The sequence below is a fragment of the Loxodonta africana genome, chromosome 11 (genome assembly GCF_030014295.1).
Source record: "Loxodonta africana isolate mLoxAfr1 chromosome 11, mLoxAfr1.hap2, whole genome shotgun sequence".
NCBI classification, from domain to species: domain Eukaryota; kingdom Metazoa; phylum Chordata; class Mammalia; order Proboscidea; family Elephantidae; genus Loxodonta; species Loxodonta africana.
Genome location: NC_087352.1, coordinates 29,473,426 through 30,019,788, shown reverse-complemented (window position 1 = coordinate 30,019,788; position 546,363 = coordinate 29,473,426). Strand labels below are relative to the sequence as shown.

The window sequence follows — 546,363 nt, the reverse complement described above, 5'->3', positions numbered from 1 at the left end:
AAACTGAGCCCCTCGGACTGCCTCCCACAAACGCCAGGGCCGGGGACCCCCCCACCAGTGGGCAGGCCACCACCGCACCCATGCCCGTGGCCAACACAGCCGCTGACAGCAGTGTGTCCTCAAGCCTCTCAAACCCAGTGCTTCCGGCAGTCTCGGACCAATTTAAGGCAAAGTTTCCATTTGGTGGCCTGCTTGACTCTATGCAAACATCCGAAACCTCAAAGCTGCAGCAGTTGGTGGAGAACATTGACAAGAAAATGACAGACCCCAACCAGTGTGTCATCTGCCACCGGGTGCTGAGCTGCCAGAGCGCCCTCAAGATGCACTACCGGACGCACACCGGAGAGCGGCCGTTTAAGTGCAAAATCTGCGGCCGGGCCTTCACCACCAAAGGCAACCTGAAGACACATTTCGGCGTACACCGGGCAAAGCCACCACTCAGGGTGCAGCACTCCTGCCCCATCTGCCAGAAGAAGTTCACCAACGCTGTGGTCCTGCAGCAGCACATCCGCATGCACATGGGGGGGCAGATCCCCAACACACCGCTGCCGGAGGGCTTCCAGGAGGCCATGGATGCTGAGCTCCCCTACGACGAGAAAAGCGCTGACGCCTTGAGCAACTACGACGATGACATGGATGAGAACTCCCTGGAGGAGGACCCGGAGCTTAAGGACCCGGTGGGTGATGCGTCCAAGCCCCTCCTGGCATTCTCTGGCTCCTGCCCGCCGTCCCCGCCTTCGGTCATCTCCAGTATCGCTGCCCTGGAGAACCAGATGAAGATGATCGACTCGGTCATGAGCTGCCAGCAGCTGACCAGCCTCAAGTCCCTGGAGAACGGATCTGGGGAGAGCGACCATCTGAGCAACGACTCCTCGTCAGCCGCAGGAGACCTGGAGAGCCAGAGTGCGGGTAGCCCCGCCACGTCTGAGTCGTCGTCCTCCATGCAGGCGCTGTCTCCCACCCACAGCAACGGCGAGAGCTTCCGGTCCAAGTCCCCTGGCCTCAGCAACCAGGAGGAGCCCCAGGAAATACCGCTAAAGACGGAAAAGCCGGACAGCCCCGCCTCCGCTGCTGAGAATGGAGGCGCCCTGGACCTGACAGCTGCCACTCCAGGTCGGCCTGTGGTCAAGGAGGAAGCCCCCTTTAGCCTGCTGTTCCTGAATAGAGAACGGGGTAAGTGTCAAAGCACTGTTTGTAATATCTGTGGCAAGCCTTTTGCTTGCAAGAGTGCATTGGACATTCACTACCGCAGCCACACTAAGGAGCGTCCCTTTGTCTGCTCAGCCTGCAGTCGTGGGTGCTCCACTATGGGTAATTTAAAACAGCACGTACTGACGCACAAATTAAAAGAGCTGCCTTCTCAGTTATTTGAACCCAACTTTGCTCTAGGTCCCAGCCAAAGTTCTCCTAGCCTGGTCACCAGCACCGCGCCCACCATGATCAGGATGGAAGTGAACGGCCACAGCAAGCCTGTCTCACTGGGCGAGGGCCCCCCGCTCCCAGCCGGAATCCAGGTCCCTGCCGGGCCACAGACAGTGATGAGCCCTGGCGTCACCCCCCTGCTGACCCCCCCGCCGCGCCGGACCCCCAAGCAGCACAACTGTCAGTCGTGCGGGAAGACCTTCTCCTCAGCCAGTGCTCTGCAGATACATGAGCGCACCCACACTGGGGAAAAGCCCTTTGGCTGCACAATCTGTGGTAGAGCTTTTACCACAAAGGGGAATCTCAAGGTAAGAGGAGAGCACGGTCTGCGGTCCGAAATTAAGACTGAGGGGGCGGGGCTGTGAGAAGGCCCTCTCCGTGTAGATGTAACAGACTGGCAGAAATGCCAATGTGGTCATGGCCGGGCAACAGAAAAAGCCACGTGTGTGCCCATGTTTGCGTGAGTGTGCACGTGAGCACCCACGCATCCTGAGCAGGCGTGTGCTCCGCTGTGCGGTTGTCTGGGCTCGCCCTCTGACCTAAGTTGCACCTCTTTGAACGCGCGTGGCTGCTGCCCTTGAGGGGCGTGGCCAGCGTGTGACTTAGGTGGTGACGTCACAGTGGGCAGCGTGGTGGGCGGACAAAAGTAAATGTGGCCTTTAAACGCTCTTACGTACACCAGATGAGAAGGCCACATCACAGGCGACGTGTGCTCCGTGGTTTCTAGGAGGTTCCATGGTCTTATCCTCAGGGCTGCCCAGAAAGGGGCGGGGGGTGTTTGGGCAGAAGAGGGAAAAGTGAATGTTGTGTCCTGAGCAAACCACAACACCTGTGTCCGTCTTCCTTGGAAGGCGGACTGGTACATGCGAGGTCACGTCACTGAGGCCTGTGTGTTGACACTGTCGCAGCGGAACGCCGGACCACCATTCTATGTAAAGTGCACGTCTGCGGGGGTCTCCAGGCCTCATCAGAGGCACATCTAACATCATACCTGCTGTTGTTAGGCACTTGGCTTGCATCCATGTGATAGAAGCAGCTTGAGGGCTCTCTGCTGACTACAGATGTCCCTGGATGTTTTCAAATTCATGTTTTCTTGTTTGAAAGAGAAATAGAGCTCAAAAATATGATTTAGAAGGAGGGGGCGAGGAGAGGCTAAAAAAGGACAGCAGGGCTTGGATAAACAGAGAGATTGGAAATTCTGTTCTATGAGTTTTCAGACATTCTCTTGGTGGCTTTGAGACTTTTATGCTTTCGGGAGGGAAATTGTTCAGTCTTGTCAAGTTTGTCAGCTGGAAAAAACACTTGCATTGACTTATTTGTTGGCCCTGCTGGGTTTTGTATGTAATAAGAACAAGTGTTGCTTATTTGAGAATAAGATGGTGAAGAAGTTCACATAACTCTGTTTCACTGTCCCCCCCCCCCCAAAAAAAAAAAGCTTAGGAGGAGGAAAGAAAAAATCCAGAGAAAATGATATCTAGAGGTTTCTGGAAGGCTACTGGGCACGTAATCTGATTGTGAAATGGTTAAATAAGGAACAAACCAACGCCACTCGTCTGAACTTGCTCACTTGTGGGCTGTTTCTCTCTCGTATCTTGCATGCAGGTTCACATGGGAACTCACATGTGGAATAACGCCCCTGCCAGACGAGGCCGCCGGCTCTCGGTGGAAAACCCCATGGCCCTGTTAGGGGGTGATGCCCTGAAGTTTTCCGAAATGTTCCAAAAGGATTTGGCAGCTCGAGCCATGAATGTTGACCCCAACTTTTGGAACCAGTATGCAGCAGCTATCACAAATGGTCTTGCCATGAAGAACAATGAGATTTCTGTCATACAGAATGGGGGTATCCCCCAGCTCCCAGTAAGTCTCGGCGGCAGCGCCATCCCCCCTCTGGGCAACCTCAGTGGCGGGATGGACAAGGCACGCACCGGCAGCAGCCCCCCCACTGTAGGCTTGGACAAAGCGAGCTCAGAGGCGGGGGCCAGCCGCCCGTTCACAAGGTTCATTGAGGACAAGGAGATCGGTATAAACTAGACGTGTGGACTCCGTGCATTTGCTCTATCCGGTGTACAAATCTTGACATTGTTGAGCATTAGTCTTACGACCTTAACCGCCTAGGTTCTCGTGACAATTCTCCCCCTAGCAGAAAACACACTAGCTGTGTGGCCACTGAAGCCTCATCCTGGGGGAGCTGCATGGTTCTTCTGTCCACAGTGAGTTTGACGAGTTTGACTGTCACTAAGAACTCGAACCTTCTAACTAAGTTTAAGTAAAAAAAAAAAAAAAAAACAGTCATGGGGAAACCTCATTAGGAGCTGAGAGCTTAGACCACATCCACTTTGCTTCTTCTAAAACGCTACAGTCCCCGGAGAGGGAGAAAAGGGCTTCCCTGCGACAACCAGTCAGACTAATTTGATGGTTTTGTTCACATTAGTTAGAAACTTGAACTCTGTTTTTAGAAATCCTGATCTTAAAGAAGTGGTTTAGTAGCCCAATGCTGTGTATGATTACAGTATCTTCGTCTGTAGTATTTATAATGTTAAGATTATGCGGGTAACAGACAATATTATAGCCCCAACCTTAAACGAAGCTTTTGTACTGCAGAATACATCTGGCTGTGTGATTTTTTTTTTTTTTTAAAGCAAGATTTGTTCGACTATAAATAAGTGGATTATTTCAATGCAGGCAAATTGTGAAGTTTTATTGGGAAAGATAGCATGCTTTTCATGTGCAAGTACCTGTCAGTAACAGACCTTTTTTCTTTTTTTTTTTTTTTTTTCTTTTTTAATTTAAATGTTTGTAGCTGCTATGTGGACAGTTGTTCTATGAAATGAAAAATGTAGTGTGGTCTGTAGCCCAATGATTGGAGACCAAGTTACAGACAAATATCACCATAAGTTATTCACAACATTATACACAGTTGTGAGTACATAGTTCACGTTATCAAAGCTGTACAATAAAAAAGGTAATGTTTGTATAATGTGGTTGCAAACTCTTAATTTATACTATTGCACTTTTAGTATTTTGTATTAGGGAGGTTTGTCTATAATTTGAAAAAAAAGATGTATTTTATAAATAGTACTTCAGTTTAGGAAAAATGGAAAAAAAACTGTTACAGTTTCTTGTTTTGTTTTAAGATCAAACAGTATGAGAAATCTATGCTACTTAAACAGAAAAGCCACCAAGATGTGTCAGCTCCTCAATAAAATACGGCCTGCTATTTCTTAGATTAAAATAATTTATTTAACTTTTCTACAGAGCCCAACTAAAAACTGTGACCACCCTTAACGAAACTCTGACAAATTAATTTTAGAACTGTGACATCAGTACAAGCCAGGAAATGGCGAAAGAGAACATTGTGTAGGTATCGTTTTACTGTAGTCTCTTGACTGCCTAATAGCACCGGCTATTGTGTACAGTAACAGTAAACTAGGGCAAAATGTTAATGCCTGGCAGTATACTCAGCTATGACTTGGAAATTTTCTAAATCCCTGACTTATCTGTTATCTACTCAGATGAAAACCAAGCACAGTGTCCACTGGTGATTTAAAATGCAGTCTTATGCTGATTCCTGTGTTTAAATTGCACCCAGTAAGGGAAGGGACCAGTTTTACCCTTCAGCCAGGGCTCTGGGAGGCTGGGGTGAAATCAAAACTTGAAAAGGAAGTGTTTTGTGTACTACCTCATTTTTGTGCATTGCGAGCATGGCGGAATCTGACCCGGTGAAGTTTCTTCCAACTGCCTTGCCCAGGGCATAGTAAGGTAGCTGGTTACAGTGCAGTGCCAGCAGCTATGTGCCCCGTAGAAAGAATCAAACAGTGAGATCTTCTCAGTTACAACAGAAAACTAGAACAGTCTCTCTCCAATGCAGTCACAGCAACGACAGAACTTATGTGAGGCTGGACTGTTTCTGCCACAGTGTAATTGAGCAAAAAGAGTTCCAGAGACACTGTTTGTTTGTCTTGGAAATGAGCACTAAACTCCACAGCTGTTTTCTGCAGCGATGAGGCCTATCATCCCATATTGTACCATCTCTGATCGTGGAGTGAGTTCTTGGGGAGCAATTTAAGCATTGGGAAAAGAAAGCTGAGGTGGCTTAATGTTGCTGTATTTCAGCAGTTGAATGTTTTTATTATTTATCTGTGTCCTTTCTGGTGTGAATTTTTGTTTTTAGTCTTTGGTACCATGTAGTGTTATCTCTTCTCCCAAGAGAATGTGTATATAATTTAACAAGAGAAATGTAAAGTGCTGTACATAAGATGGCTCATGAAGGTCAGTGAGACTGGCCCCCTCTGTATTCAGGGCCAGCCAGCCCCTCTGCATGGAGAAGAGACATATTTTTATACTGCAATACCATGTGGGGCCGGTGCCTCCCTGAACAGCTGGGGATTGTTACCTAGATCCAATATTTTTTATTATTAAATCTTGTGGCTTGACACACCTACTGATTGAAATGGATGTCTTAGTCTAGGTTCCTATTTTTGTCATATGGAATTGAATAAAATGCAGGATGTCATATGATTTCTGAATTGCGTTCCTTGATTATTTTAATGGCAAAAGTGAGACTTGAGGTCATGGTCACTTGCAGTGGGTGTGGTCGGAGAGTTTTCTCTGAGGAAATACGCAAGGGGCCGACAGCTTAGATTTAAGCAATATCTAAGCACTTCTTGCTGAGTCTTGACCTTCTTCTTTTTCACTTTTTTTTTTTTTTGTAAAAGGAAAATGCAGCCACCTGATTGGGGTTTTTTTACATCTATGATGGAAGGAGATGTAGAAGGGAGTGGATAAATATTGGCAAGTGCCCCAAAATGACCTCACGCTGGGTTACCTCCCCGTTATCGGTATTCAGTGAAAATATTGGCTCTTCAGGCCACTTGAACAGGTAGATGTGGATCGATGTACCCGGTTAGGAAAGGAACTGGAGAGAAATTTGCTCATAATGCTAAACCAAAGGAGCAGGCGGCATTGTGAGACCACTGATGCCAGCACCCTGTCGTAATCCCAAGGGAGGAGTTTCTTTATTTCCAAATGAGCTTTACCTCATGGATAACTTGTGATAAGACTTAAAATTTAAATAATTTAATAGCTCCTAGACTCTTAGGTATACAATCCATTTCTCCTCCTTCTCTTCCTTTTACTCTCACGTTATCTAGAAGCCACAGTATTTTTTACCTGAAAGGTGCTGGATGGTTTTAAAGAAGTAATAAAGGTACTAACCATTAAACTAACCCTGGCCAGGCCTACCTTCCAGCAGATACAAACCTTAGAAGCTAAACTATGTTGATTTCAGTGCTAGAATAGAAATTATGAAATATAAACCAACTAAATCAGATAAGGAAATTTAATTTTTTTGTTTTTAAAGGTAGGAAAATAGGGAGAGCCCTACAGAGCCATTTAAGACAAATTAAAGTGCAGGAAAAGGGGATTGGCTTCTGGTATTTTGAAAATATTTTCAGGCAGAAAACTGAAGGGCTCTGGCTTAAGCAAGGCCTGGGCACCTATTTCTTCCTGACATCGACAGTAGTTCAAATTGCGTATCCAAAACCAAAACTCACTGCTGTCAAGTCGATTGCGACTCATGTATCAAAGAATCATAAATGCCAACAATCCCTAAAAATTATTTATTTAAATACATTTCTATTCTAAGTTCGTTACAGCAACCATTAACACTAAAAACTAATTTAAAAATATTGCTAAAGGGCTAAAAAGCAATTGTTTTTAAACTCTCCCCTGTTTAATTCTACCCCTCTGGAAGCTTGAAAGCAGCGTGGGTTCCCCTACCTGCTTTGGCTCAGGATTTGGCAGGCATTTCAGAGGTCCTGCTTGTTTTTTTACAAAGCCCAGCAAATATCCCGGGCATTTCTTCGTTACTGGGCTGCATCTACATTGCCAGTGCAACCAAGTTCAAATCATAGTATTTATTTTGGCTGTTTGTCTACTGCCACAGAAGCCCAAACCTCTAATTACTTTCCTCTGGTGCATACTCGGAGCAGAATGACAATGTTACATACGTGTAATTCCTTGCCCAGCCTCCGCGCGTGCACCTGCGCCGGCCAGCCGTGCGGCTGAGCCCTTTGTGTGAAGACCCCGCTCGTGTGCTGACCACTGGCACCAAGAGCCCTTGTTTATTCCTGGGAAAAGTTTCTTAGAGCACAAGGCTTCGTTGAAAAGAGAGAGTACAAAGCGTTTATGTTAGTGGGTCTGTCTGCTGATGTTTAGCTGTTAAAATTTTTACCTACAAAATATTTTCTACAATACTAGGAAGAAAATTCAAGTCCTCTTCTCTTTTTTGCTTAAGTAGGGCATGTTGGGTAATATTTCTTGGCATTCCTTATGCAGTGAAGACTCTGAAATGAACTCAGAGTGGTGTGCACCCTCTCGCCGTTCTCTTGTTGAACAACTGATGCTGGGCTGTGGGCGTCCAACACCTGGCTGCACAGTCCAGCAGCGCTCTGGGCCACGGGGAGTGGGGACGGGCTTTTCAGCTCATTTCCTCACCTGTTAGAAGGGACAGAATTTGATGGTTATTAAAATCCTTTCCACTTCCCAAACAACTTCTGTGTGTGTGTGTGTTTTTTTTAAAGAACAACCACTAATGTACACCTTTCCTTCCCCCCAACAACAACAAAAAAAAATTCAGTAGATGGACTATTTCACAGTATTTATATACGGAGAGAAAATATGAATGTTATCTAAGAATATTCTTCCACAGATATGAGAAATGTATCACAAATGACTTTGCTAAAGAAAACTACATGGAATCATTTTTGGACTATGAAAAATGTGTTGGTATCTTTGATTTTTTTTTTTAAACCATTAAACTTATTGAAGCTTTTTAAAAATGCAATTATATTTAAGGTAAAATAAAATCAAGCTCTGTGAACATTGTTTACTGCATTTTCTACTAGAAAAGAGACTTTTTAAAAAAGTGTTGGTTTTTCTTTCACGTGTATTGCACAAGTACACAGCTCTTCATTAAGATGACATATATATTAAAAAAATGTATGCAGTAGAAAGCAATGGTTACTTCTCTTATCATCCTTTAGTGAAAAGATCAGATAACCTAAACAATTAATACAGGCTTTACGGTCCTAAATTATAACTATCTATGTCTGCAGTTTTGGGTTCAGACTTTTTTGGGGGTATGACTGTATTTGGGGACAGATCCCTCTCCAGGGCATCCGTATATGATTGAACACAATGTTTTACTGCCCACTGGAATGCCCAGGGAAAAGAATCAGAGAGTTGGTGAGACAGGACAAAGGAGAAAGAGATGTCATTGCTGTCAGAGTACATGTATGTTCTGCTGTGTCCAAGTTCTTTATGCCAGTAACTGGGACACAAATGGTTCCTATGTCATTATTGCCATCAAGTGAAAGATGCAAGAACATGTGCATATCAGCATGAGTCTCTCCTGTATATGATGCAAACATGTTGAAATAAACGTTTGATTACAGTAGCTCCAAATGTGATTATTTGTGAACACAAGAACTTTGTACCACCCCTAAAAATACTTTCTAAATTGGTATGCTACACATGTGTCTTAATTATAGAGTGATCTATGTACTAGGATTTTTACAGAGAAGTGAGGGTTTATTTCCTTCACTTTCCAAACATGGTATTTTCTGTCTTCACTAATTTCACTGATGTCTTCCTAGCTTAACTTGAAAGACATGTGGATTTTAATATCAGTAATTTTTTTTTTACAAGTAGGGATAAATATCTAAATGACAAAAGTCATCAAATTCTTTTATAACTGGAAGATCATTTGGTTATACGATACAAAACATTTCGATTTCATTTGCTTTTTTCTATTTGCTGTATTGAGGAAAATTGAAGAACAGCTCCAGTTATGACCTTAATTTACCCAAGAGAGATACATCCTCCCACACTAACGCTGTTGCTGAAGAAAAACAAACAGGCTGAGAAAAAATATTCTCCTTTTCAGATCGCAAGAGTATATGTAATAGGTTATGAAAATGGTAATAAACATTGTCCTACACATTCCAATAATTTAAAGAAATTAGACTTTGAATTATAAATCCATTTTCCTTCAGAAATCTGGAGTTGTTTGGATTTTCCTTATGAAATCGTCTAGTAATAAGATTCTTGAGGTAATACTTGTATACACGGAGGGCGTAAGGAACATCAATGTTTCCTTTACATGTACGTGTGTGTGTATATATATGTATATGTGTATGTATGTATGTATGTACTTGTGTACAGGGAGGATGTGAGGAACATCGATATTTCCTTTACATTTTCTTTTTTAGCTTTTCATCCTTTGTTTTTGTTTTGTTTGTTGTTTTTTCTGTTTTGATTTTTTAGTAACAGCACTAGATTTTTCCAGGGAAAAAAACAGGCAGTAGGGATGACCTGCGTACATTAAGGATATTTAAAATATTAAGTTTGCGATTATTATGAAAAAAGTTGTAAACCAGGTATTTTATATTTAGGATTTTTTTGTACTAATAATTCAAAAGAGGTAGGTGCTATTAAGGCTTTTAAAGATTGATTCAGTTATTTGACATCAATCTATACATACTTGTGCTAAATAGTAAATAGCCTATACTATCTTGACTTATTACGTGTTGAGAAAAGAGCACCAACTTATAAAGGAAGCCAGTCTTCAAATTGTACCAGCAATGTATCAGAGACATAAAGAAAATATACTCCCCGCCCCACATCACAGAGGGTTTTATAGCTACATTAGCCTTACAGATTTTCAATTAGAAGCTGTAAGCAATTTGGGAAAAAAGGACTTTATCAATAAATGTTTGTAAATAATTTCTCCTGAGCAAAACTCCAAACATACTTTTCGTAATCTCAGTACATTTCATAGGATTTTAAGAAAGCCTAGTATATTGTTTTAATGTATACACAATTCATTCATTAGAAGTTAATTCCTTGTCTACGTAAAGACCCTCCCATTATATTTATTCTCATTTCATTGCCATCTGGTATCTAGAATCTTCTCTCATGGTTTGGTTTTTCTATTTATGTTTTGACCTTGATCCTACACCCTTGTCAACCCTTTGCTAAAGAATACTAGGAGGCCAAATTTTGAATTAAAATAATAATTTGGTTACTTTCAAGGATGATCCTTAAGGTTAAGTTATGAGCCCAATAATCTTTTCCTTCCACTGGCCTGAATTAGATTACCAGCTTTGGAAACATATACCCAGTGGTCTTCAACTAAATGAATATATATGGCTGGACTTAGTATTTCAACGAGACAAATCCAATGTTTCCTCACAAACCCTGAGAAAGAACTCGGATGAGCTCTTGACACCCTCCCTGGACTGCTGGTTTCAATTTGGCTCAAACAGCAAGCCCTAAGGTGTGCAGGTAACGTGCTGGCAGGGACCAGCAGACTCAGGAGTGTGTGTGTATATGTGTATGTATATGTATATATGTGTGTGTATACATGTATATGTGTATGTATTGGAGACCTGGTGGGGCAGCGATTAAGAGCTTGGCTGCTAACCAAAGGGTGGCAGTTCAATCCACCAGCCACTCTTTGGAAACCCTATGGGGCAGTTGTACTCTGTCCTATAGGGTTGTTATGAGTCAGAATTGACTTGATGGCAACAGGTTTGGTTTTTGGTGTATGTATTATGTGTGTATGTGTGTATATGTAAGTATGTGCATGTATGTATGTGTATATGTATGCATGTATATATATGCATACGTGTGCTGTCTGTACATATATGTATATATGTGTGTGGTTCTACCTGTGTTGTATATGTATGTATGTATGTGTACAAGCGCATGGGTGACTAAAAGGACCATGGCTGAGCAGAGGTGTGTCCCAGCCCTGAAACTGTGCGTGTTGCCCCGGGATGAACTCAATCATGAGGAGACACAGGAAGGGACAGGTACATCATAGCTTAGTTTCCCTGTTGTGTATGGTTGATGAGATTTAACTTTATTGGCTTTGGGATCTTTAAAAGAACAACTCTAGACTATGTAAAAACAGAAATAAGTGCATTACCACAGTATTTGTAATCACAGAAGTTACCACCATGCCAAGTACCTTGTCTTCCGGAATGAACTACAAAGAACAGCATCTTGCAGGAAAATGACATTGTCTGCCTCTGGAAAAACCTCATTTTTAAAATCTTCTTAAACCCCAGCCTTTCTTGTAAACCTATGGTAAGAACTAATTTAAATTAATTTCATCTTTATTTCAATATTTAGTAAACCTTTCCACTTTATTGATAATCTATATGTACCAGAAAGTGACTCTTTAAGCATCAGATTCCTAAGAAGAGGCATGCTTACTTGAGCTCAGCAAATATCTGTTTTCTAGAATAACAAGTTAAACTTTTTGAATAGAAAATAATACTCAGTTTAATTATTTTTTTAATGCATACTCCCTGAGAAAAGAAATGCTAGTTTTTCTAAACTCTGTGGACACAGAAAAAATACTTGGTATATGTTTTCAAGGCTAGGTTGATATATTAAAAAATGTACAATATTTCACAGGCATTTAAATCACTGCATGTTCAATAGTGCCTTGTATTTTCCTTGGTTTTTGTAATTAAAGAGATTAAAGCTTTTTTGTTTGTTTGACGTTTTGGAATTCCATTAGCAGAATTTTTTACTGGTGTTTTAGAGGTAACCCTGGAATATTTAGTGCACTAATATGGAAACCCTGGTGGTGTAGTGGTTAAGTGCTACGCTGCTAACCAAAAAGTCGGCAGTTCAAATCCGCCAGACGCTCCTTGGAAACTCTATGGGGCAGTTCTACTCTGTCCTATAGGGTTGCTTTGGGTTGGAATTGACTTGACGGCAATGGGTTTGGTTTGGTTTGGTTTTTGGAATGTGGATATGGAAACCCTGGCAGCATAGTAGTTAAGAGCTAAGGCTGCTAACCAAGAGGTCGGCAGCTGGAGTCCACCAGGTGCTCGTTGGAAACCCTATGGGGCAGTTCTAGTCTGTCCTATACGGTTGCTATGAGTCAGAATCAACTTGAAGGCAATGGGTTTTAATGTGGGTATAGCTAAAGTCATGTTCTCTTTCAGCGTGACGTATGTTTGTGTGTTACACGCATGTGAGGAGTCCTGATCTCCCCAGCCAGCGGGGTAACATTGACGGCTTCCTTACAAACTCTGGAAGGTTACATTCACCACTTGCACTGTGATAATCCTGGCTTCTCACGCTGTAGTCAGCTTCCTTTGGAAATGGGAAAACAAATTTAAGGAAAACATTCCAATCTTTCTACGCATTTAAAATACTTAATTTTTTTTTTTTTTTTTTAATTTGATGAAACAAGTGCTCTGGCAGCTCAGTGCTGGGATTCCCCCCTCCCCACCCCCAGTTACCTGAAGTTTAAAGGTGGTGAACAAAACTGCTTTCCTGGGCTTCCATGGCAACCCCACTCTTCGGTTTTTTTGTGACCCCACTGGAGTCTGGCTACAGAAAGCTGAGGTTTTGACATCGACTTTTAGCAATTACTTCTTCAGTAACGTGCTGGCACAGTGTCTTTAAGGTCATCACATTCTTTAAGGTCATCACACTCAAAGGTGTCTCACTGCCTGACATCAGCTCGAGGTTTAAGCCTTTGGAGAGCAGACGTCATGTAGCATTCTCAGGTGCCAGCCCCAGGCTTGGAAGTGAAGGGGACGCTGAGTTGTTGGGCTATGGGACGTCTGGGACCCTGGACCACCCATCTGCTCCCTGGCCTTGTCTCCACCACACCCTGGAGTGCCAGGCACAAGGCAAGATTAGACTGCTGTGGGGAAGGCATGGATGGAAGACCCCCATAATTACAGAATGACAAGGTGTCAGGGCGACAGCAACTCTGGGCACTGGGGTATTTGAGGTGCTTTAGCCACAAGCCTGTATTGGGCTGTGTGGGGTCCCTTGGGATGCCCAGGCTCTCCTCAGCCATTCCAGCACAGAGGAACAGCTCATACCAGAGGCGCCTCAGACCCCATCAGCTGCATGGAAAGAACAAGCATGTGGGTCAAGGTAAGCCACAGACAAAACCCTTTGGTATCCCTGAGGATGTCTGCTCATGCCTCACTCCTCTTCCTTGTGTAGGGGTGAGGGGGCAGGGCCTGAGCTCCCTGGATTAGCTCCATCAACACGCATCCTCCACAGGTAGGGGGCACAGCTCGGTACTTCTCAGGTGTGCTGCCACGTTGTGTCCCAAGTGTAGACTCTACTTTTGTGCAGTCAGAGGTGAACACTTGTAGCGATGTGTCACACACCAGGTGGCCCCAGAGGTCCCTTGGAGAGGGGCACAGCTTGTTAAATATAGGCACTGGGAGGCAGCCATGAGCTCACTCTGTGCCCACAGCAGGGCCCTCTCTGTGCCTGTTCAGTGCCCAAGGCAGTGCCTGCTCTGTGCTTGCCAACAGTCTCACACTCAGAATACAGCTTTGAGGGGAACAAAGGCCCTGGGAGCCCACGGTGGGTGTGCAGAGCAGGAAGACCCACACTTACCGCAGATGCATTGCTGAAGGTGACCGTGTGATCCACCTCCCAAGAAATCACCACCTCGCTTCAAGCTGCCAGCATTTCTGCAGTCAAAAGTTAGCCACATGGAAACGATGAGGGATGAGAACAGCGGGGCAGAAGGTATGGCCACACGTGGGTCCCAGCAGCCATCGCCTGAGTTCAGACTGAGATCTTAAAATGAAAGGTCACTTAAGTGTCAGGCCCCAGGACTCCAGCCGGGCGGCTTTGTAAGACCTCTTGCGCTCCTCCACACCTATCTGCCAGCACACTGAAATGGAGCATATTTTTCCTCTGTCAGCAGTTTGCTTCTGCCCATCTGTGCCCCCCGACAGGCAGTTGGCTTTCTTGGGATATTGTTTTATGAAGTGAGAATCAGTGTTTCCTGTTTAATACCCATACATGTTACCCAGTTATGTCAAACTATTTTATTTCAAACAGCTTCGCTCTTATGTCTCTCTTCTGCACTCTCTGAAAACAATCACATCACCAATAGGCACGCTGGGCTTTCTGGTAACAGCTGAGTTCTTACTTCTTTTTCAGGGTGTAGAACACCAAGCAAAACTTGCCTGCGCCACAAAAACCTATGGCAGCTTAACCTGTAGTAGGGAAGAGCTGAGTCTGAGATGTGAACTGGCTCATGGACTAGAGTGCTTAGTGCTGATCACCTATAGCTGAAGAGTTGAGTCCAGAGTCAACCTGAAAACTATGGGCAAATTGCAGTACACTTCCGCTGGGACATTTAAGGCTGATAAAATATAATAAAATATATTTGTTAATCCCTGCCATAACCTTCCCAGCTTTATTAGTCAGATGATAGATAGATAGATAGATGATAGGTAGATAGATAGATAGATTAGATGATTGATAGATAGATAGATGATAGATGATAGGTAGGTAGGTAGGTAGATAGATGATAGATAGGTAGGTAGGTAGATAGATAGATAGATGATAGATAGATAGATAGATAGATAGATAGATAGATAGATAGATAGATAGATAGAGGTAGGTAGGTAGGTAGGTAGAGAGAGAGAGATAGAGAGAGAGGTAGGTAGGTAGGTAGATAGATGATAGATAATGGGTGGACGAATAGAGGATGGATGGATGGATGAATGGATGGCTGGATGGGTGGATGGGTGGATGGATGGATGAATGGATGGGTGGATGGATGGCTGGATGAGTGGATGGGTGGATGGATGGATGGATGGATGGATGGATGGATGGATGGATGGATGGATGGATGGATGGATGAATGGATGGGTAGATGGATGGATGGATGTGAGATTGATGCATGGATGGATGGATGGTGGATAGATAGATACATCCATACATGCATAGATGTATTGATCCATCCATACATACATGATTGATAGGTAGGTAGATAGACAGATGATGGATGGGTGGATGGATGGATGGATGGATGGATGGATGGATGGATGGATGGGTGGGTGGGTGGGTGGGTGGATGGATGGATGGATGGATGGATGGATGGATGGATGGATGGATGGATGGATGGATACATCCCAACATGCACAGATATATAGATTCATTCATACATACATGATAGATAGATTCGTAGATATTTGTGCCTGCTCTGTGTAGGGTATATTGGTCAGAGTAGAAAGATGAGTAATCGGGAGAATTACATGCTAAGGTCACAAGGGATCTGCACTGTTAACTTGTACCCTCTACGACTTACACCAATCTTCCTCTTTTCAATAGATGTTTTATTCCTATATACCAGTGCTTTTCGAACCAAAGCCCACATCAGAATCACCTGGAGGGCTTATTAGACTAGATTCCTGAGCCTCACCCTCCAGAGATTCTGATTCATTAGGTCTTGGGGGCGGGGCTCTGAATTTTTGTATCTAACACTCTCTTAGGAGATGCTGGTGCTGCTGGTCCAGGGTCTCATTCTGCAAACATAAATACTAGCATAGTTCTCAACCCCAATGGCACACAGAATCTCCTAAAGAGATCTTTGTGATGGCAAAATCCAGGCAGATCTTTCTCCAGACCCATCGAATCAGAGTTGCTGAGAGTAGAGTGAGGTGCTGTTGTGTACTGTGCCGCCTGGTTTCAAAACTGCCAATCTACACCAGTGCTTTTCAAAACTATACCATCTACGACCACCACCTGGAGATCTCGTTAAAATGGTTCATTAGGTCTGGGGGTTGAGATTATGCATTTCCAATGAGATTCCCCCTCCCCCAAAAAAAGTTGCTGTCAAGTCGATCCTGACTCATAGCAACCCTATAGGACACAGGAGACTGCTCCATAGAGTTTCCAAGGTTGTAATCTTTATGGAAGCAGGCAGCCATATCCTTCTCCCCTGGAGCAGCTGATTGGTTCAAACTGCTGACCTTTCAGTTAACAGCCAAGTGCTTAACCACCAGGGCCCCTTAACAAGACCCCAGGGGTTGCCAGTTCTGCTGGTTTGGGTCCAAGGTCTGAGTGTCACAGGTACTGCTAAAAAACAGAATTAACCCTCGGGTGATTGGAAAATATGAGAAACTCATCAACACTACCTTCTATAAGTTATGAGTATATTTGGCTGCAAAAGAACCCAGAAACCTCATCTGACAGATTAAATAGGGGCTATTTTTCTCATGTAACTCTAAATCCAGAGCAAGTCATTGCTGGTGATTCAGGTCTTCCCTGACTCCACCTGCTTCCCAACCAGGCAAGTTCGTGGTACAGGGGCCTCACTATGGCTGTCCCCCAGCACTGTCCTCATGTTTAACTGACATCATCTTGGCTTCTGGGCAGAACCAGGCCTCTCTCTTCAGGTGTGTCTTCAGCATCAGACATAGTGCCTGGAGCATATTAAGCAATCAATACCTTGTTGAACTTCAACTAATTTATGTGTTAAAGTCCCCCCACACAGGGATGTGTGTTTTGAGCTGGATGTTTTAGAGAAAAGCCAACTTCAGAGTCACTCGGGTGGCCCATGGAGCTGGCCAGCTCTTCACAGAACTGAGAACTTGAGAACTGGTGGCAGTCGCCAGTCCTTCTGCTGATATTTATTGAACACCTACCATACATATGCCAGCAACAGGCAAAGCAATGCAATCTTTAGCTTTTTAATTCTCCCAGCAGTATTGCAAGGTGGATGAGGTACCACAGGGTAGGTTTTACATGCCTTTCTTACTTACAGTAATTTAATTCTAAGGACATGTTAAACATTGAATTAACACAACAATGAATCTCAATATGTGAACTTAAAATGCAAAGGCAAACAATATTAAACCGTAGTTCAAAGGCTCAGAGCAGTACAGTATAATCCAGAGACCCCACCTCTAAATCAATTATGCCACAGTTTCAAGGTGAGGAATTCAAGCGTAATTATTCTAGAAGGGCAGCTTAACAGTGACTTCATCCGCTCAACCACTCGACAAGAGTCAGTGGGTGCCCAGCACTGGGTTAGGTGTTTAACATACAAGACAAAGTACTGTCTCTGCCCTCCAGGAGCTGACAGACTGCAGGAGAAAGATCATCACAACAGAGTCTGATTGGGGCTGATGTTGGTGAATCATGTGCTAAGGGAGCACAGAGGTCTTAAAGCAGGTTTTAGAAGAGGTGCCCTGAGGACTGGATCATGGAGGATGAACAGAAGGAGGAGCCCAAGCCCAAGTCCAAGTCCAGCCACAGGGAGAGGCTGGCTCGTTGGGAGCATAGAGCCTTTCTGTGTGATGGGGTGGGAGGAGTGGGAGAGAGTCAGGGCCCCAGGGAAGGCTTGAGTATGATGGGGTTCAGACAGCCTGTGAACCCTACTAGAGGGTATTGACCATGTATAAGCAGAGTAATGATGAGGTCAGATTTGTGATGTGGAAATACTACCCTTGCGAGGGGCTGGAGGGGCACCAGGCAGAAGGGGTTTGAGACAGCTCAGGTGTAGACTATGACTGTACTAGCTGAGCTGAGCTTGGCAGGCAAGAGGGAGGAGGGTAGCGGGTGCTGGGCCCTACATGAGGGAAGAGAGCAGGGAGTACTGGGCCCCACATGATGGGGGAGAGCGGTGGACTCTGGGCCCCACATGAGGCACAGGCAGGCCAGGTGCTGGGTGCCACACAAGGAGGGAGGGCAGGCCAGGAGCTGGGCCCCATAGCTCCAGGGAGGCACCAAGCTCCGCCCATCTGGAAGTTAATGGTGAGGCTCACCTGGAAAATAGGATGGAGAAAGCCACATTTAAAAAAAAAATTTTATTGTGCTTTAAGTGAAAGTTTACAAATCAAGTCATTCTCTCACACAAAAACGTATACACCTTGCTACATACTCCCAATTGCTCTCCTTCTAATGAGACAGCCCACTCCCTCCCTCTACTCTCACTTTTCGTGTCCATTTCACCAGCTTCTAACCCCCTCTACCCTCTCATCTTCCCTCCAGGCAGGAGATGCCAACATAGTCTCAAGTGTCCACCTGATCCAAGAAGCTCACTCCTCACCAGCATCCCTCTCCAACCTATTGTCCAGTCCAATCCCAGTCTGAAGAGTTAGCTTCGGGAATGGTTCCTGTCCTGGGCCAACAGAAGGTCTGGGGGCCATGACCACTGGAGTCCTTCTAGTCTCAGTCAGACCATTAAGTCTGGTCTTTTTATGAGAATTTGGGGTCTGCATTCGACGGCTCTCCTGCTCCCTCAGGGGTTCTCTGTTGCGTTCCCTGTCAGGGCACTCAGCGGTTGTAGCCGGGCACCACCTAGTTCCTCTGGTCTTAGGCTGATGTAGTCTCTGGTTTATATGGCTCTTTCTGTCTCTTGGGCTCGTAATTACCTTGTGTCCTTGGTATTCTTCATTCTCCTTTGATCCAGGTGGGTTGAGACCAATTGATGGATCTTACTAACATTTAAGACCCCAGATGCCACTCTCCAAAGTGAAAGCCACATTTTTAAGGTGAGTCGGCAATTGGAATCCACCAGGCGCTCCTTGGAAACTCTGTGGGGCAGTTCTACTCTGTCCTATAGGGTCGCTATGAGTCGGAATCGACTCAACAGCACTGGGTTTGGTTTTGGTTAAAGTCCAACTCTGTGGGCACAGAATGGAGTAAAAGGACTATGCTGGGAGCTCTGGTCTGCCACACAAGTCAAAGTGAATAGAAATAGTCTGTTGCTCAGAGTCCAGATTGGATGGGACAGTGTCAACCAGCTCTTCCCACCTGGGGTGTTGTCTAGGCAGCAGTTCAGCTGCCCCATGCTCTGCGCACAGCAAACAGATGTCCCTGCTTGCCCACAGGCAGAGTTTTGGTCTACTCAACTCTCCCTATGCCTACTGAGTGGTCTTAGCTAGTTTGATCTTCAGAGGAGCATGCCCATGGCCCCTGGCTAAGTGCCAGATGGGGTAAAGAAAGGCTAAGAGGTGGTGAAGACATGGCCTGCGGATGATTACAAGCTCCTAATACTGGTCTCGTATTCACAAAAGAGAAGATCTTTACTTGGGTTCCAGCCTCAATGAATTTGGCTGGAAGCCTCTCTTATCCTTACACTTAGACACAGTGAAAACAAAAACAAACCCATTGCCATCAAGTCAATTACGACTCATAGCGACTCCGTAGGACAGAGTAGAACTGTCCCATATGGTTTCCAAGGAGCGCCTGATGGATTCAAACTGCTGACCTTTTGGTCAGCAGCCGTAGCTCTTAACCACTATGCCACCTGGGTTTCCTAGACATAGTAAGTACACAATAAATATTTGCGGCTAGACTGAAATTAGTGCTATATATGTGTGAAAAGTATTCCAAGAACTCTAAAGAAGTTTGGGTGAGCAAAAAGGGAAGCTCTCTGCCAAAGAGCCTTCATACTTGCTCCTTCTCCATCTTTTCCAGCTTTGGTAGTAATTATTGACAGGGACGCTGAATGGCTTTTCTGCAGTCCCATACCTGCATTCAGCTTAATGACATGGGGAACTACAGATGGAGATGAGGATAACTTGAAAAGAAAAGGGTATTATTGGCGAAAGCGGTGGAAGCCTTGCAAATTTGAGAGGGTAAATTGAAATTTTACAGGACTAATGAGTTTTTGAAAGCTCTTAGCCAGGCTTGTCTAAATCATTCTCTCCCCATTTAAGATTTTCTAAATTAGAAACTCAGAAATTTCAGTAGCTGTTTTGGTCCTGGAATAAATAGACAAAGTAGACGACGTGTTTCCATTTATTAAACTTACGTTGCATCTTGCTTCCATTGTAATTACAGCATATTATTCTTATTGCACTTGAAGGGCTGTTCAGCGTACTTGCTTTATTTAGCAAGGATCTAGATACTTTGTAACCATTGCTGTCAGAAAGAAGTGAATTCTAAGCAAGTAGACGTACCAAGAGCAGTTAACATTTCATTTTTTCATGTACTATGGTGTCCTGGGACATTTTCATATGAATCTAAAATTGAATTTTGAGGTAAATGCACTATGTTTCTGAAATTGTTTTTAGTTCAAAAACTTTATAACCCAGTGGTTATTATAACCTTTAATTTGCCTCTTGGGCTTAAGTCTTAGCATCAAATTTGAACTACATTCTTCATGGAAGACTATTATGGATCCCAAGCCACATTAATATATTTGAATCCAAACAGCTTGCTTTCGGGGTAGACCTTTCATCCGTTTTGAGCTGTGAAAGTAACCTTTACTTTTATTACAATTACCAGCCATTTTATGTGATACCACTGTCAGTTAGTTTAAATATTATTTGCCCCAATGTATTTCATTTATTGCCCTAGGGAATTATAATCCCTGCTCATCTATTGAGATTGTATTTACTTTGCATTTATATTTCTCCATTATGTAACACTATGTGGTTGAATGTGAGGAATATGCTAAATATTCCTGAGCATAATTTTCTCCCTAAGCAGATCAAGCAAGCTTATTTTGTCTTTTGCAAGAATCATCTGTATCACGTTTTATTTCCAGTGCCTGAAAATGTTCTTAAATTTAAAACAGATAAATCAAAAACCAAGTTGCTCACAATTTATCTTTGCAATACTTACTGAAATAATTATAAAATCTAAGTTGTGGGGTTTTAGGTTTTTGTTTTTGTTTTTTTAAAGCTTGCTTACTTTTTGCCCATACTGAAAACATAATGGTACTTTTGTTCACATGTTAGGGATCTTTCAGACTATCACTGGAACTATAATCCATATTATTATTTCATCTTGACTTTCATGCTACAACAATCTTTTCTGAGATTTTTACTTATCACATTCAGAGTACGCAGCTTGCATGAATCTCTCTCTCTTTTAAACGGAAGCTGCATACGCACTTGTTACCTCTGCTTTAAAAGAGGTTTAAAGGTTTCCAACTGAGTGCTATTTTCAAAATGTGAGTCACAACCCATTTGTGGGTTGTGAAATCAATTTAGTGGCTCTAAACCAGCATTTTTATTTTTACTGAAAGACAATAGAAACTATTGGACTACATGGCAAGTTAAAATGATAAGTTTCAGTTTATGTACGTATCTGTGTATGTCCTGGGGCTTGGTGTGAAACAGGTCATGGTCAAGAAGCTTGGAAAACTGCTATATGGGTGGGCTTTTCTTTCTTTCTCTCTTCTTTTTTTTTTTTGTTATTAGTTCACTTAGGGTTAAAGTTTAAAGGTATAAAATCTAAAGTCATCCTGCCTAAATTCAAGTTCGGGCTCCATCATTTACGGGCTGTGAAATCTTAGTCAAGTTACTTAATCTCTTTATGCCTCAGTTTTATCATCTGTAAAATGGGCATAACAACAGCACCTGCTTCACGGGCTCATTGTGAAGGTTACATGAGTTAATATACATAAGATGCTTAGACCAGTGCTGGCATATAGCAAGTATCACATAAGTATTAGCTATGATTATTATTCAACTCTTAAGTGATCTTTTGCTCCCATATTTACTAAATTGCTTTTTTTCCTGGTAGTAAACTATTTTTACCATTTGCTACACCCCTTAATTCATATATCTTTCTTTCAAGATGTTACGTTTGGGATTTGGTTTCTAGATGGAGATTTCTATGCCTTCATATTAGAGTCATTTATATATTCTTTTTTTTTCCAATTCCTGCAGTAGGAGGTTTGTTAGGTATTAAAATGAGTAATTCCCATATGAGTTTAAATATATTTGAATAATTTTAATGAGGTTTGCAATTATGAGAATCATTCATGGAATGGATACATTTCTGGCATAATGGTAACAGATTTCAACAACATTGGCTTTGGATTAGGAATACACGTGGAGAAGGATCACATGCTACTTGGCAACAAAATGATAAAATACAGCCATTTTTAAGATGACACACACATAAGAATGAAAAGTAGTGTCTTTTTGTGATGTTGTTGGAGGATTATTTGTAAGTCAGAAAGGAAATTGAAAAGACTAGGAATAGCTATACTTGAAACCCTGGTGGCATAGTGGTTAAGAGCTATGTCTGCTAACCAGAAGGTCGGCAGTTGGAATCCATCAGGCACTTCTTTGAAACTCTATGGGGATGTTCTACTCTGTCCTGTAGGGTCGCTATGAGTCTGAATCAACTGGACAGCAATGGGTTTGGATAGCTATACCAAAAAGGCAAGATGGAACTGTCCAACCAGAGCTAGTACAAGATTTGGAAATAAACCACAAATTTGAAGAAAGCCAAATCATAAGAGGGAATTATGTTATTCATAATAGTCCTGTCCTGCAAAAATGTTTAAGCTTTAAGTACGCAAAATACATCAGAACCTTAGTTTTGTGGCTTTACCAAAACCAGAATACAAGGTAGACGGCATTTAATACTAATAGGCATGAGTTCTGTTCTGAGTTATCCCTTTGACTTTGGACATTATGTCTCTCTAGACATGTAAAAGGAAGGTAGCATAATTCAGTAACCAAAGAATTGTAAACAGAAAACTGAGAAGGACATATAAAATTGATTAATCATCTTACCTACGAGGGATAGCCCCAAACTAAACAAAACTCAAACACACTGCTGTTGAGTCAATTCCAACTCATAGCGCCCCTATAGAACAGAGTAGAACTACTCCATAGAGTTTCTAAGGAGTGCCTGGTAGGTTTGAACTGCCAACCTCTTGGTTAGCAGCCATAGCACTTAACCACTACACCACCAGGGTTTCCAAACTAAACAATGGTCTAGGCAAATATATACTTTTTATATTTCTGACAATCCAGGAGAAAAACAAATTCCCTGTGAAGTATGAAAGAATACATGTACTGATTGCCTATACAAAAAGCCCCCAAGGTTGTCTTTGCTTTGTTTTTATAAATCTAGCCTGATGGTGAAAAAGTCACCTACGCGGCTATCTAAAACTTGTACCTTCAGCAAAATGGGTGCAATCAGTTTGTCATGGATTGAACTGTGTCCCCCCAAAATATCTGTCAACTTGGCTAGGTCATGATTTCCAGTGTTGTATGATTGTCTACCATTTTTCATCTGATGTGATTTCCCTAGGTGTTGTAAATGGTATCACTATGATGTAATGAAATGGATTAGTGGCAGTTATATTGATGAGATCTACAAGATTAGATAGTGTCTTAAGCCAATCTCTTCTGAGATATAAAAGAGAGAAGCGAGCAGAGAGACATTGGAACCTCCTACCACCAAGAAAGCAATGCTGGGAGCAAAGCATATCCTTTGGACCCAGGGTTTCTGTGCAGAAAAACTCCTAGTCTGGGGAAGATTGACAACAAGGACCTCCAACAGAGAGAGAAAGCCTTCCCCTGAAGCTGGTGCTCTGAGTTTGGGTTTCTAGCCTACTGGACTGTGAGAGAATAAAATTCTCTTTGTTAAAGCCATCCACTCATGGTATTTCTGTTATAGCAGCACTAGATAACCAAGACACAGTAGTTGAGAAAAAAGTACAATGAATTTTGTAAACTTTTGCATGGGTGAACCATTTGTGCATGTTCTGGACCATAGAAACAATAGCAAAACCCTCTTTAGAAGGCAGAAATTTTTATAAATCCTGAGGGCAAACCAATGTGTGTCTCCGGCCCAATCAGGATGCATCCTCTTGGTCAACTTCCGCGCCTCGGACCCACCTACGAGGGCCGTGAAATGAACTGAGGAAGATGGAAAAGGGAGCATTCCAAGGGAGCCAAAGCAGAATAATCTTTATCTTGGAGCTGTTAACACAAAGAAGCCCAGGAATGATGTATGCCAATCTGGATGAGCCAAGGAGGCATGCCCTGGTGTGGACTGGAGAGACCAGACAACCCTGCTCAAAGGCCACTTCAGAAATGCACATGTGATTGGCTTGAGTATGAAGAAGTTTGCAAACTACGCCCGCTGTGTTATGGAATGCCACTTACCCCTAGCAACTGCGTTACAGGGTGCCACACCCCCCACAACTATGTTAAGGTGTGCCACATCCCCCGGTAACTGCAATTACAGGGTGCCACACCCCCTGGCAACTGCATTATGGGGTGCCAGTCACCCCCAGTGTCTGCATTATGGGTGCCACACTCCCCTGGAAGCTGCCTTAGGGGTGCCACACACACCCCACAACTGCATTGCTGAAAGCCACACACTCCCAAGAACTGTGTTATGGGGTGCCACTTATCCCCGGTGACTGCTTTTCAGGTTACTCTGAGTCATCAGGACTTTGGTTGCTCAAGAGATCAATACATCTAATGATCCTTGGGTTCTAGAAATCAGTGCTTTTAGAGGAGGGTAGCTGATGCCATGCTTCATGCCAGTGCTGCTGTGGGAAGAATCTTTCACAAGTTTTCCTTTTAACACTGAATCTTCTTGTCTTGTTTAAGACTAGATTGCCGTCTAAGCTGTGATTGGATTTGCTGTATGAATCTGGGCTTAGATACTTTTGTGTTAGATATTGCCTTAATTCTAGGGTAAAATAACAGAATGGTATTTCCCAAAGCAATTCTTGAATGATTGAATTTTAATGTTACCCTCATTGCTCTTTAGTTTGTTTTGGCCAAGTGTTATAATCCCCAGATGAAAAAACCTCCAGCTTGATTGTTGCCCAAATTCCTCCCCTAATAATTCATATTAGTGTCTATTTTTTTTTTTTTTTAATGTCCTAGCAAAGTGTTGATACTGCAAGAAATTGAGGCACCGGGCAAGAACATCAGTCAAAATATGTAGGAAAACATTAAAAAAAAAAAAAAAAAACCCACTGCCGTGGAGTCGATTCCAACTCATAGCGACCCTATAGGACAGAGTAGAACTGCCATATAGAGTTTCCAAGGAGCGCCTGGTGGATTGGAACTGCCAACCTCTTGGTTAGCAGCTGTATAGCACTTAACCACTATGCCACTAGGAAAACATTAGGTAGAAAAAAACATTAAACTGCTTCTTTGCTGCAAGACTTCTTAGAGCCTTAAATGTGCTCATGAACCACATGAGTCCCACAGAGGGGAATGTAACCCAAATGCAACGGGTCGCAGAGCTGCAGAACTGAGTTTGAGGAACACCAGACTCAAAGTATTGCTTTGGCTACCGAAACAGCAAGGAGCCCTAGTGGTGCACCGGTTAAACGCTAGGCTGCTAGCCAAAAGGTCGGTGGTTCCAACCCAACCAGTAGCTCAACAAAAGACCTGGAGATCTGCTCTCATAAAGATTTAAAAACAAACAAACAAACAAACTCGTTGCCATTGAGTGGATTTCAACTCCTAGGAAACCACAGGGGGCAGTTCTACCCAGTCATATAGGGCTGCTATGAGTTGGAATTGACTCATTGGCACACAACAACAACAGCATCTTTCTGATGTTAACAACCAATTCTCACAATTTACTGTTAGCAATACTCTCAGCAATACTCTCAGCCACTGAGAAGAGGTCAGATCTGCCCCAGTGCTTGGCAGGTTCCCTTCTTCTCTTGTCACCTAATTGATTCCTGCCTCCCCTCACACTGTCCACTGATCTGGGCCAAAAGCCTAACTGTAAGCACTAAAACCTCAAACTCTTAGGAGAAAACATAAGGGTACATTTCATGACCTTGGTTTAGGAATGGATTCTTAGATAAACTACCAAAAGTACAAGCAACAAAGGAAAAAATAGAAAAATTGGTCTTCATCAAAATAAAAAAAAAATTGTTTATCAAAGGATATCATCAAGGAAGTGAAAAGACAACCTACAGAATTGGAGAAAATATCTGCAACTCACATATCTGATAAGAGTCTGATATCCAGGATGTATAAAGAACCCTTGCAACTCAGTAATAAAAAGCCAAGCAACCCAATTAAAAAATGGGCAAAGAACATGAATGAACATTTCTCCATAGAAGATATACAAAGGGCAAACAAGTACATGAAAAGATGCTCAGCATCATGAGTCATGAGAAAATGCTAGTCAAAACCACAATGAGATACAACTTTATAAACCATTAAACCAAAAAACCAAACCTGTTGGCGTCAAGTCGATTCCAACTCATAGCGACACTATAGCATACAGTAGAACTGCCCCCACAGAGTTTCCAAGGATCGCCTGGTGGATCCAAACTGCCATCCCTTCGGTTAGCAGCTGTAGCACTTAACCACTACGCCACCAGGATTATAAACCATTAAGATGGCTCAAATCAAAACGTCAGATAATAAAGAAGTATCGCCAAAGATGTGGAGAAATTGGAACCCTTTTTCATTGTTGGTGGGAAGGTAAATGGTGCAGCCACTGTGGAAAACAGTTTGGTAGTTCCTCAAAAAATTAAGCTTGTTAATGTTGTTATTGTTAGGTGCCTTTGAGTCAGTTCCGACTCATAACAACCCTAAGTACAACAGAACAACACACGGCCCGGTCCTGCACCATCCTCACCTTTGCTATGTTTGAGCCCATTGTTGCAGCCACTGTGTCAATCCATCTCATTGAGGGTCTTCCTCTTTTTCAACGACTCTCTGCTTTACCAAGTATGATGTCCTTCTCCAGGGACTGGTCCCTCCTGATAAGATAACAAAGTCCCTCCTCCCTGCTCACATCTAAGGAGCATTTTGGCTATACTTCTTCCAAGACAGATTTGTTGGTTCTTCTGGAAGTCCACAGTTATATTCACTATTCTTTGCCAACACTGTAATTCAAAGGCATCAGTTCTTCTTTGGTCTTCCTTATTCATTGCCCAGCTTTTGTATGCATATGCCATCGAGGTGATTCTGACTCATTACAACCCTATAGAACAGAGTAGAACTGCCCCATATGGTTTCTAAGAAGCAGCTGGTGGATTCGAACTGCTGACCTTTTGGTTAGCAGCCAAGCTCTTAATCCCTGAGCCACCAGGGCTCTGCATGCGTGTGAAGCAATTGACCATGGCTTGGATCAGATGCAACTTAGTTTTCAAGGTGACATATTTTTAACCCATTAAAAAGGTCTTTTGCAGCAGGTTTGCCCAATGCAATAAGTCCTTTGATTTCTTGACTGCTGCTTCCATCAGTGTTGGTTGTGGATCCAAGTAATATGAAGTCTTTGACAACCTCAATATTTTCTCCATTTATCATGATGTTGCTTATTGGTCCAGGTGTGAGAATTTTCTGTTTTCTTTATGCTGAGGTGCAGTCCATACTGAAGGCTGTGGTCTTTGATCTTCATCAGTAAGTGTTTCAAGTCCTCTTCACTTTCAGCAAGCAAAGTTGTGTCATCTGCATATTGTAGGTTGTTCATGAGTCTTCCTCCAATCCTGATACCCCATTCTTCGTATAGTCCAGCTTCTCAGATTACTTGTTCAGCATACAGGTTGAATAAGTATGGTGAAAAGTTATAACCCTGACACACACCTTCCTTGATTTTAAACCACGCAGTATACCCTTGTTCTCTTTGAACAACTGCCTCTTGATCTATGTACAGTTCCTCATAAGCACAATTAAGTGTTCTGGAATACCCATTCTTCACAATATTATCCATAATTTGTTATGATCCACACAGTCAAATGCATTTGCATAGTCAATAAAACACAGGTAAACAACTTTCTGGTATTCTCTGCTTTCAGCTAAGATCCATCTGACATCAGCAATGATTTCCCGTGTTCCATATCCTCTTCTGAATCTGACTTGAATCTTTGGCAGTCTCTGTCAATATACTGCTGCAACCAATTTTGAATTGTCTTCAGCATAACTTTACTTACATGTGATGTTAATGATATTGTTCAATAATTTCCACCACTAGCTGGCTCACCTTTCCTTGGAATGGGCACAAATATGGATCTCTTCCAGTCAGTTGGCAGGGTAGCTGTCTTCAAATTTTCTTGGCATAGATAAGTGAGCAACTCCAGCAATGCATCCAATTGTTCAAACATATCAATTGGTATTCTGTCAATCCTGAAGCCTTGTTTTTTGCCAATGCCTTCAGTGCAGCGTGAACTTCTTCCTTCAGTACTATCAGTTCTTGATCAAATGCTACCTCCTGAAATGGTTGAATGTTGACCAATTCTTTTTTGGTACAGTGACTCTGTGTATTCCTTCCATCATATTTTAATGCTTCCTGAGTCATTCAATATTTTGCTCATGTTGTTGTTAGATGCCGTTGAGTTGGTCCCAACTCATAGCCACCCTATATACAACAGAACAAAACACTGCCCAGTCCTGCACCAACCTCAAAATCGTTGTTATGATTGAACTCATTGTTGCAGCCACTGTGTCAATTCATCTTGTTGAGGGTCTTCCTCTTTTTTGCTGACCCTCTATTTTACCAAGCGTGATGTCCTTCTCCAGGGACTGGTCCCTCCTGATAACATGTTCAAACTATGTGGGACAAAGTCTCACCATCTTTGCTTCTAATGAGCATTCTCCCTGTACTTCTTCCAAGACAGATTTGTTGGTTCTTCTGGCAGTTCATGGTGTATCCAGTATCCTTCACCAATGCCATAATTCAAAGTGGTCAATTCTTCTTCAGCCTTCCTTATTCATTGTCCAGCTTTCACATGCATGTGAGGCAAAAGAAAACACCATGGCTTGGATCAGGCACACCTTAGTCCGTAAAGTGACATTTTTGCTTTTTAACACTTTAAAGAGATCTTTTGCAGCTAATTTGTCCAAGGCAATACATCATTTGATTTCTTGACTACTGCTTCCATGGGCATTGATTATGGATCCAAGTAAAGTGAAATCATTGACAACTTCAATATTTTCTCCATTTATCACGATGTCGCTTATTGGTCCAGTTGTAAGGATTTTTGCCATTGAGTCCTTCAATATTATAACTTGAGTGTTGAGTTCTTTCTTTAGTTTTTTCAGCCTGAGAAATGCTGAGCCGTGTTCTTCCCTTTTGGTTTTCTAACACCAGATCTTTGCACATTTCATTATAATACTTTGTCTTCTCGAGCTGCCCTTTGAAATTTTCTGTGTGGCTCTTCTACTTCATCATTTTTCCCATTTGCTTTAGCTATTTGACATTCAAGAGCAAGTTTCAGAGTCTCTTTTGATGTTCATTTTGGTCTTTTCTTTCTTTCCTGTCTTTTTAATGACCTTTTGCTTTCTTCATGTATGATGTCCATGATGTCATCCCACAATTCATCTGGTCTTCAGTCATTAGTGTTAGATGCGTCAAATCTATTCTTGAGATGGTCTCTAAATTCAGATGCCATATACTCAAGGCCGTACTTTGGCTGTCTTGGGGTTGTTTTAATTTTATTCAACCTCAACTTGAACTTGCATATGAGCAATTTATGGTCTGTTCTGCAGTCAGCCCCTGGCCTTGTTCTGACTGATGATATTGCGCTTCTCCATTGTCTCTTTCCACAAATGTAATTGATTTGATTCCTGTGTATTCCACCCAGTGAAGTCCATGTGTATGTTGTTGTTGTGTGCCCTTGAGTTGATTCCGACTCCTAGTGACCCTATAGGACAAAGTAGAACTGCCCCATAGGATTTCCAAGGAGTCACTGGTGGATTCAAACTGCCGACTGGTTAGCAGCCTGACCTTTTAACCACTTCGCCACCAGGGCTCCAAATAGTCGCCCTTTATGTTGTTGAAAACAGATATTTGCAATGAATAAGTCATTGGTCTTGAAAAATTCTACCATGTGATCTCGGGCATCATTTCTATCACTAAGGTCGCATTTTCCAACTATAGATCCTTCTTCTTCTTGTCCAACTTTCACATTCCAATCACCTGTAATTATCAGTGCATCTTGATTGTATGCTTGAATAATTTCAGACTGCGGAAGTTGGTAAAAATCTTCAATTTCTTTATCTTTGGTATTAGTGGTTGGTGTATAAATTTACCTTGTTGTTGTTGTTGTTAGGTGCCGTCATGTCAGTTCCAACTCATGTACAACAGAACAAAACACTGCCCGGTCCTGCACTGGCCTCATAATCATTGTTATACTTGAGCCCATTGTTGCAGCCACTGTGTCAATCATCTTGTTGAGGGTCTTCCTCCTTTTTCACTGACCCTCTACTCTACCAAGCTCAATGTCCTTCTCCAGGGACTGGACCCTCTTGATAACATGTCCAACGTATACATTCTGGCTGTACTTCTTCAGAGACAGATTTCTTTTCTCTTCTGGCAGTCCTGGGTATATTCGATATTCTTTGCCAACGCCACAGTTCAAAGGCATCAATTCTTCTTTGGCCTTCCTTATTCATTGTCCAGCTTTTACATGCATATGGGCGACTGAAAACACAATGGCTTGGGTCAGACTCGCCTTAGTCCGCAGAATGACATCTTTGCTTTTTAACACTTTAAAGAGGCCTTTTGCAGAAGATTTGCCCAACGCAATAGGTTGTTTGATTTCTTGACTGCTGCTTCTGTAGGCGTTAATTGAGGACCCAAGTAAAACGAAATCCTGTACAACTCCAATATTTTCTTCATTTATCATGATGTAGCTTATTGGTCCAGTTGTGAGGATTTTTGTTTTCTTTATGTTGAGGTGTAATCCGTACTGAAGGCTGTGGTCTTTGATCTTCATCAGTGTTTCAAGTCCTCTTCACTTTCAGCAAGCAAAGTTGTGTCATCTGCACATCACAGGTTGTTAATGAGTCCTCCTGCAATCCTGATGCCCTGTTTTTCATGTAGTCCAGCTTCTCAGATTATTTGGTCAGCATACAGATTGAATAAGTATGGTGAAAGAATACAACCCATACAATTACCTTATGACCCAACAATTCTACTCATCCAAAAACTTGTACAGAAATATTTGTAGCTGTACTGTTCATAATAGCCAAATGGTAGAAACAAGCTAAAAGTCCATCAGCTGATGAATGGATAAACAAAATATCATCCATCTACACAAAGGAGTATTATTCAGTCATAAAAATGAATGAAGTTACGATGCATGTTACAACATGGATGAAACTTGAAAACACTCTCACACAAACAGTCACATATTGTATGAGATTCCATTTATATGAAATGCCCAGAATAGGTAAATCCATAGAGAGAAGCAGCAGATTGTTGGTAGCCAGGGTCTGGGGAGAAGTGTTTAATAGAGCTGATTAATGGGTATAGAGTTTTCATTTGCGGGGGATGAAAATGAGTTAGAACTAGAGAGAGGTGGTAGATGCACAACATTGTGAATGTATTAAAATGACACTGAATTATACACTTTAAAATGTTGATTTTATGAACTTCAGTGCAATTTAAAAAAAAAAGAAGACAACGTTTCCCAAAAATATATAAGCAGAATGTATTACATAAAATTGCATGTAGTTCTATATAAACTGCAGGTGAACAACATGCAGAGAAGACATTGTAGAGCAAAATCTATCCCTTGTCTCTGCAAAGCAGGCTGCTAATCTGTTTTCCTACAATTTTATTCCCTCTCTAAATAGAAAATGATTGAATAATCCACTGATTTTGATCATCATTGTGGCAGACATTGTTATAACAGCAGATACCACAACTTCGTGATATTTAAGTAAATGTTGACAATCAAAGGCTGATATTCGTCAACAATGTCTAAAGAGAAACACTATGTATTCATTTCTCTGACAGAAAAAGAAAAGGTCAATATGAGTGCTGCCATTTTGTTTTACTCTGAATGAAAGGGTTGTCAGGTGACATTAGGGGAAAAATGGGAACACACACCAAGGTGCACTCACATTAATGCCACAGACTTGGGAAACATTCTAAAGTACAAAATGCCATTTTCTACTACTGCTCACTTAAAAGTTTCAGAATGTAGATGTACATGACAGCATTGAACGGCCTTTTTTTGTTTACACAAACTCCCTGTAGCACATGAGGATCTTTTAAGTCCTTCCGTTAATAAAATTTGGTTCCTGCCCTCAAGCAATCACAGCCCAGCAGAAAACGGACATATCTGAAATATTTTGTGATATGTGCTATTCATGCGATAAAAACCGAGGACTGTGTCAGCACAGAAGAGGGCGAGATGAGAAACGTCCCTGCCTCTCTGTTCTGGTGGAGGCTGAAGACTAAACCAAAAAACCAAACCCGTTGCCATCGAGTCGATTCTGACTCACAGAGACCCTATAGGAAAGAATAGAACTGCCCCATATGGTTTCCAAAGAGTGGTTAGTGGATTTGAACTGCCGACCTTTTGGTTAGCAGCAGTATCACTTAACCACTGTGCCACCAGGGCTCTGGCTCAAGACTGGAAGGGTTTTAGTATGGAGCAGCAATGGAGAAGAAAAGAGATTAGTGATGAATGCATTGGTGAAAGAAGGCAGGCAGTATCACTGAACCAATGTCATTGGGGTATGAAAGCCAGTTACTGAGCCTGTCTCACTAGGGTGTAGACACCAGGGCTCACCACCACTAAGCCAGTGTCACTGGGGTATAAAAAGAAATGTCTTTTGTTGGAAATGACCCTCTGTCTCTTTTTCTCTCTCCCATGTTACCTATTCATGTTCAACCAAAATCTGCTCTAGTCCAACTTCCTTGATCTCACCTCAGGTGGTGGGGAGGGAGAAAAGAAGAATAAAGGATGGTATTGGACACCTCATGTCCTACCTCACATCCTCCCAGCTCACCTTTCCCATCACTTTCCACAGGCACCTTTGACCAGCCCACCCTTGCAGACTCATTTCACATGCACGATGTATCTTGCTGTTGACCCCTCTCTTCTCTGAGGCTCACTGTGGAAGCCCAGATAGATTGTCTGTCTGTCTATCCAGCTATGTATATACGTATGTATGTATCTGTCTATCTATCTATCAGGCATGCACAGTGAGGAAGGGCAAGGGTGAAGGAGCCAGCATTCCCAGGAACACTTCTTGACCAATGGGAGAGAGAGAGAGTGAAAGATTGCCCCCCTCTTCTTCCCCTTGGGTGGACAATTTGAAGCGCACTCCACATGGATAATCTCCGTGGCTTCTCAGAAGGTCCCAGGGGGACTGGACTCCAACTGTCCACAGTGGCGACCACCTGGAGCACCCACCATTGTATTCTCTCCCTGTTTCTATCTTTCTCCCCCAGCCCTGCACTCCTGTTCCCTGGGATCACATTCCCAAGAAAACTGTATGTAAGCCCTTGTCTCAGGCTCTGATTGGGAAATCCAGGCTAAGACAGATGGGTCAGGCAGGAATTAGATACAGACACATGAGCACTCAGAGAATCTAGAGGGACCTCATGCCCTGAATGTCTCCACTGATGGAGTTTAGGATATGGTTATTGGGTATGAGTTTGGATTTAATCTATATTGGTCTAAATGTCATGCAATAGCTTACTAACAAGCAGCTCGAACAAGCTTAAAATTACAAAAGATATAGAGGACCATTAGCTTAGAAATATTCCCTTTATGACCAAAGATGGAAACAAAACAAAATGCAATGCGGGAAGTACAGATATTTGGAACCGAACAAGGGAAGAGAAAGGGTAGAGTTCAAATGAAGAACCTTAGGATGACTGGTGTCTTTCGACAGAAAGCTCAAATCTATAAGGTCACTGATTATACTAATTTCTCACTTAAAAGGTACTGGAGTTATCGATACAAATCCAATTAGCCAGCCCAAGTTTGGCATTTTCCCAGGAAAGTTCTGCTGAAAATAAACCAAATGCCTATCTGTCCCATGGTACCAGGCTGTTGCTTTTCAGAATTATCACTATAAAAAATAAAATACTTAAGTCCTCAAGAGCTGCTTTTAATTAAATTGCCAAGTTTCTCATTGGGGGCTATTTGCAAACTATGCCACTTGCTCTTTGACGTGAGATGACCATAGTTTAGGGGAAGTGTGGTGAGAACCAGGGCTGTACAGGTCAGTGGTCTGGAGCCTGTGAACGAGGAGCTGATTTTTAACCTCTCGCTCAGCAGTTCTGAGCCCAAAGGAGTGTGAGCAAGTAGCCAGGCAAACGGGAACCTACTGAAATAGGGTGGCTTGAACATATGGAATCTGGATGTTGTAACTTTGTCACTACAGACCAGAGAGGTAAAAGCATAGAGTCTTTCCTAAAACGGTCTACAATCTGTTGTCTTCAGGGAACTCGAAATGCTTTAAAAATCAAAAGTGGTCGGTTGTGCAACTCATTAAATGACAAAATTGCCTCAAACTGAAGTGAGATTATTTAAAGGATGTGTGTGGGTGAAAGTACGGTTTTTACAGTGTGCGAATGTACATGTGTGGTTTTCATGAGTGTGTGAGTGTACATGTGTGGTTTGTATGAGTGCGTGGGTTTACATGAAGTGTGTGTGACTGTGTGTGTGTGGTTTGTATGAATGTGTGTATGTGTATGAGCATGTTTTTAAATGAGTGTGTATTTCGTATGGGTGTGTGAGTGTGTGGTTTGTATGAGTTTGTATGTGTGTGAGTGTATAATGTGTGTGAGTGTATAATGTGTGTGATTTGTATGAGTATGCGAGCATGTGTGAATGTATAAGTGTGTGTGTGGTTTGTATGAATGTGTGTATATGTACATGTGAGTGTGTGTGGTTTGTATGAGTGTGTATGTAGTGAGTGTGGTTTGTATGAGTGTTTATATATGTGGTGTGTGTGGTTTGTATGAGTGTGTTTGTATAAGTGTGTGAGTGTGTATGTGTTGTATGTGTGTGAGTGTGTGACTGTGTGTGCTTACCGACTGTGAGCATTCCTGTCTCACTACATGACCGTGTGGTATATGGTATGAGCACTGTGTTCCCTTTCTCAAATCCAAAAAGACTCTGAATTTCAGTGTGATAAACCTCAGTGAATGGAGAAATATTCCATGTTTGTGCATTGTAAAGATTCCATTTCTTTCAAAATTTATCCGCAGATCCAATGCAATACAATTAAAATCCAGCAAGCTATTTTATAGAGGTTGACAAGCAGATTCTAAAATGTATATGGAAATGGAAAGAGCCAAGAACACCCAAGACAATCCTAACGCAGAACAAAGCTTGATGACATACCCTATTGAGAATGAAGAAAAATGGTAACCCTAGTAACTAAGACAGTGCAGTGCAGTTTTAATCAGACAATAGACCAATGGAACAGAATAGAAAGTCCAGAAGCACACGTATCCTCATATAGGCACTGGATTTATGAAGGAAGTAGCTCTGAGGGCAATGAGGGGGAATGATCTTCTTAATAAATAATGGTGGGTGATTAGGACATCCATGTGACAAAACTCAAAACTTGACCCACTTCTTCACCTCATACAAAAAATGTGATTCCAGCTGAATTGTTTCCCAACAAACAAAAGTACCAGACCAGCTGGCTTCACCAGGAAATTCCACCAAACATTTAAAGAAAAATTGCACCAGACCTTCTCAAACTCTTCCAAAAATAGAAGAGGAAGAGTCACTTCCTAACTCATTCTACAAGGCCAGCATTACTTTGATACCAAAACCAGACAAGAACACCACAAGAAAATTACAGGCCAATATCCCTTATGAATATAGATGCAAACATACTCAAGAAAATACTATCCAACAAAATCCAACAGCATATTTGAAGGATTATACACCATGACAAGAGGGGATTATCCCAGGAATGCAAACATAAGAAGCTCAATCAATGTAGTACATCACACTAAAAGAATGAAGAAAAGGAACTACATGATAATCTCAATTCATGCAGAAAAGGCATTTGACAAAATCCAATACCCTTTCATGACAAAACCCTCAGCAAACTAGAAATGGAAGGGAAATTCCTCAACATGATGTAGGGCATTTATGAAAACCCCACAACTAACATCCGAGAAGATAGACTATATGAAGAAGAATGTGGCATCACCATTGGAGGAAGGTGTATTAACAACCTGCGATATGTAGATGACACCACCTTGCTTGCTGAAAGTGAGTAGTACTTGAAGCACTTACTGATGAAGATCTAAGACTACAGCTTTCAGTACGGATTGCACCTCAACATAAAGAGAACAAAAATTCTCACAACTGGACCAATAAACAACATCATGATAAACAGAAAAAAAAAAACAAAAAACTGAAGTCAAGGGTTTCATTTTACTTGGATCCATGATCAACACCCATGGAAGCAGCAGTGAAGAAATCAAATGACGTATTGCATTGGGCAAATGTGTTGCAAAGACCTCTTTAAAGTGTTAAAAAGCAAAGATGTCACCTTCAGGACTAAGGTGCACTTGCCCCAAACCATGGTGTTTTCAATTACCTCATATGCATGCGGAAGCTGGACAATGAATGAAGACTGAAGAAGAACTGATGCCTTTGAATCATGGTGTTGGCAAAGAATATTGAATACACCATGGACTGCCAGAAGAATGAACAAATCTGTCTTGGAAGAAGTACAGCCAGAATGCTCCTTAGAAGCAAGGGTGATGAGACTTCGTCTCACATGTTTTGGACATACTTTGGAGAGATGAGTCCCTGGAGAAAGATATCATGCTTGGTAAAGTAGAGGATCAGTGAAAAAGAGGAAGACCCTCAATGAGAGGGACTGACATGGTGGCTGCAACAGTATGTTCAAGCATAACAATGATTGTGAGGATCACGCAGGACCAGGCAGTGTTTCCTTCTGTTGTACATAGAGTCTCTATGAGTCGGAACCAACTCAATGCTCAATGGCACCTAACTAACAACAACATCATATTCAATGGAGAAATACTGAAAAATATCCCGCTAAGATCAGGATCAAGGAAAGGATGCCTGCTTTTACCACTGCTATTCAACATTGTTAAGGAACCCTGATTATGCAGTGATTAATCACATGGCTGCTAATCGACAGGTTGGCAGTTCAAACACATGAGCTGCTCTGGGGGAGAAAGACGTGGCAGTTTACTTCTGTAAAGATTTACAGTCTTGGAAACTGTATGAGGCAGTTCTACTCTGCCCTATAGGGACACTAGGAGTCAGAATAGAATTAACGGCAACAGGTTTGGGTTTTTTTTTTTAATTTGACATTCTGCTGGAAGTTCTAGGTACAGCAATTAAGCGAGAAAAAGAAATAAAAGACTTCCAAATTGGAAAGGAAGAAGTAAAGCTATATTCACAGATGACATGATCCTGTATCTAGAAAATCCCAAAGAATTCACAAGAAAGCTACTAGAACTAGTAAATTAATCCAGCAAAGTCACAGGGTACAAGATCAACACACAAAAATAAGTTGTGTTTCTATACACTAGCAATGAGCAATCTGAAAAAGAAATTTAAGAAAACAATTCCATTTATAATAACATCTAAAAGAATATGGTACTTAGGAATAAATATAACTGTGGAGATGAAAGATTTGTGCCCTGGAAACTACCAAGTACTGTTGAAAGAAATTAAAGAAGATCTAAATAAATGAAAATACATCCAATGTTCATGGATTAGAAAACTTACTATTGTCAAGATGTCAATACCATCCAAAGCAATCTATAGCTTCATTACAATCCCTATCACAATTCCAAAAGCCTTTTTTTCAGAAATAGAAAAAGCAATTCTCAAATTTATATGGAATTGCAAGGGACCCCAAATAACCAAAGCAATCTTGAAAAAAAAGAACAAAGTAGGACTCACACTTCCCGATTTCGAAAAGTGCTATGAAGCTCAGATTTGTCAGTCTTGATACTGTTGATCTAATTAAGGTATGATCATTTGTGTGTCACTATGATGTCAACAAATAATTTTCCAGAAATAAAATCTGTGGGCAGCTAAACACGTAGTCCTTTTTGCACTGGCAACGTTCAGTCATGTACTAAAGCATGGGCATGTGGCTGTTGGATGAATTGTAGGGATGATGACTTATATATCCATAAGAAGTTCATGGAGACATCCATGGGTCACACGTAAGAGAGGAACTCATCAAGTCCTAACTCATCTTAGTTTATAATGAATTAAACTGAAGCTTGAAGGGGATAGGCACCAATCAGCTACCAATTAAATGACAAACATTTGCTCAAGATCCCAAGGAGCTGATTAGTGGCAGACAATAATTTATGCATCTATACTTGCTCATGATGGGTGTGTCCCCAGAAAACCACTGCAGAAGTAACAGCTCCTGGGAGATGCATACACAGTCCCTCCTCGATTCTTTCCCGGCAGCTCTAGTGTTATTCTGTTTATCTTCATCTTTTGACCCATCATTTCTTTTCCCTCAGGAAGGAAAGGATTGGTAACATCTGAGAGTACGTGATTTGTTATGGGTTGAAAAGTGACAGTTACCCAGCTTTGACTGAGAATAGGTGAGCACCTCACCAAGGTTGATGGGGTGAAGCTGGCAGAAAGGTGGCCAGCAAAGCCCAGGCCCAGGCTGTGAGCTGTCGCCTCTGTTCTGGTCCACACGCCTTTGTTTAATGGAGCAATCATTTATACGTTTCAGCGGACAGAATCAAAGGGTGATCTGAATTTATTCCAGACAATTTCTCCCTTTGTTTTTCTTAATTCATGAGAATTAATATTCTTTAATGAGGATTTTTTATTTCAAGATTTTTTTTAGGAGGAAGCTTTGCTTCCCTCCTTTCCAGGCGTGCCAAGCATTAGTGAGCAACTCATTGAAAGTGATGAAATATTCACAAAGTGTATTAGCAACTTTTATAAAGGAAGAGGAGGAGAAGGCTTGGAGTGTGCGCTAATAATAGTGGATATTACGATAATTCTAAGGTTCTTGTGTAGCATCAATATAGTCAAGTGATTATAATGTCAGCTTGATGCCCTGTCTTGAAGTCTATTGTTGCCTGTTGCAAGGCAGACTTGATTTGTGACATGATACTTAGCAATACAAATATCTAAACTAAAGAAATTAAATAGAGGAGAGGCTGGAGAGGGGACAGAAGGAATACGTTTGAGTGGATATGTTGTAATAATAGTTACTATTTCTCGTTTGCTAATGTGTCAAGCCGGTGGCCTGGTGGCGCAGTGGTTAAGAGCTCAGCAGCTAACCAAAAGGTCAGCAGTTCGGATCCACCAGCCATTCCTTGGAAACTTGATGGGGCAGTTCTACTCTGTCCTACAGGGTCGCTATGAGTCAGAATTGACTTGATGGGTTTTTAATGTGTCAAACACTGTGATAAATGCTTTACATATGCTAGCTTATGTAATTCTCAAACAAATCTTTTGAAGTACGTACTATTATTATTCCCACTTTTTGGATAAGAAAACTGATACTCAGAGTTTAAGCTCAAGGTTGGACAGTTGGTGAAAGAGAAGCTATGAAAAGCCAAATGTTTTACTCCAGAACCTTAACTCTTAAACAGTGAGCTCTATTAGCTCCCCAAATTAAGAATACCAATGCCACTCCTTAAAATATATCTGGAAATTTAATTTTTTATACTCTCTGATGGGTATTAATTTTCTACAGCCAAAATTTTTGCTAAAATTTGCAGTCAGAATGGAGAGTTATTAATATAAAATAGTAACAGTGATAAATAATGTTATACATCTGTTGGATGGTTTTATAAAACAAAACTTAAAATTATTGGAAGAGTTAAAAGTACTGGAATTACTTCTTCCAAAGAAGAGGGGGCAAAGATGAGGAACAGGGGATGGGGCAGGAAAGAACGATCTGGCCAAAGATGGCTGACAAGCTCTTCTCCACTGCTGGCAGAAGCAGGCCACTGGGAAACACGGTGCCTGTACTGAAAACGCAGTGAGGCCTCTGTGTGAAAAGGTGAGATGTCCCTGCCAGCAAGGTGGCTGATCCTGGAATGCATCTTTGAAGGAAACAGTACCATCTTTCTAGGTGGATTGTGGTCCTGCCTCTCCTACAGCTGGCTGCGAGTGGACTGACCTCTCAGAGTTGCTTGAACCCTAGAAAATTAATTCTAAGACCTGTCCTAATTTTTAAAAATACATCATGCATATCTGAAAACTCTAATTTATAAAAATCAGCAATGCTCCAACTTTAACATAGGAAAAACTAATATTGGAAATTAATTGAGAGAATACGAGCGTTCAAAGAAACAATTACAGTGTATAACATAAAACAGGATACAGGATATGAGCAGGTCACACTATTGTGCATTGATGCTTTTGACAATGATGAGGAAGATGAAAGTTTAAGAGTTCAATGCAACAAGCATTTAAGTAAGTAACACTCTAGGTTAGGCACTAGAGAATACACAAAATAATAAGATATAGTTGCTTCCCCCAAGGAATTAGTAAGACATCTGTGCAAATAACAAAACATAAATTTGAATATCTTATGAAAGGAGTCCCACAAAATGCTATGGAATTTCAGAGAAGGAAGAAATATCTAATCCAGTGGATCACCAAAAGTTTTCATGCAGGCAGTAAAGTTTGAAAGGAGACCTGAGTTATAATTTCAAGAAATGCAGAGACTGAGGAGACAAGAGGCTGGAGTTTCCTGGAACGACCAACGGGAACAAAATTTGGGGGCAATAAATCAAAGAGCTGCAACAGTCTGGCACGGCTGGAGAGTAAGGCACAAAAAGGTGGGCAAGCAGTGGAGGCCTCTAATGCTGAGGATTTCTTTCCCTGGGCTCATTAAGCAGTCAATCCCCATCCCCCCTCACCCCAGCCCCACCCAGGCAACCGCTAATCTACTTTCTGACTGTATAAAATCCAAAAACCAAACCCATTGCCCTTGAGTCAATTCCCACTCATAGCAACCCTGCAGGACAGAGTAGAACTGCCCCACAGGGTTTCCAAGAAGCTGCTGGTGGATTCAAACTGCTGCCCTTTTGGTAAGCAGCCAAGCTCTTAACCACTGCACCAACAGGGCTCCTCTGTCTCTATAGATTTGCTTATTATGAATATTTCATACAAGCAGAATCATACAATATGTGGTCTAAGAAAGACCATTTTTAATTGTAACTTTAATTTGCTAAGCAAAGAGGTGCCGTTGAGGATTTCTGTGCAATGGAATGGCTCAATTAATGCCATTGATTGAGAGTCAGCCAAGTGCCAGACACTGTTCTAGGAGCTTGGATACACCTGTGAACAGAAGAGACAAAGAGCACAACATTTGGGGGATGCAGACCATAAGCAATGAAAATACAATAAAGTGTGTCACCTGTGAGAACTATGGCCTGGATGCCAAATCCTGCCCACCAGATTTTTGTAAACAAAGTTTTATGGGCACACAGCCATACCACTCGTTTACATATCACCTGTGGCTGCCTTCATACAACGACAGAGTTGAATGGTGGCAACACAGACTGTATGACCCGCAAAGCTTACATATAGAAAAAATTTACTGATCTTTTGATTAAAAACCAAACCAAACCCATTGCCACACAGTCGATCCCGACTCATAGAAAAACTATGGTGCAGAATAGAACTGCTCTATAGCGTTTCCAAGGCTATACTCTTTATGGAAGCTGACTGCTGCATCTTCCTCCCAAGGAGACACCAGTGGGTTCAAACTCCTGACCTTCTGGTTAGCAGTCAAGCGCTTCACTGTTGTGCCACCAGGGCCCCTGATCCTTGCATTCCAAAACCAAGAACAACAAACCTATAGCTGTCTAGATAATTTCTACTCATAGTGACCTTATAGGACAGAGTAGAACCTCCCCATTGGGTTTCCAAGGAGCAGCTGGTAGATTTGAACTGCTGACCTTTAGCTTAGCAGCCCAGCTCTTAACCACTGTGCCATCAGGGCTCTGATCCTTGCATTAGAAGGTATTCAATGTCATGGGAAAAGGAAAAATGGAGAACTGGTAAAGGGAAATTTGTACTGCAGCGGGAGGAGCTACAACATTAACAAGGGTGGCCAAGGTGGATCTCACTGGAAAAATGAGATTTGGTAAAAGACTTGAGGGGACTGAGTGAGTTGGCCTATTAGATGTCTCGGGGATGAATATTCCAGACAGAGGGAATAGGCAGTGCAAAGTCCCTAGGGCAGAAGTGTGCCCGGCAGGCTCAAGGAGCAGGGGTAGTAAAAGGGAGTATAGTGGGGATAAGGTCAGAAAGGTATTTGGAGGCCACCCATGACAGCCTGTGTAGTCAGTGGTGAGGACTTCGCTTTTGTTTTAGAAATGAGGAACACTGGAGGGTTTGAGCAAAGGAAGGTTATTATCTAACTTAAAATTTAAAAGGATTATTCCAGCTACTATGCTGAGAATACTCCTTGGAAATGAGGAGGATGGTGAGACTCTGTCTCACATACTTTGGACATGCTATCAGGAGGGACCAGTCCCTGGAGACAGACATCATGCTTGGTAAATGGAGGGTCAATGAAAGAGACGAAGACCCTCAGTGAGATGGATTGACACAGTGGCTGCCACAATAGACTCAAACATAGCAACAATTGTGAAGATGGCTCAGGACTGGGCAGTGTTTTGTTCTGTTGTACATGAGGTCACTATGGGTCAGAACCAACGTGACAGCACATAACAACAACAAATATTGAGAATAGATCATGTGGTGTTCAAGAGAGAGAGAGCTTAGATCCCAGTGCTGTGGTCAAGAAGTTGAGGGGTGGTCTTCTGGGCAGTGAGGTAACTAAAAAAAAAACCAAACCCTTTGCCACTGAGTCGATTCTGACTCATAGCAACCCTGTGATGGTTAAGATTGTGTGTCAACTTGGTTGGGCCATGATTCTCAGTGTTTATGTGTGATCACCCTTCCTGATGGGATCTGCTGTGAGTAGCCAATCCATTGAAAGGGAGTGTCCTTGGGCTCGTGGCCTGCATCCGAATATAAGTGGACATTCTGGCTTTTGCCTGCTCTGGGTCCTGCAGCCAACTCCGGTTCATCTGACCTGCTGCTCTTGGAACATGGTCTAGCAGCCTATCTGCCAGGCTTGGGATTTGTCGATCTTCATAGCCTGTGAGCAAGAGCCCCGCTCTCTAACCTGCCGATCTTGGGTTCGCCAGAACCCTGTGGGCGCGTGAATCAGGAGAAACCTTTATCCTGATCCACGGACTTGGAATGTTCCAGCCTCTATAATCACATAAACCGTTTCCTTGATATAAATTTCTCTCTATGTATATTTATACACTTTACTGGTTTTGCTTCTCCACAGAACCCAGCCTAAGAGAGACCCTATAGGGCAGAGTAGAACTGCCCGATAGGGTTGCTGTGAGTTAGAATTGATTCGACGGCAATGGGTTTGTTTTTTTTTTAATAGGGTTTCCGAGGAGCAGCTGGAGAATTCGAACTGCCCACCTTTTGGTTAGCAGCTGAGCTCTTTACCACTGCACCACCAGGGCTCCAGAAACCAAACCCACTGCCGTTGAGTCAATTCCAACTCACAGTGACTCCATAGGGTTCCAAGGCTGTAAATGTCTACGGAAGCAGACTGCCACATCTTTGTCCCTTGGAGCCACTAGTGGTTTCAAACACCGACCTTTCAGTTAAAAGTCGGTCACTTTAACCACTGTGCCAGTTGTGCAGCTTGTGGAAATTGCCAGGAAGGTGTGGGTGTCAACAAGATAAAAAAAATCAGATGGGACGGCATGGAGCTTGTGGAGACCACTGTGCAGCCAAGTTTCCAAGAGTCTTTCCGGGAAAGGAGGGCCTTGGTCCAATGTTGCAGCATTGTGTGTGCCAGGCTAGAACTCAGCAGAGCCTTAGTCTTGGGCTGGCATATCACATGCAAATAAACATGCATAAGTAACCATGCCTAAACTGCCCGGCTTTTGAGTCCACACTTAAATTCTCATGATTCACATTTACAAGATACTCGAAAACTATTAAAAATCCAAAAAGCATTTGATCTTCATTTTGTTTCATTAAAGAAATGCAAATTTAAGCATCTCTTTAATTTTTTAAAGAAGTTGTTTTTTTTTTTAAATCCAGTTTCAAAGAATTCTTTACATATAAAGTTAGTACTTTCTGTACCACATAGGTATTATCTCCAGCTTTTTTTCCTTCCCTGACATTTCTCCCATGTCAGCTTATTCCGGTGACCAACTACTTCTTCTCCCTCCCTGTCACCTCTGGATCTTCTCCTTTAGACACGTCCTCCTAGAGTTTTCCCTCTTCTGAGTCTACTCTCTTCAGGCAGATATGGGCCATTAGCATAGCAGTGAGAAATATTTTTCTTTAAAGTATTTTAGATTATAAACTTCAATCTCAAGCAATTCATTCACAGGCTCAATCATATATTCCACAAATTGTATGAAGCACCTTCTATGCATTATGTCCTGCTCTAAGCCCAGAAAATAGAATCATGACTTAGTCCAGGTCCTTCCACTTGCAGAGCTTAAAGCATCAGGGGGAGGCAGAAGTACAAGCAGTTGTGTTAGGGTTGTACAGGTAGGACTGGATGGCCATAGCACACTACAGGAGCACTGTGAGGGGTTTAGCCAGGAAGAAGAGTTTCCATTCCAGCTGGCTTCCTGGAGGAGGAAGATCTGGGACAGAGAGGACAACTGCCAGGAATGTGAGGGTGTGCTTGTTCTGGAGCTGCCCTGCTGTCCCTGCAACCCAGTGATCTAGCCTGAAGAGGGTGAAGGACAAAGCAGGTTGGCCAAGCATCGCTGGAATCTAAAGGGCTTGAAAGATGTGTTTGGACTTTGGACATTACCCTGAGCTCAACAGGGAGCCATTGAAAGGATTTGAGCCTGGAGTGGCATTCTCAGGTTTCCTCTTTAGAAGGCCACTCCGATGGTGATGCCTGACAATTCTGGGGGGAGGCGAGACCATAGGGAGCCGAAGACTAGACTGAGTACTGAGCAAACAGGAGAGCCCATCCAGTAAGTGCGTCCTCAACCACAGCACAGCTCGATGAAACTTGTTTGTATTTCCAGCTGCTGCTGGTTTGATTTCAACTCAATGCTCAGATAAATAGAAGAATAGGTTCGTATAGTAAACCATAACCAATGGCCAGGAATATATTTTTTTTTTTTAGCTAAAGATAGAAAGTGAGACAATGTAATGATGTGTTGTTTGACACATAATAATAGCCGAATGCTAGAATGTAACCTTGCCTTTTTTTTTCTGATTTACATTTATATTGTAGAACCTGACAACATCTGGAGTAAGTAAACATTACATTTTCTGTCATGAAATATCTAAAAGGCACACACCAAACATTTTCATTTTAAAAAATGGAAGCCAGGAGAAGCATTTTTACATTCTCCCATAAAGGAAGCTGTTAATGCGTCTTGTACTTTGTTTTACATGATTAATATGAAAATTTAATTTCGCCCCTTATAAACTTGCTCTGCTGTAAACAAACAAGCCATCATGGAGACTGGATCAAATAATGAGCTTGTTGACTGGATCCGAACATAAACAATGACATCAGGGTAAATCAGAGCCTCTACAGATGTTAGACAAAGAAAGATTTTTTACATTTTTATTGAGACATAAATTACGTGCCATAAAATTCACCCATTTAAAGTGTACAAATCAATGGTTTTAGTGTATGCACAGAGTTGTGCAGCCACCACCACAATCTGATTTTAGAACATTTTCATCACCCCAAAAAGAAACCATCTGCCCATTAGCTGCCACTCCTCATCACCCCTGCCCTCAGCCACAACATAAACCTGTTGCCATTGAGTCGATTCCAACTTATGGTGACCCCATGTGTTATAGAGTAGAACTGCTCCATAGGTTTGCTCTCAACTCTAACCTAAAGGTTGGCAGTTTGATCCTCTCAGCGGTGCCACAGAAGAAAGATCTAGTGATCTGTTTCCATAAAGATTACAATAATAAAAACCCTATGGAGCCCCAACACCACACAACCACTAATCTACTTTCTGTCTCTATAGACTTGCTTACTCTGGACATTTCATACAAATGGAATCATGCAATATGTGGTGTGAGAAAGATTATTTTTTATTGTAACTCTAGGAGCAGTGTATCCATTATAAGAATTTTTTAATACTGCAACTTAACACATTGCTATTCCTGATTAGAATCAGTGGAAAAGAAGCTCCATTAGAAGTTGTCAAGGAACTGAACAGGGTTTCTGAGAGAGCCTTCCACTTCTGTTTCTCTTTGGCATTTCAGTTCCTGTGCAATGCTTTCTAGAGACCCCATTCACTTCTGTCCTTGCAAAATCTATGATGGTGTAGGTTCTCATTGCCTTGAATGCCCTAATGAGTGTGTTAGAATCTTGTTCAACCATCAGTGTTTCAGCATATTTGACATAATCTTAGGTTGGCATGTATCTTCATTTAAAGCATGTCTATAAAATACAGGGAAACCCTGGTGGCGTAGTGGTTAAGTGCTATGACTGCTAACCAAAGGGTCGGCAGTTTGAATCTGCCAGGCGCTCCTTGGAAACTCTATGGGACAGTTCTACTCTGTCCTGTAGGGTCGCTATGAGCTGGAATCGACTCGACGGCACTGGGCTTATTATATACAGAGTCCCTGGGTGGTACAAATGATTAACAAGCTAGGCCACTAACAGGAAGGATGGTGGTTCGAGTCCACCCAGAGACATCTCTCAAGAAAACCTTGATACTCTACTTCTGAAAAATCACCACTGAAAACCCTATGGAGTACAGTTCTACTCTGACACCCAGGGGGCCACAGTGAGTCAGTGTCAGCTCCATGGCAACTTGTTTCTGTATTATAAAGACTAAAAATATTTTAAATGGAAAAGACCTATAAAAATGGCATAGGTTAAAAAACATTATCTTGACTGAAAATTCATCTTTGGTCATTGACAACCCCTCAGTTATATTCATACACACACAACACACACAACCCTGCACAACAAAATGTTTACATACATATTTATAGAGAAGAATCAGGTCTTTTTTCTTCTGTTAGGACCTCTCTCTGTTAGGAATGAAAATATATATGACTGCATTTTTTATTATAAAAAGTGCACAAACGTATGGAACAAGAGAGGGAAATACTCAGAGCAGTTACCACTGGGCAAAGGAATTTTGGAGAATTTTAATTGTAATCTTTTTACTTACTTGAATTTTTAAAATTTCTACAATGAACCTGTTCTATTTTTGTAAGGAAAGGAAATTTTCCTTTTTTTTTTTTAAGGAAAAACATTATCAGATGTTTTCTTCACATGTTGTGGTTCTTTCTCATTGAGAGTGTGCTGTGTTCAGAGGTAAATTTGTAATACCAGTAACAACTTTACTAAAGTTTTTTATGACTGAGTTCTAAACATTGCTGAAAGCAAAGTTTTGTTCAAGATGAAGTCACTTCTTGCCTGTCCAGTTGAAATAGGAAGCAAATAATTCAACTGTGTCCTTCTTTGTCTAGCATCTCTGTTTAATTTCATATCACACACTTGCCATGACACGGATTGATGGCTAAGTTGGGGCACTCTTGAACAGTATTACAAACTACTAAGCACAAAAAGCCTTCACTTTCGTTCTAGAAAACAGCCGTGAACACATGTCATCAGAACCTAGGATTTTCGTATCCATTGTAGAAAGGTATCCGATCCTTTTAGTCTCAATTTAAATTAAGATTTTCACAATAAGAATTTTTCATGGAAACTGTCTTCAGCATAATAAGTACAAGTAATTTAGCTGATAAAAGAACACCAACAGCCAAGTACAGTATAATTTGTGTGCTGACAAATGGTACCTGTCCTTCAAGGGAAGAAAGGGACACTGCTGTGTGAAGAGTGGGTCAGGTGCAAGGTCAAGTATAAGCACTTTTCTTAATATGCAGCTCCCAGAAGCACCACTCTCTCCTTTCAGAAGATAGATGCAAATTATACCTAATAAAGTTATTATAAATAATTGCTGCTGCTTCTCTCCTGCATGTTTGGTGAGTTTGCAGTGGGAGAACAGGCAGTTATTAATGGGAGACACCCATAAATGATGAATTAGGAGATGTCTGGTGTAGCACTGCTACTTCTCACTGAAGTTAGAGATGTGGGTTCCAAATTAGTCATGTTGTTATGGAAGATGAGACCAAATTGATTCAGGGAGTTAGCTAGGAAGTGTGAGAAATGAAACATTCAGAATGCCTTGGGGGTTCTCACACAGTATGTGTGGCTCCTTTGTGGAATGTCATGGAAGAGGCAAACAGGAAGGTGTTTGTTTTTCACATGATTATGGCTAGAAAACATAGGATATACATCTGTAATAAAAGCAAATATAAGTTACCTATAATGTTATGGGTAGAAATTTCTCACAGTGAAATGGGAGGCCCCTTCTTTGGAACAGCATTGTCGGAAGTTCTCACCTGGGCCAGGCACTGAGCTAAGTGCGGGGGTGCCATGAAGAATGAGATGCTAACCAGCAGCCCCAGGAGATTACCATGGTGATCACAACCAACTGGCAACCAGGAAATCACAAAGGGCAGGGTAAATCCTGTGGTGTGCATAGGGGACTATCGACAGGAAAAGAGGGCCACCCACCCATCTTCAGAGACACACGGTTTCAGGTAAGTCTTCTCCCAAGATGTGATGTCCAGCCTGAATCTTGAAACCAAAGGCCTCTCAGCATAGGCTCCAAGGACGTGGGTTAGAGTTAGTTAAGTTACAAAGCACACATCTTCACACTGCTCTCCCTATTCCATCCTGTTCTCAAGGGGCCTGCCTGAGCAGACTGAAGGGGCAGCAGTCTCAGGGCTGAGAGGGACCTAGGGCAGAGGCTGTGCAGAGACGCAGGCCAGGATGGACAGGAGCCATGCCCGAGAAGCCATCTCAGCTGCAGGGCTGTGGCACCAGAAAGAACAGGAGCAGATCCAGGACCACATCCGAGAAGCTATCTCAGCGCTGAGAGGGAGTAGAGGGCAGAAGATGCGCAGAAGGCAGGAGCCTATTGCAGCTATGGGGCTGTGGAATCAGCTCAGGACAAGCGGAGGAAGGAGAGATGGGACTGGGTGTAGGAGCTGAAATGCTGGGCAGGACTGCAGGGGAGGAAATCACACACACATTTCCTGAGTCAGGCTTAATGTGACAGGCTTTCACAGCTGACTTATTCATTTAGCCTTCACAACAACCCATTATACCCAGGGCAGGATTACACAATAAGTAAGGTACACACGGGCTCAACTGTGTCTTCCCACCAATCTGCAGTGCACAATTTCACCTGTCTCCCACCACATCAGAGATGTGGTGAACCCCATATGAAATTGCTCACAACAGATTAGCAAGTAAATACAATTAAACCTGTGAGTACTTTGCTCAATGCAAGGCAGTGCATACTGTGCTTACTGGTTAATGCACCACTGGATTATACAGATGGGGAAGCCAGTATTCAGGCCCACAGACTGGTGGGTCATAAAAGGCACAGTCAGAACTCAAGTCTGACTCCAGATCCTAGTCCTTCTTTTCATGGAAGCCAGGGCACAATGATGCGGGTTGAGCCTTCCGCCCACCAGATATGACAGGCTCACCATTCCTCCAAGTGGGGAGTGTTGAGTAATAACCCAGCAGCATCTGGACCCACGGTTGGCCAAGTCTCCAAGAGGCCAAAGAAAAACTCCAGAACCAGTGATCTTGACATGTGGTTTATTACGAGAGCTTACTTACAGGATGGCCCAGGGTGGTTGCTAGACCAGTTTAGAGCTCTGTAACTCTCTAGCAAGGGACACAAGCTTATATACTGTTTCAGCTGGGGCTAAGGCTTGTTTTTTCTTCCAAGTCCTTGGGCATCCAGCATTCCCAGTTCTTCAGGCATGGGGAGCTGGGTCCCCTCAGATGAGTGCATGGTTGCCTCTTCTGGGAAAGCCATGCAAATGAATTCGGGGGTCTGAAGTCCCTCACTTTATCAGAACCTCCCTATGTGTTCTCATTTCAACTATCAGAGTTCCACTTTCTCCCAATCAATGCCTGATGTTGATATAAGAGACCCTGCAAAGTAAGAAACTCGATATGGGTTAAAACTCAACCTCCCATGGAATCAGACTTTAGGTTTGGTTCTCAGAAATCTCAGCCTGTAGCTACAGGGGATAAGGGTTTCTTTTAGGGCACTCATAAAAGCTTTCTGGTTATTTACTTGAACCTTAAGCCAAGAATTTAAAGCCCTGAAGCCATCATTTTCTTTCCCCCGTTTCTCCAGTACACTTAGAAGCAAGCAACCCACCTCATTATATTCCTTATTTTCACTAAAGAATTTGATGGCCACAGCTACTTGTTCTCCCAAAGCCTTGCTTCCTGTAGGTTTTTGATTACAGGTGTTTTCAGATTTATCTTTAAATAATTGTTTTGCCTCTTTATGTCATGGACTGCCAGTTTATTTATGTTTTTCTCCTTTTATAACTAATTCCACCCAACCCATTGCCGTCGAGTCAATTCCAACTCACGGCATAGGGTTTCCAAGGCTGTAAATCTTTATGGAAAGGAGCCCTGGTGGCACAGTGGTTAAGTGCTTGGCTGCTAAACAAAAGGTCAATGGTTTGATCCCACCAGCCACTTTGTGGGAGAAAGATGTGGCAGTCTGCTTCTGTAAAGATTTATAGCCTTGGAAACCCTACAGGGCAGTTCCACTCTGTCCTGTAGGTTGGCTATGAGTTGGAATTCATTTGATGGCAGTGAGTGGTGGTGGTAATTTTTATGGAAGCCGATTGCCACACATCTTTCTCCCACAGAGTGGCTGGTGGGTTCAAACTGCTGACCTTTCAGTTAGCAGCTGAACACTTTAACCACTGTGCCACCAGGGCTTCTTTATAACTGATTGGGGTACCATAAATCCAAAGGGCAATCAATCTTTCCCCCTTTTAACATATTTTTATTAAGGTGGTATGATGTTAGAAATCTTGTGTTTTGGAATATATCGGGGTATTCTGATATGGTAGAGTGAGGTAGGAGTAAAGATAATTTTTCTTGTCTTCCATCCCCCAACTATTGTGAGCATGCGTTTCTCTTGAGATTCCCATGAGAGCAAAGCAAGAAAGCATCAGTTAGAAATAATGAATGCTAAAATTGGCCTTCTAAAAATGCATTTAAAGGCAGCTTTTTATATGATGCTTCTTTTATGGTAGTTTTTCTTTTCTTTCTTTCTTTTTTTTTTACTGCACATTATAACAGCAATCTTCAGACTTTTTACTCATTGATCCTTTTAAAGAATTTTGGAAAAGTGTGTATCTGTATCCCCTCATATATTTTATGTTGACAGGGGAAAGTTTTCATTTTAAGTATAAATAGTTACAACTATTTTGTTGTAACTATTTATATGTATTTTTAGCATAGTCTAACAATTAACATTTGAAAATAAAACTGTTATGTCGCGTTTGAATGTTATCAAATTACATTTAAATTCCATAATGATTTGCTACCTACCTTCATCCATTCTTAAAAATAACATGCACAAGCTTTTCTCTAACATTTGAAAAATGTGTGTATTTCTTTTTGCTAGAGCATACTCTTCCAAGAGGTAAATTATAACTCATACAAATATCTAATGAACATGTATCAAAGATTTTATTCAATTTATTGAGAGGATATAGCGAGGAAAGAATAAGATGTTAAGACTGGTTCAAAAAGTATTTCAGGAACTAGGTATTTATAGGCAATTTAATACAGGAACGTTAGAATAAGAATGCTGGGTTATATATAAAACTGGTTAATATTCTAGAGGACAATGAACTATATCCTTTGGGATTTTATTTTTCTACTGGACAGAAATTATTCTTATCTCTCTTGGAAAAAAAATTTGCAAGTTAACCTGTAACTTCAATAAATCTGCAGCTTTTAACAAGCAGAAGAGTCGAGGAAAGTATATTCCCCTCATCTTCGGGCAGGCTTGTGCCTTCATATGATGTGAAACAACCTGCTGTCTTCCTTGTTACGGATTGAATTGTGTCCCTCAAAAAGATATGTTGAAGTCCTAATCTCTGGTGCCTGTGAATGTGACCTTACTTTGAAACAGGGTCTTTGAAGATGTTATCAGATTAGCATATGGTCATACTGGAGTAGGCTGGGTCCTAATCCTATATGACCGATGTCCTTATAAAAGAGAAGATAGATATACAGAGACAAGGAGACAGAGGAAGGACACCATGTGAGGCTGCAGCTACAAGCCAAGGAATGCCCAGAGCTATCAGAAGCTGAGAGAGGGGCATGGAACAGATTTTCCCTCAGAGCCTCAGAAGGTATCAATTCGGCCCACCTTGATCTTGGACTCCCAGCCTCCATAGCTGTGAGAGAATAAATTTATGTGGTTTAAAACTGCCCACATTGTAGTATTTTATTACAGCAGCCCTAGGAAACTAGTACACTCCATTTCACCTTATTTCCAAGTTTTGGCTGTAAGTATTATCACCCTAAAACCCAGGTGGCAACTTTAGGTTACAGATTAATAGCATGGACTTTGGGTCGTGGGTTCAAATTCAGACTCTGCTACTTATATTGTGACCTTGAGCAAATCACATAATCTGTGTCTCAGTTTCCTAATCCGTGAAAAGACTGGGGATACTAATAGTATTTACCTCATAGTTAAAATTAATGATTGCATGGTATTTATTTTTCTATCCTTTTACTTTCAACTTTTCTGTGTCTTTATAGTTGATGTGGGGTCTCTTAGACCTCAAGCATATAGCTGGATTTTTAAGAATAATCTAGTCTGACTTTTAATTGTAGTATTTAGTCCATTTACATTGGATATATATAATTTGACATTTGGGTTTAACTCTACCACCTTATTATTTGTCCTCTATTCCTTTCATTTGTTTTCCTTTTTTAAAGAAACTCTTTTCCTACCTTCTTTTGGATTAATTTGGTTAAAAAAAAAGTATTTTTTAAATATTTTATTTCCCATTATTAGTTATACATTATTATTCTTTTAATGATTACTCTAGGGCACTGTTGTCCAAGAGAACTTTCCGCCATAATGGAAAGGTTCTATAACTGAGCTGTCCAGCGTGGGAGCTTCCACCCTCTTGTGGCTACTGAGTACTTTAAATGTAAAACGTGCTTAGGGTGACCAAGGAACTGAATTTTTAAGTTTGTTTATAATTAAGTTGAATTTACCTTTAAAGGTGACAAAATTGTGTCACTACATGTGGCTAGTAGCTATCATATTGGACAGGACAACTCTAAAGATTATAACTTGAATCTCTGACTTGTCACTGTTGGCTATAAATTTGTACTTTCCATTCCCAGGCAATAGGAAGACTTATTCTGACTCAATTTACCCCCTCATTTTTATTATCACGTTTTAATTTCACGTATATTTAAAACCCAGAAGAAATTGTTTTAAGAAGTCAATATTCTTTATTCTTTCTTATCTTATTTAGCTGCCATCTTGAGTACGTTTCCTTTGGTCTGGAAAATTCCCCTTATTATGTGTGTCAGTTTGGAGCTGCTAGTGACAAATTTTCTTTTGCTTTAATTCTACTGAACTTTTTTTTACTTTACCTTTGTTTTTGAAGGATATTTTCATTGGTAAAGAATTCTAGATTGGCAATCATCTTCCTTCAGCACTTCTTTTCTTGCTTCCATTATTTTTGTTGAAAAGTCAGTTTTTTTATTTTTGCTCCTTTGAAGATAATCTTTTCTCTGTTTGCTTTTAAGATTTTCTTTTTGTCTTTAGTTTCCAACAGTTTTACTAAAACATACCTAGGTTTGGGTTTTGTTTTTATTTATCCTGCTTGAGATTTTTAGCGGTTCTTTATGTATTTTGTTATTTTTGTCATTGTTGACCATCGTCTCTTTAAACACTGATTCTGCCCATTTTCCTTCTCTCCTCTGAGACTCCACTTACACATTTGCTAGAATTTTCTCACTGTTATGTCACATGTTTTCTAAGTTCTTTCGTTTTCCATTCTTTTCCCATGTCCTTTGTCTGGGTATTATCTACTGACTTAACTTTTTCCTTTCTGCTATGCCTAATGTACTGCTAAACATTGGTAGAATTTTACATTCCACTATTGTATTTTTTAATCCTAAAATGCCTGTTTGATTATTTTTATAGGTTATACATATCTGTTTTGTCTTCTGTATTCTTTAATGTATTAATTATTTTAAATTCTACATCTGATAAACTCCAAAAACTGAATTGCTGTGGGTCTATTTTTCTTTTTTCAATCATTTGAATCACTCTCTTGGAATGTTTAACAATTTCTGAATAAATGCAGTACTTTGGGTATAAAAAATTACAGAGGCTCTGAATAATGTTATGTTCCATGACAGAGTAACTCATTTTCTTCTGGTCTTTACTTATACTAGGGGCAGATCAGTTTGATCTAATCAGGGGTGAACAGGTTCAAGGATGTTTCAGATTTTACTAGTTACTCATAGGGACTAATTCTCCAGGGATTCAACTGAAAGCCTGAGGTGTTTACCAAGGCTCTTCTTTTTTGGTAGGCCCTGGATCTATAAAAAAAAAAATTTTTTTTTTTTTATATAGGCCCCATAAAAGTTCTGCTTAGTTTGTTTTTAATTTTGGCAGCATTCTTTTTGGTTTCTTGGCCCTCACCATAGTGTCAAACCAATTTTTAGGATATGGCAAATGCCTTGAAGGCAAAAGCCTTGAAAAAGGCTAGGCGCAATTCTTTGAGGTATCCTTTTCATAGGGATCTTTCCCCATGTCCTGGTCTTGGTTGTCTTGAATCCCAATTTTTGTCTGCTTAGAGTCATGGAACAGCAATTTTTGCCAACTCTACATGTGCAATGTGAGTTGGCAAATGCTCTGAAAGGGAATAGCTATGGAGAAGGTCTAGCTCCCCTCGGTGGGTTTTCCTCCTTCTAGGATTTGGGCCCCTCATGTCCTGAGTACTCAAGTTCTTTCCAACGCCTTCAAAAAACTGTTTTACAGTTCTTACCCGGGGAAGGTTGGTCTGATCAAACTACTCTATCATAGCCAGAAGTGAAAGTTCCATTATTTGGATGAAAGATGCTATATGAAGTGCTAATAACAGTGCATCTCTTTCTCCAGTTGCCATGAACTTGACTTTGACTCATGGTAATCCCATGTTTCAGAGTAGAACTGCACTCCATAGGGTTTTTCAATGACTGTGATCTTTCAGAAGTAGATTGTCAGGCCTTTCTTCCAAGATGCCCCTGATGGATTAAAACTGCCAACCTTTCTGTTAGAAGTCAAGCGCTTAGCCATTTGTGACAGCCAGCAACATAGGATTTGGTAACTGCTTTATAAATCTTGGCTCTTATTTCTCTCATGAACAATGAAAAATAATGTTCAGTTTCCTTAGATTAAAATCCAGGCTCCTCCCTTACCTCACCCAACTTCTCCTGCCAGGCTTATCTCCTATTATTTCTCTTGGATGCTTAAGACTTGAACTCTAGGTTACTCAATGATCTCTAAAGAACTGCACCTTTTACACATACACTGGACAAATTAATTCCTTCAACAAACACTTATTGAGCACCTACAGAGGGTCAAGCACTCTTCAAAATACTGGGACATAGCAGTCAACAAAACAAACTCCCTACCCTCATGATGCTTTGGTGCTTTTATTCTAGCAGGGGAGACAGATAGTATGCTTAAGATATTCAAAGAGATAAATGAAAGCATGAAACAAAAAGGCAGAAATAATAGATGGATAAGAAAAAGAACTAATGAAAGGCCGCTGTCATGGACTGAATTGTGTCCCCCCAAAATGTGTGGCAACTTGGTTAGGCCATGATTCCCAGTATTGTGGGCTGTCCTCCATTTTGTGATTGATGTAATTTTTCTATGTGTTGTAAATTCTAATCTCTGCCTACAGTTAATGAGGCAAGATTAGATTATGTTAAAGAGGACAACCACACAAACTAAAAAATAGTTATTGAAATACATAATGCAAATTGTCAAAGACAAAACCAACTCAGAGACAAAATTAACAAAGGCTGTTTATTCATAAACTTGCAGCAAGGCACCCATCTGCTGTCACTTTTGCTTCAGTAAGAGCTCAAGGGTGTTAGGAAAGTCAGTTTCATTGAGTAAAAACAGGAAACACTGAGTGAGAGTCTCTGATTGGCAAGTTTTCTATTAAGTGAGATTTTTGAAGTGGAAACTTTCTAATTGGTCTTCAGGTACATTTCACTGCAAGGGGGCATGTGATCAGTTTTGGGACATTCCACAAGAGGATTGTAGGAGCAAATTGTATGGCTGGTCATTTTGGAACTCAGCATATAAAACCTATTCAATTAATATATAAACGGTTGAAAAGTCTGACCACATATTTGACCAGGAAGAAAACCTCAAATTAAAAAAGCGGAAAGAGGTCAGACCAAATTCTTAAGCCATAAATTAACAACAAACTTTTTTTTTTTTATATTAAAGTTCAGAACCCTCTTAAGACTTAACAGGTATCAGACTACTCTTTCAAAGAAATTTAAGGGAATAATAAAATCTAGGGAAGGGTGAACATGTTTGCATGTAAAAAAGATGACCAAGCAAGGAAGTAGAAATTAAAAATACCAGAAATCCAGAGAATGGATAAAGCTAGGAGTGAATGATGACTATATGAGAGGAATTAGCCTTGGAAATTGTTTTAACCTCTGAGATAAGAAAAAGGAAAAGAGAAATTTTGAGGTGGACAAGAAGAATGCTTTCCTTACATGGGCTCTCAGTTTACTGGATGTGCTAGAGATAAGGGGCCCAGAGGACAATGAAAAATATCTGATACAGCTATGGAAAACGACCTTCAAGCACCACAAATGAACAAATCTGTTTACACGGCAGCTATGGGGGACCACCTAAATGGCACAGCACCCATTCCTGGTGGAAGTTTCATGGCTTTCTCCAACAATTCCTGGGGTCTGGGAGCAGCAAGGGAGAAGCAGAAGGTAGATGTTATCTTCAGTCTACCAAACAAGAGGAATCAAAGAATTATACAGTGCTCTCCAGGTTGCTGTGGAATTCTACAAACACTGATCTAGCGATTTTCATATATGCAGCACCATATTGGAAACTCAAGAACCTCACTGTGGATACAGGCACAGAAAGAATGAGGGCTTAAACTAAGGTAGACGTAGGGAAGGGCATATTCAATAACTTTTTTAAATAGATGAGTTCCACAGGGCACGACTGATTAGAAATGGAGGGTGAGGGTCAGGGTGAGGGAGCAGTCAACAGCCGTTTCCTACCTTGGTAGAGAACTATGCTGGTAACAAAAAAAAAGAATAACTGGAGGATAGTGGTTTAGTAGTGGAAGGTAAGGAAATTAGTCTTGACGTGTTGCATTTGCAATGCCAGGGAAAGGGCTAGTAAGCAGTTGGATATAGGAATGTGAAGAACAAGGTTTTTGCTAGAGAACACATTTGAAAGTTATTTGCATACAAGTAGTTTTAAATCAATGCTTCTCAAACTTTAATTTGTGTACATATTGCCCAAGAAGGTTGTTAAAATGCAGATTAGGATGAGGTAGACCTGTGGTGGGGCCAGCAGTTCTGCATTTTTAGCAGGCTCCCAATTAATGCTAACATGGCTGGTCTTGCAAACCACACCTTAAGAAGGAAAGGTTAAAACCAGGAGTGGGTGTTTCCTCTGGGAGCACAGTCCTGTTTGGGAGGTGGAGGAGAGCCAGCAGCGCACACCAAGGAGACAACAGGGCCAGTCTGGAGTGTGAGGAAAGTCCTAGTAAGGAGGAAATCCATGTCATACCTGTGGAAGTCTTTAAGAAGCAAGGCTGGCAGTGACCGAGGGCACAGAGGTTGTCAGGAGAGCCGGGTATGGGCACAGAGGGTGCCCCACTCCTGACTCAGAAGCCGCTCTTTTCCCAATTCCCAGTGAGCTGTGAAGGGCGTAAGGCCAAGGAATTGTTGAGACCCCACTCTGCAGGTTTGTCAATCATGTTGAATGAAACCAAAATGGAGTGGTGTGGTTGACAACACGGCTATGGTGGTAAAATGAACACTTGTCTTTAAACTTAAGCCTAGCTTTCTCCTAAGTCAGGAGCCCTGGTGGCACCATGGTTAAAGTGCTAGACTGCTAACCAAAAGGTCGGCAATTCACTGGAGAGAAATATGTGGCAGTCTGCCTCCATAAAGAGTTACAGCCTTGGAAACCCTATGGGGGCAGTTCCACTCCGTCCTACAAGGTCACTAGTGTAAATGAGGCCACCTTCACTGGCCAATGAGATTCTGACAGTGCTTCAATAGTAAATTATATAAGCCAATCATAAGTAAGCTTCTTTGCTTCTGAGTTTGGTCAATGAAAAGCCAGGCACCGTTCATACTCCGGGGAGTATCTTTATACTTTCAGTTTGGTGACACCCATTCCGTGAATCTTCCGCCAGAATAAACCTCACCTATTAATCATTGACCCATTTTCTTTTGCCAAGCCTAATAAAACCTCTTTTAACCGCCTAGCTTTCCTGTAAACCAGGCCACCCGTTGACCAATAAGATCCTGACAGCGGTTCAAAAAGAGGTTATATAAACCAATCAGAAATAAGCTTCTTTGCTTCCATGTCTGTCAATAGAATTCAGTCACAGCTGATTACTCGGAAGGAGTACTTCTCAATTCTTGCTTTACTGATGCCGGATTCGTGAATCTTTTGCCTAAATAAATCTCAGTTCCTTTTGACAATCGTCACTTTGTTTCTCAGATCCTGGAGGTTCTGAGACCGATGGGGGTTTGTGAATTTTCACTTCGAGAGTGTCAATCGTCACTTTGTTTCTGAGGTCTTCGGGGTCCGTGGTCCTGTAGGGGGTACCGTTAGGAGTTTATGTACCTTCACTTTCTCAGATCTTCAAGGCCCGCAGTACTGTTAACTAGCGCGGCCATTGGTCCGGCCCCGTGCTCCTCAGGCCTGTCAGCCGTGGTGGACAGCCGAGCCCGGACCGGCAGGGCGCCCACGATGCTGCTTCAGCTCAGGCTCCTTTTAGGAAATAGGAGTCAGGCTCACAAGTCTGGAGAATGGAAACGAGGCCGGCTCGGGTCCTCTCACGACCGAGCTCTGCCCTCGGACTGCTAGGCCCACGCGTTTCTCCCGGAAAGACAGCACGACCCGTGCCGCATGCGCCCTCCGCCTAGCGCACCGCGCGCTCGCTGTTCGATGACGTCACAGGGCCGCCGACGCTAGAAGGAGCGGAACCTGGGACACAGCTACCTCCCGCTCCGCGCCTTTGCCGCATGGTGACATCATTAGACCGACTACGCGAGGAGGGGCGGGGCCTCGGAGCATCGCTGCCCAACGCTCCACGCCCTGGCAGCACAGTGACGTCACAGGGCTGCCGACGAGCGGTGGGGCGGGCGTCAGAACGCCGGTGCCCCAAGGTCGCGCCTTTGTCGTCCGGTGACGTCATCGGGCCGCCGACGCGCGGCGGGTTGGGCGGAGCGCGCGGGCGGTGCCTCGGCCGGGCTGGGTCGGAGGGGGCGGGAGAAGCAGCGAACTGAGAGAAGCTGGGCGGGGCGGGAAGGTGGCAGTCGGATCATGGCGGACCACATCCCTCTATACCCGGTGCGGAGCGCCGCGGCTGTGGCCGCTGTCAACCGCAAACGCGCGGCCTACTACAGCGCGGCGGGGCCCGGGCCGGGGGCCGACCGGCACAGCAGGTAATGACGGGAGCCGCCACGGCCTCAAATCTGCGCCCTCCCTGCCCTCTTCCCGGCCAGTGCGGTGGGCCGAGCGTCTCTGACCCTGCCCAGTGGGGCCCACCCACTCTCCGGCCGGGACCACATGCCTGGTCTGGAGCCGCCTGTTGCCGGCCTACCAACTGGGCCACAGAGCGGTTTGCCGACTTTGGTTGTGTTTCCATACTGTATCTGCTGATGAAGGCACAGATTGTCATAGCTATGGGGGATAGGGGCCCTTGAGCCCTGTTTATGTTCCCATTTATGCCCTGGCCGACCATATATATCAGAAGTGGAAAGAAATAACAGTCAGATTTTGTGGGTTTACTGTTTTATTAAAGTAAGATAGTACTGACTTCACTGATAACTCAAAAATGATTAGTACCCGAAACTTATTTGTAATACCCAATAAATTGTGAATCTTAATTGCAGTGTTACAAATGCATATTTTATTGAGAATCACTTATTGTCACAAATGTAAAGTATAAGTGAGGAAATTTAAATTTGTTTCCTAAGTTCACTTTGTACTTAATATATATCTACAGAATACTTTCTGTTGACAAGAGTTTTTGTTTTTTAGTAATGCGAAACAGATTCAGAAAGGTTAAATTGCTTAATGTAGTCCAGTTAGTTAAGGGCCAAATTAAAATGTACAGACTTTGATTTAAAATGGAAGTCTCATACTTTGCGGTTATCAGTTGGATTTAACTCATACCCAAAGAAAAGAATACTACGTTTCGAAAATGTCTTAGTAATTAGAAAATGAAGTTTAAAAAAGGAGAAATACTGAATCCTGTAGTTAACAAAGTTCTGTTTTGTTTCAGAGGGATCTTTATTTATATCCTCTTTTGCAAGTCTGGTAGGACAGTTGTAGGCTTTGGTTAAAATGTGGGCCCACTTTTAATGTTTGTGAATTTAACCATTTTCAGAAAAGATTGTCATGATATTTGGGTTATTTAAAAAAAAAAAAATTAGGATCTGTCCATCATGGTTAGCACAAAATTTTGGATGATAATAGGTAATGAAATCCTGTGATTTCAGAAATGGTAAAGTTTGCCAGGTGTGGAGTAGGTGTGCCATTCGCTTTGCTGTAGAAGCAATTAACCTTTCATGCAAGGAGGAAAATTATGATTTTACTCAATATCCAATTGCTTCTGAATTTGAGTTTTAGAGTAATTTTTGGCTTTGGTTATTTGAGAGTCTGTAACATAGTTAAAAGAGTACATACTACTGTGTAATAGAGCCAACTTGGATTCCCGGTTCATTTACTTACCAGCTGTGTGATTTTAGGTCACTTATTTTTTTTTTTTAATTTAGACTGTAATATGGAGGATACTATTTATCATTTGGGATTGTTGAGGGTCACAGGAGAATGTGTGTAAGGTGACCTTTCAGGGCTTGGCTGGAAGTGATTCTCAAGAAGTACTCTTTCCCCTTTCCTTCTAGGCGTTACCTGTAAGAGTAAATACATTAGTAATTCTCTAAGTGGTTGAATTATAGGAGATGATTACTTGAAAATAAAGTACCTATTTCAGAATAGGATTCCATCACAGTTTGAGCCTAATAACATTTTTGTAACATTCTCTTGTGAGTTTGGTCTCTTCATTGGAGCCTAATTCATTCACTTGAGCCTGGATGACTCCTCTCTTCTTAGGGATGGAGTTTGGACCAAGCTTAATACTTTTTTCTGACCTCTTATTATCATAAGATCTTTGACTATGGGTAGAATTAAGAATTTTGGGGCTACTGATCAACTGTTGGAGCCCCGGTGGTACAGTGGTTAAGAGGCCAACTCCTAAGCAAAAGGTCAGCAGCAGTTGGAATCCACCAGCCTCTCTCTCCTTGGAAACCCTATGGGGCAGTTCTTCTCTGTCCTATAGGGTTGCTGTGAGTTGGAATCGACTCGACAGTGGGTTTTTTAGCGAGATCAACTGGTACTTCGTTCCCAGTTTCTTTCGCTGTGTCGCTGTGTAAATTTTTAATTGAAAAACTGTGAGTAGGGTCCTCTGGACCTGTGGATTTGGTGGTTTTATCTGTGCCCCCCCCCACCCCATACTGAAGTGTCAGTAGAAGGGGGAAGGAAACATGCACTTTTGTGGTGCATATTGCTGTGATCAGGCAAATACTAAAGTTCTACTTCTCAGTTTAGGAGTATCTTTACTTTTGGACATATTAAGGCATGTGTTGGAAGTACAGTGTATTAGTATTCCATTCCTGCCATAGCAAATTACCACAAATTTAGCATCTTAAAACAGCATTAATTAATTATGTATTATCTGTTGTGTTAATTCTTTAAACATTTGGTAGGATTCTCCAGTGAAATAACCTGGGCCTGGAAATTTCTTTTTTGGGAACTTGTAACTGATGAACTCAATTTCTTTCGTGGTTATAGGACTGTTCAGATTATCTAGTCCATCTTGGTTGAGTTTTCATAGTTTGCAGTTTTTAAGGAATTGACCCATTTCTTCCAAGTTGACAAATTTATGAGTATAAAGTTGTTCATAGCATTCTATATTATCCTTTTAATAGTGACTTTAGCATCTGTATTGATATTCCTATTTCACTCCCTCTTTTCGTCCCACACCTTAGCTTTGTCTGTCTTGCTAGAAGTTTGTCATATTTATTGTGTTTTTTAAAGGGTAAGTTTTTAGTTTCATTGATTTTTTTTTTTTTCGTTTTTCTACTTTAAACATTACTGATTTCTGATCTTTAGTTTTTCTTTCCTTGCTTTGGGTTTATTTTGCTCTTTTTCTAGTTTCTTAGGTAGGAATTTAGATTATTTACTTGAGATTTTTTGTTGTTTCTGATGAAAACATTCAGTGCTGTAAATTTCCTTCTTAGTACTGTTTTAGCTACATCTCACATATTTTGATGCTTGTTTTTGTTTTCTCCTGTATTGTCTTTTAAAAATGCATTGTTTTACATTTAAATCTATGATCCATTTTGTGTTAATTTTTATATGAGATATGAGGTTTAGCTCGAAGTTCTTTTTTTTTTTTTTGCCTTGTAGGTTGCCATTGAGTCGATTCTGATTCATAGCAACCCCATGTATAACACAGAAGGAAATGCTGCTGGTGCTGTGCCATCCTCATAATGGTTGCTGTGTTTGAGCACATTGTTGCATCCACTGTCAATCCATCTTATTGGAGCCTTTTTCGCTGACCCTCTACTTCACCAAGCATGATGTCCTTTTCTAGGGACTGGTCCCTCCTCATAACATGTCCAAAGTAAGCAAGATGAAATCTCACCATCCTTCTAAGGAGTACTCTGGTTGTACTTCTTCCAAGACAGATTTGTTCATTCTTCTGGCAGTCCAGCACCAGTTGTTGAAAAGACTATACTACCTCCCTATAATTATTTTTACCTTTGTCAAAAATCAGTGCTATAAATTTCCCTCTCAACACTGAATTTAGCTGTGTCCCACAAAGTTTGATATGTTTAATTTCATTTTCATATATCACTGTTCTTTAAAAATTTCCTTTGCGATTTCCTCTTTGACTCATGGATTATTTAGAAGTGTATTGTTAAGTGTTTGGGACATTTCATATTATCTTTCTGTTATTAATTACTAGCTTGATTTCTTTGTGGTCAGAGAACATGCTCTATGATTTCAATTTTAAATTTGGTGCAGTTTTATGGCTGAGGCGATGGTCAGTTTTGGTATGTATTTCCTGGGCTCTTGAAAAGAATGTGTATTCTCATGTTGAATGGAATGTTTTAAAATGTTGACTAGATCATATTGGTTAATGAAGTTGTTGAGTTCTTATATGTCCTGGCTGGTTTACTGTCTAGTTGTTTATCAGCAGTTGAGAGAGGGTTGTTGAAGTCTCCAGCTGTAATTGTGGCTTTGTCTTTTCCTCTGTTCAGTTCTATCAGATTTTCCTTAATGTATTTTGTAGGTCTGTTGTTTGGTACATACACCTTTGACATTGCTTTGTGGTCTTGATGGATTGACACGTTTATCACTCTGTAGTTCCTCTGTCTCTGGTAATTTTTTTTTTTTTCTGAAATCTTTATATGAGATTAAAATAGTTATTTCTGCTTTCCTTTGGTGTTTGCATGGTAAACATATCATTTTCCATCTTTTTACTTTCATCCAACTTATATCGTTATATTTTTACTTAGTTTTTTGTAGTCAAGTACGGTTGGGGTGGTGTATCATGTTTTCCTCTTTACTTTGCCAATCTCTGTCCTTGATTGATGTATTTAGAACATTTATGTTCATTGTAATTACTGATATGTTAGGGCTAAAGTCTGCCATTTTATTTCTTGTTTTCTGTTTGTTCTCTTTGTTTTTCATTTCACTGTTTTCTGTTTCTTGCCATCTTGTGGATTAGTGGAACAACTTTTAAAATTCCTTTTTGACTTATATATCATGTTTTCCACTGGATCTCTTTGTATAGATAATATTTAGTGGTTCTAGGTTTTCATTATACATAACTCATTATATAGTACAGTTGTGCCAGTATTTATCAGTTCCAGTGAAGTGTAGTTTCTTTACTGCTTTACATCCTTCTATCCCCCCTATTTGTGATACAGGCACACTTTTATTGTGTTTTGCATCATTACGCTTTGCAGATACTGCGTTTTTACAAATTGAAGGTTTGTGGCAACCCTGCATCGAGCAAGTCTTTTGGCCTCATTTTTCCGAAAGCATGAAGGGGAAACAGACTTTGCAAGGCTGAACATGCGCATCCTCATGTGGTCCCCTAGTTCACTACTGTTTGCTGAGTCATTCTTATGTCATCCTCTGGCTTATGGCCACTATTGTCCACTGCCACTATAAAACCTCTGCCCTCCCACTGCAGGGTGCGGAGATCTGCTCTGGTTCTGTGGCTGCCCAGGACTTAGACTCGTATGTAAGTCTCCCTAATATACTCCTTCACCACCACGCTGGAGTTGGCTACCTCTTTCTTTGGTCTCTTGGCACTTCCTAATTTTGGAGGCAAATTTCAAGTTACTGGTCAATGCCTGGTCACATTTTAGTAACTGTCACAATATTTCAAACTTTTTCATTATTATTATATCTGTTATGGTGATCTGTGCTCAGCAGTCTTCGATGTTACTACTGTGATTGTCTTGGGGTGCCACGCACCCACATAGACAGCAAACTTAATAAATGTTTTGTATGTTCTCACTGCTCCACTGACTAACCATTCCTCCATCTCTCCCCCTCTCATCGGGCCACCCTATTCCCTTGGACATGGCAGTATTGAAATTAGGCCAATTAATTACCCTACAATGGCCTCTAAGCCTTCAAGTGAAAGGAAGAGACACATGTCTCTCACTTTAAATCAAAAGCTAGAAATGATTAAGCTTAGTGAGGAAGGCATGTCGAAAGCCGAGATAGGCCAAAAGCTAGGCCTCTTGTGCCATAAACAGTTAGCCAAGTTGCGAATGCAAAGGAAAAGTTCTTGAAGGCAATTGAAAGTGCTACTCCAGTGAACACATGAATGATAAAGTGAAACAGCCTTACTGCTGGTATGGAGACAGTTTTAGTGGTCTGGATAGGAGATCAAACCAGCCGCAGCGTTCATTCCCTGAAGCCAAAGCCTAATCCAGAGCAAGGCCCTAACTTCAATTCTGTGAAGGCTGAGAGAGGCGAGGAAGCTGCAGAAGAAAAAATTTGAAGCTAACGGAGGTTCATTTATGAGGTTTAAGGAAAGAAGCCGTCTCCCTGACATAAAAGTGCAAGGCGAAGCTGTACGTGCTGATGTAGAAGCTACAGCCAGTTATCCAGAAGATCTAGCTAAGATAATTGATGAAGGTTGCTACACTAAACACAGATTTTCAGTGTGTATGTAACAGCCTTATATTGGAAGAAGATGCCATCTAGGACTTTGATGGCTAGCGAGGAGAAGTCAATGCCTGGCTCCAAAGGACAGGGTGATTCTCTTGTTCGGGGCTAATGCAGCTGGTGACTTTAAGTTGAAGCCAGTGGTCATTTGCCATTCTGAAAATCCTAGGGCCCTTAGGAATTATGCTAAATCTACTCTGCCTGTGTCCTATAAATGGAACAACAAAGCCTGGATGACAGCACATCTGTTTACAGTATAGTTTACTGAATATTTTAAGCCCACTGTTGAGACCTACTGGTCAGAAAAAAAGAGTCCTTTTAAAATTATTACTGCTCATTTTTTAAAATTATGCTTCAAGTGAAAGTTTACGGATCAAGTCAGTCTCTTATGCAGAAAGTTTTACACACATTACTATGTACTCCTAGCTGCTCTCCCCCTAATGAGATAGCACATTTCTCCTCTCCACCCTGTATTCCCCATGTCCATTCAACTAGCTCCTGTCCCCCTCTTCCTTCTCATCTCACCTCCAGACAGGAGTTGCCCATGTAGTCTTGTGTGTCTCCTTGAGGCAAGAAGCTCACTCCTCATCAGGATCATCATCTATCTTTATAGTCCAGTCCAGTCTGTGTCTGGAGAGTTGGCTTCAGGAATGGTTCCAGTCTTGGGCTAACAAAGGGTCTGGGACCATGACCTCCAGGGTCCCTCTAGTCTCAGTCAGACCATTAAGCCTGGTCTTTTTATGAGAATTTGAGATCTGCATCCCATTGTTCTCCTGCTCCATCAGGGATTATCTGTTATGTTCCCTGTCAAGGCAGTGATGGGTGGTAGCCGGGCACCATCTATTACTGCTCATTGACAATATACCTGGTCACATAAGAGCTCTGATGGAGATGTACAAGGAGATTAATGTTTTCATGCCTGCTAACACAACATCCATTCTGTAGCCCATGGATTAAGGAGTAATTTCAACTTTCAAGTCTTACTATTTAAGAAATGTATTTCGTAAGGCTATAGCTGCCATAGATGGTGATTCTTCTGATGGATCTAGGCAAAGTAAATTGAAAACCTTCTGAAAAGGATTCACCATTCTAGATGCCATTAAGAACATTTGTGATTCACAGGAAGAGGTCAAGATGTCAACATTAATGGGAGTTTGGAAGAAGCTGATTCCAGCTCTCATGGATGACTGTAGATACAGTGGAAATAGCAAGAGAGCTAGAATTAGAAGTGGAGCCTGGAGATGTGACTGAATTGCTGCAGTCTCATGATAAAAGTTTAATAGACGAGGAATTGCTTCTTATAGATGAGCAAAGAAAGTGGTTTCTTGAGTTGGAATCTATTTCTGGTAAAGAAGCTATGAGCATTGTTGAAATGACAACATAGGATTTAAAATATTACATAAACTTAGTTGATAAAGCAGTGTCGTTACCGGAGAATAGCCTCGGTTCTTGTCCTCAGTATAGGAAAGAATTCAAACACTGAGACAAATAGTGCCAAGCAAGCGGGGGTTTATTAGCTAAATTATTAGCTAGCAAAGGTTTAATAGGAAAAGTACACTTGACCAGGGAGTGTCAAGCGGGCTACTCAGAGGGAAAGTCTGAGAGCCCCGATACAGTTGTTTTCTTAAAAAAAAATTTTTTTTTTATACCCTTTTTCTTCTTCGTCCCCGTTAACCCCTAACTGCCAAGCCAGGGACGCGTGTAGGGCCAGTTTCCCCTTTCTCTTTCTCGAGTGCAAGCTGTTCCCCTCCTCCTAACATCATCCATTTCCTCTCTTTGTTTCCCAAGTACAAGCTCTCCCCCTTACAGTGTCAGGATCTGGGACTCCAGTTTTGAAAGTTCTACTGTGTGAGTGAAATGCTATCAAACAGCATCACATGCTGTAGAGAAATCTTCCGTGAAAGGAAGAGTCAATCAATGCAGCATACTTTATTGTTGTCTTATTTTAAGAGATGGCCACAGCCATACTAGCCTTCAGCATCCACTACACTAACCAGTGAGCAACTATCAACAACAAGGCAGGACTCTCCACCAGCAAAAAGCTTATGACTTGCTGAAGTCTCAAACGATAGCATTTTTTAGCAGTATTTTTTCATTAAGGTATGTTCATTTTTCTTTAGACATGATGCTGTTGTACACGTAATAGACTACAGTATAGTGTAAGCTTTCATATGAACTGGGAAACCAGAAAATTCGTATGACTCACTTTATTGCGATACTTGCCTTATTGCAGTGGCCTGGAACCGAACCCGCAGTATCTCCAAGGTATGCCTTTATATTTTTTAAAAATATTTCCCCTATATGGCCAAATCATGTCAGACAGTGTTTTAATTTTTGGTTTGCCCCTCAAACATAATTTAGAAGATGCAAGAGGAGAAGGAACCAGAAAAACCCAAAGCCAAACCCGTTGCCGTCGAGTCGATTCTAACTCATTAGCGACCCTGTAGGACAGAGTAGAGCTGCCCCATAGAGTTTCCCAGGAGCGCCTGGTGGATTTGAACTGCCGACCTTTTGGTTAGCAGCCGTAGCGCTTAACCACTACTCCACCAGGGTCCCTCAAACATAATTTAGAAATGTAGAAGGGGAAGGAAAGCCTGTTGTATTTGCTCGTATTTTTTGCTCTTTCTTTTGTTCTCTTATTTTCTGATGTTCCAGAGCGCCTTCTGTTGTCATTTCTGTTCTGTTTCTTCTGTACGTATCTGTACTTCTAGGGTAGGTCACCCGCTAACAAATTCTCTTAGTTTTCTCTGATCCAACAATGTCTTTTATTTCCCCTCCATTAATTGAGGATAATTTCTCCAGATGAAGAATTTGGAGTTGACAGCTCTTTTCTTTCAGAACTTGAAAATGTTACTCCACTTTCTTCTTGTCTTTATGTTTCTGATAAGAAATCTGTCATTTGAATTGTTTTTCATTTATAGGTAAGGTGCCATTTCTTTCTCGCTGCTTTCAAGCTTTGGTTTTAGTTTTATTGTCCTTAGTTTTCAGTAGTTTGGTTATTATAGTGTCATGGATTGAATCGTGTCTTCCAAAAATGTGTGTCAGCTTGGCTAGGCCATGATTCCCATTGTTATGTGATTGTCCACCATTTTGTCATCTGATGTGATTTTCATATGTGTTGTAAATCCTACCTCTACGATGTTAATGAAACAGGATTAGAGGCAGTTATGTCATGAGGCAGGAATCAATCTACAAGGTTAGGCTATATCTTGAGTCAGTTTTTTTTTTTTAATTGTAAATCTATTTTTTTGTGTGCTTTAAGTGAAAGTTTACAATTCAAGTCAGTTTCGCATATAAAAACTTACATACACGTTATTGTATGGCGCTAGTTGCTCTCCCTATGATGTGACAGCACATTCCTTCTCTTGACCCTCTGCTTTACATGTCCGTTCAACCAGCTCCTGCCCCCTCTGCCTTCTCATCTTGCCTCCAGACAGGAGCCACCCACATAGTCGCATGTGTCTGCTTGAGCTAAGGAGCACCCTCCTCACCAGTATCATTTTATGTCTTATAGTCCAGTCTAATCTTTGTCTGAAGAGTTGGCTTTGGGAATGGTTTCAGTTTTGGGCTAACACAGAGTCTGGGGGCCATGACCTCTGGGGTCCCTCCAGTCTCAGTCAGACCATTAAGTCTGGTCTTTCTTCAAGAACTTGAGGCCTGCAGCCCACTTTTCTTCTGCTCCATCAGAGGGATTCTCTGTTGTGTTCCCTGTCGGGGTAGTCATTGGTGGTAGCCAGGCACCATCTAGTTTTTGGTTCAGGCTGATGGAGTCTCTGGTTTATATGGCCCTTTCTTTTTCTTGGGCTCATATTTTCCTTGAGTCTTTGATGTTCTTCATTCTCTTTTGCTGCAAGTGGGTTGAGACCAATTGATGGATTTTAGATGGCTGCTTGCTAACTTTTAAGACCTCAGATGCCACTCACCGAAGTGGGATGTAGAACATTTTCTTAATATACTTTGTTATGCCAGTTGACCTAGACGTCCCCTGAAACAATGGTCCCCAGACCCCCACCCCTGTGACTCTGTCCCTTGAAGTGTTTGGTTGTATTCAGGAAACTTCTTAGCTTTTGGATTAGTCCAGTTATGCTGACTTCCCCTATATTGTCTATTGTCCTTCCCTTCATCTAAAATAATTCTTGTCTACAATCTAATTAGTGGAGTGAATTTCTTTGGAAACATAGAAGAGAGAAGTGAGCAGGGAGGCAGGGGGACCTCCTACCACTAAGAAAGCAGAGCCAGGAGCAGAGCGTGTCCTTTGGACTTGGAATCCCTGTGCTGAGAAGCTCCTTGACAAGGGAAGATTGATGACAAGGACCTTCCCCCAGAGCAGACAGAAAGTTGTCCTTTGGCATTGGCGCCCTGAATTCAGGCTTCTAGCCTTCTAAACCATAAGAATAAAATTCTCTTTGTTAAAGCTATCCATTTGTGATATTTCTGTTATATCAGCACTGGATAACTAAGACATACGGTTCTGGTATGGAGTTGTTTGGGTTTATTCTTCTGGGTTTTGCTTAGCCTCTCCAATCTATTCTTTTGTCTTTTATCAAATCTGAGAAATTTTCAGCCATTATTTGTTTGAATAGTTTTTGTACCCCCACTGTCTTTCATCTCCTGATGCATTGGTGACACATTTTTAGATTCTCTGTTTTTAGTTCCACAGATTTCTGAGTTTTTGCTCATTTATTTTTAGTCCATTTTCTGTTCAGATTGGATAATTTCTGTTGTTCTGTGTTCAAGTGCAGTGATTCTTCCCTCTTGTCTCCTGTATTCTGCTCTTGATCCCATCTGTTGAGTTTTTTATCCTATATTTTGATACTATAAAAATACAGTATTTTTTAATTTCAAAACTTCCATTTGGTTCTTTGTATTATCTGTTTCTTTGCTGAGACTTTCTGTTTTTTCATTTGTTTCAAGTGTGTTATTAATTATCCTTTGAAATATTTTCATGATGGATGTTTTAAAATCCTTGTCAGATAATTTTAACATCTGAGTCATCTTGATGCTGATGTCTGTTGATTCTCTTTTCTCATTTAAGTTGAGATTTTCCTGGACTTTGATATAATGAGTAATTGTTGATTGTATTCTGGAAAGTTTGGGTATTATGTTTTGAGACTCTAGACCTTATTTAAATGTTTTGTTTTACCAGACCTCTCCTGACACTCAGTGGTAGATGTGGAGGGCGCAGCCTCGTTACTGCCAGAGCCCCTATTGACACCTGGAATTGGAAGGGTGCCTCCTTACTGCCAGGCAGGGGTGAGATTTTAGGCTTCCCTAGATCTCTGCCGATACCGTCTGGGCTAGGAAGGAGAGGGGTGCCTGCTGACTGCTCCTGTGTGGCCTCTACTCATTGCAGGAGGACCTTGTTACCTACCGCTAGATGATGGTTAAAATTCTGGCTCTTCACTGGACCTGCTCTTAACTGGTAGGAATGGGCAGGGGTGCCTTTTTTCCACTGGTTGGAGGGGAAGTCTCGGATTTCTTGTGCCTTACAATGACATTGTGTGAGTGGGGCTTTGTTCCTGCCAAGGATGAATGTCCCAGCTTCGCACCTGTCCTTCCTGATGCCACCTAGTAGTGGGAGAGATGTCTCCTTACAGCTCCCCACCCAGTCCTTACTGTGAAGTGTGGGGTGGGGCTGCATTTTTTTCTTCATGTTTAGATGGAGGCGGGCTGTTAATTGTGTAAAAGTTTTCTGTCCTGCCAGGCTGCCCCTTTCCTGTCGTTTAGACTTTTCTTGGGCCTTTTGCCCGTGCTCATTGTTTTCTCCAGTTGCTGACTTCTGTAGCCCCCAATATGGGGTATATGAGGCAGAAAGAAAACACAGGGAACTTACTGTTGTGTTATTTCTCGGGTTCTGAGCTCCCTGGAAACCCTGGTGGTGTAGTGGTTAAGTGCTACGGCTGCTAACCACAGGGTCGGCAGTTCGAATCCACCAGGCTCTCCTTGGAAACTCTACGGGGCAGTTCTACTCTGTGCTATAGGGTCGCTATAAGTCGGAATCGACTTGATAGCACTGGGTTTGGTGTTTTCTTTTTTTTTTTTTTGAGCTCCCTAGCCTATCTGCCTCTTCTCTCCTCTTCTCAGAGTCTTAAGCGTATTTGTGTGTGATGTGCAGAGTTGTGCTTAACTGTAAGGAATAGGGAGAAGTATATCTTCTCCACCTTGGTCTGGAACCAGAAGGAAAGGGTGATATATGTTTAATACATAACAAGTCACTAATTTCATATATAACAAACCTGTTAAGTGAATAGGTATTGTATAAAAGTGAAAGTTTTCTGTGACAATTATGATTTTTCTAATAGTTCTATTTTGGGGAGCATGTACTAGAATATAGTTAGAAAAATTCAAAAATGTAAGTTAACTGGTTTACTCTCTTATATTTACCGACAGCAAAATTTTGTATTATGAGGCCTTTTATTTATTTGTTTTCTCATTGGCAATTTGAAAGCTAATTAGTTGTTAGGAAAAGAGCTTTGATAAGGGTTCCTTGCTTTATGAGCTTTGGAGGCCTCTTTCCTTGACTATGTAGAAGTGCCATTTTGTGCTTATTATGTATATGGGGCTGTAGTAATGAGTTTTAAAGGTTCTCAGGTTTTCTCTGATGTGAGAATTTTTTTTTTTAATAATTTTTATTGAGCTTTAAGTGAACGTTTACAGATCAAGTCAGTCTGTCACATATAAGTTTATATACACCTTACTCCATACTTGCACTTACTCTCCCCCTAATGAGTCAGCCCTTCCAGTCTCTCCTTTCGTGACAATTTTGCTAGTTTCTAACCCTCTCTACCCTCCTGTCTCCCCTCCAGACAGGAGATGCCAACACAGTCTCAAGTGTCCACCTGATACAAGTAGCTCACTCTTCATCCGCATCTCTCTCCTACCCATTGTCCAGTCCCTTCCATGTCTGATGAGTTGTCTTCGGGAATGGTTCCTGTCCTGGGCCAACAGAAGGTTTGGGGACCATGACCACCGGGATTCCTCTAGTCTCAGTGAGACCATTAAGTCTGGTCTTTTTATGAGAATTTGGGGTCTATATCCCACTGATCTCCTGCTCCCTCAGGGGTTCTCTATTGTGCTCCCTGTCAGGGCAGTCATCGGTTGTGGCTGGGCATCATCTAGTTCTTCTGGTCTCAGGATGATGTAAGTCTCTTGTTCATGTGGCCCTTTCTGTCTCTTGGGCTCATAGTTATCGTGTGACCTTGGTGTTCTTCATTCTCCTTTGGTCCAGGTGGGTTGAGACCAATTGATGCATCTTAGATGGCCGCTGATGTGAGAATATTTTTATTTCATTATAATTATACTGACTTAAGACACCGTCTGTTTAATATATACCCACTGCCGTTAATATGTAATGATGGTAAATTGTTTAAACTTGTATACAGATTTTCTTCATTGGGTTTGGATTTTATGAAAAATAGATGTGATTTGAATATGGTTTAATAAATGTTTAAAAGTTCAATATCACATTGTTTTCTTTATCATCAAGAATGAAGATACTTTTTTTTTTTATATGCTATTAATGAGTATACCATACAAAATATACTTAATAGTTTACTAGGAGTGCAGTTAAGATAATTTTCTAAAAACTCATGCCAGGCATTGATTTCTCTGTTGCATGGTGACTATGTGAATAAAACTAAGGTAATGAATTTAATGTTTTTATGTCTATGTTTTAAACAGTATGTGTATCACTGAAGTGATCATCTTTGCAGCTGAATGAGGAACAAATGACATCTAGTATCGTTATTTTGTTTATCCATTTCCAATCCTACCTTTGCTTTACTTTTTCAGCAGTGCAGCTCTTGGCCCTGCCTTGAGCCCTTTGCAATATAATAGTTCAACTTTAGTGTATAAAGAGATTCATGCTGAGAACAGATGACTGTTGCCTGATTATCTGTAAAATGTTAGTGTTTTTCTTGTTAGAGGTAACACTTTTTTTTTAATACTTGTTTATTATTTAATATACTTTAGATGAAGGTTTACAGAAAAACTAGTTTCTCATTAAACAGTTAGTATGTATACTGTTTTATGACATTGGTTAACAAACCCATGTACATGTCAACACTGTTCCTTCTTGACCTTGGATTCCCAGTTACCAGCTTTCCTGTCCCCTCCTGCCTTCTAGTCCTTGCCCCTGGGCTGGTGTGCCCCTTTAGTCTTGTTTTGTTTTATGATCCTGTCTAATCTTTGGCTGAAGGGTGAACCTCAGGAGTGACTTCATTACTGAGCTAAAAGGGTGTCCAAGGGCCATACCCTTGGAGTTTCTCCAGTCTCTATCAGGCAGGTAAGTCTAGTCTTTTTTTGTAAGTTAGAATTTTGTTCTACATTTTCTTTGTCTGGGATCCTCTATTGTGATCCTTGTCAGAGCAGTGAGTGGTGGTAGCCGGGTACCATCTAGTTATATTGGACTCGGTCCCGTGGTAGTTGTGGTCCATTAGTCCTTTGGACTAATGTTTACCTTGTGTCTTTAGTTTTCCTCATTCTCCCTTGTTCCCAAAGGGGCGAGACCAGTGGAGTATCTTAGATGGTTGTTCACAGGCTTTTAAGACCCCAGATGCTACTCACCAAAGTAGAGTGTAGAACATTTTCTTTATAAACTGTGTAATGCCAATTGAGTTACATATTCCCTGATACCATGGTCCCCACAGCCCTCAGCCCAGTAATTTGGTCCCTCAGGAAATTTGGATTTATCTATGGAGCTTCCAGGACCTTTCCTTGTACAGACTGTGCTGGTTTCCCTAGTATTGTGTACTGTCTTAGCCTTCACCAAAGTTACCACTTACGTGTCGTCTATATAGTGTTTTTCCATTCCCACCCCTCCCTCTTTTTTTTTTTTTTTTGCTGGATTTCTCATTCTGAGTAGCTACAATTATGTCACAATTTTTTTTAAGTTTTACAATTATGATTATTAAATGTTTTACTAGTTAAAAGGGTGAAGCTTTTCCTTTGTTACAGTGGTTCACAACTGAAAGGACCCTCTCTTTTTTTTTACAGAATAATTCTTAAGACAGTATTTATCAAACTGCCTAGTCTAGGATTCCTTGGAATCAGAGACATTTTTTGGATTTGTGAAGATTTCCTTTAAAAGAAATCCATAGTCCACTTAAGTTTAAGAAATTCTTTACACCTGCCAGACTAGAAATGTTTCCCTTAATTTTTCTACAACTAATCTAATCATATTGTATCCTATAGGGTCGCTATGAATCAGAATTGACTTGATGGCAATGAGTTTTTTTTTTTTTTAATCTAATCATATTACCATGAATATATAGCTGATGATAGAGAGCGTCACAATTTTAGGCAACTGGAGTATGTGTCCTGAGCTAATTGCCTGTATATCTTTAAATTTCTGAATTTGCATTTATATAGTATTGGATATTATACCATTAACTCTAATTCAGAAGTTTCTCTCAGTTTATGTATAGTGTTGGTATGTTCTCTTATTTTAAGAAATTGGTATTCAGGTTTAAAAATGAATAGCTCAGTCGTGACTGCATACATAGTTCACGGGGGGAAAGCACTTGTCAACTTGGAGTGTCTCTTTTTGCTCGTTTTTGATACTAAGGTCAAGGCATTTTTTTTTTTTAAGTCGGTGTTCTTTTTTTTTTTTTTTATGTTTTTAATGCTTCACTGTTTATCCCCCATCTGTAAGAGGGAAAGAGTCCCAGTTTCTCTTCAGTTTCTTCAGTTAGTTCATACAAGTCAGTGATCATCAGTGACCCTGTTGAACCTGGTAGCTGTATTTGATGAAGGAAATACATATATTTCTGTATAGTACTTAGCTTTTTGTTGCTTTGTTTTTTGATTTTATTAACATGCAAGCAAGGGAGAAATGTTTATTTTTCTTAAAGACAGCTGAAGCATTAGGCATATTTAAAATATGTTTCTCCCTTTAATATCAATTGACTTTTCAGAAATGTTTTTTATCAAAGTGGAAACAATAAGGCTGTTAGATGCGTAGGATAAAATGTGACTTTACGCTAGTTATTGTATTGACCCAGTTTTACTTAAAGAAAAATTAGATGCATGTAAATTATGTGCCTTCCAGTGCTTGAGTGTTTTGTTGAAAGTTCCTAATTTTTTTTTAAACCTTTGGCAGCAGTTAAGATAGCTGTCTTCATTTCTTAGCGTGGTAGCACTCTTGGGTTTGGTATCATCTGTCTGTCGTCTTTGTTCACATTGTTTTTACTCGTTTTAAAAATATGTTTCCAGAATTATACTTAATTGCTGGAAACGTTGATTTTTCTTGAGTGGCAAACCAATTAAGTGTGTATGACACCAGGCAACAAAGACACTTAAGATTCTGTGCTTATCCTGTCTCTGAAAAAAAATCCATTATTCATCATCTTATTGTTTTTAAATACTGAGGTAAAATTTTCAATACAATAGGAAAATTGCTTTGGAAATGGAATAAATTGCTTGCCAGTTCAAAGGCTCCATTTCTGAAGTCGAGGTTACTAAACATGATGTTGCTTTATATTCATTCTTTCAGAACGCATTGTGCTGCTTCTCCAGCCTTAAACTTGATAAGACTGTGACTTTTGCTAACATGGAACACAATCACTGAGAGAACTTAGTGAAAAAGACTAAAAATCTCATTTTATGTATTATATTATTATATATTTAAGTGATATTTTCCTTTTTAATTGCATTTTGTATATTCATTTCCTAGTTGACTGTTTTAAAAGAGGTGATCTTACACAGAAAAATAAGCAAAAGGAGTTTTTAAGGGAACCAATACTATTTCTGTTAATTTAGGTCTGTTACTTCGCAAATCAGCGTTCACCATTTTGTCTAAATCATGTAAAATTATTACTAGCGTGTGGTAAGGATGCTCTTTGATGGTATCAGTAGGGGTTGGAGTCATTTATGGATTATACGAGAGACCTGAAACTGTAGCATTTTGCTTGGTAGAGTGGAACATTCAAAAGGAGAAAAAGACAAATGAAGGATACTTCTAATACTTTTCCTTTTCAGCAAAAGACCTTCTACATTATTATTCTTAGTGACATATGGTACTCCATCATGTGTTTAATTACTTCTCTAGTCATGGACATTCAGGTGTCTCCACATTTTTCGTGCTCTTTTAGACCGCCTGGCACCATGGTTGGTCATCTGTGTGGATAAACCTTGTACACGTTTTTAATTTCCTTGGAATAATTCAAACTCTTAGTTTATTCACACTAATAAAAGGCTTTTGATACATCTTAGCAAATTATTCTCTAGAGAAGTTGTGCCCATTCTTAACAGGAGTTGAGAGTGCCTGTTTACCCAAGACTGAATGTTAATTATTTTTTTTTTCAGTTAATAAGCAAGACATATTCCCATTTTAATTTGCACGTTTTAAAAGGTCTTTTTGAAAACAAAAAATCGTTTCCAGGTTCAAAACCTTCCAATGGCTTCCGATTACACTCAGAATTAAATTTAAGCTCCTTACCAGGCCTCCAGGCCTGCCCGGGGAGGGTAAATACATTCAGCACCAATGCTGATAAGGGTAAGGAAAAAAAATGTTTTTTGCATTATTCGTGGCACTCATGTTGGTGGGCGTTTAAATGTGCAATTTGGCAGTATAGATCAAGTGGGTTTTAAATTTTATGGCTTTCTATAACAATTCTATTTCTGGAAATCTCTGAAAGAATTTATGTAAAAATATGGGGAAAGTTCTGTGCAAATAAATTTTTATTGCAATATTACATAATGGAACTTAATGCTTTCATTGTCCAGCAGTAGGGAAATGACTCAGTAACTTGGTAAATCTACTTGCTGGAGTATTTTGCAGTTACCAAGTATCAACAAAGACGATAGAAAAAATTACTTGGCAGGTCAGCGTTGGCCTTCTTTTAGAAGGATTTTTTTCCCTGCCATTGAACTCTACTTTGGACTTTTCACAGCTAGGTGCTTATTTCAAAACAATGTCTAATAAAGAAGCTTTGGAAATCTTCCTTCTGACCTAATCACAGAATCCCAGTAGGCAGAGTACTACCTGGCGTTGTCACCACACACACATACACACAGAGTTCCCCAAAAGATCACTAACCACAGATATAAAGCTTGTTCTATGCGTTTTAATCTAAACGTTGCTACTTGGAATTCAGAGCAGAATGAAAATCCTCCTGGTGTTGTGGGCCCACTTTCCAATCTTGATTATCTGGAGGAGGACCTATTGTTCTTCCTTCCTAAGGCCTTCATTTCCAAAACGTTGGCTTGTGAGAGTGACAAGAGATCCATAGAAAGATGACGATGATGATGAAGATGGTGATGCGAGCCGCTGAGTCAGTTCGACTAATGCATGACAAGGGTCTCAGTGACCACAGGCCTTAACAGAAAAGGTCAGGAAAAAAGGATGGAGGTGCTGTAAAGAAACTACAGATAGACAATATCTATTTCGGTCTTTAGATTTTTTTTTTTTTTTTTTACCTTGAATACATTTTCCCCAGTGTTTGTTATAAGAAATTTAAAACATACAGTAATGTCTACAGTCCTTGTCCTGACTTGTTTTTGTGAGGGTTGTGTTCCTGCTGCTTCCATGTCCTGACCCCTGGTCTTGTCAGCATTGCAGGTGGCTGACCAGGGTACCCAGGAGCATCTTTATCTCCTTGCCATCCAAACGCTGTGGAGAAACTGGACACTCTTTGCGCCATCTGTGCCTGTATATGCTGGTAGCAAGCTCAGCATACTGGCCAGGGTACCTTAGGGGATCTAATTCCAGGATCCTAGGTAGGAGCAACGCCCCTCCAATCTGGATTTCTAGGCCTGTCTGTGGTTCTCTATTTTCTCCACTCTGCTATTTACCAGTGTTGATCCTGCAGGTGGATGCCAGGGAGCGGGCCACACTTCCTCTCCCCAGGCTTTGTCTCTTTGGGTTTTGCAATCTTGGTCTATCCTCCAGTACCCTCCAGTGAAAGCCTGGCTCTGGCAAGTGGAAGGCTCGGCTTTGACAGCCTCTGTCTCTTAATTGGCCTTCAACAACATATTTTGGAAACCAAAAGCTGAACTGCCTTTCTCTTGAAACCATGTACAGTTCAGCTCTGTTGGCTGAAGGTCTAGAAGCAGGAGGAATTAATAGGAATGAACAGTACATTGGATGATCATCAAAAATCTTATTTCTTTGAACATAGGATAGAAAGCACTCAACTATTTGCATATGCCTTTACAAATTAATTTCTGTATCAATTATGGTTATTGACTTCTGAGTATCACAGTTTTCAGATTATAGCATGCTGTTTCTCTTGGAGTATTCTGGGAAATGAGGGCAAGTCAGTAGGCTTCTTGTTCTTTGTCTGAGTCCTTGGAGATTCAATGTAGGTGTTCTCTAAAAAGGAAAAAATTTTCCACATTATCTGTCTTCGTATTGAACTTCAACAGAGTGATTATATCCACCTGCATTACCTATCCATGTATTTGATTCCTCTTTTTCTTTACTTTTTGTTTCTGAAGAACTGCCGGCTTCCACTGGTTACTTCCTTTTTTCCCTTCACCACCTAGCCTTCCAGGGAATGTCTCCCCCTTCCAGGCAGACTGCCTCCCACAGTAACTAGGATGGACACTTTGTTCCTGTACATACTCTACTCAGACACCGTGAGGTCACCGTGGGTCAGCACTGACTGGATGGCAACTGATTTTCAGTTATGTTGTAGTTGTGGGTTTCGGTTGGTTTTATTTGCTTCCTGTGTGGTTTTGGAGGATGTGAGGACAGATTTCAACCTAAGCGGCTACTCTTATTGCACAGAAACCCAGACATCTGCTTTCTTACTTTGGAATCAGGATAATTCCTACCACAAAGGCTTGATGTAAAATTAAATAAGATAGTGTTTGTTGAGTCTCCATTATAGTTTCTGATGAATTGTTGGGTCTCAAAAAGGTGGTGTTGTGTGCTGTCGAGTCAATTTCAACCCATAATGACCCCACATGACAAAGTAGAACTGCCTTATAGGGTTTCCTTGGTGGTAATCTTTATGGGACCAGATTGCCAGGTCTCTTCTCCCATGGAGTGGCTGGTGGGTTCAAACTACCAGGCATTTAGTTAGCAGCCGAGTGCTTAACCATTGTGCCACCTGGGCTCCTTCTCAAAAGGTAAGTTTTTATTTTTGGAATATAAATTGTGTTGTGATTGAGGAAAGGAAGGATAAAATGGACAGTGCTGATAGTTGGCTGCCTGTTTCTGGAATTAGAAGAGGATTGTTGAGCTCTAAGGGTGTGCTGGTTGTGGAGGAGATTATTTTATTGAATAGGGTTTGAGTAAAAGGCGAAACAAAAAGGCAGGGAATAAATGGGACATAGCATCATTCTAACAACAAACCAAGAGACAATTTTCATGCCTTTTGTGTAAAGATAACTTCATATTGTCAAAAGTAGCTTCTAGAACTTTGACTGATGAATGTTAAGTTGGTCAAATCTTACCTCCCATTGATTTCTCACACTGAGTGTTTAAATAATATGTGAAGGTGTGTATTTTGCTACTAGTAGTATTTCAGACTATTGACTTTTGGGTTACTGAATTGAATACCTTGGGTGGTCACCGGGCAGCTTTGGTAGCACTGCCTGGCCGCGTAGGCCCACCAAAGCCTCTGTCATGGTTGCAAGTGAGCCTGGTTGTGCAGCTTCTTGGGCAGCTGTCTCTTCCACTTCCCTAAGCTAGTTCATTTGTTTATTTTTTTGCAAAGCAAGCAACATTACTATGCACAGTTACAGAGGTCTGCCTCAGCTGAAGAGTGTTTAGTTAGGACTTAGCTTGTGGGAAAAAGAAGCGTTTACTTAGTGGAATTAGAACAGATGCTGTCCTGAATGAAACAGTGATGCTGTAACAACACATCTGTTCTAGGTCTGTTTGAGTAACTGTTCTTGTCACTAACCAGGTATCAGCTGGAAGATGAGTCTGCCCATTTGGATGAAATGCCACTGATGATGTCTGAAGAAGGATTTGAAAATGATGAAAGTGATTACCACACATTACCACGTGCCAGAATAACGCGAAGAAAAAGAGGAATAGAGTGGTTGGTTTGTGGTGGATGGAAATTCCTCTGTACCAGGTTTGTTGTCCACCGCTATCTGCCTTCTGTATGCACTGAGGTTGGCTCGCTTGACTGCTTGTATGCTTAATTCTTCTACATATTTATTTTTCAATCAGACTAAGGAAAACACTCTTAACCGTTGCAACCTGACTTCCCTGTGCACTGAGGTTGCCTTGCTTAAATGCTTACGTGCATAATTTGTCTTACATATTTATTTTTCAACCAAACTAAAGAAGACACTCTCTGAATAACATCATGGAGAGTATTAATAACATCAGTCAAAATCAAATAATACTAATCTGAAAGGAAGGGAAAATGAAGTTTCATTATTTAATGAGAAGTTTTAGTGGTTCAAAGATGGAGAAAAATAGTGATTTTGTGATGAATGCATGGTAGAATTAATTCTGGTGACCGTGTTGACGCATACAACTTGTGTTTCTCTTTCTTTTATAGTTATGCTCTTATCCAAAAAGAAAGATCATGGACCTATAAAAATGCATTTTAGTAATTCTGTAGCAGTGTATATGATTCAGCTTTAATGCCTTAACTTGGAGCAAGAGTCCTCTGTTAATTTTCCAAGAAAGAAACCAAGAATACCCATTTTAAACAAGTTCACTGGTGGGTGAGGTAAACAGATGCTGTGCACAATGCACATTGCCTTTAGAGTGTGGGCGTGGACCCTGTTGTGTGTGGGAACAGCCATTGCTTCTGCACAGCCCTGGGGTTTCTGAGGACCCCTTAACCAGTGACCACGAGAATAGGTCATGGGGCTGGGCAGGATTTGGACTTGTCACCCCCGTTTAGCTTTCAAAGTAGCATCTATCTTTGTCTTTCTCGTGTGCTATAAGCTTCCATGTGAAGAAAAAATTCCATGGCTGCGTCATGTTTTAGAAATTGCTGACTTGAGATACTGATTTCATAGTAAGTGACTATGGTAAGTCTAAAAAACATTTTCTGGGTTGAATAGCTAACATCCCAATATTCCTTCAGCATTCTTTTTGAGTATATACTTAACTATAGAGTCAGCTTCTTTAATAGCAAAGAGCCAAGCATTTGGTGTTGTCTTCTCTTTTGTCTGTTTTCTTCTACTTTTAAACTTTTATTTTGAAATGAATTGAAACTTTAGAAAAGTTGGAAGAATAGTACAGAGAATTCTTAAACCCTTTACACAGACTCACCGTTTTTTTACTTTTTTCCACATTTATTTTATCATTCTCTTATTTTTTCTGGGTCATTTGAGACTAGGTGCTTACTTGATGCCTCTTTTACATCTTAATACTTCAGTGTATTTCTTCAGAAAAAGGGTATTTTGTTATAGTAAGCCTAGTACAGTTGCCAAATTCAAGAAGTTTACGTTGATTCACTATATCTACTTTAAGTCCATATTCTTATTTTGTCTCTTGCCCTGATAATGTGGATCTGGCCCAGAGTCACGATTAGCTGTTTAATTTGCTTTAAACTGGAACATTCTTTAGCATTTCTTTGTCTCAGTTCATTGACATTGTTGAGAAATACGGGTCATTTATTTGATAGAATGTTTCATTTTTCTGGGACAGATGTTCAGGAGTGCAGTGGATATACTAAGTGTATATTTAGTTTTTAAAGAAACTGCCAAATTGTTTTCCAGAGTGGCTATGCCATTTTACATTCACCATACACCAGCAATAAATGAAAAAAGATCTCATTTCTCCGTGTCCTCGCCAACATTTGGTGCTATCAGTTTTTTTTAAAGCTGTTCTAAGAGGTCTGTATTATTATTGTGCCATTGTGGTCTTAATATGCATTTACCTAGTGGCTAGTGAGTTTGAACATCTTACATACCATTCGTATATCCTCTTTGGTGAAATAGCTCTTCATGTCTTCTGACCATTTTCTAATTGAATTATTTTTTTTTACTGAGAGTTCTTTGTATATTCTAGATGCTAGTCCTTGTCAAATATATGGTTTGCAAATATTTTTTCCAGTCTGTAGCTTGTCTTTTAATTTCTGAGTCTTCTGTAGATCCAGAGTTTTAAATTTTGACAAAATCCAGGTCATCAATTTTTTTTTTTTTATAGTTGTATTTTTGGTGTTACAGCTAAGAATGCTTCAAGCCCTGTATCAGAAATTTTTTCCCTGTTTTTTTTCCTAACGGCTTTATAGTTTTAAATTTATTTTGCGTCAGCATTTGTATAAGGTGGAAGGTTTAGGGTGAGGTTCACTTTTTTGCCTAGGTGTATGCAAATGATCGAGCATCGTTTTTGGAGAAGACTGTCCTTCCTCCATTGCGTTGCTTTGTACGTTTGTCAAAAATTAGTTTACTTTATTTGGGTGGGGCCATTTCTAAGTTCTCTATCTGTTCTGTTATCTGTGTCTATTCCTCCACCAGTACCATGCTGTCCTGATTACTGTAGCTATTCAGTAAGTCTTAACATGGAGTGGAAACCCTAGTGGCTTAGTGGTTAAGTGCTACAGCCGCTAACCAAAGGTTGGCAGTTTGGATCCACCAGGCACTCCTTGGAAACTCTATAGGGCAGTTCTACTCTGGCCTGCCTGTAGGGTCGTCATGAGTCGGAATGGACTTGATGGCAACAGGTAACATGGAGTAGCATGATTCTTCCCACTGTGTTTGTCTTCTTCGAAAGTGTTTTAGCTATTCTAGTTCCTTTGCCTTACCATGTAAGTTTTAGAATCATCTTGTCCATATCTGCAAAATCCTTGCTGGATTGCATTAAACCTGTATATTAACTTGGGGGAATTGACATCTTTATTGTGTTAAGCCTTCTAGACCATGAACGTGATTTATCTTTCCATTTATTAAAATTTACTTTGATTTCTTTCATCAGTGTATTTTGTAGTTTTCAGTATACAAGATCTGTCCGTGTTAGAGTTATTACTAAGTATTTCATTTTTTAAGCAATTATAAGTAGTATGGCATTTTTAATTTTGGTTTCTACATGTTCGTTGCTAATATATAGAAATAGAGTTGATTTTTATATTTCGATCTCGTATCCTTTGACCTTTGCTTAACTCACTTGTTAATTCTAAGAATGTTTTTTGTAGATTCCTTGGGACTTTCTACATAGGTGGTCATGTCATCTGTAAATAGGAACAGCTTTATTTCTTCTTCTATGGTCTGCGTACTTTTATTTTCTTGCCTTATGGGGCTGACTGGAACATACAGTATTATATGGAATAGCAGTGGTGAAAGTGGACATACATTCTCAGCTTGTTCCCGATCTTAGGGAGAAAGCATTCAGTCTTTCACCATTAAGATGGTAGCTGGAGTTTTTTCAGATGTTCCTCGTTAAGTTGAGGAGGTTCCCCTCTGTCCCCCAATTTTTTTTAATGAATAGTATTAACAAAACAAAACATTGACAAGAGTGTTGGGCTACTACAAGCAGTTCTGTCAAATACAGAAGCAGAATCTGGAGATGTAAGTAAGTTTGGAGTCCTTGTCATTGTAGTGTTAGTGGAAGCCAAGGAAAGGCGGTGTTTCTCAGAGACATGTGGTATTTGGGCTTTGAAAATAGAAGGAAGGGGATACCTCAGAAGAGAGTGAGGTTTCAGAAAGGAAGAATAATATCCGTCTTTTTAGGCAGGAGAAAGAGTGAAATGGTTTTGGAGAAAATGATTTTTATTCTTAATTGGGAACATAGGGATGCAGTGGGGATGCAGTTGAGGGCAGAAAAAATGGGACAGTTTGGTCATGCTTTGGTAGAGATCATCACTAATCAATAAAGGATAATCAGTAGTCATGGATTTGTACTGCACTCCATGTAATTTTATTACTTTTTATCAGTGATAGAGCCTGAGAAATGGCAGAATTGGCTCATGGAAGTGTGGGGTGGGGAGTTATGATGGTGGCGGGGCTGTGAGTTGATGAGGTAGCTTGAGCAGAGGGTTGTTGAGTGTTAGCACTGTCATCAACCCAAAGGTCAACTCTTAATGAGCGTGGGTTTGAGGCTGTATTGGGATGGGTAAAGTGACAGTGCTCTTCTTCCATCATGGTGTGGCACTTTGCTAAAGGAAGTAGGTAAGGAAACTGAAGTGAAAGGAATTGGCTAGAGGACTTCTCCTGACAGTTTAGGACCAAGCCAGAAATTAACCCAAGTCAGACTTGGTGAACTGAAGCCCTTGCTGGCTTCACCATGGCTTGGGGAAAATGGTCAGACTTTAAAGAGTAAGATAAATTCTGATTTGCGGCCTTTTAAGTGGAATAGTTCTGTATAATAAGTGCCTGGTTCTACCACTCTCAAGTGGAATTGACACGCAGGTGATTGGAATTGAGAAGCTTGAGGATCTAGGCTGTTAGGATCTAGGGTGTTATGTAGCTCTTCAGGGTGCATGGGAAGATCACTGAAGATGTTTGAAGTGTTTGGCTAAGGAGGTGCTGAAATGTTTGAGAAAGGTAGGAGTAGGTTATTGGTTGACACAAAATTATAAAAACATGGACAGTTTGTAATTATGGTATGGACTTTCAAAGGGTATTAAGTGACCTGGAAGCGGTGCTCATCCATACCAGCCCAGTGTTATTGTTGTTAGGTGTTGTTGAGTTGATTTTGACTCATAGTAACCCCATGTAGCAAAGTAGAACTGCCCGATAGTGTTTTCTAGCCTGTAATCTTTACAGGAGCAGATTTCCAGGTCTTTATCTTACGAAGCTGCTGGGTGGGTACAAACCACCAACCTTTCAGCTAGCAGCTGAGTACTTGACTGCTGCACCACTGGGGCTCCTTACCAGCCCGATAGTGGCCAAGAATTGTGGGTTTTAGTATCATCAGTCTCATTGTAGTGCTAAATAAATTGTTAAATTAATTTTTTAAATTTTCACGGGATTTTATTTTTACCAGTGGAACATGACACCTAAATTTTGGATTTCATTTGTAATATTACTCCTTTATTCAATGAAAATATTAAGAATACGCTTGAAAATGTAGATGTTAGTAGCAAAAACACCCCTGTTTTGGGGACACTAAAAAGCTTAATAAAATATGCTAGGTGTGTCTATTGAGTCTTTATCTTAATGCATCGCAGTCACGTGGAAAAGGTAATTGAAGCATCTTGGCAGGCCTTAAGCAGTCTATGTGGCATTAACAAGTGTCCAGTTGCCATCCGGAGGAGAAGCAACCTGAGATGTTGTCCTCCTCCTCTTTGTGCAGGAGGCATCTGTCACATAGAGGAGGTGCCATTGGCATACAAGCTGTATCTCACAGAGCCAGATGGTACAGTTAGCAGTCTAGACTGCTTTCATGTCTTTATTGCTGATAAGTTTTTAGTTCTGAGGGTCTGCTACCTTTTATTCTAAAACACCGAGTATTCTAAAATTAGATATGACTAACATTGTCAGATTATGGATCAAAGAGTAGAAGACAGATACATAAAATTACTTGGTTTAATTGAAGGAGGAAAATGTTAGTGAATGTTGCAGTAAGGCACATTACAACTAACCTTTAGTGAGTTGCAGATATTTCCGTGTATTTCTGTTTGCAGATTCTGTGAATAGTAAAGCTTCTCTTTTTTTACGATTATTTCTAACTTCACGGACTGATGGGCTTAGAAGGCCTGTTTTTTCATTTTTATAATTTGGCAAAAATTCCTACTTTGATACTTTGGAAATTTTTCCCTGTAATGTTTTCTTTCAACTTTGAATTGTCCTTCATGCTGGTGAATATAAGCACGTCAGTGTGCTGTTGGCTTTTTGGTCTGGAGCGATTTCTTTCTCATGAGATTAACATTCCACTTATTGCTATGAAGTGAGGGTATTGAGTGCTGGATCATTCTGTCTCTGAAGTGGCAGGACACTTGCCCTCAGTCTGCAGCACCCCAGGGAGCAGGAGCTGGGGTACTCATCTCTTGAGCATGGAGTCACCTGTTTTTGGTTTGGTAGCCAAAGTGCCTGCCGGGCATAATAATTGCCAAATGTTGCCTGTGTTGTTTGGAAGGAGGCTATCTAAATCTTGGGAGTGATTTAAGTATGGCTTTTTAAAATTTCAGAAGAGTGGATATTGGTATGTAAAAAACCTTTATTTAACATTAGAACTGTACTTTGATTATAGAGGCATTTGTGAAAAGCTACTACTAATCCTAAAGTGTTTTAAGAAAAAGTGTAATTTGTGTACCGTTGGATTTAATCTCATTTTGACTGGGCACAGTGTAAGTCGATTTATATATGAATGGGAAATCTTTTTTTCTGAGTAATTAATAGTTCAGAACATACTAATCATGCTGTAGAAATGTTACTGGGTAAAGCTCCCAGTTATTCTATTTGGACCTTTCCTCCCATTTTTCAGGATTTGCCCACGTTGTTGATTCACATTACTTTGCTCTCAAAAATTCCCCGTGATTTACTTTTCTTCCTACCTCTACAGCTCAATAAGGGTTACGTGAATTATCTTGGTTATCAGTATTTTCTTTATCTTTGGGGATTATGCCCTTTGTTCTTAGCATCAAAGCACCAGTCTCTCGTTCTGATAGTATTTTCTATCTTGTATAATCCAATGGCAATTCCTGTGAGTCTTCAGACGTTTCAGATGTGTCAAGCCTACTGTGAGTGCATTTATTCTCTTTGGGATGACATTGAGTGGTTTGGATATATTATGTTTAGAATATGATATTAAACGTAAGTATCCTTTTTAAATACTGAATTGAGCCTTAATTCTTAATGTGGTATTAGTTAATACTACTGGAAAAGTTTTTTTTTTTAATGAGTGGAAAAAATGATTACCTCAGAAAAGAAAGGGAGTCACATTCTGGATTAATTGGTGTCCCAAGGACCTTTATCATTGAATCACTGTGTGGTTTATCGAGGATTGCCAATAACTGATAGCTATTCCTTTCCCCAACATATAGAGCATTGACTGCCTCAGAATACTAATGGTTTTATTTTGCCAATGAGAGCATCTAAGCAGGGAAGATAACTTCCCTGAAGTTCTAGAAGCCATTGCAGTGTTACAACATATAAGTCTCTTTTTGTATTTTTATGTCAAATTTTGGAAACCCTTGTTGTGTAGTGGTTAAGTGCTACGACTGCTCACCATAAATGTCGGCAGTTTGAATCCGCCAGGTGCTCCTTGGAAACCCTATGGGGCAGTTCTACGCTGTCCTACAGGGTCACTATGAGTCAGAATTGACTCAACGGCAATGGGTATGTATATGGGTATGTCAAATTTAAATTTGTGTAACTGACCTATTTTAAAAGAACCTCACAGATTAGCACCTAGATAGGCTACTGGTGTCTGTTGGATACTGAGACCATCGGTATCTCTGTAAGAATGTAGAATTAGCTTCAGCACTTAGAAAAAGCACACAAACTCTGTCTCTCTTTTTCCACACAGTTGCTGTGATTGGCTGATACACGTTTGTCAGAGAAAGAAAGAATTGAAAGCTCGCACAGTGTGGCTCGGGTATCCCGAGAAATGTGAAGAAAAACATCCCAGAAATGCTATAAAAAATCAAAAATACAACGTGTTTACCTTTATTCCTGGGGTAAGACTGTTCAGTACTTAAAGATGGTCAGCGTCCTTTGTTTCATGAAGAAGCCTGTTGAAACCCTTATTTAATCATTGTCTTTTGAACATTTTCCCCTTGTTAGTTGTGTCATACCAAAATCAACATCCTTTTCTTTTTCAACCATTGTGTTTCAAATAATTGTAAAATGACTAATGTGTGTTTTTAATGACTACATCATAGAGTCCAACTCCAGAAAATGTCCAATTTGATTATTGCCTTTAGTTCTTGATGAAGCACCATATTTATATTATTGTAGAAATAAAATATCAGAAAATAAGCTATAAATTTTATCTGACTGAGGGAAAAAGTGGAAATGTAATGTTTAAAGCTGGCCAAGGAACCTCATGATGAAAGTAGAACTATTTTTTTCACAAAAATGATGTAGTAACAAAGTATCTACAATATAAGTGTAGTTTCTTTAAAGTTAAATTTCAGACATGACTATATTGTTATATCACTAGTTATCTTTAATTTGGTATTATGCTAAATTTAAATATAGAAACTTAAATAATACTTTTTTTGTTGCTAGTGGTATTTCTGACTTAAATAACAAAACCGAGTTTATATGTGTTTAGAATAGTTCAATGGTATTTGTTTTTTATGCATCATCCCTGTTTTAATAGATTTATTTGTCTTTCTAGAGGCAAAAGAAGCAGGCACTGATTATATTTTTCTGTCAGAGTTTTTAACTTGTCGCGGGTATCGGCCCTTACTCTCTTTTGCAAGAAAATCTCTTGATTACTTGGAATGAGGACTGTTTTATCTTTTAGTTTAAATAATCATGCTGACTTCATACTGGGCATTGATTTTTCCTTCCATCTACCCAGTAGTTGGCAAATGCTTGATATCTAATACGCTTCTTTATTAAAACACACAAAACTAATGGTTCCATAATTAAATGACTGATCTTTTATCAGGACAGTAAAATGTAAACTGTCCTTCAGGCAGAAAATTATTATTCTTTATTGAGTGAAACCACTGTTTTCTCCTTAAATTATTAAATACAGATTGGGTAAGCATTGTACATTTTCCTGAAGGTCACAAAGTTCATTAAGTAGACAGTAAAAGTATTGATTCCAGTGGTTTAAAGGCAAGAGTACAGCTTAACTTTGATCAGAGTAAATTCACACAGGCTGCTAAGATCGGCCATATCCTGAAATACCTGTTGATGTGTCTATAAAACTATTACCGTGTGCGTGATTTTTTTTTTCCTTAGATTGTTTCTTAAATTAGCCTTTTCATCTAAAATGTAGTATTTTAGAAACATTTGGTAATTGCACAGTAGGAATTCTCTTCCATTTTTAGCACGAATGGCAATTTCTGAATTGCTAATAGATACAATTTAGGCTAACTGAGATTTTAAAGAAATCAGAGAGGAAAAAGAGCTTTCTCTCCTGCTGAGATTAATTTATAAAATAGTTCAAAACATTTTAACAGCAATTGAACATGATTATGACTAAAAACGTGTTATCAATGTAACTGATTTTTCAATCACACATATAACTGTATGATGATGCAAATAATTTCATTATGTAAAAACTGTGCTTCCAGTCTCTTTGAGTCAACAATAAGCACTTAACCTATTGCTCCACTCTTGTTGAAATTTCCATGCCTCCCAATGTTGCATAAAAAATGACACCAAAGGAGACTTTGATTTGGAAGTTCACAAGTTTGATTGTAGTTGTAGCATGCTATTTGAATTCTTCCAGTCTATAAATGTGACTTCTGTACCATTGTAATTTTCAGCTTAAATCCAGCAATTCGAGTTTTTAAGTAGAGGGTGATTAGTATACTAGATCTTGAGTTTTCTTCTTTAAAAATAACTCTATTTGAATTAAAAGACAAAAACTTGCAGTTTTGGTGGTTCTGAAATTTTATTGAATGATAAAATTTATATTTGAAAATACTGTTAAAGATCAACTTCCAAGAGATTATACAGGATATACAGGTAGCTGTCTTCTGATAAGTCGTCTGTAATTTCTGTATTTTTGCATTTTATCACCTTGTATGCTTTGAGGGCACCTTGTTTTGTGAAGTCACACCTGTGCAGGTGTTGCTTGTCTACTCGGTCTTTGTGAAGCCACCCAGATAACCCACATTCTGGAAACGTGGATGTCATCGTGTATTTATTTATTTATTTATTGCCATTTCATTAAAAAAAGTTAATAAGACTCTTCCATTGTAAAATTTTGTGCATTCGTATCAAGATACAGTCTGTATATATAGATTTAATGACTTGCTAACATTGGAAAGGATTTGTCTATTTTGTTTGCTTTGGCATGCACATAAAGCTTTTTAGAAGGAGAATGGAAAACTGGAAAATCTCCTAAAAGAAAATTAAGAACTAAATTTTAGAGTACATTTTTTAAATGTAGTTGAAAGTTCTAATTATCTGTTTTTTTCCCCCAGTTTATTTAAAATATAATATTGGGGTAACTTACCTTTTTATGTGTCATTTACGTAACTATTCGAAAGCCAGTGTCAAAATGAGTAAATTTCCTGTGAAACGGGCATATTCTCATTTATGGAAATGTGGTTAGATATTGTGCTGGTTTTAATTATTTAATTGAGGTAGTAAAGGTTTTCCTTGGAGAGATTGTGTTAATTTTCTCTTTTCTTTTTTAGGTTTTATATGAACAATTCAAGTTTTTCTTGAATCTCTATTTTCTGGTAGTATCCTGCTCACAGTTTGTACCAGCATTGAAAATAGGCTATCTCTACACCTACTGGGCTCCTCTGGTAAAAGAAAATGACTTTTAAAATTAAGTTAAATTACTAAATATTTTTAGAATATAATGTTAAAAGTAGAGATGATAAAAGATAAATTGATCAGATTTTTAAAACATGATATTGTTGCTGTTTATCACAGAACTTGTGTTAAAAGATTTTCCAGACTTCTGTTACCTTGAATTCCTTTGAGCCTCGTAGGAAGTGTAACAGCAGAGTTCTACCTGCAGAAGTGCCAGGAGTTAGTGGGTCTTCTCAGTGGTACAAGTGATATTGTGAGTGAACACCCCTTTGCTGGCAGCAGAGGGACTTTGAATTGGGCTTTCTGCGCCCATCCTGGCAGCAGCCAGTCTCACCAACCCAGTTCCTGCCTCTGCTCACTGAATGGATAGGAATGGGGCTGTGGGGCTGTGGGCTTTGTTCAGTTTGTCTCCTGACATCCTGACAGATGGATAATTTGTCTTTGGCTAGTGGTGAAAAGTCTAAAGTAGCTGAGTACAGTACAAACAATTTCTGGTTCAAACAATTTCTGGTTGATAGCTTAGTGTATAAAGGTTTTTGAAAGGCAAATGATACTTATCATTAAATGTTTCCATTTCAGAATAGGCTGTCTTCATAGTTTTGTTATTTGTTGATGGTTTTTGTTAATTTTTCAGCTTGTACAGACTTTCACCTAGAACATTTCTTGATGGCTCCCCTGTGGTCAGATCATCAGAGTGATCTGAGCGAGGAGACATTGTGGATGAAACTGTCCCCTTAGCGGGAGAACAGGACAGCACTAACCTTTCCCACCTTCAGTACCGCCTTCAGAATGGGAAGCTTCTGAGCATACATACACTCCTGAGTTTCTCTGTCTCATTGTGCAGGCTCCTTACCCTGCTAGGTTGATACTCTCGTCTCAGTGAGGCAGGGACAACTGGAAGATTGGATAGAAGGCTTACATATTGTTCTTTATCTTTTCGTCCCCTCTGCCTAGTCAACCTATCTTGTTTGTCTATCATTAAAATTAAGAACATTTTCTCACTTTCTAGTCATGTAGACTTTATAGTAGGGTGGATTTGAGAAATGATAAAGTAACTTTACATGTAATGTAAACAGAAAATTTCTGGATGAGTGAATACCTCTTTCACTTGCTGAATTAGCAGAATGGAAGGGGATGTTGATATTGAGCACTGGTGGTAATGTAGCACATGGTCCCCATCTGCTGTTGGGGTGACTGTACCTGTCAGCACAACCCTGCAAGGGTAGTTGGGAACACAGTTCAGAGAACTTAAAAGTGGATCCAGGATTTTTATTTGAGGACTTTATTGTAAAGGAGTAATGATTGACCACAAAGTCTAAAGAATGCCCATTATTATTTTTGATGAAGGAAATTATAATAAGTTAAATGTCTAACAATGGATTGATAGTTTAAATTATGCTATATCCTATCCACATGTTGAAATACAGTGTAGCTTTAAAAAATGACATTTAGAAAAATGATTTAATATCTTTAAAGGTATATATATGAGAAAAATTGAGAAAAGGTGGGTTAAAATATATATAAGGTAAAAATACACATATACCTTGATTTGACTAGCTTTTAACCACAGAAAGTATTCTTTAGATGAATTCTTTATGAAGGGTTTTATTTGATCTATTCACAAAATTGATTATGTTGGCCATACATGGAGTGTATGTATGTGTGCATGTGCGTGTGTGTGTTTGCATGTGCTCAAACACATACAGTAAATTCACCAAGTCAAGAAAACATTTCTCTGCTTTCATAGGAACACTCATTTCTAGTTCTAGCTTGAATTTTAAACCTCAGGCTTTTTGAAGTACTTGATTATTTTTTTGGCATAAGAGCGTACTTCAGTATTTATGTAATGGATACTGTGAATCCACTGTGTTTGTGTTGTAAGTGTTAGAGAAGTAAAAAGTCCATTTCCCCCCCACTTGTGTAATGCTTAATGTTGCTTTCTGACACACCTAGATGAATTCACTTCTTATATAGTAGGTGTCATACAGTTAGATCTCAAAACTCATCTGCTTTGCTAGACAATTTTCTTTTGTTCCTTGATTTGATAGGAGCCTCAAATCTGAGCCTTCTCTCAGATTACAAGTGACAAAGCTTTGTCAGTATCTATGCTTGCACTCCTTACATGCATTTTAGCCTTTGATTTAGCAAAAACGTTAAAAAACTGATGTGCACATGAGGCTCATCTTCACATCCAAGGAAAAGGCTTAGGATGTATTGGTTCTTTGATCTAAACTCACCTAAAGAAATAAAATTCTTTGAAAATCCACAGATACTACACATAGAAGATCTTTTTATTTAGCTAGGCAAAGTTAACCTTTAACTGTATACTAAATCTAAAGGAACTTCTTTAGAGGAAACTATTTAAAAGAATGTAAATTCTGAAATACGTATAAATGCCTCATATTTAACCAAAGGAAGTGTTCTCAGAAGAAGGAGCTCACGAGTCCTTGCTCATTCTGTGTCAGTCTGTACTTTACCCCTAGTCTTATGTCCATGTGCTCTTCATGCACGCGCTTAAGGTTTTGACGTCTTTTCTCTGCTTGCTCTCTAAGGTCAGGTTGTTCAGGAGAAGAGTGTCAGTAGGATTTCCAGACTTCTCCTAGCCAAAATCGTCCAGCGAAGCACAAACCATCTTATAGCTGTCGTGGTGGTGGTGGTGTGCCATCAAGTTGATTCTGACTCATAGCAACCCAATAGGACAGACTAGAACTGCCTCATTGAGTTTCCTAGGCTGTAATTTTAGGGGAGCAGATCGCCAGGCCTTTTCTTCCATGGAGCACAGCTGGTGGGTTCAAATTGTCAACCTTTCGATTAGCAGCTAGGTGCTTAACTGTTAATGTCATCAGGGCTCCTATCTTACAGCTAGTGGTTGGAGAATCTTCTGGCTTTTGTCCACTAATTTTAAGGAAAACAAGTAACTGTAGACTTACTCTCTCTGGTGTCTAGCAACAATTGGGATGTGTCTGAAAACAGTGATGGCTTAATAATCCTTTTTCAATTGTTGTTAGGTGCTGTCAAGTTGATTTCTGACTCATAGTGACCCCATGTGACTGAGTAGAACTGCTCCACAGGGATATCTAGGCTATAATCTTTACAGAAGCAGATCTCCAGGTCTTTCTCCCACAGAACCTCTGGGTGAGTTTAAGCCAAGTTTTCGGTTAGCAGCTGGGCACTTAACCGTTGCGCCGCCAGGGCTCCTTGTTTTTTTCAGTCACTCCTGGCAATTTTATTTACTAGCTTCAGCTCTTAGCTAATTTTTGTTATATTTTATAGAAGAGTAAATAGAAGAGTAAACTGGAAGTAAGTGGCTTCATTATAATAGAAGAGTAAACTGGAAATAAGTGGCTTCATTACATAATTGTGCCTGAAAGATTACCTTTCATACTGTCCATCTTTTGGAACAAGTCTTCAAGGCAGAGCTGGTGTAATCAGAGTAGCAAAACAGATTGTAATGCTTCTACCAGAATTGATAAACTGAAATAGATCTATCAATGTGGATGATTTTCAGATAAAAAGAAATCTAGCTATATGGGTTTTTAACATTGTATCTTTCACACAAAACACCTTCCTGGCACTTTGTTTGCACAGAGTTGGCAACCAGAGAGGGCGTGAGGACAGCGATTTTCAATCTGAGTTTTAAAGTCCTTCCTTCTGTCAAGCCTTCCTGGTGTGTCTCTGTGCCTGGGAAGTATGGGGGAAGTATGGGGAAGAAAATACCAAAGCAGTTATTGGTAACCCCACTTCCAGGGACAGCCCCTGCTAATCAGCTGTGTGATCTTGGTGGAATCTTCTCTTTGTGCCTCAACTTGCTTGTGAATAGAGGCAAAGACACACATCTCATAAGGTTTTCTGTGAAACTTCAAAGATATAACTCACCTAAAATACTGAGAAAAGTGCCTGGCATGTCATAAGCCCTCAAAGGTAAACTTACAATGTATCAATAGATGTTTTTCCTCTTTTTGCAAAAGAATACTATATTGTTTTGGGACTTAGCCAGGGTGCCTCCTGAGTTACATGGAGAAATAGGAGAAAAGAGTTTTACTTCGAGGATACAGGATTTAGTCACCGTCTGTGAACAGCCCACACGAAAAACCCCGTTGTCCTGTCTGCACACCAGACTTGTGCTTAAATACTGTTGTTTCCAGGGCAACCGAATTTCATTGTGACCGCTTTCATTTCCCATCTTGATCTTTCTAGGTGGCAGTACCTTAGCTTAAATCTCTGACTCAGTTGGTGTGGAGTCAAAGCCAGCTGCTCCTGCAGCAAGACTTGCTTGTCCAAATCTGCCGTAAACCATTCATCTGTTATGGTCCAGTGAAGAGCTCAGAACATCTAACTCTCACGTCAGAGGCTTGTTTATCGTAGACTATTCGTTGAGAAGGAAACTGTGACATCAGCTCTCAGGCTGGCTGTGGGGTCTTGGAATACATAGGGCGGACGTGGGCGTGATGGTGATGACACCTATGTTATTTATTCAGATAAACATTAGGTGTTCAGGATAGATATGGTGGGCGTGGATGTGATGGTAGTGACACCCCTTGGCTGTGGCTGGTCTAGCACCTACGTTATTTGTTCAGATAAACCTTAGGTGTGGGCCGAACTGGGTCTTAGAGTAGCATGTGTACTCCAGCAGTCCTTCGCTGTGACCAGGGCTCTGTTCCCTCTTTTCCTGTTTTCAGAAGTTGCCCTTGTCTGGTCCCTTTCTCTAGTATTCCTAAATTAGAAGTGGGCACTTCTCTTCACTGACTCGTCTAACTGCTTAGAAACACTAGGAACTGGCACACTTTTGTGTGCTGCTAATGAACTCAGTGTTAACTTTGGCTGTCTTTAGCTATAAATTTAAAGGGGTAGAAATTAGATTCACTTGGACAGTTTAAATATCACACAAGTCTGGGGCCTGCCTAGGGATGTAAAGGTATACATTTCAGGTGGGCCCTGGGCAATTCGTGTTGCAAAAAAATCTTCCCAGGTGGTTATGACGTGCACCTCTGATTAAACACCACTGCGTTAAGAATACTGTCTACAGCATGTAAATAAAATAGCCTTGACAGTTACTCTCCTTTGCTTGTCTCTCAGGTACACATAGAACTGTAAGAAATTATTTATACATTATGAACATAAATCTGTAACAGCAGATACTGTCTTACATGGGAATGGATGCATAGAACTGTATTTTCTGTGTTTGAAGATGCATATTTTTCGTGTTACTGAAATTGAGCTGTGGCTTACAATGTATCTATGTAAAGTACTGTCGCTCCTCTACCCCAAGACTCTTACTAAAATAAAAGTGATGTATCTTAAAACCAATGACATCTTTGAGTCAAGAATATATAGTATTTAATCATATGGATATACCATGAATTTCTTATTTTTGAACATTTACATTATTTCTAAACCTAAATCATTTCCATTTGGAGCCCTGGTGGTGTAGTGGTTAAGAGCTCAGCAGCTAACTAAAAGGTCAGCAGTTCAGACCTACCAGCTGCTCCTTGGAAACCCTATGGGGCAGCTCTGCTCTGTCGTATAGGGTCGCTATGAGTCTGAACCGACTCAACGGCACCTAACAGCAAAAACAATCATTTCCATTTAGTTTTTGATGTTCATGCGGGAATAAATACCTTCATATACATCCTTGATTTTTTTTTCTTTAGGATGAGCTTCTAGAAGTGAAGCTGATTGGTTAAAATATGTGTAAATTTATATCCTACAACTTTTTTTTGATATCTGCTGTTTTGGCTTTATTGTTATTTTTCCTTTGCTAACTCTAGTTCTAATAAAACATTGAATATATATGTTCAAGATAAGGGCTCTTTTTCTGCCTCTACTAATAGGTGCTTTGCCACAGCAAGCTAGCAGCTTTGAAGAAGCTGGCCTAAAGTCCCGATAATGCATACTTCCTTTTAGTATGATGGTGTTTGATCATAACATAGAGATTTCTTGTTTTCTTAAAAATTGGTACTTTATACAACTGGCATCAGTTGTAATGATAAAAGACTGGATGTTTTCCCCTAAGATCAAGACCAGGACAGGAATGTCTTCTCTTGCTCCTTCTAACCAACATTGTATTGGAGGTACATTGACTAGGGCAGTTAGGCAAATGCAAGAAGAAAAAGAAATCTACATTGGAAAGGAAGAAGAAAAGCTATCTCTATTGACAGATGCCATGATACTGTACATAGACAATTCTAAGGAATAACACAAAAAATACGAACTAGTAAACATGTTCAGCAAAGTTGCAGGATCCAAGATTAATATGTGAAAATCATTTGTATTCCTATACACTAGCTAGCAATGAACTTCTGAAAATGAAATTAAGAAACCAATCCCATTTATAATATCAAAAAGAAAGAATTGCTTAGGAATAAATTTAGCAAAAGAAGTGCAGGATTGCATGCTGAAAACTACCAGACATTTTTGAAAGGAATTAAAGAAGATCTAAATTAAGTGGAAAGTTAACCCATGTTTATGATTAGAAGATTTAATATTGGTAAGATGACACTACTGCTCAAATTGATTTACAGATTCAGTGAAATCCTTGTCAAAATCCCAGCTGGCATTTTTTGCAGATATTGACAAACTGATTCCAGAATTCATTTGAAAGTTCAAGGGACCCAGAGTAGCCAAAACAACTTTGGAAAAGGTAAACAAAGTTGGAAAACTCAAACTTGCGCATTTCAAAAATTACTACAAAGGTACTTGCATAAAGATAGACACGTACATCTGTGGAATGAAATTGAAAATCCAGAAATAAACGCTTACATTCACGATCAGTTAATTTTGACAAGGATGTCAAGACAATTTAATGGGGGGAAAGAATAGTCTTTTCAATAAATGGTGCTGGGACAACTGGATCTCCACATAAAACAGAATGAAGTTGGACCCATAGCTCATACCATATGCAGAAATTAACTCAAATGGACCATAGATCAAAATGTAAGAGCTAAAACGAAAAAACACTCCTAGAAAAAAATCATAGACGTAAAACTTTATGACCTTGGACGCTAAAAGGCCAGGTGACAGAATAGGTGAATTGAACCTCATGAAAATTTAAAACGTGTACAGCAGAGGACACAAGAAAGTGAAAAGACAACCCACAAATGGGAGAAAATATTTGTAACATTATTTGTAAGGCATATATCTGATAGGGCATTTGAATCTAGACGGTATAAGGAACTCGTACAACTCAACAATTAAAAGACAACGCAGTTAAGCAGTGGACAAAGGATCCGAACACACATTTCTCCAAAGAAGATACACAAATGACCAATAAACACTTGCAAAGATGTTCAACACCGTTTGTTATTGTTGTTGTTAGGTGCCATCGAGTCCGACTCATAGCAACCCTATGTACAACAGAACGAAACTGCCCAGTCCTGGCGTCATCCTCACAATCCTTATGCTTGAGCCCGTTGTTGCAGCCAATGTGTCAGTCCATCTTGTTGCACGTCTTCCTCTTTTTCACTGACCGTCTGGTTTACCAAGCATGATACAGGCAGCTCTTTGCTCTTCGTCTTTTGAGTGCCTTCCAACCTGAGGGGCTCATCTTCTGGCACTATATCAGACAATGTTCCGCTGTCATAAGGTTTTTACTGGCTCGTTCTTTTCAGAAGTAGACTGCCAAATCCTTCCTAGTCTGTCTTAGTCTGGAAGCTCAGCTGAAACCTGTCTGCCATCGGTGACCCTGCTGGCATTTGAATGCCAGTGGCATAGCTCCCAGCATCACAGCAACACGTAAGCCCCCACAGTATGGCAAATTGTTAAAAAAAAAACAAAAAAACAAAACCCGTTGCCATTGAGTCGATTCCGACTCATAGCTACCCTGTAGGACAGAGTAGAACTGCCCCCATAGAGTTTCCGCGGAGAGCCTGGTGGATTCAAGCTGTTGACCGTTTGGTTAGCAGCCATAGCACTTAACCACTACACCACCAAGGTTTCCAGTTAGCCGTTAGGGAAGTGCAAATCAAAATCGCTGTGAGATGGCACTTCACACCCACTGTTGTTAGGTGCCGCTAACCCACAACCTACGTACAATAGAAAAAACATTGCCCAATCGTGTACTGTCCTCATAATTGTTGTTATGCTTGAGCCCATTTTTGCAGCCACTGTGTCGATCCATCTTATTGATGGTCTTCCTCTTTTTTGCTGACCCACTAAGATGGCTATTATCAGAAAAACAAGGCAAGTATTGCTGATAATGTGGAGAAATTGGAACCCTCATCCACTGGTGGGAATATAAAAATGATACAGTCACTTTGGAGAACAGTTTGGCAATTCCTCAAATGACTAAAGCATAGAGTTATCATATGACCCAGAGTAGATGTAAAATGGTGGCAGTAGTAATAATAGCATCAGAACGTATCTAACTTAAAGGGGAATAACGACCAGGATCAGCGCCAGTCTGATCCCTATGCGATAGAAGTCGGACATACCTCCACTCTCCAACCTTTTTTTTTTTTTTTAAAAAAAAACAATTCTGACACCAGCCATCCCTCCATAGCACCCTCCATTTCTCTTTTGGGTTCGATAATTCATTGCAGTGGCCACACAGAGCTCACAGACCATACTTGTAGCTAAATGGTTTATTAAGGAAACAACAGGATACAACTCAGGATCAGAATCAGGAAGCATGTAGGCAGATTCTCCCTTCTTAAGTGCAGGAATGCTCTCTTTGCTCCTCTCTGTGTGCAGACCTTCTCCTAGCCCCCTGAGAGCGGGCTCCTTTCGGCCTCCTGAGAATGGGCCTCGTCTTCTTGGTGCCTTCAGGACAGGCTCCTCTTCTCAGCCCCCGAAGGACAAACTTCTCGGCCCTGCCATCTGTTACCACAGACTCATCACTGGGCCCCTTTTGGGCCTCTTACTGTCTTCAGTGTTACAGCACTTGACCTGTGTTATAGCTCTTTTAGGAGGTTCCTTGCCTCCTCTCTCCCTTTGCTGCTGCTTGCTTCTTTCTTCTGCTTCTCTTCCTACTTCTTTCTGTCTGAAAAACTTCTGTGGCGTTGGCTGCTTATGCACACAACTCCTTGTCAATTTCAAGGCATGGCCCTTTCCAGTGGGGGGGGCCTCAAACTGACCAGTCCCCTCTCTGTAGGCCATAGACTTCATGGTAGGCTACAGATCCTCATTTGGATAATTTGTTGACAAATTCCCGCAAGGTGCATACCGATCACTGGGCATGCTGTAGCCCAGGACCAGACAAAAAGGATCAAACTGTAAGTTGTTTACAGCTTACCCAGGAAATGTCAGTGGACCTGGATGAAGGTAACAAAACCGTTTGGGGTAGAAAACTAGGGCAGAGGGCTTAGGGGAAAAAATCTCCCAAGCTGTTTCTCCGAAGAACCAAGGTAAAAGACCACATTAAGGAACTCATTTCACCACAATAGGCAAATCCATTGAAACAAAGCAGATTAGTGATTGTCAGTGGCTACGGGGAGGGGAAGATGGGGGAGCGACTGCTAATGGGTATGGGATTTCTTTTTGGAATGATGTAAATGTTCTAAAATTTGATGATGGTGGTGTTGCACAACTTGGTGAAAATGCTCAAAGCCACTGTATTGTACACTTTAAAGGGCAAATCTTATGGTGTGTGAATTATATCTCAATAGAGCTGTTAAAAAAATAAAACGTGTGCTAAAGGTCTTCAGTGAGGGTCAAACTGCCTGTCAGCCATTATCTTCAGCCGTGCTGACCGAAAATACACAGCATGTACATTTTTATGCTTTCCTTTGCAAAGGGGACACGTCTGGCATCCTTTTTCATTGTACCCAAGCATTGCTTTAGAATACTTGTCAATAGAGTGCTTAAGACAGCACTAGAAATACATTTTCAGGACCAGATGAGTGTGTCATGGAGCTTCAGTACACTGCTGACAGTCTCGTGTTGTTTTTATTGAAGGTGGCCATGAGTTGGAACTGACTCTATGGCAAGTTTCTTTTTTTTCAGTTGAAGGTTAAAAGGTCCCTAGGTGGCACAAATCATTTGCATTCAACTGCCTACTTAAAGGTTAGTGGTTTGAACCCAGGCAGCAGTACTATAGAAGAAAAAGCCTGGCAATATGCTTCCGTTAAGATTACAACCAAGTACGTCCTATAGAGCAGCTCTACTTTGTAACACATGGGGTTGCCATGAGTTGGAATCTGATTGACGGCAACTAACAGCAACAATTATTGAAAGTTGTGGGGAGTGACCTATTGTCAAATTTTCATTGTGGGTTGATACTTGGGTAACTGGAAGGACAATTTTGAGGGGGCTAAGATTGGAGGCAGGGAGTCTGATTTGGTGAGAAAAGAGGAGGCCTCAACCAGGCTGAGGTGGTGGCAGGGAATGAGCCGTCTGGATTTGAGAGGGATTTGGGCAGCAAAATCAGCAGGCCTTGGTAGTAGAAATTGAGGGACAGGAGGAAGTTATGAAATTATGTCTAGGCAGTGGTTATGTCATGGAAATAGTGAGTATGGCGGCTAATGGAGTGAATGTAGCATTGGGAGAACAGTGTTCTGAGGCCAGTTTCCCACACCGTTATTTACGGGATGACTGGACAAAGAGGAATGAATGCATGAGGGCATCTAGAAAAAGAACAGTTGATTTGAAGAAAACCAGTATTTTGTGGTGTTGGGAAGCACAGAAACTAGAGAATTAAAAACAAAGGAGTGGCATGATAAAGGGTCGTTCAGCAGGGGGCAGGAAGAGTGTTTTTGGGTTGGGCCATCTTAATTCCGAATAGCTTCAGTAGGCTGGTGGTGGAGGCAAAACTGTAGCAAGTTGAGAAGTGAATGAAAAGAGAAAGGCATAGATGGTGCCAAGTATGGATGGTTACTGTGACTAGTTTGGATGCAAAAGGAAGGAGAAAACCTGGGTGTAGAGAGTGAAGATGACGGGGGTGTCAAGGAAAGGTTTCTTTGGCAAGGGGGATTGAAGCTGTTTTAAAGATGTTTATAATTAGGGAAAAAGCGCATAGAAATTGTGGTTGAAGAGCAAGCAGAGGCACGAGATGGGGTGGAGGATACAGGTTGTAGGGTTGATTTTGAATGGGGAAGAGATAGGCGACCTCTGACTTGAGTAGGCTTATGCATTATGCCATCTAAAGGGCTGTTGTAAGAAACACTTGAGAAAAACCTCATTTGAGTAAAGAGAAGAAACATATTTGCCACTGGCCTACTTAGTCTGTTGGTTATACGGGGGGCGGGGCGGGGGAGTGGGAATTAGAAATTACTGTGGAGCCCTGGTAGCCTAGTAGTTAAGAGGTTGGCTGCTAACCAAAAGGTCAGCAGTTCAAATCCACCAACTGCTCCTTGGAAACCCTACGGACAGTTCTACTCTGCCCTGTAGTATGGCTGTGAGTCAGAATTGACTCGATGGCCACGAGTTTGCTTTGGTTTTGGAATCCTATTAGTGGAAAACCATCCTGTGAGCTGTTCTTTACTGAGTAAGCTGAAGCAAGGTCGTCAGTAATATGAACCCACCTTTTTTTTTTTTTCTTTACTTAATCCTGTGTTTATTTAACCCAAGTGACTCGAGTTCCATGTGTAAGAAAATACGTATGTGGCTTTTAAAAAGTTGGACGTTAGTTATTAGTGGTGTAATAGGTTTCACAATAAATTAGTAGATAAAAGTGTTATTTAAATAGCATCAAATGAATCTATTTAGACTTTTACTTAAAAAATGAGAGAGCAAACACTGACTGTACCTGTGCTTGCAAATGCAATTACGTAAAAATGCACTGCTTAAGAAAATTCATCAGCGTGAGTTCTTATATCTCTTCAGTTGTTTTGTATGCCTGAATGGATTTATTCTATCAGAAAGGTTTAAATGCAGATATTAAAGATAAGATTTTTATGTTGGTCACTATTAATTTGATATTTGAAAGCCTGAATGCTCTAAATATAATTCATGGGTTTATTGAAGATGGTTAATTTCTTCTCCTTTGCATTGGTGATGTTTATCTTGAAGTACATATTGTGATCTGAATTTAGAAAATTTCCATGGGTATACAGAGAGCTGTAATACCTCTACTATGTATTCTTTTTGTGGTATTTCATTGTTATTTTTTGTCTTTTTTGTTTTCATCTATTTTATGTTTTAGAGAGTAATATAAATCAAAGAAAGTAAATCTAAGTGGTAAAAAAAATTTTACTTTGTTTAAGTCAGTTTTCTCAAATGCTTTATTTTGTTTTATAGGGATTTGTCTTGGCTGTTACTATCATGCGGGAAGCAATTGATGAATTTCGACGTTTCCAACGAGATAAGGAAATGAATTCACAACTATACAGCAAACTTACTGTAAGAGGTTAGCAAGACACTTTGAATCCTATTTGGCAGTTATTAATGTATTCAATATTTTAAAATTAACAAATAAAAGAAAACACGTCCTGATTCAGTTACTGAGAATAGTATTAGATTGCATATGGTATCTAATTTATTCTCTTACAATAGATAATGTGTCCGATTTGGGGGTAGATTTTTATTCAGACCCCAGATGTTTGAGCATATATACATGTGTGTGCACAAACACACATACACACACAAAATTATGTAATGCAAAGTGCCATATTACGCTTTGTGTATAATGCATGTGTACTTCAACACATGTGAAACCCAACTGGTGTATACACATTTTCTCTGAAGCATAATATCACTTTAGCCAAGCATCTGTGTACTTTATTTTAAACCCACTCGTGAAGGTCAGACTTAACGTACCATAGTCTTAAACTACATTTCAGTAGAAAGGCTTTGGAGTACCTAAAATGCCACGATCCAGATTGTACATGCACGTTTCTCTGTGGCCATGAGTCGGGTTTTAGCCCTACATTAACTGTGTTCTTAAAGAACTTGTTTATCTGGTTTTCCAGTTCATTGTAGAAAAGAAGTAAATGTTTTAGGAAAAGGATGGGTGGAGTAAGCTCTTACGAATAGGCATTATGGCAGTGAGGGAAGAGACTAAAAAACTGAGTTTAGTAATAGGTATTCATAATAACCTCACAGTCTGTTTAAAAATGAAAAGGTTTAGAGTAGATTTGGTACCTTCTGTTTTCATGTGAATGTGTACAATGAATTATTCCCAGAAAGAATCCCGTCAAAAATTATATTTTTTACAGCATAATGAGATTTATTTCACATACCATAAAATTTACCCATAAATGTATATAGTTCAGTGATTTTTGGTATAGTTAGAGTTGTACAGCCATCATGACCATCTAGTTTTAGAATATTTTCTACTCCTCCAAAAGGAACCCCCAAGTACCTTAGTAGTCATTCCCCATTCTTCGCTTTCTGCTCTAGCTCCTGCTCCAGCCCCGCCACTACTCTACCTTCTGTCTCTTTGGATTTGCCTATTCAGGACATTTCCCGTACATGGAATAATGCAATACATGGTCTCTTGTCACTGGCTTCTTCACTTTGCATGTTGTTTTCAAGGTTCGTTCATGTTATAGCATGGATTGGTACTTCATTACTTTTTAGGGCAAAATAATATTCCATTGTATGATATACTACATTTTGTTTATCCATTTATCAGTTGATGGACATTTGGGTCGCTTACACTTTATGGCTATTACAAATAATGCTGCTATGAACATTTGTGTACGTGTTTTTATGTGAACATATGTTTCTTATTCTCATGGGTATGTATCTAGGATCAAAACTGCTGGGTCATATGGTGACTGTGTTTAGCATTTTGAGAAACTGTCAGACTGTTTACCAAAGTGTCTGCACCTTTTTACATTTCCATCAGTAATATGTGAGGGTTCCAATTTCTCCACATCCCTACCAACTCTTAATTGTCTGCCTTTTTCATTATAGCTATCCTTCTGGGTAAACCAAACCAAACCCACTGCCATCGAGTCGATTCTGACTCATAGCGACCCTACAGGACAGAGTAGAACTGCCCCATAGAGTTTCCAAGGAGCGCATGGTGGATTAGAACTGCTGACCTCGTGGTTAGCAGCCGTAGCACTTAACCACTGCGCTACCAGGGTTTCCAATCCTTCTGGGTATGAAGTGGTATTTCATTGAGGTTTTCATTTTCATTTCCTTAATGACTTATGACATTGAGCATCTTTTCATGGGCTTATTGGCCATTTGTATATCTTCTTTGGAGAAATGTGTATTCAAATCCTTTGCCCACTTTTTAATTGGGTTAGTTGTCTTTTAATTATTGAATTGTTAGAGTTCTTTATAAGGAGCCCTGGTGGCACAATGGCTAAGTAGTTGGCTGTGATCCAAAATGTTGGTGGTCTGAACCCACACAGTGCCTCCACAGGAGAAAGACCTGGTGATCTGCTGTCAAGATTACAGCCTAGAAAACCCTGTGGGGCAATTCTCCTCTGTCACTTAGGGGCACTAAGAGTCAAAAATCAACTCACTGGCACCTAACAACAATACCAACAAGAGTCGTCTGTATATTTTGTATATAAGTATCTGGTCAGATATATGATTTGGGAATATTTCCTCCCTTTTTGGGTTCTCGTTTCATTTTCTTGATGGTGTCTTTTGATGCACAAAAGTTTTAAATTTTGATGAAGTCCAGTTTATCTACTTTTTTATTTTGTTGCTTATGCTTTTGGTGTTGTATCAAAGAAACCGTCAGTTAACCCAAGGTCACAAAAGATTTACTTCTATGCTTTCTTCTAGTTACTTGCTAGTTTTAGCTCTTAACTTATGTCTCTGGTCCATTTTCACATAATGTATGGTGTGTGATATGGGTCCAACTTCTTTATTTTATATGTGGATGTCCATTTATCCCAGCACCATTTGTTGAAAGGGCTATGTATTCTCAATTGAACGAAAAATTTTATTTTTGAAAAGCTTTGATGTGTGAGTAGTAGCATGGTGGGAGGAAGGTGAGGTACAGAAAAGAAGATAAGCTTTAATTCGGGCAAGAAGAATTCCCGTAATGGCCGGGTAAATTAGGTGTAATATACTTTGTCTTTTTAAGAATATAGTGTAGTTCCTAGCTTACTTTTAACTGTTTTAATTGTGGTAGTTGGGCTCGGAAGAGATTTGTTTCTAGTATAATAATTGTATTAATCAAAAAATAAATGGTGTCAGCAGAATGGTGAAGGAGGCAGTTGCCAAGTGCCCATCCCTCCACAAAAATATTGAAAAACCAAGAAGAAACTGTCACAACGAACTTTGTCAAAACTCTAGAAAATAGTCAAATGTTTATAACACTGAAGCTTTTAGTTCATGTGGCTCTTTCTGTCTCTTGGGCTCATAATTACCTTGTGACCTTGGTGTTCTAGATTCTCCTTTGATCCAGGTGGGTTGAGACCAATTGATGCATCTTAGATGGCCACTCGTTAGTGTTTCAGACCCCAGATGCCACACTTCAAAGTAGGATGCAGAATGTTTTCTTAATAGAATTTATTTTGCCAGTTGACTTAGATGTCCCCTGAAGCCATAGTCCCCAAACCCCCACCCTTGCTCCGCTGACCTTCGAAGTATTCAGCTTCTTCAGGAAACTTCTTTGCTTTTGGTCCAGTCCAGTTGTGCTGACCTCCCTATTGAGTGTTGTCATTCCCTTCACCTAAAGTAGGTCTTATCTACTATCTAATCAGTAAATAACCCTCTCCCACCCTCCCTCCCCCCCCCCAAAGAATGTATTCTCAGTTTAAACTAGTCCTTAAGATCTTATAATAGTGGTCTTATACAATATTTGTCCTTTTGTGTCTGACAGATTTCACTCAGCATAATGCCTTCCAGGTTCCTCCATGTTATGAAATGTTTCACAGATTCATCATTGTTCTTTATCGATGTGTAGTATTCCATCGTGTGAATATACCATAATTTATTTATCCATTTGTCCGTTGATGGACACCTTGGTTGCTTCCAGCTTTTTGCTATTGTAAACAGTGGTGCAATAAACATGGGTGTGCATGTATCTGTTCGTGTAAAGGGTCTTATTTCTCTAGGATATATTTCGAGGAGTGGGATTTCTGGGTCGTATGGTAGTTCTATTTCTAGCTTTTTAAGGAAACACCAGATCGATTTCCAAAGTGGTTCTACCATTTTACGTTCCCCCCAGCAGTGTAGAAGTGTTCCAGTCTCTCCACAGCCTCTCCAACATTTATTATCGTGTTTTTCGGATTAATGCCAGGCTTATTGGAGTGAGATGGAATCTCATCGTAGTTTTAATTTGCATTTTTCTAATGGCTAATGATCGAGAGTATTTCCTCATGTATCTGTTAGCCGCGTAAATATCTCCTTTAGTGAAGTGCGTGTTCATATCTTTTGCCCGATTTTTAATTGGGTTATTTGTCTTTTTGTGGTTGAGTTTTAACAGAATCATATAGATTTTAGAGATCAGGCGCTGGTCAGAGATATCGTAGCTGAAAATTTTTTCCCAGCCTGTAGGTGGTGTCCTCCTCTTTTTTGCTGACTCTCTACTTTACCAAGCGTGATGTCCTACAGGGACTGATCCTCCTGACAACGTGTCCTAAGTATGGAAGACGCAGTTTCCCCATCCTTGTGTCTAAGAAGCATTCTGGTTGTACTTCTTCCAAGAGAGAATTGTTTCCTTTTTTGTCAGTCCATGGTATATTCAGTATTCTTCTCCAGTACCACAATTCGAAGGTGTCAGTTCTTCTTGAGTCTTCCTTATTCAACGTTAGCGAGAAAGCTGAAGAATTCAAAGGCCTCAATTCTTCGGTCTTCCTTACTCATCGTCCGCCTTTCACATGCATATGAGGTAGTTGAAAACACCATGGCTTGGGTCAGGCACACCTTAGTCATCAAAGTGACATCTTTGCTTTTCAGCAATTTAAAGAGGTCTTTTTATTTTTTTTGCAGTAGATTTGCCCAATGCAGTGTGTCTTTTGATCTCTCAACTGCTGCTTCCATGGGTGTTGATTGTGAATCCAAGTAAAAGAAATCCTTGACAACTTCAGTCTTTTGTCCATTTATCATGTAGTTGCTTCTTGGTCCAGCTGTGAGGATTTTTATATTCTTCATGCTGAGCTGTAATGCATACTGAAGGCTGTGGTCTTTGATCTTCATTAGTAAGTACTCCAAGTCCTCTTCACTTTCAGCAGGCAAGGTTGTGTTATCTGTATAATGCAGGTTGTTAATGAGTCTTCCTCCAATCCTGATGCCCCATTTTTCTTCATATAATCCAGCTTCTCGGGTTATTTGCTAACATACACATTGAGTAAGTATGATGAAAGGATAACAATCTTGATGCACACCTTTCCTGACATGAAACCACACAGTATCCCTGTGTTCTGTTTGAACATTTGTTTCTTGATCTATGTTCAGGTTCCTCCTGAGCACAATTAAATGTTCTGGAATTCCCACGCTTCCCAATTTTATCCATAATTTATTACAATCCACACAGTCGAATGCCTTTGCATAGTCAATGACAGGTAAACATCTTTCTTGTATTCTCTGCTCTCAGTCAGGATCCATCTGACATCAGCATTGATACCCCTGGTTCCACCTCCTCTTCTGAATCCAGCTTGAATTTCTGGCAGTTCCCTGTTGATGCAGTGCTGCAGCCAGTTTTGAATGATCTTCAGCAAAATTTTGTTTGCATGTGATATTAGTGAAATTGTGCAACAGTTTTTACATTCGGCTGGGTCATCTCTGGGATAGGCATAAATATGAATCTTTTCCAAAGTCAGTTGGCCAGGTAGCTGTCTTCCAAATTTCTTGGCATAGACAAGTGATCACTTCCAGCGCTGCATCCGTTTGTTGAACCATCTCAGTTGATATTTTGTCAATTCCTGGAGCCTTGTTTTTTGGCAGTGCGTTCAGTGCAGCTTGGACTTCTTCCTTCAGTACCATGGGTTCCTGATCATATGCTACCTCCTGAAATGGTTGAACATCGACCAGTTCTTTTTGTTACAGCAACTCTGTATATTCCTTCCATCTTCTTTTGATGCTTCCTGCATTGTTTAATATTTTCCCTGTAGAATCCTTTAATATTGCAACTCGAGGCTTGAATTTTTTCTTCAGGTCTTCAGCTTGAGAAATGCTGTGTGTGTGCTTCCCTTTTGGTTTTCTATCTCCAGATCTTTGCACACATCATTATAATGCTTTACTTTGTGTTTGCCAGTTGCCCTTTGAAATGCTCTGTTCAGCTCTTTTACTTCATCATTTCTTCCTTTTGCTTTAGCTGCTTGACATTCAAGACCGAGTTTGAGAGTCTCTTCTGACATACATATCGGTCTTTTCTTTCTTTTCTGTCTTTTTAATGACCTCCTGCTTTCTTCGTGTATGATATCCTTGATGTCCTTCCACAACTTGTCTGGTCTTCCAGTGGTTAGTGCTCAGTATGTCATATCTGTTTTTGAGATGGTCTCTAAATTCAGGTGTGATATACTCAAGGTCATACTTTGGTTCTCGTAGACTTGTTCTAATTTTCTTCAGTTTCGGCTTGAACTTGCATATGAGCAGTTGGTGGTCTATTCCGTAGTCAGCACCTGGCCTTGTTCTACTGATGATACTGAGCTTTTCCATCATCTCTTTCCACAGATGTAGTTGATTTGATTCCTGTGTATTCTATCTGGTGAGGTCCACATGGATAGTTGTCATTTATGTTGGTGAAAAAAGGTAATTACAGTGAAGAAATTGTTGGTCTTGCAAAATTCTATCATGCTATCTCCAGCACTGTTTTAATCATCGAGGCCATATTTTCCAACTACGGATCCTTGTTTCCAGCTTTCACATCCCAGTCATCAGTAATTATCAATGCATCCTGATTGCATGTTTGTTCAATTTCAGACTGCAGAAGTTGGTAAAAATCTTCAATTTCTTCATCTTTGGCCTTAGTGGTTAGTGCATAAATTCAAGTAATAAGTCGTATTAACTGGTTTTCCTCATAGGCATTTGGATATTGTTCTATCTCTGATAGCATTGTACTTCAGGATAGGTCTTGAAATGTTCTCTTTGATGATGAATGAACACCATTCCTCTTCACGTTGTCATTTCTGGCATAGTAGACCATATGATTGTCCGATTCGAAATGATCAATAGCAGTCCATTTCAGCTCACTAATGCCTAGGATATTGACGTTCATGAGTTCCATTTCGTTTTTGATGATTTCCAGTTTTCCTAGATTCATACTTCATAGATTTCCATGTTCCAATAATTAATGAATGTTTGCAGCTGTTTTTTCTCATTTTGAGTTGAGCCACATCAGCAAATGAAGGTCCCAAAAGCTCAACTCCATCAACAACATTAAGGTCGACTCTACTTTGAGGAGGCAGCTCTCACCCAGTCGTATTTTGAGTACCATCCAACCTGAGGGGCTCATCTTCCAACACTATATCAGACAGTATTCTGCTGCTGTTCATAAAGTTTTCACTGGCTAATTCTTTTCAGAAGTAGATCGTCAGGTCCTTCCTAGTGTCTGGAAACTCAGCTGAAACCTGTCCACCATGAGTGACCTCCTGGTATTTGAATACTGGTGTTGTGTCTCCCAGCATCACAGCAACATGCAAGCCCCCACAGTATGATAAACTGACAGGTGCATGGGGGATATAGTAATGGCCAAAAATTCTCCAAATCTGATAAAATACACAGATCTGCACATTCATGATGCCCAGTGTACACCAAGAAGGAAAAGTACAGGACCAGTTAGCTTCAGTAGTCACCTCTACCAAACATTTAAAGCAGAATTAAACCCAGAGATTCTCAAACTCTTCCAAAAAATAGAAAAGGATTAAACACTGTAATTTAGTCTATGAGATCAGTGTTACCCTGATACCAGAGCCAAAAAAAAAAGATACCACCAAAAAACAACAGACCGATATCTCTGATGATTATAGATGTAAAAGTCCTCTACAAAATACCGTAGTGTCAGACTGAATCCGACAGCATGTTAGAAGGATTATACATGATGACCAAGTAGAATTTATTGCAGAAATGCCAAGGTGGCTCCACATAAGAAAACAAATACGTGTAATACTTCAAATGGAGCCCTGGTGGTGAAGTGGTTAAGAGCTCAGGCTGCTAACTGAAAGGTCAGCGGCTTGGATCCACCAGCTGCTCCTCGGAAACCCTATGGGGTAGTTCTGCTCTGTCTCATAGGGTTGCTATGAGTTGGAATAGACTCCGCGGCATACAACACCAACAGTATACCAAATGCATACATGAAGGGATGAAATCACGTGTTCACCTCGCTTACTGCAGAGAAAGTATCTGACAAAATCCAACACACTTTCAGGATGAAACACTAAGCAAACTAGTAATACAGGGGAACTTCCTCAACCCAATAAAGGGCATTTATGAAAAATCTCCGCAATCTTGCTTGCTGAAAATGAAGACTACTTGAAGTACTTACTGATAAAGGTCTAAGACTGCATCCTTCAGTATAGATCATGCCTTAGTGTGAAGAAAATGAAAATCCTCACAACTGGATCAGTAGATAGCATCATGATAAATGGAGAAAAAAATTGAAGGCGATATTTCATTCAACTTGGATCGACAGTCAATTCTCATGGGAGCAGCAGTCAAGAAATTTAATGACATATTGCATTGGGTGAATCTGTTTCGAAAGGCCTTTTTAAAGTTTTAAAAGCTCAGGTGTCAGTTTGATGACAAGGTGCTCCTGATCCAAGCCATGGTCTTTTCATTTATCTCATATGCATGTGAAAGCTGGACAGTGAAAAAGGAAGAAAGAAGAATTGATGGATTTGAAGTGTGGTGATGGTGAAGGATATTGATGCTACCATAGACTGCCAGAAGAACAAATAAATCAGTCTTAGAAGAAATACAACTAGAATGCTTGTTAGAAGTCAGGATGGTGACACTTTGGCTTGGTTACTTTGAGCACATCATTGGGAAAGACCAGTCAGTAGAAAATGACATTGAGTTTGGTAAAGTAGAAGGTCAGCCAAAAGGAGAAACGCTCAGTGAGATAGAGTGACACAGTAGCCACAACAGTGAACTAAAAAATACCAATGATCATGAAGATGGCACAGGACTGGGCAGCCTATTGTTCTGTTACACATGGAATTGCTATGAGTTGCAGCCGAGTCTACGGCAACAACATCATATGCAATAGTGAAAGACTGAAGACTCCCCTCCTACAATCAGGAGGAAGATAAGGATGTGTGCTTTCAGTACTGCTGTTCAAAATTATACTGAAAGATGTAGGCAAGAAAAGGAACTAAAAGTCATCCAGATTGGAAAGCAAGAAGTAAAACTTTCTCTACTCGCTGATTTCATAGTCCTATATGTAGAAAATCCCAAGGTATCCACAAAAAAACTACTAGAGCTAATAAACAAGGTTGCAGGGTACAGATCATCATGCAAAAAACAGTTGTGTTTCTGTATACCAGCAATGAACAATCTGAAAAAGAAATGAAGAAAACAATCCCATTTATAATAACACTTAAACAAATAAGATACCTAGGAATAAATATAACTATGGAGGTGAAAGACTTAATCACTGAGAACTACAAAGCATTGCTGAAAGAAGTTAAAGAAGACTCTAAATGAAAGACATCCTGTGTTCATGGATTGAAAGACTGAATATTGTTAAAATGTCAGTACTACCCAAAGTGATGTACCCATTCAATGCAATCCTTATGAAAATTCCAGTGCCCACTTTTGCAAAATGACAATGCCAATTATCGAAATTATATAGGCTTAACAAGGGGTCCCGAATAAACAAAATAATTTTGAAAAAAGAACAAAGGAGGGGGAATCATACTTCCTATTTCAAAACTTACCTATAAAGCTACAGTAGTTAAAAGAGTGTGATACCGGCATAAGTATAGACATGTAGACCGGTAGAATATCCAGATATCCACATGCAAAAGAATGAATTTGGAACCTGTACTTCGCATCATATTTAAAAAGTAGCTTAGAACACATCAAGGACCTAAATATAAAAGTTAAGAGAACAAAACTCTTATAAGAAAACATAGGGATAAATCTTCGTTACCCTGGAATAGGCAGTGTTTCTTAGGTCTGGCATCAAAAGCATGAGCAACAACAACAAAAAAGATCATTTGGACTTCATCATAGTTAAAAACTTTTGCATGTTAAAGGTGATTACCTAGAAAGTGAAGAGACGATCTACAGAATGGGAGAAAATTAGTTGCAAGTCACGTATCTGATAAGGGTCCCGTATCCAGAACTCTTATGACTCAACAACAACAAGACAACCCAATTAAAAAAATGTACAAAGTACTTTAATAGTCTTTTTTCCAAAGAAGGTATATAAATGGCCAACAAGCACATGAAAAGATGCTCAACATTATTAGTCATCAGGGAAATGCAAATCAAAACCAAAATAAGGTACCACTTTACACCCACTATGATGACTAAAAGAACAAAACAAAAACTGAAAATAACAAGTGTTGGTGAACGTGTGGAGAAATCAGAAACTTTGTACATTACTGGTAGAAACATAAATGATACAGCTGTTGTGGTAAACAGTGACAGTTAATCATAGATTAACTAAGTAGGTTAATCATAGAGCTACCATATGGCCCAGCAATTCTACTCCTAGGTATATACTCAGGAGACTTGCAAGCAGGGACTCAGATTTGTGTACACCATTGTTCATTGCAGTATTATCCACAGTAGCCAAAAGGTGAAAATAACCTGAATATCCATCAACTGATGAATGAATAAACAAAATTTGGTATGTACCTATGATCAAATATTATTCAGCTATAAAAAAGAGTGAAGTTTTGATACATGCTATGACATGGATGAACCTTAAAAACATTAAGCTGGGTGAGAGAAGCCAGACAAAAATGGTCACATATGATTTCTTTTATATGAAATATCCAGAATAGATATATCCATAAAGAACACAGGTATACATGGTTGCCATGGGACCAAGAGGGGTATGCAACTGCTTAATGGGGTCTCCTTTTTGGGTGATTAGAATGTTCTGCAATGAGATAGAGTTGGTTGCACACCATTGTGAATGTACTAAATGCCACCGAATGGTTCACTTTAACAGATTCATTTTATGTTATGTTAATTTCATCTAAATAAAATGGTATAAGATGTTGAGGAAAAAAGACATACTTTTTTTTACACTTTTGTGTTATTCGAACTCGAAGTACTTTAAAAATAGTTTTCGTTAGGTTTATTTCATATGTATATATATGTATCGTTGCTTGTGACCTAAGAAATAGAAATGTTATATGTGGATGATAATAGATGCTATTTTTAAGTTCCTATTTTTTACTATGTGTCAGGTAGGATTCATAATATTCATTCTCATAGCCATCATCCAAGGTAGGTTGATATTATCTCCATTTAACAGATGAGACATTTTAGGGTTCATGTTAAATATTTTAAATCATAGCCATTCTTGGCACAGCTGGGCTCTGAACCCAGATCTTCTGGACTTCGGTGTCCTTTCAGTTGTGGCACATTGCCCATGCATGGGTGGTTAGCCTGATGCAGATGATTGCTGAGTGAAATCTAGAATATAAAAAACTCAGGTGTTGCAGCCTACTATGAGTATAGTGTCAAATTTCTTTCCTCCAAAATAACTTAGTTGATATTCTTTTTAGTTTGTAGAGTTAACCGTGTCCTCCTCTTTGAATGGCATTGATGATGCTTCCTGATGTGCTTTACATCTAGAGTTCTCAAGTACATCTTGTAGATGGAAACTGGAGAAATCTTACTGGCGTTGTTTTTCCTTTTAATAGTTAAGGGAAAACCACTTCCACTTTTAAGCTGTGTAACATCCCTAAGATGCTTTGTGTGGAAGCAGAAGCAGTTTTAAGTGTCACATTTCTCAGTTGGGCTGAAATGATTTTGGGTTTGCTGTTGACTTGTATTTTCTCACAAGCTTGGGAATTATGCCTGTCTGGTTGGTGCTACTTTCTTTCATTTTGTTTTGTTTATGACTGCCTGTATTATTTATTACTGTTTCCAACAGAGAAGAGGCAGAGCCAGGGAGGGGAAAGCAAAGTAGATTTCCTGTCTTAGCAACCTTGTAAAAACCTCCTGAGGAAGAAGAGTTGGAGTGTGCGGCCACTCCACCTGCCCTTGGTGTCGGGGCTATACTCCCCCCACCGCTAGGTGAAGGTGTAGAAATTGTACAGCTTGGTTACAGTCATACAGTTGGCTAGACCACGTTTCAGCTCAGTTCCACAATTAGTACCAGCTGTGACTGAGGCCTGAGCTAGGAAGCACGTGCAGAGCCCGGTGGGAGGGTTCCCTCAGGTTTGCCGGAGGTTGGTTTTCACTAGTCACCACATCTCAGAAGCTCTATGTCATATCAGCAACTACAATGTACATTCCAAATTTAAACTTAATGCTAACCTATTATGTTTAGAGATGGAACTTGAATTTCTTCTGTGCTGTGATTCTCCTATACAGCTTGTGGTGGTGGTTTTCCGATACCACTTAGCTGTTTTTTTGAATAATTCTGGAGTTTTTTTTCTTAACATGTTTTTAAGTATTCAACCTTTATGAGAGAGAGAGAGAGAAGAATTCTGTTGTCTCTGAGCCTTAAGTAAGGTGCTTGTGTTTCTGTATGTGTGTATATGTGCGTCTGTCTCTGTGTGTGTATGAGTGTGTGTGTGAGCGAGCGAGCACTCACATCTTTGTCCTGTTCCATTTTACTACTTGCCAGAAAGGAACCTTATACTAATAGAGTACAGAATAGGTCAATCTTAATTTTCTTTACTCTTGTGTATTTCAGGGACTTTGATCATATTTATCAACACTGTAATTGTGTTACAGTTCAACTTGTTAAAATTCTTAATCTGCTTTTTAAAAAAAAAAAAATTTAGATGTTTCCGTGAAATTTTGTAATCCTTTAATATAAGTTACTCACTTTGTGAGTAATAATTATTCCTTGAAAATTGAATCAAAATATTTTTGGATCTCTCTTAAGTGCCTTTTACATGCTATCCTTGCATTATGAACACTTCCAAAGGGAAATCATAAAATATAATGGATTTTATGGGTTGCTGTATTCTCTACTTGGCAAAAGGATTTCCGTTTGTGACAGTCATATCTTTGTAAGATAGCTGTTTTTTGTTTGTTAGTATACCTTTGTCTTAGTTGAATTTTCCCATCAGAAATTACAATTTATTCTGTCACGGTTCTGGACTCCAGAAGTCTAAGTTCAGGATGTCATCAGGGCCATGCTCTCACTGAAGGCTCTAGGGGAGGATCCTTCCTTGCCTCCCTCCCGGGTTCTGATTCTGAAGTTCCAGTGGGCGTGAATATTTAGGGGATACTGTTGAACCCTATACACACTATGCCTTTTACCCTTGTTTATTTCTCTTAAAATGAAAACCCTCAGATGTTGAAGTCACTCTTCTGCCGTTTAATTTCCATAAGATTGTGTCGCTCTTCTTAGTCCCACCCTTACCCTTTTCATTGTGCCCTTGGAATTCACTGTCCTTCCTCACCTGAGGCCTCCTCATCTACACACCCTTCTCTGAATCTGCTCTCCCAGAAAAATGGCCCCTGAGGGTGCTGCTCCCCAGGGTCCTATGTGGTTACTGTCTTTGCTCCCATAGCCTGTGCTCCTTGACTTGCTTCTCACGGTCACCTCCGGCTGTTTTTCCTCTTTCCTGCCTAGACTCCAAGCTCTAAATCTCATCAGACCACACATACCACTCACCACTATCAGTGTTGCTGTCAACTGCAGGTCACTCTGAGCAGTGTGACAATTTTGGCTCCCGACACACTGTCACTTTCCATTGCCCTGGCCTTTGTGATTTCGAAATAAACACAGTGGTCTTTTTCCAACGATCTCTTTCTTCCCTCTATGTCTGCTTTTCTTCCACACTATACCTGGACCTTGCTGCACCAAGAACTGCAGCCCTCCACATGATTCAGTTCTGTGGCTAACCAGGGAGGTGTGGAGCATCTCCTCTCACCACTCCACAAGGTGGACCCACCCCAGGAAGGCATGGAACGTCTGTCTCCATTTAGAAGCTATCTCGGTGCCCCTTCCCACTCTGTCCTCTGTTTTGACTTCTGTCACCATAGACTGGTTTTGCCTTTTCTAGAATTCATCTGAGTGGAATCATACAGTGATTTTGTGGTCGTGTTTGGTTCTTTCACTAAGCATGTTTTTGAGATTTAACACTGATGTTGCACATATCAGTAGTTCACCCCTTTTGGTTAGTGAGTGGTGTCCATTGTCTGAGTCCCTGTACCACTGTTAGTTTATCCATTTTCCTGTAGATGGACACCTGGACTCTTTCCAGCTTTTGGCTAGTATGAATAAAACTCCTGTGGACTTTGTTGTATAAGGCCTATTTTTGAACATAAGCTCATTTCTCTTGGATAAACACCTACAAGTGGAATTGCTTGGTCATAGGGTAGGTGTATGTTTAACTTTTTGTTTTGTTTTAGCTTTATTTTGTTGTTGTTGAGAATGTACACAACAAAACATGCAGCAATTCAACCATTGGTACATGTACAATTCAGTGACATGGATTACATTCTTAAAATTGTGCAACCATGTGGCGAACAGCTTTCCCCAGTGGCTGTATCATTTCCTCCCACCAGCTGTGCAGGAGAGTTCCAGTCCTTTGACGTTCTGTCTGTGCAGTCCTTTTTCTGTTAGCCACTCTGGAGAATGTGCAGGGATATTGAGGTTTCCGTTTGCATTTTCCAGTGAGGGATAAGACTGAGGAGTTTTCCATGGGCTTACTGCCTGCTGGCTTGTTTTTGTGAAGCGTTCACATTTTCTGCTTACTTTCTTTTCTATTGGGCTGTTTGCCATTTTTGTACAGACGGTCCCTGGGTTACAAATGTCCAACTTCCATACAACCTGTAGTAATGAACAGCCCCCATAAAGCCTACTATATTAAAAATCCGAGGTACATACAGTGGTTTGTAGTAACAAACAGGTGCTACTTTGCGACACTCATCGGAACATTATTATTACCGTATTATTATGTTAAAGATGTTTTAGTGTATCTGGAATTATTTCTTTAATGTTTTTTATGCATGGAAAGGTACACTATATTCTGTGTATTAAGACAGACATTTGACTAACTCCTGTTAGATACAAACCATACCTAACTGTTCAGACTTGCGTACCATTGACTTAAAGACAGGCTTAGGAACGGAACTCAGTATTCCGGAGACTGTCTGGGTTGTCTTGCAGGAATTCATTTTACATATTCTACATATAAGTCCTTTGTCAGATATGTGTGTTGTGAATATTTTCTTCCAGTCCTTGACTTGCATATTCTTAATTCTTTTGAGAAGCAGAACTTTTTTTAGTTTTGATGAGGTCCAATTTGTGCTTTCTGTGTCCCCTGTAGGAAATCTCCCTACCCCTAGGTCATGGAGATATACTGTTTCCTTCTAGGAACCTTACAGTTTTCACTTTAACATTTAGATAAATACATCTTAATTTTTATGAGGTGAGGTTGATGTTCTTTTTCTATATGAAAATTGAGTTTTTTCAATATTCATGGTGGAAGACTTTCTTGTCCCCTGCGAGCTGCTTTGATATCCTTGTGGAACATCTTTTACTGCATGTGTGTGGGGCTGTCTCTGATCTCTTTGTCTGATTACTGGAACTTTCTAACAGTCTTTTAAGCCTTTTGTACTAAGTCTGTATGTTCTCCAAATGTGATTTTCCTTTTGAAGATTGTTTTGATTATTTTAGGTCCTTTGGGTTTCCACCTAAATGTTCGAATCAGCTTGTCAGTTTCTACAGAAAATCCTGCTAGGATGTTGATTGGGAGATTTTATTGAATCTATTGAATTAGGAGATCAGTTTGGGGAGATGTCTATAATTTCAGCACTGTTTATAGTTTTCAATGTAGATGTCTTCCATATCTTGTCACATTTAACCTTCAGTATTGTATGATTTTGTATGTTATTGTGACTGGTACTGTCTTTTAGTTAAAATTTCTAAGTATAAATACATATACAGCTAATTTTTTGTGTTTTGTCCTTATCTCCCATGAACTTTGCAAATAACCCTATTTGTTCTAGTACTTTTTTTTGTAGATTTTTAGGATTTTCTCTCTAGATGATTATGCCACCTGCAAGTACCTTTGACACTTGTTCCTTCTTCCAAACGTCTGCCTTTGTTTTTTTTCTGGCTTCATCCCTAGCTGGGCTGTGCAGTGCAGTGTTGAACAGGAGTGGAGAGTGGGATCTCTCTCTCTCTGGCTGAGCTGTCCTAGCCAAAGATAGCCCCTGCCAGGTCGGGGCAGCACCACGAGGGCTACTCTTGAGTCCTGCCTCCCATCTTTTACCTGAGTGCTTGGCCATGGCTGTGGAGGAAGTGGGTTCACACCTGCAGAGTTTCTCTGTCTGGGGCCCCTGGGGACTCTACACTGGCAAATGGTCCTGGCAGACCTCCCTCGGCCATTTCTCCAGGTGAGAGCATTGTGGCTCCCTCTCCTAGGAGGGCTTGTCTTGTTGAACTTGAATTCACCAGGTTTCTTGTCACTTCAGCTCTTCAGTGTGCTGAAGACTACACTTTGTAGGTTATTTGGCTTGTCTTCATCATTAGGATGGGAATGACATTCCCTCAACCTTTCCTAGTTCTAAGTGGAAGTAGAAGTAGAAGTAGGGGCTAAACATGAAGACAGTGTGAAGCCAAGTGGGTAGTTGTCTCTCCTTCATTAATGCCTGTTGATCTGACGCTGTGCTTCTAGAGGTGCCCGTTATAGATGACCAATCCTTTTTTTAATAAGTTGCTTAATTATCTCCAATTTTTACCCCCCTGTGTGTTTTCTTGGGATGTAAGTAATTAATACATTTTACCATTAGTAGGTAACCCTTCTTACATACGATGTCTAATTAGATGCGACTTATATGCTATGATGTCTTTAATCCCTTATGACATTTGACCCATTTTAACTAATTAGAAACAGAATGGTAGTAAACTCCTTTTGCTGCTTTAAAGTGGATTACTTTGGATATGCATCTGTGAAGAACAAACCAAATGCCATTAAAGTGTCTTTTTAGTTATGATTTGAGCCTACCATAGGATCTAACATTTAGTAGACACTCTGATGTTTGAATAGTTATAGCATTTTAAGCACATTATGTAGATCTATATATAAATACTGTTGGTTCTTAACATGAGTTCTTAAAAGGTTCACAGAGGTTGTATTTGCGTTGTAATTAGGAGGTTTAGGGAGGGAAGGGATTTTGGTCAAAAGTAGCAGCCAGTGCAGGGAGCTTATAAGATTAGGCAGAGAGCTCCTGTAGCTGAAGGTATGGCAGGACAGAGGGAAGTATGGGTAGTAGGTAGAGCATAAAAGTCAATTTGGGATCAGGTGTGAAGAACTTTTATATAGTGATAAAATTGGAATTATCTTCCATATAATTGGCAAATAATGGAGGTTTTTGGGTGGAGGTAAAACGTAATTCTCTTACTTTTTGCAGCTAATTTCATTTGGAATTCAGAGGTGATACTAATGGAGACCAGTTAGTAGTATATTCTGTTTATATAAGCAAAAGGCAGTAAGTGGCCGTGAGTGTGATGGGGAGCATTTATGCTCAAGAAGCTTTGGCATAGGAGTGAGTAGTTCTTGGAGTCACTTTTTGATCTTTCTTTAGAGGGGCCAGGCATCTTGGCTCATGGGAGTGAGGAAAAACCACTTAAGCTTTTACACTTTTGAAGCATGGTGGCAGGGAACATTTATTGCTGGAATAAGGATTTCATGGGCAGCTTTAATTGAAATAGTTCAGAGAGAGAGGGTTAGTTGTTACCTTACTTGGTAATATTCACTATTAACTATTTTATGAAAAAATAAAAGGCCAATAACGTATGATGTCCTGAGTGTGTATCTGACAATAAATTAAGTAGAATATTTTTTATGAAAAAATAATAAATACTAGCATTTACATTGGAGTGTTATAGAAGTTTTCAGTCCTTACCTGTGTCTGTAAAGCTACTAGCGAGGGTGATTTTGTGTATAATTTGCTTTCTTTGGTCAGTTATATGCCAATCAGTACCATTCACAGTATGAATTTTAATGAATTTTTATATCCTTGCAATTCAGTTTCAGTCATCATTATCCTACTTAACAATATATTTTTTTTATCATTTGTTGACTCAGCGAGACTTGAAACAATGAAAAATGTGGCAAAAATCTTCTAAATGAAATCCCCTTTAATTAACATAAAGGAATTTTTACTCTCTTTTTTTTAATTGGGGGGATAGTTAATTATCTGTACTTGGTAATTTACCTAAAAGAAGTAAATGATTAGTGAACATGTCTATCTGAAATACATTTATTTTGAAAGTTCAAGAGTAGAGAAATTTCTGGAGTATTTTTTTCCCCAAGGTTGTTTCTAAAGTAATTATTATCAATTGAAAGTTAAACTCTGGTGTGCTATTGTTTCCTTAAGTTGATTATACTTCTTCTTTCTTTTAAGGTAAAGTGCAAGTTAAGAGTTCAGACATACAAGTTGGAGACCTCATCATAGTGGAAAAGGTTGATGCATTTTTAATATATTTTAGAGCCTATATATGCTAGTTATTAACATTTAGCCTGATTGCAAGTAACTTTTGAATATGAAGGAAACTGTTGGAGACAGGTATTTAAAATCCTAACACTTTTGCATAAAGACTGATAGATATTGGAGAAAAAATCTAGATGTTTGTATATTCTGTCCGTTTTGCTGAAGTACATTTCAGTGTATGTAGGTGAAATCATATTTGTCTGAAATAAGAAATGTGTTAATTGCTTAATGTTGCATTGTCAGAAATATTTCATCTGACCAAAGGATTGTATTAGTTAGAATCTGTTTATACTAGGGTCTGTTTTATTTTCCAGAGCTTTCTTTTAACAGATAGCTATGTGGTGCATAATTTTGGGGTATTAATTCTTACTGTTTAAACATTCATAGAGGGAAAGGTTAGTGTAACTAAAAGATCCTGTGTGTTAAAAAGGGAAGAGTTTAAGTCAGTGTAGGAAGGAACTATGAGAGACCCAGAGACGGAGGTGACCAGTGTGCGGACACCGAAGAGGCCAAGTGTGTGGTGTGGTCTGTGGTGAGGTTCACATTGGGGTGGATGGAGGTCATCAGGGCTGTGGATGTCCCCACAGGCCGAGTATGTGGTGTGGTCTGTGGTGAGGTTCACAGTGGGGTTGGACGGAGGTCACCAGGACTGTGGATGTCCTAAGAGGCTGAGTGTGTGGTGTGTTCTTTGGTGAGGTTCATGTTGGGGTGGACAGAGGTCACCAGGACTGTGGACGTCTCTCAGGCCCAGTATATGTTGTGGTCTGTGGTGAGGTTAATGTTTATGAGGTCATCTGGGCTGTGGCCATTCTGGCAGGGCGAGCGTGTGGTGTGGTGTGAGGTGAGTTTCACGTTGAGGTAGGTGGAGGTTACCAAGGCTGTGGACATCCCTGCAGGCTGAGTGTGTGGTGTGTTCTGCTGTGAGGCTCACGTTGAGGTGGGGAGAGTCCCCACTGGCACGCACCTCTTCCTTACAAGTGGGGTAGGCAGAACACATAATATGGGTCTCCTGTGTGCAAGACACTAGTGCACCAGCTATCTGTCCAAGGAAGGATGTTGTTGGCTAACTACACTCTTTAATGTCCTTTTCAGCTTTTTTACTAAGGCCGTAGGGCCACTTTTATTTCTTTCAAATGACAAGTTTCTCTGAAGGTCCCCACAGTTCAGGTCTCAAGCCTGTGGTGCTGCCAACACCACACAGCTGAGCCCTTGCCACAGAAGCCCCTCTCTAAACACCTAAAGTTCTCTTAATCCATCTCATTACTGTAATCCATACTAAGAGAATACTCTGCTGTGCACCTAAGTGGGTGTGCCATCTACTGTCCAGTTGCCTAGACTCATTCTGGGAAATAACATAGCGTATAAGGTAACAGGAAACCCTGGTGGCATAGTGGTTAAGTGCTACGGCTGCTAACCAAAGGGTTGGCAGTTCGAACCTGCCAGGTGCTCCTTGGAAACTCTGTGGGGCAGTTCTACCCTGTCCTGTAGGATCGCTATGAGTCGGAATCGACTCCACAACACTGGGTTTGGTTTTTTTGGTTATAAGATAACATGAAATTAAGTTAGTATGCTGATAATTACTTTTGCCTACTGTTGGTTTATACTGGTGCCTTGGGTACCACACATTTCATCCAGTGTTTCATTTCTGCCATTGCAACAATGCCACATGGGGCTCGCGTGTGTGTGTGCCTGCTCATGTCTGTAGGCTACATAAATTCTGGAAGAGAAGTTGCCGAACCATGCGTTGTCACCCCACAATCTTTGTGGGTCAGGAGTCTGGTGCGGCATAGCTGGGTCCTCTGCTCAGGTGTCTCTCAGGACTGTGGTTGTGGTGCTCGCGGGTTGGATCCCCTTGAGTCCCCCCAGGGTCTGATGCCTAGCTCACCCACATGGTTGGCAGGGTTCAGCCTTCATTGAACAAAGGGCCTTGCTCAGTTCCAGAAGCTAATTCAGCCACATGAGCCTCTTCAGGACACTGACGGGGAGGCTGCAACTTTATCTGAGGGAGCCGGCAAGAGGATGGCAGACGAAGAAGAGAGGGCTAGCCAGGTGGAAGTCGCAGTTCACTTGCAACCTAACCTCAGAAGTCATTTTCACTTTTGAAAGAGTTTTCTCACTTTTTGACTTTTGGGGTTTGAAGTGTGGCATAGAATGCATATTTGCGCATCAAGTGATCATTGTTTGTGATCACTGTTGTCGTCTCTATTTCCTTTTTTCCTCTCCTCAGTTGTTCTCTTACCTTCACTGCCGAGTTTGATGTAGCTGTGTGCTCACCTTCGTATCTCCCTGCAGTCTTCCCGTCTGCAACTCTTGAGTCCGTCCTTCCCATGGTTTGGGTACCTCACTCTCCAGCCCTGTATGTGTGTACAACACCAGCCAAGATCTCTGTCCTGCTGTCCCCTTGGTTTCTCTTTTGTCCCCACAGGTGTTTTGTTGTTCAGTTACAAAGAGACTGGATTAGCAGAACGTGCCTAGTAGATCTCCAGGCTGAGTTCTATTTGACGTGGTGGTTGCACATCTATGTTTTTGCTCGTCATTTCCGTTTTCTGGTGGGTGGCATGCTGTGGGTGGTACCACAGAGGAGCTTAATGTTGTACACAGTGTACAGTGAAGGCAGAGTGCCTCAGTTAGTTCCCTTGTCATTATTTCCTGATGTACTCTACCTTTTATATAGTGTTAGCTCTTTCACCCAGAGGTGCCTCAGAAGACAGGCCTGGCAATCTGGTTCTGAAAGATCACAGCCATGAAAACCCCATGGAGCAGTTCTGCTGTGCACATATGGGGTCATAATGAGTTGGAACCGATTTGACGGCAGCTAACAACAGCATCCTTTCTGCGATAAAACCTTGCAACCTTACCTTAAAATAAAAAATAAAAATTTTGGTAGCAGAGTTAGAGAAAGGTGTTCTGAGATATTTTCATGAACCCTTAGGAGGTGTTGCTGTACTCCAACCTGATTAATTTTTTTTTTATATTGCCAAATTTATCACCCATTTACATATAAAAACTTCCACGTTTTGCTTACCAAAAGCTTGAGGCATAATTTCTAGTAATTACCGTGACTAATAAACTTCTAGTAGTAGATTGAATTTTGTGGTTTTTGTAGTTATAAAAGATTTTTGTCTTGCCAATTTTCATAACCTTTATAAGGAAATAACAGATTTGATAGCAAATTGCTTACTCCTTTTAAGAAATCTGTGGGCATTTAGCCTAACAAAAAAAGTAATTTCTCCTTTATGTGTAAAACCTATTTCTAGTCAGTCATTCATCTGGCTGTTTTCATGGATGATGGACTCCATGTTGTCAGGTAATTTTTTTAATTCTGTGTTTTAACATGGAGTTAAATTAGTGCACTGGTATCCATTTTATGGATATTTAAAATAAAAATGCTTATCAGCTTTGTAGCATGCTCTAGGTATGGGGATGGTTCTAGAGTGTAAAGTTGAAGGGCAGCATGGCGTGGTGGAGCAAGTACAGATAGGTTTCAAGGTAGATGGGTCTGGGTCTGAACTACATCTCAGCTTCAGACCTGTCCTAAAGAAACATCTGCCTGCGTATACTAGTACATTGATGGACCAGAACTGCCAAATTAGAAGTTGTGTCCACTGATGAGATCAGTGGTGTGAGGTTGCTACCACCTGCTCAGCATTCTGCCATCCACTGAGGTGTGGCATGCTGTCGGACCTCCAGTTGCCTAGACTCACATTGGGAAATAATGTCTGTATAAAAATACCGAGCAGTCAGAACTACATGCTGGTGACCTAGACCATAACTAAAATCAGTAGGAGGGGCCTTAGTGGCTGTTCTTCAGCGACCTCAGGGGTTTGCTTGGAGAATGTGACTTGGCTTCTCCAGGACCCCGCAGGAGCATCCCGGCCATCTCCCTGATTCTGTCTCGTCCTCCTGTGATTGCTTTCCTAGAGAGCGGTCAGAGTGGTCTCAGGGATAGGCAGTGATGATAGAGCTGGCCTTGCATGTCAGTGAGGAATGTCTGCACTCATTGCTGCTTCGACCATTTAATTCATTTATTTATAGACACCACGCACAAAACTCATTCCCGTGCAATGACCTAAATGTAAAAAAGAAAAACTTAAGATTTGGGAGAAAATGGCAGAGAACATCTGTAAAAACTCAGCATAGGGAGTTATGTTTTAAACATGACTCTGAACCCCAAACCATGAAGAAGATAAACGTATTTGACTCTATTCAGATAAAAAAGTCTGTAGTTTAATAGAAACCTGAAAGGGAAAAGACAATCACAGGCTGGAAGAATATGCTAGAAGTGCATGCGGCTGACAGTGATGAGCATCTAGAATATGACAGGAACTTTGTAACTCAGTAAGAAGAGTGGGCAGAGGATAGGGACAGGCCCTTCATTGAAGAGTGAGCCTGAACATCAGCCCTGGTGGAAGGAGGCTCCCACCCAGTCATCAGGGGAGCATAAACAGAATCAGTGTCACACCATTTCACCCACAGGTGCCAGGTGTAAGCGAGGATGCTACTGGTGGTCTCACGCACCCTTTCTCTGTGGGAATGGAAAACAAGTATCAATTTCCAGGAATGCTCAGTGATATATACACACCATTTGACTTCACAAGCCCACTTACTAGGAGTACAGTCTAGGGAGTAGTTGGCAGACTATATAGCCTGTGGTCCAAATCTGTCCTGTGGTCCCTTTTCATGTGGGTCTGTGAGCCTAAGATGAATGTTAAACAAGCAAACAAAGGAAGGCGAGTATGCGACAGAGACTATGTGTGGCAGAGACTGTGTGGCCGCGGAGTCTTACGTGTTACAGAAGCCTGCCAACCCTGTTCTAGAGGCACTCTCCCTCCCTTGCAGAGTGTTCTTTACAGCACTGTTTGTAGTAGTGGAAAATTAGAAATGATTGAAATATTCATCAACAGAGAACAGTTAAATAAACTAGAAAAAAAAATCAGACACTGGAGTACTAAATAGTGACTGAAACGATCTAAGCTATACCCCTCAGTGTGGAAAAACCTGAAGGACTCAGATTCTGAGAAGAGAGTTGGTTAGCTGCATAAGAATAGAAAAACAGTATAATAGCATTTATGTGAAACTTCAGAGGTTCAAAGGAGTATTGTTAGCAATGAGTACACGTACAATACACCTGAAGAAACACAAGGAAATGAACATGAGTATTTAGACTAGGGGTTACTCTGGGGTGGGGCAAGGGGCATACAAGGGGCAGCCGCTTTCTTAGTGTTTTATACCATAAGCTCTGCTGGTGTGTTGGTGTTTGCATTATTTTGTGTACTTTTTGTTGCATTTTAAATATGACATAGTAAAAAGGAGGAGGAGGTCACTTAAGGTAAAAAGAGATTTTCACCTGAAAAGATGGTTTCAGGAGAAGGTGTTGGTAGCAGTACAAAGTGTGGCTCCTTTAGGGAATTCTAAGCTATCTTACCTGGCCAGAGTAGAGTTGGTATTTCAAAGACTGATTAGATTAATGGCTTCCCAGATAATTTCAGATTTTTGTATGTTGTGCTAAGCATATTGAAGAGTCTTATCCTGAGATTTTATCTTCTCTCTGAGTTGGCAAGCCTATATATGAGATTTTAAGCAAGGGAGTGATGTGAACTCATTAACTGTTTGCTAATTCTTGCTAATTCATTTAGGTTTTTTACTTAGGCTTTTTTTTTTTTTTTTAAACTTTATAGCCTGGCACAGTGCAAGTACTCAAATATTTTATTGAATAAAAGAATACTGCAACTAATCATGAAGTCTACTTATTTATATGTATTTATTTATATATATTTTATGTTGCTTTGACACTAATGTTGAGCAACAAAATTATTCTTAGAGCCACTTCCTTTAGGTTAATTAACTTTCACACACTTAATATATTTTCAGTAAGTGTGTCTCAGTTGGAAAGCCTTGAGTTTCAGCTTTTCTGATTTAGGCCCAATATTAAGGACTTGACTTTTAAGGGAAACTATTTGTAATTAAAAACAAACAAACAAACAAAAAAACGCACTGCCATCGAGTCGATTCTGACTCATAGCAACCCTATAGGACAGAGTAGAACTGCCCGATAGAGTTTCCAAGGAACGCCTAGCAGATTTGAACTGTTGACCTCTTGGTTAGCAGCCGTAGCACTTAACCACTACGCCTCCAGGGTTTCCACTATTTGTAATAGTTCATTATTTTTCAGTTTTTCCCAAAGAAGCTGCCTTTTGTTAAAAAATAAGCGTTAAGTGATATAAACCATATAACATAAACAGCTACTTGCATAATATCAAAATATTCTAGATTTTCTAAATTTTATTTTAAATGAGATAAGGGCTCTCAAAATGTTTAAATAAAAATTCATTTGGTGTCAAAGGTTATATACTTTTGTGCTTGTGGGGAGACGAACGTGATTCTAAAGATCCTCTCCCAGCTTAACAAAAGAAACCTTAGAGGTGTTTAAGCTTTGAGGCAAACATGTCAACTTAGAGACTTTTAGAAGTTAAAGGTTACATTTTACAGGACATAGCACCAATCTCTGAAGTTCTAGTGCTTTAAAAGACTCCTTGGAACCGAAAACCAAACAGGATGGTTTCCTTCCTTTTGAGTATCTTCACTGGACAGTGACGTGTAGGAGATAAAGATCAGCCCCGTTACGAATGCCCCCAGTTTAACACTTGATCAGAAGTAGGTTCACGAAGGTCTGCTTTTAAAGAACATTTTATTTCATTTTTCTGAGGTAATGCAATTTAATAAGTAAGAGCCAAGGAAAAGAATAGGCCTAAAGTTTAAAATGAAAATACAGAAATAGAAGTAGGCAGAAGAGGATTAAATACGCCACATGTAATGTTCTGCTTCCGCACCTTTCCTTTATGTTGTATCCTTGGCAGTACTTTTTCTAAAATGTAGTTCTGTGTAAGATCCCTTGACCCTTATTTCCAACGTTTCCTTTCCATCCCAATTAGTTTCTAAGGGTATAATGTTCATGCCTTGTTTAGAATCAAGACAAGAAAGTTCAATGGTGCATCCAATTAAGGCTACAACAGATGTAACATTTTCTAAGCATTCCTGTTACAAACAGTTATTGTAACCTATTCTCTGTTTTTGGTGCATCCTAAGGCAGTGGCATTTAAACTTTTAAAATCACACAATAAGAACTACATTTTATATCAGGAGCCAGTACATGCAGATATATGCAACTAAAACAAAAGTTTCACGAGTCCCGCTCTCTCTCTTATAAATATGAATTTCTAAAAGAGGAATAAATAACTTTTCTTGTTAGTGCCAAATGTTACTAAGATTCTCAATTAAAAAGTAAAAGTGTACAACATAATTGATACAATTGATCTCATATACATGGCCTATCCTATCCTACTTTATCCTTATAATTAAAAAAAGTTGATTTGACAGTCCTTTTGGGAAAGTGATCCACAGTTTGAAATATACTGGCTTAGACTATAGTATAAACCCTGGTTTCCTGACCACATTTCCATGACAGCTTAGCACAGTTAATTCAGAAACACAGGGCAGTGACCCCTTTCGCTTTTCACTGAAGTGAAACACGAAGTACCTGTTTTTGAAAGGTTAAAATATCCAGGAAGGTTCTCCATTGAGGGTGGATATTCTGTTTGTTTTGCTTTTGGCCTTTTTTTTGTTTGTTTGTTTTTAATGTAAACTTCTCTAGCATTCCAGTTGCCACACATATCTAAAGTGAAAGACTGGTACCCTGGTCTTCAAAGTTGTATGATAGATGACATTTCAGAACTTTTGTGTTGTATTCTGACAGAGGTGCATCCTGGTGCTTTATTTTGGTTGATGACCTCAGTGGTGGTTAGGAAGCCAGTGGCCTTCTTTGTTGACTGGGAGAGACCTGCTCAGTCTCTGGATCACATGACAGGCCTCAGTATCACCAAATGTGAGTCCCTAATAAAACAAAAAACATTTTCAGTATACAGGTTCTGTCTTAAGAATTCGTAATCTCTGGATTCAGTTTAGAGGTAATTAAGGCGTAATTTTGATGTATGAGGGCAAAGATGTATCTGCACTTACAGGAGACAAGTCAGAAGCAAATCTTATTTTCAGGTAGGCTAAGATTACCTAAATCTCACTGGTGGTACTGGGATTGAATTTATTTGGAGTAGTTCTGAAGTCGTTAGGCAGCTTCAGAACACCAGTTACGTTTTAGCTGTTAGTTGGCAGGCTAAGTGTGCCAGCTGTTGAAGTGTGTCCTGTAACGCTTCAGTGGGGAAAGGCTGTATTCTCGGTTCAGCTACACACCCCCATATACTTCTCACATTTCCGTGTAAGAAATCTGCCATGAACTCAGTGGATGTAAAGCTAGCAGGGCAACCACTAAAACTTTACACCTGCAATTTTGTTATTTCCCAGTGACTTTGTGGATTCTCTCAACAAAAATAACTCTGATTGGTGCTGAAAGAATGTTGAAGAAATAGTGACTGAAATCTGAAATTTGGCCAAATACAGAAGCATACAGATAACAAGCTGAATTAACCCTGACAGAGTAAACCTAGAGAAACCCACGCCAAGACAAAGACAGGAAAAATGTTGAAATGGCACATTACCTGTGATATGCGTTTAAGGCTGTATATTTCCCTCTTAGCATGACTTTGCTATTTCGAGTTTTTATTACCATTCAGGTTAAAATATTTTCTAGTTTTCATTGTGATTTTTGTCCTTGACCCAAAGGCCCTTTAGGTCCTAACTGGCCAGTCGTATTTTATGGTAGAAAAAGATAGCTTTATCCTACAATATATCTTCTTTCAGACTTAATAACTTAGTGTATGTTTATATTACTTGTCGACTAAAAAATGAGCCGTGCCTTCATCATGTGTATATAAACCTTTACTTAATCTCAAAAAGTATATGTATCTCATGAAATTAGTATGAAAAAAAATTATGCATCTTTTCTGTGGGTTGAAACAGCTTTCTCATTTGATAGAACTTTTAGTAATAATGATTTTTCCTTTTCTGTTTCATAAAAAGATACCTCCTCATATTTGTGTTTTGTTTGCTTATGTGTTTGCTCAGTAGTACATTTATTCGTGTGTTTGGTAGTTGCTGTCTCATTTATGATGGGAGGCGTTGAATGGCTTAAAGAAGCAGAGAACACTAGCTTCACTTTACTGGGTTCTTTAGTCTAATAGGGAGACATGGTTTTTCTATAAGGCAGTAGCTGCTATATTATACATACGTGTCAGGGTACAACAGAGGCCCAGAAATGGCAGTGTTTAACATTTTTCCGAATGAAGCAGTTTTCAGGTTATCAGTAAATGCCAGTTATATGGCTCATTAATGGGGAAAACATCTTAGAGGCACAACTGAAATATGAATTAAAATAGTCATTTTTGATTTACAGATGGTACATGCTGATTACTTCAGCATGAAATTATTATATTACCTTAGTTGCTTTTACTAGCTATTTCTACTTTGGAATGGAATCGTGTTGATGATATATTTTATGCTTTTTTGCAGAATCAAAGAATTCCTTCGGACATGGTATTTCTTAGGACTTCAGAAAAAGCAGGTATTTTTTTTTTTAATGTTAGTGATGATTTGGTACTTTGGCAGTTAAATTTTCATTTTGAAAGACAGAAAAAGATTTATGCTTATAAAATTTTTTTGGCTAATATACACATATTGAATTCCTTAATTTCAGAATCACGTTTGTTACTTTAAAAGATGACTGTGTTTAAAAACATCCAATCCTACCAGAACCTATCCATCTGTTGAGTGTTTTTATTCAAGTTTATGTTGAGATCTAATTAATATGATGACGATGTTGGAATTTTATCCATCAGTTCAATAAATGCTTACTTACAACATATCATGTGCAGGCAGTAGCTGTTGCCTAGGATACAATAGGGAGCAGTACCTAGTTGCTACCCTGAGAGAGTTCAGGGTCTATTTATAGATGGGCACATGTGGACTCCGCAGAAGCCATAATGGTTAGATGAAAGGACACACTGGGGCTGTGGGGAGGAAGCAGACAGGTTTGCCCAGGTGAGCTGAGGAGGGTTTCACGTATGAAAATGACACTTACACAGCCATGACTTTTAACGGGAAGCAGAGGGCAGTGGGATGGCATGGGCTCAGAGCTGTCGCGGCAGAGCAAGCTTCCCCACAGCGTGGTTGCGTACGAGAGCCATCTTACTGCTCAGTTATTGGATGGCAGACTCAGTGGGGTGGCTAGTCTCTGTACCCTGGTGTCCAGGGCCTCTGCTGGGATGTGCCATGCCTGAGGGCCAGCTGGCTAGCGAGCTTCCCAAACCTGGGGCTGAAGAGGGTCAGCAGAGTTGGCTGACCTGGGTTTGGAATATCCAAGATGGCCTCACCGGTACTCTGTCATGGCTGGAATGCCTCAGTTCCCCTGCAAGTGGCTTCTCTCTCTCTACCTGGTCTCTTCTTCCTCTGGCCCACCTTCTATCCTCGGTGCTTTGCAATCTCCAGTGTCCCAGACTCCAGAGCAAGTCCCAAGGTTGTCCAGATGCCAGGGGAGGTGCATAGCAGCCTTGCTCTTGCTGCAGGGTGGTGGGGTGGGGGGGTGGGGGGACAGCGTGCCCCTGTGCTATGGCTGGAGTCAGGGTGATCCCTTTGCAGGCAGTCATGGCAGCAGGGGTGTTGTGATTAGTTTCCTCAGTGTAAGAGGGCTCGGCATTTGGGGGAGCCTGCGCTGTGTGGGAGCATAAAGAAAGAAGATGAGACAGGAGAAGGAAACTGGGACAGACTGTGCCGAGCAGGCCGGGGACGCATGGAAGACTTAAGTAGAGGAGGCAGCCCCATCTGCGGTTTGGACAGACAGCCGTGGTGGGTGAAAGGGGTCTCTGTCCACTTTTCAGAGGAGGAAGGTGAGGGTTGAGAATGTAAATGCCCTCAGGTTGTAGTCTGACGCCAGAGGTGGACTTCTCGTAATGCCTCTCAGGACCTCATGGGTGTGGCACGGTGGGAGGGCGAAGCCTGAATGGAGTATAGAGCATTAGGGGAATGAGATCCTCCATAGCATGCTGACCTCAGAGAAATAACATCATATCCTAGTGGATGGCTTATATTAGGCTTCCTTGTGCTCTGATTTTGCCTTGCTCTTCCTTGTTGCAGGGAGACTTACCTGTAGTGTAGTCATGGTGTCCCTGGGTGGTGCAGACAGTGAGCACACTCAGCTATTAGCCCAAAGCAGGGAGGGTCCAGTCCACCCAGAGGCAAGAATTACTAATTACGTATAGGCAGATACTAGGAAACCATGTTGGTGTTTCATACTATTTTCTTCTCTTTATAAAATGGACCAAATAGCTCCATGCTGCCCAAAGTTTCTGTTACAATACTGCTGTCTATCAAGGATTCTTAGTTTGGGAAATTCTGTATTTCATTTTAAGTAATTATTTCGGTTTTTAAATTGCACAGCTTTCAAAAATGGAAACATTCAGAATTTTTCGTGTATCTGCTAACTCTCTGAATATTATTTTATTGCTTTCCAGTTTCAGTTCAGAAAATCCTTGTACTACATTGTAATAAAGATCTTAACCTTAGCCAGTGTGGGGGTCCTCAGTACATGCAGCATGCTCAGAGAGGACATAAGCAGCTGACACTCGTCAGCGCAGGCCATGAGCTGCCTGGTGGCCTCTTGTTGACTGTTCATACGGGGCATTTCACTGGTCCATCAGCTGATTGTTCAGAATGGAAATGAAGCTGCTGATGGATCTAGTGACTGATGGCTTAAATTCCAATTAATCAATGGCTTCATCAGTTTCTTAATTCAGATCAAATATCTCCTGAATGAACACAATTCTTTTAGGGGTATTAAGAGAAATTAATGCTTTAGAACTAATTTTCATCCATCTCTTATAAATGCCAATATCTTTTGCACTTGTCTCCTAAGTGATGACAATATAGTTGAAGTGTTTGGGACACATTGCAGGACCTCAGCTTTAACTTGTTGGGGGCGCGGGCCAGGTAAATGACATGCGCTCAACCACGTTGTCTCTGTGGTGCTATTCATCTTGCCACCAGCTTAAAAATTTCATGCAGAGCCATTAAGTCATATAAATGATTTAAAAATTAAGTTTAGTGGCAAACGATCTGGTATTATATATGCAAAGTCAATGTCTATTTTTCTTTTGTTGGGCATATACTGTAGCTCATCTCTTTGAGAGCTATTGGATTTGTGAGCTGTTGCAGGCAGTCGACTAATATTACAGGGTCACTTATTACGATATATGACAGCCTCGTGTGCTCTGTTTCACCAAGCCCCATCAATTACTTCATCACCACCAGTGCAGGCTCTCGGGTGTGACACGTATACTGGTTGATCTTAATTTGATTGTCATTAAACCTATCCTTTCCTGTCAACTCTTGTCAATTATACAAAATAAAATCAAGTATTCATAAGAAGCCTGTAATAGGATATAAGCAGACCAATTTAATAATTCATTTTTGCTGAACCTTAACTGGCATCAGTTGTAGCTAGTGCTTGCTGTTAAAAAATTATTATAGTTCTTTTAAGACAAGTCAAGTCAGCCATACTTCTTATTTCGCCACAGTTCATATATTCTCACTCTAAATCACATCACTTACTGAGAGGTTAGTAATGTTAACTCTATTTGAGGGTGAATAATGTGCCATTTTTTCAAAGTTTTTAAAATGGCATATAATTATTTAAACATGAAGTATGGGTTTTTTTCTTTAGAGAAATCTGGGTATTGGTTTCACTTTCAGGAACACAGAATGTTAAAAAGTAAAGGCTGTAGAGGTTCTCACCCTTTCTCATTGTATGTATTACAAAGAGGACCTAGCACAGAGAGAGCAGCATTGAAGCCTCAAAGTGTGTGTCAGGCAGAAACTAGTATCCAGTTCATTTTAAGCTGCTTTTATATTTTCAGAACACACACATATATATTAAAGAGGAAAAATTAAGAAAAAAGGTTTAACTCCAGAATAACATGCACTAAAAATTTCCTTGTGATTTTTTTCATCAGCTCGTAGAAAGTGTTTGCCTTATCATAAGTCTTTTGATGAAGTAATGCATAACAAAAGTTGTTTACATTATTAGACTAAGGTCAGATTGAGGTCTCCTGAATATATTTTTAAATGATAAATCAGATGGTCGGAAATGTTCTTTGTAGCTCTAGGTCTTTGTATGCCTTGGGAAAGTGGCTTAACCTCTTGGAACCTGGCAATAATAATGGTGGCATTGCAGGGTAGTTAAAAGGATTAGGAATAATGTTTATAAAGGAATTAAATTTATAGCACATTTTGGGCACTGAATTGCTGGTAGCTGTTATTAGTTGAAAATCCATTGTCTGGGCATTTGTCAGAAACATAACTTGGCATTTATGCAAAGAAAGGAAATAAGAGAATACTTCCAAGTGTGCACACTACATTTCTTCTAGGAGTCAAAGGAAAACGAGTGTGTGATGTGGATGTGGTTTGCATTTGACCAAGTTTCATTTAGAGCATTGAGTAAGGGATACTCTCAGCTTCGTGAGATATTCTTACATCGTCTCCTGAACCATTTTCCCAAATTTGAGTACTTAGCTGCCATTCATTGAATTCTTAGTGTATGCCATTCACTGACAGGCTTTTAATAGTACTTTTCCTCTAAGTTTTACAACATACCTCCAAGGTAAGTGTAGATGAAAAAACTTGAGTTTATTAAGGTAAAATAACTTGACAGGTAGAACCAATTAGTAAATTATGGGGCTAGTATTCAACCCAGGATGGCCTGGCCCGTCCCAGTATATGATACCATCTTTTTGTGTATACACTTAGAGCAGGGTTTCTCATCTTCAGCACAATGGGCATTTTGGGCGAGATATTTCATTGTCGTTGTAGTCTGTCTTATGCATTTAGGATGTCGTGCAGCACCTTTGACTTCTACCCACTAGATGCCAGGACCAGCTCTACTCCCACCTCTTCTTGTGACAATCAGAAATGTTTCCAGACGATGCCAAATGTCCCTTGGGGGACAAAATTACCCCTGGCTGAAAACCAGTAAAGAACTTTGTTTTCCCCTATGGAAGAGAATGCCTAAAGATAAATCTTAAGCATTCAGTTATGGATATTTTGAGAGAAATTATTGTAGTGTTTCTCAGACAAAGACTAAAGGGAGTCTGTGGCATTTGAGCCATCACTTACTACCTTCCTCCCTATTGTAGCTCCTCGTGAATTCCAGCTGTACTCCAAGCTGGTGCGGCCAAGAACACAGGGGTTCCCTCTCCCTGAAGCCCCCAGGATAAAGCTAAAGTTTCACCTGGGAGGGGCCAGCCTGCGGGCTCTTATTTTACCCAGATCCATTTTTATGTTACAGAAGTGCTATTCCCAGTAGGCTTGTCCAACACCCAGCTTCCACTCACAGGCACTAACTCTGTCAGCCCAAGGTTACTGGGGCCCCAGTTGCGCCTGCACCAGCTAGCCCCAGCCCCAGCCACCTTGTGGGGCACAGGTTGCCCCCTGCCCCTCAGCGCCCACTTGTAGATTTGAACTGGAAAAGAACCAATGAATTTGAAGATAGATTGATAGAGATTATGCATTCCCAAGAACAGAAAGGCGAAAATGAAGAAAAATAAAGAGGCTCAGAGAAATTCAGCACTCCATTAAGCATACCAGCGTATGTATAATGTGAGTACCAGAAGAAGAGAGAGAGAATGAGGCAGAAAAAGTATTCAAAGAAATGGTAGCTGAAACCTTCCCAAACATTGATGAGAAAACATTGATCTACACATCCAAGAAACCGCCAGCTCTAAGCAGGGAAAACACGAGGAGGTGTCTGACTCTGAGCCTCCTAAAGAATTCAAGTGTGTGCCTCGCTTTTGGGCCTCTGCCATAGGAGGGCAAACCCGGAGGAGCAGTGACACCAGAGAGGGTTATTGTGACTTTAGTATAATGGGAGGCATTTTCCCCTCTGCTCCCATCCTTCCTTCCTGACACCCAGAGGTGAATGGGACCCAGAAGATGGACCAGTGGAAGAATGAGTGACAGGCCCCACCTTCTTCATTTCCGAGTTCTCGTCTATGGCCCCATTTTCAGGAGGGTGTGTATTGGAAGAGTAGAATTTTGAGCTGGGCTGAATTTCTAAATTGCAGTGACTGCAGAGCTGTGAGATCTCCCGTGGATGTCATTCAGTGATGGAAAAGAAGATTCGAATATGCAGTTGACAGCAATGGTTAGAGAAAATTACATTTTTGGTGTTATATATTATAATTCAAACTCTTCAAAAAATCAGCTATGATAGCTAAAGTACTGAGGTGGGGGGACTGAATTACAGGTAGTCCCCGACATACAACATATTCGATTTAGCAGTGAACTGCACTTATTGACCATCTGTTTTTGTTTTTTGTTTATCTGTATGTCTTAACATTAGTAATATGTACTCCATAACAGAGTTGCAGTGTGTAAAAGGACCATACAGACAACTCTCACTAATTTTCTGTCTAGAAACACCATCCCCATTCCTGTGGATAATCCAGATGATCCAGAACCTTCCACAAGTGCAGTTATTACCACAACTGACAAAATGCCAACTTTGTCCACTTTTGTATGTATGTATGTATGTTTTAAAATATATCTGTAAATTTATATATAATGTTTCCAACCCCCAAAGACAAAAAAAAAAAAAAGGATTGGATTTATTAAGATACTGATAGTAAAAGGCAATAGTAATGAAAACTGAAGAAAAATGAGGTATTTTACTTATGTCAGAACTGACTGACGACAGAGTCATCGGAGTGGAGCCCCATCATAAGTGGGGACTGCCTGTATATATATCATTGTATAGCACGGGGAGTTGGAGTTGGATAGACCTGAGATGGAACTCTGACTCTGCTTACTGGTGAGACCATGGCATCTCCTATCTGAGGACAGCAGATGTCATGTGTGGATCGTGACTGGCCCATTGGAGGTGCTCCATAAATATTAGTAGTCTTCCCCTTGTTTGAGGAAAGAGAAGTAATTTTCTGTTATATGTATGGATGTATATATATATATATATATATACTCCCCACATTACTGAGGGCTGCATGTGGGACAGTTTCTACTCAAGAGAGAATCCATAAGATTCACTGCATTAATTTGGAGTCTTAACGTGGCTTCTCCCCACAGAAATCTTTGGAAGATGTTTTTAAAGTGAGATACGACCCCAAGATGTGTCTTTTTGTCAGGTCTTCTCCTTGTCACTTCACCTCAGTCCTTAACCCCACCTCCCACCCTGTCCCCCACACTAGTTTTAGTCCCTTTTGCCATGGCCTTTGGGCCCTTGAAGTTCCAGAGAGCCCTGTCCCTGGCAAAAGAGACCATTCTGGACTCACAGTGGTAGTGTGCTGCTTTGCTAATGAGAGTTTCCTGGATACCTTACACGTGCTGTCACTGGTCTTTGTTCACTTAGCTGTGTATCTTAGGCATTTTTCCAGTCGAACCGCACCCCCACGCCCCTCTAGGGGCTTTCCCAGGAATGCTTCATCCATCCAGTTTCTGAAATGGACTTGCAGAGTGCTCCAAATGATTAAAAATAAATTTTATTTTTCAAATTTGAGATTGAGCTACCTCATACCACGTGCTTCTTCCAGAACCTCTGTGTTTCTTCTTTTATTTTTGGTTACCTTTGTGTCTTTACTTTTTAAACTGTAACCATAGTAAGTTCAGGAAGAACCTTGGGCCTTGGATAGTGCTTTCAGTATAGTAGGTATTCAGTAAATATTCTTTAAATATGTAACAGCAATGTTATGTGTAAACTTGTCTTAGGAAAATTATAGCCACAATGCTGAAGGTAATTTAGATGTTGATAGTGCTGCTTTTTTTTTTAATCATATTCAAAGTTCTTACCGAATATTTCTAGAAAATCCTTGTAAAGTCTTTGTAAAGTCACTTACTTCTTTAAAGATATAAGTTCACTTTTGTACATCCACATCCCTGCATTTACAACCTCCCCACCACTACATGTATTCAGTTTTATTTTTATTGTTTTAATTATAAATATCTACTATTATGCTGACCGTTTTTAAATGGTACATATATATTATTTGAGCTTTGCTATGGATTAAGTGATCTTTAACAGGCTGTATTAGATACTGACTCGCTCACTTTGGGTATTGTATTTGGTAAAGTGGAGGGTCAGCAAAAAATGAGGGAAGCCCTCAGTGGGATGAATTGACACAATAGCCACAACAGTGGACTCAGAAATACCAACGAGATAGCACAGGACTGGGCAACGTTCCATGCTGTTACACGTCAGGTTGCCATGAGCTGAAGCCAGCTCAGCAGCAACTAACAACAATAGTGGATATCTAAAAACTAACCGACTCCATTTCTGTGGGACAATGTTCTCTGGATGCTGTGTGACTTAGGAACTCCCACAAGTGGAATTTGTGAGCTTTTTACTAAACGACGACTACTCACAAGCAGTTACAAACTTTGTAAAGTTGTCCACCTGTCTTCTCCCGGTAACAGTAGTGTTGCTGAGTCATCTTACGATTCCTGTGTCTTCCTCTAAAGTTTAAAACCACCATCATACAGGATAGTTAAAGTTACGTTCTCAATGTTGATAAAGAACTGTTTCAAAATAGTGGAAAAACCTTGTATTTAGTGTTTCAGTAGGGCTCACTACTGAAAGCTGACTTGGCACAAGAAACTCTCTTCTTCTAGATAAAAGGGAAAAGGCTATGAGATAAGGTATTGATGAAATTAACTGCTGAAGTGGAGAGGAAGTGCAGCCGGCCAATACATGTCATCGCGTGGGCTCTGTTAAACGACCACGTGTGCAGTCAGCCATTCACGTAAGCACCCTGGTCTTGAACCGCATTGATCCATGGTATAATTCCAAATGAAATGGATGCATAAGAGCAAACATTGACAGAAAGGTAAAGGGAGCCATCAAGTATAAATATGGGGACAGTACAATTGAAAGTAATCTCTGCAGGTGGTGGAAAATGTATGTTTTTTTAGTGTAATGTTTAAAAGCTAACTTAAGTTATATGCAGTATTTCTCTCTTAACTGCAGAGATTGGATGTTTGAATAGTACTTTTGGTTGATATTTTCCTCATTTAATCTGTTTTTAAATTATTTTTATTATGGTTAAATATATGCATCTATAAATACTTATGCGTATATATATATTTATATATGGAGCCCTGCCAATGCAGTGGTTAAGTGCTTGGCTGCTAACCAAAAGGCCGGCAGTTCAAATCCACCAGCTGCTCCTTCAAAACCCTCTGGGGCAGTTTGAGTTGCTGTGAGTCGGAATCAACTCAATGGCAATGGATTATGTATGTATATGTACATGTAAATTTATATATACACACATATATATCATAATATTTGCTGTTTTAAGCTTTTTTAAATGTACAGTTAAGTGGTATTAATTACATTCAGTGTTGTGCAACCTTCCGCACTATTTAGTTCCAAAATATTTCCGTCACCCCAAACAGAAGCTTCGTTTCTCATCCCGGCAACTGGTAACCTCTAGTCTGCTTTCTTTCTCTATGAATTTGCCTCTTCAAGATTTCTCATATAAGTGGGGTCACACAAAATTTGTGTCTGGCTTATTTCACTCAGCATAATGTTTTCAGGATTTTCCCATGCCACAGCATGTGTCAGGGCTTTTTTTCTGTTCATGGTTGAATAATACTCCATTGTATGGATGGGCCACATTGTGTTTATCTGTTTGTCCATCGATGGACATTTGAATTGTTTCCATCTTTTGGCTGTTGTGAATGGTGCTGCTGTGAACATTGTACATGTAGCTGAGTCCTTGCTTTGATGTCTTTTGGGTATATACCTACGAGTAGGATTGCTAGGTCATAGGATAATTGTATTTTCAACTTTTTGAGGAACCACAAAACTATATTCCACTGCAGCTGTACCATTTTACATTACCAACAACAGTGCACAAGGGTTCCAGGTTCCAATTTTTCCACATTCTTGACAATATTTGTTATTTTCCTTTTTTAACTTATAGCCGTCCTAATACAGTGTGAAGTGGTATCTCATTGTGGTTTTGATTTGCATTTCCCTAATGACTTGGCTGTCAATTTGTTGTACAGTGGTGGCTTGCATGTTGCTGTGATGCTGGAAGCTATCCCATGGTATTTCAAATCCTTGTAGGGTCACCCATGGTGGACAGGTTTCAGCAGAGCTTCTAGACTATGACAGACTAGGAAGAAAGACCTGGCAACCTCCTTTTGAAAAATTGACCAGTGAAAACCTTATGAATAGCAGTGAAATATTGTTTGATACAGTGTTGGAAGCTGAGCCCCTCAGATTGGAAAGCATTCAAAATATGACTGGGGAAGAGGTGCCTGCTCAAAGTAGACTCAACCTTAATGACACAGAAGGAGTAAAGCTTTCGGGACCTTCATTTGCTGATGTGGCATGACTCAAAATGAGAAGAAACAGCTGCAAGCATCTATTAATAATCGGAACATGGAATGTCCAAAGTATGAGTCAAGAAAAATTGGAAGCCCTTAAAAATGAAATGGAATGCTTGCAGATCAATATCCTAGGCATTAATGAGCTGATATGGACTGGTATATTGACCATTTTGAATCAGACAATTATATGGTCTACTATTTTGGGAATGACGAAGGGGAATGGCGTTGTATTCATTGTCAAAAAAAAACCTTTCAAGGTCTATCCTGAAGTATAACACTGTCAGTGATAGGATAATATCCATATATCTACAAGGAAGACTAGTTAATGGGACTATTATTCAAATTTACGCATCAACCACTAACGCCAAGGATGAAGAAATTGAAGTTTTTTACCAACTTCTGCTGCCTAAAATTGATCAAACATGCAGTCAAGATGTATTGATAATTACTGGTGATTAGAATGCGAAAGTTGGAAACAAAGAAGAAGTACCTGTTTTCAACATGTTGTTGTTGTTAGGTGCTGTCGAGTCAATTCCGACTCATAGCAACCCTATGCACAACAGAACGAAACACTGCCTGGTCCTGCTCCATCCTTAAAATCGTTGTTACGCTTGAGCTTATTGTTGCAACCACTGTGTCAGTCCACCTCCTTGAGAGTCTTCCTCTTTTCCACTGACCCTGTACTCTGCCAAGTATGATGTCCTTCTCCAGGGACTGATCCCGCCTGACAACATGTCCAAAGTATGTAAGACACAGTCTCGCCATCCTTGCCTCTAAGGAGCATTCTGGCCCCACTTCTTCCAAGACAGATTTGTTTGTTCTTTTGGCAGTCCATGGTATATTCAATATTCTTCACCAACACCACAATTCAAAGGCATCAACTCTTCTTCGGTCTTCCTTATTCATTTTCCAGCTTTCATGTGCATATGATGTGATTGAAAATACCATGGCTTGGGTCAGGTGCGCCTTAGTCTTCAGGGTGACATCTTTGCTCTTCAACACTTTGAAGAGGTCCTTTGCAGCAGATTTGCCCAATGCAATGCGTCTTTTGATTTCTTGACTGCTGCTTCCATGGCTGTTGATTGTGGATCCAAGTAAAATGAAATCCTTGACAACTTCAGTCTTTTCTCCATTTATCATGATGTTGCTCATTGGTCGAGTTGTGAGGATTTTTGTTTTGTTTATGTTGAGGTGTAATCCATACTGAAGGCTGTGGTCTTTGATCTTCATTAGTAAGTGCTTCAAGTCCTCTTCACTTTCAGCAAGCAAGGTTGTGTCATCTGCATAACGCAGGTTGTTAATGAGTCTTCCTCCAATCCTGATGCCCCATTCTTCTTCATATAGTCCAGCTTCTTGGATTATTTGTTCAGCATACAGATCGAATAGGTATAGTGAAAGAATGCAACCCTGACACTCACCTTTCCTGACTTTAAACGAATCAATATCCCCTTGTTCTGTCCGACCAACTGCCTCTTGATCCATGTAAAGGTTCCTCATGAGCACAATTAAGTGTTCTGGAATCCCCATGCTTCGCAGTGTTATCCATAGTTTATGATCCACACAGTCGAACGTCTTTGCATAGTCAATAAAACACAGGTAAACATCCTTCTGGTATTCTCTGCTTTCAGCCAGGATCCATCTGACATCAGCAATGATATCCCTGGTTCCACGTCCTCTTCTAAAACCAGCCTGAGTTTCTTGCAGCTCCCTGTTGATATACTGCCGCATATCGTTTTTGAATGATCTTCAGCAAAATTTTGCTTGCATGTGATATTAATGATATTGTTCTATAATTTCCACATTCAGTTGGATCACCTTTCTTGGGAACAGGCATAAATATGGATCTCTTCCAGTCAGTTGGCCAGGAAGCTGTCTTCCATATTTCTTGGCATAGACAAGTGAGCACCTCCACGCTGCATCCGTTTGTTGAGACATCTCAACTGACATTCCGTCAATTCCTGGAGCCTTGTTTTTCGCCATGCCTTCAGAGCAGCTTGGACTTCTTCCTTCAGTACCATCGGTTCCTGATCTTATGCCACCTCTTGAAATGGTTGAATATCAACTAACTCTTTTTGGTATAATGACTCTGTGTATTCTTTCCATCTTCTTTTGATGCCTCCTACGTCGTTTAATATTTTCCCCATGGAATCCTTCACTATTGCAACTCGAGGCTTGAATTTTTTCTTCAGTTCTTTCAGCTTGAGAAACACGGAGTGTGTTCTTCCCTTTTGGGTTTCTATCTCCAGCTCTTTGCACATATCATTATAATACTTTGTCTTCTCGAGAGACCCCTTGAAATCTTCTGTTCAGTTCTTTTACTTCATCAATTCTTCCTTTTGCAGTTTCAGAGTCTCCTCTGACATCCATCTTGGTCTTTTCTTTCTTTCCTGTCTTTTCAGTGATCTCTTGCTTTCTTCATGGATGTCCTTGATGTCCTTCCACAACTCATCTGGTTTTCGGTCACTAGTGTTCAGTGCATCAAATCTATTCTTGAGATGGTCTCTAAATTCAGGTGGGATATACTCAAGGTCATATTTTGGCTCTCATGGACTTGCTCTGATTTTCTTCTGTTTCAGGTTGAACTTGCATATGAGCAATTGATGGTCTGTTCCACAGTCGCCCACTGGCCTTGTTCTGACTGATGATATTGAGCTTTTCCATCATCTCTTTCCACAGATGTAGTCAATTTGATTTCTGTGTGTTCCAACTATACTCAGGTCCATGTGTATAGTTGCCGTTTATGTTGGTGAAAGAAGGTATTTGCAATGAAGAAGTCGTTGGTCTTGCAAAATTCTATCATTCGATCTCTGGCATTGTTTCTATCACCAAGGCCATATTTTCCAACTACTGATCCTTCTTCTTTGTTTCCAACTTTCACATTCCAATCGCCAGTAATTATCAATGCATCTTGACTGCATGCTCAATTAATTTCAGACTGCAGTAGCTGATAAAAATCTTCTATTTCTTCATCTTTGGTCCTAGTGGTTGGTGTGTAAATTTGAATAATAGTCATATTAACTGGTCTTCCTTGTAGGCGTATGGATATTATCCCATCACTGACAGCATTGTACTACAGGATAGATCTTGAAACGTTGTTTTTGACGATGAATGCAACACCATTCCTCTTCGAGTTGTCATTCCCAGCGTAGTAGACTATATGATTGTCTGATCGAAAATGGCCAATACCAGCCCATTTCAGCTCACTAATGCCTTGGGTATTGATGTTTATGCGTTCCATTTCATTTTTGACGATTTCAAATTTTCCTAGATTCATACTTCGTACATTCCATGTTCTGATTATTAATGGATGTTTGCAGCTGTTTCTTCTCATTTGGAGTCGTGCCACATCAGCAAACAGCAAATGAAGGTTCTGAAAGCTTTACTCCATCCACATCATTAAGGTCAACTCTGCTTTGAGGAGGTAGCTCTTCCCCAGTCATCTTTTGAGTGCCTTCCATCCTGGGGGGCTCATCTTCCAGCACTATGTAAGACAATGTTCCACTGCTATTCATAAGGTTTTCACTGGCTAATGCTTTTCAGAAGTAGACTGCTGGGTCCTTCTTCCTAGTCTGTCTTAGTCTGGAGGCGCAGCTGAAACCTGTCCTCCATGGGTGACCCTGCTGGTGTCTGAATACCGGTGGCATAGCTTCCAGCATCACAGCAACACACAAGCCCCACAGTACAAGAAGCTGACAGATACGTGGGGGTTCAACAACATAAACAGTGACTATATATGGGGACCTTGGCAGTTGGAATACACAGCAGTCAAAGCAACTGTGTCTGTGGAGAGAGACAATGGAGAAGCTCAATATCATCAGTCAGAATAAGGCCAGGGGCTCCCTGTGGAACAGATGATCAATTGCTCATGTATGAGTTGAAGCTGAAGAAAATTGAAACAAGTCCACGAGAGCCAAAATAGAACCTTGAGTGTATCCCACCTGAATTTTGAGACCAAAATCTCAAGAACAGATTTTGACTCATTGAACACTAATGATGGAAGACCGGATGAGTAGTGGGATGACATCAGGGACATACATGAAGACAGCAAAAGGTCATTAAAAAGACAGGAAAGAAAGAAAAGACCAAAATGGACCTCAGAAGAAACTCTGAAACTTGTAGTCAAGGATAGAGTAGCTAAAGTGAACCAAAGAAATGAAGTAAAAGAGCTGAACAGAAAACTTCAAAGGGCAGCTTCAGAAGACAAAGGAAGGTATTATAATGAAACGTGGAAAGATCTGGAGTTACAAAAAAAAAAAGGGAAGAACATGCTTAGCATTTCTCAAGCTGAAAGAACTGAAAATTCAAGCCTCAAGTTGTAATATTGAAGGTTTCTATGGGCAAAAAATTGAATGACCCAGGAAGTATCAAAAGAAGTTGAAAGGAATGCACACAGTCACTGTACCAAAAAGAACTGCTCTACATTCAGCCATTTCAGGAGGTAGCATATGATCAAGAGCCAGTGGTACTGAATGAAGAATTCCAAGCTGCACTGAAGGCATTGCCCAAAAAAAGGCTCCAGGAATTGATGGAATTTCATTTGAAATGTTCCAACAAATGGGTGGAAATGCTGCAAGCACTCGTCAGCTACCTGGCCAACTGACTGGAAGAGATCCATATTTGTACCCATTCCGAAAAAAGGAAATTATCAAACAATATCATTAATAACACACGAAGGTAAAATTATGCTGAAGGTAATTCAAAAAATGGTTGCAGCAGTACATCCGTAGGAAACTGCCAGAAATTCAAGCTGATGTCAGATGGATGTTGGCTGAGAGCAGACAATTCGAGAAAGATGTTTACCTGCGTTTTATTGGCTATGCAAAGGCATCCAGCTGTGTGGATCATAACAAATTATGTATAACAGTTTGAAGAATGGGAGTTCTGGAACACTTGTTGTGCTCGTGCGGAACCTGTACATAGACCAAGAGGCAGTTGTTCAGACAGAACAAGGAGATACTGTGTGGGTTAAAATCAGGAAAGCTGTGTACCAACGTTGTATTTTTTTAACATGTTTATTCAGTCTGTATGCTGAGCAAGTAATCTGAGAGCTGGAACACAGCATCAGGATTGGAGGATGACTAAATTAACAATCTGTGATATGCAAATGACACAATCTTGGTTGCTGAAAATGAAGAGACCTTGGAGCACTTACTGAAGAAAATCAAAGGATGTAGCCTTCAGTATGGATTACACCTCAACATAAAGAAAACAAAAATCTTCACAACTGGGCTAGTAAGCAGCATCACGATAAATGGAAAAAATACTGTGAAGGACTTCATTTTACTTGAATCCACAATCAACACCCATGGAAGCAGCAGTCAAGAAATCAAATGACTCGTTGCATTGAGCAAATCCGCTGCAAAAGATCTCTTTAAAGTGTTACAACAGTAAAGATGTCACTGTGAACACTAAGGCATGCCTGACCCAAAGTATGGTATTTTCAGTTGCCTCATAAGTCATGCAAAAAGTGGGCAATGAATAAGGAAGACCAGAGAAGAATTGATGCCTTTGAATTATGGTGTTGGCAAAGAATATTGACTATACCATGGACTTCGAGAAGAACAAATAAATCCTGTCTTGGAAGAAGTACGGGTGGGAGACTATCTCATATACTTTGGACATGTTATCAGGAGGGACCAGTTCCTAGAGAAGGACATCATGCTTGGTGAAGCAGAGGGTCAGCAAAAAAGAAGAAGACTCTCAATGGCATGGATTGACAGAGTGGCTGCAACCATGATCTCAAACATAGCAGCAATTGTGAGAATGGTGCAGGACCAGGCAGTGTTTTATTCTGTTGTAAGCGGGGTCGCTTTGAGTCGGTACCAACTGATGGCACCTCACAGCGACAACTAATGCTGTTGAGCATTTTCTCAAGGGATCATTGGCAATTTCTATGTCTTTGAATGTCTTCTTTGAAGAAATGTCTGTTCAAGACCTTTCCCCATTTTTTAGTTGGATTATTTGTCTTTTTGTTGTTGCCTTGTAGGTGTTCTTTATATATTCTGGATATTCTTATTATATATATGGTTCCCAAATATTTTCTTCCATTCATAGGTTGTCTTTTCACTTCCTTGATAATATCTTTCAACACATAAAACTTTTTAATTTTGATGAAGTCCAATTTATTTATTTATTTATTTTTTGGTTGCTTGTGCTTTTAGTGTCATATATATGAATCCATTGGCAAATCCAAGAGTTTTAGCTCCTATATGTATTGATCCATTTTGAGTTAATTTTTAACTATGATGTGAAATAGAGGGTCCAGCTTCATTGTTCTTCATGTGGAGATCCAATTGTCCCAGCAGCATTTGTTGAAGAGACCATTGGTTCCCTATTGAATGGAGTTAGCACCTTGTTGAAATTCAGTTGGCCATAGATGTATGGGCTTATTTCTGGACTTTTGTTTCTATTCCATTGGTCTGTATGTCTATCCATGTGCGAGTTGCACACTGTTTTGATTACTATAACTTTGTACAATAAAAACTGCGAAAGTTGGAATCTGTGTACGGCAGAAACCTGTCAGAGAAGTAAAACTCAAATATTTTCCACTCAAAGGAGAGATAGACTGCACTCTGTCAAAGGTCGAAAACTTGTGTGGCCCAGAAAAACAAGACAGTCTTACCAAGTTTCGGCTCTCACAGGTTTCACTGTAGTATGTTTTGAAATTGAAACGTTTGAGTCTTCCAACTTTGTTGTCCTTTTTCAAAATTGTTGTGACTATTTAGGGCCCATTACATTTCCATATGAATTTGAGGATATAATTTTCCAAAAGGCTATTGGAATTTCGATAGAGATTGTGTCAAAACTGTAAATTACTTTGGATAGTATTGACATCTTAATCATGTTAAGTCTTCCAGTCCATGAACATGGGATGTCTTTTCGCTTATTTAAATCTTCTTCAATTGTTAAAATTTTTCTTTGTGTTTTAGTGTACAGACCTTTGCCTCCTTGGTTAAATTTCTAGGTATTTTATTCTTTTGATGCTATTGTAAATGAATTCATTCCCTGATTTCCCTTTGCATTGTTCATTGCTGGTGTATAGTGACACAACTGATTTTTGTGAGTTGATCTTGTATCCTGTGACTTGGCTGAATTGATTTATTACTCTAGTTTTCTTATGGATTCTTCAGGATTTTCTACATAGAGGATTACATGACCTGTAAATAGAGATAGTTCTATTCTTTTTCGATTTGGATGCCTTTTAGTTCTTTTTCTTTCCTAATTGCTCTGTCTGAAACTTCCAGGTGGCAGCCTTGTCTTTCTCTTTTCTCAGGGAAAAGTTCTCAGTCTTTCACCTTGGAGTATGATGTGAACTGTTGGTTTTTTAAAGTACCCTTTATTGTGTTTAGGAAGTTCCATTCTATTCCTTGTTTTTTGAGTGCTTTTATCATGAGAAAGTGTTATGTATACTTATAATTCTAGTAATTAGATTACAAGTCACCTAAAAGACATTAAATTTTTAAATGAACAAGAGTAACTTCCAGTGTCTAAATGTACACATTTAGTGATTAGACTCTAAAGCAAAGCAAGGAAGTGGAAAATGAGGATAGTGTTCTTTTTGAAGGAATGGCGGGGGGCTGTGATTGGAATTGGGGACTTGTGGAGTCTTCTAAGGGATCTTGCAGTTGTTTACCAGGGTATTTACCTTATAATAATTCACTAAGCTATACATATGCTTGTGGGGTTTCCTGTAATTTTTATTTTACAATTAAAAAATTTTTTCAACTTCAGAATTTACTTGAATTCTCTGAGAGTAAACTGTTAATTTGTTACTTTGTCTTATATGTTTCCTTTGTAGTAGGGGGTTGCTTTTCGAACATTTGTAATTTGGCTTTTTTAATTATGTAGAACAAGTACATGGTTTCAAAGTAAAAAATATGAAATAATGTGTATTCAGAAATGTATAGATTCTATCCCTTTTCCTTCCTTCCTCTAGGTATTACACACTCACACATACTCTCATGCATTCACAATTCACATGCATTCACACACAGTTCACTCATTCACACAGCCTTAAACACAGACACACTCACTCATATGTATTTATACACGCTGTCACGCACTTACTGTCCCACTCTCAAACACATTCACACTCACAGTTCACACTCTTGGACATACACTCACAATTCACACTGACATACTCTTACACATACTCATACTACACACATGCTCTTTCACACTCATAGTCACAGTTACACTCACATTTCATATTCACTCATGCTCTTACACACCCTTACACACACACACACTCAAATACCCTCATTCTCAAACACATTCACTCATACAGCAGTTCACACACGCTCTTACACTTAACTCCTATACGCTTATACACACTCACACTAAAAACAATTCGCACTCATTCAGTTCACACTCTTACACACACACGCACTTAAATACACCCTCACATGCTCTACCTTTCTCCCTACTCTTGTTCTTAGATAAAAGGTATTATTCTATAAGCGATGATCTTCACCTTGCTTTCTTCACTTAATATCTCTTCTAGAGGTCTTCCCGAAGTTGTATATGGTGGTTTTTCTTATTTCCTCTTTTTTTTTTTCCTGCATGTGTTCCATTTTATTCCACCATCCTCTCGTGTTTTCCCTGACTTTTGGTTCTCGTAAAGAACGTTGCAGCCTCATGTGTAGGTCATTTGTGTTTTGCTTGTCTGTCTTCAGGAGAGGTCCAAAAAGTGGGATGAGAGCATGGTCAATGGGGTAAATGGGTGTTTGTTCCTCAGTATATTTCTGTGCTCAAAATTACATACGGTCGTCAGTATGATGATAGCACTTTTCAGAGTTTTAGCATTTTAGTTGTGCTTTTGTTATTAAGCATGTTTTATTGTGGTACCTCAGCACTCCCTTTTGAATATTTTTGTGTATGTACTTATTATTTTGTCATTATAAAAACTTGGATTAAAGTTAGAAATGATCAATATGGTCATTCTAAAATGAAGTACTAATTAATATTAAATGTTAGGCAAGCAAACCAAATAGGAAGTAATAAATGATTACAAAAAAATAGTTAATGACCTATGTCTTTTCAGCAAGCTCATTTTGTGAATCAAATAAAATTCATCTTTAAGGAACTTTGTTAATGGGAGGATCTAGGTATATCATTTTGTCTCCCTTTGTGCCATGGAATCTTGGTTTGAAAGTACTTGTGGCTCAGAAATGACCTTCTGTAATACAGTTTCAAAATGGTGAATTATTTCTCCTTTATTTCCAAGGCTCATGCTTCATTCGAACTGATCAGCTTGACGGTGAGACGGACTGGAAGCTGAAAGTGGCCGTGAGCTGCACGCAGAGGCTGCCGGCCTTGGGGGTAAGCGTACCACATTCTCACCTTCTTGCAGTGCATCGGCGGTTGTGACTGGTGATCTAGGGGTAAACAAGCCTCCCGCTCACCTTTTCTCGAAGTACATGTCCAGTCATGCTGGCTGACCAGTGTAGTACATTTAGAATTCATCGTATAATTTCTTCATTATTCATGAGGAGTCATTGAAAGATGCCAAAATAATTTTTATGTTGTCTTCACACATAACCCATCCAGGTGTAGATTTGAATGTCCCTACTGGCTTTGCACTTAGTTTTCTTTTGTTCTCCTTCCTCCTTCCCTCCATCCCTCCTCTCCCTCTCCTTCCTCCATTTATTTTTAGCTTTCTCAGTTGAGCAATTTTATAAGTTGAGGAAATTTGCTAGGTGTTAGGTGAGTGAATCATTGTTAACTGATTTACTGTTTCCTAATGGGCTAGTTGAGATACTGGTTTGGGAGACTGTAGGACTTAGTTGCTGTGGTGTGGCCTTGATGTGGTGTCGATTCCATCTGCTCCAGCTCTCCCTGCAGAAGGCAGAGAGGTGTCTTTGATAAGGAGAAGGGACGTGTCACGGTCTGAGTCTTCCCTGCGGAATGCAGAGAACCCTCTTCTGATGAGAAGAGATGTGTCCATGTCTGAGCCTCCTAGATCAAGGGCAAAGGGAGAAACACACTTTGTAACCTCTTCCTTCACACTACTGAGTTTTCCTTTATACCTGGGGAATAGGCAAGGGGTGATACTGAAGTGAGAAACAATATTTATGAATTCTGTATTCTTGGTGATCAATAAAACAGATCTCTCACAAATGCTGGAAATCTCTTATACTGGTATGCATCTTCTTTACAAAAGCAGACTTGTGGGAAGTGGGTGTTTATTTTGTGTTAGTTGTTAGTTGTCTCTTAAGTAATCTGTCCTCTGCATGCCAGTTGTCAAATATAATGATATAAGTTCATAATATTCCATCTTATGTAGTTATAGGATCTGCTCTTTCTTTTTACCCAGAATTGGTAATTTACATCTTCTCTTTTTTTTCTTTCCTCGATCAGTCTAGCTAGAGATTCATCAGTTTTATTGATCATTTCAAAGAACTTGCTTTTGGTTCCATTGATTATTGTCTGTTCATTTTCTCTGTTACTGATTTCTGGTCTTATCTTTATTGCCTTCATGCTAGTTAGTCTGTCTTTAATTTCCTTTTCTTTGTTAGCTTATGGTGGAAGTTAGACCCTTGACTTTCAACCGTCTCTTCTGTTATAAGCACTTACAGCTACGTTTCCTTCTCAGCACTGATTTACCTGTGTCACAGAAACTTTGTTATGTTGCATTTTCATTATCATTTAAAATTGTTTTCTGATTTCCTTTGTGAATTTTTCTTTCACCCTTCAGTTATTTGGAAATGTATTATTTGCCAAATAGTTTTTTTTTTTCCTGACATCTTTTGTAATTTGTTATTTAATTTTATTATAGTCACGGAACATATTCAGTATTATTGAGGGTCCCTGGGTGGTGTGAATGGTTAACGTGCTTAAGAGTTGTGACTCCTGTAATCAATCCTGATGTTGATGGAGGCAAAGTTAACAATTCTTGTATTTTATAAATGGTGTCACAATTTACTTGTTAGTCTGTTCCTCCCCTCCCCTCCTTTTGTGGTATAAAACCAGAAGGTTCTGGATCAAAAGATATGCATAATTTTTAAGATTCTGACTTTTTTTTTCAACATACTTTCCAGAAGACTACAACTTGTACTTTAACTGTGTGTTAATTAATCAATTATCCTCCCAGTCTTTGTCTGGTTCTGATAATTGTGAAACCGATTGTTGTTGTTAGATGCCATCGAGTTGATTCTGACTCATAGCGACACCACATGACAGACTAGAGCTGCCCGATAGGGTTTCCTAGGCAGTAAGTAATCTACAGGAGCAAGTCACCAGATTTTTCTCCCGTGGAGCCACTGGGTGGGTTTGAACAGCTGAGTGTTTAACCACTGCGCCACCAGGGTTTCTTTGTGAAACTGTTATCCCGTTTAGACTTTTTTTTGAGGTTGAAAAGATCTCTTATCTAAGAAAGGACATTTCTTATATTTTTATTTTATTAGCTTCTGTTCTTGTTCTCTGTTCATTTTTCTATTCTGTGCTTTTAAAGGGTTCCTTATATATAAAGTTTGTTAATCATTTGTCCTAGAAAATGCAAAAAAGCCCTATTCTGTAGTGAGAGAGAGTAGTCAGTGGTTGATGGGGCTGGGATTGGAGGAGGGCTGGGTTGCAGAGGGGCACGAGACCCATGTGGGGGTGATGAAAGTGTTGGTATCTTGAAGTTGTATGCATATTCCAAAACTCATAAAATTGTAGGCTTTAAATATTTGCAGTTTATTGGATGTAAATTATATCTTAATATAAGTGTTAAAAACCCACTATGTTATTATCTATGAGCACTGTTCTCTCTGCAGTTATCACAGGAAGTAACATTTTATTATTTAATGTTATAAGGAAATTTTCATTTTTATTAGGGACAGATGTATATATATATTTCAAAATACTTTTAAAATTTATAATATACAGTCATAAAGTGGTAATTTTAAAATATGGTCAGTGCACTTTGATAGAGAACATGCTTAAGCAATGGGGTGAAATAACCTATAATCAATGAAATCATTTTAGTTTTTGATAGGACCATAAAACCAAAATGCAGTATATCCTTGAAAAAAGAAAGTTTAACTTAATTTCTGATTCACTGCTCAGTTTGAATTTATAGCTTCATATAATTTGGCATGTCATGTATAGATTTTTTTTTCATAGAGAGGAAAGCTCTAATTTTGTCTTGGATACAGGCAGGGCAATTTGGGTTTTAATTTACTAACTCTCCTGCCCTTCACTGTCACTCATTGTACCTCTGTGTCCCTTGAATGTGATGGATTTGGGAATTCTGTGTCGATAGCTGCTGGTCACATTATCCAGGGAACACTGTGTCCGTTGTGACACCCAGATAAGTAAACCTGTGAAACTGGAGTTTTTCTGAAAGAACCGATGACCCCACCAACAAGAATCTCCACTGATGCTGTTGTGTCCCTGAGCGAGAAAGGTTATCAGAGGATTAAAATTTCAGTGAGTCATTTAATAATGGCTGAGCTGCAAGTTCTGTAAGGCAGCTTAGTTTCCTGTTGTCTGCGTCCTGCGGGAGGCAGCGTCCCAGGCACCACAGACTTGGGAGATGGGCTTCTGGCGTTTGTGATGGAGCAAATTTATTAACACCAGTGAGGTCACAGTAATTTTCAATAAGTCATGACTTGCTGATTTATTTCAAAAGATCCATATAGCAGTAAACAATACCATTTACATTTAATTAGTTTTATTGAACGAAAGGCAATTTTATTTGTAATGAACCACATGTTATGATTAAGGATGTATTTTAATGACCTTTAAGTAATGCAAACAAATGTTGCCCTTGACCTAATAGCAGAGACTTTCCTACATTATTGAAAACTTGGGAATGATTTTTAAATTATTGTGAAAAGCTCCAAATGACATTCTCATTATTGCGCCATTATTCAGTCATTTGATGTCTAATATACTCGATGAAATGCGTCCCTGTAAGTGTTCCTGTGCATGTAGAAATGATGGCTGTTGCTAGCTGTTCTTTGCTTCCATGTATCGGAAGGTAGTCTGCTATATAAAAGTTTCATGTTTGGAAATTACTATGACAGTATCATACTTAAATGAGTGATTCTCAAATTTGCCTTATCCCCGAAATCATCTGGCTGTTTCTTTAGCATGCTTGTAGTGTTTTCTAAATTTGTTATAAGATGTGTTTCTTCCTTTGCAAACTAGATTGACTTAATTATGTAGGGAATAGATTTTATTCATTAGAATGCAGCTGAAGCTGCTGGAACAGAGGTCCACTGTGAAAAATTGGTTTGTCCAACCTTCGGCCCACCCTCCCTCTACTATAGTGTTTCTGTTCTCTAGAAACTCGAAAATTAATACATACACACACGTTTCCCAGGCCTCCTCGGTGCTGTATGAGTTAGCTTTCACAAGTCAGATATACTTGTAAAGAAAGTGTCGGGTAGAATGGGCAAGAGTTACCTTCCTGCCCCTTTTAGTTGTTTCTGCTGGCAAGTGAAGCTGTGGAGACCAGAGAGCTTCCTGTCATTAGCTGAATTTCTGAGTCATTACCTAGTTTAAATGTGTAGCTTCATGTCCTCTAGCCTGTTGTGTAGACAGTGCCTGCTTACCCTGTGGCCTGCCCACGTCAGTGTGTGTGGACTCAGTGGTTCAGTCATTACTTACTTTAACCGTGTAGCTTTTTATCTTTTGGCGTTGTCTTAGGCTGGGTTCTCTAGAGAAGCAAAACTAGTAAAGTGTACAAATATAGATAGATAGATGGATGGATGGATGGATGGATGGATGGATGGATGGATGGATGGATGGATGATAGATAGATAGATTGATAGATAGATTGATTAGATAGATTAGATAGATAGATGATAGATTGATTGATTGATATAAAGGAAATGGCTCACACGGTTGTAGAGGCTGGAACATCCCCCGTCCATGGGTCAGGTTGGAGGGTTCGCCTGATGTAGCCACAGGAGCTGTCAAACCCAAGATTGGCAGGCAAGACAGCAGGTAAGCTGCTTAACTCAAGTCCCAAGAACTGGAGGTCGGACAAACAGGAGCCAGTTGCAGGATCCAAAGTGAGCAAAAGCCCAGGAGCCTTGCCTGAAAGTCCACTTATATTTGGTACAGGCCACACCCCCAAGGAAACTCCCTTTGAACTAACTGATCAGCTACTCAAAGCAGATCCTATCATGGAGGTGATCACATTATATCAGATCTCATCATGGAAGTGATTACATCATCATACCACTGCCAAACTACTGAGAATCACGGCCCAGCCAAGTTGATACCCAACGTTAATAATCACAGGCATGTTGTGTAGACAGCGCCTGCTTGCCTTGTGGCCACCCAACATTGGGTGTTGGTAACTTGGTAGTTACCGTAGGACCTTCCTTGGAGGATCCTCCTATAACGTTCTGAGAATTCTTTTTGGGCTTCAGTCATGCACCTCACCCTTCCCATAATTTTGGAAGCATCTCGCAAGTGGTCTAACAGCCCACCAGCATCTGTGGTGTTACAAGGTGTCAGGCGTGCCACACACTGTAAGGTGTCCCTGTGAGCAGACCTCTGGCACAGTCTCTGCCATGAGCATGGGACCTGCTGTGCCAAGGATCCTGCATCCCTGTGGCAGAGGAAGGAACCAGAGAGCAGGGTCTGGACCAGAAGCACATTCCACGTTGTTTCATGCTAGCACTGGGAATATGGGAGGGTGACACTAATGTCTCATGACAGGTCATGCTGAGAGACTTCCATATGCCTCTCTCTCATCTAAGCTCCTTTTACCTTGCTGTAAAATGAGCTTGGGTCTGACTTTTCCTTTCTTATATGAGCTGTTAGTCCCCCTGCCCCCCCCCACCAATTAATTTTGTTTATAGTCACTCTATTGTTGTAATATAAACCTGTACTCATATTAGGAAATTTTCCTTAAAGTTAAAAGTCTTCTGACTCAAGTCGAGCATTCTGCAGCCATCCTCAAGTGACGCCTTGTTAACGCGTCAAGTGTGAATGAGATGGAGTAGAGACTCCAGTCCTCACTGGGAGAGCTCAGAGGAGCAGGAATTCAAGTAGAATGAGGCAATGGACACAGCATGTCAGCGTCTGGATGAAAGAAGGGAGACAAGGGCCAGCTGACATCCCACAACTTTTCATTTACTTGGACTGTTGTTATTATTTGTCTTCTGTCTCATTTAAACTGAGTTCTGGTGTTTTGAAGGCCTTTAGTGAATACAGATTTTTTTAAACTGCTGTTTGTATTTGTCCAGCTTTCCGGTAGCCAATTAAGAATACTAAAAATGACAACTAAATATCAAAGAGTTAAATTACTTTTAAAATTTTACCCCGAAAAGCTCACGCAAGTAATCACTGTATATGGATATAATTTAACTAGTATTGTTTAAGTTCCACCTGTGTCTTAGTTACCTAGTGCTACTGTAACAGAAATATCACAAGTGGATGGCTTTAACAAAGAAACTTATTCTCTAACAGTTTAGGAGGATAGAAGTCCAAATTCAGGGTGTCAGCTCTAGGGGAAGGCTTTTTCTCTCCGTTGGTTCTGAGGGAAGTTCCGCTGGGTCTAGGAGCTTCTCAGCGCGGGAACCTTAGGTCCAAAGGACGTGCTGTGCTCGCAGCGCTGCGTTCTTGGTGGTGCGAAGTCCCCATGTTTCTCTGCTTGCTTCTCTCCTTTGTATCTCAAAGGAGATTGATTTAAGACACAACCTAATCTTGTAGATTGAGTCCTACCTCATTAACATAACTGCCACTAATCCCACATCGTTAACATCATAGAGGTAGGATTTAACAACACAGGAAAATCACATCAGATGACAAAAATGGTGGACAATCACAACTTTGGGAATCATGGACTAGCCAAGTTGACACATTTCTTGCGGGGGCGGGGGGGGGCACAATTCAGTCCATAACAACCTGAATCAGTTTGAAAACTACACCAGCATAAAAACCCAGTACACCAGCATATTTGGATTTTAACAAACATAGTTGGTTACCTTATATCTGCATTATTTGCATACCCTCTGTGAATTCAGGAGCGCTTCATACCTGCTTGCTTTGGAGTTTTATCTTACAACATCAAGGAGAAAGGGTCATTTTAGTAAGTGTGGGATTACCACACAGAAGAAATGCAAAGTCACGTTTTCCTGGGCTTTACGGTGGATAGTCTAATCATGATTCTGTGTGTGGGATATGGTTTTGCCAAAATTGAGTGAAGTTCTTTGTGATCTGATAAAAATAATCATATCTCATTTAAAAAATTGATAATACCTTGCTTTAGTAACTTCTTATTTTAAAGAAAATAGTTTTAAAAACTAAATAAATACAAATTGTGGACCAGCACATACTTTTGTAACTGTAAAGTAAGGTACTCAAGGTGTCCTCTGTGGATACTTTCTGGTAGCCAAAGAAGGGAGTGACAGAAAGCATCTGTGCATCCTGCCTGCCTCAGAACTCTGATTCTGTGAAGGTAGCTACAAGTGCACAGTCAAAGCATTCTTGTATCATTTTGTAAATATAGATCATGGAGATGTGGTTCAGGCACACTGGGGAAAATGCTTCTAGCAAATGGGGTAGCTGCTTGAGCAAAAGCCTATGAAATTTATTGTCATTTTGTAAAATTTATGATAAAATATGATAAATCACACTGAGTGCTCTGAAACATATGTAACTTCAAAACCCACAAACACAGACTCCACCTAAAGCTTCAGATACCGGAATCTTGGGATCCAGTCCCAGGCATTGTGAGTTTTATAAGCATTTCCTGAGGGACTCGATGACAGCACGAGTCCGTGAGAATCAAGAAAGATTGAGGGTGCCTCTGGGGGCTTAAAGTGGTTTCTTTATTTATATTTCATCCTAATTCATATCGTAGGCACATTAAACATAACAATGTCGGTGATCCTGTTTGGTAAATAGTAACATGTAAGGTATTAACTATTAATGGAAAAGTTTTCAAGAAATTTGGTCTAATGATAAAAGTAGAATTAATTCAGGTGTTCTGTCTTTCAGGACCTCTTTTCCATCAATGCTTACGTTTATGCCCAGAAGCCACAACTGGATATTCATAGTTTTGAAGGAACATTTACCAGGGTAAGTGACATCTTTTATTCAGTACAAGTATATTTATTGTGAGTGTAAATTACAAATAGCAGACTTGTACTTTGAAGGGTAGTTAAATTAAGAACAAATTCAAACACAAAAGTTTTGAACTAGAAAAATAAAAACCTTGAGAACATTTCAAGTTCTTAAATTTCCCTCTGTTAAATACCTGTTTGGGATACATAGTTTTTCTAATTTTAGCATATTTACTCTTGATAAGTTCCTTCTCCCCTAAAATATTATGAGCCAGTAAAATGAAGTAATTTAGCTATTTCAGTTTAGATTTTGGGTAATATTTAATATAATATGATATCCACATCATTTTTAGATTTTTATTAACTGGGTAGAAGAATGTATGTATATGTATTTGTTATGTATATTTCATTCTACATACTTTATTATAGAGATTTGGCATAGTTTGAAGTGTACCCCATCTCTGACTATTTAATAGGACTTGAAGGACTTAATAACTTTGTTTTTATGGTTTATACTTTAAAATACCTAAGGGATTTTAATATGTAACTATAGTTTATTTTTAATTGCTGCAGTTGTTTTTAAAAGATTTCTGTTGGTGCCATAACCTTTGTTTTATTCTTGGTCACATACAAGGATTGGCAGGCACTTGTCATCACTTGAAAAAGCATTTACTGAGCTTGTAGTATATGGCAGGTAATGGGCAAACTGTAGTGCTGCCAAAGTGAGGAAACCTCTGAGGTGGTCCAAATCATTGGGTGAAATGGACATTACCCTGTACCTGTTGATTTGCATAGTATTGCAGTGGACACAGTAGTTAAGTTTGCAGCTGCTAACCCATCAGCCACTCCATGGGAGAAAAGACCTGGTGATCTGCTCCTGTAAAAATTACAGCCTTGGAAACCTTATGGGGACATTCTCCTCTGTCACATGGGGTCTCTGTGAGTTGAAAACAACTCGGTGGCACCTAACAACAACAGTGGAAACCCAGATGAGGAAACACGGCCTGGTGGTGAGGATCATGGAATGAGTTTATAGTAAACTCAGATCATTTGTGTTTTTTAAAAAGTATTTGTTATGACCACCACTCGTCTGTCAGTTTGTCGAACTACGGTGGCTGGCATGTCGCTGTGTTGCTGGAAGCTATGCCACTGGTATTTCAAATACAAGAAGGGTCACCCATGGTAGACAGGTTTCAGCAGAGCTTCCAGACTAAGGCAGACTAGGAAAAAGAACCTGGCAGTCTACTTCTGAAAATATCGGCCAGTGAAAACCTTATAAATAGCAGTGGAACACTGTCTGATATAATGCTGGAAGATGACCCCTCACATGGGAAGGCACTCAAAAGACGACTGAGGAAGAGCTGCCTCCTAAAGTAGAGTCAACCTTAATGACGTGGAGAGAGTAAAGCTTTTGGGACCTTCAGTCACTGATGTGGCACGACTCAAAATGAGAAGAAACAGCTACAGACGTGCATTAAAAATTGGAACATGAAATGTATGAAGTATGAATCTAGAAAAATTGGAAGTCCTCAAAAATGAAATTGATCAGATAAAGATCGATATCCTAGCCATTAGTGAGCTGAAATGGACTGGTGTTGGCCATTTTGAATCAGCCAGTCATATGGTCTCCTATGTCATAAATGACAAATTGAAAAGGAATGGCGTCCCATTCATCATCAAAAAGAACATTTCAAGATCCAGCACTCTCAGTGATAGGATAATATTCGTATACCTACAAGGAAGACCAGTTAATACGACCATTATTAAAACTTGCATACCAACCACTCATACTAAAGATGAGAAAATTGAAGATTTTCACCAACCTCTGCAGTCTGAAATTGAACAAACTTGAAATCAAGATGCATTGATAATTACTGGTTATTAGGATAAGAAAGTTGGAAACAAAGACGAAGGGTAGGTACTTGGAAAATACTGCCTTGGTGAGAGAAATGACACTGGAGATCTCATGATGGAATTTTGTAAGACCAACAACTTATTCGTTATAAATACCTTTTTTCAACAACATAAATAGTATACACATGGACCTCCCTGGGTGGAAAACACGGGAATCAAATTGATTACATCTGTTGAAGAGACAATGGAAAAACTCAATATCATCAGTCAAGAAAAAGGCCAGGGGCTAACTATGGAACAGATGATCGATTGCTCATATGCAAGATCAAGTTGAAGGTGAAAATTAAAACAAGCCCGCAAGAGCCAAAATATATAAGTATATCCCACCTGAATTTGGAGAGTATCTCAAGAATAGATTTGACATGTTGAATGCTAATGACTGAAGACCAAACGAGGTGTGGGATGACAGCAAGGACATCATATATGAAGAAAGCAAAAGGTTATTAGAAAGACAGGAAAGAAAGAAAAGACCAAAGTGGATGTCAGAAGAGACTCTGAAACTTGCTGTTGAATGTCGAGTAGCTAAAAAAAAAAAAAATGAAGTAAAGGAGCTGAACAGAAGATTTCAACTGGCAGCTCGAGAAGACAGTAAAGTATTATAATGAAATGTGCAAAGACCTGAAGTTAGAAAACCAAAATGGAACAACACACTTGGCATTTCTGCAGCTGAAAGAACTGAAGAAAAACCTCAAGCCTGGAGTTGCAGTATTGGAAGATTCGATGAACAAAATATTGAATGACGCAGAAAGAATCAAAAGAAGATGGAAGGAATACACAGAGTCATTGTACCAAAAAGAATTGGTCGACGTTCAACCATTTCAGGAGGTAGCATATGATCAGGAACCAATGGATGGTACTGGAGGAAGAACTCCAAGCTGCAGTGAAGGCATTAGCAAGAAACAAAGGCTCCAGGAATTGACGGAATACCAGTTGAGATGTTTCAGCAAACAGATGCAGTGCTGGAAATGCCCACTCATCTATGCCAAGAAATTTGGAAGACAGCTACCTGACCAACCGACTGGGAGAGATCCATATTCGTGCCCATTCCAAAGAAAGGTGATCCGACAGAATGCGGAAGTTATCGAACAGTATCATTAATATCACACGCAAGTAAAATTTTGCTGAAAATAATTCAGAATTGGTTGCAGCAGTAGGAACTTCCAGAAATTCAAACCGTATTCAGAAGAGGACATGGAACTAGGGGTATCATTGCTGATGTGAAATGAATCTTGACTGAAAGCAGAGAATATCACAAAGGTGTTTACTTTTATTTTTTTGACCATACAAAGGCATTTGTGTGTATCATAACAAATTATGGATAAGATTGTGAAGAATGGAAATCCAGAACACTTAATTGTTCTCATGTAGAACCTGTACTTAGACCAAGAGGCAGTAGTTTGAACAGAACACACGGATACTGTGTGGTTTAAAATCTGGAAGGGTATGCATCAGGGTTGTATCCTTTTACCATATTTAATTCAGTCTGTATGCTGAGCAGATAATCCGAGAAGCTGGACTATATGAAGAAGAAGGACTAGATGGCATCAGAATTGGAGGTAGACTCATTCACAACTTTGTGAATGTTTGCTTGTAGAAAGTGAAGAAGACTTGAAGCACTTCCTAATGAAGATCAAAGACTATAGCCTTAAGTTTGAATTACACCACAATGTATAGAAAACAAAAATCCTCACAACTGGACCAATAGACAATATCATGATAAAGGGAGAAAATAATGAAGTTGTCAAGGATTTCATTTTACTTGGATCCACAATCAATGCCCATGGAAGCAGCATTTTAGAAATCAGACAGCATATTGCATTGGGCCCTTCTGCTTCAGAAGACTTCTTAAAAGTGTTGAAAAGCAAAGATGTCACCTTGAGGACTATGGAGTACCTGATCCAAGCCATGGTATTTTCAGTTGCCTCGTATGCATGCAAAAGCTGGGTAATGAATAAGGAAGACCAAAAAAGAATTGATGCCTTTGAATTACAGTGCTGGTGAAGAATGTTAACTATACCCTAGACTGCCAGGAGAACAAACAAATCTGTCTTTTAAGAAGTACCACCAGAGTGCTCTTTGGAAGCTAGGATGGCGAGACTTCTTCTCACTTACTTTGGACATGTTAGGAGGGACCAGTCCCTGGAGAAGGACATCATGCTTGGTAAGGTAGAGGGTCAGTGAAAAAGAGGAAGACCATCAATGAGATGGATTTACACATTCCCTGCAACCATGGACTCAAACATCGCAATGATTTTGAGGATGGCGCAGGATTGGGCAATGTTTTGTTCTGTTGTATGTAGGGCCACTATGCATCGGAACTGACTTGACAGCATCGTACGACAACAATAACATTTCTTATGAAAAAGGCTAGTTCTTATTAAAGACAATTTAGAATACTTGAGAAAAAGTATTACAAGAAAGCACTTTCGGTACAATAAATTAAAAGCTATTAACCTCTAATAATAATTTGGAATATTGTATGCTTTCTTCCTTTATTCCTCACAGATTTATTTTGCTTATGAATTCCTGAATGTTGCAAATGAGTTTGCTAGACAGTGCATGGAAACACATTGAAGCTAGAGCAAGAGGGAAAGGGGGAGAGAAGGAGACGAGCATGTCGAATGGCTGAAAATACAAGGTCCATGCAGGGAGTGGTGTGGCTGACAGGCATGGGGAGGTGTTTGCAGAAAGCCAGGGGTGTAGTCAGGCTAGAGCCTGGAACTGTGTCCTGTAAGAAGGGAAGCCTTTGATGTATCCTCAGCTTGGAAGGGACATTATAATATTGGTGTTCTAAAAAGGTTCCGTTAGACTTCCTGGTCCCCTTAAGATAATGGTGATCACCTAAATTTGTTTATCTCCTCACAGCTTCCCAAAACTGTAACTCATGGCCACAGAATAAATATGAGAAAGGAAATACTGCAAGTTTCAATTTACTGTAAGTGAGGGAAATATTTACAATAGCATGGTCAGCTCCAGTGGTATTATTGTATAGAGGAGAGAGTATATAGGATCTTAACAATGGAGAAAGACAAATCAACTAGGGATTACCCCCAGACTGAAAGGGACTTCTCTGCAGGGACAGGGTGCAGAGGGCAGCAACAACTGAAAAGGAGGGGCTTTTGGGAAAGTGCAAGGCAGAGGCTTGAGGAGTTGCTCATCCCTGAGAAGCGGAGAAATCACGTAGAGGGTGGGAGTCTGTTGGCAGGCCTGGTGATGAAGGCAAAGAAGAAATTGGCCTTTCTGAAACAAGTCGTAACAATCATCCCCAAAGGTTGCCACTCACAGCAGATACTGAACTCACTGCCCAGAAGAGACTCTAGAACCAAGAAGCCAGCTCCAGCCCTAAGAAAACCCGCACTCATTTTTACGAGCAGAAGGAACCCAGCCTATTAATTAAGGCACTGTCTTGTTTATCTAGTGCTACCAAAAAAAAAAAAACCTGTTGCCATCGAGTCAGTTCCGACTCATAGTGACCCTATAGGACAGTAGCACTGCCCCATGGAGTTTCCAAGGAGCACCTGGTGGATTTGAACTGCCAACCTCTTCATTAGCAGCTGTAGCTCCTAATGGCTATGTCACCAGGGTTTCCTATCTAGTGCTGCTACAAGAGAAATATACCACAGGTGGGTAAATTTAACAAAGAAAATCTATTTTCTCACACTTTAGGAGGCTAGAAGTCCGAATTCAGAGTGTCAGCTCCAGGAGAAGGCTTTCTTACTCTGTTTGCTCTGGGAGGTCGTTGTGTCTTTTCAACCCCTGTTTCTTGGTTCCTTGGAGATGTCATGTGGTGTGGCATCTGTCCTTCTCCATTTCTGCTTAATCTGCTCTTTTGTATCTCAAAAGAGGTTAAGACACACCCTACGCTGATGCTGCCGCATTAACAAAGAAAACCCATTCCCAAATATAATTATAACCACAGGTATAGGGGTTAAGATTTACAGTACATTTTTGGGGACACAATTCAATCCATAACAGGAACTAAAAGAAGAAAAATGCACAATGAGAATCAAAACTTTCTGGTTAATGAAAACTCTTCAAAAACAAAAAACCTCAAAGGAGAAAAAAGCTGTGCCACAGGGCACCACCTTGATTTAATTATAGTTAAGCAAACAGTTGTTGATATGAGAGAACATCATGAATCAGAAATCAGACAACTCAGAATAAAATTGGACAGAAAGCAGGAAAATGTTGAATGAGAGGTAACTGAACTCAAGAAAATAGAGAAGGATACAGCCATCAGAGAAGTGAGGACGAAATTACCACCGCGTGTTCCAAGGGGAATAGATGAAGGAATGTACACTAAGAGATACAGCGATCATTGTAAATAGAGCCAAGGAAATGAAATAATAAAAGAAGAGAAAGGATCAGAAAGACAAGAAATGTCCAACATTCTTATAATTAGTTATTGAAGCAAAACTATGAAACAATTTTCAAAATTAAGCTAAAGTGAAAGAATGCTAAAATAAAAGAATATTTGAATCTGCATATCTAAAAGGGCCTACCATGTACCTTAGAAAATGCCAAGACATATAACTATGATTACATTTTATAGATAAGGGGCCCTGTGGTAGTTGGTACTGTTCACTACTGTTCTTTCTTGGATCTCTAGTCTGGACATAGCCTAAAACACAGTAAGCATGCAAAAGTGTTCTTCAGAAGTGAGGGAAGAGAAAAATGTGTTAAATAACTAGTTTGTAACTAGCAAATGGAATTCAGTTTAATTACTAAAAGATTAACTGAACATTTTTTTAAATTGATATCCCTTATTTTTATTACTAATATATACAAAGGAGAAAATAGGTCTGTTCGTCGTACCAGCTTAACATGTAAATAAGAATTAGAGCAAATTAATTAAAGGTTTCCTGTGGCAATAGTCTTGTTATGAATTTCATTTCCCATACAGAGTTTAATAAAGATAGGCACATTGTAAGTAATATCTGCTTCAACTTATCCCAAAACAATGTCAGAACAACCTAAATTGCTGACTGTATAGCATTTTCTGTTATATAAATGGCTCCTGTTATTGTTATTGAGATCATTAATTTCACTTATTGTTCAAAACATGTCTATTCTTTCTGAAGTTTGGACTTTGAAACTCCAGCCAGTTTTGAAATATTAGCAGCATTTGTGGTCCTTTAACGTGGTGTTTCCATTTAATCTTTTTTACAATGCAGCTTCTGCTGTAATTTCTTTTATAAACCATAGCACACTTATCATTGTTCATGTCTTTTCCAATCAAAATACTCTCCTTTTAAAAACCAAGTCTCTATTGTTTGTTAAATAGGATTACATTATTGAACAAACAGCTTGAAATTGTAACATTTTGCATTCTCCCCCCAAAGCAAATTTTATCTTCTTACTCATTAAGCAGAAGGAAACCCAAAGAGAAAGTTAGAGACACTTTCTTTCCCATCTTCTCAATTTTATTTTGTACTATATGAGACTGATAGAGAACTATCTTTTACGGTAATTTTCTCGATGTTAGAAAAATGCTTAACATTTAAAGTCCACCACTACTATGCCAGAATTGAAAGGAAGCTGCATAGATATTGTGTGTTCTTCATCTTATGGTGTCAGACAAAAACATTCACGTGATTAAGCAGTTATAGGAAAATAATGGGAGAAGCAACTTAAATTTCTAAAACCGAATTGTGTAGAACCTTTTATTTGCAGCTCAGAAAGCCTGATAGAATTGTTGTGTTTTCCAGCACCTTTATTTCTCTTGAGGTTTGGCATAAGGGGAAAAAATGTTACTGAATGGTATGTGTTCATAATTTTTAAACTTGTATGTTAAGGGAACCTTAGAAAGAGTTTTGCAGCAGTAAGACTGTACTCATTTGTGCTGCGTGGGACATCATGACGGCCGCTGAGTTGGCAGGATCTCGAGGCACCTTAACAGGTGCATTGATGGCGGACTTCTGGCTTCCTGGTAGCACAATGATGAGGGGCCTGTCAGTCACAGACGCCGTGATACCTGTGGGGACTCAGGGAGGCGTTTCTAGCCTGCCTGCCATGTGCACACCCACCTGTGGGACACATCAGTGTGTGCGTATGCTGTGCTGCTTGTGGAATGGGAGCACCAGGCCTGTAGGGCATTGCTTACCTGCTCTGGTATGCATAAAATGATTCAGAATCATTTCAGAGGGTCTTCTCGTTTATTCCGTAACTGATACGGTACATGCGCAAGTCAGGACTGGGCTCGCCCCAAGTATACACGGAGTTGTTGGGCCACAACTCAGACTCTTGGATGCACGTGCAGCTGAATGGCCTGCCCTGGGGGCCCCACCTAGGAAATGGGTGAGGACACGCAGAGTGTTCTCTGTCCCCTACAATGTCTGTACAAGGAGAGAGACTACGACAGCTTGTGGGTGAATCAGGAGTTGGTCATTTCAGCGCAGTCATAAATTCAGGCACAAATGGTTTCAACCTTGAACGCTACCCACTTTTCTCTTCCATAAGTTGTTGCTTCGATCCATAAAACCACGAAAATAAAAGGGAAAACTCAGTTTTCCCAGATTGTTTATTTCTGAATTATAAATTTTTTAATCTCTTTGCCTTGAACAGCTACTTAAGTTATAAACAAAGGGAACAAAAGCCATTACCGTAAATGGCATTTTCCCATGAAAAAGACAAGGAATAGTATTGGAAAGCATGAGACAGAGGACTCAAAGACCCTTAGGTATTTTAATGACTAATGATGGTACATCAGCCACTGTGCAAGGTCTTAATATGAGTCCAGATACATTTAGATATTTGTAAATATGTTATCACCATTAGTATAAAAGTATATAAAAAATAAAATGTTCAGTTAAAACATACCCAAAAAAGTTTATAGCTCCTCATCCTAATGTTGTTGTTATTGTTGTTAGGTGCCGTTGAATCGGTTCTGACTCCTAGCGACCCTGTGTACAACAGAATAAAACACTGCCCAGCCCTGTGCCATCCTCACAATCAGTGCTGTGTTTGAGCCCATGGCTGCAGCCATTGTGCCATTCCATCTCACTGAGGATCTTCCTCTTTTTCACTGACCATCTACATTACCAAGCATGATGTCCTTCTCCAGGGACTCGTCTCTCATGATAAAAAGTCTGAAGTACGTGAGACAAAATCTCGCCATTCTTGCTTCTAAAGAATGTTCTGGCTGTACTTCATCCAAGACAGATTTGTTCGTTCTTCTGGAAGTCTGTGGTATATTCAGTATTCTTCACCAACACCATAATTCAGAGGCATCAATTCTTTGGTCTTCCTTATCATCCAGCTTTTGCATGCATGTGAGGTGATTGATAATACCATTGCTTGGGTCAGACACACCTTAGTCCTCAAAGTGACGTCTTTGGTTTTAAACACTTGAAAAAGTCTTTTGCAGCAGAGTTGCCCAATGCAACATGTCGTTTGATTTCTTGACTGCTGCTTCCATGGGCGTTGATTGTGGATCCAAGTAAAATGAAATGCTTGACAGCTTCATTATTTTCTCCCTTTATCATGATATTGTTTATTGGTCCAGTTGTGAGGATTTTTGCTTTCTTTATATCTATACTGAAGGGTGTAGTCTTTGATCTTCATCAATAAGTCCACTTCCAGCAAGCAAGATTGTGTCATCTTCATATCACAGGTTGTTAATGAGTTCCACCAATCCCGATGCTGCTTTCTTCTTCGTAATATTCCAGCTTCTCAGATTATTTGCTCAGCATACAGATTGAGTAAGTATGGTGAAAAGTTACAACCTTGATGCACACTTTTCCTGATTTTAAACCATGCAGTATCCCCTTGTTCTGTTCAAACAGCTGCCTCGTAGTCTGTGTACAGATTCCCCATGAGCACAATTAAGTGTTCTGGAATTCCTATTCTTTGCAATGTTGTCCATAACTTGTTAGATAGTCGAATTCCTTTGCATAGTCAATAAAACACAGGTAAACATCTTCCTTGTATTCTCTGCTTTCAGTCAAGATCCATCTAGTATCAGCAATGGTATCCCCTGTTCCATGTCCTCCTCTGAATCTGGCTTGAATTTCTGGCAGTTCCCTGTACTGCTGCAACCACTTTTGAATTGTCTTCAGCAAAATTTTACTTGTCGTTTGTGGTATTAATGATATTGTTCGATAATTTTCGCATCTTGTTGGATTGCTTTTCTTTGGAATGGTTACAGATATTAATCTCTTCCAGTTACTTGGCCAGGTAGCTGTCTTCCAGATTTCTTGGTGTAGACAAGTGAGTGCTTCTCTAGCGTTGCATCCATTTGTTGAAACATCTCAGTTGTTATTCTGTTAATTCCTGGAGCCTTGTTTTTTGCTAATGTACCTTGGACTCCTTCCTTCAGTACCGTCAGTTCTTGATCATGTATACCTCCTGAAATGGTTGACCATCAGCCAGCTCTTTTTGGTGCAGTGACTGTGTATTCCTTCCATCTTGTGATGCTTCCTGCATCGTTCAGTATTTTGCTTAGAACCCTTCACTATTGCAACTCGAGGCTTGAATTTTTCCTTTAGTTCTTTCAGTTTGAGAAATGCCAAATGTGTTCTTCCTTTTTGGTTTTCTGACTCCAGGTCTTTGCACATGTTGTTATGATACTTTGCCTTCACAAGGTGCCCTTTGAAATCTTCAGTTCAACTCTTTTACTTCATCATTACTTAACATTCGCTTTAGCTAGTCTGTGTTCAAGAGCACGTTTCAGAGTCTCTCCTGACATTCTGACTTCCACTTTGATTTTTACTCTTTTTTCTGTCTTTTTAATGACATTTTGTTTTCTTCATGTATGATGTCCTTACATAAGCTGTCTGGTCTTGGGTCATTAGTGTTCAGTGCATCAAATCTGTTCTTGAGATGGTCTGTAAATTTAGGTAGAATATACTCAAGGTCATACTTTGTCTCTCGTGGACTTGTTTTAATTTTCTTCATCTTCAGCTTGATGGTCTGTTCCACAGTTGGCCCCTGGCCTTGTTCTGACTGATGATGTTGAACTTCTCCATCGTCTCTTTCCACAGATGTAGTCAGTTTGATTTCCTGTGTATTCCATCCGGTGAGGTCCACGTGTATAGTGGCCATTTATGATGTTGAAAAAAGGTATTTGCAATGAGTAAGTCGTTGGTCTTGCAGAATTCTGTTATGAAATCTTCAGTGTCATTTTTGTCACCGAGGCCATATTTTCCAACTACCAGTCCTTCTTAATATCCCAGAAAACCCAGTGCCTTCGGGTTGATTCTGACTCATGGCGACCCTATAGGACAGAGTAGAACTGTCCCACAGAGTTTCCAAGGAGCACCTGGCAGATTCAAACTGCTGACCCTACGGTTAGCAGCCGTAGCACTTAACCACTATGCCACTAGGGTTTCCTTCTTAATATAAGCACTTTTATTATTTTTTGACTCTTCTCTCCTTGTTTTTTTCCCATCCACATCCATATTTACATTCACTGTTGTTATGTGCTGTCAAGTCGGTTCCAACTCATAGCAACCCTTTAGAACAGAGTAGAACTGCCACGTAGAGTTTCCAAGGAGCAGCTGGTGGATTCCAACTGCTGACCTTTTGGTCAGCAGCCAAGCTCTTAACCAGTGAGCTACCAGGGCTCCAGATATTTACATTGGGAAGGGAAAACATAAACCTCTTCATTTTTCTCTTAGAATACTATTGCCGATTTATTTTGCATATTGATGCAGCTCTATAATAATCAGTAGATTTTTTAAAATGAACTACTAAATGGAATAAGGTATGGAACATATTTTACATGATAACCTATAATGGAAATAGGTCATCCCTGAGCGACCTTGAAATTCAAACAAGCATACGTTGCATGTGTGTGTGCCTGTGCATGTGTGTCTGTGTCTGCAGACACAGAATTAGGTTGTAGACTGGAATCACTGTGTACCGAAGACCAGTGCTGTCATCAGGAGTCCACCCAGGGAGCCCTTGCTGTTTGGGACTCAGTGTGAGTGCTGTCATTTAGAAGCCTTCCTGTATTCTCCTTCCTGTGCCACTGTTCCACTCGTACCTATGGGTATATTTGCCCTTGGTGTACTGGTTTGTAATTCTTTGTGAATGGTAGCTCCCCACTAAGCCATGACCTACTTAGCTGAAAAGCTGTGTCTCAGTTCTTCTTTATCATTGTGGTTCCAAAAACGTGGTGCTACTAGACTCTTGGATTGGTGTATGTTATGATAATGAATGCATGTTTGAGCTGAATGAACTCTCACGGTAACTGATGATATAACTAAAGCACAGTTAAATTAAATATTAAAAAGATTTTCCAGTTAATTTTATTTTATTAAAATGGCCTTAAAAGTGATTTTTAGGAAGCAGCTTCCTGCCTGTTTTGGATACTTCTGGCCTCCCAGCTTCCTGTTCACAGAGCCTGCTGCGCTCACAGAGTCCTCTAGCTGCATGGATGCTGTTTGTAAAGGACAAGGTGGGAGGCATGGCCTTTTGGACCACACCACCTGGCGCCCGACAGTGTGAGTGCTGTGGGCAGAACCTTTCCTCAAATAAGCTTAATCTAAAACACTCTATTCTCTAAATATTCACAATATTTGGGGAAGTATTTTGAAACTTTTAAGGGTTGGTTTAGATTCTGTGCCTCGTAAATAAGCCAGAGAACCAAATGTCTAGCCAGCGTCTTCCCAGTCATTAGTAAAATGGCTGACATCTGTCATCTGAGGGTAGTTAAAGGAGTGGAAAGGAAACTCCTGGACCACACTCCTCTATCGCTTACATGCAGATTATGTTTGAAATATGTGCCCCATTTTTCCCCTTCCTTCACAAGTTACTTTAATTTTTTAATCTTAAAATCACCCTGGTAGCAAATCATCAGTTTTTAATAAAATGTGGTTCTGTGTTGAGGCAGCATTGTTTTAAGGGGCATCACGACCATCGGGACAGGGCCCGTTTCTCTGAATGGCAGACACAGGTGACCACTGCCGCACCTGATGCCTTTTTTGTATTTCGTGTAGAGGACAGGGCTGTGGGCTTATTCCATCTCTGTTCCAGCTGAGTGCATAGCCAGGTTGGAAGGAGTGAATTATGAACTACAACTTTTAGGCAAAGATGAAAAGTTCTCAGATTTTAAATGTTATTTTTGTCTCTGAACATAAGTATTAAAAATGTAAAGATATAATCAAGCTGCATATATTGCTCATGTGGCATTGATGTATGTATGGCTCCTGTCTATTATCTGTACACAAAATTAGCATACAACTTGTATTTGAATTTTTATTAAATGAAAAGTGTCCAACATAATAATGTTTTATATTTGAGAGAGATTTAAGAGAAATTTTACCATTTTATATATGTATGTTGTTAGTCTTGCAATAACACAGAAGTGGTTTTGTTTTTGGTCTGTCCTGTGTCTACACATAGCCTTGTCCTGAAGAAAAGCTGGCGGTGAGTAGTCTGAGTTGGGCACTCAGCAGTTGATGAGTTGACTTGCAATGCTGTCTGTGCTCGTATTAAACCACATCTTTAAGGAGCTACTTTAGACTGCTTTCTTAAAAAAGTAGAACATACAGTGCGTTTATGAAAATTGAAAATTGCCTTATATTAAAATTACTTAAATATTTTAACCCCTGTTTAGCAATGCTTTTGGATTGCTGTTAAGTTGGGTCTGGTTTGGTGACCATGTTTTAACACTGTAGATACCTGAAGTACAAGTAATAACACACTTGGTAATTGGCCATTTGTTTTTTTCTCTCCTCTTACAGGAAGACAGCGACCCACCTGTTCATGAAAGCCTCAGCATAGAAAACACTCTGTGGGCCAGCACTGTTGTAGCATCAGGTAAGAGATCATTTCTGCTTCAGTGTGAGTTCTCACACAGTGACATTTGTGGTGTCCGTGGCCCCACACGGGGCTGCTCTAAGTACACTGCTGACCAGGGACGTGGTGCCGCAGCCGTAGGGTGGCGAGGCCGAGCTGCAGTCGCTGCCCTCATGGCCGACTGCTGGGGTCTGTGCTTGGCGTCCCTGCCACTGTCTGACAGCAGTTCTTGGCTCTATGAGAGGCAACAAACAAAGCTGGGGAGCTAGTGGAGGCTCCACATGGGCTCTTACTCATTCCTCATCTGTTCTACTAGTGGTTATTGAGCACCTTCTGTGTTCCTGGCACTTCCAGGGTTGTGGTGGTGGCAGAAAACAGAAATAAAACCAGTCCCAGCCTCTTGTCTCCACTAGACTGTGGGGAAGAATGATTTTGGGAAACTGAGTCAGCAGGATGGAGAGGGCCTGAGGGGAGATGAGGGCATGAATGGGGGCTGTGAGGGCAGGTGGGCCCTAGGACGTGTTGAGGGCTTGGGGGGACGGTGAGGGCAGTGGGGTAGGGCGCTGAGGAGGGGCAGTAAGGACCTGGGAGATGGTGAAGTTGGGGGGTGGTGAGGGCCTGGGGGGCATGGGAGCTGGTGAGGGCAAGGGGAGTGTGAGGTTAGGGTGGGGCAGTGAGGAGGGATGGTTAGGGCAGGGGGACCTGGGAGGCAGAGAGGGCAGTCAGGTGGTCAACATTAAAGTGAGAAGTGCTCAGATCCAGGGGCCACAGTCTTGAACCCACAGGGTGGGAGTGTGCTTGGTCTTCTCAGCACAGCGAGGAGGTCTATATGGCTGGGGGGGCTGAAGGCAGAGGTCATGAGAGGCAGATCATGAGGGCCTCAGGCCGAGGCAGAGCTGTGGGCTTTATTTTGAGTAAAGTTGGAAGCCCTTGAAGGGTTCCCAAGGCTAAAGGAGGAAAGTCACTTAAATATACAATCTGGATAGCAGGTGTCTCTGGGCGGTGCTGAAGACGTAATGCCTGTCACCTTACCAGAAGGCAGTGGGCACCGGTGCTCTTACCCAGGGTGGAGTTCAGCCACAGGCGGCAGAGGACAGGTGGAGCCTGGGGGTTTGGTGATGGATGCTGGGATGGACACTAGGACAGCAGCACAGCCAGCTTCTATCCCTCCTGGAACTTAAACTCTCAGAACTTTTTTTTGGTCAAAATTATGTAACAAAACATTTGCCATTTCAGCCATTTTTATGTGTACAATTCAGTGACATTAATCACATTCACCATGTTGTACTGTCTTCACCACTGTCTGTTTCTGAATTTTTTTCATCACCCCATAACAGAAACTCAGCCCCCCATCAGCAATACCTTCCCTTTATCCTTTGTATTAAGAGCCTATGCCAGGCCAGCTTTGCAGTCAGTGCTGCACAGAGTGGCTTCAGGCCCACTTCTCGGGGGCTTATGGTTTGGCAGGAGACACCAGGAAAATGGTACAGAGGATTCATTCCAGTTTTGCAAGGAATCACAAAGAGCACAGGGTGCTCTGAGAATGTGTGACCAGGAGCCTTTCCCAGTCAGAGTGCAGAGCAGTGTCTCTGAGGAGGGACCCTGGAGTGGATTTACAGAACACGTGGTGGATGGGAGCTGGAGAGGCAGTGCACTCAGAAGTCAAAGGTCCCGTCCTTGGCTCTGGGGATGGGGACAGACAGACATATAGGGATAAGCACAAGGTGGTCGGACACTGGACTAGAAGCAGGGCTGTAGTCAGCACACTGAGTGGGGCTGTGCCTCCAGCCCCTGGTCTACCAGCCCAGGAAGCCTGCTCCTCTGCCTGGAGCTGGCGAGGCCCAGCTCCTGTTCAAGTTGACAAATCTCTGAAGCCTTGTCTTGAAGCCGTGGGGCAGGGCTCGGCCTAGAGTACATTCTGAGCCCACTACCTGGTCCCATCAGGTGGGTGTGCCTGGAGCCTGGGCCCCGGGCCCTATCACTGTGTGCTCTCAGGAGAGAGCAGCACACAGCCTTGGGACCTGTATTAGACTTGGCACCAGGAGCATATGCTACGTTGTCCTTGGGTCTGGTGTCTGGCGTTGCCTGGACATTTCATAGTCCTGTAGGTCCCAGTGCCTGAGTGGTATCCATTAATGCTTTGGTTGTTGGGATTGCTCTCTTTCTGTCTGTCTGTCTGCCTTATTTGTCTCTCTCTCTTTCTGTCTCTCGCATACACACATAAATTTTTATTATTTGAGTGAGTTTCAAGAAAGCACTTCATTATTTTTTTGATCTAGTAGTTTAGAGGGAACAAATTTATTGTTTTGTTACAAGTGATCTAAGTTTTACATTTTGTGTATAGATATAATTTCCTTTGACTCATCTTTAATTGATCTGGAATTTGTGAGGATTAGTTGATAATCTGCAAATTAAACATAACATTGCATCAGTGGGAACCCTGGTGGCATAGTGAATAAGAGCAATTGCTGCTAACCAGAAGACTGGCAGTTCGAATCTACCAGCTGCTCCGTGGAATCCCTATGGGGCAGTTCTTCTCTATACTGTAGAGTCACTATGAGTCAGAATCGATTCAGTGGCAGTGGTTTTTTTTATTGTGTCAGCGGTTAAAAATAGCAATTGAAAATATGGTACAGTAACCCAAACCCACTGCCATTGAGTCCATTCTGACCCATAGCGACCCTGTAGGATGAAGTAGAACTGTCCCATCGGGTTTCCAAGGCTGTAATCTTTTATTTATGGAAGGAGATTGCCACACCTTTCTCCTGTTGAGTGACTGATGGGTTCAAACGATGGGTTCAAACCGCTGCCCTTTCAGTTTGCAGAGGAGTGCTTTAACCACTGCGCTACCAGGGCTCCTATGGTGCAATGGGCCTATCATTTAAAATATTCAGTAGTCAGTTTGACTTGCTAGTTGCTGATTTATATTTTGTAGCCATAAAATTGAAATATTTTTATAAAGAGAAATACCTTTTGTTCCTAAATTTGTTCTTATTAGCCTTTTTTTCCCCCGATCTTGCTTTAGGACAAGTTTGCTTAGAATACAATTAGTTAGAAGTTGGTAGGATTTTCATGAAATTTTCTAAGTAGCATATAACAAAGAAGTAACGTAATAGCTAACAAATTAATCAGTATTCCAAAGTGATATTGTGATGGCAGAGACATTTGGAGTAATAGGATTGTACCATATAATGACTTTCAGACTTTAGCCATTGAGTAACCCCTTTAATAAGAGGCCATGTCTCAAAGGGCACCCCAGGCCCCCAGGCATTGCATTAATAGAGGATATCAGTATATCTGACTTCACTGATGCTCTTTCTGGACAGCAAGCATCTGAATATTTCTCTATTAATTTGAAAGAAACTATATTCAATTTGAAGTATGTAATGTGGGTCAGGCAAATAAAACCACTGACTTTAAAAATTAAATGCACATAAATCTTTTAAAATATGTTCTCAGTGTGAATTTTGATTTGATTATGAATATTATATCAGTGTTATCCTTAGGGACTTTGGAAGGGTTATTTAACCCAAACCAAACCCACTGCCGTCTAGTCAGTTCCGACTCATAGCGACCCTATAGGACAGAGTAGACCTTTCATAAGTCTTCATGGAATCAGACTGCTACATCTGTCTCCTGTGGAGCTGCTGGTGGATTCGAAGAGCTGACCTTTTTTTGGTTAGCGGCAGAATGCTTAACCACTGTGCCACAAACGCTCCTTAAAGGTTATCTCCCTGTTGAGAATTTCCTTGTTATTGTGTGTCTTAGTTATCTAGTGCTGCTATAACAGAAATACCACAGGTGGGTGGCTTTAACAGACAAATTTATTTTCTCACAGTTTAGGAGGCTGGAAGACCAAATTCAAGGCACTGGCTCTAGGGGAAGGCTTTCTCTCTCTGTTAGCTTTTGTTTCTTGGTTCCCTGGCAGTCTTCATGTGGTGTGGTATCTCTCTTCCCCCATCTCTGCTTGCTTCTCTATACCTCATCTGCTCTTTTTACATCTCAGAGGTGACAGGCTTAAAACACACCCTACACTGATATGGCTTCTTAACATAACAAAGAAAACATATTTTCAACTGGCATTATAGCTATAGGTATAGGGGTTAGGATTTACAACATGTATTTTGGGGGGGGACACAATTCAAACTATAACATTGTGGTTGTGATTTTAATATACAACCATATTTTCAAATGTATGTCTTTCTGACGTGGAAGCTTCCCATGTTGGAACCAATGGGAGGGGAGCTTAATTTTATACTTAAAATATTGATTAACTGAATCTATTAAATTAAGGTGAAATTTTTCCATTTTTTTTGTTAAATGGAAATATTTAAAACACTATTTGTAAGATTCAGTCTTTCCTTATTTTGGTCACAAAACAAAATGATGATGTTATATTGTTGTCCTCTCGTGTCTCATTTTCAAAACTTACCGTCGGTTCCTTTCCACATTTTTCTTTGCCATGTAGATGAGGTTTATTCAATCTTGTCGTCTGTACTCATTAATCAGTACATACCCGTTGTCAGAGAGGAGAGAATGTTCCAAGTATTCACATAATGACTGTAGTAATTTTAGTAATTAAGAAGCATGACAGACGCAGAAAAATATGCACTGAATCTCATCACAGTGTGTTCCCATCTTACTGAGAATCATATAAGAGAATATATACAAAGGCTCTCGGCAAACTTTAATGGATTATCCAAATGTAGCCTGAGGAATTCTGCTAAATGCTTATTATGTATGGTATATTTAAAATGATAATGCTGATCATATACATCTGAATAAGATATTACTTGTTAGTCTTGTCATTTCTCAAATTTATTTTTGGATGCTTTAAATGATAACTCCAACTATAATAAACATTGATCATAATTTACCTTGGTTTTTAGGACAGTGATGTCTAGCTGTCTTTTCTGAGACTTGTTTGTTCTGTTAATGTTAAACATAAATTCATTTTACAAGCTGCCTTTTTCTATCATTGTACTTAATATAGTGGCACTTTTATATTTTGATTAAGTTAAACTAAATTGACAAAATAGGAAAATACTGATTTGATCAGGATTAGCCTTTTGCTTCAATGACATAAAAGAATAGTATCCAAATCTTTCTGAAACCTTTTTATAGTAGTATTTTATCATTATGCATTTACTGCTTTTCTGTATACTAAGTAGTCGTCTAGGAGATTGATAGGTATAATAATATATAAAAATAGCCGTTGCATAATTTTGGCTAGCTCATATGCCAAATATGAGCTTACTTGCCTTTAAAGAACAAGGCAAATCCAAGCCTCACAGCTTGTCCAGTGACACACAATAATAATAAAAAGAAAACAAAAAAGGAAATGCATATCACAGAAAAGAAAACACATGTAACCTCTGCAGGTATCAGTGCTGAGCAGTGGTCCAGCACCTGGCATCTTCCAAAGCTTCCTGGAGAGAGGATGTAGGTGTGAGGTTTGTCCCTGTACCTAGTGCTGAGTCTTGTGTGTAGCCCAGCCTCAGAGTCCCTGTAACCAGTCTGTGTGGGGCCCAGCAGGCAGGGTCCCTGTACCCAGGGCTGAGTCTAGGTGGGGCCCAGCTGCAGGGTCCCTGTACCCAGTCTGTGTGGAACCCACTGGGCAGGGTCACTTAGCCCGTGCTGAGCCTGTGGGGCCTAGCAGGCAAGGTTCCTTTACCCAGTGCTGAATCTGTGTGGGGCCCAGTGGGCAAGGTCCCTGTACCCAGCGCTGAGTCTGTGTGGGGCCCAGTGGGCAAGGTCCCTGTACTCAGTGCCGAGCCTGTGTGGGGCCCAACTGCAGGGGTCCCTTAGCCAGTGGTAGCTAAGGTCAGTTTGCTTCCTGGATCCCGACTGATGGCTCACTGAATTTCACATTAGATTAATGTGACATCAAATGATTTAAAAATAATCACTGTACTTAATTCTGCAGTGGTTGTTCATTTTGATGAGTATTACAGATATATTGTTTTTCACATGAACCCTATATCCCACTTTAATAATCTACAGAAATAGTGATGAAAATTAGGAAGTAGAAATTATGCATAGCTGCAGTTCTAGAAACAAACTCCTGCAGGCTTCCGACTGAACACTCCAGAAGTGAGGGCCCTGGATCTTTTGTAGTCTGTGGATCTTTTTCAGGTATTTTATCACAATTATCCTATCATCCTGGCATATAAAATTGGAAAAACAAACTTTCAGGGGACATGGATAAAGAGATTAATATAATATTATAAATGCAAAATCAAACATTGGCTTTTTATATAGTACTTTATTGTTTTAATTGTACTTATGCTGAAATGTAAGCATGGCCTCTTACACCTAGAAGTACTTTAATCTTTTTAGTGGAAACTTAACTCTTGTTTAAAGAAACTGGTTCACCTGGTGCTATGTTGGTTTGAAGGTCAAACAGTAAATTTGGTCAGTGAAGAATGTCGCCTCTCTTAATTAGTTATTTCAGTGACAGAGGTACGATTGTTGTCAGTGAAAGGCCAGGACCATGCTCTCTGTTTTCAGGGAAAAGGATATTAGTGCGTTTTCTAATGTTGTACGCACATGAGTATGTATTGCTTAAGAAACCATTTGACTTTTTCAAAGGCCGTTTTACAAGTTGGGATTAGATTTTTTTTTTTTTAACTAGCCAAACTGAGTACGCTGTCAGATAAATTTACATAAGATCAAGCAGAATAATGATATTTTCCATCAAAACAGTTAATTAGAAAGTTTTGTCTGTATGCTCACCCTTTGAAGTATCTCTGTAAGGACCACTTTCATGTTTTTGCAGGTACTGTAATAGGTGTTGTCATTTATACTGGAAAAGAGACTCGAAGTGTAATGAACACATCCAATCCAAAAAATAAGGTAGGCTAGATTAAGGGGCAACTGCTTTAATGAACTTGCTTTTTCCTTTCAGTAAGAAAGTACATGTAGTTCTGAATAGCTTGTTCATTTTAGCTTAATAAAGCAGACTTTTAAAAATGTTGGTAATTTAGGATGTGAGTTCTCTGTATTTATATAACAACATTCTACTGAAGAATTTCTAAAAATGTCTTGGCTAATCAGAGTTTTATAAAGTGTCTCTTAAATTTTAATTATTAGATATGTAATTTACCCATAATTTGACAGTTAATCGTAGGCTCTCTAATTTCTTATCTTACAATCTATTTATTTTACAGTATGCACTCTATTTTTATATTGATGGTTCATTTGTAAAATAAAGGAAACTATATTAATGTTTCTATGGCATTTAATTCGGTAGTGTTAGGTATATTGTAAAGATCATTTTATTTAAGTAATTTCTATTTCAGGAGAAGCATACTGAAAACCAAAATTTAATTTTAAAGACTGATTTGCTTGATTATGTTCCTAGAATTGTTATTTATACAATTGAAGTATGTGTGTAAGTAAAATCCTAATAAAAAGTGTGAATGTTCAGTAATTAATAATTTTGAATAACAAATTTTATATGATCAAGTCAAAATATGTCCTCATGTCCAGTTAATGAGAATCTCTTGGTAACCAAATTTTACCCATTTTTATTTGAAATATAATCTGTTGTGCTTCTAAGTAGAATAAAAAATTCTCATGTAGGTTTATCTGTTTATGATTAATAGTAAACATTGTCTTTTGCAGGAAATTTTATTACAAGTTAGTGAAAATAAAACAATTCTATTCAAAAGATTTTTTAGGAAAAAAATATCTTCCATTTTTTCTGTTATATACCATTTAAAAATAGCCCTTCACAAGTTAGGAAAACGTCGCTAACCCTGTAAGTGTATCAGGCCTGTCTACAGTGTTGCAGGCTGGGGGTGCATGTTCCTGGCATCTGCGCTTTTAGTTGGAGGACAATCGTGAGACTATTCCTAGTATATGCAGGGGAGATGCATGTGTTATTCCAGTCAAATCTCATGAAACTTTGTCTCCAGCATGTGTTAGAGCTCTGATGTCTGTGCAGGAGACAGGCTATAGCCAGAGAACATGTGTGCTGCCCTTCATCAGTGTGAATTCTAGCTGTGGTCATGCAGCAGCGATCTCCTCACATTTATACTCCAGCCAGGAATTCTACTACAGAGTTAAAATCATTTAAACATAAATTATGAAGCTAATTATTGACAATTAGAATCACATCCATTTTTGTATATATTTTCCACGAAGTATGGGAATTTTTTTTCTTAAGTAGCAAACTAAAATATTTTAGTCAATAGCTCATGTAAGTTTTTTTCATAATCTTTTTACTTACTCTTATTTGTGCAGAGATTTAAGTACATAGATATTTACATTTATGATGGTATTTGAGGGGAAATTTAATTTTAGATACTATGTTTAAAGCCTTAAAAGCTGTATGACCTCTCTCTTTCACCCCACCTTATTCTTCAGTGTAACGCCTTTCCTGTCAGGTCCCATTGACTCAGTGTCCCCATCAGTGTTGATTTTGACTCATTGGGCCCCTCACCCTATGCAGTGCAGGACCCTGTCTGACTGTAGGGCAGCAGGTAGACTCCAGCTTTGTGACTTCTGCAGGTAGCCCAGTTCTTAATTTTCTCACCTGTAATCTGGGGACAGCACCTCCTGAGGAGTGGGGGAGTTGTGCCCCATGGGGGTAGGGGCACAGGTACCGTGGGCAGGGTGGTGCTGCGTGGGGAATGAGGGGGGCGTGGGCGCCCCATGGTGGGGTGGGGAGTGACTAGCGCCCCATAGAGTGGAAGAGTGAGGAGAGCACACTTCACTACTCTACCTGAACCTGGCACGGGGGAAACAGTCAGTAAAGGTTACCTGTCATCTTCCTGTAAAACAAAAAGTGTCCAGAAGCCCGGAGTAGCGCCTGTCTGAGCCCTGAAGGTAGGCACCAGCTTGGCTCTGTGGCCATGTGGGGCAGCCGTTTCTTCTCCTCTTAGCCCAACCTCCTCTGCCTCCCTCTTCTCTCTCTCTCTTTTTTTTTTAAATAAACTTGTAGATTTCCTTGGTATTAGCAAAATATATCTCACAATGGAAAGGGCATCTTTTGCATTTTGCAGAATTAGATTTAAATCCTTGCCCTGTCATTTGTCAGTCTCACGGCTTGGTGTGAGTGTGCTCTGGGTTGGCGGGCACTCGGCTCCTTCTTCCCCCCAGCCAGAAACCACAGTACCTGGGAGCTGGGCTTGGATAGCATCTCCATGGTAGCCACTCCCTCAGCACCTTGAGTGTTAGTCCCACAACCTAAGGGGTTGTGAAGGTGCTGGAGGCTGGGACTCATGGACATAGTGAGTTAGATGGCCTCGCCCATGTCAAGGAACCAGGAGGTGAGATCCTACTCCATGTGCAAAGGGAGGGAGTGTGGGTACTACTTCATCAATAGCATTAATGACCCTCCCACACATGGCTGCGGATGAGGTTTTCCAGGGCTTTTCCAGACAGTGAAAAAGGAAGAACCTTGCAGAAGCCTGCAGAATGCCCGTACTTGAGGCGCTCAGCAAAGGAAAAGTAACAGCAAAAGTTAGAGAAGAGAAAGTTGGATGAGGAAGGCATTCCAGGAGGTGGTTGGTCCCCAGCAGTGTGCTGGGTGAAATTACAACAATTGCAGTAGATTTTTGGGGTGGAATGGAGATGTGAGGGAAGGTATCAGAGGTCTTTCCAGAGAGTTCCAGTGAGAGGGGCTGGGGGAAGGGAAGGTGAGTGTATCTCAGGCAGGGAGCATGGAGAAAAAGTCTGATGGATGATACCACAGGGAGAGGACCTACCGATTATGTCTGTTTCTTGTGGAAAAAAATCAGGATCACAAAGCTATTAATTCAGTATAAGAAGAGAGGACCTTAGTTCATCAAGAAGAAGAATATTAACTATGGAAGAATAAGTTTCATGGACAGCCAGCAGTAACTGAATATAAAAGCTAAGCTGACTTAACAGAGAATATGTAGTGTTGCATGAAGAAGAGCCTCCATCTGAAATACAGTACAGCTGCTTGATTTGCAGAAAGTATTTACAGCCAATTTATTGTTTTTATATTCTGCTTATTTCCTACCTTCATTACTGTGTGTATAGGAAGACCATGCTAATTTGCAAAACTGTTTTAAGTTCCTAGGTTTAAAAAGGCTTCAGAATCAATGTTGATTTAAGAAAAAAAATATAGCCATACTAGTTGACGTAGTGTAGTTGATGAAGACCATGGTATGGTTTGAGACAGCCCCTAAGAGGCTTGAGAAGAGTTTTAGCCTAACAATTTGGGCTCATAAATGGTTGAGCATGTCAGGACCCAACTGTTGTTGGAACCATAAATATATAATGGAGTCAGCCACAAGTATATTAAACATGAGGCCAAAGTTCAAGAGCCCAGAGCAGAAGCAAAGGAGGTGGACTGTTGGTTGGCAAAGGGAGCATGAGGGTCTACAAGGCATTGGTGGGCATGGGGCCTGTCAGGCCTAGGACAAAGAGGGACCAATGCTGCCCACAGAGGGGCCTAGCAGACCATAATAGAAACAGTCACAAGTCACGTTTTCTGGAAGAAGTGGAAGCATAGAAAGTTGTGGTCAGACTGAGCAAGTCTGGGTAGTGACTCTGGGAGCAATTACTGATGTTAAGATTTCTAGTACAACAATGAAAATGAGCTGTTGAAGTATGGAGGCTATAATAGACCTTGAAGTATCCAAAATTCCAATCTTTTCTGTAAGAGTTTGAAAGTAGCCATGCCTTCTTTTAAAAAAAATATGTTCTATAGCCATGGCCATAGAAAACATATGAAGACAAAGTGGTCATCGTTTCACATGTACTTTTATCCAGTAATTTATTTTTAAGAAGACATTTTAGTAGTGTTACATGCCTCAATTGCTTGTAGATTTCTTACAGTATATGGTTTAGTTTAACAAATACTGTATGGATTGATGTGCCTTCTTTATTTCTTGATGAGAATGATGCCATCCTTTAAAGCAACTTCATTTGGCTATCACTGGAAGACTCCCCTCACCCTCACAGCTCTACTGGCCTTGGGCACTCGGTCCATCTGGGTGGCCGTCTCCCATGGCTGGTTCAAGCACCATAGCCTCGTTGCTGTTGTCGTCCACCGTGGGCGTTGTCTTGTGCCGGGGTGATGTCTGGGATCTAATGCATTCAAACAAAACAGAGAAATCATAGTAGTCATTGCTGAGGGTTTGGTGGGTTGTAATCACAGTAGTGGTTGCTGAGGGGATGGTATGTTGGTGGTGTTTTCCCCTATGTTGTAATCATAGTAGTTGTTGCTGAGGCGATGGTGGGTGGTGGCGTTTTCTCATTTGTTGCTTTTCTGTGAGCTGATAGAGCAGGTGGGGTGCAGGCACAAGGTCTGATACACGCAGGCTCCAAGGGATGCGTCTCAGGCCTCCATGGGCATACCCTTTGACCTCTGATGTACCTGCACTTGTCCCACCCACCTGAGATGCTCTGAGCTCTCAGACCACCACCAGCCTATGCCCTTCCCCAGCTCACAGCCCTCGCACCCCACCTTCAGGAAGACTGTACCGGTGCCTGCCGCACCCTCCTCTCAGACCGCCAGAGTCGGCGTTAGCATCCTTTCCTCATGTAGACCATCCCTGGGTGGGGACCAGAAGACCCAGATTCTCACCTAGCCCCAGACGTCCTGAACTGGAGCTGTGGCTGCAGACAGGAGATTTGTTTTTAACCCCAAGGCTGTTCTGCTGCCTTTCAGGGTTGAGTACTACCACCCTGGGCCCCATGCCCTGTCCCCTCTGTGTAGCTCAAACCTAAGATTAAAAAAAAAAAAAATTCCTGTTTAAATTAATTGAAATACCACTGAATTCAGCAAGGCACTTGTCAGTTCATTCTTTTAGACTGGTCCTTCAAATTGGTTCTTAAAATCTTATTTAGTAATTCTGTGTAATCTGAAGATGCAACTTTATGCTTATGACCAGAGTTTAGTGTTGTGTTTTTTTTTTAATGTAAGATATTTTATCTAGACATGGGAAGTAAGAATAAATCCTACAATGTTAGTTGGGGGAAAATTCTAAGGTAAGAAGAAGTTCTGGAAGCTCATTTTCAGGATGAGGGTGTTTTTCCTCATCACAGTGTTCGCTGAGCACACATTAAAGGAGCTAGTGGGCTTTACACAAAGCTCGAGAGTTTTATTTTAAAACTTCGAGCATATCAAAAGTTTTTATTACTAAGCACTTACTTTTAAAGTAATATTTGGTGAAAGTTTAAATTACAGGGACTGCAACTTGAGTAATCAACTGCTTTATAAAACCTAGCCTTAGACATATTGAATAAGATGACACTTGATTACATTTAAGAGAGAGAAAATTCTTAAGGAGGTTGAGGAAAATCAATTGTGACAGGTTGCCATTTTCACGCCATTCATAATAATAAGTTGCTCAGAGCAAGAACATCAAGGATGAAATGATAATACAAATTGCCTCAAGCAGTTACTGTAATCCCTTGGGGACATTGATTTGTATTTCTAATAAAAAGATGCTTTCAGACATCTCATTGACAGGGAGACAGGTGATATGTGCCATTATGTGAATTAGAACTGCCTCCTATTATGGGAATCGTCGTTAGGCATTTTCAGATAATAGGACAAAATAGAATTAGCTATGGTATACTTGGCAAGTTGAAATATCAAGGCAATTTTGGAGAACAGCTTAGTTATTTAAAAAAGGATAATTTCCAAATATTTAAAAAGTTGTGTTATTTCTATTAAAATAGAATAACTTTATTTTTCTCTGTTTTCGTGGTTGTGTACAATCACAGCACCCCTTCGTTTTTTTAATGGTTACCTTCTTGAGTAATAAAATATTTTTGGACTTAAACACTTGTTTAAATATGTGATCATGTGCTTCACGAAAGAGCTACATGTTGTAGAATATAGCATTACAGTCAATCTGCATAGATAAAAAGACTTTTGGAATTTTTTTTGGATAACTGTAATTAATATTAGCAAATCATAGTGTTTCAGAGCCTCATCAGGAAAAGATTAACTGGAGAAACAAACCCACAATAAAGTAATTCACCCGCACATCGACGAGGCACAGTTTGGCTCTTGGATTATGACAGTGCTTGCCGCCTTCGCCTGCATAACCGGTGCTCTGATATTACAGCTGCTCACAATTAAAAGTTGGGCCTCTTCGTCAGCAACGTGAGCATAAATAAACTTATTTCAGGAAAGCAGTAAAGATGCAAAATGCTAAATGTTGAAAAAGCCATCCTGAAGCAACATCTGGGACAGAGTGCTCTATCAGAGCACATAGCAAATATCTAACTGGGACCCTTGGATTAAGTCCCCTAGCCCAAGCCCACTGCTCTTGAGTCGATTCCAACTCTTAACGACCCTACAGGACAGAGCAGAACTGCCCCCATAGGGTTTCCAAGGAGTGGCTGGTGGATTTGAACTGCCAACCTTTTGGTTAGCAGCCAAGCTCTTAACTGCTGCACTACCAGGTCTCCATTTAGTGAAAAGGGCTTACTAATCAGAAGCTCTGGTGGCGCAGTGATTGAGGGCTTGGCTGCTAACTGAAAGGTTGGCAGTTTGAACCCACCCAGCTGCTTTGCAGGAGAAAAGACCGGGTGATCTGCTTCTGTAGAGATTACAGCCTGGACAGCAGCGTGGCCCAGTTCTGCTCTGTCACGTGGGGTTGACTTGACGGCATACAGCTAATCGTTTGTTGTGTATTAAACGATTGTTTGACAGTACTTCATCAATCTTAAACACTCTAGCTAAATTCTTTAGAATCAGAATTCCGCCTAGAATTATCATTCATTCAAAGCAAGTATTTTAATAATTTTCTTAAATTTTTTTTATTAACTTTAATCGAGCTTCAAGTGAACGTTTACAAATCAAGTCAGACTGTCACATATAAGTTTATATACACCTTACTGCGTACTCCCACTTGCTCTCCTCCTAATGAGTCAGCCCTTCCAGTCTCTCCTTTCGTGACAATTTTGCCAGCTTCCAACTCTCTCTATCCTCCCATCCCCCCTCCAGACAGGAGATGCCAACACAGTCTCAAGTGTCCACCTGATATAATTAGCTCACTCTTCATCAGCATCTCTCTCCTACCCACTGTCCAGTCCCTTTCATGTCTGATGAGTTGTCTTCGGGGATGGTTCCTGTCCTGTGCCAACAGAAGGTTTGGGGACCATGACCACCGGGATTCCTCTAGTCACAGTCAGACCATTAAGTATGGTCTTTTTATGAGAATTTGGGGTCTGCATCCCACTGATCTCCTGCTCCCTCAGGGGTTCTCTATTGTGCTCCCTGTCAGGGCAGTCATGTATTGTGGCCGGGCACCAACTAGTTCTTCTGGTCTCAGGATGATGTAGGTCTCTGGTTCATGTGGCCCTTTCTGTCTCTTGGGCTCTTAGTTGTCGTGTGACCTTGGTGTTCTTCATTCTCCTTTGCTCCAGGTGGGTTGAGACTAATTGATGCATCTTAGATGGCCGCTTGTTAGCATTTAAGACCCCGGACGCCACATTTCAAAGTGGGATGCAGAATGTTTTCATAATAGAATTATTTTGCCAATTGACTTAGAAGTCCCCTTAAACCATGGTCTCCAAAACCCCGCCCTTGCTCCGCTGACCTTTGAAGCATTCATTTTATCCCGGAAACTTCTTTGCTTTTGGTCCAGTCCAATTGAGCTGACCTTCCATGTTCTTAAATTTTTTTTTTTTTTTTTATACTCTTCAATTCCTTACCCTGAGCCCATAAAAATTGTTAGAAATCTGTGGAACTTGTGATAATGACTTATGTGTCATGCCATTTCCATCTCAGTCCATATGAGCTTACAAACTACTCTGAAGTATTTCTGATGAAAGCCTTTTTAGATGAATAAGACACGTCTGGTAAGACTGAGAGGAGAAAGGAAGTGTCAGATCTTCTTTGTAGAGTTGTAGTGAATGTGGACCATGGATGGAGGACTGTTTTGTTACTCAAGACTAAGATAATAAAGTTTGCCTGTTATTTTGAGATTCTCCGTGTTGTTTCCCAAGGAAGACTTCTGCAGCTGCCAGACTGGAGTGGGCTTGTGTGCCGCACGTGCTCTGAAGTTATCACACAGACTGGCCTCACACTCTCAGTGGCCGTGGACGGGCCATTGTGTGGGTCAGGAGGGTTTCGGACCAGAGGCTAGTGAGCAAGGAGACCCCACGTGAAGGTCTTTGTGCAGACTCAGGCTCCCCTCGGCTCTCTTGCCCCCACTGGTACTTCACCTTGGATGCTGCAGACTGGACATGGGGTGGTTGTTGGGGGGGAGCTTGGTGGGGTGTGAGGGCCTGAGAGGCAGGGTGATGGGCTGTGAGGTGCTTGTAGGGGAGCTGATGGGTGTGAGGGCCTGTGAGGCAAGGCGAGGGGCCCTAAGGCAAGGTCACCTTTCCTCTGGAGGCCCTGCCACCCTTCACCTGGTTAGGGGCTCCCATCAGCCCATGTCGTTACAGACACTTTTGATGGAACCAGTTGTACACGGGGGGCTTCTGCTCCACATTGTGCGCTCTTGTTCAGAGAGCCCCTTCCCCTAGATTGTGAACTCCGTGGGTTTAGGGTCCACTCACCAGGTCACCAGTGTTACCGCAGTCAGCTAGCGTGGTGCCTGCCACATGTATCGAAGGACTGGGTTATTTTTGTTAGGAATAGTTCATGTTTTTTCCCCACCATAGTTACCTTTTTCTAAGCAATACTTTATAAAATATTCCTCAGAAACAAATCTTAACAAATCTGGTTCCTTCTTAGTCACCGTTCATATACCTGAAAATATATTCTGAATGCTAATGCTGTTGGATTTGAAGTTAGAATAGAAACTGCACCACACTTTTTTTAAAATGGTATTAATAAAACATGTATCATAAATATAACATAAAATTAAGTAACTTTTTTTTCCCCTGTGTATCTAGCATTTCAGCTAATAATTATCTTTTGCCAAACTTTAAAATGTATCCCATGAGTTTAGCTTTAGCTACTAGACCACGCTGCTCCCTGCCTAGGGTTCCCTTCAGGTGCAGACACCACAGCCAGCAATCTCTGGAGGCTTCGCTTTTAAACTGCTCAATTCTGTCAGCATGGAAAAGCTCTATTTTTTAAAGTTAGTGAAATTTTTGAACTCTATTATTTGAACACAATTAGAACACAAAACATGACCACAGACATTTTGTTTTTAACTACTGTGCACATTGAAATTGGTGCACCACTTTATTTCTGATGGACACTTTTCAAGAGGCAACAGGAAAAGTTCAAATGGGTGCAGACATCTTAATGGAGGCTTTGCCAGCTTTTCTTCCGTGAACAGAGACTCCCAGCCACAGTGCCTCAAGAAATACTAGCTGAGACCTTGACTGTGTGAGACTCCCAGCATTACCATATCCTTCAACACCAGGGGGCGTGCTGTGGAGCCAGGTGGGGGCTCACTCGCTGTGGCTGTCCATGGGCCACAGGCACAGACATGAGGGTCAGTCTCCACACTTGCCAAGGGTGTTGGGCACTGTTGTTGAGAGTATTAAAATGAGATCGGGTTTGTAAAGAATTTGGCATGATGGCCGGGCATTGCCGGTGCTGAGAACACCTCAGATATCTCACTTGTTCTCCATAGTGCTGTCCTGTGTGTTGAACATGCTGGGTGGTGTGTGCCTTCATCCTGTCGGCAGGCTGACCTCAGGGTGGAGGAGCTAGTTCAAAAGGCAGGAGCAACCAGCAGTGGGGCTTGATGACAAGCACAAGGCCAGGAGCCCTTCAAAGACCAGTGTCTTACTTCACAGCCCTTCACAGGGATTTGTGGAATTATTTTTCCCTCTTGGATAAGGGAAGCACATTGGTGATATTTTGCTTTGGCCACAAAAGATTAGATAGATGCTTATAAGGAGATACTGATGAAGGAATGAAGCAATTCATAAGTACACCCCAGAGACTTGTATTAATTGGCTCTTATACTCCCTTGAAACTTCTGAATTTCTCAAAAAACAAACAAAAAAAACACTGTTACAGACAGAACTATAACTAAAGCATGTGTTTTAATTAGTCATCTTATTTTTTGAAGCAAACCTAGTTCACAAAAATTATACTATCAGAACGGGTAACAAAGAAGAATTGCTTACATTAAAAGTTTATAAATATATCAAAAAAGTTTCACCCTAACATGAAGGATTCCACCTGATTCATTTTGTACAGACACACCCACATGTGCATGGTCTTGAAAAAGAGCCATCACTTCTTTATAGTTTTCTTTTGACTGATTTTAAGGGGGAGTGTAACTGGAAATCTCGGATGCTCTCTGGTGTCTGCGTGGCTGCTGTGCCACCATAACAAGTTGCGGTCATCATAGAGATCCCCACCGTCTTCCTGGGAAACATTGGTGCATGATGGCTGGAGCACGGTCTGAAATGTGGACATCTGTCTCCTCAGCCACCAGTGCCACCACACAGCTGCAGGGTGACCCAAACGAGGACTTCATTGCCTGCATTAGGCCCCTCTGAATAGTCACCATGATCCTGACAATGTGAGTGGCTGCTGGGTCTGAGGCTGGCTGGGGAGTCCAAACAAATGGCATCTTTAAAGCGAAGAGAATCAAACGGAATCCACCATGGGCACATTTGCTTCTGTCTCTTCTTGTCATTGGCGCGTAGTAAACCCTTAGTAACTATTGGTTTATTTTAGGTGTGACTTGCTGTGCTAGCATTAGAGAGAGTAGTTTTTTGTTTGTTTGTTTGTTTGTTTTTAGTTAATGTTCCACATTAAGAGACCCCAAAGTTAATGAACAGACTTGAGAGGCGAGGCCTGGGACTCAAACTCACAGCCTTCGATACAGATGTAAAATACAAGTATTTCTCTTCATCATTGTAATGTTGATAGCTGACACCAGCTATGTGCCATGGTCTTGTGCCATTGCTAAATGCATGATGGACATACTCCCACCGTGTGAAATAAAGATAAAAATTAGAAGTAGGAAAAAAGATAAATGTGACATTACTATACGTAAGGTTTGTTTACCTGTGGAAATGAGCAATTTAGAGAAGGATTTATTTTGTTTTGGTGGAATATGTAGTCATTCAAACAATAATTTTTTTAAGTTAAAGTCAATAATTTGTTTTTTATTACAATTATAAAAATGGTTTCATAGCCTTAAGATACAGACATGGTCTGAAACACAGTAGTATAGAGAACAAGATTTTCATAATGGATCAACTTAATATGTTTCTAATTCCAAAAAAAGAAAAACGATGGCTTCCAAGGTTTAATTTCAGTCTGAAATGATGAACTTGCCCCATACTTCAGAGCAACGGAGATGGCACTGCAACAGTGTCACTTCAGGGAGGTGGCCAGTGCTCCTGCCTATCTGCACTCAGTTAATCACCATGGAGGCCATTCCAGGTTCAGTTTCCTCATGCTCTTCAACCACTTATCCTTTTTGGTGCTATAGTCCTTAAACCTCGGCCTTCTGGATACAGAGATCATAGCATCTTTAAGGGTAGCTTATGAATGCTAATTAACTGAAATGAAAAATAAATGGAACTTGGGCTTTTAAAATTATCCATATTGTCTGTGTTATTTCCAGAATTCTATTTAATGCAGATTTTAACTTGCTAGTGGTTAAGAACTCGTCTGGTAACCAAAAGGTTGGCAGTTTGAATCCACCAGCCACTCCATGGAAACCCTATGGGGCATTTCTCCTCTGTCCTATAGGGTCACTATGAGTCAGAATCAACTTGACGGCAATGGTTTGGTTTGGTTTAGGTTGTAATTATATATGCTGCTTTTGTTTTAAAGCTGAGCATAGTATATTAAGGGGAGAAAGGGGGATGTGAGAGCTGAATCTGTTTTATAAAATGAGATTTACATGCTCAGAAGGGATGCGTATGTGTGATAAGTTTCAAGAGTGAATAAACAGTAATTTAGTTATTTTCCCTCTAAAAGTGAATATAAATAATTCAAGAAGTATAAAAATGTGTTAATCTGTTATTTTGTAAGTGCTATAATCTGCGGTTTCCTAAACAAAATGGCAGTTTCTTGGCCATCATTTTGTTACCCTTTGAAGGGTGGCACCTTTATTTGCTGGTAATACAGCCAACATTTGTTGTTTGAGTTTACGTGTCAGCATTGATGGTTATGTACAGGTGGAGCGATTTGCTGCCTTTACTAATTAATGTAATGTTCTTTTCTGTTTAAAATATTTCTATGTCACTTTGTCATAGAAGAACTTTTTGGGATAAGCTGTGTTTTGAGATAATAAACTGAATATTAACTGTTGATGTATCTGTGACTATCCCCTCTTGAGATACTCCCCCCGCCCCGAAGCAGTGACAGTGTATCTGTGACTGTCCTCCCTGGAGACCTCCAGGTACAGTGATATTGTTTCTGTGACTCTTGCCCCTGGAAACCTCCAGGTGTAGTGACTCCTGGTACAGTGACACTATCTGTGACTGTCCCCCCAGGAGACCTCCAGGTACAGTGACGTTGTATGTGTGACTGTCCCCCCAAAGACCTCTAGGTGCAGTGATGGCGTATCTGTGACTGTTCCCCCTGGAGACTTCTCAGTGTGGTGACATTGTTGTGACTCCCCCCGGAAACCTGTAGGTGCAGTGACATTGTATCTGTGATTGTCCCCGCTGGAGACCTCCTGGTACAGTGACACTGTATCTGTGACTGTCCCCCCAGGAGACCTCCAGGTGCAGTGACATTGCATCTGTGACTGTCCCCCTGGAGACCTCCTGGTACAGTGACGTTGCATCTGTGACTGTACCCCTAGAGACCTCCTGGTGCAGTGATTACGTAACAGTGACTGTCCTCTCTTGAGACCTTCTCAGAAGAAAGGCCTGGCAATCTACTTCCAAAAGGTCACAGCCGTGAGAACTGTATGAGCACAGTTCTACTCTGACGCACGTGGAGCCTCTGTGAGTCAGAGCGCACTTGATGGTAACTGGTTTTATAATTGAATAGATTTCAAAAGAGAGAAAGATCTGCAATGTCAAAGTAGGTTGTTAAAAAGCAGCATTTTAGCTTAGGTTTGAAAAGAGGTGAGGGAAATAAAAAATTAGATTAAAGGAGAACTGTTTTCATTTGTATCATGTCAATAACAAGAGGAAGAATAGCAGCTAGCACTGTAAGTTTGCAAGTGACTGGCATTGTGTGGTTTTCGGAGGGCCTGGGATAGGTGGCGTTTTGGGCCACGTGGGGTTAGAATGCAGAGTGCTTGAGTGGAGCCCAGAGGCTGGGTCACCAGGACAGGCCAGTGTTCCAGACACAAGGTGTCAATATCGGAAGGTGGTTTGCCTCTGAAGAGTTTCAGAAAGTCAGGCCTATAGGTATTGTGAAGCATCTGGGCACAGGACCTGGAGGGGGTCCTTGGGGAAGAGAAGTAGAGGTTTGCCTTAGGCTGTCTGCAGGGGCCATCTTCAGTTCTCTTATTCCCACCACTCCACAGTTAGTACTGATTCTGTGGTTCTCACCACTCCACAGTTAGTACTGGTTCTCTGGTTCTCACCATTCCACACTTAGTACTGGTTCTCTGGTTCTCACCACTCTACAGTTAGTGCAAGTTCTCTGGTTTCCACTATGTAACAATTAGTATTATTTCTCTGGTTCCCACCACTTCACAGTTAGTTCTAGTTTTCTGGTTCAAACCTCTACATGGTTAGTGCTGGTTGTCTAGTTCCTACCACGTCCCAATTAGTATTAGTTCTCTGGTTCCCACCTGTCTTAGCCATCCATTGCTGCTTAACAGGAATACCACAAGTGGGTTGCTTTAACAAAGAGAAGTTTATTCTCTCACAGTCTAGGAGGCTAGAAGTCCAAATTCAGAGCACTAGCTCCAGGAGAAGGCTTTCTTGCTCTGGGGGAATGTCCTTGTCATCGGTCTTCCCTGGTCAAAGAGCTCTCAGTGTGGGGACCCCGGGTCCAAAAGTTGCACTGTTTTCCTGGCTCTTGTTTCGTGGTTGTATGAGGTCCCCATGTCTCTCTTCTTGATTCTCTTATATCTCAAAAGAGATTGACTTAAAATAACAGCCTAATCTTGTAGATTGAGTCCTGCCTCATTAACATAACTGCTGCCAGTTGCACCTCATTAACCTCATAGAGGTAACAACACATAGGAAAATCACATCAGGTGACAAAAGGTGAACAGTCACACAATACTGGGAATCATGGCCTAGCCAAATTGACAGATATTTTGTGGGGACACAGTTCAATCCATGACAGCAACACTTCACAGTTCTAGTTTTCTGGTTAGTGCTGGTTCTCTGGTTTCCACCATGCCACAGATAATACTAGTTCTCTGGTTTCCACTGCTCCACAGTTAATACTAGTTCTCTGGTTCTCACCACTCCACAGTATTAGTTCTCTGGTTTCTGCCACTCCACAGGTAGCACTGGTTCTCTGGTTCCCACCACTCCTCAGTACTAGTATTGCATCTTCAAACTGAATCAGAGGTCATGAATTTAAATATAAGCAATGAAATGACTGTATTTCCTGCAAGTACTGTAGATGTGCATGTATGTACCGAATGCATGCCCACACAGATCATCCTCGTACAACTCAGCCAGAGACTGAAAAGTGGCCTCAGAAGAGTGTAATGGGTGCTTAGCTTCCCTGAAGTCTGTTGTAACAATGACAGGAAGATAAGGAAGATGGTGTGTGCTTCTGTGTATTATAGGTACTTAAAATAGTCTTTTAAGAATTAATTCGTTTAAATTCTAGTCATTATGGTACCATTTCCTACCATTATGTCATACTTATTTTGAAAGGAAATTGAAGAAAACCTTGCTTACCTGCAGTGTGTCATTGTTTAAGAGAAATCTGATGACCAGTGCTTATGTCAAGCATCTCATTCAGTTTATCATTTAAAAATTTTCCATGTAAGTTCTATGATGATCCTTTAGCAACAGTGTGTTTCTAGCCTTGCTTTGTCTTGAGGGACGTGTTTTGTCAGGGCGGTTGTTTACCAGTTAGTGTTAGGGTGTTTTTTGTGCATCCACTGTCAAAACTAAAAGAGGCGATATAAGGATGGCCACTGTCTTTGGACAATGGCTAGGTGCCCAGCACTGTGTCAGTACACAGTGCTCTCAGTACACACCGTCTCCTCCACTCCTCAGGTTGGTGGTATTCCCATGTGACAGAAAGGGACACTTAACCCAAGACTTCACAGGTGGTAGTTGGTGAGGACTTGAACTCAGGTCTGACTGGGTCGCCCTTCCTAGCACGCCTCACTGCCATATGTGCATTCCGAAAGCACGCATGTTTTCAGGGATTGGTAACACAGGCCTGTCTAACAAGACATGCATGTAGTGAGCTCTTACTCATCCTTTGTCAGAAAACACTGACGAGCCGTGCTAGTTACTGGACCATACATTTAAATTTCGGTTGGGAATAAAAACCAGGATCTAACCAAGAACCTGGGAAATACTAATAAAAACCCATAGAAGCTTATATGGTATCTGTGAAAGCGTGGGATCTAGGAGGGAGTTCCTTTAGGGCCACAGGTTTCTGCACAGTGAGTGGAGACCCATGCTTTGCCACCCGCTCCCCAGCGTACCCCTGTGGGGATGCCTTCACGTGGGGCTTCACCACCAGCGGAGCCTCGGGGACCCCCCAGCACAGCCTTCTTCTTAAAGCCCGAGACCCACAACTGAGCTGGTGCTGAGAATGTCGACAGTGGAACCCACATTGCATGCACAGGAAGGAAGTCCTCCCCTGGGAAAGCCGGCAATGACGACAGTAAATTATAGTGAGGCAGCTTGTGCTTTAATCACTTTGCTCTGCAAGATACCCCCCTCTGTTACAAATGTACTTTGGTGAGAGGTTTTTTGAGTAATAACATTTAATACCTTTATTTACTCTACATTATTTTCCCAAAGTATAGTAATTGATGCCAATTGAGCAAGTTTTACCCTTTAAATAAAAATAGTAAAAGAAAACATTTTGATAAAGAAGCTTCTCCTGATTTTTATTTCATGAACCTAGTGGAAGTTTGAGTGGATAATGGAAAGCTGATTGTGAGGATGAAATAATACCACTTTCTGGTCCATGCTGGCTTGTTCATAGGGTCAGCAGTGGGGCCACACAACGCCAAGGAGGAAGCTGGCAGGAGAGGAGGTGCTGCTCAGAGCCAGGCTTCCACGGCAACACATTCTTGAACGACTGCCTTCCCCTCCTTAGGAGTAAAATAGAAATGATAGTATTTGATGAAGCCATGACAGTCGCATAACAAAAATCATGTAGAAGTACTTCATAAATTGTAAAGGGCTGTTGGGTTGTAAGATGCCAAAAGCATAAGGGGAAAAGGTACAAAATGAGTCAGTTACAAGTTTATGTATTTTAAACCACTGAAACCAAAAACAAACCTTCGTGTGGAATTAATCTTGTCAGAGTTAGTTAGCTTCCATTTATTTTTTGTTTGCCCCAAGCATTGTGCCTGCGTTCCCACTCACACAGAACAGGTGAACGGCTGATACTAAGCCAGCCCATGATGGGTACGCCCTCTCTCCTGGGTGCATGTTCTTCCTCTAATCTTAGTGCTCCTCTTCCAGCCTTACTGCAGTGTTACGATACTTCATTCTTGAGCAAAGGGCTTCGTGAACCACCTCTGAGATTTTAAGGCTCAAAAAGCTGCTGTTTGTATGTCCTTTCTTCTTGGAGTTTGTCACTTATTTGCTGTAGCTCTTCCAGCCATTAGTAATTACCCAAGATGCTGTCTTGGTTTCAGTGCAGATTCTCACTTAGGAAGTGGCCGTTTTCTAGCTCAGCTATGAGCAGCGTTCATCTAAAGTTCAAACCTGTTGAATATATTTTGCCACAAGACAACTAGTTACGAGAATTTTAGCTCTTTTAGTTTAGGGCAACCTTTTCATCCTTAAGCGGCGTGCTTGTTTTAAATAGCTAGTATGTATGATTACATTTACAATAAGTACGCTCTGAGTGCCTCAACACCATTTTGATATTAGTGTTGTGACCTAGCGGTTGTCTTCTGGTGGCTGAATAATTAATTTGTTTCTAAGAGCTTTTGAGTTTGATAGTTGCCTAACACAAGGGTTTCCTTGTGGAAGGTTTGCTAGCTTCCAGTGACCCTTAGCTGCCATCTGGAACAAATTCAGAGTGCTTCTGTCATCTGCTGCTAATTGCTGTCACCTGCACGTTGCAGTCCCTCATAACGGTGGCGGTGGCGGCGTGCATGCTGCCTTTAGCGGGCCTACCACCCCACGCACGCTCCGGACCCCTTGCCAACAGTCTCTGTGGTGGGTTGCAAGGCTTTGTGCAGTAGAAGCATTGTATGGTGATTCGTATTTTAATGCAAAATATAAGAAAGATTTTGACCCTTTTGTGAAGGTTATTAATTCACTAAATCCAAATGTTGCATATGTTTTATGATTTGTCTTAATGGTTCTAGTGCTTAGTAGCCTGTTTAGGCCGTAGCATTGTTTCCACTGCATTTTACAGAAGACTTTGCTAATCCTCTTTGTGAGCTGATAAGCTTTAGTCAGGGCACTAACCTATAGCACCATATTATATTAATGTATTTTACTTGTAGTTTAGAGAACAAGAAGAATATCCTGATCTGAAGGCTAAACTGTCCCCTGTGGCACTGGCACAGCTGATAGTCGTGCACTAGAAAGATGTGTATATCAAATAGTTTACAAAATGAAGCCAGCTGTGTTTCCCTACATACTGTGGCTTCCTGACATGCATCATTAAACCTTATTAGCTACTTCCTTTTACAAAGATTCTTGTAGTCTTGAACATTGCATATTAACATTTTCTGCCCCTCCAACTGGAAATTATTTGCTTTATTGTAGAGTGTCAACTTGCTCTAGTTTCTGATGCGTTCTAATTGGTACTTTAGAGTATAATCATCATGAAATACCACTCCATGCATTTCTTTATTTGGAAATTAATACAGACCTTTTCACTTTATCTGTCAATCTGGGCAACTTTTCGCACAATTCCCAACTCTTGGGATTGCTTACAAGCCATTAAGTATGAAATGGCTCATAAAGTGTCTTTGAAGACATACAGTACCACAGAATATTTCGATGATTTAAAATAGTGTTACGTTTTGCCAAGATAATCAGTAATAAAGCTTTTAAATAGACGTTTTTAATAACAAAAGGGTGATTAAGTAAGATTAAAACTTTAACTGTATTACCTATATCATTTAAATTTTCAACAAATCTGCTAAATTCCATTTTCCTTATAAAGCAAAAAAAAAAAAAATTGTACATCAGTAACCACAGATTGTGAATACTAAGTAATGTTGATTAAATGTGAGATATTAAACTGAGATATTGACTTCTGTTCATTCTTTTTCTCCTTTTCTGCCATTCTGTTCTGCTGTCTTAAAAATTAAAATACTTACCTGTAAACTTTTGTAACTAGTTAAGGTGACGTATAGGTGTGGCAGAGAAAGTACTGGGGCTGGTCACATTTTTCCAGGTGGTAGTAATTGAGTTTTTTCAAGCATTGGTCAAATTTTATGTATCTCCACATGTGTTTTTAATATAAATAAGTCATATGTATTTAATTACATGAGAATTTGATACAAAACCATTGAAATAGTGATCATAGTTTTGATTCCATCATATGTCTTTGTCATATATCTTGTCAAGTCAGCTAATGACTCTCCATTGTAAAACAATATCCAGTGGTTTTACAAGCTATGTAGGGGTAGGTGCCAGATATCTGAAGGATGGGATAGAGTCCTTGAATAGTCATAAATTCCTGCATATTTACAGTTTGCACATTATATAATTAAACATTACGCATTACTTGACACCATTACAGCCTTGTGTGACTTACCTGGACCATAGTGTTTGTTTCCTCAAGCTTTCTGGCACAGTGCTCATTCTAACAGAGTAGTCTGAAGACCATGAAGATGTTAAGAACATGCTAGACTGAACACTACCACACGAGAGCAATTAAACACTTAAGGAATTTTCCTGATAATTATGCCACTTTTTTTTTTCCTCCAAGATACTGTTACTTAGAATTAGCAACTTCAGTACTATCTTTAGCATTTGAAGCGTAGTCCTTAATGAAACCAGATGTCCTGGTCCCTAACTATTTTATATATATATATATATAAAATCATAACTGGTGATGTTTAGTAAATGGCCTTGCACAAACCATTAAAATGAAATACCTGTTGGTCTGCCAAAGAAGAATGTAGGTGGTAACACTGAAATCTACCTCTGAACAGATTTCAGACTTCACTTGAAAACTCATTTGTGTCAGTCCACTTACAAAGAGAATCTAGGGCTAGAAATTAAAGTTTCAATTGTAAAGGTAATGACCTCGATGACTAATAAAAATTTAACCGCTACATTCCCTCTTCTAAAAATTTATAAGCAAAATAAGGAGGCAGGTGGAAAGGCATGTTGATGTGGCCCCCCCACCACCACCATTTCACATAATACTTAAAGAATTCTCCTGGCTTTGTCTCAGCAGGCACCACTGAAAGGGCTGCTTACTGCCTGCTCCCCCATGTGCCCTGACCTCTCCCAGCCCCCCCCCCCCCCGCCATGCACCAGGAAGGTTGCCTAAGTACCACCTTGACGGTGTCAGGGTGATCCATCTGCTTTTCTGCTCTAAATCCCAGCCTTCTCCCACTGTCCAACTAAAGGTCCCTGGTGACACAAATGATTTACACTTGGCTGCTAATGGAAAGGTCAGTGGTTTGAACCCACCCAGTAGCACCACAGAAGAGAGACCTGGCAGTCTGCTTCTGTAAAAATTGTAGCCTAGAAAAAACCATTTGGAGCAGTCCTGCTCTGTCATCGGGGTTACCATGGTTGGATTCCACTTGACGGCAACAGATTTGGTTTTTTGTTTTGTTTTTATGATCCAACTGCTCAAAGCCACTTACAGGAATAATATTAAAAAGGTATGAAATAATTGTTTACAGAGTTCAGAGGGGTTGCCTAAAAGGAAGGAGACGTTGTGCCTGGGGACTTGGAGCATACAGTGGTATTAGAGCCCAGAGGGCACATGTCAGTGATTTCCTCAGCGAGCTTCTGTAGAACCCTAAGTTTATAAATGATATTTAAATAGATGTTTTAGGGTGTTTTTTAAGAGCGCTTCTTAAAAAAATTGCAACGTATTTAAAATAAGACTTGCTACATTCAGGAGGAAAGAAAGACATTTACACAAAACCTTCCAGGAAAAAAAAAAAAGTGCTACATAAATAATAATCCTTCAGTGTGGACTGTTGAAAGAGACTGAGCAGTGAAAGGCGACACCAACGACTTATTGCCTGAATAGCCCTAAAGGAGGCCGTGGTTGTCCCTTCTTACCTTCCTGTGTCTGCTAAAGTTGTGAGACTCCTAATGAGAACCTTTCTTGTAAAACACAAGTAACACTTAAGAGTTACTGCTAAAAAAAAATCTATTTTTCATGTTCCTAGGGAAAAAAGAATCCCCTGAGTGTGGGGTCTCATCAGGTCTCTGAAGAGGGGTAAAACCATCACCCTGGGCTCACTTAAGCCCGCTCTTCAGCAGTGGCCATGAATTTAATTTGCTCTCAGTGGTGTTTTTCAAGAGCCTTTTAAAAAAAAACAAAACAAAATGAGAGCATTACTGCCTAGTAAACTCCCATAAACCCATGGTATTGCTTTTATAGATACAATTTGAGAGTAGGTTAATGCTATTTGTAAAATGTCTGTTAAATATAAAATAAACTGCTTATTTAATTAGATTAAATTGAAAACCAAATGCCTGACCTTAAATTTCACTCACACGAACGATATTGAAAGTTGAGGTTTCTGTGTCCGTGGATAGCTTAGGTAATTGAAGTAATTATCCTAAATTGGTGGGTGGTCTTGGCAAAACCATTTAAAATTGATAGCTTCCCTACATTGTTAAGACAAAAAATATAGCAAGTATATTCTAGATCTTGAAACCATTAATATAAGCTGTTGATACAGTTTTATTGGCTTAGTTGGTAGATCTAAATCTTCAAAAAGCTTTAGGTACTAAACTGCTGTACTAATGACCTGCAGTGGTTTGGATATCATACCTTTAAAGATGATTGCATGTGTGATGGTAGATATTTATTCAGGAAATGCTCCCCCCCGACACATACATATAATCCAGCACATCAAAGTCTGTAAATCCTGTCCTGAATTTGACATCTCAACAGATATTTAGGGTAACTCTTTGTACTAAAAAATGAAGAATATTGAGTTGGCTGAAGTAGAGGTGGACATTCTCTTTTCACCAAAGCAGGCTTTTTCAGAATTGAGAAAGAGGAAGCCAAGTGTCGAGCGTGAGCCCCCTCTGCTGGCCAAACTCCAGCACGTCACCCCTAGCTCTTTGTGCCGGCTCTCCCAGCTACACACACACATTGTTGTAAATACAGCTGTGTGACGTCCACCTGATGATTAACAGCGTACACACACTCATGTAGTCTTGAAATAAGAATGATTATGTTTTTGTCTTCCTGCATCCTTGTGTCGAAATGAACCACATAGATGATTGTAAAATAAGATCAGGAATCATGTATGTTAGAAAATTTATAGCTTTTTCTTTTATTTAGTGCTGAATCTTAATGTTGTTTGTGTACATAGAGTACAATTAAATTCCTAAAAAGTTTTTAGATTGTTTTCCGTATTTTCAGATATTGATTTGTTTCCGATATGGTTTTGATGTATCACAAGTTGAAAGTATTTGAAATAATCTGCAATAATTACTAAAAATAAAATATTTTAACTTAGCACTTATTTTTGGCTTCTCACTTTTTTTTATAAACTACTGTATTGCTTTAAGTTCAATGACTCTGAAATATTAAGCAAAAAAAAAGCAAACCCATTGCCATCAAGTCAATTCTGACTGATGGCGACCCCCTACAGGACAGAGTAGAACTGCCCCCTAGGGTTTCCAAGGAGCTGCTGGTGGGTTCAAACTGCCATCCTCTTTGTTAGCAGCCGAGCGCTTTACCACTGCGCCACCAGGGCTCCCTGTATCATATTAGTTATCCTTTAATAAAGATTGTAATTGAACACTGGGCCCCAAACCGGAACTGGCATGACAGAATTGTGCTGCTTAAAAGTGCAAAGTAAACGTAACTTTTGAAAAATAAATCTGAAAACTGTGCGTATACATACATTCTTATATGATGGGCTACTTTCTGGCATTATTGTTCTTTTAAAATTTTGGTGTGTGGCTATACCTTATATGAAATCCTAGAGCCTCATTGGGATTTCTCAGGGGTCTAGGTCAGCAGTTAGAAGGGTACCTCATTCTGTGATCACGACTGTCCCCTTTAGACTTATAAGTCACGTGCTTGCAGGTGTTGGGAATCTCATCCCTAGAGGTGAGTTCATTGTAAGCCAGCCGACAGCAGTCTGCCAGTATGTGTTTTTGGGAACATCCACATTTTGTGAGAACAAAGTGTCAGATTTGACTCTCAACTCCCTGGTCCCCTCTTTGTGCTTCTCGCATTAGTGTTGAGAGCAGTTTCACTTCCTTGTTCATAGCTGAACCTTGCCTTGATAGTTTTGTTCATATACGAAATATACTAATAAGCCATTTTCTCTTTAAATGTTTAATATTCAAGGAAAAACATCATCTGTAATATAGTAACCAATACAGTAACATTCTATGTAACATAGTAGCTACATGGTAACCAAGGAAAACACCTTAAACAAATGCAGAATTTACAAAAAAAAAAAAACAACCCAAACCAATTGACGTTGGTTGACACATAGCTATCCTAGAGGACGGAGTAGAACTGCCCCTCGAGCTTCCAAGGAGTGACTGATGGATTTGAACTCTAGACCTTTTGGTTAGCAGCCAAGCTCTTAACCACTGTGCTACAAGGGCTCTGAATTTATAGTAGGCAAAATCTGTTGGTAGGTAAAACTGTAGAATATGAAATATTTGTTCATAATAGACTTGAAAATATCTATCGTATAAATACAGATTAAGATTTTTGAAAATTAAGGTGATCTATTGTAACATTAAAAAAAATATTGGAAATTAACGTGATCTATTGTAATGTTAAAAATTGTCACGCTGACACCTATTTAGGGAGCTTTTAAAGCACAAGATTATTGAGCCACTAGCCTATAATGGCCAACAGAAACCCTTCTTACTTCGCAGATCACTGAGGCAGTAAACGGTAATAGCTAGACACTTCTCAGGATGTGTGCTGAGACACTCAAGGCTTAGCAGTTCATATCCAAAAGTGAAGGAATAAATAAACTTGAGAAGAAGAAAAGGCTTCTCTAGCATCACTTTTTGAAAACTAATGCTTTTAATTTAAACTCTGTAACGGAGAATGTTATTGCTCTAAGATCAGGAAGGTTCAAGTTGGTGTATGAGTTTCATTTATTTGAAATACTGCAATGCTAATGAGGAGCCTGTATTTTCTTGTATCTTAAGATTTTACTACAAGTGGAAAGTACAGGGCTGATTTGTTTCAGATATTTAAAAGATATGTGCTTTTCATAGGAATTTAAATTTGGCGAAGTGCAGCCTTAGTTCAATTTTGTAGTCAGAATCCAAATTCCGAATGATAACGTACTCAGAGGATCATTCAAGATTAGTTTTTGCTGCCAAAAGAGAAACAACACTAACAAGTTTAACTTTTGCCCTAAGTGATCTTGCAAGTGGAAAGCTGTCCTGTGCCCAGATAGAGCAGATTGGAACAAATTAGCTGTTAGATTGAGGCTTTCATGTTTTCTGAAATTGTGATGTATTTACAGGGATGTGATGTGTTTCTGGGCACATTAAAATAATACTTAGCTTTCTCCAAGAGTTTAAATGGGCTCTTTGAAATTTTGCATCTTTATTATTTTGTTATTCTAAAGTACTTCTGTGTAACAGATAAGTAAATGAGAGTTTTTAAAGAATGGTTAAAGTATTTTGGTATTCACAATGTTAATCTAGAGATAGTGTCCTGTGATGAGCAATTAGGTGATGGGATTGCTCATTGGATCCCAGTTTGTGTAACATCAGACCTTTGTTCCAGTTTAGTGTGTGCGTTGATTTCTTAGGAACTTAATGGTAGGAGGGGAATTTTAACTTTGAAGTGCATTGGCATAGTGCTGTGTTATGAAGATAAGATCCGATTTTCATTTGTTCATTCACTCATTTAAAAAAAAAAATGATCTTTTCTTGATTAAGCAGAATACCGTATTTACCCCTCATTGTTAGTATGAACCATTATTTCACTGAAAACCATTAGCTATTTAAAACTTGGTACATAAATTAAAGAGGAGCTAAATGGATTTGTGATCATTGCCATTAGTAGCATTTTAGATTATACAGGCAATTATTGTGTTCATTATCCTAGAACAGCCCCTTTGCAAAACTATTGTGGTTGTCTTAGACATTATGCACAAATTTTCCCTTGGAGATTAAAATTTCCAGTAGCGTATTTAATTTTGTTATCACAGTTGTTTCAAATAAAATAAATATTATGACAAGTAGAAGAAAATTTGCTTTACTAATATAGGAAATTACAATAAATGTTGGAAATCACCTCCTAGTAGACTTAATTTACCTTTTCTTATACAGTCATAATTACACCAAACGATTACTAGTAGATTTTATGGGCAGAAAGGTTTTGCAGTCGTAGGAGAAGGTAGATGGTCTGGCCAGGTGTGTGAGAAGATTTTTAAAGAAGAGATTCACCTCGAAACTAAAGTAACCACCTTTTTTATAGAATCTGTAACTTTAAAAGTTAACTAGTCTTTATATTAAACAGCTTTTAGGAGTCCAAATAGCATTTTAGATGAGTTGAAGAACTTTTATGGGTGTTTCTGAGAAACCATGTAAAAGCATCAACCACTAATCGAAAGTCGTGGGTTTAAAAAAAAAAAAGTTGAATGTATCTTTTCTTCTTACTGTGTCTTATTAGAGTGGACAGAAATAGCTAAGATCATACTATAGATGGCAGGTTGACTGCAGTTACACTGCAGGAAGAATTTCAAAGTCCAGAAGAGACTACCTGAAAAAATGCAAGGAATAGCCCATTATTCAGGATGCATTTTAGTCTGTTAAAGTTTTTATAGCTTTAAATTGAAAAGGAGGGGGCAATATTTAGTTGTTATATTCCCTGGTCTTTTTTTTTTTATTATTATATTCCCTAGTCAAGCAATTACCCACATCTGTCTCCATCAATTAGAAAGATACTAATGCTCTGAGTGACCTGGTGTGCAGTGGGCTGCTTTGAATGTGTCTGCCCTGGATGGGGCATTTCTGCACAGGAAACTTCGTATTCACTTCTGACAGTGTCTGTCCTGCTTTTACAGTCTCTCACAGCTACGACTCAGGAAAAAGTGTGAGGTAGTGGTTATGCATTTTGCAAGACAGTGATTCTTTGTCACAAAAAAAGACCAACTCTGGAAGGGCAGATTAAATCATTCCTTTCACTTTTTAATGGGATTTGGATGAATAGAGTAAAATATGCACTTTGCATGCATTGATAGCATCTTTGGGTTGAGGTAATTGAGTCTTTTTCCCTGACTGCATGAGTAATGACTTCATCTGATCCTTGCCTTTGTCACAGAAAGGAGCTGGGCTGTGACATAGCCTCCACTTCTCCGGCTTAATTTTTCTTCATTTTAATCTAAAAACCTATTTTTCTCAATAATTCAAGCATAAACTATGTAGTAGTTGAAGAAGTGGAAATTGCAACATATCTGTCCTTGTGGCCCTGCGTGAGACCATGCTGGAGCAGCTGCTGGCCAACTCAGTTCTCTGGGAAGGGACCACAGGCACAAGTAAACACTGGGAACAAGCAGACTGGCTTGGTGCTGTCCTGTCCATCCAGGGAGTGACCACAGGCATACAGACACTGGGAACAGGCAGACTGGCTAGGTGCTGCACTGTCCATCCAGGGAGTGACCACAGGCATACAGGCACTGGGAAGAGGCAGACTGGCTTGGTGCTGTCCTGTCCATCCAGCAAGTGACCACAGACGTACAGACACTGGGAATGGCCAGACTGGCTAGGTGCGTATTGTCCATCCAGGGAGTGACCACAGGTGTACAGACGCTGTGAACAGGCAGGCTGACTTGGTGCTGTCCTGTCCATCCAGGGAGTAACCACAGGCATACAGTCACTGGGAACAGGCAGACTGGCTTGGTTTTGTCCTGTCCATCCAGAGAGTGACCACACGTGCACAGATGCTGGGAATGGGCAAGACCGGTTAGGTGCTGTACCATCCATCCAGGGAGTGACCACAGGCACATAGACACTGGGAATGGGTAAACTGGCTAGGTGCTGTCCTGTCCACCTGGGGAGTGACTGTGGACACACAGACACTGGGAACAGCCAACTGGCTAGGTGCTGTCCCCGTGCAGTCTGCTTGTTTTCTAGGGAAGTGGTGCGATGAGCAGTTTTTCCATGCAACCTGGAGACCACTGAGCTCTGGGGGAGCTTGGGGAGGTGGTGGTAGCATATGTTGCCGCATTTTGGGGGCTGGGAACGATCAGCCACAGTGAGGAGCAGAGGGCAGGGCTGGAAGCATGTTCTCTGAAAGTGTCTCCTGGGAACCCCTGCTGCATGCTGCTCTGTGGCAACATGAAGAAGGGTTTCTTGTGGTAAGCCAAGTTTGTTATTCATTGTTTCACTAAAATTAAGTAGATGTTACACATAAATTGATAACTTATTTTTAAGTTTCATTAGTCTTGCATAGTAAATGACAAGGTATAAAGCAGACAAATGAGACCAAAGTTCCGATGTTTTACTCCCAAACATTTGTCTGGGAAGGCCCAGGGTGAATGAGGGGCCCCCGTTGGGTTTCTGGGGTACACAGGGAAGGTGCAGGGTGCGTGAGGGACCCTGTGGGGTCTCGGGGGCACTCAGGGAGAGTGTCTGTCCTCAAGGCCCTTCTATGAGCAGGACTCATGCTGCCTCTAAGCACCATATATCTGTGAGTAGGCTCAACACTGTTTCACAGATGAGGAAAATGAGGCTTAAAGAGTTGAAGAACAACCTCAAAGGCTGTACGGTTAGTAGACAGGAAAAATGGATTCAACCCAAGTTTTTATAATAACAATAATAACAGCAACAACACGTGTGTAGGGTTTATTGTGTGCCAAGAGCTATGCTCATTGGGCTGTATATGATCTCATTTAATCCCCAAAGACCTATTTTTTTAAAAAAGCCATTGGCATCAAGTCAATTTCAACTCATAGCGACTCTTAGGATAGAGTAGAACTGCCCCATGGGGTTTCCAGGGAGCAGCTGGTGGATTTGAACTGCGACCTTTTTGTTAGCAGCCAAACTTGTAACACTGCGCCACCAGGGCTCCAGAGACGTATTAGACAGGCACTACTGTGACCCCATTTTACGGAGAAAGAAACTGAAGCTCAGGTCAAACGCCTTGCCAAAGTTTTGTGGCCGAGTAACAGAGCCAGGGCTCGAAGGAGCCCAAGTCCAGAGTCCAGGGGAATCTGGTGGCTGTGCCGCGTTGCTGCTGCTCCACCAGTTGAGTTCTGAAGTCGCCCCAGCACCCTGGTGCCCTTCCTCCCCCCGCTTCATTCACTGTATTGCATCATGATGCTTGCTTCAGCGATGAAGCTAAACAAGGAGAGAGACTTTATAGAGGTTGCTAGACCTCGAAATTGAAGCCATATGCTTCAGAAGAGCTGTAGTCTTTTAACTTGTTGGAATGGATGGGTTTGGGCTGCTAGTTCACATTGTTTCCAAGATCTTGCTCAGAATGCAACAAAGAAAACAAACTAATTCTTATTAACATAATTTCATCTTACGTTTTGCTTAGCGGTCCACAGGATGAAGACAAGTGTAGTGCCCTTTACGAGAAGAGCCTAAAATGTAGGATTGTGCAAATTAGAAAGGTTCTCATGACAAGTGACTGCTCCTTCATGAAGAAAATATCAGAGATCCTCTTGAAAGAGGGGGACAGACTTGTCTCCATCTGCACAGAATCCTGAAGTAGGGATTGTTTAGGAAGCACTTCGTGTCAAGAGCAGGGAGATTGGTCTGACATAGTGTATCGGGCAAACATGCACCTGTCCTAGGAGAGTGCAGTCAGGGCTCACACCTGTCCCAGAAGAGCACAGTCAGGGCTCACACCTGTCCCAGAAGAGCATAGTCAGGGCTCATACCTGGCCCAGCAGAACGTGGTCAGGGCTCATATTTGTCATAGAAGAGTGCGGTGAGGGCTCACATTTGGCCCAGAAGAGTGCAGTCAGGGCTGACATCACTTCCAGAACAGCACTATCAGGGCCAGGCATACATCTGTCTGCCTTACTCCAGTCGTCACAGTCCATTGTGCCCTAGTGGGTGTCTTCCACACCATCCCCCTAGAGAAGGCAGCTGAGTGCACTGTGGCTGACATTCTGGCCTCTTGTTTTGTCAGTAGGCCCTTTCTGGCCATGACTCACTTTTGGAAGTCTTGCCTAATCTCTAGACGCTTTCAGAAGAGTAAGGTTCATATGATTTTCTATTCCACTACTGTAGCCGTCATGATCCGCATGCTGTGTTCTCGTTTGGAGTGTAGTATAGGGGTGGCGTGGTGAGCTTGTGTGTCAGTAACTTCGCCTCTCTCTCCCAGGTTGGCCTGCTGGACCTTGAGCTCAACCAGCTGACCAAGGCGCTCTTCCTGGCCTTGGTTGCTCTCTCGGCTGTGATGGTGACCTTACAAGGGTTCGTGGGCCCCTGGTACCGCAACCTCTTTCGATTCCTTCTTCTGTTTTCCTACATCATTCCGATAAGGTAGGCTTAAGAGTTAAGATAAAAAAAGAGTCTGGTTTCATTGAATATGGTTTCTTGAAATGTTCTTCCCAGCCTGAAAGAAGTCATCCAGAGTGGAAGAGGAGGGAGTCAAGAAACCTGACAAATTGTAGAATATAATCCTTTGGGCATAAACATTTTTGTTAGAATAACCTAGAGATCTGATACTTTTCCTTACATAATGTGTTAGAATATAATCTCCAGTGATTTATGAAGGTGTTTTGATAAAAACGTAAATCTGAATCTAACAAAGTAATTTTTGTTTACTACTGGTAAACTTTTTCATACCTGGTACCCTTGGAGCTGTGTGCAATCACCAACATTTTAAAGTTATCCATATTTAGAAGGGGATCTAATATTATTCGTCAGGCTAGATAAAATATTGAGATAAAGCCTTTTCTTATGCCCTGTTTTTCAAAATGATAGCCCATATAGCTGGAGATTGGAATGTAAATAGTTAGTATTAGATGTCTACTTAATTTGAAGACTGTAACATTTACTATATATATATATATATATCTGTAAGTGCATTTAAAAGTGTTTTCACAAAGGATGTTTTATTAAAGATACTCTTAATGTGTGTGAAAACTTTCATATGAATAAGTAATGAAAACCTGACAAATCTTGGGTAAAGATGAATACAGAGCGGCCCCCTTTTGTCATGGAGTATGGAATCGAAAGCAGCAATGCAAGAATTTTAGAATGTTTTAATTCTGTTAGCCCCCACCCTGCCCCACTGGCCTGCTCCTTTTAGTCAGTGTCTCAGTTGTGCCTGGCCATGGCACTTGGTGTCCCTGCACTTGGTGTCCGCGTCTTTGGTGGATGCACCCTGGGTGTACACACGACACGCACAGTCCACCTCCAGGCCCCAGGCTGCAGGTGCTCATTGAGGCCTTCTTGGCAAGCTCCCCGGCAGTGAACTGCTTCCCTCCAATCCGCCTGCATACTCGTGTAAGTCTTCTTCCTTCAGGGATAGTTTTCATTTTCTTAAAAAGCTGAAAGTTATTCAGAGCCAGGAATGATTAATAAGGCAGCTGATCAAACTAATTATTTTGAATGATGTAAATACAAAGTGATTAATTGACTATATAATTCTAAGACCAGTTCTTAAGGCAGTTCAAAGAAGAATACATGCTTTGAGTAACATAAATATCATTTAAAGAAGAATAACCTCAGTGAAAGGAGCCCTGGTGGTGCAGTGGTGTTAAGCACTTGGCTGTTAACCAAAGGTTGGCGGCTTGAAACTACCAGCTGCTCTTCAGGAGGAAGATGTGGAGCTTGCTTCTGTAAAGATTACAGCCTGGGAAACCCTATGGGGCTGCTGTACTCTGTTCTACACGGTTGCTGTGAGTCAGAATCAACTTGATGGCAGGTTTGGTGTTTGGTAACCTCAATGATGAGGTTTGAAATAAGATTTGAAATTGTAGTTTGTATCATTAAAATTCACTGTCATCACTTTTTGATTTAAATGTAGGCTCCCCTTCTACTTCTAGTGGCCAGGAACCATTGAACAATATTGGGATTTTTATTATAGATTTTTTAAATACTTTGTTTCTAGGGGCTGTCTCCAAATTAGGAATCCCTAAGTGGTGCAGAGGAGTCCTGGTAATGCAATGATTAAGAGCTGTGGTTGCTAACCAAAAGGCTGGGAGTTCGAACCCACCAGCCACTCCTTAGAAACCCTGTGGGGCAGTTCTTCTCTGTCCTATGTGGTCACTATGAATCTGTATTCACTCCATGGCAATAGGTTTTTTGGTAGGTAGTGCAAATGGTTAAGTGCTTGACTACTAGCCAAAGGTTTGGTGGTTTGAACCCACTCAGGTGTCTTGGAAGACAGGCCTGTCAGTCTGCTTCTGGAGGGTCATGGACTTGGAAACCCTACAGAGCACAGTTCTACTTTGCACACATAGGGCACCCATGAGTCAGGATTGACTCAACAGCAACTAACAACAATACCAACCATCTCCAAATTGTTTGTTTAGCAAAATGGCAATATAAAGAAACTTGAGATACTTCTTCCGTTTATCAAATTAACAGTAAAATTAATTACAGGTTCTGGAAGTTAGTACGTTATATGTACTTTTTAGATTATGTAATATATGTTTTTCAAAAATACACGTATTTTTAGTAAAAAAAAAAATTAGAAAATACCCAAAAAGGAGAAAAATATGAGTGTTATCCATAATCTTGTTACCTGTAGATGAATTCTGTTAAGCCTTTCAGATGTGTGTATGGACATAAAAATATGAATATGCATATTGATATCTACTGGTACACACATACACCCACACACACTCACACATACCCTTTGTTTAGTCTGCTTAGGAAATGAGGAAGATGTCAGCCAGTCTTTTTGTGAGTTTTTCGGTCAACAGTTTTATATTTAACATGTTCTGTCAAGCTTAGGGAAACTAACTAGAGAGAATTATACCTGCACCTCAGTTTAGCTCCAAAATACTGCACGCCTACTTCAATATGATACTTTACCTTGTTTTTCACAGTCTGAGAATGCAATTATACCGATTTAGCAAAAGGGATAAGAACCGTAAAATGTGAAAAGTATAGGACACTGGTTTAAGGAATTTCGATTTACATCTGATTAAAGCAACTTTGTTTGCCTTTTGCAAAGTTTCCCTTAAATGTGGATAAGAGTATATTTTAGTATTTGCTAAATTTGCTATTGTATTTTACAAAGGATAGGATATTTTTTGTATTTGTTTTGCAAAGCACACAAATCTGGAAAGTAAAGTGGTTTTTCCTAAACTGTCCTAACTCTCTTGAAAGTGTTTCACATTTAAGAAAGTTAGGCTGTTTTATAGAAATGCTTTTTTATAGAATGAAATATTCTTGAGTACTTTATACAAGTTGTTTTGTCTTTCACAGAAAAATATTACAATCTTTAACCCTTAACTTTCAGAACTCTAAAACAAATATATGTTTCCTAAATCTTCGGTATCACTCATAATAAGAACAGACTGGCTGCCAGGATTCTTAGCACATTTAAAGCTCCCTCAGGTTGAGAACTCGCTGTCACTTGCCTCCTTAGTGATGCCTCTTGCCTGTACACTGTTTAGTTCTTCAAAATTCTAGTTGATAAGCTGAAACATCGTCTTATCAGTGCTGAGTCAGAGGGATTTTTACTCTCACATAAGGCATATTTTGGCCATAGAGGCAGAAAGTTGTTTAACAAAGTGATAACTGTGTCCCTCTAAGAAATTCATAAGCATCTGTGTAGATACATCGTTTTTGTCCACAGCACTAAAAGTGATGGGGCGTTTCAGTGGCTTGGGGGCAGCACTTTCCTCTCATTTTTCCATGAGCCAGGCAGCCACATCAGTGTGCATGGTGGAAGTGTTCAGGGAGGGTGCCCGTGCCCAGGGAATTGACGGCTAACAGTAGCACGGAGGACCCTCTTTCACCAGTGGACATTCAGAGCACTGACACGTGGAGACCAGAAATGTCGTGTGATACAGGTGCACAGATAATTGCTTCTGGATTTAGAGATTAGCATTCCTGAAATTTTACTGAAGGAAAATTTGTAGGAGCTTTACTGACTTACAGGTAAATGTACCCTTTCTGTGGCATTTAAAAAGATTTTGCTAATCTTCCAGACATCTTCAGTAAGGCCTAATTTTCCAAGCACAAAACTTCAGGAAAAGGGTGTTTTCAGCCATACTTAGATCTACAGGTGATTTCAGATATCGATGATTTCGAAAGTTTGCAGTGTATCCAGATTGCAAAAGATGCTAATGCTGGAAAATTCACTGCTCAGAAAGCATGTGTTGGACAAAAGGCCCAGGTGTGGATTGTCCACAGTAGGCGTGTGACTCATGGATCCACTGAATATAAGGCCCAGGGTGTGGGTTTTCCACAGTAGGTGTGTGACTCATAGGTCCACAGGAGAGAAAGACCAGGTTGGGTTGTCCAGGGTAGGCCTGTGACTCAGGAAGCCACTGGAGAGAAGGCTCAGGGTGTGGATCGTCCAGGGTCCACTAGAGACAAGGCCCAAGTTGAGTTGTTCAGATTACGTGTGTGACTCATGGATCCAGTCAACCATCTCAGCAGGAGCCAGGAATAATGACACTTATCTAGAAAAGATCTGTGGAGGACCCTCCTGCTTAGTTGGCATTGACCCCCATGACATACAAAAGAGACCCACAAGGATATTTAGAATGTTGTAGCAGCAGAAATACTACCAGTTTGGACTGAAAGAGACAGAGCAGGACAAAACAAGAGAAGGCTTTTGAATTCCAAATTCTCCAGGCAAGAAACATGCTGATAGAGCTCCTAGCCTGCAGTGTGTACCAACCTTCAAGAAAAAGCAAGAACGACTCTTAAAGGCAGAGCTGGTGTAGGAGGTGCACAGGCCAGTGGGCTGCTGATGTGGGCGCAAGTGGCAGTTTCAGACTTCTGGTTTCCAAAGCTGTGAGAGAACCGATTCCCTTCTGAGCCTCTCAGTTTGTGATGATTTGTTACGGTAGCCCCAGGAAACTAATATAAAGTTATTTTTTACAAAATGCTTTATCACCTGCTATTTGCTACATAAAGTAAGAAAGGGTAGGCTACCCTAGCACTTCTAACTAACAGTTCAGTTTCTCAGTATTTATGAGTATTCCTTCTATGCATATTGTTATTTGAGTGTTATGAGGGGATATGTCTTTGTCTCTGGGAAACTTCTCACTTTAATAGGCAGCTAAATAGTTTAATAGGCAACCAAACCATTATTTGATAGTGTTGTTGTTATTGTTGTTAGGTGCCATCGGGTCAGCTCCGATTCATAACAACCCTGTGTACAACAGAATGAAACACTGCCTGGTTCTGCGCCGTCCTTACAGTCGTTGCTATGTTTGAGCCCGTTGTTGCAGCTGCTGTGTCAATCCATCTTCTCGAGGGTCTTTGTCTTTTTCAGTGACTCTCTACTTTATCAAGCATGATGTCTTTCTCCAGTGACTGGTTCCTCCTAAGAACATGTCCAAAGTACCTGAGATGAAGTCTCGCCATCCACACTTCCGAGCAGCACTCTGGCTGTGTTTCTTCCAAGACAGACTTGTTTGTTCTTCTGGCAGTCCATGGTATATTCAGTATTCTTCACCAATACCGTAATTCAAAGGTGTCAATTCTTCAGTCTTCCTTATTCATTGTCTAGCTTTCGTATGCATACAAGGCGATTGAAAATATCATGGCTTAGGTCAGGCACACCTTAGTCATCAGAATAACATCTTTGCTTTTCAATGGCTGGAAGAGGTCTTTTGCAGCAGATTTGTTCAATGTGATACATCATGTGATTTCTTGACTGCTACTTCCATGGGCGTTGATAGTGGATCCAAGTAAAATGAAATCTTTGACAGCTTTAGTCTTTTCTCCGTTTATCATGATGTTGCTTTTTGTCCCAGTTGTGAGGATTTTTGTTTTCTTTATGTTGAGGTGTAATCCATACTGAAGGCTGTAATCTTTGATCTTCATCAGTAAGTGCTTTAAGTCTTCCTCTTTCGTACTCTGGTGGAGTTGGTAGCATAATACATTATATTTCATTTAGTAAACATTTCTGTGTGTGATTTTGGCCAGACACGATGCTTGGTAATTACAATTAGAAAGTATTGTCTACTCTAGGCCAAGTGCTGTGTGGTGCTCTGTTTTGAGGACTCAACTATTAGTCATCTAAGTCCCTGCCCTCAGGTCCCTGCACTTCAGTGGATAGCAGTCAAACCTTGGCTCTCCTAGTTAGGATAGTCTGCTCACCTCCCATCCCTCTCCTTTTCCCACACTTTCTCTCCATACAAAGGAAAAAAAAAAACCTAAAACCTTAAATTATTCACTAAACAAATCAAGTTTGTTGAGGGTTTGTTTAATAAAATAAGATTATATTTCTATAGTACCTCTTTCAGCCTCATAAAGTTTCTCATGATGGGGCTGGATAATTCCTGACTCTCCCTCCAGTAGGGTTAGTAGCCCCACATGTCACGCGTCTTGTGGTGAAAGCAGTCCTGAGGAGCAGAGGAGTTGTTAGGAGAACGGGCCAAGCCTGGCAAGACTCACGGATTTAAAGTCATTGAAAACGTTACGCCAGTTAAAACTGATTAGTTTGTTGTCTTTTTTATGATTACCATGTTTTACTCTTTTCAAGCGGTACATGTAATATTGATTCAGTTTAGGAATCCTGAGAGTTTAATATTTGCTACAATCTAGAATCTGGTACTAGTATTTTAACTAAATTTCAGAGTTAAGTTGATAATGCATGCTCAAGATGTTTCCTTTTACATTTTTTTCCTGTAAGAACCCATTGTTAGTTGTAGCATAAATTATATCGTCAGTCTTTATGTTGGCTTAGAAAATATGTTTGGGGCTGTATTATAGTTCCTTATCAGTCCCATTTCTCTCCTTATTATTGATGCTTGCTAGTATCTTGTGAACTAAGGTTTTTCGACAGCCCTGGTACAAAAGCATTTAAAACAGATCTCACGTACTGATTCTTTTATTTTACAAAATATTGTTATTTCATCATTCACTTTTTATGTTTTTGTCACTGACTTTCAGCTCTTCACATATTAAACATTGGGCTAAGCCTAGACTCCCAGATAACTTAAAAATTCATTTAGTAATGCAGAAGAGGCTTATAAATTAATACTCAGTAGTCACACTCTTTTTTTTTTTTTTTTTTAGTCACACTCTAGTATTGACTTTCTTTTTGTTAAAACATACTTCTGATCATTTGTATTATTTTACTTCATGGAATGTTTTTTAGAAAATGTTTCAATATTTTTATTGCGTAGTATGTCCGATATATAGTAAAGTATAAGTGCGTAAAACATAAAAATTACAGGTTAATAAATTATGATAAGAAAAAATGCAAATTTAGCCGTCACCCAGACCAAGAACCAGAACATGGTGCAGAAACCCTCTGTGTCTTATCAATTACAGCCCTTTCCATTTCCTTTGAGATGATCATCAGTCTGGTTTTTATGGCTAACTTTTCCTTACTTAAGAGCTTTGCCACCTACATATGCGTATCTAAATATATAATTTTGTTTTTCCTGTTTTTTAATTTACATAATTAGAATCATACTGGATGTGCTTCTTTTGTTGAACGTTACTTCTGTGAACTCATAGCAGCTCTGTGTGATAGAGTAGAACTGCCACGTAGGGTTTTCTAGGCTGTAGTCTTAACCGCAGCAGAACATTACTGAAGGTGTCAGGTGTATCCATATTATACTTCATTCATTTTATTTGCAGTGTATTATTCCCTTGTGTGAACATACTACAATTTACCCATTCTACTTTGGGGTTGTTTTGGAATTTTATCCATCCATCCACCCTTCCATCCACCCACCTGTCTGCTGTTATAAGCACTGCTGCTACTAACATTAATGAACATGTGTTCTTCTGCACATAAGCATCCCAGTATAAGGTACCTAGGAGTGCAGTTACTTGGTTGCACATTTGCCAGGTTTACTAGGTAATGCCAAATTGTTTTTCGAAGCGATTGCATCAATTTACAGTTTGAACAGCAATGTAGAGAGCATTCTACATGGTCAGCAACACTTGAGTGTCTCACTATAGTTTTAGTTACCATTTCCATGATGGATAGTTAGATGAACAACTCTGGTCATATAAACTGGCTATTTGAGTTATCTCTGGGCAGTTTGTAGTTATGTGTATCTTCTGGATACTAGATTTTTTTTTTTTTTTCAGTTCTGTGCGTTGCTGATATTTTCCCAAATCTATAGCCTGTCTTTCTACTTACCCAATGCTGAAGTGATGAAGAAAAAGTTAATTTTATGTAGTTGAATTTATAAATCTTTTTCTCGTTCGTTATCACTCTCTGTACATTAAGAAATCCATAATCTAAAGAAACAAAATTATCCTCTTATATTATCTTCTAAGAACTTAGCAGTTTTGTCTTTGACCACTGGAATTGGTTTTTGTTATAGTATGAAGTAGGGGTTTCAAGGAATCCCTAGGTGGTGCAAATGGTTAAGCACTCAACTGTTAGCCAGAAGGTTGGAGGTTCAAACCCGCTCAGAGGTACCACAGAAGACAGGCCTGGTGATCTACTTTTAAAAGGCCACAGCCATTGAATACCCTATAGAGCAGTTCAACTCTGATACACATGAGGTCAGCATGAGTCAAAATCAACTTGATAGCGACTAACAAAACAATAGGGATTTCAAGGATCATTTTTTCCCATGTGGATACCAACTCTCTGAGCACTTGTAAAAGAGACTCCTTTACCACGGCTCTACAGCCACCTCTGTCATATGACTGGTGTTTCTATAAATACATCCTCTATTCTGTGCCCTTGGTCTACTTGTCTATTCCAGAACAATTAACAAATTATCTTATTCAGTATACCTTGATCATAAGTCGCTATCTGGTGGAACAAGTTCTTCCTCTTTGTGTTCTGTAAGAGTGCTTTGGCTTTTCTTGGCCATTTGCATTTATAATACTGAATCTTCCAAACCATGAATATGGTACATCTCTTCAATATACTTAGGCCTTCCTTCATAATTTCTCTTAAAAAATTTTCTCCAGAGAAGTCTTATATAACTTTTGTTAGAGCTATTGATAATTTTTAAATGCTACTGTAACTAATACTTTTTCAAAGAACTATTTTCTATCTATTTGTTGCTTGTATAGAGTGTAAAAATGGCTTGGGGACAGTGCATGACCTCCTCTAACTTCACAAGCAGAAGGGAGAACCAAGATTTAACAACCCAAAGCTGATTCCTGTGATGTAGGTATCAGACATGCCTCTTCTCGCCACCATCTTTACCAACTCTGACACCAACTGTCCCTCCCACAGCCTTCTCTATTTTTCTGCTGGGTTCAATAATTCATTGCAATGGCCCCACAGAAATAACAAACAGTACTGACAATTATGGGGTTTATTAGGGAAGTAACAGTTACAGTTCAAGCTCAGGAACACTCAGGATACAGTTCTTCCATCAGGACAGCCTCTTCCCAGCTATGTTCGCAAGCATTCCTCTCCCTGGCCTTCTGTCTCTGCCTGAAGGCACTCTGCTTTCTCTCTACGTGGGCAGGGAAGCCCACTGCACTGTCTCCTGCTGCCAGGTCTCTGCTGCTGGGTCTCTCCTGTTGGTCTCTCCTTCCTTGGTGCTGATGGGCTCCTCCTCTCTGCTCTGAAATTGGCTCCCTTAAGGCAAAACTCACCAATCCCTTTGGTGGGCCACAATTATCCTATCAGACAGTCTAGCCCAATCACCTGGGTGGGAGTTACTAGGCCATGACTAGAAAGACCACACACAAAAGTAATTAATCGTACCGCATAGAGAAATAACATTGGTTTTTATAAAATAGTTGAATCCAGCAATTTTGCTAAATACTTTATTGATCATGATCATTGATCTAGAGTCTCTTGTGTTTTCTTTCTATATAATTATATCATCAATAAATAATGACAACTTTGTTTTTTTCTTCTGATTCTTTATACCACTTTTTTCTTTATATTGTTATTCCAGCAAAGATCTCCAGTATAATGTCCAATAGAAGTAGTGATAATGGATTATCTAAAAGGCAAAACTTTCTACATTTCATCAAGTCTGCAGTAGGTTTTTAATAAAAACCCTTTCATATATTAAGGGAGTTTCTTTTATTCCTATTTTGCTAAAAGTTTTTAAAAATCATAAATGTATATTCAAAGTTTTAAAAGTACATCTTCTAAATGTATGAATTATTTTTCATCTTTAAATTTATCTTCTTATATTTTAGTGTGATAAATCACATTGACTGGCTTTCTAATGTCGCGTCTCTGTCTCACCTTCTGGCCTCCAGTCTGTGTATGTTTCAGTATGTCTTGTCCTGAAACACCACTTTGATTATTTCAAATCCCAAACCTCCCATGCATACTTAGAAACTGAATACTGTGATTTAGAATTTTGGTTATACCAATTTAAACTTCTTTCATATCTTACTGAATTTTCTGTTTGTTGGAAAACTACTACTTTTTTTTTTTAATAATTTTTATTGTGCTTTAAGTGAAAGTTTACAAATCAAGTCAGTCTCTCACATATAAACTTATATACACCTTACTACATACTCCCAGTTACTCTCCCCCTAATGAGTCAGCTCGCTCCCACCTTCCAGACTCTCTTTTCGTGACTATTTTGCCAGTTTCTAACCCCCTCTACCCTCCCATCTCCCCTCCAGACAGGAGATGCCAACATAGTCTCAAGTGTCCACCTGATGCAAGTAGCTCACTCCTCATCAGCATCTCTCTCCGATCCATTGTCCAGTCCAATCCATGTCTGACGAGTTGGCTTTAGGAACGGTTCCTGTCCTGGGCCAACACAAGGTTTGGGGGCCATGACCACTGGGGTCTTTCTAGTCTCAGACAGACCATTAAGTCTGGTCTTTTTATGAGAACTTGGGGTCTGCATCCCACTGCTCTCCTGCTCCCTCAGGGGTTCCCTGTTAGGGCAGTCTTCGGTTGTGGCCGGGCACCGTCTAGTTCTGGTCTCAGAATGGTGTAGTCTCTAGTTCATGTAGCCCTTTCTATCTCTTGGGCTCATAATTACCTTCTGACCTTGGTGTTCTTCATTTTCCCTTGATCCAGGTGGGTTGAGACTCATTGATACATCTTAGATGGCCACTTGCTAGCATTTAAGACCCCAGACACCACACTTCAAAGTGGGGTGCAGAATGTGGAAAACTACTACATTTTGTTTCTCCTTTTATCCCTCACAATGTACGCAAATCAAATGGCGCTTTTAGCATAGTTTGGGTGCGTATCTACTTTCTTCAGTTAGATAATGCCTGTGCCTCCCCAACTCTATCACCTTGCTGAGTACCTGCCTCCCCAACACACTGTGCACACATGCTCCACCCCGAGTCCTGTCCACCCTAGCACGAGACCCACCTCTTCCATGACATCATCTCCGACTGTGTCAGGCCAGGGGTTTATTGTCTGCTTCCACTGGTTTAGCACGTGCCTGCTCTTGTGTGCATCACTACTCATCCCCACAATAAACTTGCCAACACATGGCATCTTCCAGATGCTGTTACTGCACTCAGATTAAGTCTGTTGTTAGTCTCAGGTCACGGAGCTAGAACTGTGAAAATGAGAAATCAGTACCCATCATACCCTACATTAGAACCAGTGAGCTGCAATTACCCACGTCTCCTCTTGGTGGAAAGTAGAAGGCTGGTTTAGGGGCGTATTGGAAGTAGAATTGGCAGGACTTTGTGACTGAATGTAGGGAATGAAAGGAAAAAAGAATTGAGGGTACCCTTGGTATCTGGATGGGGGATGGAGTAGATCAGGCCATCCATTCTTGAGAAAGACTAAATCTCTTTATTTTTATTTTGCTTTTTTTGGCATAGGAAGGGGAGGGAGTAGAAAAGTTAGCCTCCATTGTTTATATACTCATGTTGATGGTACTTCTGATAAACTTAAGGGAAGATAGCTCACAGGCTTAGAATACACTAGTCTGAAGTCAGGAAAGAGGTAACAGCAGTGATCTGAGTGCAGTGGACTTAACCTCCTGCCCACCCATGGTGTGTCAGGGAACATGTAGGTGTGTCACAGGATGAAACACATGGGGGAAAATTAAGATAAAATGGCATTTGTTTCCTTTCAGCCTTATAATTTATAGGGAAAGATTTGATTACTTTTGATGAAACTTCTCATGAAGATGACTTCTATTTCCCTTTGCTCAGAATGGAATCTAAAAATAAGTCTCACTTAGGAGGGATGCCTGGGAATTACTTCAGGTAGATTCACTCACTGAGAAGTGCTGCTAGTTTACTCTTGACACATGAGCATTTGAATGCAGATGCAGCACTGTTCTGTGGGACGTAAATGTGGTGAATCACATATTCTAGGAAAACTCACCTTCAGATTCATTCAGGGCCAGCTCCCTCCTCAGATGTTTCCTAGCCGTAAGAGTGAAGCATTCAGCAGGAGCCGTCACAAGAAGGTTTCCTGTTCTCGCATTAACCCCGGGCTTCCTCACCACAGCATAAAGCAGACTCAAGCCTGTACCTCTTCACAGAATTCCTGGAAGCAGTATTTACTTAAGACAGTTCATTTCATTTTTCTTATTACATAACCCAAAACCAAAACCAAAACCAAACCCAGTGCCATCGAGTCGACTCCGACTCACAGCGACCCTATAGGACAGAGTAGAACTGCTCCATAGAGTTTCCAAGGAGCGCCTGGTGGATTCGAACTGCTGATCCTTTGGTTAGCAGCTGTAGCACTTAACCACTACGCCACCAGGGTTTCCTATTACGTAACAGTGAAGTCATAATTGGCTCCTGGTTGAGTTAACCACCTGAAACCACACATAACTTCTTGACTTATTTGGAATGGGTCTCTTGGTAACAATATCACAGTTGCTAAATTAACACTATAATGAGCTAAAAATATATCTGGTATCTATTACCTTATTATCTATTCCTGTAATTCTTGTCAAAATATTAGATTTAGTAGTTTTTTTTTTTGTCACAAGCCATGTTACTATAAAGTACTGGTTTAGTAGAGATCTAGGTTTTAAAATCCTCTAAAATTAGAACAATGCTAAAAAGAAAAATCAAGTGTAAGTGATGATAATTACTCTGTCAGCTCTGCAAAGTTTAACTTTTTAGAGACATTTAAAATTTAAAAGAAAATTATTGTTAACATTTGATCAAAATATACATTGTGAGTCAGAGTACACTTAAACCTTCTGCTTCCTATATAGTGTAATTGTCTAAGGTGGAGGAAGATAAATTTTCCTTAATAGCTTTTCAGTAGTAAACAGTAAACTTGCATTAATCAGTAGTTATGCTATATTTCTATCATCCTGGAAATTAACCCTATCCTTATTTTCACTTGTAGCTAATGCTGTGTATAACCTTCGAAGGGTATGTGTACTCAGCCTAAAATATTTCAGTAGTAGTTAGGTGTAATGTAACATTTTGTGGTAATTCTGTGACAGCAGAGATGATTTTATTAAAGTTTGAGAACCCTTCTTGACTTAAACAGGAAGACGCTCCTGGGGGAGACTCGGGAAGATGCTCAGCTGGCCCCCTCTACCTCCGTGACCAGCGATAGATTAGACAAGATGGACTCTTGGCAAAATCCTGCCCAACGGAAGGCCGAGGTCCAGTTTGCCTTAGGATAGCTAAGGCAGGCTGACATTTTCCAAAATAATTTGACTACAAGCCAGAAGGAGACCATAACACACACAGAAGAAGTCACGTATTTCCAAAATACAGCTCTCTGAGCCAAGGAAGCAGATCTGTGAAAGCGTACCAATACCAGGTCCCCCTTTCTAGACCTCAGCCCCACTCTGTCTCCGAGAGCAATGATAATTCACTAGCCTCCTTGCCTGCCTTCATTCGCTCCCGATTTTTTACTGTATTTTAGCCACATAGCCATAACTTCCATTTTATCTTTTTGATTAATAGAGTATCTTCAGACAGACCTTCCATCTGCCTTAAAATCCTCCTAAACGGCCCTGATGTTTAGTAACGAGAAATGTTTGCAATAATACTCACTGGCAGTTACTGAGCTCTCACCGTGTGTCAGGTGCTACTCCAAACCCTCACTCTAAACACTCAAATGTATCAGCCGTTCACGCTTTACCACAACCGTGTCAGCACAGATGTCATTTCTATCCTAGCTTTAAGTATGAGGAAACTCAGGCACAAAGGAGGAGCCAGGACTCATGGCCAAGCAGTCCAGCCCATGAGCCCACCCTCCTGCCCTGAGCTCCAGCCATCCACCGACTGTGCCATTGGCAAGGAGGCGTGGGGAGGTTGGTCACTGCAGGGAACTGCTCTGTTCCGCCATAAAGTGTCCAAGGATAACTTTGAGCCACCGTTGTTTAGTGGAGGTATCTCCCATTTAGCTTGTTTTGTACTTCTAATGGAGTCATAAATTGCCAAGAGATGGTGAAGTGTTGTTTTAAAATATCTGTGTAATTCACAAAGTTTTTCTTTCTGACTAGTGTAGTTCGTATTATTTTTAAGATATAAACTCTACTGATAAATCAAGTCCTTTTGATTTTAATTTTCTTTAACTTACCTGCAGACTTTCACTGACACCTAAAGATTGTTCTTCAAGTAACATTTGTTAGTAGGATGAGCCATAGGAATTGGCATTTTAGTTGGTCAAAAATGGTTGAATAGGAGGCGAAGCCAAGATGGCGGACTAGGCAGACGCTACCTCGGATCCCTCTTACAACAAAGACACGGAAAAACAAGTGAATCAATCACATACATAACAATCTACAAACCCTGAACAACAAACACAGATTTAGAGACAGAGAACGAACTAATACGGGGAAGCAGCGATTGTTTCCAGAGCCTGGAGCCAGCGTACCAGTCAGGTACGGCACAAGCACAGAGAGCTGCTCCACCCCCCTGAACTAACCCTGGGAGGGGGACCAGCCGGTTCCGCGGGCGGCGTGGGACGCAGCCGGTAGGAGAAGTCCCCGGGAGGCAGTGACTGGTCTTGGAATGGGGAGAGCAGCGTCCCAGCCAGGGAACCGTCCCGCCGGGATTTGGACTGGACGCAGGTACGGCATAAACACGGAGAGCTGCTCCACCCCCCTGAACTAACCCCGGGAGAGGGCCCAGCCGGTTCGCGTGGGCGGCGTGGGACGCAGCCGGTGGGAGAAGTCCCCGGGAGGCAGCGACTGGTATTGGAGCGGGGAGAACAGCGTCCCAGCCGGGACACTCGGTCACGGCACAAGCACGGGGAGCTGCTCCACCCACCTGAACTAACCCCGGGAGGGGGCCCAACCGGTTCGCAGAGGCGGCACGGCTACACGGCTGGAGGGACAAGAAGTCCCCGGGAGGCAGCTACTGATTTTGGAGTCGAGAGTGCACCGTCCCAGCAGGGGAGCCTTGATGCTGGGCGTGGGGCTGGAAGCGGAGGATCTGACCGTGACTCCAGCGGGCTAGACCCCCCAGGGGCAATCTCCACACAGCCAGCACACATAGGCAACGCGCCCCGCAGGAATCTCAGATATAATAGTCATTCCAAGCAAGACAAGCAACTCTGGCTATATTCTGAGGTGCTACTCTCCTATCTCTCTGTTCCCTCCCCCACCCTCCCCAGGCGGCTTCATTAATATCCGAATAGCCTGAGCCAGAGGGAGAACTCTGATAGGGATCTGACTGCATTTTTTTTTAGCGGATTTTCTGGAAAAACTAGTTTCCCAGTGATGGCTCGGAGACAACAATCCATATCAAACCACATAAAGAAGCAGACCATGACAGCTTCTCCAACCCCCCAAACAAAAGAATCAAAATCTTTCCCAGATGAAGATACAATCCTGGAATTATCAGATACAGAATATAAGAAACTAATTTACAGAATGCTTCAAGACATCACAAATGAAATAAGGCAAACTGCAGAAAAAGCCAAGGAACACACTGATAAAACTGTTGAAGAACTCAAAAAGATTATTCAAGAACATAGTGGAAAAATTAATAAGTTGCAAGAATCCATAGAGAGACAGCATATAGAAATCCAAAAGATTAACAATAAAATTACAGAATTAGACAACGCAATAGGAAGTCAGAGGAGCAGACTTGAGCAATTAGAATGCAGACTGGGACATCTGGAGGACCAGGGAATCAACACCAACATAGCTGAAAAAAAATCAGATAAAAGAATTTAAAAAAATGAAGAAACCCTAAGAATCATGTGGGACTCTATCAAGAAGGATAACCTGTGGGTGATTGGAGTCCCAGAACAGGGAGGGGGGACAGAAAACACAGAGAAAATAGTTGAAGAACTCTTGACAGAAAACTTCCCTGACATCATGAAAGACGAAAGGATATCTATCCAAGATGCTCATCGAACCCCATTTAAGATTGATCCAAAAAGAAAAACACCAAGACATATTATCATCAAACTCACCAAAACCAAAGATAAACAGAAAATTTTAAAAGCAGCCAGGGAGAAAAGAAAGGTTTCCTTCAATGGAGAATCAATAAGAATAAGTTCAGACTACTCAGCAGAAACCATGCAGGCAAGAAGGGAATGGGACGACGTATACAGAACACTGAAGGAGAAAAACTGCCAGCCAAGGATCATATATCCAGCAAAACTCTCTCTGAAATATGAAGGCGAAATTAAGATATTTACAGATAAACACAAGTTTAGAGAATTTGCAAAAACCAAACCAAAACTACAAGAAATACTAAAGGATATTGTTTGGTCAGAGAACCAATAATATCAGATATCAGCACAACACAAGGTCACAAAACAGAACGTCCTGATATCAACTCAAATAGGGAAATCACAAAAACAAACAAATTAAGATTAATTGAAAAAAAAATAATACACATAACGGGGAATCATGGAAGTCAATAGGTATCAGCACAACACAAGGTCACAAAACAGAACGTCCTGATATCAACTCAAATAGGGAAATCACAAAAACAAACAAATTAAGATTAATTGAAAAAAAAAATACACATAACAAGGAATCATGGAAGTCAATAGGTAAAAGATCACAATAATCAAAAAGAGGGACTAAATACAGGAGGCATTGAACTGCCATATGGAGAGTGATACAAGGCGATATAGTACAATACAAGTTAGGTTTTTACTTAGAAAAATAGGGGTAAATAATAAGGTAACCACAAAAAGGTATAACAACTCTATAACTCAAGATAAAAGCCAAGAAAAACGTAACGACTCAACTAACATCTCACAATTTACTAAGAAAAACGCCTCAGCACAAAAAAGTATGTGGAAAAATGAAATTGACAACAACACACATAAAAAGGCATCAAAATGACAGCACTAAAAACTTATTTATCTATAATTATGCTGAATGTAAATGGACTAAATGCACCAATAAAGAGACAGAGAGTCACAGACTGGATAAAGAAACACGATCCATCTATATGCTGCCTACAAGAAACACACCTTAGACTTAGAGACACAAACAAACTAAAACTCAAAGGATGGAAAAAAATATATCAAGCAAACAATAAGCAAAAAAGAAGAGGAGTAGCAATATTAATTTCTGACAAAATAGACTTTAGACTTAAATCCACCACAAAGGATAAAGAAGGACACTATATAATGATAAAAGGGACAATTGATCAGGAAGACATAACCATATTAAATATTTATGCACCCAATGACAGGGCTGCAAGATACATAAATCAAATTTTAACAGAATTGAAAAGTGAGATAGATACCTCCACAATTATAGTAGGAGACTTCAACACACCACTTTCGGAAAAGGACAGGACATCCAGTAAGGAGCTCAATAGAGACACGGAAGATCTAATTACAACAATCAACCAACTTGGCCTCATTGACTTATACAGAACTCTCCACCCAACTGCTGCCAAACATACTTTTTTTTCTAGCGCACATGGAACATTCTCTAGAATAGACCACATATTAGGTCATAAAACAAACCTTTGCAGAGTCCAAAACATCGAAATATTACAAAGCATCTTCTCAGACCACAAGGCAATAAAACTAGTGATCAATAACAGAAAAACTAGGGAAAAGAAATCAAATACTTGGAAAATGAACAATACCCTCCTGAAAAAAGACTGGGTTATAGAAGACGTCAAGGAGGGAATAAGGAAATTCATAGAAAGCAACGAGAATGAAAATACTTCCTATCAAAACCTCTGGGACACAGCAAAAGCAGTGCTCAGAGGCCAATTTATATCGATAAATGCACACATACAAAAAGAAGAAAGAGCCAAAATCAGAGAACTGTCCCGACAACTTGAACAAATAGAAAGTGAGCAACAAAAGAATCCACCAGGCACCAGAAGAAAACAAATAATAAAAATTAGAGCTGAACTAAATGAATTAGAGAACAGAAAAACAATTGAAAGAATTAACAAAGCCAAAAGCTGGTTCTCTGAAAAAATTAACAAAATTGATAAACCATTGGCTAGACTGACTAAAGAAATACAGGAAAGGAAACAAATAACCCGAATAAGAAACGAGAAGGACCACATCACAACAGAGCCAAATGAAATTAAAAGAATCATTTCAAATTATTTTGAAAACTTGTACTCTAACAAATTTGAAAACCTAGAAGAAATGGATGAATTCCTGGAAAAACACTACCTACCTAAACTAACACATTCAGAAGTAGAACAACTAAATAGACCCATAACAAAAAACGAGATTGAAACGGTAATCAAAAAACTCCCAACAAAAAAAAGCCCTGGCCCGGACGGCTTCACTGCAGAGTTCTACCAAACTTTCAGGGAAAAGTTAACACCACTACTTCTGAAGGTATTCCAAAGCATAGAAAATGACGGAATACTACCCAACTCATTCTATGAAGCCACCATCTCCCTGATACCAAAACCAGGTAAAGACATTACAAAAAAAGAAAATTATAGACCTATATCCCTCATGAACATAGATGCAAAAATCCTCAACAAAATTCTAGCCAATAGAATCCAACAACACATCAAAAAAATAATTCACCATGATCAAGTGGGATTTATACCAGGTATGCAAGGCTGGTTTAATATCAGAAAAACCATTAATGTAATCCATCACATAAATAAAACAAAAGACAAAAACCACATGATCTTATCAATTGATGCAGAAAAGGCATTTGACAAAGTCCAACACCCATTTATGATAAAAACTCTTAACAAAATAGGAATTGAAGGAAAATTCCTCAACATAATAAAGGGCATCTATGCAAAGCCAACAGCCAACATCACTCTAAATGGAGAGAACCTGAAAGCATTTCCCTTGAGAACGGGAACCAGACAAGGATGCCCTTTATCACCGCTCTTATTCAACATCGTGCTGGAAGTCCTAGCCAGGGCAATTAGGCTAGACAAAGAAATAAAAGGTATCCGGATTGGCAAGGAGGAAGTAAAGTTATCACTATTTGCAGATGACATGATTATATACACAGAAAACCCTAAGGAATCCTCCAGAAAACTACTGAAACTAATAGAAGAGTTTGGCAGAGTCTCAGGTTATAAAATAAACATACAAAAATCACTTGGATTCCTCTACATCAACAAAAAGAACACCGAAGAGGAAATGACCAAATCAATACCATTCACAGTAGCCCCCAAGAAGATAAGATACTTAGGAATAAATCTTACCAAAGATGTAAAAGACCTATACAAAGAAAACTACAAAGCTCTACTACAAGAAATTCAAAAGGACATACTTAAGTGGAAAAACATACCTTGCTCATGGATAGGAAGACTTAACATAGTAAAAATGTCTATTCTACTAAAAGCCATCTATACATTTAACGCACTTCCGATCCAAATTCCAATGTCATATTTTAAGGGGATAGAGAAACAAATCACCAATTTCATATGGAAGGGAAAGAAGCCCCGGATAAGCAAAGCATTACTGAAAAAGAAGAAGAAAGTGGGAGGCCTCACTCTACCTGATTTCAGAACCTATTATACAGCCACAGTAGTCAAAACAGCCTGGTACTGGTACAACAGGCACATAGACCAATGGAACAGAATTGAGAACCCAGACATAGATCCATCCATGTATGAGCAGCTGATATTTGACAAAGGACCAGTGTCAATTAATTGGGGAAAAGATAGCCTTTTTAACAAATGGTGCTGGCATAACTGGATATCCATTTGCAAAAAAATGAAACAGGACCCATACCTTACACCATGCACAAAAACTAACTCCAAGTGGATCAAAGACCTAAACATAAAGACTAAAACGATAAAGATCATGGAAGAAAAAATTGGGACAACCCTAGGAGCCCTAATACAAGTTATAAACAGAATACAAAACATTACCAAAAATGATGAAGAGAAACCCGATCACTGGGAGCTCCTAAAAATCAAACACCTATGCTCATCTAAAGACTTCACCAAAAGAGTAAAAAGACCACCTACAGACTGGGAAAGAATTTTCAGCTATGACATCTCCGACCAACGCCTGATCTCTAAAATCTACATGATTCTGTCAAAACTCAACTACAAAAAGACAAACAACCCAATCAAAAAGTGGGCAAAGGATATGAACACACATTTCACTAAAGAAGATATTCAGGCAGCCAACAGGTACATGAGAAAATGCTCTCGATCATTAGCCATTAGAGAAATGCAAATTAAAACTGCGATGAGATTCCATCTCACACCAGCAAGGCTGGCATTAATCCAAAAAACACAAAATAATAAATGTTGGAGAGGCTGCGGAGAGATTGGAACTCTCATACACTGCTGGTGGGAATGTAAAATGGTACAACCACTTTGGAAATCTATCCGCCGATATCTTAAACAGTTAGAAATAGAACTACCATGCAACCCAGAAATCCCACTCCTCGGAATATACCCTAGAGATACAAGAGCCTTCACACAAACAGATATATGCACACCCATGTTTATTGCAGCTCTGTTTACAATAGCAAAAAGTTGGAAGCAACCAAGGTGTCCATCAACGGATGAATGGGTAAATAAATTGTGGTATATTAACACAATGGAATACTACGCATCGATAAAGAACAGTGACGAATCTGTGAAACATTTCATAACATGGAGGAACCTGGAAAGCATTATGCTGAGCGAAATTAGTCAGAGGCAAAAGGACAAATATTGTATAAGACCACTATTACAAGATCTTGAGAAATAGTAAACCTGAGAAGAACACATACTTTTGTGGTTACGAGGGGGGGAGGGAGGGAGGGTGGGTGAGGGTTTTTTATTGATTAATCAGTAGATAAGAAATGCTTTAGGTGAAAGGAAAGACAACACTCAATACATGGAAGGTCAGCTCAATTGGACTGGACCAAAAGCAAAGAAGTTTCCGGGATAAAATGAATGCTTCAAAGGTCAGCGGGGCAAGGGCGAGGGTCTGGGGAATATGGTTTGCAGGGACTTCTAAGTCAATTGGCAAAATAATTCTATTATGAAATCATTCTGCATCCCACTTTGAAATGTGGCGTCTGGGGTCTTAAATGCTAACAAGCGGCCATCTAAGATGCATCAATTGGTCTCAACCCACCTGGAGCAAAGGAAAATGAAGAACACCAAGGCCACACTACAACTAAGAGCCCAAGAGACAGAAAGGGCCACATGAACCAGAGACCTACATCATCCTGAGACCAGAAGAACTAGTGGGTGCCCGGCCACAATCGATGACTGCCCTGACAGGGAGCACAGCAGAGGACCCCTGAGGGAGCAGGAAATCAGTGGGATACAGACCCCAAATTCTCATAAAATGACCAAACTTAGTGGTCTGACTGAGACTAGAGGAATCCTGGTGGCCATGGTCCCCAGACCTTCTGTTGACACAGGACAGGAACCATCCCCGAAGACAACTCATCAGACATGAAAGGGACTGGTCAGCGGGTGGGAGAGAGACGCTGATGAAGAGTGAGCTAATTATATCCGGTGGACACTTGAGATTGTGTTGGCAACTCTTGTCTGGAGAGGGGATGGGAGGATAGAGAGAGAGGGAAGCCGGCAAAATTGTCACGAAAGGAGAGACTGAAAGGGCTGACTCAAGATGGGGAGAGCAAGTGGGAGTAGGGAGTGAGATGTATGTAAACTTATATGTGACAGAATGATTGGATTTGTAAATGTTCACTTGAAGCTTAATAAAAGTTAATTAAAAAAAAATGGTTGAATATCAGCAATTGCACATGGTTTAAGTATGTACTGTCTGCTATTTATGTGATAGAATTAAACTGGACACAGCCAAACACTTTGAGCTGTGTATCGTCAGAGCTGTACTGTGAGTAGCACAAGCAGAGCCCATCCCCTGAAGGTATATTTTCAGAGCATCTGCTTATACAGGTGTTTTTAAGTCATAGGCCTGGAGAATCCCCGAGAGGCTCTCTTTTAACTCTTTTACGCACAGGATTACAGCAAAATTGTCCCCAAAATATAGGATGACCCAGCATATGATTTTTTTAATTGTAGTGTTAAATTATGAAATTTTAAAAATATCTTAAAAGGCCATAGAATACTAACAGATACCCATGTATTTACCATAGATTTAACAAGCTCACATATTTGTTTTTTAAGGTGTTAGATGTTACAGAGTGTGTTGTAGGCCTGCCCAAGCCTCCACACCCGCCCTCTCCAGAGTAAGCCTCTCTCCTGACATGGTGGGTGTCCTTGCTGCTCATATTTATATAGCCTTGCTGCCTATGTGTAGACCCTAGACAATATAAAGCATTTGTAGATTTTTTAAAATTCATAAATGTTGTTGTGCAATTTATATATACTTGCAACTTGCTTTTTTATTGGTCACATTTTAACTACACCAATTGATGGGCAGTTCAGACTCTTTCACTTTGTTGTTGGTCTTATAATCACTGCCACAGTAATATCCTTTCACAGTCTCCTGTGCATGCATGGAGGCGTTCCCCTGGTGGGCAGATGGCTAGAATAGAAACAGCGTTATGTTTTCTGTGTGTTGCCAAATTACTCTCTAAAGGCTCTCTACGTCTTTCCCTGCATTCTCACTGACATTTGATATTATCAGGCTTTGTCTTACTGCCAATTTATTGGGTAAAAGAAAAAATGGCATCTTATTTGAAATAGTAAGGAAGTCCAATATCTTTTCAAGTATTTATTGGTCAGTGGGAAATGCCCTTCTATGATTTACCTCCACATGGGTCAGTTTTCAGTTGGGTTATTTGATTTTCTCTTACTGACTTGTCAGAGTTCTTTTATTATACTCTGGGAAGTAGTCCTTTGTATGAAGGAGCCCTGGCGTCATAGTGGTTAAGCACTCAGCTGCTAACTGAAAGGTCAGTGGTTTGAACCCACCAGCCGCCCGACAAGAGAAAGATGTGGCAGTCTGCTTCCGTAAAGATCAGCCTTGGAAATCCTGTGGAGTAGTTCTGCTCTGTCCTATAGGGTCACTGGGAGTCGGAATCGGCTCAACGGCCATGTGTTAATGGGTAGCTATTTATGTATTATAAACGGAAAATATTTTCTCCAGTCTGTAACTTGCCTTTTGGGGTCTTTTATGGTATATAGAGTTTTAGTGTTAATGTCATGAATGGTATCCATCTTATCCTTCTTGTGTCTTATTTTAAAGTGCCTTCTCTACCTCAAGATTATAAACAACTATTTCTGTATTTCCTTTTGACACCATTGGAGATATTCCATAGCCTACTTTTTAATTCATATGTAATTTATTTTAGAGTATGGAATGAAGAAGGACCTGGACCTCATTAAAAATATTTTTTAGCTTAGGGAGAGAGTTGCAATAGAGAAGGTGGTCAGCTCAGCACTGAGCCCTAGGGCCCCCCCACCCCATTAGGGTCTAGAGGATGAGGCAAGTGTGAGCAAGGAGGCTGAGAAACAGTAGTGCTGTCGAAATGCTGACTCCTGGTCCCATGCTGGTCCTGGTACCACGCTGCTGGTCCCAGTTCCACGCCGCTGGTCCCATGCTGGTCCAGATCTGACACTGCTCGTCCCACGCTGCTGGTCCTGTGCCTGTCTCAACTGGTCTGATCCAACGCTACCGGTCCCTGCAGCACCAGGAGCGGGTCTTTTGCAGGCTCCAGCAGGGGGAAGGCTGTGGACGTGCAAAGAGTGCACTGCAGTAGGATTGCTGGTATTGGGGATGTCCATTTGATGGTTCAGTGAAAACTGGACTGGAGACCTGAGTCCCAGGCAGAGGTGGTGAATGGTTGGTTTCCTTCCTCCAGTTGGGGTTTTGTCAGATGAGTGAGGAAGAAAGGGTAAGAGAGATGAGTCAGTGCAGCAGGTGTCTTTCATAATGGCCCTAGACATTGGGCTGTGGGAGGAATGAGGTTGAGGGCATGAGAGAGTGTGCTGGGCAATAGGAAAGCAGCTGGGTCAGTGGACAGAGAGCTCAGCATGGATCCTAGAGAAAGTGGGCTGGAAAGGAAGAAGGCAGGGTCAGCATGAGGCCTGGATGGAACATGTTGCCGATGGATGCTGGGAGGCAGGTAAAGGTTGTTGTGGCAAGACCCGGGATGCTGGCCATGTGTTGTGCTGACAGACTTCACGGCTCACTCTCCTTCTCATCAAGATGAATGATGAAAATGCTGTCTGTAGCCTCTCTCGCTCTTACTGCGCTTAAAGTGACCAGAATAGATTTAACCAAATAAACGTGTACGGAGTTTGGTGTATAGCAATCTAGCATCATTGTAATCACATTGTCTTAATACATGTGAAGTTTAGAGATAGCAAAAATGAATAGCTGGACAACAACAAAATACTTAGTTCTGGACTCTACCTAGCCACGTTTGGATTGTGTTAGTTGTAATACCTTTTTATAATTGCTATGGAATGTTCTTTTCAAAAAGTAATTGGAAAAGTGCGGGCGCGATTTCTCAAGCATTGTAACGATTTGCAGGAAGTTTTGGAGATGTTTCAGCACAGAGTCATATTATCATAGAGAACGTAGGGCTGGGAGGTACGTACATGCATCTCTCCCTGGTTCTTAAGTGAAGAAGCTGAGGTTGTCTTGATCTACCCGGAGCCCCAGGGCCATGCCATAGAGGCTGGCTCTCCACTCCCCTCCTGGCCCTCTGCCACTGCTCCAAATGCTGCTGCAGCTATTTCTGTGCTGAATGGAATGAACCACGTGACAGTGTGTTAGGAAGGCATGCTGAGTCAGTCGTAAAGATGTGCCTTGGTACAGCCTGCCTTGTTCCTGACACTTCTGTCTGTCATATCTTCTTTTTGAACACAGCTCAGGTTTCTTAGTGCCTCTTTCCCGTGGCCTTTAAAGCTTAACATCTGGACATTTCAACTTCCAGGGAATACTTAACCTTCCCATACTCTCCATCAGGTGGAAATTGCATGGAGTCCATTGAATGTAACATATTTCCTTAATGCTTTGTAAGGTATCCTTACCCATCTCAGAGAGTGAAATCAGATGCCATAATGTTCTATGGCTTTTTGAAGAACAATGTGCATGAGAGGGAGAGACACCTTTTTTATTGTTGCTTTTACTCACTCTAAAAAATGCACCACCATTGAGGATCAACCACAGACTGAGAATTGTGTGTAAATACTATCATAATTACTGTTTAAAATAACAACGGGTTATCTTGTTTATTAAACCTGCTTTTCCCTGAGGTTTTTCTGAGTTAAGAAGCAGTTTTGAAGCTGTGAACAGTGTCATCTGCTGATTGCAGGAGGTGTCGTTTTTCTCTGTATAAATATTCAAGTACATTCATATACATCGAAGCCCTGGAGTGTTCACTGTGCTCCTTCAGGAAGATAGCACGGATTCTGCTGCAGAGGGGGTATCTGGGAGGAGCAGCGGTGCGTAGCTCAGTGGTGAAGAATTCAGTCTGCTGGTGCCGTGACCCTGGGCCGGCCACTGTAGGGACTTGAGGCTCAGTGGGTTCACCTGTGAGATGGGAGCACTGACAGAGTCATGGATAGTTAAGTGGGTGTTTGAAGACATTTCGACTGGTGTAGCAAGAACAGTGTATTTATGAAAAAATCTACAGTGCTGCTGATAGCATGCTATGGCCTTTATAGTGGAGTCTTTAAGAGGTCAGTCCCTGTAGTAGTAGTCTTTAAGATTTGTACTGTTATTATATTTTAAGTAAGCTTTCTGGAAAGAGTGTTATAAAATCATTTTCATTATGAGAATGAACCTTAGAATGAACAACTAAGACCCAATACAGGACTTTAAGTGTCCATCTTCCCAGCAGACAGAGAGGTGACGAGTAGGGTGTCATCCTCACGTCAACTGGCGCCTCAGCTGAGGGAGGATACATGATGGGTCTTCGTCCAAATGAGTGGAAGCCAGGAAGTCTTGGTTCTTATTTTAAATCAAAATTACGAGAAAAACACTGTGGATCTTCAAACCATACTTAGAGTCCAGCACCTGCAGGGTGGCCCCTCCTCCCCAGTGTTCCTGTGCCGGTGCCCATCTGTCTGTCAGTTCACAGAGTGCATGCCCTCCACACAGCCCTTCTCCTGGTTAGCCTTCATCTCGGAAGGCTGCTTATGCCCTCACTGCCTGCGTCATCATATGGGAGTGTCTTGTTCTCAAGTATTCTTGTTTAGAACCTGGCATGCAGGAGACATTCAATTAATAGTTATAAAATGAGTGCACAATATTTCTACCCATTTCAAGTATTTATTCCCAATAAAATGTTGCCTGATTTTTTTGAAACACGTGGGATCTCTCTTTTCTGAAGGCTAACAGTACTTTGTTCCTTAGCAATGGCGCTTAGAACATCCTGCCTTTTTCTGTTCTAGCTCATGTTATAAACTGTGATTAAGGACAGAGCCATGGGTTATCCATTTTATTGTCACCTGCAGACATTATCTGGGGGTGTAAAGTATTTGTTGACTTAAATGTCACCAAATTCACTTAAAATCTAAAGTCCAATATTATCTTTTTATCTCAAAGGTAAAGAAAATTCCTATAAATAAACAAATGTATATGAAAGCCTTGACTGAAAATTTTGCATGTGCTTAGATTGCACTAAATGCTGTGATGGGTTTTATTTGGCAGCTTGCGAGTGAACTTGGACATGGGCAAAGCAGCCTATGGGTGGATGATCATGAGGGACGAACACATCCCTGGGACCGTTGTCCGTACCAGCACCATCCCTGAAGAGCTGGGGCGCTTGGTGTACTTACTGACAGACAAAACAGGTACTACTAATAGCCTGTGTTTATCTTGCCATGGACTAGTTAGCATTCCGTGAAAAAACATCATCCTGTTTGTATGTCTGTGTGTATGTGTGTGTATATATATGCATCTGATAGAATATTGAATTCATATGTTTAGAGTTTTTCAGACTCGTGAAAACTGCTACACAAGTTAATCTTCATCTTCTAATATACATGGTGTCATCAGAATTAGCAAAATGTTACATTCTTGGAGATTTACATATTTCTGTTACTTTGAATTTCCTACCATCTTACAGTTGCCTTTATAACCACCTTTATAACACCTCTCTAGTGGCATCTTAAGAGCAAAAATTGCATGTTTGCTTATTATAGCATGATACTGTGAGCTATTAGAAGAAGATAACAATAAGATATGCGAATTTGGTATTTTGACTATAGCATTCTCCTAAAGAGCTTTACTGTAGACTGTTTATCCTACTCTAAGACTCCATGCCCAAAATTTTGTTCATTTTTATTTTGTTGTTTTTTTCGTCAAAGAACTCTGTCAATTTGTAGCATACTAAATAAAAGACAATCAAATCCAGGACGATAACAAAGGACATGTCTGATGGTGAGTGGCGTCTGGGGTCTTAAAAGCTAGTGAGCAGCCATCTAAGATGTATCAGTTGGTCCCAACCCACGTGGAGCAAAGGAGAATGAAGAAAACCAAAGGCACAGGGAAAATTTGAGCCCAAGAGACAGAACGGGCCACATAAACCAGAGACTCCATCAGCCTGAGACCAGAAGATCTAGATGGTGCCCAGCTACCACCAATGACCACCCTGACAGGGAACACAACAGAGAGTCCCTGGTGGAGCAGGAGAAAAGTGGGGTGCAGAACTCAAATTCTAGTCAAAAGACCAACTTAATGGTCTGACTGTGACTGGTGGGACCCTGGAAGACATGGCCCCTGGACTCTCTGTTAGCCTAGAATTGAAACCATTCCCAAAGCCATCTCTTCAGACAAAGATTAGACTGAACTATAAGACATAAAATGATACTCATGAAGAGAGTGCTTCTTAGCTCAAATAGATACATGAGTCTAAATGGGCAGCTCCTGTCCAGAGGCAAGATGAGAAGGCAAAAAGGGACAGAAGCTGGTTGAGTGGATATGGGAGATCCGGGGTGGAAAGGAGGTGCGTGCTGTCACATTATAAAGAGAGCAACTAGGGTCACATTACAATGTGTGTATAAACTTTTGTATGAGAAACTAACTCAAACTTTTAACTTCCACTTAAAGCACAGTGAAACAAAAAAAAAGGACATGTCTGAGAGTTAAAATCACTCTTTGTTGATTAATTTTTTAAATTCTCAGTAATTGTTAGTGAACTAGAAATAAAAGAATATTTATTTAACATGTTTAAGAAAATATGTCTGAAACAAAACTCAACCTCATTTTTAATAATGAAATATTAGTAAAATCCTTAGTACCATCATAAAGGAGACAAAGAAGCCTGCTAACAGCACCATTATTTAACATATATTGTGGAAGTGCTAGCCATTGCAGTAAGACAAGAAATAGAAACAAGGTATACAACTAAAGAAAGAAACAGATATTTGCAGATATAACAATCAACCAAGGAAATCAACTGGTACCTGCTAAAACTAAGAAATCAGGAAAGTGGCAGCTCACAGAGTAAGGTAACAAAACAACGGCCTTTACACACCAGGAGCAGATAGACACATTCACAGTCACTGAAGTACCTCTAAGAAATACAGTCGTCAGCCTGAGGAATGTGTAGGGCATGCAGGAAGAAAATGACCAGACATTGCTGAGAAGTGTGAAAGAAGACAGATAGATGGAGAAATGTACTTTGGTCCTGAATGTAAGAGTCATGTTCTGAGATGTCAGCTTTCAGGAATGTGGAAGTTCATTGAGGTTCCAATCCATATCCAGTAGGGAAATGTTTTGGTTTCGTTAGGACTTCTCTTTTTGAGGGGGTTGAGAAACTTGATCAAGTAAGGATAATACGTATGAATCCAGATCACTCAGAGAAAAAAACAGCACTTCTGGTTCAAGAAGGTAGACTGAGAAAAAACATTAGAATTTTCCCTTCCCAACCTCATTGAACAGACTGGAAATACTTTCTCAAAGAATAGACCTATAACAATATTAGGTAACAAGAAAGTGCCAGAAATTGAGTTATTTTGGGATCAACCAAAACTCAGAATGAGACCCTAGATAGATGCAAGAAGTTTCCCAGAATAGAGTCCTAGGGAAATACCAAATTTGGAGCCAACAGTATGCGGCGAGAGCCATGGCGGAGTCTCTGGGCACATTAGCTGAAGGACTGCTTGTGAAACAGCCTGTTGGGTCCACCTTTCCAGCCCTGGAAAAGTAGGCGACTGCAGAATCTGTTCGCAGACTGAGCCTTGACCATTACTTACTAAACAAGATGGCGCATCACTTGTTAGCATGCCCTGCCCGTTACACAGACAGCCCTTCTACTCAGGAACTAGACCTCCTGAGAAAACAGATTTATATAACTGTGGAAGGAGCCAATACCCACTCTATACTAATCAGCCTGCTGATGTTTCTTAGAAAACTAAGAATCATCAGCATGAAAGAAAGTGCCAGTGGGAACAAGTGAACTGTTCCCAAGAAAACACACTAACTGATTGCTACATAGAAAACCCTAAAGAACTTACAGGACAGTATTTAGAATTCTAAGAGAGCTTAGTTTTATAAGCTCAATATTCAAATTAAACTTCATTTCTATATACAGCCACAACTAGGAAATTTAATACTAAAAATGCCAATTAGAAAAACAAAAGGTATGAAGTAATTAAAAAATAAATACAAACAAAATGTGTGAGACATATATGGATATGTTTTTAAATTTGTGAAAGACATTAAAAACCAAACCAAATCTGTTGCCGTCAAGTCGATTCCAACTCCTAGTGACTCTCTAGGATGGAGTAGGACTGCGCCGTAGAGTTTGCAGTGCGCATCTGGTGAACTCGAGCTGCTGACCTTATGGTTAGTAGCTGTAGCACTTAACCATTATGCCACCGTTGGACTAGGATATCTTGATATAATAAAAATACCATTTCTCTCAACATTAAAAAGTCTGTTGTATTTGCAAGTACAGAATGAATCAAATTCTCATTCACTATTAGCGGGAAGGTAAATTGGCATAGCTACTTCTTAAGGCAATTTTGGCGTTGCCCAATCAAATGAAATATGCATATATCCAGCCATCAAGCAGTTTCATTCCTAGGCCTATTCCCTAAAGAAAGTTTGCACATCTACACCAGGAGACATATACAAGAATGTTCAGAGCATTCTTTTGGCTAACAAAAATAAACTGGATAGAACACAAAAAGTTTATCAGCAGTAGAATGGATAAATAAGTTATGGAATATTCTTACAGTTGAATACTAAACAGTATTGATAATGAAGCACATATACATATGTCAACATGGATGGATTTCAAAATATAATGCTAAAGAAAAGAAGTAAAGCGCAGAGGAAAAAATTTAACCAGATTTCATTTATATAAAATGAAAAACAAAAAATTCAACAAGTTAATGTTTTAGGAATAAGGAAGTGAAGAAACTGTAAATAAAACAAAAGTTAAAAGAAAAGAAAAAATAGTAAATACAAACAAAAAAAAAAATGGGTGTCTCTACCTTAATATCAGCACAATAAACTTTAAGCTAAAAAGCATTATAAAGAAAGAGAGTCACTACCTGATAATACAAGGTTCAATTCTAAATGTTTGTGCACGTAGCAAAATAGCTTCAAAATATATAAAGGAAAAAATGTATAGACTACATTAAAAAATTGGTAAATCTGCTCTTGCCAGAGAAAATTTTAACATCTCTCTTTAAATTATCTAAGCGGACAGGACATTAGCCAAAATATAGAAAATTTGAAAACGTATTGATCCATTTTGATCTCATGGACATACACAGACGTGTTTATCCTACAATTGGAGAATGCATTTTCTTAACAAACACATATGCAGTATTTACAAATGTTGACACACACTTGTGCATGAGCCAATTCCCAGTGAACTCCAAATAATGGATACGGTTGATCACAATAAAAATTAGAGTTAACTTATTAATTAAAAGTTAGAAGTTAATAGCAGGGATTAATTTTTAAAATCACCACAGTTTTGGAAATTAAAGAACACACTTTAAATGCATGGGTCAAAAAATTAATAGATATTTTAAAATACTTAGAACTAAATGATAATAAAAGTGCTCCCTATCAGACCCTGTGGGATGCACAAAAATAGGGCTTTGAGGGAACTTCATAGTCTTAAATGCGTTAATAGAAAAAGAAGAAAAGCTAAAAATAAATAACCTAAATGACCAACTTAAGAACAATAAAATAGTTCCCAAATGAGTAGAAGGAAGATATTAAAGATAGAAATGTAGTAAACACAGATAATGCCATTTGGTCCTTGGAAGAGTCTTAGCAAGATAAACGTACTTCTGATGGTACTGATCAAGAAAAAATAATAGTAAATGATAAAAGGGACAAAGCTACAGATAAAGCTGATATTTAAAGGAACTATTAAGAGAATATAAATGTTTTACATCAATAAATTCAACAACATGCATAATGGAAAAATTCCCAGAGATAATGTAAGCCATCAAAACTGGTAATAATCCTAAAACTATTAAAGAAAAGTAGTTTTATAAAAAACTTTCCACACCAGCCCTAGATAGTTTTATCAGTACTTCTGTCACTCTTTTGAGGCATACTTTCTACAGTTTGTACAAACTCTTTCAGAGACGAGAAGCAAAAGCAATATCCCATTGATGTCATACGCTAAAGCCAGGCAAGGACAGACATTAAGAAAAATTAAAGCACATCTTTCATGTATGACAATGTAAGAAACCCTAAACAAATTATGAGTAGCCCAAATCCAACAATGTTTAAAAATAATAACACTGTGACCAAATAGAATTTATCTTGGAAACAGAAAGATACTTTAATATTAGAAAGTCCATAAATATCATTTACTTAGATTAAAAAAGAAAAATATCAATTATTTCAGCAGATAAAAAACATTTGAAGCATTTGATAAGATTCAATATCTATTTATTATTTAAAGAGAAAAACGCATAGTAAAGTTTGAATACAGGGAAATGTCCTTAAGCTTAGCTTGTTATAAACCTCACTGATGAGTTCTTCCAATATTTAAGAAAGAAATACCACCACTGATAGAGAAACTATTCCAGAACATGGAAAAATAGGGAACACATTCTAAATTGTTCTATGAAGGAGTCTGCATTAACCTGATAATGACATAATAAAAAAGAAAAATTATAGGCAAGTCTTATACATTGACATCAAAATCCTAGACAATTTATAAGCAAACAGAAACCTGTAATATATAAAAACTGTGTAATACATCATGGTCAAGTTTGATTTATCCCAGAAATGCAAGGTCTGTTTAAATTTGAAAATCAATTGGGTTCACTTGCAGCCTTCATAGAATGAAGAAAAAGCATATGAACATCTCAATAAATGCAGTAAACCATCTGATAAATTTCAATACCCATTCGTAATAAAAACTCGTAGCATACTACAAATGAGGAAATCTTTTATTCTGATAAAGGTATCCCTAAACAATCTACAGTGAACAATATTCTTAAAGGTGAAATAGTAGAAGCCTTCTCAAGGACTAGGAACAATGCAAAGATGCCATTCTACCATCATTTGTAGTCATTACCATATTGGACTTATTAGTTTAGTCAATGCCAGCAAACAAAAAAAGGCAGAAGGTTAAGAAAGGATGGGAAAAATCCTGTTATTGTTAGGAAACAGTATATATAGAAAATACTAATGAATTTATACACAATTATTGCAATTAACAAGTTAATTTGGCAAGATCAGTTTGGAAAAATCTAATGTATTTGTATATGTATACTTACAAAATATAGCTAGGAAGTAAAAATTTAAAACAATACACATACAGGAGCATAAAAAATGAAATGAGAATAAATTTTATTTCACACCATCCTGATCTGAGAACATAAACACTGCATGATCTCAGTTCTTGTAAATTTATTGAAGCTTGTTTTATGGCTCAGTATATGGTCTATCCTGGAGAATGTTCCATGAGCACTGAGAAGAGTGTATATTCTGCTGTTGTTGGGTGGAATGTTGTATAAATGTCTGTTAAGTTCATGTGTATTGTCATTCAGGTCTTCTGTTTCCTTGCCTACATGTTCTCTCCATTATTGAAAGTGAGATACTGAAGTCTCCAACTGTTACAGTTGAATTGTCTATTTCTGCTTTCATTTCTGTCAGATTTTGCCTCACATACTTGGGGGCGCTGTTGCTAGGTGCATATGTTTATAATTGTTTTATCTTCCACATGTGGTAACTCTTTATCATTATAAAATGTCTGTATCTCTTACCATATTTGTTTTAAAGTCTATTTTGTCTGATAATAGCATAGTCACTCCAGCTTTTTTATGGTTGCTATTTGCATAATATATCTTTTTTCATCCTTTCAACCTATTCATATCTTGGAATCTAAAATGTATCTCCTCTAAACGACATGTAGTTGGATCTTGTTTTTTGATCCAGTCTCACAGTCTCTGCCTTTTGATTGTAATCATTAATCCATTAACAGTTAATCTTGTTACTGAAGTAGTTGGATTTATGTCTGCCTTTTTTTTTCTTTACTAAATATCTCATAGCTTTTTTTTATCTTTTATTTTTCCTTTACTGCATTAGTTTTTCATTAAGTGAATATTCTCTGGCTTAAAATGTTAAGTCCTTCAATGATTTTTATACTTTTTTTTTAAGGTACTTCGTTAGTGGTGCTCTAGGGCCTACCGTGTCTTAAATTGTCAGAATCTGCTTTAGATTTGTACTAACTGAATTCCAGTGAGATACAAAATCATAAGTCCTGTACAGCTGTAGCCCTTCTTCCTCCTTGTTGTCATTAGGCGCTGTTGAGTCAGTTCTGACTCATAGCAACCGCGCGTACAGCAGAACAAAACACTGCCTGGTCCTGCGCCACCCTCACAATTGTTGCTGTGTTTAAGCCCATTGTTGAAGCCGCTGTGTCAACCAGTCTTGTTGAGGGTATGGATATTATCCTTTCAGTGACAGCATTGTACTTCAGGATAGATCTCGAGATGTTCTTTTTGATGATGAATGCGACACCATTCCTCTTCACTTTGTCTTTCCCAGCATGGTAGAACATATGACTGTCCAACTCATAATGGCCAATATCAGTCCATTTCTGCTCACTAACCCATACCAAACCAAACCCATTGCCATCAAGCTGATTTTGGGTCATAGCGACCCTATAGGACAGAGTAGAACTGCACCATACGTTTTCCCAAGGGGTGCCTGGGAGATTCAAACTGCCAAGCTTTTGGTTAGCAGCCAAGTTCTTAACCACTGTGCCACCAGGGCTCCTTCAGCTCACTTATGCCAAGGATATTGATCTTTATGAGCTCCATTTCATTTTTTGACAACTTCAAATTTCCTAGATCCATATTTCATGCATTCCAGGTTCCGATTATTGATGGATGTTTTGCAGCTGTTTCTTCTCATTTTGAATCATGCCACATCAGCAGATGAAGTTTCCGAAAGCTTCACTCTGCCCACATCATTAAGGTCAACTCTACTTTGAGGAAACAGTTCTTCCCCAGGCGTATTTTGAGTGCCTTCCAACGTGGGGGGCTCATCTTCCAGCACTATGTCAGACAGTGTTCCACTGCTATTCATAAGGTTTTTACTGGCCAGTTTTTTTTTAGAAGTAGATCGCCAAGTCCTTCTTTCTAGTCTGCTTTAGTCTGGAAGCTCTGTTGAAACCTGTCCACCATGGGTGACCCTGCTGGTATTTGAAATACAGGTGGCATAGCCGCCAACATCACAGCAACCCGCAAGCCACCACAGCATGACAAACTGAAAGACAAGTGGTGGTCTTTCTCCTTATTGGACTATTGTTTGTCCATATATTACATATGTTACAAGCCCAGAAATACATTGCTATAATTATTATTTTATCTAATTTCATATCTGTTAAAGTAGCTGAAAAAAGAAAGGTACATTTAGACAAGTTTTCCAACACTTAATGTTATCCATTCATTTATTTAGATATTTATTGTGTGACATGTGCCAAGCATATATTTGCTATTCAGTATCCTGTTCTATTCAGAGCATTTGCAAATAAATTCTAGCTGTTGTTCTAGTTAATCCGCAGGCTCACCTGATGTGAGCGGGATGCCCACCACTCTGGGGGAGGAATGAGCCCACCTGGGTCACTCTGTTGATGGGTAGAGTGTGTGAGATACCACCACTGGGCTGCGCCTCAGTCCCAAGTCCCAAACCAAGCCTGCCTGCCTTCTCGCACCTTCCAGAACTTTCCTGTCATTATCTGTGCATTAATTCCAGGGCTTATAGTTGTGCTGAGCAGGGAGAAATGGATTTATGCCATCATGCCCAACCAGAAGTCCCCTTTGTGGCCATTTTTGATCTGCCACAGCTATGACATTTCTAAGCATGATATCAACCTTCTGATTCCTCTAAACTTACAAACAGAAAGCATGTGTCCAAGAGCACAGAGTAACCCTGAGAAGCTACTAGTTCTTTCTCTTCTCAGTAAGTAAAGGCTTTATGACATTTTTCGTCCTCAGAATGCTAAGTTTTTATTTTGCGTTTTAAAGAATGGTGGGGTATTTCTACAACTCTCCCTTCTACATAACGTGTAGACTTCCTGGTACCTTAAAGATAAGTGGTTTTTGCCAAGGGTCATAAAGCTACATCCTCAAATTTTTCCCCTCTGTTCTTGGCTATTTTGTAAAGGTGCAAACAGTGCTTCTTGAACTTTCAGCTTAATAAATTATTCTTGGTTCTTGAGATGTGAGAGGAATCACAGAATTATATAGGAAATGTTAATGAAAGAAAGTTCCCTGCATCTCACTGATTTTCTAGAAAGACCTTTTCATACTAGAAGTCACGGGAAAAGATTCCAAATGTTGAAGCTGTGGGGTGTTTGTTGCAGAATTTTTTAGAGCCTTCTCAGTAATCAAAATGTAAACTCCGTTTGTTGCACACCGCCTTTGTGAGAAACCATGTGTTGAGCCCTGACACGTGTCCTCTTGTGTCTGTCCTGACCCAGCCACATCCTCCCACCAGGCTGTCAGTGCCCTTGCAGTCTGTGGTCTTTCCAGAACTTGACAACTCCTCAACTCCCCAGACCATGCTCTCAATGTGTGGCCCAGCCCCCAGGCCAAGCAGTGTCCCCTCAGGCCACACTCGGTCTTGATATGTGGCCCAGCCCTAGGCTAGCAGGGCCTCTTCTGGCACCTCTCTCTCTCCAGGCCAAGAGGAAGGACTAGAGCCATCTCTGGGAGAGTGCAGGGGCCGAGAGCACCTGGAATGGAGGTATTGCTGTGGTCGTTTTCTGGACAGTGCTCCTTGCTGGCCACATCGCAGGGGTAGAGAGTATCGCTGCCAAGCAGATGAGTAGGATTTGATTACTCCTCACTTTGCCTTCATAGAAACGTATCTTTTCAGCACAAATGAAGGAAAGACCTGGGATCAAGGCCTGGCCTGGCCTCCATCTGATCCCTTAACCTTTCCACTGAGGTCCTGGGTAGGTTGGAACGCAGCAGCAGGTTCTCAGTGACGAGTGCATGGAGCTAGGGATTGTGGTCGGAATCCGAACACCACAGTCTCGTGTTTCCCGATGAAACGGCACCATGTGTGCTGACCCATCAGCCATGTGGTTCCAGCACCTGAATCATGAAGTCACTTCTTTTTTATTCCTTATTTCAGCCATGTAGGCAATTCTCTTCTGCTCACCCCTTTGATATGTAAATCAGAAGTCGGCCAGGTTCTAGTGGCCACCTCGATGACCACAGTCATAGCAAGGGGCCAACAGTGGGTGGTTGTTCACTGGAGCCGAGGGTTCCAGATTCTCTGTCCCAGAGCCGGGGAGGGTGCATGGAGCAGCTGACAAACCCTACCAGTGCCCCAGTCCCAGCTAAAACAATAAGAATGGCTGGTGTTGGGGGGCCGTTGATCACCTTCCCAGTTGCAAGGTGGGCCTTTGTGTGGCTGTAAATTGGGTTCGTGCTTCATCAATAAGCTTTTGACAAAAAGCGTCCATCACAGCAGCTCTCTCATTTGCTACAGCAGAATAGAAAATGAAGCATCCCAATAATTGCATTATAGTTTCCTTATCGTGGACAAAAAAGCAATGTGGTTATAATTAGGTTTGATTGGAGTGCATGTTTCCGGTAAGATCTGAAATTAATGATGTTGCTATGGTGACACATCTGCAGCCACCAGTGCGTGAAACATGGAGTGATTCGCTCGGCAAGAGAAGACATCTGTTAACGGCGTGGATGCAGGGCATATTGACGCTGACCAGGAGCACGAAACACCCGTGATAGGTGAACAAATGATGCTGAGGCGGGGGACACATCGTTTGTACTCGATCTGCTAGGAGCACGTTCATCTCCACCCTGGCTGCACCTGATAGTACCGTTGTTTAAAGAACAGTGCTGCAGAGAACTCATACGTCCTAAAACTTACATGTGCTCCTGTTGAAGCAACGCATTAATTCCTTTGTTAGGGAGTTTTTATCTTCATGTAGAACAAAGCCGTTCCTAAAAACATCCACTAAAACAACAGGTTTTTTAGGATTCACGTTTTAATTATAGCATCCATTACCCAAAATGTCATGTTGTTGCAACTTGAGCCACATGTAGATCTTGCAGGAAAGTATTGTCTGCTGTGGGGAAGGATGGCAGAGCTAATTAGGACACTAGTGTGTGTGCACAGTGGTGTGAGTACAGGAAAGTCTGCTGTGAGAAGGACGGCACGCCAGGACACGTGTGTGCATGAGGAAGGTGTGATTACAGGAACCTCTGGTGTGGGGAAGGATGGTGGGGCACTCTGCAGCACTGATGCGTGTGCACAGGGGTGTGAGTCACAGGGACAAGATTCGAGAACGCGCTTATGGTGTCCTTTAGTCCAGCAATGCTGGCGATGTCTGCTGGCTCTGAGTGCTCAGCTATAGCAAACATGGCTCTCACTGGCATTAATACTTCCTGGTGCAGCCCTTGGATGTGAGTATGTTATTGACACCTTGAGTTGTTCGGACCAGGTGAGAAACTTCACACAGCTGATGGCTGAGCAGGTTATGCAGTCCTGGGTATCGCATCTTTTGAGAAAGCCCGATGTACAGCAAATATAATCATGTGACTCCACGTTAAATAATGTCAAATGTTTTTAAAAATCAACTCATACTTCACAACTTGGTAAATTAACCCTATGACTTCAGAAGCTTTGTTTCCATTCATTTGTTGTGATTTTGTGTCTTACTGTCACTATTGATGGAAACCCTGGTGGCGTAGTGGTTAAGTGCTACAGCTGCTAACCAAGAGATTGGCAGTTCAGATCCGCCAAATGCTCCTTGGAAACTGGATGGGGCAGTTCTACTCTGCCCTATAGGGTTGCTATGAGTCGGAATAGACTCAACAGCCGTGGGTGGGTCACTATTGATAATCTTTGCTTAGCCAGAGTCTTCAGAAGAACTTATGTACACTCTACATCAGCTGCATACCTTTAAAAAAAAAAAAAAAAAAACCTTTTAGCCATAGGCAAATTATCCTTGTTTATGTATCAGCAGCACCTGCTGGCCGTTTTCCTTTGGCCTCTTAGAATTTCAGTATTTGGCCAGACCTCAGTCCAATAACGTCAGATCAGAGCTCTGCCCCCTCTCCTGTGCCGCCTCTCCTCTGCTCCTTGTGAAGCACGTCTCATTCCACTCTGAGAACAGTGCCTTCAGGACTCCTCCTGGACTCTCTTTCCACTTTGCCCGCTTTGCTTACTGTTGTGAGATTTATTATAGAGCGACATTTTTTTTCGGGCATCACAAACCTTTTGTCAAAGGACATTTTCCATCTGCGGAGCTACATAACAGGTGTACTGTGGCTCTCTTGGGTGGGATGGCTGCATTAGCCTCCCATTTTTAGAGCCCCAAATTTTGGAACATATCAATGTCTTGCTAAGATAACAAGAATTGTAGAAATCATCAGCAGGTTAAAATCATGAAATAATTTGAGGTGAGCTTTGAAAAATAATTTGTATGACTGATGCTTAGTAACTGGCTTTAAGTCTGAAGTTAGTACTGGTTGTTCTGCTCAGTATTTTACATAGTAAATTGCGAAATAAAAACACTGAAATTAAAAAAATATATATTTTCAGAATTCATTTTAATATGTGAAGAAATCATAAGTACCACTCACCTAAAGAAATGAGTAAACATTCCAGTTTTGTGAACACACCAAGGTGTGTATATATTTATTAAAATGGAAAAGTAACAGAGCCAAGTATGCCGTTGTTTAATTGATGAGATATGCTGGTCATTTGTTTGAATACAGAGGTTTTGAACTACTTATCACATGATTTATTAACAAAGTAGAAATTTTAGAAGACGCAGTGGTTATTTATTATTACACCATTTGACTCAGAAGACAAACCATCAGATATATCGTTCTCTTAGACAGCATTTAGCATAATTGGTTTTAGTTTGTTCTTGTATAACCTTTGTATAACAACTTTTTTATAATTTATTTTTATTGTTGAGAATATATACAGTAGAACATACACAGATTTAATAGTTGTTACATGTACAGTTCAGTGACATTGATTACATTCTTAAGTTGTGCAACCATTCTCACCCTCCTTTTCCAAATTATTCCCCCCACATTAACATAAATTCACTTCCCCTTAACGTTCCTATCTAATCTTTTGACTTGTTTTTGTCAGTTGGATCACATATAGGTAGATCATGAAAGAGCACAGTGCTCAAGGCAAACATTCTTTACTAGTTAAGCTAAACTACTGTTGTGGTTTAAGAAGACTTAAGATATTTTTGGCTTAGGGCTTAAAGTTTGTCTTGATGCAATAGTTTTGGGGCTTCATCCAGCCTCCATGGCTCCAAAAAGTCTGGATTCCATGAGAATTTGAAACCCTGTTCTACATTTGCCCCCTTTTGAGCAGGATTCTTCTATAGAATATTTTATAACAGCTTTTTGAAATATAATACATATACCATAAAATTCACCCATTTAAAGTGTACAATGCAGTGCTTTTTAGTATAGTCACAGAGTTGTATAACCCTCAGCACAATCTAAGTTTAGAACATTGTTGTCATAACCAAAATACATCCTTGTACCCATCACAATTACTCGCTATCCCATTGCTCTCACTCCTGGGAGCCAGTAACCTACTTTCTGTCTCTATGGGTTTGCCTATTCTGGCCTTTTTATATAAATGGAAATCTTAAAATATGTGACCTTTTCTGTTTGGCTTTTTTCACTCCACATAATGTTTTCTAGGTTCATCCATGTTGTAGCATGTATCAGTACTTCATTCCTTTTTATTGCCAGATAATATCCCATTGTGTGTATGTAATCCATTTATCAGTTGGTAAACATTGGGTTGTTTCCACTTTTTGGCTATTATCAATAATGCTGACATGAACATTAAAAGTTCTACCCAGGGCAGTTAGTCCAGAAAAAGAAGATGGCAACCAGATTATAAACGAAAAAGTGGGAAGGCCTCTGTTGTGAGCAACATGGTCTTGCCTATCAGAAATCCTTGGAATCCACTAAAAAACCTACTGGAGCTAATAAATGAGTCCAGCACAGCTGTAGGGTATAAGATCAATATACAGAAATGAGTTGTATTTCTGTATACCAGCAATGAACTCAAAAATGCAATTAAGAAAATAATTCCATCTACAGTGGCATCAAAAAGAATAAAATACTTAGGAATAAATTTAACAAAAGAAGTCTTAAGACTTGTACGCTGAAAACTGCAAAACCTTACTTAGTCATTTAACCTCATTTTCTTTGTATATAAAACATAAAGATTTGGGCCTTATGGAGCAGAAATTCTGTTTATTTGACTTTTATAGCGTTGTGAATGCTCTTGATAGAACAATTTGTTGTACTTTAAATACATTAGACCACCTTTAGCTTAATGAAAGACAAATTTGTACCTAACCAGGGATCTGACTTTATATTTTGTTTTGAAAAACCTCTCAACGATCATGCAATAATTATATCTAATAACTGAATTTAAATCACAAACCTAAGAACTGATTCTTCATTTTTTTAAATGAATATAAAAATCTAATAATATCACTGTAAATATAGATTCAAGGCTAAAGTGCTTCAGATAAATTGAAAAGTTTTTCAATACTCAAAAGGATGCAAGATAGAAAACCATATGCAAAAACTCTCAAAAGTTGAACCGCCCATTAAAAACAAAATGTTACGCATATACCAAAATGAATACCTCACATACTTTGTTGTTGTTGTTAGGTGCCGTCGAGTAGGTTCCAACTCATATTGACCCCCTGCACAACAGAACAAAACACCGCCTGGTCCTGCGCCATCCTCACAATTGTTGCTATGCTTGAGCCCATTGTTGCAGCCACTGTGTCAGGAAGCAGCTCTTCCCCAGTCTTATTTTGAGTGCCTTTCCAATCTGAGGAGCTTATCTTTCAGCATTATATCAGACAATGTTCTGCTATTCATAAGGTTTTCATTGGCTAATCCTTTTCAAAAGTAGACTGCCAGCTCCTTCTTCCTAGCTGGCCTTAGTCTGGAAGCTCAGCTGAAATCTGTCCACCATGGGTGACCCTGTTGGTTTTTGAATAACGGTGGCAGAGTTCATAGCAACACACAAGCCCCCACAGTATGACAAACAGACAGACATGGGGGAAATGCTTTGTTAGGCAGGTCAAAATTTCATGGTTTTGCTTTTGGCTAAATGAATTTAAATGTGTTGACCTAGAGCTCAAACTGAGCAGGATCTTAAAGGACTGATTAGGCTTTAAGCGGGAAATTAAATGGAAAGAGTATTCAATAAAGAAGAAAAGCATAGTATGTGTTTACAAAGTTGGGGCATTGCTAACAGGCTAGAGTATATAGTATGTGTGGAGGAAGGAACGGGAGATATCACTGGCAAGGTATTTGGGGCCCAAAGAGTGAATAGCTGGAAATACCACTGCATGAATCTCTAAAACGAATTTTTTATCATGGAGAGTAAAATGTACAACTATTCATTTATTTACGCATTATGGATTTTATAATCCAGTGGGGAAGGCAGGCATTCATTCTGTAATTCAAGGAATCATTATGATCACCTACTAGGTACTAGGCATTTTTCTGCACTGTGAACAGAAAGCCTTCATAGACCTTATATCCTATATTAAACAATATAATTTCAGTTGTGATGAAAGTTTTCGGGAAAGGGCAATTAGATAGTAAGGCAGACCAGGAAGTGGGATTGAACAGGAAATTAATCATGATTTTAAGATTTACTGAGGGACTAAAATAGGTATATAGCATCTTAGGTTGGGTTGTCTAGAGAAGTAAAACCAGTAAAGCGTATAAATATATATTTAAAAAAAAATTTTTTTTTAATATATATAGAAAGATTTATATCAAGGAAAAGGCTCGTGTGGTTGTAGAGTATGGAATATGAAGCTGGAGCTTTCTGATTCAGATAGCTGCAGGGCTGACGAACTCAAGATCAGCAAGTCACCAGTAGGCTTTTGATCACAGGCTTCAAAGACCAAGCGATACCAAGGATAGGCAGGCAACACAGTAGGTGAGCTGCTAGCTCAAGTCTCAAGAACTGGAGGCCAGATGAGCAGGAGCCAGCTGTCTGGGTTGACATCTGATTGCTCTGCCTAGTGTTCTAGTCTTGGGTTGATACCTGGTATTATTGATTTTCTAACCAAAGAACTCCCTTTAGTATTTCTTGTAGTTTTGGTTTGGTTTTTACGAATTCCCTTAACTTCTGTTTATCTGGAAATGTCCTCATTTCACCTTCATAGTTGAGAGGCAGTTTTGCTGGATATATGATTCTTGGCCGGCATATTTTTTCCTTCAATTCTTTATATAAGTCATCCCATTGTCTTCTTGCCTACATGATTTCTGCCAAGTAGTCCCAGCTTATTGACTCTCCTTTGTAGGTGACTTTTTGTTTATCCATAGCTGCTCTTAAAATTCTATCTTTGGTTTTGGCAGGTTTGATTATAATATGTCTTGCTGACTGCCTTTTGAGATCTACCTTATGTGGTGTCCGATGAGCATCTTGGATAGATATCTTCTCTTTTTTCATGATATCAGGAAAGTTTTCTGCCAACAAATCTTCAATAGCTCTCTCTGTGTTTTCTGTTACCCCTCCCTGTTCTGGTGCTCCAGTCACCCGTAGGTTATTTCTCTTGATAGAGTCCCACATGATTCTTGAGGGCTCTTCATTTTTTTTAATTCTTTTATCTGATTTTTCTTCAAATACATTGGTACCAACTGCTTTATCTTCAAGTTCACAAATTCTGCCTTTCAATTCCACAATTCTGCTCCTCTAACCTTCTATTAAGTTGTCTACTTCTCTGATTTTGTTGTCAGTCTTTTGGATTTCTGATTGCTGTCTGTCTATGGATTTTTCCAGCTTATTGAATTTTTTATTATGTTCCTGAATAACCTTTTTAATTTCTTCAGCTACTTATCTATATGTTCCTTGGCTTGTTCTGCGTATTGCCTGATTTCCTTCCTGATGTCTTGAAAGGCTCTGTATATTAATCTTTTGTGTTCTGCCTCTGGTAATTCCAGGAAGGCACTTTCATATAGAAGATCCCTTGATTCTTTGTTTCGAGAACTTGTTGAGGCGATTACAGTCTGTTTCTTTATGTGACTTGGTATTGACTGTAGTCTCCAAGCCATCTATAAGTTATTGTATTAGTTTATGTTTGCTTACTGTGTCATAGCTTCTTGCTTTGTTTTGTTTTGATATGCCCAAATGGGTTGCTTGAGTGAGCTAGCTTGATTATTTTCACCTTTGGAGCTCTGATGTCCTGTCCCCAGATGGCTAGAGCTGTTATCAGGTGTATCAGTCCAGGAGTCCATTCACTTTTCTTGTATAAATCCAGCTCAGGTGTCCAGATAGCTGATCATCAAGTGTGTGGTACAGGCTCTGTCCTACAGTCTTCGAGGGACAGGGGTGATTGGTGTAGGTACCAGTGTCTGGACACAGCAGAGGGTCACACTCTGAACAAGGCAGGGGGCTGACAACTGTCCACCAAGTGTCTCTGAGGAAAGCATGTCCCTGTTCCCTAGAGTGTACAGGTGGGTGGGTTCTGCAGACGGACCATGGGTACCCAATGTTTTTGGTTGTAAGGACTGGGAGGTACTGGTTATCCTCGGACCCCTGTCGCGAGTGGCTGGGTGACCTGAATGGAGCCACCAGTCCTTAGGCCCCTGATGTGGGTAGGTGAGGACCCTGTTTAATAGGCAAAGTAGTGTCAAACATCAAACACCCACCTCTCCACTGCACAGCTGAAACAGTTGTAGTCTGCCAACAAGGGCCTGTTCTCTTGAAATGGGCCCACACAGGTCCATGCAGGGGGAAAGGTACTCAAAGTCCACAGACTGTTTATACCTAGACAGGAGCCGCTTCTGTCCTGAGCTCCCCCGGTTAGTGGAGCTGGCAAATTATCTTTCTCCCCAGTTGTGAATTTATTCCTTCTCCAGGGCCTGGAGGATGGCTCTAGGCACTCAACAGGGCCTATCTCAGGCCCAAGGAAATCAACAACCACTGAAGCCAGCTCACGGGTGGGGGGTGCGGTGAAATATACGCAAGTACTTAGCTTTTGCCGAGAGCGCTGTTCTCTGATTCTGGAGATGTGAGTGGGCTGTGTGGCTGGCTGCTTCTCCCTGAGGAAACTGGCCGAACACTAGTACCAGCCCACTGCAGCTGCTCCCGGGCATGGTGCCTGAGTGGTCCCGGTGATTCAGGTCCGGTAACTCCTCTCCACTTCTGAACTGTCTCCCCCCTACCCCCACCACCACCCTCCACCACCTCCACCCCCACCCCCCACCGCTGTTCAGTTTGTTTTCTAACCTTGCCTTTGATGTTCAGGGCTCCTAGCTCGTCGTAAATATACTCGTTTCACTTGTTTTTTCGGGTCTTTGTTATAAGAGGGCTCGCTGGAAGTGTTTGTCTATTCTGCCACCTTGGCTCCCTGATTCTTCATTTTTTAACTGGGAAAAAAAGGTGCACAGCCCTGGCAGATGGGCCACGTGTGCAAGGAGCAAATGGCGGTACCCACTCAGAGACATGGGACTGGGCGTGAGCTCAGACATGGTACAGACAGGCTACGTGTGCAAAGCGCAGATGACAGCACCCACTTGGAGATGTGGGACACATGGGCTACGTGTGCAAGGAGCAGACGGCGGTACTCAGAGATGTGGGACACATGGGCTATGTGTGCAAGGAGCAGATGGTGCTCACTGGGAGACGCAGGACGGATGGGCCACATGTGCAAAGCACAACTGGCAGTGCCTACTGGGAGGTGTGGGACATATGGGCCACATGCGCAAGAAGCAGATGCTGTAATATTTATGCAGCTAAAGGGATTTTGCCTGTTTTACCATCATTTACTTAAAAGCACCTTTTACAGAATTTAAGTCACCCAAATGTTTGAATAGGTTTGAAATGTGTGTATCCCCTTCACGCTGGTGCTTCTTGAGTTTTGTGGATTCAGCCTGTGCCCATCAGCTGATGAACATGCTGATTTATTCCTCTGTACCGTGTGCTGGCCAATAGTGTTAGTTTTGTCACCTCTTAATAACATTAATGTATTTTATTTCTGTTCTCCCATATTTGACAAATAAGTGAAAAATGACAAAACGCAAGTGCTGATACTAATGCTACTAATGATGGTAATGATGTGTGATTCTCGCGCCCATATTGCAGCTTAGTCAGTCACGGAGCTTAGCCTGGAAGACATTGGTTAAGGTAAAAGCAGCCCATTACTTAGCCGTCCTTGTGCATTTTTTGAACCTAATCCACTTGATGGTGTGTTCACTTCTGAAGAAGAATCAAGCTGAAGGCCATCTGTAACTGCTAGAAACAGAGTACCCACATTGTGTCTAAAAGCAGAGGTGTGATTGTAGATTTACACCGCTGCCGATTCTCCAAAACAGATCTTTCCCTCACTGCATCTCTAGGTCTTTTCAGCAGAGTGTTATGTGGAAAAGCAGAGAATCCCTCAGGTTGAGGTTCCCAGACGTTGCTGCAGTTTGGTCTCGCATGGAGATCTTAGGAAGAACACTGGTGCCTGGCTTTCTGCTCTGGACATCCTGATTTAGTCGACAAGGGGTGTGACCTGAGCATGGGACTTGAAACACCTCCACAGGTGGTTCTAACATAAGCAGAGTGCAGGGGCGCCTGGGCCACATCACACTGCGTGAGAGGCAAACATTCCATCTGGCCGCAAAGCCAAGAGACCCAACCTCATGGTCACCTTAAACACCTGAGAAAAATCTAAACCTACCCAGTCTGCAGCTTGGTGTAGAATAAATTCAGCATCCAAGGGAAAATTATCAGGATGAACCGAAAACCAAACCCAGTGCTGTCAAGTCGATTCCAACTCATAGCGACCCTATGGGACAGAGTAGAACTGCCCCACGGAGTTTCCAAGGAGCGCCTGGTGGATTTGAACTGCCGACTCTTTGGTTAGCAGCCGTAGCACTTAACCACTATGTCACCAGGGTTTCCAATTATCAAGATAAGCCCCAGTATTTATTACAGCAATATTTAACAAGTCTCCAAATGTCTTAAGTAAGCATTGGCAAGTTATATGTGAATAATAGATTTTATATGTTTTCTGATAAGGAAACAGGCATAAAAGCTGATTTATTACCAGGTGGAAGAAAGTTGTCATGGATTGAATTGTGTCCCCCAGAAATATCTGTCAACTTGGCTAGGCCATGATTCCCTTGTATGATTGTATGGTTGTCTACCATTTTATCTTCTGATGTGGTTTCCCTATATGTTGTAAATCCTATCACTATGATGTAATAAGATGGATTAGCGGCAGTTATATTGATGAGGGCTGCAAGATTAGGTAGTGTCTTAAGCCAATCTCTTTTGAGATATAAAAGAGAGAAGCAAGCAGAGAGAGATGGGAACCTCGTACCACCAAGAAAGTAGTGCCGGGAGCAGAACACATCCTTTGGACCTGATGTTCCTGCACTGAGATGCTCCCAGACCAAGGGAAGATTTATGACAAGGACCTTCCTCCAGAGCCAACAGAGAAAGCCTTCCCCTGGACCTGACGCCCTGAATGTGAACTTGTAGCCCACTAGACAGTGAGAAAATAAATTTCTCTTTGTTAAAGCCATCCACTTGTGGTATTTCTGTTACAGCAGCACTAGATGACTAAGACAAATGTGTAATTTGCAACTCTTAAGAGCATGATTTAGGACTTGCTGTCAACTTTGTGACTGAGTGTTTCTTGCGATTTAAAATGTGATTACAAGAAAAAGAGGAAAATATCAAACCCATTGCTGTCGAATCGATTCCGACTCATGGCAATGCCATTGTTGCAGAGTAGAATTGTGCTCCATAGGGCTTTCTTGGCTGTAATCTTTATGGTAGCAGATCTCTAGGCCTTTCTTCCACGGAGCCACTGGGTAGATTGACGTTGCCACCTCTTAGGTTAGTAGTCGAGCGCAAACCACTTGTGCCACCAGGGCTCCTAACTGCTGGTGGCATTTCGAATTATCACATATTGTTGGTGGGCATAACAATTTGTGTAACCTTTTGAGAGATTAGTGTGTCATTGTATATAAATTTAAATTGTGTTCTCTGAAATCCCATCTTTAAATAATTTAATTTTTAAGAATCTGTCCTACAGAACTAATAAAGGTGTTTTGGCCCAGATTCACTGACGTCCTAAGGAGTAACAATTCTGCATTGTTTGTAACAGCAAAAAATTGGAAACCATCTAAATATACATCTTAGGGAGAATGGTCAAACAAAACACGGTGTATCATAACTGCTAAGTGGGTCAGAGGAGGCTGAGTAGAGCTCAGGATGTCTACTACCACCAGCAGTGATGAGGTGACCCCTCCCCTCACACTTGTGGAGGCTGCCACGTGGGGAGCAGTCAGGAGGCATCCCAGCTCCTCCAGGCCAGGTACCATCAGTGGAGGCCAAGGGAACCCAGCAGAAAGGAGGAACTCCCTCCACACAGGTGTTAGCCAAGTCCACGGGAACCTGGACTGTACCCCACCTGGCCTGATGAGGAGTGCCCCTTTCCCCCCAGGAGGGTGTCAGGGAGTCTGCTGAACCTTCCTGTTGCCATGAGAGCAAGAGTCCCAACATGTGACTGAATCGTCCAGGTTTTGATCAAAAAGCCCTCATAGTACCACAAACTAAGAAAACCTCAATTCGAATGAGGAAAGACAGTCAGCATGAGGATGGCGTGACACAAGGCTTCTGGAGTACACACCTCTCATGGAGCTTTGTGTTTGATTCCAAGAAACTTGGCAGGCATTTATTCAAGGCATATAGATCATAACCACAGGAAAGGGGCTAAATATAATTTTATAAAAGGCAAAAATTGTAAAACTGACAAGCATCCCTGATAGTAGCTGCTCTTTCAAATTTAGAAAACTTTCACATCATACCCGCTCTTTTAGGATGGTTTATGGAAACAATCTCTAAAATGGTGGTGATGTTAGTTGTCGTCAAGCTGGCTCCGGTTCATGGCCACGCCGCACATACAACACAACAAAGTGTTGCCCAGTCCTGCCAGCCTCATGACTGTTGGAATCTCTGAGATAGTCATTGTAAACTTCAGGTATTGCCTTTTATTTTAAAAGAGTCTCTGTGTCCTATTGAAAGGCGTAAGTCAGGTAACTATCTGGCTTTTAACATTAATCCTAATTTACAAGGGGTCTTAGATATATGAGAACACTTTGTATTGTGTTTTCAGTATCATGTGTAGCAAAGAAAACAAAAAAAGTAGTTAATATTTTGTGAGTGTTTTGTAACTGTGTTAAAAATCCAAGATTTTTTTGTTTGTTTGTTTGTTTTTTGCTATTGGTTGCTTTTATAACTGGCGGTGTTCACACTGTTAGCTACATCAGCACTGGCGGCTGACCTAAAGGAAAGCACATTCATGACAGGACAGGATGCACGTGTTCATGAGGTATTTAAACTGCCCAGTGTTGTTTTCTTCTACGAAGCAGGTGAAGTAAAAATCATACTTTCATATTGTTTAGGTTCTCCCTTCAGAGTCATAAAATGTGTAAAATTTTGAACTCGTGTTATTTTTAATGTGAAAACTCACCAGGTTTTTGGAATATATAATCTCTGAATGCCGCTGTAGTCGCGATTTAACTTCACTGCATTTGGTTGTATATCTTTCTGGTATTGCATTTGAAACCATGAAATCTCATAAAACTGAAGTACTCATGGTCATCTCATAAATTGCCTTTCCTTCCATACCAGCTGAATTAGCCTTGCCTGCCCTCAAGCTCGCATTAAATTTTGGCCCAGATTCACTGACATCCTAAGGAGTAGCCACTTTGATAGGTGAGAAGCCAGCATTCAGTGAGTTCACTGACACAGCTCACTCTAGAAACCAGCTGAAGAAGAAATGCCTTCTCTTTCACAGACCTCATCCCTGTGTGCACGTGGACTAGTCCACACACAGGCAACCTCTCCTGGTTCTAAGTGACACAAACACATGCTAAGGGTTAAAAACGCCTGGGGTATCTGTGTCTCTTTCTCTATGCAATTAAAAATACTTAATTTTACAAAAGTAGTTTTTTTTTTTATTGATAGACACTAATTCTGGGCTGTTTGATGTCTTAGTAATGCTGCATATTGTAATTAAAAGATCGTGAGTCAGTTTTCCAGTTTTACGCCTATCTCTTTCAGAACAGGCAAAAATTGCTTCTGTACCAAGTAACGTATCCGAGCTGAGAGGCAGACAGGAGGCTTTCTTCACTCAGCTGGAATTCTTCACACGATCAAAAGTGACTGAAGTGAACTGGACACTCCAAAATGTTCTGCCCCTCACTCTTAAGATGAAAAGAGTAGCAAAGAAAGTCTTAAAGATACTTTGTATTACGTATCTTGAATGTTCTGGGGCATAGTCAGAGATGTGAAGAAGTTCCCCTCATTGATGTGAAATATACACAATGTAAAATTTTCATCTTCTTTTGTCTACTAGTCCTGTTAATTCCTCTCTTGGTGTTGCTGATGTTCTTCTTCTAGGGACCCTGACCCAGAATGAGATGGTCTTTAAGCGTCTCCACCTGGGCACTGTGTCTTACGGGACCGACACAATGGATGAGATCCAAAACCATGTCATCGTGTCTTACTCACAGGTGAGGAACTGGTTGGCCTCCAAACACATCCTTTTTTCAACACAACTCAGTGCCATTGATGTAAACTGAGCTTATTACATACTCACCTGTCAATTACCAAGTTTCTTTATTTTCTTAAGCATGTTGTTGTTGTGTGCCATTAAGTCAGTTCCAACTCATGGCAACTGTGTATGACAGAGTAGGTCTGCCCCATAGGGTTTAATCATCATTCTGATGATATACAGAGGTAGTCCAGATTAGCTCTTGGATTAATTTTAAATAAATATTTCTACATTACTACATCATACATGAAGAAAGCATAAAGTCATTAAAAAGACAGGAAAGAAAGAAAAGACCAAAATGGGTGTTAGAAGAGACTCTGAAACTTGCTCTTGAACAGAGTAGCTAAAGCGAATGGAAGAAATGATGAAGTAAAAGAGCTGAACAGAAAATTTTAAAGGGCGGCTTGAGAAGATAAAGTATTATAATGAGATATGCAAAGACCTGGAGTTAGAAAACCCAAAGTAAAGAACATGCAAAACCAGAAGCGAAGAACATGCTTGGCATTTCTCAAGCTGAAAGAACTGAAGAAAAAAATTCAAGCCTTGAGTTGCAATTTTGAAGGATTCTATGGGCAAAATATTGAATGATGCAGGAAGCATCAAGAGAAGATGGAAGGAATACACAGAGTCACTGTACCAAAAAGAATTGGTCAGCGTTCAACTGTTTCCAGAGGTAGCATATGATCAGGAATCGATAGTACTGAAGGAAGAATCCAAGCTGCACTGAAGGCACTGGCAAAAACAAGGCTTCAGGAATTGACAGAATACGAACTGAGATGTTTCAGCAAACGGATGCGTTGCTGGAGTTGCTCACTCCTCTATGCCAAGAAATTTGGAAGACAGCTACCTGGCCAACCAACTGGAAGAGATCCACATCTGTACCCACTCCAAAGAAAGATGATCCAACAGAATTTAGAAATTATCGAACAATATCATTAATTTCATATGCAAGTAAAATTTTGCTAAAGATAATTAAAAAACAGTTGCAGAGTACATTGACAGGAAACTGCCAGAAATTCAAGCCAGATTCAGAAGAGGATGTGAAAAGAGAGATCTCATTGCTTTTGTCAAATGGGTCTTGACTAAAAGTAGAGAACACCAGAGAGATGTTTACCTGTGTTTTATTTACTATGCAAAAGCATTCGACTGTGTGAATCATAACAAATTATGGATAACAGTGTGAAGAATGGGAATTCCAGAATACGTAATTGTGCTCTTGTGGAATCTGTGCATACACCAAGAGGCAGTTGTTCAAACAGAACAAGGGGATACTCCATGGTTTAAAATCAGGAAAGGCGTGTATCAGGCTTGTATCCTTTCACCGTACTTATTCAGTCTATATGCTGAGCAAATATAATCTGAGAAGCTGGACTATATGAAGAATGTGACATCAGGATTGGTGGAAGACTCATTAGCAACCTGAAAAGCAGGTGACACAACCTTGCTTACTGAAAATGAAGAGGACTTAAAGCACATACTGATGAAAATCAAAGACTACGGCCTTCGGTATGGATTACACCTTAACATAAAGAAAATGAAAATCCTTACAACTGGACCAATAAGCAACATCACGATAAACAGAGAAAATATTCAAGTTGTCAAGGATTTCATTTTACTTGAATCTACAATCAAGGCCCATGGAAGCAGCAGTAAAGAAATCAAATGGCTTATTGCATTGGGCAAATGTGCTGCAAGACTTCTTTAAAAGTGTTAAAAAGCAAATATGTCACTCTGAGGACTAAGGTGCGCCTGAACCAAGGCATGGTGTTTTCATTCGCCTCACGTGTATGCAAAAGCTGGACAATAAACAAGGAAGACTGAAGAATTGATACCTTTGAGTTATGGTACTGGCAGAGAATACTGAATATACCATGGACTGGCAGAAGAATGAACAAATCTGTCTTGGAAGAAATAAGCCAGGACATTCCTTAGAAGTAAGAATGGCAAGACTTTGTCTCATGTACTTCAGACATGTTATCAGGAGGGACCAGTCCTTGGAGAAAGACATCAAGCTTGGTAAAGCAGAGGGTCATCGAAAACGGAAGGCCCTTAGTGAGATGGATTGACAATAACGGGCTCAGTCATAACAATTGATTTTGCGGATGGCGCAGGACCAGGCAGTGTTTAATTCTGTAGTACGTAGGGTAACTATGTTGTTGTTAAGTGCTGTTCAGTCAGTTCTGATTCATCGTGACCCTGTGTACAACAGAACAAAATACTGCCCAGTCCCGTGTCATCCTTACAGTCATTGCTATGTTTGAGCCCATTGTTGCAGCCACTGTGTCAATCCATCTCACTGAGGGCCTTCCTCTTTTTTCGCTGACCTCCTACTTTACCAAGCATGATGTCCTTCTCCATGAGACGAAGTCTCACCATCCTTGCTTCTAAGGAGCATTCTGGCTGTACTTCTTCCGAGACAGATTTGTTCATTCTTCTGGTAGTCCATGGTATATTCTGTATCCGTTGCCAACACCATAATTCAAAGGCATCAATTCTTCTTCAGTTTTCCTTATTCATTGTCCAGCTTTCAAATGCGTATGAGGTGATTGAAAATACCATGACTTGGGTCAAGTGAGCCTTAGTCCTGAAAGTGACATCTTTGCTTTTTTAAACACTTCAAAGAGGTCTTTGCAGCAGATTTGCCCAGTGCAGTGTATCATTTGATGTCTTGATTGCTGTTTCCATGGGTGTTAATTGTAGATCCAGGTAAAACAAAATCCTTGACAACTTCATTAGTTTCTCTGTTCATCGTAATGTTGCTTATTGGTCCAGTTGTGGGAATTTTTGTTTATGCTGGGGTGTAATCTATACTGAAGGCTGTGGTCTTTGATCCTGTAAAGGACACTAAATTACACTCTCCCTTTGCAATGTTTCCACTCTGACAGGACTCAAGTTGTATTTTTGAAGTTGTATTTTTTTTTTTAAACTTTCTCTTCTGTAGTGTCTAAAACAGAATTTGAGACCAGTCTGGTGCATGCTTTTTTCTTTATGAGTTGCTGTCAAATGAAAAAAATATATATATATATATATTTTTATTATCTGTAAATGTTTCTATACGCAGATATGCATGTACACCCACACAAGCAAACAACCAGTCCTGACTAATTTGGATGTGATATTCATTTAGCTGTACAGTTTTAATGTTAGAATATTTTGTCATCTGGAGTGTTTATCAACAGAAGAACAAATCTAAACAGGAAAAGCAGTAAGCCTTCCCTTCCGGTAATCTGTGTCTGGACTGAAATGGTACTGGGTGACATTTGTTCTTTTAAAAATTAATCTATATATTATCCATGAAAATGATTTTAATAGTTCCAAATAAGTTGTTATTTTACTAGAAAAAATAAAAAGCCGAAAAGATGAGTTACTAGATAAAAACAACAAGTATTTAACATCTAGTAAACAATAATTTTGACTAAAAGCCACCCTTAGGTGGTTAGACAGTAGGTTTATGTGAAATTGGCTTTAGTCATCGTTGTGTTCTGTTTTATTATTAAGATGACAAGAGTCTAGTAGGTCCACTGTAATGCAACACAAATCTTTTTTAACCTGATTATATTTTCCCACTGGAAGCATTTGGTGAGAGAGGACATAATCTTTAATAGGATTTGTGTGAAATTAAATTAGGCAAGCATCAATAAACATAACATAATTCAGAAGGACTAAAGCAGCTTAATTTATTTGTGCTGTAATGGTGTCAGCGTTAGCAGAATGCAGATGCCAAGGGTAAGAGCCTTCGCTAAGGAGCATGCCGGATGAGCAGTCAACCCCTTTATTAGGCAGCACTGTAATTTGATGGGCAGAGTGCTCACGGCTCAGTGGCTCTGCACCCGTCAGGAGAAGAGGCTTCCTTTCTAAGGAGGGGTGTCATGAACTGCTCTGAAGTTAGCTGCAAAATTGTTTGATGGGACTGTTGAGATCCATGGAGATTGTCATTTCATGCCATGCCCAAGAAGTCCTGCCCCGAAGCAGGAGGTTAGTAAGAATAAGCAGTCGGCGTCCGTGGGCAAGAGGGAGCCCCTCAGACACAACTGAGTCTGACGAGCACCAAGCACTAATGCTGTGCTGAGTGGGTAGTGGCTTTGAGGGAATGCTCTTGAAAATTTCGTCCTGTATTTTAGTGTTATGCCATTTCATGTACAGCATGTTTTAAGAAAGATAAAAGCAGTTGTGGGTATTCTGTTCCATTTTGTTCTGTAGTTTAATATGTTTTTAGAAGTAATAAATAAACAGAAATTATTAAGGACTTAGGAAAATAAATGTCATGGTTAAAGTGAGCCTGGTGAAAGGAGATTTCCAAGCTTTTCACTGCTATAGCAAATGTTTTGGTGTATTTGACAACCTGGAAATATCAAAGGATTTCACAGCACTAAAAAAAAAAAAAAAGTAAAAAGTAACATATTAATACATGCTTCGTAGGAAATAATCAGAATCAGATAATCCAATCAAACTACTTTTCTTATCTTTAGCTACTTAGCTTTTTAAAAATAATGTACGTTAATAATTCCAATATCTCTGCAGTTCTCTTTGCTTTATCTTTAGTTATGTGACATTACTTGTTTTAAAGACACAGTCTCAAGCAAGTGGAAACAATGCCAGTTCAACTCCACCAAGGAAGGCACAGTCTTCAGCTCCCAAAGTCAGAAAGAGTGTTAGCAGCCGAATTCATGAAGCTGTGAAGGCCATTGCCCTGTGTCACAATGTGACTCCTGTGTATGAGTCCCGAGCTGGGGGCACTGGGGAGACGGAGTACGCTGAGGTGGACCAGGACTTCAGCGACGAGAACCGCACCTACCAGGCCTCCAGCCCCGACGAGGTGAGTGGGCCACTTCACAAGGAGTCTGTGCTGCCTCATTCTTTTCCAGACTAGAAAACTGGCCTGTGTTGTGTTTTCGTTTGGACTCCAGAGACATGAGAATAGTTCTTTGGAAGGGTGAATGAGATCTGACTGTGGCCTTTAACGTAGCTTCAGCTGTAGGCCACACCACCTGGTGTCTGAGCACTTGGACTGAGACGTCAGGGGATCCACACATCCCCAACAGCTCTGAGTGGTTACAGGAAACGAGGAAAAACGTTAGACAGGTCAGCTGATCTCACAAGCTTAGTTTGTGACCAAGTCAAATTTTTAGTAAGTCTCCTCAGACTGGGGGCTGTTACTACAGGATACATCATCCAGCTTTTTCTTAGCTCAAAATGAGTTATCAGGTTTGCTTATTAAATTTCCAGTTAGTTTGCCAGAATTTTGATCTGATGTATTTATTTCAAAAGAGAATTGGGATGTAAATAATTTCCAAAATCTCTGTAAGGCAGAAATGGTAAACTAGTTGGAATCGACTTAACAGCAATGAGTTTGGTTTTGGTTTAGTCATTTCTAACTTTATGTGTTTTGATTTTTAGATTGGTAAAATCCGTTATTAAATTAATTTGTCAGTGGCTGCACAGTTTTAGTATATTTTATAGACACTTTTCTCATGTGCACGAGCCCTGGTTGCACAGTGGTTAAAAGAGGTCGGCTGTAACCAAAAGATCAGTGGTTTGAACCCATGAGCTGTTCTAAGGGAGAATGATGTGGCAGTCTGCTTCCGTGAAGATTTACTTACAACCTTGGAAACCCTGTGGGGCAGTTCTACGCTGTCCTATAGGGTTGCTATGAGTCAAAATCAACTTGACAGCGAGTTCGGTTTGGGGTTTGGTGGCGCAGCGGTTAAGTGCTGCAACCTTTCGGTTAGCAGCTTGAAGTCACCCAGCGGCTCCACAGGAGAAAGACGTGGCGATCTGCTTCTGTAAATATCACAGCTTAGGGTACCCTATAGGATAGTTCTGCCCTGTCACATGGGGTCACTATGAGTCTAAATCGACTCAGCAGCACCTAACAACAGCAGCAAGATAATTATAATCAAAAGTCAGATAATAGTATGCATTGGTGGAGTTGTGGAGAAATTAGAACCCTCATATATTGCTTATGAGAATGTAAAATGGCACAGCCTCTTTGGAAAACAGTCTGGCAGTTCTTCAAGTGGTTACCGTGTGATCCAGCAGTTGCACTCCTAGGTACCCGTGACAAATAAAAACATATATCCACACAAAACTTGTACTTTAGTCATTATTGCCCAAAGCTGGAAACAACTCAGATATCCTTCAGCTGATGAATAGATAAATAAAATATGGTATATCCATACAATGGAATATTATTTGGAAATAAAGAATGACGTTCTGATACATGCTACAACATGAATGAACCTTGAAACGTTATGCGGAGTGAAAGAAGCCAGACACAAATGACCGCACGCTGCCTGATTCCAGTTATAGGAAATGTCCACAACAGGCAAATCACTAGAGACAGAGGTCAATTAGTCATTGCTCAGGGCTGGGGGAGATGGAGATTGGGGTGATTGCTAAAGAGTATGGAGTTACTCTTTGGGGGAAAGAAATGTTTTAGAATTGATAGTGGTGATGGTCGCACAACTCTGACTACTGTATACTAAAAACCATTGAATTGCTCACTTTAAATGGGTGAATTGTATGACGTGTAGATTATGTCTCAATAAAACTGTCCGTAAAAAAGATGCAAAGTGAGTACAGACAGCACGAATGTAGAGTGAGTACATATTTTAAGATGTATGCCAGAGACCAAGGAAAGTCACAGGTTTCAACTCTGAAAATTGAATCCAGGAAAGTACTACTTCAGTTTCTTAAGATATGGATAAAAAAAAAAAGGAAGCTGCTAAATTCTAATCTGCAAATAATAGCAATATAGACAAAAATGTACTGCACTGTGTTATTGGTAGCAGATGGGAGTGGAGGCCACGGGAGGGTGTGGAGGTGGAGGGAGGAGTAAGGAGAAGAACAAGAAGGCACAACAGCTAACGCATCTCTAGCAATATATTTTGTAATGAAGAGTAAAGCCCTTGCCATAAAAAATGCACAGTTAGGGATGAATACATCAGTAAAGGTAAGGAATTACGGGTGCTATTATAATGTCCAGTATAACATCTGAAACTTAGTGAGTTCACCCCTATTTAGCTAATTAAGTCAGAGATACAGCTATTAAGATGTAAGGAAACATGCAGCCCATGGAGGAGAGAGATGTCTGACAGGCACAGAGGAGCCTCACATTCCCGACCATGGCGGAGGTCCCCTGGATGCAGTAAAGTTGTCACAGCACTGCCCACAGCCGCATCTCCCATAGCCGTCTCTCCCCAAAGATGTGTCTCCCCACAGATGTATTTCCCACAGTCACGTCCCCCATCTCTCCCCACAGATGTATCTCCCACAGTCGTGCCTCCCCACAGACATGTCTCCCACAGCCATGTCCCTCACAGCTGTGTCTCTCCACATCTGCGTCTCCCCCAGCCGTGTCCCCCACAGCTGTGTCTCCCCACATCTGCATCTCCCACAGCCGTGTCTCTCCATAGTTGTGTCTCCTAGAACAGCTGGCACTACCTGTCCATGAAGGTTGGTTTGAATATGTCCTGACTTAGCACAGGTTCCCCAGAAAGTGGGAAGAAGCGATATTTCCCACACGGGCTGTGCCTGTCCTGTCTGCAGAGCCGGAGACCACTCCTGGGAGCTAGAGATTGACGTGCGGGCAAGACCCCGTACTCCTGAGTGTTCACAGAAGATGGTAATGAAATTGTGCTGAAGGCTGAAGTACCTTCTTGTGAGTCACATTCTGCTGCCCTCTTTTTCAGGAATGCTACATTCAGGAATGTAGCCTAGCAAACAGGTCTAGTGCAGTGTTGGGAATCGTTGAGAGGCTGCAGAACATAAGCTAGCCATAGTACAGAGGGAAGAAAGCTTTGGGAAATGTGGAAACCCACACTCCATTCTTTCCACAGGCCTTTGCTGTCAGTCTGCTGCTGCTTAAACTGCTTAGTCATCAGACAAGATTTTTAAGACCCTTTTCGTTGTCACTGTTGTTATGTTTTATAGACTCTGCTGACCAATAAATGTGTAAAAATCTCCTGTAGCCAAACCTAGGGGGGAACACATAATTTGGTCCTCAGAAGCAGATTTGGAGATCTCTCACTGAAGAGAAGAGTTGTTAGGATTTAGAAATTGCCATCTTGTTAGCATTCCGGCGCTGGCTTTGAGAACAAACACAGGTTGTTTGTATCCGCTCTCTGAAAGAAGATGAGCCACGATGCTTTTTCTTAGAAAGAAAGGGTTGAACATGTTGGTTTTTATTTGTAGCATCCTAGAAACTGTCAGAAAATCCATGTGATTATATACTGAAAAATAATTTTTTCCCAACCATAATCACAGGAAACGTAGACATGGATTTTTCCTGAGAAAAAATTATTGGAAGTTTTAAAAATATTATATCATGTATTTACCTAATATTACTTGCCAAAAATCAATACAACTTTTACTGAAAGTGCTTAGGATCTCTTGTCATTAAAATTTTATAAAAATCCTAACACTTTTTATATCTTACATTAGGAATTCACTGTAAAGATTTCATTGTTTCAGAGATTGCTAAGAACTGAAACTGTAGCATAGAAACTGATAATCTTATATATATATATTTTTTACCTGTAAAATTTCTTTATTCTTTGGAAATTGGACAACAGTTAATAGTGGAACATTAAATAACCTTAAAAAAAAAATTCCCAGCACGTATTTTAAATCTGAAAGTGAAAAGAATAGACTTTGTCATAATTTTTAAGGAGCTCTATTGATGCAATGTTTGCAAATCCCCAAAGCCTAAGGAAAATAATCCACACGGTTCATTATTTAGCTTATTGAACTTTGCTGCAGTTAGGTTGATGGATGATGGCAATGTTTCCCAACCACCAAAGTGCCATTTTAAAAGCATTTTTTATTGAATAAAGTACTTAGAGTATTGCACTCTGGAGCTTTATATAAGGAAATGGTTCAATTGATGTTTTCTGTTTAACCTCAGCTCTGACCTATCACAGCATGTATGGTTGGTAAGCAGCATTATCATGTGAGCCTTGGCTAGTCGTATGCCTGCCTGTCAGCCCTGCACTCCCATCCTCCGTGCAGGGGCCATGTTGTCAGGCAAGGCCCTGTTGTCATCAGGCAGGCTGTGTCACCGTATTGTTGTCAGGAGGGCCGTGTCAACTGTTTTGTGGTCAGGCAGGCTGTGTTGTCATCAGATGGGCTCCCTAGTGGTTGACCCCTAATGGTACAATTGCTCTTCACAGTGTAAGCAGCTTAGGTTTTCATTTTCCTCACTTACCTGCGCAGGTGCACCCATGAAGGTTTATGTGTAATAGAGGACTGGGGAATTAGAATTAACTTTAAATCCTTAAAGGTCACATGCAGGTGCCAAGATAACATTTCTGCAGGGATGTGTCATATATGGTGTTTGGTGGCACTTTGAGTGTGGAGCATTGTGGTGATGCCTACGTGTCAGTGACTGATTTCGCATTCATAAAGTAGAGCCTGATTATGCCCACTTATTGTTTCTTATGATGACTGATCAATATTTCATTTTCTCTAGGAGAGTAGGAAGTTTGGCTTGCCTCTCCCTTTGTCTCCATAGGCTGGGCATAGCAAACCCTAGCTTAGCGGGCACTCAGCTTTCATGGAAGATTCACAGACAGACTGAAAGCCTGGTCCTGCTCATTTGTGATGAGTGGGCACTCAGGGCATTGCAGAAAGCTGAAACTAACCTGATGTCGTAGACAATCAAAAGAATATGAGCTAAGTTGGTAGACTACTCAGGCACGCAGGTCACAGATACCTCCCACGACTTCCAGCCTCTCTTGGTCCAAAAAGATTGATTGACCCTGATTCTTAATGACCCCTGTAAACTAGCTGTTTATCTGTTACATTCTTTCCCATCCATGGTCACAGTCTCTCACACAGGTAAATTCTGTGTTTAGATGCTACTTCAAGGTGTGGGGAGCATCACCTCCACACTCAGCTGAAATTAATGACAAACCACAGCTGATTGCTCAAAAATAGAGTGGTATGTCCTTAATGGTGTTGGTTTTGGGTTTACAGAAGGAGGCTGTAATGGATGCAGCGTGCTGTACTTTTTAATTCATTTTATTGTGTGTGCCCATTGGAGCGAGACTAATTGTGGTGTCTGTCGATCTATTTGTGAGGGGCTGATCATGCACATGACACAAGCCTTCACTCTGGCCTTCCAGACCAATGGCAAGCAAGTGCTGCACAGCTGTCCCAGATATCAACTGGCAGTCTGTCCACATGATCCAAGTGCATCTCCTGTGAATAATTCTGTTATAACAGTGATTGTGGTAACCCAGTCAAAAATGATGAACTGTCAGTGATTAAATTGTGTTGTACAGAGTACGTGGTGAGAACTGAATCCTTAGGTGTAACGCAGAGCTGTGTGTGTTGTTGCTGATGTGATCAAGGAAATTTCTCCCCAGCTTTCCAACAATAATTGCACCCAAATTTCTGAAAATCCTCGATAATGGAATCATAGAAGGAAATTGGTAACAAAACCTGGCCCATTTTATGTTGCCTTTCACATGTCGTGACTCGTAGATGTTCCCTCCCGAGCTCATGCTTCCAGGAAACGTGTGGACGTGTGAGTGAGCGGCCGTGCAGGTGTCATCAGTGTGTTGCCAAGGGGCTTGTGGATGAGATTTAGTTCAGGCACCCCCAGTATACTTTTTACATTCACATTTTATTTTTTTACTGCATTATTATTGCACTAATCACGTGATTATTTAGGAACTTGTAAAGGCTCAGTAATGAGAGAAATTGTCATATGCAATGCACTAAGCCTTTAAATTCGGGGCTGTCTTTTTACATTTCAGAGAAAGCCGTCCTGGGGTTGTTTCCTGTTACATGTCCAGACCATCTTCCATATTAACCTGCCAGCACATGGCAATGTCTCATACCCCACTCTCCCGCTTCCCAGTCGAATACTGATGAAACTGCCCAGAGAGACACAGCGCGGCAGTCACACCAGCATCTCTGTCTCACCAAAGAGCGAGTAACTAAGCACAAGGAGCCCAGCTCTGTGGTAGGCGATGGACAGAGATGTGCTTCCTAGGACACCTGTGTCTCACAGGAAGTGTCCGGGGTCCCAGCTCTGTGGTGGACAGAGACGTGCGTGCTAGGACGCCTGTGCCTCACAGCTTGTGTCTGAGGAAAGTAGGACGAGGGCTCGTTCCAACTCTTCGCCCCCTCTCCTCAACATGAGGTACACTGACCTGGAAAGTGAGCTGCCGGGTGTGTACTTCTTCCTAGGTGTACTTACCTGAGTGCCTGCCCCTTCCCAGCTTCCTGTGATCAAGGAACCTTTTGGAGGCTTAACGGTTAAGCAAGACAGGAGGAGGAAGCCTTGGCCTGGGGAAGAGTCATGAGGGGGCTCCAGGGTAGCAGGCGGGGTCACTGAAAGTCCAGCCCCACCAGGAGAGGTAGAAGGGCCCGCATGAGGTTCCAGCAGGCAGAGGTGTGTTCACACACTCAGTCAGTGGTGTGTCACCTTCTCAGCTCCCTGACCATCAACTCAGACCAGGTGGCCAGATATCCTCCTACTGGGCACCGTATTGTTAATTGTTTTAAAATCCGTAGCAAGTTTTAAAAGCTTATTCTTAAAGTTCTTTCTTAAATGAATCAAGGTTTTCTCCTATGATTAGCCTATCAGTTTGTTTGCTGTCTTGTTCTATGTCAATAACATGTTTTTACCCCCTTTGAGATGATCTTTTTACTACAAAGATGTAGTTTTTTTAAAATTGTGGTACAAATATACATAACAAAACATTTGCCAATTCGACAACTTTTATCTGTATAATTCAGTGACATTGATTCCATTCTTTTTCTTGTGTAACCATTATCACTGTCCTTTTCCAGATTATTCTACCACAAATACTCTTTTTATAATTCATAAAATGTGTTATTTAACTCCTCTGAACTGTGCAGTTTTGAGGAAGGATTTTTATGAATTTCCCAGCCCTGGACTTGGTCTTCAGAAACACCAACAGCAATGCATCGTATGTGTTAGGTTTCCTTATTTGCATAAGGGGGGGGGTTGTTAGGCTTAGTCCATTTCTGTCCATCCATTTTTATAATCGTGTTTTTGATTGTTGGAAGCTCTGTCCCAGTCTTTGCAGTGCTGGAACGTCACTGGGCAGCCTGGCTCTAAAGCAGGAGCAGGAGCTTAGTCTGGGAGGTGGTTTTGTCTACCTCTCCCTGTGCAGTCTTCAGGGGAACTCCCACCTTTTAGCACTAATCACCTGAAGAATTTTATCACACTTTCTAGTGGTAGTGTTCATCTTATATTCCTGGGGAGCTTACATGCTTTAAATATATATAAAACCGAACCAAAACCAAACCCAGTGCCGTCGAGTCGATTCCAACTCATAGCGACCCTATAGGACAGAGTAGAACTGCCCCATAGAGTTTCCAAGGAGCGCCTGGTGGATTCAAACTGCCGACCCTTTGGTTAGCAGCCGTAGCACTTAACTACTACACCATTAGGGTTTCCCTAAATATATATATGTGTATATATGTATCTTTTTCTTTAATTGCGTAAACATCTTTAGGAAGAAAATAAAGTCAAGCTGCCAATCCCTTTGGAATGTTCTCTCCTTTTAATTTGTTCCACATCAGTAGATGTGAGTTATTGCTGAGAGCCTTTAAGAAGAGAACCACTAGTATAATTCAAATATGAAAGTATAAAATGTTCATGTGAGTGAGCTCCTTCACCTAGTTAAATCCCAGTTACAAACAAAGAAATGAGATATTAAAACTGAAAACCATACTAGAAAATCAGCATATATATATACAGTAGAATTCCATTGTACCTTTGATGAATCTAAATTGGTCCAGCTTGGGTTAGGAAAACCAGGTTCGTATGTATGACTAGATAAACAGGTATGAGTTCAGCAGCGATAGTCTAAAAGTACTGCATAGCCTCATCCAGAGTATTCACCTGTAGTTATTGGTTTTAAGCCCAATTCCAGAAGTGCTTAACTTTATACTGCCTTTTGCCGTCGACTCTGACTCATACCTTCCCAGTAGAACAGAGTAGAACTGCCCCATAGGATTTCCAAGGCTGTAAATCTTTACGGAAGCAGACTGCCATACCTTCCACCGAACTGCTGGTGTGTTTGAACTGCTGACCTTTTGGTTAGCAGGCAAGCACTTAACTGCTGCTGCGCCACCAGGGCTCCTTAATTTTATACCACCAAAACGATTCTGTCCAACACTAAGCACATTGCATTAGAGCAGTAATTAAAGCATCTTTCTCATGTGGAAAATCTGAATGCTCTTTTATATGGTTGGCATTATATAGAGAGTTAATCCTCAGAATGATTACTGATTAAAAACAATTGTCTGGAATGCCGGGCAAGGTATAAGAAGCTAAACTGAATTTTGTTGTAAGCTGCTATCTCAAATGGGTTGTGAAACGAAGCATAAACTAAATAATACACAGATGTGAGTCACCAAATATAGAATGCTGAACTCGTGACGCAGCGAGACACCAATGAGATGATAGGGTGTTAGCAGGAAGATACAATTTACAGGTCAAAACGTAATAGTAACCTTTCACTGCACAAATTGAAAATTAACCTTGGGAGGATTGGCTCATTTGCAGTTTATAGAGAAGTTTTATTGGGAAAAATTGTATAGAGTTCCACTTTCATTTTACATTTCAAATGCTGGTGTAAAAATGCTAATTTGTCCCCCCTAGATGTTATCCCTTGTATTGATGTCCACATGTCTTTTTTTAGTATATAATTTAGAGCATATTGCTAGTGCTCTAAATTATAGCGCTGTATTATCTGTGGCATGATTTTAGAATCTCCGTATACCTCAGTATCTTAGTAACACACTGGAAGTTAGGCAGTGAGAGCTCTAATTTGGGTCTTCCCAGTGACTCACGAACATTTGACACGTGTACGTGTCCTTGGTAAAAGTAATCTAACCCCGAGGCTAGAACCAGAATCCCAGTATCAGGAGTGCTAATGCACATTCCTATCGCTGCATAGCAAACCACCCTGACATTAGTGATACAGACATTTTAATATGCTCATGGGTTGTTGAGTTGGGAGCTGGGACGAGGAACAGTAAGGTGGCTTGTGTCTGGGCCTCGGCCAAGCAGACTTCAGTGCTGGAAGGCTGCCAGAGACGGGCTGGAATCCTTAGAGAAGTCTCCTGTTAGGAGTTTCACATCAGTGCTGGTGGCTACCAGGGCCTCAGCTGGGCTTCCTCAGAGCACGAGGGGATGAAGTGATCACCTGACCGGCCCTCTGTCCCATGAAGCCTCTTGTCCTCCTGCCACTGTTGGGTTCTAGAATCTGCTCTTCACCATGTGATGCTCCTCTGCTTTGTCATGTTTTAACTAAGCAATCTCTTATAAGATAATGTTTTTAAAGACAGATTGAATTTTTTTAGAAAACACTGTCATAAAAATAGTATTCATAAATTACTAAACTTTATAAATTATTCTTTCACTTAGTTAAAAATTTTTAACAAACACTAAATAACTGAACTAAGAATAGCTCCAACTCTTGAGTCCTGCCATGTACCTGGGAATTAGCTTGCATTGTCTCCATCCTAGAGCCCATCTGCAGGTGTGTCTCCTGCCTTCCAGCACGGAATGTGGGCCTCAGATGAGGGAAGAGCTTGATCATGAAGCCACCCGCTGATCTCGCTGACAAAGCCAGGCCTAGAGCCAGCCCACCCTTCCTCTTAGTGGTTTTGTCTCCTAAAACTCAAGGATCACACGGGCACACATTGGCAGTTAATTTCTGTTTTGTAGAAAATCATGATAAACATGAAAGAGTCAGACAGCTCACTCTCAAATGGAATTTGTGGAACCAGGAGTGGAAGAAACTCAAGAAGTCGCTAATGTGTCTCCAGGGCTGATTGGTGTGTGAAAACCTTGGGCTCACAAGTTGTTCACATGCAGGGCGGCGAGAATCTTAGGGTCAGCGGTGGCCTGTTTTAAAAATAAGATCAAAGGATGTTTTGTTATGTTCTTTTTGTTCGCCTGCAGAAATGTTCAAAAGGGTACTCGGCACTGCTACAAAGCCAAGTTCTCAGTGCTGTGAGTTCTCTTAACTTTGTCTCAGCCTCCACAGAGCCTCCTCAAGGTGAGTGACCTCTCCGTGTTGCTGGTTTTCTCTAGGTGGCTCTCGTGCAATGGACAGAGAGTGTGGGCCTCACCCTGGTCAGCAGGGACCTGGCCTCTATGCAGCTGAAGACGCCCAGCGGACAGATTCTGACCTACCATGTCCTGCAGGTGTTCCCCTTCACATCGGAGAACAAACGCATGGGGATTGTCGTGAGGGTGAGTTCATTGCACACAGCCGTGCAGATCACTCATGGGGGTCACCGTCAGAGTTCACGGCATACAGCCCTGCGGCTTGCGCATGGGGGTTGTCTTCAGGGTGAGTTCACTGCACGCGGCCATGTGGTCTGCGCATGGGGGTGGCTCTCTGTTTCAGTATGCTAAATAAACTGAACTAACCAAATCAAATCCATTGCCGTCAAGTTGATTCCAACTCATAGCAACCCCATAGGACAGAGTAAAACTGCCCCATAGGGTTTCCAAGAAGCAGCTGGTGGATTCAAACTGCCAGCCTTTTGGTTAGCTGAGCTCTTGACCACTATGCCAACTAAACTCCCTGCTCCTTCAGTACATTAAACTGACACAAAGTTTCCCAAAAGAGAAGTTAAAGTCACATATTTACTCAATTGCAGGGTTTTTTTTGTTTGTTTTATGAAATCTAAACTAATAATTTATGATGGAGAAGCTAGTGAGCGTGCTGGGAGTGATAACAGTGTGAACAGGTCTCCTGGGAACATTAAAAAAAAAAAAAAAAGTGAACAGGTCTCCTGGGAACATTAGGGCAGAGTAAATAAAGGTGGTAGCTGTTAATTTTTGAAATCAGCTGTTCTGTTTTCTTTGGCTTATTTCAGCAGTAGCATGCCAAAGAGTTTCACAATGCTTTATGACAATAAAGCTGTGGAAATATACCCTATTAAGCTTTTTTTTTTTTTTTTTTTAGCAAATACCAAAATACACCTTGAAAGTTGGCTAAACAAAGACCCACCAAGTCTAGCTGAGAGGATTGAGGGGACAGACACCTGTCTATATGGTGCCTAGGTCATAGACAGAGTAGACTTGATCCAAGCAGCTGCACCTCATACTCCAGGCTGACGTCCTGGTCCTCACCTGCTCTGTGTCCACATAAGATGCCAGGGAAACCACCAGGGGAGCAGCTCCAGGACAGCTTTCTGGGTACAAGGAGCCATGCCACCTGACTGCACCTGCCTTTGTTTTCACGCTGCCCCAGGATGAATCCACGGCCGAAATCACGTTTTACATGAAGGGAGCCGATGTCGCCATGTCCACTATTGTCCAGTACAATGATTGGCTGGAAGAGGAGGTAAGATAAGTCCTTAGCATTGTACTAAAATGTGTTTCCTCAGTTCGATGAGCTTGTTGTTTTTAGGTGCCATCGAGTTGGTTCCGACTCATAGTGACCCTGTGCACAACAGAAGGAAACATCATTGTGTCAGACCATCTCGTTGAGGGTCTTCCTCTTTCTTGCTGACCCTCTACTTTACCAAGCGTGATATCCTTCTCCAGGACATTATCCTTCCTGATAACATGTCCAAAGTATGTAAGATGTAGTCTCGCTATCCTTGCTTCTAAGGAGCATTCTGGTTGTACTTCTTCCAAGACAGATTTGTTCGTTCTTTTTGGCAGTCCGTGGTATATTCAGTATTCTTCACCAGCACCACAATTCAAAGGTGTCAATTCTTTGGTCTTACTCTTTGTCCAGCTTTTGTATGCATATGAGGTGACTGAAAACGCCATGGCTTGAGTCAGGCTCACCTTAGTCCTCAAGGTGACATCTTTGCTTTTCAACACTTTAAAGAGGTCTTTTGCAGCGTATTTGGCCAGTGCAGTGCGTCTTTTGATTTTGTGACTGCTGCTTCCATGGGTGTTGATTGTGAGTGCAAGTAAAATGAAATCCTTGACAACCTCAGTCTTTTCTCCATTTGTCATGATGTTGCTTATTGGTCCAGTTGTGAGGATTTTTGTTTTCTTTATGTTGAGGTGCAATCCATACTGGAGGCTGTGGTTTTTGATCTTCATCAGTAAGTACTTCAAGTCCTCTTCACTTTCAGCAAGTAAAATTGTGTCCACCTGTATAACGCTGGTTGTTAATGAGTCTTCCTCCAATCCTGATGCCCCTTTCTTCTTCATATAGTCCAGTTTCTCGGATTATTTGCTCAGCATACAGATTGAATAGGTATGGTGAAAGGATACAACCCTGATGCACACCTTTCCTGACTTTAAACCATGCAGCATCCCTTGTTCTGTTCCATTGACTGCCTTTTGATCCATGTACAGATTCCTCATGAATGTGATTAAGTGTTCCAGAATTCCCATTCTTCACGATGTTATCCATTATTTGTTAGGATCCACAGAGCTGAATGCCTTAGTGTCGTCATTAAATCACAGGTAAACATCTTTCTGGTATTCTCTGCTTCCAATCAAGATTCATCTGACGTCAGCAATGATATCCCTGGTTCTACGTCTTCTTCGGTATCTGGCTTGAGTTTCTGGCAGTTCTCTGGCCATATACTGCTATAGGCACTTTTGAATGATCTGCAGCAGGATTCTACTTGTGTATGATATTAATGATATTGTTCGATAATTTCCACATTCAGTTGGATCACCTTTCCTGGAAATAGGCATAAATATGGATCTCTTCCAGTCAGTTGGCCAGGTAGCTGTCTTCCATATTTCTTGGCGTAAATGAGTGAGCACTTCCAGTGCTATATCCATTTGTTGAAGCATCTCAATTAGTATTCCATCATTTCCCAGAGTCTTGTTTTTTGCCAGTCCCTTCAGTGCAGTTGGACTTCTGCCTTCATTACCATCCATTCCTGATCATATGTTACCTCCTGAAATGGTTGAACATCTACGAATTCTTTTTCTTATAGTGACTCTGTGTATTCCTTTCATCTTCTTTTGATACTTCCTCTATCATTTAATATTTTCCACATAAAATCCTTCAGTAATACAACTGGAGGTTTGAATTTTCTTTAGTTCCTTCAGCTTGAGAAATGTTGAACATGTTCTTCCCTTTTGGTTTCTGTCTCCAGGTCTTTGCACATGTCATCATAATACTTTGTCTTCTCGAGCCACCCTTTGAAATCTTCAGTTCTTTTACTTCATCATTTTTTCCTTTTGCTTTAGCTACTCAATTTTCAAGAGCAAGTTTCAGAGTCTGTTCTGACATACATTTATGTCTTTTATTTCTCTCCTGTCTTTTAATGACCCCTTGCTTTCTTCATATATGATGTCTTTGATGTCATTCCACAACTCATCTGGTCTTCAGTCATTAGTGTTCAACGCATCAAATCTGTTCTTCAGATGGTCTCTATATTCAGGTGGAATATACTCAAGGTTGTACTTTGGCTTTCGTAGACTTGTTCTGATTTTCTTCAGTTTCAACTTGAACTTGCATTTGAGTGATGGCCTGATCCACAGTCAGCCCCTGGCCTTGTTCTGACCGATGATACTGAGCTTTTCCCTCATCTCTTTTGAGCAGATGACAGAAAAACAATATCCTTTTCCTAACCGTAGACACTAGTATCATTGGAATAAGTTGAGATATTGACATTTCAAACCAGGATACTAATACATTGCCAGACATGGCAGAATTTTCCACAGAGTTATTTGAAATGATTACAGTTCTTCTCAGTTTCGAAAGCAGAAATAATAGACATGTTTTTTAATAATAGTTTGCTTTCTATGTGAATAGTTACTATTTCTGTTTTTTGTGTGGATGCATGCAGATGTATTGAAGTGAGTCCTTATGAGGAATATCTTATACATAGTAGTGGGGAAATTGGAAGCATTACTAATCGTTAAATAATTTTGAAATCATATCAAGTATATAGCCAGTTATTTTTTTAATATGGTATTTATTTTGTAACTCAAGTCATAGTAGTTTAATCTAATGCTAATTTGTACACAAGATTCATTTTTTTTTAAAAAAAATAGCGAGTGTTATATTTATATCAATATCTACCTAAGCAAATATGATTTGTGTTTAGCCCATGAGGTCCTATTATGCCTCGTTTAAGCTTATGAATTGACAGAGAATTGGATTTCCAAGTAAAACTAAGATGATGGTTATTATCAGCATGACCCTCTGTGTGCACTGTTGCTGCTCTTGGGGCACCTTCTGAGGCATCGTGAGCAGTGCAGACGACACGGAGGCACAGTGCTCACCCCCGCCCCCATGTTCATAATGGTATTGGCAATATGAATCAATACCTCCTCCAGGGCGCTTTGATTTAATCAGGGACATGAATAAATTAAACTCCCGGAAGACCTAGTAAAATGCCATAAAAATTACTTTCAGTCATAATGACGTGCAATTAATTGTAAAATACTTGTTTAATTTATTTAGCTTTATGAGGTCAAATCAATAAGTGTCTCACAACAGACAAATAATGCCAGATTGTTTGTCACAAAGATAACTTTATTAAAAATGCTGTGTACATTTATTTTCTCAGCACTGTTTTCTTTACATGGAGAATCCTTTCGATCCTCCACCGATGTCTTTGCACAGATAAAAGAGTGGCTTGTGGTAATACCATTAGTCTGAAAGCCTCACACTTTGTAAGAGAAAGAGCGGCTTCTCAGAGCCTGGCACCCAGGGAGTCATTCTGTGTCTGCAAGCTCCCCAGAGTGGGGTGCTTGGACATAAGCATCTGTTCTCCAAATTTAAGAAAAAACAAAAACAAATAAGAAAACACTTCTTCCTCATCATGTAACAGAACGGGCCATTTTTTAAAAACCTGAGAGAGAAGAATATTCACCACAAGAAAACTTAACCGTTCGGGATGGGTGAGGTGTAGAGACAGTTGGCCTACTCATCTCTAAACACAAATGATGTCAGACCCTGGACACACAATTACAAATGAGACAAGTCATCAAAACTGCACACAGAGGGAAGGACCCAGGCCGCAGCCTTACTTCTGCGTAGCCCTGTGTCGTTCACAGCCACAGCCTCACTTCTGTGTAGATAGCCGTGTGTCCTTGGTAGCTGCAGCCTTGCTTCTACACAGCCCTGTGTCATTCACAGCTGCAGCCTTTCTTCTGTATAGATAGCCATGTCCTCAGCACCCAAGGCCAGTGTTACCTCCTGCAGTCCTGAGTGTCCTGGCCCCACCTCATTAGAAGCTCCCAGCTCCAGTTTGTGAGAAGTCCTTGGGATTTCAAGGAAGAAGTGGTCACCACTGTTTCCTCTGTTATCTACTCCAAATGCCAAAAAGCTTTCAAAGAGTTGTCAAGATTTGAAATAGCTCCTTTAGGGCATTTGAGAAGGATCCCTGGTGGCACAGTGGTTCAGCGCTTGGCTACTGAATGAAAGCTCAGTAGTTCAAAACCATCAGTCTCTCCACAGGAGAAAAGACCTGGCGATCTGCTTCCTTAAAGATCGTTATTGTTAGGTGCCGTTAAGTTGATGCTGACTCATAGTGACCCTACGTACAACAGAGTGAAATACTGCCTGGTCCTGTGCCAGTCTCACAATCCTTGCTGTGCTTGATGCAGCCACTGTGTCAATCCATCAGTTGAGAATCTTCCTCTCTTTTACTGACCCTCACTTTACCAAGCATTATGTCCTTCTCTAGGGACTGGTCCCTCCTGATAACATGTCCAAAGTACCTGAGAGGAATTCTTGCCATCTTCGCTTCTAAGGTGCATTCTGGGTGTACTTCTTCCAAGACAGATTTGTTCATTCTTCTGGCAGTCCATGGTATATTTAATATTATTCACCAGCACCATAACTCAAAGGCATCATTTCTTCTTTGGTCTTCCTTATTCATTACCCAGCTTTTGCATGCATCTGAGGTGATTGAAAATACCATGGATTGGGTCAGGTGCACCTTAGTCTTCAAAGTGACTTTTTTTTTTTTTTTTTAAACACTTCAAAGAAGTCTTCTGCAGCAAATTTGCCCAATCCAATACGTCATTTGATTTCTTGACTTCTGCTTCCATGGGTGTTGATTGTGGATGCAAGTAAAATGAAATCCTTGATAACCTCAGTCTTTTCTCTGTTTATCATGATGTTGCTTATTGGTCCATTTGTGAGGATTTTTGTTTCCCTTATGTTGTTCCATACTGAAGGCTGTGATCTTTGATCTTCATCAGTAAGTACTTCAAGTCCTCTTCACTTTCAGCAAGCAAGGTTGTGTCATCTGCATGTATAGGTTGTTAATGAGTCTTCTTCCAACCCTGCTGCATATACTCCAGCTTCTTCAATTAGTCCAGCTTCTCGGATTATTTGCTCAGCATACAGACTGAGTAAGTATGGTGAAACGATACAACCCTGACACACACTTCTCCTGATTTTAAACATGCAGAATGCCCTTGTTCTGTTTGAACAACTGCCTCTTGGTCTATGTACAGGTTCTTCTTGAGCGCAATTAAGTGTTCCAAAATTCCCATTCTTCACAATGTTATCCATAATTTGTTATGATCCACACAGTCGAATGGCTTTGCATAGTCAGTAAAACACAGGTAAACATCTTTCTGGTATTCTCTGCATTCAGCCAACATCCATCTGACATCAGCTTGAATTTCTGGCAGTTCCCTGTTGATGTACTGGTGAAACCGCTTTTGAATTATCTTCAGCAAAATTTTACTTGCATGTGATATTAATGATATTGTTCAGTAATTCCCTCATTCTATTGGATCACGTTTCTTTGAAATGGGTACAAATATGGATCTCTTCTAGTTGGTTGGCCAGGTAGCTGTCTTCCAAATTTCTTGACATAGTTGAGTAAGCACCTCCAGTGCTGCCGCAGCCATTTGTTGAAACATCTCAGTTGGTGTTCTGTCAATTCCTGGAACCTTGTTTTTGCCAGTGCCTTCAGTGCAGCTTGGACTTCTTCCTTCAATACCATTGATTCTTGATCAGACGCTACCTCCTGAAATGGTTAGACATCAACCAGTTCTTTTGGTACAGTGACTCTGTGTATTCCTTCCATCTTCCTTTGATGCTTCCTGCGTCAGCCAATATTTTGTCCATAGGATCCTTCAGTATTAAAACTGGAGGCTCGAATTTTTTCTTTAGTTCTTTCAGCTTAAGAAATGCCAAGCGTGTTCTTCCCCTTTGGTTTTCTAACTCCAGGTGTTTGCACATTTCATTGTAATATTTTACTTTGTCTTCTCAAGCCACCCTTAGAAATCTTCTGTTCAGCTCTTTTACTTCATCATTTCTTCCATAAAAGTTACATTTCTTCTGTAAAGATTATAGCTTAGGGAACCCCATGGGGCAGTTCTACTCTATTCCGTAGGGTCGCTGTGAGTCGGAATTGACTGGACAGTACACTACAACAACAACAACAGAACATTTGATTGGGAGTCACTTATGTGGCAAGTACCTTGGGGCCTGGCTGTCTGGTTTCCCTGGACCCCATGCCCCACAGCCCGTGGAGCTTCAGGTAATGCCGGGTGTGGCATAACCACACTACACAGATTAGGTGATTTAGACCCAGGACAGCCCATTTTACTGATGGCAAAACTGAGGCACAGAAAGTTTAGGTAGTGACCCAAGGACACAGAGCTAGTATGGGGCAAGCAGGGCCCATTTCCATGCCTCTGTGTGCCCATCACACACAGCCTGGTGGAGGGGAGCACTTGATGGGCATTAGAGTAGTACTCACAATATTGTCTTAAATGGCTGTGTGCTGTAGAAAAAGAACTGTGCTGTTACAAGGAGGTGTCAGTAAAAGGTGTTGAATCAGTTCAAACAGGAAAATGGTTGTCAGTAAAGAGAACAGTATTAGTAACTGCCACCAAGCCAACATGAACTTCCCCAGTGATGGTGGATGTGCCGTAACCCATATGTGACTGTGATTTCTGTCTCTTCCCAAGTGTGGGAACATGGCTCGGGAAGGGTTACGCACTCTCGTGGTTGCCAAGAAGTCATTAACAGAAGAACAGTACCAGGATTTTGAGGTATGTGCGGTTCACAGTTGTGTTTCATCCCAGGTGAGCGTTCCTTGGATTGTAAGGTAGTTCTTTTTTCCAGTGAACAGACACAACCTGTGTCCTCCGTGAGGGCCTTAGTCTGAGCACATGGAGTCCCCAAAGCACAGAAGTTAACCCCTGCCCCCATTTTAGTCTTATTCATTCCCCTGTGCTCACAAGCCTATGTGCTCACGGCCCCTCCCCCAGAGCAGGCCTACGTGCTCACACCCCACCCCAGAGCAGACCTAGGTGTTCACGTCCCCTCCCCCAGAGCAGGCATAGTTGCTCAGGGCCCTCCCCCAGAGCAGGCCCAGGTGCTCACAGCCCCTCCCCCAGAGCAGGCCTAGGTGCTCACATCCCACCCTAGAGCAGGCCTAGGTGCTCACATCCTGTCCCCTGGAGCAGCCCTAGGTGCTCAGAGCCCCTCCCCCAGAGCAGGTCTAGATGCTCACAGCCCCTCTTCCCCCAGAGCCGGTACAGCCAGGCCAAGCTGAGCCTGCACGACCGGGCGCTCAAGGTGGCCGCGGTGGTGGAGAGTCTGGAGCGGGAGATGGAGCTGCTCTGCCTCACTGGGGTCGAGGACCAGCTGCAGGCGGATGTGCGGCCCACCCTGGAGATGCTGAGGAACGCAGGGATCAAGGTATGGGCGCCACCTGGGAGTAGCAGTGCTGTGAGCAGCAGCGCTGTCTTCTCAAGGTGCTGTCCTCCATGCCATGAGACTGTCCCAGCTCCGGTGCCCCTCTAGACTGTGGGGTCCCAGCCCCCATCTCAGGGCCCCAGACCTAGTCAATAGCACTCACTCCTGGGTGTGTGTGAATGAACACACTCGAGGCCATGGTGTACCTAATGAACTATGCATGTTACAAGCACCTGAGATCTTTCTATTTTGACAAAAACCACATACTGAAGTTTGGGCTGTTCAGAAGCCTGCATTATTTATTTATTTCATTTGTATTTTTGAGGAAATAATGCATTCGCATCATTCCACATCTGAAAGGTGCCAAAGGGAGTATGGTGAGCATGTCTCTGATGTGTTCCCCCAGTGCCTGCTGTCCCTGCCCAGGGCCACCAGGAGCATATCCCTCTCCTCCCAGAGACATCTAAGCTTAGTGAGCAAATGTACATTCTGGGTATTCGTGTCAGGTCTTACAGGGCTGCTTACTGCAAGCCCGTGACCACGGGATCATTTTGGAGGCTGTTTGTCTGGCAGAAGGGGCTAGGTAGGCATTTGCGTCTGACGCAGGGAGGTGTCCTGTTGGACCAGACCTGGGACCACTGAGCCCCAGGCTTGGTTGTTCTCGTACCTCCAGAGTCCAGCTGCTGAGTTTATAGTCCTCTCTGCCCTTGCTCTTTTTACCTTGCATGTGACACAGACCTTGTTAGGAGAGAGTGGTTGTGTCTTGGCATTCACCAGCTTAAATTATTTTGCAGATATGGATGCTGACGGGTGACAAACTTGAGACAGCCACCTGCATCGCCAAAAGTTCACATCTGGTGTCTCGGACGCAGGACATTCATGTTTTCAGACCAGTGAGTGTGTGTGCAAGCCACTTTGAATTCTAGTAAATGCTTTCTCTCACAGCTACAGCTTGCTTTTGTGCGACTGTGTATGCAATTCTATATTAATTACTAAATATCTGTACAAGAAATAGTATCCCATTTATAAAAACATAGGTTAATGAGAAACTGATTCCCATTAGTTACATACATTCAGTGCGGTCAGAAAGGTGCTCTGTGTCACAAGCTGTAATCTGAAGTATTTTTCTGTTACACTGGAGATATTATTTACTAATGACTCGACAGCACTGGGTTTTTGTTTTTAATGACTAAGTATCTGTAGAGTCACTATGAGTCAGAATCGACTTAATGACAACGGGTTTGTTTTTTTGTTTTTGGTTTTGGTTTTAAATATCTATTTTAAAATAGGCATACTGCAATCATTTTCTATTCAACTTATGAAAGCGTGTATTGATAGGAATTACATCTTTCCATCATTGTGTGCGTTTACATGGGATCCAGAAGCCACTTCGTGAAATACACTCTAAACACAAAATAGGAGTGTTTTTAATCTACCACCATTTTCATATTAACTGTTTTTCTTTAATTAGCTTAAAGAAAATAGAAGTGATCTAAATTTATGTGTTTACTGTATATATTAGTTATGACTGAATTTAATTCAAACAAAAAATAAACATTTCTTGGGCCGTGATTGATGGTGGGCCAACAGACATTACATGTCAGTGTCTGTTCCAGATGAACCGCTTGCACCTACAGAAACAATTATTGGAATATAATTTACATGTAAATGTAGTTTGCGCCGAAGCATCAGAATCACAAATTAGGCCCTGCAGACGACTATTTGCAATTAAATTATTAACACTTCTGATAAAACTTCAGATCAATTTTTGTTGACTTTTCGGTGCTATGGCACCGCAAATTAAATTTTTCACAATAAAATCTACCTATTTAAAGATGAGTCTGAGATTGTTAATTTGGACCACGTGAAACGTTTGTTATAGTCCTATGATGTAGTGTTTCTTCTATGCCCCATAAAATCTCTACAGAAAGAATGTCAAAAATCGGTATACTGAAATGTATACTGAATGTCAAAAACCAGTATACCAGTTCCTGAAATGTCTTCATTCTAAAATTAATGAAAGTATAAGATTATAACTTAATTTTACTCTTTAAAATTGTTTAATCCTTCAGATTCTAAACACAACCCATGGCAAAGAAGCAGAAGCAATTTTATAAAAGTATTTTGCATCACTTGGTGTATTGTGAAAAATGATATATTTAAATAAAACCCAGACATTAGATAATTCTGTCTCTTAACCTGATGCCTGGCAGTGTGGACCTCAGCTTCCTTGGGCTCTGGCATTCTCGTATATTAATACGTACCGCTCTGTTCCCCACTCACCCACCTGTCACTGTGGTGAATAGTAATCTCATGTAAAAGGCTGGAGAAATTTCAGTCAGTCCCTATCACTATATCTTAAAACCCAGAGTCTTCCCTGTGAAGACTATGACAAGCTCATAGTGCCCTTTTACCTGAACTTCCCGAACATGTGCCAGCTTCCTGACAAGCAAGTGTCTTCTTTCCACTGTGTCTTGCTGTACTTCACAGTGCACCTGTCCTGCTTTGAATTCCACAGATCAGAAGATACTTGGTGTGAAATAAGTAGGTGTTCACCCCCAGCAGCGTAGGAGAAATTTGAAAGAGCACTTTGTTACAAGACTTCATGTGTAGAATACCTTTTGGTTTTAGATAGTATATCTAAAATCTTGTTATTGTTAAATGAGCTCTTATGTGTCAGTGCCTCTAATCGAGACATTGTTTTAATTGGGGCACTTTTCCCCTTCACAAAGGTGACAAATCGAGGTGAGGCCCATCTGGAGCTCAACGCGTTCAGAAGGAAGCACGACTGTGCGCTGGTCATCTCTGGGGACTCCTTGGAGGTAGGGCTGGTCTGTGATGAGTGTCCTGTTCTTTGTCTCTTGGAGGTGGGGCTGGTCTGTGACCTGATGAATGTCCTATTCTCTGTTCCTCAGAGGTAGGGCTGGTCTATGACCAGATGAATGTCCTGTTCTCTGTTCCTTGGAGGTGGGGCTGGTCTGTGACCAGATGAATGTCTAGAGTTCCAAGGACTTCTTGAGTTTAGATGTGCTAACATGCCAGTGTCTTCTATTTTTGAATAGTTTTTAATATATTACTATCAGGTAAATGTTACTCCAATGAGCAGTTTTACAAGCCTGAAAAAATACAATGGCAATGTCAGACTGATCTTTAATATCTTAGAGGCTGGTTTATTTTAGTTTATTCAAAGTTCTCTTTCCTGCCCTAGGGCTCAGGCTCATCGTTAATAGTACCAGATTCGAGAGGAGAGGAGTTAGAAAGAGCAAAGAAAACTTGCTGTCTTCAGTCTGCCACTGTATTAATACCAAAAGGTCATGCTGTAGCTTAGATTGTGGTACATTCCGTCTGGTCCTTTCAGTAACTAAACTTCCTTGGGAAGAAGGAAGGATGATTCTGTGTTATACAGAACTCCTTCCCAGGACTTTTATAATATTTTGTATCTATATGAATCTAGTAAAATACTTTCATACTTAAAGGATTTCAAACGGTAATAAATCAGCAATAACCTGCACCTTCACAGTGATGGCTGAAGAGACAATGACCTTTCTCTCTCACCCTTGTATTAAAGTGGAGTAGGTAGACCTTTTCTCTTTCCAGCTTTCCCCATGCCATCCTTTTTCCAAGGCTGTATAAAACTGAACCAGACCCACTGCCATTGAGTTGATTTCAACTCATAGTGACCCTAAGTATATGCCCTCTATAGTCGGGGCATATATTGGACATTACAAGTAGTCCTGTTCTCTCACCAGAGTATCCCCACGAGAAGACACCTGATCCACTCATTCCCAGCCTAAAGGACACGTTTTGTTTTTCACTCTTTAGTGTTGATGTCACTTGTGTTTACTGTTTGTGTATGTTTTGAAATTTTATTTTTATCAGGGTTATATAGGCACATAGTTTAAACAGTTAAATAGTCCGATTATCACTCTCCCACTTCCTTCCCTATTGATGAATGAGTTCCTGATGCGTGAGATGAGAATTTTGTCGTCTTCCTCCCAACACAGTTAACCCATAGTTTTGGGAGGATCAGTTTTCAGTGGTTTATATTACTACAAGTATCTAAACACTTTGTACAGCTACGTGTTTAAACAGTGTACAGCTGCTGTGATGAGTGTTTTTTTTTTTTTTTTCTGCCTAACTTTTTGTTTGTCCTGGAGCTAATAAAATTTCTAAATGTAATGTCTTTATTCTACCTGCATACTTGATTGATAGTTTGACCGGGTATAGAATTCTAGGCTGGATTTTCCTTTGGAATTTTAAAGACGTTTCTTCATTGGCATCTACCATCTACTGTTGCTGTCAAGAAACCTGGCACCCTTTGTATATAACTTTTTTTCTTCCTGAAAGCCTGCAGAATCTCTCTTTTCCCGCAGTGTTTTATAATTTCACCTGAGTGTGCCTTCTAGGGGAAAACAGTCCTGAGTGATTTCCTTACTTCCGATTTTTCTGTCTTATCTTTCTGGAACTCCTATTACACTGATGTTGGACCTCCTGAACTGGTGCTATAATTTTCTTATTATTTCTTTATTATTTTCATCTGGAAACCCTGGTGGCGTAGCAGTTAAGTGCTACGGCTGCTAACCGAAAGGTCAGCAGTTTAAATCTGCCAGGTGCTCCTTGGAAACTCAATAGGGCAGTTCTACTCTATCCTACAGGGTCGCTGTGAATCGGAATCGACTCAGCGTCACTGGGTTGGGTGAATTTTTCATCTCTTCACTTTATCATCTAACCACTTTGTTAATATCCTGCCAAGGTAGGAGACTACAATTGCTCAAGTTGCCTAGCATTGAAGTAGAGGAAGGGAAGTAAGGCTCTGTCTGCTTTTTAAGCAGATTTCCAGCCAGTCTGCTTTATATTACGTCTCTCTTCACCCTAGCTTCCAGCGGTATGTGACACCACTGCTGACTGAACAGTTCTCAGGTCGTCCATGTCATCTACCCCTTGTCTGTCTGATCTCCAGGTTCTTCATTGTCCCCTTCCTTGTAGGTTTATGCCTTGTAAAAAATCTACTTCACAATTGTTTTAATGAGATTTGGGGAAGTATCTGCTTCTTTTAAATCTATCATCTTTTAAGTGCGTATTTTTAACCAGATTGTTTGCTGTTTTTATTTTAAAAAATACGTGTATGTGATAACCAGTCAACAAGAGAGAAAACTCTATATTGGAAAGCACATTCACCCACCCTGCTCTTGCATCCTGGTCCTGTCCTACTCCCCAAGAGTCGTCTGTTTAACTGTCTCTATTTTTAGATTTTTCAGTGGTACGTCCATCAATCTAGATAATCTCCTTGTCTCTGTTAATTTTTAAGTTTAGGCAATATCTACTGAGCACCTGCCATAAACGTGAGGATTTAGCTTATCATCCCCTCCCATGTTTTAGTGAGGAAATAGCCTCAAACCCCCTGCAATCCCTTAATGTAGGGTATTTTGGGCTGTGGCTTCTCATGTTTCATCTGCTCATGGTCCTGTCTGCTTTCCATCTTCTACAAGTTTGTGGAGACCTCCTCCCTCCTTTCCTCTGCACTGTTGTGCATGGATGTGCATTTGTGCCTATGCACGTGTGTATGTGCATGTGTGTGTATGCTCCTGTTGTGCACTTGTGTGCATGGTGTTCATGTGTGCATTGCATTCATGTGCTGTGTGCGTGCTCGTGTATATGTGTGCGTGAGTGTGCCTGTGTGTGGACATGTGCGTTCATGTGTATGCAGTCATGCGCATATGTGTGTGCGTGTACGCGTGTCTGCCCATGCGCTTGTGTGCATGCGTGTATGTGAGCATGTCTTTTATGTTCTCTACTGTCTCTTGAGTGGGCTGAGATCGTCTTAAGAAAAGTACAGGCCACTCAAAGCTGTCACAGAGTGACCTGAACAGCTACCTCAGGAAGATGCACAGCGTCTGCTCCACACTCGTTAGGGCTCTGCGGCTGGGTCTGTTCCTCCTGGGCTAAAGCCTCCACGGGCTTCCGGGATGCTTACCGTGGCTGCAAGTCCTGGCCTGCTGCCCCCACCACACCCCTTCCTCCCCTGCCGGCCTTCTAGTGCCCCTCACCCCACTGCAGCCATGATGCTCCTTGTCCTGAGGGCGTCCCCACCTCTCACTGTCAGGACTGCACCGACCAAAAAGGACAAGCACCTCACTCCCTAACAGTGGCAAGCTGTTCCGAGTTAATAGCCGGTACTGCCTTGGATTCGGTGTGAGCATTGCGGGTTCTATGTTCCAGGTGTGTCTGAAGTACTACGAGCACGAGTTTGTGGAGCTGGCCTGCCAGTGCCCTGCCGTGGTGTGCTGCCGCTGCTCGCCCACCCAGAAGGCCCACATCGTGAAGCTCCTGCAGCAGCACACAGGCAGGCGCACCTGCGCTGTCGGTGAGCTGGAAAGGGAGGGATCAGTGTGGTCAGCACAGGCAGGCACGCCTGCACCGTTGGTGAGCCCTTGGGGGGCAGGGTCAGGGTAGTCAGCAGGGCAGCAGAGAGAGCCGCCTGCAGTTAAATATGAGCTGTGGCCTCTGAAATGTTTCCCATGCTTAACAGTAACATTTTAAGAAAAACTGATTATCTTGAAATTTACATGCAAAATTGTTTTCAATGCTAAAACTACGTCTGTTTCCTCTATATTACAGAACATGTTTTTTAACACCCTCTAATAGTAAAAAAAAAAAAAAAAAAAGAGTCATACAAACGGTTAACACACTTGGCTGCTGACTGAAAGGTTGGCGGTTCAAGTCCACCCAGAGGTGTCTCGAAAGAAAGGCCTGGCAATCTACTTCCAAAAAACCAGCCATTGAAAATCCTATGGAGCACAGTTCCGCTGTGACACCCATGGGTCGCCACGAGTCAGAGTCAGCTCCATGACACCTGGCTTTTAATAGTGAAAGAGGAAAAACATACAATCGTGTACAGGTTCTTTTTAACTTCACAATGTTTCGTGCCTTTCAGGTGATGGAGGAAATGATGTCAGCATGATTCAGGCAGCAGACTGTGGGATCGGGATTGAAGGGAAGGTACTGTCCCTCCTGTGTCCCGTCCATCCCCCCTTCGCTACTGAACCGTATGCACTTGACCAGCACGGGGCCATGCGCGGGGTGAGGATGACTGCGCAGTCGTTGCAATGAGACATAACATGGGCAGCACCCCTCTCTGTCCTTCCTCACCCTGCGAGCACACGGCCTTGGGACCTGCAGTCCCCCCAGCCCCTCGAGGTCAGCGAAACCAATGAGCCTCTCTGGCCCTAGAGAGCTCCACGGTGCACTCTGTGGTCCTCGCTCCTGTGTCTCTCTCTCTCGTCTTCCACACTTGTCATCATATAGGTGCCTGTCTCTCTTGACTGACAGCAGCCATGGTTTTAGGGTTTTCTGCCATGCCAGGCTTAGCTAAACTCCTGATTTCTTTTCCCCACAACCACTTAGATTAGACTGTGCTAAGAGAGACCTGGGAAATTAGCCTTATTTGAGGGCAGCTTTTTCCTTTGGCTGCTTTACATTTACTACCTTGTAATTATATAACAGCTCACAGCATCTAAAGTTCCTTTTCATAATTATCTCACTTGACTCTCCACAGCTTTGTGAGATAGGAGGCAGGCTTTGTTTTATCCAGGAGATGACCATGGCCTAACAGAAATTGTCCTGAGACCCCAGATCACAGGCATCCCCAAGGCCAGGCCTTTGTCTGCTCTTTCATAGTTTCTGTAATTCAGGAAAACACTGAACCACCTCAGACTCAGGGATCAAGTGCCTTGGGACAGATGTGCTGGCCCTGTGCAGGCTCTTTCTGTCTCTCCCACGTGTCACATGTCAGCACACACATGTCCAGGAGGGTTTACCATGGGATGTGTGGAAATACGTGTGTCCCAGGAGGGTACACATGAGATGTCCCAGCAGACACATGTTCTAGTAGCAGAAACTGCAGCTTTCAAAGTCGTAAAGAGGCATTTAATATTCGTTTAAGTTAGTTTGGGTTCTACCATTCTGAGTTGGGAATGTATTGTTGTCCACGTGCACTGCATTGAAAAGGCCCTCGTCTCCCCAGGAGGGGAAGCAAGCCTCGCTGGCCGCCGACTTCTCCATCACACAGTTCAAGCACATCGGCCGGCTGCTCATGGTGCACGGCCGCAACAGCTACAAGCGCTCGGCGGCACTGGGCCAGTTCGTCATGCACAGGGGCCTCATCATCTCCACCATGCAGGTGCCCGTGGTGCTCAGGGGGCGGGGAACTGCCTGTGCGCTACATGACAGTGTGGTCATAGGCTAGATGCCTGTGTGTCATGTGGCCATATGGTCACAGGAAGGGTGAACGTCCATGTGTCACGTGACCATGTGATCACAGGAGGGTGGGTGCCTGTATGTCACGTGACCATATGGTCAGAGGGGAGGACACCTTCTGTCGAGTGACTGTGCGGTCACAGGGGAGGATGCCTGTGTGTCAGGTGACCGTGTGATCACAGGAGGGTGAATGGCCCAGTGTCTGCTGTGCCTGTGTGTGGTCAGACTCAGTGACGAGGCCCTCTGGGCCTGCAGGAGAGAATGGCGTGTACCTGCCGTTGTTGCTCTCCTAACTGACTTTCTCTCTTGCAGGCCGTCTTTTCCTCAGTCTTCTATTTTGCATCTGTCCCTTTGTACCAGGGGTTCCTAATGGTAGGGTAAGTTAAATTCATATATTCTATTGTGATCCATAAAGTTTTTATTGGGTATTGTTTAGAATTACATCACCAGGCCTTTCTTCCTAGCCTTTCTTAGTCTGGAAGCTCCACTGAAACCTGTCCGCTGTGGGTGACCCTGCTGGTATTTGAAATACCGGCGGCATAGCTGCCAGCATCACAGCAACACACCAGCTCCCACAGTACAGCACATTAACAGGAGGTGGAAGACTAAAGCTCTCTCAGTGGTGACCTTTACAGGCTCCACTGTTGTCATGGAGCCACAGCTCTTGGGGCCTCACCCCTTCCCTTCCCCACAGTCCCACGCTGGATGTGCACTCGGGGACATGTGGAAGGTGAGAGGCGATTCTGAGCGCACGCAGCCAGGACACCAGGTCACATGAGCCTTACTTTTGTGACTTTTACATGGATTTAGTTCTCGTTTCATATTTTCATACGATGAGCAAATATGCCCAATAACCTGCTCAGCCGTGGCCTGTGTAATTGCTGGAAGTCACAGGGGTTGGCTCTGACATTTTCAGCTAAATAGTGTTTCTCATAATGATTCAAAAAAGTTGAAAATCCTTAGAACAAAAACCTTAACTCTTTCGTACATTTTCCCATTGCTTAAAGCTTTGCTATAATTATTACATTTATTACTTTAAAATAGTACAGGATTTGCACAATAATGCTAATTATACCTTGACTTTGTACAGTTCATTTCTTCCTTGGAGTTCAAAGGAAAGCATAACCATTTTTACTTTGTTTCACATTTTTTAAATTATGGATTTGAAACATCAAAAGGGAAATTTAATCCACATGGCAATTATTCCTTTAGATAATAATTGCCCAAGTTGATGAAGGTCTGCCCAACGGGGTACTGCCTGCCCTCCTCAGTAGAAACCCTGGTTACTTTCATAGCTTATGTTTATCCAGTTAAAGTTACTCTGAATGTGGTATCACGTAAATGAGCCTTTTGGGCTGTCTTGAGTGTTGTATTCTGAATCTGGGAGGTGAGATGCCAAAGAAGCTAAGCTTCTTTGGAAATAAATAGTAAAATCAGTCTTGCCCTCACCTTGCCAATAAATACAAAGAATGACTAAAAAACAACATGATGTTTTTTAGAAAAAAATCTATCCAGGCCAGATGAATGTCCTTATGTGATAGAAAAACAGCTCTAGAAACTATGGGATGATTGGTCAAATTTAGTTCCACTCATGAATTCCTCATTAGTTCATTAGCTGCATAGAGAAATGGCGGGAGGACAGGTAGAGGGACAGCACGGGGTGTGTGAGCGAGCTGTGCAGGCAGCAGTGGGCAGTGGGCCTGGCATCAGCGCAGAGACAGAAGTATGGCTATGGAGGAGACCTGGCACATTGTACCCATGTATATGCTGGTGACACATTTGTGTGACCTAGGCTGGCCTTTCTGAAACCAAGCAATGGCCCTGTGAGGTGCTGTTATACCCTCCACTCCAGAGAAAGAACTCTGGCAAGGTACTTTGGGGCAACATTGTATATTGCAGCCCATCTTAAAGCTCACAGTACATATTGACAAATTAAGGGCTCTGGGAAACTGCTGATACAAAAACCTATTCAACCTTGTTGAACCAAACCTTTGTGTCACAGAGCACCTGCCGACATCTCATGAGGCTAGTGTTCCCAGCAGCATACTTTGGGAAACGCAGTCCAAACTCACTGAAGGTGTCACTCAAATAAGGCATTATTAATGTCAGCAGCTACTTGGAGACACGCACCAATCATGTCGCACCACAGGGGTCCCTAGGTGTGGTACTTACTTTATATCCTTGCTAGTGACTTAAATAGGGAGTTTAAGAACGTGCTTGTTAAAATTTTTACCTACAGACTGGGAAAAAGGTTTTAGGTTTAACATTTCCGATCAGCGTCTGATCTCTAAAATCTGCAGGATACTGCAAAACCTCAACTACAAAAAGACAACCCAATTAAAAAATGGGCAAAGGAAATGAACAGACACTTCACTAAAGAAGACATTCAGGTGGCTAACAGATACATGAAGAAATGCTCACGATCATTAGCCATTAGAGTAATGCAAATCAGAACTACAATGAGATTCCATCTCATTCCAACAAGCCTGGCATTAATCCAAAAAACACAACATAATAAATGTTGGAGAGGTTGTGGAGAGACTGGAACACTTACACACTGCTGGTGGGAATGTAAATGGTACAACCACTTTGGAAATCAATTTGGCACTTCCTTAAAAAATTAGGAATAGAAGTACCATAGGATCCAGCAATCCCACTTCTTGGAATATATCCTAGGGAAATAAGAGCCTTTACGCTAACAGCTATATGCACACCCATGTTCATTGCAGCACTGTTTACAATAGCAAAAAGGTGGAAGCAACCAAGGTGCCCATCAACAGATAAATGGATAAATTGTGGTATAGTCACACAATGGAATATTATGCATTGATAAAGAACAATGATAAATCTGTGAAACATTTCATAACATGGAGGAATCTGGAAGGCGTTATGCTGAGTGAAATTAGTCAGCTGCAAAAGGACAGGTATTGTATAAGACCGCTATTATAAGAACTCAAAAAATAGTTTAAACAGGGAAGAGAATATTCTTTGATGGTTACGAGAGCGGGGAGGGAGAGGGAGAAGGGTTTTCACTAATTAGTAGATAAGAACTATTTTAGGTGAAGGGAAAGACAATATACAATACAGGAGAGGTCAGCACAACTGGACTAAACCAAAAGCAAAGGAGTTACCTGAATAAACTAAACGCATCGAAGGCCAGCATAGCAGGGGTGGAGCTTTGGGGACCATGGTTTCAGGGGACATCTAAGTCAATTGGCATAATAAAATCTATTAAGAAAACGTTCTGCAACCCACTTTGGAGAGTGGCATCTGGGGCCTTAAACACTAGCAAGCGGCCATCTAAGGTGCAACAATTGGTCTCAACCCACCTGGAGTAAGGAAGAGTGAAGAACACGAAAGATACAGGGTAATTATGAGCCCAAGAGACAGAAAGGGCCACATAAACCAGAGACTACATCAGCCTGAGACCAGAACTAGATGGTGCCCGGCTACAACCAGTGAGTGCCCTGACAGGAAACACAACAGAGAACCCCTGAGGGAGCAGGAGAACAGTGATGCAGACCCCAAGTTCTCGTAAAAAGACCAGGCTTAATGGTCTGGCTGGGACTGGAAGGTCTGCAGAGGTCATGGTCCCCAGACCTTCTGTGAGCCCAAGACAGGAACCATTCCCAAAGCCAACTCTTCAGACAGGGATTGGACTGGACTACGGGATAGACAATGATACCAGTGAAGAATGAGCTTCTTGGATCAAGTGGACACATAAGACTATGTTGGTATATTCTGTCTGGAGGGGAGATGGGAGGGCAGAGGGGGTCAGAAGCTGGCTGAATGGACACAAAAAGAGAGTAGAGGGAAGGAGTGTGCTGCCTCATTAGGGGGAGAGCAATTAGGAGTATATAGCAAGGTGTTTATAAATTTTTGTATGAGAGCCCAACTTGATTTGTAAACTTCTACTTAAAGCACAATAAAAATTAAAAAAAAAAATTATTAGAGGTTATCTTAATTTTAGCACCCAAGAAGGTAAATAATATTCACAGCAACAGTTCTCAACAGTGGGGCAAGGCGAAAGGGCAGCCATGTTCTACAGGCACCTTCACCAGAACCTGTCGGGGAACATGAGCTCTGTATGTTTATCAGACACACATGGCAACTGTCTGCTTCAAGCCGTGATTGGAGTAACAGGAAGCAGTCGAGCCTCCTATCTTAAACAGCTGGAAGATGGTGTAAGATCTGTGAAGCAGCTGTTTTCAGACACTGGACAGCAGGCAGTAGGGACTGAGATCCCTGAGACTCCCAGAATTAACATAGCTGAAAGTCAAAAGATTTCTTAGGCACAAAAAGAAAAAACTGACAAAATGGTCTTAGGTAAAATATAAAGAATTTTCAAAACTCAACAGTAAAGACAATCTGATTAGAAAATGGACAAGAGACCTGAGCAGACATTTCACCCAAGTGGATGTGCAGATGACAAAGCACATGAAAGATGTCCCAGATCTTTGTCCACTGAGGAGGAGATGCAGATCAAACCCTGATGTGCTATTACAGCATACTTGTCGGAGCCACCAAACTAAAGGTTTGTGACGGCCCCAACCGTGGCCAGGATGGAAGAAGCTGGATCGCGCACACATTGTTGGTGGGAGTATAACATGGCACGGCCACTCAGGAAAACGGTTGAGTGGTTTTTAAACAAACTAAATATGCCACAGCATGTGGTGCAGCAATTGCACTCTTGGGCATTTATCCCAAATAAACCAAAACTTAACCTTCACACAAAAAACTGTACAGTGGATATTCATAGCAGTTTTCTTTGCAATAGCCAAAATCTAGAAACAATCCAGATAGTCCTTCATAGGAGGAACGGTTAAATAAACTGTGTCCACACCATGGAGAGCCATTCAGCAATAAATGTGAGTAAACTATTGATGCTCACAACAATGGATCTCAGAGAATGATGAGGGAGAAATTCAATCCTCAAGAATTACCTACTGTATATACATTTATGTAATAATCCTGCGATGACAAAGCTGTAGAGATGGAGGTCACATTAGTGGGTGAGCAGGTTCAGAGATGGGTGGGATGGGGGAGGTGGGTGTGGTGATAATGGCACCAGTAGAGACCCTTGTGATATGGGGTATTCTGTGTTGCGGCTGCACCCATGTCAGTTTCCTGTTTGAGATACTGGCTTTTCCAAGATGGCACCACCAGGGAAGCTATATGATTTCTTAAAACTGCATGTGAGTCTATAATTATCTCCTAGTAAAAAGTTTAATTAAAAATAAATAGGAGGAGCGGGGCCAAGCTGACTGACTAGGTAGAAGCTACCTTGGATCCCTCTTGCAACAAAGACTCGGAAAAACAAGTGAATCGATCACATACGTGACAATCTACGAACCCTGACCATCAAACACAGATCTAAAGAGTTGACCTGAGTGACAGAGACTGAGAGCGAACCACCACGGGGAAGCAACGACTGCTTTCGGAGCCTGGAGCCAGCGTCTCAGTCAGAAAACCTTTGGACCGGGCACAGGGGAGCTGAGCATGGCATCCTGAGACGTCGCAAACACGGGTCGCAGCCCTAGCCCCCAGAAGTGACCTCGGGGGAAGCCCAGCCAGTGCACGCAGGCAGCGCAGTGACGCGGCTGACAGGAGGAGAGGTCACCGGGAGGCAGCGGCTGATTTTGGAGCCTGGAGTGCGGCGTCCCAGCCAGGGAACCTTGGCGCTGGGCTTTGGACTGGGAGCAGAGGAACTGACCACGGCTTCTGAGACAGCACAAGCACAGGACGTGGGCCTGACCCTCAGGGGCGATCTCGACCCAGCCAACGCACACAGGCTACACACCCCTCGGGAATCTCAGATAAAGCAGTCATCACCAAACAAGATAAGTAACTTTGTCTATATTCCGGGGTGCTACTCGCTCCTATTTATCTGATCCCTCCCCTTCCCAGGCGGCTTCATTAACATTGGAATTTCCTGAGCCAGAGAGTGAAGTGCTCTGTGGTTTTTCCTTCTTTTTTTTTTTTTTTTGGTCTTTTCCTAACCCATTCTCCTGGCCTGAGAGAAGCAGCTACAAAAAACCCAGGGACCAAAAATCCTTCCCTAATTGGACTAAAAATACAGAACCAGCTCCAGCCAAGCATATGCGATCCACGGTCTTGGGCTTTCATCCCTACAGGGAACAAGGTGGCTATTATAATGCAAAGGCAATTCTGATAGAGATCTGACTGTAATTGTTTTAGCAGATTACTGGAAAGACAAGTTTCCCAGGTCTGATATCTCTGCGTATTCAACAGAGCCCTTGACCCACAACAGGGAACTGAGGGCTGAAGCTCCCCCCAGACCACCTAGCCTCCTGCCTTAGGGGTCTAAGGATGGTGACACCTACCAATCTGTAGAGGTACTTGCATTGGGTGCCTAAGGTACAGCTGCAGAGCCCACCCACCAAAGTGCTTTAGGAATAGAGACACACCTACCTCACTGGTGCTTGGGGGAAGCCTGTCAGCATCCTGCCCCCGTCCCCCTGGAGTGTGACCCCCTGCTGCTACTAGAATCTGGTGCACACAACTATCACCACTACTCCTCTAGGTGGATAGGTGATAGTCTGCACCACACACTTGATGACCCAAAATCAGATTCTACTCAAGAATAGTGAACGGACTCTTAGGCTTATATATCTGGTAACAGCCCAAACCAGCTGGTAATAGAACATAAGTGATTCAAGGGCTACAACAATCAAGACAGCACAATCTAGTAGCCCATCTATGTATATTGAAAGAAAACAAAACAAGATAAGGCTCAGTGAGCAAATATAAAATAAATCACTACAATATCTTATAGATGGCTCGGAGACAGCAGTCAATATCAAACCACATAAAGAAGCAGACCATGGCAGCTTCTACAACTCCCCGAACTAAAAAATCAAAATCTTTCCCAAATGAAGATACAATCCTGGAATTGCCAGATGCAGAATATAAAAAACTAATTTACAGAATGCTTCAGCACATCAGGGATGACCTCATAAATGAAATAAGGCAATCTACAGAAAAAGCCAAGGAACACACTGATAAAGCAGTTGAAGAAATCAAAAAGATTATTCAAGAACATAGTGGAAAAATTAATAAGCTGTAAGAATCCATAGAGAGACAGCATTCAGAAATCCAAAAGATTAACAGTAAAATTACAGAATTAGACAACTCAATAGGAAGTCAGAGGAGCAGACTGGAGCAATTGGAATGCAGAGTGGGGGACCTGGAGGACAAGGGAATTGACACCAATATAGCTGAAAAAAAAATCAGATAAAAGAATTTAAAAAAATGAAGAAACCCTAAGAATCATGTGGGACTCTATCAAGAAGAATAACTTGCATGTGATTGGAGTCCCAGAACAGGGAGGGATAACAGAAAATACAGAGAGAATAGTTGAAGATCTGTTGGCAGAAAACTTCCCTGACATCATGAAAGACGAATGGATATCTATCCAAGATGCTCATCAAACCCCATATAAGATTGATCCAAAAAGAAAATCACCAAGACATATTATCATCAAATTTGCCAAAACCAAAGATAAAGAGAAAATTTTAAAAGCAGCCAGGGATAAAAGAAGGGTCTCCTACAAAGGAGAATCAATAAGTTCAGACTATTCAGCAGAAACCATGCAGTCAAGAAGGCAATGGGATGACATATATAGAGCACTGAAGGAGAAGAACTGCCAGCCGAGGATCATATATCCAGCAAAACTCTCTCTCAAATATGAAGGTGAAATTAAAACATTTACACATAAACACAAGCTTAGAGAATTTGCAAAAACCAAACCAAAGCTACAAGAAATACTAAAGGAAATTGTTTGGTCAGAAAATCAATAATATCAGATACCAGCACAATACAAGGTCACAGAACAGAACATCCTGATAGCAACTCAAATAGGGAAATCACAAAAACTAATTAAGATTAATTTTAAAAAGAAAAAAATGCTCAAAACAGGGAATCATTGAAGTCAATATGTAAAAGATGACAATAATCAAAAAGAGGGACTAAATACAGGAGGCATAGAACTGCCATATGGAGAGGGAAACAAGGCGATATAGGACAATACAAGTTAGGTTTTTACTTAGAAAAATAGGGGTAAATATTAAGGTAACCACAAAGAGGTATAACAACTCCATAACTCGAAATAAAAACCAAGAAAAACATAATGACTCAGCAAACATAAATTCAACTACTATGAAAATGAGGAACATACAATTTACAAAGAAAAACGGTCTCAGCATAAAAAAGTAAGTGGAAAAATGAAATTGTCAACAACACACACAGAAAGGCATCAGAATGACAGCACTAAACACATATATAATTACGCTGAATGTAAATGGACTAAATGCACCAATAAAGAGACAGAGAGTCTCAGACTGGATGAAGAAACACGATCCATCTATGTGCTGCCTACAAGAGACACACCTTAGACTTAGAGACACAAACAAACTAAAACTCAAAGGATGGAAAAAAAATACATCAAGCAAAAGAGTGCAGGAGTAGCAATATTAATTTCTGACAAAATAGACTTTAAGGTTAAGTCTACCACAAAGGATAAAGAAGGACACTACATAATGATAAAAGGGACAATAGACCAGGAAGATATAACCATATTAAATAATTATGCACCCAATGACCGGGCTGCAAGATACATAAAAGAAACTTTAACACAACTGAAAAGTGAGATAGACACCTCCACAATTATAGTAGGAGACTTCGACACACCACTTTCGGAGAAGGACAGGACTTCCAGTAAGAAGCTCAATAGAGACACGGAAGACCTAATTGCTACAGTCAACCAACTTGACCTCATAGACTTATACAGAACACTCCACCCAACGGCTGCAAAGTATACTTTTTTGTCTAGAGCACATGGAACATTCTCTAGAATAGACCACATATTAGGTCATAAAACAAACCTTTGCAGAATCCAAAATATCGAAATACTACAAAGCATCTTCTCAGACCACAAGGCCATAAAAGTGGAAATCAATAACAGAAAAATTAGGGAAAAGAAATCAAATACTTGGAAACTGAACAATACCCTCCTGAAAGAAGACTGGGTTATAGAAGACATTAAGGAGGGAATAAAGAAATTCATAGAATGCAACAAGAATGAAAACACTTCCTATCAAAATCTCTGGGACACAGCAAAAGCAGTGCTCAGAGGTCAATTTATATCAATAAATGCACACATACATAAAGAAGAAAGAGCCAAAATCAGAGAACTGTCCCTGCAACTTGAACAAATAGAAAGCGAGAAACAAAAGAATCCATCAGGCACCAGAAGAAAACAAATAATAAAAATTAGAACTGAACTAAACGAAATAGAGAACAGAAAAACAATTGAAAGAATTAACAAAGCCAAAAGCTGGTTCTTTGAAAAAATTAACAAAATTGATAAACCATTGGCCAGACTGACTAAAAAAAATAAATAGATTGCACTACCTATAAGCATTTGTGGCATATAGAACATGTTGTGCTCTGGGGTAAATATTCATGTTTTTGGAATAATCTTTCTTGGTTGCTAGCTAGTCTCGTTTTGAGTTTTTGGGTGTGGTGTCTGAGACGCAGACCTCAAATTCCAGACTTATTTGCATAGTTGTAGCTTATTTGCATGGTTGTACCCTTAAGTTTGTCTTGTCAGCATAGCTTTACTTTTGGTTTCAAGGTACGCGACGATATACACCATGTTCCCAGTGTTCTCACTGGTGCTGGACCAGGATGTGAAGCCGGAGACGGCCCTGCTGTACCCTGAGCTTTATAAGGACCTCACCAAGGTGCACCTCCCCGCATGACCCGTAAATGTGCCGGGGAACCTCACAAGCGCGTCACCTATTAGAAAATACACCAGCTTTGAGGCCATGTGCAAGAATCGTGTCTCAAGGGATTCTTGGGAAGTCCTGGTAGAGCAGGAAACCCTGGTGGTGTAGTGGTTAAGAGCTATGGCTGCTACCCAAAAGGTCGGCAGTTGGAATCCACCAGGCCCTCCTTGAAAACCCTAGGGGGCAATTCTGCCCTGTTGTCTAGGGCCACTATGAGTCGGAATCGACTCCACAGCAATGGGTTTGGTTTTTGGTAGAGCAGCAGTCGTCTGTTTTTGTAAATAAAGTTTTATTGGAGCACAGCCACTCCCATTTGTTTACACATTGCCTGTAGCTACTTGAGTGCTACAATGGCAGAGTTGAGTAGTGGCGACTGAGACTGTATGGCCTGCAAACCCTAAATATTTACTGTCTGGCCCTTTACAGAAAAGGTTGGCAGGTAAATACTTGGGTTAGTGTGCGAATTGGGAGTTGGGAGACCTGGGGTCTTTTAGAGTTACCCATATCTAGCTACTTGAAAATACATGACTCAAACAGATTTTCCTGCTCTGTGAACTAACCTATTCCACTGCTTCCCCTAGGGAAGATCCTTGTCGTTTAAGACCTTCCTCATCTGGGTTTTAATCAGTATTTACCAAGGTAAGCAAGGCCCCCAATTGCACTGGACCAAAATTTTCCTCATCTTCTATTTTCATATCCAGGTTAAATCCTAAAAGCTTAAAATTTCATCAGCAGTTAAATATTGCTTTCTGTTTATCTGGAAGTGGATATTCTAGCAGGTGGGGGTCCAGACCACTTCACAGCAGACTGTGATTGGGGCTGATGGCAGGTCTCCTAAAAATTGACCTGTGTTTAATTAAATGCTCATCCAGAAAACCTTAACAAGCGCTTGTCACATGGCACGCCCGACAATGACTTTCTTTTATGGAGTGATGGTAGGACTCTGGGAAATGGGGTTATGCGATTAGAAGTCCTTAGCCACCCTTTGCTTGGTGGTCCAGCTCCATTGGCGTTGTTGGGAATGTGATGGCAGGTGGACCAGGTGTGCCGCAGTGCGCCATGTTAGCGGTCGCCCTCCGTGAAGTACAGTTATGGTTCTCCCTCCAGATACTAAAATGTGCCTAAGCCTTTCCTTGGTATTTCTGGCCCATCTGCCACATCTCACCTTATTCGTAATTCAGAGTTTGAGATATATTGCTAATCAGCCTGGCGTTTGAGCGTGAGCATGACCTTGCCTTCTGAGTTAGCTGCAATCGGTTAGTGACTCCATCCCTGTGTTTCTGGCTGACTGGCGCAGCCATCAGTAGAGAAAGCCACCCACTAAAGGCTGGCCTTGCCCTGCTGTCCCCAGGTGGCATCCTCATGTATGGGGCCCTGGTGCTGTTCGAGTCCGAGTTTGTGCACGTGGTGGCCATCTCCTTCACAGCCCTGATCCTGACTGAGCTGCTGATGGTGGCGCTGACCATCCGCACGTGGCACTGGCTGATGGTCGTGGCCGAGTTCCTCAGCCTCGGCTGCTACCTGGCTTCGCTCGCCTTCCTAAACGAGTATTTCGGTGAGTTGTCTGAAATTCTTTCCTGAATAATTGTCTGTTGGTGGTTTTGAAGCACTTTTTAATTGTTTCTTCTTAATCCGTAGTCCTAATTTATAGATCACAATAAAATCCAACATCAGAAAGCTTACTTTTATTTGTGGAAAGATACAACTCCTGACAGTACTTGATAAGATTAAGATTCCCACCATCAACAGGACAGTGGTCCTGGGTCTCAGCAGGCCTGGGAATGCCAGAAAACTCCTCGGGGTCCTGGGCACAGCAGGGACTCCTTCCTCAGCAACACACTTTGAAGCTAAAATCTCTTTTAATTTTTTTTTAATTGCGGTAAAAATAAGCATAACAAAACATACACCAGTTCAGCAATTCTACATGTACAGTTTAGTGACACTGATGACATTCTTCAAGTTATACAGCCATTTTTGCTCTCCTTTCCCACATCTCTCCACTGCCATTCACATAAATTCGGTGTTCCCTGAGCTAAAGCTCTCCTTTCCCCTTCCTCCCACCCCTGGGGTTCTATATTTTTGCCTCTCACAGATAAGTGAGGTCATACAGTATTTGTCCTGTGACTAATATTGTTCAGTATGATGTTCTCAAGGTCCTCCATGTTGTGGCATGCACCTACCCTCATTTCTTCATGGCTGAGTAGATGCCACCATGTAGACAGACCACATTTTGTTTATCCGGTCATCTGCTGATGGATGTCTGGGTGGTTTCCGCCTTTTGGCTGCTGGGGACACTCGTGTACAAGTGTCTGTTCCTGTTGCTGCTCTCAAGTCGCGGGTCTGTACCTGAGAGTGGAACTGCTGCGTCACATGGTAGCTCTACCTTTAAACTCTTTTAGATCTAGTCCAACAGGGGAGGAGTTGGATATATGCTTCTAAGTTATAGTAAATTAGTTATTTTGATTAAGTAATGTTTAAAAATCATAATGAGATGAGTTAAAACCACAATTACGAATACATTTCAGTGACGTTTTAACTGCTTTTGATATACTTCTGTGTTTGTTAGCTAACTGCTTGGAGCACCCTGATCCTTCCTTAATCTGTCCTTTATTTTCTTTATTCCCTGTTTTGTTTGGAACAGGTATAGGCAGAGTGTCCTTTGGAGCTTTCTTAGGTAGGTGATGTTACCGTTCCTTTCAAGAGTATAGAAATTTAGCAAAACAATGTTGAAAAAGGTCCTAAACTGATAAAATCTTTAACTTACTGTTTCACACTAACTCACCTTGTAACGTCAGATGAGCAGGTTGTGTGTGCTTTCTGCTTCGTACAATGCTGGGTCTGTAGCCGCTGCCTGTAACAGTGTTTGGAAGCTAATCGGTGTGCAGGGTGCCGTGTCTGCCCAGGTGACGGTTAGCCCTCCCTACAAAGCCTTTGCCTTTTAAGTTTTAGTGCCTGAGTGCTTGGAAAACACTTCCAGGGTTTTTCAAAACATGGTTAAATATCAACACAGCTTAGTGCTTTATGGGCTCTGATACAGGAGACGTTGACCAGTTGTTTTTGTAAAAGCCCCTGACTCCGGGTAGGTAAGCTTTTTATCCCGTGTTCGGACTGCACAGTGTGAGGGGGTATCCACGGTCTGTAGGACGGAACTATGCACGTATCCGGTGCTTCAGATGCCCCTTCTCATAAGACATTTTCATAGCCAGTCATTACCAATGCTGCTTTCTCACAGTTCAGAACGAGATGCGCACACGGAGCCTGCTGCTGGGCTACTGGTGAGCATGTCCCCGAGGGAGAGGCTGAGGGGTAGAGAGACAGTAGGGTCCATATTCAGCCTGAGAGACTCCTTTCCCAGGAAGAAGCGGAGGGGTGTGTGGAGACAGGAGGGTCCGCCTTCAGCCCTGAGAGACTCCTTCCCTAGAGGACAGGCTGAGGGGTGTGTGGGGACAGGAGGGTCCACCTTCAGCCCTGAGAGACTCCTTCCCTGGAGGACAGGCTGAGGGGTGTGTGGAGACAGGAGGGTCCACATTCAGCCCTGAGAGACCCATTTCTCCATGTGCAATGATGTGACTGCTGCCCTCTGCTACCCCAGGCCGCCAGTAAAGTTGACTCTACCTTAAAAGAAGAAATTAGCCTAACACAAAGGCAGAGTTATTTGTAATTACCTACTAAACAAAGTGCCATAAGCAGTTAGCACTTAAGTGTCTTCCAAGTTCTATTGCAAAGCATTGTCTACACATTAAGCAGTGTTTGGTTATATTAGTTACACCTGAGGTACAGGTAAGCAGTCCTGCAACAAGGAAAACTTGACCAGTGGCGTTCAGCCTGGGTCTGTAAGCACCTCCACACTGTCAGGGTCATTGCTGTGCAGTGTGAGGCCTGTGGACCTGCCCACATGCTGAAACTTCTCCTTCGTTTCTTTCTTGCAGACGTTGCCTTCATCACAACTCTGACTTTCCTGTGGAAAGTATCGGCCATCACGGTGGTCAGCTGTCTGCCACTGTACATTCTTAAGTATCTGAAGCGAAAGCTTTCTCCTCCCAGCTACTCAAAGCTCACCTCCTGAGGGCCACACCAATGATGGGACCGCTTCCAGCACCTTCCACACCTGGGTTTGAGAGAGGGATGTGAGGGGCTTGTGGGCACACAGGCAAGAAACCCTGTCCATGGGTCTCACTTCAGGATGATCTACCGTCACAGAGGCTGGCACTCATCCTCCCTTTTGTTATTTTTTTATTGTCCTTCAAAATTCAGTTTACATGTTGAACCAGCTTGTGTTTCTTTTGAAATGAGCCCTAGTTATTTCACTATTACTGGGGTTCTGAGAATTTATATTATGCAGTTTAACATTCACATTCTTTCTTTGATATTATAACTTAGAATGCCATCCCTACTTAAATAAAATCTAGAGCTGTACGTCCAACATCTGTATCCACTGCCTTTCGTCAGGTATTGATAGATGGTGGACTATTGGTACACAGGTATCTGCCACATGCAGCACTTCTGGGTGTCATGCTCCTGTGTGTAGATTGATACACTGCTGTCTGCCACAAGCAGAACTTCCGGGCGTCACACACTGTGTGTAGATTGATACACGGGTGTCTGCCACACGCAGCACTTCCAGGCGTCACACTGCTGTGTGTAGATTGATACACTGGTGTCTGGTACATGCAGCACTTCCAGGCGTCAGACTCCTGTGTGTAAATTGATACACTGGTGTCTGCCACATGCAGCACTTCCAGGCGTCAAGCTCCTGTGTGTAGATTGACACTGGTGTCTGCTACACGCGGCACTTCCGGGTGTCATGCTCCTGTGTGTAGATTGATACACTGGTGTCTGCCACACGCAGCACTCCCGGGCGTCATGCTCCTGTGTGTAGATTGACACACTGGTGTCAGCCACACGCAGCACTTCGAAGTGTCTTGCTCCTCAGTTTCTCTTTATAGCAGAAAGTCACAAGTATGAGTTCGTACAGAAAGAGCCGTCCCTCTGAGCACATTAAGGCCGAGTGGATCACAGTGTAGTATTTTTGTACATAATCCCACTGCAGCCACTCACGTATACCATCCTCAGAGCAGTACTGCCATTACGAAGGCAGGCATGATAGCCCCATCCTTCTCTCGTCTGTGAAATTCAAAAAGCAGACATCGCTGCCCCTCTGGGTCTGTGCTGTGTGAGTCTCTTCTGTGAACTTCCGAGGACATCTCCCCCAAGGTCCCCATGGGAGGCCAGGTGGGCGGCGCCTAGGACTGGACCCTTCTGTGGTTCTGTGATCAACAAGCTGCGCATCTCCTCTGCCCCCTCCCTGCCAGAGCACCACGGCACCTCCGAGTCCTCCATCCGTTCCAGGGGAGAATCAGCAGCCTCAAAGCAGTAAAGCTTTTCTTCCCAGCCATGTACCAAGGCCTCTGTGTCACATTCTCCAGTGCAAGCATTCTCCGCCTCACAGGAAGTTCTCTGACTTCCCACAAGGTGTCACTGTGTGTTGTTTATGTGGCTGGCTTCCTCATTGGTGTGGTCCGTCGTCACTTTGGTTTTATGGAGAGCTCATGTACTCTGGCCCTCCTTTAAGCGTGGGTGTGCAGAAGGGATGGAATCCCACCTGGGGTCAAGGCAGGGGGTCCTGGACTTCACAGTGGATAGTTAGAGCCTGTGAGAGTGAGATGGCACCGTTGGGGGCTGAGAAGCACTAGGTGCAGTAGGGTCATTGCTTGCCATAGCTTTTTTCTTTTTGACAAACCACCCACCTATGAAGTGAACTTAAAACAGTCTTAATCTGTAGATGGAAACCCTGGTGGCGTAGTGGTTAATAGCTATAGCTGCTATCTAAAAGGCCAGGAGTTTGAATCCACCAGGTGCTCCTTGGAAACCCTCTGAGGCAGTTCTCTGTCCTGTAGGGTCACTGAGTAGACTGAACGGCGATGTGTTTTTTTTTGTTTGTTTTTTATCTAGAGTTAGCCTCAGAAAAACTAAAAACCATGACCATTTGGGAATAACACTTGAGTGTGACTTTAAAATACGGAAGTTTGTGTGAGCCTTAAGTTAGCTGAACACTGAATAAGGAGTCACAGTTAGATATTACCTTCCAGAAAACCAAATGCGTGAAAGCGGGGCTGCATTTCTTTGAACCGAAAACAGCCCTAGATGGGGCTCCTGTGGGGGTCCCAGACCACCTGGCCTCTCCCACAATTCCCTCCCCACCCACAGCCTGAAGGACCCAGGGCCACACAGGACTGTGTCACCTATGCCTAGGTGTACAAAGGGGGTCTCTGTGGCAGGCCCCCAAATCCCTACCACCATGTAGGGTTCCCCCATTGCCCAAAACTTTCTGTAGAGGACCCCCACCATCGTCAGTGACATCCCCTCCTCTCCTTTCTGGAGCGGGGGTCACTCCCAAGGCCCCCTCTTCACCCCGCCCCTTCTTTCCACTGCCCCCAGGTGCCCAAGGCCCTCCGAGGGGTAAAGAATATTCCAGAGACCAGCAAAGTCCTTAGAGCACAAATGGGGGCTAGGGCTGCTGAGCACTGGTGCTGACGCAGCTGGAGCAGAACCCCCAAACAGCCCTGGGACAGGGGTCACCATGAGTGATATGAGTAGCTGAAGGTCCCACCTGCCCCCACTCACCCCCACATACACCTTGCCCCATACCCGGCGCTGGGGGTTGGGGGGTGGTCACCATGCAGTGCACCAGTAGGAGCAGGGTGAAGTTCTTCAGACTAGTGGTCCCACTGCCCCACTACAGGCACCCCCCACTCACATTCCAAGGGGCCAAGGCCCCACACCCCCAGAAGGGTTGAGGGTCATACGTGGAACAGAGTCCCCCGATGTCTTCCCAAGGTAGGTCACCCCAGGCATGGGCTTATTCCCTCCCCCAAACCAAAAAAAACCAAACCCACTGCTGTGGAGTTGATTCCAACTCATAGCGACCCTATAGGACAGAGTAGAACTGCCCCGTAGAGTTTCCAAGGAGCACCTGGCGGATTCAAACTGCCAACCTCTTTGTTAACAGCCGTAGCACTTAACCACCACGCTACCAGGGTTTCCTATTCCCTCCCCCAGCCCCCTTAAACTTGGTCTTTCCGGCCCCTTCATTCTGGGATGGAGGTCTGGCTCCAGACTCAGGCCTGTATGCAGGCCTTGGAGAGCAGTGTGACCAGCATGCCTCAGAGCTGACCTGAGCCCTGGGCCTGCCCCTCCCCCACCCAAGAAGGGGAACTCCCAGCCCAGGGAGAGCAAGGGGTGTCAAGCCAGGATCAGCATCCTGGGCTCGGCCTCCCGTTCCCACAGAGGACACCCTCCTGGCCCGGCCTCCTCACCCTTCCAAAGGCTCCCTGGACATAGCCCCCTGGGGCCTGTCACCCAGATACCTCCATCAGTTTGTCCCCCTGGGCTGGTGGGGCCTCCCAAGGATACTAGCAGATGCTTAGAAACGGGGGAAAATAGAGAAGCAGGTAGGACCCTCGGTGACTTCTCAGGGTCACATTGAAACTTGAACAATGTTCTCAGGATCACAGTGGACTCTCAGTAGCCGTCAGCAGGGGAGGTTCTCAGGCCAGGTTGGAAGTGCATCCCATGTGACTTTTGGTGGCTGGAATCTGCCCCTCGGGTGGATGTGCTTGCCTGTCTGCTCCCTGACGTGTGATCCCTGCCTCTGGCCTTCGGCCATCCGTGTGAGCCCACTTCCCTACTTCCTGAACGAGAAGCCGCCCCCAGTCCCCTCAAAGCAGAACCTCGGCGAGGACAGCTGGGGGTGTCCGGTGAAGGAAATGAGTGTCCAGGGCACATTGCTCAGTCCGCGGCGCCGCCTACCCAACCCTACTGGACCCCACCCTCCCTGGCCTGTCTGACCCCCAGTCCCTGGCACGCCTGGCGTCCCTGAGCTCCTTCTGGCTAGGACTGCCCCTCCCACGCCCACACCCGCACCCCCTCCCCCCCCCCCCACACACACACCTCTGGAGGAGCTCCCCTGACAGCCCCACGGGATACCGGCCTGGGTCCCCTCGTGTGGCCGTCCTCCAAGGCCCTGGGGATGGCGTCATGGCCAGCGATCTTCGAGTCTCTCTGCACCAGGGCAGACCTTGGAACAAGACAAGGACTCAGGGGAGAGTTCATGTGTGAGGACCTGAAAGGCGGTGCCCTACGTGGGGCCGGGGAAACTGAGGCACGGGGAGAGTGAAGGGCTTCCCTCAAAGCTCTCCCTCCCCCTGCTTTAACTCAGACCCGAGGGGGCCGAGCTGCCGCTTGCCGGGCTCTGGGCGGGAAGACCCCAGAGCTCTTGGCTCCTGGGCCTGCGGGGAGGGGGCGCCCGCCCGGCACAGTCGCCCGCGGGGGTCTTGTTAATTGACGTCGTTTCCATCGGGAGCTGATGCAAGTCCAAGAGGTTCCAGAAGGGGGCGCTAGACACTAAGAAATAGAGCCCAGCTCGGCAAACTGCAGTGGTTTGTGTCCAGTCTTTAGAGACTGCTGGACACTCACAGTGAGGTGAATTGACACAGTTACCACAACATGTGTTCCATCGTACCAGTGATGGTCAGGATGGTACTGGACCGGCAACCTTCTGTTGTAAATAACAGAGCCGACCTGACGGCAACTAGTAACAACCACCACCCAAGGTGTAAGTGGATCCCTCTGGAAGCAACAGTCACTCTGATGTGAAGGCTCTGCCCTTCCTCGTCCATGTTCACAGGAACGGGAACCGTGCGTCTCCCTCCTCATACTAAGGACATCTTACAGAAGAAGGGGACCCCCGTTTGTGGGTTCCCTGCACCTATCAGAGTGACCCCTCAGGAAGAGCAGGCGGGCTCAACATTCACCCCCTCAATGCGCTCTGCTCCCCTCCTCCTCTAGCTCTGGCGCACCATTGTCTCGCCCTGTTTATGCCTCAGTACTGGACCCCCCCACCCCTTGAGGCCAGCTTTGAACCCCTTTGAGGTGGGCCCAGAAAGTTCTGCTGCCCAATCAGCCTCCAGTGTCCTCTGGTTTCGCAGCACTGTTTGAAAGGAAGCAGAGAGGCCTTGGAAGGACTGGGGTCTGTTTATGGATTGGTTGGGCCTTAAACATTCACTATCATCTGCAGAATGTTCTAGAATTCATACAGTTTCAGAACTGGATGAGAACTGAGAACCACCATCCCGTTTCCTGACTGTGTTCCAGAGCATTCTTCAGCCACTGCTGCAGCGCTCATCGGCCACTGTTTGGGGCGAGGACTTGCAGCCCCTTCCTCACACTGCAAGGCTGGTGCAGCTGCTGCATGGACGTAGTAATGCCTAGCTCCATGAGAGATAGCATGTATTTTTAAAATCATACCCTGAGATTCTTAAGGAGAATGGCCTGGCCAGTGCCATCTGTGCCAGTACCAACCTCTACAGGTGTGTGGCCGCTCTCGACAGCTCTGTAGGCATTAGACAGTCCTGCCACTGGGTCTCTGAAAATGTCGAAGAGACACGAAAATCAGGAGGCAAGTATTAATTTAGCTAATGCTTCCTGCTGAAATATCCTGCATTGAAGTCAGCCTTCTATACAGAAAATTAACTTGGGTCAAGAGAGGGTTTGGACCATTGCATTTCAATTATACATCTAACTCTGGCGTCCCTAGGGTGTGATTTTGTCTGCTCTTTCCATTTGTTTTCCTCTGAAGGGTGGAGCTGTAGTCCCCCCAAAAGTTGTAAACTTAATGCTGCACCGCGAAGTCCCTTAGAGAAAATACTGCCGGCCTCACTGAAGAACAAGTGATCAACACGGTCCCGTCGTCTGCCCAGCACAGTGGCAGGCGTGAGTGCTGGACCCGGAGGCCTCTCGAGGTCCAGGCCTCTCCTGATTTGATGAGACTCATGTTGATGATGGTGGAGCGGGAGGGCTTTAGTCCAGGGGGGCTCATAAGCCCAGTTATGGAAGTCAGACAGATCCGGACTCTGGATAGACTGCTGGCCCTTAGGCCAAGGCTCAGACCCCGTGGGAGGCTCCAGGGGTCCAGTGTGAGGCTTGGCCTTCATGAACACCTGAGTGACCTAGGGACCAGCCATGTACGCCGTGATCCTGGCTATGAATGCCAAGGGACAGAGGGACACTGGAGTGATGAATCCCCTCCCCTCCCTCAGCCCCCACTGACCAGCCTCAAGCACCAGGCCAGGCTCAGCCTAAGTCAGTGGGGTGTGGGGTGGGGACAGCGGACTGGGATCGCTGGCCCTGGGGGTCTTGGAGGCTAGCAGCCTTCTGTCCTGCACCGGGACCTGAACCCCATGTGCTACAGTCACTGGGACCCACGGCCGGGTCATCTCGGAGCAGGGTATGAAGGTAGGTGGGGCGTGGGCTGAGGAAGAGAGGGTGGGTTCTCCGAAACATGCTCCACCTTGGTGGTGGCTCTGCAGCCTCTCTCCACCCCTCCATGTGATGGGGCACGCAGGGTGGGAGGCCTCTTCCTCAGGAATCCTGGAGCCAGCCCCAGGAAAGGGTGTGGGGCCCACACTACCTGTCACTCCCGCCCCCTCCCCCTTCCTGGCCAGGGCTCCCACGATCCCTGGGTGAGGACCGAGGAGAGCGCTGAGCCCAGCAGAGCCATGCTCAGGGCTGCACATCCTGCCGGGTTTGAGGGTGGGCATGGGAGCCTCTCGCTCATTTCACTTTGGCAAAGTGCCACTTCCTGTTTCTAGGAAGAAAGGCCTCAGCTAGCTTATAAAAAGGCTCCAACGTCATCAAACGGCTGGAGCGCACCACCATCTTGATGAGTTAAGTGTAATTGAATCAGAAACACATGGATTAGGTTCCCCTTGAAATCCACTTCAGTTTAAAGATTAATGGAAAAGTGCCCGGCAAGACTTGTTTAGAGCTTTATTGAACCAAAGACACTTTAGAAACAGCACAAGATGCTTAGGCACCGTTAAAACAGCCAGGCTCTGCGTCGGGCGAGTGCCACCCCGTCACCAGGGCAGTCAGAAGTAGACAGAGGGCTTTCCCGGTTACCTGGCGAGGCCCATGACGGGCACCCAGTGTGGCACTCTGTGGTCAGGAAAACTGTGCCACGTGAAAAAATGAAAGTAGCTTGGTGTCAAAATAGAAAAAGGAAAAGAGCAGCCTCACTTTCTAAGGCCGGGGGTGAAAGGGCTGGCCTAGCATGCCCCTGAATGAAGTGGGTTGGGGAAACCAACTTGTTTAAAGACACAAGTTGCAAGGCTGCCCTTAGAAAAGAACTTCTCCTCCTCCTCCTCCTCATTATTATTACTTTGTGAGAGGAAAACAATTTTGAGTTCACAGGTGCAAACCCAAAGCCAGAAACAAAAAAAATCATCTGTCCAAGATGGGGCCAACGAGTGCACAGCAGGCTGGAAGAGCATGTCACACACCACCTATTAGACCAGCCTGAGGAAATGGCTTTGGAGCAGGTCCCCTGACTCGCCCCTGGATGGGTGCAGGGCATTTGGCAATGGCCATTACATGCACCGCTAAGTGTCTGAGCACAGAAGCCCTTTGTCTTGGCGTTTGCAAACATTTCTAACTTCCTAAAAGTGCAGTTAAGCACAGGAGAGTTAAGTGTTCATTAGCCTTTTGTTGGCTGAAGACAGTTTCAGGGGCAGAACTGTGGTGGCTGACGTAGGTCAGAGGGGTGGGGGGCCGCGGAGGTCTGGGGGCAGCGTTGGAAGAAGGCTGTGGGGAGTGACGACATGACGTGTGTAGACCTGCCACTTTGTTCAGTTCTCTTTCATTTCGTGACAATGTCAAGAGGTTGGCCAGAAAGTGTCTTGAAGGTTTCACTTGAAAAACATTTTTCTCCATCAGTCAAATCCCATTGTAAAAAATATATATATCGTTAAGAACTATTTAAGTTGCGTTTCACAGCCTCGTTATTTCAGGCAGCAATCATTTTTTTTTATCTTTTTTTTTTAATTTAGTGTTTCTAAAGGATTACATCCATCTTTTGCAGTTGATTGTGCCAAGATTTGACATTTACGCACAATTTCTAACCAAACATCAAATAGGGAACCATCCAGGTAACTACTGAGCACAGCATTGAAATGTGTTCTGCCAAGATCAACAACCCAGGGAGGTAGAAGTTACATAAAAGACAGTGGAGACTGTCATGCACTTACAGTGTGCCATGGGTTTTCCATGCAACGTCTCAGCTAGTCCCCTCGACGGTCCTATGAAGTGGGCACCCCTGTCATCCCTGTACATGATGAGGAAACTAAGGCACAATGAGGTATGGAGCCCAGGTCCGGGTCAGTCGGGGAGACCTTGAGTCTGAACCTGGTCTGACTCAAGGATCACTGTGCTCGAACATCCTCAGTTTGTTGTTTTCCTTTTGGCCTTGTTTGGGGCATTTTTTCTTGTGCAGAAGTGCTTTTATTTCCTGTGGTTGAATTTTTTTTTTTTTTGCAATCCCCCTTAGTGGACTACCAATCAACAGCAAATGTCGTTTAGGAGTGACTCTTCCCCCCCGCCCCATGACCCAGGCTCCTTCCCTTTGAAATCTCACTGTCTGTGATCACATTTCTCTCAGGTGGTGTTGGCCACTCTGTAGCCAGGTATGAACACCTGGCCCAAGGTGGCTCCCTTCTATAGATGTCATTTCTAGAAATCTGGGTTAAGACAGTGTAATTCCAATGAATTTGGTTTGGTCACTTGAACTGAGACACAAATCCTGAGAACTGTGAGGCAGCCCTGTCCCTGAAGACATTGCCCTTTGGAGTGCAGGGGTCTAGGTTCAAATCCAGCCCCTCCTCACTTGAGAAACGTGGTTTGATGTCACTTCCCACCTTGATGGTGATGACGATAGTGTTGATGACTGTCATGATGGTGGTGATGCTGATGGTGATGGTTTTGGTGATGATGATGACAACGATGTCAATAATAAAAGGCTACCATTTATCCAGTATTAATTATAATTATGTATTAATGTATTTAACTAGATTATCTCATTGATCTTTGCGAAAAATCCCTCGAGGTGGCTACCATCATTATCCCCATTTTACAGAAGAGAAAACTGAGATTTTGAGAAATTATGACTTTGTTCAAGATCATACAATATATAAGGTTAAGGATCAAACAGCTTTATTTGACTCCAAAAGCCTACACCCCTAGGTGGTACTCTACTCACAGCCCCAACTATGAAATAAGACAGTAACAGTGCCAGGTTCACGCGGCGGTTGTAAGGATTCAATCACCCTGTTAAAATGGTGCGGCGATGGCATCAGACCTCATCTAACTTCACAAGGGGGAGGAGAGAAAATCACCATCATCAGCATCAGCCCAAAGCCAATCCCTACGAGATGAAGGTCAAACATACATCCACTCTCCAACCTTTTTCCCAATTCTGACACCAGCTGCCTCCACAGCACTCTCTGCTTCTCTGCTGGGTCTCTCAGCCCTCCTCTCAGCCTCTTGGCCTCTTGGCCCCTGCCCTGCTTGGGCAAGTATTACAGAACTCTTTAGCTCCACCATTAAGTGCCCAAAGGCACCCCACTCTGCCAGTAGGCCTTGAACCAAAGGCACTCACCTCTCTTGCTCGGTGGGTTGGTATGCCCACCATAGCCGCCTAACTCTGTGGGCCAGGAAGCTCACCAGCCATCTGACACTGGTCTTCTGGTTCTGCTGCCACCATTTCTCTGCTGCCACTTCTTGCCATCTCGTGCCATTTCTGGTGTTACAGCTCTCTCTCTGTCTCCTGGGTTTAGGAGGTTCTCAGCACAGGGACCCTGGGCCCAAAGGATGTGTTCCACTCCTGGCTTTTCTTGATAGTAGTGAGGTCCCCACTTAGCTTCTGGAATTGTCTCCGTTTAAGCCTAGCAGGATGGCAAAACTGACCAATTTCCTTGTTAGGGTTCCATACACCTTATTTGCATGGCCCAACCCCCCACAAGGGTTCCATGCACTGTATTTGCATAATTAGCAAGCTGTCCAAACCCCTTGGTGGACCACAAGCACCCAGTCATTTTGTGAGAGTCACAAGACCATGGCTAGAAGGGCCATATATAGTAATTCACTACACCACAGATTCAATGTGTATTAAAGTACCGAGCACAGAACATTTAACATTTTTATTTCTCCTTATGTTAACTACTGCCTTCAAACAACTGGTGCTTGTGCACTATGGCTGCCGCATGGTTGGCCCCCAACTAGACGACACCTGGGAGGTCCGTGTCCTGCACCTTCATGATGGACATGCACTTAGGAGAGCACTCTGCTCGTGGTTGATCTGAATAGATTATTCTAGAACGAGGGGTCATGCGACCAACATTCGTGGAGGTGGCCTCCCACGACATGAGAGGGGTCTCACTGCTCCTTTCACATGTTGAAAGAGGACAGAGTCTTGGTTAAGTTTATTTTGGCTGCAAGTAACAGACACCCATGTCTCATGAGCATAAGAGAAAAATGTGGGGATGTATTATGAGGACATGGGGGGGTGGGGCATAAAACCCAGGACTTGGCCCCTCTCACAGGGACTGAGGCAAAGACTCAGAAAACCCCAGGTTCCTGATGCCAAATCCTCAACCCCTCCGCACCCCCACAGCCCCCACTTCTTTCTCTTAGGGCAGGGGGTGTTGTGAGTCAGAACATTTAACAACTGCTGCACCAGCATGCAGAGTGGCTAAGCTCCCTCCTTTTGGTGGCTGAGGCCTGGAGCCCCCGGGTGGCCAGCTGGGTATGTTGTGAGAGGTCTACTGGGTCCTGAGTTCGGGTCAAAGGGGCTCCAGGCAGTGGCAACATTTCCAAGCCAGTACAGAGTATGTTCAGTACTTTAACACCTGTGCAGCCAGACCAGCCAACACCACCGCCTGTTCTGTTTCCAAGAGAAATCAAGGTAAGAGTGAGACGTTTTCTTGCCTCACATGTAATGCAAGACCCAGGTCTTCGCAGCTTAGCAGTGGTACAGCTTGTCCAACCTCAAGCCTTGCTCTTGCCTTTCTGAACTGAGCATAGATTTATTTTTCATCTGCCTCCAAAGCTGACCCCACCCCATTCTTATGAAGAAAAAATGAATCTGTTCAGCCATGTCTGTCTGTCTCCTAAACTTGGTCCTTGTATCGTCTTGGATCCCTTTAGTTGTGACAAAATTCCAATCAAATTAGATTGAGAAAAAAAGGGGCAGGGGGAGAGGAGAGTGATTGCATTACAAAGTGAGAAACTCCAAGGTAGGCTTCAGTTCCAGCTGAATCCAGGTGCTCACCCACTCACAGAGCTCTGTACTTACTTCTCCACACTGGCTTATCAGTAGGTTGCCCCAGGTGGATGCCTCACAGCTCACTTTGTTCTCTTTGGTTATCAAAAAGAGTTCAAAATTGTTCATGTTCTAGTTGTAGGTTTCTCTTATTTAAGGATATACTCATTTCACTGCTAAGCGTACCACCCTCCTAAAGTACAGTTAGGACTGGAGTGCAGCTGCCAGGGGTTTGAAACGTGCCCACTGCCTGCTCCAAGAGCTCTTCCCAGGGTGTGTCCTCATTGGGCTGGACACTGAGGGCCTAGGAAACACGAAGGCCTGTCTGGTGGCCAGAACCAAGACCTGCACTAGGGTGGGGGCTCCTACAACAATCTGCCGGAAGTGTAGAGGGATGGGCAGGCTCGGACTCCTCGAGGCTAAAATTGCACAGCAAATGGTGTGATTGGGATGTATGTTTACAGGCTGATAAAACTAGGACAATCTCCTGAAAATGCTTGTATTCACAATGGACTGACTGAAGGTGAGGAATGGCAACTGTCCATATTAGAGAGCAGAATTTCTTCATTAACTGGCAGCTGGTAGAGATTACACTGGTGCTGGAGCCTCCACCAGCCCTGGGTACCGCTCCTGTGTGGTGTGGTCCTCACCAGGGGGCATCATGGTCTCGTGGGCGGGGGTTGGGGGGACACTGGGGAAAACATTGAGAGCACAGGATGGCAGACAGGCAGAAGCTGACAGACGCTGAGGCGCATTGGCCAGAGGGTTGGAGGAAGAATGCCTGGCTGGCAAGGACAACCAGGGTGTGGGTCCCAAGAGCTTGACACCTGAGGGCATCTGGGGAAACTGGGCTGTTGGGTGAAGGTGAGCCCTGGGGCTGCAGGTCAGCCAGGTATCCTGCCAGCTCTGGGGAAGGAGGCCTGCACAGGAAGAAGGGGGATGGGCATGCCAGGAAAAGGAGACTGTCCCCTGCTTGTAAATAATGATAAAATGTGCAAGCTGTTGGTAAGTGGCCATCACTGATGGAAGTGGGTGTCTCCTCACTTAATCCTCACAGCAGTGACAAGTGCTGACAGCCAGAAGCAGTTACAACTATTACTATTGGCTCCGAGGTGCGACTGGAGCTCAAACTCAGGCTGCCCAAGGCCAGCGGCCCCTCCTTTCACCACCACACCAGGCAGAGGTGAGAAGGCAGGGGCTCTGCATGGTGGGTGGTGCAGCTGGGGTTGCACCTGAGCTGGTTAGCGCCCAGGTGCAGAGCAGCTGGACCTGGGCTGGAGCCAGGAGGCCTGGGAGCCCAGGGCCCCAGCCAGCGAGCAGAGGGGGTCTAAGGAAGGCACAAGGAAGGAGATGGTTGGCTTTCCAGTGAGGAGGTTCCTAGTGAGCACACAGAAAAGGGGCAGGGCGAGCTATCTTGGATTTCATACTGAGCAGTTTGGCCTTGATCTTGATGCCCTGGGCAAATGCCCAGGAGAGGGAAGTTGAATTGATTGATTGATTGATCTGAAGCTGTAGCCATGGTGGTCCTGTGTGTGTGATAGGCTGGTGGATGGAGTATTTGGGCAGCGAGAACAGTGAAGGGGCTTTGCAGAATTCCAGGCACAAGGGGGTGAGTTCAAAAGAGACTTCGCAACTCAAAGTGCAGTGTAAACCAAAATAAATAAATAAATAAATCATTACCATCGAGTTGATTCTGACACACAGTCTAATCGCCAAGCTGTAAATTCACGGGCCTCAAGGACACTTTACAAGGAAAGTCTGAGGGTGAAGACACTGTGTGCAGCCGTAGGGCACCCTCTGTCATATTTACAGAAGTAATATTCACACTAGCTTTTGCACATCTGTTTACTAATTCTGGTTTCTTAATTTAATCCTGGTCTCCACAGCAGGCTAAACACTAATCTCCCCGAATGTGTTGCCTGGTGTCTGTGGGACCAGTGCCCCTTCCGGTTGGTGAAAGGTGCTGTCAGGAACAAGGGTGAGCTGGACTTGGTGGATTGAGGGGTGGTAAATTGGATGCAAAGAGCCCTAGTGGCCAAGTGGTTAGGCTGCTAAATGAAAGGTTGTTGGTTTGAACCCAGCATCCACTCTGTGGGAGAAAAGATCTGGTGATCTTCTCCCCTAAAGATTACAGTCTTGGAAACCCTGTGGGGCAGTTCTACACTGTCTTATAAGGTCACCGTGAGTCAGAATCAACTTGATGGCAGCAGGTTTAGTTTTGGAAGTTGGATGCTTAAAGCGCTCCAAATGGGACAGTCCCGAAGTCACTGTTGAGGATTTGGGTCCACTTGGGATAAAATGTTCACATTTAACTCAGAGACACTTAAGTGGCTTTCACTAGCAGGAAGTGAGATCTGGGCTGAGCTGCAACAAGCAGAAACTATAGCCTGCCTGGGGACCCGTAGATGACAGACAGCCCATGGTGGCCTGGTGGGCCCCAGAGAGCCCAGGGTCACCCAGGGCACCAATCTTAGGGAAGCGCGGGGCCAGACCCTCGGGCTCATGACCTGTGCTGAGGGCCCAGGTCCGTGTTTGGGGGACGCCCTGGAGGGCGCCAGGTCTCCATGGCAGTTCTGCTTAAACAGTAAGTTTGGAAAGCGAAGCAGAAGCAACGGGGCTGCCGAGTCTCTGGAAAATGTTGGCTCAGGTGAAAGGCTCTGGCACCCGGAGGGGCTTTTAGAGTCTCTTAGCTTCTATGGGTGTATTTGCCCCAATAATCCACAGAACAACAGTAATCTAAAAATAGTCTTGTTTTCTGTCCTAAGCTTCTTTTAACTTTGTTAGTCATCGCCAATTCTTAAAATAAAATCCGGGAGCGTCTCTCCTAGTAGCAACTATAAACAAACCCCGGGACTCCTCCGGAGGAGGAAGAAACCGAGGAAGGAGGCCGAGGAGGGGCCCTGGGGCCGCAGGGCCGAGACTGGACCGCGGTGGCCAGAGGAGGGACCCGGCCGGCCGGCCTCTAGCTGGACGCACCGCCCCCGGAACTGCGCGCGCCTGGAGCGCGGCCACCGTGGTCCCGGCAACGGCATTAAACAGAGGGAAACAGAGCGGGATTCCGTCACCGGGGGGGGGGGGGGGGGGTTGGGAATAAGGGGCGCATTGAGAGCGCGCGGGCAGGAAAGGAGGGGGCCAGTGGGCTGGGCCGGCGCGCACGAGGGAAGGGGAGGGAAGAAAGTGGAGGGGGGAAAGCAGCAGCACTACCCCCCAAGCTCCTGTCCCCAAGGCCAGCGCAGCCAGCTTCCCGTCCGGCCGCGTGGCCTTCGGGTCCCCGCAGGTGATTGAGGGGCGCGGGGCCCAGCCAGGCCTCCCCCAACCTCGGGAGCGACCCCTCCCTCCCCACAGGCCCCCAAGACCCGCTCGGCCCCTCAGTTTGCCTGGGTCCCGCGTTGTAAGGCGCTAGCAGCCACGGGACGGGCTCGCTGGGTCTCCGCCCCGAAGGCGCCTTTGTACGGCCCGCCCCCTTCTGGAAGGGTGGGTGGCGGAAACTCTCCGGCAAAATCCTGGCACCCAGGGGCTGGGGACACCAGTACCTACGAAAGGCTTTTTAAAGAAGAGGAGGGAAGGGGCGTGGCCCTGGCGCCCCCTGGCGGCGGCATCTGTCTCCCGATGTACCCCCTCCCCGCCCCCGGCCAGCCCGGGCCTCCTCGCGGGGTCTCCTCCACCCCTTGGCTCAGCTCAAACGCGCCCTGGGGGACCCAGACCGCGCCAGCCCAGGTCTCGTGGGAGTAGCGACACCTGAACTCTGCTCTGGCTTCCCCGGACTCCGGCTGGGGACGGCCCCGACGCCATCCTGCCCGGCTCGGTACCTGCGGCGGGAAAAGAGGCTCTCAGCTCTGCCGCGTGGACGCCGCTGGGAAGACCTGCAGACGGTGGGGCGCGAGGGCGCCGCTCCCGCCGAGAAGCTTGATGTCCCCTAACACGTGTCCCTCATGTCCCCGGGTCCCACCGGGGCAGTCGCCGAGCACGCCCCCTCCCCTCGTAAATCCGCGGCTCAGACACGCTTTTACTTTGGGGTTTATTTTAAACCGCGTCGGGGTGTCGTGCAGTGGATTTACGACTTTTGTACCCCAGACGTCTTCCCCGCCCTAACACTCCAACCCCTTCCATCCAACGGCAGCCAGAAAATGTGGTCCTGTCTGGCGCTGGCGGCGCCCGCGGAGATGCGGGAGTTGGAGCGAGGAGGGTGAGGCGGCGAGTCGAGGAAGCAGGGTCCCCGCGCCCCACCAGACCCCGCACTCGGGGCGGGGCCGGGCTGCGCGCTGGCCCCTCGCCCCGCCGCGACACCCGGGCTGCTGGGCTCCGCGGGCCGAGCGCCCTGCCTGCGGGCGGGCCCGAGCGGCCATCTGGTAGCAATTTAGCGGGACGGGAATTTCCTCTCCCGGGCCTGCCAGTGGAAGCTTTTTCCAAATTTCCACCGCGGGGGAAGCCTGCGACTTGACATAATGACTTCAACATGGGGCGTCCTGCACCCCGGCGCCCCCCGCCCCATTCCCGCCGAGCGGGGCTGCTCTCGAGGCGCGCGGGGACCCCGGCGTCCGGGCGCGCTGCCGCCCCCGCGCCTACCGCCGGCCAGCGCGGCGCTCGCGACTCCCCCGGGCCGCGCCGGCCGGGGCGGGAGGGCGTGATGTCACCGCGGGCGGGGGGGGCGGCGGGCGGCGGGAGGCGGGGGAGGTGTTTTCCAGCTTTAAAAAGGCAGGAGCTGAGCGCGGCCCTGCGTCAGAGCGAGACTTGGAGACTCCGCAAACTCCCGGGCAGGGTCGCTGGCGCCGAATCCGAGCGCAGGGGACCGGGAACGGGGAGCGCACCCCTCCGAGGCTCCCGCCGTTCCGCGGGTCACAGGCAGCAGCCGGGCCCAATACGCGCCCCTCAATGACATCCCCGCGGGGGGCGCGGCGCTGAGCCTGGCCCGGGAGCGCTTCCGTCGGGGCGACGCGCGCCACTTTGCGCTGGGAGGACGCGCCCCCGAGGCGGGCACAGCCGGCGGGGAGGCCGCGGGGCGCGGGGCGCGGGGCCCGCTCCTTGTTGGGCTCCTCCTGCTCCTCGCCGCCGCCGCCGCGTGGATGCCAAGTTCGAGTTTTCCAGTCCCTTCCAAGTTTCCACTCGGCCCTACGGCTGCAGCCTGCGGGAGCGGACACACCGCGGGGCCCGCGCAGCCCGCTGTTGGCACCATGAAGTCGGCGGAGGAAGGTAACCCGGTGCGGCCGCTCCTGGCCCGGCCCCGCGCGCCCCCAGCCCCATGCCTGCCCCGCGCCCCGTGCCCGCCGGCCGCCTGGTGACACCGCAGGGTCCCGGGCCTGGACTCAGGCCGGGTGAGCGCGGGGTTGGCGCGGCGCGGACAGGCGCGGAGGGCGCGGCTGCACTGATTGGGAAGCGGTGTCCCCCTGGTGTTTCCCCACAGCAGCCTTGATTTTGAATGCGACTTTTTGCCAATAGGTGTCTCCTCTTCTCTTGTGCTGACTGCACGAACTTGGCCTTCGCTTCTGGAGTCGAAAGGCAGATTCTGGCTGTAGGAAATTCAGCTAAAATAAAATAGATTTGGGGGCCGGACGAGGGTAGCGCTTTGGGAAGAAGAGTGATTTCTTGGGAAAGAGGCGCCCATGCCGCTGGAGGTCCTGGCGTTCTGCACCTCTCCTGTGTGCTTTGTCTAGGCGCTGCTTTTTCTTTAAAAGCTGTGCTTTGCAAAGTGACTTAAGTTTGTTAAAAAGCCTGGGCGGCTCTGTGTGGCTCGCTATGATGCTTTGTGGTAGAAAGGCAGGACTAAAAGTAACAAGATGCGGCCTCTAATTGAAGTCATTTTGATGTCTTATAGAATTTAAACTTCCCACCAAAGAAAATGTTTCAGGACTTGAAAAGTGACCTCCAAGTTTCATGCTGCTTCTTTGCATGGGGGAAAAAAAAAGCGTAACTTTTTGGCCCTGAAATCCTGTGTCTGCTCTTCTCTCCTGGTAAGGGGGGCAGTTGTTAATTACACTATACTTGGGGACCCCTCTGCATGGCAGCCTGACTTACAAGTCAGAGCCCAAAAGCTCCATGTGAACATGCCTTCATCGTGCCTGGCTCTCCACCCCCTCAGAAGAACCGTCACAGAAACAAAAGCAGCCTACCCCGTAGCTGCTGCAGGTGCCATCCGGTAGTGTTATATTTCTGCTACAAGAGGGCAAATGCATGGTGTGAATTGGGAGGTACCTTTCCAAATTTCTTTTCAGCGACTGGATTATTTTGTTTAAATTATTTTGAGAAAGCTAGCAAGCCATTCCTGGCAGTGCATAGGCAGCCCTGTTAGGAGGGCAGACATCCTCTGACAAGCCATGGAGGAAATAGTGCTGTCTCCTTGACTGTTCTAGTAAGTAGGATGGCCCCGTGCACATTGGCCTTCAGTCCCCAAGACTGCTGCCTTTGGAAAACTGGCTTATCTTGAACAAAGACGAACTCAATACCATCAAATCATGTTGATGATCACCGTGCTCCGTGTCTGCCATGCCTTGGGTTGTGAGGTGTTCTGTATATCTTGTATTAAGGGAAGTAGGTGATGCTTTTATGCTTTTTGCCATTTCATCCCAATTTTTAAAAATGTTTAAATCTTAAACATCACATAGCATTTACACGATGAATTCTTACTCTGAGAAAGGTTTTTGGCTGCCATTTTGATTGTAAATCCTTGGATACCTATTTCAAGGTTTTTCTTATCACTGCTTTAAAAAAATAGGTCTTAGTTTCAAAGTTTAGATGTCTTTTTATTGGAACCGTCAGTATTCCATCCTGTAATGAGGAATGTTTTCTTTTACAAAGCAAGGGAAAAATCTGTGGGGATGGTGGTTATTTTTTACATTTCCTGAACAAGAAAATAAGTTTGAAAATGCCTTGGCTAATAGGCAGTCAGCTGGGTGCAATACTGCCCTTTGAATAACCGAATGTGGCTATGCTTTGTGAGGGCTAGCCAGAGAGTCTGATCTCATCCTTTAGGCAAAGGGCACAGGGGGGAAAGGCCAAGGTGTCTCCCTTGCTAGCAGGCCTGGCGAAGGCCAGGTGATTCCCTCCCTCTTGCAGAGCCTGGAGCATCGGGGTTGATGCTGGTGAGGGCCTGTGCTTGTTTCTCCCCCGTGGAGAGGCCTGGTAGGTAGTTACCCATTCAGAAGTTGCTCCATACAGAATGCCCCGAGGGTTCCCAGAGTGGCTCAGAACAAAGCCAGCCCTGTTCTCCTTCCATTTACCTTCATGGCATTCTTTCCTAATCCAGATTAGAACACACTGTGGTGCTTGCACCCTGCCTTATCACACCCAACACTCGAGCTTTGTATCCTATTAACATCCTCCGGGAGAAGCCATCCAAGCTAAACATTTCCACCAAGACACGGGTATCCGCTGAACTGGCAACTTAGATCAAGACAAGTGGGGCCGGGCCTGTGCAGGAAGAAGATATGTTCCACCCAGAGGGGCAGAGGAGCACCCCTCCAAGTGCCTGCTGGGAACCTGAAACTAGGTGGGGAGCCCGGTCAGTCTTAGGATCAAACAGCCTTGTGACCCATGTTCCTTTAAGGCCTGGGTCTGTGGAGACGTGTGCATGCAGAAAAACGTAAACCCACTTTCTTTAGAAGAGTTCAACAAGAAGTTTCAGTCTAAACAGATGATAAGGCCCAAGATCCATGCATAGTTTTTTGGTGGACATGAGAAGGTGGCTGAAGTTAAAAGTCAGAAAAGAAAGAAAATGAAATGGTATGGCTTCTCCACAGAAACCAGAGCTTCCATTTGCCTGAAGGTCAGCAAAAAGCAAACTAAAAACAACCCTCCAACATACATCTCAAACTATTATTAGCAAATAAATCAGGCCAAACTGAACTATAGTTTATCATTGGAGAAAACCAGCCATTTGACAAGGGTCACTGAGAGAGGAGTCCGGGAGGCATCACGTGATTGGCGGGTTATCTGCTTCTGGAAAAAGCAATACCCGCAGGGCCAGAGGGCCTCTAGGGCGGAAAGGAGGACACTTTCTGATGAGCAGCAGAGTTGGAAACATTAAGATTTGTACAGCCTTGTACCTCCCTCATGCATTGGGGATGCTCAACTTCTTATAAAGTCACCTTCGCCACCCCTCTTGGTATTCCAGATGTTGGTTTTTATGCGGCGCCAAGATTCTGAAGCAGTGAGGACAGCTGGGAGACAAACTAAACGGAAAGAAATGGTCCTGGGCTGGCCGAACACAGCTTCTAACAGTGTACCCGCCATGCAGCCAGCAGCCCCGTGGCCTGGCTAGAAAACCCAAAGAATGAAGGGCAGGTTACTTGTGTGTGTCTGTGTTAACCCGTGTTTTTAGGCAGTTGGGGACTAATGTGAACGGCATTACAAAAAGACCAAGGGTCACCACAAATGAACATCGGTCCGTAAGTAAAAAGCCAGAGGCAAAACGGAGGGCTGCTGTTTGCCAGCCAGCCCTGAGTAAACTAACAATTTGTAAGCAACAGCACTACTTGAGCCAAGAGAGAAAATCCGAATCCTAAGGAAAGCCTTCCATTTTCCTGGCACTTTCTGATAATATCTTTAGCAATGGGGGCTGGAAAATGTGTTCCCCAGCTTATTGCTTGAAACACGAAGGTCTTCCATAACTAGCCAGAAAGCAGCCTGTCTTAGTCGCTTTGTGCTGAAATTCAGCTCCTGCGTCCCTGACCTGGGTGCAAGTTGTAGGTTGCTGCAACAACTGAGGGGTGGGAAAGAACTTACTCCTAGAAGAGAAAGGGGCCCTGGGTTTTTAAAAATATTTTTAGACCAAATTCAGTCGCCTTGAGTGCGGTGTTGGCCCTGTGGTCGTGAATCAGTGGAGGCCGCGAATCCGGTCCCTGGCTCGGGCACGGATATTTCCCCTGGGAGCGCGAGGCTGCGGGCGAGCTCCCGCGGAAACAGACCCCGCAGAGTCTGCAGGGCGGAAGGCCCGACCCGGCCCACGGCGCTGCGGGGATGGAGGGCGGCGGGGCCGGGGTCTGCGGCCTCTTCCCGTGCCGCCGGCCCTGCGCTGCCTCGGACCCCGAGCGCAGGGCCGGGACCCCTCGGTCGCGGGGGTCGCGCGTCGCGGGCCAGGCAGAGCGGGCGCCCCCGGGGACTTTACTGCAAACTCGGAAGCGGGCGGCGGCGCGTGTTTATACAACCCGGAAACGCCGGGGGGCGGGGGGGTGCGCGAGTCGGGAGGGGGCGGGGGCGGGGCCGCGGGCGGGGTGGGGGCCGGGAGGAGGCGGGAGGCGCCGGAGTCACGTTACGCCCGGAGCGGGCGCCGCGGCCGCCCGACCCACAGGTGCCCGTCCGGCCCGACATGACGGGGCTGGGGCCGGACCAGGAGTTCGACTTCGAGTTCCTCTTTGAGTTCGACCAGAGCGACGAGGGCGCCGCCGCTGCAGCCGGAGGTGGGCTGGGCGCGGGGGCGGGGGGCGCGGGCCGGGGACTCTGGCGGCAGAGTCGCAGGGTCCCCGCGGCCGGGTCCCAGGTCCGGGCGCCGCCGGCGGAGGGAAATGCGTCGTTCAGCGGGCGGGAGAGGGCCGCCGCTCCGTCAGGTGTGTGGACCCCGCGCCCCAACACCTTGTCCAGGCTCCCAGATCAGGCACTTGGAGGAGGGGCCGGCCAGTCCCGGCGAGGCAGAGGGACGGGTTGTTCAAGGGGAAGCGAGTGTCCGAGGCACGGGGCTCGGAAACTGGGACCTGGGCACAGATGGTCAACGGCGTTGCCAGACGTGCTTAGCCGCGGGGACGGCAGCTCCTGCCACTGGGCCGGATCCTGCCTGGCCCGCCTGGCCCGGGGGCCAGAACCGCGGGCGGCCGGGTTCCCGCAGCCTGTAACCGGAGACCACCTGCAAGGACGGAAAACCGGTACAGCTCTGCCTGCCTATTGCCTCCTGAAGAGAAGAGACTAAGGGGCTGAGCTTTCAAGTTTGCATCAAAATGCACGAAAGGAGAGCCTCTTCTTTCATTTTCTCTTTTCTCTGTCAAAAATGAAGATTCCAGTTAAGCAGATAAGCAGGCCATAGATAAACTAAAGAACCTTCAGAGTGGACCCCTGATGGCCCCTAAGCTATTGGATGACAGTAACCCACTTGCAGGTCTCAGTGCCATCTGTGGCTCCAGGGCTGGGCCCTGGGCTGTCCTGAATAACCGGCCACCCAGAGCCCTTCTCCACCACCTCCCTCTCCATTCAAGTGACAAGCATCCACCATTGTGGATGGGGGATGAAGGGGTGGAGACTTGGTGCTGGTAGTTGGCAAAGACAAACCATGCGTGATTATGAGTGTATAATATTTTCCGTATCATTCAGGATTCTTCTTTGCAAAAGTGTAATGTTCATCTTTTAAGATTAGATGTTCTAGCTGGGCCGACCTGACCGGATCTTCATTACGCACCATCTCTGACTGGCTGCCTCACTCAGTTCCCTTTTCTGTGGACTGGCTGAGGTCAGCTGGAGCCAAGGCTGGCCAGGACAGGAGAGAGCTGGGACTGGAAGTGGAAGAGGCTGGCCCATGGAGGCACTTTTTACTTTCTTAGTTTGAATTATGCTGGTCTGTGATACTGGGCATAGTTTTGTAAGTTCTTTCTGGAGTTCTCTTTAATTCCCTTGCTCTTTGCATCAGTGTGTTTCATCAGAAGAGGTTTCTACCAGCACTTGACCGCCTTTTCAGTTCATTGGTAAGCATCACTAGTAAGAGTAGTAATGTGGGAACACGAACCCCACTTCTGACCTCTGGTATGGGATAGGAATGGGCTGTTGAGGAGTGCTTTCTGCCTGTGTCACAGAAAACTCTTTGCACATGTTGCTGATCTTTGGTCACCCCTCAGCCACTCCCATCCTTAAGGATGATATCTCAGCCAGAGACCACACAGACCTTTGTGAAGGTGATTCTCACTGTCTCCGGGGCCCTGCACCTCCCGGTGCCCCTACTTGCGTGGTCACTCAGCACAAACAGCTAATGATGAACCCCTACCTGACCACGGGCCTGGTTTCGTTGGGGTCCCATGGTTTCACACCCAGTTTGAAGGAGTGGGGATCACTGGCATCAGCTAGTTAGACTCTGGTTAGCTTAGGCCTCCTCACCCCCTGATGATTCGAGGGTCTGGATGACCCCTAGGGAAGCCTCCCCTTGCCCTCTGGTATGCACCCAAATATGGTTTTTGTTGGCCTTGATCTGAGAGAAACAGAACAAGTGAGGAGAGGGAGCAAGTCTCACCTGGAAGGCTTTGCCCTCCAGAGCCCCAGCCAGCTCTGTATCCTGCGGACTAGCTTGCTCCCGACTTGTTTAGAGCTCAGGTTAGAACTTGGCTGAGAGAGTCTGGAGGCTGCCTTAATTAAGCATTACTGTGCACGCCCCCCGCCCCCTTCCCCGTGCCCCGCAGCCCTCTCAGGGAGAAAGCTCCAGTTAATGCCTCCTGGAGCTCAGCAGATCCAGGGAAGCCTGGACCCAGGAAGGCTTCCTGGGCTCCTGCCCTTGGGCCTGGCATTTACCTGGGCTGGAGGGAAAGAGGCTCAGGTGAAGTGAGAAAGATGTGGGCAGGGAGGTGGCAAGGTCTCCTTCTGTCTTTTAGCGGTATCAGAAAGCACTTCTAGAAAACATTTCTTTTTTTATATGTTTTTCTTGTAGAGACACATGTTTTTTCTTCTTTTTGTGATTATCATTAATTTTTACATTACACTGCCATACGTATTCTCACATTAAACTCCCCAGCTCTTAATGGGTGATAGAAATGGCTTCACGTTATTTCTGAGAGGAGTCTGCATATAAATAAATGGATGAATGAATAGAACTGGGCTAGAATGAGGAGCAAGGTGATGCTGCATTTTATAGATTACATGGAATACAGAAATTTATACGTTGTCACAAAGGACACAGTGGCACGTGAAGCAGCGGTCCCTCGAGCTGTCGACTGTTACTCAGTGAAGGCGACGCCATGTTCAGCCAAGTTCAGAGCAGGTATCCTACCGAAGGGCTGGCCGGGTGAGGGTGGGCTGGCCGGTTCTGAGCAGTCCTGAGTGTAGCTGTCCAGAGGCGTCAGCGTGGTCAGCTGGTGGATGGGAGCACTAGTCCAGCCCTGTGGTGGCCCCTGTTTGTATCTCTCATCCCCCACCTGCTTTTATTCAGCTTTTTGCTCTTCCAGGCCTGATAGCTCTCAGTGGGCATTCTGATGAAGGGAAGTGCTTACTTATCTTTAAAGCACTTGATGAGTGCAAACAGTGGATAGTTACTATTGATTAGGAGGAAGAAAAAATACTTTCTTGAAAAAAGTTTTGCCCCAGGCAAGGAAAGGGTGATATCCCCCAGCCCAGGGCCCAGGAGGAGCAGCAGGGGCAGAGTGGGGGGTTCCCCTCTGCCCCTCCAGGGAACCTCCCTAAGCCCCCCAGCAGGGCTCCCCCTGCCCCTCTGGGTGGAAGAAAATCACTGGTTTGCTGTCAGCTGTTCGGTGGGTGTGGCTGCTGCTTCCCGCCTGAAGGCGCTTGTTTTCGAAGTTATTTTGGCCTGCCCAGTGCTGCCAGTATTGTCGCCGTGGCAACTCAGAGGAAACTGATGAGGCCTCTGGGTGGCGGTCTGGACTCCCTCCAGCGGAGACACCTCAGGGCTGCGGTGGCTAAGTTTGCCTTTCTCCGCTCCGCTGGGGCTGTGTCGTGTGCACTGAGAGGAGTGACAGTCTGGAAGAATTTTTATTTTCAGCAACATTCTCACCCAGGAGCCTGCCCGTTGTGTGGGCTGGTCAGCCACGGGCAGGAAACCCGAAGGGAGGAGCCGGCAAGGACACAGCTCCTGCTCATCATAACTGCCTAGCAAGGAAAGTCTCAGACGAGAATTAAATTCGGAAAGTGTGCTGGCTAAAGCCCAGCGCTTTAGGGAGAGCAGTAAGCTCTTGAAGACAGCAGCTTCGCCTGTCGCAGCTTACCTGGCTCACAGTTCTGAGATGGCCGGTCACAGCAGAGTCTTTTGGATGATCAGGATGTTTTAGCTTTATGTCGTTTCCTCAAAGGGCGGGTACAGCTACTAGTGAACAACATGGATACTTCTTAATTCCTTGGAGATGGAGACTGTGGAGATGGTTACTTGACATGATACAGTGAGGACAGTCTGGGGAGAGTTTCAGTGTCTCTTGAAGGGCAGTGCGCCAGGGGCCACATCCTCGGTGGGATTAAGGACCCTCGAGAGGCTCCTGTATGTTTATTTATTTACGTAACATTAAATATTGTTTATTTGCTACTGTAATGAGGCCATTCTAGTTGCCTTTGTAAATCTCCTTGCTGGCAGATTGTTGAGCGGACAGTGGAAAGCTGCTGTCGCTGTCTGTCACACTGATGGGCCACAGCCTGCCCAGGCCGCTGTGGAGGCTGCGGGTTGGGTGCACTAGGTAAACAGCTTCCAATGGTGCAGCCAGGGACTTTGATAGTGGTTGCAGGGACTTTGATAGTGGTTCTTTTGTAAAGTTCCAGTATGTACAAAGTTATATTCTTGCCACCGTCCATAAGGGCCTCCACTGCAAAGAGGATGTGGCATCCAGAGGCCCGAGTCTGGCCACTGACCCCTCCCAGCCTGTGTCTGGTGTCACGGCCTGTGGCTCCCCTGCAGCTGCTGCTAAAGGGCTGTCATTTAGAATGAGAATCAAACGCCATTTGTGAAGGATGAAAGTGCGACCAAGAAAACCCACGATGGCCCCAGACCCGTGCACACCCCCTTACCTCCCCTTCCATCTTCCCCCTTCCCCTCCCCGCTCTTGTTGGTGCCCATTTGAGGGCTGCAGCCCTGGAGACGGTGTTCCCCTGCCATGTGGGAAGTTTGGTGAAAACTCTGATGTATAAACTGATTAAGGGCAGGTTCCCCTGTGGTAAGTGGGGAGTGGTCTCTGTGGGAGAATAAGGCCCACCTGCAGTTTTTCTTTGTCTTGAAATGTGCATCAATATACTTTGTTCACGGCTGTTCAGAAGTAAAATCATATGCTTTTGAAATAAGTTATTTCTCCGTGTGAGACAAAATAACTGCTGGTAACTCCGGTTTGTTGAATTTGCTGCGGCCAACAGCAGCTGGGCCTACCTGAGGGTGTGCCTCTGCCCATGCTGCCCAGGCCCGCCCCCCCGCCTCCTCGGCACCCCGTCACCGTGAGCAGTGACTGCAGAGCGGGGTGGCAGGTGGGGTGCGTGCAGCGTGAACACTCTCAACATCTGAGGAGTAAGGAGAATGCAGGTTGTGTCTTCAGAGGACGAGCCACAGTTTTGTCACATTTTACTATATTAGATAATTTCGAATATGCCCTCCACGATATTTGCTTAAAAGAGTGTTGTTTCTTTTGTACTCACCTACACTGTAATGTAATGAACCCATCTTGGCAAATAGCCAGGTTCCCAAGGCATCCGTAGAAGGTGACTTTAGTAGGTGTTGAGCTCTTTAGTGGAGGCTGACATGGTATAAATCAGCCTGAACATCTCAGCGTTGCTAAGAAAGTTACTGGAAACATTTTCATTCCATGTGAATGCAGTTCTTTTGAATAGTTAAATAATTCAAATTTGAATATGGTTCAGGTGGGTAATAAAACCAAATCAAGGGGACGCTGGGGATGAGGGAGGAAAGAAGAAAAGGGGGCTCCCCAGGTGCTCCAGGCTGCAGAGTAGGGGGTCCCAACAAGGCCTTCTCCTCCAGGCAAGAGAGGGGAGGGCACTGCATGGTAGGGTGGGTGGTGGGTGCACCCAGGGAGGGAGAGGTCAGTGCTGTGGGAGGGCTTGGCCCCCGGGCAAGTTGGGGAGCTCTAACCTGTTGTTATTGTTCTAAAACTGAGAACAGGAGCGTTCCTGTATCAGATGGCCCTCCTCTCGGGCGTTTGGTTGACTGCTCATAATTAAGTTTAGGCATTTAAGGCTCTTCTTTTGTAATTTGTTTAATTAAGGAAAACTCACGGCTGGGTGAGTCGTTGTTTTTAATAAAGGCTGTGTGCTTTCTCTTTTCCTCATTGAATCAAGTTTTATTGAAATACTTTAGTAAAAGTAATGGCTCACCCAGGCAGGCCTCTGCTGGAAGTCTCCACTCTCTCCTGTCCTGGTGTGGCACCTCCTGCCAGCCAGTTTGGGAGGGGCTTGCACTTGTGGGTGGAGGGATGGGAGCCTCCTCCTTTTCCTTCCGTCAGCCCAGGTGCTTTGTCTCATAAACTCCATTTCTCCTTCAAATATGGCTTTTATTCAGAAACACTTCAGATCAGCTCCCCCATCTCCCCCTGGCATCCAGAAGCTTCAGCCTCCTCCTCACCCAGCACACCCTGTGGGCTCCCTCAGCCCGGAGGATCAGGCTGGCCCCGGCACAGGCCTGGTCCTGGCACAGACTGAGGGGCCTAACACCGGAAGTGCGAAATGGCCAGGGGTTTTACTCTTTGGAATTACCTTCCTGTCAACAAATGGCAGTTAACAGTGGAATCACTCTATCTCAAAATAAATTACAGACATGCATCACACCTTTAAGTTGGGACCCAGGAAATACAGGAATTTGTAAGTTTAGCAATCCTACAAAACCACCATTAAGGTTTGACAACCCAAAGGAAAGGCTTGGGGTTGGTAATGGCCTGGAAAGACCTGTTAGAAGGTGCTGTAGCATCTTCTCTAGTGTCAGGAGTTACATAATAAGTGGGAAGATGGACTTTATAGTATAAATTTAATATTTAGTACACTGTTTAGTATTTCTGACATCTTCATGCCTAGTACTTTTTAGAATTCTGAAGTGGACAGCTTGGTTTAAAATGGAAATTCGTTCTTATTTTAATGTTAGATTGTTAGCGTGTCTCTACCAGAAAGAAGGATTATAACAAGCAGGTGGGCTCAGCAGTCAGTCTGGTGTGTGTCCTTGAGTCTAACCATCCTGACAGAGAGAGGGAGGGAATTAACTTTGGTCTGCCCCAGAGACCGGCCTCGTCCGGATTCGAGGTCCCATGAGGCCAGAAAACACCTCATTGGGGACATGGCGATAGTGCTAGTTATTAACAAAACTATTTGCTGAAGAAACGTATTTCCGGTGGATTTGGCACATATGGGAGGTCCCTGGGGCAGGAATTCTTTGCTCAGGAGTGAGACAAAAACCAGGAACTAGGGGAGGAAAGCATTTACCTAACTTTTATTTTAGAATACATCCAACGTAGTAAAACTACTTGTTGAGGTCTGATTACTAAGACACCTGCCATATGATATACATTCACACTCACTTTGTGAATATTTTATTTGTTCATCGTTAAGAAGGCACTTTCTTAACACGATGGCACTTTCTACACCTCTATCCCTATCTTGGTGTAGTGGTTAAGACCTCGGCTGCTAACGAAAAGGTCAGCAGTTTGAATCCACCAGCCGCTCCTTGGAATCCCTCTGGGGCACTTCTCTCTCATAGGGTCCCTATAAGTTGGAATTGACTCAACAGCAGCGACGAGTTTGGTTTTGGCTGTATTTGGTTGAACTATACTTGGTTGCACTAACCAATGTATGACTTTTGCTTGAAGAGAGGTAGGTACTGTTGATACCTTCCCCTCTCTGGAAGACTAATTCCCTTTTTTTTTTGGAAATTAATAGACGTTATTTTTTTAGAGCAGTTTTAGCTTACAGAAAAATTGTACAGAAATTGCTGAGTTCTCATCTACCCCCTCCCTTCCTGTACAGTTTCTCCTAATGTTAACATCTCCATGCCTGTGGTACATTTGCTAACAATTGATGAACCAATATTGGCACAATGTTATTGAATAAAGGCCACAGTTTAGGGCTCTCTCTGTGTTTCCAGTCATGTGGCTTTTGACAAATGTGTAATACTGTCATGTAGCCACCATTACAGTGTCGTGCAGAATCATGTCACTGCCCTAAAAAAGCCCTGTGCTCACCTGTTCACTCCTCCCCCTCCCCCGGCAAACACCAGTCTGTGTGGTTTTGCCTTTTCCAGGACGTCACACAGTTGGAATCCTACAGTTCGTAGCTTATACCCAGCTTTTTCTTTTTCTTTTTTACTACTCAAAGTCCTGGTTAGGATGATTTGGGAAATGTTGGGCCAGCCAAATAGGGGAAGAACCCCTGAGTCTTTGTACTATTAAAATGTGCATATGACTATAAAGAGGAAAAAACTGCCAAGGCGTATCTTTTAAATAAGTAGCGAAGAAGAATTACAAACTAAAAAAGTAAAAACTGGTAGCAGTTACAAAGTGGTAAAGAAAGGACTTTCCCACGGTAGCTGCGAGAATGGGTAACCCAGGGTCCTGACAGATAGAGTGCTGTCCAGGCTGCAGCGGCTCCATCTTTGGTCTCCCACCTTCCACTTTCTCCTGGTGGTCAGACCCCACGTAGGAGCTTGAGCCAGCTGCTTAAAATGTACAATCAGTCATGCTTCCTTTCTCCAACGCCAGCTTCCCACCCCTCTGGCCTTCCCTTCTTGGAGGCGGGGTGGGCCTGTCTCTACCCTTTGAGCCCCAGGCTGGTATGGTATGGGCCCCCAGGTGTGAGTTCCCATGTGTGTACCCCCTGTGTGTGGGCCTCCAGTGTGGGCCCCCAGGTGTGTGCCAGGGCGGGTATGGAGGTGGCTGCTCTCTTGGAGCCAAAGGACAGGCAGTGTGTGGTTTGCCCTCGTCCTGCTTGGGGAGAGGCTGGGGCCCTCTGCAAAGGCCTGTCCCCAGGGGTCCAGAAACCCATGGGGTGGGCATTCCTGGGGTCACAGGCAGCCTGGCCTGGGGCCCCCTTCTTTGTGGAACATCCACCCTCTCTTTCTGGAAGCTGCCCCTAGAGGCAAGCAAGATGGGGTCTGCGCAGGCTCAGGCCCCACTGGGGTCCAGATGGTTCCATGGCACTGGACTCAGCTGCCCCTGCCCTGGGGGGGTTCTGTACCCCAGAAAGACTCCATCCTCTTTGGGAGCTTGCTTCTTCCTCAGCATCTCCATGGAGACTGGGGACCACCCAGGCTCAGAAGGGGGACCTACATGAGCTCAGCCAGGGCAGAGGGGCCCAGACCCACTCTCAGATCCAGCAAGCAAGCAGGTTCTGTTCTGTGCTTTGCAGGCAGCGATGGTGGAAAATCGGTGCTTTTGTGCTCCATGTTGAGTTTGTGTGCTGGAGCTATGCCTAAATTCAATGCCTGTCTCTTCTCTGACTGAACAGTGGTGCCTTTCCTTTCCATAAGTCTTTATAGTCTCTCGGAGAAGTATTGCTTGTCGACTTAGTCATCTGTGAGGGCTGCTGCAGGCCTTTGCAGACTTTTGTGGGTCTGACACCAAGGTTGAAAGGTACCATGCTGTCTTTCCAAAGACCCGCATGTGACTCTGTGGGCTGATGGTAGAGGGCTATGTGAGCAGTCTGAGGCCTCAGGCTTCTCCACCTTGAATGAAGTGCGAGAGGACAGCATTTGTGTCAGGTGGGACTTGAGTATGATAAAACTAAGACTCTTGGTCCCCAGTGCGGTCGAAGAATCTTGGTAGCAGGATTATAAAATACTGTATTTTTGAAGAGAGTTGTTGAGTGGCTAATTCTGGAAACGTGACGATGGAAGTAGTTACCGCCAGCTTGGGGTGCTAGACCTATCCATCTCTGCTGGTGAATGTGATGAGGCTTGGGTGGGGGCTCTTAGATCCCTGGTTCTCGGGCTCACCTTGTGAGTTTCTGGGCCACATCAGAGCAGAAGGGTGGCGCTGCTTGTGCGTGAAATGTCTTTGAGCCGGTGCACTTGAACTCAGAGACGGGGCCTAGAGTTTCTATCAGGGACCTTGGAATACCTGTCTCTAGGCATACAGTAACGAGGTACTGAGGTGTGATAACAGTCTTTTCAAGTTGGAGACCCAGAAACTAGGCCTTCCTGTTAGAATAATTATACTAAGTAATAACTTTTGAAAAGATCTTGCTGAGGTAGAATGAACACATAAGTAGCGGTTCTTACGCTTTGCTGCATGTGCTGAGGTGCTTTTCCTTGAGAGGGATTCCTGGGCCGAGAGCCAGGACCAGGACTCTGAAAGGGGCCCCAGAATCTGTGTCTTTATTCACCCCCCGAGGCATCTCCTTTACAGCCTGTGGTGAGGAAATGCTGCGTCAGAGCCCTCGGCAGTGACTAAAAAAACAAAAACCTGTGAAAATCTCCCTCAGCATCTGCGTTTCTCTCTAAGACACATTTATTCTATTTGCTCACTTGTTCATTTGTACACTAGACTAGCTGAGTACCTTTAATGGGCCAGGCACAGTCCTGGGCCCCCAGAAGGGCAGTGGAAGAAGACAGACAGGAGCCCTTGCCCTCACAGACTCAGATTCTACTGGGCAAGAGACATGAGTGAAAGGCATACCTAGTGTGACTGTGATTCATGTTCAGGAGAAAGATGAAACCAGTGTTAGGGGACTTTTGCGTAAAGACCGGAAGAAAGTGAGGGTGCCCAGGGGTGCAGAGGCCCTAGGGGTGTCGATGTGCTGCTAGGGGCATAAGAGGGAGGGAGAGGAGGAGGGCAGAGGGCAGTGGGTAGTGTGAGGGCCTGCCAGTGGATGAAAGGGCTTTGGGTGGCCCAGAGCATCGGCCTGACGCCATTTTCAGAGGCCGCTCTGCTGAGGGGCGGGCCTGGCACCGGGAGCCAGCAGTCAGGTGGAGGGGTCCATGTTGGTCTGTAGGCAGGGGGCTTGTGCCACTAGATGAATAGCCCCTCATGCTAATCTTCTTCCTTCCAGAGCACTACAGCTATGCATCCTCCGGTATCAGTTCTGGCCTACCACTCAGCACAGCACACCCCGCACTGCCAGCCCCATGCCATGACCTACAGACGTCTAACCCCGTCATCTCCGTCCTCCCATCGACAGGCCACCCCTCGGGCTATGGGGGCACAGTGGACAGTGGGCCCGCCGGGTACTTCCTGCCCTCAGGTGGCACCCGGCCCAATGGCGCCCCAGCCCTGGAGAGCCCCCGCATCGAGATCACATCCTACCTGGGCCTGCACCACGGCAGCAACCCATTCTTCCATGACGTGGAGGTGGAGGACACTGTCCCCGGTGCCAGGCGGGCACCCTCCACGGCCACACTGCCTCTGCCCGGCCTCGAGGCCTACAGGGACCCCACCTGCCTGAGCCCGGCCAGTAGTCTGTCCTCCCGCAGCTGCAACTCCGAGGCCTCCTCCTACGAGTCCAACTACTCGTACCCCTACGCCTCCCCCCAGACGTCCCCCTGGCAGTCTCCCTGCGTGTCCCCCAAGACCACTGACCCTGAGGATGGCTTCCCTCGCGGACTGGGGGCCTGCAACCTGCTGGCCTCGCCACGGCACTCACCGTCCACCTCACCGCGGGCCAGCGTCACCGAGGAGAGCTGGCTGGGCCCTCGCGGCTCCCGGCCCTCCTCGCCCTGCAACAAGCGCAAGTATGGCCTCAATGGCCGGCAGCCGTCCTGCTCACCACACCCCTCGCCCACCCCGTCCCCGCAGGGCTCCCCACGTGTCAGTGTCACTGATGACACCTGGCTGGGCAACTCCACGCAGTACACCAGCTCGGCCATCGTGGCAGCCATCAACGCCCTGTCCACCGACAGCTCGCTGGACCTGGGTGACGGCGTGCCCGTCAAGGCTCGCAAGACAACGCTGGAGCACACAGCCGCCATGGCGCTCAAGGTGGAACCAGCCAGTGAGGACCCTGGCACCACCCCACCTGCCGCCACCTTCTCCCCGGAGGAGTTTCCTGCCTTTCAGCACATCCGCAAGGGCGCCTTCTGTGACCAGTACCTGTCGGTGCCTCAGGCCCCCTGCCCCTGGGTGAAGCCGAAGCCCCTGTCCCCAGCTTCCTACATGAGGTAAGTCACTGCACTTGGAATGGGCTGAACACCAGGGCCTAATAAGACAAACCAAGAAAACCCAAACCAGCTGCCCTTAAGTCAACTCAGACTCATGGCAACCCCATGTGTGTCACAGGGTTTTCAGTGGCTGATTTTTTGGAAATAGATTGCCAGGCCTTTCTTTTGAGGCACTTCTGAGTAGACTCGAACCTCCAGCATTTCAGTTAGCAGTTGAGGCTACTTGCACCACCCAGGGACTCCTTAATAAGACTAAACCAAATCAGGCCACCCCCACCATTTGCTGCTGCCTCCCTGCTTGCTTTGTTTCCTTTCTCAGCCCTAATTACTGCTGCTGCACCATGGGATACAGATAGGCCTGTGCCGAGTGGTTCCCCCTGGAGCAACCCCACTAGTGTTGGGAACAACAGCCTTTCTCCCTGGGGATGGCGCTGGGCTCGAGGTGGGAGCAGCAGCATCTGCAGCCCTGATGTTTGTTGTGGATCTCTGCACAGCAGTGTGAGGTGGTGCTGTGCTCTGCTGGTTCCACTGAATGAGCTGACTTTATTTTTTCTTAAATAGCTTTCCCAACAGGTAGGCCACTGATGACCCAGGCAGAGTACTCTCTGGGCACGAAGCGCCTACAGTGCCATCTTCTGTGGGTGGAGCTGGCCTCCAGGGCTCCGGCACCAGGCTCCGTCAGGCCAGTGGGGTCAGCGCCCCAGATGCAGGCACACTGCATGCACGTGCCTTGCTGCATGAGGGCAGGGCTCACAGCTTGCTGCTGTTTTTCTTTTTCTGCCCTCTTTATTAGAGGGCGTCCTGAAGCAGGACGGGGCAGTGGATTTTCTGATGAAGACTGCCTTTCAATAGGGTTATTCTTAGTAGTTTGCTTGGCTGCGGGCTCCTTTCTTCCCTGCAGTTCAGGCTGTGTGCGACGTGTAGTCAGGGCTGCGTGTGGATGGCATGAGTTGGTTCTAGGCTGTAACTAAACCCATTGTCACCTTCCTGAGTATTTGTGCAAAGAGAGCCTGAGAGTTGACAGTGTTTTAAACAATCAGATGGTAAATACTACTTTTCTGTTGGCATGCTAACGAGAATAGTAGTCAGGTAAAATTTAGAGAGAAAGCAAGAATTACTACTTAGTTTTCTTGACTTGCATTAGGGTGCTTCTCCATTTCTATCCCAACTTCAAATTTAAATCCTATAAAGCTTGCTGTCTTCAGAGTTGTCATCGGAACAACTCAGAACTAAGTCATAAACATGGAAGTTTAAAAAATCAATTTGGAGGCACTTAAAAAAACATCTGAACTGCTTATGTCTGCTGTACTTCTTTACAATTTTTATTTAGATCAGAATGAGGATATTGCAGAGCTAGGCCTCTCCAGCACACTGGAGTCACACATACATGACCGTTTACTATCTTGTGCCTTTTCTTGGGCAGTGACAGTCATGTCACACAGAACTGAAAGTGATTAAACTCCCAAGGCTAAGGGAAGAGCCATGTCAAGCAAACAGAACTGGAGCTCTAGGAGCTGTGAGAGGCTGTGAGGTGTGAAGTTGACCCTGCCCCTCAGACCACGGCACCTTGACAAACAAGCTCACCCTGGCCCTGCTGTCTCCTCTTCCTTCGGGATGTGTGTGGCAACAGGCTTCTCCAGGGACTGTGTGTGTTGGGGGCACGAGCCTTTGTGGCGTTTGTTGTACCGCCTGGACTCGGTGGTTGGAGAGCACAGGGCACTGTTTTTCCTCTGGTTGGGAATTTTACAATAATCATCTGGGCCAAATTCCTCTGTTCTCTTTATCTCCTGGCTGCAGAACTGCTCCTCCCGTTAGGTGTGATGCCCATCGCATTCCTGTGTGTTAACGCAAACAAGCAGAAAGAGCATCACACAGAGCTGTCCTCAGTGGGTTGACGTGGACATTTTTCCACTGTTTTGGTCCCACATAGAAATATGTTTCCTGGTCCCTTGCAATATGTTTCCCGGTGATCTCACCACCCGGTGCTCGAGGGCAGTGAGAAGCTACAGTTGAAATGAAACGCTAAGTTGTGTTACCCAAGGCATAGAGCGACCACACTCCCTCCCACAGGCTCTTCAGGGGGCACACATGAGATCGTCCGTGGACACCAGGACAGCAATGGAGCCACTGGCCACGCACCTGAATCCTGTCTCTAATTACGTTCAGAGCCCGGGGTGGGGATTTATCTTAGCAAACGCATGTCCCCCTTTCCTGTCGTATAGTGGCCCTGGGCACTTTTCATGATGTCATCACACCAACAGGAATTTTTAAACAAAAATCACGCTGTGCCAGCCTTCTGAGGCTTTTAAGGCATATGTGGTATCATTCCTTTCTGGGTCTTCAATACTAATTCGGCATTGACACGTGCCCCTCTGTCCCCACGGGGGTTCAAAGGAAAATGGTGCCACATGCTTGCTGCCATGAGGAAATTGTAATGTTTGTGAAATGGATAACCCGGTATTCGGTAGAGCTTCATAGTTTTAGGGTTATTTTAGAGTTAAACTGAATGAATGAGGCTTCTATTCTTAAAGTTTAGGAAACTGGCACAGAAATCATATGACGGAGCCTCCAGAAAGAAATCAGAATTCTAAACCCTCTATTCTGGTATCACAGGAGCCCTGGTGGCTCAGTGGTTCAGTGGACGACTGCTAACCAAAAGGTTGGCAGTTTGAACCCACCCAGCGGTTCTGAGGGAAAAAGACCTGGTGATCTGCTTCTGTAAAAATTACAGCTAAGAAAACCCAAGGGGCAGCTCTATTCTGTCCCATGGGGTTGCTCTGAGTCAGAATCTGCTTGAGGGCACCTAACAACAACAACAACAGCATTCTAGTATCATGTAGCTCCTCAAAAAGGAGACGGGTTTTTCTTTTTACTCCTTTCTCCGGAGACGATGCTAATGATAAGTGCAGCAGCCCCGCACCATCAGACCATCACTTCCTGTGTTCTGTCGGCAGGCGAGTCCTTTGTGGCATTGTTTCATTTAATCACAGCCCCGTAATTCGGCCCAGCCACATCCCCCAAGGACAGACAGACGAGGCAGGACTAAAAGCTTCTCGACTTCTGCAGAACAACTTTTATGGTGCTGCTGAGTGCAGTTAGTGTAATGAGTTTGGAAGCAACAACGAGGGCATGTGTTGAAGACACATTGTGTGTTTCAGAGAAGGGCAAGGGAGGCAGAAACGCTGAATGCCTGTATCACACATGATGAGGTCTAGATGATAGTTTTCAGATGGTGACTTTTAGACATTTTTATATTAATCTGAGGTACTGAAGCTTAAGTAGACAGTTGTTCGTTCATTTATCCGGTCACTCAACTGTCCTGAGCAGCGTGCATCCATACATAGGGGTTGCGTGTATGCAAGCCGCTTGCTTCCTTTTAGAGTCGGCACATGGAAAGTTTCAGCTTTTGAAGTTTTAATGTCTTTAGCTATCTGTGCCCAGTATAATCCCTGACTTTGCTTTTACAGAGGCGAAATTATATCAGGAATTTAGTCTTAAACTTAGTTTTGGAAAGTCAGAATGGTTTTTAATGTGAGTCTGTTTGTAGCATCAACAACACATTTGTTAAATTAAATCCTTTTACCCGAAGCTTTGCTTTTTTGAATTGAGTACTTGGAAAGATGTTAACTTTTTAAGGGGCAAGATAGGATTAAGGAATAATTTTTTTCTCATTCAGATAATCAGCAGCTACATGTCCAAATCAGTTTCAGATATGATTTCTTTTAGGTTTTTGGCTGATATACTGAAAGTTTCGGTAATATGAATAACTTTCATGCTAGGCGTATGTGCTCTTAGCTTCCAGAATCTGATAAAGCTAGTCCTGCTCCCTCTTGCATTTTGTAAGTTATCTATTTCATAATTTATATTTGGAATAGGATTAAATAAGTATGTGGGCTGGTAAAAAGTAAATCTAAACCCCCTAATGCAGCCTCGTTCTGGAATTTCTGAAGACTCTGCAGAGCTGTTTTGCTCCTGATTGAATATTTCCACAAGTCCAGGGTGGGCAGGCTGTTGGGAGAAGATAGCACTGGCTCCTGTAGGTGTCCAAGGACCCTGGGTGTAGAGGACGCATCTTCAGGCTCGGTGGTCAAGTGGAGCTGTGATGTGCTCTCTCTGGATCCCCAGCATCTGAGCAAGAATGCCACGGCTCACTGGGCACTGGTGGGCATGCAAAAGTCCAGGGCCTGTGGGTCATTGGTGATGGCCAATATGGATTCAGAATCATGGAACCCCGTGGGCCAGGCATTAGTGTGTTTCTCTAACATGTTATAGGTGAACCTCAGCACAGCAGCTTGTATGAGGTGGTGGCAATGGGAGTGTTCCCAGGGTGTCCCCACCATCCCTCAGAAGATGGTCAGTGTCAAGCTTAGGAAATGGAACATTACCCTCAAGGTTTGCGAAGTACTTTCCTTGGCTGAGCTTCTGGTGATCTACACAAAACTGCCCACAACCCATTTCAAGTCCGTCTCTGGTGTTTTGTCTCTAGTAGTGCCCTTCTGTTTTCCAGAGGGAAAAACCCCCAGTCACCCCTTAATTCTGGATCGCTCTGTGCTGACCTGGCTTGCCGAGGTCCAGGCATGGCCTACCTTTTGGTGACTCTGGTCTGTGTGCTTTGGGGAGGTGACAGGTTTAATGTCCCCCTCCTCGGCTGTGAGCACGCATGGATGGGATCCACTTTGCGATTCCCGTAACTTGTCAGAATGTGGTACACAGTCAGTGCTGAAAAAGTAATTCCAGAACGATTGTGTGACTCCTTGAGAAGGTAAAACCGTTTCTCTGAAGGGTGAGTCTACGCTATTTTATGTGTGTTTAAGGTAGGGACTGTTGTCAGTACCAGAGCCATCAGGCAAGGCACACCTATGCTCCAGAAATGCCCTAATGGAAGGAAGGAAGATGTGATCTGGTTCCTGAGACTTCAGGTCCCTCGTAAAGGTTTACTGGTGCTCAGTACCCGTGCTCTGAGTGGGTTTTCTTTTCCTGTGGGATCCGTTTGGCCCAGTTCCCTCAGGAGCGGAGGAGTGGAGAACCAAGCTGGATGCTAATGACGCGAGGTTTCTCAGAACGGCTGCTCCACTGCAGATTTGGCTGGACAGGCCTCTGCTGCTGGTGCAGATGAGGAAAAAGAGTGGCACGTACTCCAGTTTCTTCCTGTCCTCCTGTCGATTCTGTGTTCATGGGGCACACGAGCCTCTGGGCTGCTGTGGGGCCAGCCAGGCAGAGCACCAGTGGGGTGGGAGGCATGTGCTTTGTGCGATTGTGGAGACTCTTCATACTGTCCCTGTGCTTGTCTTGCAAATGTCTGCGAACACGCACGGGCATCCATGGCTGGGTCCTGGCATCATGCTGAGAGATAGAGCCAGGAGGAGCTTCGTGGCCGACCCGCCCACTGGTGCCATGACTGGATGTGCCTGCTGTGGGCAGGCCTGTGCTGGGCTCCCAACGGATGCTCACTGCATCCTTATGGACAGCTTCCACAGGCTCTCAGAGTCCTGGGGTGACTCCTTATGTCATCGTGAGCATGGCGGTAGCCCAACTTAGGTGACATCACTGTGTCACAGCTGGGATTTAACCTATGGCATCCTCACCCTTGTGCCCACACATACCCAGGCAGCTTTCTGTTTCCACTGTAGAAACTGAGGCACATTGGGGGGCCTGTGGCCCCTCAGGTGTTGGGTATGTCACTTCACATTGTTTTTTTTTGACTTGATAGAAGGAGCAAGTCATTTGAAAATGATAAAGTCAAAGATAGTGAGGTTTAAAAACATGAAAGAAAAAACATCCCCCAGGGACCTTGGACCTCAGGCTGAATGCCCACACATTAGGGCAGAACCAGCTCTGGCTGCACCGACACCCCGTGGAGGCAGACCCACCCCAACAGTGAGGTAGACCCAGACCCACAAGGAGGTGGACTTACCCGCAAGGGGACGCAAATCCTCGCTCCAGGGTGGACAGAGCCCCACAGCAAGGCAGACCCAGACCCACAGGGAGTGGACCCATGCCCACATGGCCCTTGTCTGTGCTGGCTCTCAGAGACCCAGGTATCTGTGCTGCCTTGGGATCCAATGGACGTGGGTGAGCTGTAGGAAGTCCTGGGACACCTGGCGAGGCTTCCTATGAGCAGCGGAGCATCCTCCAACCATTCTCCTGGTGGCCAAGCAGCAACAAGAAGATGACCATCTGGCCTGAATGATGTCAAGCACCACCTTTCGGTGGGCACTCTGTGGCTGTGGCATGGCGTGCAGGACCCGAAAAGTAAAAGTGACCAAGCCTGTTGATCACATAAGCACCACTGATCTTAGAGGAATTTAACCTCGTCTTTGGGCCTCCTCAGCTGTACTTAGGCAGCAAGTAGGATCTGTGTGGAGCGTTGAGCAGGTTTTCCTCTGCTTTAGTTTCTTTCTTGCATTATACAGTTTACCGTGGACACTTGGAAAAGGTGCTTTTCGATACTGATTTCTAACTTTAAAAACTCAGCCTAATGATTTCCACTAAGATTTTAAAATGCTTGGGAAAAGAGAGAGACTGAGAACAGAAGGATCTACCTGTGATATATTTTTAAAAAGGTGTGTGTGGAAGGGATGTTGGCACTTTATTTCTCTTAAATACTGTTCTGCGCACGTCTATGATTAGTCACGAAAAGCAGAAATGGGAACTCCAGTACCTCTGTGTTCCTGGAGAAGGTAAGATAATTTAGAATGAATCTTTGGGGCTTGATAATCACATCTTTAAGTAGATAGGTTAATACCTGGACGCCGACTTATTTCACAGGAACAGTTACTGCTCAGTGGGTTTGCTTACGCTGCCCTGTCTGCCAATGACAAGACCCCAAGTGTGGGGGGAGCAGGCTCACTTTCAGACACCTGTGTCCACAATTTTGAGATTTCCCAAACTGTTAAGTGCTGATCAGGAGGAGGAGGGCTGTGACCAGATCAGTGGCTTCAGACAAAACAGACCTGGTTTCTGCTCAGACTGTTTCTCCAGGGAAAGTGCTGGAGCGCCCAGCGGTTCTGCAGCGACAACTGTGTGCCTACAGGTCCTGGCTCAGGAGGAGCAGAAGGTGACATTCCAGCCTTGGAGATTGAAGTTTCGTTGCAAGACAGTGAGCATTCACATTTAAGACTAGACTCTCCCGCACAAATTAGACTGATTTATTTGCCAATACTTTTTGGATTCATGAGCAAAAATGCATTTATATATGATGAGAGGGGTCTGCATCTTTATAGATGCTTCTAAAATATCCCCTGGAAGCCAGGATTTGACATATAAGTAGTAAGTTGGCTTTTGATAAAGAAGGTGTTCTAAAAGGCTATAGTTTGAATGTAGTTTTTCTTTTCCCCTCTGAGATTTTCACATGTAATACAATCCCTTCAATTCCATCTGCACTTGGGCTCTGTTTCTGAACCATTTAGGGGGCGAGGACTCTGTGAGGGAAAGACAGCATGATGCTTCGATTGTGGCTGGGCACCTCACGGTCCCCGTGTCCGGGCGGCCTCATTCCTGAGACTGACTGCCTGGTGGTTTGACCCTATAGGACCTAATGTCCCCAGCCCCACAGTGTGTTGAAGAGGCACTTCTGTTTCATTAGAAGGAGTCGTTTCTCACTGGGAACACGGAATCACACATCCCCACGTGCTTCAGCAGTGATGCAGTTATGCCGCAAGTTGCCACAGGTGTTGCACAGGGAGCACATAGATTTCAGTAGGCCATCTTCAGGGTCAGGTGACTCACCTCAGGGCACCAGGACAACACGTAGCCCAGGGGGCCGAGGCTGATCCCGAGTTGGGCGAAGGGACCTGTTTCAGTCATTTCCACACAGAGTGGATGTGCTGAGTGTGCTTCAAAAGACCAGTGCTTGCACTTGCAGCGACCGTCACTCGGCCGTAAAGAGAAATGACGTTCTGATGCATGCTAAGATGCGGATGGACATTGAAGACATTGTGCTGAGCGAAGACACCAGGAGGAAAAGGACAGATGCTGTATGATCCCGTTGACATGAAATGCACAGAACAGGCAGACCTGTAGCCACAGGAGAAGATTCTTGATTTGCAGGGGCTGGAGAAAGGCATCATGCTTGGTAAAGTAGAGGGTCAACAAAAAAGAGGAAGACCCTCAACGAGATGGATAGGCATGGCAGCTGCAACAATGGACGCAAGCGTAACAACAATTGTGAGGATGCCGCAGGACTGGGCAGTGTTTCGTTCTGTTGTAGATAGGGTCTCTATGAGTCAGAACCCGCTTGATGGTACCTAACAATGACAGCAGGGGCTGGGAAGGGGAGCGGAGAGCTATTGCTGGAGGGGTACTGAGCTTCCGTTTGGGGTGATGGAAACGTTTTGGAAGTGGATGGTGGTGAGGGTTGCACACCATGGTGAATATAATTAATGCCACTGAATCACACACAGAAATATGGTTAAAAGGGCAAATCTTTTGTTACATATATTTACCACAATTAAAACAATAGTAATAATTTTTAAAAGACCGCACTATGCCCCCAGCAGCAAAACCCTGCACTGTGATGACACCGTGCATGTGCCTGGCAGCCTGGGAGCGTCCCTCCCTGCAGCCCCGATAAGCTCATCATCTTGTGGGAGGTGGAGCGCAGGGATAAGCCTCAGTCACAGAGGGGGAAACCAAGGCACAGGGAGCGTTCTAGATACAAAGTAAAAGAAGAAGTAACAGGAAGGCCCCAGATTCCTGTTGTGGATTCAGGGTGGTACGGTCCTTGGGAAGCTTGGGGCCCCAGTGCAGACAGGCCCAAGGGTTCAGGCCTGGCTCTTCCTTCTACCTGGGCAGCATTCTCACCTGTGGGGTGGAGCCATAGTTCACACGTCTGGGTGGGAGAGCTTTGTAAGAGTAGGAGGCACCCCGCTAGAAGGCACGATCAGTGACACTCAGTGACGAGAGGCCTGGGTGACAGTGTGGGCAATATGAAGCCTGTGGGAAGATACTCCAGAGGGAAGGAAGGGGGGCAGCAGTTTGTAGCAGGAATGTGTGTGCAGAGAGGCAGGGCATGCAGCTGGCTTGTGCCCTTATCCTTACCCACAGCGGGGGGCGGCAAGTCCAGTGCAGAGGGACTTGGCCACGGTGTGGGTCTGTCCACCGTGGAGTCTCTGACCAGGCACGTTGAGGACAAAGGATGTGTGCTCTGTCACACAAGACATACTGCAAAGACTCTGTTAGCAGTCCCCAACAACACTTGTGAGGCTTCTGAGTTCTTCAGTCCTTAGGGAGAAATATATTCTTGTTTTGATACAATCCTGTTGATTGAGAAACAACTGTATTCATCATAGCTCAAAACATTACATCTTAAATCAGATGTTTTCTTTAAACCTGTGTTTGTAAAAAAGTGCTCACACTCATTTAATGAACATCCACGCTTCTGTCTGAATCCCATATTCAGATAGATTAAGAATGAACCTTGAAAGTTCCACAAGGCAAGAGTTGAGCATCAATCGCTGTGCTAGTAGGAAGTGAATCACTGGAAATCTCCCCACAATTGAACTGTCTGTTTCATGACTCATTTGTGCCTCGTCCTACATTAACATGCACGTGGTGAATTTCTAGTTTTTCTAAATTATAAGTGGCAGCATAGCCTGCAGCATTGTTATTGCTAACATTTCATCTTCAACGGCCTGTGTAGGTGGTCGAAGGAGCTATTTGGGGGCTTAGACAAGTGTTCACAGTGCCTTGGCATCTGCCATGTGTGCAAACTCAAAGATGGAGGTGGGACAGAGGGACCACCCATGGCTCCCCTCCCTGGAGTCCTCCCTCCAGCCCTCGTAGTCTCCACCCATCCATCTGTCCATCTTCGATTCATCTATCCATCTGTCTGTGCATTCACCTACTCAATCACTCATTCACTCACTCAGTCATTTATTCACCCAATCACTCATTCATTCATCCATTATTCACTGGTTCACTCATTCACTTCATTCATTTGCTCATCACTCAACCATTCAGTCATTCACTTATTCACTCCTTCCCTCATTCATTCATTTGACAAATGTCTATGGCTTATGGAGCACTTGTTACTTGACCTCTGTTCTGTTATCCTTAACCCTGCACCCTGGCCCTGATCAGAGTGACCATCAGAGTCCTGTACCCCAGGTCCTGCTCAGGGTGACCATCAGGGTCCCACACCCTGGGCCCTGGTCTGAGCACCAGCTGAGAAATGCGATTTGGCTCTGGGCGGCTCCACCTGCCCTTTTGCTGGCTCTGGGCTGCTGTCCTGGGAAAGCTGACCTCTCCTGGGTGGGAAGAACTTTCTCACGGCCCAGAGTCTCAGGGGCTCCACTGAACTCGGATGAGTCTGTGGGAAGGTTGCTGGGTGGTCCGGGTGGCTCTGAGGCTCTGTGGATGGAACCTCTGTCTCGCTGGAGGCGCTGCTTGAAATGGGGACGAGAATGGGTGTGGACTCAGGACCTGTGTGGGTAACCTTTCTTTTTATTAATTAGGGGGAAAAACCCCCAGTTAGACAATCCAGAGGCCTTTGGCTGCAGACTCTGAGAAAATGTGTTACTTTCTGACTTTGAAAATACCGTTTTCCTTTAAGCCTGATTATCTTCCCTCAGGTGGATTATTAAAAAAAAAAAAAAAAAAAACCCAGTGCCGTGGATTATAGTTCTGCCAAATTCAGAGTTTATAGTTGCAGCTCCGTTAGAATCACAGGAATTGTAAACAGCTTTTACAGCTTTCATCTCAGTGATAGGTACACACAGGTTTTAACTCTTAGAAAATTCAGAATTGAAAGGATTTTGCCCAAACCATTTAAACTCAAGAACTGCCTCCCTGTGGGTTCCTACCACGTCAAGAAAGTCATACTCCAAGGAGTTACTCATTCTGAGATTTCTTGGATTTAGCTAAGTAGGTGATGTGACTTAGCATGAAAGTTGGTTTTTAGATGTGAGGTGCAGGTGGCCTTTCTAAGGAGCTGGGTTTTAGAAGGCCCTTAGACTTTCTTTTTTTTTTTAGACATTCTCTGGCTTAGACCAATTTACTTAAAAAAAAGCTTTTTTTTTTTTCAATTATAAATTAATAGCCTTCACTGTAGAATATTTTTCACTTGTACGTAAGCAAAAAAAAAAAAAAGGAATTACTGATAATTCTTAGAGTATCACAGTTACCATTTTAGTACATGTTCTTCAAAGCTTACTCTTGAAATTTTTATTTTGGTCTTTTACTTTTTTATTACAGAAGATTTTAAAGATTTAGAGAGACTAGGACTGTGGGCCACACAGCTGTCACCTGCATTGGCGATTACCAACTCACAGCCCAATTTGCTTCATCTGAACCCTCTGGGATTATTTTGAAGCAAACCCCAGACATCATACAATTTTTTTTAATAATATTTTATTGTGTTATCGGTGATGGTTTACACAGCAGTTTAAGTTCCCATTCAGTTTCTATACGAGTTGTTCAGTTACATGGTTACATTCATCACAGTGTGTGAACATTCTCATTATTTTCATTCTGGTTGTTCCGTTTTCATTAATCTATTTTCCCTGTCCCTTACCTTGTCATCTTTGTTGTAATTGGTTGACCATTTGGTCAGTCTCATATAGATGATTTTTTAAAGGTGTGCAATACTTATGGGTGATATTCATTATTTTGTGAGCCAGTCTGTTATTTAACTACAAGGTGACCTGTGGGATTAGTTTCATTTCAAGTCTTGAAGAGTATCTCAGGGCAATAGTCTCAGAGAGTCTTCCAGCCTTAACTAGTCCAGTAGGCCTGTTTTTTGTTTTTTGGAAATTTGAGCTTCTATTCATTTTTTTCCCATCCTATCAGAGTCCATCTATCGTGGCCCTGAATAGAACGGTCAGTAGTGGTAGTCGGGCACCATCTAGTTCTTCTGGTCTCAGGGTAGATGAGGCCGGGGTTCGTGTAGACTTTGTCCTATAGACTAGTTTCTTCTCTGAAACTTTGGTTTCCTTCTTTCTCTTTTGCTCTGGATGATTAGAGACCAATGGTTGTATCAGATGGCTGCTCACAAGCTTTTAAGACCCTAGACACTACTCACTGAACTAGGATGTGGAATATAACTTTATGAAGTAATATTATGCCAGTTGACCGAATTGTCCCATGAGACTATGGTCCTAATCCTTCAAACCCAGAAAACCAGTCCTGGTGATATCTAAGAAATAGCCATAAATGTGCTCCCCATATGCTTTAATTATGTATATGAATATATGTACATACAGTCACACAGAGGCATGTACATATGCATATACCTTTATGTACATGCATATATACTCACATATGCATACCTGTATACGGATATGCCTACATACATACGTATACATCCACACATATAATTTTTAGTTGTTTTTGCTGTTGTTTTGAAATTATATATGCCATAGCAATTACTGGCAGGTCCTTTTTTCTTGTGTACATCTTAGTGACATCTAATTTTGACTCTCTGTGTTAAACCTTTGTCCTTTTAAAAGACAAGAGACCATGAAGCATGGTTGTAGAAAAAGCAGGGCCTCTGGAGTCAGCTATGGTGGTTGTGTCATTTCCTTGCTGCACAATCTTGGGCAAATGGTATGCCCTGTGGAGTCTCAGTGTCCTCCTCTGTAGAATGGGGCTATTCTGCGTAACTCCAGTACCACGAGGACAACTTGAGGCTCATGGGGCTCTTAGGACAGGGCATATCACACATACTTGGTGTGTGTGAGCTCCCTTCCCGTTCCCCTGGTACTGAAATAATAAACAAGTCCCCAGATCATTCCCATTTATGCCTAACAGGCATCATACCTGCTCATGTTGATTTGAGTTGTAGCTAATCCTGTTCTCATTGCTCATGCTGGTCAAATGCTTTCATTCTTCTCTCTGTGGTCACAGAATTTAGACTTGAAGGCTTCTAAAAATGCCACCCCAGCCCAGCCATTCTGTTAAGGGGCCGGGTGGGTCCCAGATGGCGAGGTTACTTGTCTGGTGTGCCCCCACCCCACAGCTAGTTAAAGGGAGACTGGAGGTGAGAGCCAGGCTTCCTGATTCCTGCACCAGGGCTCGGACCACTATGATTTTGGAAAGGTCTTCAGTAAGTGCTAGAATCTGTCTTGTTAACCAAAACAAAAAACCAAACCCATTGCCATTGAGTCAGTTCTGACTCATAGCAGCCCTATAGGACAAAGTAGAACTGCCCCATAGGTTTCCAAGGAGTGACTGGTGGATTCAACCTGCTGACCTTTTGGTTAGCAGCCAAGCTCTTAACCACTGCACCACCAGGTCTCCCATCTATCTGTCTTATTAGGGGGGTTAAATAATTTATGTAAGCCTATCGTGAAGGAAGGAAATATTTTAAGATGGTGCTTGGGAAATGTTTCCATCTTATTTAGAGCCTCATCCTGAAGATGAGACCTCAGCTTTACATCATCATGAAATAGCTGTGCACTTTTACCAGAACTTTTCAATTGCTACGTCAGGACATTCTTCTTACTGATGGGAATGTTATATGTAAGATGGTGATGGATGGACTGCTAATCATGGCCCCCAAAGTAGTAGCATCTGGGACTTGTGGTTGGGAGACTGGCTGAGGGCTAACCTTTCATGCTGCTCTGTGTCCTCTCCAGCCCGTCCCTGCCTGCCCTCGACTGGCAGCTGCCGCCTCACTCAGGACCGTACGAGCTTCGGATCGAAGTGCAGCCCAAGTCCCACCACAGGGCCCACTATGAGACGGAAGGGAGCCGGGGGGCTGTGAAGGCGTCGGCCGGAGGACACCCTATCGTGCAGGTACCCAGAGCTCTAGCGCGGGGTTCCAACGTGCCGCACTGGCACAAGTCGGTGCTGTCTTGATCCAAAAGTCAGCTTTGGGGAAACAGCTCATGGTAGTTTGCTTTTCTGTCAGTTAAATTATCATCTCCCAACCAATAGAGCAGAATGGCGCATGTGTGTACATGTATTTGAAGTCCTAGCTTCTCCACCATACGTATACTGACTAGAGCAAGAACGCTATATGGTTCTACTTCCACATCTTGTTGATCATCTATAGTTGTTGAACCTCAGACTTCGTGTAGAAACAGGAACCTTTCTTCCATGAAGCTGTGCTTCAGCAGACCAGATCTGATGGATGATCAGAGAGAGCCTGGGCCTGGTCAGGAGGACTAACTAGATAGCATTGGCCACCAAGTCTTTATCGGCTTCCTGGTTCCAAAAGACTGTTACCAGCTCTGTCGAGTGAACCCTGACTCATGGCAACTCGTGTTTCAGAGTAGAGCCATGTCCAAAGGGTTTTCATGGCCATGACTTTTTGGAAGCAGGTCGCTAGACATTTCTTCTCAGGCACCTCTGGGTGGACTTGAACCTGCAACCTTTCAACTAGCACACAAGCACGTTAACCTTTCGTGCCACCCAGGTGGGTGAATATTACCTGTTTGTAGTTGCTGGCTGGCTGCTCAGGTGCACCCAGGGGATGCCCTCATTCTTGCTCAGTCTAGAGAGACGTCGACCTTTTATTCCCTGTGTCTTTCCTGAGCTGTAGTCTTTGATTCAGAAAAGATAAGGAAGAGAGGAAAACAGGGAACTGAAGAGAGACCGCCTGGCTGCACAGGTGCCCTGGGGCATCTGGGGAATCCAGATGGTGGCCGTGGGGACGGAGTGGGAGTAGAGGGCTCTGACTGCACCTTCCAGGTGTCCTCCACCTCCTGGGACACTGGACCTGCACGTTTTCTAGTTTCTGGGGTCTTCTAGAAGGGGAGAACTTAAATGAAAATAATCTTGAAATCAAAAGGTTTTATTTTTGAGGACTTCTCCTATAATGAATCTTTTAGAAGTCAGTGTTAAGGTTTGTCAAAATCAAGGAGAGAAGTGTGTAATTTCCTTGGTTACGTTTTGCTTACTCTCCCAGAAACTTCCACTGGAAAAACCAGAGGTAAACTCTGCCTCTGACAACCATTCCTCAGATTTCTAACCCTATTTCCTCGGGTTTGTGTCCTGCCCCTTGTGTGTCATGAGGAGGAATGGCTGTGGTTCCAGGGGGCGGCACACATCAGCACCCCCACAGAGAAGCGGTGCAGTGGGGTCAGAGCCACGCTGCCTGGGCCTGCAGCTGTGCAAGGCTGGCCGTCCTCCATGGGCATCGAGGGCAGGCTTGGGCCTGCAGGAGCGACTCTGCTGCCATTTCCCCACCTAAAGAACACCTTGGAAACAACACGGTCCACCTGGCTTTAGAGCTAGAACACTCCTCCTAGGATTGCATGAGAGGGATGGGGAGAGCCTACTGTCCCATGCTGATTGTTCTGTGGGCAATGACATTTCCTTCTGTCGTTCGTTTTACCTTATAGCTTTAAATCTCCCCACACACACACACACCATCCTCAAGGTGACTGTTGTGAGGGCAGCCATGTTAGGGATGAGCTTGATCACTTGCCATGGGGCTCCACGCCCACAGCATTTATGTAGACTGTTTCTCCCAACGCATTCCCTCCCCCGGCACCCCACAACCAGCGCCCAGCCCTGTTATTTAGGAAGTGAGGCAAGCCAGAAGGGCTCCCAGCAGGGCACAGCATACTTTCATTTTAACCCATTTAGATAAATAAAAAGGCTGCGAGGCAGGGAGGCCCCAGGGACAAAGGCTGTTTGTCAAGGCCCAAATCAGAGACACGGAGGTGGCAGGGGACAGGCGGAGAGCAAAACACTTAAGCGAATATTTGCGAGCGATGTTAAGGTGGTATTTGTGGCTGCGCACTTGAAGGCAATTAATACCTACTTTGTTAGCTGCTTGGTGCAGGAACTGTGGTCAGAGGCACAGGAGTGCACAGTGGTCATGGGCGTTTTAAGTTTCCGCTTCCCAGGTGGGAAAGGTCAGATAATGCCAACATTTAGTGGGCTAAATAACTGCAGGCATTTGCCTCCCCTTTTGTGTATGGCTTTCACGGAATGAACGTTCTTTGTTGCTTGTTGTTGGAAGATATTAAAAAAGAGAGGAAATAAGACTGTTAGAGAGGGGGAGACGAAAATAAAGCAGTAGGGAAGTAATGGCTGAGTGCATAGCACTTAGTGTGAATGATGTCAGTGGGGGTGCTGAGGCCCCAGAGGCGGGGGCCACAGGGATGCCCAACACTTTTTATCACAGAAATGCTAATGCTGGCTTCCAGGTTGTCACTTGTTGGTATTTAATTGAGGAGTGGCAATACGTATCACTGCTGTCTTGAAGGAGGAAACTGAGGCACAGTGAATATGAATGTTGTCGTTAGGTATAATCAAGTTGCCTCTGATCTTGGTGGCCCAGTGTACAACAGGACAAAATGTTGCCTGGTCCTGCGTCATCTTCACGATAGTTGGTATGCCATTGCTGTTGCCACTGTGTATTTTGAGTTCCTTCTAACCTAGGCGGCTCATCTTCCAGCACTATATGGAATAATCTTCTATTGTGAGCCATAGGGCTTTCACTGGCTAATTTTCAGAAGTAGATTGCCAGGCTTTTCTTCCTGGTCTGTCTTTGTCTGGAATCTCTGCTGAAGCCTGTCCATCATGGGTGACCCTGCTGGTATATGAAATGCTGGTGGTAGAGCTTCCAGCATCATAGCAACACACAAGCCACCACAGTACAACAGACTGACGGATGGATGGTGGTGAGTGTGACTAGACCTCGAGTTTTCCAAGAATCCTTAAAATGTATTTGTTTCCACCCATCTTCTGGTAGCCATTAGTCCGTGGTGGTGTGAGTGCACAGGGATTGGCAGGCTCTGGAGCATTCTTGATTCTATTTCCCTGCAAGCTCATTATAGAATCTGGTTTCCATTTCCATGATCCAAGTATCTTAGGCACAGGGTGGCATTAATCCATCAATATAGACAATATATACATAATTGAAACAGTCTGGAGGCATTTTGAAATTTGAAGCAATAATTTAAAATATCTAAAAAATGTATCCTCAACAATTCAAAATAAGTTGTCTGTGTTGGTGGAGGACGGTGGCATAAGAGATGGTGGTTCTGTATTTAAACAGAAATGATGATGATGCCCCTCTACGATTTAAACAAGCGAAAGTGGTCCCCTGGGTAGGAAACATCAGATCTCAGCGTTTCTCATCTGTGAGATGTTAGTCATTTAAAGAATTTTCTGATGAATCTATCACAAAGCGAATTACGTATTTTCAAGTGTGAGGGAAGCGATTAAAAAGAAGTTTGGGGGGGGCTGGCTTCCTTTTTTCAGTGGGTGGACCACAAATTGGGTAAAAATAGAATTTGCACATAATCATAAAACAAATGAAAATAGAAAACTCTCTCGGTAGTTGTCAAAACTCAGTAACCACAAAGTTTTATTCTGTGCTGTTATTTTAGCACACCCCTCAGCCTGGCATCCTCCACCTCAACTCCCCCCCACTCTTCAAAAATGGGTGCGTGTCACAGTTGCCTTCGAAGATGCTGGCATGTTGGGGATGGTCAGCTCCCAGGGTCAGTGTTGGCCTTGTTTCTCCTTTGTCTTCGGAGTGGCCGTTTCACACTAGAGTGCTAAAGCCACCCCACGGCAGGGCCACGTGTCTTCGCTCAGTAGAGAAATGCTGTTCTCTTCCTTAGACCAGCTAACCTACTTCCCTCAACCTTCCACACCAGGACCAGTAGCTGTGGATGACTCATGGAGACCTGTGTATGTCAGAGGAGGACTGTGCCAGGAGACTTATATCAGGAGGACTGTGTGTCAGGAGGCCCGTGTCAGGAGGACTGTGTCAGGAGGCCTGTGTTTTAGGAGGCCTGTGTCAGGAGGCCTATGTGTCAGGAGGCCTGTGTCAGGAGGACTATGTCGGGAGGCCTGTGTGTCAGAACACCTGTGTGTCAGGAGGCCTGTGTCAGGAGGCCTGTGTGTCAGGAGGCCTGTGTATTAGGAGGCCTGTGTCAGGACTCTGTGTCAGGAGGCCTGTGTCAGGTGACTGTTTTAGGAGGACTGTATGGGGAGAATTGTGTGTGAGGAGGACTGTGTCAGGAGGCCTTCGTGTGAGGAGGACTGTGCCAGGAGGACTGTGTTAGGAGAGCTGTATCAGGAAGACTGTGTGAGGAGGCCTGTGTGTGAGGAGGACTGTGTCAGGAGGACTTTGTGTGGAGGCCCCTGTCAGGAGGACTCTTTCAAGAGGACTGTGTGGCCATGGCCTGAGACCTCCCTCATGGCAGGAGTGAGGTGGGAGGTGTGGGTTCATCCTCAGCCAGTGGCACAAGGGCTTCAGCCTCTGCAGCTCCCATCTTGCTCCCACTTTGCTGTGTGTCCTGGACTCACAGATTCACACTGCTGGTCCCCACAGGTGGTCCCCTGGCAGGTCCCCGCAGGTGATCTTCCAGTGGGTCTCCAGTCACCTTTTCAGATCCCGTTCTCCCTCTGGCTGCAGATAGGGCTCAAGGATGAGGGCTTCTGTAACGTCATGCCACGGTGCTAGAATCGGCCTTCCTCTGCCTTAGCCTTCTCCTGACCTCCCTGCTCCCTCAACAGCGTGGACGTCACCCGGGGGCAGACCCCGAGCTCCCAGCTGATTCCTGCAGCTTCTCATTGGAACGTTCTGGGAGAGGTTTCCTCTGCCTGTGCTCTCCAGACCCCTCCCCTCCTGGCTGTTGAGTGTGTCTCATACTGCCAGTGCCCCTCCCAGGTTGGAGGGAAGGTGTGTCCCAGTCCAGTATCTTCATTAATAAACAGAGAATTGTGTCCCAGGAGACCTGAGAGTCCTGATGTTGTTGTCAGCTGTCATCGAGTCGGTCCCAACACATAGTGACCCCAGTTCGCCGATGGAACAAAATGCTGCCTGGTCCTGTGCCATCCCCATGATCAGTTGTGAATCGACCATTGTGATCCATAGGATTTTCATTGGCTAATTTTTGGAAATAGATCACCAGGCCGTTCTTCCAGTCCATCTTAGTCTGGAAGTCTCACTGAAACCTGTTCAGCATCATAGCAACATGCAGGGTGCCACTGACAAACAGGTGGTGGCTGCATATGAGGTACATTGGCCAGGAATTGAACCCAGGTCTCCCACATGGAAGGGTAGAATTCTACCACTGCCCCCGAGAACTCTAATCCAACCTCCTAGTCAGATGAGAGGCCACAGCTCAAAGAGGCCAGTGGTTTGCCAGAGCCCTGTGGTGCTATGCGTCTCACTTTCCTGTATATTTTTCTGGAGCACATCCTTTCCTTGCATCCTCATCTGCCTCTGTCCACAGGTGGCTTCAGGACTGGCCCCTGACTCCTGCCTACCTCTCTGTGTTCCTGATAGCTGTATTTACATGCTATTTGCCCACAGACCCTGTATTTACATGCTCACCAGGGGGATAAACCTTCTCTAGGCCGTAGTAACGGGCATGTGGAAAAACTGTTTGGAAGCGTGTTGGGCCTCCCCCAGCCTCTCCTCTCCATCTCTCCGGGTCACCCTTCTATGACCTTGTAGATGCACATGGAACTTTTGGGGCCTGTAGCCTGATCTCTGACCCTGGGGTCAAAGAATTAGGCTCTCTTTACCAAGTTGCCGAAACAACCTGCTCGATAGCATCTATACCATTACAGGTACTCTGGGCTTATGTGAATAATTAATAGGTGACCGAGATACGAAACACAACCGAAGTCCCTGTATTTATTTGTAAATTCCTCAGTCACGTTTTAAGTTGGGAATGTGTGTTCTTGTTTGTTTGTCTGCTCACAAATTGTGGATTGACCAGCATAGTCCTTGCCTGGCAGATACTGGGACTGAGTTGGCCAGGTGTAACTGATGGGTCGATTCTGGCATCGGAAGCTGGGCCTGGAGACAGCCGAAGGGTTGGGCCAGGGTCTGCCTCTAGGCAGAGCAGGGAGAGGGGAGGGGCTGGCGCTGCCATTGCTGTCCAGCTGGTCCTTGGTTTTCAGGATTAACCTTTTGCTCCTTAGACTCTTAGCGAGTATTGTTGTCTGTTGTATGAGAAATTTGACAGCCAAAGACTAAGGAGTGGAAAACCAGGAAATAACTTTTTTCCAGCTTGCTGAAATTGGCATTTAAAATAGAGCTGTTGTTATCCTCACTTTTTATCCTATGCCGGGATGCTCCTCCAAGAGCTGCGGAGTTTCATGTAAGAAGTTCCTCAGAGCCATCTCACTGCTCTGGACCGATGACAGGCTGCTCAGTGGCTTTAGGGTCTACAGCGAGTTGTACAGTAACTGCTGCTGGGCTCCATGTTTCTTGTGATTCCTTGTATGTCTCTGTCCCTTTCTCCTCTGGGACATTCCATCAGGCTGACTCAACCACACTGGAAAGCCGGAGTCCTCACTAAAGCCAGTGCAGTGGTGATTCCAAAGTGGGTGTTTTTTTTTTTTTTTTTTTTGGTGCTTTAAGTGAAAGTTTACAAATCAAGTCAGTCTCTCATACAAAAATTTATATACACCTTGATTTTTTTCTATATACTCCTAGTTGCTCTCCCCCTAATGAGACAGCACACTCCTTTCCACCCTGTATTTCCCTGTCCATTCAAGCAGCTTCTATCCCCCTCTGCCTTCCCATCTCCCCTTCAGACAGGAGCTGCCCACATAGTCTCATGTGTCTACTTGATCCAAGAAGCTCACTCCTCACCAGTACCATTTTCTATCTTATAGTCCAGTCCAATCCCTGTCTAAAGAGCTGGCTTTGGGAATGGCTCCTGTCTTGGGCTAACAGAAAGTCTGGGGACCCTGACCTCCAGGGTCCTTCTAGTCTTAGTCAGACCATTAAGTCTGGTCTTTTTATGAGAATTTGACGTCTACATCCCACTGCTTTCCTGCTCCTTCAGGGATTCTCTATTGTGTTCCCTGTCAGGGCAGTCATCAGTTGTAGCTGGGCACCATCTAGTTCACCTGGTCTCAGGCTGATGTAATCTCTGGTTTATGTGGCCCTTTCTGTCTCTTGGGCTCATAATTACCTTGTGTCTTTGGTGTTCTTCATGCTCCTTTATTCCAGGTGGATTGAGACCAATTGATGCATCTTAGATGGCCACTTGCTAGCGTTTAAGACCCCGGATGCCACTCACAACAGTGTGATGCAGAATGTTTTCTTAATAGATTTTATTATGCCAGTTGACCTAGATGTCCCCTGAAACCATGGTCCCCAGACCCCCGCCCCTTCTAGTCTGGCCTTTGAAGCATTTATTTTATTCAGGAAACTTCTTTGCTTTTGGTTTAGTCCAGTTGTGCTGACCTCTTCTGTATTGTGTGTTATCTTTCCCTTCACCCAGATTAGTTGTTGTTTACTATCTAATTGGTGAATCCCACTCTCCCTCCGTCCCTCCCTCCCCACTGTCATAACCATCAAAGAATATTTTCTTCTCTGTTTAAACTATTTCTTGAATTATTATAATAGTGGTCTCATACAATATTTGTCCTTTTGCAACTGACTGATTTCACTGAGCATAATGCCTTCCGGGTTCCTCCATGTTATGAAATGTTTCACAGATTCCTCACTGTTCTTTATGGATGCATAGTATTGCATTGTGTGAATATACCATAATTTATTTATCCATTCATCCATTGATGGGCACCCTGGTTGCTTCCATCTTTTTGTTATTGTAAATAGTGCTGCAGTGAACATGGGTGTGCATGTATCTGTTCGTGTAAAGGCTCTTATTTCTCTAGGATATATTCCAAGGAGTGAGATTGCTGGATCATATGGTAGTTCTATTTCTAGCTTTTTAAGGAAGTGCCAAATTGATTTCCAAAGTGATTGTACCACCAGAGTGGATGATGTTTTGATGGTGAGCAACCTAGTCATCACAGGAAGTTAAGACACAGCAGGGTTCTACCTACGGGGAGGCTCTGTGGACCCACCACGCAAAGATGGAGCATGGCGGGCTGGGCACAAGCCCGACACAGCAGAGGTTGGCTGATGGGAAGGTGCTATGGACCCACCACACTGGGATGGGGCATGGTGGGCTGAACGCGGGTCTGACCCAAACCAATGACATGGTGGTCCAGCTGCCAAGCTTGCCAGCCCACATGTGCAGGGGATTAACCTTATATGAGTTGCCTCCATTCCTGCTGTGGAATTTTGGGGTGATGATTGTGACTCTCCCTGGTTCACCAAGGACACAAATGAAATGTTCGTATAACATGTGCCTGCTGTCTCCACTTCAGCAAGGCCCTTCTATCCAGCTGATCTCCCCAGAGACCCCACAGAGGACCCAGGAAAGCAGCCCGATGGGGTGGGGACAAAAGACTGGCCACTGAACTGGGAGAGGGTCTGAGGCCAAGCAGCCTGTCGAGGAGTTGGCAGTGCTGGCTATCACCGTGGCCTCATGCTTCCCAGGGACAGAGGCCCAGCCGTGTGTCAGCCCGAATTTCTCACCCACCCGCCTGCCCACCAGGGGCCACATGGTGAGCAGTCACCCTGACCAGGTGTGCAGGGCATACCCTTGGCGCATGCACAGGGCCCCTCCCCCCCAGCAAAGACATGTTGGAGCCTTGTACCCAACCAGTGGCCTCTCAGCACCCCTGATGCACTGTCTCGGGTCCCATAGGAACTCAGTGGGCTGCCCAGCACTCATGTAGACTCTGGTGGGAGTGTCTCAAGTGGGGGCCGGAGGCTGGTGGCTGGAGACCTGATGATGGGGGTCAGATACCAGCTGCTGATGACTGGGGGACTAGTTATGGGACCCTCAGCACCAGTTTCCTCCCACTTCTCTTTGGGGTGACCCTGGTAGCGCCAAGTTTCTGGAAGTTTCCGGGATCATCTGAGCTGCACTTGTGGCTGTCCCGTGTGTCTCATATAGCTGCCCAAATGGCTTACGAGAGTCTTCAGATCCCTCCGTGCCCCATTCCTGGTTGTTTATTTTCCTCAGGATCGTGGGGCTTCTCAGCATGCCTTTAATTAGAAATGCTCAGCTAGTGTTTTCGAGCAAAACATTCTCTATCAGGATGCTGGGGCTTCTCTTCTCTGGGTGTGTCTGCGCAAGTCTGTGTGGTGCTCCCCGTTTACCATATCTCAGGATACCCCCTGCCAGGGCTGGTTGGAGTCCACATTTTTGAGAACTGTCCTGGGAGGGGAAACCGTGGGGGTGTAGTGATTAAGTGCTACGGCTGCTAACCAAAGGGTCGGGAGTTCGAATCTGCCAGGCACTCCTTGGAAACTCTATGGTGCAGTTCTACTCTGTCCTATAGGGTCGCTATGAGTCGGAATCGACTCGACAGTACTGGGTTTGGTTTTTTTGGGTTTGGTCCTGGGAGGATTGCCCTGTTTGCTCTTTGGATAAAGACTTTTGCGGGGGGGCGGGGGGTGGGCACTGGGAATCATGGCCCCATGTCGGCAGGAAAGTTTGAAGGGGACTTTGGGACTGCAGCCTGAGGCAGTGGCCCGGCCTGGTGGTCCTACCCTGAGGGGTCCTTAAGGCGCCGCTTGGCCCAGCGTGGGTGCGTCCTAAGCGGGGATCTCTGACTTGTGCGCTGATAGTACCACCTCCCAGCACATCACTCTGAATCCTCACCCTGCAAACACCTTTTTAGGAGATAGACACAGGAACTTGCCTGTGCGCTGATAAATAGGAAGCAGTTAAAATGTGCAGAATCCCAGAGAGCGCTGTTCAGGTTACATTTTCCAGCTCAGGGTTTTCTTTCTCTGTTTTCTCAGCCCCTCCTACCCCTCAGGTATAGGAGGAGACAGCCTGTTCAACTACCTCCAACCGTCAGTGTGCAGAGACATGTAGACACTCGGTGTGTGCCTGTGTGTCACCGCCTCATAAAGAGAGCGCAGTTCTACCCACTGCCTTGTTCCCGGAGGCCTTTCACACAGACCTTTGCCATTTACATGTCCCGTCAGCCGCCTTGCGAGGAGAAGCTACCTGCTCCTTCTCTGGGTTTTTGTTGCTGTTAGCTGCCGTCAGGTTGGCCCCTGACTCATGGCGACCCCATTTATAATAGTACGAAACACTGCCCAGTCCCACACCATGCCCATGATCAGTTAGGGATTGGACCATTGTGACTCATGGGTTTTTTGTTTTGTTTTGTCTTTTTAATTTTTATTGTGCTTTAAGTGAAAGTTTACAAATCAAGTCATTCTCTCACACAAAAACTTGTATATACCTTGCTACATACTCCCAATTGCTCTCCCCGAGACAGCCCGCTGTCTCCCTCCACTCTCTCTTTTCATGTCCATTCTGTCAGCTTCTAACCCCCTCTACCCTCTCATCTCCCCTCCAGACAGTAGATGCCAACATAGTCCCAAGTGTCCACCTGATCCAAGAAGCTCACTCCTCAGCAGCATCCCTCTCCATCCGGTTGTCCAGTCCAATCCCTGTCTGAAGAGTTGGCTTTGGAAATGGTTCCTGTCCTAGGCCAACACAAGGTCTGCTGGGGGCCATGACCACTGGGGTCTTTCTAGTCTCAGACAGACCATTAAGTCTGGTCTTTTTATGAGAATTTGGGGTCTGCATCCCACTGCTCTCCTGCTCCCTCAGGGGTTCTCTGTTGTATTCCCTGTCAGGGCACTCATCAGTTGTAGCCAGGTACCATCTAGATCTTCTGGTCTCAGGCTGATGTAGTCTCTGGTTTATGTGGCCTTTTCTGTCTCTTGGGCTCATAATTACCTTGTGTCCTTAGTGTTCTTCATTCTCCTTTGGTGCAGGTGGGTTGACACCAATTGATGCATCTTAGATGGCCACTTGCTAACGTTTAAGACCCCAGATGCCACTCTCCAAAGTGGGATACAGAATGTTTTCTTAATAGATTTCATTATGCCAATTGACTTAGATGTCCCCTGAAACCAACTCATGGGGTTTTTATTGATTGGTTTTCAGAAGTAGATCACCAGGCCTTTCTTACTAGTCTGTTTTAGACTGGAAGCTCTGCTGAAATCTGTTCAACATCATAGCAACTCACAAGCCTCTATTAACAGACAGGTAGTGGCTATGCATGAGGTGCGTTGGCCAGAACACGAACCTGAGTCTCCTGCATGGAAGGTGGATATTTTACCAATGATCCACCACTGCCTCTCTTCACTGGGTGCCTTGTATTTAAATGGTCTTTATCCAAAGGATGGTGCCTGGCAGCCCCTATGGGGGAGAGGTGCCAGGGTCAGCCCCTAAAAAAGTGACAGTCTTCGAAGACAAAGCAGAGGTGAATACCATGGAAACAAACCTACTTGACTTAAAAAGAACCCTTCCTTTGGAATTAGGACGTGTTTATCAGTTCACAGGCATGCGGTGACGTGGGCTGCGATGTCTTTTTATTTTGCCATGTTAGTGGACTTGCCGTTGATTTCGGACCAAGAACAGGCTGTGGTCATGCCCTAACCCACGCTGCCCTTTATCTGACCTCTGCTGCTGAGCTTGGTGTTCCTGGCGATCCTGCCTTTGCTCATTGTCCATATGTCATCCACTCAGCGTTAGTGAGGGCCAGAGGCCTCACAGAGGTGGGGAGCGCAGGTGTGGGCACCCTGGGAACCTGGCTTCCCTGCCAGCTCCGTGAGTTCCACAGCCGACCCTACCCTCCCATCCCCGGCGTCGTCACCAGGCAGCTGGAATAAGAATGCCCTTTGCATAAAATCAACCACTTAGAACTTGAGATGTGGGCTCTTTAGATCCTGAGAGGGAGGGCATTGACAGCGGCTGCTTATGTGTGCAAAGCTGTCGATAGCAACAAGCAGGGTCCTGGATGAAGATGTGGTTGTCGTTGTTGTTAGGTGCCATTGAGTTGGTTCCGACTCATGGCAACCCTGCATGCAACAGAACAAAACACTGCCTAGCCTTGCTCTATCCTTGCAATAGTTGTTATGCTTAAGCCCACTGTTGCAGCCGCTGTGTCAGTCCATCTCACTGAGGGTCTTCCTCTTTTCAGCTGACCCTCTACTTTACCAAGCATGATGTCCTTCTCCAGGGACTGATCCCTCCTGACAACATGTCCAAAGTATGTGAGACATACTCTCGCCATCCTTGCTTCTAAGGAGCATTCTAATTGTACTTCTTCCAACACCGATTTGTTCCTTCTTTTAGCAGTACATGGTATATTCAGTATTCTTCACCAACACCATTAATTCAAAAGTGCCAGTTCTTCTTCAGTCTTCTTATTCATTGTCCAGCTTTCACGTGCATATGATGCAATTGAAAGCACCATTGCTTGGGTCAGGCGCACCTTAGTCTTCAAGGTGACATCTTAAACTTGCATTCTTAGCAATGTTATACATAATTTGTAATGATCCACAGAGTCGAATGCCTTTCCATAGTCAGTAAAACACAGGTAAACATCTTTCTGGTATTCTCTGCTTTTAGCCAAGATCCATTTGACATCAGCAATGATATCCCTGGTTCCACGTCCTCTTCTGAATCCGGCTTGAATTTCTGCCAGTTCCCTCTCAATATACTGCTACAGCCACTTTTGAATGATCTTCAGCAAAATTTTACTTGCATGTGATATAAATGATGTTGTTGGAAGATGTGGTAGGGATTATCTAAATTTAGTTCACTTAAGGAGTCCTGGGTGGTGCAAATGAAATACACTCGGCTGTTAACCGAAAGGCTGGATGTTCGAGTCCACCCAGAGGCACTTTGGAAGAAAGGCCTGGCGATCTTCTGAAAAATTAACCACAGTTCTACTCTGCACACGTCGGGTTGTGATGAGTCAGAGTCAACATGACAGCAGCTGGTCTGTTTTTTTTTTAGTTAGCTGAAACCTCACAACTCTTTACTTGGCTGAAACTTCCCTGTTTGGAACTGAACAGCATGGCTTTCTCTTTCAAGACCCCCATGTGACTTTGTATATTAGAAAGTACATCTAGACCCTAAGGGGCCTGGAGAGCAGATGGGGGAGGGAATCTTCCTGTGGGCTGTGGCAGTGGGCCACCACTTAGCAAGAGCAGGAACAAAGGGACACGGTGAGTTCAGTGCCCCTCCCCTGCACCCATCACTACCATCTCTCCTGGTCTCATGCCCTGCTGCCCCCACTTCAGATCCCAACAGAGGCAGAAAGAGAGAATCAGGCTCCTGAGTTACTTTCATCAAGCACATGCGACTTTTTCTATCCATACTCCATCCATATGTCAAGACTTGTACCCACTATGGACCTTAACTAGAACTACAATGGAGTGAAATAAAATACAAAGAGGTTTCTGAGTGAATTAAATAATTGATTATGAAAGGCTTTGACAAGTTTCAAATTTATTGTAAAATATCATTATTGGGTGAATGAAACAAAGTCTGAGCAGCCAACAGGAATAAGGAAACAAATTCAAGGTAGTTATTTCTAGTTAAGTTCTTGGAAATGTTAAGCCTGCCCTGAGTATAACACAGTACCTCTCATCCTTATGCTTTTAAAATGTTTAGACAGAACTACCCATTGAGTGTGGTTCTCATTTTTAATTTTCTGTGGACAGAAAGGAAACCCTGGTGGTGTAGTGGTTAAGCGCTACAGTTGCTAACCAAAAGGTTGGCAGTTCAAATCTACCAGGTGCTCCTTGGAAACACTATGGGCCAGTTCTACTCTGTCCTATAGGGTCGCTATGAGTCGGAAGGGACTCGACGGCACTGGGTTTGGTTTTTTTTTTTTTTTTTTGGTGGACAGAAAGGTAGGAAAATTTCACATACAACAAGTTTCACGTATAAAAAACCAGGAAGGGATAAAGCTGCACTCATAACATCCTGGGGCTGATCGCCAGGATGACAGACTGCTCTGGGGACAGGGACAGGGAGAGGCACGGCACCCAAATGGTCGCTAAGTTAACCCAGCGGGGAAAGGACGCTTAAAAAAATAGTCAAACCGGCTTATGAACTAGAGCTTTCCCTCCTTATAAGGTTTCTTTGGATGTTGTTTAAAAATGCAAATTTGACTTCTGAGTCTTGGATTCATGATTTCTCTTTAAATTGATTATTGAAAGTAGGGGGTGTGTTTTGGAAGAAGCTCACACAAGGATTTTGTTTGCTTAATTTGTGTGTGTGCAAACTCAGAGCTACTGGTTTGAAAAGTAAAAACTTTCCATCCGTTAACGGGTTCTTTTTTATAGAATCTTTTGGATGGCTATATATATGTATGTGTGTGTATATATATCTCCATCTACATACATATAGATATGCACGAGTTGGATTTTAGCATTGAATAAATTTGCTTCCATCCCTCCACACACCTATTATCATGGGTATAAGTGCTGAAGTCAGCAGAGAAGCTAAAAACAAACATCTGTGCGTAGAAAAACCAGTGGCTCACAGACCCTGACAGTGGAATGAAACGTTTGTTTAGTTCAGGTTGAAGCAAGGGGAGGTCTTTGTTGTGACAGGTGACTTTATGAATATTGTTTTGACAGAAATGGTGACATGCCAGAGGCAGAAATTCCATGAGCTGGAGCATGTGAAGTATCTCAAATTACTTTTCTTAAAACGAACTTCGTGTTTTAAATAATGGATGTTTACCTCCCAGGTTAGACCTGAAGTACTCCCATTTTCACTGAAATGGCATGTTTTCAAATGGATAAGGCTCTACCCACAACACTCTGCACTCTCCACCACATCAGAGGGCTGCCACCAGCCAGGTCCTGCAGGAATTTAAGTTGTCATTTAGAGTGGTCCGCAGTGGCCAGTTAAAGGCAGCTGCCCCTACGACATGAAGTGCCTCTGCCCACTAGAGAGGGGGTTTGGCCAAAGACCCCATGACATAGTGTAGCATCAAATGTCATAAAATGGAGTTCTGAGTAGCAAGATTTGCCTCCTCTTCAAGTCCTGCTCTTCAGATTACATTTCCCATGATAAGAACATTGGTTGGAGTCTAGCACGGAGCAAAGCAGTTTAGTAAGTCCACCGCGGAAGAAGGCTGGGTTCCTGCCCGCTAGCTAGAAAATCGAGGGCTGGCCAGGCAGTCTCAGCTTTCCCAGCCTAACTGAATACTGTTTGGTAGAGACACTCAGGTATCCACACAGGAAGAAAATTTTTACCTGAGTTAAACAATACTCACGCAGCCAAATTGAAGCAGTGTCATGCAAGGAGCAGGATGTGGCAAACTTCTAGATAGCAGCTCCGGGACTCAGAGAGGCTCTACAGCGGTGTCTGTGACACACAGCCGATGCAGAAGGCAGTGAGCGGACGGAACAGGAGACTGGGGGGAAATGCCTGTGATCTCCTCCGCCTGCATCCCAGAAAGCCTCCCCAAGAAATTCCACATCAGCGCAAGCACCTACCCAGGCCAACACAGATCTGGTTCCTGGCACGAGCTGCCTGGGGCAGTGTGTCCACATGAAACTCAGTTTTTTTAGTAGAAAGAACTCACTTGAAGATGACCAGGTCCACAGATAGGTGGAACTTCGGCATCGAGACCACGTTACAGACAGAAAAAGATCAGGAGGGCGTCTGATGCACATACCTCCTCTGTAAGCCAGACATCGTACCTTTATAAGGAAACAGTGTTCCAGGACACTTTGTGTGTGTGTGTGTGCATGTGAATATGTATGGGTGAGCGTGTGTATGTGAGTGCATGCATGTGAATGTGTAAGTATGAGTGTGTATATGTGAACGTACAGGTGTGAATGTGTGCATGTGTGAGTATGTGAATGAGTGTGAATGTGTGTGAGAGTGCGTGAATGTGTGTGCACATGTGAGAGTGTGTGAATATGTAAGTATGAGTGCGTGTGTGAGAGCATGAGTGTGGAGTGTGTGAAGGCAAGCACTGTGTGTGTGAATGAGTGATGTATGAGATTGTGTGAATGAGTGATGTGAAAGTGTGAATGTGTGCGCACACGTGAATGTAAATATATGGATGTGAGTGTGAATGCGTGTTTGTGTGAACGTGTGTGCATGTGTGAGTATGGATGTGAATGTGTGAATGAATGATGCGTGAGTGTGTGTGAGTGTGCATGTGTGCAAATGTGTGAATATGAAGGCATGCGTGAGTGTATGTGAGTGCGTGAGTGTTTCCGATGCCTCGGCCTGCCCGTGCCACACTGTGAGTCCACTTCTGAGCAGACCCCACCACATACTCCCCAGTGTCTGCATACAGAAACCCAGGTGGCCTCAGAGCCTCCTCTGGCCCCTCTGCAGCCCATGGCAAACACTGGCTTTTAAATATTAATCAGAGATGCAGGAGTGCTCCCCAGAAGTGTGTAGTCTCCAGCCGCCTATAAACTAGCCATGAGCAGGAGTCTCGGGGCCGTGGAAATTCACTTGAAACAACAAATTCACACGTCCCCTGTCCTGCGAGCAGAAGCGGCAGTGAGCTCATCACATGGCAGCAGCATTGGAGCCTTGTGTCTGCAATCGCTGGTCTCCACGTAGTGCCCGCCCACAGACTGCCGGGCGCATCACAGGGGCATCTGATATCGCGACCAATCTTGCCTTAACCAGGGCGGGGGTGAATTATTCATCTGGCGTCACTGAAGTGGGCAGCCGGCACGAGGCCTCTCTGGCCATCTGCAGCACTGCTGCAGCCTGCTTCCAGGTGATTCCTGAGTCCAGCTCCCTGTCGGGGAGGAGCTTGCTCATGATGTGCGGATCTCTGGTGAACGCGCTCTGTGATTACGGGATTCCCTTTTGAGGACTCCGCGTGTACCCGCATCTCCTCCATCTCTTGTTAAAAGAAGTCAGACCACTTGGTCTCTCACCAGCACAGGTCTGATTAGCGGCTCACTGCTGGTGTGCCACATTTTAAGCAGCAGCAGCGATGCTCTGCTCAATAGGGTCGTGTAGACTGACGCCCCTCTCTCTGGCCTTAGATGTGACGTCTGCGATGTTACTGTTGTAGAATCTCATGACGGTCGCCAGGCCATTTGGGGAGGAAGCTGTTGATGCGCTCAGAAAAACCTCCCCATGTGGCAGATGAAATTGTTAGATAGGAAGAAACAGAAATGTTCGCTCCAGACAAGTCTCTGAGCAAAACAGCCTATTGCAGAATCAGCCCCTGGGCTTGTAAGGGGTTCGATTGTTTTGTTTGCAAAAATACCAGTTGCTATGGATTCCAGCTCATGGTAGCCCCACGTGTCAGAGTAGAGCTATGCTCCATAGGGTTTTCAGTGGCTGATCTTTTTGGAAGTAGATCACCAGGCTTTTCTTCCAAGGAATCTCTGGGTGAACTCAAACTTCTCAGTTAGCAGCTGAGCACATTAACTGTCTGTACCACCCAGGAGCTCCCTATTTTGTCCACCTCCTCGTCAAATTGATGGGGCTGCTGTCAACCCTTGGACACCGACTCAAAGCAAGAAGGCTGGTTCCTCCATAATCCACTTTTAAGTGGAGCACAGGTAGGCTTTTGCTCATGGGGAGGGTAGCCTGCGTCCCTTCCAACATGGAGGCCTGAAACCCCTCCAGGAAATGTCGTTGTTGTTGGTTGGCATCAAGTCTATTCCAGTTCGTAGCAACCCCATGTGACAGAGTGGAACTGTCTATTAGGATTTTCTAGGGTGTCATCTTTACTGGAGCAGATCACTGCATCTTTTCTCCCGTGGAGTGGCTGGTGGGTTCGAACCACTGACCTTTAGGTTAGCAGCCAAGTGCTTAATCATTGTGCCACAAGGCCTCCTTCCAGGAAACATACCTTTCTTCAAACCCCTCAAAGTCATGGAAACGTGACCTGCTTATTGAGGCAGCAAATTAGTGCATCTCTGATTCAACACAGCCCATTTCCTTGCTCCCCAGCGGCAGGCTCATAATTGGACCCAGGGTCAGGCCACATGCATTTGAAGCAAGCTCCCTGCAGCCGCCTTTCATCTTGGCCACACTGGAGGTCCTGAGTTAATGAAGCCACGATGCTTCACCTAAAAAGGTGCCCTGCATGCCCTGATTCAGATCCCGGGCTGGTGGGTCTGCAGAGGGCTGGGGGCTGCCTTTGAGCCTGTCAGCACCCATCTCCCCATGCCACACCCTGCAGCACCAGGCAGCATGGGGCACCAGCTTTTGGTTCCTGGGGCTTCTTTTCCTTCAAACTGGCATATTAAAGTCAAAGTTTAAGATTCTGAGCTGGAATTGTGCCCAAAAGTCAAGTGTTCAGTGGATGCTGAGGCCTGGGGTCAGTCTGTTCCTTCCCTCCTCCTGGTGTCATCCATTTCCTGTCTCCTCTGGAGACTGGCTGTGTGTATTTGCACCACTAGATCTTTGTTTCTCCTCCGACCCCACCTCAGTCATTCAGCGCCATTCCTTCATCACAGCTGTGCTCCCAGAGGTTTCTCGGCCTTCTCACCTGGGTGTCTTACTTTGTGTTTCTAAGACCTGTCCCCACAAGTCCACCTCCTAGTATCCCACCCCTCATCCCTTCCCTACTCATCTCGCCCACCCCAGGCCCTGCCTTCAGCCCCCCAACAGTGCCTTCTCAGGAATGCTGGGATCAGGTGGTCTTGTCAGGTAGGGGCTGTTGGCTGGGACCCTTGGTGGGCAGCTCTGCGCTCAGTCACCATGAGCCTATCTACCCCTGGTGGTCTCTGTGATGTTCAGGTGCGGGTGCAGGCACAGCCCCCAGCTGCAGAGTGGGGTGCCCTCAGGCCCAATCCCATCTACCAGGCAAAGCTGAGTTCCAGACTGCTTCATCGTGTGTGCCATCAACCACTTCATCACCCTGGCAGCAGCCTGGTGCCCAGGGTGCCCCCTTGCCCTGGGGCTTGGCCACCTGTGGGGAGGAGCAGACGTCAACAGAGGGTTGAGAACACAGACGAAGGCATGGCTGTCCTCATCTTCCCTGTAAAAACAGTATGGGGGAGGCGTCTGACCTCCTCTAACTTCACAAGGGTAGGGAGAATCAAGATAACCCAAGGCTGAGTCCTATGAGGTGGACATCAGACACGCATGCCTCTTCTCTTTGCCATCTTTACCAATTCTGACATCAACCGTCCCCCCCATGGCACTTTCTGCTTCTGTGTTAGGTTCAGTAATTCATTGCAATGGCCACACGGAACTCACAGACAATACTCACGATTATGGGGTTTATTAGGGAAGTAACTTTTTTTTTTTTTAACAGGTTACAGTTCAGGCTCAGGATACAGTTCTTGCATCAGGACAGCCTCTTCCTAGCTGTACTAGCAGGCATGCCTCTACCTGGCCCTGAGCCTCTGCCCAAAGGCACTCACCTTTCTCTTTCCATGGGCTGGGAAGCCCACCGCGCCGTCTCCTGCTGCCAGGTCTCTGCTGTCACTTCTTGCTGCCTTCAGTGTTACAGCTCTCTCACTCTGTGTCTCCTGGTTCCTGGAGCTTCTCAGCACAGGGATCCCAGGCCCAAAGGACGTGCTGGCTGCTGGCTGTTCTTCCTTGGTGGTGGCAGGATCTTCTCCTTCCCACCTCTCAGGTGGTTCGTTTCAAGCCAGATGGGTTGGCAAAACTGACCAATCCCTTTGGTGGGCCACAATTACCCTATCACATAGTCCCGCACAATCACTTCAGTGGAAGTTACAAGACTGTGGCTAGAAAGGCCATCTTAAGCCATTCATTATACCACAGTCCTATTCAACATCTTTCTCCCTTCATTGTCCTTTCCATCATCTTCCTCCCTCACCTCTCCATCATCCAGGCCATCCTCCCCAGCAGGGTGTGGTGGGGAGGGCAAGTGTTCCTTCTGGGCAGGGTTATTCCGGGTCCTTCTACCACATTGCAAGGGCTTCTTACCCCATCTCAGCACCCACACAGGACATGGCAGAGCAGCATCCAAACCCAGGTCTGAAGCTCGCAAGCCTCACTGGTTTTGAGTGGGTGATGTCAGCTTCCCTGCTTATGTGACACCTTCGGCAGCATTTTCACACATCTTTAACTTAGCTGAGGGTTGTATAATTTGACTTGTCAAGTTGTCACCGTGTCAGTTGCTGCCTGCTGTCCACAATTTTAAAGCTAGTGCCGTGGGAAAAAGTGATGACAGAAGTGGTAAGAAGGATGGTTCTGTACGCCTGCACTGCTCTAAACCCTTGCACAGAGCATTTCTTGTGACCCTCAGTTGTGCCAGGAGGCCAGTGTGCCTTTTCTTCACTCCACCGAGGAGGAGGGGTAATGGGTCACAGGAGTAGGTCACCTGCAGGCGGGGCAGGGCCAGGCTCAGAACCCAGGAGGCTCACTCTAGAGCTTGTGAGAATTAAATGCTTCTAGCAGAATTTGCTTCTTTAAAATAGAATTATCTTATAGTAATCATAAATGGTGGGAGCCCTGGTGGCGCAGTGGTTGAACGTTCGACTGCTAACCAAAAGGTTGGCGGTTCGAATCTATCCGCCGCTCCTTAAAAACCCTATGGGACAGTTATACTCCGTCCTAGAGGGTTGCTATGAGTCAGAATCTACTTGATGGCAATGGGTTTTTTGGATCATAAATGGTAGTATTAAAGGTAAAAACGAAAAAAATTATCTCTTAAAAGATGAAGTGTCACTTAAGGAGAAACCGGTGTGAGATGTAGCAAGGGAGGGGGTCAGACCGGGACCAGCAGCGGCAGTTCTCGTGGGCCCTGCTTTTACATCTTAACCCTGGTTATTTGTCCAAAAGGGAGGTAATCTGAAGCCATGACCTGTGCTGAGCCAGGAGGCCAGGCCTGTCCTGAAGCACGGAGCAGAGTGTGGCTGCCAGTATCCTGGGGGAAGTGTGCATGGCTCTGCGTCTAGCAAATGTGGATACTGTTATCTGGTCAATACTGAACGTGCACTGTGTTCAGTCTCAGTGTAACTGACCACAGGGAAGTCGATCATTTCATATCGGCAGCAGAGGCTTACTTTGTAGGGGTGTGAATGACTGCAGAAAACCCTCTACGGTCTTCACTTACTGATTTTAGGAGGCAAGGCCATCTTCTGCACTACTACACACCACCCTGACCAGCATCAACGTGTGCAGGGAAACATGCCAGGGTGTTTTCTTGACCACAAGTCACTTACACACGATAGAGCTGGTGGACCTAGAACAGGGCAAAAGCCCAGGTAAACCAGCAGTGCAGAAGGCACTTCTTCCACCTGCTTTTCCTGCTGGGGAAGATGGCACAGCAAAGTGGGTGGTGCTGCTGCTGATGATGCTGGGTGTGTGCTCATGCATATGTGTGTGTGTGTGTGTGTGTGTGTGCGCGCACGTGTGTGTTCACACACAGCAACAGAACTATTCAAAGCCTAAAGCTAACCAAGCGCCCTGGGTCTTTCAGGATAATGAGACATTTTCTGAGTGCACTTTTTTTTCATTGTACCGATATTACATTGCAGAGAAATGAAAAGGCGTCAGGGAGCGGGGGGGAGACCTAACACTTTGCACCTGTCACAAGTTTTCTTTTTGAATTAAAGTCTCTGCTTATAAAAGTTTAATTGATTCCCAGCAGTTTATGTGTATGGTCCTTAGTGGGAGTGTTTTGTTCTCTCGCCAGCTACATGGTTACTTGGAAAATGAGCCGCTCACGCTCCAGCTGTTCATTGGGACGGCGGACGACCGCTTGCTGAGGCCCCACGCCTTCTACCAGGTCCACCGGATCACAGGGAAGACTGTCTCCACCACCAGCCATGAGGCTATCCTCTCCAACACCAAAGTCCTAGAGATCCTGCTGCTGCCAGAGAACAACATGCGAGCAATGTAAGCCTGGGCACCTCTTGGGTTCTGGGTGTCTGTGGTGGGCCACAGCCTCTGGTGCCGTGTCTACAGTGGGCCATGCGAGCTCTGCTCTCTCGTCTGCTTTCTGCTGGCTCTCCCGCCAAACATCTAAACTTTCCAGGTGTAGGGTGCCCTCAGCCTAGCACCCAAATAAACATTTCAGAAGTTTGTGACAACGGGATTGTTTCTTCCTAGGGCTTAAGCACTGAGTATATTGCCTCTTAGAATGAGTATCCCAGTTACACAGCCACGCACACGAGCACCAAATGACACCTCTGTATTCCTGCATGTAAGCAGTGCAACCTGCAGTGATGGCTAAGAACAGACGCAGAAAGTTAGAACAGTGTGTCTGGACCACGTAGTTACGCAACGGGTTCCACCTCGCAGAGTCAAATCTGACTTTACAGTTAATTTAAAAGAGAATTAGTGAATAAATAGTCATGTAATGTCCAAATGGGGCCTGTGGGCATTGTGTCATTTAATACCATGAATGAGTGCCGTCTAGTGCTGGGACTTCACCATCTAGGCTGTGGACATGGCAAGAAAGGCAGACATGGTGTCCTCATGGCACTGACAGCGGGGTGGGAAGGGGAGACACCAATGGCAAATGTGTCAATGTGAACAAACAAGCCAAGGAGGAGAGGTAACCGTCACATTATGGTGGTGATCTCAGCAGGGAGCTGAGGTGGACAGCATGGGGAGAGGTGGGAGGAGCCTTCTGGGGGGCAGAGCCAGCTGTCAAGGGGGCGGGGCGGTGGTCCTGCAGTGCGGAGGCCCTGTTGCCGAAGTCAGTTGGGGCTCATGGAACAGCAAGGGGCCAGGCAGGGGCAGAGCGGTAGGAGAGGAGGTGGGACTGTGTGCTTCTCCACTAAGTTATTTTAACAGTTACACCCTTTTAGCCAAAATGCAGGAAATGCTTTTTCTCCATCGCAGCTGTTCACAAATTTGGGAAACTCAGCACACCTCTGAATTCATTCTAGACCCTTGGGTTTGCACTGTGGTCAGAGTTCCCCAACAACTGGTGTCGTGTCAGGTGGTTAGAGAGGACTCATAGTCCTTTGGGTTGCGGTCGAGTTGGGAGTTCAGTTACCCTGCACTTACCACACCTGATGGACTTAGAACAGCCCACAGGGAACAACACACAACATGACCCAGTAATGACCTCCAAGATCAGCCCTGCTGATGGCTGAGTTGTACTTAAATGCCTGCCCTGGGTTACCTACTGGTGCAGTGCCGTTGCATACAGGGTCTCACTCGTGGAAAGTTTGTTCTTTATTCTGTTAGCTCACGGAAAATGGAGGGACAGTGGTCTTCGCTGGGTTGAGTTTATGCATGGAATAAAGTGAAATCACGTGGAACCCTAGGAAAGGAGGGTATAAGCTGAGCAGCAGGGTGCTGGCAAAATCTGAGCATCTGCTCCTCTGGGGACCCCCCCATCCTGTCATACCGAGGCAGAGCACTGTACCATCCTGCGTCTCCCCCTTCTCAGCTCTATGGTTTTTGTCTGTGGTGACTACGTCCCCACCCAGCCAGGTAGGGGCACCCAGGCAGAGTTGAGGGGCTGGTGATAGAGGTCCAGTGACTAAGGGGTGAGTTCTCTACACAGCTGCTCCCATTTCCCGCCTCACCAGCAGGGTTCAGCCCTGCCCTTGGTGAGTGCCTTGTCTTTGACTTTCCTATGGGGAGGTGCCTGCTGCAGGGCTTTAGCCTGCGGGCCCTGAGCTGGGACCAGGGGCTCTTCTGACATGGGAGGTGGGGGGTCTTACATGCACCTGCCAGTGACTGAAAGGAAAATGTGGTCTTCTGTCTTGGGCAGCATCGACTGTGCCGGGATCTTAAAGCTCAGAAACTCTGACATCGAGCTTCGAAAAGGGGAGACCGACATTGGGAGGAAGAACACGCGCGTGAGGCTGGTCTTCCGCGTCCACATCCCGCAGCCTGGCGGCCGGACCCTGTCCCTGCAGGTCGCGTCCAACCCCATCGAATGCTGTGAGTACCGGGCACGACTTTTTCTTTCCAAGTGGGGATGGCTTCGCTTCAGATGTTTTCTGTTGTAGCAGCACTTTGCGCTGCTTTTCATGCGTTCCCCCTCCACACGTGTCCATGTGGAAAGCAGCGGCCCCCTTCACTGAGACTTGGGAGTTTAGTGACAGCGAGTAGGGCTGCGTCTTAGCCTCCGTGCCAGCGCCCCCGGTTGACGTGAGAGTGTAGTGACAGTGTATCTGTCTGCGTCTTAGCTTCTGTGGCACCTGTTGGCGGAGCGGCCAGGTGGCTTCGACATTACCTACTTAGGGTGCATGTAGGAAAAACAAAAGGGAAGAATGTGGTCTGAAACAGTGGGATGTTTGTATTGTTAAAGTAACTCCCTCACATCTCAGGCACCGAGAAAATGGGATTTGGGCATTGGGATCTGTTGGACTGAGCTAGCATTTATAAACCTAGTGGTGGGACATTGTTCTTTCCCTTGGTGACTCCTGGTTTTCTCTCCTTCCTGTGTGGTGGATTCCTCGGTGGGCCTTGTGTGCCTCGGCTCAGCACCCGCCCGCCTTTCTTCCACACAGTGCTGTGGACTGTGACGGGGAACCAAGGTTCCCTGTGTCCTGTGGTTGATATTTTAGCAAATTAGGTCAATGGTGATACAAGGCACACAGCACCACGACTTCCCCAGCCTCAGACCGTCACTCCCAGCCCTCCTTCCACAGCCCAAGAGAGAGTGGCAGAGAAGGTCAGGTGCCCTAGGGGCAGAAGGGGCTCAGCCAGGCAGGCCACCTCTGCCACAGCCCTTCAGTACCTCATCCGCCAGGCGTCTTCACTCCCTCCCACCCTCTGAGCATACAGACCTGCCTCGTCACACGTCTGTGTACACACACCCATATGAGTGAAGGGCCTGGTGTCCAAGGTGAACAGGCTAGATACGTGATTTACCCCTAAGTATCAGTGTCCTTGCTGTAACTTGGATCAGAATTGGCTAATTTTATTCAGGAGAACATTATTGATTGTTTCTTGAGAACCATTTTGAAGGACTCCAGAGTGGAGGATGGAATTGCACCTTTGTTCATTTGGGAATGATAGCGTTTGTAATATTCCTGTAAATACAGACAGGACAGCGCACATTCTTGACGGGTTGACTAATGATGGGGCAGGGAGGCGTGTACTGCCCACCCGCCATCCTCAGAGGTGGCATTGCTGCCTTGGGCCGGTCCACACAGTTGTACTCACACTGCCCTGTGTCTCCCCCCACCACCCCCAGCCCAGAGATCAGCCCAGGAGCTGCCGCTGGTAGAGAAGCAGAGCACAGACAGCTACCTTGTGGTAGGCGGCAAGAAGATGGTGCTCTCTGGACACAACTTTCTGCAGGACTCAAAAGTCATTTTCGTGGAGAAAGCACCAGGTATGTCCTTTAAAAATAGGCTGTCTGCATGTTTTCTATTGTGGGCACTGGTGGAAATTGGTTCCTGGGTGGATGAAGTTGGGACGACTAATTGCAGGCTGGCACCATGGGTGGGCGGTACAGGGCTTCGAAGCCATGGCACAGTGCCTCATATTTCCACCAGGGCCTGAGCTCTGTGGCCACCTCATGCTGCAGGAGGGGTTAGCCTGTTTCTGGAGTCATCCGTGGCCCTCCCTCCCAAGTGTCCTTGTCAGTGGTGGAGGGGCTGGAGGAGAGGGAAGGTGTTTGCTCTCCCTGGGCCCTTCTCCTTGGATCACATTTGCATCAAGGAGCAGCCCCATGTCTGAGCACTGTGGGCTTAGAGCCATGCAGGGGCCTGCGAGGCCTCTTAGCAGTCACAGTCCCTGGTGCAGAGGGCAAGGACTGGCCTGCCACACTGACATTCCAGTCAGCATCTCCAGTTCCCCTCTTGCTGGTGTTTGCTGCAAAGCTTTTCCTGGTTGTTTTTCCTGGCTGGTGACTGCAGTGCCCACCAGCACCTGTGTGCGCAGGCCCCAGCAGGAAGCCCATGGGCCCATTCATGCCTGGCTGCTTTGGAGCCGCCTGCCTGCAGCCCCTAGTCCCCTCAGTGTCTCAGTGCGGGACAGATCTGAGGTGCCCCGTTTGCCCCTGGGCTATTATAAACTTGGTGGGATGAGGTGGGGGTTTCAGTGTCACTGTTTTTGGGGACTGGCCATAGTTTCAATGGCTTTGCCCTTCTAGGCAGCCTTTTCTGGGCTGGGTGGGAGCTCTGCGGCCTAGCTGATTGATTAGGGGTACGAGTCAAGCTCATTCTTACCAAGCTCCAGGCCCTCAAGCTGTTTGTCTGTGGGACAGTGACCCTTTCTTTGAGGTCACCAGGATTTCAGTGTCTGGGGTCCCTGCTGGCTCCTTGGGTGACTATGATGGTAACCTGCACCCTCGTCTGCCTGGTCTCAGTGGGGGCCCCCCGACAGAGGCAAAGGTGTGAGGGCCAAGGAGTCTGTAATTGCACGTTTGTGGTTTCCAGTAAAAGCCAATAAGGCAGGTAAGTTGCCCCATCATGGGGACACATGCCGTGGTTTTGTGCTTTGGTTCACCCTCACTGTGGGTCACACAGATGTGGACACTGTCCTTGCCTGACCTGCCCCTCTGCCCTGGGCCCTGCCTTGCTCCCCTGTGGGGTCTCATAGCACTGCCCTGTCCGCTCCAAACCAAGTTGGGGGCTGAAGGGGGTGGGCCTGTGGGGGCTGGTGGCTTTCTTTTCTGTTTCACATTTTCCAGTTGAAATTGCCCTGAAAGCGGCCTGTCCGGTGCTCAGTCTAATCAGCTGGAATCACTGAGGCATTCACCTTCATAATGGGGCCTTGATTTTGTACAGTTTGCCAGAGATGGAGGCACTTCAATCAAAATAGGTGTAAACGCCTTCCACCCTTACCTCGGCTTGCCTATGTAATCATGCACATAATTGGAAAACATGCTTTAAATTGCAGAGAAAACCCAGCCAAGTGTGATGGTAAGCAGGAGAGTCTGCGTTATTTGACACCCTTCTTTGAGGAGGCTGATTCTGAGGTGGTTTAGCCTGCAGGGTTTTAAACGTGGTGCACATTGGGAAAGGAACTCGGTCACGAGACGTTTGTGATCACAATGTTGGCTCCGTTCCACAAGGGAGGCTCCAAACAGCTTTCTTACTGTTTGCCTCCCCAACTTATGGTACCTTGTGGCCCAATAGGGGTATTGGGGTGTCTCCTGCACAGCAGACCTTCAAATGCCTTTCATCCGTCTACTCTCAGGCAGAGGGGTTGGACTCCACCTTGGGCTGGGTCCTCTGCTGGCCCAGGAATGTCCAGCTCATTCAGGTCAATCTAGGCCCTTGTGGGGTACACAGCCATAGCATTCCAGTGCAAGCCCCCCAACTGGTTATGGGGAGGCTCCACCCATGAATGTCCGACTGTCACTCTGGCCTGGTCACACCCTCTACTGCTGCGAGGTCCTTCCCTGCCCTCTTCACCTGGCTTCCTCATCCTAAGAGCTCGGCATGCCACCAGTTCCCTGGACATTTGCCCTGCCCTCCTCTCTGGGCTGAGTGCCAGCTCGGCCGTCTCATGTTGGTCTGTCTTCCCCAGCTGCTCTGAGAGGCCAAGGGTGGGTCTGTAACCTGCGTTCTACCGTGCCAGCTCCATGTCTGGCATCTGGAAAACAAGCAACCAGTGAACCAGTGCCTGGTTTGGACCCGTCATCAGGGAAGACCAATCACTAGAGAAGGATGTCGTATTTGGTAGAGTGAAGGGTCAGTGAAGATGAGGGAAGTCCTCCATGACATGGATTGACGAAATAGCTACAACAGTGGACTCAAACGTACCACCAATCGTGACGATGGCACAGGACCAGGCCACATCTTGTTCTGTTATACGTGGGGTCGCTCAACAGCAACTAGCAGCAACATGATGAGACATGCTGTGATCCCATGCCCACTAATGAGCAAATGAACATGTCGATTGAATACTGCAGTTGTGTGCTGGATGTTTGTCACTCAACGTTGATATTGAAGTGAGATTATCTGCTTGCTCATGCACACGAATGTATGCATGTGAACCGAATGCTTTCAAACGAAAGGCACAGATGACTCTCGGGCCAAGCTGACATGTGTGACATTCCTGACGCTGCAGTGTGTGGGCATAACCGTGCCCACGCCTCACCCCCTGTGGAGAGGCTCTTTCCGATGTATTTTTGGAGAAACCACTAACTCTATTTAAATTAGAAACACAGTTACTTGCTAGTCTTCTGACAGGTTATCTGGGATGTTTTAAGTTTTTGTTTTCAAACCACTGCTTGCAGACAGAACAAGGCAGGCATTTCTTCCCAGTGAGTTGATTCTTTTGAGAAAGTTATTAAGCTCAGGCGATGAAAATGGGTTTTGCCAGAAAGGACGCTGCTGTTTCTGCGTCCCAGCACATCCACCTGTTCTAGAAGCAGCAGGAAGTTATAGCTGTGATCACTGTCATCATGCGAGGTCACAGGCAAGCTCTAGTGCTGGTTTGGCACACCTTTCCTCCTCTGCGATGTGGAAACTCACCTTACGGGGAGCAGTGGATGCCTTCCTCCTCTGGGACATGGAAACCTACCTTGCAGGGAATCCTTTTGGCCTGGTTCTGGGTACCATGTCCGGGGTTTGTTCAGTTTGGGGTTTAAAATGCCTTGGTGCTGGAAGTGCTTTAGAAGTTTCTAAAGCAGTGGTTTCTTCTGCTCTCACAGGGCTGTTGTGCTGGGTGCTGACCCACCCTCCCTGCGGACGGCTCAGTTTTTCTCTCCTGGTGACTCAGGCAGAGGGGTCCCAGAGGAAGGAGCGTGCTGGGACTTGCTGGGTGAGAGTAGGGCCTGTGCTCGCTTACCCTCCATCTCTGTACCTGGTGAGCATAGTGGAGTCATCCTGGGGCCTGAGATGGACCCTCTGAAAGGACCAGCAAGCAGAGAGGTGCCATCCTTGGGGTGTAAAGCATACCCTCTGGAAGGACCATGAGTGGAACCATCCTTGGGGCTGAGACAGACCCCCTGGAAGTACCATGAGTGGAGTTGTCCTTGGGGCCGAGATGGCCTCTCTGGAAGGACTGTGAGTGGAGCCGACCTTGGGGATGAGACAGACACTCTGAAAGGACCAGCAAGCAGAGAGGAGTCCTCCTTTGGGCATGAGGTATATCCTCTGGAAGGACCATGAGTGAAGTTGTCCTGAGGACCCTAAGACGGACCTCCCCCAGAAGTACCGTGAATGGAATCATCATAGAGACCCTGAGATGGACCCACTGGAAGGACCATGAGTGGAGTAATCCTTGTGACCCGAGACTGACCCTCTGGAAAGACCATGAGCAGTCATCCTGGGGCAGGGAGTGGGCTGGAGGCTGAGACAGATCCTCAGGAAGGAGCGGTGAACAGAGTGGAGTCATGTTGGGGGCCTGAAATGTACCCTCCAGAAGGGCCTGCCATGGCCCTGGGTGTGGTCATGAAGTGAAAAGGAGTTCTGGAGAAGCGGCATTGGTGTGCTCCCCTACTCACAGGGCTTGAGCTTCGTAAATAATGGGCTTTTGCAAAGAGCACTGCAGCTTTTGTGTGCCGGGTAAAAGGTCTGAGTGTTGAGTAAGCCTGTCCTTGAAGGGTTTTAGTTTTCTGGCTTCCATATCAGATGCTGTTTTCCAATGATGGAAGTCATGGAGGCTGTTCATCGAGAAGCAGGTTTGCTGTGAGGGCACTCAATGCCAGCCACACTCCATGGGGACAGCTCTCAGTCCACACTCTGACGTGAGGCCATCCGTGTCAGACCTACAGGTACTCAGTGTGAGAGGTCAATACTAGAGCATCCGCATTCTCCTGTTGACCATCCCTTGCCCTCTTTTTTCAGATCTGTGAACTAGGACACATGCTTGCACATATGTGTGCATATTTGCACGTGTGTGCATGTATTTGAAATAACTAACCTTCTAACTGACCTAAGAAGCACACTCATGTCCCACATAAATGAAAATACTGAGAAAACACCTTCATGTGCCATAAACTCACTTTCCTTTGGACGCTGTATCATTCTCCCTTCACCTGAGGCATAGAGAAGATGAAGGGTTTTGAAATTTAGTCACGTCACACTGAGCATCAGCCAGTTCATAATGATACAGTTGAATATAGTTCCTTTTTTGCAAAGTGACCTGTCCGTCCAATTGTAATTTTTTGAAAATATGAATGAAACCTGCTTTGGTTTCTACTGCAGTAAACCATGCCCACTATCACATAATGGATGAAGCAGCACCCATGTCATGCGTGCACAGCCATGCAGTTGGGGCAGGGCTCAGCTGAGCGGTTCTGCTGGTCTTTCCAGCAGTCTCTCCTGTGGCTGCAGGCCTGGCAGGTCAGCTGGGAGCCAGGATGGCTGGCTCTGTCTCCCTCCCCATGGTTTTCCCAGAAGGTCTTTTAGCAGTGAAGTCTGGCCTCTCATGTGGCAGCCAAGAGCCATTTTACAGCTAATACTCCATTGTGTGTTTATACCACATTATGTTTATCCATTCATCAGTTGATGGATACTTGGGTTGTTTCCACCTTTGGGATATTATGAGTAGTGCTGTAGTGGACGTTGGTGTACAGACTTCTGTTTGATTCCCTGCTTTCATTTCTCTTGGGTGTACACCTAGGAATGGAATTGCTGGGTCATATGCTGATTCTATTCACCATACTTACTCAGTCTGTATGCTAAGCAAATAATCCCAGAATCTGGACTATATGAAGAAGAACTCGGCGTCTGGATTGGAGGAAGACTCATTAACAGCCTGCGATATGCAGATGATACAGCCTTGCTTGCTGAAAGTGAAGAGGACTTGAAGCACTTATTGATGAAGATCAAAGACTACAGTCTTCAGTATGGATTATACCTAAACATAACAAAACAAAAATCCTTAAAACTGACCAGTAAGCAACATCATGATAAACAGAGAAAATATTGTCAAGAATTTCATTTTACTTGGAACCACAATCAATGCCCATGGAAGCAGCAGTCTAGAAATCAAACTATGTGTTGCATTGGGCAAATCTGCTGCAAAGACCTCTTTAAAATGTTAAAAAGCGAAGATGTCCACCTTGAGGACTGTGGTGCTCCCGACTCAAGCCATGGTGTTTTCAGTTGTCTCATATGCATGTGAAAGTTAGGCTATGATTAAGGAAGACCAAAGAAGAATTGATGCCTTTGAATTATGATGTTGGTGAAGAATATTGAATATACCATAAACTACCAGAAGAACAAACAACTCTTTCTTGAAGAAGTACACCCAGAATGCTTCTTAGAAGCAAGGGTGGCAAGACTTCATCTTACATACTTTGAACATGTTATCAGGAGGGACCAGTCCCTGGAGAAGGACATCATGCTCGGTAAAGTAGAGGGTCAGAGAAAAAGAGGAAGACCCTCAATGAGGTGGGTTGACACAGTGGTTGCAGCAGTGGGCTCAAACATAGCAACCATTGTGAGGATGGCGCAGAACCAGACAGCATTTGTTTCTGGTGTACATAGGATTGCTATGAGTCTGACTTGGCAGCACCTAACAACAGCAACATGCTACTTCTATGTTTAACTTTTTGAGGAACTGTTAGATTGTTTTCCAGGGTAGCTGGCTAATTTCTTTTTTACTCTAGAGTCTCTTGCTTAGCAAAGCAAGACTGGTCAGAAGAAATAATGTTCTGTCTGTGTGAGACTGTGTTGGGAGTATTAGGATGGGGCGGGTGAGGATGAGAACGAGATAAAAGCCTAGTGCACAGGGAACTCTGCTCACCATCTGACCCACCAGCTGACGAAGGAGGTCTGAATATGGGAGAGTCGATGCCCCTGGAATCGTCCCAGACCCCAAGTGCTCTCCATGTCTGTGGCCCCCACAGCAGTAGCAGTGTAACCGCCTGTATTCCTGGTAGCACATAAGCTCAGCGACAGCAAGGCCTGTGTCTGTCATGTCTACACTTTTCCCTGAGTGCCAGACTCAGAGTGGGCACTTCATGCACGTCTGTGGATAAATATTGCACCACTCTCCTGAAGCACACAAAACAAAGCCAAGAAGAAGAATGAGTGTTTGTGCAGCTGAGAGATTGCTGTATCTCCACTGAGACGGTTGAGTAACTGCAGATGACCCGGCTTCCCATTAACAGGAGAGTCTGAGGGAGTGGGGAGGGGTAGAGCGGGGGTGCTAGGAGGGCCCAAGGGGGTGGGAGAGGCAGAGGGAGCAGGAGGGTAGGGGTCAGGGTCTGAGGAATGGATGTCGGTGCCCTTCCACTTATGACTCCTTTTGATCTGTGTGTTGTATTGTTTCAGTTCTGTCTTTTAATTTGTATGACCGTAAAACCACTTCAATTAATATGTGTTAATCCTAGTGACCTCACAGAGCTGTAACTATTCAGAGCTTATTCTCTGGTGTGTAGAAACCCAGTCACACACCATCTAAGAATAATGCTAGTATACCAAGGATGATTAGAGAATAATAGCATGTGTCTCAGAGAAGCTCTTCTGCCCTGGGTGAGCTTGGTGCCCCGTGTGTGGAAAGAGCCGGCGCGCCGAACAGCCTCGCCTGTGACTAATTGGCATTGTGAGCTCCTCTTGCCTGTGGTGTTGGAGCAGGCCCATGGCCCTGTCGCCGTGGAAACCTTCTCGCTGGGTGTGGCGGGGAAGCCTTTCCTGTGACTCACTCACAGGGAATTCCCTAATGATCTGGAATATTTTTACTCTGGGCTGCTGCGCAGTTTCCTACTGAGGAACCCAGGAGCCGATAAGGCCGAGCACAAAGGCCCATTCAGCCATCGCCCTTCCTGGCCAGGCCGGCTCTCCTCATCAGCTGCTCAGAGCAGCCCTGTGGGCGGGGCTGGCGGGACCACTGACTTCTACCAGTGACAAGCAGGTCGCCATCACTCAGTCACTGTGATGCTGGTGGGAATCTGAGCCATGCTTACGTTTCCTACAGTCCATAACTATTCACCGTCTTCATACTGCCTGAGCCTGTCTCATCCTGAAGCAGCTACAGTACGTTCGTTGTTTAAGAGGCAACAGTAGAGCATGACCTGAAGCAGAAAAAGAGGAGCCGGATGCCTCCCTCCTCAGGGCTCTGGAACAATCGCAAACACACAAAGACCGAGAAAGAGCAGATAGCCATTGTCCACCCCGCCCTGGGATGGGCGGGAAGGAGGGGAAGGTCGAGCAGCCATGGCAGTGTGTGCTCGTGGCTACAAGGAGCAGAACCTGAACGGGAACGTCTGCAACGCCTCTGCCCTAGCCACGTGTTATGTCTGTAATTTGAATTATTTGCATGTTGCAGAAGTATAAGTTGCCTGGAGTACTTTTGTTGGTGGCTGGCCAGCAAGAGCTGCCTCTGGGAAGATGTGGCTGGCTCACCACGGAAACTTTTGTGGTCAGTGGCCTCTGGGGGACCCCCGTGGGTCCTGTAGTAAAAATACTTCTCTCCCCTGTGGACATATTTCCTTACAGATAGGTCCCCTCAAATGGCTCTGTCCCCACTTTTTATTTAATTTGGTTGCTCTGTTTAAGCCTGCACAGTATGGTTGCTGGGGGAGCCAGCACTGCCATGGGTTTCTCCCGGAGCAGGGTTAAGCAGGAGTGCTAGTGGCTTCCTCTTGGCTGGGGGACAGAGCAGGCATCCATCCGCTTGCGTCTCTGCCTCCAATGGCTCCTCCTTCTCATGATCCAGTGGGTTGAATGCCATGAACTGGTGGGTCCCAGCCCCCTCCTCCACCAGCCCCCACTTCCCCTCCAAGGTGTCCCCTGCCCTTCCCAAAGCTCCTTTCTAACAGCAAAGCCTGGGCGCTTGCTAGGGAATTCTTGGTGAAACTTGAACCAGGCCTCTTACCACTGCTCCTTGGGGATAGAGACCAGCAGCAGCCAGGTTTACTGTATGAGTGAGATCCTCACACCCAAAGCTGTCCTTTGGAGGGGGCGGGCGTGGGGGCAGAGGAAGCCTCAGTGAGCCACGCCCACAGCGACGTGGGGAGAGGGGCTGCACGACAGAAGTCCCGGTACACACCGCCCACTCAAGAGCTTCTTGGCGAGGGAATATGACATGGGACCAGACCCAGCTCTCCTCTAGGAAAAAGCACCAGGAGACTAAAAACACAGTTGTTGCTCTGAAAGTCATCAGGAATTTTACGAAGCAGCAAACCCCCCAGACTGGGTATGCTCAGGGGCTCAGGGAAAGCAGGGCTCCTAACCCCAGGAGAATACAGGGCTGCACCTGCCTTGGTGAGGGGGCATCAGAGCCTAGGGTCCTTCTGCTTAACTTACAACCCCCTCTGCCGCCTCTGTTAAAGAAATCAAAATTACTCTTCAGAGAACTAATCTTCAACTTTCTCACTACCTTTTACAAAAACCAACTTCTGAGATTTTATTACAAGCGTATCCCCCACCCCCACCCCCTCTGCTCCCACCCCCTCTGCCCCCACCCCCGCCCCCAGGTGGGCATTCTCCTGTCTTTGTAGTTTAGGGCTTGTGACAGGCACACACCCTCCTCTCTGAAAATAACGGAGCAAAGTCTTACATGTGTGTAGCTTCTGATTTCCCTGAACCGACTTCATTTTGGAGAAGATAAAGATGGCAGCGGGGGCGGGGAGGGGAGAGGCCTCCATAAGTAATTAACATCTGTTGATTCAAAGTACTTTCCCTAAGCTGGTCCCCAGGCAGCATGCCGGTAGCAGGGGGATCTCTTGGCACCGGGCGGTGGCCACCCTTCAAGTAGCCCTGTCCTGCCGCCCCGCCTGCGCACAGTGCTGGGAACAAGGCCTCCTTTCACAGGCCTTTCCGAGGCCTTTTTTTAAACATGCAAACAGCTACTGGGGTAAAGTTAAAAATATCTTGTGTTTTGCATTTATGTGTCCTGATGTGGCAAGAAATAGTCAAAGAAGTGACTTTTATTTCCTGCAGCCGTGTCTCCGTGGGCAGCGCAGACTCACGTCCAATGAGTGCTGAGTCCGGGTTCCTGGGCCTGAAGTCCTTGTAAAAATTCCCCATTGTGGCAGCACCTCCTCCCAGGCCCTGGAGGCCATTCTTTACTTTCCATATGTGGACTAGGAAGCAAGCTGGGTCTCGTTCCAGTCACAGCTCACTTCACATACCACCTGGATAGGCTGTGTTCTCCTGTGTACATGCCCTTAAAAAGATCAGGGTGAAATAACCCCTCAGGACTGATGCTGGTGTTGGCAAGATGCTGGTGAACGTAGGGAGAGAGACAGCTTTCTGAGGATGTTCTGTGAGGTGCCAAGTCCTGCAAGGGGGTGCGAGCACCATAGTGGCTTGTAAGCTCGTACGCACGGTGGACGTGGCAGACATGGCAGACACAGAGGCTTCCCCTTCTGCTACTCTCTAGGACACTCGGGTAGATGTGGCCTTTACAGAAGCCACAGTTGGGGAGGGTTGGGTCCTCATACTCAGGTGTCTTCTCACCTCTCTGGAGCCTCGTTTTGCCCGGATCTAGGTATAAGATCTTTAGGGATGGCATGTTCCATCACCCTCCTAAGTAATAGATTTTCTTATATCCCCTTTCTTCTAGATGGTCACCATGTCTGGGAAATGGAAGCAAAAACTGACAGAGAAATGTGCAAGCCAGTAAGTATTGCTGCCTGCAGCCACACCGTGATGCTGTGTGCTCTCGAGAGTCTGTGGGCCTGGGGCTGGAGACCGCAGGGGTGGCATGAGGGTTCTTGTTGGTTAAGGGAAGCAACTAATAAAAATGATAGATAAAGTAGTAGAACAGGCGCTAAAAGCAATTGTAAAACACTTCCTGAAACAACTGCCACAAGGATACAAACTAGGGTGAGGACTAAGGAGCCCTGGTGGTGCAATGGTTAAGTGCTCAGCTGCTAATGAAAGGTTGGTGGTTCAAACCCACTCAGTGGCTTCATGGGAGGAAGACCTGGCAGTCTGCTCCTGTAAAGATTTCAGCCTAGGAAACCTTATGGAGCAATTCTGCTCTGTCACATGGGGCCACCATGGGTCTGAATCAACAGCACACAACAACAACGGTATAGGTACTTAGAACGGTAATGGTGACCACAGGAGAAGAGAGTCTGAATGGGGCCTTCCCACCCAGGAAGTGCCGAAACACAAAGCAGACAAACCAGCCTGGTCACAACACACATCTGCACAGGCACCACTCAGCAGTTTGGAAGCATCCCACATGAGGTCCATCTGTGTCCCATACGGAGGCTGGTCTGCTGTCCTCTTGCTGTCTGGTCACCAGATTCAGTGCAAGACCCCAGGTGGGATGGGGGTGCCTGCTCGGTACTGCTGCCCTCCAGCCTGCCCTGTACAGACACTCAGTTCTTGGGGCAGGGACTTCCTATTCTTCATCCTTGACCAAACTACCACCATTCCTGGCAGACTTTGGTTTTGAACATGAGATAGACGCTAAGTCACATATTCTCAGATGCGCTTTTCCCTTTGCCAGCAGGCAGTAGGCTTATATATGTGGAGGCTGCAGAACAGCACATGCGTGGTTCTTGGGGGCAGTGGTTGTCCTGGGGCTTCTTGTCAGGCTTGTGGGGTCCACGTTCCCCTCCTAGACTCACATGTACAGTTTTATGTCCTTCTTGGCACCATTCATACACAGTAGGTGCCAAAGAAATAATTCTCATTTCTTTGATGGATGACTTGTAGAGCTGGGTTTTTTTTGTTTTGTTTTTTAGTTTTCTACTCAGTCCTGGAAAAGCAGCAGGACACTTTGGACTAATATGAAACATGCCACAGCTAGCTAGCAAGTTATTTTCAAAGAAATGCAAGTTCCCCCAGTTCTGTGGCTCATCAAGTAGCCACTAACAGGGAGAGGTATCCTTTTCCTGAAAGGGCAGGAAAATGGTGGCGTGTATCTTCCAAATTCTGTGTGTGGGAAGTTAAATTGTTCAGGAATGGGATTCAGGTAAAATACTTAACGTTTTCCTCAGAGTTATCTTTAGATGTTGGACAATTGGAACCATGTGAACAGGAAGCCCTGGGGGCGGGGGCGTTCCCTGACATGGTCTACAGCCCCTTCACTTTGGCCTGCAGGGTACCCGGACACAGGGGGGCTCCGAGGCCCCCACAGAAGGAGGCTGTTGTCTTATCCTTAGTGCCCTCCCCCTCTCAGCATCTTCTTCTCCCTCAGAGCCCTCCTTCTCTCATCACCCTCCTCTTCCTAAGCACCCTTCTCTTCCTCAGAACCTTCATCTCCCTCAGAGCCCGCCTCTCCTTCAGCAACCTACTCTTCCTCAGTGCCCTCATCTCCCTCAGGGCCCTCCTCCTTGCTCCCTTTCAGCCTTCTGTGGATTCTCCTTGCTTCTCCTTCCTGCTTCTCCTCTCTGTACGGGAGTCTGCTCTCCCTTTTCTCCCACTTCTCCTGCTATGAAGGCAATGCCTCTTCACCTGGTGTCTGAGGAGGCACTGTGATGTATCTGTGTCCCTGAACTCTCAGCAGACCCCAGAGCAGTGTCTTCTGTTCTTGACCCCTCCTCCACACACTAGTGACAATGAAGCTGAGACTGGTGGCTTGCGATGGTGGCACCACGTGCCCAGTGGAGGCCCAGTGTGCGGTGTGACAGAGCGCCTGACTTTAGTCCTAAGTCATTGTGCTTGGTGCCATCAACCCCGTCTCTTCTGGACCACCTCTGATAAGGGACAGACACTCAGGCAAATGGATGTCTGAGTGCTGGTGCTTCTTCAAAATAAAAAGTCGGCAGCAGAGCATCAAAGACCTGCTGCTTGAGAGCTGCAGGCTGTCGGGGGGGCCACAGGCTATCCAGGGGGCCGCGGGCTGTCTGAGCCCCCGTTGTTCTGTGACCCCCAGCAGCCATCTCCCTGTGTCCAATGTCTCTGACCTCGGTGTCCCACAGCTCCCAGCGCCCCATGGCCCCAGGCGTCCTGCAGCCTGGCAGTGTGCTCCGTGCATCCAAGGTCCTCATTTTAAAAGGAAGGTGTACAACATGAAGTCCTGCTCCCTTCTCTGTGTTTATTGCTCTAAGGTTTTATTGTTAATACAACTCAACCAGTTTTGCTATTAAGCTGGTTAGCAAGCTACACCAGTTTTAAGAAGTGACACAATGAATTTTTATTATGCATTTTCCCTACTTGTACAAGGGACATCACATGATAACAAAAGCAAAGACATGGTAAGGAGGTCAGAGACCCCACAGATACAGTGCAGCTCCTATGCTTTCTTCCTCCGTGCTGGCCAGCAGGGGCGTGGCCACCCTCCTGCTCTCTTAGGGCCTCTCCCACTCCCCACCCAAACCTGTTGCCATTGGGTCCACTCAGACTCGTAGCGACCCTATAGGACAGAGTAGAACTGGCCCAGAGGATTTCCTAGGCTGTAATCTTTACAGAAACAGACTGCCACATCTTTCTTCTGTGGAGTGGCTAGTGGGTTTAAACCTCCAACCTTTCAGTTAGCAGCCAGGCGCTTTAACCATTGTACCACCAGGGCTCCTCTCTCCCACTCAGTTCGTCCTTATCCAGGACGGGGTGTGTGTGTGTGTGTGTGCGTGCGCGTGCGTGCATGCATGTGAGCTGGTGTGAGTGTGAAACGGCCTGCTGAGAGCAGAGTCAGCAGTCCCTCTGGGGCCTCTGTCCCATCACTGTCCCGCACAACATCCCGCTAACCCATGATATCTGCGCTTAAAGAGCACGGCTCTGTGAAAATGCTACTGATGCTTATGTTAGAAACACAGAAGGTAGCAGTAACCAGCATAAACCTTACTAGTCTGTCGATGCTTTTTTACTCCCTTTTTTTTTGCCTTCAATCCTAGACACCTCTGATCTCCTGTTACCAACTCAGGCCTGGTTCCCGCCCTTCTGTTTACGTCAAAATTGTCTGCTTTCCATCAGGGCTTTTCTGTATCTTTGAGATCCTAAACATGTGAGTGTATGTCTTTAGATTACAGAGGATGTTCAGTGTATTTACAAAGCAATCACAGACCAGTATCCTGGTCACATTTAAGATAAGTAAAAGGGAAATTCTGATTTATGAATTTCTTTTTACAACAGCAGACACTGGCTATTTTGCTGGGGTTTTGTTTTTATTTTTTTGTCATTCCAAATTCTTTGTGAGACCAGGTGGAAAAAAAACAAGTAGACATTGTTTGGTATTAAATAGCATGTTCAGACATGTGTTAGAACACCTCTGTGGGACTCACCTTTTTAACTAATAAACGTTCTCTATACATTTGCCTAATCGAGACGTGCGGTACAAGTGGGGTCATACAGTATTCGTCCTTCTGTTTCTGGCTCTTTACACCAAGCAGTCTTTGTGTTCTTAGGCATCTACCATGTCCCCCAGATCTTTCGAGGGTCAATGGTCTCCTCACTTCCTTCAAGTTGAGTGATTTCGGGAGTCTGTGACTTATGTGTTTTGGCCATTTTCATAAAGATTTCCCCAGAGACCCAGTTGGGGAGGCCTCAGATGAGTCAGGTCAGGTCTGTGGGAGGCAGTGAAGACGGCTAAGAGGTGGTGCTCCCCTGCTGTCCTGGGGATGCCTCCAGGAAGCCCCTCTGCATTGCCTGTTACCCAAACAGCTACCTGCTACGTGGAGAACTGTCTCCCACCAAGTCAGCGAATGATAGTGTCCTTTAATCTTAAGATAGGTAGGCTCAGTTCAGGCCTTCTGGGGACCTTTTACTGACCAGATGTCAATTGAGCAGCCTCACCTGTCACTCCCCAGGCATAGATTGGGTAACCTTACCTGGCTCAGTGGACGCTGGGACTATGGTCTCAGTCTGGTTTGGGTCACCTGACCCCACTGATGACTGCCTCGTAGGTGAACCCGCACCCACCCGCACCTCCACACATCACCTCAGGAAATGGGGGCACTGGCTCCTGCACCTGCCAGCCTGCACACACGGAATGGGGAGTCCTTCTGATGCACGCTTGCTCATGCAGGAATCACAAGAAGACATTCGAGGTCCCCATGTGGGTGCTTGCTCTAACAAGCTTGCTGCTGGCTGTGCTGGCAAAGCTGCTGAACCACTGAGCCTCGGGAAGAGAGGCTGTGTGTGAGAGCCAAGTTCAAGCCCGTTTTCACCTGTAAGGCACTAACACCTCCCGTTTATGTCTCTCTCAGAACTCGCTGGTGGTTGAGATCCCACCTTTCCGCAACCAGAGAATCACCAGCCCGGTTCAGGTCAATTTCTACGTCTGCAACGGAAAGAGGAAGAGAAGCCAGTACCAGCACTTCACCTACCTTCCTGCTAATGGTAACACTGTCTTTCTAAACTTAACTGCCGAAAATGAAAGGATGGGATGCTTTTTCTAAAAGACTCAGAAACAAGCAGATGATGTTGCTGTAAAATAACATGCTCGTACTGTACATTGACACTGTGCTATTACCCTGTTAGCAAGACCATGTCATCGGTTTCCTCAAAAAAAAAAAGTGAAACCTTACATGCGTTTTCCTGCATTACTATGGGGGGCAAGGGAGGGGGCCAATCTCGGAATGAATACTGATCATTTTGCTGGTTGCTTGCAAATACGTAACAGCAGAGAAAATAGAGCACAGCTCTTCTTACTCAAAATCTGAGGTGCTGCTGGTGCGTATTGAAATTCTGTAGATGTTTAAGGAGGAAAAGCAAATAGTTGTCACGATTTTGCAGGTGCCTTTAAAAAGAAACCGTTGCTATTAAGCCTGAAGGCTAGAGCCTCAAATGGCCATTAGTGGGCATGAATGATTGCTGTGCTCCTGCCCACACCCCGTGGAGCACTCCCTCAAGGAATAGCTTCCCTCCTTGCGAGGGGAACTTCCAGCATGGAGCAGTACCTTCATGCAATCTGGAAGCCTCCTCATTCAAATGTTCGCTCACACACCTGGGTGATGGCGCCTGTCACCTTGAAGAAATCAGTGACTTCATCTACCTTTTAGGGTGTTTGCTTAAAGAAACACTGAGTGAAGTTTGTTTTTTCACTCCCGAGGAGGGAGGTGTTCCCCAGTTCTTCCCGTGGGGCACACGGAACCCTGGTCTTGGCCAGCTGGGACTTCATTAATGGTGATTTTGGTCAGTTCAGTTATTTCAGCCACCTCTGTATAGTGTTGCTTTTGTTCTCAAAACTGAAGAGATTCATATAATTTAAGAGGGAAAATCAGTAAAACCTGCAAAAGCCGGAAACTGTGTAAAGTGGAAACCTGTGAGAGAAAGAAAACTCAAATGTTTTCCACTGGTAGAGAATGATAGAAAAGTGATAAGACTGCACCCTGTTAAGGTAGAAGACTTTCCAGACTTGGAAAAACAAGGCAGTCCCATTGAGTTCTAGCTCTCACAGGTTTCACTGTATACGCTAAAAAAAAAAAAATCGTGGAAGCAGTCACGTTGTTATTTTAATAAAAACCAGGATTTTTTTGGAAAGCCACAGTTTGCCCCAAATGTAAGATAGCATTTGCAGTAGGCTAGATGATAAGAAGGAGCCCTGGTAGTGCAGTGGTTAAGAGCTCAGGCTGCTAACTCAAAGGTCAGCAGTTCAAATCCATCAGCTGCTCCTTAAAAACCCTATGGGGCAGTTCTGCTGTGTCCTGTAGGGTCACTATGAGTCAGAATTGACTCGACAGCAACTGGTTTTAGATGATAAGAAAGCCCTAGAATATCTATGTTGATTAAGCTGCTAGAGCTTTTACCAGTTAGATGCTGGCGATGCCATTCAAGGTTCAGATATTATGATTTTGTTGTAAAGTTATCGTATCCAGGGAGTGTATATAAAATGGACTCTAGACACACGTGTACGACTGTCTGCAGGTCTGTGCTCAGATGAACCCCGTGGCAAGCTGTTCCCGAGACCTGTGACTCCTTTTGGACTTTTGTGATCTGTATTGCACATGGTTTGTGAACCTCACCCATTCGTGGGCTAAGGTTCAATATATCTTACAAAAGAAATAGTTTTTTTTTTCTGGAAAAATATGATTGTTCTAATTAAACTTCAAGCATGGTTGGCCAAAAATTGAATGTTTTAAGGAAAACCTAGGCCTTATAAAGAGAAATTGCTCTCCAAAGCAGTTTAGAAAACAGCACGCACACTCATTTTTTTCCTCGTTTACTTGGCATTTTGCATCTCCTGCTACAAGTATACATGGTGCTGCGTGTTCATAGAGCCACACGTGGTGTTAGAAGTGGAGGGCCTAGGAGGGTGACATGCATGCCCTGCTTACAGCTGAGGAAACCGAGGCCCCACAAGGGTGCATAGGAGACGGTAAGGCCAAGTGGGCTGAGCCCATGTCCCATCCCCCATTGTGACCACCACCCAGTGTCTAGCCGCATGCCTTTACTTCTCCCTGCCCTCCCTGGTTGAGGCCAGCACCTGGTGTCCAGCCACATTTCTTCACCTCCACCCCCCACCCCCTGGTTGAGGCCACCACCCAGTGTCTGACCAAAGGCCTTCACCTCCTCACGATCCACGGCCGGGTGTTGTCTCAGTGCCTGCCAGTTCTGATTCTAAGTGTGTCTGCCCCTGCCCATTCTCCCACCCCCCGTGATCTGTGCTTCCTGTCAGTGTCTCACCTGGACCAGGCTCGGTCCTCATATCTGTCCCAGCATGGAGCCTCACCTGGTGTGAACAGCCGAGTCACTGTCCCCCATAGCTGGAAGGATCCATCCTTAGTCTGTGGGGCAGCTCCCCACACTCCTTGGCACCAGGGCGCCATCTGCCTGGCCCTGGCTGCTCTCAGCCTCACTTCCCACCACTTCTCCCCTCCCTGAAGCCCCCTGAAGCCCATGCCCACCCTGCACCCCAGGATCTCCCTGGCCTGGCCTGGCCTTCCCCTGCTCAGGTACCTCCCCAGCGCCCATCACGTCCTGGGAACATGCATAATGTGTGCCACATGGTCACTGTAGTCTGGCCACATGGACTCGGGCCTGCACAGGGCAGCCATCCGTCCCTGCAGTTTTCACATTTTTAAGTAAATAAATGAGGGAGTGAGAAGACAGAGCTTAGGCATCCAGTTTTTAGCTAGTGTTTTTCCCACAGGGCACTGTGGCCTTCCGCATATTTGGGGCTGAGGCCTCTCACTATACAGCTCCTCAGCTGTTGGCGGCATTGTCTTCAAAGGACTGTACGATTAGAGCTAATATGCATACCTTGGTGTTCTCATACACACGCGTTCCACTAGGCAAGCACACCACCTCAAACAGAATTACCAGCTGTAGTTTCTGAAGGGATAGTCAGGGCAAAGGGCCATAAGTGGCCAGGCAGGTGCTGTATCGACTGTGGGAGCAGTAACCGGATTGTCAGGGGTGCTTTCTTTTTTTCTTTAGCCTTATCTATGAGGCTCCTATTATTTTTCCCGTCGGTTTTTGCTTCTTTGTGTATGTGAGTTTCATATTCATTCATATAAACATGTCTGTTAATGAGGAAGCTAGAAGCCTAACTTGGTAGTTTTTAGTTTGCGTATTTAGATGGGCAAATTCTTCTTAAGGTCATAAAATGTGCTGTTATAATGTACAAGGTAATGGAAATAAACCCATTTAAACCTTATCTGTGAAATTCATTTTCATATACAAATATGTGAAATTGAGTATTCTCAGTTTTCTTTTGGAATTAGGTATCACCAAAGGTAACATCACCATATAACTTCCTTTCCCTGCACCCGGCACGGCCCTGTTCCTCAAAGATGTGACACTAAGAACAGGGTCCCTGAGAGGGCCCTTCCGCACAAATTCACTGACATGCATGTCAGGACTTCCCTGCCCACAAGACACCCCGGAGAGTCTCGGTGTTGGGAGATGAGAGTGCAGACGGTTCTGTTTTACATGGGGCCACCTCTTTGTCCTGTTCTCTCCACCGGCCTCAGCACTGAGAGCATCTTCTATCAGTGGCTTCCCAGTGATGATATTCGCTGCCCTCCCTCCCTGAGCCCACCTTCCCTGTCCTGATAGTCAGACTGGAGGAAAGAGGTGGAGGGAAAAGGGACTCTACTTCAGGGCTGTGTGGTATTGTGGTGGATGACTCAGTGTTGGGCCTCGAAGGGTCTTTTGGTTGGCTTGGCCCTTGCTGGAGGCCTGCCAGTGGCTAACTGGACTAAGACATCGTGAAAGGGGGGTTGCAGAGCCAGCTCCTTGCCTCAGCCCCCTCTGGAAACCCTGGGGAAGCCATCGGGTACAGAGTGGACACCCTTGGTATAGTCACAGAAGGGCTGGGAGATGCATGCTGTCGAGTTAGAAAGCATCTGCAGGCATCTTACGGTCACTGCTTTGTTTGCCTGTGCCCAAGTTTAACCTTCGAAGGGACAACGTTGTGGTTTCCTGGCTGTGTGATGTGGGTTGAGAGATGCCCTGGTACCTGCTGTGAAACAGAGACTCTGCCAAGAGCATTTATGGCTCTGAGAAGGTATTTCAGCTGTCAGTCACGAGTGAGAGAGGAGCTGTAAGCCTGTGCAATGGTCTCTAGGCCAGCTCACCTTTGAGGCAATTCCGCTTGTATTCCTGCATGCAAACAGGGCAGGCTCTGAGCTTATTCAGTTGGGGTGGGGGGGTGCACTTTAAGAACATGAATACAAAGTCATGAACGTAAAAGTATGTACCACAGTCAATATTTATTCAAAATGAGAAGATAAATCATGGCAGATTACTGGAGTCTTTGAGACTCAGGTTAAATCTTTTTTGTCTGAGATCTTTTCGCTTTACTAGAAGTGATTACCTGGACATGTTCTGGCTGTACCTGGCTGCTCTTTCCTCCCGGTGAGAACGCCCAGGAATTCCAGCGCACACAGCTTGTGAGGGTCCTGAACTCCACCTTAGTCAGGACCTGCCTTGGTCCTAGGCTTCACTGTGTGAAGACATGTCACTCCTGAGGGCCTGCCATTGCACCTGTGTTTGTCGTTGAGGTAGGCCCCGCCTGTTCACAAACCTACACCTGGTCTTGGCTGACACAGTCTTCAGTGTGCCAGCTGACTGCTCAACTTCTTCATGGCTATTGGGCAAGGAAACAGCTTCACCCAAAATGAACGCTACTGCTGACCCCACCAGAGCAATTAGGCCAGTTGGGAACAGACCCCTGATGGGAAGCTGTGGCTCTGGAGTCACAGTGTTAGCAAGTCAGGGGATCGAACCCCATGAAGAGAGGGAAATAGAAGCTTCCACTGGTTCTACCTCGTCCTTCCCTACTCGGTGTTAGAGGAAGGAAATCTGTGATTTCTCACGAGCCCGTGATTCTGGTCATAAAATGAAGGTTGACGTTACACTTCTCCCTAAAGGGGTGGAAATGGGAAGTAGAGTCCACTATTTTCTTGTGTGAATTGCTAAATCCATAAATAATAGAGGCACAAGGGAGCAGCATGAGAGAAAGCCTGTAAGAGGCTCAGAATGGCACCACCAGAATTGCACCTGTGGGCAACTGGTAAACCCTGGTAGCCAGACAGCACTTGGGACGTGAGCTGAGCGAGGAGGGCGGTGCTCTCATGCAGGATGTGGGATCCCCAGACTCCAGGCCGGCAGCCACAGGGGTTGAAGGCTGGAGGGTGTTGCCTTCACTGACATTTCCTAGACAACAGCCCGTCAGGGTCATGTGGCTCCCGCGTCTGCGCATATGTTTTCCTGTGATTCCAGAACATGGCTCCTAATGTTAAGAGCCCAGGCTTTGAGAAGATGCAGCACCCTGAGAAAAACGCACCCCATATCTCCCTTACAGAGCATGCCACTCGAGGGGCGGCTGTTGGTAGAGGGCCACCTTCAGCACGGAGGTCTGAGGGGCCTGAGATAAACCCGCCATGAGTTTCTATGTGGATGGAACGAAGAGCAAGCTGCACTCCCAGGCCACCCCGCAATCCCAGTGCACTGAGTGCAGGTGGAACATGGATTCTTCACAGTGATTTTGTTTTAATCTTTTCCACTGAGCTTTTGGGTTTATTTCCAAGTCCATTGAATGAAAAGTTTAATCCCAATGTAATTATCTTCATTAAAGCAGTAGACATATTTGGGAGTGACCCTAAATCCTTTTTAGTTTTTGTTTTGTTTTGTTTTGTTTTGAAGTGATTTGCATCTAATGTGAGTGCTTTGCAGAGCTCTTTTTTCTTGGGTCCCCATCCCTACCCTGCCAATCCTAGACCCCATTGACCTTCTGGGCTGGCCCACAGCCCCTCCGGCTCTCTGACCCTCTGGCATCATGTGTGGAATGCAGCCCTCGATGTGGTGGCAGAATAGCCATCAGCTCTGTCCCAGCTGTGGTTTCTGATCTGGCTCTCACGCACGCGGCAGTTACATATAAACACCCCTCATTTTGTAGATAAAGCACATGAAGCTCTCAGACATTGGTCATTAGCCCAGGGACAGGCAGCTAGGACACAGCAGAGCTGGGGTAGCAACACGATTCTTTCCAGAAGGATGGTGGGGGGTTGGCGGTGGGGACAGGTGCGTGCCTCCAGCTTGCCCCCTCCCCGTCCTCGCCTTCACATTAAAATCGTGCATTTCCTGATCTTCTCGTGTTAACATGTGTGACAGGGTGTCGTTGACAATGGCCACAGTGGCCTTGGCTGTGTGGGGCCATGCTCCCTGGTCTGCAGAGCCATGGTTTGTGTCAATGGGGCATGAGGTGCTCTGTATGCGGGGGCTTATTCTGTGAAGAGGTTTCCTGAGGACAGTGTCCCTGTGTTGTTCCTGTGTGCCCTCTGCTTAGTGAATGCCTAATAAAGCGTACCACACAGGCACTCAAACACATCACCCCTGCCCCCTGGGCCCCCCAAGGTAAGTATTGTCATCTCCACCCCACGCAGGAGGGGACAGGTCGCTTAGCCAGGGAAGGGAAGCGGGTGCTCAAAGCAAGGTTCTCGTTCCAAAGCTTAAGTCCTGCATGTAGAAGGGCTGACTTTGCCCCATTTCAAGACCAGCTAATCTCAAATGAAGCAGATTATGCTGGCATTTCTGGCCCAGGGTGGGGTCTAGGAGGCATCAAGTCTGGGAACTCCAGGCTTCCCAGTACATCCTCTGAAGGCACATGAAGTTCATGCTGGGGGTGGCAGGAAAAAGGAAGAGGATGGAAGACAAAGAGGGGACACTGGTAGTTCGGGGGTGGAATTCTCACCTTCCACGCCGGCGAGCTGGCTTTGACTTCCGGCCGTGCACGTCGCGCGCAGCCGCACCTGCCTGTCAGCGGGGCTGTGTGTTGCTGGGGGCTGAGCGGCTTTCACCGGAGCGTGCAGACTAAGACACTAGGAAGAAGGGCCTGCTGATTTGCTTTCAGAAAATCGCCACTGAATCACATCCGCTCCGACCCACTCTGCGGGAGGCTGCTCTCATTAAACTCCCGTGTTTATGGCTTTTTTGCAATTCTAGCCAGAAAATAGTGACTTGTGTTTAATGCCTCTGTCTCTATGTGTTAAACCTGATGTAATAGAGGTGAGGGGATTAGTTACCTGCCAGCCACAGGGGTCCAGGTCCAGGCCCACTGAGAGCTATCTCATGTTCCCCTCGGCGGTGGGCGGGTTACACATCCTGGGTTTGTGTTGTGGGTGAAGAGAAGGTCAGGCTCGGAGGGGAGTCGTGTAGCTGGTCCGGATGTGCGATTGGGAAATACTGATCTTGGTCACGCTCAGGAACAATTAGACGCTGTGTTCCCCACAGCTTAGGAGGGTTAGTACACTGTGGGCACCCCTACTTCTTCATGCATTTTCAGTTTACAGAACTTTGAACACCACTTTCTTCGTTTTGACTTGCCTTCATAAAATAAGTTTCTCAGGCTAACGTTCATGTTTGATCTACACGTTGCTGAATGGCTGTCCAGTACCCCTATTGGCAGGAATTCAGATTTGGGGGTGGGAAGTTCCCCTGGTGTCGGGAGAAGAGAGTTAAAGGAGAGTTAGAAAGGCATTCCTTCCTAAAAGTTCACACAAAGTACATTCTCACATCTTTTAACACCTATCACACACGAGCACACACATGCACACGTGCACATATGTACATGCATACACGTCTGCGGAGAGTTCCAGGGACGGCACCCTGAGCCCCACCCCCAGCCCTTTCCCCACTCCATGGCCGAGCCCTCGGACCAGAACCGTAGACCACATCCACAGCTGCTTGGACAAAGAGCCACCCTGGGAGGATGAGTCATGTTCTCTTCGGAGCACAAAGTGAAGTTCTGGCAATTGGGTGAAATCTGATCGATGTGGTTTTTGGCTGCGCCGCCTGTTTTGACCATACTCTGTGATCCGCCTAATTGGATCCTCGTCAGAACGCCACTTTGCTTTGTCCTGGGAAGAAACTGACTCACCCCCACCTGTGAGCCACGCGTCGCCTGCAGATACGGTGATACTACTACGCACGGATTCATCTCCACTCACCTCTGGTCCCAGCTCCCTCCTATGACCTGTGAGGCTTGTCCAGTGCCAAATCTCTCTTCACCCCCTTTCTGCGAGATGGGGCGATGCTAGGCCCCCACAGGGTGATGTGAGGCCCACCTAGAGTCACTGGTGCACATGGGCCGGGACTCAGCGGTCCTATCTGTGAGATGGGGTGACGTGAGGCCCACATGGAGTCACGGGTGCACACGGGCTGGGATTCAGTGCATCCCACAGGACTGAGTACAGAGCTCGGCACGCAAGTCTGTGGGACGTGTACACAGCTGGAGCATGTACATCGTGTGAGCCCAGAAAAGCACAAGTTTCTAGAAACCTCAGGAGCATATTCAGCGTAAATGCTGGTTACACCACATAGGAAAGAAAGTGATGCTCATGAGAAACGTGAATTAAAACTCCCTTCATCGGACCATCCACTGGTTGCTTGGTGTGAGTTCATTCACTCCATTAATTTGCAATCACTCATTTCTCTCCAGAGACTGATTCCAGGCCTGTTCCTCCAGGGGCCGCCAGCTCAGGTGGTTCCACTCTCATTTTCCTTTTCACTATTTACAAAAAGTTCTGCCCTGCAGTTATCCCTGCTGGTTGCTTATGTTGATGGTAAAACCCAGGCTTTAATGTCATGCAACAAACAGGAGTCCTTTGTTCAAAGTGTAAACCCCCTGGAGATGTACCTGGAAGAGTAATTGGGCTCCAGCACTGGTTGCACACGTCCGATGAGACAGGGTTATTAAGTCATAATTCCTTACCTGTGTGCAGCACCTACATACTCGGATCATTTTATCACACGTCACATCACCTATGCCTCTTACAGCCTGGGACCAGATGCTATAACAGATGAAGAAAGGGGATCTCCAACATCTCCTGGCTTGTCCAAGCCCAAGAGCCGGTCAAGCTCCCCAGACCCCACCTTCCCAGACCCCCACCTTTCAGCTTTCTGACTTCTCACTGGGCTGCACAGAGATGTCAACTTGCAAAGAGGGAGAGGACCTGCTGGTTGATGGCACATTGTTGCACATCGTTGGTGGTGCATATGAATGGACAAGGTGCTGTGCACCTACCTCATTACTTAAGCTAGTTTTCTTCCTCACAACCTTTCAGAGTAGATATTGTCATCTCTGTCTTACAGCTGGGGAAACTGAGGCTCACAGGAATTAGCATCAAGACAGCCAGTGTAGAAATTCACTCTCAGGGTCAACAGAGACAAAATTGGGTCACTGCCTCTCACCCCAGGTGTAGCTACAGCCCATTCACATGTGCAGAAGAAATGTGCTTTGTTCGTTAGGCTGACAATTTAGGGAGGAATATGGGAAGTGCTGCTCCGCCTTCTTATCTGTGCGACATTGGGTTGATTCTCGCTCACTCACCCACCCAAGCACCCGCTGCCCAAGCGTCTCACCTCACGGATAGCACAGGTGCAGAGAGGAGCCAGGGCCTAATCCACGTTGAGGCAGAGGCAGCCTGCTGTTCCCTGCGGCCATAGGGGAAGATGGTGTGAGTTGAATGTGTTGATGAGAGACAAGGGGCGGGGTCGCCCTCCTTGCAGAAACCTGGTGCTATGCAGTCACAGACCTCTGCACCATGTGGAAAAGGACTAGAACCTGAGGTCTCAGGATATGAGTAACGATGAGCCGTAAATCGGAGCACTGATGCTCACCCTGCCCTATCCTCACAAGCAAAGCGATCGATGTATGGTGCTGTAGTCGTGGAGACCAGCAGCTCGAGCCCAGCCCACCTCATCCATGAGGTCCTGACCCACAATTAACACCATGCCATGTTCCTACTGTCTGTAATAAATTGGATTGTACACTCACCCCTTGGACGATGTGGTGTTTCTGCGTGCCGTGCCTGACATCACGTCCTATTGCGTTAAGAACCCAGGCTTCCATCAGCAATAGCTGACCAGGAGATGATGAGATGTTGCGCCATGCGTTCAGACCCAAATGAGCAGCCTTCAGGGCAGGCGCAGACCCCATCCTACCACCTGCCCAGGCTCCTGAGACGGGTGGAGGTACCCTCTCTCTGTCTCCCTACTAATGGGAACTAGGAGGCGTCTCCTCGCACGAGTTACAGGAGAGTGCCTTGATTCCTGTAGTCCACGCGAGAAGTGCAGTATAGATGCAGCTCAGCAGCACTAGTTTCCCCTGTGGATGTTGAGGGCTGGTGGGGCTGGGGCTCGCTTCTAAAGGCTGGGTTTGTGTTTTCCTGTTTATCACCATGTACTGGGTGGCATGGGGCTCCAGGGCTAGCATGAGGTTTCTACTTCTCTCCCGCTCCCTTGTTGGAGATGGGGCTGATCTGGCCTGGGACCTCCCTCCCTCCCTCTACACTGGGTGAAAGCATTCGTGTCCTAGCCCAGCTCCCAGCCCACCAACCATCTTCACTGTCTTCACCTGAGGTCATCCTTGTCTGCACCCTCTCCATTGGGGGCAGGACTGGGGAGACAGAGCAAGCTCATACCCTCTGTAGAGAGTAGGCATGGGGTGGGAGCACAAGACACTGCAGCGGTTGGGGTCCCTGCACACCCCAGGCCCATCCACTGCACGCTGAGGCCAGAGGCACTCTGAGCCAACGCTGCCTGGCTGGTTGTGGGGAGCAGTGCCCTTATACCTAAAGCGCTGTCCCTCAGAAGCCAGGCTGGGCAAGGGGAGGGCCAAGGAAGGGAGAGCATGTGCGGTCCCAGGCAGAGGGTCTCTGGGGAGGGCTAGGAGGAGGAGGAGGAGAAACCTTAGGACCAGATAAAAGCACTTCTTCCCTGGGTTCAGTCTGGGAGGTGGCAGCCAGTCAGGATAGGAAATATATCTATATCCATATCATCTGTCTGTATATCTAAGTAGAAACCCTGGTAGTGTAGTGGTTAAGTGCCAGAGCTGCTAACCAAAACGTCAGCAGTTTGAATCCACCAGGCACTCCTTGGAAAGCCTACAGGGCAGTTCTGCTCTGTCCTATAGGGTCACTATGAGTCGGAATCAACTCGACAGCAATGGGTTTGGGTTTTTTTTTGGTTATATATCTATACCTACAACTATACATGTGCATATCATCGCTGTAGCCATTTCTCTCTATATATCTAGAGCTATACATATAAACTAGTTGTCATGGAGTTGACTCTTGGTGACCCCATGTGTGTCAGAGTAGAACTATGTATGCTCCATAGGGTTTTCAGTGGCTGCTTTTTTGGAAGTAGGCCGCCAGGCCTTTCTTCTGGGGCACTTCCAGGTGGGCTCAAACCTCCAACCTTTTGGTTAGCAGCCAAGCTGTTTGCACCATCCAGGTACTCTGTCTATGTCTGTGCATATATATGTGTGTGTATATATATATATATATATGGGTATGATACGGATACACACAGGCACACAGATACAGATATGAATATATATAAAAAGAGACATGGATACAGTGATATGTATATAGAAACAGATGATATGAGTATAGACATGGATATAGATATTGTTAGAAATAGATGGATATGGTTGTAGGTTATGGATATATAGATATGCATGATATATATATGGTATATATATATACATACATGAGACGCTGTCTCCTTCAGCCAGCGGCCCCTAAAAAAGTGTTGGCACTGACAGCCAACTTCACACATCTGCATTTGTGATGTAAGATGAGTCGGGTCACAGCTCTGTTTTCCATTAAATGAGAGAACCAGGGGTGGGTTATCCAATAGGCAAGGTAATCACAGTGCTTACCTTGCTTACCAGATCATCTGTAGTAAAATTGTACACTATAGATTAGTAAGTGTGCACAAATAAGCCCTTGCTTGTCTTGCTTACTAGGTCATCCACCCCTGCAGGGATTGTAAATTTGAAGAGGCTTTGATTGTGTGGGAAGGTGCTGTGGGATTGGGAGACAGATGATACCAGTCCTACCTAGAAGCAGAATCTTTGATACGGTGAACACACGTGAAGTTGTTCACTACAGATGATCTGGTATCCAAGGGAAGCCTGTGCTTACCTAGCCTATTGGATAATCCGTCACTGGAGAGGACACCCATTCCTTGGCACCATTGCCCGTGCACTTCACGTCCACACACATCCGCACAGCAGGCGGATCGATGCAGGAAGCAAAGCCTTGGCCAGTCCTCACATGTGAAACACGTGGGCTGGGGGAAGGGCAAGGGACATGTCGGCCTGGGGGGATGGTAGCTAGGGGGTGCAGATTTAGAAAACAGGCCTTTATCAGGCCCAGACCTCTAGCTGGAAGCCCCTGGCCTGGTGAGACACCCTCTTCTCGCCACATGGGGTGATGCTCAGTGCAGTGGTGGGGGGGGGGGAGCGGGGGGGCTGTAGGAGCAGATGGCATGGAGCTTGCCGTCAGAAGTCAGGGTACACCAAGGGGAGTAGGCAGGGCTTATGGAGTGAGTCAGTGTTTCCAAGGGCATCTGTCTGACGGCCCACCCCTCCCCTGCCCTCTGTTGTCCCTGGTCATAGGCTGCTGGGGTGCTTATGACAGGGGCTAGCAGGCATAGAGGGCCTCCGATGCCCTGTGAGGTGAACCCCCATTTCAGCCCAGAGATACCATTTTGGTTCATGGTCTTAGCTGATGGCAGACTGTGGCGTGTCTCCGGTGGGGTAAAGGGCAGATGGTAGGAAGGACTGTGGTCCCATTGCCTTCTGAATGCCAGCACCCCAGTCATCCAGTTATCTGAGACCACCAGCTTCCACCCAGGGTGCCTGTTTAAAAAAAAAAGAAAACCCATTGTTGTCAAGTCGATTTCAACTCAGAGTGATACCACAGGACAGAGGAGAACTGCCCCATAGGGTTTCCAAGGAGAGCTGGTGGATTCAAACTGCAGATCTTTTGGTTAGCAACCTAGCTCTTAACCACTGTGCCACCAGGGCTCTACTTTATCTGAACAATGTGAGTGGGGACTTGGAGAAACCACCAAAACCCAAAGTCCTGCTGGGAGTCCCCCAAGCTTTAAGTTCAAGTTGTCAGCATCTTGGGACACAGATGGCGGGACCTGAGCAGGCATTACAGTCAGGACACAGAATGTGTCATGTGGTCTAGAGGGGCATCTGCAACTTAGAGATAAAGTGGAGAGCTTTTTCTAGGCCTCCCAGCCCTCCGGGCCCCCGCCCCCAGTTCCCCTAGTCCCCCAGACCCCTCAGACCCCTGGCCCTCCAGGCCCCCTAGCCGCCCAGGCCCCCTTTGTGAGTCTGGGGGCTGGCGCCACGCTGGCATGAGGGGCTGCCTTTCTCCACACAGGTGCTCCTGTCCCAGACACGCTTCAGGAAAATTTCGTGCCGTGGCTCTCAGCTGGGTGGTGCTGACACCGCCCTCGCTGTAATAGGAAACAGATGTGGGTCCTCAGGCTCCAGACCTTTGTTAGACTTTCTCCTGAAACGCTGATGCCCATTTATTTACTCAGGGCGGCCACCTTCCCGCCTGTGTGCCTGTCCTCCCTGCACGGCCGGCTCACAGCTCTGGTCACGATCCCCGCTGTAAGCCACCCGGCTGCCAAGCCCCCCAGTGCACAGCCCATGAAGATGTGGAAACGTGAATAGGAGAATCTGGTGACAGTTCGTTATCCACACTCCACTCCTGCAAGTGGCACTCTGCCTCCATCAGGAATCGAAGCCACTCCTTGCAGCCTAGACGTTAGAGGTTAACTGTCTAGATGTCTCTCCTGAAAAGAGCGCACAAGGCCCACAGTCCAACGTGCAGGAAAAAAACCCAAACCCATTGCTGGCAAGTTGATCCTGACTCATGGCGACCCCGTGTGTTACAGAGTAGAGCTGCTCCGTAGGGTTTTCTTGTCTGTAATCTTAATGGAAGTAGATCCCCAGGCTTTTCTTCTATGGCACCACTGGCTGGTTTCAAACTGCCAATCTTTAGGTTAGTAGTCGGGTGCAAACCATTTGCACCACCCCAGAAGCAGCAAGGGCCAAAATTAAGGCTCCACTGGGCCAGATGGGGCAGGCACCACCTGGAGGGTGCTGGGCACCCACGGTGGGTCTTTACCACCACCGTTGCCCCCAGAGCTCCCTGCAGAAATCGAGGGTCAGAGGCAGCTCGGCCCTGGGTGCCGCCTGGAGAGACTGGCCAGGCCCATGGGTTGGCACGGAGTCCTCATGACCCCTTAGTTTTCTCTTTGCCCCGCACATACCCTGTGGCCCTGCCTTCTAGGCTGCGGCAGCGTCTTCTCTCGGCTCTCTGTCCATCAGCTTCCTAGCGGGAATGGGAAGGAGAATGGTCTAGAATCAGCTCAGGGCTCCCTACATAGCTCCCCAGGAGCTCGTGATCATCTGCTGCTGTTCCTACACAGTTCATGTCTTCAGGAGTGCAAACACCTACCGAAAAGTGCTCTTCATTTTCATGATTAAAAGCTGTTCATCCAGCAGACTGTCATTTATCTTCTCAGCTGAGTTTCTGTGGACTTTTAAAAGCGATTGCATTGTGTCGAGTAGTTTACTGAATGTGCAGACATTTATCAAACAGCCCGTCAGTAGCAGAAGAAATGCGGTGGTGCGTCCAAGTTAACATTTTCGCTTTGATTGCTACAAATCCATGAGCCCTTGGGTCCAAAGCTTCTACTGCAGTTTGCAAATGGATTTTTATAGCACATTAGTGCTGGAGGAGATTCCAAAGAAAATAGTCCTCCTCAATATTAGAACCAGCTGTAACTTTCTTGAGCCGGTGACTCATTCTTTTTTTTTTTTTAATTGGGTGGGAGAACCAGGCAAAAGACACACAGAGACTTAGTCAAGAAGCTGTTTGTTTTGCAAAGGGTATCCTAGCCACAGCCAGCCTGATGGCACCAGTGTGCAACTGATGTTTATTTAACTTTTTTCTTTTAACAGTTCCAATTATAAAAACAGAGCCCACCGATGATTACGAGCCTGCGCAAACCTGTGGACCAATGACCCAAGGACTCAGTCCTCTCTCAAAGCCCTACTACAGCCAGCAGCTCCTGCTGCCTCCTGATCCTGGTGCGTGCCTTGTGGCTGGCTTCACTTCCTGCCAGCAGAGAAGCACTGTGATGTCACCTCCGCCCAGCACAAGCCCGAAGCTCCACGACCTTTCTTCTGCCACTTACACCAAGTGCAGCCCCAGCACAGGCCACAGTCACCTCGGACTCCAGCAGCCCGCCGGAGGGGCCCCCACCACTCAGGAAGTGCCAAGATCCAGAGCTGTCCCCTCAAGTGCTCCCCATCCGTCATCTCACGCCACGCTGCAGCCGCAGGTGAGTCAACATCTGAGCAGTAGCTGTTCCCTTGGTTACCAACAAACACTCTATCCCAACAGTCCCTCTTCTCCAGTTCCGTCCGTTACCCAAGAGCCAACCTATTTGCAGCCCTGCAGCCCAACGCGCCCATCTGCAGTGGGCCACCAGCAGCACCAACCGCCGAAGGTTCACAGACATGAGTCTCCAACCACCCAGCCTCTGTCACTGCCAGAGTTGCATGAGGACAGTAGTCATAATTTGGCCCCTATTCCTGTAACCATCAAGCGAGAACCGGAAGAATTGGACCAGTTGTACCTGGACGATGGTAAGTGCCCACAGTTATACAGGTGTGCGTTCAGCCCTGTGGCCGTGAGCTCAAGAAGGAGGGTGTGCAAATTAACTGCCTCGTGGGGCTGCACGCCAGCCTCACTGACATTTCTCGTGTGGGAAGTGGTTCTTTCAGTGTCGTTTGCAATAACTCCGTGGTGTGTAGGATTAGTCTCCTCCCAGCAGCTGCATGGCGCGTGTTCTAGTGCCGCCATCTTGGCCACGTGGCTGGTGCCTGGTGCTGTAGACCTGCAGAAACACAAAACCCCAGCAAGAGAAGGCTACCACGTAGGGTGCCCATGTGTGCTGGCTAAAACTGAACAAAGAACCGCTGAGCTTACGCTGAGAGAGTTCTGAGGAGAAGAGGCCCATCCTTACGCATGGCTTCAAGTCAAGCTGTTGTGTTTGATGGCATCTGAAGAGCTTCTTTAGCTTAGTAAACATTTTTTGTTTTAATAATGGCTTAGCTAAAAGTAATTAACATTTACTCTGTACAGCTGTCCACAGATATTTAGAACCACTTACCATCTTGTCAGGGGCTCAGTGCAAGGGCACAGGAATATGACGCTATGCTGAACTGTGATTTAAGTAGAGCTGTATGCGGCCTTCTTCCCGCACATACTCCCTCCGTGCAGACACGCAACTGAACGTGATGTCGTAGGGATTATTCGAAAAGGAGGCGCCTTTGAAACATCTGTAGCCAGGCTAATCGGTGTAAAAAAATTTATGAATACTAATGTGTTTCACTAATGAGTGATAACAAAAGGCACCTCATTGTTCTTCCTTGTTATTTATTTTTAAAGAGATGCTCCTTTCTTCTGGGCGTGATGATATAACAGAGGCAGTGCTGACTTGCAGGGCAGCGGCTGGGCCTTTGATCCTGGATCATCGTAATTGCAGGCTAATCAGTCATGGGACTCACAGCCTGCGGCGGTCTGCTCATTAGGCGTCCGAGTCAATTAGTGCTTTCTTACAACTCGCACAGAGTGTTTGTGTGGGTGTCAGGGGGCCTTTCATACAGACAGATTTCGTTTTCCTAGGTGCACGTTGTTTCATAAACGCAGGTACCCATCAACACATCTGAAACCGATACTCACCTCTTGCCAAAGTTGCCCTGGCTCAAGTGTGGGACACAGAGAACAAATGGGGCTCCGGAAGGTGCCAGAACATGGCCACTCAGACTCTCCGCCTCTAAGCTGAGGCCTCCTCAGCCATCCATTAGCTGTTCCTCCATAAAAGTCCCTAAGCCAAATGCTGGCTTTTCCCACTACAGCTGTTGCAGTTGGTGCCATGTTTTCTTGCTGCTATTGTCCAGACAGCCGCTTATTCACAAGGGGCCCTTTGGCAAGAGCGTTTACTCCTTGAGCTGTTTTCCCAGAAGTAGGAAGAGAGTCACCCTGATTCACCCATGCTCTCTGCACCTCGTTTTACCCGATACGCTCCAAGGTTTGGGGTGCAGACCTGCTGGAACAGTGTGAACCTGACCAGCCTTCATGGTAATTAGTCAGGAGCTGGCCTCTGAGCACCAGCTAACCACCAATTGCTTACACTGGGCTGAACACCCCCTCATTTCTTGGACCTCTACCTGCTCAGGTGAAAACAGAACCCTCCCAAACACCTTCCCGCTGCTCCTAACTCCAGGCGCGTTTGGAGGAGGAGGCCTTCAAGTATTTTTGCTCAAAGTTATTCAACCCTTAAGCCCTGACCTCTCCTGTAGCATGACCTCCTGTGGCTCCTAAAAATAGTCTCGTCAGTATTTATGTCATATCGTGTTCTCCTTCTGCGCCACCTCAGAGCAAGGCCAGCGTCGGCAGCTTCGGAGGCACTGCAGAGCACAGGCGCCATCCCATGGGGTGTCCTTTCCTTCCTGCAGAGCCTGCTGTCCAGGCTCACCACTGCTCCCAGTCGTCTCCTGCAAGCTTCCCATAACACTGGGGTGGTGCCAGTACAATGTTTGGTTCACTGTGGGTACTCTAGTCTGGATTTGTTTTTCACTAACTGTCCCACTCGGTGAACTGTTGGGCCTTAGACAAGGCCAGGAGCAGAATGGAGGCCCCACTGCCCAGGGCTGTCTCCTTAGCACACAGAGCAGATGGGGCCTGCCTTCCTCTCTGCGTCTGTCAGAGGTTGCCCTGAACGCTCCCACCTGGGCTCCTATGCGCTGCTCTATCTCAGAAAGTTCTGGTGGCTTGTGGGAGGCCGGTGGTCATGGGCAGCCTCCATTGCTCCATCAAAGACAGGCTGGTGTCCTAGAGGCAGCTGAGTGCAAGGGAAACTCCCTCCTGGCAGCGTGCATCCTGACCTGACTGTGGAGGGGGGTCACGTCCTTGACAATCCCCAGCACCCAGGCCACCCTGCTATCAGTACAGGCATCTCAAGCTGCCCTTTGGGAAGGTGTATTAGTGACCAAGGGGGCATTTGCAGTCAGTGAGTTCAATTAATAGCACAAATGTGGTCCTGGTTCTTCCCCGTTCAAGACCCTTGCTTGACCCCAGCCCATTTCTGGGTAGGGGGTGGGGCCACTAGGCCCAGCAGGCCCCACCCCCTATGGAATCCAGTTTTTACTTTACACCTGTGCTCAGTTCTGGAGTCAAAACTGAGCCCCTCTGTCCACAGGGATGGCCATACCGTGCAAGGCCTCATGCTACCCCGTGTCCCACCCTCACAGGCACTGGGAGCCCTGGTCTCCATGCCTGGTATGGTTGGGGGGTCCTCGACCCCTCCGGCCCTCCTGCATGCCATGCGCACCCGCAATGCATGCAGCACGCTTCCACACTAGTAGCTGTAGCCCTGCAGGGCCCCCTAATTCTCACCTCTGACCCCCCAGCTTGACTTTTGTCTGCAGCCCAAAGCTGCATCCCCATTCCTGGCCTGTCTAACCATGACTTCACCCGGTGCTCAAGGGTTTGCATCTGATTATTGAGCCACAAGCCCCTCAAACCCAAGGAGCCCCACAGGGAGCCTTTGCCCCCTCCCATGTCACCTCACAGTCACTGGCCCCAGGAGAACCCCGGTCATCTGGGCCCCTCCCTTCTCACCCCACATTGAGTCAGGCCCCAGGGCCTGGAGTCAGGGCCTCCACAGATCTCCAAAGCCTCCTCTCTCCCCTACCACCCTCGTTTCAGGCTCAGCCTCTCTGCCTGTGCTCCTGTTCCTTATCTCCCCCAGTGCCCCTCATTCTCCCCCTCTTAATGCACTGAGCTAATGTCGTTCCCAGGTTCTCGGTTGTCTGTGCGGTGAAGGTTCTTCTGTCAGATTCAGCCATCTTTCCAGCCTCACCTGCACTCCCTCCTGTGCCCCCCAGTTTCCCCAGCCCCCCAAATGATAGAAGCTGTCTGCTGTCAATGTTTTACGTGCAAGGCAAACCCCTCTGCCAGTGAGGAGTTATCTGAACTAGATCTCCAGCTTGGATACTCTAGAACAATGAGTTCTAACCTCTTGGAGTTGCAACACCTTGTTGTTTGATTTCTCAACATACTTGTATTCTGCCTTCCCTCACCCCCACCCCACCCCAAGTGCTCTGTGGCCTGCTTATATTTAATTAAGGTGAGCTTAAAGTCATTGTGTTTCAATGTACTTTTCAAATTTTCCCATGTCTCTGAAAGCCAGAGGCCCTCCGGAGTCTTCTGTCGCAGGGCTCCGTGTCATCTGTCTGGAAAGCACCAACAGACTGAGGGTGGGAGGGAGGCAGAGACCCCAGACCAGGAGCAGCCAGCCTGCACCTTCGTCTTTGTTTCTGTGTCTCATTGTGAATTTGCAGCCAACCCAAAGAGAGTCGCTTAGAAGAGCAAATGGAGGAAAAACTGAATCAGACAATGAAATGCCACCAATCCCTAGTGGACCTGGACAGGGGAAAGCAAACACTCATGTCTGTCACTTACAGTCCACAGTCAGGGCAATAGACACACATGTGGCCAAGACCCATCTGTAAAATGAGGGGTTTGGGCTGGAGGACGCAGGTTCCCCCACTACACCGCACAGTCCATGGGAATCCTTTCCCACAAGCACATCAGCTGGTTTCTGGGGCCTCCAGCGAGGGCCGCCTCAGGCTCTCAAGGGCTCCCTGCTCCGGAGCTGCCCTGGTGCCACAGCAAGATTGCTCCCAGTTTTCCAGGGTCTGGCAGGCCTTGCCCGGATGTCGCTCCCGCTCACTGGGGGGCATGCTCAGCTGTACTAGTACTCAGCTATATTGGACACGACCTACACCAGGGAGCCCGGGAGCCCTTTCAGCCTGGCCAAGCGTTCCCACACGGCAGTATCTTTCAGGTGGCTTCTGTGTGCCTGATAGAAGTCAAAGCTGGCAGTCAGCGCAAGGTCTTCATTCTGTTCACTATTTAAGGGAGTCTTGCCTACTGGCCTCGGTAGGATACCCATCGGAAGTCAGCTCAGTGATCTCCTCTGAGCCGGGCTCTAAGGCAGGTTGTGATGCCAATGCTGGTGGGTCTGTAAAGAGTTAGAAGATTTACTTCTGTGTCACCCGCTTTTTGTTTGTATTATTGGGTCTGGGTTTTGTTTTCTAGGAATATAGAATGATAGGATATTATTTCCAGGGCTCGGAGAGCCTGGGGCACTTTGTATAATTGTCATCATTTGTGTTATCTAGAGACCCACAGTGGCAGTGTAAGCTTGTAACGTGTGGGATCCACACTCACTGTGCCCTAGAGCTGGAGGGGTCACTGTAGTTCCTGAAATTTTTATTTATCTCAAAGAATGATTGCAACACTGGAACAAGGGGTGACATGGACAAATGAATCCCAACTTGTTTTTTTTTTTTAAGTGTTTCTTTGTTTCTTAGTCATTTATACTCTTCAGTTTTATTCCAAAAGTACCTGGCCCATAAATAAATTTCAGTTTATCATTTGGTCCAACAGTCTCCGTAAGATTTAACCTCTCAGTCATGGCAGAGCCACAGAATACATTTTGTAAATAAATAGCTTTATGGACCTCACTTTTATTTAAATGTAGATTTTTAAGAGTAAGTCATAAAGGTACCCACTAACACTGTTTTCATGAATTGCCCGTTGTGGAGGACTAGAGCATGCGCCGTGCTCCTCCTCAGGGAATAGATCCTTTCTGATCTCCTTGCATGTCACTTTGGGCCGTTGGCTCACACATGTGCCTGCGCGCACATGCACAATCATGCATGTGTCATAAGACATACTCTTACTCTACATACACATGCTGAATACTTAAGTGAGAACATGTTTGAAGTACCTGGGGTTCATTCAGGTATTTATGTGAAGGGGAGCAGCGCTGACAGAACAGTCCTTTTGCTGAATGTAGCACCCCTCATTTAGCTTTGCAGTTGAAGCAGTCAGCTCTGCAGGCGTTTGGCTTGTCTGCTGCCGCTGCTGCCGTCAGGCCTCCCAGGCCCCTCCGTGGGTCTCTGGCTTCCAGAAGTCTCGATGTCATTAAAACAACAAGCAGGTAGACGCGGCGGGCTGGGACCATGTCTGCCCAAGTCTGGGTATGCGTTTCTCTTCTCTCACCCTCCCCTTCTTTCCTGAGCTTAAGCCATGCTGGGAGAAAACAAAACACTTTCCTCATGGAAAGTTTTACTAATCTGGCAAGGTGCCGTGTCTGGGCCTCCCATTTCTAATGAAGATGGAAGGAGTTGGTTACTGCTAGCAGACACGCCGCCGTGGACTGGGGCACAGGCTGCTATGTGATAGAGGGAGGGGGAGCCACACAGGCACCTCACTGGGGCCAGCCCCTGTGCCCTGAGAGGGCCATGTTGGGGTGGGGGCATGAGACAGAGATGGCTGTCAGGATGGGAAGTGGTCTGTGGGTCTCTGAGGTCCATGAGGAAAGTGCCTCCCTGTGTGACCTGAGTCCCCAGGCCAAGGCCTGAGCTGTTGGTCGTGGAGCAGAGCGGCTGCACTCAGCCCCTAGGAGTCCATGCCTGACGGCAGCAGCAGGCTGCTTCAAGGTGTGTCTGCTTGCGGCTGCCCTACACATCAGTCTTGTCTCCACAGAGACAGCTGCCCGGGGTTTCTGATATCCTAGTGCCTAGCAGTGTGTCAGGCAAACATACAGACGTCTGCTTCAATATTTCAGTTTTTATTTGGGTGCTGGCTCTCACGGAGGAGTTCCTCGGTGGTACCAGTGGTTATGTGCTTGACTACTAACCAAAAGGTTGGCAGCTCAAACTCACCCAGAGATACCTCGGGAGAAAGGCCTGGTAATCTGCTTCTGAAAGATCACAGTCAGGAAAATCCTACAGAGCACAGTTCTATTTTGCACACACGGGGTTGCGGTGAATGAGTCAGTGACGTATCTAGGGTATGACAACCAACCTGGCAGCGTGGCGCCATTGAGCAGTTTCTGTTAACCCATTACTGCTCGTCATCCTTTCTCAAGCACAGTAATATGTTAATTAAAAGATTAACGAGCTTGATTTGTTTTTTGAGATATTATGGTAGAGTTATCTAAAACAGGAGTGTGACATGTTTGGACAGGAGTGCGATTTCAGTGCTTACCATAGGTGCCATTTTCATGGATACGCTGCTGGCCATACCAGGTTAATAGAAATTGCTCAGTGGAACCACGCACCCAGGGTTGGTTCAATACCTGCCATACCCTAGTTACACCTCTGGACTCAGAGTCGGCTCTACAGCAAATGGTTTGGCTTTTGGATAGCTATTTTGGAGACTCAGTTTGAGGGTCAGCCAAGTAACTGTCAGAGAGGTGGTTGATTGGAAAAGCAAAACCTGCTGAACTTAGTTCTCCCTGAGCCTGTCAGGGCTGTGGTCTGAGTTCGTCTTCCTGCTGTGTAATAAGGGCACACATCCTGCTGCAAGAACCCACTCCATGGCTCTACTTGCCGCGGAAACCTGCTCCATGGTTCTTCCCACTTTGGGGACCCGCTCCATGGTTCTGCTTGCCATGGGGACCCACTGCATGTTTCTCCCCACTGTGGGAAGTGGCTCCATGGCTCTGCCCACCGTGGGGAACCGCACAGTATCTCTCCACCACGGGGGCCCCCTCCGTGGTTCTCCAGGCCACAGTAGTTGTGAACCTACCCCTCTGGTACAGGCAGAGGGTGAGCAAGGCTCTGTAAGGCGTCTGCTGAGTAAGGTTCTCTATAAATAGGTGCCGTGTCGGCCACCACAGACATGTATCAGTGCCGCTGAGGATCTCAGTTCTGTCTTGTCAGTTGAGATGCTTGCATGTCCTCAGTTTCTCCCAACAGCAGGGCGCTGAGAGGCGGAAGAGAGAGTCTTCAGTAGGCAGGGCTGGCAACTCATGTGACATCACGTTCAGGTTCCTGTAGGTTCTGGGGACTTTTTCCAGTTGCCTGATGTGGACATTTGTAATAAACATGGAAAACTGTGAGTTACACTCTATTTCTAATTGAAACATCAGGTTACAGCCCAGTAATTTTTTGTGTACTTGGGAGGGTTGCTCAGTGGCATACCTTTCACGTTTTACTAACCATCTACCTTTTCTCCTCTTCGTAATAGGTCTTAGCTTGCTTCCTTCTTTAAATGGAGAGTTGTTTGAAATTATTAAAATGAGGGAAGGAAATGGGATGGAGTGGAGAGAAAGCAAAAGGGAAGAGCTAGAATGGCATTGTGGGCCTCGGATGATTCGGTGCATTTACATCTATTTGGTGCCAGAGAAAATGTGTGACCAGTAGAAGCAAAGAGAGACCAAGAATTGATGTGCATGCTTGACTGTGCGGTTGCAACGTGGGAGATGTTTGTGATGGTTTTGCCGTTTGTCACAGGCAGCTGTGAACGACAGAGGAGTGCTGGGTGCGAGCTCCTCAGCCTGCCCCTGTCTTGGTGCTGGAGCTTTCACTGTGTAGACGCCCTGTATTCCTCCTACAACCAGTAAAACTCTTGACAAAAGCATTTGAAATGGCATTGTCTCAATTTCAAATCAAGTTTTACAACATTACCCTGATGGCTGTGCATTTTCTCCTTCTAATGCTTACATGTTTCAAAGAGCTTTCTTACTTAAGAAGTAGCAAGCACTCTTTACAGGTGCTTTCAGATCCACAGGCCCGCAAATGGCCAACTGCTGTGTGAGTCATCAGAGCATGAAGCAATAAAGCAAGGGATTTAAAAGCATAATGGCCACATTCAGAAATCCAGCTGTTGATAGACAGTCAGAGCTTGCCTTTTCTTTGGGGAGCAAGGTGACCAGGGCAGATGAGGGTTCCATCCACATCTGTCTGACAACTGTGTTTGTGCAAGAACAGCCAGGGCCCGTAACTCAAGCAGGCCCTTGGCTCTCCTGCCCTGGAGCTCTGGGCAGGCGGCCAGCGAGGCACAGACATGCTAAGTGATCCTCCTGACGGAGAAGTGCATTCTTGCCTATAGATTCCCAGGAACAACGAGTGACTGACTCACAGATGTCCACCAAGTCCAGGCAGAGGAGAACATGGCAATTGGAATTGTAGTAATTGTCTTCCCATCAGAGCTAAAAAACGTTCCCGGTCCAATATGACACATTGTTACCAACGAATAGAAAACCAGACCAACAATAACAGAAGTTAGCACTTGGTATATGGCCTCTGGTCCTTCTCAAAGTGACTTTTGACATCTCTCTCCTCAGTTTACGTATTCAACTTCAGAACAATCCTTTTGGTGGGCAAAGTGCCAGGGTTAACACCACCTTGCAGGTAAGGAAACTGAGGCTTAGAGAGAAATGTTATTTGACTTGCTCAAAAATCACAGTCAATGAGCAGCAAAACCAGGAACCGCCCATCAGGCCTACCAGCTCTGATTTCACCATGCTTTCTGAACTCTACCAAGTTGGAACTGAGCCACTGGAATTTTTTTCCCACTAGAGATGTGGCTGACGAAAGAGTCCTGCCCAGAAGTCTAACTTCGAATACGCATTTGGCCTTGCAAGCCAAAGAGAAGTGTGGTACATCTTTTTCTTGATTAAAGAATCTCTGTTTGTTAAGTGAGGCAGCTTTAATAACTCAAGAAGAACTGGAAATGACAGGACTTCCAGAATGGTTGAGAGAGGACCTTGATGAATCAGCTCCCCAACAAAAGCAATGAAAATATTGGCAAAATTGTCAGATCAACCATTTCAGAATCTGACAATTAACCAAAGGAACAGGACAAACTGGAAAACATTTATTAAGGAAAACACACACACACACACACACACACACACACACACACACACACAACTGCTGAACCTTGGTAAGAATACAGGATCTATGGCTGTTAATCTTGGGGCTACTTCCATTCCCTTCTCCCAGTTGCATGGAACAGAGCCATGAAAAGCCAGCATCTTCATAGTCCGTGGAGGAGACTGGCCTCTTGAAGCTCTGTTAAAAACCCACCTTTTTGTTTTTATCCTACAGTACAGTCAGGACTTTGACTGGTCTTGGAGCTCCCTGGAAAAGCCCCATTGCCAAGGCACTGCCAAAAGCACTTAGCTGGAATCTTTATCATCGAAGCAGCCTAAGGCTACAATTTCAATTAGGGGAAACAAGACCCTGGCCAAAAGCTCAAAAGGAAGACCTGGAGAACTAGATGACCATAGGGGACTTGGGAAAACCCTGACCTATTCCTGAGGATCTAGAAGGCTAAACATATGCACATGGGTTTGTGTACGCTCAGAAAAGACCTGAGAAAAAAGAAGGCCCCAGTCACTCACCTCTGACTGACCCGGAGACTCTGCATAAGCAGGGATAAAAGCTAAAGTTGACTTGTGAACTGCCTGAAATTTGAAGACATGCCTTTACACATTGATCTCCATGGCAAAAAGTGGACGACTTAGTGGCTCAAGTCATTTCAGGAAATCTGCTGACTGATAATTGGCTGACCACTAAAGTATGGTAACTTAAGAGTGACCACAAGGATGCCAGGATTAAAAATAAAAACAAGAATTAAAAAAAAGAGTAAAAGGCTGAGAATTCAGTGGTTACAATTCAGGGAATACAGAATCTACAGATGTAGTCCAGGAATGTTGCTAATCAAATAAGCAGCAAGAAAAAAAAAAAAAGCCTGGTAACAATAACATCCTTTGGCCAGGGGTGGGGGTAGGAGGGAGTGGTGATTCTGGAGTTGCTATATTTTCTGTAATTTCCAGTCTTCAACAAATAAATTATAAGACAAAAATATATCTCATACACAGGAAAAAAAGTGCAACCGACAGGAAGTGTCCCTGAGAGGGCTCAGATATTGGACTTAGTAGCAAAGGCTTTAAATCAACTATTATACATATATTCAAAGAACTAAGGGAAAGTTATTTAAAGAATTAAAAGAAAGTATGACAGCTATGTCTCACCAAATAATGAGATAGAAATAATAATAAGACAAATAGAAATTCTGGAGTTGGATAGTGCAATAACAAATGAAAAATTCGCTAGAGGGCCCGACAACAGAATTGAGCTGGCAGAAAAAAAAAAAAAAATCAACAAACTTGAAGACAGGTCAACAAAGATTATCCAGTCAGAGAAACAGGAAGAAAAAAGAATGAAGAAAAATGAACAGAGCCTCCAAGACCCATGGCACACCATATAGCATACCAACATAAACACAAGGGGAATCCCAGAAGCAAAGGAGAGAAAGAAGAGGTAGAAAATATATTTGAAGAAATAACGATCCAAAACTTCCCAGATATGATGAAAAACATTAATCAACACATTTAAGAAGATCCAGGAACTTCAGTAGGATAAATTTGAGCGGATTCACACCAAGACACATTGTAGTCAAACTGTCAATAGGCAAAGAAAAAGCAAATTCTGAAAGCAGTAAGAGAAAAACAATTTGTTGTATACAGGGGGTCCTTAGAATATTGACAGCTGAATCCTCAGCAACTATGGAGGCCAAAAAGCAGTAAAATGATATATTCAAAGAAAAAGATTGTCAGCCAAGAATTCTTATTTAACAAAACTAGCCTACAAAAGTAAAGAAGAAATAAAGACATTCCCAGATACTCAGAGAATTTGTCAGAAGACCTGACCTACAAGAAATACTAGAGGAAGTTCTTCAGACTGAAGGTAACTCAGATTTACATGCGGAAATAAAAAGCGCTGGTAAATAAAAAAGACAGCATGAGCATATTTAAAAACTCTTTCCTTCTCCTAACTAATTTAAAAGAAAACTGCCTAAAACAATAGTTATAAAACTGTGCTGGTGAGTTTATAACATATGAAGATAATATCACAAAGGAAGGGGTAGGTGTCTTAGTTATCCAGTGCTGCTATAACAGAAATACCACAAGTGGGTGACTCTAACAAACAGAAATTTATTTTCTCACAGGTAGGATGCTGTAAGTCCGAAATCAGGGCAGCAGCTATAGGGGAAGTCTTTCTTTCTCTGTTGGCTCTGGGGGAAGGTCCCAGTCTCTCTCCAGCTTCTGTTCCTTAGTTCCTTGGTGATCTCATTGTGGGTTGGCATCTGTCTTCCCCCATTTCTGCTTGCTTAATCTGCTCTTTTACATCTCAAAAGAGATTTAAAACACACTCTACACAAATACCCATACCCATTGCCATCTAGTCAATTCTGACTCATAGCAACCCTATAGGACAGGATAGAACTGCCCCATAGAGTTTCCAAGGAGTGACTGGTAGATTTGAACTGCCAACCTTTTGGTTAACACCCAAGCTCTAAACCACTGCGCTACCAGGGCTCCTAAGAAAGTGTGGTTGTAGTATTGTTGTGTGCCATTGAGTTCATTCCAACTCATCTTGATCCTATACAAATACTACCTCATTAACAGAACAAAGAAAAGCCATTCCCGAATGGAATTATAACCACTATAAACCGACTGCTGTTGAGTTGATTCCGACTCATAGCGACCCTATAGGACAGAGTAGAACTGCCCCACAGGGTTTCTAAGGAGTGGCTGGTGGATGCAAACTGCTGACCTTTTGGCTAGCAGCCAAGTTCTTAACCACTATGCCATCAGGGTCCCATAACCACTATAGGGGTTAGGATTTATAACACATATTTTCAGGGGACGCAATTCAATCCATAACAATAAGAAAAATTGTTATTGGAACAAAGATTTCTGTATACTATTGGAATTAAGTTAGTATTAATCTGGACTAGATTGTTTTAAATTAAGATGCATATTGTAATCTCCAGAGGAACCACTAAGGAAATACTTAAATAAATATCAAGAAACAAAAAAGGAATTTAAATGGTACACTAGGGAAAAAAATACATATATATACATATATATACATATATATACATACACACAGAAATATGTATTTCACACAAAAGGCAGAAATGGAGGAACAGAGGACCAACAACAACAGAAGTCTAAGACATATGGAAAACAAATAGCAAAATGGCAAACATAAATTCTACCATATCAATAATTGTATTAAATGTAAATAAATTAAACACTCCAGTATAAAGATAGTAGTTGTCAGACTTTTAGGAGATAATAGAGGAGAAAATCTTTAAGACCTTGGATTAGGCAAAGATTTCTTAGGTATTACACCAAAAACAGTCCCTAAAAGAAAAACATAAATTGAACCTCATCAAAATTCAAAACTTTTGTGCTTGAAAATGTATCATTAAGAAAATGAAAAAATAAGAGACTGGGAAAAAATATTTGCAAAACACCTAGCTGGTAAGGGACTTGTATCCAGACTGTAGAAATAATTCTTACACCTTACTAATAAGAAGAGAAAAAAAAAAAAACTGTCTAAAAAATGGGCCAAATATTTGAAAAGACATTTTTCCAAAGACACTATATGAATGGCTAATATGTACAGAAAAAGATACCCAACATAATTAGTCATTGTTGTTGTTGTCGGTCGTTGCTGTCGAGTCAGTTCTGACTCATGGCAACCTTATATATAACAGAATGAAACATTGCCCAGTCCTGTGTCATCTTCACGAATGTTGGTACGTTAAGTCCAATGTAAGTGGTTATTGTGTCAGTCCATCTCATTGAGAATTTCCTTCATTTTTGTTGGCCCTCTACTTTACTAAGGAACCCTGGTGGTGCAGTGGTTTAGCATTCGGCTGCTAACCCAAAGGTTGACAGTTTGAACCCACCAGCTGCTCTGTGGAAGAAAAATGTGGCAGTCTGCTTCTGCAAAGATTACAGCCTTGGAAACCCTCTGAGGAAGTTCTGCTCTGTCCTATACAGTCACTATGAGTCGGGATTGACTCGAGAGCCGTTGGGTTTGGGTTTTGCGTTTCTTTACTAATCATGATGTCCTTTTTTAGCAATTGGTCTTTCCTGATGTCATTAGGGAATGAAAATCAAAACCACAATGAGATACCATTTCACATCCACTAAAATGACTATAATAAGACAGACAAAAATTTTGGCACAGATGTAGAGAAACTAGACCCCTCACACATTACTGGTGGGAATGCAAAATGGTACAGCCTCTTTGGCAATTTCTTAAAAGTGAAACATAAATTTACCAGATGACTCATCAACAGCCACACGAACACTTGGACATGAACGTTTCTGGCAGCATTATCCTGAATAGCCAAGCATTTGAAACACACTAAATGTCCAGCAACTTGTGGATAGGTAGAAAAAGTGTGATATAGGCATTCAAAAGAATATTAGGTAGCCATAAAAAAGGAATGAAGTGCTGATTCATGCTAGGACATGAATGAACCTCAAAAACACGATGAAAAAAAGCCAGACACAAAAGACCACATACTATATGATTCCGTTTATATGAAATGCCTACAAAAGGCAAATCTACAGAGGCAGAAAGTAGATTAGTGGTTGTCTAGTACGGGTGTGGGGGTGGACAGCAAATGAGCATAAAGAATTTTATTGGCGGATAGAAATGTTTTAAAACTAAATTATGAAATGGTCGCACAACTTGGTAAATTACTAAAGAATTCTTAAAATAGGTGAATTACATTATATGTAAAATATGCCTCAAGTGATATATATAAGAGGGGGAGGAGCTTGAAGAAAACAGCAACACAGGGCTTGGCCTCAGTGTACAGAAGTTGAAATTGTTTTGGAACTGAAGGGCACCTTCCATCAAAAAGTCTAGTGTTGATGCTCTCCTATCATTTTAAGTGCCATTAAAGTGACAGGTAACCAAAAACCCTTGTATGTGCGTATAGACATGGTGTTTTTCACTTTTTCTTCAGATGAGCTTTTTAATTCCTTAACTTAAAAAAATTAGTATTGTAAGGAGAAATTCACTGTATACTTAGACACACAGCACAAAGATTTCCTCCTCGTCCTTTGCTCTCAGCCACAGCGTGGAATAAAATACCATTTGGGAGGAGATGGGCCTGCTGTGTGCCCACTTTGTGGCAGATTTTCTACCAGCAGCTGGATTTAAGGCACACCGACTTGGAGTCCTTGGTGCTCCCCAGCAAAGCTTCTGCTGCCATGAAAACATTACCATCAGGATCTTTTCCTGGGCTTCTCAAAGAATGGGGCTTTTCTAGGTTGGTCTTTAGTGGATCTCACCCAACTGGGCAGGAAGCCAAACCTGCCTGGGGTTGGGGGTGACTCAGTATTGGGTGTGTCCAGCCGTCTTCATCCATTCTGATGGTTTCAGTGTCAACACCGTGCCCCAGCGAGACGACGCATCTGTGTCTGTGTCACTCTGCACATTAAGGAAATGAGAAGATGGTTAGCATCTCTTACAGAGTGCTAGATTAAGTGAAATTCTCTAATATGCCTCATTAGCCTGTTGAAATATTTGATGCCGAAGGAGGAACAATGTTGTCAAAGCTCAAGACTCATGTGTCATGGTCAGTGTCTCCTGTGTGTGCTGTACCATATGGTACTCAGACCTCTTCTAGGAAGTGTCAGGAGAAGATATCTCTTCCTTTTTTTTTTTGTGGTAAAAATATACACACCAAAACATTCGCGCATTCAACAATGTCTACACATAAACTTCAGTGACATAGATGACATTAATTATATTGTGCAACCATAATCACTATCCTTTTCTGACCTATTCCATCACCATTCACATAAACTTGATGCACCATAAGCAAAAGTTTCCCCTTCCCCCCACCCCCACCACTAGAAGCCACTTATAATCTTTGTTTTCTGTATATTTGCTTGTCTCGTGTAAGTGAGGTCGTACAGTTTTTGTCCTTTTGGAACTGGCGTATTTCACTCAGGACAGTGTTTTCAAGGTTCATCCAGGTTGTGGCATGCATCAGGACTTCATTTCTCTTTATGGCTGAGTAGTATTCCATTATGTGGATATACCTACCACATTTTGTTTATCCGTTCATCTGCCGATGGACATTTGGGTCGTTCTCACCTTTTGATGATTGTGACAAGTGCTGCAAGGAATGTTGGCGTACAGATTACTGTTTGTGTCCTAATTCCATTTTTATATCACATTCATGCAGTGCTGACGGTAGAATTTCTCTGAGGGAATGAAAACACGTACTTCCCCATCACTTGCCGTTGAGCTAAATTAAGGCTTATCTTTAACAACAGACGCTGATATGAACGTCTCTGTCCACATCACTGTGGCCGAGATACCTTGGGCAGATCAGTGGTGCTGTGCCTCCTGCCGCGGACGGTGCTCTGCTTCACTCTTGTAGCCAGGCCCAGGGAATTTTGAGAACCCTTTTGCCCTGTCCACTTTTAAGTCTGAAGCAGGGTTCTTCCTTCCTTGCAGATTGTAGCGTAGACACTTAGACAAAGAAAAGGACAGAGAAAGCGTACTCCCCCTATCATGCCCGGGGCCGAGCTAATCAGAGCCTGATACTTGGCACAATAGGACAGAGCAGTCACCCTGTTATCCCGGGCACCAAGAGCAGTCCCGCCCGTAACCACACTCTGGGATTCTTTTGTTCCAAACGGCGGACAGTGCAGGACCCTATCAAAGCAACAGGAATCGAATGCCCTGGTGGTGCCGTCATCCCCCGCTCTGCCTAGCATGGAGGCCTGCCCGGTTCTATCAGGCACTCCAGCTGCTGGTATGCTAGATACAGCAGGAAGCAGGCCTGGAAAACAGCAGAGCCCCAACCCCCAGAAAGGTCTAGAAATGGCTGTGATTTATGCAGGGCTTGTGCTCTGATCAGAGGCAGTTTGGGAGAGATCAAAGGGGAGCATCTGGCTGCACACCGTCCAAGGGAGGTGCAGCCACCGGCCCACCAGCGCCTGACTCTCCGGGAGGTCCTGCACCTGCCCGTAGAGGTGAGCTCTGGAGTCTCTGGACAGCCCATGCTAAAGCACTTATTTTTGCACTTGTTTTCGAGTCCTCCTTGCCCACTCCACACAAAGCGCCTCATCTACAGCTCCGTCTGTGCCTCTGAGTGATTCCACAGGACTCAGAAACGCCCAGCAAAGGATGCTGTTGGAGGACGCCTCCGACTTGCAGAGCTGGTGGTCCTGTATCGGAGGATTTTTGGAGTTTTTGGAAGTCGGAACAGGCTACAGCTCTGTTTGCTCTGGGCAGAGAAACTGGCAGCATTTCCAAAGCTCTCTTTGTCCGAGCATCCAGTGACCATACTATCTGATAGTGAAGAATTCCCATAAGCCAACAAAGAGAAACCTGGGTGGGGACGCTCTTCTTTCTCACCCTTCTGGAATATTCTTCCTGGGGTCAGTTTCAGGTGCTTTTGCGCTGCACACAATAGATAAGAAGGAAGAAGGCCTCCCCAGACACAGGCTTGGCAGAGCCAGCATCTGTGTTTTAGCAGAAGAAATCACATTTTAAGATATTTCTTCGTAATTGTGCTTCCAGATGTGATTTGTTGGGGGCCGTGTCTGCCATAACAGGGTAACCCCTGCGTCCATATGGTGGGGGACCATGTCTGCTGTGAGGTGGTGGCCCCTACACACGTGGGGTGGGGGGCCATGTCGGCTGTGAGGCGGTGGCCCCCACGCACACAGGGCAGGGGCTATATCAGCCATGAGGTTGTGGGCCCTGTGTACATGGGGTGGGGGACCAGTTTGGCTGTGATGTCATGGCCCCTGTGCACATGAGGTGGGGGGCCGGGTTGGCTGTGATATGGTGGCCCCTGTACACGTCGGGTGGAGGGCCGTGTCGGCCATGAGGCTGTGGCCCCCATGTACACAGGATGGGGCGCCAGGTTTACTGTGACATGGTAGCCCCTGTGCACTCACGGTGGGGGGCCAGTTCAGCTATTACACAGTGGCCCCTGCACATGCAGGATTGGGGGGCCCTGTCAGCTGCTTCTGGCCCAGCTCCCGCCTGCACAACTGTGCTCAGAACCGCCTCTTTGTGCACTTTCAATTTTTTTTTCCACAGTAGCTGTTGCCAGCAAGTTGTAAACTACCGTATATCACTCAGATTTAAGAACCTAAACTTTAAAACAAATTAAACTCTTGTTGACATTGTAATAAAAATCAGAATGGAACTGAACAGCTCAGTAAAAGTGAACTTCAATTATTTTTGTGGATTTAAGATTGTTTTCTAGGATTCCCAGACTCCCAGTACAGCAAAGTTATTTCCTCTTGGCAGATGGCTGGAGAGAAGGAAGGTGGTTGGAGGATGGAATGAGGTGCCGGCCTGGCAGGCCTGAGGAGGAAGCAGGGCTCCTGTCACTGGCCAGTGTTTGCTTGGCTTGACTGGAAGCGTCCGCTAGGACGCTCAGCAACAACAGGGCACGACAGCTACTAGTATGAGTGGGGGGGGGGGGGGGGGACGGGGGGGGTGTGCATTTTTAATGTGTTTTAGTTTAAGAAAAGAACTCAAAAATATTTGTCAAAGTCTATTAATTAGGTGTTTACACTGTGTTAAAAGAAAAATCAAAAAGCACACGTCTGACTGTCCTTCAAAAATGTGTCCAAGTCCTGGGAAATGTATGCAGTATTTATTTAAGCTAGTTCTCTCTCTTCCCTTCACTCCTTCTCTTTTCCCTCTTCTCTCCTTCTCTCCCTTTCCCTCCTTCCCTCTGTCCTTCTCTCCATCTTTCTCCTTCTCTGTTCTTGTCTTCTCTCCCCCTCTCTTTTCCTCTCCCTCTCTCCTTCTCTCTCCCCCTTCCTCTCACTTTCATTTCTACCCTGTCTCTCACCATTAACTGTAATGTGGATATTCTCTTTATAATGCTCTTTCACGCGCTGAGATGGAAACGGTGGTTTCCACTGGTTCTCGCCGGCTTTCCATCCTTGATATGGTTTCCTGTCATGATGATGTAGCGTTAAAGCACTGCAGAGAAACGTGCAGATGGAAACCAGATAATTTATTAATTTATCAAGCATCTCTCCAGAGGGTGTGTGCACTGGGAGGTAAGTTTTGAAGGCTCCCTGGTGGGCGGTTAAAATGTTCTGGTAAAGTACTCCTCTCCCCAAGCCATCCATTTCCTGTTCACGTCGACTTCCTGTTTCCTCTGCTCTCAAAGCTAAGCTGGCACCTGGGTCATGACCTCTGGCTTATAGACATGCTGATGCCCACCATTCACACCAAGTGGCCAAGCTCTCCTGCTGGCCCCATGGCTGATGGCTAAACATTTGCCCTCCGGACATGGCTAGGTTGGCTGAGACCAAGCTAGTCACTCTGCCATGGTCCTGCCCAGCTAGGGTGACAGCAGACTTCCTCTGCTCCCTCTGAAGCTAAGGCAGGGTCCCCCAAGAACCTCCCAGCTTGGCAGATGGAGCTGTGGTCACCACAGGTGTGATAATGCATCCAGATGCTCACCGAATGGGAGATGGTGAGGAGGAAGGGGCTGACCATGATCTGACTCTGGACTCAGAACCCCTTACACTCCACTGCCTGCCTGGAGAAGTGCCATGCATTCATGAACATTCCCTCTCCCCTGCCCACTGGGAGCATCGTTGTAGACACATGGGGTTTTAAAGCAATTTGAGTGCTTTGGTTATTTCTGTGATCCTTTATTTCACCAGTGTTTGCTAAATTCAGGTGTTTTGATAAAATGTCTACTTGTGGTCCCACCCGTGAAACCTATTTCACATTTTCGAGAATCAGGCACAAATACCTTACGACTGTGGAGATGGACGGCAGTGGTGGCTCAGTGGTAGAATTCTCATCTTCTACGTGGGAGACCCACATTTGATTCCCAGCCAATGCCCCTCATGCACAGCTGCCACCCATCTGTCAGTGGACGATTGTGTGTTGCTATGATACAGAACAGGTTTCAGGGGGAGCTTCCAGACTAGGAAGAAAGGCCTGGCGATCTACTTGAAAATCAGCCAGTAAAAATTCTATGGGTCACAATGGTTCAGTCTGCAACCAGTTATGGGGATGGTGCAGTACTGGGCAGCATGTCGTTCTGTTGTACATGGGGTCGCCGTGAGTCGGAGCCTCCTCGACAGCTGCTAGTGACAATGTGGAGAAGAGGTTTAAGGGTTGAATTTTAGACCTTGAATTTTGACCCTAACTCCTGAACTGTTCTTGGAAACCCGTTCACTCTTTCCAAGTATTGACTTCCTTGCCCTGTCATTAGGGCAGTGGCCACAGGTTTGTGGGTGCCTAGGCCAAACTCAGCATAAGGTCCTACACAAAACTAAACATTGTTGCAGTTTAAAAGTCAGCCCCTCATGATGAAACCCTAGCATTTCATTGATTCTTCTGTCTGAATTACAAATATCTCTAATTAGCTTAATCTCTACATAGCCCATCCCTTTTCTTATATTTTAAAGCTTCTTCAGAAGCCAAGCTTAGATAAACAGAAAAGGAATTAATGCTAAATTTTCCAAATGGGTTGCTTATTGCCCCACTGGAAGGAATAAATTCAGCAAACACAAGACACAATGAAAATCACTTTGATAGTAATTTCAGCATAGCCAGAGCAATCAGTTTTTGGAAGCCTTTAGATTAGGTTTGTTGGTGGTGGTGGTTGCTGTCAAGTCAATTCTGACAGATGATGACCCTGTGTATTACAGGGTAAATTGCTCCATGGAGTTTTCTTGGCTGTAATCTTAACAGAAGCAGATTGCCAGGCTTTTCTTCCATGGCACTGCTGGGTGGGTTCGAACCTCCAGCCTTTAAGTTAGTAGTCGAGTGATTAGGTTTGTTAAGTCTTGCTTAGTCTCTAAATCTTGTTGAAACTCCTAAAAGGGATTAATTCAACTTTCAAAAGAAGACATAAAACCAACCAGTGTTTATAGATTACTTGTTTTGTTCTAGGCATTGTAGGGCTATTAAGACATAAGAGGATCATACCTGAGCCCTCAAAAAATTACTGTGGTGAGGGAGAATAATTTAAACAATGAGAAGTTAATCAAAATTTAAATAGCATTCAAGATGGAAATGAAAGTGATGCTATAATTTGGTACCTGATCAGTCGCCAAATGAATGGCAGTAGCCCTCATTGCTTGAGATTTGACAGGTGGTCAAGGTCCCATCAGGAAGGACTTTCCAGAGAGATTGGAGCTAAGTCTTAAAGGCTGTCTATATCTATATCTCAACACGTACTCCCTGTTTCACGTGGGAATGTGGTTTAATAAAGCGTGAAGTCATGAGAGTGTGACAATTCCCAGCCCTGGTGTCCAAGTTTGTCAGATTTGGAGCAGTGATTGACATAAGGACTTCTTCAGGAAGCGGTCCATGAGAGTGTGTGCCCTATCTGCACAGCAGTCCCTGGCCCATGTTCATGAAGAAAGTGCACGGTCTCTTGTGCCTTCCATCCAAGCTTTTAGAAGCAGCCTCTCCCATAGGGCTGAGAACGGATCTTGAGATGCTAGGTCCTCTAGCCAGGCCCGCGCTCAGACAACCCCACGCATGCCGCTGCGGCTTGGTGTCGATGAGGGCACAGCGTGCAGGACCTGCTGATTCAATTAGAGCTAAAGACTGCTCCGTAATGTGCAATTACAGGAAGCCTAATGGCCCCTCTGCACTGAAGCAGCGTCCGTGGCACCTCATACACTGTGATGGATTGCTCATTATGTGCAATACTAGAATAGCTTCTGTAAAGATTAATAATTGGATAATCAGTACAAAAATTCAGTCGGTTTTTTTTTTTTTTAACCCAAAGTCAATATGCCCTAAAGACTGTGGAACCTGCTCGTTTGCCTGCATTTTGCTTACTCCCTGTACCATTGTTTCCACATAGGAATTTTCAGGAGGGACTTACCAGCTTGGCTGCTGGATACATTTTCCTTCCTGCCCTCTGTTATTTTCTATTCAGCTCTATACAGAACGAAGGAACAGGCTCATAGATCGTGGTGAATCATGTAGAGGTCTACCCTCATGGAGCCTGCAGTCTAGTGGAGGGAGTGGGGCCAATAAGACCATTGTGGGATTGTGTAGGGAGTGGTGACAGCCCCGGCGCCTGTGCCATTGGCAGAAGGGATGGCTCCCTGGCCTCAGTGAGGTGGCCCTGGGAGCGCAGAGTGCAGTTCCTAGGGAAGGAACCCAGTACCAAGTGCTGTGCACTAGGTTAGCGGGTGTGGGCAGAAGGGCAGGGCAGAACAGAAGAGAGGCTCAGAGGCTCCTCGGGGAGGATCTGAAGGATCTTCCAGGGACCTCACGAGCACACCTATCTGTCTCAGGAATATCACTGTGGCTGCAGGGTGGACAACGTGTGTTAGTGGGTACTCAGAGCAGCAGGAAGACCAACTGGGGATCCTGCTGTAACCTAGCCAGGCTGTGGGCCATCTGGGCCCAGGATGTAATGGGGGCTGGGGAGAAGGTGGGCTGGACCCTTGAGGAATCAGCAGGTGTGGAGTGTGTTATCAGAGGTGACGGGCCTGGACAATGGTGTTGGGGAGCTGAATGGTGGGGAGGCGGGAAGGTAGGGAGCTATGTGGTGCTGGAGCTCATGAGAAGGTCTGATTGGACTCTGGGTTTAGAATCAACAGCTGGTAACCCAACCAGAGAGGCCACTCTGAATGGTGTATGGAGGACAGATAGGGAGAACCTTGAGGAACCCACAGTTGTGGGGGAGAGGAAGAGAGGACCCCCCAGGAAGGGCATCCAAGTCTCAGAGCCGAATAGAGGGAGTGGGGGATGGGGTCTGGAAGGTGTCAGTGGTAGACAGCAAAGCGTCCCTGGAGGGTGGGGGCATGGAGGGAACTAGCCATGTGAAGGGGGTAGACCAAGGGAACCAGCCACATGGTGGGAGGGTGGAGCATGAAGGGAACTAGGCATGTAAAGGGGATAGACCAAGGGAAGCAGCCACATGGCGGGAGGAAGGGCACAGGCATGGAGGGAACTAGCCATTTTAAGGCGGTAGACCAAGGGAACCAGCAACGTGGCAGGAGGGTGGGGGCATGGAGGAAACCAGCCACATGGGGAGGGTGGACAAAGGAACCAGCCACGTGGTGGGGTGGTGGACCCAGGGAACCAGTCCCGGCGGGTTGGGGTTGGGGGTGGAAGGGGTGGACCAAGGGAACCAGCCACGTGGCAGGAGTGTAGGCGGAAATCAGGAGCGGGTGCAGGGTGCAGCGGGGCACCATCTGGGCAGGCGGAGGGCAGGTGTTTCATCCAGCAGCAGCTTATAGTACCGTTCCTCGTAGGGGTAGGAGTAGCGCCTTTCTCCAGAGGTGATTTGAGATCCCAGAGCTCTCATAAGGAAGCTGGAGGAAAGTATCTTCCTGAAGTAGCTTTCCCAAATGCATCCTAGAAAACACTCCACCTTTGGCAGGCTGGCTGTGTGTCCAATGAACAAACAAACAAACAAACATGGGCAGCAGTATGGCCTGTGCTCCCCTCTGGGCCGGAGGGACAGATTACCCAATAAGCAAGGTACGCACAGGCTGACTTGTGCTTGTTTACTAATCTGTAGTGCAGAATTTCGCCTGTTTTTCACCATTTCAGAAACACACATGAAATTGTGTACTACAGGTTAGTAAGTAAGCACAAGACAGCCCATGTGTACCTTGCTTACTATAACCCTCCCCCCCACTCCCCACTCGGGTGATTCATGACCTCATTCACAGCGCCCAGCGACAGAGCACCTCTTTACGTTTGTGGGAACCAAAGGGGGTTTTTGTCCCTAGGACCCTCTCTTTAATTTTACTGCCCATCACCTGGGCATAGCTGGTGGGGCTATGTTCTAGAAAGCACACTTCTGTTCTGGTTTCTGCCTTCCTAATGGCATGGAGTAATTAAGGCTGCACCCAGATTTTCATGTTGGTTTCTCTCCTTTTTTTAGAACACCTTTAAAAATTCACCTCAGGCAATACCTGAGCCACGCTGAGGAGCAGGGAGATTTGGAGGGGCTTTGGAGGTGGCAGTGGGCCAGTTACGGAGTGTGTGCACACAGAGGACAGCCAGGGATGCCAGGACACACAGCCTCAGGCCTGCCTGTGGTCCAGGGCCAGTCCCTGGAGTTGAGTAGGCCAGGTTCCCAGTCCCAGGTGCTGAGGACCTGGCCAGGTGAGGAGACCCTGCCTCCCACACAGAGGCCCCTTCCCCCTTGGGCTCCAGCATCCTTGCCTGGTTTTACTTATGAAAATTTCAAATGTGCACAAGAGTAGAGTGGATAGAGCAGTGGGTAGAAGCCCCTCACGCGATTCACCACTTGTGATATCTCCACGCTGACTGTACACACCCCCTTTCTAGTGGTGTCGCCGAGATGTTTAAGCCAAGCCCCAGAGCTTGTTCCATCTCATCCCCACACTTTAGATGCACCTTTTTCTGAACAGCCCTGCGATGATCACACCTCACAAAGCCAGTCAGAATTCTTGGTAAGAGGAAGATTCAGCTCAGGGTCAAGTTTAACTATGAAAAGCTTTGGTTCCATGTCACAGTGGGCGGAGGGATGAAGGGCCTCAGGATCTCCTCACCCACCCCAGCTCCTGGAACCTATTGCACCTGAGCCTGGGCAGACAGCACACCTGGGGAGGCTGCTGACAAGACTGTGTGGGCCCCAGGTGGACTTTTGATTTCTTACCTTCAATAAAGCTGTTTTTTAAAAAAGGAGAGAAACCAACAAGAAGAAAATCTGGGTGCGGCCTGAATTGTTCTATGCGAATAGGAAACCCTGGTGGCGCGGTGGTTAAAAGCTATGGCTGCAAACCAAAAGGTTGGCAGTTTGAATCCACCAGGCACTCCTTGGAAGCCCTGTGGGGCAGTTATACTCTGTCCTGTAGGGTCGCTATGAGTCAGAATTGACAGCAATGGGTTTGGTTTGGTTTTTTTTTTTTTTATTAGGAAGGCAGAAGCTAAAACAGATGTTGACCCACTCATTAATTCAGACTTTCAACAGCAGCATTTATCTTGACCGTTTCCTCAGTTACCCTATAAAGACGGAAGTTATACTTTGTTAATGCCTTTTTTTTTTACTTTGAGTATCCCTGACCTCATACTTCAGCAGCCAGAGGAAAAAATTTTAATCTATCTATATGTATGTATATTCATGTATGAAGTATGTATACATTTTCCCCCAATTCAGTTGGTTCTATCTGAGTAGGACTCTCGTGATTTGGGGTAATATATTTTCTAGCGGCACAAAGACAAGACTGGAAAGATGCTTGCTCTTGGTATAATGGTCCCAGTGAATAATGACTGAATGGAACTCGGTGAGGTGACGACCGTATACCAAACGATGAGCACGGCTAGCCCACCACATTGGCTGGGAGGGAGGAGGCCAGAGGAAGCCCCCCACTGGCCCTTCCCAGGTCGTCCCCACTGGAGTTTCCACACGGGGTGTTTGCTTATTTGGAGTATTCAGGCTAAATAAAGAAGCAGCACGTAAGGTAGGAAAATTATTCTGTTTTAATGGCTGACAGTCAGGTTAACAACCATTTCTGTCGGTGCCAATGTGCCTTCAGGTGGGAGGGCCATGTTTTATTAAAATGGCCACTTGTTGTCACTCAGCGACTCCACTGTCCCATTCTCTCTTCCCAGAAATAGCAAGCCCCATGGCATTGGCTTATTGTGATTAAAAAGGTAAAAATAAGTGAAGGCTTAAATAGGTCCTGGACACCTGAGGTAACACAGGAACTCACTTTTTAATGAAACTTGAGGAGCTGCGTTATTTTCCACTGCTTCACAGAGAAGTGAAAAGGCTGTTAGTGATGTTGCAACTCTGCATTTTCAGAATTAGTGTGATTGGAACTCACTCGTGGGAAGTTTCACAGCCGTGGCACCTTGTTGGGGAGACGAACAGTCCCAGGAACTGAAAGGGGACCCTCACAGGCATGCAGCCCTACTAGGTGCAAGGAGCTTGTTTAACATTCCAGACACCAACTAGTAACAGGAGAATCTACAGTAGACCTCGGAGAGGCTGCCACTGCTCAAGACATAGAAAACCCACTTGAGAGGCAGGCCAATGCTCTTGGTGCCTCTGTTAACCATCTCTCTGCGTCAGACCAAATCCTCTTCTGGAGGGGAGCAAAAGCCACTGCTGCGCTTCCTATTTTCTGATTTCTAGTTGTGGCTTTCGTCGTGGTAGTTTTAATAAACTTACCTCACATTTACTACAAAACCTTAAACAAGAGCCAGATTCAGCTAGATGAATGTTTCAGGTGGAGAAACAGAGAGCTGTGTATTCGGTCATTTTTTGTTGCCCTAAAGCGGTAAACACATCTGTCACACCCCCTGGCATGAAAAGCACAGCTGTGAAAATCTATATGTTCGTTAGGGTTCCCAGCCAACACCAAAGGCTTCCAGGTTCCCAGAATCATTAAACCAAGAAAACAAAACCTGTTGCACTGAAGTCGATTCTGACTCATAGCAACCCTATAGAGCAGAGTAGAATTGCCCCCTAGGTTTCCAAGGAGCAGCTGGTGGATTCAAACTGCTGACCTTTTGATGAGCAGCCGAGTTCTTAACCACTGCACCACCAGGGCTCTGCAGAATCATTAGAGACTCCAAAAGTCCAGTGCAATAAACATCACTTGGATACTTCTTAGAAGCCAGCTATTTAAGAATAGGATCTGGCCTGAGATATTTCTGGTTTTACTTGTGTCTACGTAAGTTATTTTCCTCTCGGGTTACGGTACTAACTTTAGCCAAAGGTGTATTTTCTGGGAAAGACCAAGCAAATGCTTTTTATAATCATCTTTGAGTTGTAGGGATGGGAAAGCATTTCCTTCCTGTGTCGTTTTGCTCTTCACAGAGTTATTTTGGCTTTCCCTTAAGCATGAAGACAGTTTTGATGATTTGTCCACTGTGAAATAAAATGTGAGTTTTTCTGTCCCTTGGAGGCAAATGGAATAAACAAGCAAGAATGTGCTTTTGTGCCGTATGTGCTTTTATGTGGGCATTTCATTTGGTCACGCGCTTTGGAGGGGCAGAGGGCAGCTCTGGGCACAGTTGTAGGAAGCCGTGATGGTAACACACACAGATCCTGTCAGGACCCCTGTGGTAGAGTGATGACAGCCTTCTTGTTTCCATGTTGTTTTTGTTTAAAAGAGAAAGACAGCTTTAAAAAAAAAAATAGTTCCCTTCATAAAAGAGTAATATTGTAGTGTGTCAAAGAACCAGGAATGAAAAAAATCACACTATAGGAGAGGGAATAGATTCCAGTTCTTGAAAGGAGGAAGCCCTGGGTGGTACAAACAGTTAACACGCTTGGCTGCTGACTGAAAGGTTAGAGGTTTGAGTCTACCCGGAGGGGCCTTGGAAGAAAGTCCTGGTGATCTGCTTCCAAAAAATTAGCCATTAAAAATCCTGTGGAGCACAGTTCTACCCTGATACACATGGGGTTGCCATGAGCCGGGGTTGACAAGGGCGGCTGGTTGTCTCTTGGCCATGTTTGCCAAGTACTAGTAGATAAATATTGTCCATTTTTAAAAATCCGCTATACAGTTGGTTTCCTTATTTGAACTAACACAAGTATCAAAAAAAGGAAAATACTCTCAAATGTATTCTATGTAATTAAGCTAATCGACACACACATCAACAAATATGTTTCCAAAAATTGACACAACAGTATTATTTGCAAAGCATGGCCTTGTCAGCTTTCATTATTGTGTGTATGTAGGTTTTTTTGCTGTTGTTGTTAAATTTCAGGGATTCAACAGTGTGGCTGGGCTAGCATTGCTGAGCTGTATTTTGTGTTCTTTAGCCTGAATCCAGCTCCTAAGAAACCATCAGTGAGCATCTGGTACCTGGCAGAAACCCTGCACCTGCCTGTCCTATTCCTCCACCCCACAGGCTCGCAGGCGGCTGCTTAGTGAGAGTAAGCCTCCCCTCGCACCCGCCTTACACAGTGGCCCCCATTCACTCCAGAGGGAGGATCGAGCATGTGGTGCCTAGCACAGCCACCCGGCAGGCCATGGCTCAGCATCCTGAGCCAACCATTTGTTCTGACATTGAGTGGTGCACGTTCATTGTAAGAAATCTGGAAAGAGCATAAGAAGGGTTTTAAGTCCCCCACCCTGTTACCGTTCTGTCTGTGTATGAGCACGTGCCCCTGTGGTTGAACTCATACTTTGCATTCACTTCAGACGGGTACAACTTTCACTCACGTGCCTCGTAGTTCTTCTCTCCCAGCAACCCAGTGAACTGAAGCACACACGCATGAGGCACTATGAATACGGCAGGTTGGGTGTCTGAACTTCCTGGGCGGATGGAGCTGTTCAGCAGTACATTCTGCCATTTGCAAGGTGTTCAGAGCCGCTTTCTCTCCCTGCTCATGTGTGACCTTCCACTTAAAGGAATAGTGGCAGCGCCAACCCCTCCAACCACAGCTCGTGGCCAAATCTCACTCTGGGCACTGCTGTTCAGCAGCTCTGCGGGACTGGCCCCTCTGGTCCTATCTTCAAAGTAAGAATAATAATGCCCAGCTCCTGGGAGAGCTGCAAGGACTCGGTAGGTTCATGTGCTTTATAGCCCCTGGCACATAATAGTCACACAAAACAGCAGCTGAGCCCACAACCAGCTGGGAGGCTGGCAGCTCACTGTCCCCGATCAGAGCTGTAACCGAGGCGGATTTACTTCTCCATTTGAGATGACCGAAGAATTCCCCGATTCATAGAGCAGAAGGGGACCTTAGTCCAGCCCCCTCATTTTCAGAAAGGAACATAAGACCCAGCCAGGTGAGGCCACTCGCCCACACATGCCATGGTTTGGAGGCAGGTGGAGCAGAGCTTGGGTCTTCCTTAATCAGAACTTTCTCCAATAATACTTGATCCTCGTGTGTGGGTCTTCTGGGGTCAGTTCATGGATAGGTCATCCACAAGCCTCTGAGTGATGGTTTGGACAATGTGGCGTAAAAGCTGGCAGAATCTAGGTCTGGAGGAAGGGACCCACAGAGACTCCGTGTAGAATGGTCACTTGAGAAGTTGTTGCATTAGCCATCAACAACCAAAACCCTCTTGGACCTGTTGGCCCGTGGCTCTTTCTGTAGTGATACTTCCCTGTTGCAATTCAAAGTGATGATCCCTGTTATCCAAGTCAGACACATGCGAACATTTATTCACTTGGGGCGGGGTGGAAGGGGAGTCCACACAGGGTCTTGACACTGATCAGATAAGTGACAGGACAAAACGCCTTGTCCAGGCAGCAGCAAGAGGCCACCCCACCTCAGAGAAGTCAAAAGGGAGCAAAATTCATACACTGTGACAGGGAGACGTGTGATGGCAGACAGAGGCCACATCGATGTCACATTTCAACAATAGACTCAAAGCTGTGAAGAAAGGGTGTAGTAAGAAATTCCGAGGCCTCTTTCAGGCCGGAAGCATCTCTAGAAGCCTCACTGGACTTTCTCATGTAAAACGGTTGGAACGACCTGACCGTTCTGCCGGGATTTTTGAATGAAGTTTCTGGTGTTGAATGTCAGCAGATCTCTTTGGTGCCGTTATCTGTGGTGCTATCAGTGGAGAGCTCTGAGGTCACTTTGCTCTTTATTTTGGAGCAAAGGAGATGCTGTCGTGGTGTTTGTCCTGACGAAGCAATGGAAAAAAAATGCTCATACAAAGCTTTTTGTGGTTTCTTCGGTTGCTTGTCTTGTTCTCCCTACCACCCACCTCCCCCCCCGGCCCGCCCATTTGAAGAGTTTTAAAACACATAAAAGTACTTTAAAGCTTATACAGAAGAAATACCTGAAAAATTTTTTTTTTTTTTTTTTTTAGCTAAAACAGGAGACTACCGTGTTTCAGTTTGTGTATATATGGGGCGGTGGCGGGGAGTACTGGTGGGTACGTTGTTTGTTTTGTTTTAAGAGAAGAGCGCCACAGAAAAGGAAAGTAATAGCACCCACAACCCCTTCACCTTCCCTCACCTCAGAGACACCCAGCTCTGAGCCTGAGCTGCTAGCAGGGGAGGATGGGGGAGGGGGCAGGGCGATGATGTAGTTTGGAAGAGGGGCTACAAGCCCAGATGCCCAGTGGGCTTGGAGGAATAGTTCTGATTTGTCTCCACATGCTACAGTCCTTCACTGGGCCGATGGGGCCAGAAGCAGCCAAGCACCCAAACTCTCAGGGCTTTCCTAGCGAGGAAGGAAAAAACCACTTCTAACCCAGAGATTTGCAGTTGGAACCATGAGGAAGACCAGGTACCACTGAGTCAACCCTGACTCATGGCAACCCCACATACGCAGAGCAGAACTCTGCTCCATAGGGTTTCCAATGGCCAATCTTTTGGAAATAGATCGCCAGTCCTTTCTTCCAAGGTGCCTCTGAGATGACTAGCAGCTGAGCACAGTAATTGTTTGCACCACTCAGAGACCCCAGAACCACAGGGAGTCTATGGAGACTGTGTCTAAACGGACGCACGACAGCTGGTACATTCAGATGGAGAGGTCGGGCGGCACCAGCTCAGCCACCGTACAGGGGCCTCAGCATTATGGCTGCGTGATACCAGGCCTTCTCAGTCTCGCCGTTTATGAAATTGGCGCTTGTAGTCCTACACTTACCACCCGTAGGATGGCTGCCAGGATCTACCACAATGACGTGTACCTCAGAGAGTGGATAATATGTGGAGCTGCTTCGAAAACTTTAGAGGGTAAATGAATGTTAGGCAAAAAAGTAGCTTACTTATTTCTGGAAATTTGATTTGAGATCCTCCTTTGCTTTCAGAAATCAAGAATTCAGAAATGTAGGAAAACTTTGCTTAAAAATGAGGCAGTGAGTGGAACAAACATATTAAGTCATATTTAAACTCTCACAATTCCTTTTTGGTTTGTGTTGTGTTCTCCACATTTGTTGTTGTTAGGTGCCCTTGAATTGGTTCCAACTCATAGCGACGCTGTGTACAACAGAACAAAACACTGCCCTGTCCTGCACCATCCTCACAGTCTTTGCTGTGTTTGAGCCCATTGTTCAACCTGAGAGGCTCATCTTCCAGCGCAATATCAGACAGTGTTCTGCTGATATTCATAAGGTTTTCACTGGCCAGTTTTTTTAGAAGTAGATCACCAGGCCTTTTTTCCTAGTCTTTTTAGTCTGGAAGTTCCCCTGAAACCTGCCCCTCATGGGTGACCCTCCTGGTATTTGAAATACTGGTGGCAGAGCTTCCAGCATCACAGCAACATGGCAGCCACCACAGTATGACAAACTGACAGGCAAGTGGTAGGTTCTCAATAAAGTCATGCAAAAACCCATGAGTGAAACCTCAGAGGTGAATTCTGGCTATTTCACGAGAGTTTAATGTTAACTTTTTTCAAAATGGTGATCTAGAAAGAAGGAACTGGTTATATGAAAGTACAAATATCTTCCTCTAAAAAAGATCTTTCATTCCCTAGCTAGCTGGTCTACACCATTCATTTGTGGATAGCAGAAAAATATTCATGTCATGTTAGCAAAAATATAGTTGGTATTTATGGGTGATGTAAGACCGGTGTACATCCGTGCTTGTACTTTGTACTTTTCAGTTTTTATGTTTTAAAAACATAAGAATTTCCTATTTCACTCAATTCCAGAGGGGTTTATGGGTGTGTGTGTCTTTGTGGGGATGCATGTATGCGTATGTATACACACACACATACATCCTGTATGCATGCCCCCAATTAAAGCAGAGATTCAAACCGCCTCACATAAGTTTAGAAAAAAAACAATAGTTTCCACCTTAGGAGGATTTTAGAGAAAAATTAAATATAAGGGAAAAAACCTTTCTTATTAAATTAAATTGTGGTCTAACAGCTCACCACATCCTGCCGCAGGGACATCTGATGTGAAGCAGAGACAGAGGACGGTTCCTCTCTGGGTCTCTGACAAGGAGAGTGTCACAGGTTACCTGCAGTTCAAAATACTCTGCAAAGAAAAAACCTGTGTCAGTGGAAAAGCTGAATCAGAAGATGGGAAGTGTCAGTGAGAGAGGACGTGGCAGGAGCGTGGGCGTCCTAGGCACAACCACACGGAGCGGGGCCACCCCCAGAGGAGCAGCAGAGAGGCCCGGTGAAGCTGGGTGCTGGTGGAACTCAGCCATTGCCTAATGGAAGGGAAGTGGGCAGTCGTGGCCGAGAAGAGAGGGGCAGAGGGTCGCACGTGTCATTTTCAACCCAGCCGTCAATAAACAGCGGCCATAGCTCAGCCCTTCAGCTATGTGTTCTTCTTACTCCATTGGTGAGGTGTGAGCACATGGCTTTTCTCACAGGGAACAGCACAAAGTGTATCTAGGGAGGAGTAAAGTCTTAGTGTTACACCATCTTCAGTTGTGTAGACAGGTGTGTGGGATTACATCGGTGTGGAGATGGTTATGTGGGATAACTGTTGTGGAGATGGTTGTATGGGATGTCATCAGTTGTGGAGACGGTTGTGTGGGACGTCATCGGTTGTGGAGACGGTTGTGTGGAACGTCATCAATTGTGGAGACCATTGTGTGGGGCGTCATCAGTTGTAGAGACGGTTGGTTGTGTGGTTGGTTTGTCATCGGTTGTGGAGACGGTCGTGTGGAATGTCATCGGTTGCGGAGACAGTTGTATGGGACCTCACTGGTTGTGGAGACGGTTGGTTGTGTGGGACGTCATCAGTTGTGGAGACGGTTGTGTGGTTCGTCATCGGTTATGGAGACAGTCGTGTGGAATGTCATCGGTTGTGGAGATGGTCGTATGGGACATCATCAGTTGTGGAGACAGTTGTGTGGGACGTCATCGGTTGTGGAGATGGTTGGTTGTGTGGGACGTCATCGGTTGTGGATGTGGTTGTGTAGGATGTCATCAGCCCCCCCCAGACAGTAGATAAGTGTGAGCTCTGCCCCCCGCAGTCTCTCTAGTCAGATCTGATGGGTGTGAGCTCTGCCCCTTGGCCCCTCCGACTCCCTGAGGTCCTCAGTGGAAGCCCTGTCGAGGAGTTGGGTCAGCTTGGGCACAGAGGAGCCATACGAGGGGACATATGGCTCTGGTGTGGGGTCCTGGTCACAATGACATGCTGGGCGATTTCCTGCCCCACCCACTCGGGCTCCCCCAGAGGCTCAGGTGCACCAGTGGGCTGAGAGGGGAAGCCCACGTTGAGGTTCCTTCCCCTTTTGCCTTTTCACACAGATGTTATTTTTTCCTGCGGTGTGTGTGCCACCAAGCAACGTGAAGGTGCAAGTCGCTTACCTGCGGCCCTGCTGCCCCCTCCTGTCTCCCCGTCTTCATTGTCCCCACCTCCTTCTGCCTCCACTGCTCACCTCACTGGGGTCAGACACTGACCCCAGGTTCAGTTGTCCTTAAAAATCAGATGGAAATAGGTACAGAATTCCTTTAAGTAGCACAATTGAACAGAGCCACGAAATCCCACCGCACTGTCCTCCAACTGGGGTCACATTTTAAATGACCCCAAACACATGCAGCCTTGTCTGTTCTAGGGCCTTGGTGGCTGCATGTCCCTGCCTCCAGTGTCCCCACAGCTGCTGGGTCCACAGGAGCTCTTGCCTCCTGGGAGGCATCAGCCCAGGAGCCAGGACCAGGATGTGTGTCAGCTCCACAGTGACCCTGATGCCCATGCAGAGGAGCGGCTCTCAGATAACGTGAGAGGGCAACCAGGAAGGCAGTGTGCAAACTGTCAAGTGCTGCCCAGATGGCAGTGTGCTCTACAGCATAAGCTGCTGCGATTGTAACTGGCCGCTTTCACATCCTCGCCAAAGAAGCAGTCTTTTTACAAACGAGCTGTATGTATGTTAGATCCTCTTGACTTGGGTCAGAGAAATCCTAAGTGCAGGAGAACCTTTTCCTTACTTAGAAAATACCTTAATGGGACTTGAGATGTGAGATTTTGCTTTGCCTCCGAAAGTGTTTTGATGTGGCAGTGTTCTGTAAAGTAGGAATTGGACATGTGCCTCTTCACAAGAGTCTGAACAAGTCAAGTGGGGAGAGAGGAGTTAGATACTCAAGTCCTGCACCTCTAGTGTTTAGTGCATTCTTGCCTTACTGCACTGTGACAGTAGCAAGGAATGGAGAGAATGAGAGAAAGACGGTGTGGCTTTCAAGTGTCCTGTGCAGGGAAAGAACAGCTGCCTTTCTCTAGGCCTCCTTTCTCTAGGGCCACCTTTCTCTACGGTGACTTTCTCTAGAACTCCTTCTTCTAGGACTCCTTTCTCTAGAGCTCCTTTCTCTAGTGTGCCTTTCTCTAGAGCACCTTTCACTAGGCCTTCTTTCCTAGGGCTCCTTTCTCTAGAGTGCCTTTCTCTAGTGCTCCTTTCTCTAGAACTCCTTTCTCTAGGCCTCGTTTCTCTAGAGTACCTTTCTTAGGGCTGCTTTCTCTAGAGCTCCTTTCTCTAGAACTCCTTTCTTAGGGTGCCATTCTCTAGGGCACTTTTCTCTAGGGTGCCTTTCTCTAGAACTCCTTTCTCTAGAGTGCTGCCTTTCTCTAGGGCATCTTTCTCTAGGGATCCTTTCTCTAGAGGGCCACCTTTCTCCAGGGTACCTTTCTGTAGGCCACCTTTCTCTAGAGCCTCCTTCTTTCTCCTCTGCCATGCACACTGGTTGCTGAGCTCAGGGCCCCATGATGGCCCTCACAGAGTCATCAGCTGAGTATCCTAGAAACACCCGTGGTAAGGAGTGGTGCTGTGCACCAGGGGTGGGTTTGTGCAAAGGCCGTCTGAGTACCACCTGTGGGCACTTTGGCCTCATGATATCTTCATCCGTGGATTTAAAGAGTTACCTTGAAGAAGTTGGGCCTGAATTCCTCTTAGAGTTTTCCATATCAAGTGTCAGCGCCATCTTCCTTGACTGCACAATCACATTGGCTGCTGGTATGTGGGTCCCACGTTGCTGGGAGGACCCACATCAGTCCAGTTTCTCTGAGGAATGCAGCCTGGATCCCACCACTCCCTGGGTGCTTCTGCTCCTGTGGGGGTGGAAGTAGCCTAGTGGAGTGGAACCAGGTGCTGAGTTAGTGAGAATCGCTTTCAAGAGGCCTTCGTTTAGATGTGCAGTAGGGAGGCTGGGCAAGCCTGCCCTGGCCCACGCCACCCACTCCGGGGGAAGAGCCGAGGTGGGGTGTTTGTTCACAGTCAGGGCTCCTAACTCGTCTGTTATCAGTTCCCATGACACAATTCCTGATTCCCCACCACGTGTTGTTATTGTTATTCTTAAAAATGGTCAGGGGGACTGGGAGGGGCTGGGGAAGGGAGTGGGTGGGTGATGAAATGTCCACCAGCTAATTACTCCAGGAAGCAGCCCGAGACAGGCCGGGGCCTCTGCAGAGACACACGGGCTTATCTGCCCAGCGTCCAGCCCCGGCCGGGCACCAGCAGTTCCGTGACGTGAGCGTGAGCACCCACCTCCCAGTTCTGTAGGAAAATGTGGCATGGTGGCAGCCTTCCTGGTGACATTGCCCTATCTGAGAGCCATCAGGTGCTGCGGGCTATGGGAGGGCAGAGGGAGGGATGCTGTGCAGGTCACCATCAGTGGCCCTCACCAGGTTCCGTCACTTCCTGTCCATCTGCCAAAAATCACAAGCTGATAGTGGACTTGTTGGAGTGTGGGAAACTGCGGACAGCCTGTGGGGAGATGAAGAATGAAGGAAGGGCCAGGGGCCAGCTGCTGGGATGGGCTCCTCTCTCTGGCCTTCCCCCTGTCTGCTCTCTGGTCACTGCCAGTACGGTGACATGGCTGAGAAAGTGGGGCCCTTCTCTTTAGAAAGGCAATCTCAGAGCACAGGCTCTGGAGAGGGGTTCTGTCCTTGTGAGAGGGCGTGTAAACTTAGAAAGCAGAGACAGCATGTGAGCTCCTGTCCTGAAGGAGACACACTGTGATGCCGGAAAGACCAATTTGTACCTGTGATCATGCACCAGGGCAGTGGCTTGGAGGACACTGGCTCCTTTAATTGGGTGGCCAGTCCTGGGCAGACAGATGCCCAACTCAGGATTCCTAAGGAGCATGAGTAGCATCAGTGGAGATGCCACTTCCTTCTGGGACGCAGGTTTCCACGGGCAGAGCGTCACTTATGGAATGTGTACATAATTCTTTAATGTTTACACGTTTTTACTACACAGTAGCTTTTCCCTAATAAGTCTTCCATTTTTGTTTTCTTGCAGTAAATGAAATAATACGAAACGACCTCTCCAGCACTAACATCCACTCTTAGTTTGCAACGTTGGGTCTCATTCAGAAGCTGCACAGTGTCAACAGGTGTCAATTCAGCTTCAGCATACAAAGATTTTTGCCTAAATAAACGGAACACAGTACCTGGTACCACTCAGAACTCCCAACCTCCTGAATGCTGGGAGCTGAAGATTTATGTTCTATGTACAAAGCAGTAGCTCTCTACCAAGAAGGAATGAATGAATAAGTGAAGGAAGGTAGGAAGGAAGGAAGACCAACCCATCTTCTGGAGAAAAAGTCATCTCAAGAAGAAGAAATGGAGGTGGGGTGGGGTGAATACAGGGGACGTGCTGTGCAATGGCCCTTTTGTGGGGCCACTCTTGGGCAAGGTCCAATGTGGTGGTTTGATCCCAAGCTTTGCCCTTTGGGCGCTGGATCTCGAAACTGGAAGTGCCTTATTGAACCAGGTCATAGCATCAGGGCATCATGGAATTGGTCATTGGATTTGCTACCATGAGAGTATTTGTAGGTGCAAAATCTATGAAAACATTTCATTACAATGCTTTCTCTTTTGTATAAAGTACGAGAATACTGGCTAGCTAAGGGTTGTGAGAAAAAAGTAATATGAGTTTCATCCTTTTTCTCAACTTCTCCTGGGCTGTAATATACAGTGTTGTTGCCTTATTCAGTGCGTTTTAGAACTCTTCCCATTTGTCATCTCAAATCTTTCATAGTATAGTTCCCTCCCTGTGTTACTAAAACCATAGGATTGTTGATAATAGCATGCTAGGGTTTTTGTTTTTAATCTGGCTTCAAACATAGCACAAGTAAGTTGACTAGCACAAGGTAGGTTATTGGACAAAAAAAGAAGTCTGTCTGTTGCAGGATAGATCTTGCATTTGCATGTATATACATATATAGGCATGTATTTATATATAAATAATCAACAGGGGTGGTGATCTTCAGTCTTCGCCCACAAGGGCTTCACAGTTAGCAATAACCAGCATCCACTTTGGAAAATGCATCTAGGATTCCAAGCCTGACTTTTCAGCTACTCCCACTGGGTCCATCGTACCTCTGACAGGTCTCTGTGTTCTCGCTTCCTACAGTTATAGGAGCACTTTAGAGAGCCAGGCCAGATGCATTCGAAACACACATGCGTTACCAAATGGCAAAATTGGAAAGGGACTGTAAATATCATTATAAAAGGAGTGTAATATATTTGTTCAATTATAAGATTATTACTTCGCAGAAGCCTTATAACTGCTTCATCGAAGAAAAATATTACCAAAAACAATGTTTTAATATGCAGCCATGTATAGCAGGTTCTCATGTCAGTTCATATAATCAGATAGAGTAGTGTATGTAGTCTTTGCTATTGCATTTTGTACAATGAACAGCTTATTACACATGGTTACTAGCAGTGACCTATTGTTTCATATAACCAAAAAGCATGGTTTAATTAAAACATGTTTAACCTAATAATTGTGCCTTAGGAATTAATGCCCCCTTATGGAATATGCCTGAACTACACCCTCGGGTGGCGTCGTAAGTTACCAAGTCATTAAACGCAATGTTATGACTGAGAAAGAGCTTTCCCACAAAGAATTATTTTTAAAAGGTTCTTCTGTATGCCTATGTCTTATTTTTCTTTTTTTTAACTCACAGAAAGAAACAAAACTCTGAAAGCCATATTTGTAACATTTGCACATAACCGTGAGGAGCTGAAGATATATGGCTAACTGTACATAGCTCACTGCCCCACTGGGCAGACTGTTCTCCTGCCTGTTCTACCTGTTCCCCCACCCTGGACTTAGCACCCTAGGAGTTGCATGAAATATTTCTAGTAGACCGTCCTATGAAAAGGAAACGTTTGATATTTGCATCAGCTATCTTTGTAGTTAGAAAATAGAGCCAATAAAGCAATATTTTTTGCTGGACAACCTCCGTCTGAGAGTGATTGATTCTGTGGATAAATCTGCCTTGTTCTTAGCCGTGTGTTTGACTGTATTTGCTGTGGTTGTCTGTGAGAAGTGCCTTGTGGTGGGAGAGCTGTGCACTGTGGTCATATAAGCATGGAGCTGCATCTTGCTGGTAAACCTGCTCTCTTTCTTCCTTACACACGTTGAGAGGAAAGCCAGCTGTAGGGGTAAGTGGGTAAACGAGACCGTTATCAGAAGCTCCAAACCCAGGACTTCAGAAATGCCCCTCCCACCTACATGGAGAAGGAACTTTAGCTTTTGCCAAATATTTCTGCTCAGAGAAATATCCTGGGTGAGGCTCTGGCCACACACAGACTCCCATGCAATCAGACAATCATTTGAGCAAGATAATGCTTGTGTTTAACCTAACCATGTGTTCTGTCACCTATTTCTACTTGCTTCTTTAAGTAACCCCCCCCTGCCCTTTGTCCCCCACCCAAACCTCCTACTTCAAGCTTTGGTGGGGAAATATTATCTAGTCATTCATAAGTATGAAGCCTGGAATCTCTCCAGTAATTATCACTAGGAATAATTACTTTGCTTTTAGAATGTTAAAAAACATCAGGATCCCAGTTTCTTTTGCTGAGAGGTTTACAGTTTGAGCTAAAGCACTGGGGAAATGGTCACCTAAAAGCCATTAGTAAGCGTCCCCCTCCTGTGTTTTTACGTGCGACAGTATCTGAAGTGACCTCACCAACATCAAAGGTCCCATGAGAAGGGGAATAAGGAAAATGCCCGGACGGAGCTTGGTGGCTGTGGTAGAAAAATGGGTGGTAGTGAGATAACCGTGGCCTCTCTCTTCCCTGTGACTCAGGCTACTCGAATGTATTCAAATGTCCGTTAAGCTCTCGGTTTCATGTAGTGCTTGTGTCCTGAATCAGGGACCTGAGAGAGCCTTGAAACGTTAGACCCCAAAGTGAACCGGGGAGCTCACGCGACCCCCCCTTCTCCTCCCATTGCTAATAGTAGTGGGAGTCGGGCTTGGGAACTGTGCTTTGTGTCACTGAAGAACAAACTAGAAGCTATTAACTTCAAAGAGAGGCTTTGGGGTTTTTTGGGGTTTTTTTCCCCCCCAACCCAAACACTAGACTTGTATATTCCAGAAATAAAAATAGAAATTTATAAAATGATAGATGTCTCTGCCTAGGAAGTCTGTTCTTGTGAATAACGCTATTGACTTAGTTTAGTACCTTTTCCGTTGGTTTTGAGTAATGAGAAAACATACCCAAGAGCATATTTCTAGCAAGAGAATTGCTGTCAGGAGAAAAGCTACCTGAGTCAATTATGTGTTTTGCCCTCCTGATCTGACCAGAGAGCAGACTACGTTGTCTGGGAGGCTGAGAAAGGTGCCAGCTTAACCTGAGCCGGCTGAGCAGCAGAGCTTCAGGGCACCTACATGATGCTCACCTGCCTCAGCACTGGCTATGCTCAATGGTCAGAGTCACGCCAGACCCTCAGACAGGTGCACCTTCCTGGGATTGTTCAGTATGAGACAAGACAGGGAAAACCATGCCGCACCCCCAGACCACATGCGCTAACCCCATTTTCAGTTTTACTCCTTTTGGTGCCCATGATTCTTAGTCCTTCCTGAGTCTGAGACGGTGCAAAAAAAACAATCTAATAAGTATCATGTTTTCCCTCATCGCCAAGTGCAGCCAAAGCAAAAATTCAAGTCTTTGAGGAGGACCCCACTTTGTGTTGGGGGGTCTCATAATTTGAACAGTCATGGGTCCCACTGATCAGACAAAGCCCTCATGCCAGTCTCCCACAGCCTCTTCCTCACATGGTGCAGCCCCCCCAAACATCTGCACCCCCACTCTTGCTGCCGTGAGAGACATCAGAGCAAACCGCTGCCTGCTCCTCCTGACTTCTTGGCACCCACTGGGCAGCACCCCAGCTAATAATACCATAAGGAGTGTCTCCTCTCAGTTCTCATTAAATATGTTTGTAAAAACGCTCCCTGTGGGAATAAATACACTGTACCAGAGTCATGTGTTTGGAAAGGCGGTATTGCAGGAAGAAAAAGGAGTTGAAGCTGGGGTAAAGGACCTCTGTCAAGGGAAGTACTTGCTCCATTTGAATTATCCATCCCAGGCACTGCATCTCTAACCTAATTTGGAATCACATATGTGAGGCACATCATATTCATAAATCTTTATGCCAGAAAAATCAAGTTAGCTGTAGGATGACCACATACATGTTCATTCTTGGAGAGCAGACGCAGACCCCTCTGGCCGTCTCCGGGCCCTGTCAGTCATCCTGGCTTGGGGTCCTGCCAGGAAGCAGGAACCTCGGTTTGTAGGTGTCTGAGTCACTGAGATGGTGCCAGCGGAGCCCCTGGATTATGCACTGATGTTTTATTTCACGCTTCCAAATTAAAAAAGCGGGAGAAGGAGAGGCCACAGGAAGCTCATTGCTGGCTGTGAGAAGTACTCCACACAGATGAGAATGCTTCTTCAACAGTCACACTGAGTGGACAGTCTAAGTAGCGATGTCCCCTCTGACCATGCGTCCAGAGGCCCCACCTCTCCTCATGTCACTCTGCACAGCCCTCAACGCTTCTTTTAAATGGCAGGATCAGAAAACCAGTGCCAATTTTTTTTTTAATTGTGGTAAAATATATGCAACATATAGTTTGCCGTCTAAACCATTTTTAAATGTACAGTTCACTGACATTACATTCACCATGTTCTGTAACCATCACCACTATCCATTTCCAAACCTTTTTCTTCACCCTAAACAGAAACTCAGTACCCCTTAAACAATAGCTCCCTAATCTCCCCTCCCCTAGACCCTGGTAACAACTAATAACCTTCTGTCTCTCTGCATTTCCCTATTCTAGATATTTCATGTAAGTAGGACCATAACAATTTTTCTTCTTTAGTGTCTGACTTATTTTCGCATAGTTTTCAAGGTTGGTCCATAGCATAGCAGGTATCAGAACTTCATTTGTTTTATGGCTGAATGATAATACTCCATTGTACGTACGTACCACATTTTGTTTATCTGTTCTTCTGGCATAGACACAGGGGTTGTCGCCACCTTTTGGGTGCTGTGGCATTTTTCATTTCCCTGCTCTCTGAAACCAGATAGCATTTTCAAACCTGTACAGTGTCAGTCCTTCCCCAAAAAGAGCCAGAACTACTTTTTCAATGTGCCATTATGGGGCCAATGAGCTGTAGAGCTTCGTGTTAATGAGTTTAATTATCAGAGCACTTTGGTCTCCAGCAGCCATTGCTCTTTCTTCCAAAAAGGAGGAGGAAAAAGTACTAATGAGAAGCTATTTTAGGGGTAGTTTAAATCCCATCTGGAAGTGAGTGAGCTTGAATGACTTAAGCCAACTGTCATGGGCCTCATTTCCCCCTTCCTGATACATTCTGGGTCCCGACCTGACTCAGAGGTGGAGAGGAAATGGGCGGCACAGTGTGGCCAGCCCATCTTCCTCCCCCCTCCATGTTGCCCCTACTGTCCTTCCCAGTCAGGGGTCACCAACTGCCTCCAGAGTATCCCTGGGAAGAAGTGCATTTCCAACCTATCTCCATGTGTCTTCCAGAGTGCTCACTGGCTTGCTCACACGTTGCCCCCGGGGTCTCTGTGGCAGCCCGTGTGCTGTTTGTGCCCTCAGGCTCACTGAAATGCCATCCCGTCACTCTGCCATCCTCACTCTGCCAGCCAGGGCAGAAAGGACAGGTGCTATCTGGAGCAGAGGAGCCAGTGATCCTACCTCAGGGTCCTGGGAAGCCCCCGGCTCCATTAGAGTCACTTGTGTGGTGTAGGGCTTTGCTCACCATTTAGAGTTGATTACCATTTGGTTGAGGGTCTCTCGGTGGCACAAATGGTTAAGCAATGGACTACTAGCCGAAAGACTGGTGGTTTGAACCCACCCAGAGATGCCTTGAAAAATAGGCCTGGCGATCTGTCTCCAAAAGGTCCCAGCCTTGAAAACCCTATGGAGCAGTTCTACTCTGCACACATGGGTTCGCCATGAGTCCAAGTCGACTCAATGGCAACTAATAATCACAGCCCTTTGGTTGAGGGGTGGGAGCAAGAACTTAGGACCATCTACACGTGATGTGAACACATTTCCAGTGTTTTCCTGTGAGCTGGCTTTTGGGGAAGACCACGGAGCCTGAAGCTGAGGGAGGAGAAGGTGCCGAGAGGAACCCAAGAGGACACTGAGGCCGACAGACATCTTCACGTCTGGGGCCATATTCACTAGCAGGTAGGGTGAGGCTGGATGAGGCCTGGTGAGGCTTCAGCTCTGTGTGGGCCAGGCTGGGCCTCTCCAAGCCTACTCACAAACAAAGCCAGAGAAGACTGAGTTTACTTTGTGGGGCGGAAAAAGCCCCTCTGAGGTGCAGGCACTGCAGAACTTGGTGACCTTTAGTGAAGAAAGTGTCCAGCGGGGGAGCAGCCACCAGACAAACTAGAAAATGTTATCTGGTGTGGAGTGGGCAGAGAGATGTGACACTGAGGGTGTGTCCTCAGGGGAAGAGGGAGATGGTCAGGGGTGGGGGAGTGATGGTCAGCACCTGGAGGAGAACAAGGGGGGAGCCGTCGGGAGCAAGGGATACAGGGTTGGGGAGCAGGCAGATGACACCTGCCAGGACTGGCACAGGCAGCATTTCTGGGACCACATGCTCTCCAAAAGACAAAGCCTATCCCTCCTCTTGACTTGGGCAGAGCTGTGTGACAGCACCAGTGAAGAAACTGCAGTGAAAGTGACGCTCCGTGACTTCCATAACTCACTTGGGATCTCAACCTTGGCTCCCGGTTGCCATTTTGTAAGGAAGCCCAGTTTACATGGGAAGGACACATGTAGACGTTTCAGCAACAGCCCCAGCTAAGGTCCCAGCAACAGCCAGTATCACCACCAGGCTTCTGGGTGTGCTAGCTGCAGATGACTCCAGCCCCCAGCCTCTGGGCTGAGTGTAGGTGTGAAGGTGTGAAGTATCATTCTCTATTTTTTTTTTTGTATGTTTGGAATATTTTGTTAAACAACAACAACAAAAAGATTGGGTAGGGTTTTTTATGCCGATACTTGTGGTGAGAGGTCCAGGGCTCCTAAGAGAACAACAATGTCTCTTTAAACAAATGATGAGAAGAAATTTCTGCAGACAACCCTCCCTTGCAGACAACACTGCCTGCCCCCCCCAACACACACACACACACACACACACACACACACAATCAATCCTCTGCCATTTGTCATGAGCTCCCTGCCCCCACACTTCCTAACTTCATTGTCATGATACATCAGGACCACGGGCATTGGAGCTTGTAGGTGTCCATGTTTAGAGGTTTTGGGACCCCAGCCAGAGGCTATCTGCATTCTCTTCTTCATCCTCCTCACAGACTTTAATTCTCCCCCAGGTTCTTCTGGACTTGTCTTCCATGCTATGCTTGGAAGCCATTACAGCAGTACCTGGTAGATTTTTTTAGTTAAGTTCCTGGTAGTTATTTCTAGGCCTCCAACAAATGTGAGTAGGGTGCTCAGACATCTCACGTAGAGGGACCTTATGGCCACACTGTATTTTCTTTAGTTTCTGTTTGTATCAGACTTCTTCGTTGTTGCCAGATCTATTTGGGGGCTATATTATCAGAATGTGTCTATTTTTGAATAGGAAAAAAGTCTGATCAACTTGTCTTGTGTTGATATACATAAGCACTTATACGTTTTTCCAATTTTGATTATAAACTGGATTTGCAACCAGAAAAGGGTAATGAAAGTTTGTTTAGAATTTGTTGGGTTTTTTTCTGGTATATTCATGAGGGATACTGATCAGTAGTTTTCTATTCTTGTAATGCCTTTGTCTGGTTTTAGTATCAGAGTAATATTGGCCTCAAAGGGTGAGTTGGAAAGTATTTCCTCCTCTTCGATTTTTAGAAGAGTTTGTGTAGAATTGGTATGGTAGAATTCATCAGTGAAGTCATCTGACCTGAAGTTTTCTTTGTGGGAAGATGTTTAACGAAAAAATCAGTGTCTTTAATAGATTCAGTGTTATTCAGGCTATTTCTTTGTTTCTGGACTGGGCTTTACTAGTTTATGTTTTTCAATAAATTCATCCATTCCATCTAAGTCGTAGAATTTATTTGCATAAAGTTGTTCATAATACTTCTTTATTATCCTTTTAATATACGCAGAATCTATACTGATGTCCTCTCTTGCATTCCTGACATTGGCAATTAGTATCTTTCTTTTATTTTCCTGATCATTCTGGCTAGAGGTTAATCGATTAGTCAATTTTATTGATCTTTTCAAAGAACTAGATTTTGGTTGTGTTGATGAATTCTGACCTTCATTATTTCCTTTCTTCGAGTTTCATTTGCTTTTCTTTTTCCAGCTTCTTAAGATAAAAGCTGTTCATCAGTTTGAAGCTTTTCTTCTTTGCTAATATAAGCATCGAGTTGATTCCAACTCATAGCGATCCTATAGGACAGAGTAGAACTGCCCCATAGGGTTTCCAAGGAGTGCCTGGTGGATTCGAACTGCCAACCTTTGAGTTAGCAGCCGTAGCTCTTAACCACTGTGCCACCAGGGCTCCAACATAGGCACAAGTGCTATAAATTTCCCTTTAAGTATTGCTTTAGCTACATCCCACACATTTTGATATGCTGTGTTTTCATTGAATTCAATATTCTTTCTAATTTCCATTTTGACTTCTTTGACCCATTGAGAAATGCATCATTTAATTTTCAAGTATATGGAGATTTTTACAGATTTCTAAGTTAATTCTATTGTTGTTTAGAGAAGTTACTGTATGTGATTTTAATTTTTGTATTTATTAAAACTTATGGCCCAGAGTGTGGGCTATCTTGGTAAATGTTCCTGAGCACTTGATTAAAAAAAGTGTGTAATTTCTAACGATTTCAATTAGATCAAGGCGATTGAAAGTGTTGTTCAAGTCTGGTAGACCCTTGCTAATTTCGTTTACTTGATCTATCAATTATTAGGAGAAGGGTGTTGAAATCTCTGAGTATAATTGTGGGTTTTATTTCTTTCTTCTTGCAGTTCCATCAGTTTTTGCTTCATATATTTTGAAGTTCTGTTATTTAGGTGTATAGATAATCAGGATTGTTCTGAGCTCCTAATTAACTGACCCCTTCCTTGTTATGAAATTACTGTCTTTGCTCTGGAGCCCTGGTGGCACAGTGGTTAAGAGCTATGGCTGCTAACCAAAAGATTGGCAGTTTAAGCCTGCCAGCTGCTCCTTGGAAGCCTCATGGGGCAGTTCTAGTCTGTCCTATAGGGTCATTAATGAGTTGGAATCAACTCAACAGCAATGGGCTTTGGGTTTTGGCCTTTGCTCTAAAAATCTACCTGGTCTGATGTTACTTAATCTTTTGATTAGGGTTAGTATTTATTCATGTTAAAACTTTTAACCTTTTTAAGTCTTTATATATATAATGGGCTTCTTATAAGCATATAGTTGAGTCTTGCTGTTTTTTTAATACAATCTAATAATCTCTACCTTTTAAATAGGATGTTTTAGACTATTGCATTTAATATTATTGGTTTGGTTGGATTTAAATCTGATGTCTTGCTATTTGTTTTCTATTTGACCCATCTATTCCCTATTTTCCCTTTTCTGCCTTCTTTTGAATAAAATTTAGTGTCTCTTATGATCCTAATTTTCTCCTTTCTTAGCTTATTAGCTGTAATTCTTTGTTGTGTTGTTTTAGTGGTTTCGTCAGGGTTTATACTTTATATCTTTAACTTGTCACAGCCTGTCATGGGTTGAATTGTGTCCCCCTAAAATATGAGTCAACTTGGTTAGGCCATGATTCTCAGTATTGTGTGGTTGTCCTCCATTTTGTGATTGACGGAATTTTCCTATTTATTATAAATCCTAATCTCTGCCTGTGGTTACTGAGGCAAGATTAGATTATACTGAAGAGGATTAGGGCGGGATGCAACACCCTTGCTCAGGTCACATACCTGATCCAATGTAAAGGGAGTTTCCCTAGGGTGTGGCCTGCACCACCTTTTATCTCACAAGGCCAGCAGATAGTGGGGGACCTCATACTACCAAGACAGCAGCACTGGAGCAGAGCCAGTCCTTTGGACTCAGGGTTCCTGTGCAGAGAAGCTCCTAGTCTATGGGGAAGACTGATGAGAAGGACCTTCCTCCAGAGCCAGCGGAGAGAGAAAGCCTTCCCCTGGGGCTGATGGCCTGAATTTGGACTTTTAGCCTACTAGATTGTGAGAAAATAATTTTTTCTTTGTTAAAGCCATCCACTGCTGGTATTTCTGTTATAGCAGCACTAGATGACTAAGACACAGCCTATCTTCAAGTGACATTATATCACTCTGTGAATAGGATAAGAACCTTACAATAGTCTACTTTCACCTCTCTGCTACCAGCCCTTGTGCTGTTGCCATCACGTATCTTCTGTTATTCTTCCACTTTGAAAAGCAAGTTATCTTTTTAAAATATTTAAGTAGTGAAAAATACACATACTTTATATTTACTCATTCAGCTACCATTTCCAAGGAAATGCTCCTTTAACATTTCTTGTAGTACAGGGCTGGTGATGATGACTTCTTCTTCTTTTGTATATGTGAAGAAAAGTACTTTGCCTCTGTGTGTGTGTGTTTTACTTTATTTTAAAATAATTATAGATTCAAAAACGCTGCCAAAAAAAATATACAGGGGGAGTCCTATATGCCCTCATGACACTTCACCCAGAACAGGAAATTGACATTGGTACAATTTATAGAGCTTATTCAGATTTTACCAGTTATTTTTTTTTTTATATGCACTCATTTTTATGTAGGTATGTATATAGTTTTATGCATTCTTTCCCATGTGTAGATTTGTGTAACCACCACCAAAATCAAGATACAGAACTATTCCTTCACAAGGTTTCCTCATGCTGCCTCTTTATAGCCACCCCCACCTCCATTCCCCATACTCCCATCCATAGCCCTCAGCAACCACTAATTTGTTCTCCATAGTTACAACTGTGTTATTTCTTATCAATCAAAACATACAGCATGTAACCTTTTGAGATTGGCTTTTTGCCACACAGCATAATTCTCTTAAAATCCATCCAAGTTGTTGCATAGATCAATAGTATGTTCCTTTTTGTTGCTGAGTAGTATTCTATAGTATTTTGTAAAACGGCCTAATGAAAAAATCATCTAAGGGTTTCCCATGAAATACTGCCAGACCAGCAACCCTTCCAATAAAGTGAAATAGCACAAATGGTCTTCATTACAGAGGCCTGAATTGGGATTGATCTGAAATGTATAGCTGTCCTCAGATGTGGAGAAGGCCAAGAAGCAGCTCCTGTACCTGGCCAAAGAGAAGCAAACCAAGAGCTTCACAGCTGACATTCAACACCAAGTCAGAGTACCACAAGTTCCTCATCAGCAAGGGGGGTGGCAAGATCCACAAGGTGCAAGAGAGCACACATTCTAATCCCCATGGCCCACATCATATTCCCCATGGCCGACGACAAGGACCAGGACGTGATCACCATCATTGGGAAGGAGGATACCATCAAAGAGGCCTAGAAGGAGCTGGAGGCCCTGATTCAGAACCTGGAAAATGCGGTAGAGGACTGCATGCTGGTGGGACCCAAGCACCACTGCCATTTTGTTATCCAGAGGGGCCAGGTCTTGCAGGAGATTGCAGAAGAGTACGGTGGCATGATGGTGAGCTTCCTTTGTTCCAGCATGCAGAGCGACAAGGTCACCCTCAAAGGCATCAAGGACCTCATGGAGGCCTCCAAGAAGCACATCCAGGAGATCATCAAGGACTTGGAAACTCAGGTGACCATGGAATGTGCCATACCCCAGAGGTTCCACTGATCTGTCATTGGCTGCAAGGGTTCCCAAATCTAGAAGATCACTCAGGATTATGGCATTCAGATTAAGTTCCCGAACAGAGGGGAGGACCCAGTTCACAGTGCCGAGCTGGCCATGCAGGAGAACGGGGACCAGGGACAAGACTGTGAAGGGGAGAAATGCCAAAGAGATCAACCCCGCTTCTCCAAGGAGATATGAGATCATCATCAACTTTGGCTGGAAGAAGTGTGAGGCCACCGAGGAAGCCCTGGAGGCACTGGTTCCTGTCCCTATTGAAGTGGAGGTGCCCTTTGACCTGTACTGGTACATCATAAGGACGAAAGAAAGCGGGATCTGCAAGATGATGGATGTGTTTCAGGCGAACATGCAAGTCGCAGCCCTGAGCTGCAGTCCAATATCACTGCCATCACCAGCCTGGCTGCCAACCTGGACAAAGCCAAGGCTGGGCTGCTGGAGCAGGTGAAGGAGCTGCAGAATGAGCAGGAGGACTGGGCCTTGAGGAGTTTCAGGCTGAGCATCACCATAAACCCCAAATACCACCCCAAAATCATTGGTTGGAAGGGGACTGCGATCACACAGATCTGCCTGGAGCACAACATGAGCATCCAGTTTCCTGACAAAGATAATGGGTGCCAGCCCCAGGACAAGGTCACCATCATGGGCTATGAAAAGAACACAGAGGTGCCCCACAATGCCATCCCGAAGGTCATGGGCAAGCTTGAACAGCTGGTCTCCGAGGACAACCCACTGCACCACTGTGTCCATGCTCGCATCATCAATGCCCATGGCAAGACCATCCACAAGCTCATAGAAAAGTTCAAGGTGGACATCTGCTTCCCACAGAGTGGGGCCCTGGACCTAAACTGCGTCACCATGACAGGTCTCCTGGAGAAAGTGGAGGAATCCATTGGCCATATCCTAACCTCGAGGAGGAATACCTGGCCAACATGATAGACAACAAGGTGCTGCAGGTGTACATGAAGACCCCTGGCGCACGAGGAGTCCAAGGTCTTGTCCAAGGGCTTCATGGTGTGGACAGCCAACAGCAGCGAGAAGGCTCTGGACATGAGCACCTCTGAGGAGTTCCCCAGCTTTGGGGCTCAGGTGGCCCTTGAAGACCCTCCTTTGGGGCCTCAAGCAATAATGATGAGGAAACAGAAGCCTCTCCAGCCTGCTAACCCACCCCACCACTCATGGGCAACAACAGGCACCCAGCACAGGGCCTGCACTCAGGACCTGCCTGGTCCCTCTCCTCTGGTACAGGCTCTCCACTGTTTTAAACACTAACCAAGGTAATTGAACATTTCATAACCCACAGACTAAGTTTCCTGGCACCCCCTCCCCCAGCATGCTCCTTCAGCACTCTGACCTTCAATTTTAGAGCTCTGCCTCTGGCTGGGAGTCCACTTCCTATATCACAACCTTAGGAAATAAATTTTCCTAGACTTAAAAGAAAAAAAAAGATTAATTTGGGGAGAATTGACGTGTTCACTAATTGATTCTTCCAATCCACAAACATTGTTTGTCTATTTATTTACGTTTTCTTTGATTTCTTTTGATGAGGTGCACTAAATTTTAGAAGTACTTGACTAAAATAAAATGGCTGGTTTAAAGTCAGAACCCAAACTCCATCTTTGACTCTCGCTTTAACTACAGAAGTTGTTGATCTTTGTAACAGAAGCTAGACCTGCTTAGTAAGTTGTGGTCAGCTGGAAGGCCTGGCATGCATTGTCTCTGGGAATACTGAGGCACATTGTTATCAAACCCTTAATACAAGACAACCTCAGGAGATGTTCTGCCTTAAGCAAGTTATTCTAACAATCAGTTCTCAGGATATCTGCCTTGTAGTCATCCTGTTCCTACACACAGACCACCCCCAGGAAGATAAGTTCATATATGGAATGTTTTCCTGTGAGTAATCACCTGTGAAAGACTTATGACCAGGACTCATCATCCTTACAACATTAATCACATCCTGCAATTGTTTTTTTCTTGTCAACCAACCCTATCTTTCCAAATGTGACTTTGTAACCAATGATATCCAAAGTGCCACTTCTCAATGTCCCGCCTTTGATTCTCTTACCTTAATGTCCACCAATCAGATTATTGTGGGTTGTACCTCCTGATTTTGCCCTATAACTGAGGTTCTGTGATGGTCCCTCTTTGAATTTGTTGGTTTCACTTCAGTAGAGCCCACATTTCCCTGTTCGAATGATGCTTGTACTTCCAATAAACCTCTTGATTTTACTTTAAGCAAAGTTGGAGTTTTCCGCTGTGACACTTCCATCAGCATTTTAAATTTCTAGCATACAGATCTTGTACATATTTTGTTAGGTTTATACCTAAATATTTAATTTTATTTGGATCAGTTGTAAATGACTTAATTTAGGTTCTCTTCTTTTTTATATATATTATTTTTTTATCTTCTGTTCATTGTTAGTATATAGCAATGTGATTGATTTTTGTGTGTTGACCTTGTATCCTGTGACCTTGCTGAGTTCACTTAATTCTAGGAGCTTTGTTGTAGAGTCCTAGGGATTTCATACATAGATCATCATGTTATCTGTAAATAGGAGCAGTTTTATTTCCTCCTTTCCAATCTGTATGCCTTTTATTTTTTTTGCTTTATGGTGCTGGCTAAAACTTCTATGTTGAATAACAATGATGAGAATGAACATTCTTGCCTTGTTGTGATGATCTTAGAGGGAAAGCATTCTGTCTTTCACCATTAATTATGATGTTTGGTGTAGAAATTTTTAGAAGCGCTTCATTAAGTTGGGGAGATCTCCCTTTCTTCCTACTTTGCTGAGAGTTTTTATCAAGTACAAGTGTTAGAATTTGTCATTTGCTTTTTCTCCATGAATTGATATGATCATATGATTTTTATTCTTTACCCTGTTGATATACTGGATTACATTGGCATTTGTTTTTGAAAATTTTTTTTCTGCCTGTAGAACTCTTACTAGTTTTGCTTTGTTTATTTGTTTGCTTTCTTTCACTACTTTAAAGATGTTGCTGTGCTCTTTTCTGCTTTGCATTGTTTCTGATGAGAAGTCAGCTGTCATTCTCACCTTTGTTCTTCTGTACATAATGTATTGTTTTTCTCTGGCTGCTTTTAAGATTTTTCTCTTGATCAGTGGTTTTAAGCAATTTGATTATGTAATTTTCTTCATGTCTCTTGTGCTTGGGGTTTGTTGGGATTCATGGATCTGTGGGTTTATAGTTTTCATCAAACATGGAAAAGTTTCACAGCCATTATTTCTTAACATGTTTCTGCCTCTCTGCCTCCTTCAAGAGTTCCAGTTACACATATTTGAGGCTGCTGGCGGTTATCCCACATCTCACTGATGTGCTGTTCACTTATTTTTCTGGCTTTTTCTCCTCTGTGCTTTATTTTACATAGCTTCTAATGCTATGTCTTCAAGTTTACTAATTTTTTTTTTCTTCTGCATTATCTAATCTACTGTTAGTCCTATCTAGGGTACTTTTTTTTTTTTTTTTTTTAGTTGATATTGATGGATTGAATTTTCTTACCATTATGGGTTATATTCTGCCTGCTGGTTTTTTATTGGTTGTCAGACATTGTGAATTTGACCACATTGAGTGTGGGATATTTTTAGTGTCTTATAAATATGTTTGAGCTTTGTTCTGGGATGCTAAATCACTTGGAAACAACTTTATCCTTTTGCATCTTGCTTGCTTTTATGCTTTGTTAGGTAGGACTAGAGCAGCATTTAGTTTAGGGCTAATTTTTTCCAACTATTGAGGAGGCAAAACTCTTTTGAATATACTACCTGATGCCCTGTGGATTACAAGTTTTCCCACTCTGGGTGTTGGAAACATGAAGTATTCCTGGCCTTGTGTGAGGTCCAGGTGTTGTTCCCTCTAATCCTTTTAAGTGGTCCTTTCCCAGGCCACGAGGGGGCTTCCTCACAGGCATAGTGGATTAGTGGTTGGCTGAAGACTTGAAGGGGTCTCAGCAGATCTCCAGAGCTCTCTCTCTGGCAGCCTTCTCCTCTCAGGGGCTCCACCCTGAGAGTGCTGGCTGTCTTGGCCCCCCTGGACTCCCAGCTCTGTCTCCTCAGCTCAGACCACCAGCTTCTGCCTAGATCCTCCTCCCTGCCCCACAGCCTGGAAACTTAGTCGTGGAATTCACTGCACTAGTCTCCCCACTCCCAGGATCACACTCCTTCATTGCCTCATGTCTAACCACTAGCATATGTTTCCTGTATTTTGTCCGATTTTTAGCTGTTTTGGGGGGTGGGGGGTAAATCTGGTCCCTGTTACTGCGTCTTGGCCAGCAGCAGACATTCTAGGGCTCAATTTTTCAAAGTGTTCTTGGTAGGCCAAATTTTAGTCAGTGCAGTAGTCAATCTTCAATTTTCCCTGCATTTTATATCATATAACAATAATGCTATTCAAATAAAAACTCCACGTCTAGCCAAGAGAGCGGTCTGTGATCACTAGATATGCCTTGGGGCCTCATAGAACTTTGATCGGAAGGGAAAGCGTCAAACAGAGGCTGAAAAACAGTTTTAGCTGCCAAATATGCTTTTACCTGGAGGAAAAACAAAAGAATTCTGGTGAAGAGCCAAGAGGTTTTCACGGTTTTTAAAGAAGCAAAACTGTATCTGTTTCCAGGTGGTGTGGGCATCCGTCCCACATTGCTTTGGTGCCACCGTTGTCACTGTGACAGGAGTCTGAGCTGACCCCGCACTCTGTCGTCCTTTATTTTATTCCAGCTGCGCAGAAAGCCATACTCATCCAGATCCAGCATCAGGAATGCTGTCCGGCTCGCAGCCTGCTGCCTTTCAAAGGTGAAAGCTGATTCACAAGGGAGAGCCAGCTGTTCATGCCATCCAAATGGTGGACAGACAGGAGGCTAGCCAGTAACTTACCTGTAGCCAAGCATGCATGCTCCAGTGCACATTTAGATTTTTACCCAGAAAATGAATAAAAAAACAAACCCAGTGCCTTCGAGTCGATTCCGACTCATAGCGAACTGAATAGTAAAGCAAATTTCATGGATGTTTCTAGTTTTTGTGTTCTCATGTACCGTTCCTGAAAAACTTATAAACAGGCTACCTTTCTTTGGAATTTGGATAATTGGATGTTAATGATGATTTGACTGCGTTCAAATTCACCTTTCAACTTTTTAGTGAGAGACAGGTTTGCCAAGCAATTTAATGGCTTAAAACCTGAACGCAAGTGCTACTCTTACTGGAATAGTTCTAAGGACTTTAGGAGCAGTCATTGTTTGCATGTAAATGAGGCTGCTAATTATGAGATTTTTTTCTCCCTATTCATTAAAGTAGGCCCAGCAGGACCTCTGCTTGAAAATATGCTATTAGCAATTACTTTCTGTAACTACATTATATAGTTACTGCAAGTCATAGAGCAAATTTTTTAAAATTATAGTCTCTAATACAGACTTTTCAATAACTTAGACTCTACTTAATCTGGATAATAGCAGTGACATCTGGCACAACTGTTGTCCCCGACTACAGTTTTCAAAGTGTTTTTTTCAGATATGCTTTATCTCATTTGACTCTCAAAGCCCTCGTATGCGGAAGGCAAGGCAAGTGAAATCCCCAGTTTATAAGGGAAGTTGCTGAGGCTCAGAAAGGGTTAGCTTGCAGGCTCCAGGCGTTTCTCATTGGGTTGATATTTAGAAGAGACTGTAAAGTCCTCGGAAGCCCTCATGGTGTAGTGGTTAAGAGCTATGGTTGCTAATCAAAAGGCTGGCAGTTCAAATCTACGAGGTACTCCTTGGAAGCTCTATGCGGCTGTTCTACTCTGTCCTCTAGGGTCACGATAAGTCAGAACCGACTCAACAGCAGTGGTTCCTTTAGTGGGTAAGGTCTTCCAGCGGGCTCCAGGAGGCTCGTGGCTGAGAGCGCTGCTACCAGGCACCCCAGTGCCTTCTGTGCAAATGATGGGACGCTATGCTGTTTTCCAAAATGATGGGAGGCTATGCTGTTTTCCATCTCGTCTTCTTGGTGAGTGATTTTTTTTTTTTTTTTTTTTTTAAGTACTGCACTTGTGGCTTACAAAACAAACATCATCATAGTGTATAGCCAGGGGCTTGCACTGAAATCCATTCTGCATTGCCAATCTCCTGTGGCGAAATCTCAGTCGAGTTTCAAATACAGGCTTAGAAAAGTCCTGTACACCCACTGTTTAAATCAAAACCATAGTTTCTCCCCCCAAAGCTCCACGAGTCTAAATGCAGTGATAATGGAGTTTGGGAATGGAAAGGGAAACTCCATCTGCCTCCACACTGCCTCGCTCCCCGGCGCTGGGTAGGAAGAAGCGACACTCTGTCCCCTGGTGTGTCACAGAGCCACATTCGTCCCCTCCCCCGCTGCCCTGCCCCCTACAACCACACCCTCACCCTGAGACAGTGCCCTCACATCTACACCCTCACCCCAAAGCAGTGCCCCCTTGCCCTCACCACCCAACACAATACCCCCTGCAGTCACTGCTTAACATGGTGCCTCCACATCCACACCCTCACTGCCAAGCGTGGTGCCCCCCCACACACACCCTCACCGCAGCTCTCACCACCTGACATGGTGCTGGGGAGACATGCTGGCCATGCAGGCACCCACGCCCATGCCAGGCTGGCTCAGTGGTTCACAGAATGAGCCAGGGCCACCCCATCCGACCAGTTCATGTTACAGTGAAGGGAAACCAGGCCCCGGAGGGTGTGATCCACCAGAGGTCATGGTTAATGCCAGAGGTGGGTGTCCAGGGGATCGGGCCAGTCTGTCTGTCTGTTTTGTGGAACCACAGCTTTGCTTCAGAAGGAGTGTTACCCTACATGCTCCCCCTCCTGACCCACCGAGCTGCTCTGTCATGCTTGCAGCCATGGTTGCTGGTTAATTTGCTGGTTGTCTGTCTCTTCACACAAGTTGGGGGGCTCACCTGGGCAGGTGCTTGCTCAACTCTGCTCCATCTCTAGCACCTGGTGGAGCATCTGGCGCCTGATGTAGGTGCTCAGCAAAGACTTGTTGAATGAATGAGTGTGTGAATACTTGGATGGGTGAGTGAATGAGTTAGTGAATGGGTGAGTAAATGCATGAGTGAATAAATGAATAAATCAATGCATTCATGTATGGGTGAGTGAGTTAATGAGTTAGTGAGTAAATGCATGTGTGAGTGAATGCATGGATGAATGAATGAATGAGTGCATGAATGAATAGATGAGTGAATGAATGTGTTAGTGATTGCATGAATGAGTGAATGCATAAGTGAGTAAGCAAATACATGAATGAGTGAGTGACTGAATGAATGAGTGAATGCCTAGATCTGCAGAAGCAGCCCCATGTCCAGGGCAGCTCCCCCTGGGGAGGAGATTTTGCCTGTGTTCTACACAGACGGTGACTCAGGTGAGCTCAAGTGGAAATGTCACCCTCACCCTCTGCACCTGTGGAGGGGGTTGGACCCAGGTTCTCTCAAGATCTCTCTCATTCTGCTCTGTGAGGGTGGGGGTTCTAAGCTCATGCTCTTGGGGCAACACAGTCAGTTCAATATGCAGGCTGGCAGGAGGCAGTCCCCATCTGTGAGGCCACAGCTGCCCACCAACAGTACACCCACCACCGCGTTGGGCCAGAGGCTTGCGGGAGTGCAGGATGCTGCCACAGAACCAGAAGGTCCAGGGAAAAGCAGGAACCTCGGCCCAACATTGATGTTCCATCCCTGACAGATGTGCAGGAAGAGTGGAGAGGGGGGCCAGCACCGGCTGGAGTGTCATCACAGCCTCTTGCTCCTGCTTGCCACAGAGGGAGATCGAGATGGCACGTGGCTGGGGCATCTGAGGGGCAGCGAATGCACCCGTGTCACCCCAGCCAGATTTTGCCCAGGATGTATGGCTCTTGTATAGACAGCCATGGGCTGCCCCTGCTGTAGGCCAGCACCTGAAGCACTGCTGGTGAGAGCATCTGGCCACCACAGCGCAGTGGCCGCCCAGCCACAGCCACCTCACCGCGAGGGCTCACAGCGCACTGTCCCCAGGGCACCACTGGCCACAGTGAGGCTGTTTGGGCTTGGCTGAAGGAAAGGGCTTGTTCCAGCCTCTGAGGGGGTCCCAGGGTTGCCCCTTCCCTGCCACCCCTGCAGCAGCAATGAGGAGACTCCAGCCTTAAAATTGCTAAAGAAAGAGTGACACAGAGGTTCCACACAGGATTACCTGGTCCACACACCCACCAACACTTACCAAGTGCCATTCTCGGGCCATGGTAACTGCTGGGGAAAAAGTCTCTAACCACTATGTGTGCAGCTTAGAGCACCTTGTCCCTGCACTGCTTATAGGCAGGCGGTCTGTGTCTGACCAGATGCATTTTGTTGTTTCGTTCTGCTCAGAAGTGTAAGTCGGTGTCGGTTGACCACCATGCTTCTGTTGGCAGCTATATCCACACTCTTTTCTTGTCTGATGACAGAGTGACCCCCAAACACTGACCCTTTGGCCATTATCCTACACTTTCCCGGGCACTACGTTCAGTAGGTGAGACCCGTTAGGGGCACATTGGGGGAAGAGCCTCAATGTCTCTTCCAGAATCTTGCTTTTGGATGTTTGTCTATGGGCAATTTTGCTAAAAGTCCAAACGAGACATTTTAGGTCTTCATAGATGAGTGCTTTCCAACAAATATCAGATTCAATAACTTGGGCTCCAGGCACTCTGTAAGAATAAAAGGCCTGGTCCCCGCAGTGAAGGTGCTTATGATCCAGTTGGAAGACTAGGAATCCCCGGATGGACAATCCCTAAGCGACATGTAAACAGATGCTTGTCCCTACATATGCAAGACTGGCCAGCAAAAAGGGCTTCGTGGGCTCGATGAGTTCTGACTTGAAGGGACGTGGGTGTCAGAAGGAGGAAGCAGGCAAAACAGACCGAGTCAGGAGGACAGGAATCGAGCCAGCAATTTCATGGGTGAGAAGACGAAGGGCTAAATGCCAGTCAGGGTTTTACTTGCTGTGGCTGAGCCAAGGAGGGCGGTGGGCTCCTGGGCAGGACTGAGGAGAGACAGACACCAGCAGCCGTGTGGAGGGTGGTTGTGAAGAGGCAGGACTGAGGGACGGAGCAGAGCTCAGGGCTAGAGTGAGAACCATTCGAGTAGGCAAGGGTCCAGGGGAGCAAATGGAAAATACAGTGGAAGCAGACCCCTGCAGCCCCTTGAGAAGACTTCACAACAGCTGTGTTTGAGACATGGCTGGCCACTGCCCCAAGCTCCCAGCCCACATCTGGTCATGCTTAACCCCAAATGCTGATTGAGACCAATGCTCGGGCCTTGGAGAAAGGATTTCACAAATCCTGACACAGAGGCGATGTTCCTCAGCATAAGGCATGAGTCTGCCCCAACCCCTCTTCAGTTCTTCCTAGAACTGAGCCTCTCTCCCACAAAATGAGCGGGTGCATCTTGGTCCTGCACTGGGGAGGGGCGGCAGCAGACGGGGGGTCGCCAGGCTGCTTTCAGGGCCAGCACGGTGCCTCTGCAGCTCTGCACAGAGGGAAGGCCTACAGAAAAGGGAGTCTGTCCTCTAGAGATTTCCCAGAGCTGAGGACTTAGATGACCTCAAATAACTGTGAAATGCTGATCAGTAGTTATTTGTCCAGGTAATTACACTGCCCACAGCTCCCCAACCCGTGAGTTCTTCCACCCACCACTCTCGAAGGCACCTTCATCACAGATCTCCAGGGAGAAATGTGTTCTCTGGCTCTAGCTTCTGTGAGGCTGGGTGGGCACTGGGGACACCATCTGGAAGCTTTCTGGGAGCTGGGTGGGCACTGTTGAGAAGCTTCTGTGGGGCTGGTTGGACACTGCCCACAGGTGTGTCTTTAGACAACACAGCTCCACTGCTTCTGATAGCTTGTCCTTAATACAGGGCCATTCTAATTTTTCCTGATGCCTTCCTGAGTTTTCATAGAGGGAGTTGCTCTCATAGCATTCACAGAAACACCCTGGGAAACAGGAGAGACATGAAAATCCATGGTACATTTTGCCAAAGGCCATTAGGCTTTTCTTTGTCTCCCGAAGTTAAAACTAGGTAAACTAATCGCTAACTCAAACGCCTATGTTGGTAGGACCAAGTTTCAACACATCACACCTAGGAGGACACTTTCAGAGACTAGCGCCACCCTGGGCGTTGGCTCCCAGGTGACTCACACGAAGCCACCACCTTCTGAGTCACCATCCACTTTCTCCCCATCTACCCATCCTTGGAAACCTCATTCTCCCAGACTACTGCCCAGCCTGGCCCAGGCTCTCTGTGGAGACTCAGAGCTAGTAAAAGCTGATTGCATTGATTTTGGCCTTCTGCATTGAAGTCTTGATGTTTAATTAAACAATCAAATATGACTAAGTGCTGAGTGAATAGATAGATGAATAAGCTAACAAATTTATAAAGATGTACAAAGAACTGGACAAGGAACTCACCTGGAGAAAAAGAAGGGTAGAACAGAGGCCCTGCTTTCAGGTGGAGAAACAGGTGTCAACTCATGAGGCCCAGTAGTGTGTTGCCATGGCACCACGATTTTCTGTGTTAGCCTGGGGCAAAGATTCACTCCTTGGTTTATGACAACAAGAGTTGGAGCCCCTGAGCTCTGCCGTAGGACTCACCCTGAACAAGGATATGAAGTTGATCACGTCCTTGTGCCACCTCCTGTTCTTTCTGTCTCTCAGGTGCCCAAGGGCCTTGCACTCTGCCCCACTCCAGCTGCCAGAACCTCTCAGTAAGCTGTGCACACTCCAGACAAGTGGCTGACAACTACTCCAAAGAATAACTGTGTTTCAGCAGCAAGCCAAGCCTTACAGTAACTCTGGGAACACAGCATGCAAGCACCATGGAACACTCCACTAACGATCACTCTTCCACACCGTAGAAGATCATTGATGATCACTGATGATCACAGACACTTTCTGCTCCATGGAAGATCACCATTATGGATCGAATTATGTCCCCCAAAAATATATGTTATAAATCCTAACCTCTAGTCCTGTGGTTATAATCCCATTTGGGAATGATTTGTCTTTGTTATGTTAATGAGGCAGGATTAGTGCAGGGAGTATCTTGAGTAAATCTCTTTTGAGAAATAAAAGATTAAACAAGCCAGTGTGAGACAGATGGAGTAAGAGAGATGCCAAGACACATGGAGATCTCCAAGGAACCAGGAAGCAGAAGCTAAAAAGACAAGGACCTTTCCTCCAGAGCCAACAGAGAGAGAAAGAATTCCCCTCCAGCCAGCACTCTGATTTGGACTTCTAGCCTCCTAAATGAAGCAGATACAAACTTCTGTTTGTTAAAGCCATCTACTTGTGGTATTTTTCTTCTAGCAGCACTAAATAACTAAAACAGAATTTGATGCTGAGAAGTGGGGGTGCTACTCTAACAGATACCTAAAATGTGGAAGTGCTTTTAGAATTGGGTAATGGATAGAGGCTGGAAGAGTTTTAAGGTGCCTAATTTTTTTTTAATAGTAAAAGCCTGTCCTATAGGGTCGCTATGAGTCGGAATCAACTCGATGGCAGTGGGTTTTGGTTTTAATAGTAAAAGCCTAGATTGCCTTGAAGAGACTGTTGGTAGAATTATGGACATCAAAGGCAATTTTGGTGAGGGATCAGAAGGAAGTGAGGAGAGCTATAAAGTCTCTACTGTCTTAGAGAATACATATGGCACCAGCAACACAAAGTTGCTAGAAACGTGGATGTTAAATGTGCTTCTGATGAGGTTTTAAAAGAAAATGATGAACATGAGATTGGACAATGGAGGAAAGGTGGTGCTTTTTATGCAGTGGCAAAAAACTTGTCTGAATTATGTTCAAATGTTTGGTGAAAGTGATGAACTTGGATATCTGGCTGATGAGATTTCTAAGCAAGATCTTAAAGGGGCCACGTGGTTTCTTTTTGCCATTTATACTAAAATATGAGAGGAAAGTGATGAACTTAAAAATGAACTGTGCAAAATGAAAACAGAACTTAAAGATTTGGAAAATTCTGTTGTACAAACTAAGGACACATGTCCTACAATTTTCTCCAAGGCTACACAATCTTTTGTTAAAGTGATTAAGCCTGTGACTGATGGACCTAACCAACTACTACAGCAGAAAACCCATCATCTTGGACTGAAGGGGACAGAGAAAGGAAAGGAAAAGAACACTGTCTGCCTCTTGGAATTCTACAGAAGGAAACAGGCCAAAGGGGCTACATCTATTGTCTTCCAAGACAAGAAAAAACTATCCCTGGAGCAGCTTGGAGATCAGCAGAACTGTTGGAAGAAGCATGGTAAGCAGAGATGCCTCAGTCTCAAAAGGTGGGGCCACAGTCTCTGAGGTCTCAAAAGGTGGTGCCACAGCTTCTAGAACGTCAAAGGGTATAGCCACAGCCTCTTAGGTTTCAAAGAGTCAGATCTTCACCAACTCAGTTCTGTAGTGTGGGGTTGCCATTCAGTTTGGCCAAGAGGATGGGGCTGCTGCGCAAACCTGAGGGAGCAGGGCTTCCATGCCCCAAGGACAGAAGAATAGATCCTGCTGGGACCCAGGGGTTGGGGTCTGACTCAGATGGACTAGGAGAATGGAGCTGCCCAAAGCCAAGGGAGCAGAGTTGCCATCCCAATAGGCTTGGAAGGCAGAGCTGAAGCCCAAGGCTGAAGAATCTCCACCAGAATCCAGAAAATGAGACCAAAACCTAGAGTCTGGAGGGCAGGACAATTCCCTAGATGGTCTCATAGAACAGAAGATTATTTTCAAGCCTAGAGACCTAATGAAAATAGTTCTGCTGAGTATTGGACTTGCCTGGTGCCCGTTATCCTTTCTTTACCTTCAATGTCTCCAATTTGTAATAGAAATGTCTATCTTGCACCTGTTTCACCATTACACATTAGAAACAGATAATTTGTAATCCAGATTTCACAAGTTCCCAAATGAAGAGGAATTTTGCCCCCAGGATGGAATACACCTAAAATCTTACCCATATTTGATTTTGATGATTCAGAAGATGAGATTTTGGACTTTGAGTTGATTTAAGACTTTTTGGATGATGTGATGGGGTGAATGTGTTTTGCATGTGGCAAGGACATGAATTTTGGGAGACCAGAGGGTGGAACGTTATGGATTGAATTATGTCCCCCCAAAATAAATGTTATAAGTCCTAACCTCTAGGCCTGTGGGTGTAATCTCTTTGGGAATGGCTTGTCTTTGTTATGCTAATGGACAGGATTAGTGTAGGGTGTATTTTGAGTCAATCTCTTTTGAGATATAGAAAGAGATTAAACAAACCTGCAGAGAGACAGATGGAGTAAAAATGGATGCCCACACATATGGAGATCTCCAAGGAACCAGGAAGCAGAAGCTGAAAAGACGAGGACTTTCCTCCAGAGCCGACAGAGAGAAAGTCTTCCCCTCCAGCCGGCGCTCTGAATTTGGACTTCCAGCCTCCTAAATGATGAGAAAATAAATTTCTGTTTGTTAAAGCCATCCACTTGTGGTATTTCTGTTATAGCAGCACTAGAGAACTAAAACAATCACTAATGATCACTGATGATCACAGGCTTTTCCTGTACCATAGAAGTAATGGATCACAGACTCTCCCCCCATCCCCCAATTAGTAATGGATCACAGCACTCTTTTCGCACTGAGGAAGACCTCACTAATGATCACTGATGGAGCTCAACACTCTTCCTGCCGAGCTCAGGTGACCTTCCACACAGGGATCCAGGGACTACCCCCACCAGTCAGATTGGACGCACACAATGAGATCACTGCCACTCAACCTTCAGCTGCTGGCTTGAAGATGCTGTGATAGAATTTCAGCCTCTGCTGGAGTGGAAGGGAGCCCAGAGTCTTCTAGCTTGCCTGACACCTCAGCTCCTAATAGAGAGTTTATTTTGCCTCTGAGGTTAGCTCTGGTCTAGGAACACCCTAGAAATACCAAAATCACCCTCACTGATTGCAAGAGATGGATCTCCAGATTCTAATGAACTTCGTTGGTGAGTGTACGCACCACCTGCCCCAAGCTTAAAGGAGAAGATGGATTTGCTGGATGAGGCAGTCACTCACCATCGGCAGAGTGGATTGAAAGCAGCGTGGTTTCTTCCCCAAAGTTGTTAATCAGTTTCATGTGCCTGCACTGTTTGGCTTGAAAAGCCAAAGAAGGAGCCAACTGAATCCAAAAGAAGTGCACAATCATGTTTAATTCTGGGTCCCTGGTGACTGGCCAGGTGGACGTAGAAGGCTCCATGACACTCTTGCGAAGGCGATTGGGTTAACTTCAGGAGCACAGCCAACATGCTCCCTGTAAAGGAGCCTCATGTTGGTGGGGCTCTGCCAAGACAGCCCTAGCCCAGAGAGTCACTACCTGCTGGCTTCTAAATCTCTGTGAAACTCTGTGAGATGCCCAGGAGTATTAAAATTGCTATTTAAGCCTCACTTGTTTATCTTCCTAAATGCTAAGTGGTCGATGGAAAGAGTGTTTTAGAAGAGCACTTGGTGTTCACACAAACATGGCTCAGTTTCTTGACTGGGTCCCAACTCTCGGCTGGCAGCTCCTTGGCACTGCTGCGGGATGGGATAGTATTCAGGGCAGGCGTCCACGTGTACAGCCGTTTAGCCACCTCCACCTCCAGCTTGTCCACAGTGAGGCAAGGACAACTCCTTTTCTTGCTGCAACGTGGAGCTTTATTGTGTCCATGTGGTACTCGGCTTGGAGAAGCCCCAGGGTGATGGAAGATGTGCCCATACTAGGGGATGAAGCAGGACCTCGTGGGTGACTGGGCAGGCCTGGGGGCTCCTGATCTGTTGAAATGGTGCTCAGCCCAGCCTGAGGCTCAGGGGTAGGGGTTGACTAGGGGAAGTGGGCCTACATTCAGAGTGGGTTTCACCCTCCCACCCAGGGAGTGGCTCTCCAGGAAACCCAGAGGCAGGTCTGTGTGGGCAGAAACAAGTGTGCAAACCCTTGCAGGGCCAGGCAGGCTCTCTTCCAGGCCCCAGCTGTGTCCTGGCCAGCCCCACTCATGTCGAGGAGACAGGGAGGATGGCCATGTGGGGTCTGCATCTTTCAGAGGCAGGAAACATGGTCTGCCCTCTCTTCCTAGCCCATCTTTGGCTCTAAACAGGCCAAGAGAGGGGCAGGCACAGTGCCCTGGTGCAGGCTGAGGGCTCTGACACCGGACCTGAGGGGGCACAAGGACTGAACCACACCCACCTGTGCTGGCTGGGCCAGAGGCTGTGATGTAGAGGGTGGAGGTCAGGTGGAGGGTCGTTGGGTCTGTTCCCACAGGCAGGGGGTCCCCATGTCTGTCTCTGCAGATGCTGCTGAAGCAAGAGACAGGTGGCAGGACTGGAAGTGTGTGACAGAAATGAGATCCAAGTGTTTTTTTGTCAGATGACCAGAAGCCCAGCTCTCCCCCGTATTGGCGTTCTGAAGGTGGCCTGAGCGGGGTTCACACTCCACCTGACTGGCCATAGGTCTTACCTCCCTCTAGCCTTGCTTCTTCATTGACATCACAGAGGTCAGATGAGGCCAAGTTTTTAAACTCAGGAGAGCGAAGCCTTTCCTCCATGCAGTAACTGAAGGTCTTCATCCACATGAAGGCTCCTCCCTAAGAAGGTGACTACCATTATTTGGAGAATCCAAAATACAGTAAGAAGTAGGCATCACCTTGACTCAAATGAGCATGCAGGACCCAGTCATCAGAGTCAAGCATTCATTTTCCTGCTTTTGTCTGCAAAGGATAATAGACATAATTTAGAATGACATTTTTCAACAAGATTTTAAAGGAAAAATGGTTCTCCATTCATGCCCAACCTGTCAAAATGTGGTGGCATAGGAAGAACCATCTGCCCCCTTTGTACCAGACCTTGAGGTCTCCCTGTCTTCCACCTCCAGCCCACCCTATCCCACATGTCCAAGCATTCACTGCACTCACAGGCAGTTTCCCTGGGTGGGGCCCAGCCCAGGGTGTCCACCCAGAGAGCTCAGTCAGCCGCTGAGGACAGGCCTGGGGAGGCGTGCCCATCCTCAATGCAGGTGTGATCGTTAAGGTTGTGTGTCAACTTGGCTGGGCCATGATTTTCAGTGATTTGGCAATTATGATGCAGTTTGGCAGTTGTATAATGACGTAATCACCTCCATGATGAGATCTGATAGAACGTGATCACCTCCATGATAGGATCTGTCATGAGTAGCCAATCAGTTGAAAGGGATTTTCCTTGGAGGTGTGGCCTGCATCCAACATAGGTAGACTTTCTGGCAAGGCTCGTGTGCTTTTGCTTGCTCTAGATCCTGTTGCTGACTCCAGTTCATCTGACTTCCTGTTCTTGGGACTTGAGCTAGCAGCTTACCTGCTGTCTTACCCACTGATCTTGGGATTGGATTCACTGGCCTCCATATCCTGTGAGCCAGAGGCCTCCTATCTGACCTTCCAATCTTGGATTCACCAGCACCTGTGGCTATGTGAGTCAGGAGAAGCCTCCAGCCTAACCTACGAACTTGGGATTTTCCAGCCTCTACAATCATGTGAAACATTTCCTTTATATAAATATATTATATACATATTTATATGCCGCGCTGGTTTTGCTTCTCTAGAGAACCCAACCTAACACAATGGGCTACTTGGGAAAGGAACTCCAGGGTCGCAGGTCCAAGGGGGTCAGTCAGCCTATGAGGACAGGCCTGAGGAGGGGTGCCCATCCTTGATGTGGGCTACTTGGGAAAGGAAACCTAGGGCCCCAGGTTCATGAGGGGATGGCCAGCTCTGGGTAGGCACATTCCTGTGGTGGTGGGGGAAGCCTCTTGCTGGCCCGAGGTGGTGCTGGTGGGACAACCCTGGGGCTTCCTCCTCTAAATAGAGGGTTGTATATGGGGGCAGGCGTGGCTTCAGTGGTGTGGCCTGATACTGAGTGCAGAATGGGTCCAGCCATTCTTGCTTTGCCTCTGTGTTCCTAGGCTGTTGTGATCTGAGGAGGTGTTATTATAAATGAAGGAGAAGATACAACCTACGTCAAAATACAGATGTGGCGCAGCGACACTGTGAGGACTTCTGCTGGAGGGTTGGGAAAAGGCTGAGGGAGGGGGCAATACTTGAGTGGTTCAAGGTGGCTGGAGTCTTTCCCCAGTCTCATCTTGGCTGATAGCATCTCCATCCACTTAGCTGCTCAGGCTCAGATTTCAAGACTCCTTTACTTAGGTCAGCAAATGTAGGGGGCAGCATCTCTGCAATGTCACTTATCTGTTGCCTCCTGCCTAGCCCCATCACACCGTCTCACAACAGCCACCAGCACAGCTTGTCTGGACTGCAGCGGAAGCCTCTGGCTGGACCCACCCCTCCAACCTGCCTTTTGGTTACTTCCATCTGCCTCCACCACTGACGTGCTTCTGCCCTGCCCTGCTCAGACTGCCGTGGTCCAAGTGCACACAAAATGACACTGAAAGCAGAGCTGAAGATGTGAAGGAGAAAGCTTGGCATCTGGAAAATTCCTACAAGTTGGTCAGCTCCATCACCTCCTAAACCAGGGCAGGGGTGAGAATGTGGCTGGAGAGGGCAGGAGGAAGGAGCACGGCTACATAGAACACTCCTCTTTGCTCACATAGAGCCATTGGTGTGGGAAGACAGGGCTTTCTTGCTTCACCTGGTCATGGGATCAGTGCCATCTGTGCAGGAAGATGGGGCTCTGTTCTCACCCGCTCACACAAGATCAGTGCTGTCTGTGCAGGAAGACAGTGTTCTCCTTCTTCATTTGCTCATGCGAAGCCAATGTAGTCTGTGTGGGAAAATGGGGTTCTCCATTCTCACCAGCTCACACAGGGCCAGTGACATCTGTGTAGGAAGACAAGGTTCTCCTGCTTCACCTGCTCATGGGGCCAGTGCCATCTGAGCAGGAAGATGGGACTGTCTGTTCTCACCCGTTCACGCTGGGCCAGTGCCTTCCATGGGAGAAGATGTGATTCTTTGCTCTCACCTACCCTTCAGGGAACTTTGTGCCGTCACAGACGCAGGCCAGCCCCCCGTCCTCGGCATGCAGTGATTAAATGGTGCAGCCTGCGAGCTCTGGTGTGGTGCGCGCGTGATGTTTAATGGTGTTCCACAGGAAGGGCCTAATTATCTGTGAAATTGAGTCTCTATTTTCAGATAAGACTCTGGGCAGTCAGTGACTCCATCAGAGGGGCCAAAATGCCCTTTGCTACCCATATTCCAGCTTGGATGAGGGCAGGAGTTTGGCCACATGGTGACCAGTGGGCAGCCTCCAGGGCAATGCCAAAATCATGGGCCCCAGACAGCACAATGCAAAGTCACCACAGAGCCATCGCCACGCAACACCACTGCTGCACAGAGCCACCACCACACAGGGCCATCCCGTGAAGAGACACCCTTGCACAGACATCTCTCACACAAACACCTCACAGAGCTACCCCAGGCAAAGACACCCCAGGTACAGACACCCCGCACACAGACACCAGCAGAGACATCCCTGGGGGGAGACACTCCATACGAAGATACCCTGAGCACAGACATCATGAGTGTTTTGCAGAGCATATCAAAGAGAGGCAAGGGCTTAGTTAGAAACAAACACTGCCCAAGGAAAGACTAAATCCATTGCTGCCAAGCTGGTTTCAATCCATAGGACCCAACAGGACAGAGTAGAACTGCCCCATTGGGTTTCCAAGGCTGTAATCTTTATGGAGGAGCCCTGGTGGCGTGGAGGTTAAAAGCTCAGCTGAAAACCAAAAAGTTGTGACTTTAAATCCACCAGCTGCTCCTTTGAAACCCTATGGGGCAGTTCTACTCTGTCCTATAGGGTTGCTATGATCAACTTGACGGCAACAGGTTTTAATCTTTATGGAAGCAGACCGCCATATCTTTCTCCCACAGAGCAGCTGGTGGATTGGAATGACCATCATTTTGTTTAGCAGTCAAGTGCTTAACCACCGTGCCACAATGACTTAAGGTCCTCATAAGGCCCTGGTGAGATAGCAGCATGGGGGCAGGAGACCCTGCCGTACCTAGGTAGGCAGTGTTGGGGCCTGGGTTGCCACCCCTGAGTGCCAGGCTAGTTCAGGCCAGGGCACAGTTATTAGGCAGCAGGAGGTGAAGTCAGATGCCAAGAGCCCCCTGAAATCATTTGCTTTATAAGCTATAAATGCCCAACAAATAACAGGTGGCCTCAGTTTCCATAACCTGAGGCATGGAAACCTTTTTGTTTGTGGGCAGACAAGTGTAATTTTTCCCACAGTTAGGGCCCACCGAGCATGCAGCATGCCTCATACAAGTGTGGAATCCAGAACTAGCTCCTTTGGAGAAACCTGGTGCCCACAAAATGTGTGTCTGCTTGTGCGGCAGGTTGGGATGGGTTACGCTGTCACTCAAATCAGGAGGAAAGTCAGGAGTCAGTCTTTTCTTTAAGTTTGGTTGGAGAAGTAGAGGAGAAGACCTTCCCACCTGACATTCCCAGTTGAACCACAGTGCCGGGGCCACAGGTGGGCTCCTCAAAGAAAGGCCCCTCAACTCCACAGCACAGGGGCAGACAGCCGGCTATGGTCACAGGACACTTATCCCTCTTGCCTTGGGTCTTGATGTGGCCATTTCAGTGTGCCTTCCCAGAGGCTGTCACATCCAGGAACGTGGCCCAAGAACGAGGGAACAACTATGCAGCAACTACATAAATGCTTGAGGCAGCCCTCATCTGTGGAAGTTTCTAGAGGAGTGGGGGAAGGGTGCATGGGGGCAGTAAGGAGGAGAAGGGGGGAGAGGGGACTTAGCTCAGCATCTAACTGAGGCGCTGTGCTGTCCTCCTCGCGTGTTGCAGTCTGGCCCTGAGGTGCCATGCCATCCTTCACACAGGGCTGAGGTCTAGGCCTGAGCTGCCATCCTTCACACACAGCCTAGGTCTGGGCCTGTAGTTCATCCTTCACACACGGCAGTGGTCTGGGCCTGAGGTGCGTGCTTCACACACAGCCAAGGTCTGGGCCTGAGGTGCCAGCTGTCACCCACGCATGCCACGGTCTGGGCCGTCCCATAGTTTGACAAAATGCTCACATGTTCTTAGAGCCTGTGTACTTCTCCAGTTCCACTGGCCACATTCTTGTTTACTCTTGTGTACCCTTTGTCTCTTTTATAAAAGCTTAAGCTGCTGCCTTGGAACTCTTTCTTCTTCTATGCCAGGAGCCTTCAAAAACTTTTGAAGCAAGACCACCGTAAGCAACACATTCCCACCCTGACCAGTGTGCACACGCTGGCTGAAGCCAACTTTCATGAGACACTCACCCCATGATGAGGAACTCACAGTATTTTCTATTCTGCTCTGCTCCCTTGGTTAAAACACGAGTTCAGGCTCATTAAACTAATTTCACAACAAGCTAATGGGTTGTGACCTGCACTTTGCAAACTCTGCCCTAGTCCCCACCACCCAGAGTTTAAGGAGATTTACAGAACACTCCTTCTTTCTCTCTATCTTCTTCTCCATACCTGTCATGGGAGTTCCTCTGCTTTCTTCTACCCCATAGGTTTTTTCTTTCTTCCTTTTTTATTGTGGGAAAATATGCATAACAAAACATTTGCCATTTTAACCAGTCTTAAGTGTATAATTCAATGACATTAATTACATACTCTACATTGTGTAACAGTCACCACCATCCATTTCCAAATGTTTCTCATCACCCTAAACAGAAACTCAGCGCCCCTTCAGCAATAACTCCCCAATTCCCCCTCCCACCTGCCCCTGCTAACCACTAATGAGCTTCTGTCCCTGTGCATTTGCCTACCCTGGATGTTTCACAAAAGGGAGATCACACACGCTTGGGTTTGATCTATTACAGCGTGAGGTGTGCTGTGGTCAGATGTTGCCAACCAGGGTGTGCGGGCAGTGAAGGGGAGAGGGGCAGACCTCTCCTCATTGGCCAGACGGGCTCTGTGCTGGACTTGTTTCCACCACGGCTGTCCATCTGAGTACCACGCTTCGTTTCAGGGGCGGCAGTGGTGATGTCAACTAAGCAAACATGCGATTTCCTGACCTAGATCTGGTTGAGGGAGACTCAAATTTCTGAGTCGTCCATTCCCCTTAGAGAGCTAAGTCAGCCCCCAAATTAGTACAAAAGATGAAGAGGTTTCGAGCCAGGGACATAGGAAGGATCAAAGAGGGAAAATGGCTTGGTCCCTTTCCCTTTTCACTTCTCCATCTTTTTTTTTTTTTAATCTTTCCCATTTGTGTAAAAAGAGGGAGCACAGAGGATAGGCATGCAGTCTTTGATGGATCATACACCTAGGTGTGAAATGTAGAAAAGACGGAAGAGGAGAATATCTTCAGGAGCTTGAGGATTTCTTAAATAGGACACAAAACTCTAACCATAAAAGACAAGATTGATAAAACTGACTTCATTAAAACTAAGAAATTTTGTTTATCAAAAGACACCATTCAGAAAGGGAAGAGCCAAGTCACAGACTCAGAGAAGAGATTTGCAATCTATGTAGCCATGATATATAAAGATCCCCTACAAATCAATAAAGAAAATGCTAATAATTCAACTTGAACAATGGGAAGAGGACTTGAATAGGCACTTCACAAAAGAAATTTTCCAAATGGCCAATCAGCACCTGAAAAGGTACTCAACATCATTATTCGTTAGGAAAACATAAATTAAAATCACAGTGGAATACCACTAGCTTCTTCATCCCATTCCCAACCCAATGGCTAAAATTAAAAGGACTGACAATACCAAGTGTTGATGAGGATGTGGAGCAACTAGAACTCCTATACCTCACTAACTCCTATACCTCCTATACCTCACTAATTGGTACAACCGTTTTGGAAACTGTTTGACAGTATCTACAAAGCTGAACAAACCTATAATCTATGACCCAGCAGTTTCACTCCTGGGTTTATACCCAACAGAAATGAGTTCTTATGTCTACAAAAAGACATGGGTATGGGAGTTTATAGTAGCTTTATTCTTTTTTTTTTTTTAATTCAGTATAGCCAAACATGGAAATAATGCAAATGTCCATCCGCAGTAGAACACATAAAGAAGTTGTAGCATATCCATATGCTGAAATACTACATAGCAATAAACAAAAACCTGTTGATATACACAACAACATGGGTAATTCACAAAGGAAAAGCTGAGTGAGAGAAGCTAGACAGAAAAAACACATCATGTATGGTTTCAGTTATATGACTATCAAAAGCAGGGTGAAGTAATCCTTGGTGATAGAGGTAGGACTAGCAGTTGCCTTTGGAGAGACTGACTGGGAAAAGCACAGGGCAGACCCAGAGGGTGCCAAGAATGTTCTCTGTCTTGGCTTTGCTAGTGGTTTCATGGATGTACGGTCATTTAATGTTTGTATACTTTGTTGTAAAAAAATTTTCCAATGTGCAGACCCTGGAAATTAGGCAAACTTGGGCTTAATGTGAGGTCTTCCACTTCTAAGTACAATCCTAAATAACTTTGTAGAAGTTACATAACCTCTCTGTGCCTCAGTTTTCTTATCATTAAAAGTGGAAAGGTCTCAGATATTAGAGAGTTATTGTGAAGAGTAAATCAGTGAGAAACCAACCCCAATGAGCTCGTTTGCATGCATCATAAGCACTGACTACTTCAATTACTTGATTATTCATTCTCTCCAGGTGATCAGACTTGTTTTGGGGTGGAGTCGATGTCCCCACCCTGTTTCCCCATCCTTCCCCATCGTGCGGCCTGAAGCTTCATTTATGTATCCATAACCTTCTCTTGGGGAAAAAAAAGTCTCATCCGATAGCTTTCTCAGGCTCTAGTTGCTATTACTTATGGCTTATAAACATTGCTCAAAAACTTGGCTCAAGCCACAACTGTACTTTCACATGCTAAGAAAATTAGATTAAGCAAAGGATTCCTGGTAAATATTAGAAATTGCATATAAAGTTGAGAGCTAAAGGACAAGATTTGGAATTTAGAGCTACTCATTATGGTAGTAATTTTTTCAGGATGAAATTGAGAAGTATACTAAAGCTGGAAAATTAAGTTTTATCCATCTCAGGAAAAGAAAAAATGAATACTTCTTTAATAATTAACAAACCAACATCCAGGCCAAAATATATCGCAGATCCAAACCAACATCAAAGTTAATCAGCCCAAACAGGATTATACAAAACAAATGGACAGACATTCAGAAGTACCATTTTACATGAGAAACCACAAGACGGTTGGTAACTGGGCTCCATCCTACCCTGCCCCCATAGTGCTTCGCGTGCACTGGAGACACTGGTTGTGCCAGTTCCATGTTACCTCAACCATGACATTTTTGGAGGATTTGCCATGAACTTCACGTTGAGTCTTCAGGTATATTTGGACCAAACAGGCATCTGGAAGTTGGTTGAGAAACTTTAATGTATTTCCTACGCTCTGATTTCGGAAAGAAATCACCTCGTCACCCCCTCCTTCTAGTCTTTGGGGAACTAGATCATTGTTTCTAAGTCCTGTTGAGGGGGATGATATTAATGTGTTCCGTATCAGATAGCTCACTTAAGGAAGATTATCTACGATGGCCTTGTATTTTGGAGCCATAAAACCAAAAGCCAAACCCACTGCCGTCAAGTCAATTCCAACTCATAGCAATCCTATAGTATAGAGTAGAATGGCTCCATAGTGTTTCCAAGGCTGTAAATCTTTACAGAAGCAGGCTTCCACATCTTTCTACTGCAAAGTGGCTGGTAGGTTCCAACCACTGACCTTTAGGTTAGCTGCTGAGCTCTTAACCACTGCACCACCAGACTTTTTGGAGCCATTGTTGTTGCTGTTGTTAGGTGCCATTGAGTTGGTTCTGACTCATAGCCACCCCATATACAACAGAACAAAACACTGCCCTGTCCTGGTGCCAACCTCAGAATCGCTATGCTTGAGCCCATTGTTGCAGCCACTGTGTCTATCTGTCTCATTGAAGGTCTTCTTCTTTCACTGATCGTCTACTTAACCAAGAATGACATCCTCCTCCAAGAAATGGTCCCTTTTAATAACTTGTCCAAAGTACGTGAGATGAAGTCTCACCTTCCTCGCTTCTAAGGTGCATTCTGGCTATACTTCTTCCAAGACAAATTAGTTCATTCTTCTGGCAATCCATGGTATATTCGATATTCTTTGTCAATACCATAATTCAAAGCCATCAATTCTTTGGCCTTCCTTATTCGTTGTCCAGCTTTCCCATGCATATGTGGTGATTTGGAGCCATAGAAGATAGTTAATGAAACAAGAGAAAGGAGATTTGAGCCACAGATGCCACTCCACATGGCCCTGTCATAACATGACTTTCAAGCAGGACAGAATGGCTTCTTAGTCTCCACAGAGCCCAAGATGTAATCCATGGGGCTGGCTGTTTGCTTTTTCTTGTAAAGTGCTTGAAAAGGCTTTGGATGGTGGTGACTCAGATAAGTCATTAAGACTAAGTAAATTGGGCTCAACCATATTAAAAAAATCAGCCTAACTGAAGATAACTCATTAAGGCCCTCAAAATTGATTTGTGACAAGTGGCAGGGGCAAATTTGTTCCAAGACCTTGACCACAAAGGCTCTTCAGATTCGCTTCTCAAAGACATTTAAGTGAGCCAGGAGTGCTGGTCATCAATCTTTATAACAGCTTTTGGGAGCCACAGTTCATTTAAACATTTTACATTTTTATTGTGCACGTATGTGGGGTCGCAATTAAGGCTGCCATGGTAACATAATTAAGACTAATGAGAGCAGAAGGAGGACAGGTTTTCATTTTCTCTCAACCTGAATGTTCACCCTCTCCCTCACAGCTAGTTGAGGATGGAAGACATTTTTCTCCCCTTCTTGAGAGCCAGCTTCCCAGAGGCCTCCACAGACATGGCACTGACATCCTCGTCACCACAGTGAGTGAACCAGGAAGGTTCGGACCCATCATGGTGAGGGCACATTGGCTTCCATGGGGCCCCAGAGGACTTCCATCTTTTGGGGGCCCTCATCCAGGGCAAGGGCACACAGAGATTCCATGGGCCCCCAGAGCGTGTCCGTCTTCCTGGGGTCACTGGAGTCGGAGCAGCCTGATCTCAGCCTGTGGATGGTATGTGCTCTTGGCCACCAGGAAAAGAGTCCTGGAAGAGAGACAGGAATTAGTCATCCCACAATTAGTCATTTGGCGGTGTAGTTTGATACTTGAGAGATGTGATCTTTATTTCAGAAACATCATTCGGCCATCAGCCCAATCCTTAACTGTTCCGACTTCTCCAAAATTGTAATTAGGAATGGTCTGAACAAAAATGAACATGCAATTTTGAGGACCCCAGGAGATGACTCAATGAGAGTGTTCCCTGAATTCTCCTTGCAAATCAGCCCTACACACTCCCTGGCTGTTTTGCCATGGTATTCAGCCTTCCTGCTTGCTCTTCTCTCTCTGACTGCTCTATACTGCCTCTACTAGCTCTGACTGATTGGACCCAAACAACTGCCTTCGACTTTCCCTTCCCAACTCCCGTATGGAGCCCACAAATGCACATGAGGAAGATCTGGGTCTGCTGACCAGACAGGAGGGACCCACACTGAGAAGCCTCAGAGTTGGGCAGGCACACTGTTTGCTATGGACCTGTGCAGGGGGCTGCCCGTGAGTGTGGGAGAATGAGGCCCTCCTGTCCTGATCGCACGGTGGTCAGGGCTACCATAGGACCTCTGCTCACTTGGCCTTTGCCTTAGTCTCCCGACTGTCAAATAAAACAGGAAGTTCTGCATTTCTGCTCTCTGTAGGGAAGTCAGGAGTTCAAGAGCTAGACAGAGTCAAATCTTCTTGTTGTTTGTTACCATCAGGTTGATTTTGACCGTGTGCTGAGTAGAACTGCTCCACAGGATTTTCAAGACTGTGACCCTTTGAAAGCAGATCACCAGGCCTTTCTTCTGAGGCACCTCTGGGTGGGTTTGAACTGCCAAACTTTTTGCTGGAAGTAAAGCACTTAAGTTTATCTAAACTGAAGGAGAGAGTTGCCTCTGGCAGGGGAAAAAGGAAAGTAACTACAAAGTAAGCAAGTTGTCCCCAAACTCATAGTGAGTCAGAGGTTGGAAGTCTCTGGAAAAGGGTTTGAGATTCCAAGAAGAAATGGCTGTATGTGTAGAAGATATCCACTTCAAACTCTTCTCGTTATCTGAAGGCTGTGCAGGGAGGAAATTGGGTATTCGATGACATTAAGGATGGCTGTTAAGTTAGTTAGGAGCCTTGGTGATGCAGTGGTTAAGCCCGCGGCTGCTCATCAAAAGGTCAGTGGTTCAACCCCACCGGTCACTCCACAGGAAGAAGATGTGGCAGTCTGCTTCTGAAAAGATTTATGGACTATTGAGCGGTTCTACTCTGTCCTGTGGGGTCGCTATGAGTCGACATAGACTAGATGGCAACATGTTTTGGGTTGATTAACTTAGTTGGGGGTGATAATGATATCATGGTGACATTAAGCAAAAAGCCTTTATCTGTAGGGAATATAAACTGAAATATTTATGGATGAAATGATATGATGTCTGGGATTTGCTTCAAAACACTCCACATGTAACTACGTATTTGCAGTAAAAAGTTAAAAAAAAAAAAAAAAAGGCCAAAGATTTCTAATACTCTGTCTGGAAGGGGAGAATGACAGATGTTGGGGGGGGGAGGTGACCAGAAACCCCTGTCAACCCTCGCATTCCCCACAGCCCAACCGTAACTAGTATCTACACAGCATAACAACCACCACACAGTGGTCTAACCTAAGACCATGATCCGCTTGTACTGGGGTCCAAGGGAAGGGAAGTATATGGGACATGGAGGTGAGTGTTCAGAAAAACTAAAACTAAATCCTTATGGTCTGTAGTAGGACGTCAGCAAGTAATAACTAAAACTCTAAAAACATAAGATAGCGGTGAAATTCATTTTTTTTTTTAGATTGTAGGTAAAGGACTAAGTCTAAGAACTTGAAAGTGGCGGCCTTTAGAGAGTGAGAAACCAGGGCGTGGAGGGGGAACAGCAGCTGCTTTTTGTTGTGGTGGTTGTTATAAGCATAAAAAATACATGTACCCAAAAGGGTTGAAAACATATGTCCACATAAAAACTTGCACACAGACATTTATAGCAGCTTTATTCATAATCACCAAAAGCAACCAAGATAACCTCCAATAGGTAAGTGGATTAACAAACTATGGTACATCCACACAATGGAATACTATCCAGCAATAAAAAGAAATGAGCTACCAAGCCATGAAAAGATATGGAGGAAGCTGAAATGCACACTGCTAAGTGAAAAAAGCCCGTCTGGAAAAGCTACATACTGTGCGATTCCAACCACATGATTTTCTGGAAAAGGCAAGCAATAGAGATAGTAAAAAGATCAGTGGTTGCCAGGGGTCCAGGGGGGAGGGACAGGGATGAACAGGTGGAGCCCAGGGTATTTTTACGGCAGCTAAACTATTCTGCATGATACTGTAATGGTGTATCTTAGTCATCTAGTGCTGCTGTAACAGAAATACCACAAGTGGATGGCTTTAACAAAGAGAAATTTATTCCCTCCAAGTAAAGTAGGCTCAAGGTCCAAATTCAAGATGTCAGCTCCAGGGGAAGTCTTTTTCTCTCTGTCAGCCTTCTCATCAATCTCCCCTGGACTAGGAGTTTCTCAGCACAGCGACCCCGGGTCCAAAGGACGCGCTCTGCTCCCAGCACTGCTTTCTTGGTGGTATGAGGTCCCCTCTCTCTGCTTGCTTCCCTCTTCTTTTTGTCTCTTGAGAGATAAAAGATGGTGCAGGCCACACCCCAGGGAAACTCCCTTTACATTGGATTAGGGATGTGACCTGGATAAGGGTGTTACAATCATAAATTTTAGCATAAAATTACAATCACAAAATGGAGGACAACCACACAATTCTGGGAATCATGGCCTAACTACGTTGACACATATTTTGGGGGGACACAATTCAACCCTTGACATCATGTATTTATCAGAACCCATAGGACTGTACAACACAGAGAGTGAACTGCAACATCAACTATGGACTCCAGCTAATATAACAATGTGTCAGTATTGGCTCAGCAATTGTAACAAATGTATCACACGAATGCAAACTATCAGTAATAGAAGGAACAGTGTACAGGGGAGAGAGTACATGTGGACTCTGGACTTTCTGCAATTTTTTTGTAAAACCTAAATTTTTGTGTGTAAAACCTAAAACTGCTCTAGAAAATAATCTATCAAAAATCTAACTTAAAAATGTATTGCTTTAATAAAAATTTAAAAAAAATTTTTAGTGATGGGAAAAAATCTTGCTAAAGCAAGGAAGCCTTGAACATATGCGTAACGAACAGAAATGGATGGAAACCCCAGGCAGTAAGTCTGAACATGGTGTGGCAGGGTCCAGTGCCCCTTCAGTGCCTGGGGTCATTGTCATAGGGTACTTCAGTGCCCTGGCAGTGGGAGCTGTACCCGGGAGAGGGGTGCTCCAGTGTTCCATGGGGCAGACAGCCAGCCCCCAGGCTCCCTAACTTGATTCCATAGCCCCACATTTCAGCCCTTTACTTATTTAGTTTTCTAGAAGGACCCTGTCTTGACACTTTGCTTTTCTGCTTCGCTGGGCAGCAAATGAGCCCCAAGGTCTCCTGAGCGCCGTCCTTTCTGATCTCCTATGATATTCAGTGGTGATGGGGTTACACGTTTTCACCCCATGTGGCTCAGATTTTTAAAAACGAAACCTGGCAAATGGCTAACCTGAATTGCAGACCTAATTGCTTTCACTTAAAATAATATTAAAGCAAATGTGATAGCGTGTTTACCTTGGAGGAACGGCACCTTTCGCTCCGCAGTTATATTCTTATTTTTCACAAGGGAGGGTTTTGCCTAACAGACTGCTCATGCAAAAATATTATAAAATAAAGCCTTCAATGTCTGGTGAAGGCTGAGCTAAAGAAGTATTTTTAAATGGAGCTAATGGCCACTTGGGGGCTCGTTCACCCTGTCTTTCTACCTTTAGCCCTATAAGCAAACACCCCCTTGCCCAGTTAGAGGAGACCTCAGGGCATTCACATCTCTACATCACAACAATGAGCTGCATGGTTTGGGCAAGTGGAGGCCCCTGATGCACCCAAACTGTGAGCAGTCGCTGCTGGAAGGCCCTCAGGGAGCCGGGACACAGGGCACCCCATGGAGCTGAGGAGGGGGACCGTGGAGCTCAGAAGCCTGGCCCGGTGTGCAGCCACTGGGCCACCACACAGCACAGAGCCTGGGAGGTGGCGCACAGCTGTCCCAGTTTGGGCCAGGCTGACCGGGGTCTGGAGCACAGCTCAGCCTCTCAGGGGCCGGTGGGCATGAGCTGGCCCATGGAGACAGGGCCTGTGCTGTGACGGACATCTTGGTGGACAGTGGCGGGTCTGGTGGGATCAGGAAGGGAGGCCTAGACTCGAGCGCCGTGGATGGTTCTGGCTCTCCACAACTGGAGGCAGAACCACGATACAAGAAAGGGAGACAGAGCACGAAACACTTTCGCTGTGACTGGTCCTTACTCGAGGTCCTCAAAGCAGCTGTCCTCCCCCCGCAAAGAGTTTGAGTCTCAGCCTTGAGCATCTTCCCAAGCATGGGCAGTGAGTGGGTCATAGTAGCTGGGGGCACTGGTGAGAAGAGGCCCCATCTGCAGTCAAGTCCCCAACAATCCCAGGGTAACTCAGGGAGAGAAAAACAAAGGGGGTGTGTGTCTATGTGTGTGAAAAAGTCCGGTCATAACCCTGGAGCCTGTTTTTATTGGTGCTTCCATTTTAGATTTTCAGTTTGGAAAATCCTTTTTTTTTTTTTTTTTTTTGACGTTTTAGGCAGCCTGATGGTGGCCTAGAAATGATGATAAATGCAAACACTTTTTTAAGCTTTTTTTTTTTTTTTTTTCTAAAATCCAGGGGAACAAATCCTCGTAAATAGCAGCTGGCCTCAGGCCCTTGTCACATTTAAACTGAATGGTTTACTTTAACTTTTCCAACTTGATTTGCTCTCTGCACCTCCGGCCCTGGTGTAGATGTGCCAGGAGTGTCTCGGGCCTCGGAGATGCAGCCAGGCAGCAGGCGGCTCCTCCTCCTGTGTGTTGGGGGACTCAGATGTTCCAGGCACCCCTCTGTGCAGAGAACAATTTGTAAGTCGAGTGAGCTGAGCATCAAGCCTGAGTGTGAAAACCTAGAGAAGGTCCCTCATAGACAAAAAGGCAAGTTGGATGGTTAGTTCTCAGCTCCATGGACTGGAAGTTTATCTGAATGTAGAAGGCTCCAGACCCAGAGGCTGTGGCTTGTGTCTGGGACTGGCACTGATGACCTGGGCCCTGACTGGGAGCTTTGAGGAGCCATGTATGTGGGTGGCTCTGCGGGGCCTGAGGCAAGGGCTTTGATTTGCTTCAGCTCTACTGGCTATCCGCCCCCACCTGTGAAGCAGCCGTCATCTGTCTGTCCTACAAAGTGAGGTAAGGAGAGGACACCAAACCTGTCTTGCCCAGCAGTACCCACAGGCTCCGTGAAAGCCTGTGCCCACACGGGGGAAAGGGAAGACTTGAGGCCCCAGGCATGCAGTGAGCAGTGACCTGTGTGCTCGGGCACAGCACCAGAGGCATCTCCAGACCAGGCTGCCTAGCAGGCCTATCCCCAGATGGCGGAGGGAGCACAGCCGTAGGGTGTGGATAGGACTCCTGGGGGACTCTGCCTGTGCTTAGCTTCTCAGTTCTGAATACTGTGAGATTTCTGTGTCAGAGCTGTCGAGGGGAGGCACAGGGACATGATAGAAATGGAGCCAGAGAGAAAGAAAGAGACAGAAACACAGAGAGAGAGAGAAGAGAGACAGAGACAGAGGGTGAGAGATAGAGACACAGAAGAGGAGAGAGACAGAAAGGGAGGGGGAGAGGGCGAGCCCAGGTGATCACAGGTAGGCCTAGGTGGAATACACCTCCCTGCCAGCTCTAAGCCCAGGTGCCCTCTTGCCTTCCTGTGCCGGTACACACAGGTGTAGGGGCCGATTCACTGGAAGCCCCACAGCCACCTGGCATTGGGGAATCTCAGGCGTCAGAGCCCTGGCTGGTCCAGTCTGCTCCTGTCAGAAAAGCCAGCTCCAAGCCTGGTATGGCCTGGCTCCCGGCCCACGTGTGGGGGCCATCCTAGGTGGGCAGGCTTAGTCTGCGGGGCCCCTCTGAAAAAGGGGGCTCAGGCTGGGAGGAGCTTCTCCTCCTCTCCCATCTGTTTGGAGGCTCCTGGTCTGTGCTCATGGCAGCCGGCAGCAGGGGACTGGACCTGGATGCTGCCAAGGGCCAAAGCAACACAGCCCCGTCTCTGAGAGCACCTATTCCAGGATGCTGCCATGGACCAGCTTCCTGCAGCCACCGGCCACCCAGCCCAGGCCAGGCTGGGGCTCCACCGAGGCTGCGAGGCCCCCATTCCATGCCCGTGGGAATGGGGGGTGCCAGAAGCAGGAAAATTCCAGCAGGTGCTTGGCCTCCGATATGGGCCCCTTCTTCCTGGATGGGCCCCCAAGCTCTCGTGATTGCATTGTAGCCTAATTCTGCTTCCTCTTTCCAGGTGTCTATAGGAGTCCTCACGGCTGCGTGTCCCCCTACAGTGGCTTCAGGCATGAGGGGAGCTGCTGGGAGAGCAGGTGCTGGGACCCAGTGGAGGCTCTGGCCAGGCAGGGCTGGCCTCTCCCTCCAGCTGCCTCCCTCTCCCCTCATTCCTGCAGCCTGAATTTTTCACTTCACTACCTCTGGGAATGCAACCAATTAGAGATCTATTTGGATTAAATGGGATCTTATTTAAAAATGCAAATGTATCTGGAACCCTTAAAAGACTATCAGTCATTCACACATTAGTGTAAATAAGTTCAACTTTTTTTGTTCTTGTTGTTCTAAGCTGACTAGAGCAGTTGACCTGCCCATGAGCTTGGCCAGAAGGTTACCAGTCATGGCTAGAGCTCTGTCTACCCGGTAAGAGCTCTTCCCACATCTCCAGACCACCTCCTCTATGCCCCCCTCGAAGTTCCCCTGTACCCCCAGGCTCCCTCTTCCTACAGGTGCCCCACATCCTCAAGCTCCAGGGTCCTGGTGTTAAGCTACCTTGGGGGACCCCCAGGCTAGTGAGGGCACACTTGGAAGCCCTCCATTTTAGTTACCTAGTACTGCTATAAGAAAAAAACACCAAAAGTGGGTGGTTTTAAAGAACAAAAATTTATTGCCTCGGATTTCTGGAGGCTAAATGTCCATATCAGAGTCTGGGCTGTGTTGATTCCTTTTGTGGCCTCTCTCCTGGTGGGTCATCACATGGCATCTGTCTCTCACCGTATGGGTCCATCTGTGTCTATTCCGGTCTTTTTATAACACACTTCTCAGAGGTTATTAGGGTTATGACCCACCCTACTCTAGTGTGGCCTTGAGACCAACAACTGCTGGATGGTGGCTGAGAGGAGCTAAGTGGCAATTTTCTTTCCGTCATGGCCCCAGTGTGACTGTGCCAACCTGATGACATGAACATCATCACAGAAGCTGTCCACCAAACCTGATGGACCATGCTCCTGAACATGCCCTGAAGAAGAGCACACCCCTGATCTGTTTCCTACCCATATAAACCCCTGTGTCTGCTGATCAGGGAGCCATCTTGGCAGCACAGGTCCTGGTATGCTCCTTTGTTTGGTGTGATGGTTAAGACTGTGGTCACCTTGACTGTGACATGATTCTCAGTGTTAATGTGTGATCACTCCCATGATGGAATCTGCTGTGTGTAGCCAATGAGTTGGAGAGGAATTTCCTTAGGGGTGTGGCCTGCATCTGAATATAAGCAGACATTCTGGTTTTTGCTCCCTCTGGATCCTGTGGCTGCCTCCTATTCCTCTGACCTATTCGTTCTTGGGACTTGGACTATCACCTTATCTGCCCATCTTGGAATTCATCGATCTTCACAACCTGTGAGCAAGAGCCCTGTCCTCCGATCTGCAGATCTTGGGTTCACCAGCCCCTGTGGCTATGTGAATCAGGAGAAGCCTCTATTCTGATCCACGGACTTGGGACATTCCAGCTTCTACAATCTCATGAGCCATTTCCTGAATATAAATCTCTCTCTATATGTATTTATATGCTTTACTCATTTTGTTTCTCTAGAGAACCCAGCCTAAGGCACTTGGCCAACCAAATAAAGTTTTCTTTTTTTTGCTCTCACCCATCTTGTTTCTCAGTGTTGTGCTGAGTGAGACTCTTTACAGCGTCATTAACCTAACAAAGGAAAACCTTGTTTCCAGAGAGTGGCATAGTCACAGGTACCTGGGCTGGGACTTTAACATATCTTTTGTGGGCACAGTTCAACCCATACCACTCGCTTGGTGAGGGGTCTTTGATGGACAGAACTGGGCTCTGAGTAGCAATGAAGGTCAGAACCACACAGCTCGAACCTTGAGAACTTTCTGTTTCTTCTGGGACAGTGTCTTCCAGGACCCAAGCATGTCCACAAAAACAGCATCATCTCACATGGGCGGTGGCAGAAAGTGACAAATGACCTCCAATGAAGGCCTACTGAGGAGCCATGGGGCTGTTCCCCCAAAGTGAGAGGTCGGAGGGATGGGCAGGGCAGGGCCCTGGATACTTACACACACACACTCACCCACACACACCATACACACATACACGTACTCGAATACCACACATGCATGCATACATGCACACACACATCCTCATACAGACACACACTCACGAACACCACACATACATGTACACACACATACATATAACATACACATCCAGAGGAAAGATTCCTCCCGTCTCTCAATGATGCCATGCTGTGTCTCTCCGGGACTTTCCTTCCTCCCCCCACCCCCCAGCCCAAGCTGTGAGGGCGCTGACCTGCTTCCCTTGGATGCAAAGGAACCGCGGATGGTTGGCCTGTTTTTAGCCTCCATCCTTTTCCTCCACAAATGTTCTTTATTAAGAGAAACTTAATTGAGAGCGTTAAGCAGTAACTGAATAAATTGTCAATTTAATAGCACTAATGGCTCTACACCGACTTGCTCCGAGGCTGGGAGCACACTCGTCACCCCCACCTCAGCATCCCCCTTCACGCAGGGTCCTGGGTGGCTAATGCAGTGGAGTTTCAGGAAGGGTCTCGTCTTAGCCCCCATTGAATGGACCTGGAACAGTGGCATCGAGAGAAACAAGGTCAGGAAACAGAGCCAAGGGAACCTCCCTGAATGAAGCACTGACCTGGTGTCCCATCTTCAGCACCCTGCTCTGGGATCCCCCTCTCCATCTGTTCTGGTCCCTATGTGATGTCTGCAGATCGTGGGGCCTGGGGCCTCAGCACTGGCCCCAAACAGGCCTCTGGGCCCTATGCATGTTGAACTTCCAGAGCCACTCAGCTCCTCTGTGAGAAGGTCCTCACAGACCCCTGATTCCTGGCTACCCCCCACGGTGGGTGAGGTGGATAAAGCACACCTGCTGGTCCTCACTGGCCTCCGAGTCCAGGACAAGCCCCTCGGTCATGCTGGAGTCCCAGGAATTGACCTTTCTGTCTGACCCTCCCCAGGTAAGTGCCTCCGGTGTAGCAGGTGTGCTCAAGCTGCCTTCGCAAGGTCCCTTGGATGAGGTGGACAGGGCACTGCTGACCCGACAGCTCTCCTTGTACAGCAAGGCAGGTGCTATCACCACCCATACTCCCTGAGGGAGGCACTTTGATACTCCATGAGGAGACTGAGGTTCAGAGTGGGGAAGCCAGCTGATGGGATTGGGGTTTGAACTCAGGCTGCCTGGCCTCACAGAGCCTCTCTGGACCGCATTAAGAGGCTCCATCTCATCTGCAGTCTGACGTGTCTCGCCTCAAACACTGCCGACTCTGTGCTGCGAAGGACCAGGAAGATAAGTGAGCCCAGGCCAGGCTGCTGAGGAGCCCTGGCCTCGTGCTCAGCAAACACTTCTTCACCCTTATGTGAAAAGTGCCTCCTGTGAGCCAGGCAGTGCTGGAGCTAGGGTGGTGATGCACGCTTGGGTGTCTGCACTATAGGTTCTGGTGTGGCCAGTCTGCCCAAGACACAGGCTGGGTCCCGGTCACAAAGCAGGAACCAGTCTGAGTGTTTGGTGGTACCTTTAGCACACAAACCAGGAAGAGGAGAGCAGACCACTGAGCTCAGTACAGGACACGTCCCAGAGCCTGGCCACATCCTGGCGACAGCACGTGTCCCCTCCTCACCAGCTTGCCTCATTTGGGAGAGGCCCCACCCTTGGGCCTGTATGCCAGCGCTGGCAAGGGAGTGACCCTCAATTACTGGCAGAGTCCAAGCGGAACAGAGGGGGTTGGGCAAAGCATGAGGTCCGCATGGTGGAGGCAGGGAAGAGGAGCAGTGAGAACCTCTTGGGGCAATTCCAGAAGATAATTAAATGAACTTTAAGAAGCATTAAGCTCAGCAAGACCATCTTCTTTCATCTCCATTCAACTCACATTTCTAACACCTAATGTTTTCTCAGTGAATTTGAGCTTGTCAAAATGTTTGGACATTTTTCATGGGTTCATTGTTCTCTTAAGACATATATCGCCAGGCCTTTCTTCCAAGGCAACTCTGAGTAGATTTAAACAGCCAAACTTTCAGTTAGTAGCTGAGCACATTAACCATCTGCACAACCCAGGGTCTCCTATATGGAGAAGGGTAGGCCCTAATTCAGTGACTGGTGTCCTCACAAGAAGAGGAGAAGTGACCGAGACACACAGGGGAGATGGCCCGTGGTGAACAAGTTTCTTTTCGTGGCTTTTTGCCTTGGTTATTTGGAAAAGCAGCTTGAGAGATTTTTTTCAAGCCCTGAGGAGTTGCTTTTGCCCTAGTTTTCTACCCCAGATGGCTTGTTACTTTTGTCCAGGCTGATTGACATTTCCTGGGTCAGCAGTAAACCGCTTGATGGTTTGATACTTACTGTCTGGCCCTGGACTGCAGCCTGCCCTGATTGGTATGCACATTGCAGGGATTAGTCAGTATACTGTGCAAATGAGTATTTGCAGCCTAATAGGCAAATGACATATCTACTGTCTACAAAGACAGGATTGGTCAGTTTGTGGCAACCTGCTGGGAGGGACCATGCCTTGAAATTGACAAGGAGTTGTGTATATAAGCAGCCAACCCCAGAGAGGTTTTTCAAACAGAAAGAAGCAGGAAGTCAGGAAGCAGAAAAGGCAAGAGAGAAGAAGCAGAGAGAAAGGAGGAAAGGAACCTCCTAAAAGAGCTGAAATACGGGTCAACAGCTGTAACACTGAAGACAGTGACAGGACTGAAAAGGTCCCAGCAGCAGTCTGTGGTGACAGACAGTGGAGCCAAGAGGAGCCTGTCCTCAGGGGGCTGAGAGGAGGCCTGTGTGGTCAAGAGGAGCTGAGAGAGCTGTCCTGCACTGAAGGGAGACTTTGTCTACGTGTTTCCTGATCCTAATCCTGAGGTGTAGCCTGTTGATCCTGATCCCAAGTTGTGCCCTGTTCCTTAATAAACCACTTAAATGTAAGTATAGTTCGTGAGTTCTATGTGGCCATTGCAAGAGATTGTCAAACCCAGGAGAGAAGTGGAGAGTGCAGTGAGGGGAGCTGCTGGCATCAGAATTGGTAAAAACATTGGAGAGTGGAGGTATGTCTGATCTCCACCTCATGGGAATCAGCCTTGGGCTGATCCTGGTCATTATCCCCCCTGAATTTAGACAGGTTCTGACAATATTATTACTACTCCCACCATTTCACACAGCCATGTGACATCAGAGGTGGAGATTGGAGTGATGTAGCTGCAAGCCAAGGAATGCCAAAGATCACTGGTAATGGTAACGCCAGAAGCTGGAAGAGAGGCAAGGAAGAGTTTTCCCTGGAGCCTCCAGAACCATCCTTGCTGACACCTTGATTCAGACCTCTAGCCTCCAGAACTGTGAGAATACATTTCTATTGTTTCAAGCCATCGAGTATGTGAAAGAAATATACATAAGGAAAATTACCAGAAGGAAATAGATCAGTGTTAACAGTACTTTGGTAAAGGTGGAGGGCTTATTGGTTTAAAAAAAAAATTCTTAAGTTTTAAGTGCATACTTCCCAAATATTGTTAAACCCCCATGGTCACCCTGTGAGTCTGAACCTGTTGCCATTGGGTCAAATCCAACTCATAGCGACCCTACAGGACAGAGTAGAACTGCCCCATAGGGTTTCTAGGAGCAGCTGGTAGATTTGAACTGCTGACGTATTGGTTAGCAGTGAATCTTTTAACTACTGCACCAGTAGGGCTTCCCAGTAGGTGTGTGGAATGACTTTGCTAAGTGTCATGTTGGTGGTAATCTGAGAGCACAGGAACAGTGAGTACTGGAGCTAAAAAAGACCATAAAAAACTGATGTCCTGTCCTATGTGGCCTGGACGAGTCCCACTGTTATTGAAAGCCAGGCAGGACCTGAGCTGTGTCTTCTGACTCCAGACTAGAGCTCCTGATATTCATCTAATGGAAACTTAAGTGTGCCAGGCACTCCAACGTGGAGTCTAGTATGATACAGTCAGTGTGTGTGAACCTGTGAATGCCTCGGGGCTGAGCCCAGGCCCGCAAGGCAAGGGTCCCCTCTCCAAGAGCCTGATCTGATTGGTCAGCCTCAATGGGACATGTGCCTCAGACAGGGTACCCTTGAGACCTCGGACACATGTGGGGAAGGTCACGTGTACAGTGTTCATTAGTGATTTTTTTCCTGAGAGCAACTGGATGAACTTGCTACATAGAAGAGTTAGAAGGAAGAGTTTGGTTTATAGAAAGACCTGAGCAGTGATCTTGGTTTATTTTCTGCTGGCAAAAATGTCCTTGCCACAGTCGGGTCTCCAGATTAAATGCACCCTTGATTCAATGAGATGTAATGCTGGAGTCGAAAGAGTGCAGTGAGGAAGGAATGGAGCCCATGGGGACCAGATTCGTGGGAAGAGGTGCTTAGGCACTGCCACCTTCTCCATCCTCTAAAAGAAAAGTTAAAGCGCCTGCTCTCTCACAGATTTAGAGAAGTTGCTGGGCGTTTGTCCCAGGTCAGTTTTATTGGAGCATTCCCTTTCCACAGGTGGGAATTGTGTCCGTTAACTGCACGCTAACTTGCCGTCTGCGGGCCATCCTGTTTGGCTAGACCATCTTGCACTTCGAGGAATGTGGGCTGAGCTGGAGGTTGCCCGCCTGAGGCAGTTAACCAGGCCGTGGAGAGTCTGGGAAAACAGCCCTAGACGGCACGTTCCACAGCGGCTCCACCTCAGACTGAGGACGGCTGGCTGGTGTCTCACACGTCCATGTTGTGAGCAGACGTGCTCTCCACGGGAAGTCCTTAGCCTTGGCATCTGCATCCAGCAGTGTGGGAATGGGCTCAGGGCTCAACTTCTTGTCACTGAGAAGAAGATTTCACCAGGGGACTTCCAGGCTGATGGCAGTCCAGCCGCCAAAAGCACCTGAGGGCACTAGGGAGATAAGACATGGAATAAGACAGTTTGGGAGGTAAGGCTAAGGAGAATAACAGTGCTACTCATGAGAGTAAAAATAATTCAGGCCAACCTGCACACAAATGCTCACGGCAGCCTCATTCATCGTTGCCAAAAACTGGAAGCGCCCAAGGTGTCCTTTACCAGGTGATGGATAAACAAACTGGTTCCTCCATACAATGGAATGTTATTCAGCAATAAAAAGAAATAAGCTATCAGCTACCAAAAGGCATGGAGGAACCTAGGTACACACAGCTAAGTGAAAGAAGCCAGTCTGAAAATGCGATATATTGTACGATTCCTACTGTCTGACGTTCTCGAAAAGGCCAAACTATAGACAGTGAAAGCATCAGTTGTTGCCAGGGGCTGGGGGGCGGGATGGAGGGAGTGGGGAGGGATGACTAGGTGTAGCACTGGGTATTTTTAGGGCAGTGAAACTATTCTGTATGATGCTGGACATAGCCCACAAGACTGTACAACACACAGTGAGCCCTAATGCAAACTATGGGCTTTTCAGAGGTTTGTATTTTGCACAATGTCATTTCTTTCAGATAGCTTGTTTCACCAGAAACATGTAGCAGTTACACGACTGGGCAGAGCAGACAGGACTGTTAAATGTCCTTTTCAATTTGCCGTACGTTAGAGCATTGAGGCTTCCCATCACTGAGGCTGTGATAACTCAGATGTCCGATGTGGACCACTGGTTTTTGAATCATTTGTTAGAGTGGGGCAGCGCTGGTGTTGAGTGTTGCCAGCATCCCCAGCAAGCCTCCCAGGTGGCAGTGAGGGCTTCTAGAGCAGAGCCAAGGTGTGGCCTTTGCTGGCCCCAGGGCCCTTGTAGCCGGTGGCTGTGCTGCTCACTGGGAAGGGCTGTGAGCGGCGTGTTGAAAAGTTAGGGTCCAGTTCAGCTCAGCTGGGGTGGGAAGAGTGCACCATCAACAGATGGATCTGTTTTGGCTGTAAAATACTTGCTACGAAAGCCGTTTCCGACCTGTGTCCCGCAGCCTGGCTCCCTGCCTGGCCAAGTGCATGGTCTCAGAGAGATTTATATCCATACATACCTCCACTATTTTGGTTCAACAGTTGCACTGTCTGGTGCAGTTTTTCTCTCTCCTTTATGGACAGGTAATTTACAGCACGTGACTATGGGCGCCAGGTGAAGATATGGGTCTTCCTCTCACCGTGGATCCCTGTTGTTCTGGCAAAGTTCTGGTGTATTTTCTCGTGAGGCAAACCTTTTCTTATTGCTGGTTTCCATCTTACAGCCAGAAGTATGTCCCAATGGAAGCGACCCCCAGACATTCCATGGGAAGCGGGGTACAGGGTGATCACACTGTGGCAGACAGGGCACACTGCACACCTGCCTCCGGGGGTCCATCCCTACCAGGTACCTCACCTGTCCCTGGCCCATCTCATGGGTCCCACTGTCCTCTGGGCCGGCAGCACCATCAGTTTTCTGTCCTTCTGCCCCAGCAGTTTCTTCTCTCTTCCTAAAGCCCCTCAGAAAGAAAGGGCCTGCCTTTGGTCTGGTCACACCCGTCTGCGGCTCGGAGTCAACCCTTGTCGGCTCACACAGTTCCCAGCACATGAGAGAAACCCTGGACTTCAAGGCCCCATATGCAGGGAGAAATAAATCAGCCCCAGTTTCGTGAAGCTGATGTTTACACACTGGGGCATGAGAACAAAGGACGCCTTTCCTTGCACCCAGGCCATTTTGCACAAGGCTACTTTTGAAAGGCTCAGACAGAACTCAAAGGCAGGGAAACTTGAGAAGAGAGCGAATGCCGAGAAGCAGGTTGTGATTAGGGCCTATGTGCGCTGGCTGCAGTACACCAGCGCTCTGTTTGTGCGGCCAGCAGCCAACACTCCCTCCCAGCCCTGAGACAGGGAGTCACCGACTCTGCTTCCGTTTCACCAGGCCTCTCCAGCCGCCGCCCTCTTTGTACCTCTGCATGGAGGGTGTCCTGTGTGCCAGCAGCCCTCTGGCTTTTGGACTTAGCAGACCTGAACTGAGCTCCTGATCCGACGATACCGCAACTCAGCCGCCGCGCAGGCCTGGTGCTTCGAAGGCCACTGCAAGGCGCTGACGTGGCCAGACGGAGATTTATGACAGTGGCCTGGGCCTTGTCAGCCTTTATGGCAGAGCGCAAAGCAAATTGCTGCTTAGTCACCAATCCACTTGGCAAGACTGGCTGGATTAGGAAATGCATAAAAGGTCAGACAGTAGGAGTTTGTCTAGACATTCTATTTTGAATCCCACACTCTATGTGTTTCTGTGGCAACCTTTACAAAACACAATAGTTTAGTAATATTATAAAAAGCATTGTTTTCTCCATAATCAGGTAGCGTCCACTGGGCCTAACAACTGGCCTGTCCAGTGGCTGCATTCAGCCACAGGCGCCCACTCCTTCCACCCGGAAGCTGGAGAGCGGGCCTCAGGGGGACCTCTCTCCACTGAGGTTCCCAGTAGTGCCAGCTCCGGGAGACTCCCTTGGGGGAAGTCCAGGACTTGGGGAAGCTTGTCCAAGGCTCAGGGGCAAAAGGCCAGAAACAGAAGGGCCTGATGGGAAGGTTAGTTTATACAGAAGTACTGTCTCCTTATGTTTCCTCCCAGGTTTGAGGCAGACCTTTCTGAGGGCTGCGGAAGAGAATCTGTGAAAACACACACAGAACCTAGATCTCTAAACTCCAAAGTTCCTTCACGAGTTAAAGAGAAGAATGGGGGTTAGAGATAATGTGGGAAAGAAAGTAAGAGAGGGGAGAGTAGCCATAATATGTTGAAGTGAGGTTATTGGAAGTCTAAAACTCTGCTATCCCTGGGGTTCTTACCTGGGTGGTTCTGCCCCCGGGGGACATTGGCAATGTCTGGAGACATTGCTACTACTGAGGAGGGGGTGCTACTGGCATCTAGGGGATGGAGGCCAGGGATGCCACTCAACACCCTCCAGTGCACAGGACCGCCCTCCCATAGAGAACGACCCGGCCCAATGTCAACAGTGCAGAGGCTGAGAAAACCTGTTCTAGAGAATCAAGTTAGGTAATAAAAGAGGAAAAAAATCTGCCAAGTGAAGTGGTCCTGAAGGGCTGGTTTCATCTCCATGAAGTTTTCATTATGATTGTTATTACTACTACTGTTACTCCCATCTTCCTCACCCCTACTTGGCCGTCATCCCAATTTGGACTATGCTGGGTTTCTTTACGGATTCAGCTCCAGGAGTGCCGGCAATGTGGAGTGGATTTGGCTGGGCAGGCTACATGTGCCAATTTAGAAAACCAAAAGCAGTTCTGCATTGTCTACTCAACTAAAAATTAATGAGCAAATAAACACTTTCGACAGCACTTTTACTACGGCCACTCTAGGAAAGAGAGCCTGCACACTTGTCATCTGGTAGTACTAGAAAAAGTGGACATGGATTTAAAGATTTCCATTCTCGATGCCCCGTCCAAGCAAAGCACTCTGGGGCCTGGCTTATGTTAGCTGTTTTTATTCCTCACAACTGTGGACTTTCTAAACGTCTGGGCTTGACTAGCAAATGGCTATCTGCTCTCTGGAAACGCGTTGGCCTATTGTACATTGTCAGCACCCCCAAAATGCAGGGGCTGTGTCTTTCCTTCAGGGTGGCTCTATGACACATTTCTGGGCTACAGGTATGAAGAAATAAAAGTCCATAGCACTTTGGACACCAAGAGAAAATGCAACCTTTCTGGTCACGTTTACCCACTCACTCACCTCGTCACTAACCTGGTTCCCAGCACGTTTGCCTGGGGAGGGATGAGCCAGCCACATTCTCTCCTAGCCCTTTTGGCTCCACCATCACTGGACCATTGGAGCCATAGAATTTAAGCTAATTAGCTTATGTCGTTTCTGAATGAGATGAGCAGGGTTTGTGTAATACGAGGCCCACCCAAACAGAACCAAGCCAAGTCAAGGTGCCATTTTGTAAGAGGATTTTTGCCCAGGTTGCACTTGGCTGAGTGCCTGGTCCATTGGGTCTGTATATTTCAGGAGTAAAACAATAAACATGGCTATCTTTGTTTGGGGTCCCTGGTGGTGCAGTGGTTAAGTGGTCAGATACTAATCAAAAAAGGTCAGCAGTTCCAATCCACCAGTCACTCCTTGGAAGCCCTATGGGGCTGTCCTATAGGGCCGGTATATGTCAGAATTGACTCAATGGCAATGGATTTGGTTTTTTGTTTTTTTATCTTTGTTTGGGTTCCCACAGAAGTAAGCCCTGAGACCAAGTAGTTTGTTTGGGAGATGATCCCAGTAGGGGGGTGAAGGAGTGAGACAAGGAAGGAAAAACAGGCCCATTTATCAAGTAATTGCCATCATGGGCAGCTGGAACTCAAGCCAACTGGAATCCAAGGAGACAATCTGGAACTACAGAGTCAGCCCACCCGAGTGGTGAGGGAGCTGGGGCATTGATATACCACCTCCTGTTAATTATTGATTGTGGTCTGCTCTCAAGGGGTGATAGCTCCCTGGCACTTCCAGCCTGTCCCCATGCATAGGAAAACCAAGCTCTGGGGCAAGAGGAAGGCTCAGATGGATACACAGGGCCTGTTATACAAGGATATGGGGAACGATGAAGGGAGCTGGGCAGGTCACCCCAGAATCTGCTGTTGTGCCCAAACAGGCTCTCCACTTTGTAAAGGCAACACAAGGTCTAGCTGAGCATCCCTGAACCCAAACATACAGTGACTTAGGTATAATTTGGTAAATGTTGGGAAAATATCTGTATATGTATAGACTTCCAGGATAAAACACTGGAAAAATACCCCTGTCCTTCGGTTTCATGAAATCACTTGGAACCAAGGAGGTTGAAAAGCCAAAAGGCAAACACCATTTTTGACCAAGCTCGGAGACACTGGGAATGCAACATTGTCGTGGGTGAAGAGGGGTCCACGAACAGGGATAGGTACACAGGACATGGGGTCAGTGTGTCAGGGGCTCACACTGGATTTTCCAAGAGAGATGGAATACCCTGAAGTCAGAACCCACAATCCCTTGCTCGAAAAAATAGTCAGGACATGAGCTGGCTCTGGGACCATGCTTGGGCCCCATTTGGCCCCACAAGATAACAAGGGAGGTGAGGCTGGAGAAGACGATACAGAAACCATCGTTTTCAGAAGTGGCTCCTTAGGGCACTGTAACTGTGAGCAGCCCATGGGGCTGTAGGGGGTGAGGCTTTGCTGCTGGGAGCAGTCCTACCATGTGCACACAGACTTGTGTGGTGAGAAGCTTTGTGAGAACCATGGAAACTTCCAGCAGTTCTGGATATTACTCTGACCTGTTTCTCACATGAGCCCTGAGACCCTCCATGGCCACCTGTTTGGACCCCACCCTCCCTCTCAGTCTTCTCTGATGGTGAGGTCTCTACTGGGGGAGTGAACAGATGTCCCCTGGTGCCATCTGCGTGTGACCTGGTCACCGGACGCCCTACGTGCTACCCCTGCCTCTCTGTGCAAGGCTTGGGCTCAGGACTCGAAGGACCAAGACCAGCCATGGCAGCAGGACGGAAAAGTGGCTGCTGAGGAGGCCAAGGTCTGCTGGGGTGGGGGAGGGTAAACATCTGGAGGGTGCTGGATCTGCTCAGGAATCAAGCACACACTCTCTTGGCACGAGCAGCCCCAATTATCGCACTCTCGGCTCTCCTCCGGGTGTGAAAGACAGGGTGTGGACGGGAGTGCGGCAGCTGCCAGCTGCCCCTAATTAGTCTCATGCCTTGGACTACACTCTGGCCTCAGTTTCTTCCTCTACAAAAAAAGGGAGCAGGTTAAACGATCAGTAGGGTAGGTGGAGAAGCTGGGGCATGACCCTGAGGCTAGCCCCCGTAACTTCATCGGCCCCGTCTAAGAAAAAAAAACGCAGCTTCATGACAAACCTGGTAGAGTCCCCTATTCAACATGTGGCCCAAACCCACAGCAGGCTTCGCCCAGGAGTGTGGTAGAATGCACTCTTATCTGCCCAGACCTGTGGGATCAGGACCCTGGGCGGGTACACCAACACCCTTCCCCAGTTCTAGCAAATGGCCCCCTACAGGCTCTCTACAGCAGCTCTGGCCGTGGGAGAAGACCCCCCACCCCCACCCCAGGCTCCCAGGCCTAGGACTGACCCCTGATGTCTACACTTGACGAAGACTCTGACCTCTGGGAATGGGAGGCTGTGTTCCAACCTTGCAGTGAGCACCTCACATCCTCTGTGAGAGCACTTCTGACATGCAGGCGAACACGCGTAAACCCAAAACTCAAGGGGCAGGGCAGCAGCAGAAAGGCAGCATCAGACCTGTGTGACCAGGCTCAGAACCCTGTGGGGCCAGCTAGGCACCAAGAGCTTATAAAGAATCTCCAGCTGGTTTGAGGCAAAGAACCCACACGTGGGTATATAACAATGGTAACTTTTCAAAGAATGGTTGGCGTTGGGTCAATCAGCATTCATGGGGCTCTTGTGCAGGCTGGGCATTGTGCTGGGGCTCCCATATGGGGTGTGACCCCTTCATTCCCCACAACCCTGTGGAGTGGCCACAACCCGTGAGGGTATCCATGAGGGTATCCACCCAGCACTGAGCGAGAGCACAGGCCTCAGGACTGGGACCAATACACCTCCTGCCATTTGGAGCCGTGGATGGAGAGCTGCAAGGGTTTACTCAACAGACACCCTTACTCCATCGACGGTGCTGTGTGTTACGACGCTTGGTTTATAATGTGGAAACATTTCAAGAAGCATACTCCAGTGACATTAATGGTCCTGAGTGTTTTTCCAGGAAAAGTTAATATACATCTATCTGCTCCATTCATGTCAATTTGTGAAGTATACATCCTACCTGGGTGGCACATCCTTGCACCCACATGTTCACCACCCACCCCCTCACCTTCTATGTTCACCCTATGGTCTCTCATGCAAGCCCAGGGTTCAAAGGTGAATTGGAAAGGGCTGCATTCCCAGAGTGGATCAAGACATGCAGTGTGATGTGTACACACATCACACTGTACAGTGTGATAGACTGAGCTGAAATAATACACAGAATCACATCACCTCAGTGAAATGGACCCTGACAGATCACCTTGGCTCACCTGCTATTTCAGTGGAGGGGAGAGAAGGCACTGGCTTGCCCAGACAGCAGCACGGGTTAATGTCAGAACCACTGCTCAGCATGTCTGCTCAGGGCCACCGCTCAGATACCCAGGCACCCCACATGTAAGACTCCCATCTTTCAGCTCCACCGTTGTTTCCTGAGCTTCTACACAGATCATGCCCAGGGGGAGCGCTTAGTGCCCGTATCTCCTCAGCCTGGGAGTCACACAGATGGAGGGCAAGACCCCATCAAGATGACAGACTGACAGAAAGCCGGGGGCAAGACTGGTGGGCCGCCCCAAGGAGTCGGGAGGGGGGTCTGCATGAAGCCCCAGGTGGGAGGGTCAGAGTTGAGATCCACATAGGGCCAGACGAGGGGCACAAGGTGGGCCTGGCAGGATGGCAAGAGGAGACCCTGCACCTCAGGAAGCATGTGCTCAATGGAGCACCTGTGAGCGTCCTGGAGCCACTGGAAAAAAGGACCCCACAGTTGGGCTTTAAACAGTAGAAACATCTTCACAGTTCTGGAGCCATAAGTCCAAATCAAGGTGTTGGCAGGGCCATGCTCCCCTTGCCCTGAAGGCTTCAGGAGAAGATCTTTCCTCCCTTCTTCCAGCTCTGATGGCCCCGGGCCTGCCTTCTTGCAACTGCAGCATCACTCCATGGTTACATGGCCGTCCCTCCTCTGTCTGCCTGTTTCTCCTGTTTTATAGGACACCACTCAGATGGGATTAGGGTCCACCCTACTTCGATATAACCTCATGTTAACTGATGACATCTACAGAGACCCTATTTCCAAACAAGATCACATTCACAGGCACTGGGATTAGGACTTCAACTTATCTTTGATGGGGGGGATACAATTTAATCCGTAACATAGCCTCTCTTAGTTCACATTGAGTTTAACAAGTCATATCCAACCTCTGGGGCCCTGATGGAGCAGTGGTTAAGAAATCAGGCTGCTAACCAAAAGGTCAGCAGTTCAAATCCACCAGCCACTCCTTGGAAACCATATGGGGTAGTTCTACTGTGTCCTACAGGCTCTCTACAAGTTGGAATTGACTTGATAGCAATGGGTTTGGTTTGGGTTTATCCAGCTTCCAGTATGAAAATGTAATGCTGCCCTGAGGTTACCCCAAGAAAAGTGGTAAGTAAAGGTGGCCCAGCAAACGTATCCACTCTATTCAGGACGCCGTACAGAGGGCAGGCCATGGGCTGTTCCACCAGTCAATCATTCTGAAAACCATGGCTCTGGGCCTCAGATAAGATCCAGAGCTCTCTCTCTGGGCTCTGCCACCTAGTTGTAGACAATCACAAAACAGCGCCCTACCTTGTTGGGAGTGGGAGAACAGAAAGGTATGTTCAGTGCTTGGCAGAGGCACGCGGCCTCCCTGGCCTGCAGTACCCTCAGGACAAATTGTCCATTATTCCTGTTGGGGGGTCTGTTTGCCGGTCCCCAAGAGTGGGACCAGAGCCCCGTCTGATGACTTCACTGAGCCCAGGACCTGGATGGTGCCATGAAGGCCTAAGTGCCCGCAGCTGCTGATAGAGTGATACCGGGCAGCCTGAGAGGCTACAACCACGTGAGGATAGCAAGGGGGGAGGCAGGTGGAGGTCCACTCATTTGCCCAGTCCTTTAAACCCAGCCAGATTTTAACGATAGGGATCCCACAGAAAAATGCAATAAAAGTTGTCACAAAAAAGGAAGGGAAGAAGGGGGAGAGGAAGCACTTGAAGTCGGGTGCCTTCATACAATGGCCAAATCAGAAGCCGATTCTAACCCCCTTTTAGCCTGTGGCGAAACTGAGTCCCAGAGAAGCCAGTGCCATTCCTGAGGCCACGAGAAAAACGGGATTTATCCCGGTGCGAAGGTCTGTTTTTAGCACCACCCAACTGACCCTTCCGTCTCTACCTTAATTTTCTTTAAATGCCCTTCTGGTGAGGCAGCTGCTGTCTGACCCCTCCCTCCCCAGGGATGGATTATCTAATAAGCAAGGTATGTGGTATAGTGAAATCCACGTGAAATTGTTCACTACAGATTAGTAAATAAGCACAAGTAAGCCCGTGCTTACCTTGCCTTTTGGATAATCCGCCCCTGCCCCCACCCCACGCCCACGGTAAGTTAGCATATCTGGGAGTGATGGCCAGTCAGTCCCACTGCCCTGGTGGACGGTGCCATCAGACAGAGAAGGGCGCTAATCTGGGGGGCAGAGAGCCAGCCAGCAGTGGACTTGTCCACCCGAGTCCCAGGGAGCCTGCCTCACCCCAGGGCGACCTTTTGTCTCTGCCTGGGAGACCTGCCCCACTGCCGTCCCCCCGCCCCCCGCCTCCCTGGCTCCCAGAAAGCTAGCATCTTTTTTGTTTCTTTTTAAACGTTGGAGAGTTTCTAAGGTCATATTGGGAGGGTTCAAACAGGCCTGGTGAGCCAGGTGAGCCAGGTGAGGTTGTTGCAATACTCCCCCCAGTGAATCTGTGAGGAGAGAACCACCTCACTCAAAGCGAGGGATCTGCAGTCCTCATAATTGGCTATGAAAAGCCAGCCCTGATAAAGGCGAGGTTCTGCTTTAATGATGCTTATTCCATAAGAACTCCATTAAAGTAATTACATTTTAACAAACGTGGTGCTCGTTTCATAACAGGACCTGTGGCCGGGCAATTAGCAGCCGACAAATGAGGGGCAGAGCCAGCGGCCCTGCTTGTGCAACGTCTTCATTACGGGAGGCGCAATAATCTATTCATCTTCCCCAAACCATAGGTATTCCTCACCTCAAAGCCGGCTCTGTGAAATGGCTCTAACAAAACAGGAGGCCAGAAGTAAGCATGTCAACTAGTGATTTATGGCGCGCACTGAGAGCCTTTGTGTGATTAAAGACATAATTAAACTTCAACAGCAGTATGTCCCAGTAGTGAGCCCTGTGGCCCCAGGGCCCCAGTAGTGAGCCACGTGGCCCTAGACCGGCCCTAGTACCCACCCCCAGCACCCAGCCAAGCAGCTCCTCTGGGAGCTTCTACAGGGGCTCAGAAATACCTGGATGCACCTTCTCCCCAAATGCTAGGAGGCAACGGAACTGGGCCCCCAGAGCAAACTGGCATCTCCTCAAAGAATGGAAAGGGCCCCCCAGAAGGAGCACTTTAGGAAACTTTCACGCCCTTTGTTCAGGGCAAAAAATTCAATTAACTGATCTTTTCCAAATGCAGATAAAACTGAATAATTCAAATCTAACAGAGCACCTGGAATCTAATCTGTCTCTTATTTTCTCCAACAGAAATTAAATACCCAATGTGTGCAACAGGCAGTGTCTGCTTGCTTTAGCATTCCAACCAACCAGCTTCTCTTTATTGGGGTTCTATTACAGGCCTGGAGTGGTGCAAAAGGTTAAGTGCTCAGTTGCTAACTGAAAGGTTGGTGGTTCAAGTCCACCCAGAGGTACCTCAGAAGAAAGGCCTGGCAATCTACTTCTGGAAAATCAGCCATTGAAAACCCTATGGAGCACAGTTCTACTCTGACACAGGTGGGATCACCATAGGTCAGTGTCGACTCATTGGCAACTGGTTACCAATGGCTGCATCTGTTTGCTTTACATTCCGACCAATCAGCTTGTCTTCACTGGACTCTACTATGGCCATTCCTGTCCTGGGCCCAGGCAAGAATGCATATGGCCCCTGCTTCAACTACTTTAACCAAACCAAACCCACTGCCGTTGACTCGATTCCAACTCATTGCAACCCTATAGGATAGAGTAGAACTGCCCCACAGGATTTCAAGGCTGTGAATCTTTATGGAAGCAGACTGCCACATCTTTCTTCTGCAGAGCTACTGGTGGTTTCAAACTGCCAACCTTTAGGTTAGCAGTCAAGCACTTTAACCAATCTGCCACCAGAATTCCCATGATTACTTTAACCTATATAAATTTATAGCCATTTTTTAATTCAAAAGCTTACAAAATTGGTGTAAGGCAGAGGTGGCTGGAAGGGCCAGGGAGGGGGGCCAGCTCCAGTCAGGGGAGTCACTGGAAGGCCATCGGGGTTGAGGGAGGCCAGTCTGCCCTGGGGGTGCTTCTCCCCACAGTGGTGTTACTAGGGGGATACAGGGGTATAGACAGCACCAGGTAACACTGTCAGAGGGAGCGACGCCAATATGACTGACAATAAAACTTTTGTGCAGTGTTTCAGCAGAAATTTACTATTTTTTATAAAAATATCCCTGTAGTTAGTTCTAACAACGAAAACATTTTTCATAAGCCCAGCTCACATGCACCAATACATCTACAAGGCTAACACTCTATGCTAATTTACTTTTTGAACCTTCTAAGGCACTCAGGTCAGAGCTGTCATTATTACCCAATTACAATGACTTTGAATCACGTGTTGTTTCCGTTGATGCCGTTGTTTTTAAAGTTGCTGATTTTGTCAAATTTTCTGGTGTTTTAGCTACAATATTTGACTATAGTATTTGTGAATCTATAACTTTTTTGAGAACGAAGTAGTAATTAAAGGAAAAAGTGATATATGGGAATTATGATTTACAAGTAACATTAGTTAAAAAAAAAAAAGCTTTACTAAGGATTCTGTATGGTCTGCTATGGGAGGAGGTCCATGGGGTGGGGTGTTGGCACCCCGAATTACCACACTGGATGATGCCAACCCTAATGACACGCCACTGTCTCCACAGACCCCTCCTGTGGGAACTCCTTCCTGTGAGAGCCCTTGGTTCTCAGAACAGGGCATGTGGGGAGAGTGGGGTCCATGAGGGGCCTTAGCCAGTTAGCTGTTGGTGCCAGCATCCTTCCCAATTTAGAAATCCCCTCTTGGCACCTGACTGCCCACTCTCCCTTTCCCTCCCTCTTGGAGCACTTTCCCTTGAATGTAGGTAGCTCACCTGTGTCCCCACAGGTGGGCGGAGTCTGTTTCCCTCCTCGTGGCCCTGGTACTCCCTGTGGCCACATCTCTCCAGCCTGACCTAGGCCCCACAGCTGGTAGAAGCCCCCTCCTACCTCCGTGCCCCTTCCCTGATCCCACCATGCTCCCAGGGCTCCCTCCCCAACAGTAAAAGCCCTGCCCCAAACCCTTGTCGAGGCCCACTGTGGAGGAGCTGCCCTGGCCTGCAAACGTGGAAATGTGGAAGTGTGGCTCCCACCCTCCCAGTACCTTGTATGGCCTAGGCTGGTGCACCCATCGGAGACAGCCACCCCCTGGAGGTACAGCTGACTGGGGCCCCAGGCTAGGAGGTTCTGGAGGGTGCACTCTTTACCAATTGCCTCCCCCAGTCCCTAGGGTATGGCCAAAAGGGTTGCGTCTGCCAGGCCAGGTGAGTGGAGTGCGACCACAACTGGCCCTGTAGTGTAATGGTCACCCCACATCTGGAATTTTATTTGCCCAGAGCCAATGGGTGTCGGTCCCACGGGTTTAGGGGCCGGAGAGGAAAGCATCCATCAGGCCAGCACCCTCCCTGGGGGTGGCCCACCCTGATGTCCCTGGGCATCATTGGCTGAGTTGGAGCAGCTGAAGATCTGATCCAGAACAAACTCAGAACCAGCTTGCCCACAGGCCCCTGTGGATGCCACAGGCCCCTAAGACGTGTTGGCCCAGCCAACTGGCCCACAGCATCTGGGTCCCTCAGCACCCCAATACAGGGATCCGAGGGGCAGCTAGGGCGGTGTGGGTAGGGGTCTACACGAGTTGGGGTGGGGGTGCACTGTCTCTGAGCCTTATCTATGAAGTGGGCAGTGACCCACCACCCAGGGACAGGAAGGACAAACAGAGGGGGTCTAGTAAGGGAAGGGGTTTCCTGGCAATGACAGGGTCTCCACAAGGTTGGATTTTTCTTTAAACCAAGAGAGGGAAGCTGACAGTCAACATCTGACTCGGGCACAGGATTTTCATACCTGAAGCTTGTGCAGTCTCATTAACGCTCAGGTAGGTGGCAGGTGTGGGCTCTGTGCTCAGGCTGCCTAGAGTCTCACTCCTGGATGAGCCTGTCTGAGACCTGGCCAGTCACCAGCAGCAATGCTGGTGGTCCTCATAGGAGCAGTGGGGACTGTGCTGGCCCCCCTGCAGGGTGGGGCAGCGCAGGGCCTCAGGGACTAGAGCCAAAGCTGGAGCCACTTGCCACCCATGAACCCCTGCTGAGAGCCGCCACCCAGACAGATGGCGGGTGCAGGCACAGGTGAGGTGAGGGTGCATGAGGCACGAGCCTGTCTACCAGACGATGTGGGACTCAGGGTCGCCACCCTGTTGGGGGGCTCTGACGTGAGCAGCAGGAAGGGCCTAACATAGGTCAGTGGGTGCCGGAGGTGAGGGTGGTCAGTATGGGCCTGGCCCCCCGCCCTTGCCTCCCACATGCTGTCTGAGCTCAGCAAGGATGCCCCATGCCAGCACAGCTGCAGGGATACCATCTGCAGGGACCTGTTCCTCTAACAGTGCTCCAGGACACCCTCCAGCCCACCCCCACGGGGCAGCACCTCTACCACTGCTGCCAGGCCCCTCCTTGTCCCTGCACAAGATGAAAGCCCTGAGGGCCCATCTTGGGGTGAGGCGAGGGGGTCTCCTACATTCGAGGGATGTCCAGGGACTCATGAGAGGATCTCTATTCAGACCCCTTGGTCACCCACTTGCCCGTCCCGGTGTGTACCCTGACATCTGCTTTGCCTCTTCCTTCACTTTTAGACCCCTGCCCCCTGGAGCCATGAGGGGTCAGTCATTGTCTACTTAGCACCAGAGGCTGTGGGTCCAGGCAGCAATTGTGTGGGGGCGAGGCCATAACTAATGATATTTCCCTCCTCCCAACCATCACAGTTGCCTGCTGAGGGCTCGTCGCTCTTAATTACGCTCAGTTCCCCAGCCCTGCCAACCACGCAATGCTAAAAGGAACACGTATCTTTCCAAATTAGCTTTGTATCTAAGAGAATGAGCAGCGAGAGTCTTATTAATTAACTTACAGTGAGCTATAAGAGCCCGTTTGCCAGTTGTCTTATTTGCTTTCGAGGGCACAAACATTCATTAAGCAGAGAGGCTGCTCCAGGCCCTGCTTGAGGCACGTTATGGGCATTACCGGCTCGTTTGCACAGGGCCCCCGAGAGCTCTTCCCCCACCGGGGAGGATGTCGGGGTTCTTCCAGGGTCAAACAGCAGAGCCCTGCTTCAGGTCCAAACTGCCAATTCCAAAGCCCAGTCTGTATTGCAGAAAAATGTAAGTTTACTCCCACATGCCTGCTCTCAATTTTTATTAAAGCAATACACACGATCTGTCTGAAATATGTACCTCTTACTAAAAAAGCTGGAAGAGCCTCTTTTTCAAAGAATGGAATTTCCAAAGAGTGGGAATTGGACTGTCTTGTAAAAGTTCCGGTCCCTGGTGTCCCAAAATGTTCACACTCATCTACTAACTGAAAGGTTACATGTTCAAACCCATCCAGCAGCACCTTGGAAGAAAGGCCCAGTGATCTGCTTCTGAGAAATCAGCCAAGAAAACCCTATGGAGCACAGTTCTTCTCTGACACAGGGTCACTACAAATAGGAGTCAACTTGACAGCAACGGGTTTGGTTTTGAGTCAGGCCAGAGGGGTTTATCAGCACCCTTTAAAAGCAGTCTCACAGCTGCACTATCAGCTCCTATTGTCGTAACTGTCTGCTTGTCCAGCCTGAGCCAAGAGTGAAAGGACAAGCATAAAAGGGTTTCTTTAAAAACAGTAACAGGTTGTACTTCTGAAGTGCCTGGTTGGGGGCGGAGTGGGGGGTCCGTTTCTGAAGAATTGTGAGTGAAACCCTGAGTCTGGAACTTTCTGCATTACCTTCCCAGAAAACCACACTACCGGGAACAACTCGAGTCCGAGTTACTTGGAAATGGTCTCACTCTTGTGTGAAAATGTCATCTGTACTGAGCTGCAGAGCTGAAAAGTCGAACTGAAACTCCATCTGAGCACTGCAAGTTCAAAATGGACAAACCGCGCACTCAGCCTGGGGGGAACGTCCACTAGGAAGCCCACCTTGTCTGTCTCTAGCCCCAGATGCCTTCTTCCAGGGATCAAACACCAAACTGAATTTGTACCTCACCAGCCAGTGCACATAAGGACTCAGGCCAGATCCCTCTAGAATTCCCAGTGTTGTCCTAAGTCCCCCATGTGCCCAAGGCGAAGGAGACACAGAATATTCACTCTCAGGGTTGCAAGGAGAGGTGGGCACCTTAGGGAAAACCATGCTGGGAAGGAACAAATGTTCTGAGATGCAGCTGATGCTAACAAATCTGGTGGCAAAATGAGAAGACTTTGGGAAATCACAGAAAAGGGCTATGTGCATTACTTTTGGACAACATTCAATATGCTTCGACATCACCTTGTGACTACAATTCATGTCCCCAACAGCCCTATAATAGGCAAGAGTTGCCTCCATTCTACAGACCCAAGAGGCTGCAAGTCTAGAAAGCCCAGCACCAGGAAGACTCCAGCCCTTCTGAATTAAAGCAGATGGGGAAATACACCTCAAGGAAATGAAAGAAGGAGATAGAAGATGTAAGGGGGAAATGAAGAAGACACATGTGGAGGCCACTGTGTGATCAGACTGGACAGGCTGGCATGAGGCCACTAGAGTCCACCGCTAGGTCGGGGGAGGATACCCACGATTCAGACTGATGGCCTCTATTAAAGAAGAGACGAACGATACTTATCCAAATTCCTCTAGCATAGGAATAGTGAAGTACTGATTTTTAATAAAGTAGATGCCACAGCAAATTATATATAATGCTGTTTCATTGAAATTTTAAACATCCTTTCAGATAAAATGGTACTTGCTGTGTTTTATGGGGATTTGGAGGTGACCCATCTCTCAATGATGTGAGTCTCTCACCACCCACAGCTCCAGAACAAGGCAGCTCCACTGACAAGAAAGTGGGGCCACACCTGGAGCAGCCAGGTGCCCCACCTCCTCAGGCCACATGTGTGCAGCGAAGGTAAAGGTGTGGGGGTCCATTGACTGCAGTCAGTGACAGGAATTGGAATCGTCCCCTCCCAGCTTCCCACCACTTCCAGGTGAGGGCAGGTGGCTGTGCCACCTTGAAAGGAATCATGTGCTCTTGTCCCCTTTGTGAAACAGGTCCCCAGGTGGACTGTGCTGGCCAGCGTCCAGTTTTACTAGTCAGTTACCACTCTGAGAGCTGTGATAATTTAATGTCACCACAAAGTATTCCCCAATTAGGGTCCATGCCCTGGAGCAGTCGAGCCAATGAAACATACTCCAAGTCAGAAAGAGAAAGTGTGTTAGGAGGTGACACCAACTGGAAGTCTGGCAGCAACACAGGCTGTCTTATGGTGTCCTGAATGGCAATTTTACATTAGACCTTATATACTGCTGTTGCAAGGGTCTTTTGCACGTAGCCCACAGATGGCATGGCCGGATGAGTTATTCATTACAAGATAATTACAACAGACTCTTTGTCAGACCGAAGAGTTACATGCTGGACATCTCCTTATCAGGCTAAAGATATACATGCCAGACACCTGGGCTCTAATCTTCATGTGTGGGGTGGTAAGTTACAGGTGTCCAGGTGGCCAGACAGAATAAGACAAAGTTATTAACAAAAGTATGCGGAAAGGAAAAGGCAGGCAGAAAAAATGTATAGGTTCATCATGGTGTTAGTTACACCAAGCTTTCAATTGCCCATTTTGAATAGGAGAAAACGTGTTGCGGAGTATTAGGGTCACAAAAGGCAGACCCAGACCCACTTGCTCGGGCAGAGCTTGTTCCAACATTGACATGTGGACTCCAAGAGGTCTTGAGTGGTCTCCACGTAGTCCCCGTGTGGCCCCTGAGGGGTGGTACTGAGTGGGCAGGGCACGGGTGCTGGATGGCCAGGCCCAGCTGATTTCCAGAGCTGCCTTTCCATGTCTAACTACCCCAGTGCAGGGTCCCCACAAGGTGGACTCCCCTGGGTGCTGACCCAGGCCCTCCAGGGTTAGCCCCTGCCCTGCTTGCTTGAGGTCTCATTTGAGGGCCAGGGGGCTGGGGGGACTGGCCGACACAGGCACAAGTGTCCAGGCTCCATCTCAGCTGTGCCTGCTTCAGCAACACCAAACCCAACACATCTGAGTTTTTCTTGCACTCACCCAAGTGTGTGATCATCTTTCCCCAAGGGTCTGTGGCCCAGGTAGGTGAATGAGCTCCGTTAATTGTGCGTTATAAATGTGAAGAGGAACCCAGGAATGAGCCTGAGAAAACAGCATCTGGAGAGCACGGAGGCAACCCACGCTCTGAACCCAGCCCCGCCAACTTTGCCTGCTGCAGGCACACCCTGTTTTCTTGCTTTTGTAGGTTTGTTTTTTCTTCATGCAGCTGGGCTCTAGCTCTCCTGTGTTACCTCCCCAGCACCTGCCCACTGCTCTCCATACCCCAAAGCCATCCCCCGTCTGTGGGGTGACAGGGCTGCCTGTCGAGGGGGGCATCCAAGAGTGCCCCTCCAATGATGCCAAAACTCTAAGTCCCTGGGGAAGAACAAAACACGTTCTAAACAAGTGGACACATTTGGAATAAATGCCCGCCCACAGCATTTAGTGCAAGTCAGTGAGTCAGCCAGGCTGCGGAATGCCTGTGTAGGTGGGCTTTGTTGTGTTTTCTCTTCTGCTGCTGATGGTGTTTGTCTCCATCTACTAATTTTCATTGTGTGCTAATAAGCACCCGAGTGGAGCTCTCACAAAAACAGCCCAGCGGCCTCTTCCACTTGTCATGCAAAGTCTGAACCAACACAGAGCCTCCAGGCCCGAGAAAGAGCAAAAACAGCTCAGGAGGTGTGATGGAAGGAGTTTTGGGACCCCAAATATAATCTTATGTAAATATAATCTTATGTAATAGCTAGAGACTCAAGGGATCAGGGGTCTATGACCTCCCTAAATCCAAAAACACCAAACCAGTGGTCATTCATTGAGTGTTTTCCAACTCATGGTGACCCCAGCGTGTGTCAAAATAGAACTGTGCTCTGCAGGGTTTTCAGTGGCTGACTTTTCATACATAGTACATGCCAGCACATGTGCAAACATGCAAGCATATGTGGGCACATGTGCGCACCCCCAGCACACGCAGGCACACGTGGGCGCATGCAAATACACATGAGCACACCAGCACACACAAGCACACATGGGCACACACAAGCAAATTGTATGGCACACGCAGGCACACGTGGGCACACATGAGCACATGCAGGCATACACAAGCACATGCGAACACACCTGGCACACATGAGCATGCTTGAACACTCATGGCCATGCACAGGCACACACACATGCGAGCTTATAAAGTGAATTCAGAACTTTCGGGCACCATGGCCTCTCTTGCTGGGAGCACCAAAGAACATGGTTGTCAGTTTTGAGCTTTCAAATCTGCCCAGTTAGATCAGTGCGCACTGAGGGCATTGTGTGTACAGCATACGGGTAACATCTGGCTCCAAGTACAATAGCTGTCTGAGGTTAAAGATGGTTTTTTGAGACAAATATTAAAAGTCAAGGGCCATTGCCTTCCTCACTGGGTCTGCGGCTGTTCTTTCCCTGTCTTCCCTCCACACACACTTCCCCATGGGAAGCAGGCCTCATGATTTTCTTCACCTGATCAAAAAAGTATGCAAGGAGAGTCAGGTGTGGTTTCCACGCAGAAGCCATGTTCAACAGCTTAGACCATGGAACAAAGCGAGAACAGACAACAGAGATACCTGGGAAGGGATTGCAGCCTGAGTCTTTTTCCTTTTTTATTCTTATGCTAAGTGAAGAAGGGCCTTTCTGGACCTGCCCAGCTTGGTGCCTCCAGAGCCACCTAGCAGCCTGAGTGTTAATTGGTGACAAACCTCAGAGAAAAGCTTCAAAGGAACCTGGCTCCTGGGAGGTCTGACAGGAAACACCTCCCTTCTGGGGCTACTGCCCCTGAGGGTTGAGCAGCTGATGAAATGAGCCCATTGTGCTAACCACACTTATTGGGTCAGTAGAGTGGCTCTTTGACAATGAGAAATAAAGGTGCAAATCAAGTGTCTACAAATAATTTAGTGACTGAGCTTAAGTTTATGATGGATCCAGACAACCTCTGGGATACGGAGACTGACCACAGGATGTGATACTCGAATTCCAAACTTCCTGCCACTGCCCTCTCTCATCACTTTCTTGAAAATGAGCGAAATGAGCCCATTGTTTCAAGGTAAACTGCTGGCGCTATTTGTTGCCAATGATAAAATTTGAGCTTTCAAGCAAAGATTAGAATTTTGGGAAACTTGTATCTGCACCGAGAGCCTCCCAATACCTAAAGACTTTCTGGATGAGGTTGGTGGCAATCAGAACACATGAACTCTTTGGTATTATGAAAAGTAATGTATCACATTTGGAAAAGACACATGACTTGGTAAACGAACATTGTGGCCCATGCCTGATGATACGAAATCACGCTTGGCCAGCTTGGTCAGCTTGGCCAGCTTGGTCAGCTTGGCCAGCACTCCACCCAGGCTCGGGCCTCAGCCTCCTCTTCTGGGAAACAAGAGAGCTGAGTGAGATGATATCCAAGTGCCTGCAGATTCTGGCCTGTCAAACAGAAGCAACCAGTGCACACCGGAAAGCCTGCAGGAGACAAATAAGTGCCCATGGCTCAGAGTGGACACTGGTCCCTGCATCCTCGAATTTAACAGGATATCATCAGGGCACATCAGAAACATGAGCGCAGTAGGCATGCTGTTCTTGCCCCGACAAACATCACAAATACCATGCGCTTTTCATTTCAAGCTGTGTGACTCTGAAGATGTACGAGGGTGGGGGCAGCAGAGCACCTGGCTGCGGGGGCTTCTAGGGCGTGTGGGCACAGAGCTGAGGTTCAGGAAGAGGGTGTAGGCAGGGACAGGGCCTTCAGCTGAGGGGCTTCATCATGACCACGTGAACGAGACCCAGCCAGATGGTTTCTCTGCTCAGTAACATCTGACAGGAGGTGCCCAACCTCCCCTTGAACCTCTCGATCAAGGAGAAATCATCACATTTTCTGAGAGAATAATAAGTGAAAATGCCATGAATTTTGAAATCAGACAACCAAGAGTTAAATCCAAACGTTGAGCCTAAAACAGTTGAGCACATTCCTTAACCTCTGGACCTTGGTTTCCTGTGAAGGGGTTGGTTGTCAAACTCAGGTGGTGGGCTATAGTGAAGAGAAGTTAGTACCGCAGTAGCACCTGGGCCTAGTTGCCCTTAAGAAATGCTAGTTACAACCAAGAGCGGATTATCCAATAGGCAAGGTAAGCATGATACATACCTTGCTTACCAGATCATTAGTGAACAATTTCACCTTTTTTTTTTTTTTTTAAACACACCAAAGATTCAGCTTCTAGGTATAGCTATCATCTCTCTCTCTACCAACCCCACAGCACCTCCCTACAGAATCAAAGTCTCTTTTCAAATTTACAGTCCCTGACAGGGAGGGGGGACTCAGTCAGTAAGCAAAGTAAGCATGGGCTTAGTAGTGAAGCATTTCACATGTTTTTCACTACATGGGGGTGAAATGGTTCACTACAGATAAATAAGTAAGCACAAGTAAGCCTGTGCTTACCTTACTTACTGGGTAGTCAGCTCCTGGTTACAACTGTAATCTGCCAGGCAGCCCCTTCTCAGTGGGACAGCTGTGAGTGTCACAGGAGCCCTTCCCCAGTTGAGCCAACCTTGCCTCTCTAACTCTGGTCCGTCGGTTCTAGTTCTGCCTTGGGGAGTGCAGTTGCCATGACAGCCTTCAGAAGAATAAAGTCAACTCCTAGTTTCCTTCCCGAGCCCCATCCCAGTCTCCACCCATAGACTTCTACTTTCTGAGTGAAATGTTCTTAGGTTCAATGTGGCTACTCCTGAGTCACTGTCTTCTTGGGTCGAGCAGGGCCTGGTCTCGACACGCCCTGCTTGCCATTAGTCCTGGCTCTGCATCCAGCTGGGGCTCATCAGAAACCTGTCCATTTGCAGCTGAGTCCTCAAAGTGTCAGCTCTGCGAAAGGTGCAGTGGTCCTCACATCACCACAGTTTAACTTCAATAAGGCTTTCCTCACCATTAAAGCTCCTCCCGGCACCAACTTCTCCTTCCCAGAGCCCTTTGCTAGTTTAATTGGCTGGAATATGTGTCCCTGTCACCACAAACTGGCCTAATGTCCCCAGGGCTAAAGTCTGAATCCACCACGGAGACTTCCTGGAAACTCTGACAACACGTAATTTAGCTTTTGGTTCCACCGCCATCGTTGAGTCTGGGCACACTCAGCCGCGCTCCCCTCAGATGGGGGCTCCTGTTAGTGGTGGTTAAGCAGATTTATGGGAGACACAGCTCATTGCAGGTTTTGTTAAGCATTTTGTTACCCTACTGCAATTGAGCCAGAAGCAAAAACCTTAACAGCTCTAGAGTCCATTGTTTGAAAGAAAAGTCAGAAGAAATAATGGTTTAAAAAGCTATATACCAATGTATGTCTATAAGTCTATAGTATACAAATATACAAATTATACATGTATTTTTTATTATAGGTCTTCATATCTAATATACATATTTTATTCATACATATATGATTACATAAGTCATAGGTATTATAACTACGTGTATCACATACCTCAGGAGGTAATGCACCACATGTGAAATTTGTGTTCTTTCATCAGCCAAACCCATTGCTGTCCAGTTGATTCTAACTCATAACGACCCTATAGGACAGAGTGTAACTGCCCCATAGGGTTTCCAAGGCTGTAATCTTTATGGAAGCAGATTGACACATTTTTCCCCCGTGGAGCGTTAGTGAGTTCAAACAGTTGGCCTTTTGGTTAGCAGCCAAGTGCTTAACCACTGTACCACTAGGGCTCCTCCCTTCTTCGGGAGAGATCGTCATTATACATCTTCAAACATAAGCCAAGGAGACTGGTGTGTATGCATGGAGAAAAAAAAGACGTGAGATAAAATATTCAAATGCCTAATGTGATTTTCTGTGGGAGGTTTCTTCCTCCCTTCCTTCTTCTCTCCATCCTTCCTCCCTCTCTCCTTCCGTCTCTTCCTCCCTCCCTTCTCCTTCTCCTTCCCTTCTTTCCCTCCATTCTCCCTTCCTCCTTCCTTCATTTTCCTTCCCCTTCTTTCCTCCCTTCCTCCCTTCCTTCCTTCCTTTTCTTTCTTTTTTGCATTTCCAAATTTTTCTGCTATTAATATTCAAGTCAAAACACATATTTTTAAAGAGGATAAGATGATGCAGGCATCATCTGAGGAAATAACAGCAACTCTAGTTCCCTGAAGCTGGTTTGGCTGCAAACACCACCTCCAGATAATGAGGAATTTCTCCTTTGACCAAGAGGGTGAGCCCAGCCCAGCCCAAGGACCACACTGAAGGAGGGGTGGGGATGGAGGAAAAATGGAGGAGAAGATGGCGCTTATAACCATCTGCCATTTAGAATATTCTCACTATGGGGATGGGCAAGAAGCCAGGAGAGGCAGGAAGGAAAGACCCCTCCCAGCATTTGGATCCCTACTGCCCTCAATGCTTCACTTGTCAGGTAGTTACTACATGGGACCCTGTGTGTGCAGAGCCAAGCCCCAAACACATTACAATTACAAAAAGCGGCTCTAGCCAGGGCGTGGCCAGCATTGGCAGGTGGGAGGTCAGAACGTCAATTCTGAGATGGGTGAGCTAGGGCCAAAGAGAGAACCTGGCACATGGCCCAGTGATGGAGTACAACTTCCACCAAAGAGTGACACAGGACAGCCCTTGGCCACCGTTGCTTGCGATCCCAAAAGTTCCTATTTCTCCTTTCCTGGAGGTCCTCATGACAAATTCTTTAGAAAGGAATATTATAATCATGGACCATCCCTCCTGGGTTGAGAACTGTAGACAAAAAGAAGTAAAGTTCTATTTGACCATTATTCATTACAGTTTTTTCTTTTTAATGGTCAGCATGTCTTAATTATTACAAAATGTTATGTCCTTCTAAGTGGAACCCAAACAAAAGATGAAAAATGGAATGAAGTGTCTTTGCTCCAGTTTTCACTATGCCTCAGAACAGTTAACAAGATGCCCCAAGATGACATTTGGCAAGTGTCCTCTTTATGTGCGTGTGTTCGTGACCAGCCCTGTTCCCTCCTGCTAAATGACAGAAAGGTGTCCCTCCAAAACACTTGAATGCCTGGACGAGAAAGGCCAGGGGCATCTTCCCCACAGGGACTCGCCCAGTTTGCTCTGGTGCCACCGAATGTTGCTGCTAATGGATGCCTCGAGGCACGCATCGTCTACCTCGCTCCTGGACTGTCTCACCTCTACGAAGGTCTTCCCTTTGTCTCCTTAGCACACGCTGTCCCAGATGAGGGAGCAGATGCTTCTCTTTCGACAACAAGGAACAGCACTTGGTTGCATTAAGCATCTCTGGTGTTCTCCCTCAGAAAGCACTTCCTCATGTGCAGCCAAGTTCTTCCCTTGCTGGTGCCAGACTGAGCTCCCACTGAAGGCGCACAGAGCCCCTAGTGGTAACTCTAAGAAAGCACAAGGCAGGGACACCACGCAGAGGACAAGTCCTCCTACCCTGGACCAGCTCAGAAGGCCGGCAAAGCCATGCTAATGCAGTCCTTTGTCTCACGGCGAAAGATGATCAGACTGGAAAAGCCAGAGCCTTGTCTACTTTTGGCCTATCCTTCTTATCTGGCCCCTATTAGGGTGGTCAGATAAAATACAGGACATCCAGTTTAATCTGAGTTTCAGAGAAACAACAAATAATTTTTTAGTATAACCGTGCCCCAAATTATTTGAGGTTCCTCTGAAATTCAAATTTAGCTGGACATCCTGTATTTTTATTTGCTAACTCTGAAAACAGCCTGCAAACTGAGAACATGAGACACATCTTGCCTCTGGACTCGTTTCCAGTAGCTGAAATGGCTAACACGCCAACATTTACTCCTGAGATGATGTCCCCTACAAAAACCTCACATACTAATCTATAACAACAAAGATGACTTGAATATCTTGGGTTACTTTTTACTTGGGTGAAACAGGATATAAGAAGGAAGAACATACTCTGGTTTCATTTCTTACTAAGCTGATTATACCACAAGAAATACATACAGCATTATTTTAAAATAACTGGTCAGAGAAATATTAAGGCAACGTGGAACATATAAGATGGGTTGGTTATCTGCCTTATAAGAACCACACATTTATCAAAGCCTACTATGGACGAGAGTTTCATAACTGCACCCTTAATTTGGTAGATGCTTGTTGAGCCTTTCCTGAGAACCAGACCCTGGGCCATACTTGGGAGTATACAGAGGAGTAGGAGACAGCCTGTGGCCTCAATGATTCCCCACTTTAGAGAGGAAGACAGGCACACCTCAAAACAAAGTAAAAAGTGCTATAACCATGACTTCACAACTTACTAGCAGTGTGGCTTTAGCCTAATTATTTAAACTCTCTGTGCCTCAGTTTCCTGACCTGTAAAAGGTGATAACAGTAAGACCAAGCTCATAGGGTTGTAAGAACTAAATTAACCAATATATGGTAAAGAGTTCAAAAGTGTGCCTAGCACATAGTAAGACCCAAATGCATTGGCTCTGAAAATGATGGCAATGATGACGACGATGGCCATGATGGTGATGATGAAAATGAGAATGTATTAAAAAAACACAGAAGGTGGATGCGTACATATGCGTGGGGCAGACATGGACCGCTTCACCATAGACACCAGCACAGAGCTCACAGGATAAATTTTTTCAGTAGGTGTGGCTAGGAGGCATTCCAAAGAATAGAAATAGCACAAAGGCATGGAGGTGGGAGAGGGAAGGACACATTTGGAGAACAATTATTTATCTAGAGACTAGATGGCAGTAGGGGAAGTGGTGGGGGGTACAACCGAAAAGGTTAGCAGGCTAGATTCTGACAGCCCTTTTTGGTTGAAGTCAGGAGTTGGGGTTAACCCATCAGGTAACAGGTGGCTGCTGAGGGTTGGTACAGGAGTGAGCAACAAGGTCATATCTGTGTTTCAGAAGGATCAGGATGGTGACAATGTTCAGGCTCAGCAGACAGGCTATAAGAAGATCATTGCAAGACCATTGCAGTGTTTCCCCTAAGGGATGCAGAACAACTGAACAGAGCAGAAGATGCAGGAAGGGACAAAGAGGGAATAGATTCTGTTAGGCCTGGTGACCAGTTGAATGTTGTTGATGGGAGTGATCATCACTCAATATAACACATGCAAATTGTCTCTACCTCAGTGCTCACCAAAGTGCATTCCATACCAGTCTCTTGAGTGACTTTACCAAGGGAGCAGAAGAAAACCTGTGAAGAAAGTGTAATGAATTGTGTCCCCCTCAAAATATCTGTCAACTTGGCTAGGTCATGATTCCCTTACATGATTGTATGATTGTCTACCATTTTATCTTCTGATGTGATTTCCCTATGTGTTGTAAATCCTGTCACTATAATGTAATAAGATAGATTAGTGGCAGTTATACTGATGAGGTTTACAAGATTAGATAGTGTCTTAAGCCAACCTCTTTTGAGATATAAAAGAGAGAAGCAAGCAGAGAGACACGGGAACCTTCTACCACCAAGAAAGCAGTGCCGGGAGCAGAGTGCATCCTTTAGACATAAGGTTCCTGTGCTAAGATGCTCCCAGACCAAGGGAAGACTGATGACAAGGGCCTTCCTCCAGAGCCAACAAAGAGAGGAAGCCATCCTCTGAAGCTGATGCTTTGGATTTGGACTTGTAGTCAACTAAACAGTGAGAAAATAAATTTCTCTTCATTAAAGCCATCCACTTGTGATATTTCTTTTACAGCAGCACTAGATGACTAAGAAGAAAGCAAAGTAAATTATGAGGAATAGTTACACCAATGAGGAAAAATATTACGTCTATGAAACAAGAACAGGGTGCTATGAAAAAAGGAGTAATCAGAGAACAAGCAAGAGCTCTGTTGTTGTTGTTAGGTGCTGTTGAGTCAGTTCCGATTGCTAGTGACACTATGTATAACAGAACAAAATCCTGCCCAGTCCTGTGCCATCCTCACAATCATTGTTATGGTTGAGCCCATTGTTGCAGTCACTGTGTCAATTCTTCTTGTTGAGGGTCTTCCTCTTTTTTTTTTTTTTTGGCCCCCAACTTTACCAAGCATGATGTCCTTCTCCAGGGACTGATCCCTCCTGATAACATGTCCAAAGTATGTAAGATGCAATCTCGCCATCCTTCTAAGGAGCATTCTGGTTGTACTTCTTCCAAGGCAGGTTTGTTTGTTCTTTTGACAGTTCGTGGTATATTCAATATTTTTCACCAACACAATTCAAAATTGACAATTCTTCTTCAGTCTTCCTTATTCATTGTCCAGCTTTCACATGCATATGAGACAATTGAAAACACCATGGCTTGGGTCAGGCACACCTTAGCCTTCAAGGTGACATATTTGCTTTTCAACACTTTAAAGAGGTCTTTTGTAGCAGATTTGCCCAATGCAATGTGTATTTTGATTTCTTGACTGCTGCTTCCATGGGTGTTGATTGTAGATCCAAGTAAAATGGAATCCTTGACAACTTCAATCTTTTCTCCATTTATCATGATGTTGCATATTGGTCCAGTTGTAAGTTTTCTTGTTTTATATCTAGGTATAATCCATACTGAAGGTTGTGGTCTTTGATCTTCATCAGTAAGTGCTTCAAGTCCTCTTCACTTTCAGCAAGCAAGGTTGTGTCATCTGCATATCACAGCTTATTAATGAGTCTTCCTCCAATCCTGATGCCCCGTTCTTCTTCATATAGTCCAACTTCTCAGGTTATTTGTTCAGCATACAGATTGAATAAGTATGGTGAAAGGATACATCCCTGATGCATACCTTTCCTGACTTTAAAACATGCCATATCCCCTTGTTCTGTTTGAACAACTGCCTCTTGATCTATGTATAAGCAAGAGCTCTAGAAATTAAGAATATGACAAACGAAACTTAAAAATTTTCAACAAAAATAACCTTTTTAGTTATATATACATATAGTTGCATATAGATCCCATTGAAGTTGAGCCTAGTTTTCCAACTCATAGTGACCCTGTAGGTCAGAGTAGAACTGCCCCATAGGGTTTCCAAGACTGTAAGTCTTTACAGAAACAGACTGCCACATCTTCCTGACATGAGTTGCTAGTGGGAACTGCTGCCCTTTTGGTTAGCAGCTGAGAGCTTAACCACTGTGCCACCAGGACTCCTTTGCATATGGATATATAAATAATATTAAGGGAATCTTTTAGGAAACAAAAATATAAAAAGAGATGAAAAATCTAAGAAAAGAAAATGTAAGAATCTACCCAGGAGGGGTAACTACAAAGGAAAAACAGAGAAAATGAAAAAAAATGGACATGAGAAATTTATTTAAGAGCTAGTATAAGAACATTTACCAGAACTGAAGCACGAGTCTCCAAATTCAAGATTTCCATTGATTGCCAAGTTATTATTATTATTATAAAAGGTTGATTAAAAAAAAAAAAAGTAATTATTGTGAAATCTTAGAGAACCAGGGATACAAAGAAGATTCCAAAAGCTTCCAGGGAGGAAAGACTAGATGACATGCAAAGCCTAGGGAATAGAGCCCTGGACTTTTCAATGGCAGCCCTGGAAGCCACAAGAAATGTGAACCAACACCTTCAACACTCTGGAGAGATTGCTAACCTGGGATTCTATACCAAACCAAACTATGCATCACATAGGCATACATTCTCAAAAATTTACCTCCAGGAAATTACTGTGATTTTCCTCCACCAAAAAGAGGAGATGGGCTAAGAAAGAAGGAGATGTGTGTCTCAAGAAGCAAGGGATCCCACACAGTAGGGGAAAAAAAAAAATTTTTTTTTTTTTAGGGGTTAATTCTCAGGACAGTCATGAAGGGACACCTCACACTGACAGCCCCACAGGAGCCCAGGAGAGCAGCCAGTCTACACTGCCCAGGAGGGTGGTAGGCTCTAGAAGGGAGTTCTCCAAGAAAAGAGAAACAGAAGGATTACCTAATGCATTTGACCATGTGGAAATAGTCCTCAGAGAGATTCCCAAATCTTCTGGGGACTTAGGGAAGACGTAGTAATCAAAAACAAATTAAGAAAAGAGAAGAGGCAACTAGCTCTAGAAAATGAAAAAGCTACACAAGTAAAGGATGTAATTACAGTGCAGGGTGGTCACTAAGTCTAAAAACGTAAGTGAATACATAGACAAATACAGTATTTGTTGATGTTACATGGCAGTACACATCAAGTAATGTCTATGTTTCTAGACTTTATGGCCATCCTGTAGACTACTTGGCCCAGCAGTGAGCAAAATTTACAATGAGAGAACAATGTAAATGCTGAATATTTATTTCACAACAGAACAAAACCCATTGCCATCAAGTACAACAAAATGCAATGTAACTATATTTGGGGGTGGGGGGGAAGTAGTGTTAGAGAACTAAACTCTCATCTGTCTTAATAGGACAGCAATAAATACTGTCTAAAACTGATTGGTGAAGGTAGAGCAGTATAAGCCTGTTGTTTATGGATATAAATACCAGATGAAATAGCTGAAGAGTCGGAAGTTCGTTCTTCTGGAGGCTGTGGGGAAGTGTGCTGGGGGACTGCTGCTTTTCTTAGTAAGTGTTGCAGACCTATTTAACTTTTCATATAATTGCAATAAAAATGTAAAATAACTCTAAAAAAGGAAAATTATAAATCCAAACATGTTGATCCTCTGAAAAAAATTTTCCATTGTTCTCCATCACCAATAGGATCAAGTTCAAGCCCCTGCAGCTACCTCTCCCAAGGTCGTCTCTTGCCATTCATTGCCGTTCACTGGGTTCTCAGCCTGGGTTGGGCACCCTTCTCTGTGCTTCCTAGGGTATCCTGGTCATGTCACTATCATAGCACTGCGTTCTGAAATTTTTTTTATGCATACTTGCATAATGAATAAATGAACAATTTGACCAAAATATTGGATACATTTGCAAAGTAACAAAGCCATGGTTAAAATGATCATTTGAGAGGCTGGTTTTAAAGTTGGGCTGGTATGTTTGTATCAAATCCTGACGGAGCAGTAATTGATGGCTGATCAATCTTATTGAGAAAATTTTCCCAAATGGGTCAAAATAAATAAATTATTACCGACTCCCTCTCTCAACGAAAGCAAGTCCTGCTCACCGTGTGCACCCCCCACCCACACACCTTTTTTTGGTGCAAAATTTCAGTAGGGAGAGTAAGGAGCCCTCAAGGGATCAAGTATGGAAGGAAAGAACTGAGCATGGATATATTAGGTGCATGCCACTGTCTGGAAGCAAAGGGCTGGTCTCGACAGCTGACCTCTGGAGACCCCAGTGTCATTCAGTGCACGTGACTCAGCCTGGCATCCCGTCGCCACGTAGAAGGGGTCAAACGTACTTCTTAAAAGGGTGGCCTGGTTTGGAATTGTGGTTATGAAGGGCTCTGGGTCACAGAGTGGGAAGCACAGAGGGCAAAATAAGCGATGAGCTCTGGGCCCCCATTACCTTCACAATGGAGCTATTGCTGGTGGATGTGCGTAATGTGGAAAATCTTATTTAGATCAATACGGTACAAAAGGAGGGAGAGCAGAAAGGCCTGCTGTGGCTGCCAGCGAGGTTTCTGATGACATAGCAACTGACAAGACCTGTTTGGAATATGGACCTTCTGGTGATCACTAAGAATATTTTTCCATAACCCTGGAAAATAACTGTAAGTTGACTTTTATAGATGCAATCTCATCTAGCAGTAGGATGTAATGCAAATGAAAAGTACTAAATCAACTTGTAATTTTTACTAAAGTAGCAGGCAGGAATAATAAAAGCCATTAGATGCCCACTATTTGGCGTCTATTTCTTAACTGTAGGTACTAATTTGACTGTTGATTTCGTGACCAGAAGACAAATGCCCACATGGTAACACTAATTGTTATTTAAATTTGGTTTCCATTACTTGCTGAGACCTAATTTAAGAAAGTCTCACATCCCAAAAACTAAGTGAACAGCCAAAATAAATCAGAGACTTTCACCGCAAAAGGATTTTTTTTTTCTAAGACTTTCACCACCTCTTCCCAGAGGGTCTCTAGTATATTTAAACTGTAGTTGAAGAAGACAATCTAATAAAAATCTATTTCTAATCTGCTTCCCAAAGACACCTCTCCTATATAAATTAAGGAACATTTGTATTTATTTTAAGCAAAAGTTGAGAACCACAATTTTCATTAAAATCACAAATATCTTTAACTTCATGATTTTTTTCTTTTGGTGTTTTAGGTCAAGAAACTCTAAGTAGTGTAGTCTTAAAACACTACTCTGGAATGTAGCAAACAAATCCAAGTATGACGTTTGTGGGGATCCCAACTTGCCTGTATTTTGTAGAAATTCTTCAAGCCTGAAGAGCCTATGAATTTGTACTCATAAATTTGATCACACTTTGAACACACATATTCCAAGTGCAGGATGGAATGGATCAGCCTATACCATGTTCTGTTTTGATTCAAGCTTCGGTTTGGTTTTAAGACCCATCCTTTCAATACCACTTGTTAAGAGGCCATTTTCTTCCAATTCCTTCAGCTTGCCAAAGTGTTGAATTTGGTGGACTAGTAAAGGCGAGAACGGGGAGCTGGTCACTTGACACCAGTCAGCAGCTCTGGAGTTAGCCTGGAGGATGGGGGGGAAGGGGGGGTGGATGGGGGAGGGCAGTGAGGGAGAGCACAGCGACAATGAGGAGGGCAGGTGGCAGGGAACGAGGCTTCTGCATGAGGAACCAGCCCAACTTAGCCATGAGCAGATGGCTTTTGTAAGTGGACCCATCTCATCTTTGTCTGCATTGGGGTCTGTGCTGTCATCACAGAACAGTCAGTAAGTTCTGTGCAGTTATATTGTAGATAGAGACTAGTTACAGGTTGAATTGTGTCCACTGAAAGATACGTGTAGGTTTTAACCACTGGTACCTGTGAATGTGACCTTGTTTGGAAATAGCATCTTTGAAGATGTTATCCTTTAACTTGAGGTCATACTGGAATAGGGTGGATCCTAATCCCTCTAAGCTGTTGTCATTAGGTGCCATCGAGTCAGTTCCAACTCATAGCGATCCTATGCAGAACAGAGACACTGCCCAGTCCTGCGCCATCCTTACAATCGTTGTTATGCTTGAGCCCATTGTTGCAGCCACTGTGTCAATCTTCCTCGTTGAGGGTCTTCCTCTTTTCCGCTGATCCTGTACTTTGCCAAGTGTGATGTCCTTCTCCAAGGACTGATCCCTCCTGACAACATGTCCAAAGTATGTAAGATGCAGTCTTGCCGTCCTTGCTTCTGAAGAGTATTCTGGTTGCACTTCTTCCAAGACAAGATTTGTTCGTTCTTTTGGCAGTCCATGGTATATTCAATATTCTTCCCCAACACGACAATTCAAAGGCATCAATTCTTCTTCGGTTTTCCTTATTCATTGTCTAGCTTTAACATGCATATGATGCGATTGAAAATACCATGGCTTGGGTCAGGTGCCCCTTAGTCTTCAAGGTGACATCTTTGGTTTTTAATACTTTAAAGAGGTCCTTTGCGGCAGATTTACCCAATAAAATGCATCTTTTGATTTCTTGACTGCTGCTTCCATGGCTGTTGATTGTGGATCCAAGTAAAATGACATCCTTGACAGCTTCAATCTTTTCTTCATTTATCATGATGTTGCTCATTGGTCCAGTTGTGAGGGTTTTTGTTTTCTTTATGTTGAGGTGTAATCCATACTGAAGGCTGTGATCTCTGATCTTCATCAGCAAGTGCTTAAAGTCCTCTTCACTTTCAACAAACAAGGTTATGTCATCTGCATAACGCAGGTTGCTAATGAGTCTTCCTCCAATCCTGATGCCCATTCTTCTTCATATAGTCCAGCTTCTCGGATTATTTGCTCAGCATACAGATTGAACAGGTATGGTGAAAGGATACAACCCTGATGCACACTTTTCCTGACTTTAAACCAACCAGTATCCCCTTGTTCTGTTCAAACAACTGCCTCTTGATCTATATAAAGGTTCCTCATGAGCACAATTAAGTGTTCTGGAATTTCCATTCTTTGCAATGTTATCTATAATTTGTTATGATCTACATAGTCAAATGCCTTTGCGTAGTCAATAAAACACAGGTAAACATCCTTCTGGTATTCTCTGCTTTCAGCCAGGATCCTTCTGACATCTGCAATGATATCTCTGGTTCCAGGTCTTCTTCTGAAACCAGCCTGAATTTCTGGAAGTTCTTTGTCGATCTGAAGCAAAATTTTGCTTGCGTGTGATATTAATGATATTGTTCTATAATTTCCACATTTGGTTGGGTCACCTTTCTTGAGAATAGGCATAAATATGGATCTCTTCCAGTCAGTTGGCCAGGAAGCTGTCTTCCATATTTCTTGGCATAGACGAACAAGCACCTCCAGTGCCACATCCGTTTGTTGAAACATCTCAGTTGATATTCCGTCAAATCCTGGAGCTTTGTTTTTCGCCAATGCCTTCAGAGAAGCTTGGACTTCTTCCTTTAGTAAGTAGTGTCCTTATTAAAGATGAGAACAGACACAAAGAGATACAAAATGGATACTATGTGACCCTGTGGCTGCAAGTCAAGGAATGCCTTGAACTACCAGGAGCCAGGACATAGAGTCCCAGAAGGAACCAACATGGCTGAGACCCTGGTCTTGGGCTCCCAGCCTCCAGAACTATAAGAGGTTAAATTTCTGTTCTGATAAGCGCTCCAGCATGTGGTACTTTGTTACGGCAGCCCCAGGAGATGAAGCCACTTGTAATCACAATGGCCATAAATGTCAGGCCTTGAGATGCCCCCACATGTTTTGTTCTAAATGGGAGGAAGCAAAAGATGTGTATTTTTAATTTCTGAAGGTGATGAACATTTAGCTTCCAGCTCCGGTGGTTTGTTTGTCAAACTATCCACAAACCAGCACGTAGCTGCCGTCTGTCCGCCATCCTGTGGGAGGAAACCTGGGCACCAGGCATGCAGGCAGGAGACACTGATGGAGTGGAGCAGCAGAGGCCCAGGATGAATGAGGCAGGCATGTGACATCATCCAAAGGAGGCTGGGAGAGTCCAGAGGAGGGAACAGCGTGAGGTGTGGGGCATGGACGAAGGCGTGGTCCGTGGTGCAGAAGCCGCCCTTGAGCTGGGACTCAGAAGACAAGTTTGCAGCAGATGGACAGGATTTGAGGCAGAGCTGGCATTCGAAGCAAAGGAATCAGCAGACACCAAAGCACCTGGTGTATCTGAGGAATTACGATGGATTTACTAAGGAAACTCCCTGGGACTTGGTATTCACAACTGTAAAATGGGGTTGAGAGGGTGAAATGAGTTAGCATATGTAAAGTACGCAGAGCTGGGCTTGGTGTTAGCTATCATCGTCATCATTACCAACACTGTTAGCCTAGGAAAGGGAGTCAGGACCACCTGGCCTTCCTTAGGGGCTACTATGTGGGCAAGAAGCCATCTTGGACACCATGAACTCAGACTAGAGCAGCATCAAGCACTGTTTCTGACAGCTTTCTCTGGAGGTCTGGCTCTGGATGATGCAGGAAGCGGGGAAGCCAGCAGAAAGGTATACAAAAGCCAGCGGGGTTCAGGGTGGAGAGAGGAGGCAAGGGGCTAAGAGGGACGAGGTGAAGGACCAGAAGTGAGGAGGTGAGGGACCACGAAGGAGGAGGTGAGGGACCAGAAGGGAGGAGGTGATGGACTAGGAGCAAGGAGGTGAGAGATCAGGAGGGAGGAGGTGAAGGGTCAGGATAGAGGAGGTGAGGAAGGAGACGAGGGGTGAGAAAGGAGGGGGTAAAGGGCCAGACCAGGAGTGAGTAAATGTGGGACCAGAGGTGAAGAGGTGAAGGTCCATGATGGAGGAGGTGATGGGTCAGGAGTGAGGAGGTGAGGGACCAGGAGGGAGGAAGTGAAGGTCCAAGAGCAAGGAGGTGAGAGACCATGAGGGAAGAGGTGAGAAACCAGGCCAGGAGCCAGAAGGTGCAGTAGGAGGGACATGGCCCAAGGTGAGGAAGGAGGTCTGGTAGTCCCACGGCGGCCTGGGTCTGGGTGCTCAGGGACTGGGTAAGGACCTCATGCCTCAGCTCCTGAGAGGGGACTTCGTCCCAGGAGACCATCTCCTCCACAAGCTGGGCGCCGCCTGGATGCCACCTGTTACTGACTCCCAGGACCTCCCTGTGCTCTTTGAATGGCCAGCTTTCTTCTGTCCAAGGAAGCCCAGGCACTGGGTGGGCCACAGCCACATCTGGTTATCTCCCGGGAGTCCACAGGGGATGCCTGGGCACGTGGCCTCTCTAGTATCCACAAGAATGCAACAAATGCCTACTGATGCCATTTATATGGAACAATTCCATTAGTAGGAAGTATTCGGGATAAGTAAATCCATAGAGACAGAAAGGAGACAAGAGATTGCCTGGGGCTGGGGGTGGGGGATGAGAGAGGCTGGAGAAATGGTGAGTACTTCCCGGGTTTTTTCCTGAGATATTGAAAATGTTCTAAAAGTGGTTGTGCGTATGCTAAAAACCATTGAATTATACACTTCCAATGAGTGAATTGAATGGTGTGTGAATTGTATCTCAATAAAGCTGTTAAAAAACAAACAGATAAATCAAAGACTACCTTTTATGGAGAAAATATGGAATCAACATTGATTGCTAGAATCCTCTATTCGAATCCCTTAATTTGCAAATGAAGAAACTAGACCCTAGGAAGTCAGTGGATTTATCTGTAGTCACCCAGCTCTTCCTGTGGAAAGTCAGGCAGGGCCCTGACTTCCTTGGTTCAGTGGCCTCAGGCCGTCCCCTAAGTCTCTCTTTCATGTCGAGGCCAATTGTCAGCCAGTGCTGAGGGAGGTGCTTTGAAGTTCTGGACCTTGGAATGTGAATTCAGCCCCCTCCACACTAAGAAGACAAGGTCGTAGATGTCATCGACCCTGCTGCTCAGGTCTCACCTAGCCTCCAGCTGGGACACCCTGCACAGCTGGCAGCCTAGAAGGTCTAATTCCTGCCTCAGAAGCAGCTGGAATAGGCAACGTCAGAGACAGGAAGATATTAGAGTAGGGCCGTAGGGCTGCTTGGCTTGGTGCTCAGGAGTATGTGAGTGCTCCTGTGCACGTGTGTGCATGCATGTGTACATGAGTGCTGGGGCATTGTTAAACTGAACACTGTTTGCCAATCCAGGGTGAATCACTGTCTCTGCCAAGAGCAGAGAAATGTGGAAATATTTTCTGCTGGAGCTTATAAATAATGCATTGCTTATCAATACATTCTGTCCAAGCTTGGGCTGGACAGATTGCTGGTGGAAAATTATGTCTAAAATTCCACCAACTAGCTCTCTAAAGCCTCCGATGTCTGGCACATAGTTTGCATCTCCCTATAAATCCCCCAAAATGTGGCCCCTGAAAATCGGGCCCAGGTCTATGCAGGTCTCAGGGATTTCAGCCATTCTATAGCCTTTTTGGGGCCCTTAGACCTCCAAAGTGAGAGGGCATACCACAGTAACCTAGGTAACCAGAGAAGGAGGGATAGGAACACTGATTTATATGGAGGTTTTCTTCAAAAAAAAAAACACAAAATAGTTTGTATATTGTCACAAATTTTTTTTAAAAACATATGGGCCAAACATACAATAGCTTTCAAACATAGGGATTTATCACTGCAACTAAAAACTACACGATGTTTGTTTTTTTGCATTCTTAAACGATTCTTTTCCCCATACTACCATGTAAAAAAGCATTGCCCTTAATATATGAAATTGATTTATTTTACATTTTTACTTTATGTAATTTATTATATACAATATACTGTATTGTATATGGAAACCCTGGTGGCATAGTGGTTAAGAGCCATGGCTGCTAACAAAAAGGTCAGCAGTTCGAATCCACCAGGTGCTCCTTGGAAACTCTATAGGGTAGTTCTACTCTGTTCTATAGGATCGCTATAAAATCAAACCAAACCTATTGCCATTAAGTCAATTCCAATTCATAGCGACCCTATAGGACATAGTAGAATTGCCCCATACCATTTCCAGGGGGCACCTGGTAGATTTACACTGCTGACCTTTTGGTTAGCAGCTCTAGCTCTTACCCACTCTGGCACCAGGGCTTCCTAGGGTCACAGTGTGTATATATATAAAATATTATATATATATATATATATATATATATATATATATATATATATATATATACATAATCTATTAATCTTTCTATCTGATGTCTTTCCTTCTGTTGGAGCCCACTTTTTTATTCCATGGTGACTGATACAGCGTGGCATAAATTGGGAGTTATGATTTAATTTCACGTAGCCTTGAAAATCCTAACTAAGCTAAACAAAGCACTAAACAGTGTATTTTAAGCAATACTGGAAAAATATGACAATTTAGGGAGTCTTAAGATGATGGCTTTTAACTGGTGCCATGCTTTACCTTATTTTTCTATGGATCAAGAGTATTAACTTCAGGACTATATATATCCTCAACAGAAATTCAGTTTTATGAGACTTCTTTTTAAAACCTAACTCTACATTAGAGGTGATATTTAAAATAATAACAACAACAACATTATGTTTTTGAGAACAAAAAATTGATCAAGTTCCAACTCAAATCATCAACAAGTTTTAAAAGTTTTAATTTGTTTACTTGCTAAGGAGCTTTTAGTTAAAAATGTGAGACTAAAAGGGGGCTTGGAAGTACAGTGGGAATTTCCTCATGTGAGTGTTCAGTCTGGTGGTCAACATGCCTCACCAGCAAGAACTATTTCTGGGGAAAGCAGAAACAATAAACTAACTGAGGATACTCATGATTGATCCAAACTTCCTCTTTCAAAGAAAAACCGGAAGTCCCCCCTTCCGCATTCCTGTGGAAACGCTCACAGGTGCAGAAGCACAAGACCTGGGTGTCTGGAGAGCAGACGCCCCACCCCCCACCCTTGGCGCGTGTGCCATGACCCATCCTACCCACTGAGTCATGGCCGGTGTGTCCTTGGTGTCCAGACCACAGCCCTGTCTTACTCGTTTCACACAGCGAAGGGGCGGCTTCTTCTTACCTGAGACCGGGAAATAAGAACTTGGTGGGTTCGTTAGCTTACACCAGAATGTGAAAAAACTAATTTTTTTTTCTTGGAAAAGTAGCAAGAAAAGTTAAAAAATAGCAAGAGGGGAAGATTGTGCTACCAACACATTAAAAAATTTAGAAAGACAAAATGGTGTGGGTCAGCCTCAGGTGGTCTGATCAAAGGGTAGGGTTGAAAGCCAGACACAGACCCAAAGATACCGATAAGCATGCAGACTATGACCCAACTAACATTTCAAGTTGTGGGCAGAGGGGTGGGTTATTCAATGAGTGGTATAGAGAAAACTTTGAAAAATTAATTCAGAAATTAGGACAGCATTTGTTGAAATAACTTCCAAATAGAATGAAGTTTGGAGTGACTAGGTTGTCCTTAGACAAACTTATTCCTAGGTATTCAAAGTGATTGCTGTATTGAGTTCTTTGTTCCTGACCCAACTACCAGGCTCTGCATGTAGAATTCTGAGGTTCTGATCAGGTGCCGGAACCAAAGCAGGACTATTCTTGGAGGGAAAAACACCACCTCCAGCTTATATGCAGGTTGCTCTTTGGAGCTCCCTATTTCAAAGCTCAGGCCTTCCATCTAAGCAACAGTCCTGTTTAGCTTCCTCTGCTTCCTAGAAAGGATCCCACCCATTTAAATCTCTAAGATATAGAAGTCCACTCTCAGTCTTTTCTAGCACATTCTAGGAAAAACCTTCATTGAGAAAAGCAATCTTGCAAGGCATTGCTTGAAGCAGGCCATCATTTGAAGTTTGACCCTTGGGTTGCCTTGTCTCCCAAAACTGTTTTGATGTTTGGTGATCAGCTTCAGTGATGGCCAGCCCAGGAAGCTGACCTGAGGACCTGAGCTGTGTTTTCTGGGGGGTTCCTGGTCATTCCCTGACCTCCCTCTGTGAGACGCCCACACACAAGCAATTTCTACGAGAAGGACGTGCAAGAACAAGTGGAGTGCTCTTCTCTTAACACCGTGGCTCCCCTCCCCTGTACACTTTCTCAGGCAGAGCTTCAGCTCACCTCTGCCACCCTTATGGTGCATGTCCAAACCTCAGGGCACTCTCCATTTTATCTGGACATGATTTTTTGTTTTTCATTTGTTTCATGTGATCTCTGTCTAATCCCTTCTGGGATGAGGCCACAGTTAAACCAGTCGACACATTGGATGCTTTAAGCCTGCTAATTTCCACCAAGCCAATGTTATTTTCAGGTTGATAAACCTTCTATACGAAAGGAGGTTTGGGGAGAAATTTTGTAAAGTTCTTTAGAAATCATAGTATTGGGTCCCCCCCCCTTTGTTATTCACAGGCTATAACGACAGTGTTAAAAATGTGTCAATATGAACCAAGTCGAAATATGTACTTTTGCTAGAACAGGGGTTCAGGGGCAACAGCTGGTACCTATTAGTGCCCACGCAGCCGTCCCCTGGGGGTGGGGACCTGCCATCTAAGAGCTAAGTATAACGGTGCTGTGCCTACTGACCACAGAGATCAGGAAACCAGTGGCGTTTTCCACCCCTCGGGGATCTGCCTGTGGGAGAACCACTGTGTTTAAGGGCTCCTGACAGACAGATTGCAGCACATGTCCACCACGGTCGGGCACTGCCCAGCCACGCTGAAATGAAGCCACCAGACAGGCTTGTGGGCCTGGTGTCATCAATCCTGCTGTGCCCAAATACAAGCCTGCAGAAGTGTGGTTGGCACAGCTGACATGTTCGGCAGGGGCACAGGGACTGCCCATGAGCATTGCACGCGAAACACCAAATGAGCACATGCCACTGTGCTGCTGGACTCCACATCGGGCTCCAGCCTTCTCCTCCTGCTCAAACATGGCAGCCACAAATGAGTCAGACATGGGCTGGGGACAGGGGGCTCCGGGAATGGGGACAGGGACCTCAGGGGCTGGGGACAGGGACCTCAGGAGCTGGGGATAGGGGGCCCAGGGGCTGGGGACAGGGGGCTCAGGGCCTGGAGACAATGTGCGCAGGGGCTGGGGACAGGGAGCTCAGGGGCCCAGGACAGGGGGCTCTGGGATGGTGAATCTTCCCAGACCTGAAGGAAGACAGGTCAGCTAATGAAGGGAGCGGAACTGAGTTGTTGGGAAATTGTCAGACATGAAGGGATACTGGAGAAAACCTCGAGGAACCAGAGGAGGGGCAAAAAGATGGACTACTTTGGGGTTCACTGAAGAGCGAGGTGAACAGGGACACCTGAGACACTGCAGGTACAGTGGCCTCTCCAAGGGCCCATGCTAAAATGGAGTCCCTGGAGCAGGTACTGATGTCCATCAAGGGTCATTCTGATGGGCCACCATGGGTCTGTGCGCCGATCCTCAAGTCCAGCTGCTGGAGTGAGTGGCACTCTCAGACCCTTGTTTGGGTGAGGGATAGTCTGAGGTCAGGAGGAGGATGAAAGATGCCTCTGGCATCTCTGCTCTACTGACTGCTAACCATGGATTTCCAGGTCTATCTCCTGAATGCTGCTAGAAAAGTTGGATGGTTAAAGGCAGGAACATCGTCATGTAAGCAGAACCTCTCTGCTTTTCCTGTTGTACTTTCAAGATCTCAGACCATAAAGCTTCTTATAATAAACCATATCTACAAAGTACAGGTTTAGGACTATCACCACGTAGATTTTGCCATCTCCAGATGACTCCTCCTTTGATTGTTGACTTGTGTAGGAAGTTTGGAGGATACAAAGAGGTTTTAAGATGAGGTCAGAATGCCTTTCATACCAGTTAGCATGGATCTGCTGAGCAGAGCAATCCTCTCATGAGATTCTATGTCACACACTGAAGTCAAGCCCAAGCCCCAGCGTCTGGGCCCCTCAGGTAGGAGCTGGAACATACAAGTGAAGTGGCCGCAGGTCAGAGCCTGCTCTGTAGACCACCACATTCTAGTGGCAGCTTCCTCAGGAGATCACAGAGCATCCACTGTGCTTCGGTTTCTCCTTGTAGAAGATGAGAGCCAGTGCTTTAAGGAAAAAAGGGTTGTAGGAATAGAAGGAAGTGTGGTTTACAATCCCATCAAATGTGTAGCTAGATCCCGTTCTTTCTGACCGAGGCTCCGTAAACTCCCCCACACCTGCTATGAATGACACATTCCAGTCATCAGTGTGGCTCCAAGGGACCTCCAACCTGATGCAGCTGTTCTTGCGGTTTTTCAGGGAGATTTTTATTAGTCAGTCATATATAGCTCCTGTGTATGTGTGTGAGTATTAGTGAGTCACACGACCCACAGAAGACAACTGAAGCAAAAACCAGCTCAATTCTTTAGGCTGCCAGCCCAAGGCCAGGGCTAGAGGCACGATGGCATTGAACAGTGAGGGTGCTGGTTTGTGTTGACTCTCTGCCACGGCTGAGTAGTCTGAGCATGACCTAGATGCTGCGGCTTTGCGTTGGGATTCAGAGGGAAGTTGAGGGTAGCTGGTCAAAGCCTGGCACACACCATCAGCAGGGTTTTGTACAGCAGGAGATGTGGCTGGTTAGCAGAGATTAAGTTACTTGATATGCCTGTGTTAGCGCATAGGATTGCAGCCAGCCAACATTCTCGGATTGTTCTGCTCTAGTTGGAAGTGGTGGTAAAGCCAATGACTCCTTTCCAACACTTTAGCTCTTTGTTAGTGCTCAAGAACTGATACCAGGAATGAAGTATTAAAGGTAATTTTTTCCTAGAAATGCCTGATTTATTCAAATGAAAGAAGATGAAAGAGAAAAGTCCAAAATCTACTGAGCCACTATCATAGTATTTGAAAGAAGAGGAAGCTGAGCTCCTCAAAAATGTTCACAACAGACTTATTTCCCCTACTTCCCTAATCAGCTAGAAAGCCAGCAGGCAGTGATGTTCACGTTATTTTGGCTAGCCTCATCTTAGTCGTGGTTGAAGCCATTTAATTTCATGTGTATATACTTCATAGGGATATCTGTTGAATCATCTAAATTTAAAATGCATGAGCCTTTGCATAACCCTTAATTATCCATATTTGGAAGGGCCTGTGAACTCAGCTTTGAGGCACTGTGTGGAACAGGACTATTTAGAACACATGAAAATTATCCTGACTGTATGGGTAATGAAAGCCTTTATCTGGATTTGCATGGAAGAACAAAAACATGGCAGAATGGAGCACGTTACTGGGTCTGCTTTGACACATGAAAGCACAATATGGTGAGCCCCTTGAGGGCCAGCATTTGGTTTGAGTTTCATCTCAGATCATCTCAAAATACTGACCTTTGGTTTGCGGAATTCTTTTTTAAGGCGGTGGTTGGTAACGTCATACTTTCACCAACCTGAGTTTCACAAATCTTAACCAACTCCCAGTTATATTTTGGTGTCTGAAGTAGCCCCCTCTCAGGCCAAAGAGGGCTGCTCAGTGAGTGATTGGAGCCAAGAATGGCATTTGCAGTCGCCCTGGGCCAGGACCTGAAGGAGAGCGAGCAGGGCTCATGGAAATCAGGCAACGAGTCCAGTGGAAATGCGGCCACGGGCCAAGAAAAATGCAATACGATTTGTCACTCCTCTTCTCTGGAGGGAAAGGAGGAAAGAAGGGGCAGTGACCCTCTAAGAGGCAGACGGTACTAAAGATCAGGGAAGCTGTCAACAGGAGTGTTCCAAACACCCAGCAGTGTGCTCTGTGCAGTGAATACCCTTCCTGTGGTTTCCTCCCACTGTTGGGCCAGTTTGGTGAAGCTGTTCCACATATTTTTCCTTTAAGGATTCCCTTATGTAAAGTGCCTGGTGTGACTCTTCATGGAAGAGAACATTGAATTACAGTAATTTTAGCAAAAAAAAAAATTATCATTGCCTCTCCAGAACAGCTTATTAAATGTCCAGGTCCTTGAAAACTGAATACAAAATTAAGAAATAAAAGCTGAGTACTCAGAATAGAATAGAATATCACAGGCTTGATAATCAGGTTAACTAAAAACCACACTCCATCTAAGTGGCCTACATATCTTGGGTAGCTAAGTTCTGCTCTGGTATTTAAAGATCTGGCAAAAACAGGAGCGCTTCCAGGCCCTGAGTGCTGACGGAGCCTTCGGATGTGGTTTGGTGGCCGCAGGAGTCTGGCCTGGGGGCCCAGAGTGCTGTGGCCAGGCCGTGGAGAGGGCTGGTGTGAAGCCTGTGCAGCCAGGCTGTGAGGCGGGAGAGGTTTGAGGAGACCTCTTATCGCCCTTTTCAGGCCCTCTTTTTTTTTTTTTTTTTTCTCTCTCTCTCAAAAGCAACCAGCTCGGTGGCCAGCTGAGGTTTAACCCAAGTGCTTCCTGACAGAAATGTAAGGTGAAACAAAGCTGACAGCTAACTGGCATGGCCGTCTTGGAGGCTAAAAGCCAACTAGGCCCTTTGAGAAAGGTTAAGAAGTCTTCTTTATATCCAGCCAAACGCTCTCATACTTAGTTTTTGTTAAATAGCTTTATCGATTAATTGATTAATTTAGCTCATAAAAATAAGACATACTCATTATGGAAATTTTGGAAAATACAGATCGTCACTGACCTATGACAGGGTTCCCTTCCAATGACTCTCTTAAGTTTGTTCTGACATAGTCCAATACCTCTTTTTTTTTAAGTTTTCATTATTATTGCCTTTAATTATCAGTATCTTTATAAATCCTACCTTTATTTGTCTTTGGGGGTTGAAAACATTACATATAAACTTAGAGACTTATTTTAATACATGCATAAAGCTATACACAAATCATTAAAAAAAAGAATTGTCGTAAGTGCGGTTCATTATAACTCAAACACGCTGTAAGTCAGAGGCTACCTGGTTAGAAAAATAAAGGAGAGAAGCTATAAGTCATCCATAATATCACTACACAGAGGTAACTAAGTTAACATTTTTGTGTATTTCCTTCCAATGGTGAGTATGTGTGAGTGTGTGAGTATGTGTGTGGACACTCTGCTGGCAGAGTTGCCCATTAGCGCCCCCAGCAGTCTGTGCCTCCTCACTGGGCGTTACAGGGGGAGTGGGGTTCTCACTCTTGCTCTAACTTCAATTCTGAGGTTATTATTAAAGGTGAACATTTAGGTCTCTTTTAAATAAATGCCCCATTTCTTTCTTTTGCCCATGTTTTTCTTTTTACTGACCTTTTGTCCGTTTCTTACTGATTTGTGAAGATTAGTAAACCTTCGTCGAATGTACTTTGTAAACCGTTTTGTAGCTTGTTGCAGTTTTAAAGGTTTGTTTCTGGTGTTTTCTGCCTACCGGTCTTTTCTTTTGTGCTTCCTTCCATTATCACTTAGAAAGTTCTTCTCCATCCCCGGGTCAGGCAAACATTCGCTTTATTTTCCTCTAGTGGTTTTATCATTTCATTTCAGTGTTTTTACCTTTTAACAATTTCATCTGTCATTTACTTCAGTGCATGCCTTAAATGATATAAGTTAATTTAAACCACTCTCCTCTTGTTCATTTTATGTTTATTATTGTTGTGGTTACTGTTATCACTAGTGGAAAAATACAATTCTTCAGCATCATCCTCATTAGCAAACACTCCACAGATGTGAAGACCCTAAGGAAATTGGCCCTTATTTACTCTTTCCAGCCTAAATAACCGTACTTCCTCGAGACTGCAGTGTTAAGACCTAGTTTCACTCCCTTTGAGCATGTTAAATATACATCGCAGTAGTTAACTACACCCAAAGCCTGAGAACAAGTTTCAATGGCATGATGGACTTCTGTGGTGATGTTCTAGCTTAGGACATGATAGGACACTAAGGGAAACTACATTCAATATTTCATCAGTGTGTGATGAAATTTAAAGAGTATAAAAACAAATTAAACTGAGATTTTTTTTAAAGAGAAATTACGAATAAAGTAAAAGAGTATTTACCACTAAAAAAAAAACCCAGAATCAAAATGAAGAAGCTGATGTTGGGCAAATATAAGTGTGGAATTTTTTTATTAAGGGCTTTATCACATCCTGCTCTGTGCGATAACTGTGTTACCTGCCGGGGACCCGCCCCGTGGTACCAGTTAACGCACAGACAGCAATTTCTATTAAATGCAGAACCACTCGGGACAGCCAGGTGACAAAATTCTTCTTTAGGGGAAGGTCATTTATGTGTTGTGCTTCAATACCTGTAAAATATGAAATAGTCTTAATAAAGTATTCTATCCTTTTTAAATAATTTATTTTTTGTTGTTGATGAAACTGTACACAGCAAAACATACATAATTCAGTAATTTCTACATGTACAATTTAGTGACATTGATTACATTTTCCAAGTTGTCCACCCATTCTTACCCTCCTTTTCTGACTTATTCCTCCACCATTGACATAAACTTACTGCCCTCTGAGTTTCTTCTTTAACGTTTTGAGTTGCTTTGTCAGTTTGATCCCACACTGATAGTTCTTTAAAAGACCACAATGCTCAAGGCACATTCTTTACTAATTAAGCTAGACTATCGTTTTTTTTTTTATCATTTGGTTTAGAGAAGACTTTAAGGGGTTTTTTTTGGGTTAAGATTTAACGTTTAAAGATTGTCTCGGAAACCTAATTTGCTGTGTAAACTTTCACCAAAACACAATAAAATATTATTTTTTAAAAAAAAAAAACCTTCAATATTACATAAAATAAAGATTATCTCAGGGCAATAGTTTCCAGGGTTTATGCAGCATCTAAAAAAAAAAAAAAAAGCATCTATGGCTCCAGAAAATCTGAAGTCCATGAGAATTTGAAATTCTATTCTGCATTTTCCCCCTTTTGATCAAAGATTCTTCTATAGAAGACTCTTCTATAGAATCTTTTATCAAAATGCTCAGTAATGGTATCCAGGCACTGTCCAGTTCTTCTGGTCTCATGGCAAAGGAGGCAGTTGTTCATGGACGCAATTAGCCACACATTCCTTAAAATGCTTTGTCTTTTTAAATACTACATTTTTAATTCTCTCTATCCAGGGTAAATTTCCTTCCTGCAGGAACTTAATTAAATGCAGGATTTATTCTTTCACCAGTTTATTTGTTCATTCATTCAGTCATACAACCAATCATTCATTTACTGAGTGCTTACTGTGTGCCAGCCCTAGCGATATGTCACCTGTCCTCAAGCTGTGTATAGTCTAGTAGTTGGGTCCAGAAAGTGGACAGTTGGTGGGATAAAATGTTGTGCTAAAGTTAAATACAGGTAGGAGGACCCAGAGGCGAGGTGCATTCCAGGGCAAGGGAGCAGTTTCAGCAAAATACAAACCCTAAGATAAGCTTGCATGTCTCTGGGACGCCAGGTGATTCTGTTAGGTTTAGAACCTGAGATAAGAAGTAACAAGAGATAGGATGCAGATCACTGGGTTCTTCTACACTTTCATATTTGCCCCACAGGTGATGGGAGACACTGCATCACTGCATGCATGGTTTTGAGCAGAGGAATGACTTGCTGCCAGCTGCTGCTGTGACAGAGAACAGATGGCAGGGAGGCAGTTAGGAGATAGTTCTGGCAAGAAATGATGAAGCCTCGTAAGGCGGTGGCTGTATGGCTGGAATGAGGAGCATTGACCCACTGGTGGTAGAGGTCCAGCTCTCCAGGCCCTGCATCCCCTAGGAATTCAAGTAAATAATAAGACTGAGGCGACAATTGGTGACTGAGTGGCCCAAGGAGACAGCAGTGCCAGGCAGCGTAGGGGCAGCCAAGGCTCTGAATTGTACTGGGTGCATGCAGGGGTCTACAGGAAACTGGCAGCTGAAAACTTTCAAACAGAGGAATTCTTTGCTGCCATTTTAATTGGGCACTTCATCTGTGACAGATATTGCTCTAAGCACTAAATATGCTCCAAAGCTCTAAAACAGCCCCATCCTCCCTGCCCCACCTCCTGGTTCTCACTGCCCCATCTCCTGGTTCTCACTGCCCCATCTCCTGGTCCTCACTGCCCCGTCTCCCTGTCCTCACTGCCCTGTCTCCCTGTCCTCACTGCCCCATCTCCTGGTCCTCACTGCCCTGTCTCCCTGTCCTCACTACCCTGTCTCCCTGTCCTCACTGCCCTATCTCCCTGTCCTCACTGCCCCATCTCCTGGTCCTCACTGCCACACCTGCTGGTCCTCACTGCTCCATCTCCTGGTTCTCACTGCCCTGGACCTCACTGCCTTATCTCCTGGTTCTCACTGCTCCATCTCCTGGTCCTCACTGTCCAGTCTCTCTGTCCTCCCTATCCTGGTCCTCACTGCCTGGGTCCTCATTACCCCGTCTTTCCATCCTCACTGCCCTGGCCCTCACTACCCCATCCTCACTGCCCCATCTCCCCATCCTCACTGCCCGGGTCCTCACTGCCCTGTCCTGGGGTAATGTGCTTTCTGTGCCACGTTATTTTGGAGTCTACAGATGTTATGGCACAAAGACCACAGGCACCTTCTGTCACAGGTCTTAGCAGTACGGAGAGAGAGAATCCAGTTCTAAGTCCTGCGCTCAGACCTGCGGCCACTTCCCGGCAGCTGGCCTTGAGCCATTTCAGCCTGGAGCTGCTGCATAGGCACCACCTATAAAATTGGAACCACACGCTGCACAGGAGATGTGCTATTGAATTATTCTACAAAATTGGGCTTAGGGAACCCCGGGTTGTGATGAGGATTAGTTGAAACGATGCTTGCAAAAGCAGCACTGACATAGTAGATGCTCAGGGCCTATTTCTGTTGTGTTACCTGGGTTTGTTCCTGGGCATTTGAAGGCTTAGGATGATGTAGTGGTTTAACAGCACAGTCTTTGGGGAAGGTGGGCCATGACAGGGGTGTAGGGATGGGGCACGTGGGGGGTCAGGATGCATGGACAGGTAGGGCATGGATGCATGAGTCATGCTGCCTGAGTTCCCCCATGCTGCCCCCCTGTCGCCCTCTCTGAGCCAGACCTTGGTTCCCTGCAGTGAACTGGAAGGTCAAAGCCTCTGGATCGTTGCTCAGAGGGACAAAGGCACACTGTCTCCCTCGTGGCCAGGATGCGGGCACTGACCCCAGCTTGGTCTCCCCCCATCCCTGATGATAGGAGCACAGGGTTACCCATCTCTCTCCCTTGCACACAGCTTTTTGGGGGGATGGTTGGGCACTTGGCCTCCTTCTTGGTGGGAATACGGAGGGTACCAATGGAAGGGGACCTGGTGCAGATGGCCGAGTGGCCTTAACACTCCCACACCTGGCACCAGCTGAGCACACAGGGCCTCATGCTCTGGGATGCAGCACAGAGTCCCCTCAGGCCTCCCCTTGCCATCTTGGGCCCCGAGGCCAGCCAGCCTCTCCCAGCCCAAGGGTCGAGCTGACGGAGCCCCTCCACCAGCTCCTGTGACTGCAAGAGGTCACTGACTTCAGCTGGATGGAGAGAAACGGCCTCCAGAAAGGGACTGTCGTTAATAACAAAGCAAGGAGGTGGTCCTGATTCTCCTCTTTGTGAGGAGGTGAAAGCCCCTAGCCACAGCCGGTTCACAGCCTGAAAGAAAACGTTGAACTCACCCATCTCCAGAGCCTTAAGAGAAAATACCCTCCATTTCCCAAGCACCAAATTAATAAACTGCTGGACTGGAGGGAGCACCAGAGGGTCTAAGTACCCAGCACTTCCTGCACCTGCAGAAAAGTCTGCTGTTAGAGCCAGTACATTAAAACAACGTAAGTTAAAATAACAATGGCCGCTCATTTTCTCTTAACTTTCATTTAGTTTTCTCTGTTGTTCAAGGGGGAGTCCTCAGGTGGTGCAAACAAGTGTGCTCAGTGAAGACACAACATGCTGGATGAACCCATGGCTCTCTGGAAGAGCTTGACAGCTGAGGGGAGTCTTACTGACTGGGTGCTTTGCGTGGTCATCCATGGCCGCTGGACAGAGCAGCACCAATGCCCAGGCCACCTGCAGGCCAGGCTGTACCATCTGAGAGAAATGGAAGAAAGAAAGGCCTGGAGCTGCTCCAAGCGCAAGTTGGCACCAGCCCCAGCCCTGCTGCGAGTGGAGAACCAAGGAGGCAAAGAGCCAGAGCTGGGGGAAGTCCTAGCCCTGCTCTGAATTTAGCCAGCCCAGAAAAGCAAGCCTCCTGAGTACCGTCCCTATACAAGAAGGAAAGCCTCAAACTGATAAAAAAAACAAAACCCACCGCCCAACTTCCACAGCCAATGACACGTAGAGGGCAGATTTTACGCTCAGACCAGGGGTCATAGGGCAGATTTTACGCTCAGACCAGGGGTCATACCAAGGCCCATGGCTATGCTTTTTTGTCCAGCTCCAACACGGGATAGTGATTCAAGAGACAACCTCAGACTGTGGTTTTCAAATTGGAAAAAGCATTACTGGTTTTAATTTTCTGTGAAATCACACCCATGCTCCTGACGGGGATAGCATCTTGACTGCCATCCTGTGGCCCAAACGAGAAAAATGCCATGAGAGAAATTTTTCCACTCTTGGAAGCAGCAATTACGCTCTGGAGAGGCGACAAGAAGGGAGTTTGGCCTGACAGGCTACTGACAAGCTCCCAGGTGTGAGAAAAGGCCAGTGCTTGCTTTGGCTGGCGGGCTCTCTGCTTCCTGGGCCCGGAGCTGAGGGGACATTGAGGGGCCAGCCTTCTTGTCCCCACCCTGCATGGAGTCCCGCCTGGCTCTTGAGTGGAGGCCAGGGGCTGACTGGAAGGCTGCCAGCTCCTCTGATTGTTGCAGCTTCACCAAACATCAGGGCCCTCAGAAGACACCCCTTTTCTGAAGGCTGTGACCACCCCGAGGGGCTCCAGGCCACGGTCCTGAATGAGAGTAGACTGTGTGGCCCTCACATGAGAACATTTGGCAATGTGTATGGATAGGGAGCCTAACTTTTGAGTGCTGGTCAACCATTTTTGAACTATCTGTGCCTTTAAAACCTCCAAAATTTGACTGGAAGCAGGTTTTCTCCTGAGGTTTCTGGTAGTTCCTGCTCCGGGTAGCCAGCATCTTCCAAGCGCAGCCTTTCCACGGTGTCTGGCATTTGGCTTTCTCTCTGGGCCAGAACGAGAAATGAAAGTGCTGGAAGGGGTAGGAAAGGGTATCTCTCTATTTACGATTGTTACCAAAAATAAAAAGGTGTTAGTCTTTGCTTTCAGAAGAGAAGAGTTGGATTACTATGGATTTCACTCAAACGTGGCCTCTATTAAGAAGGATCCCTGAGCTGAGATTCTTTAAAAGCTCGAAAGTCGGCGAACATTCTTAGGTAATAACACTTTCTGAGAAGTTCAGTGTAAAAAATTTTAAAAGGGCATTTATTTTTGCTTAAAGAAAACGAAAGCTGACTGATTCTGTGCTGTGAGCAATCACAGCAGCCCCCTCCCCCCTCCCACCCCACCAACCCATGCCCGCGTTGAGTGTGGAGGTTCCTTGCTTTGCTTTGTGTTAACTATGCCTCCTGGCCCTCAAACCGTCCACTTGTGCTAATGAGAAACCTTTAGGTGGAATAAAAATGAATAGAGATGCCTCCCTCCCCACCCCCCAGACTCTGCTGCGCCTACTGTCTGTCTCCCTCTTTTCAGTAGGAAGTGGGGCTGTCGGATGAGACAGGGGTTCATGTGGGACTGAGTCGGCTGTGGCTGCAGCGTGGGGCTTTTCTACAAGCATCTGCTCAGGAGAAAGGGCTGTGGGCCACTGGAACAGCTTTTACAGACTTGAAAAGAGAGTGACATCCCTGTAAAATACACAATAAATTCCTCTTCAAGACATGTGGAATGTTGTCTGCCACTTGACCCCAGAGTAGCAAAAAGGACAAACAAGGGTCACAGATGAGCCAACACCCCCCAAAAGATGTCCCGTCAGTGACACACAAGCTGGGCAGAGACCTGTAAGCAGGACGCTGTCTGCATGTCTGGGACATGGCAGCTCCGCATTGGGCCCTGAGCCTGGCCTGCAGCCTTCAGTATGTGGCTGGTTTCACGGGGCCTTAAATGCAAGATGGCTCTTGTAACTTGCATTCTAGAATTCCTCCTTCCCGTTAAAGAAAATCCTGAGAGCCCATACGTGTTTGTCTGTTTGTGGAGTATTGAGGTGCCCCAGGAAAAATTGGGGGACTCCTTGGGATGAGTTTACCCAATCTGCAGCCATTCCTGGGCCCTGGCTCTGCCGCTGTGGTGAAAACTGCAGACGCATCAAACGAAGGATCAGCTACAAAAGTGAGCCCCTTCGCTGTACAGACCTTATTTTCCTGTAAGTCATTAGTTACACGAGTTTGTAGAAATCTGGCAGTCTGCTTCTGTAAAGATTACAGCCTTGGAAACCCTATGGAGCAGTTCTACACTGTCCTATAGGGTCACTATGAGTCGGAATCGACTCGACGGCAATGGGTTTTTAACTCTTTTTAATTTAACTAAGATATACCTGTAATTACCACTTTTAGCATTTACAACTAGTGTCATCTCTAAATAAGTTTTCTGTTAACAAACATCTCTGTATGTTTAAAAAAAAAAAAGAAGGAGGAGGAGGAGGAGGGAGGGAGGGAAGAAAAGATAGAAGTGAGGAAGAAAGGAAAGAAGGAGGCAAGGAGAGAAGAAGGAAGGAAGGAACCAACTTTAACCATCTTAGCTCAGCCTCCCAGGCCAGGATGCCTGCAGCCCTGAGTTGCCTCAGGAAGCCTGCCTGGTGACTGGTGCCTTGTCTCTGTGAGCCTCCCCTCCCCCGCTTTCCCACATACATTGTCTCACCCACAACAGTGCCAACTCTTCTGTCCTCTAGAGTCTTTCCAGGGTCACCTAACCGTGGATTCTGACCTTTTCACCCATGCTGACAGATTTCAACATCCAAGTTCCCGTCCAATTTGTAAATTTGTAGACTCCACAGCAGCTTGGTACAAGGAGCCTCGTGATCATAGTTGCTGTCTTAACCCTGTGGTGCCTTTGTAAATGTTTGTCTCATGGTTCCCAGCTCCAGGTTTCAAGCTGAGCAACAGTGTCCCTCCGCCTGTAGTTCCCCACACTCACTGCCTTCTGCTCAGGTGTTGGCAGGGCGACCTTCGTTTAGGCCATCAAGTTTCTTCATCGTCACACCCTTGGCTTCCTCCACCTCAAAACCTCTGTACTTTGCTTACAATCAGGGTGTCTATATGAGCTATCGTCTAAACCAGGGCACTCCTAATAACTATGAAATTTATTTATGAATTATGAAAGGGCAGTTTGAATAATTACGCTGGGGCAGTAGGCTCAGATTCAGACAACCACCATCACCGCTGTGGTAGCGAAGGCCCAGGTATCTGTCTGCTTCCTCTCCGGATAACAGCACTTAATCTTCACACTTTTGAATGTTTCATGTGTTCCAGCTCAACTGTAAACCTTTCCACTTCATTCTCTGGGGAAAGATGGTAGTGCACCTCTCCCTTTAAAGCACAGCCCCTTCCTTCCCCTGCTTACTAGGTTGGGTTTTGCCATTTGGGTTTGGAGGATGCTAGAAAAATGGAAAAATAAGCTTCAGCTTGCATATGTAATTTAAAGGTCCAATTGTGCCCCAGTGTGGTGATAGAAAAGAATGCAAACCAGAGAACTCGCCTCAGTGGGTGTGTGCTACACGTCCACTCATGTGTTTGCTGGGAGACCTGAACGTGGTTCTCAGATTTGGAAACAATTAGAGAGGACAGTAGCTCCGTACCACCCTCTTGATAGAACTTTGTTTTTTAGGATGCTTGATGGAATATTTTATTAGCTTATTGACTCTTTCAGACCATTTATTGTGTTTATTACCTAATTTATTCATTCCTTTATTTCTTCGGCAAGCATTTCTTGGATGTCTTTTATATTCTTCCCCAAGCATTTTAAGCAGATGGTTAATAACAAGAGATAGTACTCCCTCTGCACAATGTGACTATGCAATACCAGGGTTTGCCCTCACAAGGCAATTAGTTAGTACATGAATTCCCACCCCCACCCCCCGCAAAATTGCAACACTGTATAATGTGGAGAAATCCTACAAGGTCTCAGGTTTCTTCATTTCAATTTCTTTCCCAAGATAGAGCTGGTAGTTGCCATCATGGGGAGGCCTAGGGTATGAACATCCACGAGCATGTGTGCAATCTTGCCGCGATGAAAATACTTCTGAGAAAGTGCGTATAGAGACAGAAAATCTGGAATTGGAAGGCCATGATTCAAACTCTCTCTCCAGTTGCCAGCAGTTACCTAACTGCTCTGAGTTTCAGTTTCTTCGTTTAGAGAATGGGGATAATAAGACCCATTGCCTCACAGGATTGCTACTAAAATTACGTAAGAGAATGGAACTTTGAAACCTTTGAAGCTCTGAGTAAGCCTGGCAGGCAGACCCATTGGTGGGTTGGCGGCAGCGGGTCCCAGACAGAGCAAGGGAGGAGAAGCCCTGCTCCTCTCTCCCAGGGGTCCCGCGCACACACGTGGGTGTCTGCACAGAAAGAGGTCAGAAAGCAACCAGCAACTTTGTCCACTGAAGTTGACTCCTGAACCTGACACTGAGTTTCTCAGTTGCTGGGGTGCTCTCCTGGTTGCCACATGCAACACTCAGGGATCCCTCCTGTCCTTCTGCTTCGACTGTGCCTGTGGGACCTGACTCCCTCCAGTTCAAGGCCTAGAGAGCTGTTCCTGCCAGGCTTGGCTTCCTGGGGGCATTACCACAGATGGAACGTCAAGTTTCTTCAGCAGATCTCGCCCTGGACAGTTGTCTGAGAGGACACCATCGTAGCTTCTCGGTACTGTAAGGGGAGCAAATGGCTTCCTGGGAATTATTCTCCGAGGAGCAAGCAGAGGCTCCTGGGCAACACATAGGACAGTTGCTCTTCTCTGCTTCTGAAACTGGAACTTATTAAGGGATTTCTATGTCCTGGCCGCACTCCCCAGGCCCCAGGCCCCCTTGCACCACCCACAATAGTGCCATGGCCTCCTGCTGCTCGGATGCTGAGTTACTTAGTATTTTTCTTTAAATATTTTAAATACAATCCTTTATGTATGTTTTTAACTTAGCCTTTTTTTTTTTTTGTCCTAAGTAAATGTGTAATGTCATGGGCTTAATACGCTCGGTTTTTTGCTTTTGTTTTTTCAATTACACATTTAAATGGATAATGATATGTGATAAATGTTTAAAATAAAACATGTTTGTCCATATGCTACTTGAGAAAGCCTCTCCTGGGTCAGCAGGTCTAGGGGCAGCATGTGGGCTGCGTGGGTTTCTGTGGGTTCCCCTGAGTCTGGTGTCTGCGCGCTGGTGGAGAACCCCGCCCCTGGGCCCCTCTCCTCTGGGTAAGCTGCCCGTACGGTTCAGGACGAGGCTGGGGGAAGATTCACTTGAAGAATGTCTCCATCTCGTGGTTGTCTCTTTTTATTACACCAGGAAACACCTTCCTGCGGATGTGACTGGCATGGGGTTTCCTTTCAGGGGGTGAAGAAAACGTCCCGGAACTGATTGATAGCGGTAATGATCGCACAACTCTGGGAATAGAATAAAAACCTTGGAATTGTACACTTCAAAGGGGTGAATTATATGATGTGTGAATTCTATCTCAAGTTTAAAAAAGAACTATGGTGGAAGGTTTCAATAGGGAACAGAGAAAAAGCAACATCCATGCTTTCTTACAGTGAAATTAAATTATCTAAAGCATAATTTTTTTTTAAAGCATAGACAGGGGTCTTGCCTTTTGTTTGGGGATGTGATGTTTACAGCCAGGAACCAGTCTTAAAAATAGAAATCAATTGTTTCATTTTGAACTTTGTAAACCTCAGGTATAAAAAAAAAATTTTTTTTTTTCCTAGTAAACACTGTTTTTCCAGCACTCACTTATCTGATGTTCGAAAAAGTTGCTTCTTTTTGAGGCCACTTCTCCCAAAACAGAGTTTTGGAGCCACAATTACGCGGCTCTGAAATGGGCAGCATCTGCCTCTGCTCTGGCTTCACAGTGCAGCTTGTGGGTGTGGTTAAATGATGATGTTTTATTCTAAGGGGCGGCTAAGGAAACATCTGCTTCTTGATGGAAACCATCTGCTATTACAAGACACGACGTCAGACACTCTAACACAAGATAGTCCTTAGAATTACACTCACTGAACAGAATACCATTACAGAATTCCCACTAATGTTCTCATCACACACCAACTCAAGAATCTCCCCCTGCACCTCATTGGGGATTGATCAGTGCAATTATTTTGTAAAGGTCTTTGTCAGTGAATTCAAAATAACCAGAAACAGTAATTATTATTATTTAGGATCCAAGTGTTAATTTTCCAGCTGCAATGCAACTCCGCTTTCACAGCTACAGGTGTGGATAAAGTGAAAACAGTCAGTGGTACAGCCTCCTTTCCCACAGGGAGGGCATGTGACGCTCCCCCATTGTTGGGTGGGAAGAGAGCTCCCAGCTCCAGCCAGCAGAAATATTGCCTGAGGGTCTTTGTAGGATCCTGTGTGAGCCTTACTTAGGTCTGTCTGGCCCCTGGTCATGTTTTTACAGCCAAAATACTCGGGGGAGGGGGAGGTGCATCTTCATGGTCTGTACTGCAGACAGAAGCCGCCTTCCTGGGCAGCAGACCCAGGGCATGCCTACTCAGAGGGCTGGGCTGGCCCGGTAGGGGTGCTGGTCTGCAGACACCCCCAGCTTCAGCCTCCTGGGGGCACCTCTGAGGCAGAAAGCCCCCCTCACTGTGGCCAAACCCTCCAGCAAGGCAGAAAGACAAAGGCCCAAGTATTTCGGCACAGCTTTGAAGGGCACTGTGCTCCTGGCCACTATGGGGAGGCTGAGTTGGGGCAGCAGCCAGCATTGCAGCCCAGCTCCCTCTGCTCCACCCACTCCTTTCACAGGCGCTCACCCTAACCCACACCTCACACCTTGCAACCCATCTGCGTGCCAGCTGTCGGCGACCCTACCCTGGGACCTCATGTTATTTAGAGAAAGAACTTTGGAAATGTGCTTGATCTTGGATGAATGGCTTCTCATTACAATCTGGCTGGGTTGGTTTTCGAATAATTTTTCTTAATTCCAAGGTTCCGTTGATACAACCATCATCTCGAGGTGTAGAATGAAAGGAGGCGAGGCAGGCGAGATACACATGCCATGCTCAGGTGTTGGCATTTTATGCAAAAGGGGGTTCTATGCCATTGAAGATTTTAAGATTTAATATATCAGTCAGTACAGTTGGAGCCCTGATGGCACAGTAGTTAAGAGCTACAGCTGCTAACCAAAAAGTTGGCAGTTTGAATCCACCAGCCGCTCCTTGAAAACCCTATAGGGCCAGTTTCACTCTGTCTTATAGGGTCACTATGGGTTGGAATCAAAGGCAATGGGTTTGGTTTTTCTTTTTTGGTTTATCAGTAGAGTTTAGGGTCAATTGGAGGAAGTAGGACAATCTGTTAGAATGCTCCTACCATTATCAAGGTTAAAAAAAAAATGATGATGCCCAAAACTGAGGAGCGGGATTGGGTAGACAGGAGCAAGCCTTTAGAACATGGGATCGAAAGTCTCAGGTGCTGGCAGGAGAATCCAGGGAGGCCTGTAGGCCTCGGCTTGGGCAGTACAGTGGGAAGATGCCCTGCTGGGGAAAGAGCAGGTCCAGGTGGGGAGGAACGGTGAGTTTCAGATGCTGGCAGACTTCCAAACAGAGATATCAAGTCAAGGGTGGAAAACACGGGTTGGAAGCCTGGAGTGGCAATCTGTGTTTGGGAATCACAAGATGGCTCAGAGAGTAAGGAGGAGATGATCGTGCCTGTGGATCCCCAAGAGTTGAAATGAGGGCAGATGAGGAGAGCCAGTGAAAGCAAGTGCAGAGGAGCAGCCAGAAGCATAGGAGGACAATCTGAGGCAGGACTAGAGGCTATCACCTGTGCCGAGCGCTCCAGAGCAGTGCTGTCCAGTGGAAATAGAATGTGTACCACAAATGTGCTCCATCTGTGGATGTAAAATCTTCTAGTGGACACATGAAAAGATGTGAAAAGAAACTGGTGAGATCAATTTTATTATCATTATATATTTTTTAATTTTTGTTATGCTTTAAGTGAAAGTTTACAAATCAAGTCAGTCTCTCATACAAAACTTTATGTTTATACTTGTGTAATCCTAGTTGCTCTCCCCCAATGAGACAGTGCACTCCTTCTCCCCACCCTGTATTCCCCATGTCCATTCAGCCAGCTTCTGTCCCCCTCTGCCTTCTCATCTACCCTCCAGGCAGGAGCTGCCCACATAGTCTCATGTGTCTACTTGAGCCAAGAAGCTCACTCCCAGGGAGATAAATTTTAACAAGATACTTTATTTAACTCAATACATCCAAAATTTTAGCACATCAACATGGAATTGATAAAAAATGAGAAATGGGCTAAAATGGGCACTAAGCCTTCCAAACCCAGCATGTCCCCCACACCCCCAGCACACCGTATTTGAGGGTTCAAGAGCCACATGTGGCTAAGTGGCTACCTTATGGGACAGTACCCAAGTGGTCCAAGGGAGCTCGTTAGAAATGCAGAACCTCCCCACCTGCTGAGTCAGGGACTGTTAGGAGACCCCAGGGGGTCTGGAGCCTCATCAAGGCTTGGGAAACGATGGTCAAGGGTTAAGGATTGTGAACACATGGGTTCCTGTGCGTTTGAATTTGGATCTGCTAGAAGCGCATTCATTTCAAGGAGGTCAACGATGAAGAAGATAAACTGAGTCTTGGAGAAGAGCCGCTGTTTACAGAGAAATCGGGATTAATGCAAAGCCGGTATGCTTTATTTAGAACAAATACGAACAGACTTCATTTCCTACAGCCAATACACTGCACAGATTAAATTAGCAGCCCCAGACCTTTTGGTCCCAAGACCGGCCCCTTCCCACTCTTAAAAATTATTGAGGCTACTAAAGAGATTTGTTTCCGTGGGTTATTTCTATCAATATTTACCACATTAGAATTTAAAACAGAAAAGGTTTTCATATTTATCTATTAATGCAATTTAAAATTCTAAAAATAAGCCTGTTACATGTTAACATAACATGTTTTAGGGAAAAATAATTAAATTTTCCCAGGAGATATTTGACAAGTGGCATTGTTTTAATTTTTTCAAAGTCTGGATTCTCACATCTTCTGCGTTTAATCTATAACAGAACCCCCCCATCATGTAGCCTTTGGAAAAATCACTTTTCTTTCCACAGGGCTGAAATAGAGTGATTGGAACTGGCAACTAGGTCCTTGGGTCAAAATAACTTCAATTTTTCTCCCAAAGGCTTGACTTTGAAGGTGAATAGAGAGAGAGGCCGGTTGCTGGGGAAGCCAGGCAGATCAATGAAGGTGTATGATTCGTGGTCATGCTGGCAGGGAAAAGCAGGAGAGAGGGGGAGGCTGAAAATACAGAGTAAGAGGAGGGCAGATTGAACGGGGTCCCTAAGTTTAGGAGGGGAGGGACCTATAGGGATAGGTTGCCAGATTTAGCAAAAAAGTGAATAAAAATATAAGAAGCCCAGTTAAATTTGATCTTCAGATAAGCAACAAGTAATTTTTTAGTGTAAGTATGTCCCCAACATTGCGTAAGATGTTCTTACACTAAAAAATTATTCTTGGCTTATCTGAAATTCAGAGCCCTGGTGGCTCCATGGTTAAGAGCTTGGCTGCCAACTAAAAGGTTGACAGTTCAATCCACCAGGCGTTCCTTAGAAACCCTGTGGGGCAGTTCTACTCTGTCCTACAGGGTCGCTAGGAGTCAGAATCGACTCAATAGCAACGGGTTTTTGGGTATTTGAAATTCAACTGAGCACCCTGTATTTTATCTGGCACCTTACTGAGAAATCAAGAGAGGGTGGGATTGCAGCCCACCCACTTCAGAAGGGTCCACCCAGAATTAGACATTCCCTTTCAAAATCTGATAAACTGTCCAAAACTGGGGTCACTAAACTACAAGTCAGACAGAAAGGGGTGTTTTCCTCAACTACTCCAGTTATGTAGCTAACAGAAAGTTGCTTGGCCTCTCAGAATCTTCTTTCTCATCTGAGAAGGTGGGTCAGATGACCATTTCTCAGGACTGTGTGGGGAAAATAGGATGAGGTAGGTTGT

The 546,363-nt window shown here is 44.4% G+C and overlaps 3 protein-coding genes and 1 pseudogene across 17 annotated transcripts in view; all 4 read left to right on the top strand.

Moving 5' to 3' along the window:
• SALL3 (spalt like transcription factor 3) overlaps window positions 1-3,453 on the top strand; it is a 17,534-nt gene extending 14,081 nt beyond the window's left edge. Inside the window, exons 2-3 of the mRNA XM_064293458.1 lie at window positions 1-1,730; window positions 3,025-3,453. The exon at window positions 1-1,730 is cut by the window's left edge and continues 1,764 nt beyond it. Coding sequence (XP_064149528.1) covers window positions 1-1,730; window positions 3,025-3,453 — 2,159 coding nt within the window. The remainder of the gene's footprint in view (window positions 1,731-3,024) is intronic.
• A 55,723-nt stretch (window positions 3,454-59,176) lies between these two features.
• Window positions 59,177-302,331, top strand: ATP9B (ATPase phospholipid transporting 9B (putative)). 11 transcript variants are annotated; one of them, XM_064294372.1, is made up of 31 exons: window positions 59,177-59,336; window positions 80,007-80,180; window positions 87,479-87,629; window positions 90,279-90,392; window positions 102,574-102,682; window positions 120,694-120,752; window positions 130,240-130,291; window positions 136,192-136,299; window positions 149,345-149,439; window positions 157,063-157,143; window positions 170,729-170,804; window positions 177,562-177,638; window positions 206,233-206,393; window positions 232,831-232,973; window positions 256,084-256,196; window positions 260,805-261,053; window positions 271,323-271,484; window positions 272,494-272,586; window positions 279,111-279,194; window positions 279,676-279,846; window positions 280,638-280,736; window positions 282,576-282,665; window positions 286,063-286,207; window positions 286,778-286,842; window positions 287,867-288,022; window positions 288,412-288,476; window positions 297,755-297,863; window positions 298,490-298,547; window positions 299,260-299,463; window positions 300,550-300,582; window positions 301,838-302,331. In XM_064294372.1, the coding sequence occupies exons 1-31, from the start codon at window positions 59,215-59,217 to the stop codon at window positions 301,972-301,974; spliced, it is 3,555 nt and encodes a 1,184-aa protein (XP_064150442.1). In that variant the 5' UTR covers window positions 59,177-59,214; the 3' UTR covers window positions 301,975-302,331. The 11 variants fall into 11 exon arrangements, with proteins under 11 accessions (XP_064150442.1, XP_064150444.1, XP_003406287.1 ...); XM_064294374.1 differs by lacking the exon at window positions 120,694-120,752 and having other exon boundaries at window positions 102,574-102,675; XM_003406239.3 differs by lacking the exon at window positions 136,192-136,299.
• A 15,733-nt stretch (window positions 302,332-318,064) lies between these two features.
• NFATC1 (nuclear factor of activated T cells 1) lies at window positions 318,065-444,530 on the top strand. Of its 5 annotated transcripts, XM_064294369.1 has the most exons (11): window positions 318,066-318,249; window positions 332,707-333,811; window positions 347,386-347,545; window positions 368,990-369,192; window positions 371,027-371,199; window positions 372,461-372,601; window positions 382,684-382,739; window positions 387,221-387,353; window positions 402,241-402,623; window positions 402,735-402,930; window positions 438,103-444,528. In XM_064294369.1, exons 1-11 carry the CDS (start codon window positions 318,123-318,125, stop codon window positions 438,150-438,152), a joined length of 2,727 nt encoding a protein of 908 aa, XP_064150439.1. In that variant the 5' UTR covers window positions 318,066-318,122; the 3' UTR covers window positions 438,153-444,528. The 5 variants fall into 5 exon arrangements, with proteins under 5 accessions (XP_064150437.1, XP_064150439.1, XP_064150440.1 ...); XM_064294367.1 differs by having other exon boundaries at window positions 318,065-318,249; window positions 402,241-402,930; XM_064294370.1 differs by lacking the exon at window positions 402,735-402,930.
• On the top strand, window positions 442,277-452,656 carry LOC100655339 (vigilin-like; annotated as a pseudogene).
• The last annotated feature ends 93,707 nt before the right edge of the window (window positions 452,657-546,363 follow it).

Coding starts and splice junctions, on each gene's coding strand:
- ATP9B (XM_064294372.1), top strand. CDS start 59,215: ATGGCGGACCACATCCCTCTATACCCGGTGCGGAGCGCCGCGGCTGTG. Junction 136,300..149,344: donor TTGTCCACTTTTGTATGTAT/GTATGTATGTTT, acceptor TTTATTTCCAAG/GCTCATGCTTCATTCGAACT. Junction 170,805..177,561: donor CAGCACTGTTGTAGCATCAG/GTAAGAGATCAT, acceptor ATGTTTTTGCAG/GTACTGTAATAGGTGTTGTC.
- NFATC1 (XM_064294367.1), top strand. CDS start 318,123: ATGCCAAGTTCGAGTTTTCCAGTCCCTTCCAAGTTTCCACTCGGCCCT. Junction 347,546..368,989: donor GAGGACACCCTATCGTGCAG/GTACCCAGAGCT, acceptor TTCTCTCGCCAG/CTACATGGTTACTTGGAAAA. Junction 369,193..371,026: donor GAGAACAACATGCGAGCAAT/GTAAGCCTGGGC, acceptor TGTCTTGGGCAG/CATCGACTGTGCCGGGATCT.